This window comes from Lutjanus erythropterus, chromosome 6 (assembly GCF_056507025.1).
Source record: "Lutjanus erythropterus isolate fLutEry1 chromosome 6, fLutEry1.hap2, whole genome shotgun sequence".
NCBI classification, from domain to species: domain Eukaryota; kingdom Metazoa; phylum Chordata; class Actinopteri; order Lutjaniformes; family Lutjanidae; genus Lutjanus; species Lutjanus erythropterus.
In genome coordinates, this window is record NC_139322.1 from 24,009,775 (window position 1) to 24,552,259 (window position 542,485).

Genomic DNA, 542,485 nt, shown 5'->3' on the forward strand with positions numbered 1-542,485 from the left:
AAACGTCAAACATATTTTTTGTGTGATCATTGACTTACGTAGATACAATTTATACTCCTCATACTGCTGGCACTGCTGCAACTGTGGCTAGACTTTCCTGAAGATTTTTAAATTACTTTAACCTGACTGTTGATACATTCTCAAACTGACCATCATAATGTTTATTCTGGAAATATGTACAACTAAATAGTGCTATAATATACTGACATTTTGATGGAAGTAATTATTAATATTACAACAAAAATCTGTTCAGATGGGGGTCTATATCATTTTAAGTTAATATCTCACATCAGTAGATTCCCAGCCCAAACAGGCTTACAAGGCAGACTATCAATTTCCATATACGTAGGTGTGACACCAAATCAACTTAATTATACAAAAACATGAACAGTATATTATGTATGCCTTCATGCTAGACATTCAACTGATCTCATATTGTATGCATGCACTCAGAGCACAGGCTGAGACGTCTCACAGCTCGATAAAGCATGCACTGCTATGTCCTGCAAAACCACACCCATCCAGGTGGAATACCAAGTTTTAAGGGAGTCCTGTTTAGAAACCAGGATATTGTTTCCATGCTGCAGTATCCTGGTTTCTATAAAAATTCTCCAGGGAGCATATCCATTTGCCTCAAACTAAAGATTGACCTTATCATGGTTTTTGAAACTGGGATGTGACATTTTCATGTGCAAATCATAACCAGGATACTCGTGCGCATGTAAACACACTCCGTGAGACATTAAGAATCAAATGTCGAACCTGTTGCGACAGAGGTTGTAGGTCACATATACACACTCCGCCCCTCAACTCAGGGTGTGGCGTGCAGAGTCTCCCTGCGGAGGCGGCCACGTGTCCTTGCATGTCACACAAGCCTCTGGCAGCTGTGTCCTCCAGATCTGTATGGGCCACTTATCACCTGACCCAAGGGACCACTCCCTCCTCCTCCTCCTCCTCTCTGTCTGTCTGCTGAATGACTGACTGCACAGCCCCTCCTCAGACATCACTACATGCTACAGCCAACACAAACCTGCCCCCACCCGACCCACACATTTCACTTGATGCAACACAGACACACACAAGTGCACACATATGCTCCCATTCACACCTGAGGCTTATCAGATAACCTCAGCAGCACAGCCTTTACTTTGAGGTTCATACAGCTTTCTCTCCTGCAGCTTTATGCTGTATTTATGCATGACTGACTTGAATAACAATGTGTAGTGTATGGAAAAATCACCATAAAGTCATAAAAAGACTCATGTTTTGTGCCCTTATATATATATGCCATGGCTTTGCTATTCAAGCATCTGCTTCAGTGGCTGATTTCCCTCTGGTGCTGTTGCCTACTGTTTGTGTTGTTATAGCTGGTTTGTCATCTCCAACAGTGTTAAGCTGCTGCATCTGGTCTCACGGCTAACGCTGACAGATACTATACTGATGTCAGCTTCTTTTTACTGGCCAGCCGGGCTCCAGTTTGATCCCCAAAGGCTTTACTAGAACACTCACATAAAATCTCCTTTTCACCCGTCTGATCTCCCTCTAATTTAACTCTCCAAGGGATGAATGGCTGCATACAAACATGTTGACTGAAGGATCTCCACTGAGCTTCACTTTCCACAAACAGCAGCACATATCGTCACAAAGGTAGAGAGAGAGAAAAAAGAAGAAAGAAGTGGCAGTGAAGGTCAAAAAATGCTCATCAGAAATAAGAAACAACACAAGCGAGGCTGGTCCAGAGGAACAGGAGAAAAGGGGAGAGGCTGACTGAGAGAGATAAGGAGCGAGAGAAAGCAGGGGCTGCAGGACGGAAAGGCAGGGAGGAGAAAGAGGGAAGGTCACTCCTAATAGGTCTTCCACATAATTTCATAATGTCATGATTGCCCCTATTTACTCCAGCTAACGCCATTAACGATCCGCTGTATGGACACTAAACCATTATGACACAAAAAGGTATCTTCATGAGCTGCATCGTTGCTTGTTCCCGCTGCACACAGAGTGCATAACAATGTGCCGATGAGGGTGTGTGGAGTGTGTGTGTGTGTGTGTGTGTTGGGGGGGGGGGGGGGGGGGGGCGTCTGTATGCATTGCATCTTATATCTGCTGCATGACACGGAGGGTGTGTCTGTAATTACTGCGCTTTGTGCTGCAGGCACAGAGTCTGATTGATGCTGTTGCTAATGAAGCAAATGATGCCTACAGGCACCAGTGCAGCAGTGTAATGAGAGTTTATGTGTGTTTGTACATACAGAATGCATATGTTTCTCATTTAGTGTACAAAAATGGTTTTATTTGTTTCCTTGTCTTGTCTTTATTTTTCCAAGGACATAGCAGTCTGTTTTTTCTACATCCGTTACTATGGAAGTCCATTTCTGCTACTGTGATGAAATAAAACACCATGTAAGTCAATACAATGAGAAACTTTCTCAAGATAACGACAAAGTGTGTCAAATAAATTGGTTAGTATCTCACACAAAAGTGTTACAGTACACGATTTAGTATTATAAAATAATTATCTCAAAATAATGACTTACTTTCTCAAAATAATAGGTTAGTATGTCAAAATAATTACTTAATATCTCAAAATAATTACTTACAGCTATTCCAAGAGAGTGACTTAGTAACTCATTATTTTGAGATACACAAGTCATTTATTTGGGAACCTTTCTCATTTAACTCAATATTTTTAGAACATTTCTCATTATTTTGAGATACCAATCAATATTTTGAGAAAGTTTCTTGTTATATTGACTGATCAAGTTTGCAGAAATGGGCTTCCATAAAATTACAGGTGAAATGAAAGTAAATGGCAGCAGAGCTTCAATATTGCAGCAGTTTCCACATGTTGAGTCCATTTAACCGTACCATACAAAAATCTACGGTCCTGATTTTATCTGTCCAAACATACAAGTCAGCTCCATTCTGTTTTCCGTCTGTTTACTGATACCATTCATATCCATTTCCGGTGACTAACTGACTGACAAGCAAGCCATAAGCAAATTACCTTATCAGATGTGGACATAAGTGAGCAGCAGCTAACATGCTAGAAGCAGAGAGAGCCAGAGGCGGCACTCCATCTGCAACACTGGCTCCATTAGCTGACAAGAGAGATTAGCTGACCCGCTGACACACAGGCTGATCTTTACTGATACGCACAGCAACACACACACGGACGATGTGCACACAAACACACACACATATAGGTAATCTGATACAGTATTACATTAGGGTAACACCCCTGTTTTTGATCGTTACAGAGCTTTTACTGGTCAGTGATCTCATAACCAGATCTCCCTCTCTTTTCACATCTGTCATTTACACTTCACTGTCCCCCCCAGGTTATTCTTTTGTTTTTTTCCACCTCACTTCCTTCTCTCTTTGTTTCCACTTTGAATTAATTTTTCAGACTTTTTGTTGTCGACTTTGTTGTCAACCCCCTCCCTTTGATCTCCCGCCGGTGTTGCCCTTCTTTCCTTCTTTCTTTGTCAGTTTTCCTCCCTCCATCCCGCCCTTCATCCATCCACCTCTCCTCTCTTTCTCCAGCCCTTGCGGATGTCTTAATGAGTCCACTCCCTTCTCCTTGAATAATTCACAGCTTCTTTTATTCTACCATTCCCATTGTGTCTTAAGGGGAAAAACATCAATAAATAAATCACGCCAGAGGTAGCTGCTTTTGCAGGCTTGGCAATAGGAGGGATGACAGTGTGTGTGTTTATTGGTATACAAAAGAGAGAGAGAGGGAGAGGAGACATTTGTAGAGGACTTTGAGAATCTTGTACTTCTGTTTATATTTTAACTTTTGGTTGGATAAGTCTGTGCATGACTTCATCATATAAATCTTTGAGTAACTTAAACGCTTTGTGCCAAATCTGTGTTTTGTCTGTTTAAGTATGTATGCACATGTTTAAGATGTGGAGACATTTAGTATTTGTGCACTCTTAGAAATAAAGGTGCTAACTAGAACCATAAATGGTTCTTCAGGTTGTCCCCATAGGAGCTTCCTGGTAGAAACTTTTCTAAAGGTTCCACTTGGAACCCTTTCAGACAGTTCGACCTTGAACTCAACATAAAGGGTTATACCTAGAACCATCTGTGAAAAGTTTCACACACACGCACACCCCTATCAGACCTTTTCCACCAACATGGAACAGTCCCAGTTCAGGCACCTAATTTTGAACCATTCAGAGAATTTCCACTAAATATGAATAGGTTCTGATCCCAAAAAGTTGGTTCTCAGCTGCAACTAAAAATATCAGGTTTTCCTTGTGAACCAAAGTCATATTTTACACCGTCTGATGACATCCTTGATTAAAAAATTCAAATACATCCTGGTTAACTAGGTAGCACCAAGGTTCTAAGAATCTTCAATGCAACCAGTTCAAGAACCAGTACTAGTTTAGTGGAAAAGGACCTCAGAGGTTCTACAGAGAACCCCTCTATTGTGTAATGGCTCCACCCAGAACCCTCTTTTAAGGTTCTACCAGAACCTTTCAACCGTCTAAGGTTGCTAACACGAACTCAACCGGGAGGTTTTACAGAGAAGACTTTTTATATTCCAGGGGATTTATTAAGAACCCAGGCAGGTGCTTCTACTGAGAACATTTTTGTATTCCAAGGTTGTTATCTAGACCCTGCCCAGGGGGCTCTACCAAAAACTTGTTTATATTATGGTACAAAGAACCTTTACAAACCCTTGCAGAAAGAGTTATTTAAGAAACTCCTTCTTCCAAAAATGGTTCTTTAGATGAAAAGGGTTCTTATTGAAACCCTTAGCCTTACAAAGAACCAATGAACCCACCAAGGGGGTTCTTGTGAGAACCCTTTTATATCATGTTACAAGGAAAGTTTGACAAATCCTTGCCAAAAGAGTTACAAACCCTTTCTTCAAAAAAGGGTTCTTCAGAAGTAAATGGTTCTGGGTGGAACTTCATCCCGTCAGGAAGAACTCTGATTTGTAAGAGTGTACTTACACATAAATGTGTGTTTGTGTGTGTGTGCATGTTTGTGTGATGGCCTGTCAGTGTGCACCAGCAGATGAGTGAGCGTGTCTACGTGCATGCGCATATGTAAGTGATACCGCAAACCCGTTAGTGTCCATGTGTGTGAATAACTGAATTTGTATGTACAAGGGGGGATGCTATGTGGAGACCTTGTTGTCATGGCAACCAGGATAGAGAGAGAGTAAGAGAGAGAGAGGTGGAGAGTGGGCGGTTGCCCTCACGGCTCCTCTGACAACCTTTATTTTTTCCAGCTTTGTGTCACTCCAATATTAACCCCTAACCCTTGACAGAACGAAGGGGGAGGGGGGTGTGAGGTGTGGTCTTCGAAAGAGGTGAAGGAAAATGAGGAAAACACGGGGTGCATTCTATTGCTGTGTTTGACACTAGTGGGAGTAGCAAAGTATGTAATGGCCAAGCTTATGCTAATAGTGGTATTGATAAATGTGCTGTCTGTGTACGCTGATGCCAGATAAGCCGTGGCTCTGCAGCTTTTTTCCGCTGGTAAATTTCCATTTGGAGTTGACCATGGATCATCGGTCTTGAAACACATGCTATTTGGCCTTTTAAACAAAGAGTACCGGCATGTGGGAGATATTGGTTTCCCACTGTGCTGTACAGCCCCTTTTCCATTAAAGTTGCAAATATTGAATTAATCAGCCGCGTTGCCTATTGTCCAAGCCAGAGTGCTACTGCAAGCGGTTTATTAAATTGATGGAGAGAGAAGGTGGAGGTTAGAAAGAAGAGATGGAGAGGAGAGGAGAGGAAAGGAGAGGAGAGGAGGAGGGACTAGGAAATGTACTGTGAAAAGTGATCGGAGGGGAATTGAAGAAAGCTTTTAGTGTCAGCTACCAGGGGGGCAGAGGGAGGAGACAGAGAAGACTGATAAAAAGGTGACAGGAAAATGGGCACTCATCGTTTCTTGACAGTTCCTATTATAAGGCTTGGCTCCTAAGTAGAATCACTTTGAGAAAAAATGTGAGAAAGGCTTGTAAGAAATGCAATCTCCACTGCGGTGAATGATGAAAGACATGTCCACGTTGCCAAGTGAATCGTGGAGCAGGGTGGAAACAGGTAGCCAGTGTTATTTCACATGATTTGTGGTATTTTTCTGCTGTAGCGACAAAAAGCATCTGAGACTTGTCTCACTGCAACAGGCTCATGCATTAAGTATGATCCTGCCAGAGAGAGGAAGAGGGGAGGGGAGTAAAGGAGAGAATCAGACGGACACACCAAAGACAGCAGGTATGGATGGACAGCATCAGTCTGGGAGAAAGCCAAATGTATGGCGAGGGGTGCAAATGAATTATGAATTTGGGTGAATTTGGGGCAAATTGTGCCGACAGGAAGGATTTCTATGAATAATTCACTCTGCAGGGGGCCTGATCATCTACCCCCCATCAGCATCACCTTGTCTCTCAAACATCCCCCCTCACTTTTACTATCCATTGACCCTTATAATCCCTCCCCGCATTTCTCGTGTAAGGCCCATCAGTCCATTTGTTTTAGCGAGTGCTCTCTTTGTTTATGTCTAAATCACTCCCCGTCTTCCTCCTGTCCCTCCGTCAGTCCGTCCCTTTTTAGCCTGATGTTTCACCAGACAGACGAACCCTGGGGGAAGAGTAGGGGGTAAAGGGGGGCATGTATTCATTTATTTTTCTCCTTCCCCTCCTTCCATGCGGCATCCTCTCCCCCTACACATCTTCACAGCTGGAGGTAGTTAATATTTAAAAGCAAGGCATGACGGGACACAAGACCCACACACATGTTTGAACATGAACACACACACACACACACACACACACACACACACACACACACACACATCCAGTAGAGCAGCACATCTGATCAAAGTACTGAGAAGCTTTCAGAATTGATATTTGCATGACTCACTGTGTTGAGAGAAAACATACTCTGCTACATTCATCAACACAGCAGCTCCTCACACGGATATGTGAGGATATGAAGCAAACAGTAAAAGTCTCTCATGTACGTGTGGGCGGCTGGCACGATGGGAATCAGAATAAGCGAGAAACTCGGAACACGATTTGACTCTTGAGGTTTGATCTTGTGTGTTGCCCCCCTCCTCCACAGATAAGAGAGCCTATTCAGCACTGGAAAGTCCTTGGCAACGCCCAACATGTCTACTTAATCCTAATTGCTACATTTTGCAGAGCACGAAAGGGTGCAATTTTCTGTCTAATGGATGATAAGGGGGGTAAACACCACAATGCTGTGCAGCAATTAAATTCTTGTAATGATAGCAACACTAACAGCCTAATACAAACTGTTATTTGTGATTTTGTAAGCAAAACGCCTCAAAGCAGGAATTCATGAATAATTGAAGGAGCTGAAAAATTGACTTGGTCAATTTGGTTTGTTTGATTTTTGGCCTGTTGGCGGCTAATTTTCTGCAGGGAGGCTTTCTTTCTTGTGGGAAAGAACGGCCACGCCCTCAAATCTCACCATAGCGCCACTCACTCTGCAATCTCCCCGTGATTGAACGACTTCTGATAGCGCCCGTTGACATCCCAGCAGCGATAATAGTTTTTAAAAGCACTCAGAAATGCTGTGTTGGGTCATCTCAGCCCAGCTGCAAGCAGCCATCCCAGGAGTGACCTTTGACCCTGTCCAATGAAGCAGGTAACAGGGCTGGGATTGGATCTCTGACAGCTGCACAGCAGACACCCTGAAGAAGTGAAATCAGGCATCTGCTTCGATGTCAGTGGCTCTCACCTCTGTGATAATGGGGCGCCATGAGGCTCCCAGCCATGCACACAGCTTGAAAGTGTGTCCGTGTGTGTGGGTGTGTGTGTTTTAGTGTGTTGGGCCACATCAGCCCGTGCTATCAGCATGTTTGTGGTGGCAGTGTTAGCTTCATTACATGCCAAACTTCATGCCACCTCTTGCTCTCTGTCCCTTTCCAGGGTTCCAATGAAGTATGGAAAATGATTATTTAATTTGAATAATTTCCAGGTCTCAATAATTATGAAAAAAAAGAAAAGGAAAAATATTTGTACTTTCGGATTACTGCCCATCAAGTCAAAATGAACCTTTTTCCTGCAACTGTCCTGAATCCCACTTTTCAACTGCCCCAAACTTTACAGCCATTTTCCCAAAATTATATTCTTTTTTTTCATAGTGATATTGTTGTTCATTAAACTTTTCCTTAAGACAAGTACAATAGATTATATACAATTAAATACATTTTAAAATTACAATTAGTATTTAGATATTTCATGCAGCACACATAATATGACATGTAAGAGAACATGTATTGACCGATATGGTGCAGCTTGGTTAGCACTTGATTGAATGAGCTAACGGTAATTTACATTTGCTGTTAATATGTCACTTTATTAAATGTTTATATGTTTTCAGGTGAGAAAGTAACCATTTAGATTCCCAATACGTGGTCAGTTTATCTAAATAGCGCCTGTTTGGAAATCCATTATGATAACCAAACCTTTATGGCTGCATTCATCATCATTCCCATGCACACATTGATAAAGATGACTACGCTGATCCTATGAACATTTAATTATTTAACTTTTTCAACTCATATCTATTGTTATTTATTAAGTTGACAAATAAATTTAGGGGGAGCAATAATGTAATATTCATTCAGTATGTTAAGAGAAAATTATACATGTGAAGTGAGCACTGGTTCGTTTACTTCCTTTTTGGACAGAAATGTTTGTGGAACGTTGTGCAACCTTTGTGTAACGGCCACACTGGATATATGCAAGTTTTCCAAAGGCTGGCTCGACAATCTCACAGCCTGGTTCAGTAATATTCAAAATGGGAAGAGAAAGCTGGATGTCCAATATGGTCTGCATATATATCTGGAAATTTGAGTCAGGAAAAATCTGGAATTTTGAAATGTAAAATGTGTAGGAACCCTGTCTGTCTTTCTGTCTGTCTCAGCCTCTCTGTCTCTCATAGTCCCACCTTCACACACCCCTCCCAACCCATTATAGTGTTCCCCTTTACTGCTCCCACTCAAAATGACTGGAATATTCTGTGGCAAGGTCCACCTCCTGACTGGAGCCCACTGGACCATGCCCTTTTATTTGTCTGATCTCTTCTGTCAGATCACTGGAGGTGTGTGTGTGTGTGTGTGTGTGTGTCTGTCTGCCTGCCTTTCTGTCAGTCCATCCAAGCATTACAAGCTTCTTTGTATGCCTCTTACTCCCCATGAGTGTGTCTCTGAGTCCGTGTGTGTGTGCTGGCTTGTGCACGTGCAACTCCCCTGGTGAATTGTGATTGGCGGCATGACAAGCTACGGCGCGCCACATCGTTAATCAGCGTCCTGCTTTGCTCCACTCGGCTCTGCTCTCCATCTCTTTGCAGGGGGCACTGATGGGCAGGCTCCCACCTTAGATCACATTAACACCAGTACTAATACCGCGACTAGCCCTGCTTCATTCATCTGCCTCTAATGGCATTTCAGAGAGGCCGGTTTAAGGCCGGATCACCGTAATTGGCCCCCTGTCTCCAGAGAACAACAACAAACTAAAGCGGCTGATACTAAGACAGGAGAGGAAGAAGAAAGCGAACAAATGAAGCGCACTGATTGGAAGAGCTTGCACATGTGTGTGTATGTATACAAGTGGATGGAAAGGATTAACGTCACAGCTGTCACCCTTTGTCAGCCCTCTCCCTCCTCCCTTCCCTCCACTCCTCCCATCACCTCTCACCCTCCCTTCTTCACTCTGCCTCTCTCCTCCCTCACCTCCGCTTCTGCCTTTCCACTTTTCCTCCCCAAACCCACTTTTCATCTTTATCTTCCCTTTAAGTCCTCCACCCACTTCACCCCTCCCTCCTCTCGCTCTCTGTGTGCTTGTTGTTGCTATTCTTCTGACAAGGCGAGCAAGTTAGTGTAATGGCTCATTTAATCCTAATGCTGTTAGTTTAAACTGCCTTATTAAGAGCTCAGCTCGTTTGGTCTTTAATTTAATCTAATTTGGCTCTATTGATGGAGACAAATCCCATATTCCTGTTTCCCTTTATAAGATATATTGTTCAATACATTGTTCACAGAGCATACTTGCTAACCCAACTGATTTTCCTGGGAGACTCCTGTTTCTCATTGCCCTCTCTGAGTCTCCTCCCAGGGTCACAATACTCACGTTTTTTTTGCTTTTGCCTGTTTCTGGCACTGTACAGCATTTATGAGCCCTACTACTCTTCCACCTAGAGAACAGTGCATCTACTGTATAGCAAATGTTGTTTTGTGACATGGAACAAGGAGAGCTGCTTACACCTGCCGTATCTAGTTCACCTTAGTACAGCCCCACACACCTCATCTTCCTCAGTGAGTGAGAGATGAAGAGAGAAATGTAGATTACCAAGAGACAGAAGAATTCACATTTCCTAGGAAAGTTTTAAAATGTTCTAAGAGCAGCATAACGAACATATCCACAGAAAAACATTAATAAAATATTCATATTCTGTGTTATTGAAATCAATTTTGACGCAAAACTAGTGAGCAACTAAGTGTCAGGTATAGGTCAGCTGCAAGCATTTGTTTGCAAAAAATGTGTATTTAATATTTTGTTATTTTTTTTATTGTGTAAAAATAACCAAAATGCAGGAAACAAAGTCTATGAATTTCAATTTTTTTCTCTGGGAAGGACCCCCAACTACCCTGGTTTAATTCCGAAATCCTCCCTGTTTTTGAAGTCTCTCATGCTTTTACACCAAAATTAGCTCGTATATGCAGGATTTTTAAATGATGAAACCTGTTGAAAAATAGGCTGAAATTTTCGTATCGCCAGTAGTCAAGTTTGCCTTTCTGTATTTTTTTTTCTAATATGTACTAGAAAGTTGTGTCTCAACTCATGTCTTTGAAGAAGGGCAGAGAGGGAGGCAATTTGTCTGTGTGTTCAGATCTCAGTACTTTTGTAGCTTCTCACTGAATCTCTGTGGCTCTGTGGCCAGTTTCTCTCCTGCATCACTGTGAATATTTTAAGGTATCTGTTTTATTTCACTTCACTTTCAGTCACTTCAGTTAGTTCCTTAATTCAGAGTCCTATTAGGAGTCAAATTACAGCCGATGAAAATGCAACATTTCCTGATATTGCTGCTTCATAATAAGCTTTTAGATTACAAAATAACAGGGGGCATTTATTTGCGAAGAATTTATTGGGAATAAAATGTTTATCTGCCATTCAGATGCTTGGCTCTAGATGAATTAATTACACCATTTAGTCAAGTCAATCAAGAATCCAGCCAAGCACACGTGTTCAGAAAAGGAGCAAAAGGGTCACAGACGTTACTGATGAAAATAGGGAAAAATAAGCATGTCCACTCGGATGTCATGTTTCCATCACTACTGACAGAGGCTGCAGCCAATAAATACCTGTGACTACTGCAGAAACATTTGACCTGGAACTGAATGCCGATTTTACCCTTTCCCACTGAAAACAAAAGCCAGATGTCAGTGGATGTTACTGTGGTTTTTGTCCAGAGTAAAAGGGGCTAGAATATGTCACAGATTGATGTGGAAATAGCCACCATAGTAACTGGCCAACCATCACTCACTTGAAAATGAACAATAATCATGTCTCTTTCTCCCCTTCCTACCCTCTACTCCTCTCCATCATCTTCATTTCCTCTCTTCTCTGACCTTACCCCACTCTCCAAGGTCACCCATCATTCCATTGTGGCACTGCCAACAACGGTGCACTGCGGAGCCAAGATTCTTTCAATCAGGCTGCCATTATTGCAGAGCTGCCAAACAGGCAACGTCTCTCTATTATCGCCATTTTCTTTTGTCTCGCATGTACGTCTTAATCATGGTGTGCTGTAACAGTTCTTTGTGTGTGATACTGAGTAGTGTAAACAGTCAGCGTGCGGCGCCACGTGGTGCCGCGGGGGAGGACAGCCCGCATGTTGTGGCGAGAACCAGATCCAAGGGTACAGATGGAGAACGGATAGACTCCTAGCAGGGGTGGCTCTCCTCACTCACCATGACTGATAGAATCTTTATCGCGCACTTATCACAGCACCATCACCCAAGTACACTAAGAACTGTCCAGTTTGTGCAACCCAGCCCAGAACAGTCAACCTGATTATCAACTATTTGTTTGCCTGTCTTGCTTATTATCTGATTTGACACTTCATCAATCTGCATTTGTCTGTCCACAGCCCATCTGGGTGTACTGGGAGGCTCTGTTCAGCTTCTTGTTGTGGTATTCTCTCCATCTGTCCTGCTGACTGGCCCTTCCATATGGGCCACTGGTCCTGTAATTAACCAAATGGAGTTTTTTTTTTGCAGGAACAGGTTCAGTGATGGGCACTGTCTGTGTTTTTTTTTTTTTGTTAGGATGTGTGATTGTCAAGTCTTGATTGTTAACTCCATGTCTCGGCCTGTGTGTAGGTCTGACCACATGGCGCAGGGTAATTTTTCTCCCATTCTGACACATGGCCCTCTCTGTCTGCCCCTCCCTCTCCCTTGTACCCCTTCTTCCCCCCCTCCCACACCCCTTTTATTTTTCAGAGCAGAGACCAGCAGGAGGGCGTGGACCTGACTTAAAGAAGAGAGTGAAAAAAAAAGGACCAAAGACATCCGAGGCCTCTTGCAAAAAGAAACACAGCCTCACACTGCACAAGTGTGTGTGAGAGGCTGCCCTCTGTGTGCATTTATTGTACGTGTGTGAGAGCAGGTGGGACTTTGATGGGACAGTGAGCAATGCCTCACACGCAGCGACAGCAGGTTGGCAGTAGGGGGCGGTGCTTCTCACGCCTCCTCCCCCTCCTCCTCATCCTCCTCTCCCTCGCCGCCCAGCCCGGCCGAGCAGCTATACACATACCCTCCAACTGTGAGTACAGATTCGTATCGTACCATTCATGACAATGGTGGCTGAACGCTTCCATTAAGTTCAAAGATCTGTTTGTTGTGTTAATTACATTGTTGATTCATCAAAGCACGCTAATAATGATCTTTCATCATGATTAATTAGTGCAAATGAACGGAGTGAACATGTGTTTCTCTTTCAGCAACCTCAATGCTCAGGGTTGAATTGCACTATTATTATGCTCGAAATACTACACTGTCTGAGGTTTCCTTGGTTTGCACTCATCTGTGCCGTTGGTGTGCCTAATTACTTTGTAATTGATCCCCTCATACTGCATTGATTAGTCCCACTATTGATCTGGTTCCCTTGGTGCAAACCAGAATCTGATTGGGGAGTAATTTAATCAACAATTGAGTTATACAACAAAAATCCAGCAAGGTTTTCTCATTTCTACCTCCTCCTGGATGCAATATGTGGGCATTAGAAAAACAGCTGAGCTTGTGGCCCTGCAGGGGAATTGATCTTCATCTCCTCTGTTGCTGCCGGCCTGCCCACAGAGCTCCAGTGGAGGGAGAGAGAATATTGTTTCCACTGCTGCTCCTGTTGTTCTCTCTTTATCTAACACTACTTGCAGTGAGTCACATGCCTTCACCGCCCACGCAGCTATCAAAAGTGTGTGTACAAACAAGCAATCGCACACTCATGGACACACATGTTCTCTCTCTCTCTCTCTCTCTCTCTCACACACACACACACACACACACACACACACACATAGCCAGCCATAAATGCTGATGAGATGCAGTAAATCTCCCAATCGAATCCCAGAAGGGCCGAGGTGACACAGGGGTGAGAGGGCCGAGAAGGATGAAGGCAGGATGATGATGAGGAGGAAGGAGGAGCAGGTCAAAGATGTAAAAGGTCAAGGTGTCCCCTGCCTTTCAATTAGCAAGACTCGGCCATGTCAATAAGAGTCACTGAGGTAGCGTGATCAGTGATTGGGATCAATAAAGGAGATGCCTCAGAATCTGTGTCAAGGAGTCCGGGGTTAAAAGCCACGCCCCATTACAGGAGACATTACACTGCTTTATCATCCATGTATCATAATTGTTGTTCAATTATCAGTGAAACTATCTATCTATCTATCTATCTATCTATCTATCTATCTATCTATCTATCTATCTATCTATCTATCTATCTCTTTTCAGTCTGTTTGTGTATTTAACTTTGTCCTTCTCCTTGTTTATTGTGACTAAAATCTTTTTTTCCCTCATTGCCTTTTCTCTTTGCCACTGCTGTGGACTAACAGACCACACAAGTGATCGTAAGTGCTTTTAACTTTATTGACGTGTTGTCTATCAGTCTTAATGCAGGTGCTGGCAGAGCTTATTGTAAACACTTTCATTATACCAGAGAGGTTATTTTCCTCCGAGCACACAGTAAAAGTCCCGTTGCACTGTGCTGCACTTTAATGAGTCTTTGCATTAGTGTGCATCTGCAGTGTTATGCTTGTGTGTGCGTGTATACATCTGTTATTGTGCATGTGTGTTTGTATGTGTGTTGTATTGTGCACATGCCTTTTTCTATGTGTGCGTGTGTGTGTGTGTGTGTGTGTGTGTGTGTGTGTGTGTGTGTGTGTGTGTGTGTGTGTTTGTTTTAGCCTCATTGGCTCCCACTAGGTAAGATCCCTGTAGGAGCAAAGAGGAGGAAGTGTGAGGAGCTTCTGTCTGCAAGGAGGCAGGAGGGTTGTCAGATCAAAGACACGGGGAAATAAAGAGGAGTTAAAGCACTAAGCACCAGCTCCTCTCCTCCTCCTCTGCCAATAATGGAGCAGCGCCTGCAGCCCCAACTTCAATTTGATCAGCTGAGGAAATGGGCTTATTTCCTCTATCAGTGGGAATACTTTCATTAAATTCCCGCACTCTCCCTATCCGTCTCTTCCCGAATCTCAGCGAATCTACCCCTTGTTTGTTTTTCCCATTCTATCTCTGTCTCCCTTTGCTCTGTTCTCTCTGTTGCTCTGCATGTGCTGCTCCATCTCCCCCATCCTCTCAGCTCTCCTTCCTCTCATCTACCGCATCCCCGCCAGCTCTCCGTCCTTTACCCATTTACCTACATAATATAAATTCATCTCTGTCTTGGGCTCTGTCTCTTTGCCTTAAAGTCAAATTAAAGACTCTACCAACAAGTATCATGCTGTGACCTCTATTCCACTGCAAACAGCCTGTGCATGTAGTTACTGAAGCTCTGTGGAGAAAAAGATTTAAAATTCTGTCCATAAGTATTGAAAACCAGAACATAAAAAACATGACATAGGCCATAAATGATGTGGAGGAATCAAACACGCAGGGTCAATACAGTAGTCGCTCCGAATCCCAGCATGTTGGTTTTTATGAGTCTGTTATCGAGGCTTTGCTTTATGGCTGTTATGGACAGTGGTGACAGAGAAAGAGAAACCTCTTCTGGTGGTCATTACTTTTTTTCCTTCGAAATCCTTGCTTCATTTCCCCACAGACTCATTCCTTCACTCTCACTGTCTCCCAGTCTCGCCGGGAGCACAGTGCGGTATATCTCTTTTACATGAACTCTCCTTTTTACATTATGCTATATCAATTTCCTCTCATCTCAACCCATTTTCTCCTCCTGCTCTCTTACTCTCACTACTTTCCCCGGCCTACATTTCATCTCTACCTCTGGGGAGTCTTTTTAAGTGATATTGACTGAATGTACTTATCAGCAGCTGTTAAAAGCTATGGAAATGAGTGGTATCTCTGGTTTTTCTGTGGTGTTTCCTAAGCCTACCAATATCCGCAGAGATGTGTGTGTTACGATAGGATGATATATATGTGTATGTCACAGGTGGAGTTATTACAGCAACAAGCAGAATGAAAGCAGGTCATGTGAAGACTGCAGCGCTATTCTGAGTGTGTGCATGTATCTCTATCTATTTAAACCATATACAGCAGGTGTGTGACAGCACATGCAGTTTTTCTCAGTCACTTTGGCTTATTTTATTTTAAACAGTCTTTAACATTGTCTGAACTGTAAGTACAATTGTCACATCTGTTTCATGTGACATTAAAAGTCTACTGCATGTCTAAAAAAGACAATAACTAACCTGAAGCATTTCATTCATGCTTCAAACCCTAGTTGTTGTGTCAGTGAATTGACCAATGCCAACAAAATAAAGACTTGTTTTGTCATAGTGTGAGCCATACTGGTCAAAATGTTCAGATGTGTTTTTTTGCGATCACAGTCAAAATGTTTCTTGTTCTACTTTTTTGTCAGCACTAACTGTCTATTGTACTACCCTGGACATGCCCCCAAATATGTTCTGGCCTTCCTAAACAAACAATGCATCTGAATATGCATCTGTGTCTGACAGAATTTGATAAACTCAGAGATCATTTTGCATGTGATGGCTGAAACAATGGAACACTGTTGAGGAGTTGTGACAAGTTTGACATTTTGACAATCAACTCATCAGTTCTGATCAGCAAGCCATGTGTTTTTTTGTGCAAAAGCACATGCAAGTGCTTGAATGAAAGAGAAATTCAAATATGTTGTGAACAACAAGCTAATTGTTCAGAGAGTTGAACTTCTCCAAAAAAGAAGAAGAAGTTGAGCCAAAGCAAATGAGAAAAACTGTAACTGGTATAATGACAACAGTAACTCTCTTTGTCTTGCTTCTGTTTGGCCTTATTGTGTGTTGGCCTTCTGTTGTTATTTTGCCTCCTGTGTATCCTGCACATTCACTTTGTCTGTTAAACATCTTTGTAAACTCTGTTTTTAAAGGTACTATATAAATACAGTTATTATTATTATCATTCTTATTATGATTATGATTAACTCTGTTTTCGGTCCTTGCAGTCAAGAGGCCTCCGATGATCACGACACAGCCGGAGTCTGTCACCGTCTTTAGTGTCGAAGACCTCGTCATGAGCTGTGAAGCCTCCGGCAACCCTTCACCCATGTTAGTCAAACACACACACACACACACACACACAGCCACACAAAGTCATGGAGTCTGAAGCTGCTATATTAGTCATGGAGGAGCCTAGCCACCGGTTATCTTTTTAGACAACTGAGAGCAGTGACCTTCCGTCTCCTTGTTCAGCTGACATCTACATATTAGTGTTACACGAAAGCACAGATTCTCCCAGTCAGAGTTCTCATTTCAACAAGGGATAAATGTCATTAAGCCCCCGAGCAATCTTTTCAGAGTGTCTTAGCTTCTCTGAAGTGGAAAACTGCTCCATTTGCCAAGGAAAAGATGAATATCGCAATTACACAGCACAAGCTTATGAGTCCCACTGGGGCATCTAGTGTAAATTTTGCAGTAACTCATTTGTGTCTTCAAATTCACTGACATGTAAGGACATCCTAAATGTGTTAAAAGCTGGTTTCTTCAAAGGCATGGAAATGATCTGTCTGACTTTGATATCAGAGTGAACACCGTGCTGTTAGTGTTACTGATTTTTCGTTTCTTCGATCAAGTTTCCGATGGACAAAGGATGGCATGGAGTTTGACCCAGGCAGTGACCCAGAGCTGAAGGTGTCTGAGCGCCCTGGCTCATCAGCATTCTACACGCTCAGTAATACCATGGACACCCTGAAGCAGTACCAAGGCAAATATGTCTGCTATGCATCCAACGAGCTGGGGACAGCCGTCTCTAATGAGGCCATACTCAACACTGATGGTAAGAACTCGCTGACAGCTGATTAAGTCTAAAGCAACCACTGACCAGTTAGTGAGAAAGAGTCATTAAAACTGTGGTGGGCAATTTATTTTTGGTGTCATTGGGCAAAGGTTAGATAATAACCTTTAAGCATAATTTAATTCAAATAGTCTGAGAGAAAACTAGACTTTTGCTCAGTTGCTGTCTGAGAGTTGGGGTGAAATAAATAAACACCAGCTGTATGCGGTGGGGCCTCAGCATGCTAAAAGTTGTGATGCATTTATGGTGAAACAGTCCCAGTCCCTGGTTTAGATTATTGATTTTTTAATGTGACTTACAACTGCTAGTGTACCTCTGTAAGAATTTAGAAGAACTTCACTGGAAGGGCGCCCTAGAGGGCGCCTTTTTATGTTTTATCCCCTAGAGAGGCACCCTGTAGGGCACCTTGCCATGTTTTTTCCTCTAGATGGGCATCCTAGAGGGCACTTTAACACAATGTCTTGGACACTGAACCACCTTAGAGGGCGCTGTATCATGCTTTCCTACCATGGGCATCTCAGAGGGCACTTCTGCAGCGTTTTTCCAAGCATGCTTTTGAAAATCTATCCAATGATGGGAGACTTTGGCCAATCAGAGGTCAGAATGATGATTGTTGCATCTCCTTCCAAAAATGTCAGTATTTCACAACCTGGGAATGAGACTCAAAAATCAACCATCTTCCTCCAGAATCGTTACAGCACCTTTAAAATTTGCTGATTAAATGGTTAAATCTCATCCTGCTCAGTGAGTATTTGCCGTAGTCACTTGAGAGACGGATCACAGCGTTTGAAATGGCATCACACTAATCAAACATCCTCTGATATGTTTTCAAACCAGATGCATCACATCAGAGACGCTACATGTTTTTTTATAGATGTCAGCTTCAACGTTAGTGCTGCTGTAAATGCCTTTAAGGTCCAGATTAGAAGCGAGTTGTGTTGTTGTTGGTTTTTTATCAGCAATAACAGAGCGATTTACAAAGCTGGGAGCGGAGCGTATAAACCTTTTCCTTGCCATGCTTTTATAGAGAGCTCATTTGTTAGCAGATGGAGGCTCACACTGAGAGCTCCCGGTACTGCCACCCAGAACATAATTACATGCACTAACATGATAATCTGCATATACTCACGTACGCACACACACGGGCCCCTGGGCAAAAGTAAAGAGCACCTCCGTGTATCCATCCACCTGTGTGACTGGCTCTCTCCTGGGCGACCTCCTTCCTTCACAGTTTCCCTGACAACGGTTTCCCCAGAAACGCTCTTGAGTTGATGTCATGTGAAGCACTCTTCAGTAGCTCCTGTGGGGTTATCTACAATGAGCAGAGGGGAGGAGGGTGGAGGGCAAACACATATGACTCACAAATCACGTCATTTCACTTCTGTAAAAGACAAAAGATAACCTGGTGCTTCCTGTGGACGCTAAACACTTCTCCTCGAAGTTCCTCAGATGGGGAATTATGAATAATACTCCTCATCCACTGCATTGTGAGTTGTCTACTGAAGTGGGTCGCCTCAGGAAATATTGACATGACAAAGTAAATGCAAATACAGGTAGTTGTGTACATGTTTGTATAGAGTGTTTTCACGGCACGTCATCAATGTGGAGCTCGGCCATTTTGGGGGTACTAAATGTAAACAATGCAACCTAATAGTCAATTCATGTGCTTCTCGGATGGTCCAGTTTTTCCAAGTTGGGAAGTCCCTGTTCCAGCTTTGGTGTATTTTCTTGAACTTTTAGGTTTTACGTGGAAAAAACATGGATATCACTAAATCTAGGGCAGGGAATGTTACATGCTGGATCTGTTTCAACCTGGCCTGTTATAAGGGTTAATGCGCAAATCAGTACAATTGGGAAAACAATCAGTGCCAGCCACTGAATAGATATCTACAATATGTTACATTGACCAAGATAATTATGTACAGGACATTTACTGACACTATCTGTACACCTATATACTCAAACAAAATACATATACACAAACAATTTAGGCCATTTTTGATAGATAGACAAAAATCGTTGCCACATTTTATCAATCCATATGTAGCAAATTAATGATTTCTGCTGATGAGGTCTTAATAAATAATTTTCCTAACTAATCTAGGTCAGTTTGTGTGGACAGCTACTAATGAATGCAACCCACTACATTATTACTTATTACATCCACATTACAAATTACACATGAGCAAAGAAATTGCACACAATACAATACATGAATCAATAAAAAGTTATCAAACAAACATTTACTCTTGTTTGCCATGATTATGACATAAACAGACAACAACTCAGCAACTTGCGTAACCAAATTTTCTGACTTTCTGATTTGTTGTTTTCTGACTTGTGACGGTGTTCACATCAACTTTCCCAGTTGGGAACAAATTTTTCAGATTGTTTTGATACCACATGAATGCACGACTTCTGTTTCTGACAACTGTTTCTGATTTCTGTTGCTCAAAAGAGGCAATTCTGGTCAACTAAATATGAGCTTGTAAGAATAACAGATTAGTTTGTTATCAAATGTTTAATAAATTGGTTGAAGAGAGATGTTTTAATTGTTCATATGTTTTTGACAGATCACCAGTTTGTTCCAAAAAGTTGTAGTAGTAGACTGATAGATCCCAAGGCAGCCTTAATGTGGTGAAACCTTCACACAACTAGTTGCAGGTTGTAAAGTCCTTGAAACAAAATTTCTTCTGGCAATGGCTAGCTGCTTTGTTTCATAATAGATGTTCCAGAGAATAGGAAGAGAGAGATCAGTGCATTAATGCATACTGATATGCTGGGGGAGAAAATACAACCAAGACCAATGGATGGATGGAAGGATAAATAAATCAATCAATAGACAAATAAATAAATAAATAAATGGCTCTTTGTTGCCACCTTCTGACATCGATATGAAATTTTAGGTAACAGCTCAGATTCTCATCAAAACTTTGCATTGAAACATAGCTATAACTAAGCTAGCAGTGACATTACCTGCTTACTGCAATGTAAACAAACGTTGCCTCACTCATGTTGGTTTGTTGACCTGACCTGACATGAAGTCTAACAAATATCCCTCTGAAAACTTCATCTTTTGTTTTATTATTTTGTTCATTTTGGTGATAAGCCATTTTCAAGATGAAATCAAACAGTAAAAATCAGTTGAAATGTTTGGAATGGGAAATGTGTTTGATATCATCATGTTATCTGCATTTTGATTGGCTGTTGCATGTAACTTGTCTCACAAAGTTGAGAGTTTTGCAACTGTTGCAGCTGAGTTTCAAGTTTCACGTGTGTTGCAGAGGGCTTCACATCATTCAACTCTATTGCAACTTAGTTACACTTTTGTCTCAACCAACTAAAGTTGCATAAAAGTTTCACCATGTTAAGTCAGCCTGAAAGTCTTAGATATTAAGTTTAACGTCCAAAATGTAAAATCATTTGATCACCTACTTTGGCTTTTACAATACACATTATTGATGAGCTGATAATGTGGCATCCCACCAGCTGTAGGCTCCTACACCTTTGTAACACTTAAGGTTTTCAGCTGTGTATGGGCTCAAAGTATTGCACCCTTTATCCCACCCAAGTCCTTTTCTCTGAGTTGTAGTAGCGTCCTCAGATTTTCCTGAAGCTTCCTGTGGTTTAGACATCCTACAATCATCTTAAATTGAATATTATAACATCATATAATCCATTCTGTTGTTTAAATCCCAGTATCTCCATCATGGCCGTGCGTCCGGGTTGCTGACCAAACCGCGGAGTAGGTGCAAGCACTCTATACCTGTGTGTGAATCCATGCAGACTAACTGGTGATTTTTTTCTCTTTAGCTCCACCGTCCCAGCAGAAAGAGAAAAAGGTCTATGCGAAGGCTGAGGAGGGAAGCAGCATTGTTCTGAAGTGTAACCCCCCGCAGAGCTCTATGGAGCCTATCATTCACTGGATGGACTGGAGTGAGTACATTACCTTTCCATCTCTCTCTTTCCATCACATCCTTCCTGTCTCCTCAATAAATCTGCCACTTAGAACATCCATCCTTCCTTTTATCACATCATGAAAGAGAGTTGTAGTTGATTTCTCGTACAGTATTATCTTTTTCCTTCTTCAATGTCCAGAATATCCTTTCATGCATTTATCTGCCCCTGAATGTTTTTTTTTAAAGTGTCTTCAGTACCTTTTGTGGACTGAGTAAGACTGTTATTACCCCTGCTCTCTGATGTCTCTTTATCATCATTTTTCTATTTCTCTCATCCCATTGTATCTCTATGCTCCCTCTTATATTTTATCTCACTATTTTATTCCATTGTTAAGCTCCTCTTTCTCTCTCCCTTGTTCCTCATTTTGCGCTGCCTCTATCTGTCATCGTTTTCTCTCTCAATTCCTCTCTCTGTCTCGCTCGCTACAGAGCTTCACCATATCCAGCTGAGTGAGCGGGTGGTGGTGGGGAAGGATGGCAACCTATACTTCGCTCATTTGACCCCTGAAGACAGCAGGGACGACTACACCTGCAATGTCCAGTACCTGGCTACACGTACCATTCTGGCAAAGGAACCCATCACTCTCACCGTCAACCCATGTGAGTTTTGCTCTGAATCAACTAAAATGAACTGATCTGACCTGAACTAAGACTTTTTTATTCAGATTTTAAAACTAGAAGTGTGGTTAGCTTAGTGACCTCTATGAATAATGGTACTACCATATCAGTAACATAAACATTATAGGTGTATAACACTGCATTATAACTCAACACAATATGCAATAAATGTCACCACCCTTTTTATAGATTATTACATATTTTGGTGGTTATTACAAAATAACAGGATATGCGCTTTTTGATTAAAAAAAAAATTATATTTTGCATTCAGACTGCTGGGAGAGCTGTAAAGGTGACTCATATTAACATCTTAAGTTAGCAAATTTTAGCAAAACGCAAGATAACTAGCTGCCTAGTCTACATCAGTCATTAGCCAACTAGTCAGCTAGCATTAGCTAGCTAGTTAGCTAGCTTTTGCTAACATTAGCTAACTTAAGATTTAACCCTCTATGTTGGTTTTACAGGAAAAGAGGAAAGTTGACCGAGGTACCAAATTTGCACAACTGTTGGAGCATAGAGCAAAAAGGGGTGGGACTTAAAAATATAACATGTTGTTAAAGATATAACATGTATGCAAATGAAGAAATCCATTTTGGTTGGTTATTACATTATTCACTGTATTACTATATTTTCCTCATAAATAAAGTGCAGCTCCCACATTTTGTTATAAACATTGCAATATATAACAATTCAGCATTGTGGAGAAATGTCTTACATATTGCATTCAAGCTTTTCATTATAAAATCCAGCAGATTGTTAAAAAACACTGGTGTTATTATGAAATGAAAACATATCACATTTTGTGGAGCTTTTACTTAATAGTGTTTTATTAAGGTGTCCTTTTCTAAAAATTTAATTCAATTGGAGGTGCAGGACAGTAGGAATCCACATGCATTATAATGTGAATGTCATACAAGACGGTCCCACTTCTCTTCGTGTATTCTTAAATAAAACAGACTCACTTGAATTACAAAAATATTTTTTCTCTCTTATACCTCTAGTGGTATCAAGACAAGCAGATAGGTTTGGGTTTCAAGATGTCTGCCTCTAAGATTTCTGCTGCCATCTCACTGACAAATTGCATTTTAAAAATTCAGCAGCTACATCTCTTTCCACACTTGACTGAACACGCTGTCAACAGTTTTTAAAGAACAATTTCTTTGGGCTACAACACTTTTAATGAAAAGTTAAAGCAGGCAGCAGCACAGTGAGGCTGTACTTCACACAGTGGTGATTAGAGTTAAATGCCAATAATGGCATGATAACTAGGGCTGTACAAATGTCATTTTTTTATATTCAAAGCTTCCATTGAGGTTTTGAATTAAGCTTCCAGTGTCTGTCATTATACTTTATGGCGTCATCACCCTAAAAAAACTTGAACAACAATTTGAATTAAGTGATATGTTATTTTCTTTTTTGTAAGGACTTAAAGAATGCAAGGATGAGAAGGATTTGTCGGTTGCTGCTTGTTAACACACCATTCAAAGTTGGCTAGGGAGAGAATGAATGAAGGGAAATGTTATTTTCTGATTGTTTCATGACGATTGCATTCTGAAGCCCAAATGAACACAGTCACACAACTGAGGATTTTGTTTGAATGCACCCAAAGCGCTTCATCCTGTCCGTTGTCTCTCTGCTCTGTCCCGCCTGCAGTAAAACAAACACAAACCTCCAGCTCTTTAGACATCAATGACAGACAGAGCAGAGGAGAGAGACAGGGACAGTGATGAAAACTGGTTGCTATGTCTTTATCGAGATTATAGAGCAGCATGGGAATATGGATTTTGAATTTGAACATCAAGGTTATGAACGAAGCTTTGAACTATTCTGTACATCAGTAGTGCTAACATATTTCTGTTTAGCATGTATACTGCTTACCATCTTTAGAGTGTTAGCATGGTAATGTGCTAATTTGCACAGAACGCAAAATACAGCTGAGGCTGATGGGAACGCAATTAATTTGCAGGTATTTGATCACAAACAGATAAAGATTTTGACTTGATGGTGGAATTAGATGAAACGACTAGAGTTGATGTAATTATTTCTGAGGTGAAGGTTTGTTGGTACCAGATTTCACTGCAATTCATCCGATGGCTGTTTGAAGATTTCTCCCAAAACTACAAATATCAGTGCCATGGTGGTGCTACAGGAAAAGTCAGAGAATTTCAAAAGTCATTAAGATTCACTGTGTGTGAAACACACATGTATGTACTGGATTTCATGGTAATCCATTTAAAATGTTGTAGAGATATTTCAGTCTATAGCAAAGTGGTGGATAGATTAAAATCCTTAGAGCCGTGCTGCCAGATAGATGATTTGTGTAAAGTGGGTGAACCAAACCTTTAAGATCAAGTTTGCATTGTCTTTAATAAATGCATTTAGTTTTGTAAAGCACATTAATTTTGAAAGATAGCCTGTACAAACTCATTCATTCATTCAGTTTTTATTTATGCTGGAGAGATCATTTAGGGCCGACCGTCATTTACAATGACAGTGAGTCAATTATAGAAGCAAGAAACAAAAAACAAAAACAACAAAGAGACATGCTGACAGAGAAAAAAAAATGCTACAATTAGCTAATAAAATTGTTTAAACCATCCATTTAGGGAAGTTAATTTGATGTATAAGTTTAGATAAATTACAATATAAATTAAAGTACAGTTATGTCAAAAAGCTATAAAATTTACAAATGAAGTAGTTAGTTCAATAGATAAAGTAAATAAACATGTAAAATAAAATACAGTTATGTGAAACAGTTACAAGCAGAGGTTGAAAGGATAAAATCAAATTTCCAAAATTTCCAAAAGGTATTAAGTGTGTTAATTTTAAGAAGGTGCTGTATAATGTCCCTGTGCCTTCAGGTGCACTAAAATTAAAAGCAGTCAAATGTGTTACAGTGAAATTCTGTGTATCAAATTGGCACATGCATGTGATAAATAGTCAGCATGACAATATGTTGAGAGCCACTGTGGCCCCATAGTTAAACCAAAGTCAACTTAGCCCCATGTGGTGGCATCTTGTGCTGACTGAAGCGGCATCGTATCCAGTTGATGGTCCCAGAGCCGGCAGGGGGCCCGTCACCTCCTCAGTCCAGTGGTAATGAGATGCATCTCACACTGCGATGTGGTCCCCAGCATCTGTGGCCCAACTAGAGGTCAGAAAGATGAGCACATGTTAACATGAGACCTCTCTGTATGTGTGAGTGTATGTTAGAAAGGAAAAGTCTTCTCCACATGATTCCACACTACGCATCTGTGTGTGTTTATGTGTGTGTCCGAGTCTTTACAGTGGCTGCTGTGTCAGCAGCTCAGCAATTTGAAAATTATCCATACATATGTATGAATCTTTGTGTTTCCGTTTCTCTTTCTCCAGCCAACTCTGTACTGCGGAACAGGAGGCCCCACATGATGAGACCTACTGGAGCCCGCAGCACTTACCACGCCCTCAGGGGCCAGACTGTTGAGCTTGAGTGCATCGTCCATGGCCTGTGAGTCTGTTTCTGCCCCCATCAATCAGAAATCTTGAGCCACTCCTTTTAATCAATCTTACCTGCCTCTCAATCCATCTCTCTCCCCTCCTCCTACCTCCCTCTTTATTACATCATCCATCTTTTGCTGTTGCCTCTTGTTGCCCTCTCATTTTAATGCATTTCTTCTCTTTTCTCTTTCTCTCTCTGCCTGCCTTCTTCAATTTATGCCTCACTTTCAAAAAACTTTCTTCTCCTATTCCCATTCCTGCGTTCCTTCTTCCCCTTTCTCCTCCTCTTCAGTCCAACTCCCCAAGTGACATGGCTGAGAAAGGACGGTGAGCTGTCAGAATCTCGGACCGTTAAAGAAATGTTCAACCGCCGCCTGCGCTTTACTAATATCTCAGAGAGTGACGGGGGCGAGTACCAGTGTATAGCTGAGAACACCCAAGGGAAGATCACACACACCTACACTTTGAATGTGGAAGGTATGTATCTATATGCTAAATTTCATATGAAATAAGGATGATTTGAGCATGTGATTTTTCAAAAACTGGTAAATTATTACCTGGTTTAAGACGTACTCAAACAATATAGGATTGCACTTTCATAAAGTTAAGGCACTTGCAAAAGTCAGATGACAAAACATTAATATGAAAGGATGTCACAGAGCAAGAGATACCTGACCTTTAGTTACTAGTATGAATCAAACTCATGCACTTCCTATCATGAAGCCGAAAGCATCTTTTGTTAAGAGGTAACTTCAGTATTTTTCAACCTGGACACTGTTTTCCCATGTTTTTGTGTCTAAGTGACTAATGAAATTGTGCCAGTATTGAACAAGAACACTGCAGCCATCTGCCATGACATGGGTTGCATTGTAATCCTTATGGGCACCTGTGCACTGTTGATGTTCACTCACAGTGCTTGTTTTTGCCACTAACAGACTCAGACAACATTATGGAAGGGATCCCTGCAGAGACAGACCTTTTTTAGAGAGTAAGATGTATTTTGTTTAAGCAGAAACAGGTGGACTGTCTGTGCAAAATCACACACATTTTCAAACTCATCAGAAACCAAATTAACGTCAGCAAAACATCCTGGCTCGTCTTTCCACTGCTTCAACAATCACCACCTCTGGTTTGTTTGAAATAAACCCTTTATTCACTGAGATAGAAGTGAAAATATCAGGAGAGGAATGAGAGGGAGGTCCTACATCAGAGAAAAAGTAGGGAGAAGTGGCGTGTAGAGACAAGATATTTTCACATCCAACTCAACCAAACCAGAGTTGGTGATTGTGGGAGCAGTGGAAATATGAACAAATATGTTTCTGGTGAGTTTTTCACTTAGATGCAAAAAACATGGGAAAACAGGGTTGAAAAATACCAAGGTTACCCTTTAAAATTCACATCTAAAGCTTTAGAAACATGTCTTGTAATAGATGTTATTTCATTTTGACAAACAGGGGATGACTGTCATAACCTGAGTAGTACTCCCTGTGATCAGTAAATAGATCTAAACATCTAAAACTGATGGGGTGCCCTTTAACTTAACTTAACAGACCAGTTTAGTGATCAGTTGCTTTGTTTTTAAGACTCTGACAATTTACAATGTGTGACCTATCAATCTCAACTCATCGGTCTCCCTGAGTACTGTCTCGTGTAAAGGTTTGGTATCGTTTAACTTCAGAATGTAAAGTTGTGTTTGCACTGTATGTAATTAATACATTCTGTCTCTCGTAGCGGCTCCCTACTGGACCAGTGAGCCGGTCAGTCAGTTATATGCCCCAGGTGAGACTGTAAAGCTAGACTGCCAGGCCGACGGCATCCCCACTCCAGTCATCAGATGGACCATGAACGGGATCCCCCTCTCAGGTCGGTGTACGGACCCACCTGCAAATACAAACATCAACACACAACCTCGAACACTGTGTGTGTTGATCATGTGTGATGGGTGTGTGTGTGTGTGTGTATGTTTTATTTTAATTAACTGTTTATATTGTCTTTTTGACCACATAAAGTGACATAGGACAGTACATACAAATATCTATACCTATACATGCACACATATGTACAGAAAAAGTACTGTAACACTAATAATGTAAAACAGAATAAAATAAATTAAGGGTGTAAGAGTAAGAAAGGGATAAAAAGAGGACAAAATTATGGGGTTGGAGGGTTGAGGTGGTGATGGGGGTGTTAAAATAATCTCTAAAAAAAATCTAGATAAATACACACACATTTGTTCTCTGGATTATAGTTGTCTAATATTTTTAATATGCAATACAGTCTTTTTTTTTTTTTTAACAGAAACTGACAAGGACTCCAGACGTACTCTGACACAGGGCAGGTCACTGATCCTAAAGGATGTCAACTCTGGAGACACTGCCATCTACCAGTGCCAGGCCTCCAACAAGCATGGAACCATCCTCACTAACACCAACGTCTATGTCATAGGTAAATGTTTACTTTGTACCTGTCACAAATTTAACAAGAACTTTGTGTGTGTGTGTGTATGTGTGTGTCTCATTTCTCTTTGTGTGTGTTGCTTCAGAGCTGCCTCCACAGATCCTTACTGAGGATGGGAATACGTACACATTTACAGAGAGCAGTAAGGCTACACTGGAGTGCGAAACCTTTGGCTCTCCCAAGCCTAAAGTTACATGGTGAGGCACATGACCACCTTATTCTGTTCTGTTGTGCAGTGTGCAAACTATACCATGGCTTATGGGGGGATCACTTTTTTTTACAGGTATAAAGTATAATAATGATAGTCAGTTACTGACCGCATCTAACTTCCACATAAGTACCAGAACCAAACATTACAGTTCAGTGTCTAATTTGATATATGATATCTGTAAACTGACTACAAAACAGATAAATGAATAGGCCAAATGGTAATTCAGCAAACAGACTGAGCAGGACTAAGACAATTTGTTTTGGGTTTTTTTTTTTCAATATACTCAGTGAAACTTATGATATTGTGCCACCACACTTCCATCCCGCCAGAGTAGCATGCACACATTAAAGTGAATTAGTGATGGAATACATTCATGCATGAATAACACATCAGTAATATCCAATTTTACATATGATTCGTGATGATAAAGATACAGAAAAGCAGACATGCATGGGACAAATGGCATTTGTCAGTATTTGAGAGACCCTACAAAATTTCAGAAATCATGTTTAATAAGCTTGTAATATTGTGTTGTATTGTGTATTCTAGTGCATTGTCTAGCAGATTAAAACATTTCACAGAGGTGATATTTTTGTGTAGGTAGCTCTTCATATGCATAAATTAACAGCCAAATGCTGTTACATCTGGGCTGTGACTGTGTGGTGGGTATCCAACCAGGCTTTGTTCTTTCTGGTGAAATAGGCAAAGCTGCAATTCATCAGCACCTGTAGTAGCTGAAAAGGTTTATTTATAACTTTGCCAAGTTTCTAATGTGTGTTTTTCTTTTCCAGGGAGAACGACAGAATCTCCAACCTTCTGGCAGATCCCAGAGTTAACCTGCTCACCAATGGGATGCTGGAGATCTCTAATATCACCCACAAGGACGAGGGCACCTACACCTGCTCTGTGCAGAACAGCAGCTTGTCTGTCAGCGCCGAGCTGGAAGTGCTCAGTGAGTGAGACAGGGTGTCCCTTAGCAGCTGATGTTATTTGCACCTCATGTAGCTCATCTCAGCAGCATTGTCTGTCTCCTTGCTCTCTCCTCCAGACAGGACAGTGATCACGTCACCTCCTCAGGCTCTGAAGGTGCAGCCTGGAAACACAGCAATCTTCACGTGTTTGTCCCTCGTTGACCCCAAACTCGGCTCTCCACAAATTCAGTGGAGGAAGAACAATCAGAAGCTCACTGAGTCCCACAGTGATGAAAAGTAAGACTAAATTCTTTCCACATTAGAGCACTGACATTAACGAGGATAATGTTAGAAATGACTGACAAGAAGATTATTTTACATTATATATATATATATATTATATACATGGGATATAATATATAGGACGGCACGGTGGTGCAGTGGTTAGCACTGCCGCCTCACAGCAAGAAGGTCCTGACTTCAAATCCCCCAGCTGGCTGTGCGGACTTTGCATGTTCTCCCCGTGTCTGCGTGGGTTGTCTCTGGGTTCTCCGGCTTCCTCCCACAGTCCAAAGACATGCATGCTAGGTTAATTGGTGACTCTAAATTTGCCATAGGTGCGAATGTGAGTGTGAGTGGTTGTCTGTCTCTATGTGTCAGCCCTGCGATGAACTGGTGACTTGTCCAGGGTGAACCCCGCCTCTCGCCCAATGTCAGCTGGGATAGGCTCCAGCCCCCCGCAACCCTTCGGGAATAAGCGGTTACAGAAAATGGATGGATGGATATAATATATACATATATTATTCACATGTATACTATACAGTTATCCTTAATTATCCCTAATATAAATGTCATTTTTAGATGGATGGATAGATGTTTGGTTAGATAGATTTCTGTGCATTACAATTTTTTTTTTTTTTTTTTCCAAAAATTGTGATTTGGTTCTGGTTGCACGATTTGGATGTTGCACTTGGCCATATTGCAGTTTCGATAATATTGCAGTTAATTGTGCAGCCCTAATAGATGGATAGATACAACATACACTGCATTTATCTTATTTCTTTTTATCATGTAACAAATTTATCTATATCACCCCGTTACATAAAGAAGCAAACAAATAATTAACAAAAATAAGGAGGATAAGATGATGGGATATGGACTAACATGATAAATAAATAAATATATAGGAGAAGGAAGATGAGGGTGACAATGATGACAATATTTTCTCAGATACACATTTGAAGGACCAGACCTGATAATAGCTAACGTGGAACCAGATGATGAAGGCACGTACACCTGTCAGGTCATCACTAAGCTGGACATGGCTGAAGCCACCAACACCCTCACGTTATGTGGTAAGATCACTGATCCTGTACTGTATTTTCAAAGACAAGTAAGGCTCTGAGTATGCAGGACCAAACAATATACAGTCCTGGGCATCACAGAAAGTGTTGCCATAACAAAAAAAAACTTCTAATCTAAAATTAGAGATGTGTTGCTTAAGGTTGTAGTGTAGAGATGTGCAGTGTGCAGGTACAGTAGTTGTGGTAATGATGTTATTGTTGCCCCCCTCAGATCGTCCAGACCCTCCAGCCAACCTCCAGATCACTGACGCCAAGGATCGTGCAGTCACACTCAGCTGGACTCCTGGAGACGACCACAACAGCGAAGTGCTGGGTACAGTACAAACAAACACACACACTTAGATGCACGGAAATCTGCAAACATCTGTCAATGCTCTGTCGATCAGTTTAATGCTTAAATTGCTTTTTTTGGAAAAACATTCACATGTTCATTTAAAATAATAAAAATAAAACACACTAAGTTTGTTAACTGTTAAATAAAATTCTGATAAATTATATATCTTATATGTACATTTACATTACATTTACATTTTATATTTTTAGATTTCACTTCAGATATTACTGAAGGTTGTTAAAAATGGATAGAGTGAGCTGCTGATAAACATGATAAAAAAAATAATGTTATATTCTCACTCATTTATTCTATCAAGTCAGCTAAAGTTTAAACTTACAGGTTTAACATGGTCTTGGTCCAAATCTGAAAAAAAAAAAAAAAATTTGACTGTGAAAATGACGCCTGAACTGCTTTGATATGGATAGTGATTATTTTTTTAGTTTTCGTTAGTAGTTTAGAATTATTTTTTTATCTTGTCTGGACTTTTTCATCAGTGCGACTAAGTGAGGATATGCATTGACTCCCAAATGCAAACAAAAAACTTTTCATCTTGTCTAACTACAACACTCAGAGCAACAAACCCATATAATTTATCTCCATCTGGCAAAATGAAAGGTTGTTCTGTTTTCATTCCTTGGACAGGATTATTATTTGATCTGCAGCATCAGACTTTTATAACACTCGAAGTGTTACTGAGTGTTTATATTTATGTTTCTATCACTTCATTATTGTTTACCTCCTGTCTTTATCCATGCCTCCTTGACTCTCTCTTCCTGGATCTGCAGAGTACGTGGTTGAGTTTGAAGACCAGGATTATAAGGAGAGGGGCTGGGAAGAGCTGAAGAGAGTCGCAGGAAACAAGAAGCGCGCTACCCTCCCTCTGTGGCCCTACATGTCCTACCTTTTCCGGGTCATTGCCATCAATGATGTGGGCAACAGCGACCCCAGCATGTCATCTGAAATCCACAGCACACCTGCTGAAGGTTAGAGTCACTGTTATGTAACCACGTGTTTTCATTCTGAAGGGTTCTCAACCTTTTCGAGTCACAACTCCCCAGAGTAATCAGGTGGTTAAATTAATTAAATAAAATTTCTTCTATGACAAAATATATCACTGGTACAGGTGATGTAATGTAAAAAACATTCCCCAGTATGTTAGTTATTTTGAGCTGGTTTATAATTGTAAAGTTCCCATGACGTCAAAATCAAAAGTGTCACTGCCAGTATCTAGTCCAACAACAACAAAAAAATTGTGTTCTAGACGTTCTTGGGTATTATTTCAGAGTTTGCCTTTTCCTGGAAAACAATTTGAAACTGTTGATGACTCATCCTGCAGTCGGGGGCGTTATTAAATTTGCGTCAAATGAAATGTTTTCTCGCTTATGATGCAGCAGAGCAAGCACACTGCAGGGACTGGGCCTCACTCTACAAAAGCACAACTTTCTAACTCTTTTCACTGATTTGGGTGAAACTGGATCATATTTTATTGATGAAATATTTTCTGGTTTACCCATTGACATTCTGTGGCTGCTCAGGTTCAACTCTCAGTCAGAGGGAGTACAAGTTAATTACAGAGTTTACTGATGGAGAGATGAAGTAAGCTTTAGCAGCTTACTTGTTGCTAAAGTAGCCAACTGTAACTGTTAGCTGTTATCTTCTTTGCGGGCAATAGAACCAGCCTCTGCAGCCTCCCAGTGAACAGAACAGCTCACCAGAACAAGCACAGCCTCCAAGACTGACAGGAAATACAGCACAAGGTCCTACTGAGGTGGTGGCACCGATGGCGAGCTGAACTAACGACAGTAAGCTCGGTTAGCACAGCGCTATCAGCTACTGTAAATGCCAGTTAATGTCTATGACAGCTGCTTCTCTACCCGCCTGTTTTACAGGAAACACATTGGCAGTAAGCACTCTGTTGGCTGTTTCATTGGAACTTGTTGGGGCGGTGACTGTTACGTTTGTTGAGACCAGCTGTATTTTTCACACTGGGTGTTTGTCCCATATGTTCAATGTCATTAAGGGGGTGACGTCAGTGAGAGCTGATTTCTTACTCTCATCCTATATTTTTTTCTATTCCCGACAACCATCTGGAAACCCCTGAAATTATCTTGCGTCCCCCAGGTTGAGAACCACTGCTCTTAATGAACCACAAATGACACCATACTGAACTTGTTTCCAATCACAGTTCCAGACAACAACCCTGAAGATGTGAGGAGTGAGTCCACAGACCCAGACACACTGGTCATTGCCTGGAAGGTACATCTGTTTCCTGAAAATATCTGAAGCAGCATCAATTTCTTTTTCTTCTTTTTTTAAGGGTTGACTGCTGTTCTTGTCACTGCAGGAAATGGACAAACGTAACTTCAATGGCCCTGACTTCAAGTACCAGGTGCTGTGGCGGCGAGTGGTGGGCAGCGGGCCTACCTGGCACACCAACTACACAACAGCACCACCATTTATAGTCAGTGACGTTGGCAGCTACTCTGCCTTTGAGATCAAAGTTCAGGCTGTCAATGAGTATGGAGAGGGACCTGAGCCAGACCCTGTCATTGGCTACTCAGGAGAAGATTGTAAGACATAAAAATGTACCTTTTCTTTTAATGGGAATATTTCTACTTTGTATTCTTTCTCACATATCACCCTCCTGCCTATCGTTGTGTCTCAGTTCCCTTAGAGGCTCCGATGGATGTGGGAGTTGCACTGATGAACAGTACGACCATCACAGTGACCTGGGCTGCAATAGACAGAGAGTCGGTCAGAGGACGCCTGCTGGGATACAGGGTACTGATTCTGTATCTCCTCTGTTGTTTGGTCTAACATATTCAGCCCCTGTCCTCATGAATAATACATACGTTGGGTTTACAGCGGAGGCAGATAGATCTCAGCTCTGCAAGGGCCTCAGAGTTCTCTTTAGTTTCAAGGTTGTGAAGACTAGAGTCTTTTTCATTTTAGATGATCTCACCTTCAAAATGAATCACACTCCAGCCGCACTGCTGCTTCTCTTTCTCTGGGTTGGCTCTTTGATGCATGTTCCATTCAACACCCGAGCCATACTCTGTATTTTTTTCAAAGTGCTTTTAGAAAACCAAGTTTTAATGCTGCCATAAAAATGTATCTTCAGTTGTGATCACTCGATACCGTCATGATATGAAACAAAATAAAGGGACAATTCTGCCCTTTTCATGTGCATGTCCACTATGTGTTGATGTAGGTATAATGAACTAAAGCAATAATGTCCTCAGTGCTGCTATATTGACAGAGAAAGCAGAGCTCTCCAGTGCTGTTGATGTTAAATATGAACTATTTCAGCTTGGGTTTCTAGTTTCTTTCTCGGTAGACAGGGGAAGTGCTAGATGAGTATTTTGGTAACCTAACATTATATTTTAGCCAACAAAGTGATAGCTTTGTTGGCTAAAATATAATATCTGTGTGAGCTGAGTGCTGTGAGTTATCCCCTTACTCCCCTGATGTGTTTTTCAGAGCAGCAGCTTGTGAAGACTGTTAAATTAGCCATATAAAAATAAAATGATGCAATTCGGCCAAAAAAAGTGCCCAAAAAAACCAACCACCAATGGACCCCTGATCGCTGATGTATTCGTTCAGTCGTCCAACCTTAGTAGCCGCTGCCAGAACAGCTCTGCAAGCAGGTGAACTCAGCTTTCTTGGTCAATGAAGCACACACCAAGGGATTTATTGCAGGACTGGACATCCTCATCAAAAATGCTGAATTTTCCCCTAACTATAAGAAGTATATGAAAGGTTTCAAATTATGTTTGGGGTCCAGATCTACTTGACCAGAACTGGATCCAGGGGCCACCACCGAGGCCGGAGGTCCAGGGAGCCGGAGAGTACTGTGATGGTGGAGACGGTCGCCAATGAGGAGATGAAGGTGATCAGTGATCTCAGACCGTACTCCCATTACGACCTGGCCGTCACTGTGTTCAACAGCAAGGGAGAAGGACCCCCCTCTGAGATGGTGTCCTTCAAGACTGATGAGGGAGGTGAGAATGAAAAAGAAGGGGGGGAAATCAGGGATGGAAGAGGGATGTTGGCAACAAGACTGGAATGAGGGGAGGAGATGAATAAAGTGGGTAAAGAGATTTAATTACAGACAGGGAAAGACAAAGATGGAGCAACATAGGAGGAAAGGAGGGGTGGATAGTGGGTTACAACAGAGGAAATGATACTGATAGCCAGACAATGGCTGGGTGGAGGGCAGATGGCGACATGGAAGAGGAGGAAGGTGAAATTGATGCATGGATAGATGTTATTGACCAGGCAGGTGTTGGGGGATAAAGGTGACAGTGGATCAAAAGAGTATCCAGCAATAATGCATTTTAAGCTGAGTGGATTTTAATCAGGCCTTTTGTTGCTGCTAGTTCCTGGTCCTCCCTCCTCCCTGATGTTGGACAGTCCGTCAGAGACAGAAATGACTCTTCACTGGACCCCTCCTAGTCAGCCTAACGGAAACCTCATCGGATATCTACTGCAGTATCAGCAGAGTGAGCATCGTTTACACCCTCATCCCTCAAAATAACCACTGGTCTGTACTCTGTACTGTACTCAAGTAGAAGTACTGTCACTTTACTGAAATATTACTCAACTACAAGTCAAACTACCAGTGTTAAAGAAGCATTTAAATAAAAGTGGTATTAAATGCATTATCAGTAGCAAGCATTTAATAAAAAGGGTCTCCAAAGTTGGATCTTACTTCAGTTTTACTCAGTACTTCATTATTTTTTAAGAGTAACTAAGTAGATTACCAAGGATGAGAAGAATCAGATTACATGTATTTAGATTACAAAAAATACCTTTAATCAACACAAATTACGGTTGAAATTCTGAGTATTTAGATTTTAATTACATTGTCAAAGATTACTTGAATACATTTTGACTACATCTTGAAGTACAGCAAATTTAAAATCATGAAAAAAATCATGATATCCTCTGCCCTATGAAGTCATGAAAAATCTGATTTACAGACAATGGAGTTTTCATTCTTTTTTAGTTACATTCAAAATGGAGGATGAACATGCTGAATAAGTGCTGCTCTTGCTCTGTAAAAGCAAAGTCTTACATGTGGCAAATTTCAAAACAGCAACAGAACAACATCCTACATGATGGGCAATACACACAATATACCTTGTTCCATTATTCCTGTGAATATTCTCATTCATCCAGGTCATAGTTATCTTAAGGGATTAAATCGATCGCAACTGGACTGGTAAAATTGTCTTAGAAGACGTTTCGCCTCTCATCCGAGCAGGCTTCATCAGTTCATGCTCATCAGACTAGATAGGACAGCTCTAGTCTGATGATTGTTCATTATTGTTTTTGTTTTAGTAATTAGATTTGACCAGTGATGCCTCTTTATGAGCTACATAAGCATCCATCCACTATGCAGTTATTCTTAATGCCTGTTCCCAGGTCAGATTCAAAGTTATGTTAGCCTGTTCGAAAGAAGCAGCAGGAAATCTTTCTGTAGATCATTTTATCTTTGACTTTATATTTTGTGGTTATGGTGGTGGACACACTACCACTTTTGTCCATGAAGGCCTCTAAAATCAACACAATGTGAAAGTTCTCTGTAGAAGACTAAAATTACAGTTTTGAATAGGAATTTAATAATACGAAAAACTCAAGGTGCAATAAAAAGTCCATAATATGATATTTATTGTGATATTAAAAAAACAAAGAAAAATGACAACTTGAAAAAATACCCTTTGTTAGCTAATGAATCTGATGTACAGCATTTGTTGTTCATAAAAATTCATTTTTATTTTTAAGTTGAAGTGCCTCTGCTTTCCTTTTTTTAACGAAATAAAATTCAAGTAGCCAGCCATGGCAATGAATGTTTAAATTATGCATGAACAATTGAAAAACAAAAACAATGCAGCAGCCAGTAGCAGTCCTTTTACAAAATAAATTAATTAACCATGAAATATCACAATAGATATGTCCAGTACAATATTGAGACATTGTTTTTACTGCACCATATCAGTATAATGTTGTTTCCCTAGTATTGAAAAAAATGCTCATAAAAGTACCTAAAATTAATTCTTTCATAAGTGCTTCTCTGCTGCATCAAACACATCAGTAAAAACATCAGTAGTATGAATGACATCACACACAATACATTTCTAGATAAATCAATAACACTAGAAAAGTGTCAACAGCAGAGCCTCCTAATGAAGCTCATCAGTCAGTCACATGTCACCCATAACGATGTGTTGAAGATCAAGCAGTGATTGAATGTTTTTCTGGTTTTGTTGTGGTCAGTCGTGGAGAGTGATGACAGCCCCATGCAGGTGGTGACAATCGACGACCCCACAGTCACCCACCTCCCCCTGAAGGGCCTGGACCGCCACAGCCACTACCGCTTCTACCTGAGGGGGCGCACTGCTGCAGGAGATGGACAGCCCATCATGAAGGAGGGTGCCACCACGCTGGATGGAGGTACAAAGCTGCACCATCACACTTCTTTTCTCCTTAATGGCATAATATGCATAACAAACAATGTATAGACTCATATAAACATCCCTTTCAATCATCACTTACGACCCACAAGAAGAGTGTGGTGGCTATATCTGCAGAAACCCCTGTTTCAAGAAGGAATCCAACAAAACTGATAATAACATAAAGTTATATGACAGCTTATTTCAGGGACCTGTTGAGGTTAGACTAACTGTTGAAAGGTGATTAATAATGAATGAAATGTCTGTTCAGAAGCCATTCAAGATGATATCTTCTTCCAACAAGTAATTTATTTATTGTTGATTTCATGACATATTAAAGTATTTCAGCTATAGGTAGAAACTAGACTGTGACGGTAATGTTGTAGCCTACCTCGCTAATATGAAGCAGGCTTAATGACATAACTAGCCTTCCCATCTAGACTATAATCTAATGTGCTATAAAAGAAATCATTTTTGACATAATTTATTCCATACATTATTCATTTATCCCCATAAACGCCGCCATGTTACAGTTACGATCAAGTCAGAGTTACCTAAATCTGGACTCAGACTACACAAGTTTTGGGCTGGTTTACCTCAGATTTACCCTGCCCGAGAATCGGAGGAGAAATCAGGTCCAAGCTGATGTTTGTTCCAGATTATTTACGTAAAAATCTGGATGTTTATGTGAGAACATTACAAGCGGGACCACAATAGCTAATGAAAGAGACAAATCGACATGGAGATGGGGGCAGCTGAACAGCTGACGGTGTTGCAAAGCAACGGTAAACATTATAGCCCTTGAGGCTAACTAACATGCTACTGTTGACAGATATTAAACCTGACAGTTAAAATCTCACCTCCAGTTCTTGCTGAAAAAATGACAAGCTGTGTTGACTGCGTATCCCCAGCATTTTCTCATCCAGACTCTTTCATCCATCTGCTTTTGTTTTTCTCATTGCAAAAGCATTACCAGAGCAAGTTGTTGAACCAGGTCAGTCTCCATTTTGTGTACATCTGCTTCCCCATGAGATCACGTGAGATCGTGCTCCTTCTGGCATGATAATCTTAATAATATCCTTCAGTGTGTGATGCACCATTATTTTCAGATCTTGTAGTATGTGCATGTTTTAAATTAGAGAGAACACAATTTGTGAAGTTTCTCCTTATGTGCATGATGCAACCAGATTTCAAAAGTGGATAGGATTTTAACATTTCTGTAGTCTGAGCCCAGCATTACATTTTTCCTTACTTTGGTTGCTAAGGTCTTTCATGCAATGCTTTAAACAACTTTCCTTTAAGGGATTCCTTAAGACAAAATAAGAAGAAAACCTTAATTACATGAGTGAACATCTTAAGGAAACCTTAAAGAAAAGACTAAAGGGTGTTTAATGCAATCGATTTTATTTTGAAGAAACCTTGGGCTGTAAGGAGCTCCAAAGGTGAAAAACTGTCAGGAGGAGGTTTAAGAGTTTCTCAAGCTAAGGAGAAAGTGGATTAGAGGTTAGAGAAATATTGTCCAAATTCTGAATAATGAAATTCTACAGATTAGATTGTGATTGATTGTGGTTATTCTCATTAGCGATGCGTTCACATGACAATAATGATCAAGGTTATTTATATAGTACTTATATTAACAACATTATAACAGCAGAAATTAAAGTGATCAAAAAATATTAGATATTTGTGAAAATGCAATAGTGATGACTTGGATCTGTCTTAACCTTCATCAGCACTGTGATCACACAAACAATCACAGCACTTTCACTGTCCCATTTTGTGCCGCAGTTCATTTCATTTCCACTGGATGTCCACGCACACTGGGCTTCCCCCATTAATAACAAATATATTAAGTACTGAAATTACCAGCAAGGTAAATACACATTAGCAAATAAATCTAACAACAATCAGAATGTGAACAGGCTGCTCCACAAGTTAGCCTCTATTTTCAAACATTTTTTAGGCTACTTTTAAAATGTGGCTTACAATTTATTCAACAGAGATGTCCTGTAATATTATTCATAATTACACCATGTCTTAATAGAGACCAATTCTTTTATCTATCATCATCTATATTTTACAGTCCATTCTATGCCCATTATCACTGTTTCGTTTTTTTTTTTTTCTTTTTGCACCAGTCTCATTCTTTAAAAGCATGACTCATACCCAGCAACGGGGTCAACACACCTCTTCACTAAGATAAATGTTTTTCTTCTTTCCTTGCTCACAGAGTTTTCCAAAATCACTCCTAAGCTAGGACAACTTGCTATTTTTTTAGGCAAAGTTAAGAGCTACCTGAGAAAGAATGTTTGTGAATAAGGCCCCTTAAATGGATAGTTCACCCAAAAATGAAAATTCAGTCATTATCTACTCACCCTCATACCGACTGAGGGTTTAGTTTTTTAGTCCACAAAACGCTGCTGGAGTTTCATAGGAAAACAGTATGTCAGGGCTTTTAAGAAACTTTAGGAAGCTTTAGCAGACATGGATTAAACCACACAGTATGGAGGGATTGTATGTTTTGGGAGGTTTTTTTGTTTGTGGGTTGTTTTTTTTTTCGTTTGAAAACTGGTCACCATTCAGTTAAACTTTTAAAACCCAACCTTCGATCAGCATGAGGGTGAATAGACAATGACTGAATTTTCATTTTTGGGTGAACAATCTCTTTAACTTGGGCTTTTGTCGTACTTGATTAAGAATTTGATTCCTGTGTCTGAATGTCTCGCAGCACCTCCTGCCAACATCAGCCTGTCTGTGGGGGAAAACTCAGTGAACATCAGTTGGGTGGCCAAGAAGAGACACAGGAATGTTAGCTTCCAGATCCACTACCTCAACAAAAATGGTAAGGTATCTACACTAATGAGCGCACAAAGAAAACCTCATCGCATTCAAGCAGTAGTCCATCGTGGGAATAGGTTCACAATCCTAAACAATGTTCATGCGGTGTCTCTGCAGATGGCAGTAAATGGAGGAAGACGGAGAAGGTGAACTCCTCTCAGTCCTTCTACCAGCTTCAGGGCCTGACTCCAGGCTCTCATTATCACCTACGCTTCACCTACAGCAACACCACCTTCTGGGAGACTGACATCAAGACAGAAGGAAGAAGTAAGAGTGTTGTGGCTTCATTCATCCTTGTTCCTTTCATCTTCTCTGCTCTCTCCTCTGGGCTTCCCATTTCTAAATATAAAGCCTGATCCTGCTGAGGGTGTCTTGCAGTTCCCTCCACTGCCTGTGAAGTGCTTTCAAAGACGTGTGTGAAAAGAGAGCTTGGTTAGCCATATGAAATGATCCATTACTCATGTTTGTTTGGCGTATTGTGCTGTGTTCTTTGGTTCCCGAGCGTAATGCCACCCTGCCAGAATGCATAATGCCCTGTCTCTTTTGCTCCAGATTCGTCTCCGTCTTTTATCCTGTTTCTCCAACCTTTTTCATCCTTTTTACTCCTCTTGTACTTTCATCCTGTTCTCACATAACAAAAAACATCCTCTCTCTATTTTCCTTCTCCCTCTTTTTTTCCCACTGAAGGAGTGACGGTGGTGCAGCCAAGCTTTGCCACACAGGGCTGGTTCATCGGTGTTGTGAGCGCCATCGTGCTGCTGCTGCTGATACTGCTCATCCTCTGCTTCATCAAGAGGAGTAAAGGGGGGAAGTATTCAGGCAAGTGCAGTCTACCATGATGAGTGTTAAATGGATAGTTTGGATTTTTGAAGTGGGGTTGTATGAGGTCATTATTGAGGCTGAAGAATGCCATTTTAACATTAATCAACATTATAACATCAACATATTATAAACTGCACATGCTAGATGCAGCTTGACCAGCTGTGAGTATAATATGAGAAGTTTATTGCCTGTGTCTATCACTGTCTGACAGAAAGTAATATGGTGTTTTCAAAGTCATTCTACTTAAGTGAGACAGATCCCATATTGTGTTTGCGTTAAGAGGCTGCTGCTGTGACTGTGGCTGGCACGGTGCGCACCGCTATGTTGGAAACAGTTGGCCGAACACGTTTAATAATCACTCAGTTTAAAAAAAACTCTCTTACTCACTTGTTGTGAGATTTTGGAAGTATTCTTCAAGAACATTTGGCCATCTTTCTACAGTGGGGGATGCATCTTGCTGCCGCCAACTGTTGGAGGTAAATCCACCATATGCTGCCATGTCTGCCAGTATTTTACCCAGAAGAGTTTTGAATACAGTATGAATCCAGTGTTCTTGAAGCTTTGGGCTTTCACTTCGAATTTTGTCTGAGATTCCAAATGTCACAGCAAACCTCAGTCCAGGGCATTTGATCCCTCGTTAAAGCGCAACACACACTTTAATTTACTTTAATTTAAAAGGTAGAGCCACAAGTTACTGTACTAACTGCACTATTTTGTGCTCAGTGTGCTCAGACCTTAACACACAACATGCACACTTCTCCTTATCATGTCAATATATGAAGCATAATATAGCATATGCTATGACTTTATTAGTGGTCTTTTCAAGTGCCAATGACATTTTTAAGTATATGGCAATTTCACAGCTGCTTTTTCTGTTTGGAAACCCCATCTTGAACTTTGGCGAGGCATAAAACCCAATTCCCCCACGTAGCTGTTGCACATGTATAAGCTAAATATTGCTCTCTCCAAAGGCACCAGACTCCATTGACAAAAACGTTGCTAGTCGATGTGTGTCCAGTGTGACTTTGGTGTTTCAAAAGGTTAGTTCGGATTCACCAAAGTCACACAAACAAACAACTGAGGCGGTGGTAAACCAGCAATTCCTGTGTTCTGCAAGATCAAATCACTGTTTTTGCTAATGGAGTCTGGTGGCTATGGAGAGAGCAAAATTTGGCTAACATAACGGTGGTTTTCCATCAGCTATCTGACTACAAAGTAAAGTGATGAAAATATTCTAAATATGGTGTACACTTAAAACTACACTTTGGCTAAAATACATTTTGCTGCTGACCCTGTCTACAGCAGTACATTACTTAGCTTCCTACACAGGTACTGTAAGTAAGACACTGACCATGGATAAGTAGAATGTGCTATATTTGGTTGTCCCTCTAAGCCTGCATATAAGAACAATGCGGTGTTAGACTACTGCTGAGTCACTCTACACAACGCTTGTGGGTAACACAGGGCAGTCTGGAGCCATAAAGCTGTCTGATAATGAAAATGACACTGCAGTAAAAAAAATAAGCCAAGGAGTTACAGGAATGCACTGCAGTAAACAAGATCATTATTACTGGAAAGACATAAAATAAGATTGCACCACGTTTAAAAATCTCCCCAAATTGCTCCTGGTGTGATACACATAGTGGGTACAACCCTAAATAATAGGCCAGTGTTCACTTGGACAACTTTCTCCCTTGCAGCCTTCACATCAAACATGTAGTGAAACATACCTCTAAGCATACTTTTCCTTACTGTGATAGTAAGAACGAGGCCTCTGCCCTGAAAGGACTGTGAAATAATAATCACAGACCACAAGAGGAACTGCAGGCTGCAGGCCACCGTCTCACTGGTCAGAGAAAAACACCAGCCTTTCATCCTTTCCTCATGAGGGAGAAACACGCTGCTTGTCCCTTTTAAAGTAGACTTAATTGTCTGTGCTAAAAGCAAGGACTAATTGAATAATAAATACGACAATTTTGAGCAATTAATTATTTAAATTGTTTTGAATTTTAACAGTAATTAATGGCGGTAGTTATTACACTGATGAGACATTACATCAAACATCAAAGTATAAGCTGCATAAGTAAACACTTCACTCTGCAGATCAGTCCAAATCTTTTTGCTCCACATGCACAAACATCTTTTTTTCCACTTGGTGTTATCTTGCTGCGCGACAGAATGTCATTATTGATGTCTAAGACAGAGGCTTAGAGAGGAACATGGTTGAGATCTTCCTGATAATGAAATCCAACAATCTCCTCCTTAGTGAAAGATAAAGAAGAGGGTCCGATGGACTCAGAAGTACGGCCGATGAAGGATGAGACGTTTGGAGAGTACAGGTTTGTCATCTGAATGTTAGATTATGTTTATTTAAATTATAATTCCCATCATAGCCCTGACTCCCTCAGCACTGTTTGGCTTTCTTAACCCTTTGTGTTCCTTTCATTGTCCCTTTTCTCCCTGCTGCCTGCCCCTGCTATGCAGATCTCTAGAAAGGTATGCTGCGATGTGATTTGCCATCCCAAACCCAGTTATTTTTTTATCCCCTGCCAATGCCTTACCTGCCTACTGACTTCCTTGTAATATTTGGTATAATCATGGCGTTATCTACTATTTACAATTAATCTTACTTAATTAATTTATCTTCTTGTCTGTATTAATGATTTGATCTATGAAACATATGAAAACAGTGAAACATGGTCAACAAAAGTCTTGGTTTGTCCCACCATTAGTCCAAAGTCCAATAATACCCCATTTACTATAATATAAAACCAAGAAAAGTTGAAAATTTGCACATTTTAGAACCTGGAATTATCACATTTTTGGCATTTTTGCTTGAAATTTTACTTAAGACAAGGTACTACAGGTGAATAGGATAGTTTTTAACTAATATTTATCACCATTAAACTTCCCTAGTAGAAGATTACTGACATTAGGACAGTTATTTTTTGCATTACAATTATTCTGAAATGTTATCTCTTTTATCATTGCATAAATTAAAAAGTACTCACAACAAAAAATAAAAACAGACATAAAAAATGGTCATGTTTTTTTGGAATAAAATGTTATATAAATCAGACTTTGAGTAACATATGAACAAACTTCAGTGTAAAATTAAAGATATGTACTGTAAAGATATTAAAGATATGTATTGTAAAGTTCCATACATTTTTAGACAAAAAATAACAACAGGTAAACATGGTAAAATATTTTAACTGTTACTTACAATAAGACAATTATATTTTGCATTACACGTTTTGTGAAATTTTATGTTTAAATATGTATTATCTAATTAAATATGCATTGTTTTGAAGAAATTTTCAGGCCAGAAATCTGAACTAAAATAAATGTGTATTTTCTTTCCACTGCTGTGAAAGAACATGTTATAGAAGCAAAATAGGAAAAAAATGTCAATATAGACCCTGAGGATGCTTGATTAGTTGTCACCTCCATGTTCTTCAGACAAGCAAATGGAAGGCAAGATGGCAAAATGTTTTGCCTGTAGTCTCTTGTCTTAAGAGTTGCAGTTCGAATATTAAAAGTAATTGCAGTTCTAGCATTCAAAACACATCTCATTTTCTACATGCCATATGATAATATTCTGTGCTCTCACACGCTGTAGTGACCTTGAAGAGAAGCGCACGGCCAGCCAGCCGTCCCTTGGCGAGGAGAGCAAGCTGTGCAGCGAGGACAACTTGGACTACAACGGCAGCAGCGCCATCACCACAGAGCTCAACCTGGACGAGTCTCTGGCCAGCCAGTTCAGTCGGCCCAGCGAGGGGCCGGAGGCGCTCCACGGCCTGCCAGACAACTCCCCGCTCAACCCCACCACCATCTCCCCGGCCACCAACGGCATGCCCAACTCAGTCACCATCCTCGATTAACTCCCAAACGTCCACCGGGGACCATCAGACCAAAACATGTCAACACATATGTGCCCATACACTCCTGTTCCCTACTGACCTGCTGATCCGTAGTTAAACGACTGATACACAATCAATATATTGACTATTCAGATGTGCTTGGCAGTCATCTGATCGACTGGACTATTTTGACCAAAGGAGTGTCCAAAGTAGTGGACAATGTGATACAAGTGTGACTGACCTGAAGATGTCCTTTGACCCCCCTGTCCCTCCTTTAACTGTGTGGTTTACAACATATCTTAATGACTAACATCCATTTCTCTCCCATTCCTCTCTTTTGTTTCTCTCCGCAGACAGCTCTATAGAAAGATGAAGACAGAATGTTGTACAGGTAGACATATCAGAGGGATTGTAGGTGTGGTCCTAGAGAGATGCAGAGTAGTGCGTTGAAAGAGGAGGATGATAGTGTGGGGAAACAGACGGCACATGCTGCTGTAAAAAGTCTTGAATCTTAGATATTCATCATGCCTTATATTATTTCGCACATGATTTTTTTTTATGTCTAATGCCATTTGATGTCTCAGATTGTACTTGCCAGTGACATTTTTTTATTTAATTTTTTTTTTTTACAAATGTGTTTGAATAGAAAACATCATTTTGTTATCTTTTCTTTACATCATCACTCTTTCATATTGTTTTTTTACACTCATGTCTTCTCTTTATTGACATATTTAATAGATCACGTTGTTTTGATTGAAACTAAAAGTGAAGCCAAGTTTCTTACTATAAATAACATTGGATGCATAAAGGGGAACTTGCTGTGAAAATGCTGAGTAGCATCTGGTGTATATAGCTGCATCTACATTTATCTATTTAGCCATAATACAGTATTATAGATATGTACATGCTCCTTATAAGTTCCTGTGCCTGCTGGGTCTGCATAGAGCACCAGATTGATGTCATTACTCTCTCGCCTTCCCACCAGAAGTGTAATGTCATTATTGGAAAACGATATTGTAATTTTTTGTGTCGAGACCTACTATGTGTAGCTTTCTGTACCTGTCTTTGTCTCTTTCTACACTGTATTAAAAACATTGTCGTCTCTAATTAACAATCTTTTCATACCTGTCCCATCTCATACAACGGTTTGAGGAGCAGTATTTATGTATATTTACAGATCAGAGAGTGCAGCAGACACTCAAGTTTTATTTTCAGATCCTCATCAATGCAAGTTGATATTGCAGACAAGTGATGTGTAATAAAGGCAAGCAGTTGGTATTTACATCAAACACAGAGAATGTATTCTTTTTAGAGCTGGGCAGACATTATATTTACATGCTACTGATTAAGAAATAATCTGAGCTACAAGATACTGGAGAAAGGAAAGGCAGTTTTTCCCCCCACAGAATGTAAATACAACCCTTACAGATTGTTTTGATGAACCCGACCATGTTTGATATAAAAATGTGAAAAATGTGCAGGTTTGAAACCACTTGACTTAATTTAAAAATGTTGCAAGTTGTCATTTTTCTTCTTTGTACTATTGCTATGAATTCAAACTTTCCATTTTTTGACTAACGATTGCAGTGAGATTTGGCTGTTTTAGCAAAAAAAAAAAACATAGTTGAGGAAAAAAGAAAATAAAAAAGGGAAAAAAAAAACACATTGTTCTGTAGATATTTGCAAACAAAATTTGAAAATCAAAAAAATGTACATTAGTGTCATTTAGTGATAGTAGTAGTTACATTATTACAATGAAAGCTAAAATTGCGTTCATGCCCATTGACCATCCAGCAATGCATTGCAGCGTCGCAGTGAATATCTGTGGAGTTTTTGTCTGATGTAGTCAGGAGAGGCAGAGATGCAGCCCGCCAGTTTGTGCAAACCACAGGGAGTACCTATATGCAACGTTGCTGCCTCAGTTCTCTCTATTCAAATAAAAGCTTGACACTGGCCAAACATCAGCTGACAGTCCCTGAGGTAAAGTATACGGGATGTCTGAAAAGGCTGGTGCCACTCAAGGACGTGTGTGTAAGATCCCTGTTGTTGGTTATTCAGACACACTCAGGACAAATAAAGCTTTTAAAAGAATCTATTTTCATACAGGAGCGGTGAATGACTCAAAAATATGCCAATATTCTAACTTGACTATCTGCTGCTAAACATCTGTGTTTGTCAGTGTTGGAGGCAAATGTTAGCTTTGAATGAGGAATGAGTGTACACACACAGATACTCACTCGACTGCCACTCACTCTTTGCTTTTCACGTGTCGAGGGGAAAGCTGAGGACGCCAGCCTTTGCTTTTCCTGTTGCTGTTTTTCTCCCCCTTTTTTCATAGTCAAAAGATAAAAACCTCTTAAAAAGGTGAATTGGCTTGTTTAGGGAAGCTTCTTCAGAACTCAGACGAGCAGATTTTAAACAACAATGCCTGAGTGGGAGGGGAGGGGTGAGAGAAATTAGGGGAGGAAGGAGGGGTAGGGAGTGACTGTCACTGCCGGAGTGCAGACGTGCCTCTTTATGGAGTGTGGGGTGCACAATTAGCACAATGAGACTGATGGTATCTACATGTGTCAGGAGTTGGGTGGACTTGTACCACTAATGGGGCCAATATAACTGTATCTGCATTATGAATCTACCACTGTAACTGGATATATGACTGAAAAATAAAGTACGTGGAACAATCTGTATCAAAAACAAAGGTTCCCTTTTTTGTCATCAGTATCAGAAAATAAAATCAAGCTCACACCTTTTTTACAACACAGTGATGAGTTGTAACAAGCTGTAATTTGTACTAAATTAGACAAAAACTAAAGACATTACAGTGGAGCTGTACTGTAGGCTAAAGTTTATTGTTCGCTAATGTTAGACCCATATTAGACTTGACTAGAAAGTAATTACAGACACATTACAGTAGATTTCTACTCTAAACTTAAGTGGTATCACATATCTGCTACTTCCCTATTTAAAAACAACATGTGAACCAGATCTACCAAATTAAGTCTAAAATTATAGAGGTAGAGGTATAAGGACCCCAAATAAGGGTCCAACACCAGGAAATAATACACTTTAGTTCACAGTACAGTTATTTTGTAATGTGTCACTAATTACCCTCTAATAAAGTCTAATAAGGGTCTAATACTGTTGAATAAGGATCATATGTTTAATTTTGTCCAATTTGATACAAAGTACGGCTTGTTATGTCGTATTAGTGAATTGTAAAATAAAGTGCAACCAAAATCAATGCGTTTGTGTCACTTAGAAATAAGCAGCAAGTATTGATCACTCAGGATTCAATTCACATTAAGTGTGAGTATATTAATCAATAGACTTTATTAGCACACTGTCACCAGCCTGTGTCAGGTGTGTTGTGGTCAGCGGGAGCTGGTGTTGAATTGATAAAAGTAGTCCTTGGTGGGTTTGTTGGTGTAGAGCTTCTTGTTCAGGTACTCCTGACTGGGGCAGACAGAGACACAAATGAACACATGGTGAGTCACTGTTTCCAAAAAATGCTTATTTAAATCTGAATTCTACCCTTGAGTACTTTATCATCCACGCCCAAAATACATCTGCTGACTGCCTGAACAGTCGGTGTGTGTATCAATGTGTGTGCAGTGCTCACTATGCCTGCTGCTCTCGGGCCAGCTGCGTGTTGTACTGGTCTGTCAGGATCCTCTTCTCTCTCCTCAGCTCTGCTGCTCTCCTCTCCTCCTCCTCTGCTTCTCTGGACAGCTTCAGGAGCTGGAGATCCCAAGCTGCATCCCGAACCTTCTCAGCATCATGCTGTCTCTAAGGATGGCAAGAAATAAAGGTCTAAATGCTAAACCTGAGTGGAACTGTTATGTGGGATAGCGGGTTTAAAATTCTCTAGAAGCGTTCCTATGAAGCTCTGGTCCCCAACCTGGGAGTTAGGACCTGACCAAAGAGGTAACCTGAACGTCAGGGATAAAAACCTTGTAAACCTGGCTGGTAAGGTGATAGGTGCCCCTCAGACCCCCGTGGCGGCTATTTTCAGACCAGCAGGCTCACCACAAAGCCAGGTCTAACCTTCATTATAAGTTTGAAACTCTTCTTTCAGGCTGTAGATTCAGAGCACCCGGCTTTAAGTGCAATAAGACTAAATACTCCTTCATCCCACGTGAAATAACCTTGAATGATCTACAAAAAAGTGGTGGTTTGTGTTTTATTGTATGCTATACATTATATGTATAGGAACCACTTCTGTTCTTCTTGTATTAGTCCTTTTGTTCTTTTTTTTAGCCCTAAACTCCAGTTAAGCTAAATCTGAGAGGTTCCAACATGAGTAATAAGATAAGAAAGCAGAAAAGAACATATTTCTGCTGCACAAAATTAGGGTTTTATGAGCCGGTATAATATCCCTTTGCTCACAACCATTAGACATAAGCAGCCTGTGAAGAAAGATGTACAAAAACAAAGGCATAGACATGGGCGACAAATGAAAGGAAAAAACCTGAATAAATTAGTGGAGAAACATAATGAATTCAGATCCATACAGGACACAAAAGGTCACTGAATAGTGTGTTGGTGTTTGGACATTTTAGACTAGCATGTTAAAGCTGTAATGTAAGATTTCCATATAAAAATGCTACACATGAGTTATATATTTTGTTGAGTTCTGTTCTTACATCATCCCAAATGTTGCCAACAATAGTCAAACCCAGAGAAACCAGTATTATTAAAGGTAACAGTGTGTTTCTTGCTAGCCATTGCTAGCTAGTTGCTAGTTGCTTTAACTTCTGAGAAAACATGAGTTTTGTTGAATACAGCGGGAAATGAAGAAGGAAGACATGGAACATAACTAAGCAATACAAGAGTAAAACTTTGATATTACCTCATCCATGAGCACGATTTCTCATTTATTGTTTTAATGGGAGAGATACCCCTATTTACATTTACATATTGTGCAGTTATACACTGAGAATTTCTTTTGGAAGAATGGTGTTCATCCCTCCAGAACAGTTTAATAGATTTTATGTCAAAATCCATTGAAGTTGTTCTGGAGGCTTGTGGTGGCTCATGACCTTACTGAGACATTGTATGTTAGTCCGTCCTTTAATGTGTCACCCACTAATCTTAAAGTGTCACAATTCAAAAAGTAACTTCAAGGTATGTTCAAAAGGCACAGCATGAGACTTGACCGTGTGTGTGTGTGTGTGTGTGTGTGTGTGTGTGTGTGTGTGTGTGTGTGTGTGTGTGTGTGTGTGTGTACTTGACATGACTCCTGTACCTGTCTCTGAAGTCGTTGTTCTTCTCTCTCCCTGTGGATGGCGCTCAGCTGCTCAGGCCTCATCCCCTTCCACTTGTCTACCAGAACCCGGGGCGGCCTCCCTCCTCCCACCTCTCTCTCCGCTGCCTCTGCAGACTCTGTCATCATGTCGGACGTCAGTATGTGCAACATCTCTGCAAGATTCTCCCTCTCGTCTCTCCTGTGTTGCTCCTTCAGCTTCTCTGCCCGCTCTGCAGCCTGTGAAGGAGGAAAGACGACGTGGTGGATGTGGCCTTACCACTGTCTGTCAGTTGATTGATCATTCCCTGGGTGATTATAACAGCAAGAGCTTTTTCAAAACCGACCATCTAACATGTGGTTACTAGCATAGAGGCAAGACTAAGCCATATGGTGAACGTTCTCCTGAGATACCCACTCAGTCAGTTGTATTTGCTTGTGCATTGTGCATGTGAGTGGTTATTAGAGAAACCACATAATTGTCATGAAAAACACCACGACCTGAAGGATTTATAATGATGCCTCCCAGTGGAGGATTCAGCTGAGTGCATTCAGGCAGATGAGGGGAGAGCAACTAAATGACGACTTTGAAAAACAGACAGAGCCCACGCATACATCAACACAGTTTAACCATCCATGTTCCTCAGTGCCTACTACACCCTGTGAAATAAGGGTTCCAAAAGGGTTCTTCTTGAAGGTCTGAGGTTCTACCCACAACCATCTTCAGAATCAGGAATACTTTATTGAACCTTGGGGTGAAATTGGCTATGATACAGATGCTCCCAGTCAAGAACAGAAAAAAACTGAAAGAAAATAGAAGATAAGAATATATACGAATATATATATAAGAATATTCTACATTCTACTATAATATTCAACAGAGGTAATATAAGAATGATATAACAAAAAAATTACAATAAGAAGTATGTAAAAAAAATATATGTGCCTTATTCTACAATATACAACAGAAATATATACATATAAAAAAATGAGAAGAAATAGAAATAACAAAATATGAAACCTAAGAATTATGCTTCTGAAGAACCCTTTTTTGAAGAAAGGGTTATTCAAGGGTTCTCTAGTAAGACTAAGGGTTTCATTAAGAACCCTTTTCATCCAAAGAAGCCTTTGTGCAAGAAAGAATTCTTCAAGGACTGCTGAAATCCTTGAAGAACTCATCCATCATTACTTATTTGTACCATAATATAATAACAAAGGGTTTTCAGTAGATTCCTCTGGGTGGGTTCTTGATAAAACTTTGGTCAGGTCCACTGGCTGGGTTGTAGATGAAACCCTTGGAAAATAAAAGTGTTCTCAGTAGAACCCTCTGGATGGTTTCTAAATGAAGCCCTTGGAATTCTTCATAGACCCCATTAGGTGGGTTGTAGGTGTAGCTCATATATTTTTCCACCAACATGGAACTGAGCACCCTTGATTACAATGGTTCCACTCAAAACTGGTGGAAACCTGAGCTGGTTTACTAGGTAGCACTAAGGTTCCAAGAATCTTGAAAGGAACCAGTTGAAGAATCAGAACTAATCTGGTGGTAAAGGGCCATCATAGCAGATTCCGAGTGTAACCTTTTACAGATGGTTCTAGATATAACCTGTTATGTTGGGCTCTAGGTTAGAACTCTCTGAAAGGTTTCCAAATGGAACCTTTGTAAAAGGTTCTACCAGGAACCAAAATGGGTTTTCCCATGTGGACAAGCTGGAGAACCTTTATGATTCTAGTTTGCACCTTCATTTCTAACAGTGTAATATAATGGCCACCCTCCTGCAGCAAGCGTGTCTGTGTCCATATGCATCACTTAACATTCTCAATTAGCAATTTTAATTTCACGTTCCCACCTGAGAACATGATGTCAGAGCTCAATACTCCATGGATTTCGCTTTGAGCACCCACATCAGCAGGTGGTGTGTGTGCATCTGTGTGTCCATCTGTGTGTGCACATGCATGTACTGTACCAGAGCTTGGTTGTAGTTGTCGAGTGTGATGCGGGCAGCTTTCCTACACTCCTCCTCTAGTGCACACTGCTGAACCCCTTGAAGGTCGTGGTACATCAGCTCTTTGCTCACAAGCATTTCTAAAGTGGTGGTAGAAGCAAACACATTCTTTACTCAAGTAAAAGTAGATATATCTGTGTAAAAGTAGAAGTACTGATTACTTCTTTACTCAAGTAAAAATGAAAAGGTACAGGTTCTGAGATGCACTCAAAGTATGAAAGTAAAAAGGACATTTCTAGCAGCTGTTTTTGGGCCAAGCTGACTGAAGCTGACCGTCTCTCCTCACTCGAGTCTCCCTCACTGTTTCATCTTTTGTCGTTCATCGGTTTGCAAATTTTGTGCATGTTCCTTAACTGATTATTAAACATTATTAATTATTCATGACATAAAAAATATGCACCTTTTCCCAGTTTAAGTTTTATTTCAACAATTCTAGCGGAACATGAGAAGTGAAACATTAATTCACGAAGCACAAACAATTTAAACAAACAGCATAATTAAAAAATAAGGCTCTCGCGACAAACAGCTGCTCTTGTCTGTTGTCTTTATTTAACAATTGGTTCTGTAAAGCAAAACGTCAAATGAGATACAGATACTGCCATTTCTAGACAAACATGGCAGACCAAACCTAACCATGGGAAAACCTGTGAGCATTATTGTTTAATACATATATAATCCGTTAAATTCTTAATGGTGATTAATCAAATTATAATGCATGAATTTTGGTAATAATTGATTAAGACAGGCACTACTTATTACAACAAATCTAAATTTCTACACAAACTTCAAAAAATCAGCTGTACATCCTACAGAGCTGAAATTTTTTCATTTGATACTGTTTTATGTTTTTCTTATGTCTCCAACTGTGTTATCTGTACTGCTGACTGCCTTGGCCAGGACACTCTTGAAAAAAGAGTCTTAATCTCAATGGGTCTTGTTTATTTAACTTGCTCCTGGTTAAATAAAAAAGCAAAGTTAAATACAGTAACAAAGTACTTGTACTTCATTAGAAATTAGTGAGTTAGAAATCACCTACTGTGTATGTTTTCACACCTGCATTATCCACTGTACAAAACTCCTCAGCATCACCCTCACACATGTGTAACAGCTCTCTGGGATGTGCATCCATCAATGCCACCTGACACTAAGGGCTGTGTGTAGGAGTGTGTGATTGTTTGTGCAGGAAGGCATGAAGCATGTGTGTGATTTAGAGAGGCTATAACATCCAGCATGTTGGCTCATCAGTGATTACAGTGCGTGTGCTTGTGTTTGTCTCTTTTCACCTCTGTGCTTGTCTCTCATGCGCCTTCTCTCGTTGTCCTCCTTCTGTACTCGCAGATCTCTCTCTGTCTTGCTCATTTGTTCTCTCTTCTTTTGCTTCTCTCCAACTCCCTCACCCTGGACGTGAAACAAGGACACACAGAGCTCACAGGGGGGAATGTGGTTATTTATTAAATCACTCACTAGATTTTGTAACACCAAGCACGTGCCTGTTAGAGCCTACCTGAAAGAGTTGCATACTGGCAGGCCCCAGCTCAGCCTCTGGAATGGTGATGATGGACGCCCCCTTCAGGCCACACTTGAGATCAGCATCTCGAGAGTCCTCCATACGCTGATGAGTGGCCCAGTAATGAGTCAGGTCAGTGTGCAAAGCTGCCCGTTTCTCTCTTTCATCATTGTCTTGCTGCAGCAGCACGTCATCATGATAGTTTCTCAGTTTATCTGCAATGTAATGAAAATAAATACATTTGTGATCAAAGCGATACAATAATATCCACATACAGGAATTCCTAATTATGAATGAATAGATAAATACTGTTCAAATTATTTAATTCTGACCCCTCCTCGGCTTTCATCATGGCCATAGTTTACCAAAAGCTTTGTCCCGTTGCATCTCCATGTTTTGCTGATGCCTCTTCTCCTGGACCTGTTGGTTGAGAGCATCAACATCAACGCCCATCACACGGAGCCGAGTGTTGAAGATCCGAGCCTTGCGTGCTGTCTCTGCAGACCTTCGCCTCTCCACAGCCTTTTCTATGGACTGGTCTACAGGTAAATCCACTTTGTACATTTTCTCAGTTTCTAATGAGCCTGGAGGGAGGAGACACATAATTACAACAGTGATTATTATGGCTGATGTCCCTGCTGGAAAGAAGTTGCTAAATTAACTGTCACAGGGTTTCCCAATCTTTCAAGGACTCCTTGGTGGCTGCACCCACCCACCCCCTTTTTTTTTTTTTTTTTTTTTTTTTTAAACCAAAGCGTCTTTAAAACCCAAAAGTGACAGATTTCGTTTCAAGTGACGCTGAAGTTTAAACAATTTAAAACATTAATTTGAGAAGATGCAGAGAACACATCTGGGGCACTCATAGACATTCTTGCATGTGGCAATAAATCCATATGCTGCATCTTGCAAATGTTTTACGGCTGAGCTTTGGTCAGTGGGGCTTTTTGTTTGCTTGTCAGGTCCTTTCCTTTCCAAAAAAAATGTCAGTTTTTGTGAGCTGGCACCAAATTTCAGGAGGCAGCAGTCCAGGTCAAAACTGACAGTTTATGACAGAATTAATGATGTTTTGACTGGCAGGCAATTAGAAAGATAGGCACAGCAAATGAGATTTACATACAATGTTCACAGATCTAAAGTAGCACTTACCTCTGACGTTACAGATGCAGCCAAATATTAATATTATTACAGTTACTTTTTAGACTTTAGACCCACGTATCACCTCAGTGAATGAAGTTGTCTCGCTGCTTGAGTGCTGTTGTGTTTGGATCCCGTTGGTAACCATGGTAACATCTCAATTTGCAACTGCACACAAATTGAAAGAAATTATTTGTGAGACATGAATCACAATAGTGAGAGGCGCGTCTGTACAAAAGATTAAGGCTCTGTAAAATTTACGTAATCAATTATATAGTATACACACTTTAACGGTAATGGAGGGGGCACATTCCAGGGGTCGCAAGCACAACTCCATACAGAAGGAAACCCTGGATTTGCGAAACTCTCGCGAGATTCGTATGCATTTTCGCGTGCATGTCGTTTAAATTAATTATAATACATAATGTGACGACGCTGTAGTTTAGATATGCATACTTTTGTGGAAAAACACTCTGTTTGCGTTAGAAAATGTCATGTTTTGGGTTAATATATTCTCCCTCGCGAGAGATTTCGCGGGTCTGGGGTTCCCATCTAGACCATTGGGCACAAACACTTCAAATCTCTATGTAGTCTCGCGATAAGTTGCAGGGTTTCGTGTCTCGCGCGCTCGGAGGTCTTCCTGTTGGATTGTAAAATGGCGCATTGTTGTCACAACCGCATCGCGTTCATCTGATTTAACTTATGAAGATGTTTAGATTATTAAACTAAATATGCACTTCATAATGTGACTCGTGCATAGGCCAGCAACACATTGAACAGAGACGTTCATTCGTTTGCGTGCATGCTTCGTCTTTGAGATAGCTTGTCCGCTAAACGTTGGTTGTTAGCATTAGCTGGCTAACATTTTACTAGCTAATATTCATTGCAGTTTTTTTCAGAACAGCGGCACAAATATAACGAAATGGGTTATTTAAAGCTGATAGAGATCGAAAACTTCAAGTCGTATAAAGGAAGACAGATCATTGGACCATTTCACAAGTTTACTGCAATCATCGGACCCAATGGATCTGGTATGTTATGGTTGCATCTCGCGGCAAATGCTAAATGCAGACTGTTTGCTAGCATTGGCTAGCGGTAAATACGGAGCAGTAATGTCCAGCAGGCTTTAAATATCATAACTTGTTGATTATGTATAGAATTAATGACTGCATCGCTTCTGACCTATAACATTCTGACTACCTACTAGTTTGACTATACAACATTACCACCCTGCACTCTGTTGTTTAGTCAGGTGTAATTTGTGTTATGATTTGTGACCATCAACTTGTACAGTGTTGTATGTGTGCATACATCTCAATGAGTTTATTATGCACATGCGAGAACTATGCTGTGTTTTTTTTTTCAGTGTAAACGTTCAGAATTACTTTTTCTGCATTATCTCTTGCAAAGTAGGTTATCTTCCCTGTAAACACAGATAGGTTATGTCTAATGTGCTGTGTAGTGCAACCTAACAGCTGACTACAGACTTTAAAATTAATATTATAACAAATAAAATCCAAGAAGTCTTGCTAAATATTAAGTCTTGTAGATGAGCATAGATAAAAACCAATGTACTCCATCCTCTGGTAAAATAATACTATAAATCACCTGAAGATTAAGTGCCATGTTGTTTTCCCACGTTTTCTGCACTGCCTATTATTAAGCAAGGCGCCTTGGATTTTGTATTTTCATCACCTACCCCAGCAAAGAGCACCTATCAGATCAGCTATCATTATGAACACCTCTTAAATAAATAGTAAACTGAACGAGCACTGACTTTAACAGGAGTCAATACATTACAGTGGTCATGAAGATAAACATAGGTTTTAGAGTGTACCTAATGAACTGCTAACTCATGTTTGTATACTATGCTTAGATTTTGTGTAGTTACTAAAATCTGTATGCTGTTGTTGTAGGCAAGTCCAACCTTATGGATGCCATCAGCTTCGTGTTGGCAGAGAAGACCAGTAACCTGCGTGTAAAAACTCTAAAGGATCTAATCCATGGAGCACCCGTAGGGAAGCCAGCTGCCAATAGAGCCTTTGTCAGTATGGTCTACCAGGAGGATAACGGAGAGGAGCGCTCCTTCACAAGGGTCATCATTGGTATGAACTGCCATTGACAGTCATGTTGGAATGTATGATTTAGTTATTTTATGAATGCATATCTGTGTGAAATGAAAAATATTAGTCTAATCACTTTTTTTTTCTGACACCTGAGCCAGAAATTACACATGAACTCTTTGAAAATGTGGCTGTTTTACATGCATTCAGCAAGAGACACTGTCATACATCTAATTTGAATCTATCCTAAATCCTAAATCAAATCAAATCAAATCAATGTGGATCAGGGAGCCCATGATATTATGCAAATATGATATGCATATGCATTTCATTGTGCAATGTTGGATAATGTCAATAAAAACTCAAACTTTGAAACACAAGGATATTTCGTATGTGCTTTTGATAAACTACAGTTTCTGATGTTTCATCTCCTTTAACGTGCATGTGGTGTGTGTTTCAGGTTCCTCTTCTGAGTACCGCATTAACAACAAGGTGGTGAGCTTGCCTGAATACAGTGAAGAGCTTGAAAAACTTGGTATTCTGATCAAGGCCAGGAACTTCTTGGTCTTCCAGGTGAGACTGAAAAAATAAAAATCATTTATAAGAGAAATGTATCCGTTGGTGTTCTTTCATAATGCTCCTGTTAATATTATGCCGCAGGTTTTCTGTCAGACAGTTGTGCTTTGTGGTGATCTCCGTGCCGTTAAGAAGTTATTCATCATGATTTGATATTGCTTATTGCATTTGTTTATAATTGAAAATGTGAATCATTGAAAAATTAAAAGTAATTCTCATGCCAAACAGCACCAGAAGCGGGCTAGCTTTATTTTCTGTTTATGCCAGTAGTACTCTTTGGGGTGTGATAATGTAGCCACTCATCTGCCTTATTGGGTATCACAGATTTGTATGTGGCCTAGTCAATTTGATAAGAGAAGATAAATGAATATCTGGTAGCATGGTGTTTGCAGTTGCTGATGTTAACTTCTGCTGTTTTACTTTTCTCTCCAGGGAGCTGTGGAGTCTATTGCCATGAAAAACCCGAAGGAGCGTACAGCTCTGTTTGAGGAAATCTCGCGTTCTGGAGAGTTGGCCCAAGAGTACGACCGCAGGAAGAAGGAGATGGTGAAAGCAGAGGAGGACACGCAGTTCAATTACCACCGTAAGAAAAACATTGCTGCTGAGCGTAAAGAAGCCAAGCAAGAGAAAGAGGAGGTATGTACTTTATGTTTAATGTATATACAGCATCTCTGGAATTACACTTACTTCTATGTGTTTGTGTTGCGCTTGGATTGGAAATAAAATGCTTTACTTTACTTTTGCCCTTTGAAGGGCCAGTTGTTAAGATGTATTACTGATTAGTTTTATAATTTGATTATGTTGATATGCCACAATGAGTCAGTCATTCATTCAGTCAACCTTTAATTTTATCCCATAAACACACTGAGGCAGAGAACTTATTACATGTAGCCGATTTAAAAAATGAATAAAGGTTCCAAGACACAAAGAACCACCAATGAAAAACTTGGATGAAAGTGGTGATAAAAAGTAAAAGCCATAAAAGTCACAATAAAACCTTAGTAATAAATAAAAAAATAAAACTTAAAGCCATTGATAAATTAAAACAAGAACATCTGGAGGTCAAATGTGATTCAGTTAAAGGTTTAAATTGCCTTAAGACAATTTCTTTTTATATCTGTTGAATGTTATTAGATTAGTTTAGACTTTCATGTCGCTCCAAAGCGTACAAGTACTGAGACAACGAAATGCATTATCTGTCTGTAACCCACTATTATAGCTGCCTATTTTGGCCATGCCACTGTTGATGAAGAGATTCTGATGCTCTCCTGGTTAAATAAAGGCAGTCAGTGTCTAAAACACATAGAATTTACTTCACCACACTTTCTATAATAACTTTCTTCCCTTTATTCCACCAGGCTGAGCGATACCAGCGTCTTAAGGATGAAGTAGCTCGGGCTAGTGTTCAGTTGCAGCTCTTCAAGCTGTACCACAACGAGACTGAGATTGAGAAGCTCAACAAAGAGCTTGGCCAGCGGAACAAGGAGATTGATAAAGACCGTAAAAAGATGGACCATGTGGAGGAGGAGCTGAAGGACAAGAAGAAGGAGCTGGGCAGGCTGATGAGGGAGCAGCAGACCATCGAGAAAGAAATCAAGTAAGTGACGATTACACAGTCTCACAGCTCACTTACTTACATGCTGTGTAACTAATGCCATTTAAAACCCAGGGCTTTGTTAATCACCTGACTCTGCCTACAGAGAGAAAGACTCTGAGCTGAACCAAAAGAGGCCGCAGTACATCAAGGCCAAAGAGAACACCTCCCACAAGATCAAGAAGCTCGAGGCGGCACGCAAATCACTGCAAAATGCCCAGAAGATGTACAAGAAACGCAAGGCGGACATGGATGAGCTGGATAAAGAGATGAGGGCGGTGGAGTTGGCCAAGCAGGAGTTTGAAGAGCGCATGGAGGAGGAGGCGCAGAGCCAGGGCCAGGACCTCACCCTGGAGGAAAACCAGGTCTGACGTTAGAATGTTTACTTGATTTCATTTTGAATAATTTATTATTTACAAGATTTTATTTGGTTCATAAAAACTGAAGTATTGGAACTCCCATGTGAACAGAAAATGTAAATTTAATCTATTTGAGTATACTCTTGTAATTCTCGAGGGAGCAGTTTTTACTACCATTAGTAGAGTATAACTATCTGACTTACATACTATACAAAGTATCTATACAAAACCATACTAACGTTATAACTAGGGATGTTCAAAGATCAAGATCAAATTCCATCCAAATCACAGTATTTTAAATAGAGATGCACCGATTTCAATTTTCTTGGCCGTTTCGGATTTCTGATTTTTTGAAGGGTCTGACCTGCCAATCTGATTTTGGCCGATTCCGATTTTCAGTCTTTCTAAGACCTGTAATTGACAGCATTCACAAACATATTTGCAGCTTTTCTTGTAAAAATTAAATTAGATGTTCATAATAAGACACTGACTATTAAATATTCATTAAATACTATTTAAATTTTCTCCAATGTCCTCCAGGTTACAACCAGCCTTATTATAGTTTTATATTAAGATTATGAATCGGTTGAATGTAATCTTGCGAGATCATGGAATCTCGTGGGATTTCGCGGGACGTGATTTCACGTGATCTCCTGTGGAAGCAGATGTAAACAAACTGGAGACTGACGTGATGCAACAGTTTGCTGCAGTAAGACTTTGCCGCAAGAAAAACAGACAGAAGTTAAAGGATTCTGGATTAGAAAATGTTTGAGGAGACTCATCAACACAGGTTGTTTATTCTTCAGCCAGAACAGGAGGTGAGATTTTAACTGTCCCTCTGTGAACAACAGTCTACTGCTGGCTAGCATTAGCCTGAAGAGCTACAAAGCTTATGTCTGTTCTGCGACATTGTCCGCTGCTCTGTCTCATTGTAGACTGTCTGTCCTCTCTTTATCCTGTTCTTTGAATCTGTCGCTGACACCAGCTTCACGCAAGCATGTGTCTGAGTGTGTGTAGCTGTCATCAGCGCTGTGGTGATATCATGGTCAGTTTGCCTGCTGCGCGCATGACGTGACCATCATACAGAACTCGTGTGCGTCAATGATGGGCACAGAATTGGATATGTGATGCTGACTGGCCGGTCACTGGTCAGGGCCCGTCATGCTGAAAACCGTCTGGTTCCAGTCTCTGGTCAGTCAATCGGTGCATCCTTAATTTTAAAGGTGATCTTTGTCACACTTTCCGCCTGGCTGGTTTACCTCAAGGCATTAGAGCCTGTCTGGTGGAGCTGCAGCCCTGGTTAGTGGCGGGTAGCTATGTAACATCTTAGAAACAACAATTAACTGGCTACCACATTAATAAAATATTAATAATTAGTTTAACCAACTAGTATCCCTGGTGCCAGCTAGCGAGGGGAGCAACGTTTAATGAATTTCCTAACTAATCGCGCACATGCCTAGTCCTAACTTACTGCAAAGGGGTCAACATGACTTTGTTTTTACATAGGCAGTGTTGGCTTCTCAAAATCCGTTGAGTGGTTTGGCATGAAGATTTATAATTGGTAAATTAGTCATAGAACATCATAAAATCAAATTAATCTTAAAATATAGATGAGTTTTCTCTCTTCTTCTTCTCCAGGTCAAGCAGTACCATCGTCTGAAGGAGGAGGCCAGTAAACGTGCTGCCACACTGGCTCAGGAGCTGGAAAAATTCAACCGCGACCAGAAGGCCGACCAGGACCGCCTGGACTTGGAGGAGAGGAAAAAAGTGGAGACAGAGGTATTTAGATAATGAGGGCAGATTTTCTCCTGTGCCAGAATAAACCAGTTTTTATTGATTTGAAGGCATATAACCATACATTTTGTTGTCTATTGCTAGGCCAAAATCAAACAGAAGATTCGTGAAATTGAGGAAAACCAGAAACGTATTGAGAAATTAGAGGATTACATTTCCACCAGCAGGTATGCAGCTCTCATTTCTGTACAGTGCTGTGACTGCTCAGCTTATTGATTTCATAGGACTCTTCATTACACTCTTCATTCACCCTCTTCTGTCCTGTTACCCCTCAGGCAGTCACTCGATGAGCAGAAGCGCATGGAGGAGGAGCTGACCGAGGAAGTGGAGATGGCCAAGAGAAGAATTGATGAGATCAACATGGAGCTCAACCAGGTACTCGATACAGACACTCAGGAAGTAAAGCAAATTACTTCACATGGTGCCATTTCAGCTGACAGTGATTGATTTTACTGGGCTGTAGTTGTTAGACACTTCTCTGAAGGACCTCATGTTTGCATGTAGCATATACAGCCAGTAGCAGAAGACATTTCTCCAACAGCATTTCTTCATGTGAATCATAGATGCTTTTCACTGCAAATGATTTCACGAATCAGGGAAAAGCACGTGTGACCCATAAAATAAAGGATGGGTATGCCAGTAATCCATGCCCGTGGGCCAGCATCCACAATACCATGGGCTGACACTGTCACTCTTATTGTTAATGTTATTAGTTACACCTGTGTTTAACAAATGTCAGCTGTGAAATTGTCTATAACGAATCCCATTATTATTGGCTTTTGCTGTAGGTAATGGAGCAGCTGGGAGATGCCAGAATCGACAGGCAGGAGAACAGTCGCCAGCAGCGCAAGGCTGAGATCATGGAGAGCATCAAACGACTCTACCCTGGCTCTGTGGTAAGACGGTTGTGACACTGTTGCAAAGGTTTTTACTTTCCTGCTATATTTAGTCAAAGTGTTAACAACAAAATATGCTGCTCTCTCTTACTTTTTTCAGTACGGTCGTCTGATTGACCTGTGCCAGCCCACTCAGAAGAAGTATCAGATTGCTGTTACTAAAGTGTTGGGCAAGAATATGGACGCTATCATTGTCGACTCAGAGAAGACTGGCAGAGATTGTATTCAGTACATCAAGGAGCAGAGAGGAGAGCCTGAGACCTTCCTGCCTCTCGACTACCTCGAGGTGAATACCAGAAAGCACAGATAAATGGCCCTTCTTTGGAGTGGGTAGATCAAGAGATGAACTAGAAGTATTCCAGTACCATCTCCTTCACCCAAAAGGAATTCTAATATTATTTAGAACTACTTTATTGAATTAGGTGAATACTAGTAATTCCTGTATTATGTGATATGATTGCGACCATTGTTATATGGCTTGGCTCAGGTGAAACCCTTTGTGAAGCATGAACAAATAAGTAAAGAGAATGAATGCCTACAGGATCCTCCTGACCCCACTTTAGGGTTAATAAATTTTGTGGTATCCAATATGTGCATAGACACTGCTCTTGCTGATACCAGCATTTCAGGCAGTGTCGGAGTCAGGTACCGATACTGGAACAACCCTAGTTAGAATATGCACTATTAAAGTGGCAATATTGATTGAAAACTTGAAAATTCCAACAAACTGGTCAATGAAGAGGCTCATGTCTGAAGTGTCTAATCCCAGTGGAACTACACTTGTCAATTAATAAAAAGTTTACCTTTAAGAATCTTTTATCATTCCAGTGCTGCTGCTGATGAGCATCCATGTAATCTGTATTAGTTCATCACAAAGTTACGATTTGGAATATAATTAATTTGGGTGCATAGTTTATAAGTTGTTACAGCCAGCTATTTTTGCCTAATAATTTCTTGCACAATATCATTCATCAGTCTTCCTACTAAAAAGGATGTTATCAAAAAATACAACTCAGTAGGTCATATAAGTACCTGTTTTTATTTAAAAAAACAAAACAAAAAAAACACTATCCTGCCATCTAACCGCCCCTATGTGCTTTTTTCTTGGTTTATCAAAGGTGAAACCTACAGATGAGAAACTGAGAGAACTGCGAGGAGCCAAACTGGTGATTGATGTGATTCGCTATGAGCCTCCCCACATCAAGAAGGCCCTCCAGTATGCCTGTGGTAACGCTCTTGTCTGTGAGAACGTAGAAGATGCACGAAGAATCGCTTTTGGAGGGCCGTACAGACACAAGGTACTTGACTTTATTTAAGTCACTAACAGGTTTTGCATTTATTGTCAACATTTTCTTGTCATGAAGATGAAAGTATTGGAAATTTGGCGGATGTGAAATTTGACTATTCGTTCACCTGACCTCTCCTTGTGTCCCTGTGTCCAGACGGTAGCCCTGGATGGTACTCTGTTCCAGAAGTCTGGTGTCATCTCTGGAGGAGCCAGCGACCTGAAGGCCAAGGCCAGGCGCTGGGATGAGAAGGCAGTGGACAAGCTCAAGGAGAAGAAAGAAAAACTCACAGAGGAGCTCAAGGTAACTTTAAATACTAAAACGTCCATCAAGGAAGTGGTGGACTTTCTTCCTGTGGAGTTTGATGGATTTTCACTTGAAGTAAACTCACATCACTGTTAATTTTGAGAGCACGTTTTTATTTAGTTTTAGTCATAGTCTTTTAACTAAATTGCAATTAAGTTTCAGTCTTATTTTAGGCAGAATTTTTAAGTGGAATAAATCTACAGTAGATTTAGTGTAATTAGTAGATTCTTCACTGATCCAGATAAAGAGAGGGAAAAGAAGAGAGACTGGAGGGAAATAACAGAACCAGAGTCTGAGTGTGCAGTTCAATCAAGAGTCGTCCCTCACAAACATTTTTATCTCGTTTTTATTTGTTGGCAAAAGTGTCAATAGTTGGTAGTAGTTTTTGTCATAAATTTCCTTTTATTTAGTTATTGTCTCGTTTGATCAGTGAAAAAGTGTTGATGAAAACTGATGAATATTATTAGTCATTGAAATTAACACAGACTCAGTACAATTTCCACTCAATGTTTTTCTCTGTAGGAGCAAATGAAGGCCAAGAGGAAGGAGGCGGAGCTGCGTCAGGTGCAGTCTCAGGCTCACGGTCTGCAGATGAGACTGAAGTACTCCCAGAGTGATCTGGAACAGACAAAAACCCGCCACCTCTCCCTGAACATGCAGGTACAGCCTGGTGACACCTCTTTATTTTCCTACTTCCTGTTTGTTTCTTGCTGTAGTGACTGTTGCATTAAAACTTTTTTTCATTTGTGTCCTGCAGGAGAAGTCTAAGCTCGAGAGCGAGTTAGCAAACTTTGGCCCTAGAATCAACGACATCAAGAGAATCATCCAGTCCCGGGAGAGGGAGATCACTGACCTACGAGACCGCATGAACCTAGTGAGACTGACACACAGTGAGCTTCACGAGAAGCCTGTCGATGAATATGCGACATTGCAGTAGTATTTAAATAAATGTTTTTGGGTTTTTTTAGGTGGAGGATGAGGTCTTTGTTGAATTCTGTAAGGAGATTGGAGTGAGGAACATCCGAGAGTTTGAGGAGGAGAAGGTGAAGAGGCAGAACGAGATCGCAAAGAAACGGTGAGTTTAGTAATAACTTAGTTCTTCCCACATTGGTATTTAATCTCTCACAGTTGTCCTGTGTGGTCTAACATGACACAAATCATTCTGCGTCAGTCTCGAGTTTGAGACCCAGAAGACCCGCTTGGGTATCCAGGTCGACTATGAGAAGAACCAGCTGAAGGAGGACCAGGAGAAGGTCATGATGTGGGAGCAGACTGTCAAGAAGGATGAGAATGAAATTGAGCGACTTAAGAAGGTGAAAACATAAAGTGAAGCATGAAAACTTACTTTATAATGTCTGTTTAGACTGATGTCGGCGTGTACGTTTTCTAATATGTGCCAATATGAAAACGTTAGGTTCAAAACATAATGCAGGTGTTTATGGGTAGTATTTTATGTTTTTTTTTCTTAAATTCAAGTTTATTATATGCATATTTTTAAATACTTTATCATTTATAGTTATTTAGTTATTATTTATTTTTTATTTATTATTTAGTTTATTTTATTATTAGTAGTTATAATAATAAAACACTACCAGTGAAAGTTTATCGTTTCAGTGTCCTGATGTCATTTTGAACAATGAAGGTTATTGTTAAACTGTAAAATATTCTGCTTGCATTACACATGTTTGTCGCAGGTGTTTGGTAAGAATATTTGAGGGATCATTGCAGTATTAGTTGATATATCGATACTGGAATTGTTTTACTCCCTAATATTGTTATTGGCATCAGGGCCAAAAATCCAGGCCCCAGTTTTCACTGTTTGGAAATTTACTGGGGGATTTTTGGTTTGTTTGTTTTTTAACTGTTATTTTAGATAAAATGTGTATATTGAGATATTTATTGTCTATCCTGGAATAGCTTAAAAATATCAAGTTATTAGGTTTAAGCCATATCGCCCAGCCCCAATTTTGACATCAAGTTTATTCTAACTTGTGTATTTTTGTCATCTTTATGTCCTTGTAGGAGGAGCACAGACACATGAAGATCATTGATGAAACAATGGCCCAACTGCAGGACCTCAAGAACCAGCACCTCACCAAGAAATCTGAAGTCAACGATAAGAACCACGAGATGGAGGAGATCCGCAAAAAACTGGGCGGTGCCAACAAGTCAGTAGCTACAAATGCAATCAGAAACGTCAATATTTCTTGTGTCATATAAATATAATGTTTGAGTTGGTTTGTGTGAACATCAGTGTGTGTGTTTTTTTTTTTAATCTTCCAGGGAGTTGACTCAGCTCCAGAAGGAGGTGACGGCCATCGAGACCAAACTGGAGCAGAAGCGCAGTGACCGTCACAACCTGCTGCAAGCCTGCAAAATGCAGGACATCAGGTTGCCTCTTCGTTCAGGAACAATGGATGATATCAGCCAGGGCGAGGTACACACAAACACATGCAGGTTCTAACTTTTATACCATTGGGATTGAAACTGAAAATGTCATCCTTCTTTTGTTTTGCTTTTCTAGGGAAGCTCCCAGAACGATGAGTCCAGCAGCCAGAGGACGTCCAGCAGTGTTCTCGCTAAAGAAGCTCTGATAGAGATCGACTACAGCAACCTGTCTGAAGACCTGAAGGTAGTTAGACCACATCAGATCAATGTCTTACATTGAAACAGTCCAAATTGACCTCCCGTCCTTGTATTTACAAAGTGCAAAAGAGAAAAAATAGCCATTTGCAGAAAAGACAGAATGTCCATAATATGAAGTGCATTTAAATGCATTTAATCCTGCTTGACTTCCTACAGGATGCGCTGTCAGAGGAAGAGATCAAGGCAGAGACAAACACACTGCAGCAGCGTCTGAACGAGCAGCAGAGTATCCTTCAGAGAATCAGCGCACCCAACATGAAGGCCATGGAGAAGCTCGAGAGTGTCAGAGACAAGTTCCAAGAGACCAGTGACGGTAAGATGGCTGAATAATGGTAGAGACCAGGATCGAATAGGAGAGAGAAATGATGGGGTGCGGGTTTATGGTATCTTTCTAGCATGCTTGATATTGATCTCTGTGTGATCTCATGGTTTTGTTTTTGTCGTTCTCGCAGAGTTTGAGGCCGCTCGTAAGAGAGCCAAGAAGGCCAAGCAGGCCTTTGAACAGATCAAGAAGGAAAGATTTGATCGTTTCAATAACTGTTTTGAGTCTGTGGCCACCAACATCGATGAGATCTACAAAGCTCTCTCACGCAACAGCAGTGCCCAGGTATGCTTCCTCAAGCACATTCAGCACAGTCACTGATTTTGTAGAAACTTTTACTTTTGTATGTAATGTATCAGAGCAAAACCTTTTAAAATGAGTGCGTCACCCTCTTGTAGGCTTTCCTCGGCCCAGAAAACCCAGAGGAGCCATATCTGGATGGCATCAACTATAACTGTGTAGCTCCAGGGAAGAGGTTCAGACCCATGGACAACTTGTCTGGAGGAGAGAAGACTGTTGCTGCCCTGGCTCTGCTCTTTGCTATTCACAGGTAAAGCCTCAAAAGAGTCTTTGCACAAAATATTTTGTTTGTGGTGCTGTAAATGACTTTTCTCCTGCTCGTCTCCAGCTACAAACCCGCCCCTTTCTTTGTCCTGGATGAGATTGACGCTGCTCTGGACAACACTAACATTGGCAAGGTCTGTTGACCAATGATGTTTGATTCAATGACTTAACTTTAATATGCTGCTTGTGATATAAACAGTTCTTTCATGCTGCACATCACATTAATTGCAAAGTACAAGTCATCATTTCTCTCTGTACCTACAAGGTGGCTAATTACATCAAAGACCAGTCGGTGCAAAACTTCCAGGCCATCGTCATTTCTTTGAAGGAGGAATTCTACACCAAGGCAGACTCCCTCATCGGCGTTTATCCAGAGGTGAGTTTCTCAGTATTGTTTTTACAAAACACCGTGCAAAATACTATATAATAAAATACTGCTTGTAAATTTCCATAAATGTGGCATTTTCACCAGCTGGCTCATTTTAAACTATTTTTCAACTGTTTCAACAATTTTTTTGTTCTTGTCTGCTGTAGACGGTAACATTAGTTACAGGTGATGTTCTGCATCTTGGAATTCAAGTTTTTATTGGTTTTTAAAAAGGCTTGTTACATGGCATACACATATTGTTTTTTCTGCATACAAGAACACAAGGCATTTTTTTATATTACGGAGGTAGACTTCAGATCATAGAGAAAAATGAACAAATCCATAAGTCGAGAAGGACAAGAAAAATAAACATGTCACACACATATCCTCGTACAACACTCTACAGAATCACATAATCACAGAGCAAATTCATATTTATGTAGATCTATTTTCCATTTTGATGTGAGCCCAGAACCCGTCCCGAGGAGAGACTCCTTCCTCCTGATTGCCGCTTACTCTACAAAGCATACATTCATAAGATACTATTTCCACCACTGCATTAACCCATTCTTTCAATATGAGGGCCTTTGGTGTCTTCTAGCGTCTTAAAATAACTCAACAGTTGGTTATTAGACCCACATTAATCAATGCTCTGAATTTATAACTACATTACAACTACAGGATTGTACTGCAGGTTGTTAAATCCTTTTTGAGTTCAGTTAGCACCATCAGATGTGTAGTAAACACTGTCACTGCTACAGCAGCTATGAAGCTCATCAACTCTTTATGGTCTTTATGGTTTTTTTAATTCATCCTTCAAATTCCTGTCGTTTCTTTGGGTACAGGTTGATTAATTATATAACTAGAAATTCTTGTGACATACCACTGTGAATTAATGACAATGATAATTGTGATTTAAATGGTAATAAAGTATACTTAATGTAATGATTCATAGGCCTCATTGTGCCTTTTATTTCTCTGACTTCTTTTACAGATAAGACCTTGAATAAGCTACTAAATTGAATTCCATGTGGCATTAAAAAGTTTTAAAATATAACTTGGCAAGTACTGCAGAAAACTTGTATAATAGATTTGTAATTAGTCATTGTAGTAAGTCATATTTGGAAGATCAAGGATCAGATAAGAATCCAGCAGCATCCTGCCAATAATAAAACATCTTGAGCTGTTGTTAAATTAATGCAGATTGGAAACATCCGCTGTAAATATGATTAAAATATTAACTGATTTTTCTTCTCTTTCACAGCAAGGAGACTGTGTCATCAGCAAAGTGCTCACATTTGACCTCTCTCAATATCCTGATGCCAACCCAAATCCGAATGAATAGGACGAGCACGTCCAACCTCCCAACACTGGCAAGTTGGACATCTGTAGTCACAGATCATGTATCCACTAGGTCCCACATGTTATTTCCTATTGTTTTTTATGTTTATGTACTTTTTGGATATGCTAGAGTTTAGTGGATTAGTGAGGTTTTTTAGTTGTGGGGGGTCGTTCTTTGTAGACAGCGACAACCAGGATGTATGTACATTTATATAAGCCAGCCCTTTCTCAATTTGGCCATACCAGAGTGATTATAATAATCAGTGAAAATGAATTATAATCATGTGAAAGTGAGATGTAATCCAACCTTTTTAACAGACTGTAGAATTTGTATCACATGGTAAAGTGTGTTGAATTTACCTGAAGCGAGTATTTGTTCTCAGAGCTTTTATACTGTTTATTTCCCTCTCCGCGTGTGCTTTAAGCTTCTGCCTGTCCTCCATTGTGTGTATCTGCAATTCTCATGTGCTACTTTTTTTTAAAGCTTAACCAGGAAACTGTTGTTACAGTATGGTGGATACATTCCCATGTTTGATGGCTAAATAAAAAAACACTTGTTAGCTGCAGCTGGCCGTGCTATAATGAGATCATGGAGCTTTGTCAAACCCGTCATCAGAAAATGAATTCAAAGGAAATGTGCTGAGGTTGTACAGCCGTATGAATAACGACAGTCTCTTAATATTCCTTGAGTGCGATTCTGAATCAGCTTTAGGTGAATTGAAAACTCAACTATTCTGTCAAGTCTGTTTTATTGATTGCTTTGCTTCAATAAATAAAATTTGAGTTATTTAAGCTCCTTTATTTTGGTAACTTTTACTTTATTATACAAGCATGTGTTTCTTTTTATTTTCTGATTTCAGGTGCTGCTTTTGACAGCTTTGTGCATCAGTTATAAGGGACCTTATTCCCTTCATTTGAACCTATAATACAACATGCATGTTGCTACATTAGTTTCCATTCCATAAGGGGAGTCTGTGCTTTGCTAGGCAAGACTAATTATAGAGGCTCTCAGTTTTCACACTGTAACTTCTGCAGAGGGGAGCATCTAAAGCATGCACCTATCTTCTCAGGGCTCCGTCCGCACAAACTGACACATTTCAAGACGTTCCTATCATTAGTTCTGACTGTTTACTGGGGTATATTCACCTGCTAAGGCATTTCCATCCTCTAGAACACAACCAGTGATGGTATCACAGGGTGCCCATCTTTGGTTTGCGTAAAGAAAACTTTAACACAGAAATGAATGTTTGGATGATTTATTTCTTTTGCTATGTAACATCAGCCGTAATGGCACAGATCCAGAAGTGAAGGAGACTCAAGGTTAGAGGTTGAGCCATAAAGTTCACTCAAACCATCTCCAAAACCTTGCAACAAATAACGTATGTATGACAGCAAAACAGGCTGATCAGAAGATATTGTAAAAAAAAAAAAAGTTCCTCAGAAGGCCTGTCACTGTTTGCATTCAGGCACAAAACATGAAACAAGTGCAATAAATTATGCCCATGCAATTATGAACGAAATTTTTTTTATAAGCCCTGGCGACCTATAAAGCTAAATCCACCATACTCCAGGTATGCTGAAGATAAATTATTTGTATGGATCAAACAGTGTCCCAAACCCAAAGGCCTGACATAATTATGTAAATGCAAAACATAAAACCTGTAGTAGAGTGACTTGGAAAAAGATCAAATACACTGCTTGACTACAGTAACGATTTAAAATTGAACAAATACTTTAATGCAGCTAAATCTTTGGATCATCATTTCATGGGTTAAAACGTACCTCCTCATCCAAAATAAAAAAAAAAAAGTGTTTCGTCTTTAAAATCTGCTGGTACCAGCTGCATGAGAACAGTGGTGAGAAGGAGAAAACTCACTAAACTTCAGTAATAAAAGACAGCAAGTCCAAACTGATCAGAGGACACTGCTGTACCAACGAAGAAAAAAGTACTTGCATCATCATCGTTGCCCCAGAGCCCTTGAAAGTGTGTGAACTGAATACTCAGTTTAACTTCACTGGGCCTGGATGCACAAAAACTCAGTTGTTGTCTTCAAAAAAAGACAGTGGAGTCCTTTCTCCTCACTGAACTGCAGCACAGTAAAGAGTACTGCCTGCTCTGTGTTCAGTGAGTCATTTCAGTCACTTTCCTCCCTCCCTCAGTGAGGCTTCAGTAAGACACTCAGCTCTCTTACATGGTTGTCCCATAAGTCCTATGGAATGGATAACCTCAACAAACACTACAAAGAAAGAAGTGCGTCAATCTGTTCGCTCTGAGATAAGTTCTTATTTTTATTAGTTTCAATAAATCTGAAGATTTAAGATGTTTTATCATCAGATATATTGTTTGTCCTTGGTTAAGTTTCTTCCACACTTGACAATATATTAAACCTGAGCCAACCTGCCTGACTCGTAAATATTGTCACAGGGGGCAACAAGCTTGGTAAAGTGAGGTGAGGTGGAGCCATCTGTAGGTGTTAAAATCATAAGTTAACCACATACACTCAAGTGACAGCCTTTAAACGCTGGAGTCGGCCTCAGATGGCTCCTGTGAGGAGGGAATCTTGGGGATTGGACGTCTCTTTCTCCTCACAGCTGGATCTGGCTGGACTGTTTCCTGTGCTGCCACAGCAGCAGCAATAGGAGGAGGGACGGGGATGGGACGTCTCTTTTTCACAGAGGCGGAGCTGCCGGTGCGTTCGCTGAGGATGCCCTGTGCCACGCTCTCCATGTCGTCTACAGTTGTGTGCATCACACCGGCCATCTCCTCCCTCGCCACAGAGACAAAGCCGGGGTCTCTGGCCAGGGAGGCCAGACCGCCAGTCACTAGAGCCTGGAGATGAAAACAACATGCAGAGCCCCTGATTACAAACTAACATTTTCTTATTGTTATTACTGGTAAAGCATCAAACTTAATCACACAGGTCCTGTTGTATTGGGTTATATTGTCTGACTGACATTTTGAGACATTCAGTGTGTCCATCTGCTGTTTTTTGCAGCTGGTAATGATCAGAATCGAAAAATCTGCTGTATTGACCAAATTTGTGTCCACATACAAGCAATTTGACTTTTCACAGATGTCATAAGAGTAGAACAGGCTTGACAGCTAAAATCAAAGCTTAACAATTAAAAGTTAAGTTGGAATAAATGGGATCATTGAAACTTGAATATATGGACTGAAATGTATTGATAGAGATTTTTAAAATATTTAATAAAATCTTGAAAATCCATAATCTGTCAAAGTAATAACCTTTTGAATTCCTTGGCTTTACAAAACTGTACAGTACATACAGTATGTAAGATTTATATTGAGTTATGTAGCATTCCCAAATAAATTTAAACAAAATCATAACTGTCTACTTTTAATAAATAAATAAATACATGTGGTTCAATCCAGGACTCGCAACCAGAAAGCATTTCCTGCAGATAGAGATAGAGGAAGTAATTCATTAAAGTGTGAAAAAAAAAAGGCGGACAGTCCGAGATCCTTCACTTACCTCCTGGACGAGTTGGTCAGCTGCAGTACGGGAGATCAGACTGTCACCATAGTCAGGCTCATAAGGGAACTGCAAAGAAATTAAATGTATCTGTACGTTGTCTATTCAAGCTGTTTATCATAATTTATACCGGATGAGTCAATACAACATTACCTGTGTTCTGTCTGTTCTCACTGTGAAATTCCAGGAGTGCATGTTATCTAAGTAAGAGTGAATAAAGAAAACAATAATAAGTACAGAGAAATCATTCTTTTCCTCAGTCTGCATGTTCCTATTTGTTTATTCAAACGTTATTTGCTGATCTGTAATTCTATATTTTGAATTTGTTAAAAAAAAAACACATCAGCAGAAAAAGCGGGGTAATATACCAAGATTAAAATGGTCAGTTTACAAGAAAAAAACTTGGGTTTTCTCTCAGATTAAAATGTTAAATTTTCAAGAAAGAAATCTCACAAATTTATGAGAAGAAACATAAAAATATTCTGAGATTCAAAAGTCATAAATTTGCCAGACAAAAAGTGAGTAGTGAGTTTTTTTGTTACAACCATGATAAACTTATATCTAATAATAGTTTGAGAGCATCAAAATTGAACATAGTAAGTAGCCACAGTAACTACATGTCAACAACATGGAACTAATGCATCAGTAAGTTTACAGTTTATAATAATACAGAACAGCAGGTTTCATAGAGGAGACAGTGCAGACCTGTCTGTCACTGTTAACAGACTCCAGACTGCAGTGTACAGTTCACTGGTAAACCACAAAACAATTTTTTCTCACAAATTTATGACTATAGTGTCAGAAGTTTTTTCTCAGCATATCACCCCTCTTCCATGTCTGTTATTTATTTATGTTTTTAACTTACAATGACCCTAATACGCCATTGTAATAACCTGTATGAAAAGTGTTCAACAAATAAAGTTTAACTGAATGATTAACATACCTGGCTCTGCAGCCTCATTGGGATTATAAAACTCTACAGGACTGCCCTCTCTCTCGAAGGAAAAGCTGAAAGACAACAAAAATTGTCATGTTCACCCACATCACCTGGTCTCCTTGATTAAATAGCAGATATTTTGCACTCACTCTGCAAAGGCGTTGTTGTTAGTGTTGCTTTTTGGTTCTGTTGAGGGGAAAAATTGGGTGGTAGGAGACAAGTCAGAGGAGTTTGGCGGGGAATCGGGCTGACTCTCAGCGAAACTGAGCGGCCGCTGTTTGGTAATCTGCTGGGGCTGAGAGTTGGCGGGCTCGGCCGTGAATGAGTCCACCCGGTTACCAAACAGACCATGTGTACGCTAGAAACATGGAGCAAGACAAGCACACAGGCAGGCAGAATTACACAAGAGCAACTAACAAAATGAATGTGGAATAATTACATGATGCACAGCATTTTGTCTGTATGTCTGCTCTTTTTAAGTTGCAGACAGTGTTCCTCACATGGAAAATGGCTTCCTCTCCAGCCTCCTCCATTGCTCTGTCCATCTCTTCCTCATTCTGCAGGTCTCCTGAAATGGCCCTGTGCATCTCTGGAGCCGCCTCTTCATCGATACTCCTCAGGCCCGCCTAGAAAAATATGAAAAGATTTGGAAAATGGAAAAGCAAAGGCACAAAGCAGCTTGTTCACTTCGGGAGGATGAATAGAAAAGATGAAGCTGAGTACTGACAACAGAAAAGCAAGAGGTGTACAAGGTTTAATGCATCTGAAACAGTGTAGTAAACAACAAAACTTGCTGATAAAAAAATAAAATGCACCGATATTTTTGCATAAAATGCTGTTCTGAGTGTTCTTCAGCTTGCATATTGTAATTCCCTGTCTGACATCTTTAACATTCTAATGATGTCATTTTGACCTCATATCGGCTGCTCACCTGAATCTCCGGGCCTGATGCGCTCTTCTTCGTGGGCCGGTAGCCGTAATACTCCTCCTGACGCTTCAAGAACTTACGGAAATGGTCCTGGAGCAGGAAGGTGGAGTAGAATTTCCCCACAGTCACCTCGTCATCTAAAACCAGACAAAGCACAGTGCAGTCAGTATGAGGAAGACTGCGTAACGTCACTGCGTAACGTCACTGCGTAACGTCACTGCGTAACGTCACTGCGTAACGTCACTGTGTAATGGTGAAACTGAACTAATTCTATTTATGTGAAAAAACTCACCTCCTATAGGGGGGATGACCTGGTCCAACAGTTTCATACTGGTGCGTTTCCAGATTTGCTTTATAATGGCTCTCAGCTCCTCGTTTGCCTGCTCAAAGTTACCTTTTCAGAATAATAGAAAAAAAAAAGTTTAATGGAATTAACTTTGTACATCAAGTAGCTAAAACTGTAATCCATTAACAATGATGCATTTTGATGCTCTGTACCTTCTGTTTTGATCTTGAGTGCAGTCCTGACCAGAGCAAACAGTGTGGCATTGAAGGTGACGGTGCCGTCGCTGTTGAGAGGCATGTTCATCCCGACCAAACGCTGCGGACAGGAAGGTGAGAGAATTTAGCCAACAGAAAGGAATAGAGCAATCAAATGCAATACACCTTTTAAAGTATTTTTTTTTCTTTTTATAGTTTTATCAACTCATGTTTTCATCATCATCATCATCAGTATTTTTATAATATATATATAATAATATTTTGTATTTACAGGTGTTAGTATAAAGTATAAAGCAGCAGAAAATGTGAATACTCAAATACAGTGCAAACACCTCAAAACTGTACATAAATACAGTACTTGAGTGAATGTATTTAGTTACTTTCCACCATCTGCATCCACCAGATGGCCATTGACCCTGTTTACGTACCTTGCATGCTGCACGATGAGGACAGAACTTGCCGAAGCCCAGTGGAGGCTGGATGCGTCGCAGCAGCGTCACCACATCCAGATGTTTAATCCTCCCCCTGTTGGATCAGCGAAACATCTTATACTCATATACTCATAATATGTCTGTAGGACACCCACTTAAATCTCCTGTGTGTTCTGAGCGCGTTCAGGCTTACGTGGCTTCAGGGTCATATTCAGCCCAGATCTTCTTAAACTCATCCAGATGGTGTGGACCAAGGAGAGACCAATCACGGGTCAGATAGTCAAAGTTGTCCATGATGACAGCTACGAACAGGTTGAGGATCTGAAATAAAGAAGGAAAAGTGACCCTTATCGACACAGTTTTAGTATTTCCATCATATGATGATGTTTAAAATATAACGACAGATACTAATGCAGCTAAAAAAAGATAAGTGTTGACTTTGTGCTGCTGCTCACCAGGAAGGCACAGACACAGTAGAAGGTCAGGAAGTAGAAGACAGCGAAGTTGGACCCGCAGGTGTATTCCTCTCCTGGCAGGAAGTCAGACTTGGGGTCGCACTTCTTCCCATACATCGAAGCCATCATGACCTCCTGCCAAGCCTCTCCAGTAGCACATCTGGACACAAAAAGCACAGTGAGAGTTTGGCTCAGTTTTTGCAAACAGTGATTTTTTTTTTTTTTTTACCTATGATCGTGGCTCTGAGACTCACCGGAATAACATCAGGACAGCCTGAGGGAATGTCTGGAAGTTGTTGTTGCGGTTGATTTGGGTACCGTCCACTAACGCTACCTTTCCAAAGATCTAAGGGGTTGTTACAATCACAGTAAAAAAATCCAAATAACATAAACGTATTACAGCAGCACATTACCTACATTATCTACAGAGACTTACAATGTTTTCATCCAGAAAACAAATACTGGGGACTGTACCTGCATCCCGATGACAGCGTAGATGAAGAAGAGCATCACAATGAGCAGAGCTACATGAGGGAGAGCCTGTTGACACAAACCACACAGTCAGCTCAATGAACATGTATTTAAAAAAATGGAGATTAGGGATACGCAAACTTTTAAATTTGGATATGGTACTGATAATTTTTGTTACAGTTTTAAGGATAGCACACTGGTCAATTCTTGACTTTTCAAAATAATGGCCAAGGCTGTGCTAATAAGTGTAAAAGACAGTATTTTCCAGAAACACTATGATAAAATGATAATTATAAATAATTATCTTATTGCTTTTTTCAGTGTGTTCTTAGTTTTTACTGCTGTGTGGCACTTTCTTGTCACAAATAGTGCATCTTCCTGTATTTTTACCTACAGGTTTCTACAAGTTTGATGTAGTTGTAGTTGTTTTGATTAATTGATTTATTATTTTATTAGCCATGTTCTTTAAAGAAACTGATATCAAATGAGTAGTTTGTGAGTGTCCTCCAAAGAATTGATCTTGCAGGATCGATCGGCCCAGCCCTAATGGAGATTAAGAAATGGAAAAATGATGATGACCACAGTGTGACAGACCTGGAAGGACTTGATGAAGGTCCACAGCAGGTTACGGATGCCCTCCGAACGGTTCAGCAGTTTGACCAGACGCATGACACGGAAGAGTCGGAAGAACGTGATGGAGACTGAGGCATTTTCAGATGCCTACAGACACAAAGAATAAGACAATTTGAGGGAAAAAAAACCCCAGACAGAAGTAAAAAAATTCTGGTTTTAATACTGGCAATGTATAGACTTACCGCAATTGCCTGCATAGGATTTGTCTCCTGCACAGAGTAGATGACGAGATGACACAACGTAGTTACATTATATAGTTTTATATATAGTATATTGAGTTATATTTGATAGAAGTTATGGTAGCACTTTACATCACAGCTCATTCCATGTAATTACCAGGTAATAGCTTGGAACATTTGGGAGGATGAGTTTCAGCATTATGATATGGTAATTATGACCTTTCCTAAGTCCTGCCCCTTTCTGCCCCTTTAGCTGATATTAGTGATGTTAACTACCTAGTTAATTATTTACGCAGATTATCTAGCTAGTTAGCTAGCATTTGGCTAACACTGGCAACCAGATGTAACTAGCTATCTTACAACTGATTTAGATTAGCTAGGTAATGAGAACTGTTATTGGAGCACAGAGCAAAAAGGGGCAGGACTTAACAAGCATTAATTTTGACTTCCAAGAATTTGCATGTGATTTTGTAGGTAATACACTGATAGTAGCCTGTACTACTGCAAACCACATTAATGTCATCATATGACCGTATTATACTAATAAAACCATACTGGTACCAAAATGTTCCTGTATGATTAATAGTTGCCTTGCTGCTCTCTTTAAATGCATCTCCATTATTACCAGTCATTTTTGGCCCCTTATGACTTTATCATTGTCATAAATTTCAGTCTATAGCACCTAGATATACCCCTTTGTTAATACCAAGCTGTTATCTTGGTATTACTTACTTACATACTTACATAGTAGTACTTAAAGCTACGAGGAACTTCCATATTTTATTGATTTTGGAAGCCCCTGTGGACAAAAGTGTGAGTAGTGTTTCAGATGTAATAACCACAAAATACAACATCCAAAATAAAATTATCTAAATCAAAATCCCCCCATTGTTCATTTTAACTAGCTAAAGTTCTACTCACTATAACTTTGGCAGAGAAAATGTGAACACAGACAGGTTCATTTGATTTCAAGTAAAAACTGACCCGCATTAAGAATAACTAGAAATAGCCAGTCTTCTCACTGATGGTCTTGTTATAGGTCACATAGGTTACATAGGTCAAACAGAGGCACCAGTATTGAAATGAGGCTGTTTCATAACCAGTTTAAAAAAATCCTTAGTAGTATGTTAATTATTAGCTCTTCATAATCAAATTATTACCCGACTATTATCTTACCAAGCTGTAATGTGAAGTGCTGGAGAATCATTAATAATGGGCACATAGCAGACAGCATTGATCAGGTGTTAAACATTATTAAGGTTTATTACACAGCTTTGTTATATACTCAAGTCTGGTAAATTACTTTTACTTTTATTTCTGAATTGCACACTGTTGCTATGGTTGTAGTTATGATCACAGACTCTGGAGGAGCAATAAATTAATTTTTAAATCAATAAAGTAATTTTCAAATTAATGTTTTGCATTAGCTTCTTGATTTTTTAAAAATATGTAGCCGTGTAATAAGCTGGATAATGTACAGCAAGTCATTATTGCAAAATAATCACCCTGTTGGGGTTTATTTTGCAATAATGACCCCCTCATCGTACATTATCCCTTACATGATTCACAATCACAAAATAGGATTAATATCAGAGAAAATCTTTCCACCTTTGATGAGTTATAAAGCCTCCAGGTCTTAGTTGCTGAAAACTACAACAACTACAATTTGTAACTCATGCGAAATAACAATATAAACACGTTTTCCTGTCAAAATATTAACAGTTTTCAGCCAATCCAGCAACCATTAATACTTGCTATTTTGATATGTTCAGTGTTGAGTTGTAGCCCTGTGTCTATAAACTATTTGAGCCATACTGGAACACGGTATAGCAAACACCCTGAGGTCTTATCTTACACTCGCTCTGTAAGATTAGACAGACAGTAGAAACACGGATGTTTCTCCACTAGTCTGAGCCACACACACAGTTCAGCAGAGTCATGCTACAGTTTAGTAGAGAACAAAGTGCTCACACAGCAAGGCTCATGCAGCAGTGCAGTGCAGATCAGATATTTACAGCACAGCCATGGAGACAGTACAGTCCTCCACTGGCGGCCAGGGCAGTCTGTGGAGGATAGACAGATGAGTGAGGTGCATGGAGGACAGAGGGATTAAGAAGAAGAAAAGGAAGCAAAGGGAGAAAAGAAGAATAGGAGTGAAATAAGCTTTGCATGGAGAAAATTGAATTGTGTTTGTGGGTGAAAAAGATGAGGACAGTGCAGTGCAAAAATGGCAGATTGTGCAGCATCACCACATAAAATAAAATAACACTAAAATTCTCAGTTGATATTGTGCTCTTTCTTAAGTGCTCAAACAACACACAGAAAACATAATATCACTTAAATATTGTTATAGATAATAATAATGAATGGTTTGGTGGTTCACTGATGGAAATGACTTCTGAGGTTGCACAAGGCTCTGAGCTGAAGCATCAGGCTGGGAATGGCCAACAACAGTACTGACCATGTCCTGTGAGCTACCAATCAGCTGCTGGGCCACGATTATATGCTTCTGGATCAGAGCATTGAGTTCAGTCACTTTGATTCAAATCACACTATTGATTCAGGACTTTCATATACAGCACCTGCAATGCAGTAATCTGATATCTGTGGAATTCATTAGGATTGATTTAAAAAAAGAAAAGTTTTATCATATGTACTCACATCGACTTCACTCAGGATGACATCAACAACGCTACCGACGACAATAATGAAGTCAAAGACATTCCAGGGGTCTCCAAAGTAGCCCTGCACAGAGAGATAAAGCATCGCTGCAGCAACAGCACACTAGATTGGGTTGATAAACTTGTGAAGAACAACGATCAGAGTCCGTACTCTCGCTTTGAAGGCCATGAGCTTGAGAATCATCTCCACAGTGAAGAGCACGGTGAAGATCAAGTTCAGCATGTCTGACAGCTTGGTCACATGGTCCGACTGGTTGCAGTGCTGTTCAAAGTGGAAAGTGAATATTAATGTGAACATGTTACAACTATTCATTTGATGTAGGATTATCACAAAAAGTAGCCATAGTGACAATAATTCCATAAGACTTGAAGGAAATGTTAACATCAAAGCAATATATTGACGTAAGGCCCTGAAAACTCAAAGTTTTCCTCTATAATGTTAAATATTAATGACTAAACAAGCGACATCAAAGTAAAAAAAAACATCTTTATATATTATTCATTAAGATTTTAACACTCAAAATCTCAGCTGTGCTTCATCAAGGCTGTGTGGATGTTTTTAGAAGATCTGATTGAAAGTGAACAAACAACTCACCAACTGTCAACAGATTCTGATTCAAATGTTGCTAAAACTTTAAATAAATAAACACAATTAAGAGGATCACTCCAATACTGCGAATAATTTGTTTTACAGTATCAGTACATTTACAAACTGAAATACACTTATGACAGGCAGAGCATACTTAGTTTTATAGAACAAATCTTTTTCTTATGTACAAATCATTTTTTACAGAATGCTCACCACTAACATATAGTCAGGTCACTGTGAGTTTATATGATTAGTTCACACTTACCAGATCATCAGTTAAACAGTATTAATTCACAGTGACTTCATACATCACACTGATATGCGATCACATTAGCTGGATTCCAGTTACATAAAAGTTTCTTTCAGACCCATGCATTTAGGCTCCTTAAAGCAGAACAATACCTGTTCTCATAGAAATATGAAGCTTTGTTTTGAATTAAACAGGCCACTAGATGCAAACAATAATATAATAAACATAAATGCAGTAAAATAATAGACTTTTACATAAATGGAATTGAACTAACTTGATGCATATCAATTAATGTGTGCAGTAACTGTGAATTAACAGTAACTGATGATCTGTTAAACATGAACTACTCTGTAATCACGTTAAGTCATAATAACTTGATCATTTGTTAGTGGTGAGCAACAGGATTTCATGATACAACTTACATTAATTCATCATAAATCATCCATTAGTAAAATATTACTTAAGTGTATGATTTGTACTGTATGGTGTTATGTTTTTTTTTCTAATTATGTGTTCCTCTTGCAGCTGCCAGCACTTTAAGCCCTTAAGTACACACACAAAGGCACAAAAATAAGATCCAAGTTGTAATAAAATAATAAACTAAATCTGGCCCATATTTAAGCTTAAAAAATGGATCTCATCCACTGAGTGTTTTGTCCAGCCCTCTCTTAACATCATTAAATAAAGACATAATAAATTGACAAAGAATTATGTAGGGCACCCTGCATTAATGTGCTCCTAATCTCCACCAAAATTAATTAGTCTGGGATTTTTCTGGAAAGTCATAACGTCCCGTATTTTAAATAAAGTTGCAAAGTTTCCACTTGATCATTAATTAAATGCTGTGACAAACACTAAACTCTCCCTCTTTCTAAAGAGAGTGAATATTGTCTGATGGCAGATTCAATACAATCTCAGTGTTTTTTGGTCACATACCTGCATGCCCAGACACAAGGTGTTGAGCATAATGAGGAAGAACATGAGGTACTCAAAGTAGCAGGAGGTGACGATGTACCAGACTCTGTATTGGTAGGGGTTTTTGGGGATGTAGCACCTCAGAGGACGAGCCTTGAGGGCGTACTGCACACACTGACGCTGCAGGGGAGGCAGAAGATGGGTTAAAAAAAAACAAAACAATGAGTCATTCTACAGTTGAACAACATTTTAGACTCTTTGACTCTTTGACTGTCCCAGTCTTCCTCTCTGAGGGACTTCTCTGGGTCGTACCTGGTTCTTGTCCAGCTCACAATCCTTATACTCCTCTTCGCCCTGCTCCTGGAAAGTGACGATGACGAAGCCCACAAAGATGTTCATCATGAAGAAGGCGATGAGGATGATGTAGATGATAAAGAAGATGGACACATCCACGCGGTTGTTGAAGACAGGACCCATGTCCTCTTGGTCTGAATCTATGGCTCTGTACAACAGCCTGATGTTGAGAGGGGAAATTGGCAGGACAAAGATCAGAGATCATAGATATAATAAGGCTAATTTGTAGATGAAATGTATAATTCACTGGATTAAAAACAATATATCGCTTCTGTTACCATCTCTGGCTTCAGGTAATGGAATTACTTCCCAACTCAATATCAACGTAATAAGATGTTCTGTCTTCTAACTCAATCAAACAGACAGGATCAAAAAAATGCAATTTAGCAAATCAAAATGGATGATTTGCTTACTTGGGCCAGCCCTCAAATGTGGAAACAGTGAACAGAGCCAGCATGCCGTAGAGCACATTGTCAAAGTTGAAGTCACTGTTGAGCCACTCTCTCTTCGCCAACACTGTGTCCTGCAGGGAATTCTCTATGTGCTTCCAGAAGAATCCCCTGAGAGCAGAAACAGGCAGAGTGGTCACTCTAAAACTGCATTTTGATAGAATAAAAACATCTAGGATGTGTCAAAGATGTCTTACTGGCATTCATCCTCAGTCATTTTGGACACATCTGTGCAGCTGTAGAATTTACCCTGTAGGAGGGAAAGGATTGGTGACACATTTGATGAGAAGCAAAGTCCCAATACTTGAGTACACTCATCTGTAAATGTTATAATATCACACAAACATCATCTTTAGTACAGGCAGTATATGGCATGACCCCATACTGATTGCAGCATAAACTCTTTCATCTCAGGAATATGTCATTTATAATGTTTCAAAAGTCTTTAAAAATTAAAGTGGGTGTAGGAAAGTATTGAAAAACTTAATTTCATATTCCTCTGAAAACAAATAAACATATTTTTGATATCAGACCATTTACATTTTTAATTTATAAAGATGAGCCAGACAGCTTCCAATGATGATGACCAGTGATGTTTGAGTTTTACTTTGGTCTAAAAGCTAACATGTTTATGTTTATCACTGCCAGCATTTACTTTATGTTTGCTAGTGCCAATTTGGCAGTCACAAATATTTAAAAGAAATATAAACGTGCTACTTAAGTGATATTTAAAATAATTTGTTTTAAAATTGTGTTAATCACTGTCAAAGTTTATATTGATAAGTGCCTGTTTATGCTGCCTTGTTTACAAGTAAACAAGGTTATGGTTAAGAAACACCTCTGAAAAACAATTTCCACCACTTGGCTCTCTTAGGACATTACAGAGGAGACTTTTACCTTTATCTGGACTAATTTTTAAAAACTCACCTTGAACAGTTGCACTCCTATGCAGGCAAACATGAAATTCAGCAGCATAGTGACCAGGACGATGTTGCCAATGGTTTTGATGGCCACAAACACACACTGGACCACGTGCTGTCAATAAAAGCAAAAATATATTGAGTCACAGGCCATTTTTTTCTGCAGAACAAGTACTTTTGCTTTAAATAAATCTTTCTGACAACACTTCTGTATTTTAAATGTATTTTAAATTACTTGCAATGGAGCATTTTTACATTATAACACTGCTAGTTTTACCAATAAAATATAGGATTACTTCTTCCACCACTGGAAACACCAGGGGGAATTAGTGTCTTCATGCATGTGTTGTACCTTTAACCCCTTGGCTCTATTGATGGCCCTGAGAGGCCTCAGCACCCTCAACACCCTGAGAATCTTCACCACAGAGATGGCACTGGATCTGCACACAACACATGACAAAAAAAAGTCTTAATATGTGCATCTCAGAATACTAAAATATATGATTTAGGGGAAAAAAAAAACAGTAGGGATGTTCTACATCTAACGCAGCAATCTTTAAATGTGTACTCACTCCATTCCCATTGAAAGCAGGGAGACTCCAACCACAATCAGATCCAGGATGTTGAAGGAGTTACGGCAGAAGGAGCCCTCGTGCATGAATGCTCCATATACAGTCATCTGTCAGTCAGATACAGCAGAGTCACACTCTGAATACTTAACTCATTAGATTTGTTGTGTCAATGTCAAATACTGGTAGAACTGAGAAAATCTGTCTTTGTCTTATAAAATATTAAACTGAATATATTTGGGTTTTGAACTGTTGGTCTGGCAAAACATTTTTTTTACTCTTTTCTGACATTTCAGTGAACAAATCAGTTCACAAAGAATATGATGGACAGATTAACTGATGATGAAAATATGTGCTAGTTGCATCCCCAATGTAAAAAATGTCTTTAAATTATATCTAGCCATAGGTAATAACTACTTCATCATCATCATCAGTGCAAAATAAGTAGGCATAGTGATTCTTTATAGTAACTCAGTGGAAACGCGTAAGACCTTCAAAGAAACCTGCCTCATCCTTCTCCAGCATGCTTCTACCCCACAGAAAACAATTGAATTATTATGACTGAAGATTCGAGTGGCCTGCGATACTCATGATGCCGTTTCAGAGGCATTTTTCTCTGCCTAGAATAACATTAGAGACTGAGTTATTAAATTTAAACACAGAATATCACAAAGAAATATTTATCACCAACTTCAGAATAAAGATTTCAATATCTTATCTAGTATCTCGAACTTCAAAGAGCCACATCAGTCAAGCATGTAATGAGTCAGAGCATGAAATATACAGCAGTTTACCTTCAGTACGATCTCAATGGTGAACACAGTTGTGAAGACAATGTCAGCATAGGCCAAGATCTGCAACAAAATCACAAACGGTTTGTTACTGGATTTACACTTCTGCCAACGGTAAATGTCCAATGTCCAGTGTTAGACCTGATTGTCACCTGGTTTCTGTAGGACTTGGGGTCGATGGGGTCCTCAGCTGCCAGGGAGATGGAGGAGAGCAGGATGAACAGGAGGATTAAGTTGGTGAAGGACGTGGCACTGATGATCTTGTAGCACAGCTTACGGAACCTGGACACCAGTGAATATGTAGAGAGAGCCATCAGTGTTGTTTCTTCATAACACAGTATGAGAAAGCACTAAAATAAAACCGCTCTGAGCTCCGTGTCTCTGCTCCCTACTTGTTCTGGGGGCCAAAGATGTAGAAGGAGCTGGCTTCAGGCAGTGGAACAGCTTCTTCCTTCAGCTGCAGGTCGGCCATCGGTCGAGGTCGAGGGCTGATGGGGATTTCAGGCTCTTCCTCCTCATCATCACCTGCCATGTGCAAGAACACAAAGTTCTATAGTGCAAAAACAGATTTACTTATTTGTAGCAGTCATTTTATTGCACAAGAGTTCATCCAAAATATATTTTTTTATTGGTTAATGGATGTTCATTTATTACCTATTTATTATTCTTTCTAAATACATGTATTATTATTATTATTATTATTATTATTATTATTATTGTTGTTGTTGTTGTTGTTGTTCTTTGTTATTGTTGTTATTGTTATTATTATTGTTAATAGTAGTGGTAGTAGTAGTATTAGTATTATAAAAGATCTAAAACGTCAATTTAAATCACAATAATTGCACAATGTTGCTATCATTATTTTAATTATTATGATTATTTCACCCTTTCTTTTGTTTTGTTTTTTACTTTTGTGTTTTGTTTGTTCATTTTGCCATCCTTCCTTTCCCTCTTTGTTTGTCCTTGTGTATTTTGTTCCTGTTTTTAACACTGTTGTATCTGTACAGTCACGACTGTTTTGTTTTTGCACCATTAAAAAAAAAAAACTGTGTACTGAGTTTTTCAAGTGTATTTTTTGTGCTTCAAGCACCTCCTAGTTCCATTATATTAGAGAGAAGGCAGACATATACAGCTGATATCTTCAAAACTTGTAAGTTCACACAAACTAAATCTAAATGAAGAAAAAGCTTTACAAGTAAGAGGAAAAATGCAGATATTTGATTCTGGGGGGCAACTGTCCCTTTAAATAAATGTAAAATGTTTTTTTGAAAAAAAAAAAAAGATTATCTCCCTATGCCGAATTAGGTTGTAGACTTTATATGGTAGTCACCAGAGTAGTGTGAAAACAGCCTAACTTTAGACTCTGCTATAAACTTGGCTCAGGGAATCGGCTGAGTGGGTTACTATACTTACACTGTAACATAGCCAAGACAGCAGCACTGGTATACAGCCAGTGTAATGAATATGAATTCCTGCAATCAGTGACCTCCTTCTGCTACAACTAAGCGTATCCCTGACAAATGTGAGAGGTTTGAGAGCTACAGATGCAAGAAAAGGTGACGTTTAGATGTATTTCGTGTTACCTGGGAAGTCGTCAGGTGGGAATGGATCTTTCACTTCATTGACGTTTGATTCAAATTCATCAATTTTGAGCTGAAAAAAAAAGTATTATGACTATTTATGCTCCTGAATAATATATCATTGCAAAGACTGAATATGTGATAAGATACTAGAAAGACTGCTGACCTTGGCTGTGGTGGGCATGCCCTCCATCTTGGCTCTCTGCTCTGCCAGTTTCTTAGCTATCCTCTCCTTCTCCTCATCAGTCTTTTCAGGCATTTTGGACCTGTGAGGAAAAACAGGGAAGGGAGTAGATTTTAGCAATGAGAAGACAGAGCAGATCATCTCACGTTAACTTCTGGTATACTTTGATTCACCTTAGTAACTTTCTCCTCAGCTTCTCCTCTGCCTTTTCTTTCTGAGCTGAAGTCAAACTCTCAGCCTCTGCCAGGTTGTCAACGGCGATGGCCAAGAAGACATTGAGGAGGATATCTTATGGGTGAGCTAAGGAAAACAAAAATGTTGTCTTTAAAAATATTACTGCCATGTATACAATTTTGTCTATAGATTTTAGCATAGTTCTGTTGGTCAGTAAGTTGACCCACACCTCTGATCCCCCTACAACTATTACATCAATTGCCATTGAATTTTCTGGCAAGATTCATGTGACCCAGCTGTTGTATCCAAATTTGGTGACTTTTTCATCTTGCGTCGTCATCAGCTGAAAACACCCAACTTCTAATAATCATTTTACCACCAAATACCTGAAAAACAAATGACTTTCCCATCAGCTTCAGCTCTACATTATATTGCACTAATTAGCAAATGTTAGCATGTTGACAAGTTAAACATTGTAAACATGTTTAACATTATACCTGCTAAACATTTGCATGTTACTATTAGGTATGGGTGATACCAAACTTTTTAAATTTGTTACCACACGGATGCTTTCTGTCACAGTTAGCTAGTTAGTTGGCTAAAATCCATTTTGCTGCTGACCCTGTCCACAGCAGTACGTTAGTATTTAGCCTCCTATACTGATGTTCTTGCTGTTTCTCCATCCACTGTAGGTAATACGCTGACTGTGGATAAGTACCTCATACAACCACACTTCAAAAAACACAAACTATGCCTTTAAGTGAAATTACAGCGGTGCCTAAGTGCAGCTTCACAGTGCAGCTAACATGGCTGTAGACTTTTTGTCTTATTAAATCCTCGATGACATTGTGAGCATATGTGGAGGATACAGTTTCCACAGACAAAGAGAACGATGAAGTAGATGGCGACCAGGATGCCAGGGAAGACAGGCCCTCCATAGGCCATGATGCCGTTGTACATGATGGTCGTCCAGTCCTCTCCTGTTAGGATCTGAGAATTGACAGATGATGATTCATTAGTGTCAGATCTCAAAGGATGGGGTAGATGATGCTACCGTAAATGCACTTCAGTCACACCCTGGATAACTGAATTCAAAGCAGACATTGCTAACCTCACCTGAAACACACTGATGAGGGCCTGAGGAAAGTTGTCAAAGTTACTGCGTCTGGGTCTGTGGTCGGAAAAGTTGAATTTCCCTCCGAACACCTGCATGCCCAGGAGTGAGAAAATGACGATGAAGAGGAAGAGAAGAAGAAGCAGGGAGGCGATGGAGCGTACAGAATTAAGGAGGGAGGCCACAAGATTACTCAAAGAGGTCCAGTACCTGCAAAACAGTTACAAGAAGAGAGATTTTGAATAATATTAAATCAAAATACAACTAATTTAATGCAACATGACCTTTTTTGAGGGAAACATCACAACTCACTTTGTTACTTTAAGGATCCTCAGCAGGCGGATACACCTGAGCACAGAGAAACCCAGGGGGGCCACGGCTCCTGCAGACAACATGATCATTTCCAGGATGCCGCAGATCACCACAAAGAAGTCAAAGCGGTTAAACAGAGACATGAAATATGCTCTGGGACCCAGAGCATACATCTTCACAAACATCTCGATGACAAACAGCACCAGCAGCACACGACTGGCCACATCTGTTGAGATAAAAAAGAAGAGAGATGAACGGATGAAGGTGGGAGCGATATCATTTGTGTAAAAAATGTTTGCAATAACATATAAATGGCTAACCCTGTAGGGAAGTGAGCCAGTCAGGCTGGTGGTGGTACTCTGTTGCTATGGTCAGGGTGTTGAGGAAGACGAGGAACATCACCAGCCAGTAAAAGCCCTTTGTTTTCACATACACCAGACACTTCATCCTGAAGAAACGGTTCCAGCGCCGGGCCAGGCGGCTAAAGGCAAAAATAACCCTGACTTACTGTGCCAAGTCACTATGAATATTGCATGTAAACATTTACAGATTTACAGGAGACTCACTAGTAGTAGACGATTCGACTCTTGCCTTCCAGGTCATATAGGCTGTCTGTGTCTGAGTCTCCGCTGGTTAAAGGCAGGAGTCCTGACAAGACAATAAAAGCTGTAATTCATCAATATCTACATTGGATCAGTGCTGAGGAGGGTCACAGTGCTTACCTTTGCCCTCTCGGTCAGCATCCAGGACTTCAGCGTGAGTGATCCACTCCATGTAGCCATGCAGGTCTTCATCCAGCTGCTGACGCTCTCGCAACTTCTGGAACTCTCCACGCGACCTGGCCTTCTCTCGCTCTTTGGTAAACTCTCTGATGAGAAAAAATAAAACCCATCAAGTGACTATTTTTTTAAAGTTTGTTCATGTGTTTAGGCAAAATGCAGCTAGTAGAAAAGATACAAGAAAATAGGTGTCTTACCCACTGAGCACACCCAGAACCAGATTGAGCACAAAGAAGGAGCCAATCAGAATGAGAGGAACAAAGTAGAGCCAGGGCCATTCATTTCCTATGGCATCATTAACCTGAAAGACAACGATGGGTCAGCAACAGACAGTAAATTCTGTTAGGTATACAGCAGATGTTTTCAAAGTGGGAGGTGGGCCTGCCCAGGGGGCTCCACACAGTTTCAGGGGAATCTCAGTGAATGGAAGTGAAAAAATTAGCCCTGCGCTAGTTATTACATTAGTTATCAAAAGGAGATCACATAGAATAGCCTAAATGTGTGTGATTTCACTGAAGAGATAGTTCAGAGATACAGTTTTGGGGAATTGGCTTGACTTCCTGAATCCCACCCCTTTTTGTCAATGCTCCTAGAGCAGCTCTAACTAGCTAATCAATCTAAATCAGCCATTAGTAAGCTAGCTACAACTGATAGCAAACTCAAGCTAACTAACTGGCTAATCTACATTAATCATTAGCCATTTTGCTAAAATTAGCTAACTCAAGAGGTGACTATATGTACTTTTACATGTCCCTCAGAAACAGCTTTTAACCATGTTCAAAATTTTCTTTTCTTTTCGGCATAGACAAGTCTAGCACATTGCACATATAAATACAGCAAGCAGGAAAATAACTACTTATGACTTAGAATGGGTCAATTTTACAGGTCCTACTTTCCCAGAGTCACAAACTAATAAATGTCTTTGGACAGACCATTTTGTATGTACATGATGTGGTCTGATATTTATGAGGGGGGCCCACACTGTCAGACTTTGAAAACCCCTGGTATACCGTATATTTAACACAGCAAATATCTAAAATGTACACAACTGTAAAGGTTTTGATGACGAGAGCACAAATTCCCCAACACTGACACTAAAAGACAGCTGAGAGGATGCTGAAGCAGTCACTGACCCAGTAGAGCACTTTGGTCCAGCTCTCCATGGTGATACACTGGTAGACCGTAAGCATGGCAAAGCCAATGTTATCAAAGTGAGTGATACCATTGTTGGGACCTTCCCAGCCTGGACGACACTCAGAGCCATTGATGATGCAGCGACGTCCATTACCAGCCTGAGCACAGGGTGCAGGCAGCTCACCTTCTGCTGTGGCATAGATATCTGTGGGCCGAAAGGAACAGATAAAAATCATATTTGAATGTACCTTCATAAAGTTATAACTTATGAGGTATGACTACAAATGACAACATATATCAAACCCCAAGTGCAACAGTGTGTTATTGTGTCCCTTATACACACTTGTGCTAGTGTAATAGCAGGTCTTGTGCATTTTGCATTTGAAGAGCTCTAGTCCCATGATGGCATAGATGGTGACCAGCAAAAAGACGAGCAAGGCGATGTGCAGCAGAGGCAGCATGGCTTTGAGGATGGAGTTCATCACCACCTGCAGGCCTGAATGTGAACAGTAAAACCAAAACATTACAGCAGCACAAACTCTCAGTTATGTTTCCAGAAAGCCTTCTTCACATATTTCCAAATTAATCAAACATAAAGACAGGGGTTTTAGGCTCTTACTGGGGACTCCAGAAACGAGACGTAAGGGCCGCAGCACCCTGAAGGCTCTCAGCGCCTTCATGTCAAACCCTCCACCCTTCTCCATTGGCACACCTGCTATCTTATTGATGGTATCCAAGGCGAAAGTGAAGAGACTGTAGAACAAGATTTTACAAACAACTCTTACAGTAAGCAATACAAAATGCACATTCAGCAGAACAATAACCAGTTTTGATGTTAATATAAGAATAAAATGTGAGTGGTAGTTTCTTAACAGTGTGTGGGATTTAGTGGCATCTAGTGGTGAGCTTGTAGATTGCAAACACCCTCCCCTTTTCAAGTGTATAGAGGAATCCATAGACTGTATATATTCTATACAGGACAGAGCTTCTGGGTCTGAAAAGTGAAGTCAATGTGAAGTCAAAGTGTCTTAAAACTGCATTCTTTCTAACGGCCAGCCGGGTGGCGACTCCACGGGCTGCAAAAATCAGGTCTGACTGTGTGTAATCTTATGAAAAAATGACCCTATTTCTCACTTGATGTATGACCTCAGTTAACAGTTTCCTAATGAGTTTATGCTCTCAGTTGCTAGTTTCAAGTCTTCCTCTATACAGCATGATGTTCATTTTGAAAATTATAGTTTAGAGTGAAAAAGACAATAAAGCAGGGTATGCCTTAGGGTGGGGCTACCTTGTGATTGACAAGTCATTCTCAGTGGGTCCATCCAGTGCAACACACAGGGCTCATCAAACTCAGATCAAATTGTAGAACTAGGCAGTGCTGATCATTAACATTAATCAATATTTTTGTTACTACATTGCCTATTCCTCATCTAAAATGTTTTCAGAAACATATTTTGATGTACTCTTTAGCTGTAATATGAGAAACTTTGTGGCCATGCAGGCCACCATTACTTCCTGCTGCACGGATGAGACAAGCCGCAGTACATCACCCACCAATTCTACGCTCTCATCAGTAGTATGCATGTTCTTGTTACAAAAAAACAAGATGTCAACCCCAATAATACCAGACTCAAGGCTTCAAAACGGTAGTCCAGTGGTGCCACGGTTGGTTCAGTAATTACAGTGGCCATGAAACAGTGTTTGGTTTGTCAATTACGGGCTACTATGGGCAGTGCAATGTGATGGCCTCCCCGGAAGATGACCTACATCCTCTGTAGCTGTAAACGACTCAATCTAAGGTAACAAAACACAACTATTCTTATTTTCAGGTGATTATATACTAATGAAAACATACTTATGAATATTGTATTCCATTTCTGTCATATTCTGCCAATAAATCCACCTAAATCTTACACACTGGACTTTTAAATGTGGCAAAAGGGCAGCTGTGTCCTTTGCTGGTGGAGATATCCACCTGAGCTCAGAGCTCATCTTACCCCATGAAGACGATGACAAAGTCCAATATGTTCCAACAGTTCCGTAAATAGGCGCCTTCATGGAACACGAACCCATACGCCACTATCTTCAGAAAGCACTCTAACGTGAATATGATCAGGAAGATGTACTCCAAACTCTCCTGCAGTGAGACAAACACAAAAACCAGGAAATTACATTTCATAAAGCTCACAACCTTCAGGTTAATTTCTCTAATAAAATATGGACTGATTGGAGTAAATGACAACGTTGGCATTTAAGCACCTGCTGTGGGGGGACAGCAATAGATGTTGCTGTTATTAGATGAACTCATTAGCTTTTATAACCTCCCGCAGATTAAACATGACCTCAGAAGTTTGAAACAGATGGGCAGCAAATGATGAGTCACATTATGATTAATGAAATGAGCTGAGCCACAATTTAACAAGTAAGAGCTTTGTCAGACAGTGTGAAGCAAGCCGTTTGCAGAAAATGTAAACAGTTCAGAAATGGTTAACAGATGAACATGAGGGTGGCTAAATAAAATCATCTGTTTGAGCCTGTATCTGTGTTTTTATAATGAGTGTTCAGTGGTATTTTTAGGGAATAAAGGAGGTCACCGTGCAGCAGATGTGCTACCTAAACACAAATCTGCTTACAAAAGCAGCTTGAAATTGTCATCATTAAATATGGTACTTTATTTAAGCCCATTTTCATATATTGCTTTATTTAAAACAGGAACAGTGTGCCATAAATATATTGCAACAAATATAGCATGTTAATTTTCATCTTTTGTCCCTGGGCACATGTACAATGAACAGACACATAAATACATCTATAGGAAAGACTAGTATACGTTTAGAGAGGCATAATCAGACATTAATGATGGCATACTTGTTTGTCTAACTAATGCACTTTCTGTTTGTTGGGATAGTACTCCACTGTTTTGTTGCTGTTTCTCAGAAAGCAGTTTGACCAAATTTTGTTGGGGGTCCTAGACTATGTAGTACCTTATAAAATAAACAAGCATCGGTCCTTTTCATTGACTCTTTGTTGCTCCCATCGATACAAATGTTGCAGGAGAAGAAGCTATAATATGAGAACAGTACAACAGAGCTCTCTGGGAATCCAGAGAGAGTTCATTCAAGGTATAGTATGCTATAAATGATGTACGATAGGCTGTTTATTTTCTGTTCTGATCCTTTTAAACAAATCAGGTCAATAATGTTTGGCTGAACCATCCAGAAGCAGTCCCCAAGCCCCTCATCAATTACAACCTCTAAGGCCAAACTTGCATACATTAATGATAATATGTGCTAAAAGAGAAATGTGTTTCAGATGAAACAAAGTGGGACAACAAGTAGAGCAGTGCTGGTAGGTTTCACTGTATCATAATATTTTATGAGTATATGAGTATGAATGTGGTTACATGAGGCAACGTTTGTGGACTCTCCTGTATCCACCTGCGTCAGCGGGGTGACGCTGTTTGGGCCGACCTACTTCTAACAGCAGCCGGGGGGGTGAAGCTGACCAGCTCTTCTTACATCGCTCACCACTGAGGAATGGCACAGTGAGGAGTAAGAAGGATTTGGGAGGAGGCTGGCGAGTGAGCCAAAGCAAAGATATTAAAGAAATGGGGTCAGTTTCAGGTCCAGATACCTGATGACTGGATGAGATTCTCCAGGGTGTAGGAGGTCAATCAGATGGATACAAACAAGATTGATAGCTTTAACCCAGTCATGTGTGCAGGTTATTGACTGAATGGTGGAAAGAAGCTGGCTGTGGGTGTTATATATTGACATCTGAGCTGGATGTCCACATATCAAATCTCTCACAACGAGCCTCCTCAATATCATAACACCAGTGTCAATACAACATCAAATATCTAGACATGGGCAAGATCTGTACACTGTGTATGAGCAAACATATATATTTTGATCACTACATCACAGATACAATGTCTGATCATCCCTGGGTTGTATATTTCAAGCCCCAAACTATAACACACTATCCACATCCTCACAGCAGTGTAAACACACACTTATGAGGTTGAAATATAATAACACCTGGAAACACACCAGCAGCACCTGCCACCAGCTAGTTTACACAACTTTAACATGAAGGAGACTGTAAATCACAGGCTGTCTAGAGAGGACGGAGTCCTAAAACCACCCTTTTGGGCAGAATACATTACAAATGTTTTCATAATTGCTTGTGAAGCAAAATGTTCTGCAGACCCTGAAAAATCATCCACTCACTTGTGATGAGTTCAGTTTAAAAGGATTGCATATTTCAACTAGCTTGAGAGGCATTTTAACCAAAGTAAAGACATTGACTTGACTTGGACTTTACTAAAGTGTGCCACACATCAATTCATTTCCCTTCATTTCCTTAGTTAATTAATTTCCACAACTAATGTTAACACTATTCGTTCTTGAACCAATCTGACAGCATCTGAACAAGTTGCAGGAGAGAACCATTAAGAACTAACATCACGTTACTAAGCTCCAGCTGGAAATAATGATACTGAAGATAAATTTATTTGCATACAAAAACTACGAGGATTTGCAGTGTGCAAAACATGCAGGTTGGAAATTACAGACAATCAACAACTTACAGCTTTGTTTGACAACTGAAGTTAGACAAAGAACAGTGAGTCAAGGCTCTGATGTTAAATTGGTGTTACATTCGGTGAAGAGTGCATTATCACTTGTTTAGGGCTCGAATCTCAAAGTATAGGACATGGAACTTGACTTTGCCTGTCTTGACTTCATACTTGAGTGCAAAGACTCTCAAAACAACGACTTGTTATTATTGTTTGTTGTTATAAAGATATTTCTGCACTTCACTTCTTTGTATTCTGTAAATTTATCCATGCAGGGGAAAATTCTACACACATCATATCCAGCATATTTGAAGATAATTCTCAGGCATTTGTACTCCTGTCTTCTTTAACAGTCGGTTTCTGGTCAAAGCAGGATAATCTAATCACAGTTGGAGGATAAACTAATAGACCAGTTGTTTGATGGCACATTCTTCTGCAGACACAGATGGGACTCCAAATAAAGAACTGAGTTGTGTCGAAAGCATTTAAATGGGGCTTGGCACTCAGACTAGCTGACCATCTGAAACACTTCGCTATGAAGTGTTTAACTTTGTTGGCTCGAAGTCGTATTAATTTGTTGGACACGTGCAGCTGTGTCATCTTCTGTTCATAGGTTAGTGTTATTGGGCAATACTGGATCCTTTCTAAACAAAAGACCATGAGTTTCTTTTCCATATCTATGACAAACAAATGCCAATACCACAAACTGAGTCATGCATCAAAGAGCTCATGTGCTCATACTCACCAAGCTTGAGTTGGTGTTATTCGTGTCTTCTTCAGGCATAGGCAGGAACACAGCCAACGCAATACAGTTTGCAAAGATGGTCAATAAGATGATGATCTCAAAGGTTCTGGATGGGAAAACTCAGGATCATAACATCAATACATGAGGAGGAGGACTGGCTAAATCCCATTTATCCTCAAAAGAAATACTGTGTCTGTGTTATGAACACGTAAGTTTCACGATGAGTTAACAAGGCAGGTAAGCTCATCTTGGTGTGGTAAAACAGAGAAACTTGAATTTGGAAGGGATACAGAAGCATTTTTCTGTGTGTGAGAATATTTATGTGACACATTTCTATTTATTAAACTAAAAAAAGCTAAGAAAGCTTGCAGATTGCAGCTAACTTTCTGCTCACATACGACTCTCAGTTGAAAGCACAGGGGACGTCTGTGCTATACTATCAGACTATTGCCTCTTCAGGAACAAAGTGGAAGTATGGGACATTACAGGCCAGGGCTAACTGGTTAGCATGCTAATGTCAGTGGATATCTGTGCTGTCTAACACAGTCATTGTTGACATGTCAGAGCTGTTATTTCCTCACATTACATCAATAATGTTATTTTATTTTCTCAGTGTTTTCAACTAAAATCCTGGCCTTATCTTACACATCGCACCTTTAAGAAAAGGAAGGGATTCATAGTGGTGATATTTGAGTTATCATATACATGATTAGTATACTGTTAACAACAGAAGGCTAAGAAACACTTAAATACTTAGATACTATTTTCTTGTAACTAAAAACAAATCAAAATGTTGGTCAGTGCCTCTAAATGCTGCCTGAAACATCATCCCTACAACAGCCCATCAGGAAACCAGAAAAGCAGTCCCAGTAAATGTGATCCTGTCTGCTGTGCTGCTTCATTCTTGTCTATAGGGGGCTCTGTGAGAGAATTCCCCTGCCAGGTCAGCATCATGTCTCCCTGTGATGCCGTGGGACAGCTGCACAGCCCAAGAATATGACCAAACCTTTTAAACACAGACTACTCATCAGGACTAAAAAGCTGTTTGGTTACTCTTTTCAGTATTTATTTATTCTCAAATCTGTGGGCTTTATAGATTTTTAAGAGAACAATACAAAATATTTAAGAGTCCATTTCTCTGATTTTGCTGTGAATACCTATGCCTTGTGTTACAGAATCACATACCAATGTGATTAAACTGCTGCAGTAAATAACTGGCTGACCTGGCTGAACATATGGTCACAAAATTTGGTGAAAGGTATATTTTCATGATCAATTATTCTGCCAAATATTTTCACAATTAATTGATTAATCATTTAGTCAATAAATTGTCAGAAAATTGAAAAATGCTCATCATAATTCCCCAGAGCCCAAAGTGATGTCTTTAAATTGCTTATTTTGTCCAAACAACAGTCCAAACCCCCCAAGACTCTTCATTTAATGTCATAAATGATAAAGAAAAGCAGCAGATCCTCCCATTCATGAAGCTGGAACCAGCAAATGCTTGATTGAAAAACTGATTATCACAATGGTTGGCATGTAACTTTCTTTTGATGTAATAATCATTGGATAATAAAAAATAAATAAAATTCACATTATTTAACTGTAACCCAATTGTGAAGATAAGTTTGTTGTTAGTAGATAGATATGATTAGTGGATGCTATTTTGGATGTAAAATACATGTAATCCAGGAATGGACATCAGGCTAAAAGCAGGAAACCCCCTATAGGGGCCATAACATCACTCAGCAGCCTGCTGTGTGTTCAGGCCTCACAGAGTGGCAGCATTTCAGAGTGGATATTTCCATATTAAAAGCAAAATGTCTGCTATCAGGACAAGAAGAGGCAGCCCCGATAATTGTTTCTGTCTGTCAGATGTAAATAAGCTTAAGGAGCTCTTCAGGTGAAAATATGAAGGCTACAAACTTGACTTTGACACAGGGCTGCCACATGCATGACAAAAGTCTTAACACTTCAGGGATCGCCTTAACACAGCTCACCACAGGTGAACTACAAAGCTGATAATTCACTGGCCTGCAGACAATTTCCATAACTACCAGTGGTCTTAACCAGAGGCCCACATGCTGACTGTGTAAGACCTTCAGTATCTTACATACTGTATATTTAAGAGTAATATATTTGTTTGAAAGGCAAGTTTTTAAGCCAATATCTACTTAAAGCTGGGGGAAGCAGTTTATTTTTGGTGTCACTGAGCAAAAGTTCCATAATAACCTTAAAGTATAATATAATTCAAGTAGTGTGAGAGAAAACTAGACTTCTGCTCCTCCTCTTGGCTCTGTTTTCAGGCTTTAGAAAGTCTACGCCATGATGGGAGACTTTGGCCAATCACAGGTCGGTAAGATGGTTAATTGTTGAGTCTCATTCCCAAAGCATCAGTATTTGACAACCTGCAAATGAGACTCAACAATCAACCATCTTCAAGCCATCAGTTCAAAGCGTCACATACACACAACAATCAACTATCTCTCTCCAGAATCATTTACTGCACCTTTAATATTACAAATAAAAAGGTCTGTGAGTTGTTTATAGTGTGTGTGTGTGTGTGTGTGTGTGTGTGTGTGTGTGTGTGTGCGCGCGTGTGAAATATAAAGGATACTTCCACTCCACGATGTTGATGCAGGCCTTGCGGAAGGGATTTTTGAGGGTGAAGAAGAAGAGGGATCTGGCTGGTCGAGGGTTGCCCCCTGTGGCCTGTAGCTTCTTCAGCTTCTCCCTCTGCTTCCTCTTCAGCTCTTCTTCATTCATGATGACTGGTTTGGCCTCTGCGTTGGACGCCATCTTGACGCCTCCACCTGAGACAAGCTCCCAGTCCTTTAGAAATGTGTCCTCTCACTGTGTAATCCCAAATTGTGGCACTGTTTTAACTCCACGTTGTGAAGGCCCCCTCTGGGTTCCAGACCTGTTGATCCTGTGTACGCTCCTCCGCCGCCCCGTCTCCCCTCTTCTCCTCTCCCTCTGACTCAGTCTCCCTCACACGGAGCCACAGGCCTCTCCTCCTGGCTGAGGGCCTCTGACAGAAAAAGCCCCCTCGACAGGGAAAAATAACAGGAGCCCAGAGTGGCTGGAGGAGCAGTTGGCCCTGCGGCAGTTTAAATTTAGACTGTGAACCACTGACAGGCCATGCTTGGGGATAGTTAAGAGGGTGGAGGGGGTGGAAGGTGGAAGATGGGAGTAATTGGGATCAAGGGAAGAGGGTGGAGGGGTTGGGGCAGGGCAGCAGTGGCAGACGAGAGCATGAAGAAGGGGAGAGACACAGTTTGGGGGGTCTTGCAGTAGCAGAATGTCACCACTAGCCCCCTGAACCTGCACTTCCCTTCAAAACAGACTCAGTTGCTCTGTTGCTGGACATTGCTGTTGAACCCTAAACTATGACAAAACAGTGAGCAAAGAGGAGAGAAAAGATATTAATGTTTCTGCCGCCAGTGTGACATTTTGCAAGTGGAAATACTTCTTGCAGGAGCAACCTTTCAGAAACAGAGAAGGTGTTCCTGGCACAACTTCACCTGATTCCAAGGTGCATGGAGAGGGGAAAAGGGATCAAAGGTTCAGCAATACTGGTATATAGAAGAGGCCTATTCTATGATTTAGTCGTTAATGACTTAAATCTGGCCCTTTGATCATTTTTAAATGTGGAAATGGGGAAAAGGTATAAATAATTTCTTCAAATGAGAGAGTCTGATTTGTCCATTCATTGGTTGTTGTCTGTTGCACATAGACAATTAGAACTGCAACTCACGATTATTTTCACTGTTGTTTTATCTATTGATTATGTTGTCAAATAATCAATGAGTTGTTTGGTCTATAAACTCAAACCGATAACATGATTACCAAAATAGTTGACAATTAATTTAATAATCGATTAATTGTTGCAGCTCTAGGGACAATTATTTTATGAAAAAGTTTTAACTCAATCTGTTTAAATAGAGGGACTACAGCAGAGTCAAACTGAATGAAAAAAAATGACAAACGACAAACTTCAAATCTAATATAGGATTACAAAGGTGCTTTGTTTTTTTCCTGTACTTTTGGACATATTTTACAACTGTGAAAACTTCAGTGAAGAAAAACATTTTTTTTTTTTTTTAAAGTGAACTGCTTTAAACATTTAAAGTCCGAACTTCACAGGTGAGACATGAGAACTGTAAATATCCAGCCCCCTGACAAATTCATATCTGTCCCTTCTAGAAAAGTAACTGAATAGGCCTGACACAGAGCAAGTTTATTGTTAGACCTACGCATTTTTCTGTGTGGCCTTCATCAGGGTCATCATAAGGCACATTACAAACTAAATTTAAATATACCTACCCTATTTAAACGTTGTTTGGAATATGTTTCATGATGACTGATGAAGGTTGAAACACGTTGGTCTAACAATAAAGATGTTCTATATACAATACGTGTTGACTGAGTTTTGACCTTAGGAGCAAACTTACAGTTTGCATTGTGTTTACATGCGGAGAATTTTTATCCATGTGAGGCTGCATGATGTGGTTCGTGACACTTTGTTCAATAACAGACTATAATGTCGTTGTAAGCAGATGTAAGTGTTTACTGATGTAATTGACTACAGTTCCTCCTGTTGGAGCCCATAAGTGAAGACCTGTGTGTTAGCAGATAATGAATGACAACAGAGTAAAACACTGCTGTAATAATATATTTTCATGTAACTATTAATTGCTGACAAATAATGTACATTAATAAACACTTAAATATGTGCATGTCTGGCAACAGGTATATTAGATTTTTTTTTTAAACCATTTATTACATGTTTATATAGATTTATAAAAGTAAAATAGAAGGTGTTTAAGTGTTTCCAGTGTGGGTCAAAACATCTACAGTATATCAAGAATTCCAACACCATTTTGTCAACTGATGATTAAAATGTGCCCAGAATCATTGATTTGGACCACAGAAATTGGTTAAACAATAGCAGAATAAGCTCATATAATCAATGACACAATGAAAGTTGATAAATGATCCTGTTGAACTGAATTAATGCATTGCCGTATAGTGATTAGCCTGGACAGAGCAACGTGAATTTGCTGATCAAATTTGTGGAACATTTGATGATAACTGTTTCTGAGTAGGCCGCATGCTGTGATCACACATATTGTGTACTCTGTCGCCCCCTAGTGCAAATAATCCATATGAGTGAGTTCCTCGGCAACCAGAGAAAATCCCCAAAGATCCAGAGTAATGAATAAAAAAACATAACCAGAATATATATATATATTTTGTTTTATTTCACATCAAGCTGAATGTATAGATATAAGCAGTGCAAAACTCCAGTTAGGCTGGAGATAAATATAAATACAAAACACTGATACCAGTGATATGAAATTATACTTAAAATCAGTCGCAAACACTTCAGTGATAAAACAAACCATAGAAACAAATAAAAACTTCAGCAGTTTGAATTGTGCATGAGGAAATGTGAGTGAGTGTCTTTCTTTGTCGTATTAAAAACTCCCCCACAGGGAGCTTCACCAGAAGGATGTGAGGGGGAATTCACTGACACACAAGAATTCACACGAGGGCTCTTCAAAGCCATGAGGCATCCTGATTCTGCCACACTTAACGGCATTATCAGCAGCTTTTCTGATTTAGGACATTTTCTAGAGGCAGAGATTTGATTCCACTGAGGAAGGCTTTAAAGCTCTGTTTAATGCCCCGTTCTCCATTTCTCTTTTTGCATGGGACAGTATGTTCCATCAAACTGGAAAATACAGGACACAAATATGTCCTGGTGCCTATCTCATTGAACAAACTGTTTTACACTCAGATTCCACTGGCAAATTCAAGATAAAAGCTTTAATTTGATTTGCATCTACTACTTGGTGGATAAGGAGATACCCGCCAAACTTTATTGGTAGTCCCTTCTGTGTCCCTTCTTCGCACACTGTGAATCACATTTAAGAGCCAAGTGTAGCATTATCGTTTGCTGTAACACATTCACCCACACAAGGAGAGAAACAGAAAAAGGCACATATTGGGGGTATCTTAAAGGTAGCCAATGTCAAAGTTTTAAAGTTAGATCAGGGCTTATTTAGGGCTGTATACTATGACTACATATTGTGTGATGAATGAAAAAAAGTACTGGTTCATATTATGCCCTATCATTTATTTGGTTGTCCTTTAAATCACACTTGCCAGCAATACTTTTCGTCATTTGGACGATGCTTTGCGTTTGTCGCATGGCACAGATGTTGGCAGGAAATTTGCACGAAGGCAGCACAAAAAAACAAAGAGGAAAAAAAACAAGGAGCTTGCTGTCTAAACGAGCGTCTACATCTGTCACACTGACATAGTGGGTATAGCACTACTTCCAAACTATATAAACTATTAATTCATTGAATCTACAGAAAATTATATGTATCATTGTCTGGATATTAAATTACCTATGTTGGAATATGAGATTTTGGACTTATCGCACAGCCCCACTTTAATTACTCTATTAGTGCAAATGATACTAAAACTGTCCACGTTACCATTCACAGCGATGGAGGACAAATAAATAGTTGAAACCTCTTAAACATCAGTCCAGGTCAAGCTGATCATATTATAACAAAGTTTTTCTTCATTCACATACAGAGTACCGTCTAACTGGCATGTGTATATTTACTATATGAATATAAAGTAATGAAACAGACAGCTTTACTATTTACTGAGAGTTACTGTTTTTCCAAAGTACTGCACAAATCAGAACTGTACGGTGTATAACTACAGTCCTACTTACTTTCTTTACCCGTCATGATATCAGTTTGCACACAGCAGCAGCCTCAAGTACCCAGTTGGACGCAGGCGTTTTTTACAGCGAGCCAAAATATCCTGGTAGTACCTTAAATTTAATTTGTCTTCCTGTATTAAAAAACCCAAAATTCACACTGCGACCAAACTACTGGATTACTATGAGCAAATTATTTAAACAGTGTTTGTATAGGAATTATTCTATATAAGATTTTTGATCCACATAAATGTTTGATCATTATAACCTTGATCAGTATAAGCGGTTCCCACTGTAATAATAATTATAATAAAAATAATTACTAATGCTAAAAAAAGGAAATGTGCAATGATTGGCAGAAGGTGGGGTACTATTTTCTAACCAAATAGCTAAATGGACCATTCACAAACATTACGTTCAACTGCTCTGAAAACTGTATGAAGGTAACTTCATAAATTACTTAACTAGAAAAACTGCTTAATATTATACCAATTTAGCAAGTAGCAAACAAGAAAATTTATTATGAGCAAGCTTGAAAGCTATTCACAGTCTGACTAAGTAGACAAAATGGTTCTTATTTTATGAAGGCATTCAGAATTTGTTGCATTGCAACTTGCTTGAAATGATTAACATGATTTTTAGCAGTTAAGAGGTGAAAACATGCAGTTTCCTTCACAACTGCAACTCAGCTGGAAGTGTTACATATAATAAAAAAAAATAAATCTGCTTGTTTGAGTCGTCTTATTAAATAATTCTTAGTGAGGAAATACTTATTCAGAGGGTGCAGCGGTGCACAGCGATGATGGAGAGGTTAGTGAGAGTGCAGCTGGTGACAGTGTAATAACACTAAGCCCAGTGAAGTTACCTACTCTAAACCTGGTTTGAGGTCAGCTGTAGAGTTTAACTAAGCATCTTGTGGCGGTCAAACACAGTCTTTCGCTGTTCCTGGACCTGCTTTTTCCAGCGCTGCTGTGCTCCCTCAACCCGCTCCAGGACTGTGTTTCCTCTGGCCTGAGCGTTGTCCACCTGCGGGCGCATCTCCTGAACACACACAAAAACCAAGAATAAATTCAATCAAGGACTTCAGATTCAGGTGACATGAAATAAATGCATGCGTGTGAATAGTTACCTCAGAGTCCTCTTCATTGTGCAGTGGCTGCGTGTACGGGTCATGTTTGCGAATTAGAGGATCAACCAGCAGCAGGAACAGCATGTAGAGCAACAGGGCCCCCACAACAGAGAGGTAAATGATGATGGTTACCTGGGACATACAGAACGGAAAACAATTAGAAACACTAACATTGTTGGCCGTAAAACTATTGCAGTTTCAGATATTAAAAATCTTTAAAATGTTGATTAAAAAAGGACATATTCCCATTTCAGCCTAAGTGATGTGTGCAGTAGGCACAGATCTTACATCAGCTCTGCTGAAACACTATTGCACACTTCCCTCACAATTTACTTTTCTTCGCAACTGATTAAGTAGATATAAAAATTTAAGCTTTGTATTTTGCCAAAACTCCAGTGGTACCTTGATGGTGTTGCTACTCCGTTCCTCGTACTTGCACTCACACAACAGGCAGTAAGCTTCCACATCATGGCCGGGTACTGGCATGGGCTCCACAACGTGGAGGCAGTTACTGGACAACACATCAAAGTGTCTGAGTGTTAAACATTTCTACAAAGAACCAGACAGGTGGAAATGTCAGCATGATGACTCTGGATTTTAAAGCCAGGGCCTTTCTGTGAGGAGTTTATAAAACCTGCAGGCCAATTGACTGGTGACTCTAAATTTGACTGGTGACTCTAAAGGTGTGAATGAGGGCATGAATGGGTGTCTGTCCCTGCGTTTCAGTAAGGGCACACCTGGAACAGGTTGCCAAGGCGTACCCCAGTATCAGCCGAGATTGGCTCCAGCCCTCATAACCCTCAATGATAAGTCGGTGTAGCTAATGGATGTATAGTTTTTACATAATACTCTTAATGGAAACGAGATGAGTATGTCATGACTGAAAATCTAAATATGAGATTTCTCTTACCAATCCTTCTGGGAGACGTTTCTGTTATATATGTGGCCCGTGATGTTCCTGTATGGTGGGCAGATGCACTTGCAGCGAACATCCTCGAAGTTCTGTAATTGTCAAATTTATTATTATTATTAACAAAAGAGAGTTGCAAACAAATTTTGGCATGTACACATAGTTCTTGTTAGTAGTTACAGACATAATACAAGAGATGCACCTCACAAAGTTAAACAGATATTAGGGCTGAAAGAATTTGAACATTTGAACTAATATTCTTTTTGACTGACACTGCAGTCATGGAAACATATTAAAATGATTATGGTGTGATATTTGCAGGGATCTGTGCAAAACTACAGCATTGTTTTCTTAAATCTGTAGAATATGATGCGTGTATCTCTGCAGCACCACAATATTTAATTTAAAATAGTATTTTGACACAAATTTTTCCACTAAGCTATATTGCATCTCTTGTGGTTGGAAAACTGTAGTAGGCCATAATGCATTTTTATAAAATCTCAATAAACTGTTCAGTTCTAATAGATATTCTTTAAAATACAACCCATCATTATTTACTGAAACAAAATAAAAACCTCAAGATACCTCTCACAGTGAACTCAAGAGAAATGCTGGTGCATTTGTTGTCATCTTGCTTGTGTAGAAAACTGTGGTAACACACAATTTCTTGCAGATATATCAGCCCTCAATCCCAGTCACATTATTTTGGGAAAATGTATTGTTTTGATACACTAGGAATTCTTGTTTTACCTAGCTTTATATTCATAACTAAAAACTTGAAGAAGAAACTTGAGAAAGAGACAAAACCTTTTAGAGCTGATTATCTGTGTCAAATGATGCATTTCACATATAGCTGATATCTGAGCGTATAAAAAAAAGCTACTAATATATATTTAACACCTAATATATACTAATATTTAACACCTGTAAGCTTTGCAAGGTTTTCATCTCATGCAATGTATGTACAATAGAGAACACGAGTTATGTTGCTGTTAACTTGTTTGCATATTTCTTATTCTGTCTCAATAATGTTAACTGAAGAAAAAGAGAAATAGAGGCACACATAGAAGAATACTGAGCATCTTTACATAAACAAAGTACAATAACAATAACAATAACTGATGAGATCGTACATTACACGATGACATGACAAGATATTTTATTCCACTCTTTCAAGACACTGCAGATGCAGTTAAAAAAAAGAGTACGCTTTTAGTCTCTTTAACAAAGGGATTTGGGCCTCGTTTCAGGAAAAAATGCCCCAAGTAAAGTCACTGACCAAAAATAACATTAAAATTACTACTGAGAGTTTGTGAAAGTATCTAACAGTTGTGGTTCTGCATGTTTTTTTACCTTCGCCTGTGCAAAACCAGCCACATCCAACAGAAACAAGGCCACCACTGCGGCTACAGCAAAGGTCCAGTATCCTTCCCTGACAGACGACATTTTCCCGCAGGAAACAAGGTTTGCACGACGGATGCAGAATCACCTGCAATGATGCTCTGTGAAAACAGACCAAGGCGGTTTAGCAGATAAAACAGTTAGCGGTTAGCTAGCAAGCTAGCAAACAAACCAGCGAAACAAAAATCTTCACTGCGGTAACACCGCATCTTAAAACAACCGTATGATAAAACCAAACAAGCAATACAGTTAACTTACGTAGTAATAGCAGATGAAGGGCTTGTTTTTCCTCTGCATTCAGGATATAACTACACACTTGTTAGCTGTATTGAGAGGAAAGATCGCACAACATAAATTTTGGGACTTCCGCATTTCGGGTGACGTCACATACGAGGCCAGCTGAAACATGTAGCGACAGTGCCCCCTACTGGACACGACATGCAGGAATTTAAATTTAATCAGCTGAAGTTATCCACAATACAATATATCCACAACAATACATAGAGAGAAGAAGTGAAAACATAGCAATAATAAATATGTGAAAAAATATGTATACTATAATAAATATCAACAGTGTATATCAGTAATACTCTTACTTTGCCAGAGGGCACTTTTGCAAATGACATAAAGCTAAGGGTCAGTTAAAAAACAAACATTAATAATAACTTATGTGAAAAATGCTAAACATCAAAAGGCCTATAACCAGGACTGAGTAGTAGGGGATTGTATGTAATCAGATTACAAAAAATAAATAACTATAATCAATCCAGATTACATTTGAAATGTGTTTATAGTAGTAGTAGTTAGTTTATAGTTACATTGCCAAGGATTACTTGATTACATTTTCAATTGTGTCTTTAAAATATGCCAATTAAAAAAAAAATGTCATTGATAATCAATGATCTACTGTATTAACACTCCACTTTGTGGCTGACTTGGCAGGAGATTAAAAAAAAGAATCCAATGCAATATTGCATCGCACTGAAAATGTTTCCAGATGTTCAAAAAGAGTGTGGCTCAGTTTTTTGTGGCTGCATCCATTTTTTAGTATTAGGTGCAATATTTTCACAGTGTTATTTTGAAGTAATTACTTTTCTTGTAATTCAGTGGATTATGGTTGCAAATTACAAAAACTGCCAAGTAATTTGTATTTAGTAATTTGACCCAATCGTGCCTATAACTCATCTTTCTTTGAAGTTGTTTTTTTTTTTTGTTTGTTTTTTTTTTTTTTTTTTTTTAAATAACTGACTTAATAACTTAATTTATTAACTAAATTAATTTGGTGCAAGGATTGACAGATAAATCAGATATTTTTTTCTGTATTAAATATCTGCAATTGCATTTTAGTTGTAAATATGTTGGTAACATTTGATGCATTCACTCAAATGTTGGAATGACTCATAAACATAAACTCTAAATATACAGTAAACTGCTCTGACCAGGGACAGGATGACGAGCATATTTAAGTTATTTTAGTGTGAAATACATATTTATGGGATCATAATATCCTCATTTCTGTGTAATTTTTGCTGCTCTTCAGTTTATAGTTGTCTTTCCCTGTATATCTTGCCATCTGATCCTGCTGCACTTTGCACAGCCTGACAGGCCGTCACACAAACAGCCTTCTGTAACTAACAGCCTCGTTTATCCCATCATACAAAACTGACATGTCTGTCCCTTCATCCTGGTAAAAACAGTCTGAATGAATTTATTTTTTTAATGAATTGGAGGGAGCCTATCAGAGGCCAGATTTGACCCGAGCGCCACATCATCGTATCACAGATGTACATAAACAATAATGCTGAAAAATGTGTTTTGTATGTGTTAAAATTCAAGACATTTGTTGAAGTTAGTTCAAATGTGCAGTGTGAATGCAGCATTGATGCCAGTGTATACCAAAGCATTATACAGTGGACTTATAACATAAAATTATTTTAATATTGGATGAATATTCTGCAGTTGAAGACATGATTTATAAATAAATTATGGGTTATATAGGTGCTGACAGGGGCGAAAACAGTCCAAGGGCCGGTCTATTGACTCTGAATGTCTGATACTCTGAGGGAGAAGCTGAAAAGTTTGATGGTCACAGGCAGGAATGACTTCCTGCACTGTTGTGCTTCTCTGAGGAATAAGTCTTGCACTGATTGTACTCCTTGAGTCTTTGAGTTAAAAATAATTACATTGTTTGTTCACCATGAGCTGTGAACCCCATGTGTCATTATTTGGGTGCCTGAAAATTAAATGATTTTAATTGAAAATATTAAATTATTAACCATAACTCACTTTCACTTCAGTGCATTTACTCAATCATTTTTTAAATAGATTTTCCTGGGGTGTTTCTCAAACTTAAATATTCAACTTTATCTGAAGAAGAAAAGTAAATTATCTTAACAACACAGCACAATGAAATTGTTGTTGCGTCATTCTCAAATGATGCTTGTAGTCACACATGTTCTAACTCTGTTTTCTCTTTTAACATTCAACTTTTGCTCAGTTGTTTTGTAAAGTTGTATTATGTTACTTCTATATATCTTCTGGTAAGTCCAGTATTTTAAAATAACCACACACACTAACAGCACATCATTAACACCCCGAGCACAAAATATCACCTATCTGTCACACCCCACCTTACACTGTATCCTACTGCTGAATACTGGTGCACCTCATTACTCACATGTATATTAATGTTAGTTGTATTTTATACTTTATTTTGCTTCTTTTCTATTTATTCTTTGTAAAAATGTTTGTGAATCTTAATACAAAGCATCATTTGCAGTTGCAGTCTGTTCTTGCTCTTGTGTCACACTAATTTGCCTTAAATCTGTAAATGAAACATGATTTTGTGTAAGTCTGTTGTCTTTTATTAGGAAATATAATAACCATTTTTATATTCGGAGACCAGAAGCCAGAATAAGACCTCCTTTGTTTTATGCCCTGTGTACAATGATAGAAATAGTGTTAAAGCTTTACACAGTAATGACAGTGTGTGGAGAAGAGAGGACTGGAATATGCAGGGATTTCAGATTGTGCAGACGTTATTAATTGTGTTATAAACACTTCATTGCTGATTGCCCTAATAACTACTACAAATACATGTGCTTTCTTACCTTTTCAGTTTTAATGTTAAAAGTGGTAGGCCACTCACTGAGGCTCACGTGTCGCGTCCATATTTTGTGCTATGCTGCTGGTTATAGATTTAACCCAACAATAGGCTATTTAAAATAGTTTGATAGTAACAATCACCTGTATAATGTTTAGTATGATATAATTAATCTGTGATAACATACAATTAGTATCCTTTATTTAAAAAAAAATCACATGACCAGGGCATTAGTGACTCATCAGAATATTTTCCCATATTTTTCAGTCAACACTGTTCTTATGTCAAATCCTGCCTCTCTGGTGGAATTTTAAACGTAAGCCTCAGCGTCTTGATCCAATCAATACCTCTATTTCCAGGTAATCCTGCTTTCACATCTCTCTGTATAGTAAGATACTCATAGCTTTAATAAGCCATAGAAATCAATGGCTCACAAATTCAGCCAGAACCACTTGAGCTGGTGGTCACAGAGATCAATTGAGACCATGTTTATTTCTCTAATGAGCAATGATATCAGTGTGAACAACACAACCCCATCCTCTGTGTAACCTCAATCATTCATCTGACCCTTCATTCAACCATTTAAAACAACCGCAAAGCTGCCAACAGTTTATTTACTGTATATATAGCATGGAAGGTTTGTATCCATGTGAATCTGGAAAGAAAATACTGAGATAATATTGGCAAAATTCAAGATTTGATTTTTTATGGTTTGTTGTAAAAGAAAAATATGGATTCATGTCAAGCTCAGGTGAAGGATTTTGTTTTTACATCTGGAACTAGATGCTTTTTCTTGTGTTATACTATAGGAACCCTCTAGTACAGTGTTGCCTCCAGGTAAGATACCCATATTTGAAGTTTACTACTCTTTTACTTCAAGTAAGTCCCAAGAAGTATTAAAATAGTACACATACAAGTGCTACTAGAACATTGATATTCATATACTTACTTCAGAAAGTATACTTAGGAAATATATTTGAACTTTGCTTATATATAATTAATAAATTGAAGTTGAAGTTTTCTCTTTTTTTAATTTATTTTTTTTTGGTGAGGGGTGTTTGTGACCTTCCTTATGACATGATTCATTGGCGTCATCTCTCTCCATAATGTGGTCTGAAAATGTCCTTTCCTCTCATTTTACAATCTGGAAAAATTGAGTCACATTAACAGATGAGTAAAGTTTAATTTTTAATTATTTTATCTACTTTATTTGATAATTTAAAATGTTGCCTTTAGCACCACCAAGCCATTATGGATTCCCACCATGGCATTTTTTTGCATTGCATATTTATTATTATTATTATTATTATTATTATTATTATTATTATTATTATTATTATTATTATTAGTCAAAATTATATTTTCTTTTATTTTAACTCAAAAGCAGTGAATCAAAGATGGCAGCAACACAACAAACGGTTGCCACATAGTGTGTGTCAGGAAAGACACACACCCAGCAACTGAAAATAAGCATTTAAATGCAACACAAATGATGAAACACATGACATGTGACTCACTGTCTTGCTTTGAAAAGGATTAAGATAACTTTGTTTGCTAGATTGTTGTAAAGTTTGACACAGTTTCACAATGGCACAGTGTTGTCTGAGAGTAATGTCCAGACAAAGAAACTTTTGAAAAGTCTTAATTTTTTAAAGTTTTTCAATTACAACTGTATAGATTGTATTGTATGTATTTTTTTGTCAGTTTGTGGGCTGTATGCTCTTTTTTCCCTATGTGTATGTTATACTGTGTTGGTTTATTAGTTCATTTGGTTTTAATTTGTTTTGAATGTGAGTGCTGACAGTATGTTTAGATGTGAGTGTATAGTACTTTGATGGCTCTGTATGGCATGAAAAAACTGTATTTATTCATCCATGTAATAATCACCATGAATTTTTGCAGCCATAATGCACGTGGTATCATAAACCAGCCCATAAACTCTCTTCAGTTTGTGACTTATGCAAACCCTTTACTTGTATTTCGTCTTTTCAGTCCTGTCATTGTAAGCCACTTAGATTTCTGTCTTTTCTGATGCATGGCTGCCCTTTACACCCTCAGGCCAATTACAGCATAAATGACACTGGCCAGAGCTCAGTGCCTGGTCTCATTATCGGTTCAGAGCTCTCATGAAGAAGAAAAAGGTGATTCAATTCCTTTTAAGGTAGACGTAACCCAAAATCATTCTTTTGAGAGAGAAAAGAAATTTATTACCAAATGTAAAATGGGTTATTAGCTCTAAACAAAGCTGTAATTAATGCAGACGGATACAAATGTTTTGACAAAGTCTGTAGGAAGTCGACTGCTGCACATATACACACTCTGACTGTAAAACAGCCAAGGAAAAATGATCCATAATGGAAACACTGCAGAGAAATCCACCTTATAAACAAGCTCAGAAGATGTCAAGTTCTCTTATTTGTCAAGGTACCTGAAGGTATTGACTGAATCACATTATTCAAGGCATTAATTTTCATGGGACTGAAAACAGCGGGCAGTTTGCCCACTAGGAGATGCTATGAGGCCCAAGGCAAAGCAAACTGAATCCAGTTGCTGACTCTGGAGTGGTCAGCAGGGATGCTGATGCGATGCAGGAGGAAGTGTAATGTAAAACAAGACTGAATATATTGTGAAATCCACAGGTGAAGCTACATAAAAACAGCCTTGATGTTGTTGAAATTATAACTAAATTACATGGCTGGTCTGCAGCATTAAAGTATATAAAAAGGCTGTAAATATATATATTCAGCCAAAATTTGTGTTTTTTAGCATCCAAATAAAGTCATTCTTGTCCTCCTGAAGGAGGATACCCGTGTCTGTCCTTATTCTCCACCCCTCAACCTTTCAGCATTGTTCTTTCTGACCTTTATCACATCATCTGCAGTGTATTTTTGCTCTCCACTCTGCCTGTGTGTTTCATGCTTTTGTAGAGAACACTGTTTGAATAACAAGACTACCTCTGCTAAGTGTTAACTCTCTTCTCCTCTCCTCTCGGCTGAGGTGATGCATTGTGGGCAGCAGGACTATTCTAATAGACACACGTGGTAATTACAGTAGTGGGAGGCAGCAGACAGTGGTGGTCCAGGGACAGCACAAAACTATAAATCACAACTCCTGGTTCCGCCCTCCTGAGCGTAGCCGATCACGCTCAACCAAAAAGCAATTCTGCCAACATGTGTTTGCACATTTGTCTTCATCAGCCACCGGCTTGTTTTGGGCCCCTGCGACTGAATTTTCCTTCCCGCGGTAATCAAACACAGACTCAAGCGTTTGAGTCAAAGTCCGCTATATTAGGCTCGACAATTAGCCACACTTGAGATGTAGCGAGCATAATTATTCTATGTTAGTCAAGAGCAGCAGAACAAAAGGGTGAAGATGGTACACTGTAAAAATGAACTATTTGTTTTAGCTTGAAAAAGTTATTATCCTGGCTGCCTGAAAATTTTAAGTCGGCTGAATTTGAAAAGACAAGTTGAATTAATTTTGTAAAGATTCAAAACAAATAAACTTTTCTTATCAAATAAACTTGATATTAATTCAGATGTACTTAAGAAAATATGTTCAATAAGCTGAAGATATTAAGTTGAGTCAACAACTCTTCAGTCAGTCTGACGATTTCCTTATACATTTTCTCAGTTTGAAGAGTCAACTCAATCAGTTGTGAATGTGAGCATGAATAGTTGCTTGTTGCTTTTAACTAGTTTCATCTAACTAGTTAAAAACTTCTTGTATCAGCTTTGAGTTAATGAAAAAAGTTGATTGATTTTTTACAGTGTATTCTGTGTTTACTCTGAACATTATGAGGTGCTGAAGTAAAAACAAAACAAAACAAAATAATGAAACTGCAAAATAGAGAAAAAACATAACCTGTGTAACCTTCGTTCAAACCTGAGTAAAGAAAAACATCACCTGATGCCACTTTTAGTACATTTTCTTTTTTTTCCCCTATTTTTGGAGGTAGTGTGAGATGCTTCCATGAGAAGTGTCTGAATCAAAGAGGTGGCGATAGCAAAGGTGTTAGAAAAGCAGGCAGTGACGGTGACTGCCTACTACAGTGTGTGTGTCCTCTCCTGCTTTATCCATATGGACAGCTGCCTGTCAGCCAGCTGAGCCCATGCAGAGAAGAGGTGTCTGCTGAGGAGCTGGTGTCAGCAAGGTGAGAGCAGAGCCCAGCTACGCTGAGCTGAGCTGAAATGGATGCAGAGGAGAGAGCGTCTCCTGCCTCTGAGGGACACAGATTTTCAGCGAGGAAACAGAGACTGCTGGAGCAGGAGACTCAGCCAGACAGAACATGAAAGCCAAGAGCGGCCATGACACATGATGGACACAAACGCAGGAAGAGAAGCTGCCTCCTCCTCCTCCTCCTTCTCCTCCCCCCACCCCCCCTGCTTGCTATCCATCTCCTTCAGCAGCGTTGTGCAGAAACAAGACCCCTGAAGAAGAGGGGAAAAGGAGAGATGATGCTTGAATAGCAGTGGCTCCCAGTTGAACTCTGGCCCCCTGTAATGTGTGGTCTTTGATGTTGCCCAAGATGTTTAGAGAGATACAGAAAAGCTTCAAAGAGACCTTCATAGGCCAATCATAGAATCGTGGCATGTTGGTCGGAAAGAAAAAAAAAAACAAGCAAGCTGCCAGGAATCCACATGCTTCTTTCAAGAGAGACCAGAGGTCAGGCAAGAAGACAGCTGAAAACAATAGCGAGAAATGAAAGGTGACATGAATTGAAAGGTAGATAAATAGCTGCAGGGGAGGAAGGAAGTTTGTTGTTGGTATAAAAGGATGCGTTGTATGCTTCGGTCTCGGGGAAAAAAGCTGCCAGTTTAACAAGGCTTGGCAGGCCAGTCAATAGACTGTCAGCCATTCATGTCCATGTTTCAGTGACACCAGTACCCAGTGTAAGACTGATTTATACATCCAGTGATGCATAGAATCCTTGAAGGGATATCTTGGATTATTTGAAATAGGGTGGTATGAAATATTTATTAATAGTCAGTGTATTAGCCACAGTAGATGGCGGTCAACATGCTCCCAGTCAGGGGAAGCAGAGAGGACTATCAGCGTGGAAGCTAAGCAATGAACTGCTGTGGACGGGGTCAGCAACAAAAGGTACTTTCACCTCTTAAAAAATGTTCAACTAACAAATTAAGTTCTGTTGAAGTATATTTAGAATATTTGTGACACCTTACTTTGCTATCAGACAAATCTTTCTAACAGGAAACCTGTTCATATCAGTGCATTGCTTAGCATCCTCCTGCTGCGTCTCCAAACTGGAAGAATGCCAGTTGTCATCTGCTGTAGGTAATATACTGACTATGAATAATAACCTCATACAGCTCCTCTTCAAATAATCCAAACTATTCCTTTAAAGATTAAAATGCTACACACCTGGCTGATAAAGACAGTGAGCAACACAAAACCGATGCATGCTTGTTACGTACCAAAACAGACCCATATAGGCATCATATTGCATGTGACACGTCTTTCTGTGTCAGCTGCCTCACAGAATAAGGGGAAACAAGCAAAACGGTCAGAGGTCACACAGAGTTAGGGGTTTGTCTGACGAAACGATGACAGATCAGAAAATGTTGTCAAGTCGAATCCCTCCGAGAGGGACCTCACCCATGGTTTGTCCTGTCTCTGATGGTGGGGGTGGGGGTCTTCATGTGGGTGAGGGATTCTCCCTTAATGGGATGCTGTTGAGTTGCTGTGATTCCGTCGATGCCACTCCCTTTTCTCTCATCTCCAGTGATTCCCTTGTTGTGGTGGTTTGTGATCCACCTGCCCCAGCTGCAGGCCACATCTGCAGGCATGATGGATTTCGTCTGCAGGGACCTTCTCCTCCAAATGCCACTGTGACTCACCATCCTCTGTTATGGCATTTTCTACAATCTGACCTGGCAGCTCTGTGGTGTGCCACAATGGACTAGCCCCTGGCACTTTTAAAAACACAACTCTTAACAATAGTACATGTGAGACATAGATGATATGGAGTGGGGCATCTTGTCACACAGGTAAGTTGTAACCCTGGTTATACTATCGACACCAGAAGGCGCTATCTAAAAAAATGTAATAGTTGCATGAGCAAATCACTGTTCTGAGCACAAATTTAATATTTGTAAACAATAAAGTAAAATAAATAAACAAAAAAAACAGCAGTATTCATGTAATGGAAATCTGTTCAATTATATTGTTTTTGCATATAATAGAGGAGAGAAAATGTGTGTAATATATATAGGCCTATCCAGCTACAGCCTGGAGGAAGCTGACTTTGTTAGCTGCTATAGTTGACGGTTGCTATGCAATATGTAAACAACAGTTTGTGTGTTGATATAATGCTTCACACAGTATTACCAGCAGTAGTGATTGCTTTTAATTGTTATAAATGATGTGAACACAAAATGGCTGTAATACACAGGAAGATGCACAATAAGCTTTTACACAAACCTACACAAACAGAAAGAAGAAAATAAAGAAGAAAAAAAGATAAAGGGAAGCCTATCCAAATGGTTTTAAATTAAAAACAAAAGACCAATAATAGCAGCACACCACCCAACACAATGCTAAGGGCAGTGAGGCAGGTAAAGCTGGAAAATATTATTAATATTTGAAACATCTGTCTAAGTAAATCAGACTTAAAAATGTTACAGTTTACCCCACAGCAACTGACCCAGTGATGGGGGAGTTTGTCACAAATGCAAATTCTGTACTTAACTATTTACAACTAAAGTTGTAAAAAAAAAAAAAAATCTAAAGATCCTACATTTGTACACTAGAATTTGTTACTCAGCTCAATATGAAAATGAATGACTGTGATGTCCTGAGACTGAAAAACTGAAATGAAAGCAAAAGTGTGATAAAATGCCCCGGTCTCCCCTATAAATGCCTGTACATGCAGGGATATTCTCTTTGTTTTCTTCAGACGAGGGGAATATTGGTGCTTTTTTCTCTTATTCCCTATTGTCTGCCTTTCTCTGAGACCACAAGCGGCTTGCAGAGAATCAGATGTAAACAGGGAGATCTGAGACCAAACTTGTCATCTCACAGCTTCAGAAATCAATAGAGCCCCTCTAATCTTGGCACACGTGTGGAGCGAGTCTGGACTGACTGGGTCTGAAGAGGAGGCAGGGAAGCAGAAAGAGGAGTAAAGGAGGCAGGCTAAGAAAGAAAGAAAGAGAGGAAGAGAGGTGAGGATGGCGGCAGGGGATGTCTGCCCGAGAGATAATGAAGGATGATAACTTCAGATTGGGAAATAAGAGGCTAAAGTTAAGGGATTATTTTACTCCCATTATGTGAAAACAAGAAAAAATACACACACACACACACACACACACACACACACACACACACACACACACACACACATTTTTTTGACTTTCTTCTTTCTTCTTTTTAGTCCTTAGACCACTGAAAAAAAATATCAGTAACATGTCTTCCTAAAAAGTGTTTCCAATACTTTGCATAAATAGTTTTTTCTTGAGATTACTTTACATTAGGGTTGCTTATTGTGAGCACTTTGTAACAAAAGAAAATCACTTATACTTAATAAACATACGCACCAAATGCATTTCTTTCCACAGCAACATATTGCATATTCTCTGAGCACAATGCATAGCCTATGAAACATATTAACATGCAGAAGCGCATGTATTAAACATATATCATTGAATATCAGATAACATACAGAGCATGATCGTTAAAATAATCTCAGCTATATTTCAGAACTTTATTTGATAGTAGGTTGATTTAAAAAAAAAAGATTGATAAAATTCTTAATCGCTGGTTAGTCATTACCATCCCAACATTGTACTGTAAAAGCAGTCCTGGTGAACAGTGAGGTCTGTGGCTACTCCAGAGTAACAGGGACACTAGAGGATTCTGGGAAGACACATGTGCTGTAATTTTTTTTAATGCTGAGAGCACCACAAACTAAATTCCATTCACTTAACATTGTCTTTGGGTCAAAGCAGAAATCTCAAAAATACAGATATTTCAAGACCCGGGTGTATGAAACCAAAACTATATCTGCAAAATACCTCTATGGGCAAATAAAAAAATATATGTTTTTTGGAAACAGGTGATCTGACCCGTTGAAAGTTCTAAAAACTAGAAGAACACCTAGAAGTCACATGATGCAGATATTGGGACTTGACAAAAGACTCAACTTGACTTTGACTTGAGATAGATGACATGAAAAGACTTTTTATTAAATATTTGCTTTTTTCTAGATATTAAAGTGACAGTTCATCCCCAAATTCCCTGGCCTGTAGTGCTGTTTATCCATCTATATTGTTTTGGTGCAAGTTGTGGAGTTTTGGACATACCAGCCATAGAAATGTCTGCCTTCATCCTAATATAATGGCATTAAATGGCACTCTTGAGGTTGAGCTTCTTTCTGTTAGAAAGAAAGCAGCTATCAAGGAGAGCTGTATTCAAGAAATAATGACATTTGGATTCAAGGATTATGTTGTTGATGATGGTAGTAAGAAGAGGACAGCTGTATGCAACGTCTGCAGCTCAAAAATTATCTTTAGCTACAAAACCCAAAAAGAAAGTTACATGAATGTGTCTGATTCGCTAACTTATTGGCTGCTCAGATATTTTCCAGAAAGCTAATATTAAGATTAAACTCTAAAAATGAACCTGAATATAATCAGTCAACTGAGTTTAAAAATAGTAAGTCAACAACAAGCTGTCAAACCCCAGTTTCCTGGGTGGGAGACCTGTGTTAAATCCATTCACCCACCACAACCTGCTCCTAATATAGACTTTGTCGCTCTTTATATGGTGTCACCTGACTTTATAAAGCCTTTCTGCAGGGCTAACTTTTTCCATATGCTGTGAAAAACCTCATGCTTACATTATCCACAATGCAACTTGACAGCTGACAGTTTGGTTGTAGGTTTGGCTGTGTTATGCTAGTAGGCTAGCATAGCCTAAAGCCATTAGTATCAAGCAGAGATGAGGAGCAGGCTACAGCAGGGGTGTGGTAAGCTTGCTTCTTTCTAACCCCACACCTCCAGATTTTTTCATTTTCAGACTTGTAGTCTTCATTCGAAACCTCGCTGGCTCAAATGACATCTTTTGAGGCAATTTATCAGACTTCACACAGCTCCCCCTGGAGCCACAAAGGGCTTTATACAACTTTTTCACATATGCAACAGTATTCCCCAAGACATGTAAACAAGCTTTGATGTGTAAAATCGATGGAGTTCCCCTTTAAGTGAGAATGTGTGGCCTGTGTGCTACAAGGCTGCACAGGGACACAGCTGCAGTGCATTGCAGTGCAATGTGTTAGTGAAGTCAGGGAAATTTTAAATGTATATAATGTATGAAATACAGCACAGACCTTGCATTGCTTTATTGGCCAGTTTCTCTCATTTTCCAACTTCCTATCAGTAATTCATTGCATTTTTCAACAATGTTATCAGAATAATTTCTTTTTGAATCAAAATAATTTCCATCATCTCTCCCACTGCTTTGCACCTACAGCAAAGCCACCCCACCCTGTTTAACACCCTCTATCATATCTTGCTCTGTCTGTCTGTCTGATATTGACTTCAATAGGCTCTCCCTAAAAGAAGGTGTAAAGAGCTTGTTTTACAGACATGAGGAAAGCAAGAAACAGAAATTGTGAAAAGACAAGGAAAACAGAGCAGGAGAGAGGTGGAGGTTTAGAGAGAAACGGAGAAAGAAAAGGGAAAAGACAGAGAACCAGGAGGAGGTGGGGTTAGAGGGAGACGCTCCACTGCCTGGCTGACAAACAGAGGGTCCCTCCAGAGCCGAGGCAGATGAGAAGGAGAGGAGGAGAAAGGGAGAGGGGTGAGAGAAAAGGAGGGGAGTTTGATGTGGGCAGTCAACCCCACCACCCTCCAACAGCCTTCCCGCTCTTCCTCCACCCCCCAGCAGAAAATCTATGCCTACTCTCTTAGTATTCCTCCCATCTCTTGTGAAGGCTCTGCGGAGGGGAGAGCAGACAAGTGGACTGCTAGTGAGGCCCTGGCCAGCAGTGTGTGATGCTAGCTGGGAGTTTTTTTTCCCGTCTTCCTTTTTAGGATGGGGTGTTTGCTCAGGGCTGACAGGACAGACAGAGCGCCCAGCCACTTGAAAACCTCCACCAGGGACCTGGACTGGACATATCCTCCCAGTACACCTCCCTTTCCTCTCCCCTCCCTCTTTTTTTAAACCTGTAGATCAATGGGTCTGCTGTGTGTTTTCAGACTGAACTTGATGACCAGGGAGGGCACTGTGATGAAGAACCAGTGTAATTTCCTTCTTGAGGCTGGAACATTAATTTATTTACTCAATAGTCATGTGTTGACCTAAATATGACCTACATCCTGCTGTTGTGAGTCTTCCGTGACTTGTGAACTGACCAAATGCAAGAAGATGACATGTATGTTTCAGCCCATCAGCAACAAATTGCAAAATTTACACCACGTACCACCTCATAAAATCTTCAAGTACCATTAAGACTGATGTTAAAATACAGTGTATTATAGGCCCATCCCATGCAGCTATGGACAATTTCACACAGGATGCAGGTTTATTCTAATAAAATTATTTGTTGTTGACAGTCACACTGACATCACAGTTTAGCTGTGTATTAGCCAAACTTCAAACTTATTAAGTCTTCTGCCACAAAGAAAGCTTTGTCACTTTTTTTTGACAAAGTTACAAACCCTGATTAAGACAACATTGAGTGAATAAAGCTTTGTGTTCTGGAGAAAACTTGTCCAACATGTTTTAATCTTAAAAGTTGAGTTTTAGCCGAGCTATGTGCAGTGGCTTCAGCAGACATGTAGTGCTATTTGTTCATGTACCGGAGTGCACAGATGAGGTGTGCATGCCTGCATAAGCACGCTTAAATTGTGGCTTCTTTCAGGTCAGGTAACCTCTGTTGCTATGGGGGCACATGCATTAGTAAACTATGACTGACCAAATGATCAAATGTTAGACAGACTTCATGAATACTTTCATTGTGTTCATGTTGTTGCTCACTCGCTTTCTCTCTCTGGTATGAGTCTGTATCACACTTTTCTCATCAATATAGAAAACAAATAGAAAAGATGCGTCTCACTGCAAAAGCAGGACTCTGTCTGATCATGGACATGTGCTTTAGTGATGATTAGATCTTCAAGAGTTTAAAAATTTATTAAACATATGGCAAATGTTCTATTTTCTCATTTGGGGAAAAAAAAAAGTAGCAAAGCATCGCTCTGGTGCGCTCTGGCAGGACTGCACCTATAGCCTTTAGGGCTGAAAGTCTGATGTCTGTCCACCACTTTAGTTTGATAAAATACAAGGATACAAGAAGATTTTTTATCATTTAAAGCAAGGTTGTATGATGATATATTTCAATGTACTTTTCTCTTTAATTGATTGATTGGATAGGCTGAAGAAGTAATAAAAAATTTAAAAAAACTAATTTACATGGAGGGGTGCTGAGGATGAATGACGTAGTCTCACAGCATGAAGAAGCTGTTCTTCATTCTGGTGGTACGGCAGCAGATACTTATGTATCTCTTGTCGGATGGGAGCAGTGTAAACAGGCTGTGGTTGGGTGGATATTATCTTTTAGTGTCCTCTGAACTAACATGAACTTGGTCATTTTGCCTTCCCGAGTTTCCTTAAAAAATATAACAATTTCTAGCCTTTCCTTATCAGGGTGGGGATTTGTGACGTCCATGACAGGCTTTCTGTGATGTTGATACCTAGTTAAATTCCTGTTGAAATGGAAATGTCTCAACCATTAAATAGATTGCATTGACATTTTGCCCAGATATGCATGGTCCCTACAGGAGAATTCGAATGACTGGTGATTTTTCATTGAGTGCCATCAACATTACACCTGTTTTGCACCAGCATGTTAGCATTGCCAGTGTGTGTATGTTAGCATGCTGATATTAGCATTTCGCTCAAAGTACCACTGTGTCTCTGGTCTCACTGTCACTAGCATGGCTGTAAACTCCTTGCATGCAAATAAACTGCTCAACAATGTGTCTGACAAAACAAAAGCTGATAAATAGTCCACAGTGATGGATTTCCTATCTCATGGAAATCTCTAGCTTCACCACATTGATATTTTCATGTAATAATGATATTTATGGAAAACAATGGCTGCTTGGAAAGTATGAGATCAATCCAGAAAATCTTTAGAAAATGGTCAGCAATATTGTAAGCCTGGCTATTAGCATTTGGCAGTCCAGCAAAGACTGAAATGCAAGGTTTCTAAGCCAAAACCCCAGATCACAGTGGAAAATGTAGGTAGTGAATTTAAAACACAAAACCTCTTTTCCTCTGCGACTACTGTCAAGGTACCTTCCAACACACAATTCACAAGCAGCTAATTGGCAAACAGAGAAGGTTTGTGTGTGTATGAATTCCTGTATTACTGGTAATTCGAAGCAAAGCATGTGTGCACATTTGACTTTCCCTGGACAAATAAAGGTTAAAAATGTAAATAATTTTACTTGTATCCCTCACAACTGCCCTCTCTAATTGAGCATATGATCTTTAACTGCATTTACCCACAGGTAACCATTGCTCTCTGAAAAAAATGACAGTGTTATTGATCATGTGTACCTATAATCTCCATTACCACTGCTGCGCCATGACTGCCAAACCACAGACACACAAAGCTTTGTTGTCTTTAACATCCTCTTCCGAAGTAGCCCGTTTTTCTGTCACCTTGAGCCTGGTTCGTCATGCTTGTGTGATCGCTCTAAAGGTCACAGCTTGTAGCTACTGTCATTAGCTGTCACTCTCCCACACTTCCTCCCGCTTGCTGCCTCTCTCCTCCTTCAAGTTGCTCTCTGTCACGCATTTCTTTCTTCAGCTCTGGAACACAGATCTAAGTGCCATCCTTAGTTGGACTTTGAAGGTTAAGAGAAGTGAGAAGCGATCTCAGTGCAGAATGAGCTTGATATGTGTCTGTGTGCATGTGTTGTTATCTGATGTGCAAATGTGCAGTGAGTGCAGACAAGTTGCTCAAGGTGGCTCTGCTGGGAGCACAGTATCTTTACAGCGTATCAGACAGTGTGCTGTTTGCAATTACAGTTGCGTTTGAGTCCGCAACTATCTGAGGATCCACTGCCTGAGGCGAGAAGACGAGAAGAAATGTTTTTCAGCATTTCAGCAGCTAATCAAGGTCTAATATTTGGAATAGCAGTTAGAGCATAGATTAATTGTATTTTTCATCAGGGACATGGTAGAACAATACTGTTTTCTGAATACAAACACAGCATTTAATGAACTGAATTCTGCTTGAGCGCCCCTCTGAATGCACATGAAAGAGAAGAAGAAATTCAGCTTGTTGCTGGAAATCCAACTGACAATATGAAACGGCAACAATGCTGAAGTGTCTCACATTCCAGCACACACACACACAGTGTGACAGCAGCATGCGGTTAATTGAAACATGTTTGAGTGAGAGGAAGGAGAGAAAGGGGAGAATAAGTAAAGAGACAGCAAACACAGGTGTGGCGTTTTATCTGTTGGGGAGGTGAGGGGTAATCACGGCAAATTTTAATCAGTTCAGATCAATTATTCATGGTCAGGGGCCTAGCGAGCTGATTTCTAAAATGCCCCTTCTCTCTCTCACTGACAGCCTTGTATGAATTATTCAGACTGCATTTACACAAAGAACTCCATCTCTGATACCTGATCAGTCAGTTAGAAACATTATGCAACAGGGAATGTCAATTAGAAATGGGGAAATGGGTCTCCTGGTATATGTGCACAGGAAAAAGGAAAACAAAGCCACACAAGGAGAGGCAAGAGGAGAACACACACCATGAAAAGTCTCGAAGAACCCCAAACTTCATGTTCTTGGGAGATTATTATTCAGAGAGAGTGGAGTTCTAAGGTTTAATTGGCTCAAGCAAAGTCAAGATTGTCCCTGTGCCGTGTGTCCACTCATCATCCATCAGTTTATCTGTTCGTTAAGTGAACTCCACCTACAATGAGCAATGCATCAGACGGAGGACTCAACCCAGCTCCATGTTCAAGCTTTAATCATTTCCCTTGCAACTCCCTCCTCCTACTCCCTTCAAAACACTTCTTCCAGCCCCCGCTGCTCATTCAGAATGATGCTGCTGCCTCATTTTCATCCTCACCAAATTACCCTTGCCCCCTCCTTCCTCTGGCAGCCTCTTCGCTGGCTGCCGCAGGCTGTTTGTAGTTAGATTATAAACCTGATGCTGGTCTGAGATTCCACACTTCTGTTCCTCAAGGCCAGAGTTACACACACCGGCCACTGCCAGTCATTTAGCTCTCCTCTCCCTGGTCATCTTTCCACATGGTCACCACTTGTCTTCCTGCTGAGTCCCTGAAGATGGAATGACCTTCCCTCTCTGGTCTGAAAAGCAGAGTGACACCCCGTTGTCCATCATTTACCGAAAACAACTCATGTTTTCAAACATTTTCATATTCCCACCCCACACATCTTTTTTTTTTCCTGATTTCTCAAAAAATAACTGCTCTCATCTCACTTCTTAGCTCTTTGTTGTTGTTTTTTTTTCTGAACAGACTCTTATGATATCTTGTCTCTTCAAGTTAGACAATCTTGCTATGGTCCAAATTCTTGCTTTCCTTGTAATGATGAGGAATTTTGCTCTGGATGGGACGGTCGACCAAACGCCTCACTTGTGAGTGAAAAGAAAACTAGACTAAGAGTTTGCAGCAATGCCTGCGGCTCTGTGATGCTGCTAGTGTTGTAGTTCTAAAGACTGGTCTTGGTCTCATAACCAGTTTCTGAAGGTCTTGGTCTCATAATCAACCACATTTTTATTCTGTGTTGTCTCAGGACTCAGGACCACAACTGCAGGGATATCACTAAATCACCTAGCTGTGCATTGTCTGATCTCTTTGTTAACATTAGCATACTGTGATTGGACTGTGCTTCAGATGCAAACAATAAATTGACTCATTTTTAATTTTAAATTATTTTACTGTCAATGGCTGTCACCTTTCCCTGCCCCTCTTCACACACACTGAATGCAGAAGACACAAGAAGAATGTAATTGTCTGCAAAGAGATGTCAGCCAAATCCTCTGTACAAAAAATTTGGCTCCCTAAACCTAAACAGCATCCAAAAGAAAACACACAGCAGTGTGTAAATTCTGCAATGCATCACTTACTGAGATGTCAAATTTTTATCAGCACTTAGGAACCTTAAAGAAAGGTAGAAAGCCTAAAAATAGCTAAATTGACTTACTGTTCTGCAACATCAAATGTCAAATTAAGTTGGATGTTGTTGTATCTCCATCTGTAATTTTCAACTCGGACCATTTGCAAATCAGATTTGGACATGAGCAAAAGTATATTGGGCATTTGTTTTTCCACCTGGCTCGACATAATGTTTGTTCTTCATGGTTCTCTCCTGCAACTTGATTGGATGATGGTGGATGGGTTCAAATAAAGTGAATCTGGGGAATTAGGTGTTGTGTTGTTGGGAAATGGTCTGACTCACTGGAGAGTTGTAGACTGTGGATACAAGACTGCCATTTGACGACAGTTTCAGTTGGCATTCTCCTCCTATCTGCATGTTCAAAGTTCCCAGTGTTAACGTGGCAACCTACACCCTGACAATGGCAAGTTACCTGAACATATGAGTGTAAACCAGCTAGGACATATTATCTTTTTACTTTTGTGGGGATTTAGCCATTTTAATGCCAAGGCTTTCCTCCCTACATGCAAATGTTCCAGCAAAAGTCTCCATGGCACTATTTTGTAGGGGCATCCTGGGCTATGCATTGCCAGAGACCATTGTAATTGGTTTGAAGAAAGACAAACAAGCCAAAGCAGTTTTTTTTTTTTTACCTTATTGCAGAATGATTGCAAGATGAACTGATTTGTGACACACTGGAGGGAAGGTATGTGAGTATTTTCAATTCAAATGGCTCAAGTCGAAGTGAAGTCTCGCAAATCAATTTGGTGTTGAAGTACAAAATTGAGTTGCAAGTCTTTTTGGACTTTGTCAAGCCGAGTCTGAAGTCAACAAGTTTGTGACTTGAGTCCACACCTCATTACAGTCATCATACCTTCTGCTTAATTACAGTACTTTCGAGGATATGCTGATCCAAAAGTAAGTCTGAGAACTTACTAGTCCAAGGACAGACGAGGTGGAGGGATGAGCGTAGGGTAGAGAAGGGGTGGTCAGGCAGAGTAAGGCAGATAAATAGACAGCAGAGAAATGAGAAAGTGTAATTCTTGCTAGGCACAATTTATCATGCCGTACCTGACAGCCACCAACCATAAGTCACCAAATAATCACTCTCAATAATTCAGAGGGATCTTTTGCGTCCTCCCTTCCCCTCTGCCTGCCCTTGTAATGCATTCCTGTGACACAAGGTCAAACCACATGCCCAGTGACACTCTTCATAAATGCAGTTTGACCAGACCAGGTTTGACTCGACTGACTGTATTGCTGCGGTGCATGACAAGAGGTTAGAGGCATGGGTGGGAGGGAAGAGCGGGACGTGTCGTTCATTCCTCCCAGTGTTTCTTAGCGATCCTGCATCTCAGCGGCTGAACTAATAGGCTATCAGAATTGACATCTCCATGGGAACGTCCCACTGCATCACTAATACACAATTCACTGCTGTTTCCTTACATTCCAATAATATCCTCCTGTACTGTGGAGACACTCAGAGGCAGCCAATGTTGTTTTTATGTCTCTCTGTGTTGGATTTGCTGTTTTATAAAGATCACAGATCAATGTCAGTTTTGACCGTGGATACGAATTCTGCAGAATAAAAAGATGTCACAGTATGGTGTTATATTCAATAAAATTACTTATTAGCTGTAAAAGAGATGTAGTCAGTAACTTCATCCAAGTATCACAGTATTAAAAGTAATGTAACTTGCGTACTGTCCATTACTTTTGGATTACCTCAATACCAAATATGGTGAAACCCTAGTATAATGTTTTTTGTCTGTTTTATGGGTTATTAATTGTTTGTCCAGCTTTTTTTTCCTTTTTTATGTGTGAATGCGTGTTTATATAAATAGCAGTAAATATGCACATTTAAATGCTATTCACACTTCATGCTCAAACTTCAAGTGACTGACATAATTTTATTCTGGTCTGGGACTTGAGTTTTTACCAACACATCATCCTGGTCACCAGCATCACCACTGACAGCCTCCAATTATGTGTCAGTAGTAGTATTAGTCTGACTCTCCAGATGCACACTGTGGGTATAAGCCTGCCATTGGCTGTTTAGCTTTAGTTGGCATTGCGACATCCACTATCTATGTTTTCAAAGTCCCAGGAGAACAACAACAGCCTCTGAGCTGCAACCTACATCCTGAAAATGGCAAATTAGCATCTGGGACACCAATGGTATAAATGTAAACAAGCTAACAGCTGTTACCTTTTGGTTTGCAGTGATTTAGCCATTTTAATGCCAGGGCTCATCTCCCAACTTGTTAATGTTCAACCAACAAAAGTTCCCCCTCGACACAATGTTGCACCAGAACTGTCGCTATATTCTGGGCTTAGCTTTGCCCAAGCTGTTTATGAAAAAAGGCAGGGTGCCTTTTTCACAAACCTGTGGAGACGGGTCTGCCTATGTGAGGCTATAATAGTAATGACAGGTTAGCCAGATAACTGAGTTTCTGTGTAGATGATGTTAGCGGTTGGCCTGTGTCACTACTGTTAGCAGTTGGTCTGAGTAGCTAACATTGGTTGTTGGTCTGTATAGTTAATGTTTGTGGTTGGTTTGTGTAGCTAACATTAGTCGTCTTATCTTTAAATTATTATTTAGATTAGATTTTGAGTCCTTGGATGATGACAGCATTTTCATAACTGAAGACAGAACTTGCACTGTGTGATGTTGTTTCTCATTTAATTTCCACCCATGAAAGCATTTTATCACAATCTGCTAATATTCCCAATTTTTCAAAAATGTATCTGTAATCTGATTGTGTCTTCTTTTTTCTGTAACAGTGATGGAATACAGTTACCTTTTTTGTATCCTAAATATGTAATCCCATTACATGTAATCCTTCACAAGCCTGTGAATATCTACGAGTGACATTACAGATAAGTTCTTGATTGCATGACGTCTGGCCAAAAAAACACGTGTGAAGGAACTGAGGGACTTGATCATGACTGAGAGAAATTATGAGGCAGATAAATGTATCATTTCTCCAGCAGCATGTGTCTTGGTTGGGATAGCTGGCCAGTCCATTCATCCTCGTCATGTTGCTGTCAAAGCCCCGCTGCAGACGAGTGATGACCACTCTTGTCAGACCAAGCGCTGTCTGTCTCCCTCTGAATGATAGAAATGTAGTCTGTGTCTGTACGCAAGGACGGATCAATTTCTTTCACTCTGTCCTCTACGTCTCCGTGCTTTCCCTTGTCATACCTTGAAAATCACTGTAATCTCTCCTCGTCAGAAATGGAGGATTTGGATGTTTTTTTTCCGTCACTATCTGAATCTTAATCCACACCTATCATACATCGGTAGGGTTTTTGCTCTGACATCTGTCCCTGCTGTGTGTCACTTCTTGACCTTTCCTCTGCGTGTGTGTCCATCATCTCTTTTGTCTGTGACTGCTGGCTTGGGTGATCATGTGTGCGGCGTGTGTTTATTTCACAGCGTGGGACAGGAGGGGATCGCCACCAACTTGGGGGTTGCTGTGAAAATGTCATTGTTTGGTTGTGCTCTGCTTTATGACGCAGTTTATACAGTGGCGATGATTTTTGTTCCCCGGCGTGGCCTTCTGCTTTGTCTGCCTGGAATCAGGAACGGTAAATAAGTGGTAATGGGAGTGAATGGGAGGGGAAGTCAGCCAACGTCTTTCTGTCATCACTTTAGAAGGTTGCGACCCTAAAGCACGGTGGCACAGAGCTGCTAAATTATTCAGGCTGTGTCTCAAGCCCCGATCTCAGGAGAAGACGGGCCTGTGATTGCTGGGAGCGGACTGACTGACATTTGCACATGAAAATCGCCTCTGTTTCCCCCAAACACCCGTTCTGCTCAAAGAAAACAGTGGAGGGACCCTGCTTCTGCATGATGGGGGCTGTGGGTTGTGGTGGGTACTGCTGGGTTGTGGGAGGGTTGGTGGCAGAAGCATTAGTTTTTAGATGCGGTGCTGAGCAGTGAACAATCAGACTCATGTTTATAACTCGTAGGCTGGGTTGCACCAGCAAAGATTAATTTTTAAACCCAATTAAAACATGGCTTAATTTAAGATTATGTTGCACCAATCTTTTAAACTATCTTGAAATTAAGAAAGATTAAATCTAAACTTCTCTTTAAACCTCAGTTTAGTTTTTACATTACACCTAAATTAAATTTAATGCCATTGCACCAAAACTTAAACTCTAATTTAAAATGCGATTCAGTAGCCTTGTAAGCTAAAAACTTACACTTGAATATGGGCAGACTTAACCCAGTTAGTTTTATCATGTGTCTATTCTTTCTTCCCCTCCAGTTGATCCATTATAACTGTCTGCCAGTTGCTGCAGTGTCTATTTTCCTTATTGTCCTGTTTTAATAATCTATAATTTGGCCATATAGTTAAATTAATTTGGCAAAAAAAGTTTTGAAAAATTAAAGCTTCTCCGATGAGGCATCATGAGTAGGCTGACTAAGCTAACTAACTTTTTAGCTAGCTTGCAAACAATGTAATATTTTGTTAAGGAATACAGAGCAACTGGAAGTTAATGGCTTCCCCCCATCTTTTATACAAGGGTTCTGTCAGAATTCAAAATTTTCAATTTTAATTTATTTCAATTTGCGTAAGCAAGCATCTCCATGTTGATTTAACTCTTTAATTTTGGTTTACATCAATAAACTTGGATTTACTAAAGAGAGATGAGTTTTTAATTGTGCAACAGAGCTCTGCTTAATTTCAAACCTTGATTTACTCACTTTAAACTTAGTTTTGCTAAACTCTGAGTAGAACTTATCTTAGATTAAATTAATCTTTGCTGTTGAAACCCAGTCTTAGAGATACAAACTAGCAGAAAAGTTCTGCTCTGAGGTGAGATTGTGGTTCACGGTAAATGGATATCCTAAAAGTGTCAATATAATAAGCATAAACACAGTTTGAAAATTGGAGTGGCAGAACAGGACCTAAGGGACTGGCTGACTCATAAATCATCTTTCTGAGTGGGGTCAAGGGCCATTTGACTGAGACATGAGCAGAAATGTGATTTTAGTTATGGGAATATTTTCTCACCAGTAATGTCATAATACAGTGTGCATATCCCAGCATATATATCGATTAAATGTCAGCATTTTGTGTACATAGAAATTTCAGATGGATGGGATTAATGCAAAAAAAGGATCAATGTGTTCCAAAAGGCCACTGCATGCTATTTCAGTAAACATCTCTATAATGATGCATTACATTGTACAAGGTTTATATGTGGTAGAGCATAACTAGTCTGTAATTGCAAATTGAGCTTTGTTTCATTATAATTTATTATAATAAATCTTCAGGAGATTGTTACCAAAACAGTCCACACAGTCCAAGTTTTTAAGTATTATTTGGCCAATTAAAGTTGGAGAGCTTTTTGATTAATCAGACTCCTTCCAGAGTGCAGTTAAAGTGAGCGAGCAGGGGTGTGTGTGTGTGTGTGTGAGCAAGAACATCTTTCCGTATGCTGGACCATGTCTCTGAGCTGAAGGCGAACAGAGCTGGGGTGAGGGGTGGAAGGGGGGAGGTGGGGGGTGGGGAGGTGCAGAGGATAACTGGCCCTGCTGGGAAGGAGGGAGAAGGAGGAGGAGGAGGAGAAGAACACAGCTACAGGGAGGGAGGGTGAGAGAAAGGGAGAAGGAGAGGGTGGAGCATTGGACAGATGACAAATTGTGATTAATAAACGTGGTTCGGGACAGCAGTGTGGAGGGTTGTTATTAATAGAGAGAATTAGAGTGGCTGTGCAACTCAATCTGCACACTGTCACTCTGCATCAGGCCCCATAATCAGAGCCTAATGAAACAGCACAGCACCAGGATGTAGACACATCCACACCCGTGCACTCTGCTTACAAATCTGCACTGTACAGTAAACACACACATGCTCAGGTAAGTCATGGAGAAAATAACGCATTTCATGTCAGAATGCAAGAACAATACAATACAATAAACTTCATATTCATCTTTGAATTATCTTGCCACAAATGTGACATATTTTCTGTGATACAAGACCTCCATTTCTTTTCCTTTTTGCTCCCTGATATATCCCACATCAGCCTTATTTTCAAGGGTCAAAGCAAACACAAGCATCAGATGTATCAGTGATTTACATTTATGTTACTTTTGATGTACAGGCATGTAAATCACCAATTCTTGAGATCTGGGACAAATCATGGCCAAAAAAACCCTTCAAATACTATTATTCTATTATTATCCCTAATGGTCTAATTCCAACTTTTTTTGAAAATGCATTATATATATGCAAAAAAAATGCATTATATATATGTATATATATATATATATATATATTATAATTTATGAAATGTTTTGCTGCTTTTTTTTAAGTTCTGTGCCAGAAAAAATGTCTTGTATTGTCAAAGGCAAGACATTTGCAACTTCGAACTGAAAAAATGTGTTAAAAGCTGTCAAAATCTGAAACTAACACTAACTTATGATAACATAATAAAGACAGGTTATTATAATCAACACTGTTTTAAAATTTATTTTTCATGAAAACTCAGGCTCTTTAAAGTTGTCCCTGATTTTTGTCAACAAAAACATGATTTAATCAGGCATAAAACAGGTTAGCTATACCCTAAGGACCTGTCTAACTTCCTGGTAAAATAAAGGCAGGAATACTGCTCAAGCGCTGTTAAGATTTCTATTTTGCGACAAATTCATGAAATAATATTGCCATCAGATCTGTCTCAACCATAGCATGTCAACTTCATAGCCCTTCTAAATCTAAAGTTAAATAAGAATTATATTTTTAAAATGTGTTCACAGTTTGGATTAGAATTAACAGGACTGTTAACAACTTAAAAAAAAAAAAATACAACTATGATGTGAAATGCAAAAATATAACATTTTGTCAACTCAGTCAGACGTCGGCTCCCTCAGATTTTCCATCTGGCAGAGTCGACGTCTACAATTAGTAATAAAACTTATTCTCTAGGAGGTCGGCCTATTACAAGGTTTGATATTTTAAAATAGATTTTTCCAGCATAAATTAAGACAAACAATCACCCCCCCTCAAAATACCATTTTGTCCCAATCCTCAAGGATGAGTAAAAGCTTTTTCCAGCACCTTTTTCCCCAACAGTACAGTTCTTGTCGATTCCCTGCTTTCAGACTTGCCCCAAATCACCTCTTTACATCCCTAATGACCTCTAAATTGATTTACAAGAGAGTAATCTACACGGCAGAGAATGGGAGCTTGATAGGCGGATTCCTGTCACCGTTAACTGTGGAAGATGTGAGCTGTGGTCCCCGGGGAGTGACGGCCCTCCGGCAGCTATACGCGCCTCATGGGGACGATATGTCATCATCCCTCAGAGCTGATGCTCAGTGCGCACTGGTCACACTCCCTGCTCTGGTGTGGATTGTGTGACTGTGCCACTATCTCAAAACAAAACACAATATGTCACATATACCTGGATATGATATGTGACAAACAGTATTTCACAGACTGAGATAGCTGAGATTGTCCCACACATTACTACTGTGCTTGAAAGAAACTGTGACATGCATTTAATAAAGTAAAAGAATCTAAGAAGATAGGTATACAGTTACTGAAAGGGATAGTTCAGATTTTTTTGAAGCAGGGCTGTATAATACTTATCGATAGTCAGTATATTACTCACAGTAGATGGTGTAGTCAGCACACCACTCAGTCTGAAAAAGCAGTGGGAGTGCCAGTGTAGGACAGGGTCAACAATAAAATGTATATTAGCCACCTAAAAAAATCAATATTAGTTTAAATGTACACTACATTTAGAATACTTTCACTGCTTTACCTTGCCCTCAAACATCTTATCTTGCAGAACATGGGAGGTACTGGTCTACCACTGCTTTCATTTGTTTGTGTTATTTTGAGACTTCAAACTAACACTTTAAAACACAGAAGTCACACAATAAAACTAACTAACAGGTCAAGACAGCAGTAGACCAGCAACTCCTATGTTCTGCAAAGTAAAACTATCGTTTTTTATCAAAGACATCTGGTTATTGAAAAAGGTCTACCTAAAAACATCCATATCAAGTGTAAGTGTATGCTGTATTTAGAATATTTACCTTGCTGTCAGACAGATTTTAATGAGGGGAAACCATCCAAAAAGGTTGTCTGACTGCACCAAGCGAACACCAACCAGGATATCAACATTGATTTCTAGTTGAAAACTGGTTGATATTCAGTCTGAACATCTTTTTGCCATCTTTTCAACTTGGTTAAATGCAGTTACAACATCAACGTCTCATAAAACACAAATTTGCTTAATCACTTTAATCATTTGTATAGTTATAGCTTGAAAGACAGACAATATTGATCAGTCAAATTTCACTGGTAGGCGAAGTTTGGTATACACAAATACATAATTTCAATACATTTAATGTTTCATATAAAATGTCACAAATATGAACTATGTTGGCTGTGTGCTGCCAACGAGAAACTTCCAGGACACACAATGAAACAACTTGCAAATATTTGCGCATAGGTTACAGCTTTGACTATTCTGAAGGTAAACGCACTGGGATGTGTTATAAAGAGAAACAAAGACACTTAAATGAACAGGAAGATGTGGGTTAAACAAAAAACTTACAACAGAGCAACTTGGATTTAAAACCAAGATTGTTTTCTAACTTTCAACTGAGAAATTTTGATGTGGTCTTTTTGTGAGTGCCCAAAGTGACAACTGGCTATTATTAGCGCATTGTAGAGGATGAAAGATGTCACTACTGCTAATCCTGGTGAAAATATCTTTACATAGTTGGTGAAACAAAGTTCACCTGTGAACCTTTTCTGAATGTCTTCTCAAAGGGGACCGTAGTCCGTTATTTTCCGTCTTTTCGATTGAAAAATGGCGAGGTAACCTGGTGAAAATATTGTAAATATAGCATATATGCATAAACTAATATAGATTTTTTTTAGGTACTCTTTTTCTTAGGTGGCTAACATACGTTTTGCTGCTGACCCTGTCCACAGCAGTTCATGACAGGTCCTGCTGCTTCCAGTCTGGGGGTGTGCAGATCACACAGTAATACACTCACTATGGGTAAGTACCTTATACAACCCCACTACAAATAATCCAAATTATCCCTTTAAATGCTGCTGTGAACGGCTGAATTGAAGAATTAGTATGTCTTAAAGAAACAGTGCAGACAAAATAGCGATAGCAGAAGAGAAATACAACATGAGTAATGTAGCCATAAATAAGTTCCTGCTCCTCTCTTGCTTGTTTACACAGTAGAGAAGAGAGAAAAGCTAGAGCTCGAATTATGCAGGCGTGTGCACAAAAGACAGATTTATTCCCGGTGTATCATAATATATGAAATTAATTATTAAACAAACTAATAACTCAAACAGCCCAGCACTGATTCTCCTATGGCTTTTTTCTGCTGGTGACAGTGTGAGTCACAGTGAAGTCAGTGCAAGTGATGCGATGAAGCAACTGCACTGAATAAAATAAAAAAGACACGTTCCATCAACATAATGCATAATGTTGAAATTTTAGGTGACTGTGAATACCAAGGGGAACAAATCAAGAAGAGAATAGGGAGAACGGGAGACAGACAGCTGAAAGACATGCGCATATTTCAATATTAATCATCTCAGTAATATTTTAACAGGCTTTAAAAATCCAATCCTGAGCATATTGCCTCTGACTGTTGGCAATGATTATCTGCCCCGTGCTGCCCAGGACCTCTAAGCACTGTGCTAGCGGGCCAGACTGACTGACCCGCAAACTGGGACTGACACAGCATTTAACTCGTCTCCGCCCTGCTCAGCTATACCAACACCTCCCAATGGAAATACCGCAGGCCGTCGCTCCTCAAACCTTCCACGCCCTCCACCTCAATTTCCCACTAAATCCAACCCATCCTTGGGAAACCACCTTAAAACTGGGTGATTATCCGCCTCTCTCCGTGTCTGGTGGGATCAGGTTGGATGATCCCTACATTGCCAGACAGTGGTCATCATATCTGAGGAGAGAGAGGTCGAAGAGGTGGTGGTTGATGAAAAGAGAGTCATCAATAGTGTATGTAGACCTATTCCCCTTGCTCCCACTGCTTCAGCCATTAAACTTTAAACACGCAGATCTGCGATTGTGCCTGTCAGACAGGTGACATGGGACTCTGAGGAAATGATGATATGAGCTAAAGATGTTTCTCAAATAGATGATGTTAACGAGTGAATGGGATCGGCAGTAGGGCTGTGCAATAAATTTATATTATAACATCATCCACATTACTGATGATTATTTATCAAAAATCTCTTTGTCCTAACAATTTGTAAAGGCACCAATAGTCATCCCTGCAATATTGTTGAAAGACCGATATACAAGTATTTGATCAAAAATATTGTGATAGTTGATTTTGTCCATACTGCCCAGCACTCAGTCTTAGAAATAAGGGTTCCAAAATGGTTCTTCTTGACAGATTGAAGTTCTACCCAGAACCATTTGCCTGTGAAGAACCCATTTTTGAACACAGGGATCATCAAGGGCTCTTTGTAATACTTTGTAAGGGTTCCTTTAAGAAAACTTTTCATCCAAACAACCTCTTTTTCAAGAAAGAGTTCTTCAGTTATTGTTGAATAACCCTTTTGTTTAGGGCTTGTCAAGGGTTACTTTTACCATGAGATATGGGTTCAAGATAAAACCTTTTGAATAGATTCCTGTGGGTGGACTCTAGAGAAAGCCCTCTGTAGGGCTCCCGAGTTGAATTCTAGATATTCTAGAACTCTTGAAATGTAAAATAGTTCTTGGTAGAACTATCTGGGTGGGTTTGAGATATAATCTTTTGAAAATAAAATGATTGGTGGTAGAACTATCTGGATGGGTTCTAGATACAGTAAAATCCCTCAGATATAAAAAAAAGGTTCTCAGTAGAACCCCATGGGTGGATTCTTGCCCCATTTGACAGTGGAGAGGTTCTGGATAGGAAGCCAGAGAGGTTTCCAGGTGGAACCATTTCACCATAGAAGGGTTCTCTGTAGAACCTTTCAAAGGGGGGTCTGGGTGAAACCATTCACAGACGGTTCCAGGTATAACCCTTTATGCTGGGTTCTGCGTAAAAGTCTGACAGAGTTCCAAGGGAACCCTTTTAAAAGGTCCTACCAGGAACCAATACCATATGGGGATGAGCTGAAGAGCCCTTTAACGCATGCACTTTATATTCTGTTGATCTTGATCTTGATCTTAATCTACAACAATGGATCATATTCTATAAGATCATCACTGCTTGAGAATTTGTGGTATGTTATTTTAGAGAACTCTGTATATTAAGATATACATCGTATATTGAAGCACAGCCTAAAAATATTGAGATATGATTTCTAAACTGTATCGTCCAGCCTTATACTTGGCGATAACAAAAACTGTTGTATACTTAAAGCGTAGGCTTATTTTCCCCCCAAATGGCATCACATTATTTCCCTACTGTCAGTGTGACAGTGAGAAAATGTTGATACCAGAATACAAAACATGGCCTTCACATTACTAATGGTGCAAAAACTCTTTGTCTACGTGTACCTGCGTATGCCCATTGTATGTGTGCATGTGTGTTTGTGTGTATAGACCAGAGTACAGACATTGTTATGTGTTTGTGTGTAAGGGTTTTAGGTGGGAAAAAGAGCAGCACAATGTGTGGGGCAGGGTGTCTCACTAATGAGGCTTTATAGCTGTGGGATGCGAGTCACACACACAGACAATGGTCAGGGGAACATTTAGTGTCTCCTCTCCATTCCTCACACATCATGCTGAGGCAGCTTTTACTTAGTCACCCTTCTCTGTCCTCCCTTCGCAGACACACACAAGATGAAAACATCTGCCTTCGTTTTGCGACACTTTATCAAACATTTTTGCTCGCATTGAGTTTGCCTTGAACAACAGGTGAATGTCGGGCTAACAAGACACAGATGGGAGGCATTCAGTGCAGTCTAAGCCCTAATTTGTATCAGTTTACAGTGAAATGCACTTACTACTTGATTTTGGCCGACAGACTGTAATAATGGTTAGTTAAAAACAGGCATGGGAAACTAATGGATTACACTTAATGGGATTACATATTTAGGATACAAAAAGAGTACTGTATTCCATTACAGTTACCGAAAAAGACTCAGATTACAGGCACGTTATAGTAAAAATGGGGATTAGCAGGATTAAAATTTTAAAATTCATGGTTAAGTAAAAATAAACACTGTCATGTGGAATGCACACACATTACAAGACTTGACAACTCTCACAACACCACTCTGGTCTTGACTGAAAACATAGCTAACCTTAATGCTTTCACTAGTGGAAATTTCACAATTATTTTGTCTTTTTATCAGAAAAGAATAAATTCTGACAGCTGTGAATCATCCTTGGATTGGATATCTAATTTAAATAAACATTTACAGGTAAGACCAACTGCACACACAGCAGGTGTTGTGTTATGGGTCCACCCACTTGTACAACTGGCCCATCTTAAAAATGACTCGGAGAACATATATTTTCTTCATTTATACTTTCTTTATTTTTAATTATTAAAATAAGCATTTTCATATACCCTCAAGACAAAAAAAATTTCCATTTGAAAAGAGACAACATTTATTCGGCTATCATCAAATGTGAGGTCTGGACCAATCACAACGGGCCATTATTCATCACCTCAGACATGCACATCACACTATGGCGGTTGTTCTTTCCTGTTAAAATTCGCTGTAGCTCATCCACTATTCGCTCTGTTTCTCCCTCTTCTTGCAATCAATTTAATGAGTAATCTAGCCAGATCAAACGAAAATGCATTAAAAGGAATTAAAATGTCACTTTTCTTAATGAGTTGCTGTATTGATCTACTTGATCCAAACAGAAAATATAAATAAGGAGATATCCTGTGCCACTTGAAATAAATACAAACTGCCGTGGTGAAATAATAAGCTATCTCAACATTGAAAATGTTTTTCTTTTAAAGATTTCAAGTGTCATAATCAACTGGAAGTGCTAGTCACTCTCCACAGCGTGATATCAGTCATTTTTGTTAAAGTGAGACTACGAGTTGGAAACTGTTAACTTTTGTAATTAAAAGGCCAAGCAAAAGTTACTGTGGCTTACCTAAAATTGAGGTCCAGGACCACCAGTAATACAGGGGTCTTCAACCTTTGCTATCAAAAGAGTAATTTTTGGCCCAAAAAAGGGGAAAAAAAACTAAAAACAAAAACCTGCCTGGAGCTTGTACTATTAGATTCTCCAGTTCCTGCTGAGATTTGGCATCCACAGCTGGCCAAAGGAGACTGAAGTCTAGCCACCGGCAAAATTTTGAGGCACTGAACTTGCTATGTGACTCACATTTTAGTTAATGAAATATTAAAAACACATTTTTTTACAGGTGGAAAAATGTAAGAATCACTTAATACCTATGACAAAGATAAATGAAAATTGAAATGCTGAGTAAAGAACTATTCATTCATTGAGATGTAATCATTTGTCAAAGCCGCAGGGCTCCACTGGGGATGGGCAAAAGTGCCACAGGTGGCTGATCCCTGCACTAACATTAGCTTACACAGAACAGCCAATGTTAGCAACACAGATCTGCTGCTAATGTTAGTTATACAGACCAACAGCTATCTTTAGCTACACAGAAATCCAGAGTCCAGCAAATCCTACGTTTTGGGACTGTAGGTGATAATGCTGGTGAACGGGATGGTATTTTGGTAAAAACACAAGTCCCAGACCAGAATGTCAGTTTATTTTAAGTTTAGGTGTGCATACTTAACAAAGTATGATTACTTCTATTCATCTAAACATGCATTCACACATAACACAGGAAGGAAAAGCTGGATAAACAATTAATAAATCTAAAAACAGACATGAAACATAATATCTCGCTAAACAATTTGGTAAATGAGATTATCAAAAAATAAAGGAAAGTAATTAAGTTATATTTAATTTTGTAATACTTGGATTAAGTTGCTGACTACATTTTTAATAGGTAATTAATTGTTTTGGTATACATTTTTAAAGTAACTGATTAAAAATAAGATCAAAATCAGAAGGGGGTGTTATGGAGGCTGTAGATTGAAATTAAATTACAATATCCATAAATTTGGCTGTGGGTTACAGGTTTTTATGATAAATATGTAGGTAGAGAGAGAGAGAGAGAGAGAGAGAGAGAGAGAGAGAGAGAGAGGGAGCTCTAACAGGTGTCGACTGGAGGAGGACTGCCCATGGACCAAACACTGCGATAAGAAGCGCTACAGTGGTCAGCCACTCTGAATGGGAGCGTCAGGCTGCTGTGCGCCTCCCCCCCCACCCCACCATCTGGATTTGCGTCAAAAAAGTGCTGTAGCAGGTATTTTCTGGGCTTCATTTACTCTGAAGTGAAGTTAGCGGCATTTAAACTCCATATTCTACCTGGAGAGGAAACGAGGGGACTAAGCGCTGATTAAGAAACTCTCGTCACTTTCCTGGCTTCTCCTGCGCGCCCGTAGGTCCTCCGGCTCTCTCCATTTGGCACTCCAGCGGTCCAAAGTCCTCCAGTCATTTTGGTGGGACGCGGACTGAACTGATGCACAGAGAATTTTATCCTCCAAAGATAATTTTGGATTATAAAGGGCAGATGGTGAGTTTTTCTTTGTTTATTTCGTGTCAATTTTTAACGGTTTTTAACGGGTTTAAACTGTGCATGGCGCCCTGTAGATAATCACATTTTATGGAATTTACGTTTATCTCCTATGAAAAAAATATAGATTATTCTGCTCATTAAAATGATCACTATTTTGATTTTTTCTTGTCTATTCTTTGTCATTTAATTTTAAACATTTTTAGAATTAATGCAGTGATATTGCATCTAAATGATGTATATAGCCGTGTTGAATGAGGACAGTTACTATTATTTATTTATTTATTGCTGTTTTTGCTATTTTTTTCAGATCCAGATATAAAGAGGAGGAATCTATCAAAAGCACACCCAAGTTAACAAAAGTATTTTCTGAAAACCACACCTTTTTAATGTGAACAGTGGAAATAAGATAAAAGTGGAGGTTCCTAAAATGATTATGTTAAGAAAAGAGCTCTGATGAACTTTTGTCACTGTCAGTCATGGCATTAAGTGAGACATCCACATGAAGTGAAATCCTGAGCTTTGTAAGGGGGGGCTTAAAAGAAGATTTTTCTTTGAAAAAAAGACTGTAAATCATACTTCATCCAAGAAAAACAAATAACACCTCCACTCCCTCCTCAATGAGCTGAATTTGGCATCAGCCCTCATTTCAGCGTACTTTTAATAAGCTGCGCTTTCACAACAACTCTCTCAGTGCCAGTCATGGTTTCTGTTTGATGCTGAAAATTACACTGAACTGGAGGACAACAGGGGGAGTCAAAAAACAGACTTCATCAGATAAATTATGTTTTTTGTAGTGTGTCAACACAAATCTGAGCAATCCAGATTTTTGTGTTTATTTCCTTAAACACTGTGGGGTGTACAGGCTTCATCTTAAAGGCTTTTAAATATCTTGTTCCTGGTCCACTGGACATCTTTATAATTTCTCTCCTCCGGGCTGTCTGCCATTTTGCGTTCTCTCTCATACTTAGCCCAGTGATCCATTGGTTTTCCTTCAGTCCTCTCCACATTCACATTTTCTTACCACACTGGTTCTCTGAGAGGTTTCATCCTGGCCGGCACTATTCCAGCTAAGGGGGAAGAGGACTTCCTGACGCTGGCCGCCTCGCGGCTCAGCCGCAGGAAACGTGTCATTGGGGCCGCTGTAGGTGTGGCCATGGTTCTAATACTGTTGGTGGCTATTCCCCTGTTGGTCCACACAACCAAAGGGAGGAACACCGGAAACACAGGGAGCCATTATGAAATGCTTGGGAGCTGCAGGATGGTATGTGACCCCTACGCTACATCTCAGCCTGGCCAGGAGCTGACGGCTGTATCTCCACCGCCCCAGGATTATTCTGGGAAGAAGATAAAGTCCGGGCTTCGTGGGCCTCCAGGGATCCCTGGCCCTCCAGGAGCACGTGGACCCCCTGGAGAGCCAGGCAAACCAGGGCCACAGGGGCCCCCAGGTCCAGGTCCTGGTGGCTATTCTCCCTCACTCTACACTCCCAAAATCGCCTTTTACGCAGGGCTACGCAAGCAGCACGAGGGAAGTGAGATACTGAAATTTGATGATGTGGTGACCAATGTAGGTAACTACTACGAGCCCAGCACCGGCAAGTTCACCTGTCCTCTGCCTGGCATCTACTTCTTCACCTACCATGTTCTAATGAGAGGTGGTGATGGGACCAGCATGTGGGCAGACCTGAAGAAGAATGGACTGGTTAGTAAACCTGTGTGTGTGTTAGTGTGTGCATGCATGAGGGTACGCTCAACAAAAATATAAATGCAACACTTTTGTTTTTGCTCACAATTTTCATGGGTTGAAGTAAAAAAAATCTCAGAGTTTGTAGTTGCACACAAAAGGGTTTTTTTCCTCAAATTTTGTTTGCATTTTTTTTTTTCCAAACCTGTGTTAGTACGCACTTCCCCTTTTCTGAGATAATCCATCCACCTAACACAGGTGTGCCTTGGATTGGTCACAATAAAAGACCACTCTAAAATATGCAGTTTGATCTTTGAAGAAAGACATTTACTAGGCACTTAACAATGTCTACTTCATATAGGTCTACATACTATTTTTTTTTCCAGGAGGGCAAAGTCGTATCTCACCCTCCTCTGCCTCTGATTGGTTTACCCTGATAATCTAGACTTATGTAACCAACTCAATCAACAAAGGCAATGACTACCAGTCAGTCAGAAGCAGAGTTGGGTGGGTCATGACTTTGCCCTTCTGGGAAAAAAATTTGGGATCTGTAGTCCTATGTAAAACAGCCATATTTTAGTGCCTAATAACTGTCTTTTTTCAAGATCAAGCTGCAGATTTTGGAGCAACTATTAAAAAAATAGACACTGAACTATGGCTATACCACTTTTTTTAGATAAGTTTTTTTTTTCCCAAGGAGGGCAAAGTGATGACCTGCCCTTCTCTGCCTCTTAATGGCTTACCCTGACACTCCTACCCCTCACTCCTCATTCCGAACCCTAACCAACCTCACCAACGAAGGCAACGAGTACTAGCCAATCAGAGTAGGGCAGGTCATGCCTTTGCCCTCCTTGGAAAAAAAAAATCTGTTGCCCTATGTGAAATAGCCAGTGCCTAATAAATGTCTTTTTGCCTTGGACCAGTCCAAAGCACACCTGTGCAATGACCATGTTGTTTAATCAGACCGATACTATATTTTTGAGGCAGATGTCGATAAAGATATTGAGGAGTAAAAAAAATTATGATGTTGATACATTTGCCAATATTCTTCATACAGATTATAATATACAGAATATAGAATATGAAAATAAACACATTTTTCCATTGATCCATCAAAAGTGGCTGACACTTGTGTAATGGAAGAGATATATTTCACAATTTAACAATAAACATTATTGTTCAAAATGATATCAGGGTAATGAAACATTAAACTGGTATTTTTTTTAATGATTATATATGTTAGTAACTACAAATAAATAAAATATATGTATATATTAAACCTGAATAAACAAAATGGTCCAATATACATGGAGAGCTGCCTATAGAGCTAACAAATAAAAACAATATTCATTATGTTATGTTAAAAGAAAAAGGTTTTCGTAGGTTTATGCATTTTGATCCATATTAGACAATGTATAAAACGATACAGATACAGACCAATATAGGTGTGATAGGCCAATCACTGCCAGGTGAATGGATTATCTTGATAAAGGGATGTGCTCCTCAGCAGAGATTTTAACAAATCTGTGAACAAAATCTGATATAAATAAACCTTTTGTATGTATAGGAGTCAGTTATTTATATTTTTTTAATTCAATTTGTGAAAAACAAGCGTTGTGCTTATATTTTAGTTGAGTATACAATAGAGGGAGAGTCTGTATGTACTGTATATGTTTGTATGTATGCACACACACGACCATGCAACAGATTCTTTCTCACTGTTGACCATCCTGTGTTACCATTGACTCACATTCACCTCTCTCACATTGAGCTCTTCAGATTCAGAGCACATTCCACTTAGCAGGTGGCAACATGACAGCCAAAGAATGAAACAGCAATCTTTCTCCTCATTAAGGGGAATTCATGCTATACAGTCTAAAATCACAGCTACAGATATTTGCATTCCCACATGTGCTGTGGCTAAATGACAAGTGGCAGAATGCAGCCGCCGCCGCTGCTGCTGCCGCCACCAAAAGGAACAGTCTAATTAGTAAGTATCATACACAGAGCTTGATTATCGCCTAAACAGAAGTGCAAAAGAGCACCGGAGAAATGTCTGTCAGGACGTGGACCAGTCAGTTTACACCTCAGCTAAATAAATAATGAATGTAAAATTGACAGTCCACTCATCCACTCCCTCATTCCCCAGACACTAATTAAAGACAGAGGGGCTGATGGGGGGAAGAGGAGAGGAGAGGTGGGATAAATCACTGGGATTTCATCAGAGGACTCCAAATTCAGGAAACATTCTTCAAGTTGCTTTTTACATTCATTCATTCATCAAGGACTTGAAATGCAAATGTTGTCTGCTCAGCCAAGGACTGTTTAAACAAGTGCATGCAGGGTAACCTAGGCGGTTCATCACACCAGCTGTAAATAAGGTTGATTTAGGCTCATTTAGACTTGATTTGGTGCGATGTAAAACTAAATTTTTTAAAATCATCCATCATTAACGATATATGCTTGAGACCACGAAGGTGAATATGTGTTTAAGGCTGCCTGCCTAATCTTCTATATTGTCATTCAAGTCATCTTAGCCTGCTAAATAATTTATACATCTTAGATTAGATCCCTGTGCACCCGCTATACTTTCCTCTCCTAACCCCTCCCTGGCTTGTCCATTGATTCTCCATTAATTATCTTTTCACTCAACTCAATCATTTAACTGCACCCAGGTCCATCCATTTGCGCCCGTCAGGTGGCCTCCTCCTTAGAAAAGTTCTGTTAAATAGAGCCCTCACCTAACAGGGATTTACTCAGACAGAGCTGCAGCTAGATGAAAGTGGTGTGTAAATGAAGTGCTGCAGAATGCCTGATCATGTTTGGAGTTATTGAGGCCCTGAGGCAGGTGGGTACTCTGTCTGTCAGTCAGTGGCGAGGGTTTACAAAATGGGCACTACATCTGACAAGTTGCATCCCTGACTGTGGAATCAAACCTGTTTTAACATTGCCGTAGGTGCTGAGGCTTTATTGGGTGGTTTGTCTGCCCATTTGGGTTTTTTTAAACCTAAAAAAGCTGCAGCCACAAATTTGCCCTGTTCCTTTCACAATTGCGTTGTAACTTTTACACCTTAACAGATAAGGTCATTTGTAACCCTGGCTTTGTTAGGCTGCCAGTCCAAAGAGATTCAGGACTCCAGCGAGAATGAATGAAAAACAAGAGACTCGACATGACAGGGGCATACTGAGACGTCCACTAGGAGACAGTGAAAGTGGGGGGAGCAAAACAAGACAAGTGAGTTGATGGGAAGATCAGGGGTGGAGCAGCAGAGGAAGATAGATGACTTAATGGAGGTGTGGAGACAGTGGGCTGGTAGACGAGGCATCAGGGAGGCTGGTGGTGAAGGCCAGGATGAGATCAGGCGCGATGACCAATGGACACCCACTCAACATGTCTCAGCTTGACAAGTGATCAAGGACGGGCAGAAAGACAGACGAAACTGGTCTGCAAACTGCACCAATTACAGATAGAAACAGTCTGAAAGTAAATGAATTAATTCTGGACATCAGATTTTCCTCTTGGAATGTTTGATGTATAACTCCTGTATTTCTGCTAATGATGTCTAAATAGGCATGCTGCATTGGCTGTTTGACTGGGACTTGTGTCATGTGACATGAGAGTGGTGTGATGTGATGCCAGGATCTCAGGAGGATGTGCTGACTGTGGCAGGGCTTCCATGGGATTCCTATAGATCTGATACCTATTACCTTCAGTAAATCCCCACTCTGTAAAGCCTACCTGCTCACACCTCAATCTAACTTTCACAAATCATTGCAGCACGACATGACAGGGCTTCGGAGTCAGGGGATTTGTGATTGAAGGGGGTCACACTTGAGCTGCTTCCATGTTTGTAATGCCACGGTAATTGACTTATAGCACAATTACAATGTACTGGTGCAAATGTTTGCTCAATGCTGTTACATACTATTCTATAACAGAAACCCCTTTTGACTTAAAGCCTGCTATCAATAATGCTTTAATCATCAATGGTTAAAAAGTAACTAATAGTCTTTTTTTTTTAAGAGTATGTTGTACTTATGGTTAAGAATGGATTTATGAAAAAAAAAAAAACAAGTACATTTTTCTATCATAACTTTAAGGACCAGTGTGTAAGATTTAGTGCCATCTAGCCATGAGCTGTCAGACAGCAAAAACTTTGTCTCACCCTACCCGTCCAAGCATGTAAGAGAACTTACGATGGTCATGGTCATGGCGGTAAAACATGGCAGCCTCTGTGGAGGGAGACCTGCACACTCGGTAGATATAAAGAGCTCGTTCTAACGTAACAGAAACACAACAGTTCTAATTTGCAGGTGATTACACCAGATGAAAACAAAGTATTCTTCCTTATGCTGCCTATAAATTTCCATAAATCTTATACACTGGAAATGTGCATTGCACAAGCACCGTAACCTCCCAAAATCTTAAATAAACCCTCTTTGCTTTATGGTAACTGTTAAGCTGTCCTCATTTTCCCTTTTCCACCTGTAGTAGTAGAAGCTAACTTACTAACTAGCTAATGTTAGTTAATGGTAGTGTTTGCCACCAGTATAACAGTTTTTTTAACAGTCACTAACAGTAGTGTTCACCAACAGTTGCTAATGGAAGTATTAGCTAACTTGTTTAATCTGTATGGCTTCTCTTGTATTGCTTTTACACAATTAATGCCAGATATGGTGGAGATGTGTGTCCTATCTTAGCCCACTCTTTATTTCTCAAGATAACATTGTTTTAAATTTACCATAAAGAGCATCTTTGGATCTCCCTACAAATGTTACTGGAACCTCTAAATCAATTGTCTGTTTGCCAGTGGCTATTTGTGCTCCATTTTTTGTATGTTTCAATTATGTGTATATGATAAGGAACTAGATAGTGTTTGCAAAGACGGCACCCAGGCAGTCCTTGCGCATAAGCCAAAAAAGTTTTCTACCTTTCGGCGTTACTGTCTGGTTATACGGACCACTGAATATGTGCGGTGGTGTTTTTTGGGCTTGTGGGGAATTTGTTGCTGCAATACTGCACATGGCCACTGGGAAAAATTGGCGGCAAGGCTGAGCAACATTTACCTGTCTAGTTCTATAATGAATCAGTGGTTTCAATGTGTATTTCAGTAGGCCTAGACCTGTGTTTCAAAAAGCAACATTTACAAAGTGGTTCAGCTCGGTGAGATGATAAAGATAATGTTTGTTGCCAGATGACATAAAAGTTGATAAGCAATGTTGGATTGTGTATTTAGGAAATTTGATAACCCAGTTTGGGAAGATGATGGATTCATATTATATCTTTATGACACTTAATTATTAAGTTTTTGTTTTTAAATAAACAATTACTTCTCATCTGTGCCACTGCCGTTATAAACATGTTTAATCACACTATGCATAATTCACTGTTATGGATATATAAGTTGCATGCTACTAATATTCTAGCTTGGTAGCAGAAGTTAACACAGTCTATGCTAATGTTGGCATGCTTTATGTTGTGAGGAGTGGTAATATGTCATGCAAACCTTCTCAATCGAACTTCTCCCTTCCCCCTCATTAACTGCTATGTGAGCTGTTCAACTACTCATTTACATTCCCATAAAGCACCACATATATTTATATTAAATATTCTTAATACAAAGTGCATGTAGACAAATAGATACATGCCTGACTCCTATTTAATATCTCCCTTGTTTTTTCACCTGTCATGGACTTTTTTAATAGCTCAGTTAAAGGTCAAGTTATTTCACACTGTAGTGTTAAAATGTCATCACTCGCTGTAATGGCCGGTACCTGTATTAACTTCTCCAGTACAGAGACATAGATATGGTACAGGTGAAATATAATTAGCCTCAGAGAGCGAGGGGCAAGAAAGAGTTAGATACAAAGCAGAATTTGTTCCATGAGGACAAGTCAGATGTTATCTTTTCAGTCTGTGAGAGATCTCTATTTTATTTAGATGATGTTTATAGGCGGTTTAGGTTTATTGTTTGTAGATAGAGAAATACTATTGAACGAGCTATTCTTCTCTGGACATGAAATATCAGCAAATTGCAGCATACATTCCTTCAGAAAATATACATAAATACAGTATTTTTTTAAATAAAATTTGCTTTTATTTCAATTATATTCAGTTTAAGAGTAGTTAAAACTTGTATGAAACAATAAGAAAAAAGTAATAATAATAATAAAAAATGTGGGCCACATTCTATTATGTTATTGACATCATGTTGTGGGCTGGATGGAGGGGGAGTGGGGGCCAGAAATGGCCCCTGTGCTGGTCCTTTAAGGCCCCTGATGTAAGGTATTATAATCATCAGCTGCAACTTCATAATAGTTATCAAACTAATTTCCAAACTAATTACTAAATAACCGGTCCATCTCTTTGTCATGATTTCTTCAAGGTTTACAATGAAATAACTATTAACTCTAGTTTGATTAACTATCAACCATTTATTAATGATGGTTGTTGAAAAGTGTTATCAATCCCTTATACACTGTGTGCAGGTTTGACCATTATAGTGCAGCACACTACAGAGTGTAATACTGAATGGCAGGTAATAGCAATCTAAGGTATGGTTCAATGCTACAGTCGCTTGTCACCATGTAATCCCTGGGCTCCCAGAGGAGAGGGAAAAGCTATTCAATAAATATTCTATTTCCACAACCCCCCCATCCCCAACCCTCCTGCCCCCCGCCCCCGTCCCCAACCCTCCTGCCATGTGCTGGAGTCCCTTAGGTAAGTTTAACAGCTACTTTTCTATTGTCTCCGCTCTAAGAGGTCAGTATATCACAGTGAATGAATCCTGTCAGTTTTATTACCAGTGGAGCACAGCACCACAGATAAAAACAAGACTTCATATACCACCACCACATCTCCCTGGCCTCACAAAATAGCCTTGCTTGTTCAGTCTGTTACTCTAGGCCCCCCTTCTCTCCTTTCCTCACCCCTCTGCTCCTTGTTTTTGTTTTTTCTTCCCTCTCCTTTCTTTTGTCCATCCTTGTCTGTCTTCTGCACTGTGACTCCACTTGTATAGAAAATGACACTGCAGCTGCTCCCACCCCACCACCTTCGCCATCACCACAACCACCCACCCGTCCCACCTCCTTCCTCCTTGCCTGTGGCCCCCTCTGTTCCCAGGCGTGTTTACTGGAGGCCCTATAATGAAAGGGCTAGGCGGAGACAGAGACAGCCACAGGCAAGCCCCGGGGGCCCCTGCCTCACGGCTCACAACCCTTCCAGCTCGAGGATCAGCGCAGTGTGCTGCCTGGTTCACACGGATCAGTCTGTGTCCTCCAGCCGTATCCATCTCCTCTGTCCGCTTCCTGTCCTAATCCCACCACGGCTCCCTCATGGCTCCCTGTCTGCTATCTGCATTAATGGATGGCCTGCATTATATTCCTTCATGCACAGAAACGTCAGCCAAAGTACCCATTCATATATCACATATTGGCAAAATGATCTCTCCGTTGAGTGATGAACATTATCCTGCTGTACAGAATTCAACTGCACTTCCAATTCATGAAGTCATGAGAACTGTAGAGGGCCTGAGGGTTGAAAGATCTCCCTACATCTCCCTCCGTTACACTGTTTGGCCAAAATAATGAGCAAGATGACATATGCCCAGTGTCGATAGGCAGTCACAACAACAGCATCACTGTCAGCTGCAGCCAAAGATGCAAATGTGATATTGGCTGTCACTGCACATGTCAAGCAGAACAACAATATAACCTTTACAGATGACAATGGATCGCTGTCGTTATTTGAGAGATGGTCTTATGAGGGCCTAAGAAAGAGTGGATTATATTTATTGTTTAATTATACTAATTGGGCAGCAAGGGTACGCAATTAAAAAAAAAAAAAAAAAAAACTGAATCTGATTTAGGGCTGGGCAATATGGCTCATAAATAATATCTTGATATTTTTAGTGTTGGTAATATGGACAAAATCAAATTACAACAATATTTTTGACTAAATGCCTCAATATTGCAACAATATTCTAAGGATGACTATTGGTGCTTTCACAAAATATTAGTACTATGATTTTTTTTCCCTTTTTCTCTCATTTCAATCTGCAGAAATGTGGATAAAATGAAGTAGATAAAAGCAAATAATGGAAGTTCAGAAAATTACACCATTTTACTGTAATGCAGCCTTTAAAACCAGGAAAAGACAACACTTACGCCATGTCACGATATAATGAGACATAAGATGATATCTAGTCTCATTTTTAAAAAGCTAAATATAGATTTTGCACAAGCAGTAAATCTTACATATGTATTGATATGTAACTACTCACATTCTATAAGCACCTGCCAACTATGGACTGTTATAAAAGAAATTCATTTAGTCTTTTTTGGAAAATTAGTTAGCTAATTTACTTGTAACCACAGGAGAATGTAATATATTATAGAGTGCTTACAGACAGGGTAATTCTTGATTATTATGGTGCTCCAGGTCAGATTACCACTGGCACCTCTCTGATCTTTTCAAAGCCAAATAATTGATGATATTTTACTTTTGATGTAGCAAATTAGTAGTATGTAACCATAATTTCCATGAGACAGGAATGCATTTAGGGCTGCAACAAAATATTCACAATGTCAATTAATCTTTTAGTCTAATAAATGTCATAAAATTGTCAAAAATGTCCTCAAATTGCTTCTTTTATCCAAACAACAGGTCAAACCCCAAAGACACTTAATTTACTACCATAAAGGACAAAAAAGCCGCAAATCCTCTCATTTAAGAATCTGAAACTAGCAAATGTTTGACACTTTTGCTTAAAAATGGACTGAAACGATTTATCAAATATCAAATTTGTCTTTCAACCAGCTAATCATTGCAGCCCTAATGAGTGCGTTTTATTCAGTACATGATGTTTACAACAAACATACAGCTAACTGGTTATTGGGGGGGTGGGGGGGTGGGGGGGATTCAAGTGTTACAAATACACAGATAGTGAAAAAAAGAGAGTTTAAATTAAATAAATCAAAATAAAATGAGAAATAGAAGAAATTAGTGAGAAGGCATTACAAAGCTGTATACAATATATACTTTACAATGCGTTGGACTACACTGAATTACATTTGTGAGTTTAATGTACAGATTTCTGGTTGTCTGTGTAGACATCTTTCACTTCTTCATGTCCCAGACAGTGTTTGTCATATTTAGACAGACTGAGGAACAGGTATTCCTGTATCAGACTTTCACATCCTCACCATTTTCCTCCTGCTGAGCCAGTGTTTCTTTTCATTCTATTTTTGTTTAACTTTTCCTACAGATTGCAGTTTAGAGTGCACACTTATCCTATGTTAAAATGAGAAAAGCTCTGCAGTGAGAAATATAGCCATTTTAAACACACCCCTGAGGACTACAGAATTTGAAATCTAATGGAACAAGACTGGTGTAGTAGTGTAGCAATAGATGTGGTTGGTTTTACTGTGTGGCTGTTGAGCTATTAGGCCTCAGGAGATACACTTCTCTGCTCCCTTAATCAATCTGGTTTAGACTGGACAGGGGACATGCGTTTCACTGGTCACCAACATTCTGTATGTTGGATGCAGCATCCATGACCTGCATCTCATTTAAGGAGACCCACAGTACAGATAGCGTCTGGGAAATTTAACACAACTGCAGACTTGATAGATGGTGGACAATATGCTCAGACGAGGGGAAAATGGATTGGTGCAGGGGGAAAAGAGCATATTTTTTTAGTTACAGTAATTCAGGCTCTGTTGCTTGGCGATTGACTGTTTTCAAATTGATGCATGCTCGTTGGGGAGAACGGGGCCCCAGTGATGGGAATGACATGATGGTAGTTGAGTTGCAGATCATATTCTGTGGCTGTCATGGAGATGTGCGTGGCCTGTCTGGCTGCTGACACAGATTGAGTGCTCCCAGCGTAGATGGACACTGAGCCAGACATAAGGCCACTGATGGCTGACATATGCCTGATGATTGGAGCTGCTACACTGGAATTATTGATACATCCTACTTAGGAGGATTTTAGGAATGCAACCTTGTGTATTAATATACTTTTCTGTGTTTCTATCTATCTATCTATCTATCTATCTATCTATCTATCTATCTATCTATCTATCTATCTATCTATCTATCTATCTATCTATCTATCTATCTTTTTCTATTTGTTAAAATGTTGCACATTATGTATTATTTCAGATCATATTGTTGTTCAATTATACTAGATGAAGACTTTTTATATCACAATATTGCAATATCACAAATTACAATTATGTTAGTGGGCTTTACAATCTGTACAGTGTGCAACGTCCTCTGTCCTCCTCCCCAAAAACCCTCTAACAGAAAAAAAATGGAAAAAAATCTTTGGGGAGAGCCACAGAGGAGGGATCCATCTCTAAGGATGGACAACAGGGCCTCATGAATCGTTTGCATTACCCACATATACTTTAAACCATTTACATGCACATGCCAATTAAAAAAAACAAACACTTTACAGTAGTAACAGTCAGACGAGAATCTAAATGGGTTTTACAATATTTTGCATATATGTATTATTTTAGATCAAATTGTTCAATCACACTATGGATGAAGTCAGATTTTATTTATGTAGAACAATATCACACATCACAATGTGCCTCAGGGGGCTTTATAATTTTCACAGTGTGCAACACCCTCTGTCCTTTAGATCCTTGATCCAGAAAGGAAAAACTCCCCCCAAAAACCCTTTAACATTGAAAAATGGAAGAAATCTCAGGAAGAGCCACAGAGGAGGAGGAGCCCCTTCTGAGAATGGACAAATATCCCTCGTGAATCTTTTGAAAGACCTACATATATGCGTACTATTTAGTTTGAACCCCTCTACATGCACATGCCAATAAAGAAACATATACACTATATAGTTAGTATGTTACTTACATATGATTAAAAGTACAATAAATCCTGAAACTGTAACTCAAGGCAGGCATGTGTATTTAAATGTCTACAATGAGTAAACCCAATTAAATGTGTTAACAAACAAGTAAAGATCCACTGCTGCTCGGTCAATAAGACCGAACTCACACACAGCATGCAAATGTGAAACTGTCTGGCTTCAGCATAGCCACTCAATATCATGCATATTGAGCTGGCCTGGGATCATAAGCAACAGGTCAATAGCTGGTGTGGATAGTGATGCTGTTCCTTGGCTGAGCCGGCTTCCCCATAGACAACCTGTTGTCCCCAGTGTGTCCGCTTATCTCCACAACCCAATCAGATCTCCATCCTTTGCACCTTTGCTCTGAGCTCCAGCCCCGGCTGATCAATAAGAGGCAGAGTGGCTGTGTTCTCAGTCCACCTCTGGGGTCACAGGTCACAGTCCCATCCATCTGTTTATCCTGCATGAAAGTGGAAGAGTGAGTGAATGAGTGACTCATTTGAAGGCTGTTAATAATTTATCATGACCCAACCTGGAAAAAAAATGCGATAAAGGAATAGATACAGTAGTTGTAGTTTCAGTTTCAAAGAACAGAAGAGTTCCTGGAGCTGGGAATGTATTACAGAAATTTCCTAACTTGCAGGTCCTGTTTGGTTAACATAATAAATAAAGTAAGGACCTGATTTAGGAAAAAAAAAGCCCTTTCAGATTAACAATTCCTAAATCAATGTACTAATTCTAAACTGAGATAGGAAATGTGTATTACATGAGCATCCTAACTTCACAAAATTAAAATAAACTCCTCTAACTTTAGATTAACTGTTTAACTGTCCAAACTTGCACTTTTTCACCTACAGTAGTAGCTAACTTACTTACGAGCTAACAGTAGTGTTAGCTAACAGAAGTTAATGGTGGTGTTCATTAACAGTAGTTAACAGTAGTGTTAACTAACAGTAGTTAATGCTAGTGTTCATTAACAGTAGTTAAGGCTAATATTAGCTAACAGCAGTTAACAGTAGTGTTAGCTTAACGATAGTGTCATCTAACTTGTTAATCTGTACAGGTGCTTTTTTTTTTTTTGTTTTTTTTTACTGCTTTTACATACTGGATTCCAGATACGTCAAAGACTGTATCTGCTATTTTAGCTCTCTCTTGTACTCTTATCTCCCAAGTTAGCATTGTTCATAGCCAAGTTTCTAGCTAACAGTAGTTGATGGTAGTATTTACTAACAGTAGCTAAAAGTGGTGCTAAATTGTGGCTGCTCTTTTATTACCTTTTCACAATGGATGATGGATACAACTCTTTGATATCTTAGACCCTCTCTCTTTCTTTTATCTCCCAACTTAGCATTGTTGTAAATTTCCCAAAAAAGAATATATTTGGATTTTTTTTTTTTCAGATGTTACCAAATCTCTAATGCATCTGTCTTTATGTGTCTTTATGTTTGCTCCATTTTTTGTACGCTTCAATGTATGTTTCAGTATGTTGTAAAAAAGTTGAGCTTAGTGAGATGAGAAAAATAGTGTAAGTCGCTGGGTAACAGACATAAAAGTTGATAAGCAATGTTGGATTGAGTATTTAGGTTAGGATTCCTAACGTTAGAATTTGTAATACCAAAAAAATCTGTCTTAGACTCTTCCTATCTTAAGACTTAAGACAGGGAGTTTGTGTAATACAACCTCTGTTGAGTAAGTGGCGGTGACATTTGCAAGTGTTTGTTTAGTTTCGTCCATGTTCTAATTGTCAATGCGTATGTCCTCTGTGGGTGACAGGTAAGAGCCAGCGCCATCGCTCAGGACGCTGATCAGAATTACGACTACGCCTCCAACAGTGTGATCCTGCATTTGGACGTGGGCGATGAGGTGTGTGTGCAGCTGGACGGAGGGAAGGTCCATGGAGGGAACACAAACAAGTACAGCACCTTCTCCGGCTTCCTCATCTACCCAGACTGAATCTCATCCTCACTCACAGGAGAACGGACACCAACACACACACACACACACACACACACACAGACATACTCACACTTACACAAACATGTACGTATGCAAATTAACACACAAACACAGACAAACAGACACACAAATGCAAGCAAACACACACACCGTGAGATTATGACAGACTTACAGAAGTGTGAGTGAAAATCAGAGATAAGTGGAATTAAGTGGAGTTGTGTGATTTTGAGCCAAGCATCATGAGCATTTACTGGCACCCTTTATGTGCAAATATGAATTTCTGAAGATGTACAGTATAGGTGCACATAACAATTGCACGTCGTGGCTCTGAAATATCTAAAATACTTTGATGTGTTCCATATTATCTGACATTGTGAGAACTAGAATATAACAAACACCATCAGTCTAATTGTTTTTTACTGCAATAATGGTGTTGAGGGTGCCATTAATCAAGATGACCAAGCTGAGGCAAATGCACACTTACTGTATTCCAATCTTTACCTTAGTCATTTCTGCTCTCCATTTCAGTGACCTCTGATCGAACGGCCTGCCGATATTTTGCAACTCATCTTTGTAACATATTTTTTTCCTCTAGTGAATTACGCCAGCTGAATTGAATTAAATCCCTGTTGTGATTCACCCTGCATTGGGGCAGTACTGATTAAAATGAGGCCATCTGAATAAACACAGATGTTCGACCTTTATTTCCTGTTTCTGTCATGACGAAGGATATCGCACCGCAAGATGAAACAAAACATACTGAAAACATAAACAATATTACAGCAAATTTAATGGATGGCACTTGTGTGTAATGAAGTTTTAATTGCCAAGTGCATTATTGATGATACTGTGTGTGTGTGTGTGTGTGTGTGTGTGTGTGTGTGTGTGTGTGTGTGTGTGTGTGTGTGTGTGTGTGTGTGTATGTCAGAATGTATGAGTGAATACATACTCAACAAAAATATAAACACAACACTTTTGCTTTTGCTCCAATTTTTCAAGAGTTGAAGTACAAAATCCAGGACTTCCGCCACGCAGACAAAAGGTTATTTCTCTCAAATTTTGTTCACAAATTTGTTGTGAGAACTTTGCCGAGATAATCCACCTGCCTGACAGTTGTGGCTCGTAGAGATGCTGCTTAAACAGCAGGATTATGGCACAGGTATGTCCTGGACTGGTCACAATAAAAGTTTATTAGGCAATGAAATATGGCTATTTCACACAGGGCTTCAGATATCTTTTTTTTTTTTCCCCAGGAAAGCAAAGTCATGACCTGCGCTACTCTGCCTCTGATTGGCTAGTGCTTGTTGCCTTCATTGGTTTGGTTTAGGGGTGTCCCAATTTCAATATTAAATCAAATCAATTGAAATGAGCTTTTAATTCCAGTAATCAAATCGAAAAGGCAGAATCTGCAATTTTTCCTGTATTTTTTTTTCTCTCCACCCCCACATAATTGTGGTGTCCAGCGCATGTCTGAAGAAAGAAAACAACACTTCAAAGACAACACAGCGTAGCCATTATGTCACACTTGATACCATATACACTATATTTTTACAGGAGAATTTGAAAATGAAAATGACAGTTATCGAGGCTTAAACCACCGAGCTGTTGATCTTTACAATGGCATAACCATCGGTGCAAAACAAATGTTTGAATGCAAATTTTATCCAATCATGACCTCGAAATCAATAGTGAAATCGAATCATGGATTTGGAGAATCGTTACACCCCTTTTTGGAGTAGGTTAGATGTAGGCGTGAGGAGTGACTGGTTAGGGTTATCACGGCAAGCCAATCAGAGGCATAGCAGGGCGGGTCATGACTTTGCCCTCCTGGGAAAAAATGTGGAATCTGTGGCCCTATGTGACTAATAGATGTATTTTTTCATGGTTAAAACCACTATATTTACATTGGCCTGTTACTGTAACCAAGGCATACCTGTAGAGAGACACCTGAAGAAAGAACCTTCATCATCAGGTAAAACCTTAATGAAGGTCTGTGGGCCAAAACTGTGCATCTGTAAATAAAATTATAGTCAAGTAAAGGACAGTGTGCAGGAATTCTCTCTTCTCTTTCCTCCTACACACTTACTGTCTACAAGAAGCTGAAGGTGTACGTGACAGTATTTTTGACAAACAAATTTTGAGAGAAATAAACCTGTTGTGTGCATAAAAGAAGTCTTAGATTTTTTTTTTTTTTACTTCAACTCATGAAAAACAGGAGCAAAAACAAGTGTTCTGTTTATATGTTGATACTGTAAGATTGTGAGGTAGTGAAAATTGACAGCTGCAGTGTTTTATTTACATTAAATGTTGTATAAGTAAATTACAGACATGTTGCTGTAATTACACTGCCATACCTACTTTATTTTTGAAAGAGATCCTGTCAAAGTATCATCATATGTATAAACAGTAATCCTGGGATGGGCTATCTGGTATGTTGAATAGGTCGAGTAGACAGTTGCTATTAAAGTATCTATACCTACTATGTCTATGTTGTTGTTTTGGGGTGGTGAAGGTCAGGGCTGAATAAAGGCATGTATATTCAACAGTCTTAAACACACAGAGATCCTTGTTCAGTTTTAATTTGGAGTGATCTTTTGGACTGACTGTGGAGAATTGGATGTATGACATGGCTGCGTGGACTTACAGCTGAGATCGAAGCAACAGTGGCAGACCGCAGCCACTGCCTGCTACAACATGGATTTCCAATATGTCTTAAGACACTGTCTAAGACACAAACATTAATACCGCTGTATTGATCTGAGCTTATAATACACCCAGGATCTACAAAATCCAGCCATTTTAAATGTAACAATATAGTGATCAATTGTACAAACAAACCAAATTGGTTCGGTGCTCGATAAGGCTTGACATTGTTTATCAGGGTTTGGAACCAAGATCATTTGTAGGAGAGACCACGAGTAACACGTCCATGGAAATGGTGAAATTTTCCTTAAATAACATTTGTACATGTCTCTCAAATTATTTATAATCCTACAGTGACAGTGCTATGCTCTTTGTCTCTCACAAACCATCCACTTATCCAACCACTTTGACTGAATTTCTACATCTGAATAGACACCGTATATTTACTCTTCTCTGGGAAATAGAATTCTAACTTGGATTAATGAAACTAGGGTAGCCACTAATGACTATTTTTGTTTTTGATTCTAATTGTTCAGTCTGGGACTGTCACATCAGATTTTCAAATGATGGGCAAAAAAAAAAAAAAAAAAATCACGATAATGATACTATTACAATCTCTATTGAAATTTTTAAAAACAAAATAATGCTTTCAGTCAAGTTAATCTTTAACGTTCTTTATGGTACATTTTGTCTTTTTTGGCAAATTAATTACACCCAAAATAGTGGAGATTCTGTAACCATAACTGATGGGTCAAAAACATTTAAAAAATGCAAGTACATGTAATATATGGTGAAAAGACAACCAGATGAAACAACAAAAAAGCACATAGTATGTTTATGAGGACCTGGATTATTTACACAATATTATAAATATAATACACATATGCATATTATTTACACAATATGAAAATGTATTTTTTGAAATAACACTGTTATCATCAATACTGGTATATCACAACAACCCAAAAAGTAAAGCATGCCCATCACAATTTCCAACTTGTTTTGTGAGACCAACCCCAAACCCTTAAACATTCAGTTTCATATCATATAGAACAAAGAAAATAACTAAATACTTACATTTGAGAGGCTGAGAGCAGTGGATTTCTGGTATTTTTGCATGAAAATGTGTGTTTACAATCAGTATCATCCCTAACACTATGTTAAAAAAAAACAAATAAGAAAGCTAATTGGAATTCGAGATTACTTTTGCTAAGTAATTAGCACACTATTACCTTGAAAACAAAGATCTGTCTCTTGCACTTTGTTTAAAATAAATATTTCTGATGTATTTATAGCCTTAAGGTTAATAAATGATCTATAATTTGTACCTTATTTTACAGATGGCATAAAACTGATGACACAAATTATTTTGAATATGTTGGTGTTGTTTCATTTATATAAAATCATGTAGAAACAATCACACTCAGGCTGAACAATTAATTGCAATATTATCAAAAGCGCAGTATGGAAAAGGAAGGAATGAAAAATGTGTGATGAGACAGCATTATGATGAAGTACTGTGGCGCTGCAGAGATGCCTCGGCCTACAAATCCTCTCCAGCTATAAGAAAATGTTTTTTGTGCAGACCAAAAGATGTAACATCACCATTTTATTTATTTATTTTTTTGTGAAAATTAAAATTGTGATGCAAAAATGATAATTCCGACTTACGTTAGTGGGCATTATCATGGTTTAGTGGTTTTAGTAGTTACAATAGGACTTTGTTTTTTTACCATATCGTGCAGCTCTGAATCATACCCAACAGAGTTGGGCAATATATCAATATTAAATCAATATCGTGATATGATTCTAGATATTGTCTTAGATTTTGGATATCATTATATGATATGGGAAAAATGTTGTCTTTTCCTGGTTTTAAAGGCTACATTACAGTAAAGTGATGTACTAAACTTAAGGGATGATTCTAGCTGCTTTATTTATTTTTTGTTTTTTATATCCACATTACTGATGATTTTGTGTGAAAGCACCAGTCATCCCAACAGTAATGTTACAATATTGAGGTATTTGATAAAAAATAGTGTGATATTTGATTTGGTCCATATCGCTCAGCCCTACAGTTGGGTAGTTTAATCTACAGCATTACATCGTAATGTAAGGTCATTGTATATTTGCACTGTTTGAAAATTTATGGTATGTTAATTTTGAGAAATGAGCACATCCAGATGTATATTGCAAATTGCAGCAGTACCTAATACTATCCATAGATTATTTATAAGCCATATCGCCTAGCCTAATAATCAACCATGTTTTAAATAAAAACTGCAGCCAGTATATGAATATTTCCACTGTGTGTAGTTTTCTACAGTTACTAGCACCAGTTTATTCTATATTTTCAATATATCCACTTTAAGAGCTCTTACACCAGGGAGAGAGACATCATCTCCATGTTAAAGAGAATGAATCGTAGATTATTGGCAAAAAGGAAAGCGTCTAATTGGAGTAGAGTGGCTAGCATTCTGGACTTAAAGGATTTGGTGAATCTGTTGCTCCTGAGCGGAGAAAGAGGGATGTAGCCGAGCCATGCCTGGGCCCAGCCCCCGGCTCTCTCTCCTGGCAGATTCCAGTTGAAAGTTAATTGGACGGGGAGAGGTCTGAGACAGGCTGCGCTGAGGCCCATTAGTGATTCCCCTGTCGAATGCAGAGCCACGAGGATCACAGACTCACAAATAGGAGGATTAAAATAATCAATAGCCTTGACTTCCATCGACCACACACATACACACATACACACACACACACACACACACACACACACACACACACACACCGAGTAATTAGTGGACAACCTATTCAGCAGTGGACTATGACACCCTCCTGAACCTTACCCCACACACACATAAGCTCCGCACTCTACTAGCAGTGGTGCCTAATGAGGGGAAATAGTTGTGGCTGCTTGTGAAGGAAATGAAGAAAAGGTCAGGAAGCCACCAAACAGCCTTCTGCCGCTCACATCTTGGTGTTTTGTCACCAAATCGTGTCTCAGAAAATTGACAGCATGGTCAAAAAAATGTTTAAAATCAAATATTTTCTCAAACTTGAATTTCAGTTTGCAATGTCTGCAACCAACAGGAAAAACCTTGAACTGTCTCAGACAGCCAATAATGATTGATACTGACTTGAGCACTCATGATTAAATGCTTCTTTGGCTTAAGAAAGCATAAAGAGAAAATCAAGATATTCCACACTGTATATTTTGGCAGTAAAGGCCCTTTTAACGAAACAGATTATAGCAGCAACACTGCCCTCTTGTGTCGATGGGAAAAATTGATGCATTGTGCAAAGCCTGCTAAGAAAAGGCAGTAGGTCTGCACAGTATGAAAAAAAAAAATCAAACTGGGATTATTTTGACAGATATTGTGATTGTGATATGATTCACAGGTATTATGAATTATAATTTTTGCATCATGATTTTTATTTTAGTACACATACACACAAAAATAATTAATTAAAATCACGATGGTGTGGCATTTGTTGGGATCTATACCAAACAAACATGTTTTCTTGCACAACAGGATTTTTAGGCCAGGGCATCTCTGCAGCATTACAGCACTGGCTCCCACCCTGGGGGTCCAGACACCACTAGATGTTGTCACCAGTGATTCATGGGGAGTCGTGAGGCTTTCTTGATTTTAGGAGGTTCAATAAAAATGTATATACAGTAGGTCTAAAGCTTTCTTTATATTTCTGTAATATATATATAATATACATATATATTTAAAGTTTAAATTGTTATTTAAAATATAAAGCTATAAAAAAATCCCACAGGAAATGGGCACAGTGAAGACCTCAACAAAGGCTACATTTACAGAGCCTTCAGTCACTGCAAAAAAGCCTCGTCCTACTCACAGTACACAGGTAAAATACCCAAAGAGTTAATAAACAATGAGAAGATACAACAAAATTTTACCAAAAGTTCCTAAAAACATCAAGTAATCCCTGATGCAATATTGACAGGAAATAATCAAATTAAAAATCCATCAAAATCACGTTTTACACAAGCTCCCTGTGGTTAAGGTGTTCACTCGTCAGGTTAATTGTATACTTATACTATCAGTTGTTCTTTTCTTCATTGAACATAATATAGAATATCCATAAAATGTTAGATGGTCAGGATTCATCAGTTTTCTCAGTGATAGCAAACAGGTACTTTGAGGGAAAAGGCTGGGAAACACTGCACTATACAGTGCATTCAGAAAGTATTCACAACCCCTTCACTTTGTTCAATTACGTTGCTATAAAGCCCAGATCGGTGGAGGGCTGCAGTGATGGTTGTCCTTCTTGAACTTTGTCCCGATTGCTCAGTTTAGCCGGGTGACATGCTCTTGGCAGAGTCCTGGTTGTGCCAGACTTTTTCCATTTAAGAATTATGGAGGCCACTGGGCTCTTGGGAACTGTCAGTGTAGCAGAATTTTTTTTGTAGCCTTCCCCAGATCTGTGCCTTGTAACAATCCTGTCTCTGACCTCTGCAGGCAGTTCCTCTGACCTCATGGCTTGTACAGTACATTATCTCCTGTGAGGCCTTTTATAAAGAGGTGTGTGCCTTTCCAAATCATGTCCAATCAATCTGATTTGCCACGGGTGGACTCCAGTCAAGGTGTAGAAACATCTCAGTAATGATCACAAGAAATGAAAGGCACCTGAGTGGAATTTCAAGTGCTGGGGTTTCAAGGGTTTGAATACTAAAGTCAATGTGATATTTCAGTTTTTCCTTCTTAGAAAAAAATTACAAAAATTTCTAAAATTCAATATTCACTTTATCATTATGGGGTACTGTCTGTAGATTAATGTGGAAAAAAATATTTAAACAACTGTAGCATCAGGCTGCAACATAAGTGAAAAAAATGAATACTTTCTGCATGCACTGTAGAACTTAAAATACTGTATCGTTACACTTCTTCCTTCATCAAAAATTGCAGCTTCAGTGGTAAAATCTTAAAGGATATTCTATCTAAACAAACACATTTGCTCAAAACAACCAGGTTAAGTTTTCAGGAAAAAACATTTATTTAAATGCAGCAACAGAATCAGGGTGAATGAAAAACAAGGGAACTCATTTGAAATGTCTCTTTCTACCTCATGATAGTATGGCTTTGAATATACCAATTAACCGCATAATCAGAGGAACATGTTCCTGAGCCAAAACAAGTCTTAGCCAATGATACAGTAGGTTGCTGACAGTTACTACATGTGTGTATATGTATACACACATATATATGTATATACATTAATGTCCCATCCAACATTGAGACAGCAGTATTAATAGTTACAGTATATCATCAATTTATGTCGTCTTATGTTCTGCATCTTGGAATGTTATTGCAAACAATGCGCGCATTAAGACTTCTGAATGCATACAAGTTGGTCACACAAGTGAATGGACCTGGCAGCAATAACCAGGGTCATTTGTGGTCTGTTATTTTAGGGAATGTAAAGGCACTTCTTAAATTAAATGTGTAAAACTAATCCATGGAAAAGAGGGCTAAGCTAACTGCAAAAAGAGGGTATATGTGACTGGATAAAAAAAAAGTAGGATGCTCGTTGTCTTCACCCGTTCATGACCATCCTGACGAGTTCTGTAAAAGAGATGAGAAAAAGACAAATATGAGATTCATCGTCAAGCTCTTGGCAGAGATCCCCTCCACAATTACAGCATGTGGTGCTGCATACGGAGGCAGATCCCCCCGTATTCTGTTCACCCAGAGAAAAAAGAAGGGTTGTAGAGGGTACTGAGAGAAAGAGGTGAGGTAATCATCTCTATCTCCTATAGGTTCATCCAAAGCATTTGGCCATGTCTATGATCCAAGAGGAGCTGGTTAGAGAAGCCATCCTCGCCGTTTGCGTTCCTCTAGTTGAGAAGCAGAGAAAAGGGGTAGAAGGATCAGGGGAGCTAGAGTCCAGTCAGAGCATGGCCAGCTGAAAATTCAGCGTCCATCAGTACAGAGGAGAAAAAAAATCAGCACAGGAGCAACTCATTGCAATTCTCTGGTTAGTAGAAAAAGGGACTGGTCCACTCTCCCAAAGCTGGTGTCTATACTTCAATGTAAAACATTTCTACCATTTTCCTCTTAAGCCTGGAGGTCACGATGTCCATGATTTATGAAAACAATCTGAAATGTGGACTTGTCAGACCACAGCACACTTTGCATCAGACCATCTCAGATGAGTTTGAGCCAAAAGAAGTCGACAAAGCAACAAACTGTGGTTTTCCAAAGTGCTCCAGAGCCTATGCAGTATCATTTATACAATTATGTGGGTTTTTAACACAGTGCCACCTAAAGCATCGAAGTTCACAGGTATACAGTGTTGGTTTTTGGATCTGCCCTTGCATGCATAGATTTCTCCTGATTCTCTGAATCTTTTAATGCTATCAGAAATAGTAGATGACAAAACTGCATGCAGTTTTGTTTTGAGAAACGTTGCTCTTAAACTAGACTATGGTTCCTAAACATGTTGCAAGCATCAAATTCAGAGTGTATATTTACAAAAAGCATTTATCTGTTTGAACATGAAACAGCTTGTTTTAAATACAAATTTAAAAAAAAATACAGATTCTGCTTTTATTTACAGTTTACACAACATCCCAACTTTTTTTAAAGAACTGGGATTGTATTTTATGTCTATGAAAAAAGCAGCACCTCTAACAACAAAAGAACAAGAAAAATAGCCTATTTTAATAGCACCACTGACATGCAAATGAGATTAATACAGCTGGCTTGTGACCTCTACACTAATCAGGTCAAACAACTGGACAGTGGCCACCAGGCTTTCCCTGAATGAGACCAGTCTCTTCCCTGTGTGTCCACCATGGCCCCCTCTAAATCGAGGGGTGTCCCAGACACATGCAGAGGGGCATGCTGCAGCCAGGGGCCAAGACAGAGGGCTGCAGGAGAGACAGACAGAACAGCAAGAGGCTACACATGGGTCAGTGCCTCAGGACTAAAAATGAGAGGGACCACCAGGCTTTCCCACAGGTACCTATGGGTCAAATCTACTTTACAACAAGCCCATTGTTCCTGTTTGCCAATATGAAGGGAACAACTACAGCTGATTAGTGTTAGGGTGGCCTAATGGGAGTGGATTATCTAACAACTAAAATGTAAGAAAGCCTGGAGGTGCCGTCTCATGGTATACCCATTGCCCGTACCGGCCCTCAGCCTGACAGGATGTGGCGGACAAAAACTGTGGATGAAGAACAGTTAACATACTGTCAGCAGTTCACATTTACACATGGTCACAATCAAGCACAAGTGGAAAAAACACATAATAGAGTGCTGCAGGGATCAGAGTTATTATAGTTTTGTTTTTATTTTTTGTTTCTATTTCACTTGATTTTCTTTTTTTGTCTTTAAGTCTTTAAGTTTTTATTTTATTTCAGCAAACTAAAGTGTAGTTTCACACTTAATTTTAGGTAACTATAACAGCCTTGGCAGGGATGACATTTTTGTAGGCCAACCTGGGAGTTCGCATCGCTCTGGTTTCCCTGAGAAAAAGTCAATGGGATTTTCCCATTGGATTTTGGAATGAAAATAAGCTCTGCAGAAAACATAAGTTTACAATACTTAGATGTTTTGTTCAGGAAGATAATCTTCGCCAGTGAAAACTATTTTTATGATTTCTGAAGCATAAATGCAATCACCAGTCACAACACGTCAACATCACCATCACTAAGTAGCGTTCAGTGTGATGATATTTAATGTCCATGACAACCTCTGTTGTCTCATTTAACCACTTGTTAGCAACTGCCTTTTTTAAGACATATTTTATGCTGTAGAACAAAACAAGAAAATATCTTTTGCTTGTCTTAACCACAGAGCTTATTTGGGGGAAAAAATCCATTAAAAAGCCGACTGACATCAAGATGAGGGGACCAGTAGAACAAAAACACAAACTCATTTCCAGGTTTTAGTGACTCATTCCTGCAGCACTCCATAGACAGTAGACAGTAACATGAATAGACACCTACCTCATCCTAACACTAAATTAAGAATTTCTTTAGTGACAATTTAGTTAAAAAGTTGCTTCCAGTGATTACCTTTAGATAAGATTTACAGAAAACTGAACATCTGGAACATTTACAGAACTTCTCTTACCAATTAAACAATATTTCACATGTTGACACAGCACACATTTGTAAAGTGTAGTTCATCGCTGAGGTCTCATTATCACATTGTCAAGACTGGGTATGATGGTTACACTGAATAGTTTGTCAGTTTGTGGCAATAGCATGGTCTCATACACCATCTTGTTTGTTGTTTCATTCTCACCTTCATAATTGATGCAGCCATTTGCATCTTCGTGTCCCGCCAAGAGAGTCTCCACTTCCTCCTCTGTCATTTTCTCACCTGAAAATTGAACATTTTCATATTACATGGGTGGCATTACCATGTCTTTTTTTAAAAAAAAGATTTTAAATACCAAAAAATTAATAAAGGAAATGAAAAAGTTCAAACAAGAGAATACTAATATAAAAAGTACATTTGCACATGACATGATGCCAAATAAATTTCCAAACACGCAGTTACTTAACTTTTCATGCCAAGCTTTCAGTTTTGTTTTTGTTTTTTTTGTTTTTTTTAAACAATGCTACTAGCCATTGTGGGGATTAAGAGTATTTTGCTGGCAGTGACAAAATGCTGTAATCAACACAAATCAGTCCTTCTATCCAGAAATCTATTTATGGGTGATAAAAAACAAAACGAAATTTAACTTGCCTAACGTGGTGAGGACATGACGAAGCTCTGCTCCCATTACTGTGCCGTTGCCCTCCTTGTCGAAGACACGCAGTCCCTCCACGAAATCCTCCATGGAGCCCTGATCTTTATTCTTAGCAATGGCCTGGAACATGGGCAGGAACTGCTCAAAGTCTAGTGTCTTGGTGCTCATCTCTGCAAAAAGAAAAACAGAATATATACGAGGTGAGTCTCTGAGCATCCAGCTACAACACACAGCAACATTTCAACTGAAAGATTACAATTTAGGAGAAAAGTTTGTGGGGTGACAATCTACTATTGTATGCATATTAAAAGACATATGACTCTCAAAGTTTTTTTCTTCTTCTCACCCTCAGGCTTGGGGTTGCCCAGGACCTTAAGCACCTCACTGTTGACAGGGTTCTGTCCCATGGCTCGCATGACGTCCCCACACTGGCAGTAGGAGATCCTCCCCTCTCCTGTCTTGTCATACAGCTGGAATGCCTCCTTGAACTCTGCAGGATACACAGACACATAATCAATTAAAGTATGGATACGACTTATTGTAGAAATGAAGAGATAAGTAGATATGTATTGGGGAATGAGATGTAGAGAACAAATGAACTGAAAAAAGATAAAAAACAGAACAGACAGACAAATTGTGAAGAAAATGAGAACAAGCAGACGAGAGAAAGCACAGATCATGACAAGTGGTTAAGCTGGTTTTCTGTTGGTAGGCCTAAATTTAATGTGAACAGGCAGGGCACACAGTACCACACTGACACACCTGTGCAAGTCTCAAATGCCAGTCAAGGCAAGATATCTCTAGCCGGTCTGTTCAGGATTATAAATTGTTCGCCTCTATGGGCAACCCCAAATTCACGTCACATGAACATGCTTTGTTCGCATGCTCAAAACTTACAATTTAGAGGTGCATTATTTTAACTAATGTTTCAATCTTTTTTCCATCCACTAAACAGCTTGCTCTCTGAATTCTGCAGGCTGACATTGAAAACGCCACTCTAACTTTCCCATTTCAGCCAACACTATATATTTGTGTAAGTCATGTGATCAGTCTTTGACTTTTTCACCACACATCAACAAAAACAAGGTAAAACAACTTCACCAGTGCAACACCACATGCAAACACAAATGGATTAGGTTTCTAAAGATATCAAACTTATCTAAATAACAGAGAAATGTCTTAAAGTGTGGCAGTAAATATGCAGGTCATAGCTTTAATAATGCACCAGAACAAACAGATATGGACATAATATGTTTGAAAAACTGTATATATAGGGGAAAAGTAAGTAAAAATGTAGCTAGGGTTAAACTGTTTGAAGCAATTCAGTACCTAGAGAAAAATAGCATAGAGAGACTTAGCAAAGACCATCTTAAATACTGTACATCTAAACAGAAATAAACAAATTTCCAAGATGAGATCAGTAGATAAAAGCTTCAAATAATCTTCAAGTGACCAAGAGAAAATTATTCCAGTAAACACCTGTATTTTAAACTTCTGGGTTACACTTTGACAGTCAAAGTAATAAAAAAATATATATTTTGATCTTGTCATACAAAGTGTAGAAAAGCAGACAAATCTCAAATGAAAAAATGTAAGCAGGATCCCAAATTAACGTTTTTTTCAACAGCCACATGACTTGAGAATGTTCAAATTTTAACCAGCCACTCAAAAGATTACCCTTATTCTTTTTTGACTGGTGAGTCAAGCAAATCTATCAGTCATTTGCATGTTTTACCAGCACTTGGCTAGTGCTAAATGTTAAACAACAAAAATGTTCTGAATCAACAAATTGTTTTAGCTATGTTAATTGTCAAGAGGCTTTAAAATGATAAATACCATAGAAAATACACCACTCAAGCAACCTGCAAAAACATCAAACAAAAAAACTAATTTGACTAAACAATGTCAAAGGTACACTGTTATGCAACTTGTCTGTCTCAGTTCATACTCATGACAAACAAGGTTTATCTCTAAGAACGTGCAACTTTATGACAGCAAACAAAAGATTAATGTTTTTTAGTTCGTACCAGATTCAGCATCTCCTAGAGTCTATCTGGCAGAACAGTCTTGCAGGTGGCTTGGAACATTTTCTTTCCACAATTTAAAAAAGCTTCATCTGACACCCTTACTGTTTGCCACCTTTACATCTTTGACATCAATATTTTACAATCCTGCTGAAAAGTCAACAAAGCTGTGAGCTACCTGGGCCTGCTAAAAGATTCACATCACCACCCCCTGTATTGAGTATTTTGGTTGTTGTTTAAGTGGAATTACCTTGGCTTTATCAAGTGTCAGCAGTGATGCAATCTTGTCATTGATCACAGGGCTGATTAATTGAGCTTTGTTCTCACATCAACCATTCTTGTAAGGCTCAAACAAAGAGCTTAGCTAAGATATAGCAATCAGGGAGACATGGAGCTGGATTACACAATATCCGGGCAGTGGTCTGCTCTTAATGTTATGGGACTAGCTATTCTCCAAAAAAGCTCAGGCACTGTTGTGGAGTTTTTCCTGTTCTGAGGAATGTGCCTCTTCCCTTCTGGCGTGCGAGCACTTTTCCCAGCACCATATTTGGTATTAGAGGAGTGGAGGAAAGTAGGAGGAGAATGAGAGCGGCTATAGCCTATTATGTCAACGGTGATTAAACAAACCAGCCCCGGGACAAAAACCATCCAGCAGTGCATCCAGCACCAAAAAAGGACACACTGGGCTGTTGGAGATGAACTGCTTGTAAGATAACAGGCAAAGTTTACGGCAAACTGACACATCCAGGTATGACCACTGTCTAACAGGACAAGACTTATGCGGAGGGATATGAGCTTTGACTTTACAAGTACGGCTAATGCATGGTTTGCCACATACAAAAACACCGCAACACACGGGCAAAGCTGTAAAGTATATCAAAAATATGGCTGACAAAACAACTGTGAAAAAGCGACTCTCGTTTACATTTAAAACAGATTTGGTTTATCCAAAACCAACGACATGCAGATCACACCCTAAACACGAGAAAGCCATCAGTTTTTTTTGTACTAATGCCATCCCCTTTTTACTGACTTACCATGGATTTGATCCAGGTTAAATTCAATCTGGAAAGGACAAGTAAGTAGCAAGTGGAAAGTGGTGAAACAGTACGGAAATAAGGAAGGAAATACCTAGCCTAAAACCACGACTAACTAACTACAGCAGCAGGCGAGCAAAGAGCAGTGTGATGGTGCAGAGATACAGGGCAAAGTGTCATTTCAGCCAAGCAAGAATGAGAAAATGCAAAACAAGCGAGATCTGGAAAAATGTCACAACGCAGAATCAAAACTCACCAAGGATTTGATCCTCCGAAAACATCTCAGTCTGTTCAAAGAGAAATGAGGTTGACATGAAAATGGTTCCCTTTGCAGCGCACTGTGAAGCTAGTTTAGATCAACTTAAAACGCTTTTTGGAAACATTTTTCAGTTAGTTAGATACACTCAAACCACATAATCCATAATTATAGCAAATTCATAAATGGCTGCTATACTCACTCAAACTTCAGTGAAATTAATCAGGTTACCGTGTGATTATTAACTTTATCTACCGTGCAAGTTAGCTTAACGTTAGCTTCTCAAAACCTGCACTTCCGCTAGCTACCAGCGAGCCAATTCTGATAATCAAAATCAATTTAACATCTTTGAAAAGCTAAATGATTTTCTTCTTCAGGACAGTAATTATACAGAAATGATGGTAATGCTATTTAAGTCGAGTGGAATAAAAAACCCACCATGGTTGTATCAGCTGAGGTGTGTCCTAGGCGTAGGCAAACCAAAGAATGTGTGACGGCTTTTGCAGACGGGCAGGGTGAGAAAACCCTACCAGCTGTGCGTCATGACGTAAAGCACGCACGACGTCCTGGCGGGCGAACAGCCACGCTCCATATATAGGAATGTATGGTTTTTGATTTACAGTACGTGAATTATGTCTTAAAATTCCTTTAACTATTCGTTTTAGGACTGAGATGACAGTGATAGGCACACAGAATAAGTCACTTTAAATAAATGACCTGGTTTACTCAATTCCTGGATGCTTTTGGGACCACGATTGTTTGATCCCCTCATATAGACACTCAAAACTTGAGCCAAGATAGCTTAATATGACTATTGCTGTTTAACATAACCTTAGACTATACCAAATACATTAAAAAAGGTCTGTCCTAAGGCATTCATTAATTTCTGACTCGGGGAAAGAGGAAAAATTGTAAAAATCCCTCAAATCACTGGATCTGTGAACAATTTCTGTAACCAAATCACATGCTATGTGATAACTTATGCAGCATGTTTTCACTTCCACTGACTGAGCCTTTCCTGAAACTGTTTGGAGCCTCCCTGGGGAGGCCTCTCTCACTTTGAAAACCTCTGGATTGCAGAATGACTGCAGGAAACATTTTGTGTAAAGAAGTTTGATTCGAAATAACAATGTTTGCATATGAATGTATTCTACTTTTGAATGAGATAACTGAATGTTTTTTGTTTCTGACATATTATCATTATTTTCTCTGCCAGGTGTTTGTCTGCAGCTAATCTCGTATACTACTGGATCCAGCAGCCTAAAGGTTTTTGTACACATTTATGACTGTATGCTCAGGGACCCATGGTTGTGGTTATTTACAATTTTTGAAAAACCTTTATAAAACATATATATAACCTACACTGACTGCTGACTCCTCACTTCTCTTAACAAGTGCTTAAACAAGGCTTATCTACTTGCAGTGTTGGGAGTAACTAGTTACATGTAATTGAATTACATAATAAATGTAATTGCAATCCATTACAGTCAACAGAAAAAAACACGTAATTAAATTACAGTTAGTCATCAGTTATAAGTTACTATACAAGGATTACATTCGAATATTCTTTTCAGGTTGCCTGGCGGAGATCTGCACTTCACAGTATTTTAATTTTATTGATTAATATTCTAAGCACAGCAGAATATTTTATGTATTAACATGTTTGGAGGGGATCTTTAATATAAGCCACATTTAAGCATCCTGTAATCAGTGAGTCAGTGGCTCCTACTGTATGTTTTGTGTGTTTAGATTAATTAACATGATTTTTAAGAAGATGTTAGTGATGTGTGTTGGTGTGTCACCCTTTAGGGTAAATGAACGCATGATTGCAGTGAATGACACTGCTAAGCTTTGCATTAAGGATGTCTGGCTGTTCAGGAATGATGGATTACTTTAGGACTGATGCCACATCTCTTAACAGCCTGACTAAAGTGTTGTCTTTAGGAGCTCTGGCCTCCTGTTGTGTTTGTGGTCCCACTGTGAGCAGAAGCGGGTGTCTTCACATGGCCCAGATTTCCTCGCAGGCTAAATGGGACAGTCTGATGCTATAAAATCATGCAAAGTGATGCACAGTGTGACACTTAAAGCACATGAGGATGGCAGCAAAGCTAAAGCACCAACAAAGCTAAAGCACATCAATACAAAGTCTAATGTGGGCATCAGTAAAGTTTGAGATACTGAGTTTCTTTAACACATCTCTACATGAAAATATTTTGTCTGATTGACCTGTGCCTGACTTTAAACTAAGAACACAGTGGTTTGGACTTACGTAATGTTAACATGTTTTCAATGCTCAAGGTATCTCGTTAGTTTACTAAATTCTAGGGATGTAACAATATGTTGAATAATGCGATAAAAAATGTGTTGAACTGTGTTGATATCTACAGAGATATTACATGGTTAATTATTTTTATATGTATTTTATAAAAGAACTGCACTGACTGCTGCATTGTTTTGTAATTGTAAATACATAATTCAAACGTTACCACAGAAAATTTATACCAATTTTTGCACAAAATAAAAATAATTCTTTTAAAAATCATGATGATGTGATATTTGTTGGGATCTGTGCCAAACAAACATGTTTCTTACACCTGGAGAATCAGATTTGTAGGCCAGGTCATCTCTACGGCACTACAGTACTTCATTGTAGTAATTATAATGCTGTTTTGTCACATTTTATCTTTATAAAAAAATGCAGTTCCCTCAATTTGGATATTGCATTTGGCCATATTGTGATTTCAATAATATTTCGATGAATTATGCAGCCCTAGGTCTATTCCCTGTGCAGCCAGTTTTTAGGTTTGGAAAATGGGTCAAGTAAAATCTCTATAAATTTTTAATCAAGTGAAAAAAAATCCCACTTTGCGCTTTGCACTAGATTTTGTTATTTTGCTTGGGGTAATAATCACGTAATCTAACTGTATATCACAAGAAGATGGCTATTAATTTGTAAGATCGCCCCGATCCCTGATCAGAAATAGTACATACTGTGACAGGAAACAGACTCTTTGTCCCTAAGGAGGTCAATGACTGACTGACAGCCTCACTTTCAGCCCCATTTCTCTGCTTAGCTTAGATTCTCCTACATTCCAGATGCTGGCAGCTTATTTGCACCAGTATCATAGAAATCTACTTTGCAAATCAGTAACAGTATGTGATGTTTTTACAGAATCAACTGACATCTGACAACTAATTACTATTGTCTATCTCAAGCTAAGATTACTAAACACTATATTGTAAAGAAAACAAGATTAGCCCTGATTTATAAATGGCCCACATTAGCTTTGTCATAAAAAGTAGTTCTTCCACTCACCTCCAAAGTACTGGGGTCAAATGGTGAATCAGATGGACGCAGCATCCTTGGTTTCAACTCTGGAGCCGATTTTGGAGCTGCAGGAGCCGTAGGGAGGCAGGGGTATGGAGGACCCAGTCTGGGTTGGGTCACCGGTGAAGGAGACTTTTTAATGGAGGGTTCTCTTTTAGGAGCCATTTCTAATGTCCTTGACAGCTAAAATTTAGCGTTAGATCTGTGCACAAGCTGCTGCTGTTGCTGCTGAGAGGAGATACCAAGCTATGAAGTAAAGTGTGTCAGTTGTGGAGGGGGGGGGGGGGTGAGGAGGAGAGAAGCAGGTTGATGATGCTGATGATGCTCAGGGACCGGCAGGTGGATGCATGAGGCAGAGGTGGATGTATGGAGAAGCATGTGAGTCAATTTGTGAAGCAAAGCGTAGGAGGAGTGGAGATGAAAGCTGGAGTATAGAATAAAGAGGGGGGGGGGGGGTAGATATAGAAAGAACCAGTCTCTGCTGTATGACTCCGACCACATATTTTTATTTGGGTCAGGATGTGTGTTTGTGGGGGAGGGAAGCAGCAACATGAAGGGTTTCGGTGTCACGCTCAAAACTGACATCATCTTATGTTTGTGAAGATGAGCTATAAGGGGTCTCATAAATACTGTCTCATTAACAATCTGCAGTCCCATCATGCAGCTAATTATAGGTTGTTCTAAAATAAATACATTTTTTCTTTGTCGCTCCTCCCTGGATACTCACTGTCTTCCTCCTGTTTCCTGCAGAAGTGCTGACACTGATGCCACAGACTCAGAAACGGAGCACAACGGGAAGCAAGGTGTGAAACAGTTCAACACGATTAGAGCTGGATTTAGACAAGAAAGACATTCCTAAAAAACATATGTAAACAGTTTGAGCTCCTCTCTCACTGGAGTGGAGGTGTCCTGAGAGTGGAGCCTCCTGACTTTTACCATATCATTACATCATCGTAACTGCTTTGTATCACTGGGTGTATGTCCATTATTTCTGTCTTGTTAATGCATATTGTTGGTTGATCTTTCTCACAAATGAAGAACATTTAAAAAGTCACAAGTCATTGTCCTCATAGCGATGTACTTTCATTGAAGAAGAAGATGGATACATATTGAGTTTTTTGTTATCTGAATATTCACCTGTGTCAAGTGAGTCAGGTAAGCAGGCAAACAAAACATTGAGAGAAACCAACTGAGACATTTCAAAAGTTACTGTATTGAAATACAAGCAATGTAAATTTTGTAACTGGATTTATTAACAATATACAACGTGCATTCCAGCAGAGATAAACATGCAGATTATTTACAGATTATCATGTAATGTTTATCATAGACAGACTGCTATTAATGGTATGTTTATAATATGTTGTTTTGGATAATTGAGACTAATGTTAGTTACAGCAAGAATAACTACATATATGTAAAGTGGATACAAATAGGAAAATATAAAATAATTAAACAAAACATTAAATTAGAATTTATTTAATGAAATATATGGATATACAATATAAAGCAATGTGTAATGTTCCCATATGAGCTACAAACTTAGATTTTTGACTTTCATTGAAGGGGCGAGGTTAGGACGGTCGTGGCTCGGGCAGCGCCTCCTGTGTCTGGCCTGCGTCTGATGGGTGCCCGATGACAAATGGCGCTGTCATGACGGCACAGCAAAGGTCAATGTTTCGCCAAAACGTAGTAAGTTTTACTTTAACTTTAACTTCCATTTACTTGATCAAATCTGCCTGAAACTTAACATGTTCAATAGTAGTCCAGGCCTTGGCCATTTTTGATGTTGTGGTCAAGTTTGGTGTTTTACATGGAATTGGACTCCACCTACAGAAGTAATCTGATTGACTCCAAAATCAGTTTGCACCATCTAGACTACTTTGTGATCAAAAGTTATTAAAAGATTTGGTCAGTGTTAAACAGTGTGGCCGTGGCGGGGCGTCAAATTTTGATGTCTCACCATAAAACATGAAATTGCTATAACTTTGGTTTAGATGATGCACTGGGCACCAAATTTCACGTTTGGTAACAGTCCAACCCTGACCACATCTGCACGACAATCAGGATGTAGTCATAACGCCATCTAGTGGAGACAGGCAGCGACATCAAATTCCTTCCTGCTGTGTCTGAAGCATGTGAATATTCAGCACCTCGTAGACCTGTTGGCGTCTGGTGACATGGTCGCAGTCGTGGCAGACCCTGATAGGCGTGGGGATGCGTAGGTCTATACAATGCTGCTTATAGTTTTAATCATTTTTATTTTATTTTAATTGGAGCCGGCTGGTGGCTGTTGAGCACCCGACCTCACTGCGACCATTGCAACTCAGCTAGCGCCTCCTATTTTTCAAGTAGTAGCCAAAAAAGTCAAAGGTCAAAACTCAAAAGTCAACTTCACTGTGACATAACAATGTTCAGCTCTGTCTTGCAGACCCCTTGTTGAAGATTATAGCTCCCTCAATGTGGCAATGTCTGTGTTTTGTGTGTCTTATCAATACTTGTTTTCTTACAAGCAGTACTTGCAATCTGCTCGGAGCCCAGTGGACAATGTTGTGGTAGCAGGTGGCCTGTGAATTCCCCCCGCTGTGTAGGCATATATGTCACTCACTGACCTCAAGGTATTTTAGCAACTACCTCAAAAACGGCATAGAGCCAAAATTTTTCAGAATTTTAAATTATCAGTATCTTCTGCTTTCAATATCAACCAGCACAACGTGACCTTTCTTTGTCATGACAACTTGACATTATCAATCTTACACAAACTGTTTAGCTTTATGTGTTAACATGACATTAAACTGTCATATGTGGTTGATTTTGTCACTGGCCATCATGAGACCATTATTTGTGTGTAATAAATATTTTCCTTGACCTCAAATAAAATGGTACATTTTAGACTTGATACCCATTAAAGAAATCCATTATGTGAGACGAGCAAACAGTAACTTAGGCATGAGAGAATAATATTTTCTGGTTATGTTGAAACATACATAATTTCACTCATGTTCTCAGTAGCCCTCAATATACAACACAAAGGACCAATCTATAGGATGATACAGACACACAGCTACACAAAGATAACAAGCCAAGTAAATAAATACAAGTAAACTTAAACATACAGCTGCAGGCAGATTTGTGGTGCCCACAGTGCAAGCATGCATGATAGTGCAGAGAAGACTGGAATAAATACTGTATGGTTAAGTTATTCACTATGCAGAAGTGGGTTAATGTGCATATTTTAAATTTATATGTAGAGCATGTGAACTATAAAATGCAATTGATGTCAGTCTTCAGTCCCTAAAAGATATAAATTATACCGGGTAAGGGATGGGGGGAGAGCATAGTATCACAATATTTTGGATGGCAGTATTGTATTGATACACGGATGCCTTTAATAAAATAAACGATTAATATTAGAAATAAAAATGAAACCTTTTGGTATAGAATAATAAAGTCAGTTGCTTTTGCAGTCCACTAGATGGAGCTGAGTTTTTTTATTCTCCAGCACCTCACTGGGATTGTTTGGTCACTCTGTTCAGTTTGACAATCCCGTTTTGCTGCAGTAAAAATGAAAGTGAAGTGAAATGAACAGACTGAAAAATTTGTCTTATTATATAAAACAGATGTTGACAAAGTTTTTCTCTGGGGACATGATTTGCATTTGACAAAATTCAAAAGGAATAATGATAGCACAAAATGTTTAATATCGTTCTGTATAGGGCATAGTGATTCTCACCCCCAGTAAGTGCTATACATGTAGAGTATTAAAGTTCTTCCACTTTGACTGTCTACACAGGCCTATTCAATTGGTGGCTCGTGGGCCAAATCCGACCCTTTAACAACCTCAGTCCAGCCCTTTGATCATTTACAATTATGAAAAAGTACATCATAGTGATCTTATTTAAATAACTTGCTAACATTCTAAATTTATAGGTGTTTATAACATTAGAAGTTCATAATTTCATTAGCAGGCCAATTAGCGCCATTCATTTGTTATATCAATTGTTACGCACAGAAACACTCATTATTATTATTATTTTAAAAAAGCTCTTAAGGTTAATTGTTTTTTCCTGTACTTTTGTATATGAAGTTTGAAAAAAACTAAAAAAAAAAAAGTGCATTGTTTTACACATTTTAAATTCCTAACTTTAAAGGTCAGATATATGTGTAAACATTCGGTCCCTTGACATTTTACTTTTTTTTTTAATCTGGTCCTTCTAAAAAAGTAATTGAATCATCCCGATCTACAACATTAAATGTTCCTTACATGCATTACATTAGTGATAATAAAACAATAACAAAATATATTTATGTCTTTACTCACTCATTTATATGTTAATTTATACTCTAACAGAAGCCATAATGCATAATGAGTACTTTCACTTTTATATTTAATTAAGTAAGATGTAATATAACTAAGTAGGGGAGACTGGGGGCAATTGAAACACAATCAATTGCTCCAATCAGAAACAAGCTAGAGTAATGTTTATTTTTCCATATGAAATTAAAGTTAATTCTATTAATTTCTTTTATAATCCTTGGTGGGATTGCTAGGGAGAATGCTGGATAGTTTAACATGGATAATGATTCAATTTTGTTTCCGCAACATGTTCTGATATTGAATTTGTTACCAACCAATAATCAATACGAGATCTAATTTGACCATTGGGTTTGTGCCAAGTGAATTGTTTAACATCTTTGTTCAAGGTTCTCCAGATGTCAATTATTTTATTATTGTTCATGAAATTTTCCATTAATGGGTTTTTGTATTTCCCTAAAAGTCTTGAGGGCCATCTATCCATCCACTCATCAGGAGTTAAATTGAAATCACCTCCAATCACTCAGTGGGCAATTTTACCTGTAGTTCTTTTATAACCAAAGAAATTTGATGCAACAAGCTCCTATTTTTTGATCAGTGTTGTAACCATAAATGTTGACCAGGATAATAACAATGTTGTCAATATTCAAAGCACAAGTAACCCAATGTCCATCTTCATCAGCTTTGTTACACAAAATCTTACCAGGACATCTATTAAAACATATGGCAACTCCAGCCGAACAATTTGTCTCTTGACTGAAAAGGATTTTGTCCCCCCATTGCTGTGACCAAAACTTAACATCAGAGTAGTTGGAGTGGGTTTCCTGAAGGAAGATGCAATGTGCTTGTTGTCCCTTGCAAAACAGAAAAACAGCTTTGCACTTGATTGAGTCTTTAAGTCCCCTTGTATTAAAAGAAACAAAAGAAATGTCAGTTTTTAACTGGAACATTCGTAGCTCCACTCTGTTCACTTGTTGACTTGTTCACTTGTCCCAGTCAGCCATGACTGTGTGACTGTTGTCTCACAAACTTTATTGAACTCTGAAAGTGAAAGTTTATACAATCAAAAAGTCAGAGCTCAACATTACAGAACATAACAGATAAATACTAATACCAAACTAAACAGAATGCTAAATAAATAATCAAAATGTGACATTAAATAAATTCAGAATACTGCACATTTTTGTTTGCATATATATGTAAAAATGGAACATAAAGTTAAAGTTGGTATAAAAGAAGGTGAACATTTGAAAAGTCTAGCTTGTGCATATAATATTTTGCCAAACTGCGCACTTTTAAACTTAAATTATGCATTCTTTATCCTTCAACATAAATCCTAATTTCAGCTTTTTTTTAGGGGAAATTTAGAGCGAAGTAGGTCAGACCAGAGGCATGATCATTTCAGCTCGAGAAAGTTTTCAGCAAAAACCTAGATTCTGAAGACTGAATAGTATTTTTTGGATGTGCAGTGTGGTTCTTCTGCTGTCTAAAGTTAGATAACCGTGAATTTAAATTTACATAAACTTCATCTCTAGATTACTGGTTAAAAATTAACTTGAAGAAACTATGCAAATATGCAGTACATGTTGCTAGCTACCAATGAGATTTCATCATGGTGGCAAGATCGGGGGTAATTATAACATTACTGAGTTACAATAGACCCTGAGCCACATGGCCCAAGCACCTTGTTTGTCTGTGTTGACACACCTTTCAGTTCGAAAGTAAACACATCTTACTAAATTTAAATGTGAAATTAATTTTATTTAATTTCAAGTTATTAAAATCCAATCACCACTTGAATAATTGCCTCATCCTCTGAAAAACAAAAAACATAAACAACATAAACATATATCAGTTACTATGGCAGTAACATTTTTTAAATTGAAGATAGTGTTGCAGTTGCCCCCACCAAGGCGTCCTCTGACTTCTTGCATTTAATGTAATATTGTAGTGTTGTCCTTATGAATAAAAATGTATTGGTTATAGAATTAATTAGTCACATATCATATAGTATGATATAGTATAGTATCATATGGTGTAAAAATATGCACGAACATAACATGCATCATTCCACTTCAACAGAGACTCAAACATACTAATTATTGAAACACTCACCACTTTCACCACTTTCACCACTGTCCTGACGCGGTCATGTCTAGAAGTAACCCAAGATTTACGAATCTCTCGCGAGATTTATTTCTTTATGGTGCACTTTGTACAAACGTATTGTTTTGGGGTTTTTTTGTTTGTTTGTTTTTTGTTTTTGTTTTTTGTGGCGTAACAACGCTGTGGTTAAAATCTGTCTGTCTGTGGACAAAAACACTTGGTTAGGGTTAGAGAAAGATCATGATTTGGGTTAAAATGATCACTCTCGCGAGGTCTTTCGCGGATCTGGGGTTCCCTTCTAGACCGACCACCCTGCGGCGCCCCCCTCTCCACGCCCTAACGTCAGTGATCACGTGTCACGTACTACGATTCGCTGAAGTTGAAGAAAAGTTTGACAAGCCCGAAGAGCCCCGAAAGAGCCTGAAAAGATCCAGGAAAAGCAGGAACATTATCGATACTAACGGCCGTTTTCTCCGGACAGACGATGGAATCCGTCGCCCAGGTAACGGCGCTGAGAGAAAGAGTTTAAAAGCCATAATGTCCGGACACTTTTTTCTTTTAGCAAACACACCTATTAGTTAGCGTGTGACTTCTTTCGCAGTATAACGGCTCCTTTCTCATATTGTGTCTTTATTTTTCATCAGAAAGTGCTGACTTCGGGGTTCAGTCTTGACTTGGGACCTCTGAAAGAGCCGTTGGCATTCATCCGTTTGCTAGAATGGGTAAGTTTCTTCAAATCTTATTATGTTTTTTTTTTTTTTTTTCACCATATGGCCTATGGCGGGGTGTCTTCTACATGAGCTCCTCATCCCTGGTGACAGAAATACCTTACAAATTGATTATGTTGTTTGTCTTGTGACCCACCGCACGCTTGGAGAAGCTATGCAACTCATCCTTTGAGCTGTGACACCGTTTCAAATATGGTATGCACAGGGGGACGTCTACAGCCTACCACTGTATATCTATTAGCACATCAGCAGTGCACGTTAACATACATAAAGTGATAGCTAGCTCTGTGTTGGTATATTCGAAGTAGCACCTGTAGCTAATGCTGTGTCGTATTATGTAGAAAAATACTTTATTTGGTTAATAACTGTTAGGGTTGATATTAAGCTTAGCAAAATAATATAATCTATTAGCTTTCACTCGCTAGTAGCTGTTACTATGGGCGCTTCCGGATAAAATATTGCATTCTCAGTATTACTGTTTGTTATGTTGCAACGCCATTCATACTTTTCAGATTGAGCTTGGACTTATTTTACAATTGCTAGCAAATAATTATTATTTATCATTTATATATTCAACTGTGCAGCTAAAGAATATTTATGTTGTTGATTAATCTGGTGATTATTCTCCTAATTAATCAATTCCTTGTTTGGTCGAAAAAATGTCCCCCATCTTTCAACATATTGTTGATACTGTTGTATACATATTTATTTCTAAACCATATCTCTCATTTCTCTACATAGCGTAATTTTCCTTGGGGATTAATAAAGTATTTCTGATTCTGATTCTAAGACAGTATCTAGTCATATATCACAATATCGATATCACATCTTTATATTGCCCTGCTCTAAATAACAAATTGAATTGAACTGTATGTTCGCTTCTAGTCTTTGCAACTTCTCTATACTTTGAGAATTTTATTCTGCTGTGAACTCTGCACACAATTCACAGTGATGGCATCCTGTGATTAACACAAGGATTTCCTGCCAGAAGTGTGTTGCATAAAATAAAGGGAAGTGTGTGTGTGTGTATGTGTGAGAGAGAGAGTGAGAGATAGAGTGAGTGACGGTTTGACCAGCGCTCTGTCCTGAACATCCCCCTCTGCCAATGTGTCTCCTCTTATCGTGTGTCTGTGGCTGCAGGTGTTCTCCATATTTGCCTTTGCTACAACTGGAGGTTACAGTGGCACCACCAGTATCAACATCCAGTGCCAGGGCTCCACTGACAATAAAGAAATACATGCATCCTTTAACTACCCATTCAGGTGCGTGTGTGCATGAGCAAACACAAACTCTCTTACAACGCTTTCCAGAGTGGAGCCAGTTCACTGGGAAATGTGTGTTTACTTTTAGGATTGTCATAGTAAATAATAAGAACTTATTTGTGTTTACACAGGTTGATGCAGAATCCCTATTATGTTCCTGACTGTAAAGTCAATTCATCATCCGACATTACTACCTACCTGACTGGAGACCACGCATCCTCTGCACAGTTTTACGTCTGTATTGGAGTGTTCGCCTTTCTCTACTGCACTGCCACACTGGTCCTCTACTTGGGCTACCAGCATGTATATAGAGAATCTAGTCGTGGACCCATTGTGGTATGTTTATCTGGATTCTGTTTTTCCGTTGTTCCAGTGAAATACTTTTGCTTAGCCAGGTCCTCCTCTCCATCTATAAATATTGTAGCGTAACAAAGGAGCAGTGTGGACTTCATTAAGACTCTATTTAAATCTGGAGTGTTGCATGAGTTTTCTTTGAGCTGCTTCAGTAGTTATACCACACAAATCTGGATGGATAAATTAAGTTTTATCTATGCAGGCTGTCTTTTTTTGTGTTAAGTTTTGCATCTGACGCCAGCTGTCCACCTCATCCTGGAATCCAACTGGAGGTCAGAGAAAGTGCATGTAACATAGTTGTGTAAATGAAACAGTGGGGTGGGTGTGGTTCCCAAGCAACTAAGGAACTTATTGCACTAGGTAGTCTCTGTCCAAGAAAGCTCCTGGAGTGGGTGGGGTGGGGGGGGCACATGTGAACTGGGACATTTAGGTGTCCTGCATCAGACACATGTACCCATTTTTTATGCATCAATTAGTGCCTTTTCTGCATTTGTGTATGGTGGAAATGTCTTTGTATAAAGAAAACACAAAATGTAGCAACAGGTGACAATTCATAATTTATGTAATATAATGTAGTAAGATTCCCAGACATTCTGTATTGCTTTCAGATATTTATTCTCCTGTAGATGAACTTCTGACATCTGTGATTTAAAGGAGAAATCTGTATTTTAAATAGAATTTAAACATACCAACTTGCTAGTTGGACTGCAGTACTCATTTTTGCACATGCAGTTGCTAAATATTGCTAATGTAACACTGTCATATGAATCTACAGGCCATATATAAATTCCAGTTGATGAAATTCATATTTAAAAAATCCCAAGCTGTCAGCAAATCACAATGGCATTCTTTTGACTGTCTTGGGACAGCTGCTGCATAGCTAATGCTAACTTAGCTTGTCTCCTGCAAACCTAGCTAGCTAGCTAGCAAGCTTTAATAATGCAATAGTATGATCTTAAAATTAGCAACCTAGCTGCTGTCACAACTTATTGGTTTTGAGCCTTTTTGAGAAGGAAATTCTTAATATCTGATGTCCTCTTTTTCCCTTCTAGCTACTACATGGTTACCACCTGTTCATAATTTCCTCCTCTTTATGTTTTATGGTAGATTGCAAGCATTGCTTTTGAAGTTGCTGCCACCACCTACTTTACTTGAGACATTGTTCTGTCTATGCACATTCCTAGTAGTTTGTCAAAATAAAAGACCTCTCTTACTGTAAAGTTTGTGTAAGGGGAAGTTTTCTTCTGAACACATTATACATTAGAAAATAGTTGCTAAAAACATGTGAAAAGATCAAAAAGAGAACTCTGTAGTACTGAAATTAGACCGTTAAACTGTTGTTCATGATTTCTGTGTGCTGGAGCCGGCAGCTACGGCTCACTTAAGTTCAACAACCTGGTGCAGAAGAAAAATCCTGTTGCAGATTAAGAGGAACGAGTTGATATTCCATTGCGTTAATAGGTCATTGTCCTCTGGTTCTGGTGGCTCAAACATAACTGCATAAGTCCAATAAAGTTGCCAGATGGAAGTGTACATGTGTCAGGTTGTAGTAGTGTTTGACACTGGAGACAGCTGAGTGGACACGCCCCAGCATTTCAGAGCAGAGAGAATCTCTTTTTTTAAAAAATGATTTTGAGACCCAGTTTTATAGACATTTTTTTTTTTAAATCTTTCAACTTTGGCTGGGTGGTTAAGAACATGTTTCTGTGGCATGACAAACTCAGAACACACATTTATTGTAGATTTACGCAGACTTAAATGTTTTTATTTGGGGTGACGTGTCCCCAGTGTCCCCTTTGAAATCTACACCTATGTGTGAGTGATGCTATCGTTGTGGCCAGTTTTATAGTTTCATACTGATCATGTTTTCTTCCCTAAGGACCTGTTGGTGACGGCGGCCTTTGCCTTCATGTGGTTGGCATCATCCTCTGCTTGGGCTAAAGGCTTGACTGATGTGAAGTGGGCCACCAGCCCTTCAACCATTGTAAGCCTTCTTGATATTTGCAAGGGCGGCATGAACAAGTGCAGTGCAGGTGCTACGCCTCACATGGGCCGATTAAACGCCTCCGTGGTGAGTTGGCTAATGCAAATTTCCAGACTTGCTTAAACTTGTGTGAACAACAGCCTGGGGTATTTGACCTGTGTCGTATGTTTTGGCAGATCTTTGGTTTTCTAAACCTCATCCTCTGGGGCGGCAACTGCTGGTTCATTTACAAGGAAACACCTTTCCACAAAGCCAACCAGCCAGCAAACGTGGAAGGGGGAGTTGGGCCATCGTAACTGCACAGTTTCCTCATTTCAAAATTGTCTAACATGTAGTGTTATTGAATGAGTCATTTTGGTACTAATTAAAAATACTGTCAATTAGAAGGCATACATTTTCAATACTGACTGCTTCATTTTTGCAGTGTATTAATTTTATAAATAGGATTGTATCCTCCCCAGTATATTTCAGGCACTAAAATTTATTCATAGTGAAATTATCCATTTAGCATTTTTCTGTTGAAAAGATATTAAAAATGACTATGCTCACTTACGAAAAGATGTTCAGAATAGGTTCAAAGTCTTTTCATCAACTTTTTGAAGACAATGATTGCATGATCACATTGAGACTATAATTCACTGGGATTTGCAGGAGTGACATTTTTCAACCTGTACAATGTGCAAATAATAGCCTATCGTCACTTTGGACCCTCACTAACAACCTACATTCAGCTTTCTCAGTTGAAAGCCAGCATTTTTTTTTACCATGCACAGGACTCAAGCCACAGTTGCCTTGATAAGACTCCTGCGTTTAACCCACTTGTCCACCATGTGCTCCTGTTCAGTTGGACTTCTTTGTCGCTCTTTATTCTATGTCCTGCTGCATAGATCCACAGTAGTTGAAGCTGTAAACAATATGCCTAATTGTACAAGCATGTTAGGCTACAGCAAGAAGCGCAATTTCTTCATTTTAGCAGCACACAACCTAAATACTTTGTAATTATTACATTTTATATGAAACATTAAATGCACTAAAATTACATCTTAGTTTAGACCACATTTCACCTACCAGTAAAATATGACCAGAATTACCTTCACAATAATCAATTTTGTCTCTCTTTCAACCAACAACTGAACTGAAGTATTAAAACGATTAAACGAATTTGTGTTTTGTGACACGTTGATGTTATAACCACATTTTATCTGGTTGAAAAGATGGTGAAAAGCATTCTTGGATGATCAGACCAAATAACCAGTTTTGAACTAGGAAATCCTGTTTGGTGCTCACTGGGAAATACAATCAATAGATCGTAGCAGTCAGAAATGTTGTTTTCATAGATGCTCAGATGAGTATCCAAAACTAAGAGAACCTTATTTTAAATGGTACTGCAGATGTGGAAAGTACAGCCTTGCTGGTAATATATCGTATTGAAGCATCAATTTCTCAACCTGTTACCTGCCAGATGTATTTCTGTACCATACAGTACATTATTTTCTTAAAGAAAAACTCAGGGCTGTTACGTGTACAAATTAAAAAATACCTAATATTAAATACTTGAATGCATTTATTAACACAAGTCTAGACTGTAGACAAAACCAAATTTCAGTCCAATCCTAAAACGTACAAAAGGCATCAAAAAATGTTGTTACATTAATGTTGTGTACGTAATGTTGAATAGTTCCTCATTGGAAAAATAATTCAGTTGCCAATATGAGATTTTTTATGGATGAAAGCAATTTTACCGAATCATTTTGTTGTTAAGCTGTGCCTTATCTTCTCACTAATTAAGGCTAGATTCACTGTTTTAGCCTAGCAGCTGATTATTATGTTGATTATATGGGGATATATCTGTTGAGAGCATTTAAAACTGTCACACTTGTATGGTAGAATTTGTGTTCTTTACCCTTAAAGGATATGCTTTTTATTTGTCCTGCTTTTTTTTTAGTAGTGTTTAATCTAAGGAATGTCTAAGAAAACATTCTAGAAAGGTCCTATGATATTTCAAAGTGTACTATCAGTTTTTTTTTAGACTTAGTTGATTGTTGATTGTTTTTCATTAAAAAAAATATGGATCTTTAACCTGATCTCTAACTAATTAACTGCATACTTTTTTTTCTTGCTTATGCCTGGCTTCTACCTCCACTTCAATGGAAGACGAGCTGTTTTTCTGTTTTACTGCCATCATTGTGGTTTCTTATTTTGATGTAACTTTGCCTGATACACAGTTTCTAGCTTGATCCACCACTGAGTTGGGCCACTCATTGTTGCACAGGTGAAGCTGGAGTTTTGTTACAGTCCAGGAAGATACAATGTGGACATGAAATGCTGTGCATCATTAAAACAAAGAACTGGATTTGTTGTTTCTTGTCTGTTTCATGTCTGACTGTGTCACAGGTATTAGCACGCTCACTGTATGTAATGTTTTCATCATACATATGAACAAGATCTGACACATTGCACACACTGAGCATAATGTTCACAAAGTGGACTGTAATCAGGAATCTGAATTTAACTAATGGGAACTCAGCAAGCAAGGCCAGGTAACATGCAGTACAGTTTGAGACTCGCTAGGTGGCAAACATGTTGCTTCTGACACACAAAAATGTCTACACACACACACATACACAAGCCTTCAAATGACCTCTCTGACCCTCATCAGTCCAGTCAAGTTTTAGGTTACATACACAATGCTCGGGTCTGTCAGTGAATCTGATGTGAAAGCATCAGTGTCTGATTCATTAGTGCCAATAAGTCTCCAAAACTGTAACCGAAAAAACCTTTGGGCCTTAGTTAGCCTATAATCTAGAAACTGTACAGAAGTTGCCCATTATTGTTTAACTCATTTTACATAAGCCTAACATAAATTTGTTCAGTATGCATATATGCCCAGCATATTTCATGTTTATTTGGTTTAGATTATAGTGTTCTATTAGATCAATAGAACAAACAAATGATTTGCTGCTCAACAACAATAAAAAACAATCAACAATTTTTATAGCCTTATATAAATCCTTTTTATATAAATCCTTTTTCAAACAAAAATGCAAACATTCTCCAGCCTCTTAAATGTAACGGATTCAAAGATTTTCTCTTTAATACAATTGTAATATATTTTTTGCCAGTTGGTTGGACAAAATAAGCAATTAGATCACATTGACATTTACGAAATGTGATATTTTTTTCACTTATCTTTTAACATTAATAGATTAATTAGTTTTTTTAAAAATGAAAATAATCATGATTTCCATCTTCAATGATTATAAGGTTTATCAAAAATAAATTCAAAATGCAGTTCAACTAAGAAAACATGCAGCAGGGTACACATAGCATCACAAATATGAAGGCCCTTTGTGTGTTTATATCTGCACAAAATATGTCTGTGTATACACTCTATTATATTTTAATCAAAGACACATTTAATGGTTGTTGTGATGCATGTTAGTATAAATATGTGTATAAATTAATGGTCCCCTGACATCTCAACAATCACACTCAGTTTATTGTATTGTTTATATTTAATCTTCTTATTATAAAACAGTTTATTAGCTATTCTGCTGGTAACATTTGCTGGGGACCATCACTGTAAAATCAGTATAATAACTTTTTTTTTTGCTACCTCCATTAGTCTTAAATGAATAACACACATGGCCCAAATTATTATAAATTTGGGCTACATTGTCTATTTCAGACCATGCTGACACTGCTGCAGACAGGGGCCTGCTCAGGTTCTGGTGAATACAGGACAATGATAACACTTTATAATAAACATCATTAATAAATGTGAAAATTGATAATTAGTTAAACTAAATATTTGAGTAAATCTTGTCTAAAATGATATCAGGGCCCTAAAAACAGGAAACTGTCACCAGTATTTTAAGCACATAGAGTGCAAAATATATGTATATATTAAGACTGAATTATTATTATTATTCAGTTTATGTAAAATAAAATAAAAATTATATTCTGCAACATAGCCAATAGACAAAAACAACCATTCTTATTAAAGATGTTAACTATTTTATTGTTGCACACATAAATTACAACATTACTTATCATTAATCAACAAATTATTAACGATGGTTATTATAAAGTGCTACCAGTACAATTTTGTAAATCTATACCCACAGTCGTTACGGTGAGCCTATGGTGATATCGACCACACGGTGGTGTCTAGAAGGCAACCCTAGATTAGTGAAACTCTCGCGAGATTTCAGTTGTACTAATTAGCCACGATGTACACACTAATTATGTTTAATAATGTGATAACGTTGCTAAAATCTGGATAGTTCTAGGGGCAGTAAACATTTGGTTAGGGTTAAGATAAGATCATGCTTTGGATTAAAATGATCAATCTCGCAAGATTTATCGCAGGTCTGGGGTTGCCTTCTAGACGCGACCCAGCCACACCGGTTTAGCACGGCCGCGAGCTTTGTGACGCGGTGTTATGCGCGTGAACTGACGGTGTCACCTCGTGGACGCGCAAGAGCAGCAATGGCCGTTTTGGATCGGCGAAATCCTAATCTCGACGATTTTGTGGGATTAAACTGGAGTTGTTGGGTAGATAGGGTGAATATTTTTCCATCTGACGGTGAGTTTCGCTCCCTGTCGCAGACCTGGTGTCCATCATTTCACAGTGTCAGTGTCCTGTGATTTATTTTATCTCTTACATATACACGTACAGCGACATACAGCCAGGGCGACCCAAACAAAAGACCCGCTGGGTCCTAGCGCAGGGTACTTTACTGAGGATGTTAACTGACAACAAACACACAAAGACACATTTAAATAATAGTCTTTTAGTGACACAGTAATAAAACTTCAGTAAATATAACATGAAGGCTTTACCTGTGGACAGGTAGAGGGGCACCGTAGCGTCAGTTGCTGTCACACCAAACACAAGAACACTGCGTTACTTAAGAAGGATTTGTCCCGTTTGCTAACAGGAAAATTGACTAGCTAACAGCTTCGACTGGGCCACAGTTCAGGGGTATGTGGCAGTGCATATATTATAGGGGAAGTTTAAATAAGCAAGTTTTATCTGGATAACTTTTAATTCCATGAGTAAAACCCGGTTAAATACCCTCAAATCTGGAGCACGGATTGATGTAAACGATCTGTTCCGGGTTGTACTCCGCAAAGTTATTCAGATATTTCATGGAGGAGAGGCTGTGGGAATGTCCCTTGACAATGCTAACTGTTTTTGCCTTCATGCAGCTGGCTCTAATGTTGAAGACAGCAGCAAGTATGGGAGGAACTGCACTGAGACCATGACCCTCAGGAAAGAAGGTGAAGACAACTCTGAGTGCATTCAGTGCCACCAAGATATTTATTTCATAGGGATGTCATAATATACCTAATATCACAATAAAAGAAATGCCTCAATACCATATCGGACTGTGACGATATCTACCACAATATTACATGGTCAGCTATTGTGTTTTTCTGTTTTGTTTTGTTTTATTTTTTAAAAGGACTGCTAATGACTGTTTCATTGTTTTTTGCAATAGTACATACTTAAGTCAAGTATTTATTGCCAAATACAGTTCAATTTTGCACAAGCTTTAAAAAAAAACAATGTATAGACTCATAAAAGAGAACAGAAAGAGTTTCACACACATGTACTCACACACACACTGGCAGAGGAGACTGCCAGCTGCATCAACACAAATTGTAGGTTAATAATTGTGCTTTAGAACATAGCTACTTTGAAACGAACAAGAAATAATGTTTGTGTGTCTTTGATTTCCTGCTTTGTTCCCACAACTGACAGTCCCTCATTCTAGTCAGACAATAAATGTCATGGCCTTTTTTATCATGTTATTATCGTACCTTGATTTCTTTGGTATTGTTACATCCCTAGTATTTTACTTTAACTCTGTGTTTTCCTCTCCTCTACAGATATGCACATATACGGCCACTGCCCTGCACATGATGAGATCTATCTGGTGGTGTGCAGCCACTGTGGGCAGGTAGTTAAGCCTCAAGCCTTCGAGAAGCACTGCGAGAGGCGGCATGGTCCTCTCACTAAGATTTGTGGCCAGTCATCTACATTGGCTCCTCAGCAGCATCCTCGCCCTGGCCGCCATGCTTCAAGTCTTTCCTCTCGAGAGAAGCAGAAGGATGGCAGGTGTCTTGAAGCCAGTGCCCCCTCCTCAGCTGCAGTGCTTGTTCACCAGAACAGGCTTACCAAGGCCCAGAAGGAGGCATCAAGGTACTGTTTAAGATTGTTTGTGTCATAACAAAACAGGAAGTGCAAACATCAAAGATACTCAACTTGTCAATTGGTTTGTCTTGGAGAAGGTGGTCCTGTTTGCATTCTGTTTGCTCTGTTAATTTTTGCTTTGTTTAAAACAGTAACCTGAACTGTAAGAGTACAGATGTGGTGGTACAGCAAAATCTTTGTTAGTATCATAGAAAAAAGGGGAGGAAAAATAACAAAATGTGTTTAAATTTAGAGTTGACATTAAATGCATTAACTCTTTGTTTATTTATTTATAAGTTCATGATTATTTTATTTAATATTGAGATCAGAAATATTAAACACAATTACTCCTAGACCCCTGAAACATCAGACATTTATTGAATGTATCTTTTGTCCTTTTAATGGTGGATTTCCTTCAACTGTTTACTAACTAACTTATAATAATATATAATAATGGCATTATATATTCTAATAATATAAAGACTTATTAAAAATATGTATTATAATGTTGTTTTTATTTGGTACATATACAAATTTGAGAAAGGATTACTTTGTCCGAGTACTGGTACCACAACAGTATGGATAGACACACATCTGAATCCAAGGAGTGGCTGCCTTGACTGAGTTTTTGCAAACTGATTGATTTTGGGCTTTTAGGGGCAAAAGCACACAACTAGAAAGGAAAGGTGTGTGTTGGATTTATGACATCATTGCAAATAAAATGCAGCACAATAATTGTTTTATGGAAGCCAAAATCAGGGTTACAAATAAAATAGATTAATCACCCAGCCCTACTATTTTACATAAAGAACATACAAAATGCTGTACAATCCGGTACCAGTTAGAAACTTCATTTTTATTTAATTTGGGACTTAAACAAACCTGAGTTCTGTCACTTATTGTATCTAAATTCCAAGCCTGTTAATTCTAAAATTTACTTCCCTGACTTCCTCCACAGTGTTCCTTCAGTAGAGAAGTTCCCTCAGCAGAACCCTCCCCTCCCACAGCACAGCTCCTCCACACCTCGCCCCAGGGTTCCTCCATGGCACTCAGGACCCCTGCCCCCTGGCCACTGCTCTTCCTCCACGTCTCCATCAGAGAAACCCTCTGCACAGAGGCCCACATCTGCACAGAAGCCCACATCTGCGCAGAAGCCCACAGCTGGACAGTCCAGCGAGTCTCACAGTCTCCTGCGGGGAGTGAGAACTTACAGCCGGATCCACAAAAACATCAACAGTAAGCCTGCTGCTTTTTTGTCACATGTCTCTTAACTCTTAGGGACCCTTAATCATTTAGTGTATTAGCCTCTGTATGGTATGTTGTATATAGTATTTGCTTTGCTGTATAATTAGATTGTATGCAGAATTGTTGCCTATTCTTTTGTCTTAGAAAAACAACCATCTGGGTGTCTGTATTCTCTCCACCAGCATGGATCATGTTGACTGTCTGTGTCCTGCTGCTGCTCACTGACTTCTGGGTTTGCTTTCTTTCCCATAGAGAAAGAATGTGAGCTGAACAAACACTGTGGATTTCTGGATCCAGAAAGGAAGAAGCTGTACAGCCAGGAGCTTTTATGCAATGTAAACTCACAGTATTATCATTATCTTTACTGCTGTATCTTTATTGTCATTCATTATTATGGAGATATGAGTCTATTGTCTTGCATTTGTTATTTAGTACAGAAACATGGAAGATTTTTATCATTTCTTTGAGATGGGATGTAATGGCTCTTTTTTTCTCCCTTGTGCTGTTTTCTCTACATACACTGATTCCATACAACAGCAGCAGAAAGCAATGGGGAGGACTAAGACTTTTGATCAGTTGGCAGCGGAGCAGAGAACAGCCCCAGCAGGTCGAGATACAGAGCAGCTTCTTGTCAAATCAAAAGAAAAAGAGCAACACTTGGAGGCTTTTGAAGAGAAAACACCAACTCAGGGCAGTAAATACAACTTCAACAGCAAATGTCACATTTTCAGGTATGAAATATGATTTCTTTAAATATTGTCTAAGTTAATTTGATTCACCAGAATACCTCAAATTGTCACAGGAGATGAAATTGTAATTTGCTGAATTGTGTACAATTGGTACAATGACTAGAAGACCAAAATACATAATTACCTACATAAAGTGTTGTACAGTGATGCAGAGTGTAGTGTTGTAGATTGTTTTGATTTGTTTTGGTGTTTTGTAAACCCAATTGGGCACTTAGGGCACATTACATGAAAATAAGAGTTGTAGTGTTCAAATATTTTTGTACATTTCCTTTCAGTACAAAATTACAAGCTTTTACAGCTTAGTCATAAACAAAACATTATGCCTTTTCTCTTAAGTTTGGCAAGTAAAGTCCACTGCAAAAAGGTTCCCTTCCTGAAGCACAGCTCAAGTTGTTCATGATCATCTGGCTAAAAAAAAAAAACAACAGAAATGGAGGACATTTTCCTAAAAAGTACATCCTTTATGATGTTGTAGACAGGACAGCAAAGTGAAAAATGAACCTCATTCTCAATTTGTGTGTACACTGTGCACAAAGGGATTTTTGTCTTTTGTTTAAATTATATTTCACAAATAGTTCTATACTATTGCTATTCTTTATGAAACATTAAGTTTGTATTTTTCTTGATACAGAAACATTTTGCTTTGAATCTCCTGAATATCACAAAGTAACCTGTACAGAAAAATGAATGACAAATAAAGATAAAATAAGGATTTCAACTCTGTAGTGCAGGGATGACAATCCAAAATGGCCCAATTAAATATCTGTACATCTGATTACCTGTAGGGCACTGCTAACCTGCCAGCGTTGCAAACAATCTCTTATTATACCTGTACCATTTACAAAGTTTTTTTTTATTTTGCATCTGAATGAGGTGACCACAGAGATAATGAAGGTGGCACACATGACAAGCATACAAAATAAACTTTGACTGTGATGATTAGATAACACAGACAATTAAACAAATACATGTTCTGAATGGTAATGTTGGAGATTATCATCCAGATGGTACCATCTTGATGTTAATGTGTTTATAGCTGTGTAATTCTTTTCCACATTGAACCTGCTGCTGTTTGTGCTGGTCTATTCTCTAACAAAATGCATTTTTTTTTTTTTATCTTTTGCCCTGAAAGCAGGTCCAGGGATCCATCGGAAAGCTTCCCAGGGGAGGATGGTGACGGCACTGTGGAAGTGGAGGTGCAGCCTCCCTATCCCTTCAATCAGAGCCTGCTGTCAAGTGAAGAGAGTGAAGACGAGGAGCAGGATGAAGCCACAGACCTGCCTGCCACACCATGGCACCCCAGACCTCTCGGGGTGAGTGCAGTAAACAGAAGCATAAGTATATTTGTATCATAGGTCCACTTCAGATGTATTCAAAAGTATTTTTTATGGAAACTTATTCATTTAAGATAGATTTGATGTTTGAATTTAGAGAGTGAAAAGCTAAATTAGCCTTAGCTAAATTAGCTAAGGCTAATGTTGTTATTCAAAACAAAAACTAGTCGGGGTCACTGAATTTGACTATGAAAACTTCTAAAGGTCACTGTTGTCAGTAGAGTGAGTGAGCTGAGTAGAGCAGTAAGAATTTCCACTCCTCACTCACCGAGGTGATGATGGGATGGAGCGGGAGAAAAGGCAACGCTCCATCCTTTTAAAAAAGCCGCTCCATGCTCCATCCAATCCTCCCCCACTTGCTCCCCCTGCTTTCTCCCGCTCCGCTCACATGCTCTGGTTGTCAGAACACATGTGTGTCTGTATTTGTAAAACTGTGTCTGTTTTGCAGCTATGCACTTTTGGATGCCGCACATTTGGTTGCAGCATCTTCACCTTTGACCGGCGCTGGCACCACCTGCGGTTTGCCTTCAGTGCCATGTTGGAGCACCATGTCAGCACACACTTGTGGAAGTGAGTATAACTACTCTGTACTTAGCAGAAATGTCGGCTATTTGAACACCACAAGGTGAAGAAAAGAGTTGGTCAGAAACTTTTATACAGACAGTGATGTGGAATAAAGGTGCAACATTCCTGCCTTGAAAAGACTATGAAAAAGGGGCTTGTGATTAATTATTTGCGACAGACACAGATACTGACTGGACACTTTTACAGCACTTGTTTTCACCCAAAGGGGTGGTTGTTCTCAAGGCAGGGCTGTGAGGTGTGGCTGTTCTCATCCATTTCCTGCTTCAGGTGTATTAATGGAGTCAGATTTCAGATCAGACTCATTAGGGATGTTAGATAACATTTGGGAGAATCAGCCACTGGATAATCTGCCTCTAAACATAATGAGGCTGCAGCTGATCCACCTGAACAACATCAGGGTGCGAGAAAAAGCTTTGGATGATTTGTTTAATTTCATGTTCATGAAATACAAGAATCCTAATCAGCTTTATGTTTTTCTTTTAATTTACAGGAAAATGCCTCAAGTATCATCAAGTCTCAGGTCACGTCATGTCACACCTCCATCTGTAGGATCACCTGTTAGGACTGGAGCCAGACCCTCCAAATCCACTGCCTCCCTCAGCATAGAGTCTACCTCACTGGGACAACTGGAAACCAAAAGCAGCCAGCACAGCGCTCACACTACCAAACCGCCTTCTTCCACCACCTCTGTGAGCCTTGGACCGGGCCGACGGCGACCCAGCAAGGTTCAGCTGATGGAGGTGGACATTATGCAAGATGGATGCGCAGCACAGAAGGCTGCCAAGCGGTCACATAGCGGCGAGGACAAATCCTCCAAATATATCAGGGACCCCCCTCTCCATGAGAAGGGCCAGCCACATGTCCCCTCCTCTCAAGGATCAGTAAATGGGACCCACTCACACGGAAAGAAGCCATGTCCTCCCCTCCACCGCTCCCCCCGCAGCAGAGGGAGACCCCCAGGGATTCAGCAGAAGGTGTTGGGCTATGACCACAGGGGTGTCCCCCAAAAGCGCGAAGGCAGCAATGAGTCACCGCCCCTCAGCTCCTCACTATCCAAAACCTCCAAGTGTCAACGCTTATCCTCCCCGTCCCGCTCTAGCCTCCTCGCCTGGAAAGGAGGGAACATCGAGGACGTGCTTGCCTGGGGCCTGGAGAAAAGATCCGACCCCTGAAGAGTGAGTAGACTAGCTAACTATAGTGTGCTATATGTTACATACCATTAATGTTTTATGATTTATCTCTTTAAGCCTAAAAAGCCAAAAATGAACATGTGTGTTTTTTGTTTTTAACAACAATTAATGCATCTGTATGTGTCAGTTGTTGATTATTTCTCATCTTCGCAGCCAATACAGAGGCCAGCCTTAAAAAGACCACTTGGAGAAGAGGCTGCTGCAGGCCACAGCTGCTGCCAGCGTAGTATGAGTGTGCAAATGTGATTGGTGTGTGTGTATGTTTCTGTCCACATTTGTTTGTGTCTTCACATTTTTATGCACAGACATCAGGAATAAATATTTGTCTGCATATTACCGTACGTGTGTATTTTTGCAAAATGTCTATTTTTCTATGTGATAATATGTTTCTGTTTATTACCTGTGTAAAGTAAAAATACCTCAACAGACTTGTCATGCTGCTAAAATGAAAAGTCATTTCATGGCAAAACAATAAAAAATTCTTGAATCCTATTGCCTCGTCTTCTGTTATACTCTGTTGCCTCCTATTTTACTGTGGTTCTGTACTAATGAAGCATTGAAAATAGTAAAATGATTTTGGTCAGTTAAGTTGAAATTAAAAAAACTGAAATTAAATTGACAAGTATATTTGAAAGTTTATCATGTTTTTTTTTCTTGTATCCAATTGCTGCTTTGATCATTTTACATTTTCTAACACCAGATGGTGCTATCTGCTACTTTGAAAAATCAGTGAAGTAATTGGACAGAAAACATTATTTTGTTCCGGAGTCATCAGATAGACACTACAAAACAACCTGCACAGCTTCTGGCTTACTGCTTTATTCACAACATTTCTGTATGTCATCTTGAGAATTGGAACAAAAGCATAGTTAGAGGAGGTTCTGATTTTTACTCTTCAATTATGCTGGGAAAATATATTTTGAAAGGTTTGCTATTAAACCTTACAATGTGTCAACCTGCTTGTGATTTCATTGTTATTAAGCAGAATTTTTTGTGAGGTCACGGTGACCTTGACATCGATCAGTTCTATTTGTACCAATTTTGAAGAAATGACATCAAGTCATTCCTGACACATTGTTTTTACAAGAATGGGATGGACACGAGATCACAGTGACTCAGAACTTAAACCTCTGACCACCAAAATCTAATGAGTTCATCCTGGAGTCCAAGTGGAAGTTTGTGCCAAATCTGAAGAAATTCTGTCAAAGCGTTCTTGAGATATTGTGGTCACAAGAATGGCACAGACAGACAGACAGACAACCTGAAAACTGGTGAGAAAAATTTCGCTGCTGCGGCTGCATTAATAGAAATATATCATCTTCCTTATATATAGCAATAAATTGTAATATATTGAATCATAGTGCCTGTATCATGATACATATCAAATTGCCAGATTCTTGCCAATACAAAGTCTTAGTCAGTGTTTTTCCTCACTTTCATACAAGTTGTGTTGACCACTGACACACCTGTCATTTAGCAGCTAGCAAACAACAACAAGTCTTTCAGTTATTATTGTTATTATTATTATTATTATTTTCAGTAATTTGAAAAGTATGAAAAACTATTTTTTACAAATATTTATCCTGTTCATTTTTCCAGTTTAGATTCCTACATCAAAAGTAGTATCATAAGGATATTTTGCAAAACATAAAGATTACTGTGATGTTTTCCTGTGTTCATACAGTTGTATAAAACAGTCAATTATATTATCATTAAAGCTGTAATGGTTTATTACAGCAGTGGCCTGTAAATGTCAATGTTTACATACAGCAGTACACTACCTCATTTCACGACTAGATGGTGCTGCACCCCAGAAAAAGCAGCACAATGAACCTTTAACCACCAAGTTATATAAGTGCACATTGTATATAAATTTAATCTGTTTTATTGTGGTCACGTGACAGAATAAAAAACAACAACCAAGGTATTCTGAATTTGTTTATACACTCTGACACCCTCCATCAATGGAGATTAGAGTTGCCATTCGTCTCTGATGAAATGCAGCTACATTTAGTTACTAATCAAGGAAACAATGGCATCTCTATATCTACTGTCATACATTAGTCATGGTAATTTTGGCAAAATGTCTCAACTCCTGAAAATACTTCATATGAGATCAGCCACAAACATTTCAGGGAAATCACTACAGTAACATGTTCCTGGTCAAGACAGTTTCTGGAAATATCAAGAGACAGACAGCAGTAAAAAAAGGCAACACAAAGTATAAATCTTGATCTTTTATTAAGTCAAATGATATATCAGTATTCTTTATCTTTAATGCCTACTGGGTTGCACCTATCCTGCAGTCAGAGAAGCTCTTAAACAAACCATGCAAAGCCATTCCACTTTAGCTGCGAGACCTTTCAGATTTAATGGCGATGACCAACCAGCTCACCTCTGAAGATGATAAACTTGGTGCTTTTAATGCTGTTAAAAGCTCTTCTCTTTTAGTAGCAAACTGATAAAGCAGCGAGCTTTTAGCAACACCACCTAAAATATGTTTTTCAGTAATTGCTACTACTTAGTCAGATGAATGGACACACATGTATGTCAGGCAGTGAGTGACCACTCCCGTCCCTAATCTGTGAGATCTGATCATTAAGGGAACAGCTGATGCGTCGTTACTGCACATAGCAAAGGGCCTGTACAGATCTCTCAAACCAAAGATTTAGTGTTATTGGTGCTGCAAATGTGAAAACCTTTAAAATGCATTTATTATGTTTTCACATCGCATTACTTTAGAACTTAAAATTGACAAAGTCCTGAGAAGATTTATTTACCCTCTGTCTTCAAATCCATTCAAAACCCATTTCAGGAATTCAGTGGTGTGGGTGGAGAGATCTCTTGATTTTCCTACATCCCTGTGCCTTGTTGCATTCATCCATCCACTTTACGTTTACAACTGGAGTTTCTCCTTTATGTAAAATATTTGCCCAAGCTAAGGGGTTCACTTAAGAGTGTTGCATAAAGCCTCTTAGGTTGTCTCCTTGTCTATGTGTATAGACTATTGCTTTCACGGCAGTTGCTGTCACAATACAGCACGTGTGCACTTCAGTTACCATGGTTAGGCCTCAGCGACATCATTATTTAATCTTACTAGACAGCACTAGACACAGTTAGCCTGTGTTAACTAGCTTCTCTAAATTGGACAACAAAGAAAGGAAAAGAAAGTCAAACTGGACAGAAGACGAGAATGTTGTTTTCTTCAATGAATGTGGAAAGCACAAGCACATAATGTAAAGTAAATTTAACCCAGTCATAACAAGCCAAAGCAGAAGCCAAGGCAAGATGTAGGTAGTATCAACGCAAGAAATCTGCTATGAAATGAACTGAAGTAATGAAGAAATATGACAATATTACTGGGACAGCAAGAGGGAGACGTACATTGACAAAAAATGGTTTCCTAAGGTATCCTTCGATGAAACTTTAAGGGAAACCTTAGCCTAAGTGGTTTTATGCAACCGGGCACCGGCTTTAATTAAAAAAAAATTCTTTGAAAAGTTGCTGCTTTAAGCTGACGTATCTGTTGGAGAACTCACCTACATCACCTGGCATAGCCACCGATATGATAAAGCACCGTCCTTTTCTCCTTGAATTCCTTATGGCTTTATGAGCAAAGTCAAATACTGACTGAAAATAACTGGCGGCTACATACTCACTGCCCATTAGGATGTATCATGCTAAATGATTTCAGAACTTGAACTCCTCCTATGCACTTTTTTTAAATACATGTTCAATATATATTTTTTTTTGTTTAACCAATATTCTTCAGCAGAGTCAAGTGTAAAATACATCCTATATCTCAATAAAAAACTAAATCCCATCCCACTTAAAAAATAAACATTTATGTCAAGACTTGAATGTCGAAACAGCTAACAGGAGCACAGCGGCAGACGAAATGCAAAATGATCAACAACATCAGATTATACAAGAATACAGTCAGTACACTGGTAGAACATAGCAGTACACAACTAATCAATACTGAACACAGAAAAGTGAGTCTTAATACATATATATATTCTGTATATATAGATATATATATAGGAAGGCAGATTTGTTTTGGAGAGAACAAAGCCACTCTTCTCCTCTATGTTAGGACCTTCGCAATAGCACTTAGTTTTTCTCTGTACAGCTTGGATTTTGAGTGACAGCCCAGAGGAGAAGACCACCCATTAGCCACGGCAGATTGAACTGGTTTGACACTGGGCTCCTGCAGGGCAAACACATGCCACATGGTCTGGCAGTTCAAGGGGTATGATTTAAATTTTTAGCCATTTTAGATTCTGGCATTCGTGCTGCTTTGAAATTCGAGGGGTTTTAGATTGATTGCGTGATGAGAAAGCAGGGAACGGCGCCTGTATTTCAATTCTAGGGGGGCCTGGATCCCTAAAAATGGGACAGATTCATCGCCAACTGCAGCCAGTCAGCACTGGTGCTAAATGTGGCTGCATTTGAGTGCGTCTTGTGGTATTTTTGCTGCTCTCTATTTCTCCACCTGGTATTCCTATGTGTGAGGACTGGAATGATTCACACACCACCTCTCTGATAAGTGTGACTTCCTTTTCTCACCCACACACAAGAGATGCTGTGGTGGTGCACACTGCAACTGTGAATATAACATCATTTTTTGCGTAAAAACCTATTGCACCCAGAAATGTGTACATCTTAACATTTGAGAGCTGTACTGACATTTAATTGCAAAATGTGAAGTGATTTTACATTACTGTCTGCTGTTGAACTGGAAAACTAAAAAGCACAGAGCAATAAATTTATACTTTCTAAATTCTTATATTTTCCAACCAGATTACTCAGTGGGAGAGCGACTGTTCAATGAAAGCTCCAGGCCTTTCCCTCATAAACAAATTACAGACTACTTAAAGGGCATCACATTCATCGTCTGGTTGAATGATTGCTTTTGAACTTAAGTAAGGGCAGCCTCGTAATGACAGAGGTTCAAAGCAAACAAAGCAAACACATCTGGGCTGTCAGTGCACAGGGAGCCAGAGAGAATGGCTTTGTGTTGCTGTGACTCATGATAACACACCTATCCCCTCCTGCTCTGAGAGACAAAGACACGGAGGGCAGAGGGACACTGCATCCCATCAAAAGATGCGATTAGCATTCACACCGGGCTAGCCTTGTTGTATTATGACACGTATGCCGCGCAGTGTAATGAAACCGCTCTTTCTTGTTTGAGCCAAACACAGTCTCCTGTTTTAAATCTTGTTAATGAAATTTGCACTGCATACGAGCTGTCTTGCATGGTAAAGAGATCCAATTATAACTGTAGAAAACCAAGCGACCAACCAATCTTCTGAAGGTTACAAGAGGTTTTCTGTCAGTAGCTCTAAAACTAACTCTAAAATCAGCTCTTGCCTCTCATCGCTATTCATAAGCTTCATCTTGTGGAGGAATTCTGCAGGTTTTGTGGTAATTGTCCATCTGAGCTATTGAATACTTAAATATACAACATAATTTATATCATATGAATACACCAATGTTTAAATATTAATTATTTTACTCTTAAATGTAGGGCTTTTTATCCATCTAGGTTGTTTTGGTGTGAGTATCTGAGTTTGGAAGGAGATGGCACTAACCAACTGTACTGCCACATTAGATAGCTCAGTGATGCTAACGTCACAGCTTAGCTGAGGAGGACCCAGTTAATGTCGTCACAAGCCTCTCGTCTAGGGCTGCCCAAGGCTAGAGATTTCTCAAGTTCGCTAGTGGTTGTCAGTTCAAGCCATTCATCAACTAGACACGTTTATGATATTATTTAATTACTTAAAAAAGCATTTTGGGGGCACGAAGAGAGCTGCCTGTTAAATGCTTACAGTAAAAGTTGTAATGATTCTGAATGTGTTGAAAGAACCAGCAGGAAGACTGAACATTTTGGTAATTTACTTCAACACAGTATAACCTCGCAGAAGTGCTTCACAAAAACAAATACTTAAGGACTTATCAACATGATTATACCACAGTACGTTACAAACTCGCTCCTCAACTGTGTCACGCCCTGTCTGCTCCTGCGCCTGCCGTGCCCTCATCGTTTCTAGTGTCAAGAGTTCTGATTGGAGCTCTACTATTAAATCAGCCCGGTACTGTATTTGTCAAACTGGATTCCATCTGTCAAGCATGGATGAAAATGTGGTCACTTAAGAGGTCTAACTACTAGGGGACAGCCCTACTCTCATCCACGTAAAGTAAACGCATGCTTACTTCTGTTCGACGATATGGTCGGCGGGTGTAGTTTGCTAGAGAAAATAGAGAGCAGACATCTCTACGGCCGATATCTCCAAGATTCACACCAAAATAGCATGATGTTAGATGAAAAATCTGTATTTTTCATTTTTCATTCATTGTTTCTGTCACTTTAAAGTATTTCAGAATTTTGTGTATAGTGCACATTTTACATATAGGACAGAATAAAATTAACTTAAACTGGCAGCTTTTACCATCATCTTGGTGTTTAACTGCCTGCTAGCGTGGCTGAGAAAAACACATTCAATAACTTGGCCAAGAGGAGTCGAACTCTGCAGTAAGTGGCACCTCGGATAACAACAAACAGACGTGTATTTGTCCTTGTAAGGACCACGGCACCTGTCTGTATACAGAATTGAGACAATATGTTGATAATCAGTCAAGACAAAATACGTCCCCGCGCCTAATGTGTCTCTACTGGAGGCGTTCCATGCTTTTAATTGAGTAAGGCTTCAAAGCCTTCTTTTGGATTATAGGCCTGCTATTATAACTATTTTGATTCATTTATAAACAATGATCTGCCTCGAGCTGTTCAACTATTTTAAACCATACCTCTATTTGCTGTAAACTGATCCCTTAACATTGCAAAGGAAAAAATAGCTCCCCCCACAGCGCTACACATATGACTATGAATGCAAGTAACGATCGGTCTGATGGACTACATGTGAAGTAGGATGGAAATGACCTGCAATGGCCTCTTAATATAATGTTTACGCACTATCTCGTGTTAAATGACTAAGCCTCTGATGAGTCCACATTTCCTTTGGATCATACAGATTAGTCTGGGTCCTCATATAATGTGGTTTTATGGCATGCTGTTTCTCTATAGATGACTCAAGGCTAATGACGGATGTATTCATAGCCTGGCGATGGTGGTCTGTCTATAAGTCTCAGTCCCTGTGTTGATCGAAAGAGGGGTAAATGTATCTATGTTCTACTGTTTACATAGGATGCAACCTATTCTAGTCCTTTTAATAAATATAATTATGAGCCAGCCATGGTTTCAATACATACTTCCTTTTTTTAAAATCTAATTTCAACCTGTGCATTGTATTATATTTATTCTCCATACTTTAGCAGTTTAATTGATCTCTTCCTGAGTGCTGATATCAACATCACCATGTACTATCTACTCTCTTAAGACTTCAGTAGTTTCCTCTGTTCATATACACTGCCATTCCTTCACAGTATGAATATTAAGTGCTACAGATTAAAATGCTGGAAAAGTTCGACTCATTGTCCTTATCGACAACAAGACAGTTTGTGTTTTACTCCCTTTGAGATCCTTATTTCCTCTTGTCAGCGACTACAGATGAACATCCTTCCTCCGTTTCCTCCCACAAGGTCACAGTCACAGTTTAGACGAACTAAAACATGGCTCACGTTGTACCATATAGTACATCCAGTCATGTGGCATCCACCATCTCTTCTCAGACGACCATGGGAGTGTCTGAGAAGACAGAGCTGATGGACTCTGCTACTGACTTCTTCCTCTTCCCCTTCATAAGAGAACCAGCCTCTGCGTCCATATCATCGTCATCCTCGTCCCCGTTGGGGTTCAGCTTGCCGTTCTGGCCCTGCAAGTCCTTGGAATCTATGAACGCCACATGTCTGTTCAGCTCTGCCTTAAGCGCTGGGTCCTCATGGGTGGGCGTCACACTGAGCATGGACGAGTGGATGCTGTCCTCACCCCGACCCTTACCCTTATTGGGGCAGCAGAAGCAGCGACAGGGCGTCAGGTACAGGTACATGAGAACCAACACCACACTGGCCAGACAACCAACTAAGGTGGTGTACGCCGTATTGAGGGTGTCCCCATTCCCGTGCATGGTGAAGTTGTGAACTTTCAGCACCACATAGATGGTCTCATTGAAGACCTCGCTCATGGCAAAGCAAGTGTAGGTTCCAGAGTCCTCAGACCTCACCGGACTGATCTGAAGACTTCCATCTGGCAAGACTTTGGCTGTCTGGTTGTTTCCGGGTGTCACCACCACGTTGCCAGGCATAATCCAGGTCTTTGACATGTCCCTGTGTTTGGTGTCACAGCCAAGGATCAGTGTTTGTTCCAGAAAAGCCTCCTCGTCCGCCTCCTTGAATGTGCTGCAGTTCATGTTGTCACCACTGAGATCAAAAACCTGCACTTGGGTTTTTTGTGGCCCAGGCAGAATACACGTGTAGTCGTCTTTGAAGTCCACAGCGGAGTTGAGCTTTCGAATATACCAGTGAGCGAGGAGGGTGTAGAGATCACAGTGACAGAGCAGAGGGTTATTGTGGAAGTATAGGCCATTTTTGATCCAGGCCGGCAGCACCTGGAGCTCATCAATAGGTAAGATCTTGATCCTGTTGGAGGACACATCCAGGAGGCTAAGTTTCTCCAAGCGGGACTTCTCCTTGACCAGCTCCACGGGGAAGCGGGAGATATTGTTCTGGCTAAGGTAGAGCTTCTGAAGGTTGATCATGCCAACAAAGGCTGAGCGGTCAATCTGGGAAATGTGGTTATTGTACAGCAAGAGGACCTCCAGGTTGACCAGAGGCTCAAAGATGAACTCGTCCAGTTGTTTCAACTTGTTGGAGGACAGGTCCAAGTAACGCAGGTACTTCACATATACGAACGCCTCTGAAGACAGGAAGTGGAGACCGTTATGGCTCAGGAGGAGGTTATGGAGCTTCAAAAGCTTGACTGGGGTCCACTCAGATCTCAGCCGCGTTATGTTATTATAGCTGAGATCCAGCACAGCAGTGTAGAGCGGCAAACCTGTCGGGACGGTGGTCAGATTCATCTTGGAGCAGCTCACTATGTTCGAGGCGCAGATGCACATTTTGTGGCAGTTTAGGGTTGATCCTGCGGCCCCTGGAAGCCACAGGAGAGCCACACAGAGGGTGAGAGACAGGGCCCATCTTGGATGCTTACTCCAGTGAGGTAATGTTTCCAACAGGCTGTCACCTGTTCTGGTGGAGGGCTGCAACATGCTAGCAGTTGATCTAAATCCCAGAGAGGTTTACTACGGTCCCATTCTCAGAGAACAGCATGGGAGAGCAGCTGGAGGATTCCCAGGCATTGTTGATTGAAGGCTAAAAAAAGCAGAAACAAAGGCAATAAAAAAGATATTATTATTAGACAGTACAGTACAGTACAGTACATTAGATAGATAGATAGATAGATAGATAGATAGATAGATAGATAGATAGATAGATAGATAGAGAATACAATGTTTTGTAAAAAAAAAAAAAACACAACACATACAGACACAGTTGAGAACATGGTGTGGATGGAAAGTATTCAAAATCCTGCATTTAAAAAATTGCTTGACAGACACAATCTCTGGCACAAATGTAAACAAAAGGGCTGCCCCACCACCACAGCTCAAAACACATGAACTCGCTGTCACATCCACATTAAACAAGGCTGTTAATACGGGGACAAACACTTCATAACTGACGCTGATTCTGCTGTTTCAGATGCTGTTAAATGTCCACATCAGTAAGGTCTGTAAACGCAGGTGTAAAACATGCCTGTATACAATTACATGAATGCTTATTTTTTTTTATCTATAGGCAACATTCTTTCAAATATTCCTGCATGGTCATAAATAAACAAAAAGTAACACATAATAGCTGTTATTTGTTTAAATATTCAAAACACTTGTATTCATTGATAAGAATGTGCCCTTTTAACAAGTATTTTAATGTTGTGGCACTTGGTATAACTGCTATACATTGGTGTTTAGTAGTTCTGCAAATAAAAGCTTAATATGCAAGTAAATAAGTGTGCAGCCAGTCTTGAATTTATGTTTTTCTTCTTATTCCTACAGATGGTTGTTTGAGCTTCACTGTGCAAAATAGTGTATGTGCAGCATTTGACACTAGAAGGGTTTTTAAAGTGGAAAGTTCTGCTGTCCTCACTGAAAAATCAGATTTCAAGTGGTGGGCCTACAGGCATCGTTTGCAACATCACAAATAGTTTGGAAGGCAAGCTTGGTCCAATTCACAACTTGTACAAATGTCATGTAGAAACCCATCAGTGAACATATGCTAAAGATGGACTTTGCAGTAAAATAGGAGACATTCTTTGTGCAGCAGGAAAACTTCAAAAATGAACATTTGTATATTTGTAGATTTTAATGTGTAAATTATACATTTTGTAAAGAGAACATATCGAACACGCATAATTGTTTCAAGCAGACTATTTGTATATATGTCTTAATATGTGGAAGAAGTCTAAATAAAGTATCTGTATTGTGCATAGTACACAGTAGGGGAGACTGGTGGCAATTGTAACAAGGGCCAATTGTAACAATTAATTCCTCTAATCAGAAGCACGTGCAGTATTTTTTCTCTGCTGTCTAAAGTTTAGATGACAGCAAATTTAAACTTAAATAACTTTTATCTTGAGTTTATTGGTTAAAAAATAACATGAACTATGATAACATAGATATTGGTACCTAGCACACAAGATTTTATCACAGTGACAAGAGGCAGTTGTTATACTGTTACAACTGCCCCTGAGCCACATTACCCAATGTAAGCACCTTGTTTGCCTTTGTTAACATATTTTTCAGTTTAAAAAAATATACATATTTTATCAATATCATCAACATGACATTTAAATATAATATAGCTTTCAACTTAATTACAATAATTGTAAAATTGTAGTCACCACTTGAATAGTTGACCAGTCTTCTGAAATATTAGAAACAAACTTTAGACAGCAGTACTGTGATTACTCAGAGGTGTCATTTTATTTAAGGTGGAGTGGTTTATTATGACTTTTTTAGTGTAACAATAGCCCTCAACCACTCCTACAACTGCCTCTGCCAGGGTGGCAGTTGTAACACTCTCATTAAATTTGTTATTATAATTGTTCTAACTAATGGAACCATATCAAATGTATTATTAATTAGTACACATATAGGTTTCATATATCAAGAGAAGACTGGTTTACTTCAAGTAGTGAGTTGATTATGAGGAAAAATGTAAAAATGTTACAGTTGCTCCCAGTCTCCCCTATACTTCAGTAAATGTCCTCAGTTACTTCCCACCACTGCAGCCATGTGAACATGCAGTGTTACATGTACAGTAGCCGCTGTCTCTCTGTCCTGCTCACAGCTTCCTCACGCGTATACAGTACAAACTTTCCCCCTTTGCACAATTCGCGTCCCCCGTTAAAACAAACACACACCCGGTACTCACGCTAACCCATGTGCATTCACACTCCTGGAAGACATGCATTGATTTTCTTCCTCTTCCCAATTCTCTCTTTCTCTCTCTCTCTCTATATATATATATATATATATATAAATATATACCCTTCTGACACAATAAATATTGCCTACAGTTTTACAATATAACATAAAAATGACAAATAAATAAATGAAATACATCGAAATGTGAAATCATGCAAATGTTTACGTTATGTCATGTTCTGAAGCGTCCTTGTGTGTGTGTATTAGAGCCGTGCAAACGTTGCATTGCACCATTCTGTTGGAAAACAAACGAGCACAACATGGAAACGTGAGCCGAGAGATGGAGAAGGAAACCGAGAGAAGAGCCGCCTACCTTCAACCGACCGGGCTGCAGCAGCGATGCTGGATCTCATTAAAAACCACTCGTCGCCTATTTACAGTGCTGCAGCATGCAGATAGTCCCCCCTCGATGTCTGAATGAGCGTGTGTCTGCTGTTGAGGACAACAACGGAAGGATGGAAGGATGCAGGGAGGAGGGAGAGCACTACAGATATCCTCGCCAAAATAATCCCGCTCCACGCGGCGTCCAATGCCCGGTGCAAAATTACGCAAAAACGATTACGTAAAGAGCAGACAACACACGTCCTTTTAACTACCGACAACCATCGATAAACACTGACTGTTACCAGCTGCCTTCACTTCCACTAACGTGTATTGCTCTGTATAAACACGACCGCACGTTCGTCCTTTGCAGCAGATAATTGGCGCAGTTTGAGCAGGTCCGGTTCCTGTCGGCTCTCATCAGCAGCCTTGGGGATCATTAAGAAAGAGCAGCCTGTGGTTGACAAGCCTCCCGGTGGCTCCTCGGAGGCCTGCTGCTGTCTACGTGCAGTACTGCCGCTGCTGCCGCTGCTGCTGCTGCAGTGCTTGACGTGTTTTTCGGCAGAGGTAGTGCGCTCAAACCCAGAAGGCGCTGTTTATCGAAAAGATGCGCTGCGGAGACGCACGGCTGAAAACCCCCAGGAGAACTGACATGAAGTGAGATGGACACCCAAGAAAATGTAATGTTACCAGTCAGAGGCGTTTCTGATGTGTGCACTCGCTGTTTGGTTGGAAAATAACTGGTCGCCATGTGGTAGTTTTACATCTACACCATCACCATCATTAATCAATTAATTATGATCAGCTCTCAAAACATTATGGTCAAATTGACAGATTTTTAATGTGCACATTTATGCTCCAAAGAGAACTTGACGTTTCCCGCGCCCCATCATTAGGGGAGACCAGGGACCTGAGTACTTTTTTAATTTTTTTCTTTCATAACTAACAGACTACTTGAAATAAACAAGTCATCTTCTGATATAAGAAACATGTACATGTACACTAATCAATAACACCATTTATATATTTTCCCTAGTAAGAAAAGACTGCCCCCTTGGTGGTTGCAGCTGTAACAGTGGTTGGGGGCAAATGTAACACTGAAAAAAATAAGTCATATAAACCCACTGTATCTCAAACAAAAGCACACCTCAAACTAATCACAATACTGCTGTAGTATAAGATTTTTTTGGATCTGGTCGAAATTCTTTTAGCTGTCAGTCGTTGTATTATTTAAAAGCAAAGGTCTGTTTCTAACTAACTTTTAATTATTTGAACTGAGTTAAAAGTTGGGGTGTAACAATACATTGATCTGGATTGTTATATCGACTCAGTGTTCTACGATCCAAAATGATCGATGCAAAGTGAAAATATAATTCTGGATCGTTATCTTTAAGGTAAATATTTGAACAACTTCTGTTTTACACTAGTCGTTTAGTGAATTATGTTCTTTTTTATAAGTAAGATATGTCAACACAGACAAACAAGGTTGGTGTAAGTTTAAATTCACAGTCTAATAAACTTTAGACAGACACAGGCAAAGATTTTTCTGAATTTCTCTGAATATATTGTGTAACATTTGTTAAGGTGAGGTGAGACAAGCAGGCAGGTGGTTGGATGTTCTTGGACACTTGTAAAATAAGACACAGGTTTCACTTACATGTGGCTGAGTTTGGCCATACTAAGCTGTGACCCAGTCTCATCCTCACAGTACCACCTGACAGCTGAATATGTTAACAGTCACTACATGTTCTGACTACTGACACTGTTTCTTTTTGCCATAGGTTTCTATTCATAAGGAACCTACGGCAAAATAGTTTTTTTTTAATGATTCAATAAAAAAATATTTCTGTGTTTTTTGTGTATTTCTAATTAACCTGTGTAACATACTGGTTTTAATATTTTCATCAGTACTCGTGGATGATTGCTTCAGGTAGGTGTGCGGTCACCAACCTGTCCAGCTTTCCAACAACGATTTCCTCACACAGCTTGTGCCATTCTTTCTCACTGTGTGCAGACTGTGTTTATGTATTTGATTAGGTCTGTTTATGAGCGCCGACTGAGCGGGGAAAACCTTGTCATTTTTTACTCAAGTGAATCCACCCACATGCTGCTTTTTGAGATTTTTTCGGGTTTTCCTCAATTCACAGATCTGCTGCAGCGAGCCTGGCTTTGGCAAAGCTGTGAGAGCCCTGTGCAATGCCAATAAGCTGCTACACCAGCCGAGCCTCCTACTCAGAATGCCACCAGAAATCATTTAATAAATGAACTATAGCAACATTGAATTATAGCAACAGAGGACATAATTATAATGCCACTTGAATTATCACTTCATTATGAAATGATATATGAACAGATGCAGCCCTCTGCTGTTATATCAGATTAAACTCACAGGGTGATCGGCACTGTGACATTTCTATAATTGGAATGATTATATTATTGGTCAGACCCTGAGATTGAGGTAATTTTGAATTGCATCTCTGTAATTTTGCGAAATGATCACAGGTTCAAATTCATTTCACCAAGATGAGAGTTATCTGTAGGAGAAAAGAGCAGATCACATAGGATACTGTGACCTTTGAAGCCTCACTGTGCTTTAAATGTCATTGGTTTTTCACCAATTTAGTAGACATGAGGTTCAAGCTTTGTTGTGTTTGGGTTAGACATAGACATATGTGCATAGTAGAGATGCACAGAAATCTGTATCTGTATCTGTTCAACTAACAAAATTATTTGTCTTTGTATTTGAATAGAAGGTCAGATGTGAGTATGATTTATGCTGGAAGTCATGTTAAATCAGGCAAATGTTGTATTTTCTAACCTAATATTCACTGCCACTACAATTGTTGTGCCTTCAGAGCATCACATTGATTTAACATTGGCATATTATTAATTATGATGTGTATTTCAACATACTCACACTATACTTTTTCACATATCTGTCTTTTTTATTTTATTAAACTAAGTTTTATGAATCCCACTGAACTGAATCCCACCACCATCTCCCCCTTAACTGGGGGATATTAAGCAGTAAGAAACTGAGAAAAAACACATTATACAGCTAAATCAAAAGATTTTCTTTTGCACTGGAAATAGAAACTATATGTATGTAATGTATACACACTTACATACATACTTAATGCAACAACTCACTGAAGTCAGTTGAGCAGTATTATTGTTGTGCTCTTTATCCAGAAAAACTGTTCACAGGCCACTTTGACTGATCCAAAATGGCAGCAACATTGCAGCAACGGGCTGAAGCTGTCAATGCAGTGTTTATGTATGTATGTCTACGGTCCCATCTGTGTGAGACAGAAAAGCCTGGTGGAATAGATATTATTGCAGAAACTCTGACGGAGCTGGAGTTGCCTTGTAAAGCTGAGCTTTGGCAGGTGAAGCAAACAAATTTCAAGCAGGCTGGACTGCAGGCAGATATCCCTTGAGATTTGCTTTAGGGATATTCAGTACCAAATAAATTCTCCAAACACAAGATACATCCTTTGAAACAGGTGTCCCTCTGAAAACAAATCGTTTAGACGGTGAAGTTCCTCATATGCAGGACCCAGACTGGAGTTGAGAAATTAAGTGGTACAAAAATGGACTAATATGATATTAATTCTCAGAAATGTATTCCATTAATTATGTAAATATACCTTCTGGAGACATATCAGTCTCGCCACTATTATGCTAGGAAATACAGGTATGAACCAGAGTGACTGAAACCTCTGTCTGACCGCAGCGTTGTGGCACTGTGACTCTTGTGAGATGGAGCTGAAAGTGATTAATGTTCTGTTCGACTCCACTTCCTGCTGTGATAGGGATAGTGTTGCCTGGCAACTGCCTGCGGCCTTTCGTTGACTGTTTTGGCTCCGTGGCAAATCTGAGGTGGCCTTGCCTTCTCTTGTTTATCTCCGTGTACCTGCTCAGATGGGGTTTCTAGCGCAGATCGATGTCTCGATCTCTCAGTGCCTCTCCATGCATGAACACAGGGACTTTCCCTTCCTGTTCCATAATTCATCAGCATATATTCAAATATTTAAAAATGTGACAGGACTTCTGTCTTTCACTGCAAAACTGTCAGTCGAGGGGACAGAAATCCCTGACTCCACCACTTATTGATCATTAAGTGGTGGCTATTTTGTTAAGTGACTAGGGCTCTTTATGCAGCACTTTAGCAGCCAGGAAGCCATGTCTCTGCCTGAGATGACCCAATCATATTTCACAAATTGTTTCGATATGAAGTTACAACGTACTCAGTGTTCTGAGAGCTATTAACCTCATTCTGTGCCTGCGAGGATTATCAGAGTAATCTTTTCAGTTTTGAAGCCCAATCACACAGATGTAAATGATGTTTACATACAGCAGGCGCTCTCTGTGCTCCACCTGGCTTCTCTGCTGACACGGTAAACACACACTCTTGTCTCCGAGCCGAGTGGTTTACACAACATACACAATTGGATGCAACCAGACATGCCGGCTGCACACATTAGACCTGCAGCTGGATCCACAACACAACAGAAAACATAAAGGTTTATTTCTGACTTCACTTTCAATAACTCTTATTATCGCATCACATAGTGAACATGCTTTTTAAATTTGCCATTTTTTTGGCCACTTGGGAGCAAGTTGTTAACACAGTGTTGACATATTATTACCTTTTTAGTTGATATTATTAACTTTGTTTATTTACACATCCAGGACATACAGATCAACATTAGCATCCATTTGGTATCCTCTTTTATCTCTGTTTTTGGTCTCCACCATCCCCTGCATCCCCTGAGAGAAATATTTAGCCCTTCAGATTCTAAATGCTTTTAGAGCTTTTCTGTTAAAACAGCTGGCCACTGCAGCTGGAGACACTGATGATGAGAGTGGTGAGAGTGAAAAGAAACTGTAACGTTGCAGCCCTGTCTTCTAGAAATTACACTTATATACTAATAATTTACAACAGAAAATACACTTTGAGGGAAATGTAATGTTGATTGAAAGGTTATTAACATAATGAGGAAATGTTGTTAATTAATGTAGGTAGCAATTCACAAAAATATTGATGCTGAACGTATCAGCCAAAATAGTCAATCTTGCAGTACACAATCCAGTCGCAGTGACTAGAGCATTATTCAGAAGTCAGCAATAACATGAGACGTATTGAATAATACCTGACCCAGATGACAATCTTTCCCTAACTCTAACCTTAAGTCCTTTAAGTCCAAACTCTGGACTGTGTGCTGTTAAGTCCTGTACTTTGTAGAGCTGCTATTCAACTCATCTCTGTGATTCCACTGTGCTATATAAATGAATTGATATAATTATTGTAACACAATCCAAGAAGGAATTGCATTGTCACCACAATACATTTATTAACATAAGTTATTAATAAAGCATTGTAATTTCTAGGAGACATGATTTAAAGTTACAGGACAGACAGCTAAACAATGAGCTGAAACACCAGAAGTGAAAAAAAAATTACACATGATCACCTCCACCACTTCTCGGTCATTGCTGTGGGCATGTGAACACTTGCTAGGTAGCAGGTAGCCTAACGTGTGAAAAGCAAACTACAGCGTTTTCCAACACTATAAGTGATTTTGTGCCAAGCAGCCCTTTGTTTTCATTTGTATATGTAATTGTGGTTGCAAGGGACAAACAAACAAAGGTTCTCCTCCTCAGACATCAACAGCAACTTCTGGTTCCATCACTACATCACTTTTTCTTTGCCATTTTTCTTTTTCAGGAAATCACTACAGAGTTTCAAGGGAAATTTGCATAGAGTTAATTTCTTTCTTTTCTTTTTTTTTCTCTATGGGCCCTTGTTGCCTGGATTCAGGATTTGATTTGTCTAGAAGAGCTGCACAGTTAAATTTTATCCCCACTCAAGTTAGCTGGGGGCTAAATCGGAAGTCTCGAGTTTGCTTGTTCTCTGGGCCACACAACAAAGACGCATATGCGTAAGATCCAGGTCATTTTATACCTGGAAGTCAGCTTCATGTGCCACTGAGCAGCTGAGAGGAGCTCATTGTCATTTCATACATTGTTCTTAAAACATATTTGCAAGGTTATAGTCACTTAAATTAGGTGAAATGTAAAATACTGAATGGTTACTGAGCACACACAATGGTGAATCACACTAAACACACACTAAAACCTGTTTCCAGATGAATTTATGGTTCATTTTCTCACTTAAAGGTGCTAATAGGCTGAAGTGTAATTGTTTTACATCTGGTGTTGATCATGCAGTTAAACACTGAGACAGCTTACTCCAAAGACATTGTTAATAATGTATTAGCTCTAAATAAATCAGTCAAACTGTAATGTGTCTGACGCAGGTAACTGTAGCTAAATAGGTGTTTAGCTCATCAGGGGTCATGTTGCCCTTCTTGCAGTATCACCTCCCTCTGGCTCCAAAAGAGACAGATTGCAGGAATGGTCTCAAGAGGAAAGAAAAAAAAAAAAAAAAAAAACATAACCGTAATCTTTGTTAAGCCTACGTCTGGACTGCTCTTGGTTTCCATGGCAACACTTTCAGTTTTGTGTTTGATCAGAAGTGCAGGGATGAAACAAGGTCACTCAACAATCATATCTCGGAGAGAAAAGCCCACATGGATGGCACATGGTTGAATAAAAGCAAAGCTGTTTGTAATCTTGGCACGTCTTATTCTCCCATCGCTTAGCAACAGGCCGTGCTTTAGCCATGTGTGCTGTCGACGGAGACGGAGACCACTACTCTAAATCATGGCAAAAGGGCTGCAGGTGTCAGCCTACACCAAGGCACTGCAAGCATTAACAATGGATGTAATCAGGAGGCAGGGCACACGTTGTTTTCACTCACTAATTAAAGCTGCCACTAAAGCAGTTACAAGCTCTGCTGTAATAACTGGGCATAATTACCTCTGTCAGGTGAAACTGTCAAGCCAAGGACCCATTACAGGTCTATTTAAAGCTGCATCTGGGAAATATTAAATCTGCAATCAACTGTACCATGAAGACAAACAAGACAAAGGATCTAATTTTGTTTTGTTGATAAATCCGTGTTGCACTTTATTTAACAGTCCACTAACAAGACATAACAAGCCATACAAGCCTGTTCAGTATTAGATAGTATTAGACTTTTATTAGACTTCAGTAGTGAGTGATTAGGGACCAATTACAACAGAACTGTACTGTAAACTAAAGTGAAATCACATATCTGCCACTTCCCGATTTAAAAACAATACGTGAAGCAGATCAAATGGTTTCATCAAAGAAGTAGGCATTTGTCTTAGCTGTGCTGCCAATTGTATGAGGCCAGCGAAAGAAGGTATGTCTCAAGTAGCAGATATATGATTTCACTTTAGTTGGCAGTACAGTTCTGCTGTAATGTGTCTCTTATCACCATCTAATGAAGTCCAAATAGGGTCTAACAATGGGATACGATACACTTTAGTTTACAGTACAGCCCTGTTGTAATGTGCCCTTAATTACCCACTAATAAAGTTTGATAAGGATCTTACTGTGGGACATAATATACTTTAGTTTACCGTACAGTTCTGTTGTACTATTTCCCTAATTACCCTCTAATAAAGTCTAATAAGGGTTTAATACTGTCTAATGAGAACATAGTATTTCTAGTATTTGTCTAATTTGATACAAAGTACAGCTTGTTAGGTCTTATTATTGTACTGTAAAATAAAGTACGACCATAATCTGAATAGACAGGGAATGAGAAAGAGACACATTGGAAGACAAGGCATTTCCCAGTCTGTGTCTCTAATACCTGTTAATCCGTTCCTCAGGGCAAAGATAAAGGAGTTGATGCATGCTGGCTGTTCCCAAAGGAAACAGATGATTCCCTCCTAATTAACTATGTGGGAAAACAATGATAATCCTCTGTCTTTGCAATGAGAGTCGTGCCCCTGCACTCGGCCAATAAGACGAGGTCCCCTGGAGAAGGCAGGAAAAGACTTTAAATAGTCCGTGACTCACCGCCTCGAAATTGTTTGGCTTCCTGTGGCAGAAACGAGAATTCAAATATGGCTCGTGATGAGGAGGATGTTAGAAATTACAGCAGCAGGTTTGAGCCTACAGTACATCCTGTATTCAGCAGTTATGCACCATGTGCTGCTGTGTTTTCTCCTCATGTTCAGTTTTTGACTCAGCGTCTCTTATAACTCCCCGCTCTAAATAGAGCCATTTTGGGAGCGTGTCAGAGAGGTGCAGCAGGCAAGCCAGCAGCAGCAGCAGCAGCAGTCAACAAAGAGTCCATTACTTGGCAGAGAGGACTTTGCCGTGCCTCGCAAATGACTGAGACTATCCACAACCTTGTTATCTTTGCTAAGAGCCCATCAAGCCAGAGTGAACAGGTTAAAACGCTGACCTGCAGGGCTTGTTTGCTGAGCACTTGGCTTCTTTTTTTTTTTTCTTTCTCAGTGGCTGTGTCTGTGGCCACTAGTGGCACATCAAGCCTGGATGAAGAGGTCTTTTCTACAGCTCTCCAGTCAAACGGCAATGATTGTGCTCCAGGGGAGACAGAAAATTGCATCTGCGTTTTGGAGTGGAGGCTGTAATGAGGTTGAGAGGAAAGCATGCACGGAAGTAACAGGGTGTAGTCCCGAATGTCTTTTTATACTGGGAGATAGTGGTGCCATGTTGAGGCTTTAAATCAGTAAAAACAGAAACTCAGTAATACAGTTTGAATTGTGAATACACTGCTGCAAATAGGATGGAATGAGGATGCTTTTTCCCAGTGTGTGTGAATAAAATTGCACTCAGTGGCAGATACTTTTTTTTTTCCTTGAAAAGCCCAGCAAGCTAAATATGGAAACGTTACATTATGATGAGGTGAGTGCTACATGATACAGGAAGGGAGTGTAATTGAGAGGTTGAGAGGCTATACCTCTGGAGTCATTACCCAGAAGAGATGAAGGAGCCTGGAAACATAAATATACTGCACCTTCATACGAAATGCTGATGAAGCATCCTCGAAGTGGTTGGATCACAAGCAGGAATGGAGGACGGCGTTTGCCAGGCCTTGATGGAGCAGGGAAGGAGAAGAGATGAGGCACGCAAGGATGAAAAAGGAGATCATTGATGGGTGGAGAAGGGAGCGTGGCAGAGCGAGGAAGAGTTGGACAGAATGTCCCTTGGCTTTTCTAATTCAAGTGTCCCGTTGCATCATTAGATCAGGGGTGTTTACTGTGTGCCTTTATTTATTCAGCTCTAGGCTGTGAATAATGGAGCATGCACACTCACACGGTTCCTTTTCAGCTAAGGTGAAGAGACCAACAGCTGAGGAGAATCAATTCTCAGTCTTAATTTAATAATGATGCCTTTGTATGACTTACATAAGCAAACAAAACCATCATTGAGAAGATGCTCTGCTTTTATATAATTATTCTCAATGCCTACCATCGGCTCAGATTCTCCTTTGAAATCAGATAAAATGAATTACAGCATTTTCACAGGAAAAGTTAACAAGTTCAAAAAAGCAGGAGGAGATTTTTCTTTACATGATTATATTTTTGACATTTTGGCATTTTTGACACATGAAACATGAAAGTTCCTTGTAGTAACTTTAAGTAAATATAGCAATACCACACTATAAAAATACTTTATTACAACTAAAAGTCCTGCATTAGTAATTTTACTTAAGTGACAGAACAGAAATATAAAACATACTTAAAGTAGCAAAAATAAAAGTGCTCATATACAACAATAAACCACCTTCTCATATTGTTATATCATTGGCTTATTAGTGTTATTATTACTTATGCATTAAAGTGCATTTTCATGTTCTTCTAAAGTTGGTAGAGGTAGAGAAAAAAATAAAATATATTTATAATGTTGAGTAGTTTAATCTATAATACAAATACTTGACAATGTATTGTATACAATGTAAAACAATACATTATACATATGACCTAGTCATATGTTTTGTATGTAAAATTTTAAAGGTCCAGTGTGGAAGATTTACGGGCATATATTGGCAGAATACGGCAGAACTGGAATAAAATATTCATAATGTTTTCATTAGTGTATAATCACCTGAAAATAAAAACTGTTATGTTTTTGTTAACTTAGAATGAGCTGTTTATATCTACAGAGGATCCTCTATCACAGAGGCCACTGCATGTTGTGGCAAATGTTTCTACAGAAACCCAGAACAGACAAACTGAACACTGGCTCTAGATGTGGCTTTTCACATTTTGCGTGAGTTTCGTGGGGGAAGAGGACAGTGAGATGAGCTGTTTGCAATTGACAAGCTCACTGCCAGATGTCACTAAATCCTACACACTGGTCCTTTCCTGTAGTAGGTTGGACAGTCAAAAACAAAAAGTTAAATATTTGCCTCTGAAATGTAGTGGAGTAGAGTTAAAAAGTGGCTTTAAGGTACTATGTAAAATTTAATTTAAAAATTCTTTGTCATTAGCTAACAGTGGTGGCCATTAAGTGATATATACAAGACCGAACATGATTGGCTGGCATCATGTTGATAGATGAAGTAAGTTGAGTTTGGCTTGTGTTGTGGTGGGTGCTGGTCATTTGTTGATGGTAGTGGATTTTTAACCTAACGTTAGATTGTGTTACACTCTGTTGGCACTGTAGGGGAGCTGAAGAGATGCAAGGCACACAGGAGTGCACAAACATCACATTCTTTGGGATGTGGATGCCAGAAAAAACACCACTAGTCCTTTATGTAGAAATCAGTCCACAGGCTGTTAAAGACAACCAAGAAAATTGATTGAGCTCTCACTTTTTAAGTTACTTTACAGTCCATTCACATATTGGCAATAGAAAGTGACTAATGCATGGAAATTGCTGCACGTTGTACTTTTAATTTGCTTAAAGGACTAGTCTGCAGGTATCTAGTAGTGAGGTTTCAGATTGCAAGCATGTGGCCTCACTCTCCCCTTCCAAGCGTGTAGGAAAACCTATAATCGCAAAATTTGAAAAATGCAAAAGGCTGTATCTGGACCCTGGAGCCAGTGTTTGGTTTGTTCGTTCCAGGCTGCTGTAGGAACATGGCTTTGCAACATGGTGGACTCCTGGAGGAGGATCTGTGCCCTCTGTCGATAAAAGTCATTCTCAGTTAACAAAAACACAACAATTTACAGGTGATTATACACTAGTGAAAATTATATCACATTCTGACAATAAATCAGTACTTGAGTAAATGTAATTATATTCCACCACAGCAACTCTCTACTCTTGCTTGTGTCTGCGTTCCAGACAGCTCACTTGTGTGTTTGCTAATGTAATTGAGTGTACACCTCTTCGATTAATGGCCACATCGATGCTCTCTGCTGCTTCTAAATTTAGTCATCATTCTCAAAGCGCTCTCAGGCACACCTTCTCAATTCCCTTCATTAGCTGGTTGAGTATCAGATACTGGGATGATGAGGTCATCCCCCCTGAGCTTTGCTTCTTCTCATCCCGCCCCCCCCCCCCCCAAAACTATGGCCTTCACAGAGCCAGCCAAAACAAAACCTGACTGCCCTGATTGCATAAGACACTCGCATGAATGCACTGCAGTGACTCCAGTATGAGTAAGAGGATTTCATAAACAGATTTTAGACTTCTCTCCATCTAATCAACCATCATTCTCAGCTCTATCCTGCCAGCATGTGGTTCGTTCAATCCTGCTACGATGCACGAGTGGGAAGTCAGCCCAAAAAGCCAATTCAGCAGCACCCAGACAGACAGACTGCCCCGTGTTAAGCTGGACCCGGCCTTTGCAGCGGTTATGTAATGGTTGCTGATGCCAATGGCAGTGTATGATGAGCGAGTGAATGAGTCAGTTACTTTGGTGCTGGAGGATGTATCTATTATTCAGGTGCAGGATCACCCTCAGGTGCTCTCCTATGTGCCTGTCTCCAAGCAAAGACTGGACCATCACTCAAAGATACAGGATATTTTAAAGTTTAAAATGCAAACTCTACAGAAAAATATACATTTCTGTCTTTTTCACAGCAGATATTTTCACCTCTTGTCAATGTAGAGAAAGTGCAGGTTGGCTGCACTTCATTCAAGTATAACAGTAGGTCATGAGAGTGTGACATGGAACCAGCATACTAAATGTAATACAGCCATCAGTCACATTTTATTATTTACACCTGTGCACATTTAAAATTTTGTTCCAATAAAAATGCCTATATTGTCAGTTAGTTCAGTATTTAAACAGCCTAACAGTTTTTTCAATTCTACTGAGACCTACAGTATAAAGAATAAAGAATAAAGACAAGCAAAAACACCTATTTTGATCTGTTACTCTCATCTAAAAACTCATTTGAGTGGCTGTTTCTCCAGTTTATTCTCATTTACAACTTCCATACAAGACATGGCAGGTTAAGAAACTGGACACATACTGAACTTGCCTTTGTTTTTTGTTTCTTGCCAGTGGCCAAGAGATTAATAAATACTGACCTTTACACGTCATTGTTGGCTTTAATTCTGAGGTGGTTGAAAGTGATATTGATATTATTAAATTGTGAAATGTGAAATATAGTTGAATGAAATACAAACATCATGGACGCTTTTCTGTGTGATTTAATGTTTTAAAAAGCTGTAAATACAACTACTGCATCTGCAAAACAGTGAGAGTGTGGGTTGTTGTTGTTGTCACTCTAAGGGACAATGTAGTTTTGTATAATGTATTTTTATCCCAGTGCCCTGATTAAGAATTTACACACAAAACATATTATTATTATTATTATTATTATTATTATTATATATAAACATTTTAATGATGATTATTTGTTAAAGGAAAACTGTATATTGCAATATTGTAATACATCAATAATAATGTAATAATAGAGTACATATAACAAATCAGCAATACTCTAGAAACCCAGAATGGACAAGCTAAACACTGGCTCTAGATATGGCCTTTTGCGTTTTATAAAGCAGCTTCAAGGAGACTTTAAGTGGTTATGAAACAGTCTCAGTTTAATACTGATGCCTCCATATGACCAAAATAAGCAAACAAGAGCATAAGCAAGAAGATCAGAAATAGCTGCAAACAGACCAGCAACATATGATCATTCTTTAAGTTGACATGACAAACTTGTCCTAACAGTTGCTAAATTTACGCATCCAACAGAGCAAAAATATCATTAATTTGGATTTGTGTTTCTTAATACCTGACGAGTCCAATATTTAGTCTCCTTTTTGTTTGTTTGTTTCTTTGTTTGTTTTGGTCTCCTCCTGCTCCTGAGGGAATTATCTGACACTTAAGCTGTTAAATTTTGCTGCATGTGTAAACAATGCGAATGAGAGCCAGCAGAGTCAACCAAACCAGTAGTTGTGGATCGTAAGAACAAAACAATGCCACAAGTCTCTGTAGAGCTGAAGAGGGTTTCATAATTCTCTGTCATTGCTAATCTGAATATCAGAATACTAATTTCACCAATTGCTGAACCTTTTGTTCAGCTCTTTTTTTACTTTTCCCAGTGACTAAATTTGCTACAATAACAAGGTTATGTGAGATGTCATTAATAACATTATAAAGCCATTTTATTTGTACTGTATAGGTCTTGTTGTTTTCATGTGTGGCTGTGGCTATTTTTAAAATGTTTTATTTATTTATTTTTACACAGTGCTTACTGTGTGATATCTGAAACACCAATAAACAGACAGTTAAAAAAAGAAAGAGAGAGAGAGAGAAAGCCCTGGCGCTCCAAGGATCACGAGAGGGAGAGCACTACTGTAAATTAAACAGATTTGTTTCATGTCTGTGTCAGTCTGTAATAATCTTCTGCTTTGAGAAGAGTCTTGTGGCAAGCTTTCAGGGATTTAAAAGCTTTCTCTTGCTGTTGGCTCTATTAATCACAGCCCTTTGCTCTCTGTAGTGTGTGGAGGTTTTCTGGGAAACAGGGGTTTAACGCAGGGTCATTATTACAATTCCCTCCTGTTTCTGCCGTCATTATCACGAAGCTGTCTACACTGACATGCGCAAATAAATCTCTTCCTGTTACACAAACATACATATAAAAAAAACACGATTCCCAGAAGCCATAGTTCCATAGTTCAGCCACTTAACTGTCTTATGTATAACCACTTTAATGGATCTCCTCTTCTGAGTTTATTATTTTTTTTACAGTAGATTCAGCTGTAAACAGAGAGACACACCCTTTAGTTGGCTGTAGTTTAAAACATTTGTCTGTTTGACTAATCTCCCTTCTCCCTGATGAACACACAAATCGACGCCAGCACAATATTTATTTTCCAGACACTGAATACTGTATAAAAGTGTTATTATTTTGTAATCTGTGCCCAGGCTCGAGTCAAATTAAAATGTGATTCAAGCTTTGGATTAAGCTCCTTATTTTTTGTTATTTTTAAAAAATATTGAGGATAATACGGATGATGTCCCTGAGGGATTTAACTAATTACAAAGAATCATGTAGCATTTACTGTAAATTATCTTATAGGTCTGACAAACATTTTAGCATTAATGATTGATCACAGATGTAATAACGTATTATCATATTGTGAATCATATGCAGGTCAGTCACTGCATTTATTGGAGAAGAGGTGATGTTGTTGATCGTGTGCGACAGAGGTCAGAAGCCAGAGGGAAGCAGATTTATTTACACAGGTGACACTTTCTTTGTTCCAGGTGTGTTTGAACTGTAGCCATGTACAGCATGGAGGTTATTGTCAGAGACTACAGAGGAAAACAAAAGTGATCCTCATTTTCTTGTCTTTTATTTATATATGATGGTTGGTGGGTTATTATTATTTTTTTAATTAATGTAATGTGAAAACATCATCATGACCATGTAGCACAAAAGAAGAGAACAAGAAAGAAACAAGAAAGCACTGTGAAGGTATTTTTTCCTCATGTTGTGTGGACTGTTGTTGCCCAGCACCTGCAAAGATTTTACCTTATCTTATCTTATCTTATTTCGAATTACTATTACTATTATTACTACTACTGTTTCGCAAAAACAGAACACAGAAAAACTAGGCCATATTTTCAAACCATCAAACCAGGACCCTTATGTATACCATACATTGATTCATGTCCATATGTTTGCTCTTATGCATGCACATGGTGTGTGATGGCCAAGGCCACACAAATGGACAGTTGAGGGTAAAACTGTGCACACACACACCTCACTTCTTTGTTCAATGCACAGGTTAATTTAATTTACAGTCAACCACACCCCAAACAATTCAGGTCCACACTACAGTTTGAGTTATAATTTCTTTATTTTCCTTTAGCTTTACACTGTTTAAATGGAGTGCACACGTTTTCACACTGTACGGTTAAACTTAGTAATTTTCTGTTGTATTAATGATTTTTCTTTGTCTTCTTTTGAGTTACCATGCTGGTGGGGGTGGTTTCCTCCTGGACAGGCAAAAGGTGTGGCCAAAGGGTGCAACCTGTTAAATCCTGTGGCCAGCTCATCAGACCATACCATCTCCTGCCATGTCAGAGGGGGGTTTGGGTTTAGTTAGTTTTTCCTGTGTATTAGTTTTAGTGGATATCCATTTTGTTCTCCCCTTTTGTGTTAGTTGGTTTGGCCAAGCCAGTATATATGTTCCCTCATGTTTCATTTTGTTAGGCCAGTTTGATCAGTTAACACCTTGTTTTGTTGCTGTCATTTTGAGTAGTTATATTCTGTTGACCTCTTGTATAGGCCTAGTTATTAAGTTCCTGGTTTATATTGTTTGGCATTTTTTGGGTAAATAAAAACCCTCTTTTTCAACAAATTCCCGTTCTCCTCTTTGCCTCACTGCTTGGTCCCTGACATGGTGCTTTTATCAGGATGGGGGACATTTATTTCAGTGCTTAGCACACCTACTGAGAGCACCTTTCAACACCAAGAATGCCATGAACACAGCATTGTAATTGCCAAGTGCTTTATGAAGGAAGGAATGAGCCTCCTGGAGCTATTTGGAAAAGACTGACTTTCTCCTTGGCAAGACAGCTAACCGTTCACATACTGACAGCTTCTGTCAGGGAGAGCTGCCCCCCATCATATCTCAGCTATACTATCAAAGGCACAGAAAGAAACAAAAAATAATTTAAGGGTCATAGACATCATCATAGACTATGAACCATTCATGTAAGCTCTGTATAATAAGTCTAATTTTATAATTACACTATCATTTAAATTGTGGTGAAAACTGGGACATTTCAATGTTTTACAGACACCCAGCTTGCTGACTGGGACTTCTGGTCAAAGTAGGTAACGCTCGGTGATGGTAACAAATCCACATTCCAATTGCAACTCATTTCATCTGTCCAAAAAAGTGTAAAAACGACAATTAGCCATGCAAATCACAGTGCTGTTAACTAGATCTTTTCCCTTGTCCTCAGTCTTTGTGCTAAGCTAAGCTAACGGGCTGCTGGCTGTAGCTATGCATTTCATGAACGGATATGAAAGCATTATTGGGCTAATCTTATAACTCTTAGCAAGAAAGCAGATATGCAAATTTTCCAAAATGTTCATCTGTAGTTTTTACTGGTTAAAGTATATTGCACTCAGCAAGCTAAAAGTGTTTATCCAGCAGGTCTAATATGAACATGAGTGTGTGCTGCTGTGGCAGAAGTCAAAATGTGTTTCAGGTTGTTGAACCACTGTGTCTGAGTGCCCAACCAGCTTGAAGGCTTCTTGGCTGATTTCCACTTTCTCACCCTCCTGAATGCTGACAGCTGGCTTGCATTATTAACTGTGCAGCATCTGTCTGGATTTTACAACCTCAACATCCTTCCTCCTCCTCCTCCCTGCCCCGCCTGCAGGACACAGCTCTCTCTGGCTCTAATGAGGTCAGAAGACACGAGCAAGATTGCACTGGGGAAGATGAGGGCTGAGACTTAAAAAAAACACTCTATGGATATACTGCACTGGTGTCTGACTGCAGTCTTTACCTGATGTTTCTCATGTCAGATGCCTCACAGGAGCTGGTTTATGAGGACTGACAGAACTGAACTAATTCCATTTGACAGAGTGAAAAGCTCACAAACTGTACTGAAGACATGGCTAGTTGTTGCATAAAAGTTTCATTTTTGCAGACCTCTGGCATTTGTAATGTTCTCATAAATATGTATGTCATCACAGTTTCTGTCACCTAATGTTCATTCAGACAGAGTGAGTAATGCTTCTTCATCAGCCGTCAAACCACACAGAATAGGTTGTGCAGAGTGAGCAAGTGTGATGTTAACACACAATAACGTTTTATTTTACTAAGCACTCTGTGACCTTTACTGAAACCTGACTCATTAAAGACCCTTGCATGAAAAGATATTACCATATATGTTTTTAACATGTAGTTTAGCCACATTAGTTAGTTTTATTTTCATCTAAGCAACTGAAAAGTGACACTAAAAGTGAAACAGTGCAGCTGCAGTTGTTGCTAATGCAGCCTCTCAGATGTATGCAACAACTGGCTGAGCATTGCAACGGAGATGTTTGAATGACTTTCATAAATGTAATGTTGATTTGATCTTTTTTTTTGTCTCAATGATGGGAACCTCAAGCTCAAAGAAATGATTCACAGACAAAAATGAAAATATCGATAACTTGTCTTCTTTAATTTTACTAAAAGACAGTACCTTTTATTTTCAAGTTCTTATGGCAAAGAAGGCAACAGTCCTTCTCTTTGGTATATGACTACATTTTTGCAAATTACATATAAATTTTTCACTGATCTTCTTCTTCTTCTTTAGCTACAGCTGTAGCTAAATGCAGCCTCACAGAGCCGTAAGCACAGCTGTAGATTCTTTGTTTGCCTCACTGCAGCTACTATTGTAACAATTCAGTCTATTCCAGCTAATTAGATTGTTATATTAGTTTTTCTCACAGAGTTGTCTTATTACTTATGCCAACGAGGTTATGTTTTCATTTAGGTTTGTTTGTCTGTTTTTCAGCAGGATTACGGACAAACTGCCAGCCTGATTGTGATGAATGTTGGTAGAGGGGTGTAGCATGGGCCAAGGATGAACCCATTAACATTTGGAGCAGATCAAAATCACAGGGTGGATGCACAATTTTTTTTCACTTTTTTTAACTGGTGGTTATGCAAAATGAACTGATGTCATTGCACAATGCACAAACCCATGGTGGTGTTCAGTGACTAAACAAGAAAACAAGAAAATATAACACCCACCTCAAACATCACTGTAGAAACAAATGCAGCAGGTATGTAAGACATAAGAAATGTCTAAATTGTCCTTGCTGTTTTTTTTCCAAGTGGTTGCATTTGCGGATTTGTATATCATACTGGTATTGATAGAGATGTGTGGTCTGTGAGTGCCCTTAGTACTTCTACTGTGTTTCTGGAGTAAAATATACCTCTAGTGACATTTTATTAAACATTACATTAAGTACATCAGCCCATAGGAGAGAGCAAACCTTGCAATTCAGGCTAATAACTGGATGTGCTACTTACACATAACATGCTCAGTTCAGTGCAACATGCACCCAATCCAGTCTTCACAATAGCTGTTATGATGCTGCTGGTCCAGTCAGCATTTCATAAATCCCACCTTCATCACTGAACCCACCTGTAGGCTCTGAGCCTCGTGATGTAGGAGGTCAGAGTCCACATGCAAACATCAACCCTGTAAACATTTTTTATCCACAATATAAATTGTTCCATGAATTGGCCGACTGAGACGGATATAACCTTTTTGTTTGAAATAATAACTGAATTAATCTAGGATTTCCATGTTTCTATTTACAGTATGATAAAATAATCTAATAAAAATAAAAGGAAAAAGAATGAGATCATATATTATGTAACGACACATTTTCTCTGAAGAGAGACAGAATAATCCTCTTGTGAAACATAAAAAGTTTACAGATTACACCCACTCCCATAATAACCTCAACATGGATAAACAAAAAGTGAAAGGTGGGCTAAGTGAAGATACATCCAGGCTCCACTGTGCTGCTATGATTCAGGGCAGATGCTCGCTGAGAGGAAATTTATGATGATAGTGATGTTAAGTCTAATACTGCTGAGTCCAGACCTCCTGATGTGAGCGAGGAAGAGAAAGAGGGTCCAGAATTTAAATGCAAATGTACTGTCCTTATCAGTGGAGAAGAGTGATGTATGATGGGTAACCTGCAGTGAGGAGGGGGTGTGATGGCCTCGGCCTTGGTCCTGCTTGATGATACAGCAATTTATCAGCTGACTGACTGCACTGATTGGTTTCTATGAAAATTACACTGCGGCTGTGGGACCTCCTTCCACTTTGCTGTTCATTAATTATATGTCAGTGTTGCAGCAGCATCCAAACACAGAGCCTTTGAAGGATTAACAGTACAATTATAAATTAATGTTACAGATTAATCACAGATCCCCAACTGTGAACCAGTGGTATGAAAGTTTTTCCAATGGAGTGCTTGAGATCAGTCTTTAAAGGGAATGACTCCCATAATGAACAGCAAACATACTGTGCAGGGGGGCGTCGCATTGTGGACTTGTGTCCCTCCTGTACCTCTGTGAATGTCTAATGCTCTCTTCTGGGTACTTCGCTGCTTTTCTTTAGCTGTTTACTCCCTGATCCGTGTAACATATTGACGCTCTGAGATCTCTGTGTAATGTCTCCCTATCTAATGATGTAACATGCATGTTTACATAATATGATGGTTTTCCACAGTTTTTTCTCTTTTTCTGTCCTTTCAGGTCTGTGATTTGCTTGCAATCATCCTAGCTGCCATGTGTGTTTTGTATCTCATTCTGTTGTCAAAAATTCAAATATTGTGTAAAAAAAATTAATTAATAAATGTTAAATGTCCTGCACAGGGCCCAGAGAGATAAGACATTTTCAACATTTAAGGAAATGTGCTTATTTACTTTTTTGCCAAGGGTTTGATGAGAAGACCAATAGTTGATAGACTGGTTTGTTAAATCCGTCCAAAAATTGAAATGTAAAATGTAGTTTTGCAGGGGGTTATATGCTAGAATAGTTGTTACTATGCTTGCCAAGAAATAGTCCAGCACACCAACCTCTCTAGAAAACTGGCATTTTTACTCTTAAGCTGCGTTCCAAATTGCATCTTTTTTCTTCTTATTTTGAGTATGTACTGCAGCTGCTTTTACAAAATATGTACTATGTTTAGACATACTTCATCACCTTGAACTTTGACCGTCTTGCTCATTCATCTGTCATCTGTCTGTGGTGCTCTGTCTGTGACGTATCTTCTGCCTCACAAAGGACTGTCAGAAAATCATGCTGGCTTGTATCCTGCAAAATGTGACTGGATGAAGTCCTGACATCCTGGTATTTTTGGCATACTGTGCACATTTCACATACTATGAATTGGGACACACTAAACCTTTTTCTGGCATACTAAACAGTGTATGTTGTATGGGAATGGAAGGCACTCTTAGTGCTTTAGTCTTTATGCTAAGCTAAGCTAACAGGATGCTGGCTATAGCTTCATAATTACTGTACTGATATGAGAATGATGTAGATCTCCTCAGCTAACTCTCAGCAAGAAAGGGAATATTTCCAAATATGTCAAACTCTTCTTTCAAACATGATACAACTTTTATCATTTCTAATGGGAGTCCACAGATACGTCATTATTTGTATCGCATCTGTTCAATCAATAAAATTATCTGTCTCTGTATTTGACTAGAAGACTGAAGTAGGTGTGGTTTACACTAGAAGTCACATTAAATTGGGCAAATATTTTATTTTCTAACCTAATATTCACTGGCAATGTTGTGCCTTCAAAGCATCAAACTGATTTAATACCTGTATATAATAAATTATATTTCTATAATAATAACTCTACAGTAAAGATATACAAGTATAATAATATCCTTCACTTGAAGTAAATAATCTTGGTGCATTAAATCAGTGATTGATTAAAGAAGAAGGTGACCCCTTTTAACTCTGCCGAGGTAATCATGGAGTTGACTTTTTCCAAATAATAATGAATATTTTTGGATGGAGGAAATATCTGTTTCCCCCCCACAACATTTATGCTTTCCCAAATAAAGTGTTTGGATTCGGGTATCTCTCATAGAAAGTGATGTCTAACTATTCTTTCAAATGTATCACAACACACAATTTCTTAACACTCTAATGAAGCTGTTAAATTAAAACATATTGGTTTCTGTTTCAATAAACTGATTCATACCTGTATATTCAGAGTGCCTGAGATTAATTTTCTGCTTTATTTTCAAGCCTTGAATGTTTATAACAAACCTTGAATGCTTTAATGGCACTGTGTTATTCATGTTTCATGCTTTTGTTTTATAATGTACCAAAAAAATAAGTGTGGGTGATTTTTTTTTTTTTAATAAATGTAGGTGGGTTTAGAGGGTATTTATTTGATGGCTTAGTCCTTACAGGCAGAAGAATTATCATTTTGTTCACCCCATGTACACACAGTATAGAGGATGGACAAAATAACAGAAACACTTTATGTAATGCAACACAAAACAGAGATGAATCCCACTTCTCTGATACAGTTTTAACAAACACAGAAGGGATGTTTTTACCAGGTCTGAATTATACTGTACAGATGCCCCCCCTGCTGTGTCTCTGGTCCACCAGGTCCATTTGTGTGGTTCTGAGCTGTGTGACCTTCTAACAGATGAAGGTTGTAGGATGCTGCAGTAAATCACCAAACCCCCTGTAGGCCATTTGTGACTCAACCAAAGACATCTCACTTCACTGCACGACCAGACAGATGCTACAGAGTGAAACTGAACTTTCTTATTCATGATCCTGCTGTCACCTCTGGACAGTCAGAGTCCTGAAATGTTTTAGGAGAGACGGAGGAAAGAGTTTTACTTGTTAATTGATGTCAACTTTATTTATATAGTTACAGGTTTGCAAAGTGCTTCAAAGGCATAAAAACAGAAAATACATAGTGCATTTACAAATTTAAATCAATTCAATGCAAAAAGACAGTAGATACATTTAGGAATAGATAAATGAATAAAAGTATAAAACAAACAAAAGTCTCAGTAAAAATCATTGTATAAAAAATTGTTTTGTTTCAAATATGTTTTATTGAACCAAAGAAAGTTATAAATAGAGTATACTCTGGTGTGAGAGCTCATTTTCATAAAAGAATTATAAAATTATAATACCGTACATTCATAGATATAAAGCAGATGATATGTGTATACCTTATAAAGGTAAAAAGATTGTACTTTGGATTGGACAGACTGAAAAGGAAAGGAGAAATTTTCAAATACATAAATATTACATAAAAAAACAAAGATAACTAAATGTGTATATACTAAGTAATTAAAGAAAAAAAAGAGTCTGGGTCTTAGAGTTGGAAAATAAGTCAGATAAGGTAGTCTACAAACTGTAGGTGTTTACCTTATCTTCCCTCGTAGTCTAAGCATGAATTTTTAAAAGAGTTTTAAAAGAGGACACTGAGGTAACTTGTCTTGCTCCCAGTGGATGGTTATTGCAGAGTTGAAGAGTCCTCATGGCATGTCTAGCCTTGGGGACTGACGGCAAAGGCTGGTTAGCAGATCTAGGAGTGCAGTCAAGAAAAATTTAGAGCAGACCAGAATTTTGAGCAGTTGTCCCAAAAATGAACAAGCTAAAACAAGAGCTGTCTGTATGCTGTATCAAATGAAACAATAATACTTGCTTTTGGTTATTAAAATGTCCTGTTCATCTTTGTAAAATATGTGATTTCACTTGTCTATTGCACTTGATTGGCCTATCTTAAATAATTGATTGTTGATGTCATTCAGCCTTTTGTAAATAATATGATGGAGCAGCTGCCACTGTGGGAGGCAGTTGTAGTAAAAAAAAAAAAAAAAACTTTTAAGAAGTATTTGCAAGGTTCTACCACTTAATAGACATATTATCTGCTAAAGATATGTTTAAAATGACAGTAACATGTCACCTGTGTGTAATGAGTTAGGACACTGTGCTTTATCCTCAGATTCTCTAACTGATAACTCATAATATTAATAACAAATGATCAGAGTTATACCTATTATTTTGTGTATTTTGACCTCTCTGACATAGAACCAAGGAACACTTTGCACATCTGTTAGATGAGACAGGTGCATAGGAGAGAGACGAGTAGACCAAAAAACGGTCTAACTTGCAAAATAACGTTTATTTGCAACGTTTCGGCACTAGACCTTGATCAAGCAGAATCTTGTGTTCTTGTGTAATGTGCTCATACGTTTGAGTTCTTGTAAGAGCGCCATATTTTGTACAAATTCAAGGCGGTTTAATGATTTCTGGGGGAGTCTGACATATAATGAATTAAAATCACAAAAAAATTGCTGGAGACAAAAGCATGGATGATATATGAAAGCAATGACCTGATCTTGGTGATATTTCTGATTAAGGAAATAGCTAATTTGGTGATATTGCTTAAGTGTTTATGTAAGGCAGATTAGATTCTAAGATTACTCCCACATTTCTGGCTTCATGGATGGACTCCCTCAATGCAATGTTTGGGTCCAAACACCTTCACACTGGTCTTTTCATTATTTAACATTTGAAAGTTACTGTTACTGGAGTTTCACTTTGAAGATGCACTTTTATGGCAACTAGAAATTAATAAAGTCATTATTATGACATGAAATTACTCACAGTCGGTGAGTGAATAAAAAGCCATGACTCTGAGGGGAGTCATGATGTTCTCACAATAAAACGTGTGACACTGAAAAGAGTCATGGAGCATCTGCGCGCCTGAAGCGGTGCGTTGTGTTTTTCCAGTCATGAAAAGTTACATCTTACTTGAATCACCACAAATCTGAATGTGCTGAAAAATATAAATATACAAAATGATTTAACACATTATAGTGGTGATAAAAACATATTACACTGTTATACTAGAATAAGCAGCAAAAACGAGGCCACATTATTCTCAGTTTTTTTTTATTTTTTGACAGTCTTGGCTCCTGTTTTGAGCTTTGGTGTTATTATGCGTCCCCAGGCAGACAGCAGCGTCGGCACGCATCAGTGACTCAGTGTGTGCAGAGGATGACAGTGCCAACCTGGAGCCAACACACAGTGCTAATTGTGTCTATTTGGACGCCAAAGCATGACTCTGGGAAATGAAACCAGTTACCGTCACTGGTTAGTGTGTTCTCTGGCTGCCTACAGAGAGCAGACTGTCCCAGGACTCACAGCAAGCTATTCCAAAATTATTACTTATGATTTTTATTGTTTGAGTCAGCTCTAAAAAAGTGATTTCAGTCCTGCAGTGAATCCATCCAACTCAAAACTTTGCTGTTAAATACTAATTTCCTTAAATAAATTTGTCATGTGTTTGAAATGGTCAGTTGTTGTTTCATCAGCGCTGCAGAATGAATGTTTAGAACCAGGCAGGATAAAATACGTTATGATCTACATGCTCTAATAACTCTGAAGGAGTTAGTGGAGCATGTAGATCAACATTTGGTGACTCTTTCTCTCCGTCTCTGCAGATTTAAAGACTGTGAGACTCGGCACACCCTAAGAAATATTTTGGATCACTGCTCTTTTTCCAAAGTCCTTGCAACTGCACATATTTTAATAAAATTTAGCATAATTTGTGATTAGCAGTAAAGCTGAAGTATGTGAGGGTGCACAATGTCGCTGCAAGGGTACTCACTTTTGTGACATACTGTATATATATACAGACTGTGTGCTGCTGATGCACAAAGTGCACCTCACAGTGAACATGTCCAAATTGTGCCCGAAGTGTCAATACTTTGTGTGAGCACTATTGTTATCGAGCACTGCCTTAATCCTCTTGGGCATGGAATTTACCAGAGCTGCACAGGTTGTTACTGAAATCCTCTTCCACTCCTCCATGATGACATCACGGAGCTGATGGATGTTACATGATGATGACACCTTGCGCTCCTCCACCTTCCGCTTGAGGATGCCCCACAGGTGCTCAATTGGTCTGGAGACATGCTTGGCAAGTCCATCACCTTCACCTTCAGCTTCCTCAGCAAGGCAGTTGTCATCTTGGAGGTGTGTTTGGGGTCGTTATCATGTTGGAAAACTGGCATGCAGCCCAGTTTCTGAAGGGAGGGGATCATGCTCTGCTTCAGAATGTCACAATACATGTTGGAATTCATGTTTCCCTCAATGAACCGCGGCTCCCCAGTGCCAGCAGCATTCATGCAGCCCCGGACCATGACGCTACCACCACCATGCTTGACTGTAGGCAAGAAATTATCTTGGTACTCCTCACCAGGGTGCCGCCACACATGCTGGACACCGTCTGAGCCAAACAAGTTTATCTTAGTCTCATCAGGCCACAGGACATGGTTCCAGGAATTCATGCTCTTCACTGCTTGTCTTCAGCAAACTGTTTGCGGGCTTTCTTGTGAGCCAGCTTCAGAAGAGGCTTCCTTCTGGGACGAGGGGGCCATGCAAACCGACTTCATGAAGTGTGTGGCGTTTGGTCTGAGCACTGACAGGCTGACCTCCCGCTTCTTCAACCTCTGCAGCAATGTGTGCAGCACTCATGTGTCTGTTTTTTGAAGCCAACTTCTGGATATGACACAGAGCACAAGGACTCAGCTTCTTTGGTCGACCCTGGTGAGGCCTGTTCAGAGTGGAACCTGTCTTGGAAAACCGCTATATGACCGTGGCCACCGTGCTGCAGCTCAATTTCAGGGTGTTACTGATCTTTTATAGCCTAGGCCATCTTTGTGGAGAGCAACAGTTCTATTTCTCACATCCTCAGAGAGTTCTTTGCCATGAGAAGCCATATTGAAGATCCAGTGACCAATATGAGATAGTTGTACCCAAAGCACCAAACAGAGAGAGAGAGAGAGAGAGAGAGAGAGAGAGAGAGAGAGAGAGAGAGAGAGAGAGAGAGAGAGAGAGAGAGAGCAAATCCTTCATATGTCCAATTAGGTCTTTCCAAAAATTTCTATCAGTGATTCCCAGGTGTGTCAGAGTCTGCCCTCTAATTTGGACTATTCAATAACTTCATTGCACATCTACAAGAATGATTCAGAAAGGCGGTAGCCAACTTGTGAAAACAATGGGCTTGTTGTGGTGAACAGACATGGGGAAAAATTAAGCGAAGCAACCTGAGCGGTGCTGAAAAATGGTGGAAGCACAAGGGTACTAAAAGACAATACCCACCCCACCCACAGTCTGTTCACCCTGCTGCCATCTGGCAAAAGATACACAAATATCTGCTGCCCTACCACCAGACCACTTCATCCTCTGCACTCCACCATAAATAAAAGCTTATTTTTGACTTATTTATTGGATTGATATGGAGTGCTCCATGTCTATGTTTGCCTTAGGCCCCAAAATGACTAAATATGCCCCTGACAATTATCCTGTGCAATAATATCTAAATCATCCTGTCAATTATCCACTGTACAGGACAATATAATTTATATTTTTGGCTTAATATAATGCTACACACCGTAACCTGTTTGCAATTATCCTGTACACTTATCAGTATATCTGTAGTATATAATTTGTACATATAGTTTTATATCTTGCTCAATATTTTATTCTATTTTTAATATATTTGTATTTTCTATTTATCGCTCATTCTTCTTCTACCTGCACTTTTGATCCTTGTGCTGCTGTAATGAGTGAATAATATGTTTATCTTATCTTATCTTATCTTATCTTATCTTATCTTATCTTATCTTATCTTATCTTATCTTATCTTATCTTCATGTACACACTCAGTTGCTGGTATGAGGTGAATAACACGTTCATCAGTCATGGGCAAAATAAAGCCCTGGGTGAAACAATTCAACTCTGTAATAATGCAAAAGGATTTCTGCAGATCAAGTCAGCCCTCTGGGTTTGACGTCAGCCCAAACATGATCTCTTCCTGCTCTGGCACTGACTTTGTGTGCCTGCATGAGTGTGTGCACACTGCATCCTGCACCGCACTGACAGTTTTCTTTCCTCAGTCTTATATTCCTTTCTACCTCTTTCCTCAAACCTATTTGTCTTAAAAATTAAATGAATTTGCTTGACTATTGATTAACTCAAATCAACCAGACCTTTTGCCTGCTGTTAATATGTGCACTTGATTGAGGACAAACATTTCAGTGTGAGACCATAAATTTAATGGCCATGACGATGACACAGCTGTGCAAACATATAAATAACTAAATGTCATTGTGTGTCCTGTCTCTGTCTGTGGGTATGAATCAGTGGTGATGTGCAGAATAAGATTTTTTCTAGGGTTTGCGGAGCTGCGGTCAATTGTTAAATGTGAGAGCTCCCCCTACTGAAGAGACCTGAGATTGCAGAGGAAAACAATATTAAATCAGCAGCTGTAATTGAGCATGAATCAGCCCACCTGTGTTCAGTTAAACGGGGAGAAAGGGGAAACTGAGAATAACCACAGAGCCAATATGGCTGCAACACACATTAAACACTGTTCCTAATGGCTGGTGATGCATGTGGGGTGTATGAGTGTGTTTTTGCCCTTTCTTATCAGCTGTGGGTGCATAGGACGGGATAGGGGTGGATGGGGTGCAGGTGGAGGGGGGGCAGGGAGACTGAAGTCGGGGTTGCCATGGAAACCATTGTATTTCCCGCCCCTGTGATTGGTGCTGCTGGCGAGAGCAAGTATCTGCTATTTCTGTCATTATTCAACACCTCAGACACGAGCGCATGCAGTCACAGGACATACACACACACACACACACACACACACACACACACACACACACACACACACACACACGCACGCACACACACACGCACACACACACACACACAGAATACATGAAGAGCGGAGTATTAACAAAGACTCTTGTATAGTCTGCACTATTTCTGTCTTCAAATCATCTTCAATCGTTATCACCACATCTTGGATTATTATACATAAAAACTCTCAGGGCATTATTTATCAATTTATGCCCCGGTTCATCATTTCAGAGGAGAACAAATATCTGATAGGGTCTTTTTCTTACAGATCATATGAGCGACCACAGCATCAGCAGCACACAGTCTGTCCCTGTTACAAGATCCACCCCCAAAACAACAACATGCAACACAAAGCAGCAGGTTCATGTCAGGTGACCTTTTCTCATCTGAACAGTAACACAGCACCTGGATCAATAAATTAATATGTGTTCAATCTACAGATTGATTTAGCAGTAAAAAAAACAAACAAAAAAGCAATGACTCGTGAACTAATCATGGTTTGTGGAGCTGCACTTCCACTAATGAATGAATTCTTCAGGAAACACCCTGCATGAAAGAGAGATGTCACATACTGATGTGTGCTCCATTCATGCAGATTCTGAGGGAGGAAGAGACAATTTTCAGAGCATCAATCGAGACAAGAAAACCTAAAAATAAAGCCCACACACTGCATAACAAAGGGGATAGCCACAGTATAATAGAGTAACATGAAAAAATGAGTGGAGTTGACAGATACAACAGCCACCTCCATACATCAAAAGGTTACTTTTTGTGTCCAAAGCAAATTGTTATTAAATCACCTCATTTGGCACTATTATTATGAGGATGATTCACAGAGGCTGCAACAATGGGTCAACCTATTTACAAGGATTTCATCCTAAAACAAGATATAACAGCTAATGAGATATCCACTAAAATGACAAAAATTTAAGAAAAAACACAAAATTATCATCTCAAGATATTCATACATTTCTAGTGTAAAAGCTCCCAAAGTACTTCACACCTTTTCTCTTATTCTCTCTCAAATGGTAGGACTGAGATGAATCCAAATATTATTCAACCTTAAGCCATGTTTCCACCGCATGAACTTACTCGCAGATTCAGAACCATTGTAAGTAGTTTCCAAAAGTGCAGGAACCTTGCTGAACATTTCTGATTGGTCAAGTACTCGGACCATTTTATTTCAACCACCATTTTTAAAAGTTTGCAGCCGCAAACGTTTTTGGTTTTGGTTAATTGTGCATCCACACATCAATGTTGAGTTACAGAAGAAAGCATAAGACAGATGGACCGACAACACAAACGAATAATGTTGGCTCTCCGTTGCTTTATATGGTGTCACTGTTGTTACATGTAAATTTTTCAGATGTCAGCAGACTAATTTGCCAACTCTTTGCAGGTCTATAGGCTGCAGCAAAATGCAGACAGCAATGAGCTGAAGGAACCTTTTAGTTCATGGGATAAAAGGTTCTGGGTACTCTGAGTGGAAATGCAGCTTCATCTGTTTTTTGTCTATGTGAAGAGCAGCCAGTCAATCAGTGTGTATTCTTAAATTCTCAGTGTCATGATTGAGCCTTCTGAAGGACAAGCATGATCAGCATAATTTTTAAAACAAGATGCATGATGTCTCAACATAATTATAAATCAACAAGGCAAATATGCAAAATGGTTTCAAAAGTCTGATATTACTTTTGATGCCAATGTTAAGAAGATTAGGTGTAGTAAGCAGCACAGCTTCAGCCCACACCTTTTTATTCTGTAAAAAATCTTTTATCTCATATTATGGGGTTGTATTTTCTACTGAGTTGTTTTGTTTTAAGTAGTTTCAAATTTTCTTTTTTTGTGCAAAATGTGTCAAATTTCAAGATACTCCATATGCACCGGATTGTGATAATATTCACATTTTAGATTTAATTAACCACAAAACTACTCTCAAGCTTAATTGTTTCAGTTGATTGTGGCACTACAAACTTGCTCACACTGTAAACTATATGAATTCAGTAGCATTCAGAATTATGCAACCTTATGTAACCTTTATTATTTAATCTGATTTATTATCTGACTTGTCAAGGGGCTCCAACTAATTTTAAATGGTGATCATTTTTGATTATTATTAGTCTATAAAATATAAGGTAACATTCTTGTTTTGTGTAACAGACAGAGGATATTCTATGCTGAATAACTGACAAACATTAGCTACTTTGTTTACAGTAAACAATTGCAATGATTCAAATACATTTTCTGTCAATCAACTAATTAATGACTAATTGTTTCAGCTTTCTTGTCCCTGCTTTCATTATTTTCTCTTGGTTTGTTTGTTGTGAGCTTGTTGTTGAACCATAAATGTTTTTTGTTTACAGGTCTCTTGATCTAAATGAGTCTCTGTGATTAAATAACAAACTGAATGCCAATATTTACAAAATGTGAAGTTAAAGGGAAAATCCACCACTCCATCCACCACATCCACCACATTCCTCCCTGTGTGCTATATTGACCAAGAAAGTTGGTTCTCCTGCTCCTGGAGCTGTGCCAACAGTGTCTACAAGTACTAAGATGCTCACAAGCTTCTGATGCCAATACCCATGTCACTGTGTATCACCATCTTAACCTATAGTTATTACTTTATTGGCCAAAACATAATGCCAGGTGAGAAAAAACACTGATGTCACACGACTCCTGGCTTCTTCTTCTTCTGTCTGGGGTTCCCTTCAGGACATGACACTGAAACTTTTTTTTTTCTCAGGATGGCACAGGCATTGGCTTACCCTGATATTCTTACTCTAACCCTTCCCAATCACACTCCCGATGCCTAAACCTTCCCAACCCAAATGACCCAAACCAATTAAAGTAACAAGTACTAGCCAATCAGAGACAACGCGTGTCTTAACACACAGGGAGCAGGCAAACCGGATGAAGCCTAAAATTGTACAGATATCCTATAAATGATGTTGCAGCAGCACCTTCTTTTCTTCCTTTGCAGATGAGTAAGTTAAGCGTCAAACTTATTTATTCATAACTAACACAGTCTTGTCTCTATATAGTTGGGGGACAGTTTTACTTACTTCTAACTCCCAGCAGCTTCCTGATTTCTTTCCAAACCTCACCCTTTTAGGGGGTATTCCTATCAAAAGGCTGCTGTGGATCATAGATCAGTCCAGATGTGTCGCTTCTCAGCCTCATAAATTCATCTCTTGTCCTGTTGACTGCTTTGATGTGGGGAAACAGAAATGACAAGGAAGTCAGCCTTCATTTTGACCAAAACAATAGGTTGGAGGAAAAACAACTGCACAAATATACCTCAAAAATAAAGCCATGGTGAGCGTTTTGTCAAACAAGTGACACGTCCCTCCCCCCCGAAATACTCTGTAGTTCTTCCTGCATCCAGTGACATCACTGGATGCAGGAAAAGCAACAGATGTTGTAGCAGGAGAACTCAGATTTCTCTGTCAGTAAAGCGCATGCTGGGGACTTTATTGCTTCTATTAACTGACTGGACTGCCACATAACATGGTAAATTTTCCCTTTAAGACACTGTAAAGTTCAACATCTAAACTGCACAACCCATTTGATCCTCACACTCTAGTGGTAAACAAACTCATTCCTCTGGGCAGGAAACAGTTCAGTCAGTGTGATATGTATGTCGTGAGGCTTTTGTAAATGTTAATCTGCAGCTCATTAACATTAACCACTGGGATTCTTTTCCTCTCTGCAAATCAATAATCCAGCCCTCGTGAGACGGCTTTTGCCGGATTGTGCATCGAGGGTGATCTTGAGCATGAGAAGACAAAGCATTACAGACAGGCTGATCCAGAGGACAGAGGAGGTGATTTTCTCTCCTTAATTGTTCTGCAGCTGTTAGTGGGACCTGATGTGACCTGATTAGTTGTGAGGGTGAGGAGCAGCAGATCCATCCCTCCACACGATGAAGCCCAGAGGCAGCAAGCCAGGCACTAAGACCCAGTGGAGAGCAGCAGTGGATGCTGGATGCTGCCTTCCAACCCGCCGCCGCCTGCCTGTCTGCTCTGCACAGCTCTGCAGTTTGCCCTGGGCGCGTGCCGGAGCCAGTACATGTGTGTATGAGAGTGTGTGAGAAGGAAGAGTGTGTGTGTGTGTGTGTGTGTGTGTGTGTGTGTGTGTGTGTGTGTGTGTGTGTGTGTGATCACTGAAAGACAGGAACTCCTCTCCTTTTTTTTGCTCCATCTCTTCTGCTCCTGCTCTCCCACCTGGATCGAAGACCTGGCTAGAAGAGAGCTGAGACGAGGAGGAGGAGTGTGTGTGTGTGTTTGAAGCGATGGGGACGGGGGCGGTCAGCTTGGTTGGGTGGGAGTTGATGACGAGATGAAAGGGGCCAGGTGAGGAGGAGACACAGGAGCACCACTCTCGTCTCTCTTCTCCCCCTCCCCTCTATCTCTCTCTGTGACGTGGTGTGTGTGTGTGTGTGTGTGTGTGTGTGTGTGTGTGTGTGTGTGTGTGAGATGAGTGTTTGCTGTGTGTACAGGAGAGGGAGCGAAACAGGTCAGCTCTCCTTCAGTAGACTGTGAACCTGCACAGGAGGAAGCAGCAGCCCTCTCCACACTAACTGACTAAGGTATGTCACCGACTTATCACCACACACGTCTCCACACAGATACCTGCCCTGTTACTAACCAAGTGTGCGTGCATGGCAAAGATGTGTGTGTTTTTTTGAGGTGGAAGTTAAGATGCTTGAAAGATAGGACAAGGGTAAAATCTGACTTTGGAGCCAGTGTATTCTTTTCATCACATCATATATCATGATGTCTTTGTGTAACCATGTAAAAGGGCAACATTGATATTTATTTAAACATCCTGGTTGCATGTTGCTGCTCAGGAGTTTCAGTGTTTTGCACTGAAAGGGACACTTGAACAACAGGCTTGTTTTCTCCTCGCAGTAAACACTGTGTCATGTGCATATTAAACGGTCATATGGTTTCCAGAGAGATTCTGCTGCAACCTTATATTCTGGCTTGTTTGGTTTGTATGACGATTCCATTGAATGGGAGGCTGTGCTGCATGTGAGCACCTTTTTTCCCTTTTATTGTTCAAATAGTTCAGTGTATGCGGTTTTAACTTAATAAAATTGGCAACTTTAAAGGGACAGCTCATTCCAAAATCAAAAATACACAGGAGAGGTTAAAGTAGGGTGATCAGAAAATAGTGTTTGAGCTTCGAGTGCTGCTAGGTTTATGGTGGAATCTGCAGCATTTGGATAGTTCTGGTGTAAAACAATTGCCAGAACTGACATTTTAATTCCACAAAACCTTCATTTGTGCAATATAACCCAGAAATATTGAATATACTAAAGTATAAATGGATCTTTCTGGTATTCATTTGCACAATCCACATATGCATAATCTTATATTTCTTTTACGACCTCAACTATATATCTTAATTTATGTTTATTATTATTATTATATTTAAGGGGGCAGCCTGTAATCAAAAGTACATACTTTTCCTACTTGTAGTGTTATTCTTCCATCTAGATTGTTTTGGTGTGAGTTGTAGAGTTCTGGAGATATTGTTTGTAGAGATGTCTGCCTCCTCTGCACTATAATGGGACTAAATAGCCCTTGGCTTGTGGTGCTCAGAGCACCAAAAAAATACATTTGAAAATTCAAAACCAGTGCCTCTTTCTTGTTCAGAATCTATAAGAACTACTTCCTTTCTTGAGGAAAGTGGCAGACCTCTGTGTGGCTGATATCTCCAAAGCTCTAAAACTTACACCAAAACAATCTCGATCAAGATATAAGAGGGAAAATATGATTTGATTTGAACTCTATTTAAAACAGCTAACAGGCACATTTTTTCCAATTAGGATGCTTTTAATTTTTTTAGTATTACCTTTACAGGACTAAACAATTTCCATGCAGGGACTTCTCGTGATAATGTGTTCCTTTGTGGCAAGAATTTCAATTTTGTTGGTCCTAAGAGTGCCAGAGTGACCCTGGACACCAGAGAGCAATCAAACAATCAATGCTCATTAGACTAAGAATCTCCAGAGGGCTGCTCCACGGTTGTTGCTACATCATCGCTGGAATGTTGTTCATCGGTTATTTCACTGGGCTGAAGGTGACTGTAACCGTTTGACCTAACCAGCAAAGGCCACCTACTTACGCCTGCCTGCGTCAGCCAGGTGATCGTCGTCGTGCTTGATGTGTGTGTGTGCAGCCTCGCAGGGATGAAGCCTGTCACACTTGTGAAATGGAAAACTTGCACATGCAGGTGTGCAGCATATGGAAATGTACCAAAAGCTCAGTGCTCGTTCCACGGCTTTTGCAGTGTGTGGGGTTGTGTTCAGGTGAGGTTGTGACAGTAAACACGGCGCGGGGCCTCTCACCTACTGTAGTCACTGCTGAAGGTGCTCTGAAACCATTTACGTGAAATTTAGATTTTAATTTAACATAGCTACATGGGTTTTATTTAAAAGAGTGCTGATTACATAGATTTGAGTTTGAGTGTGAGTTTGAGTTTCCCTATCATGGCAAGCATAACATTTTATATTTTTCATGTCATGATTGTGTATGAGTATTTATTGATCATTTCCTCCCATCACTTGGGTCGGGGAGTGAGCTCTATAATGCTGAGTTTCGCAGTTCATTCACTCATCCAGTTTCTTGACTCTGTTAAGGGGGACATATGGTCCACTCTGTGCTTTTAGCCTCTCCCTGGAGGCACCAGCTGCCCTGAAAACACACATCTGAGGATGCAGATGTCAAATATGTTGTAAATTACGACCGCGGCTACAAGTGAGCACAGACTGCATCAAGTCTGACGGCTTCACAGCTACTGCACATGAGTAATGCTATCACAGCAAGAGAAATAATGTTTTACAAAGGACTGCAGTTTGATTTCTTGCAGATTAACAGTTTTGACTTGATCTTCGCCTGCTTTAATTTATTTTTCATTAGTGGATATATTGAAAACAAGAATATTAAAAAAATCATACAGGAATTTACTGGAATCAACTCACCTTTTCTCATTAACTTAATGTAAATATAAAAGTTCAGTTTGTTCAAGTTAATTAACCTAAATTTGTTGCTATTTACTTTCAGAACATTTCAGAACATTTAACGAGAGTTCTTCTAACTTGAAGTCTTTTGATGTAGAATAATGAGTTGAATGAATGTGCTGTACAGAGGTCAGCTGTACAGCACATTAAATTAAGTGTCTGAGGAAACACAATCAGCATATTAGCAGACTTCCTAGTTAAAATTCTTTGTGTGAAATGAAGAACTGACTTTTCAAACTTAGAAAATACAAAAGGAAATCAAAATTTTAATGTTGTTGTGTTGTTGTTTAGAAATATTAAGTTAATTTGACTAGAAAAGTTATCGCAAAATTACAACAACTTGTGTTTTCAAATTTGGTCAACTTAAAAATTTAAAGCAAACCTTTTAAAGCTATATTATTTTTTACTGTGTAGAGTAGTAGATTAGGTAGATTTTGGTAGGTTTTGAGAATACAAATCCATCAAGTGGTCATATATCCAGGTACAAACCTTCTACAATATATTTCATCAACATCTTGGTTATAAAATAGCCTTAAAATATCACCTTAATGTAGTTTTCCATCACTTAGTGACCTATATGTGTTATACTCCTTCCAAACTAGTATTAGAAAACTAGTGTAATGAGTCAGTGTTATATTTCAAGAAACACTCTCAAACAACAACTCCTCTTTGTACTTATTTTTAAACATGACTACTTCTTTTGTTTCAGATCTTTCCAGCTGAAGCTCACATTGGAGAGAGGAGGACGCCTTCACTAAAGATACAAGGAATTGAGCAAAACCTGTGATCGTCGGCTGAGCTCCAGGGTCAAGTGTCCTGGGGTCAGGGCCTGCACAGCCTGAGCTGCCATGACAGACAACATCGCCTGAGCTTCTCAGAGACACCCTATGACAGGGGAGGATGGGTGATGGGCCCGTGAAATTCAGCGGACTCTCTCCTCCTTATCCCATCCTCTCATGGAGCACCCTGTCACACCAAGCGCCTCCTGGAACACTTCCCTCTCCGGCCTCTCCACCTTTCCAGCCTCGCTGCACCCGAATATCTCCAACGTGACCCCGCCCGTCGCAAGCGTCCAGGGTGGGGTAGATCTGAATCAGTCCTTGGCGCTGTGTGCAATGCTCATCATGGACGTGCTGGCGGTGGTGGGAAATTTGGCTGTGATGATTGTCATCACTAAAACTCCGCAGCTGCGTAAATTTGCCTTCGTGTTCCACCTGTGTCTGGTGGACCTGCTGGCAGCGCTGGTGTTGATGCCTCTGGGGATACTGTCAGACCGGGTCCTGGTGGACGAGGCGCTGTGTCGGAGCTATCTCTGCTTGAGTGTGTGTCTAGTGAGTGCTGCCATCCTCACCATATGTGCCATCAATGTGGAGCGCTACTACTACATCGTCCACCCCATGCGTCATGAGGTGAAGATGACAGTGGGGGTGGTGGTGATGGTACTAGTGGGAATCTGGATTAAAGCTGTTGTCATGTCAGTGCTGCCTCTCTTGGGGTGGCTCCTCCAGGGGAATCAGGGTCTGGGGACATCTTCTGTCCTTGTCCACGGCCAGAGACACTGCTCTCTCCACTGGGCGGGAGGCAGGTCCACGCGGCTGCTTTTCATGGTCTTCTTTACATTTATCTATTTCTTGTGCCCCATGCTTATCATTCTGGTGGTCTATTGCAATATGTTCAAGGTAGCGAGAGTTGCAGCCATGCAACACGGGCCTCTACCCACTTGGATGGACACACCACGACAACGGTCCGAGTCCACCAGCAGCCACTCCACCATGGCAGCTAGCCTCGGCGGAACTGGTGCCCGCACCACCCCTCAGAGGACCTTCAGTGGCGGGAAGGCCGCGGTGGTCCTGGTGGCAGTGGGAGGCCAGTTCCTCTGCTGCTGGCTGCCATATTTCTCCTTCCATCTCTACTCGGCTGTGGCATCTACCTCTCCCACCTCACTGGCCCAGCTGGAGGATGTGGTCACATGGATTGGCTATTTCTGCTTCACCTCCAACCCCTTCTTCTATGGCTGCCTGAACCGTCAGATTCGTGAGGAGCTGGGCCGCCACTTGGCTTGCCTCTTCAAGCAGGCTGGGCCCGGTGAAGGGGAGCAGCTGCCCAGCCGCGAGGCCTCTATCGAGGAGAACTTTTTGCAGTTCCTTCAGGGCACTGGATGCAATCTGGAGCCCTGCAACTCTCACAGCAGAGCCAGCCCAGAGGAGCCAGAGACTGAGGGTCTTCAGGAATCAGCTGTTCAGCAGCACACGCCAGCTGACTTCCACATCCCAGGGCAGATCCTTGAGGAAACCTCAGAGTTCATACAGCGGCAACATCTGAACAATGAGCTACATGTATCAGAAAACTGCTGCAAAACTGTACCGGAGCTGTAGCTGCCTCTCATGTACTGTCTCTGCCATCTATAACCCAATAAATATACTTAGTTTTATTCACATTTTCTAAAATTTGTTGAATTAATACACCTCTTGTTCATGATACAACAGTGCTTTTAAGCTAAAAATCCAGTGAAACATGGTATCATCTGTGAAGGATTTAAGTTACGTAGGTTTCGTATTTCCAACAGTCCCCAGCAGTCATGACGCTGGGTCATTACATGTTCTGAGAGCCATACAGTGTCAGGCTGTTTTCTTTGTGATGTTAGCAGATGGACACTAAAACCTTGTTGTGTTAATCATGGGTCAACTGAGTGACCAACACCACGTAAACATAAAGAAGTGCTGAAACTCTTCAGGGGGGACACAGTTTTCACAGTTTTTATGGAAAACTATAAGAGCCATTACAAGAAAATACTTTTGAAGAAGTGTAGTTTTGATAAGCAGTTCTTTAAAGATTCATTCATTAATTTCTCATTAACACTGGGTTGCACCAACAAAGATTAATTTAATCCCAGATGAGTTCTGATCAGAGTTTAGCAAAACTAGTTTTGAAATAAGTGAATAAGTTATATTCATGTTATATTCATAAAAAATAAGTTTGAGCGCTGTTGAAAGCTAGTAAGTATGGGGTAATCCTTGCTTGTGCAACCCAGCCTAAAAGTTGGATTCTTCATCACACATTTGAATACAATATACAGGAGTCATATCATCTCAGTTACATATAAAATAATGTATTTTCATTTGTATTTTCCCCTTAACTAGAAGGCAAAATATTCCCAATTTTTGTGTTTTAAGACTTGAAGAGGCCCCTCGACAATCAACTCAAATTGACTTAGTGATACAGCAGGTTCTCTATGACCAAACAGATGTTTTATTGTGAATTTAAACAATTATTTAAACCTAAAAAACATCCTATTGTCCCTCTATAGGCACTCTATGTAAAGTGTTATTTTATAGAGCCGTCTGTTGAAAGACAAACTTGAGGAGGAGGCAGAAGTAAAGGTGTCAGTTATTGTAGCTGTCACTGCTTTGTCTCTGTTTGTTTGAGTTATGACAACGATCTATTTCCATCAAAGGATTGAGCCATTTTTTAAAAACAAATTCTCTTTCCATATAAAATATTCATTGCGTTGAAAAGGATAATTTCACAGCTGGTGTTGCTGCTGCTGCTGGTACTTTTAATAAACAGGCTGACACACCAGTGTATTTTTAACCACTTTTCCAGGGAACATTATTATCATGTTTATCTGTTTTTTGGTCTTGTGATTATCACCTCCTCACCAAAATCATCTCACATTGGAAGACTCGTGATTTCCCTTCCACTCAAAGAAAAACATTGTGACTGGTTTAAATATGTATGACAGTGATGGCGTTAAAGATATCAGCATCACAAAAACATCAGCTACAGCACATTACAACCGACTGATAAGGCTCGATGTGGAGAGAGTCAGATGCCACGACCAGTCGCTGTTAACCCCCGCCCCCCCCCCCCTCCGAGATGTCTGTGCTGTTTACAGGTAAACACGGGAGCAGTGTGAGTGCGCCTGTGTTTGTGCTTTAAACAACCAGGCTTGTTGTGGCTACACAGCACACAGGTGAGACAATGCTTACACATGGCGAGCTTTGCCTTTGGCCTCATTTAGCAACAAAAGGAAGACACTGGTGACACTTTCTCTGATCTCAGGTGGAATACAAACAGTTTGCACAAGTCACACGAGCAGTGACAAATGTTCCAAAGAAAATTACATAAAGGCACAAATCTCTTACTAAACACTTTCTCTTTTTATACTTGCTCCTTCTCTCTTGCTGCCTTCATCTACTTTGGACTGCCTCACACTGGACTGTTGGCGTGATCACAAGATGCTCAACACAAGGCATACAGGGAAGGGTCATATTTTGCTGGGAGTCAGAACAAAAAAAGGTCCCTTTGTCAGGGGGGGAGACATAATGTTCTTAATTTCCTTGTGATGGGACTTTGTTGCTGACTGTTTCTCAGATATGGGGTCATCATGTCATCTTGTTTTAAAATGTTCCTCTCTTGAGTCAAAAGATGGTGCAGTAATGTGAGGCCAAAACTTAGATAAAACAATGAGCACAAGATGATATCACTGCCACAATACGTATGCTTTTTCATTTATTTTTTTTGGTAACATCAAAGGATAAATATGTAATATATTTACTTTCCTAACTCATAAAATGACTATGATATGTCATAAAAGATTAAGGAGACATGCTATGTTGAAATACCTGCTTCTCTGACAACAAAGCTACAGTATGTCCTTCCATTCAAGGCCGGAACAGCTGTTTTTGTTGCCCATTTCACGTTTATTGGAGTTAAAATTAATGCCAAACGAGTTAGTGTCAGTTTATGAGTGGTAAAAAATCATTAAGAATCTTTTAGAAAGAGTTTGTAAAGGCTAAATTGAGTGATATGTTAATGGTTTCTGGCAGGTAGTAAACTCCAGAGTGTGTATTTTCAGTGCAGTGGGCTTTTGTTTTCAGGATAATGGGCTTAGCTTTACATCAACAGGCAATTCGCAGTTATGAACAGCTAATCAACTTACAATGGAGGACCCGTAAGTCATTGTCAAAGTATAATGTTGCCTGCAGGTAACCTGCCTGAGCTTCAAGTTTGTAGAGGAGGGGACAGGGGGGAAACAACTCACTTCAGCCATAGATCACATACTAAATTAAGATTTGACCTATTTAATATACTGTCTAGGACTCTAATTCACTATTTGGACCTCAGTGCTGATTTTCATTAATTGTGTCTTACATATTGCTCTACAAAACACATTATTAAAAGTATTATTAATACATGATTTTATTTAACCAAATAACATAAGCCTAGTTTGATTGATTACACCGGTGTACAGAAACAAGAGTCTTCTCTCCAGACCACGAGCTCTTTCCACAGTCAGCATTACTGATGAATGTTGTAATATATTCAGTGATATTTTGCACATTCTGGGGTCATTTCAAAGCCCCTTATGTTGAGTGTACATCAACCTCCCATTCAATCAGCTGGATTTCCGTTACCGTAGCAGCAAAATTGCCCCAACCAATCTGATTAAATGTTTTAAGCTCTATTCCTGCCACCATCTGTTGATCACAAGGGCGGAGAAATAAGCTGTTCTTAAGGTGAATGGTAGATAATATTCACAACTTAAATGCCACAGTTTTGTCCATGTTGTAAATTCATATGTTCATTTTTCTCTCTGTATCGTTATTTTTTGTACCTGAGCTGAAAAGACTGTTTGGATTCTACATTATTGCAGTTTGTTTTTCCCTTGTTGAGATTTCCCTGTGTATTGGTTACCCATCAGTTGAAATGATTAAAGACACAGCAAGAAGATGAACTCTAGTGTTGTGGTTGTTGTAGTTTTTAGACATTTTCAGATCAATGGCCACATCTATTACAATATCAGTCATGTCAATCATCTCTTTCTCTCCTGCCCCCTAGCTGCTTCCTCCCCTGTGTGTGTGTGTGTGTGTGTGTGTGTGTGTGTGTGTGTGTGTGTGTGTGTGTGTGTGTGTGTGTGTGTTGCTTTTTGTGGTTTACGTGGATATTTGATATGAACACACACTGACTTTTAAAAGGGCATTTTTGATTAGTGGGACAGGGAGAGTGTCCCTCTTATTCTAACAATGTACAGGTGTTTCTTAAGGTGCAGAGAGCTCCGATCCAAACATTTTGTAAAAGTCCCTCGTGTGCACATTTGCCAGACCCTGTGCGTGCGTGTGTGTGTGTGTGTGTGTGTGTGTGTGTGTGTGTGTGTGTGTGTGTGTGTGTGTGTGTGTGTGTGTGTGTGTGGTGCAGGCAGGGGGTGCAGTGTCATAGAGGTGAAATGAAGCACTAAGAACAGGATAAAAGAGGAGTGACATTTGGAGGAAGACAAGATGCTGCAGCTCAGTCAGTGGGGGGATGTTGTGAATGATGCTATAATGTCCGACAACCGAATTCTGGCCCGACTCCCTGGCCGACCTTCGACCACAGCTTCAGGTTCTACATCATGTAAAAACACCCCAACTTCCTACGCTAAAAGTACAAAACATATGGGGACAGTGACTCTTTTCAATAAGTGCATGCATGAGGTGAATCCAAGCCATTATCCCGTAAAGGGACGGTTCAAACCATACTCAAAAACAACATTGTTCTTCTTACCGGTAGGGCTGTTCATCTAGATTTCTAGATTTTAGAGTGATTTGCCAACGGCCATAGAAAAGTTTGCTCTTACTCAAATATAATGGAACTAGATGGCACTTGGCTTGTGGTGCTCAAAGCACCAAAAAAGAATAATAATAAAAAAACAACATCTGAAAAACTCAATAGCAATGTCTCAGAAATTACCCTGTTACTCAAGATAATCCACAGACCTTGTTATGAGCAGTTTCATGGGTGATAAGGGAGGGAAAATAAACAAACAATAGTTCGCTGATACTGTCATGCTAACCTTTTTTTTTTTTTTTTCTCACTAAAATTGACCTTGAATCCATTATCATTTGCTTCCCCAGTTATTGTTAATGATTGATAATAATTGTGGGGGTCGTATAAACTTTTTTCAGCTTCCTGAAACGGGCCGTAAAGACAGATGTGTCATGGGTAACTCAGATGAGCAGCACGTGTCATGTGAACAGTAACTAGTATACGAGTAAGACCTGACAGCAGTTATTAACTATTAATTTAATTTATTTTATGCTCCTGAAAGAAAAACAGACAAGAGCAATATATGCATTTACATTATTTATATGTATTTCATGTTAAATTTTTCAATGGTGCTGACCAATTAAGAATGCTGTTAAAAGTTCTCAGTCATAAAGTTTAAAGAAGCAGAAGAAGAAGCAGCAGTATTGTATGACTTGACTTGACAATAGCTGTCCCTTTTTGTCTTTGATCACATAGGTTTTGTGTGGCATAGTGGTTCTACAAGCAGGTCAGTGAATGTACTTTGTACTTTGTAATTTTGAATACTTAAGTATTCACATAAGTACATAAGTATTTACTTTAACTCGAAAAGTTTAAAGTTTTGACTGAGCAACTTTCACTTGTGGTTGAGTAATATTTGACCAGGAGCATCTTTACTTATCTCAAGTACTGAGGTTGAGTATTTTTCCACCACTGGAGAAAAAGCACTATACAGACCAAAGTAAAAATATATATTTTTTGATTTTAGGGTGAACTGTCCTTAAACATAATGCAGAAAAAAGCAGAATATAAATAAAGTACAGTTGAGGCAATAGAAAGAATAAAAAATAATTTCTATATGGACTATGCAAATTATTAGAAGACCCCCTTAATCTTTTGAATATACAATATTTCTAGGTTATAAGGCACATTTGAGGGGTTTTGGAGGTAAAATATCAGTTTTACACCAGAAATTTTCAAACACAGATTCCAACATCAACCCAACAGCTCACAAGGCTCATCCGCTATTTTCTGATTATCCTAATTTACCCTCTCCTGTGCTGCTCCCCATCGGACAGAGTGACTCATAGCTTTCATGTTGAGCTGTGGAGGGTGCCTCCCGCAGCGCGCAGAAACAGTTCAATCAGCCTGACCTTTGTGACAGGCTACAACATGCCCAGTCAAAGTGCTCGAGGACAGATGCCACCATCGTGTCACTCTAGAGGGCCACTGGGTGCACAGAGCTGCCATTCACTGGGTGTTTCTTATAAACCAAACAACTAAACAGAGAGCTGCGATCATTTGTGATGCCACAAACACACTCGCAGCAACACAACATGTCTATCTGTGAGTGTGGAGGCTGTCTGCAGTGAAACTTCTAGTGAAAATAAAGGTCAGCATGATACCATTACCAAATTCGTGTTTGTTTATTTCCCCCTACATAAATCTTATTCATTTAACTTTAGATCACTTTGTAAGTTTTGGTTTGGTTCTGGTTGGTTTGTAAGTTGTAACTCATTATGTTTTATTTCATTGATAAGTTAAAAGTTATTAACAGGAACAATCCCTGGGATGTGAAAATCCCTTTTGTTGCTGTTAATCCAAAAAAGCTGGGACAGTGTCAGAACATAAAACAGAATGTGCTAATCATTTTTGAGATATACATATATGATATAATAATGCCATATAATAATGTTTTACCTCATCAGCTTAATTGATTTGTGTAAATATATGCTTATTCTGAACAAGTTGGGCAACACCTATTTCGAACAATCCACAGGTAAACAGGTTAATTAATAACAGGTTACAGTACCATGATTGGGTATGAAAGGGGAATCTTCAAAAGGCTCAGACTTTAATAAGCAAGAATGGAGCAAAGTTCACCACACTGTGGAACACATGATTGTATAAAGTATATTATATTTGTAAATGTGGTCATAAAGACAGTTCACTCTACTGTGTCCCAACTTTTTTGGAACATAATGAGGTCATAAATGTTGGTTGGCAATCCATTAAAAAAAAAAAAAAACTTAGCAAGTTGTTAATAAATATATTTTGATCCACAGGGTAATGCCACCCAGTAAGAAATTTTAGATAACCTGGCAGGGAAAATCTGTCCTTGTCTATTCTAAAGTTATTGACAGGAAATTGTTTAATCACTGTCAACTTGTAAACCATTTATAAATGGGATCCTAACAGAAGGCAGTTCCAGTATGACTGATAGCTGTATAATCTTGCAAATGTTACAGATGTCATTCATCATGACCAGAAAGCTGCAATAAACTGTCTAAGACTATAACATGTTTACATAGCCTGCTACAGGCAGATGTAGAGGGTGTGCAGATGTTGAAGGACGATTAAAACAATGAATGCTGTGAATATACAAAGACAATATTAAGAGAAAAAATAAATCCTCAGAACATGTTACCTAAATTTATGTCACCCATCTTTTGTCAGTCTGACATTAACACTGATGAGGTAAATTCAAAGTGTGACACATCACATGAAATCCAAATAATCTTTTCGCAAAATGTCTTTGATATTGGATGTATCATTAAAATAATAGCTGCAATGTAAGTTCTAGGTTTGTAAATGGGAGATCAGAAACAAGAGAGCCTAAGACGCATACCGTAATAAATTGAATTTCCAGAAGAGGAGAAATGTTTCGTTTGTGGCTGTTGTCATTTGTCAAGTGTAAATGTGTCAATCCCACTCCTGCAGTTCAGCTGTGAGTCCACGGATGGCGCTCTCACACCACACAAAACTCCCGCTGCGCGCTGCTGACTGGAAATGACTGTGAACTGCAGAGAAAACACGTGCGCGAGTGTCTTCAGCTTGTTGTAAACTAAACAGTACATCAGTTCACGAAGGCTTGTGAAGAACACATGGATTTGCACCCGACATGAATGAGGGAAGACGGGTAGGATTCTCATATCTGATCGTTTAGGAGCGACTACATTTCCCATCAGCCCCGTGGGGCGCATCAATTTTCCTTTTTCAGTGCCGTTTTCTTGGTTTACAGCTGGATCAGCTGGATGATCGCGCGACTGCGCAGCAGCATTGGTTTTATGGAGAAAATACGGTGATTTTTTTTTACGATTTTTTCTTTAAAAACGGTGGATTATGTGCCTGTTTTTCATACTTTCTACATAAAGTATTTTGTTTTCTTTTCTCATTTTTATGTTCTTTTTTGAGTCTGAACTGCTGATAAGTTAGATAAAATATTTTAAACGTCTATTTTGGTAGTTTTTCCTGCTTGAAATCCTGTATTTAATCACCTGAGCAGACAGGAGTGTGTGGACCGAGGCAGTGTGAGCTCTGCACCAGACTGTGGGTCTTTAGTTGGACAGACGAGCCTCCTGTGCCAACGCCTTTTCCCCTCCACGCTTCACCTCGGCTGGGAAACTTCAGGGCTGTTTGACGGCGTCTCCCGTCAACTCATGAGCTGCTGAAACCGACAATCCGACGAAAAGAAGTTGTTAAGAGAGTGAAAATGGGCTGCACGATCAGCGCCGAGGACAAAGCTGCGGTGGAGAGGAGTAAAATGATTGATAAAAACCTGCGGGAAGACAGAGAGAAGTCCTCCAGAGAAGTGAAACTGCTTCTGCTCGGTATGAACCGTGTTTATGGCTCTTTGTAATATATTTAATCAGTTATAATCTCCATCAGTCTTTCTTCACTTTTCATTTTTCCAGTCTTTAGTTTATGTGACTCCAAACACTTCTCCTCCTGTTGGTTTAATGCAGCTGTGGCTCATCATTTCTGCACTGACACAAGTTGTAGAAGTAAACCAGATGTTGGTGGTTAGGACGCTAATGCGCCCCTTTTGCTGCCTCAGTGCTTTTCTGTCACTTGCAAAGAAAGGAAGACAGTACGTGCTCAGAGGAGACTTGTTGTTGATACGTGTTGACACTGGTCACAAAACAAGTTGTAACTCATGCAGACCTGTTTAACTTCAGCGCCTACAAACAACAAAACCTTAAAGCTGCGGGGAGATGTTGAGAAGTACTTTAACATTTTGTATATCGTGATGCAGAAGTTTAGGGCTGCCACTGACGAGTAATGGTCGATCTGATTAATCATTTCACCATTAGCCGATTAATCATTTGGTCAAAATAACATAAAATCTGTTAAAAACTCAATAATAATCACTGTTTAATCATATTGGACAAAAACACAGCAGAATCTTCATCTGAAAAGCTGTAACCTGTAATGTGTGCCTTGCCCAGTAAATTTTGCCTAAAAATTACTTAATCGATAAATAAATATACCCAAATCATTGACAGTTAATTTTCTATTGAACAAAATTGAATAATCAACTCATCTTTTCTTCTCTTTAGATTATGAAGGGGAAGCCTGATTAACTTATTTTAGAATTAGTTTGCCACCAGATAAAGCTTTGGGCTGTTGGAGTTCACTTTATGCTGTTCAGTCTTACTTGAACAAAAAAATCACTCTGCATGTTATTGGTGATTTCTATGTTCAGTGTCATGGCCACTCCTACACTAATTCCCTGTCTACACACAACACTGAAAACAGAGTTTCTAAATATCTTCACCTTGGCAGGCTGTTTCAAAAATCTGTTTTTAGTGACCTAAAGCGCTGTTTGTGTGTGGACGAAAAAAGCTTTTTCTTTTTTCATTCTTTTTTTTTTTTTTTTTTTTAAATACCCTTGTATAAGGCTTGCATAAGGCTGGGTTGCACCAATGATTAATTTTTAGCTTAAATTAAATAATGGTTTAACTTTAATTTTGCATTGTTCCAAACATACTAATTAGCTTAAAATGAAGAAAGATGCAAATATAAAACTCTCTTTAAGCCTCAGTTCAGTTTTTACTCTAAACCGAGATTATATGTAATTCTCTTACACCATAACTCTAACCTAATTTAATCTGTGATTCAGTATTAACTTTAAGCTTACTCTTGAGGAGGTTAAACTTTTAACATTGCAGCCTTTTGAAATGGAGAAAAAGAATTATCTGCTGAGCCATCATGTGTAGACTAACTAGGCTAACAAACTTTTTACCTAGCAAACAAACAATATAACTTTTACTTTTTTTTTTATTAGTTAGCTAGCAAACAGTATAATGTTTGTTAACGTTTCACTAACTAGAAAACAATGCAATATTTTGTTAACGAAAGCAGAGAAAAAATTAATGATCCCCTTTTTTATTCTTACTAGATCCCAACAGCACTTGACTTTAGTTTTTTGATTAAATTTTCATTGTGCAACAAAGCTCTGCTTAATTTTAAATCTGGATTCACTCTTTTAAACCTACAGTGGTTTTGCTAAACTCTGATTAGAACTTATCTTACATTCGATCAGTCTTCGTTGATGCATCCCAGTGTAGGTGTGAACACTCTGTCATGGCTTTATTAAGCACTGTCTGTGTGTAGCTGCAGTGCCTGCTGGCATAAATAACTGCCACACACTCAGTGACACTGACACTGTGGGTGTGGACTGCACAAACATGCCAAGGGGATTAAATGCCCCCAGACCAGCAGCACTCAACATATTTATGCTCTGCTCCCTCTAGCAGGAAGTTGCCCCTGAGCGTAAATGTCCTGTGCCAGTAATCACGAAGTACTTTAACTCTACATCCCATTTTCTAGCTGTAAATGTGTTTGTATTGTAAATCTTGTATACAAGTGGTCCCCAGTGTTTTTATTTTGTGACCCCTGAAAATGGAGCAGTTTCTACTTTTGACCCCTCATTAAATATATGGCCTTTAAGTGGCTGTTGTTTGTGAGAAGCAGTTTTTCCCATTTGGATTTGTCTCACTTAGAACTTTTAGAGGCCTGGAGAAGTTAACGTTTCCAGTATTTCCCAATAAAACAACTTAGAAATGTAAACAATTGCAACAGCTATCGTTTAATCATGTAACTCCCCCTCAGATTTGTCTGGGAGCTCTTGCAAAGCCCTGATCTCCAGGTTGGGAAGGATATTTTGTGTATAGAGGAACAACTGATCTACAAAACATGAAACATTTCTACCACAATATCACATCTCATCAGAGGAACTGCTGTTTCAGAGAGAACTGCTTATTCATTGTGTGTGAGGCAACTAGTCTGTAACACTTTTTATGCAGCACAGCTATTTAGAAGTAAAAAAAAAAAAAATTATAAGTATATATAACTTATAAACTTATAAACATTTATAAGTAAAAAAAACCAATGGTATATTTCGTCTGACAAACCATAATCAGAGTTGCCACTAATTTACTTTCTAGCAACCAATCAAAGCCCCCATGAGTAGGATTTGAAAGTGTCAGACTTTGGCGTACTGAAAGAATATTTTAAAAATCTCGTTATACAAAGGAAGGAAGGAATAGCTGTGAATGTGGGGAGGGCCCCATAGCATTACGCCCTTGACTGTAGATATTGTCTAGCTGAAAGTTTCAACAGTTTCTGAAGGAAGTACAGTCTTGCATAATGTTGACTTTTTTCCTGTATCAGCATAAATTCACTAACTTGAGGTAATAACCTTTCAACACAGGGAACATTACAGACTTTTGTCTCTTTTGGTCTATTCTTTGTTAGTAACAAGTAAATTATGAACATACCAATACTATCTTATAGTTTTTTCACACTTTCAAAGGGACTATGATGTACATTGAAATCTTGTTGTACAGCCTAGCTGTAAATGATAAATAAACAGCCCTGTATCCTTGTAGGAGTAAGACCTTGAAGATGATGATGCAATTTCAGACTTCACTGTAAATCATCAGAGCAGTTTCGCTTCCTTTGGGAATTCTCATTTAGTGTTAATAAATTGCATATCAAATAATAAATAAAATCTAACTGAACTACGATAACTTAATACTAAGTAACAGTTAAAGTACTAATAACAGTAAAAGAAATAAGAGCAGATTCGAACTTAACCAATTCTTTTGCAGATATATGATAATAATGTCTAAGCTGAGGAAACGCTGCTGTCATCATCCTGCGTCTCCTCATCACAGATAGAAATGTCAAGTCATTACTACACATATTATCTGCTGTCTATGCTTCTCATCACTGGAGTCAGGGACGCCCACACTGCCGGCCGATGAGCTTGGCATGGGGTCACACAAGCAGTAGTCTTACATAGTCAGAATCATCTCCACAGCGCTCACACAATCAGTCAAGCACGGTTCATCTCTCCGCTTACAAGACTGTGTCGTGCGCGGCCAGATACTGTCCACTTTTACACATAATTATTTTGAACCATTTGTTGGACGTCCCGCCCGATGTTGGAATCCGTTTGAATCATATACGGCTGCACTTCGCACTGTTTTGTTAGGCACAGCAAGCGTGTTTACGGTACCTACAAGCTAGTAGAAGGCTACCTGCTGTCAGAGCCGTGTAGCGTTTGTGTTGTGGTTATGTTAACTAGACAGGTTTAATGAAGCATTGGTAATTTCTGCACCAGAGCTGTGATTCAGTCTAGTAGGTGCCGGACATATAGGAACTGGTGCCAGCATGGCATGGTTTCAGGACCCAATGCTACTCAGAAACCTGAAACTGTTCACTCCACTGATGTGGACAGTGGTGTGTGTCTTTTCTCCATTATCTGAAAATCAACAATCAGCTCGTTGGTTTTGCTGACATTGAGCAGCATCTTGTTTTCTGTGCACCACTGGAAAATGCTGTTGATTTCCTGCTGACATGAAGTGTCATCACTGTTTGAAATTTGGCCGATGATGGTTGTGTTGTCAGAGGCTGCACTCATGGATGTACACTGTGAATAGAAGATGGTTGAGCACACAGCCTTGGGGTACTCCAGTTTTGAGCACTGGATTGGAGAATGTGAGCCTGCCAATCAGAACTGTCTGGGGTTTGTTTGTGTGAAAGTCCAGTTTCCAGCTGCAGAGTGTGGTGCTCAGACCCAGAGTGTTCAGTTTGCCCATCAGCATCACTGTGTTGAATGCTGAACTAAAATCAACAAGCAGAATCTGAACCAATGTGATTTTCTTCAGAAGACTGAGTGGAGGGCAGTGGAGGCGTCATCCTCTGTGGATATGTTGGTTCTCAATGCAAACTGGTGTGGGTCCAGACTGGCTGGGATCCTGTTCCTTATGTGCTGGAGAACCAGTTTCTCAAAGCACTTCATCAGAATGGGGGTGAGTGCTACAGGGCAATAGTGATTTACACAGGACACTGACTTTTTAGGAACGGGGATGATGGTGGCTGTCTTGAGGCAGGTGGGATGTTATCAGGTCTGACAGCTTTAGACATTTAGAACGTAAGTCCAATATTCACAGTTTCTTTAAAGTTCAAACAACCATACAAATCGTCCGAACAGCTTGTGCAGCATCAGCTATGTGTTGTGTAAGCTGATTTTATTGATGCACTGTTGTAATACAATGCTGTTGAGACTTGAGACCATGCCTTTTTCACGTGAAATATTGTGCAATTCATCTCAAAGGACTGATATGATGAAGAAGAATCGAAATGCTAAATTTGTATTTGACTGACCAGAACCTTTCAGTAGTATAGCTTTGTCCAGAAATCTGATTAAAATGGCCTGAAACATGTTACAAGAGTGAGCGAGAGTACCAAGGAATTGGTTAAGATGGTGATTCAGATTCAGCTATTAAATTAGCTACTGAAATGAAATAATCACTGTGTTCATACAGCAGGACTTCCTGAAGACATTGCAACATAATACACTTATGGTATATGGTGCAGGGCTGTGTCTCAACAAGTTGCATCATCACTTCTGTACTGTGAAAAAAAAATCTCCACATGACCTGACCTGTTTCCTCACAGGGGAAGGTTGCAAACTCATGTTATTAAAAGAATCAGTCATGGTATGTCAAACGGGCAAATTCACTGGCCGATAATTAGTGAGTCAAGATAGTATCTATGATTTGTCATGGAGGGACAAGTACAACGTGTTAGATTGGCCCCTGAAATAACTGTTTTAGATAAGTGAAATGCAATATTAGCCATTAAAGTGCCATGTTGTAAATCTTCCTACAGCTGAAATTCCATAGAGATTCAAAGGTATTCTTCCAAACAAATCCCACTTAACTGATTCATGTCTCAGCAGGAACTACAGTATGTTACCATGTGTGAGGGGAAAGCTCCAGATGTGATTAGTTTATTTAGTCTTAGCTACTACAAGGAACTTTCACATTGTGTTGGTTTTGGAGGCCCCTGTAGTCAAAAGCAGTGGTGTTTAGATAGTAATAAGAAATAACCAGTCGTCTCATGCATAGTCATGTTTGTTTATGTGGCTTGAATTGAGACTTTTTTGCAACCAGTAAAAAAAACTAAAATGTTTGACCTCTACCACTGACTTGTATCCGTGCAAAGTTTGACACCACAGACATGTTTTCGTACTCCCCTACTGAAGGGGGACATGTCTGAAATCTGACATTCAAACATACGCCTGGCAAGCTAGATGTTCTACATAAAAAATTCAGAGCAAACAAGTCTAATGCAGACAAAGAGACCTGAAAAGTCCAACACAGAGTAGACTTGTCAGTACAGAGTGCAAGACTGCTACATGCTAACAAGCTAACAAGAACATAAACAAATACAGTAAAATATATTAACTACATTTAACGTTGTGATATGTCTGCGAGTCGCCGATTTTGGTGCACAACGGGTCTAAACCAAGCTGAAACATGTATGGCTGAGTCTCTCCAATGTTTCCTTGAACGCTAACACTAGCCATCTTGATGCACACCTTCCTTTCACTGGTCAACCTAGTGCCAGCAGTTTTGATGAGCGGGGCTTGAGGCCAGAACCAGAATTTCTAAAAGAGAGAGACAGAGTAGATGCGCTTCCAGCACTTTTACAGAGTTTTTTTTTGTAATATTATATGTAGGGAAACCATTTTAAAGAAGATAATAATCCTAGAGTACTTTTACAAACTTTAAAGTCTGTTCAAAGGAAGTTTGTCTTCTAAACATATTGCAGATGTTAGAAAATAGTTGTTGCAAGCATGTGAAAAGATTAGTCTTTGTAGCATAGACTGGAGGACTGTTGTTCACAATTTCTATGTTCAGGATTTTTCAGGCTGACCTGTAACATGGCTCTGTGATGCCAGAGCCATGGTCATGGCCATGGGTCTCCTTTTCCCAGTGGAGCGGGGTTCAGAGCAGAGAAAACAGCAAATTTGTCATGATTTTGAGACTTGATTTTATATAATTAGCATTTTTTTAATCATTTAAATTTGGCTGAGTGGCTAATAACACAAGTTGATCTGGTTTGACAAACTCAGAACACACATTTATTGTTGCTTTACAGTATCTTTAAAATATGTCTGGAGGGGAACTTCTTATTTCTTCTCTATCTTATTTCTTATTGTTTGTGTTCTGCATCACATTCCTGACAGTGGCATTATTCTCACAAGGAAAGGTAGCTTTCCCATCAGCGATTTTGCCCTTTATATCAGCAGTGTTTTTTCTTGTACCTTCATAAATAACAAAACCAGGCCAGGATATCTACTTCCTACCATTTCAGAGCCATGTGTACCCACAACTGAGAGGTGATTCTTATCAAACTGTTTCCTCTGTCTTGGTGAAAGGTTACAATTTGATTGCGTTGGTTTGTTTCGTAGAAGATGACCTATTTTTGGGAGTTGAGCCCTGAACCCTGAGGTAAACGCTGAAATAGATCTAACATGACGTCACATAGATGTAGTCAATGGATCAGCAGCTAACTGATCTGTGACAATGACCTTCAGGCTGATTCGTGTGGTGGTGCAGCATTACAATGCAGTGCTAAAATCTCATTGTATGGAAACGTTCATCTTCAAGTTCTGACCACAGAGCTGGGGGGGGGGGGGGGGGGGGGTATTTTTCCAGGCAGTGCCCTCCACTCCCTGTCTGTGCTGGAGCAGGAGAGTTATAGGGGGAAAACAAAGAGGAGTTCAGCTGCTGTTCTTTGTACAAAACCACACAGCTGGAGAGCCAACGCACCCTTCCAATGAAAATGGTCTCCTGTTTGACCACGAATAGTGATTCATAAAAAATCTGCGTTTGAGATTCTTGTGAAATGAGGCTTGGTTTGGAGTCTGACTCCTGTATGGGTTTGGGTGACTCTGTGAATGCCTGTGTAAAATTGGTTTGTGAAATGGAAGGAAGCCACGCTTGATTATCAGCCAAAAATGCTACGAATGAGAGAATTGGTGACTGACAGAACTGAGCAAAGGGATCAACGCAATTTGTCCTGTCTTGCCTGTCTGTGTGAGCGTGCCTAAATCTCTTTTGCTGGTGACAGCTTAACCAAAGAATTCATGGATTTATTTCTTGTTGGCCAGCCATCTGAACACATTGCTTTTCTCTAAGCCTCCTTGACAAAATTCATCTGCTAAGGATTCCTAACTGGCAGTGGGATTGTGTCTCACCACCTTTTTGGGGAACAACACTATTAAGACAATGTATATGCTTATTTTAAAGTGTTTTTGCACTGGGATTTGTTCCTGGCTGTGTTAAAAAAGAAGCCAGTATCCATATTTCAAATTCCAGTGGCTGAAAACCTCTTAATTCTGTGGTTGCAGATAATTATTGCAGTTATATTAAGCAAATAGAGGCTCTGCAGTCAGTATAAACGCACCCCAGATGTTGATGCAAATAATCTCTCACTGGTTGGATGAGTTTGACATCTAATATTTCATCACGTGTTTTTATGCCTCTTTAATTAATCTAGCTATGAAAAATGACTGATTCTAGAGTGAGTCAATAGGTGGCACAGGGGCAAAGAGCTGGTTCGCCACCTCAGAAAACCTGCATTCAGATCCCAGCAGGAACTTGATACTGCATCCATCAGTCTGTTAGAAGGGCCAGAGAAGGCACTATGAATTAATCATGCTGCCAATTTGCCCCAGAGGCCAACAATGGTACTGCAGCCCAGTGTTTATTTTTCCCATAGCCACTAGTCTTTAAAATGTTGACATCTCAGACAACAAACCATGTTATGCATTTTTGCACCATGTAGACTAAAAGGAATAATTTCACATTTTGAGAAATCAACTTATTTGCTTTCTTGCAGAGACAGTTGGTGAGAAAATCAATTCCATATATTTATGGTAAATATGAAGACTGGAAACAGGTGAAAACAACAAACCTGGCTGTGTACAAAAGAAGCAAACTCTACCTACCAGTGTAGTTTTTAAGTGAACATGTTGGGGTTTTACTGTGGATTGGACCAGGCACGGTGACTCCCTCATGTCTCTACATCATATTTGCACTTTGGTGTTTCTACAGATTAAACAAACAAGATATAACATGTTAAGCTTTAGCAGCACTGGTAGTCAAATTTTGTTACCTTTGGACAGAGCCAGGCTAGCCGTTTCCCTTTTTCCGGTCTTCACGCTAAGCTAATCTGAGAGGCTGGTGGCTCCACCTTCAAACTGTAACTTTTGCCAAGAAAGTAAACAAACTTATTTCCTTAAATGAAGAATTAGTCATTTAATTTTGAGAACTTCCAGAAGCTGTGGGAAGTTATTCGTCCTAGTGAAAATGTGACATTTTTCATGTGGATGTCCCGTCAGTGTTGATGGTGGATTTAGTCAGTTGAAGTGATAAAACCCTCAGTGCGTGATATATTGACCAAGAAAGCCTAGTTGCTGTGTTGGTAGTGTTTGCATGTACCATGATGCATTAGGGACAAACCTCTGGTGGACACCCCTGTGTTACTGTGTACCACCACCCTAGCCTAGCTATTACCTTTCAGGCCAAAATATAGCATTAGGTGACAAAAGTGGAGAATAGAAGTTAATTGAAAATGTGTTTGTTAGGTTTATTTCTCCTGTCAGTGTCCTCGACCAGGATGCCCAGGGTGGTGCATGGTGGCAGACCTCCTAATATTTAGGATGGATCAGATGGATATAATTCATTTAAGTATTTACATTGTACTTGTATGACAGTGTATGTGATACTGATATAATCAATAAAGGGTTAAATATGAAATAGAAATGGAGCAGACTCCCTGCGCTCCACTGTACAGCTGGGTTTGGGTCAGAGACCAAGTTGGTGTTTGTTTTTGTGGGGCTTCAGATTGCAGACAGACTCTTTGGATCATATGTGGTGTTTTTATGGCCCCTCTGCTCTCTAACGCCCAGGGCAGCTTGATATCTGGGATTGTCTCTCCAGTGGAAAAACACTAGCTCAGCCAGAAGCGTGACAACTGTTTCCTGTTTGGCTAATTGTTGTAGAAATATACAGTACTGTACAGGTTACTCATGTTAAATCCCTTTTCCTACTCATCGTTGCCATAACGGCCTGTATTGTAACGGAAGCTTACTCAGGCTTTGATATCAATTGTGCCAGTCATCAGTTCATCATTTGTCACTGATTGGCACTCTCACATACTAAAGAGGCGCCCCAGCTCATCACACTACTCGCTATTACCCATGATCCTCTCTGTGCTTCTGCACTTCTTAATCTACAGGCTGTGGTATACACATTTCAGGGTGTGCAGATAGTATCAGACACTGGTGTCTGTGTGTTTCTGTGGCCAATGACAAATCGCTCAGTTCTCAGGGGAGAATTAATGCACTCATACATCTAGATTGCTGACTGGGGCATCAGATAGTTCATCACAGTAGAACGTAAAGGAGCACTTTATGACTCTATACTCTCCCTTAGGCTCCACATAAATGTCTGCCGCTGAAAATTACAATGCTGCTTTTTCGTTTTAACACAAACATGCTGTATGCTTTATGATGCATGATTAAATTAGATCAGATTAAGTCTGGATGGTATGAAAAGCTGGTTTGATCCGTTGTCCATGTGAGAGGGGTCTGAAACCGTGAGATATTATGTTGAGGTGTTTTTTGGCTGCTGTCATTCATGGTATGGCTGCCTTATATAACTACTGTGCCTCTTTTTCAGGTGCTGGGGAATCTGGGAAAAGCACAATAGTGAAGCAGATGAAGTAAGTTACACACTATGAAAACCATTTTGCTCACTCAACCCAAATGTTTATTGTAAAGAGCTTGCACACAACACTCTTAATGTACCTCAGAAGTGAACAAAGTTAACTGAACTTAAGTTGAATAATTAGTTTGAAGTCTTATTAGAATTAATTGAACTTGAGAAAACATGAGCTTAATATATGAAGTTGAACCAACAACTCTTTAGTCACACTGACCAACAGTACAAATTAGATTTGTTTTACATTTTTTACTTTTACAACCATGACTTACCTTAAAATGTATCAGAGACACACAGGACATTTTCATCATATATGCTTTCCTCAAACTATATAAATGAAGGGTTTTAAGAGAGTTTTAACTTTCACTCCATGCATGCTGGGAAGTCTGCTGATATGCTATGTTGCTTTGACTCAGTCATACAAAATTGTGTGAACATGAAATTATTAAGTTGGTAAAAACACTACAGGTCTTGTTTTAATAATATGTTCTGCTGTGTTAAGTGAACACAAATGATGTGTTTTATTGAATAAGACATTGGTGTCATTGCTGGTGTCAACTGAGCAACCAACCAATTTGGACTATTTAATATACTGTTTAAGGCTCCAGTTCACAATTTGGACAGCAGTACTCATGTTTGAACGCTATAGCCTTACATATTTCTCCTTTAATATAAACATTTGCCAATGTCACAAGGGATGAGTGTTAAAGTTTTCATGTAATTTTGACACTTTTGAACATTTGTGTGGATTCTGTGCAAAAAAAGTTGGTGTCATGGGTGAATTGAGGTTTACAGTGCAGCTTGTCCTGATAACACTGACGCACATGACATATTAAACTCCTACATCCCATAATAAACGTCAACGCTATTTTTGTATTATGTTGATGAAAAACAGTCCCACTCCCTCACTCCCACATTCAGCTTGTTGTCAGAGGTTAATAGTGTGGGGAGAGCTGTGAGCAGAAACAGGGTTCATCTTTGTGGATATACAGTATATACTGTGGATGCAAAGCAGGAGCCTCATTTCACTCCAGGCGGAGGAGGAAGCACCCTTTTGCCCAACATGTTAAACAATGGCCTCAGAGGCCAGTCGTAGCCTGGCAGGACCTGAATAGACTTCCCCAGTTCCCACATTAGGCATGCTGCATGCTCACTGAAGCTCAAATTCCAGCACTAATGACAGTGTTGCATGATTTTTTTTTTTCCATCTGTAATTTGTCCCACATTTGCTAAAGCCATTGTTCCCACTGTAAAACATTTATCTGCACTCCTGAAATCCCATTTGGATTTTGTTTCTGTGTCAGAATCATTCATGAAGATGGCTACTCGGAAGAGGAGTGCAAGCAGTACAAAGTGGTGGTGTACAGCAACACCATCCAGTCCATCATGGCCATCATCAGGGCGATGGGCCGGTTAAAGATAGATTTTGATGATGCTGCACGGGCGGTGAGTTAAATACATTCGATCTGCATCAATCATGACTTTCAAAGAGTTTACAATGACAAAAAAATTTACAATGACAACAATTATAATGTCTTTATTACCAGGATGATGCCCGCCAGCTGTTTGCTTTGGCAAGCACAGCAGAGGAAGGGGTGATGTCGACAGAGCTGACTGCTGTGATTCAGAGGCTGTGGAACGATGGCGGAGTTCAAACATGCTTTGATCGATCACGGGAGTATCAGCTCAACGACTCTGCTGCATAGTGAGGACTCACTTCTCCACATATAGACACACACAGACTTAACAAGCACCAACTAAAGCTTATTAAGTAAATTTACACAGTAAAAACCAGTAAAGTCATTTAATCTATATCAAAAATGCATTTATTAGGATAAACCTCTTGAGATGTATAATCTCGTTTTCGAGGGGGTCCTAACATATATCACAATCAATCAATTTATATTCAGCCTTCATTTATTTTATCTTAAAGAAGTTAAACAATCCATCAATAATGTGAGATAATTTCACTTGATGCTAGAGCTGAAAATATTTGCTCAAATCACTGACTAATAATTAATTAGTCACTAGTAACTAACTAGTTATTAACCCTAAATTTGCATTATAAATGACATAAGTGACACCTAATGAGAACATTCCTAAAGACTCCTACATGTTCAGACAGGTGTCATGTCCTGGTCAGAATGGTGTCACCTCAGTCTTGTGCACAACCCTTCAAATAAGTTAAGTTGACCAATTTATCTAGAAAACAATCTGATCAGTGGATAATGAGATCAGTCCGATCTGATTCCAAATAAGGTTTTACTTCCTGATAACACTCATCTTATTAAAGGTTCCTGAAAATGCCCAAAGGAAGTGAAACAGCTCTTATGAATTACAGTAAAGTTTGAAATTGCATCATCCATCTTCAAGGTCATAGTCTTAAAGAAATTTCTTTCAATCTCATTTGGCTTATCACATGAACTTTGACGCAGAGGAGTTTTCCGCCTTCATGTCTGTAACATTTGCAGTGGAACAAAGGAGGCAAGATGTGTCTTGCTCTTCACGGTCTTGTGTCAGCTTGTTGCACAGTTCATTGCATTCCTGCAAAAGGAGAAACTTGAAAGAGAAACTGATGGCTGGAAAATGTTTCTGTCGACTTACAGTCGTTAAGATCATTTGAAAAAATGCTTTCAATTTATTGTGTTAGCTGATTACAACTGTCTGCTGAAGTTGAGTGAAAAATGGAAACAAGGCAGTTTGAGCTAAATATAGTTGAATCCTGCATTACCAATCAGACATGGATAAAGCTCAAGGTTTTCTTTTTCTGCAGAGTTTATATCACACACCCTGAAAGAAAGTAGCTCAGTGTGAAGGACATTCTTTGTTTTGAAAACAGCAGAGGTGTCATAGCTCATGGTGCACTTTATCCACACAACGAGACAAGAGGAACCAGTGGAGTTAGTCTGTTTTTACTCAACCCACAAGGAGCAAGTGTTTATCATGCACCAAAATATGAGCCCATATTTAGTATCATTCTGTGAAGTCCTGTGTGGAGCGAGTCCTCCACGTCTCCAGGCATAAGTCTCCCAAAAGCATTTTGTTGCTTATATTATGTTGTCTTTTTTTTTTGATAAAGTATCAGCGTGGAAACCCCCTGGATAGCCTAAATTTTACCACGTGGTGTTAAAAAAAAAAAGAAAAACACCAGATTTTATGAGCACATCTGTTTTCATGAAATACATACTGGAAGCTGCCTGTACTGCAGATAATGCCACTGTAAATTTAGATTGTACAGTCATGTGCGCATCAGCTCTGGGATCATCTTCATATACCCATGCTTTCTGTCTCTCAGCTACCTGAATGACTTGGACAGGATCTGTCAGCCGAACTACATCCCAACTCAGCAGGATGTGCTACGTACACGTGTGAAGACCACTGGCATCGTGGAAACTCACTTCACCTTCAAAGATCTCTACTTCAAGTTAGTACAGTTGTAATTTATCTGCTCGTGAAGGCCTCAGGTGGGCTGAAGATCTTAATAAGCTTTACAGCCATGGCCTGAGCTAATTTACTGTATTGGTGAGCATTTAAATGTCCTCATTATAAGACTTAACCTAGTGCTCACCAGCATGGGGTTTACTTTTTTGGATTTTTTAAAAAGTTTAAAAAGTTTTTTTTCCCCTTGTGAAATACCTCTTCATATGTGAATTGTAATAAGGGGTTGCAAGAGGACAAGAGTTGCTTTATATTAAAGATTCACAAGAACAAACCTGGGAAACAATGACATAACACAAGAAGTTTATTGTATGAATATTGAAGTTGGTGTCCTGTTCCTTTTCAACTTCACTTTGCTATTTTAACGGTACATAATCAGGATTAAAAATAAGGCACAAGGTGCAAAGGGGTTACATTTAGTGTCTTAATAAGTCATAGGTGTGTCACCTCCCATTCCTTTTAGGAGCCAGGTGTGCCTGCCTCTGGCACATTGCTATTTAAAAATGGTAGATTGGGCAAGTTGGAGAAGCAAACAGGGATGCTAAAATTACCCTTGTGACTTGTAGTGATGTAAACATTGTGCTTAACCCACGGTTTGAGCAGGCCAGATCATAAAAGTTAACTTTATGATTAATAGCTGATCAGTTGCTGGTGGTAGAAATATGCTGAAGCTGTCCCCTATTTAGTGACATGCTGTGTAAATTTACACGAGGCACAACAGCATGACTGCTGTGATATTACTGTGCGCATGGAAATGAAAGCAGATACGAATACAAAAAAGCACTAATTTATCAAGAAGAAACACAATAAAAAGACAGGAAAGAAGAGAGAAGAGTGGAAATCCTCCCAGAGGAAACGGGGAAATATTTTTTTCAACAGCTCTGATTGAAGTTAGGATTTATAGAGCTGCTTTATTCCAAAAAATGTCACTGTATGATCTGTAACTTTGTTTAAGACCTTTTTGAAGTGTAGAAGAACACAGAACATTAATTTACATTAAAATCTGATTGATTCTGTCAGATTTAAACAGTCAGTGAAGTTGCTGGGACCTCATGCATAAATGTGCACAGTGTCTCTCTTAATGCTTCTGCCTTTTTCTTCCACCTGCAACCCATCCGTTATTAACCAGAATGTAAATTTTTATGACCCACAGATTAACTGCAGTGCCCTAGAAACAGAATGTGCGTGTGTTGTGAACCTGCCTATGTAGGCGCATCTTAGCGTTTGAATAATTTGTCTTGTAAAGCGCTGCACCTCTGACTATAGACCAGGTTTTTGTTGGTCAGTGGCGCATTCGCTTTCTGCTGCCTCAAGACAGCAATGCACCAACAACGCACCTGGCTACACATCATCCTAAGATCAACACGGTCATTGGCACACAGACGGACACAAGTACATCTGCTATTTACACAATATGAGCATGAAAATGACAACTGCGTTGGTCAGAAAATCTATGAGAGCTGCGTTGTGTTTATGCCAGGTGGAAGATGGAGTCCCTAGTCTTATAGCTTATGATCACCACAGTCATAGGGTCAAATGTACAATGTGAAATGACTTTGAAGTAACTAAATGCTGATTGTACAGAGGCAGGTCACATTAGTTTGCATGTGCAGTATCTCAACTTTCTTCATTCTGCATCCTATATCTATATCTGTGTAAGATATTCTCCAGCTAGAGAACATATTGTCTTGTGTTTATCATATGTTGTTGTAGTGCTCCACTGATCATTTTGAAGTATTTTCTGACTGATGCACCTGGATTCGACTTGTTTGGAGCTCTCTCTGTCAGTCGCATCATGATGCTTTGAGAGGTGCTGATTTTCCAACCTCTTTCATAACTCACAAAATGCTGCTTACCTGCATTCAGCCTAATATGACCCAGCTTTGTAGCAGTAAATGTAATTACATTGCCTCAGTCCTTTTACATTATTTTGTCCAGTTCCTGTACTTATAAATATTGGTGAAACAATAACTGTAATAGCCTCCCTGGCCTGCCTTTGTAACCCCATTAAAAAAAAAAAAAAACGCTCAGGATTTGGAAAATGTGTAATCACTGAATTGGTGTTACAGCACACAGCGGTCTTTCATTTCATTTCTGTGTCAGTTAAACAGCTCGGTATAAATTCAGTTTGCCACCGAGGGCCTCAGGTGGAGACAGAGGCAGCAAACATAAACACATGTTCTCTTGCCCTGGATTTATGAGGACACTTGTCCTCATAAAACACTAAAATTCAAATGACAGTAGAATTAAAATGAGCACATTCACTGTACATTTGTTTATGCCGTCACTGTGTCTGTATGTCTGCAGGATGTTTGATGTTGGGGGTCAACGTTCAGAGAGGAAGAAGTGGATCCATTGTTTTGAAGGAGTCACAAGTATCATTTTCTGTGTTGCACTCAGTGACTACGACCTCGTCTTGGCTGAGGACGAGGAGATGGTAAGTAAGGATGGTAAGGATATACTGTGGTTTAGGTTCACTGTTGATACTGGATTTTATGTATTCAACTGGAAATTATTGAGATAGGCCTGAAATTTTGACTTGTAATAGTAGGAAAAGCACAGGACAGTCCCAATAAGCCATGACGGTGTGACAGAACTAGCTGCTAACTTGTAAGTGCTGGTACAGACACAACAGCCAGTTTTCCATTTGGTTTCAGACACTATGAGTTATGTTTTTATGCCTCTGCACAGGCAACTGTCATGGCTGGACGCATCACATTTTCAGGTTGTCCATCCCTCCATCAGTCCTATTCTTGGGAAGGTGATATCTAAAGTGATTAAAATTTGATGGTCAAAGGTCAGAGGTCAAAGGTCTGTGATCTCACACCTGTCATTCCCATGAACTTATTATTATTAGAGAAATTCTTAAAATTTGGTACAAATGTCCACTTGGACACAAGGATTTAATTAAGTAGATTTTGGTGGTCAAAAGTCAAAGTCACAAACCTCACAAACAATTGTCCAATAGTAGTGATGTAGAGTAAGTACTTACTTGTAACTAGTTACATATAATTAAATTACAAAATAATGTAGAATGAGAATGAGAAAATATATGTAATTTAATTACAGTTTCTAATCAAAGTGTCGATGATTGGTGAAAGTACACTGAAAGACAATTGCCACCTCACCACAGCCTGTCCACCCTGCTGCTGTCTGCCAAGAGATACAGAAGTATCTGCCCGATAGCACCAGAGTACAGAGCAGCTTCTTCCCTCAGGCTGTGGGACTGCTTAATTCATCCTCATCCACCATGTAAAATAATTGGTTTTATTTTCATTTCTATGACTTACTATTTATTGAACTAATCTACTATAGATTTTTTTTTATATATATATAACATTTTTGTAGCAAAAGAGAACCACAACTGTATAACTTAATCTTGTTATACAACCCTGTGTTATAAAATTATGCAGAAATCTACCTTGTACCTTGATAATATTAACAATGGCTGAGTGCTATTTAAATGAATGACTGTGTGACAAAGAACCAGCTTTTATAGCTTTAAGTGCTGGACGAGACACACCACTCTGCACATTTTCCATTTGGATCCAGCCACTATAAGTCGTGTGAAATATCTTTTTATTAGTCTATGTCATTTATGATGCTATTGTGGTATTTTATTTACGTTCCACACAGAGCCTTTAGTTCAGGTCAGCATGTGCCGTTTTGTGCCTCGAATTCAGGACCTTGAAGACCCTGAAACCAAAGCAGCGATGAAACAATGAAATTCAAACATCATTAATTTAATTATTAATTTAATTATTTACACCTGTGCTTTTCCCACTGTGACATATCAAACTGTCTTTTGTGAAAAAGACATTTTGACCAATTATGGGTAAGTTCCCATTTGTTCTTTCAACAGAACCGGATGCATGAGAGCATGAAGCTTTTTGACTCCATCTGCAACAACAAGTGGTTCACGCTCACCTCCATCATTCTCTTCCTCAACAAGAAGGACTTGTTTGAGGAGAAGATCAGCAGGAGTCCGCTCACTATCTGCTATCCCGAATACTCCGGTGAGACGAAAAATGTGCACCTGCAATTTAATGACGTGATCTTGTCGGATTCATCTGAGGAAATATTTATTCATCTATCTGTTGTATCTCAGCATTGACTTCCTGGAAATGTGTGGTCATGCTCTCAATTTATTTTATCTTAACCTTAATTTTTGACATTTTTACCAAATAGGCAAAGGCTGTGTGTTTTACTGTTGAGCTGCTTTATCACATGTGAACTGAAGCCTTCGTATAATCAACTACATTCTCTGCACAGCAGCATTTTAACTTCTCTGAATAATTCTCAGCTGCCCTTTTTTTTTCCCTTGTCAGTTTTATTAACCCAGGCTGGTGAAATGTCCATGATGGGTTTTGACAGATATAACTATTTATAGATCTGCAACACAAGGGTTTGTGTCACAGTTCATCATTTTTAACTTCTTATTAGAGTCACCAAAGATGTTTTCACACAAATTCAACAGCACTTTGTAGAAAAAATGACCTTGGAAGATCATCAATACCCTGTTTTGTTGACCGTCTTCTCCACTTTTTAATCAAAATTAAATTAAAGCACAATGTATTCCCCCATAGATTGAACAAAAAATATCAAATAAGACCTGCTGTTAATTTGATACAGCAGAAAATAAGCTCCAATTGGTCACAGATTAATGGCATCGTTCTTCTGCTTTTGGTGTGTTTAATCCACAATGTTAAAAATGAGCTGAGTTAGGCTGTTTTCCAGAGATCATCTGGGATTGTTTCATGTAAATAATTAGCAATTTCTGTTTATAACTGACCTTTTGTTTTTTACCGTAGGTGGGAACTCATATGAGGAGGCTGCAGCTTATATCCAGTGCCAGTTTGAAGATTTAAATAAACGAAAGGACACCAAGGAGATCTACACCCACTTCACTTGTGCCACGGACACCAAGAATGTGCAGTTTGTGTTTGATGCCGTCACCGACGTCATCATCAAGATCAACCTGAGGGAGATCGGGCTCTACTAAAGCTTCAGGCCCTGCAGGTCAGCACATTGACTTTCACCTGCACTGCAGTTCCAGCACTGAAGAGATGTGGCAACGTGGTGTTGTTGTTTTCCAACCGACAGATAAAAATGACATAATGACAATTGATTGTTGCACCACCCTCATTACACGTAACCTGTTACATGTAATTACATGAAAAAATAAATGTGATTATAATCTGTTACAGTTACTGAGAAAAAAGTCTGTGTTAACACTTTATTTTAAGACCGTTTATAATGCAAAGTTGACATTTGAGATACATTGAGGTACATTTTGGACTGATCATAAAGATGTCATTAAGTTTCATTACACTGTCAAATACCTTTGTAGCTGTGTCATGAATACTTTCCATTTAAGTAGAGTGGTACCTTGGACTTGTCATAAAGATGTTATTAAATGTTAAATACAGTCAGTTTGATGACAGAGTACAGTAGCAATGTGATTTAGATTGTGTAATTAGCTGATGGACAGACAATGGTTAGCTAGCTTGTTGCGAAAGTAGCCTAACCACTGTCTGCTGTTATCTGGAATTATCTCATTAGCTTGGTTAGCTGTGAAGCTAGCCTCGTAATTAGCTGACTCAGCCCCCCGGTGTGCCAGGAGCCAAACCCGGTCAGCACTGAATACCCCGTCAAACTGTAGGAAGGAGCCGAGGAGTGAACGGTCTTGTTTCCCTCTCATCTCTGTTGAGAAACACACATGCTTAGGACCAATCTATATTTTCCCTCGCCATGCTAGTGTCATCTGCGTCTAGCTGAGTCTGGCTGACCTGGAGATCCCAGCCAGACTGGAACTGAACACAGCCTCCGAGACCTCCATGGCCTGTTTGATGACAAAGGAATACAGTACCGATGTGGCTTCCTTGCTGGGTTTGTATCCCGACACCCCGGGGCTGAGTCAGCTAATTAGGCAGCTAGCAGTGGTAGCTGAGCTAACGAGCTTATGCCACCTACAGATAACAGCAGACAACAGTTAGCCTAATTTAGCAGCAAGGAAACTAGCTAACCATAATCGGCTCAGCTAACTCTTTAAGCTAAATTATCTTGGCATTGTACTCTGTCGTCAAACTGGCCTTGTAACATTTAATGACATCTTTACGATAAGTCCAAATGGTACAACTTTACTTGAAGTCCAGGAAATTATTCATGACACTGTTACAAAAGCATTTGAGAGTTTAATAAAATTCAATGACATCTTAATGACAACTCGAAAATGTACCACTTTACTTGAGGTCAAAGACAATATTTATAACACTCTTATAATGATCTCATGACAGCAAGTGTCAAAACAAACGTAAGACAGTACAGCATAATGTTGAAATGTGAAGCTTATGTCAGTGTCAAGCTGTCATAACAAAGATGTTGACAGGTTATGTTGTCTTGGTTAATGTCAAGCTGTCATAACAAATACATTTTAAACAGTGTCAACCTTGCATTAAAAACCTTTCTTGTCATGACATGGTTATGACAGGGTAATGTATAATGTCTTAAGCTCCACGCTAAATAAATGATCATATCTGTAATTTAATTACAGTTACTCATCAAAATGTTAATTACAAAGGAGTTGCATCCAAATATTCTTTCTGCCTGGTGGAGATCTGCACACTACAGAGTGCACTCTTCTAGTTATAACCAAGCAGCTTATGAATTAAAATGTAAGTTATATCATTAGGGATATCATTAGTGGGACTGAATTCATTATTTCCTGTCACCATAGGAACTAATGATCCTTGTCTCCTTGCAGGTGTCTGGAGGAGAATCAGGACTTCTGGGCTAGTATGTCTTGTCTGCAGAGGGCAAATTGGAAAGTAGGTGTTACTAAGGACTGAGCTGTGGCCACGCTGCATGCAGGACCTAAATTCCACAATTTGGGGACTTGATACTATGATCACTTTTGTCTTAATCGATTTTATGATGCAGAGCATACTGAGAGGAAGTGATGAGTGTGTGTCGAGGGAAGGCTTGTGAAATGATCACTGTGAGTACTGTGGAGTCCAGTCATATTTAAGACCTTAACATCAGCCAGGGGCTGGCAGGTAAAGCCCCTCTGATGCCTCTGACACATTCATAGCTTGTCTGTCATATGTACGAGGACCAAAACAGACTGCCTGTTAATCAAATCCATCACTGCATTTCACAGTTTCACAGCTGACATGTTAAGTTCTGTTTTAATGTTAAGTCTGTATCACATTGCTTTTATGAATATTTGCATTTTTTATATTTTATTTTAAATTTGAGTTGCAATTATATAGTATTTCCACTTTTGGATGCGTGAATGCCATAACTTATGTATGGAGAAACGTTTTGTGTGAGCGGTTTTGATGTATATAATGTAACCTTTTGGGTCTGGGATTAGTTAGCAAGAGTCTAATGAGCTCAGTAGCAACAACAACTGTCTACATACTAATTATTGACTAGACAACATTGTACTGAACAATATTTTTTATACATGAGACACATCACTGCAAACCCATTTGTGATGGGAGATCTTGATTCCCCTGTGTATTTTTTCCCTAGGTTTGAATATGACTAATATTATTCACTCAGTGGAGGTTGATATAGAATATCCTTTTTTTTCAAGGTAATTTTTTAATCCTATGGATATCAGTGAAGATATTTAAACACATTAAACATAAGAAAATAGATAGTTTAGCCAGAGGCTGCATTTGTGTTTGTCCATCACATAATACTGAGGAAGTCTGTTGCTGTTATAAGCCTGTAATGTAGTGGAGCACAGTTTGGGTTAGATCCTTCATTATTTCCCGGTAGAAAACATTAACAATTTCATGTCTGGCTCTCTTTACATTTCTGCAGTTGTATTGGTTCATTTTAACATCAATAAATGATGGCACAAAGTTGTCTTTCTTTTCTTCTATTTTTAAGACTGAGTCAATACCAGAATCTTACCACAGGCAACACCAATCAGATGTTATCCTCTGTGAAAGCCTAGTCTCACCTAAACCATGCTGGGAAGGAGGTCATGTACATTGCAAATAGTATTTTTAGCCTTCAGAGACGCATCTGTGTACTTGAGCTGAGTGCTCATTGTGTTCCAGCTGCTGCACACCACTGCTCGCCAATTTGTCCTTATTGTCCTGCCTTGTAGGCAGTGTTGGGGAACGTTAATTTTATAAATAACTTGTTACATCACAAGATTACCACCCTTAAAAAATTAATTGTTATGTTACAGTGTTACTGCTGAGAAAAGTAACTTGCTAGAAAAATGAAAACCCCTCTGTGATTGTTTGTGCGAGTTGGTTAAACTGTGTTGACGATCTGACATCAGAGTGGACAGAGGCGTATCACACAGCTGCCTCTATGAAAACAATAAAGCATACAGTATATCACTTTCATTATGCAACTAATAAATCATTTAGCCTCTCACAACACACGCCTACATACCAGTGTTCTCTGTGTGTTCTTTCTCTTAGTCTTTTATAACACAAGATAAGTTTTGGACAGTTGGTTCCTCTGACAACACTTTCAGACTGGAACACCTCTCCACACACATGCTAATCTGGATGGTGTTGCAGTATTGACTCCACTCAATTAATTGATTTTTACCCTTGCCCAAACCCATGAATTTATATAAATGTATATATATTTTTTTTTACGTTTCACAACAACTTTGTGGGTCACCTGCCGGGTACCTGCAGGTACCCGACCCCTAGGACTCTGCTCCTTCTTTCATGCCTGTGCTCATCATTGTACGCTTTCTGATTTGATAAACCAGCCGTTACCAGTTTACATAGACAGCTGCATTTGTATATTTTTGTGTACAAAGCCATGCTGGGTAAACTCCTTATATATATGGAATCTCCTGAGGCAGACCTCCAGCGATCTTCAGTTTTGTTACAAAAGGTGGCTACCGGGTAACAAAGGTTTGCACTGATCGGGGGGGAAAAAAATCTCTCTCCCTCTTTGCTCCCCTAACTTGGAATAATCTATAGAGTACGATACATTTCAATAATGTACTCCCCTTGGAAAAAGTTAAGCTACCCAAAAAAAAAAACATGTAACTGAGGAGTGCAACTGCTTTATTTGATGTGGATTTGGTCTCTTCTTTATGTGTTTGATATTTGTGTTTGCTGCCTCTTGTGCTTTTATTTTTATTCTAAGTCTTAACTGCACCCCATGTCTGAGCCTAATTTGAAAAACGCTAAGAAGTGGGCAAGAGGTTGACAGAGGGGGCTGGTGCTGGGAAGCACAGGACTATAGCCGTAGTGGGTATGGTCTCTTGGCTACATAGTATGTCATGACCATAGATGAATAATAAAGAACTGTATTATGAATGCAAAGATGGCACCCATTCAGTCCAGTGAGAGATGCTCGCCTGGCACATAAGCCAAATAAACGTTTCTATCTGAGTTTACCTCCTGGATATACAGTCCACTGAATATGAGCAGTAGTGTTCTTCCCCTTGCCCCACTCAGCCCATAGACTTCACATTGTGGAGACAGCTTTCTTCGGCTCAAGGAAATTTTTAAAAATATAAAAACTCCATGGATCAAAAATTCATCATAGAATGCAGTTTTAGGCTGGCCTGTCGGGAAGAATGCTTGGGCCGTAGGGAAAGTTTTTTGCTGCAATTCCCCCGAGAAATCATGACGTGGGCCCTCAAAATACAGAGAAAATACACAGACCTTGTTGTGAGAAGTTTCATGTAGAAACTACTTTCTTTCTGCTGTAGAATTTACCAGAACACTAAATAAAATGGCTCACAACAAGGACTGTGGATAATGTTTAGTAACCGGATCACGATTTTTGGAGAGAGACACTAATGCTGAATTTCTCATATGTATTTTTAGTGCTTTTAGCACCACAAGCAGTGGCATCTAGTTCCATTATATTCAAAAGAAGGCAGACATCTCTATGGCAGATATCTCCAAAATGCAGCAACTCACACCCAAAAAAAATCTAGATGGATAAACAGCACTACATGCCAGGGGAAAAATATGTATTTATGATTTGGGGGTGAACTGTCCCTTTAAGTCAATAAGAAATGTCAAAATTAAAACCAAAGTTTATGTGTGTCACTACAGTGTTATCATATAATTTAATTTACAGCTCAACAAACATGATGTGTGTAAGTGCGCAGTACCTCTGGTGTGCTGTCGGTCTTTGGACTTTGGTCTACCGCGTGAAATCTCAGAGCACTTCCTGGTTAAATGACGTTTTAAAAACAGCTGTGCGACTGCGCAGCGTCATCGGGGAAATCAAATATTACGTTCCTGTTTTCCGAATTTTCTTTTTAAAACGACGATTTTTCACACAGACATCACATCAAGTATTTTGTTTTCTTCTTTTCTAAACGACGATATTCGCAGTTATAAAAACAAAACATCCACCTGGGGAGTTTTGTCCGGTTGAGATCTTGCACGGGTGTGGACTTGGATTGTTTTCCTCGGCTGGGAAAGTTCAGCTCGCACCGACCCCAAGTACCGTCCGACGGCGTCTCTCATGAGCACAAACCGAAACTATAATCCGACACTGAAGAAGCTGTCAGAGTGAAAATGGGCATCTTGATGAGCGCTGAGGAAAGAGCTGCAAGGAAGAGGAGTAAAATGATCGATGAACAACTTCGAAAAGACGCAAGGAAGGTGGTGAATCTGATTGTATTTGGTATGAACAGTTTTGATCATTATAAATCTGTGCTTTTCGTTTTCACCTTTTCACTGTTTGTCTGACTCCACGCGCTCCTGCTCCTCTTATTTCCGTCAGCTCCTCTTTACTACCTGATGAAGTCTGGTCAGGGGCGTTTTCAGACTTGTTTTTTTTTTTTTTGTTTTTTTGACGGGATTGGTCCAAGTGCGGCACTGACTTATGCAGGGTGGCATGTACACACATGCGCACATTAATGTACCATTTCACATGTTTATGTTCAGAATCAGAATCATTTTATTTACCAAAGGAATTTGATTTTGTGATGCAGCACAGTGGTATGAGAAAGACAAAAAGTTTTTTTTAAAAAAGAAACTAACCTAAAAAGTTAAGTTTAAGTTGAATACAAGAATTATGTACAAACAAGAATATTATATACAAATAAGAATACTATACAAATTGAAAATAAAAGGTACACATAAGATAAGAATAATACAGTACAGTATGAGTTAAGAATAAGTATATATAACAAGATAAGAGAAATAAGTAACACTGCCACACATTATATTCATACATGAATACATACAGTATCTTACAGTTTCTTATTCCTGTGTTTAGAATTTCATTTGTGATTTGATAAAATCTGATTTGTTTTTCAAAGTTAAATAACCCTACTAATCACAACGCAACAGGGTGACGCCTTACATGAAGGTTCCATACTTTAGTCTTTAAATCATCAAAAGGAAATTGTACCGCCATTTTTCATCCATCCTTAGGCTGTGAGACTCCTAAATTCATCCTCTGCCATGAAAAATACTTTTATTTTCATGATTTGTTATTTAAATAATTTATTAATTCATCAAGTATGCTAAATTTACCCTGTAAAAAATTAAAGCAGGTGATATACAAAAGAAAACAATGAACATTGATGAATACTTATTAAACAGTTGGTAGAAACTAAGGTCACGCCTCTCACTGGACAGATAACCAATCATACTTGAGGATGATGAGGGGGTGATGTTTTTGTTTATTTCTCACATAGATTATGTAGATTACTATCTGACTGACATGTGTTTTTGACATTCATTAGACAGCTTCCCCATTTTTCTCTCACCAAGGACCCACTCAAGGGGGAATTATGTGAGTTTTCTGTCTTCATCACTACCAGACTGTTTCTCGTTGTTTTAAGTAGAGGACACATGGAACCATGAGGAACATTATGGTTCTCTGCTGCATCTCGTCAGCTCATTCATGGCAGTTTGTCATAAGCTTCAAAGAGTCTATGTTTTTATTTAGAGAAAATTACTTTCTTGATTTCAGACTGCGTGCAGCTTCAGCCTTAGATAGCCAGCTGGAAGCAGACAGCGAGGCAAAGTATCATGGGAGTTAAGTTAAAAAAGTTTACTCCTCTGTGACAGTAAACTGAATATCTTTGGGTTGGGAACAAAACATGTCATTCATCTTGAGCTTTGGGAAACAGTGATCAACATTTTTCACCATTTTCTGACATTTTGTAGGCCAGACAATTAGTCAAGAAAATAATCGGCCAATTAATCGAGTATGAAAATAATCGTTAGTCGTAGCCCTAAATTGAATTAAATTAAATTAAATTAAATAAGTGGACTACTTGATTACTATTAGCAAATTATTTGAACTAACACCACTAGTATAGGAAAAATTCTGTCCCAAGAAGAGCTTTACACTGTATCATGTAGATAGGCCCACTTGCAACTTGTAGAATTAAACCAGATGTTGGTGGTGAGAGGGCTCATGCACATCCTTTGCTCACTTATGACTTTATTTGAAGGTAGGGAGAGGAGACAGAGCATGTTGTAACTCATGCAGGCCTGTTTAACTTCAGTGCCTGCAAACACAACAAAACTTTACAACTGCAGGGAAATGTTGATCCTTTTCAGACAGCTCTGGGTCAACATTTTCCAGCACTTGAGCACGAAGAAAGTAGAAGCAGGGGAGAGGGGACAGTTGCAACATGGACCTTTTCTCATGTAACGTCGCTATCAGGAACATGCCATGAAGCCCACACTAGGTACACCTTGTCATTCATTGTCATCTCATGGTGGCCATTTTCCTCTGACATCATGCTCAAGGTGGGAAGCACAAATGCTGTAATAAAAAAGATAATGTCATATTGCTGTGTTCCAGGTTGTAAGTTGTATATACATACAAAGTTGATAAATATTAATGTTATAATGTCACCACTTTCCAGTTGATCAGCAAACAGAAAAGACAATGAATGGCAAAGTTTGATTTTCCACTTTTCTTCATTTATTAACATAAAAAAAATGGATTATCTTTAGATTTTAGCCTGACAAAAGATATCATCTCAGATAAATAAAAAAAAAAGTAGTTTCTGGCATTTCATTGATGTTACAGCTTTAGTTTTTGTTGTTGTTTAAGAAGTGTTAATAAAACAAAACAATTTGAACAGGGGGAAGGATTAACGTTTAAAACTGGATAATGAAAATCCAGAGGAATGTGGAGCCATATTTCAGGTTAAAACAGAATATTTTAAAACCCATTAAATACAGCAAACATTAACCACCTCTTAGCTAACATTACTGTTTGGTAGTGCTTCACGATACAACAGGCAAGACATAAATTAATTCTATCTTAATATTTCAGAATTAATTTGCCCCTTTCATATCACAATCAAACGATAATATTAGCGAGGAAGTGCTGCTAACATTAGCTGTTATCGTGGCTGATGAGTTATCAATTATGTTGTTTTACCTTGAAATACAGCTTGATGTCGCTCTGGATTTTCACTGTTCATTTTATTTTCATTTGCTGATCTCGGTGACTTGGTAACGATTTGTCAGATTTTGTAAATTTGTCTTTTTGATAACATCATGAGCTTCCCACCCTGAGGATGACATAGAGCTGGGCAATATAATGATATTATATTGTATTGTGATATGACACTAGATATTGTGATAGATTTTGGATATCATTATATCGTGAAATGTCCGAAATGTTGTCTTTTCCTGGTTTTAAAGGCTGCATTACAGTTAAGTGATGTAAATTTTGAGAATTTACCAGACTGTTCCAGCTGATCTCATATTTGCTTTTACTCATTTAGGCATTATATCCACATTACTGATGATTATTTATAAAATGTCACATTTTGTGAAAGCACCAATAGTCAGTAGTCAATAGTAATATTGTTGCAATATAATACAACAAACCCTCAGCCACAACTTATCATCAGTCACAAATTACACAATCAATAATTAACGATATCAACCTATCGTGATAGGTTTTTCGACTATATCACCCAGGCCTGGGATGACATCAGGGGAAAATGGCCACCATGTGACTATGCTGAATTGAGTTCACAGATGAAAATAAGATGTAATCTGTTCAGATGTACCAGACTTGCTGTAGAAAAACAGATTTTTCTCCTGTAAAGTAAAAATTCCAGGAAGTTTTCTCTTTCCTGTTTGGTTGTGCCTTGTTTGCTCATCTCTCACACGTTTATGTTATTGGCTATCCACAATGGTTGACTGGGAGTTCCTGTGCCTAATTATGCCAGTCTCTATAAAAGCTGCCACCTGCACACCATACCTCCCACACGTCCACTCACTTACAACACTGACTTTACTGTCATCCACATCCCGTCTTTTTTGCAATCTATGCTTTTTGTAATGTGCCACTCCCTTATCCTCCAATGTCCCTTTTGGGTCATAACAGGGTTAGAACTAACAAAAACAGAATAGGAGCAGAGTGCCTTACACTGTACAGCTGGGTTTAGGTCATAAAACAGGTTGGTGCTTGTTTTTTGTGGGGTTTCAGATTGCAGACAGACTGTAAAGCCCAGAGCAGCCTGATATCTGGGATTGTTTCTCCAGTGGAAAAACACTAGCTTCGCCAGGAGTGTGACAACTGTTTCCTGTTTGTCTGATTATTGTAGAAATGTTCCTGATGTGAAGTCCTTTTCCCACTCATCGTTATTACGTTATATCTGGACAGCCCCAGTTCCCCTTTTCCTCTGTATTGTAGTACAGGAGGACAAATTTACCAACTGCAAACTCTCCTTGATATATAGAGACTCTCAAGATCTACTCATCAGGGAAGCTGGCGTAAAGAGCAAGCAAGCAAGTGCTGCCAGCACCGCAGTCAACCAGACAGAATGGTCAGTAAAAACCAGAGGCATCACTGGAAACTCTTGCATTGTAACACAAGGCCTAGCAACTTAACATTTCCAGCAGTGGTTTAAGTCTAAGATGAGGGTCAACCTTAGTTGAAAACTCCAGAAGCAGTACTGTCCACAACACTGAGACCAGATCATCTGGTCTCCTGGAGGCAATAATGTAATCGTGGGAAGAGACCGCTGAAGAAATGACAGAGAGAAAGAGGACTAAGTACCTTTAACTGGTCCAGGATTGCTGGAAAAACAGGTGGATAACATAGCTGTTTACAGTGGAGGTGGGATGTTGTGGATTCCCAGCCCAATCTGTAAGGAATCTGCTGACAAAAGCAGAAATAATATAAGATTAATAAGAGAAAATCAGTTGACATAAATGTCAGGGTGCAAAACTCGCCAGGGTGATCCAGGGAAGATATCTGTGGTGTCATGATAGGGTGTTCAGATCAGATAGTTCATACAACAATGCAATGATCGTGCACGCTCCCCCATGCCACACATAAATGTCTGCCATGAAACTTCATCACAAGGCTGCTTCTTGTAGGGTGTTTTGACACAAACATGCTGCACACTGTGATTTGTGATTAAAGGAGATCAGATTAAGTTTGACCGGTTTGATCCATCATTCTCATGAGAGTGATTTTCTTTTTCAGGTTCTGACAAATCGGGGAAATCCACAATAATAAAGCAGATGAAGTAAGTTACAGCTTGTAACACCGTCCTGATAACACTGATGCATGTATTAATCTCCTACATCCCATAATAAACTTTGATGGTGTTTGCTTATCATTAACGAAAGGCAATCCCACTCACTCACCACCACTTTCATCTTATTGTTAGAGGTTAATAGTGTGGCGAGAGCTGTCAGTACAAACAGGGTTCGTCTTTGTGGAATAACTGTGGGCGCAAAGCAGGACCCTCATTTCACTTTGCTCAGGCAGAGGAGGAAGCACCCATTTGCCTAACGTGTTAAACAATGGCCTCAGAGACCAGTTGTAGCTTGGCAGGACCTGAATAGACTCCCGCAGTTCCCACATTAAGCATGCTGCATGCTCACTGAAGCTCAAATTCCAGCACTAATGACAGCGTTGCATTTTTCACATTTGTTTGTCCCACATTTGCTGAATCCACTGGTCAAATTATTGATAATAAAATAATATGAACATTAATTAGGAAACCAAATAAGTAAACAGCCTTAACTACTGCTACAACTACTATTACTACTACTACTAATAATAGTAATGGTAACAATAATAATAGTGATAATGAAATTAGAAAAAAAAAAAACACATCATGAACATGAAAACATCAAAATTAAATAAATAGAAGGAACATATTACATCCAAAATGCTTTTTTAAGTCTTAACGATGAGCTCCAAAGCTGATGTTTTGGCTTTATATTATTGGGTAATATCTTTAATACTAATTCATAGCCAAGATTACATAGGAATGCACATACAAAAAATGCAGGAATTTCCTCCATATTTTCTAAAAGGTATCAGGCTTTTCTTTTAATTCAAAGGTTTATTTCTCTCGAGCAAAACACTGAGAGAGTTTTTTAAACTAATGACTAATAGATAGAAGGCTTTTATAAAACTCTCTGTTTAGAAAATCCAAGTTTATTGATGTAAACTGAAAATAATCAATATAGAGATCCTTGCGTACTCAAATTAAAACAAATGAATAGGCCAAGATGAATTTGAGTGCTTTTGGGACCTAGTAAGTATTAAAGAGGGTGTGAGACTTCTGGCTGCTTTGTATTTCTTAACAGAATGTCACACTGTTTGCTAGATAGCTAAAAAGTTAGTTTGCCTATTTATAATGGCTCAGCAAATAAGCTTATTTCTAATTTGTCTTCCTTTCAGAAAAACTTGTCGCTAAATTAATGGAGCCGTATGACCAAATAATAAAAGAAAGACCTGTGCAGACTAAACAGGTCATCAGCCATCCTCTGGAAACATCTGGTGGCATAAAATCTCAGGGAAATGAGGAGGAGTTGGAGTATTGTTGGTACAACTGTGACAGTTGGTGCGATTTGCCTGTTCATCCCCATAACGGAATCAAATTGAATCAAGGTTTAGAGTAAAAACTAAAGTGAGGTTTGAAGAGAAGTTTAGATTTAATCTTTCTTAATTTTAAGCTAGTTTTAAAGTTTGGTGCAACAACATTTAGTTAAAGCATGATTTAATCAGGCTTTAAAAATGAATCCTTGTTGGTGAAACTGAAACCTATTTGGATTTTTCTGTGTCAGAATCATTCATCAAGGTGGCTACTCGGAAGAGGAGCGCAAGAGGTACAAAGCGGTGGTGTACAGCAACACCATCCAGTACATCATGGCCATCACCAGGGCGATGCAGAAGTTAAAGATAGATTTTGAGGATGCTGCACGAGCGGTGAGTTAAATACATTCAATCTGCATCAGTCATGACTTTCAAAGAACAACATCCTCATTCGTGAAATAAATCACCACAGGAACGTGTTTACAATGACCGCAGTTATCGTCTTTATTACCAGGACGATGCACGCCAGCTGTTTGACCTGGCGAGATCAACAGATGAAGGAGGAGAAAGGGAGGAAGGGGTGATTCCAGCAGAGCTGGCCGCTGTGCTTCAGAGGCTGTGGAACGATGGCGGAGTTCAGATATGCTGCAAACGATCGCCGGAGTATGAGCTCAATGACTCTGCTGCATAGTGAGGACTCACTTTTCTACATATAGACACACACAGACTTATCAAGTACCAACTCAAGCTTATTAAATCAGTTAATATACAGATGACTGCAACCTGAATCTGCAAAATGTAGATTAACAAGTCATGTAGGCCTGTATTCAGCCTTCATTTATTTTGTCTTAAAAAAAGTTAAACAGTTTCTCAGTGATGTAAAATCATTTCATTTGATTACCTGATTAATCAATTAGCCACCAGAAACTAATAGTCTATTTATCATTTTGGTCATTCATCACACAGAAATGGCCAAATATTTCCTAGTTCCAGCTTCTCTGTTGTGAGGATCAGCACTTGTCTTCATCTTATGAGATAATAAATTTAATATATTTTGGTTTTTGACTGTTGGTTGGATGAAAGAATTTACTTCTTAAGTTTCCTTAGGAAATACAGCAGTTTCTGAGGGTGGAGATGTGTGATGTCCAGGACAGGTTCTCTGTGATATTGATTCCCAGGAAACCTATAACTGCTCATCTTCTCCACCTCAGCTCCCCTGATGTAGACAGGGATGGCCATCTTTTCCTCCTTTCTCCCAAAACAAAGTCAGTTCCTTGCTTTTGCTGACATTGAGCAGTAGGTTGTTTTCTGTGCACTACTTTGCAAGACTGTTGATTTCCTGCTGATATGAAGCTGTGTCGTTGTCTGTAATCTGGCCAGTGATGTTAGTGTTATCCGTGAACTTCACCGTAGAGTTCTCCCCATGCCCGGGGTTGCAGTCATAGGTGTACAGCGTGAACAGGAAGGGGCTGAGCACACAGCCCTGGGCAGCTCCGGACCACTGGGCAGTAGAGTGGAGGAGGTGAGGCTGCCAGTCTGAATGGACTGTGGTCTGTTTGTGACTGCTTTTTGCACAGTTAATTCCTGAAAAAGAGAGACTTGAAGAAAAAATGTTTCTGTTAACTTACCACTGTTTAGATCATCTGACAGAATGGTTTCAGTTTATTGTGATAGTCAACCAGTTTGTGCTAAACATACCAGAATCTTACTTTACCAATCAGACATGGATAAAGGTCAGGGTTTTCTGTCGTTTTGCAGTGTTTATATCACACTCACCCTGAAAGAAAGTAGCTCAGTGTGAAGGACACGTTCTTTGTTTTGAAAACAGCAGAGGTGTCATGGCTCTCAGTGCACTTTATCTACATGACGAAGAGGAACCAGTGGATTTAGTCTGTTTCTACTCAGTCAGTGTTAGTCATGCACCAAAACGTGAGCCCATGTTTATTTAATTGTCTGTCTGCAGAGCAAGTCCTCCACTTCTCCAGATATATTTCACATTTTTTCAAATGTGTCTTTACATTATGTTGAAATACAACATCATGTAAAGACACATTTGTATCAGTGTGGAAAGTGTGGTTACAAAACACAACATTAAAGAAAACAGAGCAACTATTTTATATAACACAGCAACATTTCACAAAACACAGCAACTTTTTATAAAACAGCAATATTACCCACAATGCAACATTTCACTAAACATGTTTCAGAAAACACATTTCAGAAAATACATTTCACAAAGCACAAAAACAATTAATAAAACACTGACTTTAGCACATGCTCAGCATTGGGCATGAATTGTGCTTTGAATGTCTTCAGTCGCCTGACAGCAAAACAGCCAATCACAGCGGTGTAGAGTGTCGAGTGTCCCTCCGTCTCATCAAATGTAGCACCAACCTACCTTAACAAATCCATTGTGTGAAATGTCGTGTTTTGTGAAATGTGTTTTGGCCACGGCTTCCAGGGCCACAGTAGGAAAGCCCTGGATAACCTTATTTGACCATGTTGTGTTTATAAAAAAGAAAGAAAAGCACAGGATTTTTGGATTTGTTTTCATGGAACATATTGGGAGCTGTGTCTACTGCAGATGCTGCTACTGTAAATATAAATAGCACTATGATTTGTGTATGCTCTGCGATCATCTTCATATATCCATGTTTTCTGTCTTTCAGCTTCCTGAATGACTTGGACAGGATCTGTCAGCCGAACGTGCTACGTGCATATGAGAGGACGTTTGGCATGATGGTAGCTCTATTCACCTACAATGATCTCTGCTTCAGGTTTGTATATGTAATTTATCTCCCCACAAGGATGTCAGGTCCTTTTTGTGCTTCACAGTCATGATCTGAGCTGGTTTATTATAGTGGTGAGCATTTAAATGTCTTCATTGCAAAACTTAAAGGGACTCGGATCCACTGAAGAAAAATTCAGACTAACCCTTTAAAACATTAAAGTCACACAACAATGCAAACAAACTAACAGACCAAGGCTGTTATGGTTTGACAAAGTGGAGGACCCAAATGCAGACAACGGGAGGCAGAGGGTGGAGTTCAAAAGATATTTTATCCGGTAGACCAAAAACAAAACTTACAAGCATGATGAGGAAGCATCCAAAAAACAGGCAGGGAGGAAGAAAACCAAAAGTCCATAAATCCAAAAACACAGGAAGACACTGACCAACACGGAGACGAGACGAGAGAATGAACCAACAAAGGAAAAAGGACAAGACACAGGATTAAATACACTAGGGAGGGGGAGGAAAACAAGACACAGGTGAGGGCAGTCAAAGACAGGTGAAACAAATTATTGAACACAAAAGGCGGGAAAACAGACAAAGACAGGAAGCAAAAACAGGACACACGAGGGAGGACCAGACACTACCAAAATAAAACAGTAAATAACCCAACAAAATCCCGAACCATGACAAAGGCAACAGTAGATGATGATGAACCGATGGCATTTTATCTAAGTGAAGACAGCAGGTGTCTCACTGGAAATTGTTCACAGAGAGTCAATGCAGTGATAACTTCCTGCACACACATGAGCTCAATATGACAACACTTGCTTGTTCGAGGGGAAGAGAAGGAGGCTCGTCATGGTTTGGCACACAGGTTTACAAGCAAACATGAGGGTGAATCCACTTTTTAATCCCAAAAGTTTAAAAAACAAATGCTGAGCTCTCCTGGCCGGTCGGCGGCTCCACGATTTCTTCGTTGTTGCCGCAGAAGGTTGAAAAGCAGGAGTGAAAATAAATCCCTTAAGGAGTCTGCATCAGATGACTCTGGTGTTTTTCTCCTCCGGGAGTTCAACTTGTCAGCTCTGTGTCTCAGCTCTGCCCGGGTCCTCTTGGCCCTCGGTAAAGCCCTGGGATAGATGTGACTGAATGCAACTGAAGGTGAAGTAAAAGTAACCAAGTGAGCTGACAAACTCCTGGACTGAGCATGTTACTCATTAGACTCTTTTCTCTTTATTATAATTCCATTTCATAGCAGCTTTTCCTGCAGTACCAAAACAATGTGGCCTACCCTAGCTTTAAACGGCTCACTATAGGTTCAGTTTGCCTCTGAGGGCCCTTTAGATGGAAACAAAGGCAGCTTGTGTGTTTTTTCTCTTGCCCTGGATTTATGAGGAGACTTGTCCTTTTAAATCATTACAATTTAAATGGCATTATAATTATCATGAATGCATTCAGTGTACATTTGTTTATGCCATTACGTGCTGTGTGTGTGTGTGTGTGTGTGTGTGTGTGTGTGTTTCTAGGATGACAGATCCCGGGTCACGGACATGTGAGAAGAGGTGGTTGGCCTTTGCTTTTGACGACCTCTCATTCATCATTTTCTGTGTAGCGCTCAGTGACTACGACTTCATACCTGAGTACGATGACACTGTAAGTGAGGATATACTGGAGGCATTATGTTAGCAGGTTGTCCATGCATTAGTCCATGCCATTCTTGCGAACACAATATCTCAGGAACACCTGGATAAAATTTCTTCAAATTTAGTACAAATGTCCACTCAAGGATGAACTGATTATAATCTGGAGATCAAAGGTCAAAAATGTGTTTTTGGTCCTAACTCAGCAATTCATACACTAATTCTGACAAAATGTAATTCAAATATCTAGGGGTGGCAGTACCTTATTTGGGTACTTGTAATTCTATGAATATTTTTTCCAAGTCTGTAATTTTAATCATATTTAAATAGTCATTACAATGTGTAATCTACCAAGTGACTTTAAAAATCATATTCTGAGTGCAGCGCCACTAGCCAGTTTTTTAGATAAACTGAGATCAGACACCCAAATTCCCTATTAAAGAATCAAAAACATTTCTGATTATTAGGAATTATTTCATATTTGTTAACTAATTTTACTGCAGTTTAATTATATTTATCTGTACAAATGTATCCGCCTACATAATGGTCGTATATTTTCTGTCTAGTCTTGCACAAATATGTTTTCCTATTTTCCTGTGTAAATCTTATAAGAATTTCCAGAAATGTGTGTGTCTGTGTCTTAAATAAAGATATTGAGAAAACTATTGAAATAGACCTTTTTCACAGGCAACATTTTGACTTGTCATAGTAGGTAAATCACTAATTTTACTGACATATATAATATATATATGTCAGTAAAATTAGCGCTAATTTTACTGACATATATATATTATATATATTAACAATGGTTCAGTTTATTCAAAGATTCCAGTCAGTGTGTCAGACAACTGGTTTTTATAGCTTGTAAGTGCTGGCAAAGACACACCACACCTTTTCCATTTGGATTCAGTCATTACAAGTTGTGTAAAATATGTTTTTGTTAGTCTGTGTCATTTACGGTGCTATTGTAGTATTTCACTCATGTGCCAGGCATAGCCTTTAGTTCCAGTTTTGTGTCTCAAATCTAAATGGACTAGACACCGCGCCCAACTGGCACAGTGCAGGTCAGGCTGTGGAGCACACCCCAAGACCCTGAAACCAAAACAGTGAAATGAATTGATCATCATTTGCTATATTATTTACACGTGTGTGTTTGTCATGTCAGACTGAAAGCTATGAAAGCAGCAAATTATGGGTAAGTTCTCATCTACTCTTTTTTTCAGGTCAGGTTGCGCGAAAGTATGTTGCATTTCCAGAACTTCTGCAACAACAGGTGGCTCCGTTGTATCCCCATCATCCTCTTCCTCAACAAGAAGGATTTGTTTGAAGAGAAGATTGCCAGAAATCCACTCACTATCTGCTTCCCTGAATACACTGGTGAGATGAACTTTTGATGGGATATTGTCAGATTGTGTGTAGTCACTCCTCGAGTGTTTTCATCAGAGAAAATATTGATTTATTTATCTGCTGTATTTGAGCATTGACTTCCTAGAAACGTGTGATCGTGCTCTAGATTTATATTACCTTAACTCTGGATCACATGTGTCAAACTCAAGGCCCACAGGTCAAGTAGAGCCCAGATGTGGCCCACATGAGCTTGCAAAGAATATAATTTGCACAATATCATTATGTGCTGTGTTAGAGAATATGGTGTCCATAAAATACATGTCCCAGAATGCATCCAGATTTCATTTTCTCAATGTCATATAGGTTACCTATATTAGCAATTACTAAAGCCAATAATCAAATGTAGAGGCCTTTATGTACAACCCCAATTCCATAAAAGTTAGGATATTGTACATCAATGTATAGAGTCATATGACATAATCCCTTTCAATCATCACTTATGACCCGCCAGTGACCATGCCCTCTGCCTGTATTTCCTTGTGTTTTTTGTCATTGTTTTGTTTTGCTTGAAATGTTTCACCAACCCACAGTGTAGGTATTTAACGTGCTGATGAGTTTAGAAACAACTCGGACAAATCCTACTGAGTGTAACTTTAAGTTTGTGGAAGCAGAGAGGTCCAACTGTTCACAGATTAATGGCATCTTTGTTTCACTTTTGTTTAGCCCACAATGTCAAAAATAAGATGAGTTGAGCCGTATTGTTTCTGAGCACAACTGAGAATTGTTTCATGTAAACTACAACCAATTTCTTTTTATAACTGACTTTTTTCACTGTAGGTGGGAACACATATGAGGAGGCTGCAGCTTATATCCAGCGCCAGTTTGAAGACTTAAATAGAGATACGTACACCAGAGAGATCTACACCCACTTGACTTGTGCCATAGACACCAATTATGTGCAGCTTGTGTTCGATGCCATCATTGACCTCAACCTGAGAAAGAGCCAACTCTACTAAAGCTTCATCCCCTGCAGGTCAGCACACTGACTTTCACCTGCTCTACAGTTCATGCACTGAAGAGATGTGGCAACATGGTGTTGTTGTTTTCAAACCAACAGATAAAAATGACATAATGACAATTAATTGTTGCACTACCGAAGAGACAACAGTCAAGTCTCTTTTGTAATTTTGATCATGTGATGACCGTGTCTGCTTGTTGGGTCGAGTTAAATAGCTAGGTAACTGTTATCATTGTCTCAAGAGAGTCGAACCTTTTTACGCACAAAAGGTTTTATTTACCTCAAACCTGAAAAATGTAAAGCAAAACTTCATACTGAATAAACTGGGCCCATGAAAACAGTCACAAAAATACAACCCCATATCCAAAAAGTCATTGTGTAAAAGGTAAATACAAGCAGAATACATTGATTTGCAAAAAGTTTTTGCCTTAAATTCAGTTGAATACAGTACAAAGACAAGATTTTGAATGTTCAAGCTGATTAATGTTAAACTGTTTTTAGTAAATATGCGCTCAGTATGAATTTGGTATCTGCAACACATTCCAAAGAAGCTGTGACAGAAGCATGTTTACCACTGTGATACATCATGATTTCTTTTAACAACACTCAGTTACTGGGGACTGAAGACACTAAATGTTGTTTTTAAAGTGAAATTCTTTCCCATTCTTTCTTGATATATGACCTCAGGTGCTCAACAGTCCGAGTTCTCTGCTGTTGTATTTTGTACTTCATAATACACCACACATTTTCAGAGATAGACAGACTGCAGGTAGCCCAAATCTAGTACCAGAACTCTTTTACTACAGCCACACTTTTCAACACACTGTTGCAGAATGTGTCTTGGCATTATGTTACTGAAATAAGACATTATCTGGATGGCAGAATATGTTATATGTAATGAACATGTTGCTCCAAACTCTTTATGTACCTGTAAATAAGCAAAGGGAAATCAAGCCAAGAATGTATTTTAGATTCTTACAAAGCAAAATGTATCTCGCTGTCTTCTGCACTTGCAATCAAAGACTCTGTGAGAATCTGTGATTGCAAGTGCAGAAGCCAGTGTGCAGCTGTATTTTTGTTTTTTATTGTTGGCCCATGTGGGCTTTGTCTACACACCCATTGACCAACAAGTGCACCAAAGTTTTTGCTTTTTCATATATGTGTATTTTAATATGTTATACATTTTATTGACCACTTTTATATGCAGCCAAGTTCAGTGTTTTGAAAGAACCCTATTCAAGTTAAATTTCAAATGTGGAGGATGTTAATTTAAAGGCTCACATTTCTGTGGTATACAGTTTTCAGAGGCTCTGTTTATTTTGGTGAACATTTAATTTATTCTCTTTAAATGGGACTACGTTGCTGAACAAGAACAGCTAAATATAACAGTTCTCTTCCCAAGGTATGTTATTTACCCCTTTTTTAATGCGGTATAGCAATGATTTTGCTGAAATAAAACTAAGAGAGACTGACTGATGTGATGTGGATTGTTTTTGGAAATATGGTTCATACAGTCTCTACTGTATGAAGTGTTTGATTCAACTTCTTCCAATGGTCCAGTGTTAAAAAAGCGTACCAATATGTCAGTAAGTATTTATATCAAATCACAGTCTTTGTAGAATTGCAATGCATCATAATCGCTATACATATCGAATCAGCACCCAAATTGTGATAGTATCGATTAGGAGATAGTATACAGTAGTGGAGCTTGTGTTTGAGTTTGGGTCACTCGGTTTGTGGTAGAAAAACAATTTTCAGTCTGGCTGCCTTTACATTTCTGCAGTAATATCAGGTCATTTTAACAACATTACACAATGGCTCAAAGTTGTCTATCTTCTCGTTTTTTTAAAGACTAAACTAATACCAAAATCTTGCCACAGGCAACGCCAATCAGATGTTATCCACTGTTAAGATTTGTAAAGGCCTTTTCTGGGAAGGAGGTCATGTACATTGGAAACAGTATTTTTAGACAGAGACACAACATCTGTGTGCTTGAGCTGAGTGCTCATTGTGTTCCAGCAGCTGCACACACCACTGCTCACCAGTTTGTCCTTATTGTCCTGCCTCGTATGTTATGTCTGTAGTATAATACTCTGTTTACATGTTTATTAGTTTATTAGGCATAAGTCAATGCAACATAAATTCAAACTTTTTATCAATCTTCAAGTCAACATGAGAGCATCAATGACTACTTTATCCAATCCCACTAAAAGTAATCCAAATGTTCCCTTTAAGGTCTGCTGACATTTCTCATAATTTGTTTTAGTAGATTCTTACTTTTCCTTTATATCTAAATGTAATTTCTAAAAGGCCACATTTCTCTGAACGTAATACTGTATCTTTTCACAGCTGAAATCTTGACAGGCAGGTGGAAATTCAATGAAACCACAGTGTGAAGAAGCCTGATGTTACAAAGCTGGGTTCTTACAGAGTGACACTTGACATCCAGGACAGATAAAGGGGATTTTGCGTTGCTTTGGAGTTTGCGTGCAATACAAAGTACCAAAACGGAGAACATGCAGCTTTAAATATAGGAGCAAAAGAAGCTCTACTGCTCACTGAAATCTAGCGATACAGTTCCTCCTGTCAGCTCCACGCACTCATTACACCCTCAGTTTTGTCGTTGCGTAGTGTCTAATCTTTTGAATCCGTCTCTTGCAGTAAATCTCGACTTGCAGATTAATCATGGGCGTAATTTGTTTCCCTCTCTCTCAATAGCTTTATTGTTGGATGAGCATCCATACGCTGCCATTTTCCCTCTGACTAGAAGAGGGAACTTACATAACGGCAGCATTGTGCCCAACAAGTAACAGCCTGAAGCTATCATTCAGTGTTGACAGCGCTGTTTCGCTAATTCGATATATATTATTCAGTGATTTACAGTGTGATTCTGCAGCAAAGAAACAGAGACACAAGTGAAGTTAATGCATCTTTATTTCATGCCTCTACATTTCATAAGAAAGGACATACTCAGTAGATTTTCATTCCCTTTTCATAATAAAGCATCATCTCCTCTAATGTTTCCCGCTCTCTCATATATTTCCATATAGATTTATCTTTCAAAATATATTGAATTATCTACTCTTATGTACAAAGTTCCTCTACCATGTTTGACCTTCTGAAATTTATTCATCACATTAAAATGTTAAGTGAATTGAATACATTAACACTATTTAGATTAGATACATGTACAATTTGGTTTGTAATCTGGATATACTGCAAGCACTGGGAATATCTGCGATATTTGCTCAGCAACTTTTTACAGTTTAAATATCAAGACCACAGAGACTACTGTACTCAAAAACAAAAACAAGGTTGCCATGTTGCTATTCAAAATATTAATATTTTCCCCCTGATTTTAATTGTTGTATTTATTTTACAGAGCATGGATTTAATAGTAAATATAACTCACAACACAGTAGTCAAAAGAAAGCAACGAGGATCGATTTGAGCAACTATTTCATCTTCATACCTTCAAACCAGCAGCTTCTGGCATGAGACAAATACTGTACTTTAGAAAAACTGAAGGATCTTGTCGAAAGATGTTTGTCCACAACATTACGGTGACTTGATAGTTGTTTCAGCCCAGCTGGGCGTGCACTGTGTTGCAGAGATGTACTGTGGGAGATGGTGATGTGCTAGGAGCAGTCAAGGACCAGGACTTGGCATGGAAATGATGGCATGAACACGACAAACTGAGGATCCGCTGAGCTCCATCAGTACACTTCTCAGTTAATGCCAATATGTGAGGGGTTAAGGTAGGAAAGGAAGTTCTGCAAAGTAGAGAAAAATAAAGAAAAAACACTCTCAAACATGTTGAAATCACTTGAAACACAATGTATAAGTTTTGCTGTTATGGGGTTTGGTACTCTGGTACTGGTACTGATGAAAATCTATTGGACATGATGAAGGCAAAAATCATGTTCATGGATGAGGTGATATTGACGTTAGGTTTAGTCACTTCCTTCCTCACTCTCTGTCGTATAATGTTTTGCAAGAGCAAAACTAGAGCAACTAGCAACTTCAAGGCGGCTTACTATGGTAGATTTTTGAGTTTTGAACCAACTCTTAAGTTTTGAAATAAATTTGCTGACTTATAATCTTTAGTTGAGATAATTACCCTTTTTCCTTGGATTAAGTTTAAGTTTTAGAAACTCAAAAGCTGTAAACCTTATTTATCCTTATCTTTACAACTAAAAATTAAATGATTTTATTTGGAACTATAAAAATATTAAATAACTTTTTTAAAACTTACAAGTTTGATTTGGGCTGAAAACTCAAAAAATCTACTCCAGTAAGTGGCCTTGAAATTTTGAGTTTCCTTGACTTTTTAATTTTTTCAGTGCAACAGCAGGAAAGACAGTTACCTTGAATAAATCACAAGTTTCTGTGGTTTGATTATTGTAGGAAGCATTTAGGACAATGTAAACACGACAAAATATATAACATATGTCTAGCATTTTTAGACATATTAATGTGGAAATGTTACATAGCATAGCTTTAAATCATGTATAAATCTTTTGGCTGCTTTTTATAAAGGTGAACATTTTGCTATATTCATGGGTGCAGAGCTTCATAATCTGTCTGTAATCAAAGACATGTAATTGAAAGTTAGCATGTTCTGCAGCTTTGGGAGGAACTGATTTTAAATCACAAATCACCACAGGGTTGTTTTTTTGTTTCTCATTATCTTCCTCGTTCTCAGCAGTCCCAAACGGTCTCAACTGTCTGTGTGGTTTGACTTTATGTGAGCTCATGTTATGGTCAGAAGTTGTTGCTTGGCAACGCATGATGGCCAGATATGATTCGCTGTGTGAGGGTTAAATTGAATTGTCAGGGGTCTGTCTCATCTGGACCCTATTACTCTGAATCAACAAAGTCCCCAGGAGTGACATGTTGTGGTCACCGCGCACCTCTTTTCACTCTGGAGCTGCTTAGAAAAGACCGCAATCTTTAAGGTTTTCTTTGATGATGATGTCCGTCACAGCGTTGAACACAATCTCGACGTTCTTTGTGTCTGTGGCACAGGTCAAATGGGAGTAGATTTCTTTCACACCCTTCTTCATGTTCAGGTCCAAGAACTGCGTCTTGATGTAGTTGCTGGCGTCATCGTATGTGTTGGGGCCTAAAAGGAATCAAATGTGTGAAGAGAGGAGCAGATTTACGAGAAGGTTTATGAGTTTTGTTGTAAAAACAAAGTACTCTGATCCTTACATCAACCCCTGTGCATGTGCATCACTTTGTCGGCCAGCTGACATGATGTAATATAATCACTTGCATCACATAATTTAATTAAGGGAGCAACGCTGAGGCTCCCACTGTCTGTAGTTTGATCCCAGTATTCCTTACTTGATCTGTTTATTCTTCCTTTATCATTTTCTCTCCACAGTTTTGCTCACAATGACTCTCATATCAGTCAAAGCTGAAACATGACTTGTTAGCAGCTGTTCATGATCCACTCTCACTACCTGACAGATGTTTCCTCACCACCTTCCTGTCCATGCACCTAGCCTGATATTCTCACTGCGACAACAAATCTGCTTCAACAAATTTAGTCTTGGTGGAGTGATTATCAGCCTGGCTCTGATATTCAGCAACTGGGGTTTTTTTTTTGTTGTTGTTGTTGTTTGTTTTTTAAAATCCAGTTGCCGATAAAATAAATAAATTCAAACATGCGCCACTTTGGCTCTGATGCAGTCGCTTCTCTCTGTCTAATTTAGTCTGTAATAACACATCATAATTGTTTTGAGTGAAAAATGTTAAAATGTCAGTCTAAAATGTTGCACCAACAACAATTTATTTACTGTAAGATCAGTTCTAATCAGAGTTTAGCAAAACTAGGTTCAAAATGAGTGAATCCATATTCTCAATTAAGCAGAGCTCTGCTGTACAATTCAAAGTGAATTTAGTAAATCCAAGTTTAGTGACGTAAACCAAAATTAAATGGCTTAATCAATATGGAGATGTTTGTTAACCCAAATTAAATATTAAATATCTAAAGTGTTTCATTGTATATTTGCAAGCTGAAACATTGGTTAGCCTAGTTAACCTAGAGAGGATTATTTTGCTCAGTCCATCTCAAAAAGGCTGTCATTTTAAAAGTTAAACCTCCTTATATGTAAGTTTAAAGTTAAGACTGAATACTAATTTTAAGCTAGTTTAAAAGTTTGGTGCAGCATAAATGAAAGTTAACCCTTGATTTAACTGGGGTTAAAACATAACATTTTCATTTCTCCTGCCAATGTATATTGGTTCCATATATTGGTTATGAGCCTCCACGATGATAATCATATTTGTATCTAAGAAAACCGTATCGATCAACTCCATCATGAACCACTAGAGCAGCATCAGTTGGTCTCACCATCGTAGTCTGGGAAGCAGATACTCAGATGGACTTTCTTGATCTTCTCTTCAAAGAGATCCTTCTTGTTGAGGAAAAGCACGATGGAGGTCAGTGCAAAGAATCTGTGGTTGCAGATACTGTTGAATAGATGGAGGGACTCGTGCATGCGGTTCTGAAAAGGCCAGTGGGGAAAACGGGATGAGTTATTAACAGAGCTGTCTTATGCTTTACGACCAGTTAGTTGAATCTGACCTGAACTCACCACTTCGTCATCCTCTACCAGCACCATGTCGTATGCGCTGAGAGCTCCGCAGAAGATGATGCAGGTCACACCCTCGAAACAATGGATCCACTTCTTTCTCTCTGACCTCTGGCCGCCCACATCAAACATCCTGTCCAACACACAGAAAGTCAGAACATCAGTCGGTCAGATGGCGTCTCCTGGGTGTGACGGTGCTGCTGTAGGGTTCAGTCGGTATTTCTTTGATTTACCTGAAGTGCAACTCTTTGCAGGAGAACTGTTCTTCGATGATACCAGTTGTTTTGACTCGAGATCGCAGCACATCCTGCTCAGTGGGAAGGTAGTCTGGCTTGCAGATTCTGTCCATTTCATTGAGGTAGCTGAGAATGACAGAGCAAACAGTACAGCAGTCAGGCCTCAGGTATGAAATCATCTTTATTTATAAATGCTAAGCTAGCTGCCTCTTTTCAGCTAACTAGCTGTTTTACATGTGACCCTGCTGCTGTGTCCACATACGTTATTTATATGAAATCACAAATAATGCAAAATCCAAAGTTTCTCATTATGTTCAGGAAAAAAAATCATTTTTAAAATGTAATACAGTAACATAAGCATAGGGTTGCAAATTTTGTGCCTTTTCCTTAACTGATTGTTGAAAATGCAGACAATTACGATATATATCAATTAATCATTAATAATTACTAAGATATACAACCTTCATTTTTCTTTTTTTTTTTTCATGTTTTTTTTCCTGATTTTGTTTTTCATTTTAAATTTAAGTTCAAGTTTCCTTATTCAACAAAAGCAGCAGGAAAACTATATCAAATGAGGTGCAGTTATACTGCCATTTCTAGACTATCAATTAATTATCAATTCACACATTTTTACTCTGTTAAATTCTTAATGGCAATTAATCGATTAATGATTAATCATTAACATCCCTAGTCAAGACTATTACTTTTTACTTTTATCTAAATACATTTTACAGTACTTAATTTAATTTAAGTGCTTAATTTTAACCCTATATTCTTTTTACAATATATTATAATATTAATATGTATTATAAGATCTTTGTACTGTAGTACTGCAGTGGCATTAGCACATCAAGCAACATGAACACAGCTTTATTGAATTTTTTTCCCTTAAAATGAAGAATATTTTTCAGTTTATCGTTAGTGTAAAGAGGTCAATGAAAGGGATGGTTGGTGAGGTTCAGACAGTAAACATTCAAAAAAGAGAGAGGGATGAAAAGTACAGTATGAGGATGTGGAAATATATTCCTTAATTAATTAAATGTCAATATTAAGTCAACTTGATGCTTTGAATGCACAATAATTGCTTTGTCAATGAATATTAGGTAAGAAAATAAATTTAATGTGACTCCCAGGATAAACATCGCACACTTCCAACCTTCTGTCCAGATACAGAGATATGTGATTTTGTTGGTTGAACAGATACAGATAATGACGTCTCTGTTCACCTCTGTACTGTGTCAGTGTTGGTAAATAGACATGGACTCACTAGCCAGCAGAGTCGTTCAGTTGGTACTCAGCAGCTCTTTCGAAGCCGGCCTGCACACCAGAGTCTTTCCAGAGCTTCTTGATGACATCAGCCAGCTCGGCCGGCATTGTGCCTTCTTCAATGGAGTCTGACAAGTTCTGCAGCTTCTGTGCATCCTCCTGAGGTTTCATACACACACACAGCGAACATCCATCAGCACCGTTTATAACCATTTACACTTTGATTTCATGTCAGTGAGGATGAACTCTACAAGTTCATCATGTCAGGTGAACATCTTTAAAGCGTCACATGAGACCTGTCCGGAAGGCGCGCCAAAATCAATGGACAGCATCTCCATGCCTCTGATGATAGCCAGAGCAGACTGCAGGATGTTGCCGTAGATGATCGCTCTAAACTCCATCTGTTCCTCTTTTGTGTAACCACCTTGATGCAGAATCCTGTACACAAATAAAAAGAAATGTTTTAGTTCAAGGAAATGCTAACAACACTTTATAATAATCATCATTAATAAATGGTAAATTTAAAGTAATTAAACTTTAATTAACAAACATTCATATGTTTATGTATGCTTTATAAACCATTTATTAAGCAACTGTAAAGATTTACAAACATCAGTTGTAACTTAACTCTTCTATTTATAATGATAATTATTATAAAGTGTTGCTGAAAAGCTTTGACAAACAGTGGTGTATTAATTCTTTGAGTTTCTGAGCTAGTGGGCCATTTATGTTGTCCTAACACTCTATATGTAAAGTTTTTAATGATTTCTCAAAATATGTCAACTTTAATGCAAATAAATTCTAGGATCTGTAAAATAACTACATGATTAGTTTGGATTTCTGTAGTGTTACAAGTCAAGATATCTACTGCAGCCAGTGCTCACAGCGCCACCCTGTGGTGTGTTTCTGAACCCACTTAGCTCCCACTGCCAACTAACTGCACAAAACAAGTGCTGACAAATCAGAGTAAGCGGATGTTTGGCCTGTTGACCTTTTGTAAAAGGCTTCGCTGCAAGAGAAACACACAGAGATGAGGGAGCTTTGGCCTGCTGGCTGTGTGCCTCACTGATGAGATTAAAAAAACGCTCAGCTGCACTGTTATTCCTCGTCACAGACATGGCGTGGACGACATAACCCCCCGCAACTCTATTGCTGATTTTCATACTTACTTCATTTGTTTTACAATGGTGCTCTTCCCTGACTCACCAGCGCCTGTAAGAGAATAAAACAATCAGAAACAACGACACCAGAACTGCTGTGTTTCTCTTTGACATGCCACTGAGGAGAAACACACCGAGCCATAAACAGCCAAAGAATGTGCTCTCAATTTAAAGGAGCAGTCTGGCCAAAATGGAAAAAAAATGCTGTCCACTTTGAACCAAAGTGCTCTTTATCTGTTTGGATACTTTCAGGACATATGGTTTACTCAACTAAAAAAGGTAAAGAGTCATGCTAGAACACCACATCAGGACCTTTGCTTTGTGAAAATACAAATACCTTTATTGTCATTGTACATGTGGGAATTTATAGAAATATAGAATACAGATACAAAACTTTAGCATGAATGAATGTTAAAAAAATATAGACACTACATAAAAATGTCAAATATGAAGAGTTATAAAGCATGCCAGTGCTATTACAGGAAATCACAATAATCACTATTTTGTACTCAAGTTTGTGTATTTCTGTGCTTTAAAAGTTATTAACGTCTTGTCCTACCCAAATATAAATATGACGTGTGCAAAAAATATGTAGTAAATGCAAAATGTATATTTCAAAATCTGCAGGAAACAGAGGCACGGAAATGTGAAGCATGCGACAGTCAACATTAGTTACAGTTACATCAAAATGCAGTTGGGGCTAAAAAAAATCAGCAGACGTTGCTGTCTGTGGCAGTGCAGAAAACAGATTTTAATGTGCGCATTCATTTCTGTGAGTTTCAGCTAGTCTGTGAAATTATGCTGATCATAAAGTTGTCTGCAGCGTTCTGGCTCTCAGTTTCTTGTGAAGTCTCGTGATGGTTTAACAGAGGACACTGAACTCGCAAAAGGCTCCACTAACAGGAACAGCATAACATAACAAAAGTTTTTGCTTTTTTCATTTTGCTTAGTTAGTCTAATTTGGTCTTTGCTGAGTAATTAATGTCTGATTTTGGTACACTGAGCCCATCATGCTGTAATAAATTCCACTGAACTGCAGTGTGTTGGCAGACATCTCCAAACTTCTGCAAATCGTGCTGAATTTAAGTAAGAAAAAAAAATTAGAGATAGAGCTTTTCTGGATTAGATACACTTTTTGCACATGCATGTAATGTGGACTGCATTGCAAAAAAGAAAAGAAATTGAGAAAACTTAATCATTCCAAGGCAACTGGCTTTACAATTTTTTGTTTGTTTGTTTGTTTTATATGAAACTCAAACTCTTATGTTTTGAATTAAAACTAAAGAACTAAAACAAGTTTGTCAACCTGTGTATATTTCAGTTTCTAATTGTATTGGTATAGTAATGTAATTATTTGAATTACTTTTTGAGTTATATCATAATGTATTCATATTGTCATGAGTGCTATGTGTATTATTTGCATGTATTAATTAAATACACTTTTTAAAAAGTTTATAATCTTTTGTTGAGATAATTTGCTTTTCTTTTTTCTTTAGATAAACTTAAATCTTTGAGATTTAGAAACTATTTCAGACATTGTTCACAGGGAGCTGTGAACCTGACCTGGAAAAAGTCAATAAAATAAAAGATAAGGTTGAGAAACTTTTTTCCAAAACTTTAGTTTGAACATTTTGAGTTTGATTGAAAACTCAAAACTTTGACAGTTGTTCAAGTTTAGTTGACAATTGCCTTAAAATATGACTTTTTTTTTTTTTTTTTTTTTTTTACAGTATGTGTGCATGCACATACAGTTCAGGAGGCACAATTGGATTGCAGAGTTTGCGGGCAGATCAGGCTCTCTGCAGCACTGTAAGCTAACTCGGGTCAGAAGGACTTTATCACATCACAGAGTGACCAAAGCCGACTGTCCTGCTCTCACTGGAGCCACGTTAAGCTGCGTCCACAGACTTACTGAGTATTTAATGACATGACATGTGGCCTCGTCAAACCCTCACTGGGTTTCCCCTGCCAGCAGTCATTACTGAGTCAATAACAAGTTTGCTTTCTGCTAATTTGTGCTAAAGTCATAAAGGTAGTGCAGTATGGAGACGGGGTTTCATCAGCTGTGATGACTTAATGAAGAGTGCCTTTATCTTCTCTGAGAGTCATTCTTTCACCTCGTGGTCATTAGCAATGTGCCTTTTGGCTTTGCATTAAGTCTGTCCCGCAGATAAATACCATAGAAAGACATTTTTACAGAAGCTGCATCAGATGTTTAACAAAAAAGAGATGACTGCGTGCTCTGTATTCTCAAACCATAGATCAAAATGAAGGCAACAAAGAAGGCAATCTAAGCACTCCAAAATCTAAGGGAAAAAAACACTGTGGGTCAGGGTTTTAAATGTATATTTTTAGATTGTGAGGAAAACATTCTTTGAACCATCACACTTAACACTTTATGAAAGCAAACAAGGTCTGTAGAGATAATTACATGGGTTTCATCCAGGTTCAAAATCTTCAGAGTAACAGCTTTGAAAGTTCCCTATAACTATACTACACTACATCTACATTTAGGGCTCTACTTGATAGAAGTTTTTTTTGTTTGTTTAACCTAAATATCCAAGGAGTTATTAAGACATTTAAAATGTCTATTTCACTGGTATGCACACCTGCACATGAGGAGATAACCACTGAAATCAGCTGCAAACATGTTCAGGTCAAATAAAACCCTGCAGAGTTTCACATTGTCCATCAGAGCCCACAAGATGGCACTCTCCCTATTCGTTTTTTAACTGTCTGATCCCCGATACTGCTGCAAAAGCTTTTCCTCTGTAACTCAAATGGAAGTCTCTGAGTAGATTTTCAACATTTTTTTTTTTTTTTAATTACACTTTGAAAGAAAAATGCAGTGTTCTGAGATACAAAATTCAAAAATCACACATATAAAGTACAATAATTAACTGTTTCAGAGTAAAAGCATTTATACATTAAATTCTTATTTTCTAACATGCATCACTGATGCAGCAGCACAGAGGTCCAGGTTGTTTACATTATGAAACCAAGTATTTTCACCTGACCTCCTGTTTAGAATAACAGGAATAAACTATGGTTTTAATTTTATTTGTGTAATATCATAAACTAGATTTTCATCAAAATGTTCACTGGTATTTTGACACTGTGAATGTTGCTGTTATAACATTAGAGGTAATAACATACATTTTATTTCTTTATGTGTGAGTTGAGGGATCAACAAAGACCTCTCCAAGTGGATCTGCTCTAAACCAGTTAGCTAATCGGATTGACGTATCGCTGCTGTGCTGTGATTCATTTAGACCAAAGGCTACGATTATTTTAAGCACCAACGTCCTTCCATCAGAATTGAAAAGTCATTCTAGATTTTGGATAAAATATACAAGTACATTTGGACCCTATTTTTTCAAATTTAAAGTATATTTCTCAAATATTTAAAGAACTGTTTGCAGTGCTTTCCAGCCTGAAGTTCAGGGCTGCAAAGTCTTTGAAATAATTCAGCATAATTTAAAACAGCTACACAAGCTCAAGTCTGTGCAGTATCTATGTTGTACATAAGTCCTTAACATCAAAATCTCTTACAAAAGTTTTATTAGATTTTCAAGTAATTGTTTTACTGTTCTATATTATACATTTCTTCATCTATAAAATTGAGTTTCTTTCTTGAGCTTCCATTCAGACCCCTGTGTGAACAGCTCCACCTGCAAACTTATCTCTCTCATCTCCCTCTGCTGCACTTACTTCACTCTCACTAAAGCCCTCTCAGTTTTGCACAAGCTTAAAAACAGTCCCCCCCATCTTTCTAATAAACTAATGTGGGGTTTTATCCTGAAACAAATCACCTGCGCAGCCTGTAAATCCTCTGAGCGCACCATATCTTACATCTATTCAGGCAGTGAGCAGATGTTCAACACACCTCAGATGACTCATATCCAAGATTTAAAGAATGTGCATCAAATGAGTCAAAAAATATGCATTATTAACTTATGAATACAGAATTAAATCATCTGTAACATAAATTAAACTTAGAACCAAGTTTTGCAACCTTTCAGGGCTCAAGCAGCACAGACTAAAACATTTTCCCGAAACATGTCATGTTTTTTTTCCCTGTGCATTTTAACTCTTCTAATGTTTCAGTTGCACCTGTTGACTGCCAGCTGACTTAAAGACTTCTGCCCTACTCTGCAGACCTGAACCTGCACAGAAAATTCCTCCAATCAGAGATGGAGAGTTAAAAGTTAGACTCTGTAAAGCACTGAATCATTTTGAAGTTGCAACCTGTCAGACTGAGCACTTTGCATCACCTGCAGTCTGAGACTAAGAGGAAAACTTGTGCACAAAGACCATTAATGAGTCCACTTACCAAGCAGTAATAGCTTGACAGTTTTAGAGTCCTTATCAGCATCTTCTTGGAGTTGTTTTTCCAACTCCTTAGACTTTTTGTCCTCTGCACTTGCTCCCGCACCCATGCTTTCTTCCTCCGCAAACTCAAGATCCTCAAGGATGGAAATTTTGACGGTTCTCTGTGAGTAGCTGCAGAGAACTGGGTGCAACACTAATCGTGCTGAAAGGCGATTTCCTAGCGGAAGGGGATTGGGAGGGAGGTGCTTGAGCCTTCCTGGCTTCGTTGGCCTTTTTCGATTAGTGATGATCAGATGGGACCCTCTCAAGGATCAAATCAATGCAGCAGTAGCTCTGACCAACAGAGATCCACCCTTTAATTCCCTTTGCTTAAACCCCTTGACTTAGGAGGTGCCTCTTCCTGATTGGCCAGTCAATCCAATTAGTCTAATAAGGGCAATAGTGAATGATGTAAAAAAAAGAAGAAAATAAATACTCTGATAAAGTGAGAGTCAATGATATCATCAGTTTTTCCAGCTGGATTTAAATGATTTGATTTGTCCATATAGATACACGACATCTGAGGAAATACACTCACAATTACTCTCTTTAAACCATACGTGCTGTATTTCCTGTCATCATCAGCCTGCTGGTTTACAGTTTATATGTATTTGGATGTGGTTGTGAGCTGACAAAGATCTGACTGGTATCAAAACGTCGTCCATTTGAATAAAAGTGTGGTTTGGAGTCAGTATGCAGGCGTTGCTCTCTTCATCAATCCTGCGTCGACTCTTGATTTCAGTGTCGGTCACATGGACGGAGCGGGGACTCAGGGAGGGAAGCATTAACCTCTCATAAACTTCTTATAGTTAAGACGTTTAAACCCCAGGTGGTGTGGTGCTGGCTAAATAAAGCAACTGTCACTGCACACTGATGTTTAGTGGGGATCTCGGCAAAAACATGACCTAAATGTTTTTTGTTTTCCCCCCCCCCAAGTTTCATCATCTTTATCTCAGAAATATTTTCCTCCAGTCAGAGCAGAGGTGTTAAGAGAGTGATGGGTTTTTGTTACAGGATTGGAGCAGTTGATCTCTGAGCAGGTCAGTCCAGTGGGGTTGATGGGTGGAGGTCAGTGGGCCTTGTCTTCAGGACTCTTACTGAATGTTCCCGCCCTGCGTGTTGGAGGATTCTCCTATTCTGAGATTCTGTATCTGAGGTCACTAATTCAGTCAGGAGACAGGTTGCTGCTGTATATTTTGGCCGGCTTAGTGCGTCAGAATTCAGCAGAGTGTTTGGAAAGTTTGGTAACTTAAGTGTCCCAAAAAAAGATAGGGGCTGATTTGTATGTTTTGCATTTGAAACATACATTTTAAAATAGTCATTGAGCTTTTCTTTTTTTACTTTCAGCTGGATGGTACACACTTCTGACAGTACATTTTAAATGTGTGATCAAATCATTAATGATTTTTGATTACTGAAAATTGAAAAGGTTTTTTTTAATACTATTTATTCATTTTAAATGTTTGCATGACATGACTGTGAGGAGTGATGACTTTCAGGATAGTTTGAAACCTGGTCCTGCTCCTGAATAAACTCTTTATGGTTTTATCAGCATGAGAATATCAACGACTCGCTGCATAAACTGACATATGAACCAGGAAAGTGCGATTTTATTATCTCTGCCAGGTGTAAGTCTGGAGGGGATCATGCTATCATTTGCGTGTGCACATGAACAAACCTGGAGTTTGTTCACAGCTAACCTCACATGCTACTATTTAATAAGAGATGATCAGATTGGTGGTCGTGGCCACATGCATTATGTTTTCAGGGCATCCCAAATTTGTGGTCTCAGTATCTCAATGCCTTGAGGGAATTTCTTCAAACTTCACAAACGTCCACCTGGACTCAAGGATGAACTGATTGGATTTTGGTGGTGATAGGTCAAAGGTCATTGTGACCTCACAAAACACATTTTTGGCCATAACTCAAGAATTCATACACAAATTATGGTGAGATTTCACACGAACATCAAATAGAATATTAGCAGTGTTAGAGAGTAACTACTACTACTTTCATATAACTAGTTTTACAAAATAAATGTAACTGTAATCTGTTACAGTTCCTGATAAAAGAATATGTAATCATATTACAATTTCTAACTTTTTATCCATTAATTTTTGTCATTTCTGCATCCATTTATAGATGGAATGTCTTAATTTCTTCAAAGGAAAATGATGCAAAAGGCTCTCAGGCATTCTGTGTTACTTTCAAATATTTATTTTCCTGTAAAACAACAGCTAACATTAAGCTAAGGTTAGTTGGTAAACAAATGCTACCTCTAACAGTAAATATTAAAAACATTACCTAGTCACTCATTAACTGCAACCACAACTTACTTGTTTTTGCAGCTTTTTGAGTAAAAATTCTGCCACCATTTACTTTACCAGAGGCATTGTTACATCTATCAGTCACTAGTCAGCTACATCTATATTTTTATTGGTGTGACACAAGCACATGCTCCACACCTGTGATGATTATGGTGTATCATGGTGAAATATGACTAAATTAGGCAGCTACTTAATTTCCAAATGGAGTGATGGCAGATGTGTTTGTTTGTTGTGTTCAACTTCAGCAGTACATAATCAGTAGGAGCCATGCTTCTGTTTAAGAGCCACACCCAGCAGCTCTACATCACCCCATAAAAGCTTTTTCAACAAATAAAGTCTAATAAAGGCAGGCCGCAGTGGCACAACTTGAACTACACGAGAATTACTGGATATTTCTAAAGCTTTTTGCAAATGTTGCATATACCGTTCCCACGTTTATAACTTTCTATGTAATTTTGTTGCAGGAGGAGCAGGTTTAACAGAACTTGGGTCTGTCCTTCAGCCAGCCAAACAGTCTAGTGACGTCAGGGTCAAATAGGCTCAGGGAACAGCTAAAGGATTGACAGACTGGGACCTCTCAAAAAGAAAAAGTGTGACACGTGAGTGAAGTTGAAAACAAAAAAGTGATTTCAGAAGTTTCACAGTGGCTATAAAAGATAAGCTCAAACTTAGAAGCATTAGAGACCATCTGGGGAATAGAATATTTGTCATTTCACTCCAGAGAGGGCTGTAAAACATTTTACAAACAGCTCAAATTGTAAACTTTGCTTATTAGATGCACACAAATCAGTGCATCAAATAGATTCAAACAGCTTTCCCTTTCATGCGGCCTCAGTCCTCATCATGTCAGAGTTCTGTCTTGAGATACAGAGCCTCACACTCACGTCACTCTGCCTAAGCATGTAGTGCTAATAGCTGAGGGCAGGGTGCTTGAGGCCTAAATCCCTGAACGCTTCCAAGCAGGCTAATCGCAGTAGCACATCTAGTGATGGCGGCCAATCCCATTAGGTGGAGGATGGCATAGCCCCGCTTTGTGCTCAGGCCCTGTGTCTCTGATCTGTTGACGAGATTACCCACAGAGCCTCAGATCAACTCGAGAGGCGGGGCCTAACACATCGTCTTTTAGGGTGGTGGGTGCAGTGGAGAGGAGGGGAGCTGAACATGTAGGACAGAACATGTGGTTTTTAGCAGCATAATGTAATACCATACATCATGGTGCAGAAAGGATGAATAACAACGAGTTCTTCCTCACATTTATTTGCACAAGTAGGTCAAGATGGAGGCTTCTAATCTTCATCAACAGCATCAGTAAAACACAAACTATTGTGTGTTTTAATCACAGGGAGCATTTTCTCATTTACGAATCTTAAACATTTCATATTACAATCATAAATGCACAAGAAAGAACTGACTCTCCTGCTTAAATTAAGGGGCTTCAGTAGGATTGGACTGTTGAACCTCTTTGAACAAACCATCCATGTAAGCTGATAAATAATCAAAGATCACTGTTAAATCAATTCTGTTCCCCACAGGAAAATACTAACATGAATTTGTGCTTGATGGCTACAGATGAATCCTCTTCATTGTGAGTGTGCTGTGTGTTGATGTTACTCTCTAAATCCTCTGCAGGCTCCATTACAGCAAGTTCCCACCCACTGATGAGCTCATTTAGTCTACAAGCTTTTCTACAAGTCTGCTAAATAAATAAGTGTACAGTAGTCCCACTGTGACGCATGAGGGAACCTTGGTGGCACCATAGATCATTTACAAATGCTGTCATACTCGCCAGTAATCCTCTTAGACAAAACATCTTGCAACACCATCGTACTGTTTTTATAACTACCATTAACATTGTTCGATTATACAGAATGATTTATATCATGAAGCATGTTCATTTTCTTCTTTTTTGGTGAGATTTTATAAAAAATTTCCCAAACTTTTATTGACCCATATCATATTCACTGCAGATAAACAACAGCAATAAATAAATAAAATAAAACACCTATTTCTTTTCTTACATAATATATACATAATACATAATTTCATGAACAAAAACAGAAATAAAGATTGATTTTGAGCATTTTTTAAAAATATTATTTATACTTCCTTCCAATTATGCATTACGTAGAAAAATCAACACTAATGACATTATTTATACTTGCATATGTAGTTTTGTGTGAATTACAAATATACATAAAAAATTGTTGGTTTTGAGTATTGTAAGGGTTTTTATTTAATTTACTTGTAACTATGCATTATAGATAGATGACACTTCTTTACCTTATTTATGTTTGCAGATTTAGTTTGAGTGAATTTCGTCAGTATTTCTATATATTTTCACAGTCATACCTCTACACTCTTCTACTGCACAGGCCCACACACATCTAGAACATGTCAGATGGTTCAGAATAAAATGGTTCATATACAATGCATCAACCATCATGTGAAGGAAATTAATATTCCTGTAATCCCCAACTACAATCAAATACCTTCATCCAGTGGGTAGTTTCTTAGGACTCTCATTTTGTCAGTAATTCTGAGTGATAATCAGAACAAATCAAAAATAAATAAATAAATAAATAACACTGACATTTGGGAATAAATGCTGGAAATGTAAAAATTTTCTGTGAAAAAGTTTTCAGCATGGAATACCATGACTTTATTTTACTGTCATACTGTGCAAAATGCAGAAATTTAGCTGAATTTATCAAAACTGCAAAGCAAAAATGTTATTATGTTGGCTCAGATCACACCATCTGTCTTTCGTCTTTATGTTTTTATCCACCCTTGCTCCTCCGGGTACAAAAACATCTCTGAGTCAAATGTTTGTGTTCATGTCCTGTAACAGACTGGCTGCCTACTATATGCAGGCTGTTTCCCTGCTGTCTCAGTGCATGCTGGGATACTCAACTCCCACTTTTACAGTGGAAAGAAAATAATCCAAATTCTCTCCTAATATTCTCTGCTGCATGTGTAGATGTGTCTTCTTGGCCATAAGAGGAAACTGTGTGTTCAAGGTCAATGTATATTTTCCTGCAGCTGAAGAGGGATTAACTACAGACAGATTACCTTTAGAGGCAACAAGTGACAAGCAGTCAGTCAATCAGTGCACAAGAGTGGAGTTAACAGCACTGTACGTCAGTGGGGGGGGGGACACAGAGCCACGGCAGGAAGTGGTGCATGGATGACCAGAGGAGAAATACACAACTGAAACAACGTCAGATGAATGTGATTTATGTTGGGAAATAAACAAGCTACAGTTTACTGATGGAATCATGCTGACCTTTATTTCATTAAAATTCAGGTGAATCATTTTTTAACTTTTGTTTCCACAGTTGTTGTTAACAGTCTTGAGGAGTAATGGATTACACGTAACAACATTACATAATCCAAAAGGTAACTGTTTTCCATCACAGCTGCAGATGAAAGTGACACACTGTGCACACTGTTGCCAATTCTTTACCATTGCCTCTAGTGAAAAACTGCTTCACTGGGTTGAAATTTCACTTTTTTTTTTATCATTTATTCAGTCACTCAATCAATAAATTGCATACAACAAAGAAAGGAACAGATGGACAAACTGATAAACCTAACAACAAACACAAAACACTTAGAGCTGCAACAATTAATCTGTTGTTAATCAACAATTAAATTAATCTGCATCTATTTTGAAAATTAATTAATTAATTGTTGATTTAACAACAGATTAATTGTAATTGTTGCAGCACTAAGTGTTTTATGTTGCTTGTTAGGTTTATTAGTTTGTCTATCTGTTCCTTTCTTTGTTGTGTGCAATTTATTGATTGGTTGGTTGATAAGAAAAAAATGACATAGATGGTAAAAATTTCCACCCAGTTAAGCATTTTTTTTTTCATTTTATCTGTCTTTCATTTTATCTGGAATACAGTTACCTTTTTTGTATCAAGATTATGTAATCCCATTACATGTAATCTCCAAGCATGTTTACTCTCTCAATTTATAACTTCTCAAATAAAATAATGAGTAATGAGCAAGTATAGGTGTTTATGGGATGCACTCTCATAAAGAAGTATGCTGAGCAAGAGAGCAAGAAATGCATTTAAAATCTTTTCTTGTTTTCCATGCAATATATGATAATTATTTTTTCTTTCAGATAGTTAGAACAACAGCAAACAGCAAAGTTAGTTTTTTTTCTTTTTCCCAGAAGTTAATTTTTGTCAAACAACTGTCTGTGTCTCAAATCCACACCGAGTTTTTCTTTTGTAGTTAAATTCTCATTGAAGTGCAGCCATGTATCCCATGTTCCCCGTGTTGCAGCGTTATGATGCGTGAAGCATGATGTGTTGCCTTTGGCTGTCCATTTTTGAGTCTATGAATCTGTTTCAGACATTTGTCTAAACATTTTCACAGCACTAATGAAAGAGGACTCCTTGAATTCTATGACACATTGATATGTCATTACTTCTGGTTTAATTGTCTTTTGCTTGGACATTTGTCCATGTAGTCAAGAAACAGATTTTTGAAGTGGGTGTGGATGTGGGTGGTTATAAATATGCATATGAGGATGTAGGTTTCTGTTTGGTTTCTTTTCTTTTTGCTTGTCTTCTGTGCAAAAAGATAAAAATTCAATAAATTAAATATATAAAATAGTGATTGTAGGTCATTGTGCCAAGAAGACCTTAATTTGAACAGGTTTGTGTGTGAGGCTTTACAACAACTCTCTGAAGCAATAATTATATTCTGAGTGGAGACAAATGTGTTTGGCACAAATTTTGAAATTATTTATCAATGTGTTTATACTGTGTTTATTATTATTATTATTATTATTATTATTATTATTATTATTATTATTATTATTATTATCATGTGGGACACACACAGACCTTTTCACAGAATCACTGGAATTGTGTATAATTCTGAGGCTTTATACCATGTGCCCGTTCAATGTCTTTAATAATAATAATAATAATTATAATTATAATTATAATTATAATTATTATAATTATTATTGTTGTTGTTGTTGTTGTTGTTGTTAATATTACAATATATGTACATAACAATATGTAATAACAGGGGTTGTTGCTGGATGAATATTTTCCATTTTCCATTAAAACTTAGGAACACGATGATTTTCACTCATTTTCACTCATGTGGGACACACAGACCTTTTCACAGAATCACTTGTATTCTACTCCCTAAACATGATGTGACTGAGTTGTAATGCTAGAATCAAATAAGGAATTACTTCTTTATCTTATTTTTTTCTTGAAAATCTGAGGCAAAACACTAGGGGGTCTTCTCCGATCATATTTGAGGTTACTGGAGGCTTATATTGTGTTGTGCTCATACAAGTGCCCAAAATATATGAGAATGCTTCTTACATTAAACTGTAAACTGTCCCAAGCTCAACAATTTAAAACTGTTGCAAAAAGGCTCCCAGCTCAACACAGCATATGTTTTTGTAATGAATCATCCAGAGGAAGACATCCAAAATGACAGACATTTTACTAAAAAGTGTAACCATGAAGTCCTCATACCATAAAAAATAAAACATGACATGGACTCACGTAAACAAAACAAATAATATCACATTATGTTTATCATTTAGATTTGAATCATACATAAAGAGACCAAGTTTTCCTCGTATATAACACAATTTGCACTGAGCATCATAAACACTGCAACCTGTTTTGTAAAATTAAAGATAAATTAATCATACAACCTGTAAATGATTCCTGGATGTATGTGTGGAATTGTGTATAATTCTGAGGATTTATACCACGTGCCCACTCGGTGTCTTTAATTTTTACTGGGTTTGGTATTTGGTGTCATAAACATGTCCTTATTTAACGCATAGATTCATGCTACCATTTTAATGATGTCACTGAGCAGCTTATCACAGGTTCATGTTTACAAGCTGCAGTATGTTGCTGTGCTGCAGACGGTTTCACTAGTACTTCCTCTTAAATACCACAAGGGGGCACTGGCTCCACAGGGCACACTCCTCTGCTGCTGCACTCTTATGTTTATTGATCAGTTTGCAGCCAGTGTCTCTTTTTACATTATTAAAAGTGGAGAAAAGTACTTGATTATACATATATACGGTGTGTCTTTGGTTTGTAGCCAGGAGGTGAAAATGTCAGGCATCCTGCAAGTGATAATATCAGGACTGAATCTTTCCTGTGAGCTCCTAGTGTGTATTCAGAGAGGCATGCTCATGTAAAACCCATAAATCCTGAAGAGAGGAAGGAGGAGTGTTAGACTCTCATCTGCATTTATAGCCTCTCTGGAATGATGGACTTTCTACACATCCTGCACTGACGTTTTGTTAATCACTCTTAAATACTTCAATCCTTTAATTGTGCAGCAAATTTTCAAAGCTTGTTCTGAAAGATATATTAAATCTACTATTCTTCTTTCTCCAAGCATCACCATTCTGGGCAAGCCCCACAGAAAGGGATGGAAAAACACAGTTATTGTGAATTATACTTTTATTATGCAATAAAAATAATTCGAGCTGAAATAAAATGCTAATTATAATCAATGAGTCAAATGTTAGACAATTAATCAGCAACTATTTTTGATAATCGCTTGACTGTTAACTCATTTTTCAAGCAACATGCTTCTCAATATGAGGATTTGCTGCTCTTCTTTATCTTATATCATAATAAACTGAATAAACGCTCAACTGATATTCTAGGTAACAAAGACTCAAGCTATTTTTCATCCAATCACATTTGAATAAAGTCACCTGACAGTTTTAAAGTTTTTTTCGCTTCAGCGGCTTACGTTAGCTCCTGGATGGAGAAAATCATGACGTCACTTACACGACTTCTGGGTGTGTAGTCTTTCAAATTACATATCTTCACAGTCTGACACTTAAATAATTTTACTACAGTCTGTGACTTTCTTAACATGGAAAATTTATGTTTTAAATTTACAAACATCACATGTGTGATTTGTGGCACAATTCAAACAGTATAAAAAAAATAGTTTGTCTCTCGCCACAGACTACAGTTCATATTTTTCCGAGGTTCCCATGGTGGTCCACCGGAAGGCGTGACTTTGGCACTCTGTAGTCCACAGGGGCACGTTAAATCTGAAAATGTGCACCGTTTTGCAACAGTTTCCGGATATGAACAGCGCGTTTTGTCTAAAGAGTGCACAACAGAGTGCATTGGGCTTTGTGCACGTTTTCTCTGGTTTTGTGTTTGGTGTTACCCAATCAGCAGTGACGTGCATGTAAACACCGCCCTTTTGTAAACAAAGAGAAAGCTTCGCACGCATTTTGGCAACGGGAGTACGGCGGACCAGAACAGCTTGTCAATGGGCCGCTGCAAAAACGAGAAGTTTTGACCTCGTCCTTGGTCCAATCAACACATTTAATAGCTTGCAGCTTGCTTGCTCTGAGACGGTCATGATTGTGTCGGAATTTGGAACAACTTATATCGACCACTGGAATATCGATTCTGAAGTATAGTATACTCAGCAAACAGACATTTTGGTGATTTTGGTGCTGGTAAAATGTTTAATTCAATCTTTGCAGCTTGATAACTTGTCTGGATGCCTGCCTTTTGTTGCAGTAACGGGCGGCCAGCTTTTCGTTGTCGTCGACGGTAAAAGGGTCTATTAAAAGCTTTGCAGTGCATCGCGCTCATACATGCAACAGGATGGTTGACTTAGTGCCATTTCTGTTCAAATATATGTTTTGTCACTTTCTGTCAAGGCTGAATGCGGCCCAGCTGTGCTTAAGGGAAATGTCAGTGTTTTTATGTCAACACCATTTGATCTGATGATGGCATGAAAATTCAGAGGTCCACTAAACTCAGTAGGATGCATCCGATGGAAACCACGAATGACTGTAAAATTTCATGACAATTCATCAAATAGCTAGTTGTTGAGAGTTTCCTCTGGACCAGCCATAGATAAAACTGTGTGATGCCACTAGCATAAAAGCTAAAAATGTATCATGAATATTTTTTAATTCCAATGTTTTTGTTCTTTTTGCATTACATCATAAACTACTGCGCACAACATTTTTGTCACGTTTGTTTTTAGCATTTCATTTTACTATCTAAATTCTACTCCAAACACAACTTTTCTCCCCATTGGTTTGCCCACTCCTTTGTGGTTGTCATGGCAACAGCAGAACTGCGCTCTGCCATGTTTTTTGGTACACTGTGTGTGTGTGTGTGTGTGTGTGTGTGTGTGTGTGTGTGTGTGTGTGTGTGTGTGTGTGTGTGTGTGTGTTTGGGGGGCGGATCCTGTTTCGCTGCAGAGGGATGCTCCGCAGCCCCACGCTGGACCAACCAGTCTGGAAATCCCTGCTCACAGGCACGTACACACACACACACACACGCACGCACGCACGCACGCACCCTACGCTGACTGCAACCAAACCCCCTGAAGCTCTTATAGCATCTGAGTTCCATCTCTCCTCCTTCCTCTCCTCCTCCTCCTCCTCCTCGTCGTCCTCCTCTCTGTCAGTATATTTCTCCGCCGCTCCGTCCTCCGCAGCTCTGACTCACTCTGCTCTCCTCTCCTCGTCAGGCTGAACCGCACAACCCGGGAACATGTCCTCCAACCTGCCCCCCGGGACGGCAGCCGCGGCCAAGAGCAAACCGCTGTCCCCGTTCAGGAAGCGGGGCAGCCTGCAGTACACCGCCAGCACAGGTGAGTGGAGGTGGATGGAGAGGAAGGAGAGGAGCGTGTTGGTCCTTTAACAGCAGGGGGTCTCTCACGTAAGCTGAGCCCGAGGTCCTGTGACTCTCTGCTCTGAGCTTTGTTGTGTGTGTACTGACTTTTGGATCAGTTATGTTTCGATTTTTGATATTTCTGGATTATTTATCAGTGTCAGAAAAAGAAAAAAATGTTGCAATATCTTACTTTTTCTCTGTCAGTAATTTGGGGAAATGCGAACCTGTTGATTAGGGAGGTGCAGCCGAGGATGCTCTCTGCATTTGGGGGATTTCTGCATTCAGACCCTGCAGCTTCATGTCAGAGTGCGGCCTTCTAGCTTTCCCTTTCATCATGTGTTTTCAGGCTTATTTTTATTAATTACACAACACGCATGCAGATTGTCTAAGTTAATCACCATCAGGATTGTTGCTGAAATGTTACATAACTTGTTGTTGTCAGGTGAAAACTCATATTTTTCATTAGGGCTGCGCAATTAATCAAAAAATATTATTGAAACTGCAATATAATCAAGAACAATATCCAAACTGCTGGAGGTGCATTTTTTAAAAAAAATATATAACAAAACAGCATTATAATGAAGTACTGTAGTGCTGCAGAGATGTCCTGACCTAAAATGTCCCATTATCATGATTTTAATGATTTTTATCATGATTTCGTCAAAATAATTGCAATATGATGATCACCAAGTCACATTAAATCGGGCAAAAATGTTATTTTCTAACCTAATATTCATTTCCAATGCAACTGTTGTGCTTTCAAAGCATCAAATTGATTTAAATTGTCTGAAGCCCACCACCACCTGTTTTATGTTTAATAAATCAAAGGATTCTGTTTCTCATTGGAAATAGAAACTCGTCATAAATATAAGCACATGAAAATATCCTTTACTTGAATTATCTTGGTGCATTAAATGACTGACTTTGTCCAAATAATAATGAGCAACTTCAGACAGAAGAAAGCACCAGCCAGATCCTCTAAGAACACAAAAGTGACAAAACAGCATTATAATGAAGTAGTGTAGTGCAGCAGAGATGTCCTGACCTACATCTTGTTCTCCAGACATAAGAAAATAGGTTTGTTTGGTACAAACCACAACAAATTTCCCATCATCACAATTTTTTTTTTGTTGTTGCTTTTTCCAGTGCAAATGAAAATTTTGATGCAAAAATGATCATTCTAACTTACTGTGAATCATATCAGCACCCCTATTCATACCCTGCAATTTCATGTCAGTGTGCTGGCTTGTTGCTTCTAGCGTTTCCTTTCATGGTTTCTTTTCAGGCTATTTTTGAAAATGACACAAGATGCATGTATACAGTCTCGAGCATGAGCCAGATCTTTTAGATTCATTTGGATCAGGAACTTTGACATTCCTGCAAATGTTGCATAACTTGTTGTTGTCAGGTGAAAACATATATTTTACCAGTTTTCAGTGCAATATCCAAACTGCAGAGACAGCAATTTTTGGATGAAGGAAAAGTTTAAAAATAGTATTATAATGAAGTACTGTAGTGCTGTAGAGATGCCCTGGCCTACAGATCTTATTATCCAGCTATAAGAAAACAGGTTTGTTTGATACAGACTTTAATAGTTTTTGTTTTTCAAAGAAAATCAACATTGTGATGCAAAACTATTCATCTCCACTAACTGTGAATCATATAACAATAGCAATATTATGTTTTCTCATGCAGCCCTATTCAAATCCTGCAGTTTCATGTCAGTGTGCTGGTTTTTAGCTGTTCCGTTCATCCCTTGATTTCAGTTTTATAAATGACATAACACATACATTATCAATAATCATCCAGATCCTTTATTCACAGTAGGATCAGGAACAATTTTGACATTGCTAAAATGTTGTATAACTTGTTGCCAGGTGAAAAATATTTTTTCTCTTTGGTGTAAATATATATGACAGGCTAGAGCTTCACAGTTAATTGAAATATTATCAAAACCACAATATGGCCAAGTGCAATATCCAATCACAGGAGTAGCAATAGTGCTGCAGAAATGCCCTGGCATACGAATCTTGTTCTCAAGTAAAAGAGAAAATTGTCATGCAAAAATAATCACTTATTGTGAATCACACTGTAACATCTGTCAAAAATAATAATCGCAATATGATTTTTTTTTTAATTGTGTAGCCCTACTTCATGCCTTGCAGTTTCAGGTCAGTGTGCTGGCTTCCAGTCTTTCCTTTCATCTCTTGTTTTCAGGCTTATTTTTTGTAAATGACACAACATGCTTACATACATTATCTAGCATCAGCTAGATTCTCTAAATTAATTTGCAGTCAGATCAGGAATGTTGCTGAAATGTTGCGTAATCTGTTGTTGTGAGGTGAAAACTCACCAGTTTTCATGCTCTTGTTAACCCTTTGGCTTGTGACACTCTTTCAAAACAGCTTACAGTTAAAAAATTTCAAGTTTAATCTAAAAAAAATATGACACATTTGTGTATGGGCAGGCTTTTCCCATGAAAGCAACAATGTGTTTCTTAGATAACTAGATGTAATGACTGTGTTTTTCATTTACCCTGATGGCAGTATGTGGCCTGGAAAGAATATTATGTATGTTTGGTACCTCAGGACTTGATCCCCCACTGAATGAGAGGATTAGCCTCCACTCTGATGTATGCACACGCTGATCAGCCTTTCATCCTAACTACAAAGAGTGTAGAACAGCCACATGAGGAAATACCAGCCATTTAAAGACCCCTCTCCCTGTTTACTCAGTGTCAGTCTAGACACAGTTTCCCTGACATATATGAAGATCATGCAGATGGCGATATTCTTATACTGTAGCACATAACCATCAGTGTCTTCACATCATGTCATTGGCTAGAAATGAGAAAATATTTCAATCAATTATTAATCAGTTATTAATCTATATCAGTTTAAGGTGACACTATTTAGAATATTTTCACCACTTTAGTGTGTCATCAGACAGCCTTTTCTAATGAAAAACGGCCATTAAAAGCCACATATCGCTCTCTCCAAGCTGAACTCCATGATTTTACCTCACAGAACATGAGAGCTGCTGGTCTGCTGCTGTCTTGATCTGTTAGTTTGTGTTGCTGTGTGACTAAAGCGTTGAACTCACAGCTGCTGCAGAGGACTCACAGCCTCATGACATGGGGGGAACACTCTACCAACTGAGCCATCAGGCCACCGTACCATTTCATTTTTCATGCAACTGTATACTGGTTGCAAATATTGGCTATCGGTAAAGATAGATAGAATAGATGGATCTGATCCAATTTTGGTATCAGGGGGTGAGATGAATGTAATTCAGTCATCAGATATTGGATGAAAGTCATTGATTAATGTTTCAATCTAAATTTCCAAGTATTATGTATTTACTACATAAATGAATAACATATAACACTTTTTATGTTGAATCTACCTTAGCATTTATCATAGGGATCACGTTTTGACTTGCTATCCTAAAATACAGCTGGGATAAGGAAATATAGCTACTTCACTCCTGGTTACAACAATAACCCAGCAAAAAAAATGACAATTACCAAGAGAAACCAACACAAGTCATCATGTTCTGAACAGACACATTACAAACACATTACAAAAAGTAACTTAGTGAAACTAAATGTTGCATCTATGTTCTAAATGTTAGAACATAAATAGCAAACTTAACTAACTATCTATCTATGCATTGCATAGAAATGCATTATGGGAAATGCACATTTAAATGTCACAACCCAGAATCCTACAGCGTCCCACAATAGTCGGAGGACGCAATTAAGTCCAAGGCTGTGGAGCATGAATTCAGCATCGTGAGCATCAAAAAAAGGTTCCAAGATGGTGAAAATTCAACAACTAAAGTGAAATTCAGTTTCAGCCTCATCTAACCTTGTGCACACTACTACTAACTACTAACTACTAACTACTAACTACTAACTACTAACTACTACTACTACTACTGACTAATGGTAAAGAAAAATCTGTTAGCAGATATCCAAATTCAGGTATCATAATTGGATCAGAACAGAAAAAGTGGATCTTGCCTCTCTAGTTACTGGTTTCCTTGATAACAATCTGTAATGACCCTGAAAAAAATTGGTTGACCCCTAGTGTCTTTAATTAAGCAAGAAAAAATATGCAAATGTGGTGAGATAATTTCAGTTGTTGTCACTGGAACAGCATCCATGAATATCAATATTATCAGGGTACTTTTGTCAAGATAATGGCAGAAGATTATATCACCTCCCCCTAATAGCAGATTTTTCAAAATATTAAAATTACATAATACATTATGACTTAAAAATATACTATATCTTTAAAAATCTAGGGCACATGTAACCAGCAGTGGCATGCTGTGACATTACAGTGACTGTCAAGATGGTCACAGGCTGGATTGTAACCCTGACAATAAATACAACAGCTGGAGGTATAAGTGATTCATCACCCCCTCCCTCCTCCAACTATGATGCTCTCTGTGATTACCCTCATTTACAGCTTGTAGCTGTTCCAAAAATTGCTCTGGAGTCTCAGACTGGGAGGAATGATGAGGGGCAGTCTTGGCCGTTATGTTCGACAGAGACAGATTTCTGTTTTTTTTAGATGTGCATCTGTGAGTCTGTTCTGAAACCCCTGGGGTTTGATTTAGAAAGTCACTGCAGAAGTACATTAAGATAGCCCTCACATTTTATGCTGTTAAAGCGTCCAGGGAATCATCTGAGTAAGCAAAGATGACATTTAGGTGACTCATCTTCTTTTGTTTTTGTTTTTTTTTCCCAAAAAGGCACTAATCTAGTTTGGGGCAGATGCAGTGCAGTCCGTGTAAAACAGGCAGCAGATCATGATTTGATTGAATTAGATGGGTTATTTGAATAATTGCCAGTGTTGTGTCTTCAAATGTTTAATGAATCTTTTATAAAGCGATTGCTATTCTTGAATCTGCTGCAGCCACACATAACAGGTCATAAGTTATATCTGACACTTTGATTTCACCCGTCTGCTAAACGATTGTCTAAATTGACACTTGGCTTATCTGAGGAGCATTAGCTTATTAGATTGTTTTAATACGAATCCTCTTGAACTTTCAATCTAATCTAATGAGCTTTCAGCCAATCGATCAGCACGGCAGAGTGGAATAGATGTGGACATCTGCAGCAGCATGTAATCACCACTAAATGAGTTTGAATCACTCACAGCTTGGCTTTCTTTAAAGGTTATAGACCCCCCATACACATAATATACTGTCGAGTGTGTGTCACACGGCCTTTAGCTCTCTTGTGCAGTTACAGTGTGAAGAGCTGAGGCGTAGCATTGTCCATATTTAGCACATTATTGCAGGGTTTGTAAAGTGAAGTGAGCAGAGAACAGCAGTGGGTGAATCACTTCTCTGGCTGTGAAGAAGGTAGTTCTGAGATTAGAGCGACGCCCACTCACCAGTTATACTGTGCCTCCTCCTGCTGCTCTGCACTTGTTGAACCATTTAAATAAGATGAGAGGAACTCTCTGCAGTAGGAGACAAAAAGCTTTGTACTGTAAGCACCATAAACAGCCATTATTGTAAATAGCAATAGCAAAATACACACTCTCCTAGAAATATAATGATAATCATTATAAACTTTATTCTGCTTTTCAAACACATTTACAAAGCACTTAACAGACTGGTTTGGTGTAGCAGAGTATTTCTTTCACAGTTTGAGCATTATGTTTTTTAGATGGCTAGATGAAGCGCCTCCATGAACAGGAATTATTACATTAAAGGTATTATTAACAGCTTAGTTGTTTACGAGAGGAAAAAAACTGTATTCAGTTGGTATCTGTATTGGCAAATACTCAACGCTGCAGTACACTACGAAAGACTGCCTGAAAGGCAATGAATAATAAAAATAATTTTATTTACACGTGCCGTTTACACTCAGCATGTGAACATTTGACCTGTCTAGCTCACTGCTAGATGCCACTAAATCCTACACAGTGGGCCATGAAGCAAAAAATGCAAATGTAAATAAATGAATAAAAATACTCCATTACAAGTAAAAGACCTGCATTTTAAATTTAAAATGAATGTATACAAGGACCAACAGTATCAATAGTAAAACTACTATGCAACACAAATACTCCTATCAGTGTTATCATATGTTATATTATTTGATTGATTGATTGATATTATTGTGGCTATAATGCACAGACTCATAATATTAGAGCTAGCTGATGTGGAGCTAATTTAGCTACTTCTACTAATTAAAACTTGAGCAATTTATTATATTTTATAAAATGATCATAAGTTTTGTTTGTAAAACTGTAATCTGCCAAGAAAGGTGATTATGGCTGTCAGATAAATGTTGTGGAGTAAAAAGTACAATATTTTCCATTGAAATGTAGTTGAGTAGAAGTGTAGAATTACACTTTTCTTCTGCAGGACATAGAGCTGAATAAGTAATCAAAATTTTATAGAAATTTCAACATGGCCCATGGCCCAATTTTCACATCGCAGGAGGTGCAATATTTGTTAAAAGCAAAAAGTCAGGGTGCTCCTATAGTGCAGTTGGTAGAACATGCGCCCCACGTACTGAGGCTGTTAGTCCTCTGCAGTGGCTGCTGGTGTGACTACTGCAAGCAGCCCATTTGCTGCGTGTCATCTCTTCTCTCTCTCTCTCTCTCTCTCTCTCTCTCTCTCTCTCTCTCTCTCTCTACCCACTTTCTTGTCATCTTAAACTAAAGGCAAAAGCCCCCAAAATAATCATATAATAATAATAATACCTGCAAAAATCGCCCCATAATCATTTTAATATACTGTTCAATGAAAATGAGAATAGTCATGGAAAAATTATTATTCCCTCTATTATTGCAAAGCATCCAGCCCTAGCAGGAAATAAATACTACAGCAACATAAAATACCTCTGATTTTCTCCATTCATGTATACAGTACAGTAGATTGATGGTGGACCTTTGAACACATTGTACTTCGCCCACATCCTGTTCACGCCTCCTGTGGTTTTGTCACACCTTGTCATCGTAACATGCCCACACTTGTCAGGGTCTGTGTCATGGACAGATACAGTAATTACAGCAGATAGAGACCCTGCAGGTTAAATGTTCAGCCCTGTCACTCCCCACACTGACACAATCTGGACCTTTACGTTTGTAATTAATGATTACCTGGGACTCCCACCCCAACACACCTTCATCTGATAACCTTCAGTCACTCTGTATTGTCACTCTGTCATTAAACCCCGGCACTGTGTACTGTTGTGTAGTTGTTTGTGTCTCTCTATGAGTCAACATCTGGCCTGTTGGAGGTCTCATGGACTTGTGCCCTGTGGGTGAGACCACCTCTATGCAGTGTTGTTGCTCATACTTAATGGTGTAGTGATGCAGTAGATAAACAGACACCGGATGACAGCTGTTGTTTTCAGCACATCGACCTGTGGAGACCCCGAGTCTTGTCTGAAAGGTACACTGAACGCTGAATTTAAATTGAAGCAAATACGGCTGAGATATTGTTGCGTTTTTTCCATTAGCTCCTTTTATTCAGTAGTGGAAAGTAACTATGTACATTTACTCAATTATTGTTCCTTAAGTGCACTTTTAGGTATTTCTATTTTATTTGATGCTGCTTTAAATTTTTATTCCACTAAATTTCAGAGGGAAATATTGTGCTTTTTATTAGTTGCTGTATAGTTGTTGTTTTTTTAAGCTTAAACAATTAGTTGATCATCATAAAATTAATTAATTGATTAATTAATTGATAATCAAAATAATAGTAACAGCCCTGAAACTTTTTATAACATAATGACATGTTATAAAATATGTTATAAAATATGATGCACTGCTAAACTTGTTAAAAGTAGCTCCATCTCGTCCAGCTGCACAATCGAAATGTTGTTTATATGTTTATATAGCAATAATAATCATACAATAATATAATATATTGTATATAATAATATAAACTTCTGAAAGGGATCATTCTCTCTGTACTTGCACTTAAGTATTTACATTTGATGCTACTTTAACTTCTATTCTGCTACATTTCAGAGGGAATTTTTTTACTTTTTACTGCACTACATTTATGTCACAGCTATAGTTACTTTACAGATCATTTTTGTCACACAGTGGATGGACATAAAATTTTAATAACTGTATCATGCTGCTATACTTTTATATAAGAAAAATATGGATTGCAGGATTTTTACTGGTAAAGCATATTTTTGAATTGTTGTATTGCTTGTTTCACTTGGGTAAAGGATCTGTGTACTTCTTCTACTGCTGCTTTTATTCTGTTAATGAATTCAGGTTGGATAGACTGAAGCTTTGTCATCCTGTTTCACTTCGGTTCCACCATGATGAGCTTGTTGTGTTGATGTGTGTGTGTGTGATGCAGCGTCCGACCATCAGAGGGCGCCTGGTCTGAATAAATGCAGCTACACTGATGAGTCAATGAGCAGCAGTCGTGTTTGTTGAGATCCTCTTGGGCACACAACAGTTTGATTAGTCCTCTTGGAAGCAATTCTGGCTTTGAGTGCCTTGAAAATAAAACACACAATAATTTAACCTTGTGAGGCTGAGTGGAGATTTGTTTGGAGTCGGGCTGCTTTTGACTTTCTGTGGTGCTCGAGTGTTTTTTCTGTCCAGACTGTCAGCTGTGTTTTTGCTGTAGTTTAAGAGCAGCTCTCTACATAAGACTGAAGAGAGGAGAAAAATGTGTTATGTGCAGTATTTGGAGTTCTAGTCGTCAGGATGTTTTTAGCCGTTAGTTTATGTTTACACTGTATTATATATAGTTGTATCTGTATGCAAATTATTTGGGGTTGTATGAAAATTCAGACTGGATGGATCGGGGTCCTAAAATAGAGCAATGCACATTATTTTTTGCTGTTATAGCAGATTATGAAAACACCTTCATAAATGATTGTTTAATGGACTGCTCTGAAGATATTCTATATTTTTACTAATGTCAACAGATGCATTAATCCAGTCTTGCCTGTGTTGCCAACATAGTTTTTTTTCTCTTTCTGATAGAGCTCCATTGTTGTCCATAAAATACATCAAAGATCCACACTTTCATTCCTTTTTTACGATGAACATGGAAGCTGTAGTTTATTTTGACTCAACTCCCACATACACAGTCCTGCTGCTGTAAATACTCACTGTGCACCAGATCTGCAGCTGAAAATAATCCTCAACAAATTCACTGCTTACTTCAGTTTTAGTAACACTTGCTAGAATCTACATTACCCCACTGTTTAGATTAATAAATGCTCTTCACATGTCACACTCAAATTTAAAGTAAATTGACAGGTTAGTTGGCAAACTGGATTTCTGTGTAGCTAATCTTAGTGTTAGTGTTTGACTGTCTTGTAAATATTTCTTTAAATTAGATGTTGAGTTCTTGGATGATGACACTATTTTCACAGCTGAAGGCAAAACTGTCACTGTACTGTGACTAGAGCTGGGTATTAATAGCATTTTTCTTTTTTATACTAGAGGTCATGATAATGAAGTGGCACCTGTAAGATTAACTGGGTTTACTTGAGACCAGAGTGACAATGAAAGACTTGTGAAGTGTTGTAATGTGTGTGTGCTGTGCATGGCAGTATATTGTTCTTTATTTTAAACTGTATTTTAAAATTGTAATACTGCCATTAATTCCCATTTTTACTGAATGTATCAATAAAAATATTTATTTTCTTATTTTATAGAAATGTGTAAGAAAACACAAATGCTGAAATGTGACTCTGTACTGTTAGGATTAGAAAAGATAAAGATTTTGTATTCAGCTTTGAGTTCTGAGTTAAGACGACTTGAGTTGAACTCTAGATATGTTGAGAAAGAGCAGATAAGATATCCAGCACAAACACGGGACACAAACTGATCATTGATTGAGCTGAAAGGCCTTTTTTACTCACTGTTTGAAAATTAATGGAATTAAGCCTTAGCTAACAACAGATTCAATCAACATAGTTTCATCTGTAAGACCTGTAACACTTGATGAAATTAGCCACACAGCATTTTTCAAATCTTTCTTGATTTAAAGGGACAATTCACCCCCAAATCAAAAGACTTATTTTTTTTCCTCTTACCTGTAGTAATATTTATCCATCTAGTTTTGGTGTGAGCTGCCAAGTTTTGGAGTTATCGACCATAGAGATGTGTGTCTTCTCTTGAATATAATGGAACTATATGGCATTCAGCTTGTGGTGCTTAAAGCACAAAAAAATAATAAAAATAACAAATGCCTTTTTGCTTCTACTGAAGCACACCTACCATCTGTATCACTGTGCAGAAGGGTCCCGTGTCTCTATACATGCTCTATACATGCTCATACATGAAACTGCTCACAACAAGGTTTGTCTGATTGTTTTGAGTAACCGGGTTGGTACCTGATGGTTGAGTACCATCTAGTTCCATTATATTTGAGAGAGGGCAGATATTTCTACAGCCAGTATCTCAGCAACTCACACCAAAACTATCCACTTGTCCAAATAACACCACAGGTAAGAGATAAAATATGTATTTTTGATTTTGGGATGAACAGTTCCTTTAATTAAAGGTCAGGAACCATGTGGTTGAACAAATGTCTCATTGTTTTCTTTCTCCAGATCCTAACAGAAATTAAAATTATGAAAAGTATTCTGATACAAAGCAGAGGTAAAATGCAGTCCAGTACAAACATTCACATTTTTCCCAACATTTTTTGCGTTTTGAGCGTGCAGCTGTTATCCAGAGCAAACTTACATTCAGTGCAAAAGTATGATAAGAGGAGAGATATGCCTCAAGATAATTTCTGTGTGCAAGTTTCTATTGTTCTGTGTCAAGAAATTGCATCAGTTCACTGAATCATTAATGTCTTATTTCACCATTTTTAGCATAGACACAGTTCTGTTTGTAGCATGGGAAAGCATGTTCCAGAAATTACTGCTGCAACCTTAATGGGGACAACGTGCGGGCCCTTTAATTTCATTCATGTGAGAGGAGATGGAGGCAAGGTCTCATTTATTAGACAGTCATCTCCCTCAGACTGCCGCCATTCAGCTGGAGAAAAAAAAGAATCTCACACAGAACATGACATGTCAAACCTCGCCGCTGAGGCAGCACCATTTTATTCTCACACAAACATCCCAAACACATGGTCTCCTCAGCAAAACACAGCACACAGGATCAAGCAGATGAGAGGAGGGGAGCTGTGAGAAAAACTCACAGCAGGTTAACCCACATCCGCCGGTGATGCACGTCGTCTCCCCCCGCCTCTTCACCCTCCTGTGGTACGTCCCAGATAGATGTCAGAGGCATTTAAATGAGGAGGATCAGCTCCAGAGGCAGCGAGTGCAGCGACAGCTGGCCTGAAGAGCAGAGGGGGGTCACACACTGGGAGGATGTGAGGGGGGAGTTCATGGATCTGCTGGACCAGCTCTTTGTATGTATGACAGGGACAGATTAAGGAAACATTATTCTATGAGTTTGTTTATGTGAGAGTGCGCCTGTGTTTCTGCCAGTTTTGCCATTAGGCTGAGTGTTTGAAGTGTTTCTTCTCTTGTTTCTCTCCATCCCTCACTCCCGTCATGTTTAACCAGTCTTGAAAGGACAGCAGACGTCGTCCTGGGCCATTTGCTGTTTGGCATGCTCCATCTCCCTGCCAGGACAGCCTGTTTCTGTCTCTGTCTGTCTCTCTGTCCTCTCTCGGCCCTGCTAGCTGGTGGTTAATGCAGGCTCTGAGGAGACAGGTACGCTCCACTACCCTCATCCTGTGCAAAAAGCACAAATAGCCCTCTCCTCCTCTAACCCTCCCCCCTTTTTCCTCTCCCTGTTCTATACTCACTGCCACTCTCCTCTGCCTGTCCCCTGACGGCTTTGTGTAACAGCCTTGAGCACTGCTGTCTTCAGTGAATGTGTGTCGATTGATTGTCCCACAAACTAGCTTTTGCATGTCTTTTGGAGATGGTGTAAAGGTGCAAGTGTGCACAAACGAAACAGAGCAGGTCGATAAATCGTGCTGACTACACCTGCAGCTGTGTGGGATGTTGATGGAGGGGCTTGTTTACAAAGCTGCTTTTATATTTTTAGCATTTCTTTTCTTTATGGTTCAACAGCGGTAAAGGAAACAGAGGTTTCTACTAGAATACCAACATGTGCCTGCAGACATGCACTTCATGCAGCTACAGAGAGACTGAACCATCTCTGGCCATAGAAAGATCCTGATTACACATCCTGAGAGACATCAGCTGTTTGATGCAGAGCCAGTGAGAGGAGCTGGAGGAGTAAGCATCCCTTAGAGGAGGAGAGCAGTTGCATTCTCCCTGCCATGCGTGTGCGACCCCCTATATGATAATGATTTGATTATTACTAATCAGAACTGTGTATTTGACATATTTTTTGGAGTGTACGATTTGAAATACTTTTCTGATGTTATGTATATTGTTTTACAGATGTGTTGGTTGTGGAAGCCAAGCTGATTTGATCAAAATATTCTACAACTAGAAACTACAGCTAATATTGATCAAGTTATTAAGTAAGGGGAGAGCCAGTATGAAAATAACAGTTTTCAGATAAGTGTCATTTTAAAAGATAACCTCGAAAACAGAAACTAATTTTCATTGTGATCAACAACTCACATATTGTGCTCTTTCAATTACTGGTGCTGTTTCGTACAAATCTGGAACAAATTTGGTGTAATGTGGCTTTGAAGAGAAGTTGCACGTTGTTACTTCTGACCCAGTCATTTGGGTCAGGAGTAACACTTTGGATTAAAAGTAACAAAAGTTTAAAATTTAATTGTTTGTATTATTCTTGTTTTCATTAGAAATGTCTGACAACTGCCACCATATTAGGTCCTCTATCTTAAAATTGTTAAAAATTGTTTTCAATATCAACTTTTAATGTCATCAAATATTTTACACCAACAGTAAGAAAAATATAACTATTTTAACAGAAAATTTAGCAGTATAACATTGTAAAAATAACGTATTACTTAATTTAATATTAACTATCCTATTTTAAGAGATGGGTTGGTCTGATCCAGTATCAGTATTGGGAGCCAGTATTGACATATGACATTCATCAGTGTAACAATACAACTGGACTGAAAAAATATATTAGCCACCTCACTCCTTAAAGTGAAGTTTAAAATAGACAGTTGCCAACATTAACTATCCTGTACTGAACAAACACAGCAAACACATGATAAGCACACAACAAATGAATGCAATACCATTTACATTTTGGAACATAAAATAGCAATTTTAAACTTTCAGCAATGCATCATGGGAAATTTATGCAAATGAGTACCATATTTCAGCCTGTCAGGTGCACATGTGAGTGTCACAAGCCAGAATATTTTAAGGATGCCATTACACAAGTTATATTACACAAACTACACAAGCTATCCAGACTGAATTCAAGTTTCAGCCTCATGGAATCTTACTTCTACTACTACTAATACTAATACTAATAATATTGATGATAGCAGATAATAATTATAACAAATGACAAGGAAGGACAACCAGAACTGTCTTTTGTTCTCACCCTGACTCTTAGCATATTATGTTGGTGAAATATGACACACACTCCCCTCCAGACACAACTGTAGCCAAACCACAAAATACTGAAAACTCTCAAATACTCAGATCTGGCTTCAAATGTCTCTTAAGATTTCTATATAGGTCCTGAGTCAAAGTGTGGCAGATTTTAGATTATTTGTGATTTAGGAAAAATTAATTCAACATGTAAAAGACTTTGCCTTTTTTATTATTAAATTAAAATAGTAGTTTTGGTGAAAAACATTGATATTGTAAGTAATGTATTGAAAAAAGTATGATTTTGGTATCTGTACCAAAACTAAGGTGGTGAATCAGTTAAAATTGCCGCGATTAATTGATTAATCAATTGAAAGAGTAGTCTGCATTAGTTGCCAAGGATTTTCATAAATGATTCATTGTTTCAGTTGTTTTTCATGCAAAAAAGTTGAAAAATTTGCTGTTTCCAGCTTCTTAAATGTAAGGATTTGCTGTTTTTCTTTATCATTTAATAGTGTAATAGCTAACGAAGTGTCTTTTGAATTTGGACTGTTGGTTAGACAAAATAATAATTTCATCTCCTTGGGCTTTGGGAAATTGTCTTTTGTGTTAATAATTGTGTTAATGGGGGGCGCATTTTAAAGACTAAATGATAAATCGATGAATTGTGAAAAAAAAATAATCAGTAGTCAATAATGCAAATAATCGATAGTTGCAGCCCTTGTAGCAGCATTAGTTTTGAAAATTTCCAAGGATACCCAGTCTTACTAATGACTTATCAGAATGGACCTGCAGCACTGCTCTGTTGATATTTTCCTGGTATTCCTGTTTTCTCAGCAGCACTGACACATGTGAGCTGTGAGTGAGTTTGGCTTTTTCACTGTGAGACATTTGCCACAGAGGCTGTGACTCACCGGCGTTTCTTGTGGACTGAATACCAAATCTGCATAGTCAGTGGAAGCAGGTAGACAGCGGCTGATGATGCACAGTCCACCTGATGGTAGAAAATGTAGAAGGAGGTGGGGGTAAAAGAAAGAGAGGGAATCTCCTGATATTAAAGTGTAATCACTCAGAAATGTGTGTATTTCTGCTGAGATTTTATTCCAGCGAGACAAAGATTCTTGATCAACATTTTCCCACAAAGGCGAGAAAACCGACTAAGCAGAGCTGTAGATGAAGTTGCACAGGAAGTCTCTTGACCTCTGACCTCCTGCTCCCCTCTGGCCTGTAGGCTTCAGATGACTTTCCACTTGTGATCTCATCCCCGAGGACCTTTTTTTTCACGCACCATCCGGTTTGAGTTAGACTGGAGTAGTTAGGACTCTGCTGAAATATGCATGCAGTGGAAGTCCCTCGGCAAGATAATACTATTTGACCTGGTTTTGAGGCTCAGTGGAATGATGGTGCTGTCGTAGCATCTTTGATTGTTTCTGTAGAATCATGTTGCAGTAATCCCTCCTGCTGCTTTCCTCTTGCTCCGTTAGATCGATAAAAGCTTCAGCCAACTGGATTATAGAGTATATGTTCAAGTGAAACATGGCTGACTTTAATTTCTGAGTGGTTTGCTTTTCTCTAACTGAGGGGGGATGAGTTGTTATGTAACCATAGATGCTACTGATCCAAATATAGCAGCCATTAGGGGATTAGCTCCGGGCCCGGCTGGCTTGGCTAGGCTTGGCTTTACTGTGGCCCAGCATGGATGTCTTTGCCGCTGGTCGCCTCCTGCCTGCCACACCAGTGTTGACTGTTATCATGACAAATTGATATGCCCCACAATGACAGCGGAGATGACATCTTAGTCGGCCGTTACACTACACAGACATGGTCTGTTCTATCAGCAGAGGAGCATCTGCATGTGGCTTGACTTTGTAGTCTTTAAGGCTGAGACTGGCCAACAGTTTGGTTCTTCCATACTGCTTGTAAATAACACAGCATCTTTTCTTTCATATTTTAGTTTTGATTAAAGCTGAAACTAACAATGATTTTCTTTATCAGTCTGCTGATTATTTGTCTGTAAAATGACCATAGCAAATAAATAAATACATTTCCAAATGTCCAAGATGAGATCTTAAAATAATGTTTTGTCTCACCAGCAGTACAAAGACCCCAAAATATTTGATTTCTAGTGATATAATACAGGGAAAAAAGCAGCAAATATTCACAAATGAGATGTTGCAACCAAAAAATTTGGTATTTCTGCTGGAAAAACCTCAACAATTATTCAATCTTAAGATAATCGTCAATTAAATTCTGTCAGTCAACTAATCAATTAATCATTTCAGTATTCAGGGTTTGAACAAAGTCTTGGGAGTTTGTAAAATGTCTTATTTTAATTGTTCAAGGTTAGGAATTTGCTCAAATGTGAATATACTGCTTGAAAGGTGCTTGATTTGAGAGACTTCTGATTTGAATGTGCTTGAATTTCACTTGTAAAAATCTATAGCACTAAGCACTGAGTACTAAATTCGACTCAGTGTTTGAAGGCGTTCTGGTCTATGTGCTTACGCAAAATGGTCCAAAACTAAATCAATTGTCAGTAAATGTAAAAAATACAACTTTATTACGTAGCAAAAACAAATCACTGAAGAATACCAATATGCTGCAGGAGTCAGCTGATGTATTCCTTGTAATCAGTTGGTGATTTGTTATTTATTAACTTTAATTATTAGAGGAGCATTGCACAATAGGAGCACCCAAGTGATGAGACGACCTGGTCTTCTAAGTAAAGGCCGTCTCAGACACAGTGCAATTTGAGCTTGCAACCCAAAGTGGAACTGGTTGAGCTGGCACAAGCTCAACTAGTCCCTATGAATTCTCCACAACCTTTCCAAAATTTGACCAATCATCTAGCTTCTGCCAAGTCCCCCGTATAAACATCCTAAATGCACATCTCATTGAATTGACTCAGTGTTTTATTATTATTTCTTTTGTTTGTTTTTTATTTGTCACAGGTACTGAAAATAACACAAGGTTTGTTAGTGTTATTAACTTTTATCAATGCTCTGTGCATTTGTACATTTTATAATTGTCTGCCTGTTGTTTTGACTGAGTTTAAGCTCCCCAGGTGCATTTCTTCATTTACAAATAAAGCATATTCTGTTAGAATTATTTTTAATCCTGAGCCTTTTTGGTAAAGTTACTTGGAACTCTCATAGTGCAGTTTTATCCTTCCTGCAAAAGTAGCCTTTGGTTTTTAATGAATTACACAGAAAATTGCCAAAAAACTTTTTGGCGATTTTCATTTGCTCCTGCAATTTTATTGCAAAAAATGCCCAAAAAAAACGTTGCAACATGAATCACAGTGTTTTTTTTTTTTTTAGAAAAGCTGCTGTGAATTCAGGCATTTCAGGCTGCAACAATTCCAAAAATAGTTCTCAAAGTCCTGGAGGGACTGAATGATATGTTTCAGAGCAGAACACGTTTGCCTGTTTAGTTTCTTTCACCCTCCATTAGCAAATCAACTCTTGAATGACTCTTTTAATCTGACCTTGTAGCAATATTGTTTAGAGAATATTATAGATCCAAGTTAAAACTGACAGAGAAAAAGGCACAATTACAAATCCCTCTGCTACCACCATCACCATGGACAGCACCATGTGTTTATCAACACACAGCACAGTTAGACCACTGATGCTTCAGAGTCATGGTCAGGGCCATAGACTCTGACTCGCACAAACCTCAGTCAGAGGAATCAGTGAGTCACGCAGACTAGACTAACATATTCACCTAAACAACCCCTCTACCCCTGCACTTTCTCTGCAACTGGGGGATATATTTTGGTTATGTTGCTAAGAAGGGGGGTAAATTACTTCTTCCTTAAAGTCCTGCTTTCTATTTTTCAGGCAGAGGTGATCTCGTTGAACATGAAATTCCATTGTCACTCAGACACGAAGCTGAATGTTGGAGCTTGAATATCCAGCCTTTAAAAGGTCAAAGCACCCTTGAATATTTACACGCTAAAGAAGTTTGTGTTTCTCTCTAGTGTTCGCTCAAGTATTTCTCTCTGAGGTACTCGTGTGTGTTTTGACGTTGCTGTCTTGTGGTGCAGGCAAACTTGCTCAGCATGTTGAGTGGGATGTGTTGAGCAGAAGGTGGTGAACACGTGGTGAGTTGTGGTCTGGACAGTGATTATTTACACCACCACCTCATCTCTCTTTATAGCTACAATTCTGACTGTTTCTTATACCTTTAATAATGAAGCTTTTTGTCGAGTCCTAATCGGCCCAGTTAATTGGCCTCTCTGGTCTCCTTCGCTATCCCCACAGAACAGACAGACTGAGACATGCTGTGTTAAATAAGTCAGACTTAATTTAGAGTTTGTTCAAAGACAACACAGAGAGCAGGTACGGTGCAGTACAGCCTCTCTGACCTTCTTCTTGTGTGTATGGTCTATAAATACTGACAGACAACAAACCCACTGACACTCTAGCACACACAGAATGAAATATTCAGCAGGATGATGAATATTTCAGTGGCAGGTGCGTCATTTCGGGGGGAAAGATTAATATCATTGCAGACAGACTACTAAATAAACACCCAAGGGGAGAAGGAAACCGCAGTGGGGGCATTGTCTCTTGTCATGAAAACCTCAGTTTTCGTCCTCGCTGCATCCACTCACAAGTGTCCTCATCCTGAGTCTTTTCTCGGTGACCATCCCCCTTCGTTTTCCCTTCTGGGCTTTCCATGACAACTGGGTTTGTATAAAACTTGAGTCTTGTGCGATGGCAACAATGGAGGGTATTAGCCGGTGTATGTGCTGATGGGCTCTCCACCTGAATGGTCCATTGTGTGGTGAGACACAAACAGCCGCTGAGCTCAGACCTCCGCTGTTGTGTAAAGGCCCGCTGACAGAGGAACAACGAGCTTCTGCAGACGGTTCTGATCACTGTGAATTCAATATGTGTTGAAGGAATGTAGAAACTTAAAGGAAGAGAGCTTTTTGGCTGATTCATATTTATGTCTACCCCACTTTTTCCATGCTGGGTAAAATGAGAAGCTATTTTTATCAAGCTTGATAAGCTCATTGACAGTTAACAGGATACAGCTGCTCCAAGGAAAACTGATTAATCATCTTTCAGAGCAGAAATTAGTTGCTTTGTTTCTTTAGAGTTACTGAAATGAGGATTTAGCATTTTTGCATGAAATACTGCATAAATGATTAATCGATCAGTTCATGATTTTATGTCGATGAACTCATCCAGTACACCTCCATAAAATGGTTTGTGTAGAGTGAAAAAATTCAGCTAAACTGAATAAATTATCTCCACTGAGTCTTCGTGTAACTGATTGTTTCAGTTTTCTAAAGCTGATCCAACATTATTTTCAGTGTAGTCGTCCAAGTACTATCATTAGAAGACACCGAAATAGTCTCAAAATAACATGTTCTTCAGTACTTCCACAGATGCAAAGTTTTCTCCCTCAGTTTAAGATGTCTTTCCCTCTTTCTGTCCCCCTTTATCTCCAGTTGATCTCCGTGGTGCCCGCCACCTCCTCACTTCCCAGCATTCCTTGCCTGGCATCCCTGTGGCCTTGAAACAATCCATTGACCTGCGTACATCCATGGACGGGAAGTACAAGGAGATTGCTGAGGTTAGTACTTAGTGTTTGTGCTCAGTCTTTAACCTGATGTCTTGTGGCTTAGTAACTTTTTGAGTAGTTAACTACTTTGAGTCTCGTGTATATCATGATGTTTTTTGCTATACAATATGGTACAATGCCACAGTTCATTGGTTAGGTTTGTCATTTAATGGCAATCACCTAGTATTTGAACAAAATCACCTGTGGGTTGTAACCAAGATGTGATAGAGTGTCATGAATTTCCCTCTGAATTTAGCATTTTCCTGATTCCACCTCAACAAGTTCTCCCTATCCTCTCCTTAAAACACATCCTCAGTCTGCCTCAGTGAGGACTAACTCGCCCTGCACTGAATCAAACACATGTTCACTCCACACGCAGATTCTGATCATTTCCCTTGATGTTTTTTGGATGTAGCTGAACTACTTTTTGAAAGTAGTTTTAGGTCGGTAAGCTGTAATTTATGATTTCTTGAGAGCAGTTTCCCCAGCATTGACTGTATGTGTGTCTGTGTGAAGGAGCTGTTCTCCCGCACTCTGGCAGACAGTGAAATGCGCAGCGCCCCCTATGAATTTCCAGAGGACAGCCCCATCGAACAGCTGGAGGAGAGACGTCATCGCCTCGAGCGACAGATCAGCCAAGATGTCAAGTAAGTGCAGAGGAATGAGTTAGTTAATATGCAAACGCTTGTGATTGTGTTTTCAGTCAGAATCTGCCCTAATGGTGTGTGTGAAAGATTTACAAGATACAGGCAGAGTATGAGAGAAATGGAATATAATATTCATATGTATGTCTTCATTTGTGTATAATCACCTGAAATAAGAATCATTGTGCTTTTGTTACCTTAGAATTAACCATTTTTATCTACAGGGCACGGTTGTGTAGGGACATTGTAACTGTTTCATGTTAGCATGTCCTGCAAATCAGAGAAAAATTTAACCAGTCAGTTTAGTTCAGCCATGAGAAAAAATATCTGAGGCTTTCTTGCTTCATGTTAGTCCTTAGTGCATTATTAATAAAAAGTAGTTGTGTTTTCCAGTTTATATGCATTTACAGCTGCTTTTATCTGGATCAAACGGTCATAACTTTTTGTCTTGTAATAGCAAAGATTATTATCCACTATTTAAAATGTAACTTTTTTCTGACCTTTTTTGTGCCACCTTTTTTCTTTTTCAGTCCTCTATCCATTTCCTTTGAATTTTTGACTGTGCTCATTCTGTTTTGATTTCATTTGATTATTTCTTGAGTGACCTGAGGTGGAAGTGGACAGATCCACTTAGAGGGGTGGGGGGGTATCATGTGCACCACCATGTTTCTACAGTAGCCTCTAGATATATGCCTTGAGTGTTTTTTGCAGCCACTGTTGATTCTCCTACACACTTGGAGAGGGAGGGAGGGAGGTGGGGTGTTTGCAATCTGCAACCTTATTGCTGGATGCCACTAAATTCTACACACTGGGGCTTTAAAGCTAACAGCGATGATCCGAAAGTGAATTCAGCCTCTGTTTGCTCAGGTATGAACCCGACATCCTCCTGCGAGCTAAACAGGAGTTCATGAAAACTGACAGTGCCACAGATCTCGAGTGAGTGTTTATCCCGGCTATAAGCAAAAGTGACGTTTATTCTCCACTGAATGTACATCTCAAACTACTAGAACAGAAAATAATTGTTGACCTGTCACCAGATATATGAAGGAGCAGAGCCGAACTCCTGACCTGCAGGAGAGAGAACTGGTTCCAGAGAGAGAGTACCAGAGAGTCACTATTTCTGGAGAGGAGAAATGTGGGGTGAGTCAGTCATGAAGGGAAAATGTTTCGTAAAAAGTATGTCTTCTTAGTGTCTCACAATAAAATAACAGTTCCTCACTCAAAAAAGCTTCTTCTTATTCTGTTGTTCTTCCATCCAGGTTCCCTTCACAGATCTGCTGGATGCAGCCAAATGTGTGGTGAAGGCTCTGTTCATCAGACAGAAGTATATGGGCCTGTCGCTGCAGAGTTTCTGCAGAACCACCGCCCGTTACCTGCAGGAGCTCAGTGAGAGACCTCTGGACTTGGACATCTATGAAGAGGAGGAGATCCCAGAGACCACGGCAACTGCAGGTACTCTGTATACACATGAATACACTAACATCCTCATATAGTGCACACCTATTATCATTCATACATTACCAACAAAGAGAAGGTCCTGATTTGTGCAAAAAGTTATGATAATTGATTTAGGGCTATTTTTCTTTATTGATTAACCTGATTGTTTTCACAATTAATTGATTAATCATTTAGTCTATAAAATGACAGAAAACTGTGAAGAATGCTCATTGCAATTTTCCAGAGCCCAAAGTGACATCTTCAAATAGCTTCTTTTGTCCAACCAGCAGTCCAAAACCCCAAAGACTCTTCATTTACTGTCATGAATGAAAAACAGTAAATCCTTACATTCAGAGCTATAACACAGAGTTTGAAGTGGTTATGAAATGGTCTCAATTTAATACTGATGCCTTTATATGACTGACTTAAGAAAACTAAATTCTAAATTATTTGAGCACCTTACGAAAACAACCAATCATTAACCATGAATCATTAACCATGATTCATGGTTAATGATTCAGGGTTTCAACCTATTTAATGTACTGTTTATGGCTCCAGTTCCCTATCTGTTACTCATTTTTGAATGCTAGGGTCTTACATACTGCTCCTTTCCCTCATATTAAGTAAAATTTGCTACTTTGTTCCTGATTTAAAAAAAAAACAGTACTCTTATATTAATATGTGAATATACAGTCATGTCCAGTGTCAAGTGTCATCTTCTCACTTTAAAATATAATTGGGCACACCCACAGATTTCACAGTCCATCTGTCACACACCCCTGAACCGTCTGTCACCACGTGTGCTGCCTGTTCAAGTTAGATGTTAGCTGCATGTGCGTTCCCACTTGACACAGTGCGACGTTCTGTCTCCTCTCAGATGGCACCATGCACCCACCTGTTTCTGAAACACACCCCTACGAGAACAAGGACCCTGCCAGCATGCCCCCTGACATGGGTTACGGCTGCAAGATGGTGGATGGTGTCATGCATGTGTACACAACGAGGAGCATTATGGAAAAGTGAGATGTGTATGATGAATCACTCTGTGCATGCATGCTTTATCTTGTTGATGTGGTAGGGTGCTTGTCTGTTTTTAGACTCAGTTCGCACATTTTTTTTGGCAGCAGAGTTTCCTGCTTAAATTTTAATGTTGCTAACAGGAGCACAGAGCTGGACCTGCCGTATCCAGACCTGCAGGACTACATCGCTGATATGAACGTCATGATGGCCCTAATTATCAATGGACCAGTGTAAGTTTCCAAAACAGAACAATGTTTAGATCATGCATTTAATTTGATTTAACTACCTGGCGAGGATTGTGCAGTAGGTCGTGTGTGTGTGTGTGTGTATTTTTGTGTGCATGTCCAACGGGGCTGGAGCTGTGGTCTGCAGATAATCTCACACTACTATTGGACCCATCAGCCTAATATTTTTTGTGCATATTTATGACTGCTCAAGGATGTGGTGGCAGTGATTCACAGTTCTATTGATTGCTCTGTTTTTATACTTTATAAGGGCCACAAGTCATCAGCAACTGCTAGGCTAAAAAAGGTTTACCGACTAGTCTGTTGCAGGCCACATGTTGACCTTTGTAATGGCTTAAAAACTGACATCCCCAGAAAAGTTTTGTTTCATCTTAAACCAGCGCATCTGTAGATTAATTCTTTACCGAATGTGTTATAATCAACCTAAGTTAGGCATGATACAAAATTAATAAATCTGTGTTTTGTTAGCTTCGCTGCCATCTATGTTATGCATCTGCACAGTCGCCCTATTGAAGCTTCCATGGTGTGATAGTAAACAAATGAGAGATGCAGACTTCACTACAAAAACTTGTTTAATTCTGAACTGCTTTTCATGAAATTTGATTTTATAAATCTAAAAAATGTAAAATGATAATGGTTATTTGGGGTGATCTAATCAGCTCTATACCAAAATATTAACTCTCCAAATAACTACAACTTCCGCAGGGAGTTACAGGCTCCAACCAATATCAAGTGTAAATTATTCAGAATCTCAGCTTTCACAAGTTTCTCAAAATCTTTAGATTTTATATCTATGATATTGTTCTAAAGCCATTGGTTGTTTGTAATGTTCGAAATAAATAATGAAATGTTGTAAATAAATAACACCGTTTAAATTGAGAAGTTTGGAGTTATCGTTCTGTTTCTTGTTTACTTATTACATTTATATAGTTAGGTGAACCCAGGAGGCTCAGTTACCAGTTATTTTATGCAGCTTAAAGAAAACTGAGATTATACTTTACAAAAATGCTTTATTGATAACTTTGCGTACATGTATATAATAAAACTTACACTGTACTATACGAAAAACTTTATTCAAAACTTTGCAAATCTCTTCCGGTTGCATCTTTGACTTGTGTTGGCACTGCAGTAGTTCACCGTCTGTTGCCTGGCAGACATCTACACTCTACTGCGTGGCCTCCTCTAGTTTAATCTTGTTTATCAGCAGACTTTTTTGTCTCTGTACTTTTTGAACCATCCAGAAAATACAACATTTCTGACTATCTCAAAAAGTACTCGTGTTACTGGTTTTTGTTTGCCTTTTCCACAGAAAGTCTTTCTGCTACCGTCGTCTGCAGTATCTGAGCTCCAAGTTCCAGATGCACATCCTGCTGAATGAGATGAAAGAGCTGGCAGCTCAGAAGAAAGTCCCACATCGAGACTTCTACAATATCCGTAAGGTGAACTTGAGAGCTGTTTCTACTGAGCCTATTCAGAATTATGTGTTGTAATCCAGAACCAGACTGTAATGTTTTGTCTTGTTTGCCTGTTTTGCAGGTGGACACACACATTCACGCTTCATCCTGCATGAACCAGAAGCACCTCCTGCGTTTTATCAAAAGGGCCATGAAGAAGTATCCTAAGGAGATAGTGCATGTGGAAAGAGGCAAGGGTCAAACGCTCATGGAGGTGTTTGAGAGCATGAACCTGACGGCCTTTGACCTGAGTGTGGACACCTTGGACATGCACGCAGTGAGTAACACCCATGGAAGAAGATAAGAAACAGTCGTCTGGTTAAAAAATATACAGCCATGTTGAAATGACAGTTAGTGATTCAACCAGCCAACAGCATCAGTCAGTGAGAGATTGTTTGAATCACAGTGTTTCAACTCTCTGTGCAGGACCGTAACACTTTCCATCGCTTTGACAAGTTCAATGCCAAATATAATCCCATTGGTGAGTCCATCCTGAGAGAGATCTTCATCAAAACAGACAACTACATCGAGGGGAAATACTTTGGTCACATTATCAAGGTGCTCACTTGCAGCCTTAACGCTGCTGTTGCCATTGATACCTGCAGAATGACTACCGCCCTCTGCTGACGCTTTGTGTCACTGCTCCTCAGGAGGTGATGGCTGATCTCGAGGAGAGCAAGTACCAGAACGTGGAGCTTCGGCTGTCGATCTACGGCCGCTCCAGAGATGAGTGGGACAAACTGGCCAAGTGGGCTGTCAAACACCGGGTCTACTCTAATAATGTGCGCTGGCTGGTGCAAGTGCCTCGACTCTTGTGAGTAATCCCAGTGGTGTGATATGTTTACCCAAGTACTGTATTTAAATGAAGTGTTGAGGCACTACTTTTATTTGGCACATACAGATGGGAGTTAACCTACACATTTCAATTTTACATTCTAAAAAACAGATCAATTGATAATACACCCATGATTTGTTATAGATTAATAAATCATTATTAGTATAAGGACAGCAAAGGGAAAGATTTGGGGATTAGATAAATGCGCAGAATTTTTTTTAACATATTTTAATTATTCCCTTGTCTAATGCTCAAGTTTTGTTTACTCTGTTAATCAAACGGAAGTAAAAAATGCTCTGCATCCTCCAGAGACAACATTAAGAATGCTGTTTGTGAACATAGTATTAAATGTCTGTAAAAGGCTTGGATAGGATCTCAAGGGTTATATTTAAATAAAGAAAAAGTAATCATTGTATATACTGTCCATACCATGCATGGTCTCACAGTAATAAAAAAACATGGTTCTTCATAATGAGTTCTTTAACTTTAAATATGTAAATGCTTTTGTTAATAATTTTAATGTAATAAAATATTTTAAACAAACTATTATGCTATTATATACTATTGTTTGTAAAAACTAAATTATTTTTATAGTGATGTTAAGATCTGACCATTTGTCCACCAGCCCTTATTGAGGTTTGCAAACATACCTCAGATTCTAAGCATTTTTAAAATCTCTGCAGTCTACATTTGTTTAGATTGATATATTTATATTTCGGAAATGTATTGTGTGCCATATAGTAATTGTCAGATAAATAAACAGACATTTAAACATTAACACCAGCACAGACAGCAACAACACCTACAACAACTACACCAAGAGCACCAACTAATAGACCCATCAAAGTCCTCTACTTATTATAAAGTGCAGCGTCCTCACACACAGAGGTTCAGTTATTCTGTCCATGATCACAGTGCCATCTGCAAATTTAACAGTAACATGATCAGATGTATTGCTTCTACATTTGTTTGTATAGAGAGTAAATAAGCCTGGGGAAACAGTGCTCCCTTGTGGGCTTCCAGTGTCAGTAATAGTAGGAGACACTGCCTTATTTACTCTGACACACTGTGCACTGTCAATTTACATGCGTAAAATGAGCACTGGAGAGATAATATTACCATAATCTCACAATAGACTTCTTGTATTTTTGTCTCAAAGTGACGTCTACCACACAAAGAAACAGCTGTCCAACTTTCAAGAGATGCTGGAGAACATCTTCATGCCTCTGTTCGAAGTCACAGTGGACCCCGGCAGCCATCCAGAGCTGCACCTCTTCCTCCAGCATGTACGATGTCTTTGCTGTGGCATCAAGAATTTCTATTACTTTACTCGCATGCAGTCTGACCTCAGAGGGTTTCATGGATCTCTCTCCTGTTGGTGCCTCACACAGGTGGTGGGTTTCGACAGTGTGGACGATGAGTCCAAACCAGAGCAACATATCTTCAACCTGGACAGTCCGCTGCCAGTTAACTGGACAGAGGAGGACAACCCGCCCTATTCCTACTACCTCTACTATATGTATGCAAACATGACTGTGCTGAATCACCTGCGCAGGTATGTGACGTCTGAATCGCAGTCCGAGTGGCTGTCATTAGATTTGCTCTCGTATAACATTTTCACAGTACCATAACCATTTCAGAAAATATCGCAGTATACAGTATTACTTAGTGACTAACCTTCACAACAAGTTCAGTTTGTGCACATCTGTGGATGCACTTTTGAACTTTATTTACCATATGACTATAGGACAAAGGATAACAAACGAGAAAATATATTCTTATCATTAAGGATTCATCCATCTGTCATCTGTTTTATATTGCAGTCACTCTTTTCTTGAAATAACACTCCAAACGAAACTGAAATTGAGTGCTACCTCCCTCTAATCTGTTGAATTCACCTTCCTAATATCTGTCCTTTTCCTTCCAGGCAGCGGGGGTTCCATGCACTTGTCCTCCGTCCTCACTGTGGGGAGGCCGGGCCGATCCATCACCTGGTGTCTGGTTTCATGCTGTCGGAGAACATCTCCCACGGGCTGCTGCTCAGGAAGGTGTGACCTCGATATCACAACAGCTGCTTCATATCACACACAGAAGAGACATTATCAGATATACAGTGAACGCTCATGGAAAATCAGGGCTGCAGTATTAATGTAACACACTCCTGGTGCACCGATTGTTTATTACAACACACCACATTATGCCTTGTGTCCCTCCAGGCTCCTGTGCTGCAGTATCTGTACTACCTGGCCCAGATAGGCATCGCCATGTCGCCTCTCAGCAATAACAGCCTGTTCCTCAGCTACCATCGTAACCCTCTCCCAGAGTACCTGTCCAGAGGGCTCATGGTCTCTCTGTCCACAGACGACCCGCTGCAGTTTCACTTCACCAAGGTCAGTGTACACAAAATATTCATAACATTTGAATTTCTTTAAGTTTGTTGTTAATTCTCTAAAATACAAAAATAAGAATATGATAAAAGCAAATGCTACAATAATGATACTAAGGGATAGGTTTATATGAATAAGAAAAAAATTGACTTTAATTTTAAATGGTTTAGATCTAATCAGAAACACTATATTGTCATTAATGTCAGCACTGTCTACATGTTTTAGCACTGAGTGTAGAGGCTCAATTGACTGACCTCTCCTGCAATAAAGCATTGAGTAGATACTTGATAGGTCCTTCAACACAAACAGCTCTGAATGTCAGGGACAGAGAGCAGGCAAGCTGTTATCACACTGAAGAATTACTTATTTTATTAGACAGACAAAAACACTTTGAATAACTAATAACTTTGGAAATTATAATCCTCAATATTTTCATTACATCAATTTGTGCTGCTATTTAGGATTGGCGTCTATTCAGCAATAACCGTGTAATTTATTTAATAGGCTTTTTTCATGGCAGACATATTGACATGAAATAGTGGGGTAAAGACAGGTGTTACCAGTGATATTAATAAGGGTCCTGTCAGTATAACAGCGCTTCCAGTGAGCCGTCGTATACAGTCGGAACAACCTGGCTGTGTCTGACCTGAATAAAACAGACTTTAATTACTATCATTGGTAACACCTGTGTTTACCCAGCTGTTTCATTTCATGTCAGTGTGGCTGCTGTGAAAAGTGTCTATTTTTTCTTCACATGCCAGGTTTCATTGTAACTGTCAGTTAATTGTGTATCCACACACAACACAAAGAATTCACAGGAAATTGTGCATGCATGTACAACAAGATTCAATTTGACCAAAATGCATCCCCCTTGTTAACCTACCATTCCCTATTCCCATCTCTTAGGGCCAGAGCAGTTGTTTAGTTGAATTTATATTCAAGTCAAGTCTGCCTGACTCATTGATCCTTTATCTGGCTGACGAGTCAGTTCATTAGTTTTGGGTGAACGTCACAAACTGGATCCTTCCCCCATGTTAAAAATTAGCAAATCACCCACTGGTTGCCATCAGTATCTACAGTACAGGCGGCGCCAAAACAGCTGCTTTACACTATAAAAAGTTAATTATTAAAGAGTCTGGCAGAGCGACAGTGGCACATTTAAACTGTTTGCAAGACAAATTGTGTTTCCTTCTTTTATTGTGTGAAACATCACAGACCTAGTTGCTTGAAATTTAAGGTAGAATCAGTAGGATTTGTCCAAGCTATTTGTAAATGCACCAGAAAAATCATCCTGAGCACAGCAAAATAATGAGAAAATAAGGAAAATGTTTTATGCTGTGTGCAGGAGCCCCTGATGGAGGAGTACAGCATTGCTGCTCAAGTGTGGAAGCTGAGCTCCTGTGACATGTGCGAGCTGGCCAGAAACAGCGTGCTGATGAGCGGATTCTCTCACAGGGTACCAATTATTTTTATAGCACATTACACATTATCCAATTTTACTGTCTGCAACCAGAGCACTCCCTCCTCAGTCTGTTGTTCTGCAGGCTGTTTGATTTACTTTGACTCCTGTTCTGGATCAGGTGAAGAGCTCCTGGCTTGGTCCAAACTACATCCTGGAGGGCCAAGAGAGTAACGACATCAGGCGCACCAACGTCCCTGACATCCGTGTGGCGTACCGCTATGAGACGATGTGTGAGGAGCTGAATTTAATCACACAGGCCATCCGCACGGACGAGCTGGAGACCATCGAGGAGGAGGGCAGTCTGTGTATGGGAGCTGTGCAGGGAGAGAAGTGAACATATGGCACAACACAAACCAAATTCTCACAACATTCCCTGTTTTCACATCAGGACTTTGTACAGATTTGCATATCAACATATCACACCTGTGAAAAAAGAGAAAAGCTTTGTTACAAGAAGATTATGAGAGTTGCACCTGTGGCAGTATGAGAGAGGACCTACAATCTGTGTACTCAACGTGTTTCCTTCCTTGGTTAATTTGTCATGGTAATTTCATGATGTCTCTATTTATTTTAAAATTATTATATTTTCATGGTTTTTGACTACATTTTGTCAGATGTTTGTACAAAGTCTGTCTTCCCTGCACCAAGCATTGAATAATACAGACATAAAAGATTAAACCCATTAATAAAACTCATAAACTGAATCCAATCCTGATTGATTAAAATAAGAAGACAATCAGGAGCGATTATAAAAATAAAGAGCCTCCAAGTACGTACAGGGCTGTAGCCATGGTTGAGGACTCTGAGGTCATGTCATCTGAATCTTTACTGGCAGTTTGAGAGTTTTAGTGACCCTGGGGGATTTCACATACTACGCTTAAAGACAAACACACAGCGGGGATTTTCTCAAGCTGATTCCAGTAGTCATAGACTCTACATTTAAATTTGTTGACTTTCAGCCCAACAGAATGAACAAATGTGCACAACTAATGAAGTAATATTCATTTTAGGTAATATAACAGGAGCACTTTATCTACAGGTCTGTAATTTCCTGGAAAGAAATCTATAACTTGGAGAAAGAGACAGCGCTCTGAGACCGAAGCTTAGAGTTTAGTTAGCTGGTTGCACCAGTTGTTCTAAAGCTCAGACTTAACTTAGTGCAGCTTTACCTTAACCTTTACTAAGTAGAGATTTATATATCAATAAATTAAAACCTCACTCAAACTAGTTCTTCCAAGGAGATTAGTTGTTATTAAATATTTACACACTATCAGATGTAATTGCTATCTAGTGAAGGGAATTAACTTTAAAAGCTAGCATTAGCTTGCTGATAAAGATATAAACTGAATACTACAAATTCAGCAATACATATTATCCATGTCATATATAAATAAAACCTATATCTGCAAAGGACTGGCAGTAAAATTTAAAATATTGTTGGGCCTAATAAGACTTTTACTTTTGGAAGTTATATTACAGGTTGTGATGCAACATTCACATCCAGTCTACATGTAGTTAATTGCATTTCACTGGACAGTGCAACAGATGATTTCTATCAACCAATTCACACGTTACTGATGTCTTAACTAGATTGATGGTACGTGTTCCATTGGTGGTATGCAAGCTCCCTCTCAGTTCAGGACATATGACATTTAACAGGACTTCAAACAGAGCAAGCCAAGGATGCAGTTCATAACCGGAAGGCCTTCACAAAACCTGCAATTATAAATGAACACTAACTGAATAAAATGATTGATTAGTGCAGTTTTAAAGTGTGGTTTGAGTCCATTTAACCATGGAATTTAGTTTTTTTCTGTGTGTAGGGGAGTGAGGCAAAACATGAATGATGATCTCAGTAGTTCTAAAATCCTGGCTACAGCCCTGACTGCTTACCAAAATCATAGACTTTCACAGTAAAATTTCTTTAACCGGAAAAACCTAAAAAAAAAAAATCTTTACAGATTAGTCATTGTCAAATTACATTTTCTACTGTAATTACCCACAGGACAATACCTCATGCTATGACTGTTGGAAAAATCTCCATCTATTCCTCCTACTGGTAATGATATTAATGACATTAAGATCATATTTCCTACAGCTTTTCCGTATCATAGTCTTGCTGTTTGTTTGTTTGTTTGTTTGTTTGTTTGTTTGTTTGTTTGTTTGTTTGTTTGTTTACAGTGATGTATGTTTGCATGAAGGCACGTCAATATTTGTTTCTGGTATGCAGTACTCAGTTGTAACATCTTATTATACTAACTTTTATTTTGTGACTTTCTTTTTACTTGCAGTCTGAACTGTAACTCTGGTCTGATACAGTCTGTCTTTTACACACTGATATTTCCCAGCCATAGTACTGTGAACGATGCATGATCTGTTCCCTCAGTTTTCACTCGTTGTCTAAGTTCAACCAGTGCCAAAGTCACGATTAAAACATTTCTAGAGGACTGAAAGTCGACTAACTTGACAAACCCTTCACACTCCTGCCTTCAGCTTGGGTCCTGATGTTATCTGTGGGGCTACTTGTTGTAATTCAAAAGCACTACGTGTCTCTTCCAGAGAGTTACATGTGCAGTTTGTGAAATATTATTTAATAACATTTGTGTCTAAGAGAAATAAATGTTGTTCTTATTGGAATGCTTGACTTGCTGCTCTTTTATCCCAGAAAGCAAATTAATGTGTTCCAAAACTGAAAATTGCAGGTTACAAAAGATCAAAAAGATTGAGGAAAAAAAAAAAAAGAAATGTTCAATTATTTAAACAAGTACAGCCTGTTTGAGTTTCAGCAGTTGATAATTAGAGATAAGGGTTTTGAGGACATTTCTGTGAGAAAGTGAGTACAGAAGTGAAACAAAGAGTGCATTGTGTGGTGTGTCCATATTCAGCTCATTACCGTCTAATGTGGGTCATAGTGAGGAGGAAGTTCAACGGGAAGTTCAGACTGAATACAAACTTCAGTAGTTGCACAATGAGAGAATTAAGATCTGGGTGCACAGAGTAAATCCCTGGTTCACACATATTTTACAGTAAATGTTATAATATGAGTATATGACTGTATTTTTATTGTATGGATTAAGTGTGTATGGTAAAACAATTAATCTAACAGTTGATTAGTTGATATACTGAACAGTAATAGCTGATAATTTTATTAATCGTTTGAGTCATTGGACATATGAAAATGTGCATACATTGTTGGTCACAGCTGCTTAAATGTGAAGATTTGGATGAATTTCTGTAATTGTATAATTGTAACAGTTGTTGTCATTGTTACTCAGACTGAGTAGGTAAATTCTCCTTAATTCAATCTCAATTGTCATTATTTGCATGTTACTCCCAGCACAATCAAAACAAGATATCAAGGTAATTTATCATTATACAACATGACAGCGTTGCACAAGAAAAGGAACTTTGTAGTCCCTTCATGCTAGACAGGTATGTAACATATATACATATAATTAAATTAAGGTTAGAAGAGGATATAATATAAAATACAACAATATATACAGTTACTGACAAACATGATTAATGTGTTAACTGCTAACAAAAATAGCTCTTATTAGGTACTCAGTACTGTACTGGTACTTTTTTAACAAAACAATCCTAACTCAAGGGAAACTTAGCAGCTCTTTCTTAGAGCTCTCAACTGTGTCACTTTTGATGAAAACCATGTTAGAACTTCTAAAAGAAGAAAAAGGCAGTCACTGGACCTCGAGTTGGTATTGTTTTAACATTTCCAAGGTTAAAACAAACTTTCATCTTTATCTTTGCTTCTAGTGTAGTACAAATAATCACACAAAGACCTCCTAAAGATACCTGTGGTGCAGAATGGCAGTGGGAGAAAAGGTCCTCAGATAATTTGTTTGAGTAAAAGTTACCTACCAGCACTCAAATATGTAAAAATACTCTGTTACAAATAAAAGTCCTTAATTTAAAATCTAAGTTATGTAAGCATTATCACCTAAAGTACTTACAGTAGACTATCAAAAGTAATAGCACTTAGTGGATTGTTAATACTGATGATACTGATGATTCGTCATCATTCTGTAAGCAGCGTTTTGCTGTTGAAGCTTGAGGTGGACTAATTTTAACTTTCTGATATACAGTCAGTTTTGTCCTAACCAAGGGGTCAGGTCCCCTTTGACGGGTCACCACATAAATCTGAGGGGTCATGAGGTGATTAATGGGAGACAAAAGACGTGAAAGCAAGTTTTCATTGTTTGGATTATTCTACGATCTGTGTTTTTTGTGAAATATGGGATAATTTGACCTCTTTGGGCCTTGAACAGAATAGAATAGAATTAGAATTGAACTCCTTTTATTCTCATTGTAAAACGAAATTAAGTAGCAATCCTGTTGTTGCATTCAACAAACCGGAAACAGTTAAAAAAATAAAATAAAATAAGAAATGCACAAATATAAAGCAATATGTAAAAGCAACATAGTCTAACCTATGAAAACAGGGAAATAACTTTTTGTTGAAAATATAGCTTGTTTGGTGTTGAAAGATTGCTTTTGATTTGTTACAAATTTGCAGAAATGTAGTAGTTTATTGTAGTGCATTAGGAATAATACAGAAAATGCACATACAAGGTGCAGTTGTACATAAACATGTGCAGGTTCAGTATATACATAGAATGCGCATTCAGCTGTAAACAGTTATATTTTTATAGATTTCAGTGACACCATGTGAAATCTGAAACAAGACAATGAGCTCCAACTAAACAAGGATATTTGTTAAGTCACAAGCCAAGAATGTTTAAAATCACTGGTTTAAATGCATTTTACTGGCTTATCTGATGTTTCTTAATCTTAAAAGGAACTTCTGACTTCTAGTGAAACTAATCTCACTCTAAATTGGGGCGGCACGATTTGGTAAAAAAAAAAAAAAAAAAAAGCAATATTGCGAAATTTTGACTGAAACTGCGATTGCGATATGTGATACGAATAGTGGAAATTATCCGTTTTGCATTACAATTGTCATGCTGTCTTAAAGAGACAGAGGCTGTACCAAACGAACATGTTTTCTTTCATCCGGAGAACAAGATGTTTAGGTCAGATAATCTATGCAGCACGGTACATCATTATAATGCTGTCTTCTTATACATTTTTCCTTTTTTTGAAAATTTGGGACTTTGCGACAGTGATGAATTGTGCATCCCTACTCTAAGCTCAGGTCAAAGGTTAGAAACCCTGTTAAACTGTAGCAATCATTGTGGTTAGTGGATTTGCAGCCTCAGCATGACTCTGCATAAAACGAGGTTTCCACAGACAATAGTTAATGTCAGGAGAAGCGCAGTTCACTGACAGGTTAATGCAGGTCTATTCATATTCACATACCAACACATAGTGTAGATGTAAGTGTTATATAAGTGCAGACAAAAGCATGAGTGACGAACGTTACCGCCCGGTTAACCCCGCCCACCTCCTGAAACACACCAGCCGCCTTCACCTCCTCACCGACCGACCAGTGTCAGCTGCCGCTCCCGGTGTCTCTGTCTGCCGCTCACAAAGTGATTCAAAATGACAATGAAACTGGCTTACTGGGATATTCGTGGGGTAAGTTCATTCGTTATCTTCGTTTGTAACGTTAAAGTAGCTGCTGTTCGTCTGCAGCGCTGTGGCTGTTAACGGCTGCAGCCGGTGGTCCTCCACTAACACAGACCGAGATTCAAACTCTTTGTATCTACTAACGCGAGTTTACTGAAATTTCAGTTATAGCTGCATTACGTCAATGTGTTCATTAATGATATAGGACGTGCTGACGGAGTTAAAATGTTATGTAACCGTGAAATACCGGGGTGCACGTGTTCATACTGTTATCGTTAACGTTAGCAGTCAGTGACCGTAAATCTGACTGAAACGTCAGCTGATCAGCTAACGTTAAGGTTAGCTAACATGACCCATTTATATTAGCTGCAGTGCTGTTTTTTCCAACAATTAGAGCTACTCTCTTTGGCCGAGACATGTTACTAGTGAAAATAAAGGGTTGTAAAACTGACCTGATGTCTTTTAAATGAAGTGGCCGAGCTGTGTTACTTGCAAGTGGCAGAAAACCAGTCACGCTAGTTTAAAGTTGGGGAGCATCCAAAATTGTCACTACACCAAGAACGACATGGTGGCACTTGTTTGTACTCCTCAATTCATTTGTTGCTTTAGAAGGCCAAGTCTCCCCCAATAAGCAGCTATACTACTACTATCATTTGAAAAGTCACCAGAGCTCAAACCCTGATAAGTTATCTTAAAATTGCTCATTTTATTTGACCAGGACATAAAACCCCAAGATTAAACTTAGCTGTGCACAAGTAATCTAAATATGATTAAAATTGTAATATGTGCACGTGTGATATCTAAATAGCAGAAACTGCAACTTTTTAAAACAAGAAAAAAAAATGTGACAAAACAAAATTATAATTAAGTACTGTAGAGATACCCTGGCCTACAGATGTTGTCCTCCAGATGTAAGACCCCATCAAAATGTCACATCATTAAAATATTGATAGTTTTGTTCAGTGACAATGAAAATTGTCTAATAATGATCATTTCTACTAGTCATGAATCATAAAATAGTCACAATATGATTTTTCTTTACCATATCATGCAGCCCTAGTTAAAACTTAAAACAATTTTTCACCATTGCTAAGACACATTGGGCTGAGGAAAGGGAAGTATGGTGGAAAAAATATTTACTGTATGATGGATGATGTTGAACTACTCACATATCTGGATTCTGTTCTAGTCAGTTGGTTTAATCACACCATTAGAAACAAATGTGAACAATTTTAAGTTATTAAGTTGTTGGTGTTGTGTTTAGCGTCTGCCTCCTGTGTTTACTACTTGCAACAGAAGTGCGTCACAGTGCAAAATGTGTCTTGCCAAAAGAGTGAATGATTTAATAAATGGGTTTAGGGGACTGAGAATTTCGCTCAGAGAATAGGGTTGAGTGTTTTAGCAAGTGTGGGAAAAACTGTTAAAAAAGCATCATCAACCTCTCTTGTGTTTCTGGACACCTCTGCAGCTCGCCCAGCCTGCCCGCCTGCTGCTGGAGTACACCGGCACCAAGTATGAGGACAAGTTTTACACCTGTGGTGAAGGTAACTTAACTGTTCAGCTGTTCTAATTTTAACCAAAGTGGCTCAAGTGTCAATACAACGCACCTACTTAATCACCTAACCCACATTTTTCTCACATCAGCTCCAGACTATGACAAGAGCTGCTGGTTTGATGAAAAACACAAACTTGGAATCGACTTTCCCAATGTAAGTTCATTTTAACTTTTTGAAGGACAGTTTTACTTGTGAATATTTAAGTGTAAAGCAGGTGAATTTAAAACATCAACTAATAAAGGTATTGTGATTAACATCTCACCATAGCTGCCCTACTTGGAGGACGGAGACAGGAAGATAGTGCAGAGCAATGCTATCATGAGATACATTGCTCGTAAGCACAATATGTGTGAGTATGATATGTTTATTATTACATAATATAGTAAAGTTTTAATCATATTTTGGTTGGTGGTTTGGTGGATGGTTGTTTAAGAAATAAGAAGCTACTCACTGCATCAGTTAAGGTTAAATAACTTGTTGCCAGCTGCATCATTAATCACTGCAGTATTTATCCAATGGAAGGTTCTTACCTATTTGCTTAGTTAAATCCAGGTGGTAATTTTTTTATTTGGCCAAGCAGTGTGTCTATTTCAGGGTTCAGGTGTATTATCTCGGTCTGCATCCCTTGAATGCCTCAATAAATCTGATTTGATCACAGGCGGAGAGACGGAGGATGAGAAGGTCCGCGTGGACATACTGGAGAACCAGGCAATGGACTTCAGAAATGGTTTTGTGAGGCTGTGTTACACCGACTTTGTGAGTACTACATTAAAAGTTTAGTAACATTGAATGTGTCATTTTATGCCTTTGAATCACCGCTGATGCCAAAATCACCTCTCTGACATCAGGACAGGATGAAACCAGGGTACCTTGACGCACTGCCAGGAACACTGAAGCTGTTCTCAGATTTCTTGGGAGACAGGAAGTGGTTTGCTGGTGATAAGGTGCGTCACCCTTTAAACATTGTTTTTACCAGAATGCCACAACAAGCTAAACTTCACACATTTGACATATTTTGGCCTTATTAAGTTGATATGGTGAACATGTTTGCAGACAACTTCCTGTTTACACATCCAAGACACAAAAAGCAACAGAGTTCACATTTGGAGTTGTTTTGAGAAGTGTAATCTGGTCTTAAACTGCTAAATACTCCCCGATGACAGGCAGGTAGCATATAATGGATTTATTAGAGCCTTTTTTTCTTTTGCTGAAAACACCTGCCTTCCATGGTTGGTTGATGAGATGAGATCAGAGCAACAGGTTTGTGGGTTGAAAAACCAAAACACTGGGCCTTATGCAAGCCATGTGCAATTAGTCTGCTGTTATCCAAACCTATATTTTTTCACTAATGATCGAATGTTTCATTACTTTGAAACAAATTTGAGTTTAAAAATGTATATTTATATATATTATTTTAACATTATCCTGTTTGGCTCTGCATTTTTAATTATAATTCTTAACAGTATCATAATTAATTTAAATTGGATTGGTGATGAATCTGTGTGGGTTTCTCACTATTAGCAATTCCTTTCACATTACATGCATGTGACCGATTGCTCATATAAAAACTATTATTTAGTGCAGCTTTAAAGTTTGAGCCTTTATCTAGCTTTCAAAATCTTTGTTAATGTAACTTCTTCTGCACAACAGATCACCTTTGTGGACTTCATTATGTACGAGCTGTTGGATCAGCACAGGATGTTTCACCCCACGTGCCTGGATGACTTCAAGAACCTCAAAGATCTTTTAAACAGATTTGAGGTGAGAATGCTCAACTGTATGTCAGATACAAACAGCACATCCTAGATCTACTAATAGTTGCAGTCAGGAAATACTAAATCCTGCACTCTGACCTTTTGTCTTCCTGTGTGTCTCAGTTTGTATGTATGTGGAGTTTTTATTGTGCTCATCTTGCCATGTTATTAGTGTAATGCCTCACAATGGTGTGGTATAATATCTCATCACAGGCTCTGGAGAAGATCGCTGCCTACATGAAGTCAGACAGATTCATGAAGACTCCTGTCAACAACAAGATGGCCAAGTGGGGAAACAAGAAAGAGTAAAAGACAACACAAGCACGCCTTACAGAAATAATGAAAAGAACCGTGTCCACAAGTGCAACTGGCTCAGTAACTCAAATTCAGGACTAGAGGACTAGGTCTCTACTGTGTCTTTTTATAAAATGTTAACTAGTTTGTTTTATACCTTTCAGGTCCTTTAATCATTCCCAAATATTTACATGCCAGTTTAAAACATTTTAGTTCAATTGTGTAAAAAGAAATCCAAGTTTGTAATGATTAAGTAGAAACTTTAATTTGAATTAAAGCACTGAATTTCTTTGTTACATCAAAAATAGATTTTTTTGACAGAATAAAGTAAATCTTGTACTGACTTTATTTCTTTCACTTCTCAATTTCCTCATCATTTTCTCCACAATGCATGGCAATAAGAATTAATTAAAGGAAAATATGATACAGGGTATAAGTTAATGTGGCAGAAGAAATGCTGTGGCATTCAATTAGTGTAGTTACATACATATTTTTCTGTTTAATCACCATTGGAAAAACTATACACAATTTAGCTGAAATAACTACATGTACATTCTAGGTGAAGAATTGCAGTGAAACTTATTTTCTGAGTAACTTACAATTATTGGTGCTGGTGAAGAATTACAAAATATATAACAGAGTCATTTACTTTGCCTTAAATAACAGAAATGCTGAATGGAATTAATTAGACATCAATAATTGTTGATCTGTGGATTAAAATTCAGGAGAGGAAAAAAAGGAGAAGTGAAGCAGGCATTTAGTAACGGCCGTTGTACATGCCTGATGGTTCACTGGCGAGCTGTAGAGAACAGGACAAAACATTACTGATTTGCTGTGTGTGTATGGGAGTGAGAGAGGGAGAGAGAGAGAGAGATGTGACGCATTACGTACTGCAATGGCTGACTTAATGGCCTGTAGCTGGAAGAAGACCTTGCCTCCCTCCTCTGGACACACAGTCCTTATCTCGTTCTTGGTCATCCCCAGAAGCAGTTTACCTGTCAGCACGCCAAGGCTGTTCACAGTGCTGCACACGAAAAGATGTGAAACACAGATTATCTCACTTCATCAGGAAACCTTAGAAATACTTACAGTATAAACCTCTTAAAATTCCCAGTCCCTCCGTGCACTCCTTCACTCACATTCTGGAGAAACCTTTGTATTCTAGCCAGGCTTTAACCCCTGCAGCTGTGGAGTTCATGTCCAGAGTAACTGGACCGTGAGTGTCCCGCTGAGAGGGAGAGCAAAAGGAAATAAAATGTCAAATGTTAAAATCATCGAGTGCTTATTCAGAAGAGCTACGTGTCACATGACTCACCGGTAGATCTTCCATTGGCCCCGTGTTATTCATCGGCTCCAGAACATTCTGAGGAACGTTTCCTTCCTCATCACGATTGTTGCGGACAAACCACCACTGCTTGTTTTTCTGAACCACCTGTAGAAAGCCAAATATCTCAAGCACCTCAGTGTTAATGCTGACAACAATGACAGCTAAGATTGTGACTGTGATACCTAAAATTTAATAGAATAAAGTTTCCAGAGTGGTACAGTTTAGTGTATCAGTACAATATGTGAAACAGATCATTAAGTTGGGATGTCGGCTGGGCTTGTCTGCTCTCTGCTGCTGCTGTTCTAATAGGGACAATATTGACAGAAAAATAAAATCTTGTAATATATATACTTTTTAAATTTGATAAAGATCTTTGGCCTTTATTTGTAAATCCAGTTGACTAGGGCTGCAACTAAGAATTTTCATTATAGATTAATCTATTTTTGTGATAAACTGTTTATAGAGCGTAAAACATTTTGAAAAATGCTCATCACAGAGCCTGAAGTGATGTTTTTAAATTGTTTCCTTTGTCCAACCAGCAGTCCAAAATCCAAAGACTCTTCATTTATCATCTTAAGTGACAAATAAATAAAAGTTGTAAAACCACATTTAAGAAGCTGGAACCAGCAAGTGCTTGACATTTTTTCTTAAAAAAAAAAAAAGAAGAAGAAGAAAACAATTATCAAAATAGTTGGCAATTCATTTTCTTTCAATCAGTTAGTTGACTCATTGTTGCAACTCTACAGGTGACTACTGTTTCCAGTGACAGATTTTGTCAGTGGAGGTGGGTATCCAACTCCAGTCTCAGTAAATTCAGGATCTGTTGACATTGGGCATTTTTGGAATAGTTTAGATAAAGGTGCAGTAAGCGAGTCTGGACAAGGTTGAATGTTGAGTACACCAAGGTCGTCAAATACCAACATTATGGGACAGAGTCACCAACTTAAAGCATCAGTATCAACATCAGCATCAGACAACCTAAGAATGAGACTCAACAATCGGCTACCTTACTGACCTGTGAATGGAAGTTTGCCACCACAAGCTAGATATTCTAAAGCCTGAAAATAGAGCCAAGAGGAGGAGAAGACATCTCGTTTTCTCTCAGACCACTTGAATTACATTATGCTGAAAGGTTATAATGGGATTTTTGCCCAGTGATGCTGAAAATAAATGTTCTGTGCTGGCTTTAAAGTCTGGATCATTGGATTGCAATTTTCTGAAAAACATTCTAATCTGCTTGGGAGATAAATTGCTCCAAACATGCTTGAAATGACTAAATGCAATTTGATTATGTACAGCTGTGTTGGACAAATACAAAGATATTACTTGTATTTCTGGGTCAGAGGGTTTGTCACCTTACCTGAACCACCTCCCCCTTCATAATGCTCAGCTCTTGGTTGTTCCTGGCCATGAAGTCATAGATGACCTTATACAGGGATGGCTCACTGTGCCTGAAACAGTAGCAGACACACACTTCACGCATATGGCCAATATAAAACCCACCGAGAAGTGATTGAAAAGAAAGTTTCCAACACGTGATCATAAAGCCATATTTACTGCAGTGTTCTAACACTTACTGTGGTGGTGGTGGTGGTGGTGCATCCCATGGACCACTGCTCATGGGCTGTAAAAGGCATTAAAAGCAACATCATGAAACTGTAGATTTGTGATAATGGCCTCGCTGGTTAGTATGGAGAACTTTCATATTAAAAGGTGCCAGATGGTGACTGTGATTATAATTGTAATAACCACTTAAAATAGGTAGTCAATTTCAATTGAGCTGATTATGTAATTTGAGCTACTACCAGCTGAGTGTCAACATAGTTCATTATACGCTCAGCTAATGAATAATGGTTACTGCTGAGCTGCTAAAAACTGCAAGGCATAATTCACTGGCACTAATCTACTATATGGGAAAACTAATTTAGCAACAGCTGGATGTGAAGTTGTGACAGTTACCTAAAATCTCTGAGTATCATTAGTGCAGTCCCAAATGTATTGCAAAACTAAAAACCAATTAAAGGTTGGTAATTGTGTCAGTATGGTTCTACCTCTTCCGGTTGGCGTCGTTCAGGTGGGAAGCGCTGACTGTTGCTCCTGCTCATCGGTCTGTTCTGAGGCGGAGGGAGAAAGGCAGGCTGGCTTTGGGGTGGAGGTGGTTGCCAGCCGTCATAGAACTCTGGGATGTAAGGTGGGACTTCCTCTGGCCATTTAGACCTGTGAAGTGACAGGAGGGCAGAAAATTGTTAGTACAAAAAAAAGGACTATCTAATGAAGGGAACTGAAGTGACCTCTACTCAACAAACAGTAAAGTAAGAAGTCAAGTTCTGGCGCGAGTTTTGATCACAAATTGTTCTGATACCACTCTATAATAAGACACCCTCTACAAAGTGTTTATGAGCTGTAGTTAAAGGAATAGTTTGACCTTTTGGGAAATATCCTATTCGCTTTCTTGCCAAGAATTAGATGAGACTGATACCACTCATGTCTATACAGGAAATATGACACTGAACTGGAAGCAGGGGGAAACGGCAAGCCTGTACAAGTGGAAAATGTGTTCTGTTTAAAATTTAGCTCACTTATAAAAATGTTATCTTGTTTGTTTAATTTGTACCAAAAAAAAACAAAGTATAACATTTTGCACCACTGCCTTGTTTCCAATTTTTCTCAGTGGCCACTTGCAGTACAGCCAAAACAGCATTTCCCTGAAGCTCACCATGATAAAAGAGACATATGTAAAATTGCTGACAGGACACTGTAAACTGTAAACAAGTCCAGTTATGACACTATTAAGACTTTTTTGATCCATGGAGGTGTCATATTTGTAAAACTTTCCTATAGCCAAGAAAACCTATTTAAAAATCTGTGATGTTATCACCATGAAAAGTCTACAGGCGGAGCAGGAACCTGTGGGCGGGGCCAGCAGGAGAAACACCACTGCACATATTCAGGAGACCACATACCCCTGGAAGCACACCTGGAACCTAGAAACTGATTAGGCATGTGTACCAGAAGAACAATTATCACTTAACCGAATAGGCTTAGTTTTGCATCTGGTGTCCTGTCTATAATCATCCATGGTTGAATGGCAGTGACTTCCTGATGGCAGGCAGATTTTTGGACAAAGTCAGTCTGGTTGTTCCTCCATCTACAATTTTTATGTTCTTGCCCAGGAAATCAAACAAGCTTATTACCCAAAATGTCAAAATCGTTCCTTCAATGGCTCATTAATGGTTAATAATAAATCATTTACTAATGCTGTATAGATCATTTATAAGCCATTAATAAGGGGAAAGTTTGGCTTGCTAAGGTTGTAGCTTTAATGGATATTTATATTCTATAAAGAAAGTACAAATGTAAACAAGATGTTAGTGAATTTGGTTTTGGTCCAGATTTTCAGGAACTCTTTCCCACAAATTAGGGAGTCCATAAAAGTCATCTTCCTGAAGAGCTACAGCGAGAGAAAGACAAAGTAAGTGTCATCCTAGGGGATTTTTCACCACCTGGCAACCTTGTTGTTAATGCTGATCAAAAACATATTTGTAAATTAATAATTAATTAAATTCCATTATCCTTTACAGTGTTTCCTTGTTGTCCACGGCCAAACTTTAAATTTCATGTAGATTTTACCGTCTTAAAACTGAAATGAGCGGTTCTCCTGTTTAACGGGACATGAATGCAGCAGTAACTCAGCAGCAATAACTCTGACCTTTACATATCAGCAAACACTCACACTACGTCCTAAGGGTGTGTCAGGGCGGATATAGGTGGACTTTCAATCAGAGAGCTATATATGAGATGATAACAAGCTTACTGAAACTTGACTTGTGTGAGTGTATAAGGTATGTAAACGTACCTGGGGAAGTTCCAGCTGTCTCCCAGAGACCTCCACAGGTTGTCCTCCTCCGGGTCGACGACCTGAGTAAGCAGCCGCAGCGCCGCCACCGTCAGCAGGGGAGAGACCACAGTGGGAGGCAGGTCTGCAGGATACTGAGGCGTTAACTGTGGACAAATGGAGAAAGTAAGTATTAACTTTTCACGTTATAGTGAAGATAAATATGAGTCTGAAATTAATTTGAAGAGCTAACCATGCTCAAACTATTGAAGAAGATGTGGACAAAGTCTGGAGCAGTGGGGCTGTCCAGTGTCCCCTCCAGCTGGCCCTGAAATAGAAATGGCTTCTCAGTCACACTCCAAAACCATTTAATTTGTAATCTGTGGAGAAGTATAAAAAATTAAAACAAGTATTTACCAGCAGATTGAAACCATATTTGATTTTCTGAAGACAGGAGACATATTCCTCCCAAGGTGGCAGACTGACAGCTGGTGCTGCTGGAGAATAAGACACAATCATCTGAGTTATCAGTGTGCCAGTAGGATGTCACCTCTTCATTAATTACATGTTTATACGTAGAAAGATAAACTGAAAAAAAAGGATCTTACCATTTTTCTTTGACTTTTTCTTCTTAAATACATTCTTCTTTTTGTTCTTGCTCCCTTGCTCTGGCGGTGTATTTGCTGCAGCACCTACTTTGGTCATGAAGATCTCCAAATCATTCAGAACATGGTTTAAAATCTCCTGTGAAAAGGAGCACAAGACTGGCCTGTAAGAGCTTCCGTGTATGAGCATGTTTTCCTTGAGATGATTAGAAAACATCTATGATGATTTATCTATGTCTATGTTAATTTATCACTCATGTAACCTATAACTAACAGTTCAGTTGTAGCACTGACCGTGTTTCTCTGTGCGTCTGTTTGCTGCGGTGGCATAGAAACCTCTGGGCTGCTCTGTAATTCATGAGGATGAGGCTGGTACATCTCTGGCTCTTTGGTGTAGAACGGTGGAGGCGCCATATTTTCTACACCAGAATAAGTCATAAATATCATGTGACTGCACAGGAGTGTTTACACCGAATTAAACACACTGGATAGACATTGTAGCTGAACCAGTCTTATTTGCACAGACAGTAAATAAAAATGTACTTGTCAATATCAAGCTGTACCTGGTTCCCTGTGCTGTGGGGGTGGGTGCTCTGGTGGCGGTGGGGTCATCGGTCGTACCACAGGACGAGGCCCCCCCTGCCGAAAACTTCCAAGAGCTTGTAGCCCGATGATATTCTCAAGATTGAGCCTGAACACATACAAGGAATTTGACAAGGATGTTTTTTTTTCCATTGCTCTCAGCGGGCCTCATTCACGAACAGTGCTTACGCACAGATCTGTACTTAAACCGTGTGTGCAAATGTTTTAGGCACAAAGCAGGGATTCATCAGTATTTTCTGAACTTGTTCGTACTCTGGGAACTAATTTAGAAATGCCTCGGACCATGCGTACGCGCAAATGATGCTCTCTTCTGTTGAAAGTCATTGTAGCTCACCCACTATTCTGATCACTCAGTTTCTCCCTCTCCTTGCAATCAATTTAAAGAGTAATCTAGACAGATCAAATGGAAAAACATTAAGAGGAATTAAAATGTCAGTTTTCTTAATGAATTGATGTGTTGATTGATCCATAGCAAAAATATATATAAGGTGATATCCTGTGCCACTTGAAATAAATACAAACTACCATGGTGAAATAATAATCTATCTTGGCACTGAAACTGTTTTTGAAAAAGCTTTTAAAAGTGTCATAATCAACTGGAAGTGCTAGTCGCCCTCCACAGCATGATACCAGTCATTTTTGTTTAAGAGAGACCAGCAGTTGGAAACGGTGTTAACTTTTGTAATTAAAAGGCCCAGCCCAAGTTACCATGGCCCACACAAAATTTAAATCCTGGTGCCGTGTCTGATACACCATACATCGTCCAGTGAGATTCGGTCTCTGCATTAACATGGTGGATTGCACATCTAATCAACTCTAGTTCTAAGCCTTGCTTCTTGCGTTGCTCAGGAGTACTGACTGGAAAATTGTAAATAAAAATTACGGCTCAGTTTCTTTATTTGTCCATCTCCTACCTTCTCTTTAGTGTGATTTGATCTCTGTTTATATTTTCAGTTTGAACTGTATTCATGTGATGCGACACTGTACCTGATATCAGACTGGTCTCTGTGAGGTGGTTCACCATCACCGCCTCCTTTTTGGACAATTTTATCCAGATCACTCTTGATGAGGTCCGCCTGATAAAACAGAACGGTTTTAAATCAAACTCCTATATGACACCAGTAAAAAGAGAAAGATAGAGATAATGTTCTGAGAGACTGCACACCCAAACAAGAATATCACATCCTCCCTTCTCTGGAGGTTTCAGGAGGTCAAAGTTCAGGCAAACTGGTCTGACTCACCCCGGTCTCCTCACACTGGAACATGAAGACCTGAGGGTTGCGTTTGTTGCGGTCCTGCACAGTTACTGTCAGCAGAGAGTTGTAGGCGCAGCTGTCCAGCACAGCTTTGCTTCCCAGGATGCTACTCAAAGGCATCAACTCCAGTTCTGCCTGTAGGGTCAGATCAACCAGGACAAACATCATGACCACAGGTTTATGAGAGTGAACACACAACACACACTTAGTATTCACACACACTGGATCCTGACACATTTTTTTTTTATTGTGATTCCACTTTCAAGTTCTTTAGTTAGAATGGGAACAAACCCTGCAGCCAGCAGTGGTGGAAAGTAACTTTTAGTAAGTACTATCTTGTTATTTACACAAGTATTGTGCTTTAAGGTACTTTACTGGGATATTTCCATTTTCTGTTGCTTTAACTTCTACTCCCCTACATCTAATAGGGAAGTCTTGTATATTATTTTACTCTACTATATTAATTATCATTAGCTGCTTTTCAGAATACAAAATATAATCAATCAAATATTATTGTTATAGTTAAAGACAAAGCTTAACTGATTTTCAGGAGGAATTTACAAGCTACCTAGCAGCATACATATCTGAACCCAAATCACAATCTTTTCCTGAACCGAACCATAGAGTTTTGTTGGCTAAACGTAGCCTGTGACCGTTTCGGTGGTGTGTCTTATAGTAGTGTCCTGTAGTGTCGAAGTAGCTAGTTAGCTAGCATTTTGTTGACATTTGCTAACTTAAGATGTGGTACATGTCACTTTTACCATCTCCATAATTCGTTTTTCTTTTAAACATAGACAAGCCTAGCAAATAGCGCATCAAAGTAAAGGAAACAGGGAGGAAAAAATCTGATGGTGGTTCAAGAAGGGGTGGGACTTAGGAGGGGTCAATTCGTATCACAGCTAACACCTGTGTTTGCCCCACTATTTCACATCCTGGTCTGTTGGTGGGATGTTATGTTATCCACACACATTTGGCCATATGCCATACTTTAAATTTAAATTCCTCTGACTTTATCTGAAGCGTGTTGTGAAGACCAACCCTGGTCTCGATGTCACTGAGCTGTAGATATCCTCCTTTAACCTCCATGATCATCTCCTGGGGCCACAGATGACCTTTGGCGTCCAGTCTCTTGAGCTTGGCCACGCAGTCGTCTGCTGTCTTCAGCTCCCGGCCGTCCAGCTCACTGGTGAACAGGTGCTACGGAAACAATGTGGACACTCGTGAATGAGGAGAACAAAACGGTTGTACTTAAATGAGGGCTGTCCACAACAAGAACTATAAAGTTGACGTCCACCATCCACTTGAACGATTTTTAGAACAATGTTTTTTCATAGTTATAGTTCCTGGTGTGGACAGACTCTGTGTCTCCATGATGGTGCAGATTTCAAACTCATTTACCTCCACTCTGATATTAAAGTTGTCCGATTGTTTGTTCAGCGTTTCAGAGTACTCCTTTCTCTGCACTGATGTAAAGAACATTGCTGTTAAAAGAAGATGTCTCACAAAAATGACATTGGATGTGAGATGTGTTAAAGTCAGAACGTACTGTATATTGATCTCCCATTGGGTCTGGACATGCTGTTTCTTTGCAACGGAGACTCATCTTGTTGGAAAGGCCTCCTCTGCTGAGGGAAGTCCTCCTGTGAGAAACTCCTGAAGTAGAAGAGAGGGTTACTTATCAAACAGGACAAGTGATGCACAGTCAGTGTCTGTCATCAGCTTAACAACTTTACATGCCAATAAAACTATCGTCATCAGCAGTGCAGTCATTTGAAGATAAACCACGCACAACTCAGGTGCACAGTTACCACAACATACAACTATTTTATGAAGGGTGTGAATGAATGTATAGAGTGTTGTAAAGATCTCAGATTAATACCCAAATTAATAGCAGTCACTGAAAATGTGAAAGTGAAATTAAACTTTTACTGACCTTGAGGAATAAGAAAAAGGCCCGGTGTGTCCATACATTTTCAAACTATAGCGTCTGTCTTTTTTGAAAGAGTCAGAGACATCAGATTGTCAAGAATCACTCCAATCCGACCTGTAAGAAAAGATATTGTGACAATTTGTCGCAAAATGAGCTGCTGAAATAATTCCTATTAAACCAGGACACATGTTGGATAGATGCAGTCCTCACATAACATACAAAGGAGCTGTCTGGGCAGTTCAAATATTTACAGACTCTGAGAGTTTACAGTGAGACTATGCAATTTTTACAGACGAAAAACACATAATTTCTTTAACAACTGAAAGTGTAACTCACCAGAAAATAAGATGCACACTTTTTCTGTTCAGCAGACTCTGAGATTTTACTGCTACAGTCCTACTTGGTCTGTCATGACCAATATTTGGCCAATATTAGCTAATGTTAGAAATCAAAGGTTTTTACAGAGGGAATTTTGTATCTCTTTTATCACTCAAGAGCCATAAAAATCAGATTTTTGACGTGTTTTTAGAAGTGAAATGTTGTTTGTAATTATCCAGTACATATCTTTAATTGCCATTTAAACATTAACATATAAGACACCGCAGGTGAATAGAGTATAAAAAAATAATAATTAACTAATAGATATCACAATGAAACTTCCCCAGTTGGTTTCTTACATTTAGACAGTCGCTTTTTGTATTACAAGTTTTCTGACATGTTATGCTGAAATATGCAATTGAGGCATTATCTAATTAAAAGAACACTAATTTATATGGATTTTTAGAACAGAAATAGCAATACTGGATGAGTTCAAATTTCTTGTTTCAGTTTGTTGACCAATTAGAATAAAAGGTTTTTAAAGATGGAATTTTGTTGTTTTGTATCTATTTTTATTACTCGATAAATCAGAAAATACTGTGAACGGCTATTAAAAAGACATGACATGCTTTTATGAATAACTGATATATGAACAAATGCCTCTGTAAAAACTTTCATAAAATAGCCAGGAATAAAACAGCAAAGTTTTGTGACTATAAATTGTACTGAAGTTGAGATAACTGGCTCAGAGTGTGAGCAAAAAAAAATATTTTTGTACTGGAGAATTCCATACAAAATCCTACAGGTAAATATGGTAAAGAAAACTTATCTAATAGATATCAATGAAACTTACAGAGTTGATTACTTAGATTGCGAGTTATTTATATTCCAAGTTTTCTAAAATGTTATGTTTAAATATGCTAATTAGGTATTATCTGAGGATAATTTTTGGTGACTCTAAGGAAAGTTTTAACACAAATAGATGAAGTGCTGTAAAATAAACACCTAGATATTTATTTTGTCCATTCTATTTCCAGTAGTCTGTATGAAGACATTATGGAAGCAAAATAAACCAAAATCTCAAAACTTACATAACTTTATAAAGCTGTTTCTGCCTGCAGAAGTTTAAAACTAAACTTATATTCAAGTAGGGGCAATAATAAAGCACATTAAGGGAATTCCCCAGTTACAAAACAGTTATAAATTACTTGTTAACATTAAAGTTTCAACAATTATTAATTTATTAAGTCTTGAAGACTTCAAGAGCTGACTGGACTGAGATCAGAATAAATGGTAGATCAGCTGTTTTGACTTACTGGCTGATTCTTCATGTATTAAAAGATAAAGTTAAGACAAACACCTGAACTGTAACACACCTGGATTAAATTTAGTCTGTAAAATTAGGTTTTTCTTTTCAGCAGAAACCCACCTGCTGCACAAGGAAACACATTTCCATTTCTAAACAGCTTGTAGTGCCACCATCTGTCAAGATTTACTTAACCTCTCGTGATTACATGTAACCACATCACTTAATAATTTATTTAAGCAGTTATTACCTGTCAGTGTCAGCTCTGCTCCAGTGTCATTATTCCCTTTTTTCAAACAGGTTTTCTACCAAGACATCTCATAGCAGAAAGAACCTTTTGCTCACACAGCCAACCGAGAAAATTTCCTTGACTTCCTGCTTGAAGGCACCAGGATCAAAGTGCAACAATCTGAAGGGAGTGACGGATCAGGAGGGTTGGCCTGATTTGTCATTTGAGCATTAGTATTTGAGGGACGGTGGTAGGCAGCAAATGCGTGGCTCATTGTGAGTCCAAAGGTTTAGAAATGTCTCAGTATCTCCTTCAGTGATCAAAGGTCTTGAGGGCTCAAGAAAATGCTCTTATGCAGTTATCAAGCTGAAGCGTAACCTATTGCAGCTATAAAACTCTGACACACTGTTCTAAACACATCCACACCTAACGTCACGGAGAAAATATGCAAAGGTTAAACAAAACACTTAAACAAAACAAACTGGTCAGTTTAAGATGAATAACAGAACCATTTATTTTACCATCAGCTGACGTGTAAATACTGTACACACCCATATTATTGACAGAGACAATCTTTGAAGAGGAAATAGTTTATTCTGTAAAGAAAAGTGAATGTCTCGTCTTGGGACGATGAGTTGGGGGTTAGAGAAGCCTTCTCTGAAGACCCTTGATGACAGTTTAGGCTGTAGCCCGGGCCTTAGTGGCCTTGGCCAGAGCCTTCAGGTCTGTGATGCACTTGGCAATGCTCTCTTTCTCCTGAAAAACAAAACGACAAACACATAGATAATGATTTTCATTCCATTCAGATAATCACATTCACTCAAGACACACTCAACAGCTTTTTTTATTGGCCTTAAAATCATGGAAGGCAGGGGCGTCCCTGTAGCTCAGTTGGTAGAGCGTGCGCCCTGTGTACTGAGGCTGTTGCTTCTCTGCAGCGGCCGCTGGTTCGACTCCCACCTGTGGCCCATTTTCTGCATGTCATCCCCTCTCTCTGCCCCCTTTAACTGTCGTGTCTTCAGCTGTCCTATGATTAAAGGCAAAAAGCCCAAAAAATAATCTTAAAAAAAAAAAAAAAAATCTTGGAAGGGAGACACGCTTTTAATCCATCCATCAGGCTGGATTAACTTGCCTAAGCCACTCACTCAGTTCTTTTATTTGATTGATGTATTTTGGCAGAATATTAGTTGGTCTGTTCATTTATTTTATTTTTGTTGACCCCCTTGAAACAAGCTGGTGCAAAGAGTTTATCCTGTAATTACATTTTGGTGGGGAAAAAAAAGATGTCCTGAAGGGTCACCTTGTTTCTGAGTTAGAAATTAAAAAAACCTATTAAGTGCTTCTCTAATGTCAGAAGTCAACCAAAAATGAGAAAATTAATAGGGCTTGTAAGTTTAAGTAAAAATTCCAATCAATTATTTTATTTAATATCTTATTTTCTTGGCAAAATGTTGATTTAAATTAGAAACCATCTGATGCAACGGCTCAAATATAAGAACTCTGTGTGGAAAAGTGGGGATCATTTATATCCAGGTCAAAGGACTAAATGTTTTACACGTTACACATTCAGATATTCTTTTTTAATTGAAAAGTACTGATATAACACCAGCTCCTACAGCATGTTGCATTTTGGATGGTTTGTAGTCTTTCGGTTGCTAGGCTAACAAGTGTCCTCAGGTCTGTTTATCGTGTGTCTCTAAGTGAGTGAGTCATCCCTCAAAACGTTTCATTACAACAGTTTAATCTGTGTGTATATTGTTGTGCAGCCATTGAAGAAACAAATAATGACCAGGGCACAAAATTTGCACATACTAAATTCTGGTAAAATATGCAAGTACATGTGTAGATTTGTTTCAGAAACCAGCAATAAAAATGGAAATCTGTTGAGTGGCTGGTAAAATTTGAACAAATTTGGTTGTTGGGCCAGTGGACCAAAAAACAATTAGTTAATTTTGTACCCTGTTCATGACAAGTGAGAATGAGACTAAAAACATCTCCTGATGTCTGCTGCAGAAACAGACCACTAAATTTGTCATTGGTCAGTTACAATAGATGAGTCACAGATGATAAGGAGCTCTAACTGCCATCTCACCACTTCCATGAGCCTGACGCGAGAATTTGGGCTTGTGACTGATAGACAGGACACACAAATTATTTCATGTTTCACTTTTACTACGCAAAAGGCAGAGAGGATGAGGACTCTGTTACCCTTTGATTTACAATATCCCAGAGAATCTGTCTAACTGGACTACTTGGAAAGTGTGTTTAGTTTAGTTTATTAGGCAACCAGTGTACAAACGTGTTGGAAACATTTTATAATCAGGGTTGTCTTATTGTTAAGCCAACATTTTATGCAGGCAAGCCTCCAAGTTTGACCAAACACTCAATGCCAACTGGCAGTTTGATACTGTGCTGTGGACACATTTATTTCAATTGGTACCAAAAACTGAGGTTTAATATCCAGCCCCACACTAAAATGTTTGAAAATAAAAACGTTTCAGTAATCTAAAACATTTAACAAAATTATGCTTAGATTCTAAAACTGAAAACTTTCTCTACTACAAACATAAAATCAAAATTCTGACTCAAAAGCTCTGACCTGCTGAGGGGTGATGCTGCTGATGACACTCTTCTCCACCCAGCTGACCATGTGTTCCTGCTCCATCCGGCGGTGGAGGTCCTGCAGGGCGATCTGGTAGTCCAAGCGCCTCTTCACCTCATTGGTCACCATGTGTAGCCTCTCTCTGTAGTTGGTCTCCAACAGCATGGCTACGTTGTTCTGAGAGGAAAAGAGGAGTCCATGCAGTCCTTATAATCACAAAACCACACTGTCGAAATATCTGGTTGACACTGTTAAAATTGTTGGCAGATTTATGCAGATATTCCAGATATTCCTTCTTCACAGGCTCTTCACATTGTGGTGCAATTTAAGTGACATAAAATAGTTTAAAATTCAAAATAAAAATATGCCCTGAATTAATACATGCAGCCATAATTCAAATATTCACCATTTACATTTTAAACTGCCAGCAAATGAATCACTGTAATTCAGTGTAATGCAAGACAACAGGCTGGTGTGTTAAACAGATCAGGATCGACCATCAATTTATATATACTCTTATTTTCAAAAGATATCAATTCATTTACAGTAACCATGACAGGTTTCTTTGACCACTCTATGTTGTTGCAACTTGTGCCTGTTGCCAGTAGAGGTCAGTAACTGTCTATCTAATGATGCCTCTCACTGCTAGAGCTCAAAGTAAACAGAGTAATGGGCAGCCACCAGCAGTCAGTATGGATTGTTGTTCAGATGTAAAACATTACATTGTGAACAGGAAAAAAAAAACACTGTTTACCCTCTTAGCATCAAAGAGCATTGATCTTCCCTCTGCTCTCCACTGCTCCTTCTTCTCATCCTCAATAGCCTGAGCCAGGCTGGACATGGCGAGGTCCTTCACCTCCTGAGCCCTGGCCACTTTGTCCTGCAAAAACACACACACACACACACACACCAAGATCAACGGGGTGCTTGCACAGATTCTGCACAAAAGACAAGATGATAAGAATACTAATAATATGAACAAGCACGCAGTTACTCCAGTCAGGACATTTTTTCAAGAATGTTATCATTAGCCAGAAAAAAAGGGATTAAAAACAAATCCATGTGGTTGCCAGCCAACCTCATTCAGTTTGTCAGCGAAAGCTGCAACGTTTGGACCAAATTTCTTGACACCATAGATGATGACAGCTCCTATGGAGGCAGCAGCAAAGGTCTCGTGGTTGATGACGTAGATTTCCTTAGAAAGCATGTAGAGGAGGAGGCCAGTGCCCAGCATGTAGGGTCCTAGTGAGAAAAGGGAAAATTTACTTTTTTTTAAAGTGTCGAACAAATGTCATCTCTGGGCTTTTTAGTGCATGAACAGGCACAACAGGACTACAAACACAACACGTTACTGTCAGATGTATTGCTCTTCACAAAACTCGTTAGCTTTTCACAAACACACTAGATGAGAGACGAGGCCTCTTTTTTTTTTTTTTTTTTTTTTTTTTTTTTTTAACATCACACCAAAACCACAAGCCTTGTGTGCTTACTGTTCCCAGAATCAAAACTAAACATGGACAAGCATCCCTCAGTTTCTATGCCCAACATACCTGAACCAAACTCCCAGAACACTGGAGGTCTGTTACAATTCTCAGTTTTTAAGACATTTCTGTTTGCCGCAGCCTTTTATCAAATTAAATTTGTGACTATTCATATATTTCACTGCACTGTAATTTTATTCTCCTGTTTAATCTTTTTTTTCTGTTCTATCTAAGCTTATTTTTATCTTCTTATTTTACAGTTTAAAAATCCTATTTGTGCTTTTATGTTCCTGTTTGAGCTAATGACAATGAATATGCTCACTGACCTGTGACTCCAGTTTTGGGGTACAGGAGCTGGAAAAGCTCCTCTGGGATGATGCCATGACGGACTTTGCTTCCCTTCTCTGGCAGAGGGGGGACTGGGGCCAGACTCTGAGACGATGTGTGCAGGGAGCGAGACGCCTGGACCAAACTGTGGAAGGCAACATTATAAAATGCTTTCACAGGGACAGCACTCATGGGACATATATTTGTTGTAACTTAAACATATCACCAGGTCAGTTAGAAAGACATTAAGTTAGACAATTTCTAAAGTAGGGATGGAAATTGATACTAATGCCATTATCAATTCTGCTTATTGGTTCCAATTCTGATCAATTTCAATCGAACTGGCTGTAGAAACAATCTGTAATCTAAAATGGATGAATCGAGAGAATGTTTGTAGAGCATTCAGTTTCATTTAGTTTACTTAGTAAAAAAACATCTGCTAAGTCTGTCTGCCTTCAATAATCGATATGCTGCTCAGTTGGAGTCAATGGCGCTAATGCAGAGTGTCAAATATATGATATTCCTAGAATGTGTTGTGTTGTAAGATGTTATAGCATGTTGTCGGTGTTTCCACCCTTACTAAAAATTTGCATTTTTCTGACATTACAGCTCGCAATGTGGTCCACTTTCTACATGAAATGAAGTTATGCTTTCAACCATTTCCTCCTCTCCACCATGACTATTCCTTATTGCAAGTTTCCAGCAGCACAGACAAATGAGTTTGACCTCTTCGCTTTGCAATGTGCAACTATCAGAAAAACATTAAAAACATTCATGGATAGATAAAAGGAATTTATAAGCTTGAAGGCATAGGATCCCAATGGATAAAACCAGATATAACAGTTTCTCAATTCTCATCCCTATTGTTAAGACACTTACCCAGCTCCAAGGGGGCCGCTGCCTTTCAGGGCACTGCCTGCAAATAAACCCAACAATCACATGAATTCGGGGTTGACAGCAATGCTTGTTTTCATTCATTCATGTTTAATCCATGGTTAATTTTTCTTGATTAATCAGCACCTCTATTTCAAACCATTTCAACAATAACTGACCTGTATAACCCTCATGAAAGCCCACGGCTGTTGTATTTATCAAGTGTAACTACTTAACTGGAAGCAAAATGTAAATTACTTTACTGTACAATGACAAATATCTACTGACAGCATAATATCAACTAGCTTAAATGTCTGGTAGCAATTTGGCTGGATTCACATGAGCAACTGGTGAAAACATTAAAATAAAAACACACTCAGGGTAGGTTTACATCGTGAAGTCAGTTAAGTTTTCCTTTATTAGACAAGTAAGTTAAAGAACATAAGACCGATCAATGCTAGCTGTCAAAAAGGTGACATTTGCAGGCAGGCATGCAAAGCTAACGCTAGCTAAGGTAGCCTAGCTTTGGTTAGCTTATATTAGTTATCAGCATCTAACTTAACTTAACTGTAACCAACTGGTAGTTATGTCAGCTAAAAGTAGAGATAACGCTTCATATAGCAAACACATCTATAACCAACAAACTACCTACAAACTCAGAGCTTATTAGATACACTAGCTACCTGCAGATAGCATTAGCATGTTTCTCATTCAATGCGTGGCCTTCACTTTACCCTTCAGCTTTACATTACCTTAAAGCTTAAGTTTCTCCCTTCTGACAGTTTTGTTATGGCAGAAGTATGTTTTGTTATCTTTCTTCAAAAGTAAGATTATTGCATACCTGAGACAATGACAAGTCTGGACAGCATGTTTGTTGGATGAAGTGCCAAGTTCGTGATACACCGGGCACCCTTGTATCGGCCTCTTCGTGCCCTTCTGCAAAGAGCCACAAGGATGGCGGATACACGAGATGTTCTCCTAAAATATCGCGAGAGTACAATAAAGCCCTTTAAAAAAAAAAATTTATTGACAAAGCAAAGCAACATTAACATACAAAGAAAGAAATTAAACACAAATACTGTGTTCGAAGTGATGATATAGTATTGATTTGTTTTTGAAGAAGAGCATATAAAAAGAGTTGGGACAAGACAAAAACATATTATAATCATTAATATTATTATTTATATTTGGTGGAAACAGTTGACAAAAAGAGCAGTCCATGTCCACATCACCTTTTTTGCAGAAAAACCATGGATAGATAAAAGCGATGAGTATTTTTCAAAGTCACTTCTGAATAGCTGAATGAACCAGAGAAATTCCATGGACAAACCAGTTTCCACAAGAATAATGATTTGTGTTTTTCTATGTCTCTAATATTTGTGAGGGAGGTGGGAAATTGTGTTTATATATATTAAACACCAGGAAAATTAGTAATACGCTACGTTACACTGCACAGTATATTGTATAATTATTATTTTTTGCGTTGTTAAAAGAGGACACCACTAGATGGCGCTGCATTCAAATATACCGTATGTCACTTTTTTTTAAATAAACTTTATTAGAGCCAAAGGCAAATACCATACATAAAGGACACACAAAAACACAAAATACAATAATAACAGGAGGCCCAGGGCTACAGGCGAAGGTGGATATCCCCAGACAACAAAGCTCTCCTTCAAAAGTCTAATTCATAACACCAACTTAAGTCAAATATGCTCCAAAATCAGTCCTGCGAGCAGTGGTGGAAAGTAACTACATACATTTACTCAAGACTGTGCTGAAGTATAATTTTGACATATTGTACTTTACATAAGTATTTGCAATTTACACCACTTTTGATTCATTTGAAAATTGATTAAGAGGATAAACCCCTTGAGATGCACCATCTCATCCTTAGGGGGCCCTGCTTTATTACTGCTACATTTCATTGGTAAATATTTGATTTTACTCCAGTACATTTATTTATACGGATAGTTACTATTATGTTTTATACTGAAAAAAGAAAGTAATGATCCAGGACTTTTAAATCTACCCAATACTATTCAAAGCATGTACAATTGGTACATCTGTATTTTTACTTAATTAACATTTCAAATTCTACTATTCTACTATTCTAAAAAAATGTATTTTTAGACTGTAGTATTTCTACTTTTATTCAAGTAGAAGTAGTACCTCTACTAGTACCTCTTCTAATGTTCTTTGAATATTCTGTGGCATCCACATATTCAGTGAGTTCATTCTGACCATCAGGAAATAAGAAATAATGGTTTAGAACCACAGATTTTTCATTTGTGTTATTTAGCAACTACTGACTATTATAAAATAAGATATTTTCCCTCAAACACACCAATGAAAACATCCTTAGAATAAAAAAGAAAAATCTGTAATGAAATATGTTGAATTCTATAGTGACTGACTAAGGTTTCCCTGAATGAGAATGATTCCAAAACAAGTGTGAAACATTTTTATCGACATTTTTACAAAATAAGCAGTCAATGTTGTGTTTAAATCTCTTAGGGAAAGTTTTTTGCTGGGAAGAATACCATTTGTCCTTATATTGAATTAAGATTAACTGAGGTAAAAATTAAGGTGTGAAGAGAATTTGAGGTTAGACATAATGCTTAGATCGAGTGTTTTGGGCTAATTAGTCTTGAAAATTCTCCTGACTTTAATCAAAACTGACATTGAGCAAAAATATGAAGTCTGTTAGTTACTTTAATTCAAACAACACATGCACAGAGACACACATAACACCAGCACCTGATAAAGCTGTTGATGCAGCTGTATAATCATTAAGTCATTAACCCATTTCAATGAAAGATGAGACTGCTGTTGTGATGAAAAAATTCACATTTCCAACCTCACACACTGCACAGCTCTGTCTGTTTTATCCCAGACTGCATGCAGGGGGAATTGGCTGCGTCTGCCTGTAATCTTGGGGCCCACCCGTGCATGGCATCAGTTTGGTGCGAGTGGCTGCTGAGATAGAGGAACATATGACGCTGTGGTTCTCTTCACTTCCTGTAAAATTATGCTCAACAGAAACAGCTACATGTGAAACACAGACAAAACCCCGGACACTATTTCACAGGAGGGACAAAATGGGTAACTTCTCAAGGCCTTCGTGAAGACTTTTTCATGCTGAATGAGATGGCGTTGTAGGTGAGCTCTATCATGGCTTTCTGTATTTTGAGCAACATATCTGTCTTTGCATTATCTTGTACATTTTCCCTCCAGCCTCAACACATCTCAGGGCCTTGTCTGTCTTTGATAAGTCTGGTACTCAGTGGTAAAAAAGTTTTCTCATAAAATACAACAACAATGCAACCACCGCAACATCTACTATTACTTTTACTATCACTTCTACTAAAACTACTACTATAGGCCTACTAGTATTACGAGAAATGGTACTACTGTAGCAGCGTCTTCAACAATGTGCCGGCATGGTTCACAGAGAAAATGCATTTCTGTGCAACACAGAGCATCTTAAACGTAATGAAGGTTTTGCATTCTGCTTTATTTGGCCCATTCTGCTTATATATTCTTGGTGCACAACAACAACACTAACCTTCTTTATATTTTTCTTTCTTTAAGCAGGTAAAAGTCATGAGACTAAAGAGAAATACAAATTTATATGAGACAAGTATGATGGTAAAAAAAAAAGAGAGAGAGAGGTAACACTTTATATGAAGACCAGATCTAAAGTGCAAAGAGTGAATTATAATGCACTCATAATGCTTTATGATGGTGCTCACAGGATCACATAATGCCTCCTGATACACTATATAAACAGTCATGAAAAGGTATAGATCGGAAGTTGACTGATGGGCCTTAAACATTACATATACATACATATACAATACATTATGACTATACTCACCTATACACACTTTAATAATAAGTTGTAATAAGGACTCATAGCATGCAGTATCATAAGTTATCATTGTATGTGTTCAGTAAGCGAAGTACATATTGATGCATCTATAATAATGAATGCTTTATAATGAAGAAAACAGTGAGTTGGGAGTTGTTGGTGGTTGACAAAATGTATTCAGGCATTTTCTTAGTTTGAGGTTTTACACTTTCAGGTTCAAACTTTACTTGCAATTTTCTGCATTTTGGCATCACAATAATCACTCATGATGCAGCATAGATTTGTTTAAAAGCATACAAATGCATCACACATCACCACTTTACCACCAACAATGACATATGATCATGACGCATGCATGACACACATGATAACTTATGACAGTGGTTTTCAGACTTGGGTCGGGGGACCAACAGGAGTCCTTCAGTGGGTTGTAGCAGCAAAAGGAGAAATAGAATATTTTACTTTTCAGCACATTTTTTGGAAGTTGGAAAAGCAAGGGGAGATTGGTTGATTGGTTGTAATTTATAGTTATTCTAGTTTGATTATTGATTGACTATGGAGACTTTATTATATTCAAACCTAAAATAGGCTTGAGGGCCTGTTAAACCTACAGCAACCTCCTCATCAGTCGCTCCCTTGTCTGCTCTGTTTCTGCTCTGCTACATACAAGCTCTCCTGTGATTTCAGATCAAGTTACTCCTTCCTGCCCATGTTGAAATTCCTGTACCACCATTGCCATCAACCGGCCCTCCTCACCCGCCTGCTAACCCTAATCCTTTAGCACTAACCTGCCAGTCCTTGAGTTGTGCTCCTGGGCTCAAACCTGCCTTCACACTGCCATGGACACACTGGCTGTACAGCTCTCGCCAGTCAGAGACTTTGACCAAATAGTTGCGATCAGAGCAGAGAAACATGAACACCTGCGAGGACGTAACAACGTGACTTCGTGTCGCAGCCCAACGAGAGAGACCACAAAATATATAAAGAATGAACTGAAGGAAAAGAGGCATCAGGAGTTTCTGAGGAGGAGATCAGTCAGCCCAGAGCCGTGTTGTGTGAAGTCTAAAAAACGTTCTTCAAAGACAAAACCTTCAGCAAAGACATTTTCAGTAAAACATCCCAGTTCATTCAGCAGGTCAGAGACATTGCATACAAACATCCACAATACTCCCAAAGCTAATGGACATCCAGTTATGATTTTAACACCGAACAGCAGCTCCAGCCAATGGGTAAATACTACATCCTTTGATATTATTAGGAAAGATATTACACCAGATCTATTTTTTTTTTTATCTTTCCATATCCACAATAAATAATACCTGCATCTTCTTCTCCTGTCCTCATTTCCTCAGGCCTCATCATGGTCAGAACAGGTAACAGTGACGAGGCCAGAGAAAAGCCACAGGACACAAGCATCTACCTCCACACCAGCCATAAAGGAATCAAACCAGCGCAGGACAAAGAGCACAGGTGAACAGAGAATAATGTTAATGGTAGACTTTTTATCAGGTGCTTAACATGTTGATTGTGAGATAATCTTTCATGCCAGTAACGCTTTTATTTACTGTCTCTCGAAGCTCAAAAGACGAGCATCAAGACAGTCGTCCAAACAGACAAGATTAACCAAAGGACCTCGATCCAAACTGAAAATATTGTCCCAAAAAAAATCCTGCGAGAAACCGGTGTGCAGACAGAGTGAGTTTAATTTAAATCTATCTCCCTGATTGTATCAGAGACAGCTCTATGTTTCATATTACTGTAATGAAATATTTTCTTATTTGCAGATCTGGTCTGGTCACTGTCAAAGAATCAGTAAGTTTAAACTATTTGTTTTATTTTAAATATGAATCGCATGCTTTTTTAAAATCATACTTACTAAATCTTCTTCTCTTTCTTGTCTCTCAATTCTCACATAACAGGATGTTCAGCGGTTAGCGGAGTACTTGGAGGTAAACCAACCAATTCATATAAAGTCCATCCTGATCTGAGTTTTGTTTGTTTTTCAAAAAAGGACACTATGACATTTGATATATTAAATAAATAATTGTTCCTTTTTGCAACTTAAAGTAAATTCTGCAAAACTATATAATCCAGAATGTTTTTATGAATCAAGTACTAATAAAATACTTGCTGGTTCCTACTATCACTATAAAGTGGTGAACAAGGAAGTAAAACTGGACATTTTAGAGGAAAGGATACATTTTACCAGAAGGTACCTTATTATTTTTTGTAAATACTGGACAAATACTAATAGTTGTGAATAGTAATTTACAAAAATACTATAATTTATTCCTCCTTCACTCTAGAATGTACAACTGTTACTTTCTTGTACCCTATAATCTTACTGTCTTCCACCGTAGGCTACGTGTTCAGTATTTTATTGAAACAGTAAAACTACAGTGTAAATCACAGGCTTTATTATAAAGTGTTATCTTGAATTCAGAAGCAGTTAAATTCTCTGATACAGTCTTACTTGGTCTGGTATGATCAGTAACTGTTGGAGGCTAATGTTGGTTAATGTTCGCTGAAATTAACTGAGTAGTTTATGACTTTGTGACTCTTGTGACTGTCACTTGTTTTAAAGCTAAAGTTGGATAGTTTTGCTGTGTTTGTATGATCTAAAACTACTTGGTCTGGTGTGATCAGTAAGTTATGTTTGCTGATGTTACCCATGTTAGCAATGCTGAAGGTTATTTGTGACTTTATGCCTTTTCTCTGTTTGTTTTACTGTGACACTGTCACCATTTACCGCTGTCCAATATTTGTCACTTATTATTAACTTGAAATGACCTGTAGCTTCTGGTGGATAACATGTTAGCAAACAAGTGTCTTTAAATGTTTGTGCCGCAAAATACGCTATTACTGCTATTTTTTTATTTCAACCCAGTAAATACCATGAGTTGATGTAGGGAGCATAATTTATTTTAAATATGAGGTTAAAACCTCAACAGAAGATGCTGCTAACTTTAACTTTAACTTTTAAACTATTTGTATGTAACTGTCTCTCTTCTTCTGTCTGTTTGTGTCAGGAGGCTCTGTGGAGAGAGGAGGTGGTGAAGAAGAAGCTGGCAGCTCTTCAGGAGAGCACGTCAAACCTGATGAACTCTTCAGACAAAATATGGACTGTAAGTCTCTCCATCTGTGTGCACGGGCTGTTGACTTAAATCAAACACACCCCCATCGTTTTCAGTCAAAAAATACCAAATGCATATTTCTTATTTATAAGGTCATGTTGTTGTTCAAATGTATTGTACATGAAAATGTACACAGGAGTGTTTGACAGCTGCAGCCTCAGGAAGGCCTGTGCAGTCTGTGGTTTGAAGCTTCCTGCTTCCGCTCTACCCTTCAGTGCATAGGACGGGTGCAAGCTGTCATTCTTATGCAGGAAGGGCGTGGTAGTCAGTAGATATTATAGGTGCTATGTATCCTCATTAGATCTCTTTTTGATTCACAGCCTGTATGAAGGGGAAATACTGGTGCTCCCCTTAACTGTTTTATAGTTTTTTATTTGTGTTGTAACAGCTGAAGACCTTTATTTATCTTTATTTAGGAATATCTTTATTTAGGAGATTTATTTATTTTAATGCTTTTCATCTGTGAAAATTGTTTCTTACTCAGGTATGTTACCATCAGGCAACTTGTATGGTTTTTTTTCTAAACTTGCACATGCAAACATTGTGATCTTTCTTGAGGCTCACAGCTGCTGCATGTTCCCTCTGTGCACCAGTGAGCGCAGAACACGCTGTCACAGATTTTGGTGCATGAAGCATTAATTTTCCATCTGCAGGTTACAGCGTGACAGTCAGTCATTTCCTTTCTAACCCACACAGACTCGCTGCAGTGAAGACCTGCTAAGAAGCAAGATCAAGGCTCTGGAGGCGCAGCTGCAAGTCTGCCTTCAGGTAAGAACAGTAGCTGGTGGTGAAGAAGCAACCGAACAGTGTTTTTTTTTTTAATCATGCAACAGTAGTCTTTTTTTTATTTTTTATTTTTTGCAACAACTGAAACATTTTAGGCATCCTAAAACAGCCAGTCTGCTCTACATTCTTATCCTGTCATGCAGTGTCTACTGTTCACACTCCTCTGTGGTTTTAGTTTCTTACCCTGTAAGCATTTCTAGGTTTAACTTAGCACTGTTCAGGGTTGCTGCAGGTCTTTAAAATGTCTTAAAATGTCTTAAATTCACATTTACTAATAAAAGACCTTAAAATATATATATTTTTTGTATCTTAAATTCTGTTTGCAGTGTCTTAAATATTTATGTACTGAATGCTGTAAACAATTCCTACCAATATTTGGGCAAGAGTTGAGTTGTGAAAAGTGGGGCGATCATCAGTCGGACCTACACAAGGAAACTGTCTAAATTATTATGATTATAGACTGTCTGTCTGTCATTTACCTATTTATTTACAATCCATGTATAAACTATAAAACAGAAAACCACAGTCATAATACAGGCCTCTAAGTGACTTTCAGCATACAGTGATTAATATTATTAAGGACATTTTATCACACAAATAAACATATTTGGGCAAATGTTCTTTAATGCAACCAGTTATTGTCATTTTGGCTTACTTAGAATTTTGAACTAACAATATATGCACTTGGTCAGAAAAACCTACATCTTCACATTTGATGTTTAGTTTTAATACAAAATTGTACTTAAATATCGCTAAAAAGTCCTACATTTAACTTGGTGGTACATGTTTTGTGCTTCATAGAAGTTTCCCAAGGATGGAGTAAAGAAACTGGTGCTACAGATGGAGAAGCAGAAGCTGATGTATGAAGAGAAGGCCCTGGTCGCCTTACAGAAGGCCACACAGGACAAAACTGAGGCGCTCAGCAAGGCTGAGACACTGCAGGTTAAATGCAGTTTGCAAATATCTAACAAAGATGTCACATAATTATTTGGGTTTTGTGGTGACAGATATGGTCTGTATGTTTAATACAGTGTCAATATTGAACCAGAAAGTCAGGTTTTATACTGTGTCAATATTTCTTTATGTTTCTTGCCTCCAGGAAGCACTAATAACAACAAAGGCAGACGCACTGAGGTGGCAGAGCCTTTATGAGGAGCTGAAGCTGAGCTCTGGACAACTCAGGGACAACCAGCTCCTCAGTAATGAACAGCTGCAACAGCTGCACAGCCAAGTGGAGGTACAGTGTGGTCTGTGACCATGTTGGATGTGTAGAAGTTGTCAGTGTAAATAGTTGTGATTAACATATATGTTCTGTGCAGCTGTCCAGAGCCAGAGAGGCCGAGCTGAGGGAGGAGGTGGAGTCGCTGAGGCAAGAGAAGAAGGAGCTACAGTACAACATTTGCCTGTTGGAAGAGGACAATGAGTTATTAAGACAGGAAATTCAGGACCTTAGAGGCAAGAGACTTACACCTATCATGGTTTTCTTTCCTGAATTTTCAATATGAAGCCTTTTTCACTTTATCTAGCAGCAATTCTGGAGGCAACATGGATCATTTGTCTAAACTGCTTTCTGTTTCCTAGATGGCGGCGATGAGATCCAGCACTTCATGATGCCGGAGCATTCGGTGTCAGAGGAGGCAGAGCCCCAGCTGACGGTGAGGAGAGACTCACAGGTGGAGGAGCAGCTCCGTCACACTCAGGAGAAACTCCGACTCAAAGAGAAAGAGGTAAGATGGAGATTTATCACAATACACTACATACATACAAAGATTATTTCAACCTCATTTACATTTTTCATAAGTATTGTGCATGAGAATAATAATGAGAATTTATATTTACAGAAATGGTTAAAGATGCAAAAAAAAACATGTACAGAATCTCATAATATATTTTACTCATTGTATTTCAGGCATATTTTATACAAAATGTACCTCTCCATATTTGACCCAAAAAAATTTTAATGAATTAATTTTCCACTTATTAGCTTTGCTAATGTTTTTTCAAATAACTATCAAATCTATTTAAAGTTCCAGTGTGTAAGATTTACAAGGAATTATTAGTAGAATATGGCAGAAATGGAATACAGATTACGTATGTTATAAGTCATTTTTTCATTGGTGTAAAATCAACTGCAAATAAGAAATGTTGTGTTTTAATTATCTTAGAATGAGCCCTTTATATCTACAGGGGGTGTGGGTCGTCTTCCACGGAGGCCGCCATATTACACCGCCATGTTTCTCCAGTATATCAGAACTAACAAACCAGACACTAATGCTGCATCAACATTCACATACTATGCACTACCTACTCAAAATGTATCGTTCAGCATACTTTAAATACTAGTATGAATCTTTTTGGACACGCTGCTCAGCGTGTATGTCACTTCCTGTGAGCCTCCTCACCAGTTGGAGACAGGTAGTCATGGTAAATTGTTCCAACAATTAACTATTAAAAAAAACGTATTATGCCTAGTAAATTTAAGCCTTACTTACATTTAAACTGAAGCACTACTGATGTTACACAGGGCTGCCTCGATCGCTATACACCTTTGTTTGTTATGTTGTTCACTACTGCATTGCACTGTGGGATATATTTATCAGCGTAGTGTCCAGTACTTGCATAGTGTAATATTTCCCTGTAAACAGTATGCACCTTGCCTACAACTGATTTCTACATTTCGGACATTATAAAAAAAAAATCTCTGCTGTGGCGTACTGAGAGTTGACAATCCGTGAGCTCAGCTGGATGCAGCTAAATCCTGCACACTGGTCCTGTAAAGAATATTCATCAAGATGATTTTATGTAATAATGCTTTTCCTCATTTCTGGAGAACATTTTAAAGATAAAAGCAAGGTCATATTTTGAAAAATGCATTTGTAAAGGTCACCTGCAATGTAACTGTATTTCAAATAGGTTGCAGATAAATATGATCTGTGTGTGTGTGTGTGTGTGTGTGTGTGCGCGCACAGTGTGAGGAGCTGCAGACAGAGCTGTACGCCATGGAGCATGAGTGTCAGTCCAGCCAGGCCCGATTGTCGCAGTGCAGGGACGAGCTCCGGCAACTCAGTCACCGCCATAAGAGACCGGTGAGCTGTGTCTCTGTGTGTGTGTGTGTGTGTGCGCATATAGGGGAATTTGAAACTAAATGTCCTTGCTTTTCACTAATTTGCCCTCACATTGTCAGCCAACAATATTGACTAGTTTTACACTTTCTGCACCAAAAAGTCTTTGACACTCTGACTTTTTACTGCACTGCACAGCTACAACACAATAAAGATCAGCAATAAGGATGATGATTCTCTGTTTATTTGTACTTTACTGCTGCATTTCTCCCCTCTTTGTTCAGACGACGTGTGGCTCCTGGTGGAAGGCCTGGGTGTTCTTCCTTCTATTCCTCGTTGTGGCACAGGTTGCCATGTTGTGGCTGTGGTATCCTCCTTTCAGGGAGCAAGTTGAAGACCTGTACTCAGACATTGAGACCCGCATCGAAGACTATCTCATGGAAATGGCCTCTCCTCGATACTCAGGCTGTTTTAGACCAATATGATAATGTCACTGCACAGAATATTGTTTTTGTTGAATTTGTTTTAAAATAAGACTTTTCTAGGATATAGTTTCTTGATATTTTTGTATTTCACACATTTTTAGGCTTGAAACTCCAAGTGTGTGTGTGATGTGTGGGATGAATATTTTTAATGTTTGAAACAATTAAAACATGTTTAAAGCACTATCAGCTCACAGGTTGGCTGAGGTTGATGACATTTTAAAAAACTGTGAGTCAATAATTTCGACAAAATAATTAGTAGTAGAGAAATATATTTTTTCCTTTGTACTGTAACCACCTTATCTAGTCACACACACCACCTTGAATTATTAAAAAGAAATACAACATAAAAAGCCATGACAATAAAGATAAAACATCACTTGAATTCCTTCAGCTGTTATGGTGATACACCTATCATTGGTGAAGTGTTGTTTTAGATTTTTGCTCAAAACAAAAGGAAAACAGGAAAGTTTGCACTCAATTGAAGAGCCATCATAATTTTATATTATAAAAAAAATAAAGAAATATTCTCACATCGCTGTTTGTTGAGTCTTCTTGAGAAACATTTTTACTCTTGGTGAGAGTGCTGAGTGTCAGTGATTTAAGTCTTGAGTTCATGGTGCTTTGGGTTAAATTTAATGGAAGAGCTCCACTCCACACTTAGGTTAGTCAGTGTGGACAGTTTCTTCAGTGTAACACAAAGTGGGACTCTAAAGACGTCTCTTGCTGTCTCACCTTTACAACAGTATTACTGATTAGTGACACAACCATCATTATCTACTGTCCTCAAGAGAAACTGTCTTCCTGAGCCATGATCATTATTTCTCTGAGTTAAGGTTTCTGCCTAAGCTGCAACAACTACTTCATATGAATAAATAAGCAAATAATTAAGATTTGTATAATTACAGTTGTGGACAATGGGTGTATCTTTACTAAAGCACTGTGAACAATACTCAATAACAAGAACAGGTTCTGCACTGAAAATCTAACTTAAAGGCAAACTAAGCAGAATTTTTGCTCAAAAGATGCATAGACTCATTGAAATATGATCCCTCTCAAACATCACCAGCGACTCACCAGAAATGTGTGATTGACGCCCTGCTCTCCCACCCATATCCTCTTATTTTATCATTGTGTTGCTGTGTTCAGGATGCTTTACCAAACCAAATGTCAGTATTTGACATTTTGACAACAGTGTGACAACACAAGGCCAAAAACAATGAAGCCAAACAGAAGCAAGACAAAATGTAGCTAAAACTGAAGTAAAACTAAGACACAAGCAAAATACATTAAAATTAAGGTAGAACATTAAAAGATAAAAGGACAGGAATAAATAATAAAAATAAAGGTCTGGATGTTGTCTGATCAATATAAATAAAGACATGAAATGAATAATAAGACAACATCACATAGAGTCGGTATAAATAAACACAAATAAAAGGAATAGAAGAATAAAAGATACATTAACAAGACAACATCACATAAAAGCAAGCAAGTTTTAATTGATTGAAGTGATTTAAAGATGTTGCTGATTCTACAAGCCTTATCTCCTCAGGCAGGTCGTTCCAAAGTCAAAGGGTTGTGGTGGAAAAAGGTCACTTTTAGATTTAAGCCTGGACTTTGGACAACATGGTCATGGTCAACATGTTTGCTATGTAGCTTGGGGCCAGACCCAAACGGGCTTTAAAAGTGATCAGTACAAATCCTCAAATCAATTCTAAAACACACAGGGAGTCAGTGAAGGGAAGCAAGGATTGAGGTAATGTCATGTTGTCTGTTAAAACCAGTAAGAACCAGTATGAAGCATTGCTGCTGCGTTCTGAATGTAGTGAGGCAGCATTAAAAGTACAATAGTTCCCTCTGAAATGTACTAGAGTGTAAAAAGGCAGCAGAAAATAGAAATATTCCAGAAAAGTATACGTACATCACACCTGTGATTACGTAGTTAAATAACGCACTTGTTGTAAGTAGTTTCATGATGGAAATTATTCTCTTTCTATTGAAGCTACTCACAACAATGTTTGTGGATAATCTTAAGTAACCCAATCATGATTTCTGGAAAGAGACATCTCTACAGCTGATATCTCCAAAGCTCAGCAGCTCACACCAAAACTATCTCAATGGATAGAAAAGCCAGAGGTAAAATATGTATTTTTCATTTTAAAAAAAAATCTGTTGATTTGGGGTGAACTATCCCTTTAAGACCACACCAGTGCTCAGCACTGATTGTGTTGTCGATGTGATGGCAGTGTGTGGTAACTACCAGCTGTTCACGTCAATGCAAAAATGACAGAATGATATACAAACGTTCATGAAACTGACAGACATGACACATGGCACCGTCTATTGTCTGATTACACTCAAACTTACAGACAAAACACACTCAGAGCTGAACTGATTGGGTGCTATTGTCCATTGTATTCAGTGGTTTTAACTGTTCCAGATAAAGCTCTATTCTCATCAGGCACTGACACAGCACATCCACGTTTACCTGCATGTTCCCCAAATACACCACAGGTCATTGAAGAGATGGATCTTTGCTGGACTGGGGTCACTCTCCTGGTGAAACTGGCACTGATGGTAAGAGGCTGCAAAGTAGGTGGTAATGAAGAGGGTTTTGTAACACATTTCACAATATGACAAAGAGGATCTTACCAAACTCTCCTTCACCCACAGAGAGACAACCCTGTGCAAGATGAGGACTGCAGTTCTGCTGTTTGCTGTGGGGTTGTGTGCGTTGACCGTCACATCTTCCCTGAAAATCTGCGCCTTCAATGTCCAGAGCTTTGGTGAATCAAAGGTGACCAACAAGAAGGTCATGGGGATTCTGCTAAAGGTACTCTCAACTCTATATGGACAACAACTGCAGCAGCATCAACACGAAACGAGACAACTGATGGATCTTTTTCTTCTTCTTTTGCTCCCAAGATTCTCTCTCGGTGTGACTTGTGTCTCATTCAGGAAGTCCGAGACTCAAAAGGAGAAGCAATAGAAGCTTTGGTGAAGGATCTTAACAGGTGCACACTTTGATGAATCAAACCTCTATCACATAAAACAACATACAATCAACACCAAAACTTAACTAATTTATGTTGTCAGCAGATATGACAAATCCAACTCATACTCCTATGTGGAAAGTGAAAGGTTGGGGAGGAAGACCTACAAGGAGCAATATGTCTACATTTACAGGTAACTCAGATCAAACATTGCCGTTGATGGTCAGTTTAATATAATGACATCCTTAATGTTCTCTCTTTTCTCTCTGATCTTCTGCAGGAACAATGTGCTAAGGGTCAAAGAGCATTATCAGTATCCTAAACCAGAAGGAGACGGGACCAATGAGACTGATGTTTTCTCCAGAGAGCCCTTCATCGTTCGCTTTCACTCCCCGACCACATGTACGATGAAACAGAACACATCAGTGGAATTATACAGGAAGATAAATTGCACATTAGTACACACCATATCTCAGTTATGATCTGAGGACAGTTTCACAAAGATAGACTTTGACTGGCTTACATGAAAGGAATAGTTTGGATTATTTGAAGTGGAGTTATATGAGGTATTTATCCGTAGTCAGTGTATTATACAGCCGATGGCGGATGGTACAAGGTCAGCAGCAAAAAATATTTTAGCTTCCAAAAAAAAAACTAAATATCAGTTAAAGGGTACACTATATTTAGGATATTTTCAAAGTTTTACCTTGCTGTCATACAGCCTTTTCCAACAGAAAAGCACCGGTACTCCTGCTGCTTCTCCAAACTGGGGGTGTTACAACCGCCATCTCCTGTAGGTAAAACATTGACTATAAGAAACCCGAACTATCCCTTTAAACTGATCACTGATCATCTAAATTCTTCTATTGCACAAAGCTGTCTATTTCTTGACTGTTGTAAGTAGGACAAATTCTGCCTGAATTCTGGGTAAAATAAAAACATTGCTGACGGAGTTAACTGTGTCAAACAGCTCCTTTCACTCCAGCAAAAAAAATATTTGCCTTCTGGAAGAGTTCAACAGTTACAGGACACATTAATAATAAAATTCAGTGAGGAGAAAATGTCTGTTTGGTACCACCACTCAGCAGACATCATGGAAACATGGTTCTTCATGCAGAGTTGAGCTTGTGGTCTTTTTATGCTTAAAATAAGCTGATTAACTCACTAACTGTCATTAGACTGATCTAAGGACAAAGTTAAGGCCATAGCCACACTGTAAAGGCCCTTTCAATGTCCACCTGCAACTATCAGGTGTCCGCAAAGCCAAATCTATACGAGACTGCACTATGAGGCTGTAGATTTAGAATTCAGGTGCATTAACCTGCTTAATTTGCACATGTAATTTCACATAATAGACAACATTTTGTGTTTTATTGAATTCTGTTTATTGTATGTCCAGAAAACTTTTTTGTTCTTTTTGTCTTTGTACCTTTGTTTTTGTGTTTGTGTTGTGTTTTTCATCTTATGCCCCTGACGGCAAAGTAAAGTTTCACATTTGGCATAATAAAATGTATAAGCAGAGCTGAATTGAAGACTGGTCCAATTCTTCAGAGCAGTTTAAAATCTCTTTCTGAAACCAGTCCCAGGTTTAGGAGTATCCATGATGTATATAAACATCATAACCTGGTTTCACAAACCTGAGTAAGCTTTTAAATACGTTTTTTAAATTACAACATCTCATCCAGATCTGGGATTTGGAAGAATAAAAGAGACGCCTAACCTTGTAGACAACCAGAAACCTGGTTTACATTATAATTATGTATACGGGGATTTTAATAAACAAGTTTCTTTATGCTCTATATTAAAATTGAAACATTATTCTTTATGCAATCACATTAATTGAAGATGTGTCACAAATGTCCTGTTTTTTTGTTGCAGTGGTGAAGGATTTTGTCCTGATCGGACAACACACCTGTCCCAGGAACGCCATGAAGGAGATGGACCAACTGTACACCGTCTTCAAAGGAATTCACAAGAAGTGGAAGAATGATGTAGGTTGAATCATTTTTACTCTTTTTTGTTATCCTTTATTTATCTCATGCTGGTTTCACATTCTGTATGACGGAATTTATGAGTGATTTCGCTCTGCTCAACTTCCTTTTTTGCTTCCTTTTCATGCATTTGCACAGAATGTGATAATCTTAGGGGATCTCAATGCCGCCTGCAACTATGTTACCATCAAGGGCTGGAGAGCTGTGCGCTTGAGGAGTGACCCCAAATTTCACTGGTTGATAGGAGACGAACAAGACACTACCGTCCGTGAGAAGACACACTGTGCCTACGACAGGTCAGTGATTACTGAAAACTAAACTACCCTAAAGTATACTTCAAACCCCAACTCATCCATGACACAAAAGTTTAGTGTAGAGTCCACATAGTTGTCCACAGTTTTTGATTTTTGAGTTCGTTTTACTAAAATGTATGAAGGTGATATATCCTAATTAGATCAAGAAGAATTAACAAATCTTGTGCCATTATTCATTTTCACAGCTGAATTAACTAAAAATGGTTGTAAAGCTATGCTCTCAGAAAACAATTTTACAACCACAGTTGTAGTGTTTTGCTAAAGACAAACAATGTTTTGCTTTCTTAACAAAAAATGCAACAATTTCCTATGTTTTTATGAACTTCTTATTGTCAAGTACACACAGTTTAGTAAAAATGAGTCAAAAAAACAGCATATTTATATTTATTTATTTATTTACTTCCCACCATGAATTTTATGAGAGTTAAAACTTTCCTGAGAGCAATCTTTTAAAACTTGATAAATTTTAAACTCTTCAAACTGAGAAAAAATAAAAGAAAATCAATTTCTATTGCCTTCGGGAATAAGCAGTTACAGAAAATGAATCAGTGAATGTTCATCCATTTGTTGAAACTTAAATGTTTTAAGTATAAACATTTACACTCTCAAAATATATAATCTGAACTACCTTAATTAATTAAATCATGGAAAGTGCTGCATGTAATTAAATGACTTTCTTTCAGCAACAAATTTGTTGGACCAACTTAATGTACTGGGGGTTAAACAACTTCATTTACTGCTGTTTTTCTTTTTTTTTTTCTGTAAAATTAGTTGGACCAACCCAAGTAAATTTAATTGGATCCAATCCTAGAATAAACAGGTTGAATAAGCCTTAATAAATGAAGCTGACACCACCCAAGGACATTAAGGCGGACCTATATAATTACTTAATGCTGCAAGAAAGACATTAATGTGGAAATACTTTCAATGATTTTTAAGTTCATTAAAGTGCTTTTTTTTCCAGCAATAGACTGAACAATTGTTGGATCAACATAAGGTTAAGGTAGCTCTTTCTTTACTGAAAATATTTTATCAAGTTCAGTTAACTCGTTTTTATTCAGCTCACATAAGGCTTCAAACTATTTATTCAACCTAAGTTCAGTTTTTTTTTTTTTTTAAGTTGAACCAGTTTAAAAAAAGATACAGCTGTGTTTATAGTGAGTTTGCATGGATACTCTATAACAGCATGTATAAGAGCAAAATGACTACTGTAAGTGGGTTTCTGCTTCAGAATCGTGTTGGACAGGCTTATGCAGGGCTGTAATATGTTTTCTACATTTTCAAACAGGATAATTGTCCATGGACGTGAGATTGTCTCCTGCATAGTGCCAGGTTCAGCTCAACCGTTCAACTTTAAAGAGAATTTCCATCTCACCGAGGAGGAGGTAAACATGCCTAAACATACTGTTCTTTAGTTAAGTAATATACGTAAACTGAACATTAAAGGTGCAGTATGCAATCCTGGAAAAAGATAGTTGACTGTTGAGGCTTACTCTCAGGTAGCCAAATACTGACATTTTAGGAATGAGACAACTATGTTACAGACGTGTGATTCGACAAAGCCTCCCACCAGTGGCTAGATTTAACTGGAATTAAAAAAAAAAAAAAAGTCTACCGCAGCTTTAATCCTGTTCTTTTGATGGCATTTCAGGCTCTTGAGGTGAGTGATCATTTTCCTGTGGAAGTTGACCTGAAGCCCACCCACCGCTACCTCCTCCGCAACGAGCTGTAAGACCTCCCAGGAACAACAAACCAGGATGATCTTTTTACCGCAATTTTATTTGATTTTAGCTGTAAAATAAATACATTTCCCCAACAGAATATTCACTGACAACGAGTGTTGTTTTATTGACTCTGATCATCACGGTGGCACTGCACCCAGTTATATAAGACACCAATAAACTTGAGCTGTTTCAGTATGAAGGAACTGCATGTTCAACTGCTGGAGTTTTTTTTTTACTGTGCATCTGAAACTAAAACCACATCAAAGCTGACATCATTTCATGAGCTCATGAAGGTAAGTTCCTGCAGCAACAGAAAACACAAAACAGTATTTTTGTAATTTCTAGAGACTTTTTTAGAGATACTTTTTAAACTCCTTTTGATTATCTTCAACTTGATGTTAAGCTTACACAATGTGGACAGTTGTGGTCATACATTTAACCACATTTTTTCTAAGTTTTAATGTGTTATATATGCACCGTCTGTTTGACAGGAAGCCACTCGCAGCAAGAACAGATGAGAGTTACATCGCGCTCTCTTCCTTTCTGATCACAGAGATCATCTCTGGCAAAACATTCATGGTTGTCTTGATATAATTGTTACTCTTTCGCTGTTTGCAAAGATGGAGCGAAGTTTTGATGATCTACTCAGTGATGCATTTTCAGGTAAGAAATATGTCTTGGTATGATATTTATTATATTTTTTTAAATATTTATGAAAGTATTTAACATTCGAATGATGATGTTGTTACAGAAGCATCTGCTCCATTGTTCCTTGATGGAGATTTGGACTTTGAGAATTTAAATTTTGATGAAAAACTTGAGGAGGACAAAGCAGGTATCTCTCATGAAAGCTTAGCAACAAAGGAAGACGAGGCTCTGCAGCAGGAAGCAGCAGTTGTGTCTGAAACTAAAGATACATACATGGCTGAAAATGCTGATGAAGAGCAGTCTGATGAGGAGGATTTTCAAGGTGTAGGGATCAAAACACCAGAGGAGGAGGAAGAGGAGGATTACACAAGCTCAGATGGAGATTCTGACCAGGAGGGTTCTGCCACTGGAGACAATGAGGAAGAGGATATGGGAACAGAAGAGGGACCAGGGGAATTGTTGATGTCGGTCCACTGCGACAATGAGTTTTGCGATGGAGATAAAGAGGACAGGATCTTTGCTGAGGGACAAACTCTGGCCCCGGAGGGTGCCAAAAACCCTCAAGTTAGAAATGAGGAGCAAGGTGAGAGTGAGAGTGATGAAGAGGTGTCCTATTTTGAGAGAGTCCCTGAACGTGGCAGTGAGACGATGATAAAAGGTGACAGGAGTGAAGAGGAAAATGAGCAAGACAAGGAAGAAGAAGAAGAGGAAGAGCAAGAGGACTCATCTGGTTCTGAGTGTGAGGGGATGAAAATCGAGAAAGAAGAAAATGTTCTTGCACAGAGCTTTGAGCAGGAGGTTGAAAATCCTTGCAGGGACGGCCAAACGAAAGCCAGTTTGGAGTTTCCAGAAATATCAGTGCAAAATCTGCAGGATCTCATTGCCGAAGTCGATAGTGAGGAGTATGTAGAGATGAAGATAAAGGATTTCTCAGGGGAGGAACACCAAGAGGCAGGTGAGAGCTTTGCAGATTATCCATCAGACTTTTCTTCATGTGAATATGTAGAAAAAAGAGGAGAAGCTCAAGAAAGTAATCAGAAGTCGGTCACAGAGCAAAGCCTGGAAAGAGCCAACAATGATGAGGAGGAGGGAGACGAGTATCTGTACAGCATCGATTTAGAGAAGGATGCTCATAAGTTCAGGAGCCTAGATGAACAAGATGGAGGTAGAATAGAGATGGTCGAGCATGTGTCAGGGAGCGATGATGGAGGCGAGACAGGTGAAAGTGATTCCTACAGCTCCAGTGACGATGAGGTAAGGAGGAGTGATGAGGAGAATGTGAGTCTACAAGATCTTGAAAACAACAAGCAACTGGAGGAGACTCACTGTGAGAGCATATCTGATGAGTACAACAGACCAGATCCAGCAACGTTCAACATAGACTGGAATCTCGACGTGTTAACAACTGATTCCTTTATGTCTGAAGACCTGTTAACCACAGAAGACACAGACGAAGCGGAAACACCACCTTCAGACATAACTCCCGCAGAAGACATTAACACCTATTCGGTGGTGCAGAGAGAGGACACAAAAACGACAAGCCCATCCAACCAGGGGTCCCTGGACGATAGCTTCTTCTTCAACACTGATGTGGAATTCACCGAGCTGGGACAGCTGGGAGACGACGAGTATGAAGAGGAGAGGAACTGGGAACAAGAGCAGGAGCGGATCAAGGCTTTCTATGAGTTTTATGACGACAGTGACGGAGAAAATGGAGGAGAAGGTGAGTGGAGATGAGGAGGGTGTGATCTTTACATGAAATAAAGTTTTCAACTTAAAAATTTACATTTGTGTTTTTTATAGGGAGGAAGACAAAAGTTCAGTTTTGTACAGAGCCACTGTCTCAAGTCATTCACTATGAAACTGACAGGTAAGCAGAATATGTATTCAACTTTTTTCCTTGAATATTAAAAGCAAACCTTTTCTTACACCAACTCAGAAAACATTGCTTATAATGCTATGACTGACCAATCAAAATTGAGCTTTTAACAAAGCCATGTAATAAAAGGTTATAGAGACTATATTTGATATTAAGATTCTATTTATGTTTTATTCTGATTATAGGAAGACACAAGTATTTATTTAAAATTATTTGGGCTGCAATTAAGAAAACCATAACTAAGAAATGGTGTCAGCCATGGTCCACCTATATTACAAGACTTTATTGAAATAATCAAGGATATTTATGTAAGGGAGAAATTGACATTTTCTTTAAAGTTTTTTTTTTTTTTTTAAAGGTTATTTTTTTTGGCATTTTTGCCTTTATTGACAGCTGAAGGTATGACAGGAAAGGGGGGTGAAGAGACAGGGGATGACATGCAGCAAATGAGCCGCAGGCGGGATTCGAACCAGCGGCCGCTGCAGAGGACTAACAGCCTCAATACATGGTGCGCACGCCCTACTGACTGAGGTATAGGGGTGCCCGACATTTTCTTTAAAGTTGCTGTTTAGGGTTTAAAGGGCAAAATGATTTGCCGACCAGTGTCAATAGCAAATCAAAGAAAGGTGGAATGAAAGTGGTATTTCTTTTAGTCTCCTCTCAATTTTTCGTCACCTTTTGTTGTTGTTTTTTTAGTTTGCTTGATTCTGAATGTGGATAAATCTTTTAAGTTGTTTTGTACTTTTCTTCTCTTGTAGTTTGTCACAAAAAAGTATATGAGAGTAACAATGAGAAAAGAGCTCTAAAACAGAATGTTTTATACATTTCTCTGAATAAAAAACAATTCACAAAGAACAATAAGTACAGCCGGAGTTGATCCAAACAAAAATGTGTCTCTTTCCTCATTTCTCAGCAGTGACAGAGATTCACTGAGCAGTTCCACAGATGGGGAGGAAGACCAGAGCTCTGCAGAAACATCTGAGGTTTGCATGTGGACACATATGAAAACACACACGCATACTAATGAACACATACACTAGATCTCTGGTTCCCAACTTGGGGGATCCTGATCCCCACTAGGGGTCACCAAAGCTTCACAGGGGGGTGTGAGGCCCTCTTGATTTTAGTGAGTGTAAGAAAACTTATCTCAGTATTTTGTTCATTTCTGTGAAGATTTATGAATTCTTTATTGACAAAGTTTAGATGAGTGTTTCGGAAACATAGTCCCCTGACTAAAAGTGACAAATTTTATGAATATTTCATATTATATTCAATGGATAACAACAGCAGTACAGAACAACTGATAAAGTACACAATTAACTTAAAAGGTGAACACAATCATTGCAAGAAGTTTGTGAATTTTGAGCCAATTATTTCCTGTTAATATTACATCAGAAGTGAGTTTTCCTGATATTTTCAGAAACTTTTTATACAATTCTGTCTTTGTATTGTCTAACAATCACACATGCAATAGGCTTTTTTTTTTTTTTTTGACAAATGTGAGTGTCCTCTTCACAGCCTGTGTGTGTGTGTGTGTGTGTGTGTGTGTGTGTGTGTGTGTGTGTGTGTGTGTGTGTGTGTGTGTGCGCGCGTATGTGTGTGTGTGGTGACCCCTAGTGGGGATGAAGGTCCCCACATTAGGAACCAATATGATACATCACTGGAAGAAGTTTATTAAGTGTGTTTAATTGCCATACATTAAAAAAAGACTTTTGAATGTAGTTAGTTAGTTAGTCAAACGGGTCTTGTAAGTAAAAAGGTTGGAAACCACTGTGCTTGATTAACCTTTAGATTAACTGTTTTGTCTTTGTCCAGGAGTTAAGGGAGCCTGACATCCCCACACAAATGAAACCTCCCTGTGATCCCCCAAATACTCAGCTACCAGAGAACTTGTCAGAGAAGTTTGCAGAGAAGGTGCCAGAGAAGGTGCCAGAGAAGTTGCCGGATCTCAGTAGCACACAAAACTGCACCAGAAAACACAAAGTGTGTATACTCACTGTTTTTTATTCAACTTTTATTCAACATTTACTTTCATTTGTCCCTTAATTGTTTGGTTAATTTTACTTCTCTGCCCTGTCTTTTTGTTTCTACAGTGTCTCAACATGCTGAAGCTGACACTGAAGATGGGTGTGGTGATTGTGATGGGACTGTTCATGTTCTGGGTGGCCACAGAACAACCAGGCTGGCTCACATAAATGTTGTTTTTTATGACGAAATCTAACTTTTGGTCCTTAAAAATGTGTTCACGTGCTTACAGAGGATGAAAGAAAAATAAAAAGGACAACATTATCCTGTAAATATGCGATGTAAAATGTTAAACATTCAAAACTGTGTTTCTGTAATATGCATTTTTTGTGTTTAATAAAGATTTATCTTTGTGAAAAATTATGCTTGCATATGTGTTTGTATGAACTGCAGATAAGTTATGTTTCCACTTTTAGTAATTTAGACTAAATTAGGGCTGAATGGGCCTAAATCTAATTGTAATGTGGTGGACAGTAAATCAGTACATGTTAGGGATGCATGATATAGATTTTTTTCAGCGGGACATAATCATCCATAATTACCTGCTTCTTATGGCCAATTCAGATGAGATAACTGATCATTTCACATCTTTGCATTTTAAAAAGACATTCATATAACCTGTAGATTATGCACAGCTGAGCTAATGAAGGACTGAAATGTAGTAAAGCTGGATGATTTAATATTACATAGCTCTGACTAAACCAAATGTAACTGACATCACTGTTACAATAAAAAAAAATGAACAGACCTCAAATGACTTTTTTTTTTTCTGTTAAAGTACATCAATGTATTTCAGCTTTAATAGAGCATTGTACAGAAGAATTCCAATTAAATCCTTTGACATAATCTGTCCAATCAGATATGATTATTGCTAATATTTATTGGCTATAATTTCATTATCAGAATACTAAACAATACTGTAAATTTCCATATTTATCATGAACCCCTAATACATTCACTCAAGTACTTTATTAAATACAATGTTAAGACACTTGTACTTTACTTGAGTATCTCTATTTTCTGCTTTTTTTAATTTATGCATCTATTGTTCATCATCACTGAGGGAAATACGTTACTTTTATGTCAAAGTATCTTCGAGTTATAGTTACTAGTCACTTTGCAGCTAAAAGTTTTACATACAATATTCAAATAAAAATATACAATATACTGTTACAGATTAAATTGCACAACATTATGTAAAGGCACATGAAATGTTTTTATATGTTAATAAATCATTAATAAACATCTGCATAATTAGTTATTTTATTTTTATGCTTTTACTGATAATACTGATGGATTTTACATAATTTTTAGTGCAATTTAATGACATAGCTTTTGCTTGTTAATGAGTATTACTACTTTTATAATATTGTTACACTGATTTATGTTTTTACTTTTATTGTTGTTATTGTTATTAGCTTTCAAATTAATGTGACTAGCCTGCTTGTGGCGCTGTATCGATAATGAAAGAAACAACTTACAAAAAGAAGATTGTGTGAAACGGAAACGGAAATGATGTACAATGACTGCAGGTGCGAATGTTTTTATCACTAGTTTAAACAAACGCGGGCGGGGTTTAGTCTCTCGACGCCTTCAAGCGGCCGTTCGACTCCACAGAGGACGGTCCCGCGCAGTGTAACGAGCTCACCGTCATCATCTGTGGGAGGAGTTACGGTTGTTGTTTCTTTTCTGGCAACTGAAACTAACGTTAGAGCTTCACTGCGTCCAGAACATACACCACGCGCTACAGAAAACTAAAGGAATAAACCGAGTTAAGACAAGATGTTGCTCAGCAGTTTGTCTGCGCAGGAGATCAGCGACCTGCTCGATGAGTACGGGATCAAACACGGGCCTGTGGTCGGTGAGTGGCTCAGAGTCAACGTTCACTTTGCGCCCGTTTTTGAATCAACGTTCACAGGCCTCCTCCTGCCTGCGTGAAAGTTAACAACTTATCTTCTTCTTATGCCGCAGTATTGCTTGAATCAACTGTTGTTTTCTCTCAATTATACGTTGTGTGCGACTTTTTGTGTCCTCAGACAGCACCAGAAGTCTGTATGAGAAGAAGCTGAAAGAGGCCATGGCCAAAGGGAAAAAAACGAAACCATCCCCTGACAAAACTTTCTACAGAGAAGAGGGTAACTGTACTCTGTACTTTTCTGATTCATCCACTGTCTGACTGTACTTTCACAGATACATGTACAGTCAGTGCACTCACAGATATGTATTCAAACGGTTGAAAGAAAGCCACAAGTGTGCCAGAGCTATAATTATATGTTATTTCACATTTCTTAGAGTTTACAGATAGAAGTAATCGAAATAACCTTACTTAAATGGGACCTATCTGGCTCAAAAAAAATATTAAACTAAAACTGGATACCTTACTATCCGTAATGCAGATACCACAGGCTCCCTTTAAAAAAAATGTCAGAAAGTGCCAAGCCAAAAATGAGATCAAGGTTATTTTCTCAGAATTTTAGAAAGATCCCAGCAGAAACACAGAAGGCATTATACAACTCTTTTTACAGGCTGATTTATACTCCTCATGATGAGTAAATAATCTTCATGTATTAATCCTGTTCAGTGTCCATTTTAAAGACAGAAAAAGTCTCTAAAAACAAAACAAGAACTACAACTTAATCTTGGCCCATGTTTTAAAATAATACATAAAATCTACCTCGCAATTTGTAAAAAATAATGAAGCCATTATAATACAAGTATAGTTACAACAAATGCAACAGGTTCTATCCATTTCATGGTAAATACATAAAGGCCAGCAAAACATCTGGCAACTGTTGTCTAAACTAACAGGAGAGGATGTTGATCAGGTGATTCATTACTAACACCACACTTGCCTTGATTTTTGACCTTACTGTGTTTTCATTTCAGAGGAGGAAGTCACCTATGTTTACAGAGCACCTGTAAGTATCTCTATATGCACTGTTTTTTGTTTGTTTGTTTGTTTGTTTTCCCCCATTATTCATCCCATAATTTTGAGGCTGATCAAAGTTAAAAAAGGCAAGTAGCAACAAGTAGCTTCCTGCTTGATTATATATAGCAGATACATTAATAACCCAAAAATTGCCACAGGGGGATAGAAGCATGAGAGCATGTCAGTCAGGAAACAGGTGTGTGTGCAAGACGATGCTACATGCTTGGTGGTGTACAGTGTGTCATGTTTAATGTGGGTGTTCTCCACCCATATGAAGTTCTCTCTTGAACCGATATTAAATTCATTGCTGCCAGATCACACTTAGAAAATAAAGATAAATATTCAATGAAGAACTTGAGTAAAAATTACCTTCCATCAAAATCTGGCTGATGCAGGCCAGAGATACAAATACATCTGTTTATGTACTTCATTTACAGTAGGAATCAATTGTTTATATCAGTGCTGTTGTAAAATTTCACTGCTTATTATCCCTACCTCTAAAGCAGGTGAGGAGTGAAGCAGCTGGAGACAGGTCAGTTCTCTAATGAATCCTCTTTTATTAGCTCCGAACTTTCATTGCTTTTCTTCTCTGTAAATGAAATTAGCAAATACAAATCAGTCTAATTTACTATTTACTTTTCTTCTTGTATGTCTAGTGGGTCTTACCTGAGGGCAAGACCTGAGAGGAATGAGAGGGAATACGAACAGGAGTAAGTTGTAATTGTACAAATCTTTGTTGCAGCATTTGGTAAGCAGTAACACAAACCTGTAACATGTACTGTTTTATGTCACCCTCTACAGGATGTCCTACTCAAGCTACTCGAGGCCCAAAGCTGAATACAGAGGAAGGGATTTTGTTGATGGGTAAGTCATCAGATAGATTTACATGGTGATACTGTGGAGTGAAGAGCACATATCTTAAACCCACAGCAGAGCTTGCAGGTGGACGCTGTGGTGGTGGTGCTGAGATTGAAAGAATTATCAATTAAAATGATCAATAACTATGTTAGCTTTGACTAACAATTATTTTTTACTATGATTATTGCTGTTTAAATTATCCTTTAGTGTGGTGGAATGTAACTATGTACTAAATACTCAAATTCTGTACTTTAATTTGCAATTTAGATGCAAATGTCCTCTTTACTCCCATGCATAGTTACTGGAACCTTACCTTTATAGTAACCAGTAACTACATACGTAGTTACTGGTTACTATAAAGGGAACGTTCACCCCCAAATCAAAAATACACGTTTTCCCCTGGTCTGTAGTGCCAATCCAAAAATAGATAATCCAAAGACCTTGTTATGAGCAGTATCATGTAGGAAATACTTTGATTCTACATTAGAATCAACCAGAACATATTTATAATTTACTGGTGTTCCAACATGAAACTGCACAGGAGAAATGCCCTACTTTTGCTTTTATACTTTGTGTACATTTCAGAGCCAGTACCTTTTCACTTTTACTTGAGTAAAGTTAAATCAGTACTTCTACTTTTACAAGTCTTTTTTTTTTTTTATCTGTAGTTCTGCTGGAGTACAGAATGTGTGTACTTTTGCCGTCCCTGATTATAACTTGAGGCATTTAGAAACCAACCATAGTTCCAGACTTACAGGTCAAGACAGGGTCATATTTTGTTGCTGCAAGTTTGAGACGGAGAATTTTAATTATGTACCGGAGCATAATTCCTCTTAATTCTTTTTCAGGCCCTACATGTATGACTCGCCGTCCACTTACAGAAACTCCTATTTGAGATCGACACCCATGAAATCTGATCAAGAGGCTCCGAAGCCGGCCAAGTCATCTCGTCTCATCCCGCTCTGGGTCCAGTTCGTGTTCTTCCTGGCTGTGGCCATCTTCCTCTACATAGTTTTTTCCACTATGGAGACGAATGATTCCATCAAAGGAATAGAATGATTCTTTTTAAATTCATGCTCAGTTTATAAAGATTTTACTTTATACTTAATTCCACATTTTAAGTCAAGGAATGTATTTTGGTTAACGCCTTTATCACAGACATTGTGGTCGATGCAATATTTGTGTGTTTATTTGCTTGCTTTGTGCTTAAATCGTCACTAGGTTTCACCACATTAGCACTACTAGAACAGATGAAGATGCCACTTAAAAAGAACCATACCAGGCAAAACTAAATTTTTCCTCTTACCTGGACAGCAGCTGTTTATCTATACAGATGGTTTCAGTGTGATCTGTTGAGGGTTTGGAGATGATCACGGTGAATCTATCTGCATAGGGAGATCACACTTTGACAATTAAAACAAATATTTTTTTTTAAATCTGTACACACAGTTCTTGATGGGCAATATCCTATAACGTCACCTCAACACAAATCCCTCTCATTAGACACTATAGCCCATTGTTATTTAAATATGAGATAATTTAACCAGATTTTAAGCAACTTTTGGGCTTTGTTCAGACTGCAGGCAAACCAGATTTGTCTCAGATCAGATCTTGACTGCCCACATAAGTCATCAGACATCACAAACCTACCTGCATGGGTCGCCGTGGTACCACAACAGGCGTCACTAATTATGTTTGTCAGTGACACGGCTTTGCAAAGCAGAAGCATGAGAAATGGAGATCCAAACCAAAAAAAGGATACACTGGACTCTTTTCCACCAAATAAGCTCTGGTTCTTGAAGCAGTTGCATTTGAGATTTCTTGGAACCTTGGTGCTACCTAGTGAACTAGTCTGTGTTTCCACCTGTTTTGAGTGGAACGATTGGAATCGAGAATGTCGTCAACTTCCCGAGGCAAACCTTTTTTTTCTGGTTCCAGCTGCCAAACAATGCTTCAGGTTCAGATCCAGCTTATTTTTGGTGGAAATGCTTGGAGCAGTGCAAAATAAGGTGCTTGAACAGGACCAGGGACGGATCCATGTTGGTGGAAAAGGCCTGTTTTGACTCCGATTTGAGCATCTAGGCTGAAACACATCTGTAGCAATCCAATTTAAAACCACCTCCAATTGTTGCTTGGATCCAATTTGCATTTTTTCTTTTCTTTTTTTTTCTTTTTTGCTGTCCAGACTGAGAATCTGAACAAGAACCAAGTTATTTTTCTTCACACTAAAAAGATAATGAACAAAAAGTGTCAATATCTCAAAAACCAACCAAACTTGTATCACATTGTGAATTACACAATCTGCTGTTCAGTATTAAAGATACTGCGGCACATCTATTTAGCATCCCAAAATGGTTCTTTTTCAGTGTTGTAGTGCTTGGTTTTAGGGGTGTCTAACAATCTATGATTCTCTGTATATGTATATATGATATGAAGAAGATACACCAAATGTTTGTGTTTAGATAATGTTGGGGTACAACAATGCTTCCTTTTATCAGAAATAATTATATTAAAGTACAGTTGGGACAGTTTTCAGACCAACTGTAATGCAAGTGCCTCATTGTTTTTCAGGTATAATTTGGATATAGTTCTAAATGTTTTGTCAGTGTTGGGGAAAACTTCTATGTCGGTAAAAATTCAAAATTGCACTGTTTATACGAGCTGTAATGCCATGTTTATGCTTTGTTTCATTAGACTCAATTCAGAGATATCACACTTTTGTACTACATAATCCAACTTTTACATCTAGTAGAGTTTGATGTTGTGATTTGTTCTGAATTGCTGTTTCATAAATCAAAACTATAAAAGAGCTTGTATATGTAAACATTTGAAGCTTCAAGTATTTTATTCAGGAGCAAAAATAAATTGAAATGTTTAAATAACCAAGGGTATAAAAACAAATGAATCATTTTGCATTATGTTAAAGCTTTTTCCTCATCTCTTGTTTGATCTGATGCCATAAATCAACCTACAGTACATGCAGTAGAATGAGGTTGCCAAACAAAACTAATTGAGCCCTTAAGCTCTGACAACAGCAGCATTTTAATCAACTACAGCTTCTATTTACACAGTTTTTAGTGCAATAATGTACATATTGTAAATTATGTAAGATGCATAGTAGGGTTAGACTTAAAATAAAAAAAAAATCTTCTAATCCTTTAAGGATCATTGATCTGTAGAAGCGAGTACTTAATAAGCTAGTGGAGCCTGTCATTAGTGCTACCTGATAATAAATATAAAATAATGTTTTTAAACTGCATATACACAGAAATCTGAGGAACACAATCACAGTTTCCCCAGTTTATCTTTCAGTAGCAGGTTTCCACTCGGTACATCTTGGGTCAGGCAGTAGCCAAGTCAGAGTGAGCCTAAAATCAAGCTTGAAACAATACTGTCTTTGAACTGGAGTTCTTCCTGTGTCAGTCCTCTGTGGCTGTTAGCTTACATCTCACCATAACAGAAGCGTTATCAAATCCATTGTTTCCCAGCAGCAACACTAGCCCGAAGTTTGGTATGAGAAAGTACAGCAGTGCAGTCTTAGATAGGTCTGTGTTAGACTTCAGTCCAAACTGAACTGGTCCAGGTGGTGCTTCTTCCAGAAGGTGTGACCCACCCTGGCGTTTGGTTCTGTGTTACGTCCCCCTGTCGACTGAATCCACGATGGACACGATGGAGTGTGAGCCCTCTGACTGTCTGTTTAGGAAAGAGGAAACACAACATCACCTTAGCTCACCTTCACCTTAATTCACTAGTGTTGCACACTTAAGAGTATGGGCACAAACAATAAAATACATTACAGTGCCTCCAAGAAGTACTCATCCCTGCTTGGACGTTTCTTCCATGTTTAAACCTACTTTGATTCAATGTTGTGAAAGAAATAAAGTGGATTCTTTTACTCCGATAAACAAAAAAACAATAAAATACGTTTACATAAGTAGGGTTGTTTAGGGGGAGATAGCATGTCAACAGTATATGCCACATAGAAGTGGTAAGTGATATTATCATCTAAAAGCTGAGAACAGCACTTTCTAGTCATGGATCTGTAATACACTTTTTTCTTTAGGTGCCTATTAAAATTTTGAAAGTTTATAGTGTATACAGGCTTGGAAAATTATGATTTAACTATATAATGGCCATTCCCAAACTATCATGTCTTAAGAGTTGATGCAGCAGTTTTTGTGTTGATACCACTTTACACAAATTTGGTGCACAACTGAACTATTTTCGATCACTTCAGAATTGATTTAAAAAAAAAAAAAAACTGTCAAAAAACCCTACAAAATGAAGAAAACAAGAGGTCATGGAAGACCAAAGAAAATCTATTCTGTGATCTGTTATCAAAAACTTTTAGCATTTTTTGGCGATTGGAAAATGAGCACTTCTATTGTCAATAAAGCTAGTAAAGCCACACAACCTCTGAAGTCTCCAGGTCTCTAGTGGTTGTGAAGTTTCATGAGGCTGTGATTATCTTAGATAATAAGTTGACAATAGGTCAAGTGAGGTCAAATTTTAAAAATTTGGTCTTACTACAATGAAGTGGCTACTATGGGAACTAACATCATCACAAATGAATACAATTGGGCTCAATGAAGAGTTTCAGCTTTGTAGTTATAGCAAATTCATGCAATTCCAGTACTGTTCAGGGACACGTGTATACAGAAATGCTTAAACAGAATCGAAGAAAACAACATACTGCATGCAAAACAACTGCATGATTTTGGTCAAAAACTGCATGGGATAAGCATAAAGTGAGCATGTCTGTAAAGAGGCAATTTATTCTTACTTTGGACCTTTGTGTGTAAGAATCATGAGCTTCCTTACCTTTAGTTTTCTGCTGCCTGCACACTCCGTCATAGCTTGTTAATTGATAAGGCAACATAAGTGTTGTCCACACCTGTAGACAGAAGCATACCTGTTACTCTGAGTAGACATTACAGGATGTTTTATAGAGGCCTCTGGTGTAAAAATGAACTTACAGGTTCTGGTCTCTCGCTCCAGTTCAGTGGGCTTCTTCTCTTTGTTACACAGTACCTTGGCCACGATGATTATAATGATGACAGCTACAACAAATGTCAGGCCAGACACAAGCCAGCTGATCACCATTGGGCTCAGTACTGGATCTGGGTCTGAGGGTCAGAGGAGTCATCTGTAAGTCACATAAAGCATGGAGTTGCATAGATGGAATTTCATATAATATTATCAGCTTCACCTCTGATGGCTATGGGCAGGGGCTGGCTTTCTCTGGAGACAAAGGTGCGTCCACCCAGCTGGACCCGGTACAGGCAGTAGTAGTAGCCCTCATTGGAGCTCTGTGCGTTGGGGAAGGTGAATGTGACAGAGGGGGTGAGGGCGGGCAGGGACTGCCGCACTGTGCCGTTGGAGCGGATCAGACGCAGCTGGAAGGAACCCCCGGGGTATTGCTGCGTGGTGGAGCAGGTGATGTTAAAACTGTGGCCTTTAAGGACGGAACCAGCCGGGGCCTCAGTGGACGTGTTGTACCAGTGGTACGGAGTCAGGAGCTCCACTGTGATCAGTCAAAGTGGAATTAAAATTGTTATTATACACTTATAGTTTGGAAAAGCCTCTCTAGAAGACTTTTACTGTGAACCGAACTTGGGCCTGAGATGTAAAGAGTACAATTTTCTTTCTACCCTCAAAACAATACACTTGAGGAAATCATCTTGGGCTTTGGGAAACACTGGTCAACATTTTTCAGACAAAATAACTATTTGATTTATCAAGAAAATAATCAAGAGATTAATTGACAATGGAAGAAAAGAAAGTCAAGAGTAAATATGTAAAAAAAAAAAAAACATAACCTCAGCTCAAAACATCCGCTTAACAAGCTTTTCGGAGCTTTTACTGCATCTCACGGTCTTCGTGAGCAAATGGGGCTGGCTAAATGTGTGTATACAGAAGAGACATTTAAGATACATTTTTCAGTTGTCAGTCTCACATGCATCTGACAGAGCAGATACACTTCCATTTTAATCAGTCCAGATGTTTACAAGGGCTGCGTAACAGTGCATTTTTCTCTTGCACTATACATTTGTTAACATGTCTCAAAGCATACATACACAAGCTTAAATGATTTTGTGAAATTTCATACTGAAGACCTCTCAACAAATGGCATTATGTTCTTTGTGATGCCAGTGTTTTCACTGATTCAATACAAACGTATTTTGCTGCTGCAACTGCATCTGACAGACTGTGGTTGATGCTAGAAAGTATTTACCATAACCTTTTCAAGGCGCAGTAATGAAACAGTTCATTAATTAAAATTTTAAACAGTAATACTAGATTCACAAGTCAGTCTGTACATGCTTTGGTCAATAGAGACTGGTGACAATCTCCCTGCTTTTGTTTCCAAAACTGGGTGGAAACTATGTTTTCTGCAGAACCAATCCAATGTCTTTAGGGCAGCCCTTCATATTGGGACGGTGACATGGCAAAGTCATACTCCTACCACTGAGGAGAACCTTGTGTCTGCTAAGGTATGTCCTTGAAAAAATGTAAGAGGCGTAGGTTTTATTTTCTGTTCACACTACCATCATCTTGCTAATTGTTTCATCCCTAACAAATAATTGTGATTGCGTGTTGGACTCTGAGCACTACCTAAACATGTGTGACCTACACACATTCCTGTCTGAACAGACTAAAGCTGCTGCTGCTCTGCCAACGTGCTGCTCACACAACGCCTCCCACATAGATAGGCTGACTATTACTGTCTTTGACTGAAGAAGACCTTGAAATGTGTTTGAAGGTTCAGAAAAGCTAGTAAATGGATTTCTGTGCTTATTTACACACTATTCACATTGGTTAACAATGAACTCCCATACTCAAAACCAAAATTGTTAGTGTATTGTTAGTTAGGAGTACAGAAGAAGTGTGAAAATAAAATAAAATCTGATTGAAGACAAGGGACCTATAAGAACCCACAGGTTACAGGCAGATAATTAAATAATAATGTAGATTGCACAACAAAATTGGTGCAACAGCAATATGTATAAGGAAAAGCAACTATGACTCACCAACAGTGATGTTGATGGAGTTGCTGGGTGGAGAGCTGAGCAGCTGGGAAGGGAAGCCGCCCTTGATCCTGTACCCACAACTGTAGCTGCCCTGGTGGGAAGTCTCTATGTCAGACAGCGTCAACTCCACTCGGGTCTGGGCCTGGTCCGCCCTCTGCGTGACCAGCGGCGTGGACACTCCATGTTTGTACAGGTGGAAGTCACTGAGGTGGTGACCCAGCAGAACACTGCAGCCGAAGCGAACAGACTCCCCGGGAGAGAACACAGTGTGAGGCGACAGGAGGGTGAGGGTGGGCATTAAAAGGGTACCTGTGAGTAAAGACACAATCATAAAATGATGTCCTGAAATCATAAAATGAGAATGATTTGATGAACCACACTCTTGAGCTTATCAATTTGTATGTTGACATGTAGCTTGAATGTAGCTCGTAGCAAATGAACCCTTCACATAATCCACTTAAGATTTCCTGTCTTGCAGTGATGGTAGGACTAGTCATCATTCATTTAAAAATCTGATACGTTTTCAACTAATGTTATAGGGCTTCTGGGAAACTGAATGGATCAACAGTCAGGTGTATAGATAAATTCTGGTCAAATCTGACTCATAACACCTGGACCTGGTGCATGTTTCACGTTAACCAACTTAAACTGACCTTTTGCTGGTATCACCTGTAGTTCTATGGCAGATGAAATACACATAGACAATATAACATATGTAAGAAAAAATCAAAGTGAATAACTTGTGATTATTTCCTATTCAATATTGAAGCTTTCTGCACCCTGCATATAGAGCTGAATTAAACAGTGACTTGTAAGTATAACATTATTTGGCATGTCTTACTAAGTGGCACTATCCGCAGTACTAAAAGCAGTGTTGGGGGATTTGGTTCTGGCATGTTAAATTAGACTTTAATCTTTTTGTTTTACTACATATGATCACATCTCCTATGTGTCTGCATAAGGAAAGGACAAAGAAATGATCTCAACATCATAGTTTTGGTGCTACCGGAGTGCACAACAACACTCCGGAGTTCTAGGTTTTTTTTCTCCAAGTAAGGAAACATTTGCTGTTAATTATATTATGTGTTTGGTTTTTTTTAAAGCACTTAAAGATCAAATCATTACTAAAACACATGGCCCCAGTCAGACAGAGTGCAGTTTTGGCTGTGAGAGGTATATTTTCCCAGTTGTTCTCTATAGTTGCCTAATATTCTCAACATGATGAAACTTTTCATAATGTCAGTCTAACATTTGATATATAGTTGACGAATGTATGAAAATTTGCCACTCTAACGGTCTAGAATAGATTATTATATCTGGGATATACAAGTTACTCTGGGTCAAGTATTAAAAGTTTAGTGTTTACATGTATAAACTGAAAGATTTAATATTTGGTTATCCTGAAAAATGTAACCACATATATGTTTTACTGGTCAATAACCAGAATAGCCTCTGTGAATCAACCTAGCAGAAAATCACTCAGTCAACCCTCTGGCACTGCTCCTGTGTAGAGGAGGAGTCTCACCTGAGCATTTCACCCCTGCATCATTCTCATGGGTGCAGTAGGAGTTACTGAAGAGTACCACACCACAGCGAGTCAAACTGGACTCATGTCCAGAGCACTGCACATGCCGCAGCCAGATCTCTCCCCTGCCTGGACCGAACACGGCACCAAGAAGGGCAGACTCAGCTAAGCCACATCCCAGCTCCAGACACACCACGTCAGCCTCCCGAAGGTCCCAGCCATGATCACAAACTGTCCCCCACTGGTTATGGCGGAGCACCTCAACTCTGCCAGAACACTTGTTCTCCCCATCCACTAGTCTGACCCCACCTGTGGATTAGAAACAAAATTATTTAAAGACAGAAAGTGTCAGAACGGCCGTGGATGCCAGACATTTGCATCAATCCAGGCTTACCAAAAGCAGCAACTCCATCCCACAGAGCACCTAACAGGCCTGTGAGGAAATTACAAACATGGAATTATTATCAGAAAAATCTAGATTCATTTTCATGTTGTTTATTTTATATGACTCCTGACCATGATCACAACGTCTGCAGCACAAACAGAACATACAATTGTAGCAAAACAATAGCACAAAGGACAGATATTCTTCTAACAGGCAACTAGCTCACAAATAAGGTTTAGCTTATCTGACCATAATAACAAATTTAATTTAAACCTAGATGTACGGTTTACATGATACCTTTCTCTAAAATCATTATGCTTATAAGGACAGTTCACCCAAAAATGAAAATTCAGTCATTGTCTACTCACCCTCATGGCGATTGAGGGTTGGGTTTATTTTGTTAGTCCGTAAAACACTGCCAGAGTTTCACAGAAAAACAGCGCTGCAGAATCTCCCAGACAATGTAAGTGAATGGTGACCAGTTTTCAAACATAAAAACAACTAGAAAGAAACCATAAAATACCTTCACACTGCTCGTCTGGCATGATCCAAGTCTCCTAAAGTTCCAACATGCCATTTGCACACCATCACAACACAGACACCCAGTTCAGACAGTGTGCATGTGCACATGAATGTGGCTCCAAGCGAAGGGTCTACAGTGAAGATTCAGGCTAAGGACATGGTGTAAATTACATTTTTTAGTCAACATCGCACATTGAGGATTTAGGAGACTTGGATTGCACCAAACGAGCAGTATGGAGGCGTTTTCTGTTTTTATTACACATGACAAGTGGTAACCACTCACTTCCAGCTGTTTTTTGTGGACTACAAAACTAAACCGAACCCTAAATCAGCATGAGGCTGAGGAGAAAATGACTGAATTATCTTCTTTTTTGGTTGAACTATCCCTTTAAATTCTTAGATTCAGACAAAACATGATACTTGTCTCCCAAATGATTGTCATGGCAAAGACTGCAAGTCCTCTTATTTCTATCCAGTCCCTTATGTTTTCCAGTGTCAGAGTAAATAACACTTCAGTGTTAAGTGTTATTTACTCTAAAATTACAGACAGCCTCTCTGCACTTTTGGTTTTCATACAACAGACACTTTTCCAGTTTAAGCTCTTGTTTAAATTATACATAAACACCACATGATCTCATACTTCTGAGCTCACTTTTGCACGAACTGATCTTTCAGCATCTTTCAACAGTTAGTTTCAACCAGATGATGTTGTAACACTTTTAAATGTGCCAGAGGTATGACAGACCACAGTCATCCAGTATCTGCTTAACCTGCAAGACCCATGGCAATGCATATCCACTTGTGTTATGCAGGCTGAGCAGACAGTTGTACATTATTCAGCTGAGGTTAGTTTCTTTAGCTTCCATCAGTCTATCTGCATTAGCTAGTAATTATTTCAAATTCATTGGTTCAAATGCACCAAAACATTGGGAGCAGCAGCTATTTAGAATATTAGGTTCACCTAACACCAGCCAAACTACTGCAATTAAATACATCAGTCCTGCAATCAATGCCTCCTTTATCAGGGTGCTCAGAGGTGTTGATCCCTCTTTATTGATCATTTTGGAGGCTGTAGTTAGTGATCCTGCTGGATTGTTTTGCATTACACTGAGAGATGTTTCTAATATGATAATTGATGATGATGATGATGTTGATGATGATGAGGGTTTTAACAACGTTTCATGATGCTGCCTAACTGTAACTAACTATTTTGTTTATGATAACCTCTCTGCTATGTTGTTGCTGTGTTTATATTAATGTTTTAATATTTATATTTTTGAAGTTGATCTTGAAATTGATGTCCCAGAATTAAGCACATGGTTGTATGGTCAATGCGGGACTACTGTAGTTTTCCCGAGCCTTCAACATCCAGTGCTGACCGTCCTCTCCCACCTTTGATGTCCTACCCCTTGTAGGCTTCATGTAGTCGTTTATGCAGGTTTTCTGTGGTGCCCTTCAGGGACAAATAAAGGCTAAAGTGAAGTTAAGTAATACCTTGTTCAACCCATTTAATTATAACATGAGGTTGAACTAAGTGCAATAACTCTCAGTGTAATACAATACAAGTGAACAGCAACACTGCAAGTAACATTTATTTTCATTGCTGATTAATTTGTCAGTTATTTTCGTGAATAATTTGTTAATTTTTTGGTCTGTAAAATGTCAGGAAATGTGTCCACAAGCCAAAGATAGTCAGTTTACTGTCATAGCGCTGTAGAGAAACCAGAAAATATTAACATTTGACAGGCTGGAATCAGAGACTTTTGACCTCTTTTTCTTAGAAAGTGACTCAAACCCATTATTAAATTTGATGATTAATTTAACAGATGACAGCTAATCAATTCATCGCTGCAACTCTATTGAACCACTAACTGCAGCCTCTAAAACAACAATAAATTTGAATCAGCTTATCTCAAAAACAAAACACTGAACATTATAGCCTTTAAGAGGATACAACCTGTTATACAAGACCAATTTAATTTGATCTTGGTTATATTAAGGAAGTTATATTACAATAGTGGTAGTAGTAGTAATAGTTATTCAAAGATACACGATGTAAGTATAATAGCATAGCACCTTTTCTCTTCAATGCAGTAACCATTGCAGTTAAGTGCTAACTAAAGGTCAAATAATTGCTGGTAAAGTTATCCTGTTGCATAATCACACGAACCATCATAAGCCACCTCGCTGGTGCTGATGCTTCAGAGCTAGTCCACCTAGCTGGCAAACAAGCTTAGCTAACCGTGAATAGCTGCCGGGCTTAGTTACCTGTTAAAAGGATCTGGAGGAATCTCAGCATCGTTCCCCTCACCCTTCCATCACACGGCCGGGGGGGAAGACTGCCGTTGTCCTGGTGACGGTGCTGACTGCCGCTGAAAGCTAGTAACTACACGGGACATTAGCTTAACTGGCTTCGTGTGCTACAAAGGCTAACTAAAGTAACCTAACAAGCTAACGGCTAAGCAACTTTGACCAACGGAAACTTACGGTGTACGTCGGTAAAATACATTATCGAGAACTGAGCAATGCTCGGGTTAATTAAGCGAGAAGTCAAATTTTATCCAGTTAAAAATAAGGCCGCTGTTGAGTCCGCAGACTGTCACAAAAGCATGATGTCCATGACTGGTCGGGATAACGTTAGGAAAGGTACATGCCGTCAGGCCGCCATACTCACGTCAACAGTCAGCGAGTTATCCCGGCTGTACTGAGCTGTTCTCCCTGCGGCAGACAGAGGTCACCACAAGCCGCACAGCAGCATTTAAACCCATTAGCTTTCTCTTAATGGAGGGTCACTACTCCAGACAGCGAAAAAGGCGTAGCTTAGCTACAAATCCTGGGTCCTACCGTCCGACAGAATCAGCGTGAGAGTATAAAATTATACACGATTTACCCAACAAACCGACCTTCAATAGAAACACAGACATTGTCCAAATTAAAGGAACAGTCCACCAGATTTACACATGAAGATCAGTCATGGCCGGTGCTTCTCATGAATGTGATAACAGTTATAAATGTTTTATGTGGCTGGATGAACTTCTCATCCAGTGAAAATGTTTTAGATACGTCCTGAAGGAGTTTTATCCCAAAAATCTGCAATCACATATACATATTTTGGAAAATGAAATAATTGCAGTACCCCCCCAAATATTACCTTTATTTTTAAATTTAAGGCACAAATTCCCCCCCCCCCCTTTTTTTTTAAGGGCCAGTGTGTAAGATTACCTGACATTTTCTGGCAGAATACAGCAGACATGTAAAATAATATGTTTGTTTTCATTAATGTATAGTCACCTGAAAATAAGAATTGTTGTGTCATTGTGTGGTTTATATCTACAGAGGGTGTGGGTCCTCTTCTATGGAGGTTGCCATGTTGAATTGCCAGAACAGACTGTGGTAATGTTTTCCTTCTAATTGGTAAAGGTTAATTTAGTATTAAAACCTCGTGCCATTCATTTTTATTTTAACTATCCAGAGAATACAAAAAATATTGGAGAAGCAAATTATATGGTACAAGTGTAATGACCAGTAGAAGGAGCTATTACTGAAACCCCACAAGCTACAGTGTATAGGGTCACAGAAATAATTATAGAAAATCCATTTTAATGAAATGTTGTAAAGAATGGTGCCGCTGTGCCATTTATATCTATATCTTATATGTTGTGATGAATTTACACTGTAGTTATTTTTAAAGTAATGGATATCTATTCCATTATAACTTGACAAGCATGAGCTACATAATTCAGCCTGCATGTCCTGCAGTTACTATGACAAACATCCAGATAATTGCCCAGTATCATACTTACCCTGTAATAATAGAATAGGTAGCCAGTAGTTAAAACAATTACAGTCTGAACTTCTTCTTTTATTCTAGTTGATTATGTCTACATGACTGGGAACTGAACATTTCTAAACAATAAAACTGAACTGAAAGCAACCCTACTCTGGAAACTAAGTGAAACTAAACTGAATTGAAAACAAAAATTAAAAACAAATTAATATTTTAAAAAATAAATAATTAAAAATAGTACTCTGGTGCTTTAGAGCTTTGGTGGGTATGAGGTTACAAAACTTTAAAAAATGTTATCAAAATCTCATATTTTTGCCCTTAAATTAATGTGTATTGGATGAGATTCAGTATTACATATTATATGCTGCTGTATGAAAAATAATCTTAATTCCAACAATAATAGTATAACAACTGTAATATTTTGGGGGAAAGAACACACAAGCACATAAATGTAGAGGCTTTCTTTCAAGCAGTTCTCTGTTTTCTAGCATTTAAAAATTATTTAAACTTTTTTTTCTCAATCTTTAAAACACCAAATAGAAATGCCTTAAGACTATCTGATTTACCTGAATTATGTTTTATTATCCCCTTGGAGTTAATTTATTTACTTTTCATTATGATAATTCTTTTTCTTTATTTAGTATTTTTATTGGGGTTGGTTTTGTTTGTTTGTTTGGATTTGTGCTGCTTGGATTTATGGTTAGATGTGTTTAAAATGATACTGCCTATTTTTTATTTTTAAGATGTCGAATGAAGGGTGGAAAAACGGCACAGTGTAATTGAAAATATTTAGACAGTGTTTTAGAGCTATCCAGTGGCCAAACACATGCAGTACAGCTCCCGGCACACTTCCGGTCCTCCAGTCAACAACCAGCACCCTATAGTAAGATATATATAGGCCTATTATACAGCGCTGACCCACCTTTTAATCCAACCCTGCCCCATTCAACATACTGCAGCGATAACCCTCTCCCACAAGTCGCAGAGCAGCATTTAAACTCCTTAACTTTCTCTTTGTGGAGGCTTACTAGATACTCTGGACAGCAGGATGTAGTAACAAATCCTGGGTCCTACTGTCTTACACAGTCAGTGTGAAAGTATAAAATTATACACACCATTTATCCAACAATCCAACCTTCAAACACAGACGTTACCTTAAGTCCACCAAATTTACACACCAAGATCAGTTTACTTGTCATGGTTGGTGGTTTTCACTCTGTAAAAATGTCTTCTAGAGCTGGAGGAGTTTTTAATACTAAAATGGGAAAGCACATATACGTATTTTGGAAAATGCAATAATTGCAGTTTTCTAATGTACCTCAGCTAAAATGACACAATTTCATGTTGTTGTTGTTTTTAATGTGACCTTTATCTTGCAATTTAGGCTATATCTGTTGAGATACAATGCCCATGTACACTGCAACAAGAATGATGTAAAATTTTCAGTAACTAAAAATTAAAACACTTTTTTAATCACAAAAATTAAATTTGGCAGATGCCTGCCGGCCGAGCTGAAGTGGTTTTGTACAAGGTACCTATAGGTACTTCATACAAGCCCCAAGGATAGGTCATATATTTAACAAGATTTCAACATATTTAATAGACTATCTCGACAACTTGCTGTTATTAATTATAATAATAAGCCACTGTGAGACAAGTTGAGCTGTCAGGTAGCAGAATTGCTTCTCATGGCTGATACTGATAAGATAACCAATAATGTTGCATTTTTGTATTTTACAGATTTATATTTTTATCCGTATAAGCGTCATTCCTAGCACTGAGTGCCATTTGAGTCTCCATGCCATAATGTGGTATATTTTGTGCAAAAGTGGGCTAATATTTATTTTTAATATCTCATCTCACATGGTTAACTCCCCTCTACCATAAACCACAACCATATATACACAGGATAAATTAATTTAAAATAATGAATCTGATTTTAATTGCAAGTAGGGTGTCCTGGCATGTCCCCACTCATGTTTGCTCAAATTAATTTACAATTATAAGTAATAAAAATCAAATAAAGTCTTTTTTTCATTAATTATGTATAGCCTCATTTATAACGGTTCCCAACCAATGTTTTTTTTTTGTTGTCAAAACATTTTTAATGTTTAAATTCGTAAAAATAAGTTGTGTCCCTGAGTCGACTGTCCACCCTGTTACCCCACCCCCGCCACCCCCTGACCATTCATCTAGTCACATGACTCACAGAAAGTAGCAGACATTCTTGAAGGAAAAACATTTACATGAAGCAGAATCAGTATCACTCTTTAATTAATCAATTTTTCCAGTGTTTTAGAATGGTTCACTGATGTGGTAAAACATAACATGTCCACTGTTGCCCTTGTTTATATTATAAACTGATATTTTTTGTAATTTTAAAAAATATTGTTAGTAAATACATTAAAAATCCTTCTCTGTGGTCACCATGTGCTAGCTTCTTGTTCATCACAGGACTAATAATGTCTGATGTTAGCTTAAAATGTTACTGTCCGCCCTGTTACTGTTTTGCATGGTAACAGGGTGGATGATTTATGTATTTGTTTGTGCTTTTAAAAAAGATTGATGGTGTTGTCTGCTGCAGAAAAAAGGCCTGAGGTCATCACAAAAGAAAACACTGGGCAGTGGTGCGTTGTCAGTTGTGATGGTGAGCCACACCCAGGTATCATCCTGGAGGTTGAAGAGGATGTTAAGGTGAAATGCATGCATAAGGATGGGACCAACAAGTTTTTCTGGCCAAGTCCACCAGAGGACATTAGCTGGTACAGGAATGACCAGATTGTGTGCCTAATGAGAAAGCCAATCACAGTATTGCTCAGGGAAAGTCCGCCATTGATGTGAAAGCTTGTATTGTCTTAACCTTTTTTGGGATCTGTGGCGACCAGCTTCAGCACCTGGTCCTCAGGCTTCACGGCTGCTAGCAAGAGAAAAAAACAAGTCACACACACAGATATATTGTCAGACACACCGATAAATGGAGCAAACTAGCGCACTAACACAGGCAAACACACAAAAGTGAGGAATTTAGTCGCTCTTGCAATAAAATAACTCGGAGAAAAGCAGGTGGCCAACGACACAAACCCATATAAAGTATTCTCATCATTTTGTGACACTTACCCCTCAGTGTGTACGATTTACTGGAATTTATTGATAGAATATGGCAGAAATTGAAGATAATATTCATATGTATGTTTTCATTAATGTATAATTTCCTGAGAATGAGGTTAATATCTACAGAGGGTGTGGCTCCTCTTTTATGAGGCTGTCATGTTGCATTGTCATGTTTCCACAGTAGCCCAGAACAGACTTTATTTGATATTAAAGCTTTGTGCCATTCATTTTTATTTGAACTATCAATACAAGTTACAAACAAATTATAAAAAGTTGAATGACCAGTAGAGGGAGCTATTACTGAAACCCCACAAGCTACAGTCCTAACCTGACAGTGTTAGGCCACAGAAACAATGGCAGAGTAAAATCCATTTGAATGGAGAGTTCAGTAGATAATGGTGTCAAATTCCTAGATTTTTTAAATATGGAGGCGCCTTAAAAACAGCTGAAAGCTGATCTCCACAATAGCAGTTGCCTCGCTGGGCTTAAAAGAAGGCCTCTGAGAGGTCAGTGTGCTTTCCAGCAGGACCAGCCCTTTTTCTACATGAGCAATATCCTAATGGGTTGCAAGACTTCACTTCTCTTTTTCTTGAACTGTAGAAACTACTGACCGAAATTACCTGTATCTCTCAATCAACTCTGTAAAAAACAAAAGGGAGAGTAGGGTTATTAAAGGAACAGTATAAAAGGAAAGAATAAATAGACACTACATAGCTACAAAAGAAAAAATACATATTATGAATTATATTTAAAATACACCCAAATGATTGAATGAAACAAATAAGTACACACTTCCCACAAAAAGTATATGCTTTAAAAAAGACACCCTGTGAATTATTGCAAAATAAGCTATTTCACTATGAACGGTTGCACAAAAACAGTGGACTGGAGAAAGACTCAGTATGACAGAGATAAAGAGAGAGTCCCAGAGAGTCAGAGATAAGGTGAGACAGTTGAACAGAGTCACAGTCTGTAATCTGTGTGAATGATGTGTAGTAGGACTGCAACTAACAATTATTTTCATTATCAATTAATCTGCTGCTCAGATTCCCAGAATCCAAAGTAACATCTTCAAAATGGCTTCAACAGTCAAAAACCCCTCTGGCCTCCAGTGTGTCCCTCCAGTGGACAAAGTTGTGAGACAGGCAGTCTGGTAACAGGCAACTGTTTGCCTGTGTGATTTCTGTATCTGTGTGTTCCTCTCGGCTTTCGGTCACATAACCCTTTTAAGTCAGGTCCTGTGCCATTTAACAGAGCTTTTTCACAGCAGCCATACTGATATGAAGTAATCAGGTAAACACAGATGTTACCAGTGATATTCATGAAGGTCCCATTCACTTTGGTATAGCACAGTCTTTGAGCCAACATGCACAATAGCAGCAGCCTGCCTCTGTTTGACCTGAATGAAAGGAACCTTGATTAGTATCACTGGCACCACCTGTGTTTACTGGACTATTTCATGTCGAAGTGGCCGCCATGACAAAGATCTATCTTTACCTCAACACCCTTATGACGGATTGGTTCAGCCATGTAATATTAAAGAGTGTGTTGGATTTTTCTCTTTTTTCCCCTCCTTTAGTTTGTGTAATTAAATTACCACACAGCAGATCTGAAGCCAGTTGATATTCAAGCACAGAAAAACTGTATACAATACCACTTTCTCATCGGTCGCTCTTTAAAAAGGGTTTATGAGCTGATTTACTTGTGATTAATAAATCATTTACTAATGCTTTAATGTCAGTCAGAATAGGTTCACATTTTCAAGTCTCAATATAATACAACATAGCATTACATACATTGAAAGTTTTATTGATCGCTGATATTGTTCTTCCTGTAAATACTGCTTACAAAGACCTCATTAATTCTGCAATGAATTATCCTATTTATAATTTAAATCAATGCATACATAATTGCTTTCACTTTGGCATTTAATATTATTTTTCTATGTTAATCTGGGTCATAAAGACCAGATTCCTGAGTTCTGTTACCATCCCTGCGCAGTGAGCGAGGAAGCACATAGAAAGAATTTCATCTTAAAACAACAGATGGATCGGTGTGGTGATGCTGTAAACATTTAATCAACACCTTTATCAACATTTCTAGGGGTGAGAATTAATTGACATTTTAAAATTTGGATCCACCCAGTAAGTACCCTTTGCTAAAGAGGAAGCGAAACTACAGCAGACTTGTTATTTTTGATTATAATTGATCTATAAAGCATTAGTTAATATTCATTAGCATTGAAAAAACCTTTGTAAAGGGTGATGTATTTGAAAGTGGTACCTTGTAGTAAACACGTCATAGAGAGTGGGAGGAACAGGCGTTGATAGGGGACCAGCAGCTCTGTTGCTATAGACAAAAATAACCCCACCATTCAGAGATTTAACACCAACACTGCAGTCCTCCCACTTACGATAACCATTTGGTCATACCGAGTCTGTTCCTCATAGCTGGAGAGGACAATGGGGATAAATCAACCAAAACCACAACAGGAAGAGGATATTTCTTGCTGATCCTTGTCTGAGTTGTGAAATTGTTTCACACACTCAGTGACTAGTTACATTACGTAGTAGGCGTTTTTTCCATTTCCTATCATTTTCCTGTTAAAGATGACTAGGCTGTATTGAAACCAAATGTGTTTGCATTTTAAGTGCCTCTTTTAGCGCCTAATTTATGTCTATGATGAATCACGAGTCATCGTGAACAAAGACACCTCTCTGAAGGCCGCGGCCTGGAGGGCTTGTGAAGGAAGTGGGTAAAATGAATCCAGTAAAATACAGACACATCCTGGAAAACTGCTTCAGTCAGTAATGAAGAGAACTGCGACTGTTTTCCATCTGAGCCACAGAGGCTCCAAAACAACAATGTTAAGAATCCTGAAAATAGCCAAATCGGAGTCTAGACCTCAGTCCAATCCTTAATTTGTGGTTAAGTCTTAAAAACTGTTGACGCACGGTCTCCATGGAGTTTGACTGACCGTGGTCAGTTTTACAAAGAGCAGGGACAAACTGCAGTATCTAGATGTTTAAAACTAATATAGACTATTACATACACTGACACAAGACTGTAATGATGACATAAGTGTCTCAAAAGTAGGTTATTACTTATTGAGTTATGTTATTATTTATACTTACCCACATTTAGACCAATACAACTTTATTTTATTATCACAACCTTGTTGCAAATTCAAAAAAGTGCACAGCAAAATTATTTCTGGGGTGTTTATGTGTATATATAAATAACTATATATTGTTTAATTTTATCTTCTTATCCTCTTCTATTCTGAGTGTAATCATCCACATGCATATTGTTTGTGTGTGTGTGTGTGTGTGTGTGTGTGTGTGTGTGTGTGTGTGTGTGTGTGAAGCCTGCAGGTACCAAAATGTTTTTTGTTGCACAATCCTGTGTAGTGTAGTGATAAATTATTTTGATGTACGCTGTTCCTTTAGTTTTTTAAGCTGATCACGCCTGATGACTTTCAAAGTGAATGAATGTTGTAAAACAATAAAACATGATGAAATCCAAGGGGGTAAATTCTCTTTATAGGCAAGATATGTGGAAGACTTGTTTCCAGATCTGTAGGTGAAGCAGGTATTACTGAAAAACACAATCTCAGCAACTTACAGTACGTGGAAAAAGAAACACATGAGAACACACATCCTGACGTTCAGTCGTACCTTCTGTTTCAAGTTTATCGTACATTTCTGGGATTATGCTGATACTTAAATCTTGAAGTCCCAAAAGTGGAATTAACTTCACTTCTTTAAAATAAAGCTCTGACTGAAGACAATCTTTCACCAAAGTTTCTTCCAGACATGTTTTCATCCAGGTCTTGATGTCACCATCAGATACAGTTGTAATTAAATTAAACTAATCAGAATATTTGATATTCTGATTAATCAGTTATCTCGAGAGTTCAACCCCGCGTTACCCATGTGCTTATAATATAGTAAAGGTAGATTTTTGTATTAACAGAAGCATTTCGTTAACTGATTTTTCTTGATGCATTTTATTGAGCCACTGGTCAAATAAGCATCTGAGTTCTCATTATATAGTAAAAGGTGACTGTCTTTTACCACAAAGAAAACATACAGGTAAGCCTGTATGTATGTATGTATGTATGTGTGTGTGTGTGTGTGTGTGTGTGTGTGTGTGTGTGTGTGTGTGTGTGTGTGTGTGTGTGTGTGTGTGTTTATATATATATTTATATATATGTGTGAAAAATACGATAAATCTCTGTAATTCAAACTTCAAAAATCAGCACATTGAATTTGTGAAACAGAAATCTCTAAATGGTCTGTGTGGTCATTACAATGCAAGGAACAGCACTATTTCTAGCACTTCATCTGATTTACATCCATCATTAACTAAATGAATCAACCTGCAGTCGTGTGTGTATGTGTGTTGGTACATTTACCACTGATAAAAGAAAACAAACACTGTCATAAAATAACGAAACATAAAATAATTTAGTTAACTTAAACACTAGTCCTCTAAGAAAGATGACCTTTTTCACAGGTTTGGAGTTTTAATAATAAAAGTACCACAACTTCTTGAGTTATTCTGATAAACTCCCAACGACAAGCTTTCAATAAAATAATGTGTTTAGCTCTTTGGATAACAGTACAACCTGCTTCAGTTCCACCAGAAAGTCTCTGTAGCACCACATTAAAAATTTATGTGCTGCATTTTTAGAAGTCTCTCAGCCCAGTGTGTGTTGGGTTTTTTTTTTCTGTGGTGTCCATTGCTTTGTCAGGAAAATCCTGACTTGTCCTCACTTGGACTCTCCCAGCAGATGGACAATGAGTTCATACGTGGAGAGGACGATGGCTGTGTTGGGGATTTGTCTAATTAGCTGTGGAATGAGTCCTCTATAAAAAGCTGCATAGCCTTCCTCCACCGCTATTAACCTCCCTGTCTGGAAGAAATACTTGTACTTGCTGCCTTCCTCACGCAGCCTCGTCCGAATGACCTCTGTGGAGAAAAAACAAAAAGCAAAACAAAGAAGAGAATTAGTTATCTAAATCAATACCCTGATATTGCTGTGTTGGAAGAAACAAACAAAAGGATGCTTTACCGTGTGGGTAGGCTATGCATGACGCACAACCCTTTGAAAAAGCAGCTGCCAACATCAGACTGAGGAAGTCTGATGCTCCTTTCTCCGTCTCACTGTTTGGGGAGGTAAATTGGCTCTCTGCGAGGTTTTTCTTCAGTGTCTCATAGATGAGGAAGCAGATCATGGTCTCCGAGATGCCAGCGTAAGATGCGGTCAGGCCTCGGTAGAAGCCCCGAATCCCTTCCGTTTTGTAAACATAGCGGGCGCACTGCAGTGCATTCATCTTCTTCTCTCCTCTGGCTCTAAAAAGTCAAAAGGGAAAGGGTCGTTTGTGTCAAAATCACACAAATTTTGAACTTTTTAAGATCATGTCTTCATCTTTTACTCAATTCATCATACAGTCTCCAAAATCAAGGTACCCGCAGGATTCTCCAAGTTAAATTTAAGACTTTTTAAGACCTTTTAAAACCACTTAGAATGAAAAGTTTAATGCTACACTTCATGGACATACCCACAAAGTATCAAAAATATCATGGAAAATCAGTGTGAACTTTAAACCCTGGAAAAAAATTATTTACCTTGTACCTGAATTTAGGAAAACATCTTATTATAACACATATTGCCCAGAATAGTCTCAACCCACTTGTATTTTGGATTCTACTGCCACTTAAAAATAGAACTTACTGGTTCTTTTTCTTTACTAAATAATTGCTTTTAAAAAATGTGTATTATTCCAAAAAATAATAATGATGAGAAGTAATGAAATGTAATGGATAGTAATGAAAAATAATAGTAGTAGTGGATATCTTCAGTGTAACTAAATGTTGTTTTTCGAGCAGCAACAGCAGTCAAGTCACTAAATAAACTCGATAATATCTCATTGGAAACAAACCTCGTTTATTTATGACGTCACAGTATTTATAAAAGCCTGAGGAAGACCTTTGCTAACTCAATACTTCTAAGGCCTTATTTTGAGATTTCTAAATTTAATACTTTTAAGACCCTGAAAATAATGAATGTCAACCTCATGAGTCCAACAAGTCCGACAACCAGTGAAGTGGGGTTAAATTTAAGATTAATATTAGACGGAAACACTGACATTTAAGAAACTAGCTTCAGAGAATTTAGATTTCAAAATATTAAAGACATTTTAAAGGCCTAAAATTCAGATTATTGGATTTTAGACTTGTTAAAGATTTTAAAGGTCAGTTGGAAATCCCGGTCATGAAATAGTTTTTAAGAGAAGCTGCAATTTTTCCAGGTGTCTAGCAGTTTTCACTGAGTAAAACATAAGAATTTGTTACTTTATTATTCCTATTATTTTTATTGTTAAAATATTATTTATTTTCTGATGTTGCTGTTGTTTTCATGATTGTTTTTGTTTATTTATTTTGCCCTCTTTCATCCCTTTTTAAACATTTTTTTTCTGATATGCATGTTTAATATAAAAAAAATAAATAAAACATCAAAATTGAAACCTGTTCATTTTTGTGTTTATTGACTGAGTGATAAGTCAGTTGTCAAACCTATAAGGAAATAAGTAAAATCCTAGAGTTTCCTTATTGTGTTGAATGAGTAACTAATATAGCCTGAAATTTTTCAATTCATTTCCCCCTAAATCACGATGCTGCCCTTTTGTGCTGCAGGACAGGTGATCTTGAACGACTTGTTCCTGTGACCTCACATGATACTACTGCCCTGTACTTGGTAATGTAAATATAGACTCTTCCTCTGCACGCAGGACAGTGCGTCAGTGCTGTGTATTTATGGCGTCAGGTCACACGCTCAGCCTCACACACACCGCATAACCCAAGGACAGAGTTGCGATGGGGGGCTCCGTTAAAGGTTTCCATTAAAAGGTCACATTATATAGAGAACATTTCTACCCACAAAGCCCCTAAAATAATTCAGATTGTTTTACACAGATCTGAACTTTATGGTCAGTCTAGAGCTGAAAATCACAAAGGTAGACAGAGGGCAGGTGAAATTAAGAAGGTACACACTTTTTCTCCAGCTGCATCCTGGTCTTCACCATCCAGATGGGGTTCATCAGAGAGTTCGTAACAAAAGCTGAGAATGGAGGACAAAAGAGCCATACTCAGTTTTACACTGCAGGGTAACAATATCAATATTTAACTCAGGTTTATTGTCATTTTAACTGAAATATCATTGTGCAATGGTGTTGTGTCTTGTTTATGTTATCTCTATTTTCTACATTTTCTCTTGTCTTGTTGTTTGTTATTACTATACCACCACGAGACGTCTCAGGCACAAGCCCTTCTTCAGACATGAGACAAATTCAGACAAATGTCAGAGAGCTTTTTTTCTTTTTTTTTTTTAACCTGCACTGTTTTCTTTGTTCACCATTTAATGCATTTCTTTTTCCTTTTAATGGTTTACCTTTTTGTAAGACATTCTATGTCCTTTACATGAATTAAACTTTACTGATACAACCTTTCAGTCCTTAGACCTTAGATTAAATGTTTCTACTTTTCCCGTGTTTGCATGATTTTTAAAAATAAGTTTCTATGACATTTAAAAACATTTATGTCTCTGTTTTCCAAAATATTCAAAAATGAGTTCAATGAGGTTTAATGCAGGTCGAGGACAGTGTACGGGAGTTCTCTCTTCTCCTACTCACTCATCTACAAGAAACTGAAGATGTGCATGAGCCTTTAAATTCTAATTTTGTAATCACAGAACATGTCAGGTGACTCCTTGGATAAGTAATTTTAAGACATGTCTGTTTGTCTCAAGGATGGCTTGTACCCAAAATGTCACACAGTGGTATAGTAGTAAATGTTCAAGGAAGCATTATCTAGTGTGCAGAGTCTAATGTTCCCTTTTTAATCACCTCAGTGTAACTTATAAATTAGTTGCAAGAATGAAGTGTTTTGTTACACTCAAATTCAATGAAGGGAATAAGCATGATCACACAGCATAAACATCTGTAGTCACATACACTTGCCATGTAATAAAAGACTTTTTTGAAGCACATAATGTTCATTATATAGTCTTCAAAAAAGATTTATTTAACTATTGTGATATTTTATCCACAGGGTACAAAAAAACTCCTAAGGCTTAGAAATAATAACTTTCAGGGCGCTGCACTTGAATTAGAATGTACAGCTGTTCATGTTCTGTCCAACACATGTATGTTCTGTGACAAAGGCGAACATGCAGACTGCTCACCTGCGACACCAGCAGAGGACATGTGCACCAGTCCACTATTAGGGACGAACAGCCCATTGAACAGGTCTTTAGATTTCGAGTATGCAGCAAAGTAAATGGCTCTGAAACACAGAGAACAGACTGGTAAGAACTCAACACACAGGCAGCTGTAAAGATTAACACACACACTGCTTAAATATGAATGTGGTTTTATAACAGCTGGGCAATTATGTAAATGATTCCATGTGGACCCATGTTGGCCTTTGACAGAGTCTATCCAGAGCACTCTGTTCCCCGGGGACTGCTCTCTCTGCTCGGCTTCTGGAACAAACTGTCACTGCACCAGAATGGGCTGAATAAGCACTGGGCACCACAGATGCCCACAGAGCTGCTATGAATATGAGCCGGTCCAAGTTGGCCAGTGGAACGGAGGGGCAGCAGATTATTGAGCAAAGGATCAGGCTGCAGCTACTCATTAACCACGGGGAGAGTATGAAACTCCATGACCCTTTTTTAGTTTAACAGAGTCTCAAAGTCTGATCAACATTTAGTGGAAAATGCATTAGAAATGTTAACTTGATGGTTATATTACTGTTGTACAGAAAAATTTACTTCCAAGATAATCAACACTGAGGGAGCAGGACAAAGTGCCGATCACTTGTTGACACTGAAAATGGAACAAAGGTGACATCAAACTGCATAAAACTGGACTTTCATTATGACTTGAGGGTTAAAGTTTCACATCAATAAAATTAGGCCTCGGCAATAAAACAATAGCGAGTAGAGTGAGTGAGTGAGTGAGAAACAGACACTTCATAAGGAAAGTGTTCAATAAAATGTTCAACAGTTTCACAGTGAACAGTGAATACACCTTGGCTCATAAACAAACCTATCATATCCCTTGATAATGGTGCATACTACGAATGACAAGCAAGCAGCCAATCATTTAACAGGTGTCTTGCTCAGTTGTGCCATCAATGTGTGACACAAAAACAACGGAGTGAAAAAATGAGAACAGATGGTGAGGAAATTGTTAATAAAAAGGGACCGGTCAGTACGCCAGTTTGGCACTTCTTTAGCATATAAAGGAACAATCCACCCCAAAATCAAAAATGTATATTTAAAACTCGACAACTCACCACAAAACAAACCAGATAGATAAATGGCACTACAGGTAAGAGGAACTACATGTATTTTTGACTTGAGGGTGATGTGTCCTTTTAAGTCTATTGCGTAAGTTCCTTGATAAATACAGTGGTTAAATTTAACTTGGTTTCTCCTGGTCTTTATTAAAAATAGGAAATAAAAAATTAAATCAATATTGCAGAAAATTAGACATTTTACTGAAATAAACTCTTTGGCTATATCACGCAGGCCTAGATAAAAACCAGATTAATTATTATCCAGATTAATTATTATATATTTTCATTACCACATCTGTTAAACTGCGAAACTCAAACCTCAAAACACCTTTATTTGTTCCTTATCTTGTTTGTCTCAAGCTAAGACGGAGGTTTAATTACATACAAATAAAGAGGCCTGCTCATGTTTACAGACGCTGTGGTCTACACAAACTAAACAGCTGACTCACAGAAATATGTATGGCAAGTAGGGGGGGACTCGGAAGTTGTTGCCATGACAACAGCTTCCTGTTTATACACTCAGTTAAAGCTTCAACCATTAAAGTGCAAAATATAAACACAGACTTCTTGAATATTGTTTCCTTTGGTTAGCGGCCAGAACAAGAGTCACCAGTGGGAAGCCACTGTTGTGCTTCACTCCAGACTTTGTTAAACATTCTGGGACCGCAAAGGGCAAGGATGAACATGTGAAGACAGAGATTTCACTGTACCTTGAGGGGGCCACGCCAACAAGATTCGGCCCCAGGCCACGGAAAAGTGATCTTGGTCCCTCTTTTTCTAAAATTGATCTGAAACAAAATTTTAAAAAACGGGCATTAACAATACAAATAAATCAACAGGTAAAGTTTACAGAATACGGCAGAAATCATATTCAGTAGACACTTTGCCTTAATCTAGAATGCAACTGTGAAACCAAGATTTAAAGAGAAATAATACTGATTTAAGATAGGAGTGATTGCTGGAATTTAACAAGATCTATAACCCCCGAGGAAAATTTGTGTTTAATCCAATATTAAAATAATGTACAGGACATACTGTACAAGAGATAAACTTAGTAAATATGACCGAAATAAATCAGTGAACCATTTCAAATGTGGAATTACAGATTGATCGAGCCACGCATTTTGGGACTGTAGCAACATTCTGAGGACTTGGTTTGGTAATTAAGAAATGTATTATTATTTGAATATGGAAAAGACAAGAGTCACTGAAAAGAGCACATTAACTCAGTTTGATATATGAGGAGAAATATTACATTGAGTGCATACAAAATGTGGTCTGTGTACTTGAACCTGGTTTGAGTTTTTGTTTTCTGTTGTTAGAATGTAGTACAGGTTGACAATTATGATAATATTAAGTAACTAATGAGTGGCCTGTTTGCCCCCCCCCCAAAAAAAACAAAACAAAACAAAACAAAACAAAATATTAATAATAATAATAATATATAATATAATTAATAAAAAAAGTTTTATTCATATATACTGCTGTACATTGAAAAATTTCTCTAAAGGTCTGTGTTGGATAATCTCTGATTCTATTAGGGGAAGGAGGAGCATGATCGCTCCCTCCTGCAGTCATCATTATGTAAAACCAGATCAAGTGAACAGGACACGGCTGGTGTACTTTTAGTACACTGAACCCAGTCCCTCCAACAGTGCTTGGCTTGTCACGTCAGGCTCTGCCGCGTCCCCACAAAGTTTTTTTAACTCCTTGAAGGTAGTGACATTCATTCTCCAAATGACAGTCTGGAGAATGAATGTGATCTGGGGCCCGAGTAAAGAGGGGGGAGGGTACAACTGCAATGTGCTGCAATGTGTACTGTCTCTGTAATGCACACCTAGTCTCTGAAGCAGTGTTCAGGCATTCTACTTCTCTCTCACGGATACCCAACACCTCTCCTCAAACAATGATGAGTTTCAAAACACAAGTATGACCTCTTTCCTGATGTAAGTAGCATCAGACATAGAGATTTTAATGGCTGGAGGAGGGTTTAAAGGTCCATAATGTATTTCTTACATGTTTTACATTAACAGGATCCTGTAAATGCACAAACAACTTTCCAACAGCTGAGAGAAACCTGTATATCACCTTCAATAAGTTACATAATACCTAAATTGGAAAGGAATCATTTGTTCTACAAAGACAAAAAAATATCCTAAGGCATGAGTAACTTTTTAAAAATACAGCAGACACTAGTCCAGACCGGTTCAGTCTGTGGCCCCAGTCATCTGAGTGTAATATAACACTGACACAGCACCCTGGTTAAAACCTTCACTCCTTCCTTTTGGCCCACCGGGACTACCTCTACTGTTCCCCATTCTAACCAGAGTCATACAAGGTCTACTTTCACAGCCAGGACAAAATACATAATTTTAATGCATATTTTAAAGCCTGGTGGACAAGCATATTTTATGCTGCCCCAAACAGCGGGTTTAAGACCCTAAACATGAGCAGGATACTGTGTTCTTAATCCTCACTTTATGTGGGACAGGATTAGCGGTCTTCATTTTCAGACTATGAAAGCAGAAAACAAATGACAGCCTCTCAGCAGTGTTTCTATGAACTACATCCAAACAACCACACAGGATTTTATTCAGATATTCCACACAGAAATTGTTATTTTGACAAAATTTGTATCATCAACACTTGTGTTATACCTAAACAAGATGATCTTCAGGGAAAAATAAGGATGTCATTACATGACTAGAAAAATCACTAACAATAATTAAACGTGCCCCGACAGGGTAGTCCCAGTAAACAACAAAGTGCACCATCTGTGAGAAGGGAACACTTTGTCCTGCTGATTTGCAAGTAGAAAAATACAGATGCCCTGAGGGACATCCTACACAGCATGATTGCCTAACAACAACATAAACAAAGGTCTTACCGTAGGACCTGCAGCAGCCCTGGTGTAACAGTCCCCGGTCGGATAACCCCTGTGCCACTTAGGGTTCCCAGCTGGACCTGGAAGACCGGTCGGAGGGTCAGGCCAGAGGACTGCAACCGTGTCTTCAACACCTCCAGGGGGCAAGTCACGATGGCTCCCACCGTACCACTACATCTGCAAATTGATCATACAAAAATTAGGATTATGGGCCTTGGGATGTTAAATATCCAGCAACTACTGTGATTCTATTTTTTACAAGATTACTCATATTAGCTTTGACTGAGAGGAGAGATTTTTTTTCCATCATAACACAGCTAAGGAACTACTGGCGAAGTGAAATGAACAATTATGGTCAAAGACTGGTCTCTTGCTCTGCTGCAGAAACACAGATGGTGCACAGGGTTTTCTGTCTCAGATGCTCTAACTGCACTTGAGTTGTCTGCTTGACAAAAGCCTCTTTTTAGATGGCACTTTTCAAGTTTCAGTGTGAACAATTCATTCATTTAGTTATTTAAAGTTCTCACTGATACATCCTTTATTCGCTTTGTCTATAACCTTATCAACAGTGACAAGCTTAGAAGTCTGGGACAGATTAGACTAAGCCCCTTTCTGTCTGAAGGACAGAGTCAAACATCTTTGCACAAGTAACACCTGACCTAAATGTCCATTCACTGATGATTAGACACCTATCCACCTCTATCTAACTGCTGGAAATGACAGTGAGAAGAAATTATACTCCATATTAAATGCTCCACATTACATAACCCAATGTGACAAACAAACCGTGTTGTAATGTGCAGTGGCGTTGTTGTGGCCATGACCACTGACCACAGAGATAAGAAACCTAGGGTAATGAGTGCAATAGAGTGGGCCCTCTGAAAATTACATTGTGTGCTTCACGTATTTGTGTTTTTCAAGTAGTTGTTAATTCACCCAAAGCCTGTCATACCCACCCAAAGCCTGTCATACCCACCCGACTGGTTGTCTTAGTAATTGTTTACGTACAAACTTTCCATATATTTTCATGTATATGCTCAATGTTTTAAGACACCCCTCTGATATGAATTCCAGTGATTAAAATAACAAAGTACATTTATTCAAGTACTACATTTGTATGCTATTTGAGTATTTCCATTGTATGTTAGCTTAAACTCCTATTCCACAACATTCTGGAAGCCAATTATTACTTCACTACATATATTCAATAACTTAAGTTACTTGTTAGTTTTTAGATTCTAAGTATTACTATTGTACAAAATATAAATCACCTAAAAAACATCATGTATTGTTATAGATTTATCTACCCAGCAGTGTATAAAATAGCTGTAAGTAATTTAACCTTTACCAGCTGCAACATGCAGGTTTGCTCAAAAGGACATTTCACTAAGTTACTGTACATGTACAGTGGCAATAAAAGTTATCTTATCAACTTCCACCATTTCTCCCGCCGGCTAGAGTTGTACTAAAAATTAAGTGGGAACAATACTGATCACCGTCCTACACGTTCGTCTTACGTCGCACAAAAATAATAATTAAGAGCTAAAGTGTTAATAACCTAAAGCCTCATAATCACACTCTAAGGGTAAAATGGCTTAATTTTTACAAAGCGTTTAAAGTGTTTAAATGTGACCTTAACGTAAACTGGAAGGCATCCAGCTCGTCGTTATGTCATGTCTTATTTATTATTATTCGACATTTGCAAAAGGCATGCTGAGATCTGGTGGTAATGTGTTGCTGGCATCGCCTGCACGGAGCAGTTGTTGTTGGCAAAATAAAGCTTCGATGTTATGCAACATTTCACATTAAAGGACATCATCTAGCTTTTGCTAGCTAAAAGCTAATGAATCTCGTGACTGCGCCACGTCCAGGCAGCCGTCAGAAGACTGAGCCACCTCACAGACTTGACTTATACAGCGCATGTCAGTTTTAAGGATGTTATTAAGAAAAAATAACATGTTGTCACTCGCAGTATGGATATGACCTTACATATTCAAACGACTAACAGTGCTATCTTACTAGCTAACGAGTCTAGTCTAGAAGGGAACCCTTCATTTGCAAAATTCTCGCGAGATTTGCATGTGCAGCTTCATTGTAACCCTACTACGAATAAATTGTGTTTTATACGATGACAGCGCTGTTATTAAAACATAGATAGATTAAGGGACAGAAAACATTTGGTTAGGGTCAGGGAAATATCATGCTTTGGATTTAAAATAATTACTCTCGCGAGATCTTTCGCTGGTCTGGGCTTCCCTTCCAAAACACGACCTAGTTAATGGTAGCTTTCGGGAATGAGGGCCGTGTCTACATGGGAACCCGCGAAGGATCTCGCGAGAATACACATTTTAACCGAAACCATGCTCTCCTTAACACTGACAAAGTACTTTCTGTCCCTAAACCTGACCACATATCTTAAGCGTTGTCACGTGTCATGATTAGTTTGTGTATTCTGCACAATTAATAAACAACGCGTAAAAATCTCGCGGGAGTTTCACAAATCTAGAGTTCCCATCTAGACACTATAGGGCACTTAAGCAAACTTCGAACGTAATGCTAACAGAACAATCCAAATAACAGATGTTGTCTGGTGGCTCATTGTCCACGACGTTAACGAGGTTATTAATTTAAGGTGTAACGCAAATGTTTATAATTATGTTGGCCTTGTCATTTTACATCATACGTAGTTCGGCTATTTACGTGAAGGCAAACAATGAAAGAAGCAGATATTAGAAAGATCGTGCTGTGCTAACACGAACTAGCTCGCATTTACACATCCGTTAGCATGCTGGCTAGCGGCACTCTATGCTGAAAACACGATAGATTAACCAGTAAATTCTATTTATATTTCTAATTTCACGTCGACCTTTTTAAGTTAATTGTGTGGCAGTTAGCAAAAAACGTCTAACCCGATGTTACCTCTTCACGTTACATTAAACTTTGAACTATTAATAGCGTTAGTCCGGTTGGAAGAAGTAGCGTTGACAATATGACTTACCCCCCAGCGAACAGATGTAGCAGCGTGTCTTTCTGTGCCATCTTGTTCTTCTTCAAAGTGCCACCATAGTCGTTTTATATCTCTGTTAGAATCGCGTTAATACCGAATAGAAAGGATAGAGCGACGGTTTTATGATCCCAGTGAGCTGCAGCTATTCATCTGTCCTTCTCCTGTGTAACCGGCTCGCTGGAGATGTCAGCGGTGGGTTGGGCAGCAGGGTGACCTGAAGAGGAACTGCTCACACTGACGTCAGAGGGCCGGACGGGGGTGTTGTCTGTGACGTTGGAACATGTGCTCGCCACCTTGGGTCTTGTCCTTCATACATGTTGTTGCACAATTAATACCAACAACAAAGCTTGAAAAACAACACTTTGAACTCCAAAGACTCATCTGACCTCCACTTGTTTCAGTGTGAGATAAAAGCTTTTTAACAACAATATTCTTATGGTTGCTCTTATTCCTAATGGCGGTTCATGTTATGTAATCCATGCGGTACAGAATGTGACATATCTTACGACATGTGGAGAGCAGAAATGTGCTTGCAATTTGCCTTTTTTTCCCTGCAAGCTGTGGTCGGAGAAGAGTGGAAGTGCGAACTGAAAGCAATAATAAAGCAATAAAAAGTTGCTACAACAAATATAACAAAAAGGAGTATGATGTTTAAATAAATAGATTAACCAAACATATATATATATATATATATATATATATAAATGTATATATATGTATAGATCTTAATAACTGACACAAATAATGTGTAATATTTTGTGTGATAAAGAGAAAATTAACTTAAAAAATACATATCTCTATTATCCTTACAAAGTTTGATTAACAGTATTAAAGTGGCCACAACACTACAAATCAAGACAGAGCAAATATCAATAAATATTAAAAAAAAAAAATAAGAATAAATAAAAGCAGAGGTCTAAAATTTTTGTACATTTGTTTTTGTAAATAGTCAAGGCTTATTTGGTTTTTATACATTTCAAAAGTTTCTTACAATTAATTATCTAAAACAAGAAGACTTGTAGCAGTGGTCTGGAATGGATGAACCTGCATATGTGTATAACCTGTCTAATTTATAATATCATTTTATTCTAATTCAGGTGAATGATGAATGAAAATGATTATAAGATATGGAGAGCAGTGTAAGAGCAACCTAAAATCAATAGAAAAAAATAGAGCTCGGCTGCACTGTTAAAACCAAAAAAAAATCTGAAGCTCTTTTCTTAAAGACTATTATGTCTGCCAAAATACTTTTTTTAAGCCTGGATGTGCAAGAATGTGAATCATTTTTGTATCATGATGAAAGTAGAAACTGACACGTTTTTCATGGTCTGATGGGGGAGAGGTTTCAGTGTAATCTGAAAGCAATAAACAATGGAAAGCTTATTACAATAGAATACTATTAGAATACTACTACTACTACTACTACTACTACTAATGATAATAATAATAATAATAATAATAATAATAATAATAACAGCAATTATATTATGATTATGATTATTATTATTGTTGTTGTTGTTGAAATAATTGAAGAGGATTAAATAATAATAGTAATAATAAAGAATAAACCCTTGAAATAATTTAATTAAATGTTAATTCATTAATGGCAATTAATTGTAATTGTTAATGAGATGTATGAAATTAAGTAAAACATTGTTACCGGTCAACTATATGCATGTGAGTTTCCGCAGGTAAATATTGTATTGTATTGTATTGTTATTTTACTCTTGACTTGTGAAGTAGACACTAATGACTAGCACTAATATGAATGTGACATTCTGTATCATGATGACAGTAAAAAAAAAAAAAAACTTGCATGGTAAAATTACTTTTTTCCAGGTCTGGTTGCTGACTGGACATTTTTTTTTATGTCTGAAAATTATGATAATAAATCCTGCACAAGACACACAGAGGTACATCTTGTTATGTGTGCTTATCCCAAACAAATTATATAATATTTATGACCGCTTGTTGTTATAGCAGTGTCTTTAGGATTTTCCTGTTCTGATAAGAAACAGACATATGTAGATAACAAAAGATAAACTTTTTTTTTTTCAGTAGGAGCATAATAGAACAACAAAAAGACCTTGACTTTGATTGGAGAAAATATGACTCCATGACCCGTTGACCACAGAGGACATGTGATGTTGGTATGTGCTGTCCACCAATGAGTAGCATGTAATAAAAGTAGGAATGTGAGTTACTCCTGCTGTCAGCCCAAAGATAACTAGGCTTTAAACCTACAGAAAGTTGCTCAATCGCCTTCACAGCACCTTGTTTGTCTGTATATCTGAACAATAACATCTATGCCACTGTGTCAAAACAGCCCCATCAGAACTGGCCGGACCAGTTTTATGTCCTATTTGAAATCATAAACACATTTTTTTCATCCTGCTCAGGCAGAGTGTATGGCAACAAAATAGCTCAGCTTATTTTGTTGTTGTACAAAGATCTGAATTTAATTTGTTCCAGTGGATTTAAAACTTTTTTTTTTATAGTTGCTTCACTGTTTGATCAGGCAGAGTGAGTAATGCAGCCAGAACACGAGCATGTATTGCATAACATTTGCATCTTCTTTGTTTGAATCTTGCCCTGCATGAACCGTCAAAGTGAAGCTTCTGTTCAAAAACTGATCTCTGAGATGGACGAAGTGAAACAATTGCAGACATGTTCCTATTGTCAGCAGTGGTTAAATGTAACTAAGTACATTTACTCACACACTGTACTTAAGTACAGTTCTGAGATACTTGTCTTATACTTGTTAGGCTACTTCATTCTTCTGCATCACTTCATTTCAGAAGGAAATATTGTACTTTTTATTCCACTACATTAATCCACCAGCTCTCAGATTTTACATAATAAAACAAATTAGTGAGTTTACAAATTGCAATATATTGTTAAAGACTAAATAAAAAGTTCATAACATTTTAATAGCCTTAAAAAAAAACAAAAAAACACTGCCTTGTTGTGGTTCCATGTCACAATCCAGATATTAGTGGTTTGATTAAAGACATTTTTCTAAGCTTTTCTGATGGTTTCATTTAAATATCATTTTATGTTTTTATGTTTATTTTATTTAAGAGGGGACAATGCACATTAATTGACATGAGCACTTGAGCTCATCATGTATGTGCCAGATTTAGCCATATAGGCTCTTTTTCATCTGTAATCCATCGCTGGTTGATGACATATAAAAACATTAAAAGATAACACACAGGGGTAAAAATCACTAAATAAGCAAAGCTTAAGTCCAAAGTCAAAACAAGTAAACCAAATTTGTGTTTTTCTTTTCTGCTGTCTCATTAATCATCTCATGACCTACTAACTTCCTCCACCTCCACCAGCTACAGCTGTTGGAAAACACACAGATGCACCAGTATTAACAGTCTAACTGGGTAACTTTTCTGCAGAAAACGTACTTTTAGTTTGATACTTATTTTATTTTACATTTTCTCATGTAGGATTTTGAATGCAGGACATGTAATGGAGTATTTCCACATTGTTATATTGGTACTGTAACCTAAATAAATGATTAAATACATCATATGTGTTCATTCAATGTCCATTAGTGTCCTGGTTATGTTTTGCACATGCAAACAGCTTATCCTAGTGTCAGACAAGACCTTATCTTGGTTTTTAGACACCTGGATATACTATTCCAATAAAAAACCAGGATACTGTGGCATGTAAACACCTTTTCCGGGTTTCTGAACCATCTCATCTGGCTGAAACGGTGAGAAATCAAGACACAGGCTGCAGGCAGATGATGAGAAACCTGATACTGTTGTGATCATGTGTACATGGATATAAATAACCAGGCATTTCTTGTTACATGTTTGTCAAATCCTCAATAGAATCAAAACCATGATAGTAATGCACACAAATGCATTGGATGCATTTTAAATGATCTCAACTGGCCTCATGGTTACGTAGAAGTTGAAATGCTGACACCAACTGACCAGACATGAAACATACAGCTACAGGACGGTTCCTTACAGCTCTCTGCATGTGTGAAGACATGAAATCCACAAATTCTGTAATGATTTTATCCATATCAGCTGTTTTTAGTTTTATTTCTTGTCAGTTTGTTTCACATATTTTATTATTTTCAATCATTAGTGTTGTTTTTGGTCCACTGGTCTGGTTAATTTGGACGTGCGCTTTACATCCAGTTGGGATTGTTGGGTCTGAAATCAGCTGCTGAACATGATGTATGAACATGTATGTGCAAATAAACACAGCTGACTCTAATCCTGTGCCTAATGTGATAAACTAAAAAAACTACAGGGATTAAAGTGTCTCAGTTTCTGTATCAGTGAAACTGTCACACCAGTTGGAGGCTCAAATCTCCCTGTGCCCCTCCCAACCATCCCTGCCCCCTTTGAATACTGGCTTCCTTCAGTGTTTGGTTGATGTGCATTTAAATTTTTAAATTTAAATTGCATTTACATTGTATTTCAGGAGCATAGAACTTGTCTTGCCTGACCTATAGTGGTATTTCAGTGTGAAGCAGCTCATTTAATAGTTGCCCTGCACCCAAATCTCGATGTATTTGGAGCATTGCAATATTTGAGCATATCCAAAAATACGGTGATATCAAATGTTAAAAATAATGTCTAAAAGTAGGTGTGTTTCTCCCTCTGACCACAATTTTGAGATTTTCTTTTGTGCGTGCATCTCTACCCCAATGCTGCAAACTGTTGGTTATCTGGTGTGTTACAGTACAGAGCAGAAGAGGTCGTGTGTAGCAGACTGCTGTAAAAACCCCAACTGAGACACATGTTCTGAATTTGCTGTTTACATGTTCAAAGAATGCTCCTAAAACCAGAATAATACCAGCATATCTCAAATGTCTTAATTAAAATGTGCTCCATCCAGAATAAGGCCTAATTCAGAACATCCAACCAGAATATGGAGTTCATCAGCTTACTGTCTCGAGCGTCAAAACTGAACATGAAGAAGCAACATTCGGGTCTAATCCAGCTCCATGAAAAAAACTCTTACAGTCCTAGAATCTTACTATTTCATTTAGCAGATGCTTTAATCCAAAGTGACGTACATCTGAGAGCTGATACAGGACAAGCAAGGACCTAGTCAAGAGAGAACAACATGAGTAAAGGCCATGAAGCAAAGACAGACTCTTGATAGGACGAGGCAGGCAGTGCCGGTGGCAATGTGCACAGAGTTCATACAATGCATTGGATTTTTATTTTCAGTCAATCAAGTGCACAAAAGAGCTGAGTCTTCAGCCTTCTCTTAAAGACTGAGAGGGATTCTGACGATCAAACATAGTTTGGTAGCTTGTTCCACCACCAGGGCACCACAGACTGGAAGAGTCTAGTCAGCGACTTTGGGCCGTGTTGTGGTCTGCTTCAACTCTCAATTCTTTTATATTAAGGCTCCAGAGGTTTCAGTTTAACAGCTGTTTATTTAGTTAGATTTAGGACTATTTATGCATATCACTGCAACTTTCATTGTAACTTTATTATATCTTATTCTATTTTAGCTTATTTTTTTTTTTTAGCTCTGTTTCATTTGAATTTATAAATTCTGTTTGTTTTTATATATAGTCTTGTGTTTGTTTAATATCTTGTCTGACTGTCTGTTGTCTCTGTCAGAAAAGCACTTTGAATAAACCTTCTCCACAGCAGCCATGTTGATATAAAACAGCAGGGTAAACACAGGTGTTACCAGTGTGCAGTCTTTCTAGTGAGCCACATGCACAATATCAGCACCCTGATTCTGTTTGACCTGAAAGAAATGGGACCTTAATTAGTATGATTAGTGTTTACACTTCTTCATATCAAGATGGCTGCTGAGAAAAATCTATTTCCTTGTCAATGAAAGATCCTGTACAAATAAAGCTGGGTGACTTTGGGTGATCAGACTTCTCATCATGTTTGAGTGAGATCAAGCTCCATGTACGGATTAGTGCAAGCGGTCCTGCATTAATTCTCATCTTTCACAGCAGACGTATTGACTTGTCACAGCGGGAGAAACACAGGTGTTACTAAAACATGAACACCGACTCCATTCTCTTCAGTGTACCAGTGAGACATGATGGTGAGCCAACATAAACAACACCATCAACCCTGAAAAACAAAATCAGCTGAGTGGAATTAAACCATTAAGGTTGTTAATTACACCTGTGCTTTTCTCGCTGTGACTTGTCAAGATGTCTTCTGTGCAGGTTAATGTGGGCATCAAATCTACCAAGAGTGAGATGTCACTGAAACACTATCTGTCCAACCACACACACACACACACACACACACACTGTCCTGATAACAGGTCTAATCATGCAAAATAAATGAAATCACACCTGTGTGGGCTAACATGACCATATCTTAGTACACAGAACACACCTGCCATAAAACAACCATTAATCAACATAAACTTGTTTCACATTCATAAAGGAGAGGAACGTCATGCAGAAAAAAAAAATTAGGAAGATTTTCTTCCTTATACAGTGCCAAGCATAAGTGCAAATTATTATTATTATTTTGCACTTTGAGAATAACATCAAAATGATATTTCAACTTTATTCTTGATTTTATCTTCTAAATCCTCTTTTCCCTAACTTGTAGCCCCAGTGGAACATGAAGCGGTGGAGCGAATACTTACAGGCGCTGACTGTATGTGGAAAATAATTTAAGATTCAGGCTCTCTAAAATTCAGCCAAACACTGCAGTTGTGCAAATCCTCTCAAGCACATCCACCTCATTAACTTGTGTTGAAATTAAAAATGAATTTACTTTTATTAAAAATTTACTCTTTGTTGTTTGTTCACCTTGGGTGACCAGGTGTTCTTCGTCTCACACTTTGATTGGTTCTAGTGATGGTTCCCATCACCGTCTTTGCTGCCGTTCACCCAGTGAGGAAAACTGCAAGACGCCACAAAGTCACAAGCTCTGCAGCTGTAGTCAAAATATGAGGAAACTAGCACAAATAAAAGGAAATACAGCTACAACAAAGACTGGGAGACACTCATCTATTGTTCACTACTGAATCAACTACAGGGCAAAGCACTGAGAGGTTACAGGCAAGTGGGCAGAACAGAATGATAAATAATACCAAAATTTTAGACCCCTCAGCACTGGTAACATGTCCCACATTGTCCCACTCAAACATACCCTTTGTCCCACATTTTGTTTGTTGGAATCTGGTCACGCTACATTCACCTCTTGTTAGGATATAGTGAACATTAACACATACACAACACTGCTCAGTTTTCACAGTAGAAGACCACACAATGTGCAACACACAACAGATACTTTGAAATAAACTTTAATAGATACTTACAAACAAATCTACAACAAGGAATACAAATAAAATGGAAGTTGCAAGCAAGGAAAAGAAAGGTGTGGCACAGTTGTGTCCGCATCAGCTGAGTGCTGAGTAAGGGCCACGTCTGCACATTTAAAAATACTAGAGTCAACAGGTCTAATGGCATGGCATTTGACAATATGTTGGCAATATGACCTTCTTTTATTACATTTGTGCAGCACTTTATGGATTGTCTTTTTTTGTCATTATCTTGCCTTAAATCTGAAGTCTGCTGATTCAGACTCAACTGCCATTCACCAACATAGTCTGTTTCTCGAACCCCCCACTTTACATGTCATAAAACACAAACACTACATCAATGGTTCTCAGCTATGTGCCAGTGAGACCCAAGAGTGGCAGGATTTCTTTCCGGCGAACCACTTCAGTAGCTGTTCATTGGTTAGTTTCCATTCTGTGGCTGAATATGCAAAACCAGTGAAATCAGGCGATGGAGAGACTGGTTGAATTAATATAAAGAAAAAAAAAACAGCACTCTTGGGCCCTGACAGCATGTGGTTGAAAACTACCGCACTACAAAAAGCAGGAGTGACAGAAGATATTTAAAAAAAAAAAAAAAAGATGATGTGCAGATGCATGCTACAATAATCACAGTGACATTATCCTTCTGTTAAAATTTCTGCTGATGATGTTCCTGTCCGATGCCTTGATGGTAAGTAATGGGGTACGCCTCTGTATCACAGAGAAACCTGATAGTGCAGTGAGAGGTCGGAGCTGCTCTTCAGCTGCCTCACAGTGCATTCATCCACACTGCACTACAGACTCACTGTGGAGTGGTCAGCATCTCCGGTCTGTGTTGTCTGAACTCACATTTTTCATTTATTAATCAGTTAAAAAAACTTTCAGTTCTAAAAGCAACTAAATTTTCATATTGTAATGATCAATTTGAAAGGGTGCATGGGTTGACGTGTGTATGCTGCCACCTTGTGGTCAGATATTGGCAGTGCACTTCTGCGCCAACCATCAAAGTTTAAAGGGATAGGTCAGATTATTTGGAACAGGGTTATGTGAGGTAGTGATCAATAGTCAGTGTATTAGCTACAGTAGATGACAGTAGACACAGCCCCTGGTTGGAAAAGCAGAGAGGAGTACCAGCACTGAGGCTAAGCAATGTACTGCTGTGGACAGGGGCTGAAGAAAAACATTTTAGCCACTGAGGGGGGTCACTATCAGTTTAAGTATATGCTATATTAAGAATATTTTAATTTCTTTATATTGTGGTCAGGCAGCCTTTTCTGACTGCCATCATGCAAGTCAAATATTGTTCTCTCTACACCAACCAAAAAAACAAAATAAGCAAAAATCTCTAATTCTACCTTGCAGAGCAGAGCACAGATGTGGCTGGTCCTCCACTGCCTCAACCTGTAGATTGTCTGGGTTATTGTGTGACTTTGGTGTTTGAAAAGGATAGTTTCAGTTTACTTAAGTCACGCAGTAATATAAACCAGCTAACAGGTGGAGGCAGCATTAGACCAGCAACACAGATGTTCTCCAAGGTAAAATTTGTGATGTTGCTTATGGCGTTTGATTTGTTTGGAAAGAGCGATATTTGTCTTATATAAAAGCAGTTTCCCCAACAGAAAAGGGTTTCTGATGGCAAGGTAAAGCAATGAAAATATTTTAAATTTAGCAAATACTTAGAGTGACAATGTCTTTTTCTGGGGTGGACATTTGGCTAAAAGTGGCTAAAATACCTTTTTTTATTGCCGACACTGTCTACAGCAGCACATGGCTTAGCTTCTGTGCTGGTGCTCTTCTTTGATTCTCCAAGCTGGGGGCGTGCAGACCAGCGTATATTGTAGCTATTACACTGACTACCAACAAGTACCTCATACAACCTCAGATCAAATAATTCAAACTATGCCTTTATTTTCCATCACAATTTTATTTTAGCACAATCAATAATATTTAAATTTAAAAGGCTACAAGAGAGAAATTCATAATCACAGTCTGGAGATATTGGCCACGTTTGTCACCTCATAAACCTACAAACTGGAGGAGGTACACCGACATGGTGACTGTCAGGGCATCGTCTAGATCAGCATGTGCATAGTGCTCAGTGATTCCTGATTTTATAAAGTTAGAGAGTACAATTGCAAAGAGTCATAAAAACAGGATAAGAAACATAATAGGAGTCCAGCCAGTGACACAGAAGCATACTTATTGAAGGCTGAGTCAGTCCTGGAGGCTTGAGAAATGTTGTCAGACGGGTTCAACCCAAGAAGGATCCCAGAGAAACATGAGAGAGAGAGAGAGAGAAAGAGAGAGAGAGAGAGAAAGAGAGAGACAGAGACAGAGAGACGAGGGTGTGCTGAGTGTGTTCTTGTGACTGTCAGCGCCGTCATTGGTAGAGCAGGTAGTTCTTGAGAGAGGCTGGCAGGGGCAGTCTATGGATTTCACTCAGACGGTCTCTTCCTAACGCCACCCTCACCGAACGCCTACACAGGTCCATCAGAGAGAGGGGTTCAGCTGTGGGGAGAGACAAAGAGGAGGAGAGGTGTGAGCAATGGCTGAATCTCATTTTAGGAGTGTGTAAATGTCTCATCTCAACTCAGATCTGAGAGGCACTGTGTATGGTGTGTCGTGTCCATTAAATTGACAGACACCAGCATAAAATAAAGTGAACACAGAGGGGAATGACCAGCTATAAAAATGGAAACGGAACAGTATAGTATAACCTTTATCCTCTGTTCCCATGGAGAACATAATGTTTTTGGGCCATTAAAGGTGCAGTAAACCATTCTGCACAAAGAAAATTGATTGTTGAGTTTTATTCCCAGGTCATCAAATTACAGATGCTTTGGATTGATGGCTCGAAGATGATTGATTGTTGAGCCTCAAAACTGAAATATTTGAAGACCTGAGAATGATACTCAGCAATCAGCCATATTTCCAACCTGTGATTGGCAGGTTTAGTTTTGTAGTCCACAAAATACTGCTGGAGTTTCACAAGAAAACTGAAAACTGATCACCACTGTTTGGGAGATTCTGTGATGCAAACGTAAAAAAAACAGAATAAAAACATAAAATGCCTCCATACTTTTTGTCTTGTACTCCAAGTCTCCTTACTCCCAGACATGCCAAGTTGACTAAAACATTTTATTTACACCATGTTTTTAGCCTGAATCCTCACTGTAGATCCTTAGCCTGGAGTCACTTTCACATGTGCACTGTCTGAACTGGGTGTGGTGTGATGGTGTACAAATGGCATGTCAGGATTTTAGGAGACTTGGATCATACCAGATGAGCAGTATGGAGGCCTTTTATGTTTTCTTTCCAGTTGTTCATGTTTGAAAACTGGTCACCATTCACTTATATTGTTTGGGAAATTCTGCAACACCGTTTTCCTGTGATACTCCAGCAGTGTTTTTGCAGACTATTAAAATAAATGACCCTCAATCGGCATGAGGGTGAGTAAATAATGACTGAATTTTCATTTTTGGGTGAACTATCCCTTTAAGATTTTTTCCACTTTGGTATTACAGAGGTAAATCTTAACTAACCTTAGGAATCCAACCTTATTGTACTTGATCTCAGTTCAGAATGCTTATCAACTTTTATGTCTGTTTTCTAGCAACCAACACTACTTCTCACACCTTGCGAGGTAAAATACGTTTTAACCTTTGTGTTTTTTAATCATTCAAACATACTGAAGCATACAAAATAATGGGGAAACTACAACAATGGGCACTTAACTTCAAGACAGATGAGTTAGAGGTTTTCTTTGTACAAAAATCCCGACACGTTCTTTTTAGACAATTAACAACTGTAACTTGGGAGTTAAAACAAAGAGTTGGCTAAGTTAGCAGATACAGTCTCAAGACTTTGTGATGTTAGGATGCTCACATAATACAGTTTTCATGTCTTAGGTTAGGACAGGAACATTGATTTAGGGACTGTTCATCTGTAATAGCTTTTTTCCTAAATCACATTATGCTTAAAAGGCTATATTGTGATTTTTTCATAATGAGGCCAAAAATACATAGCCTATGCCAGCTTTAAGTAATTTTGTATAATAAAAATTTGAACTTGTATTCTCAAATATTCTGCAAAAAAATTGCCCCCATCGATGCTGCTATTCACAATTTGAGCCATTCTGGGCATTGAGATATATGAAATAATTATGATCTGTGTATGCTGCCTCCATCAGAGGAAGGATATTCAAAGAGGAGGTTCACAATGATGTGAAGTCCACTCTGCAGTAATGAAATGGACAAACATTCCCAGAGGTGGTATTAACACATCTGGGTATGAAAGTATATCTCTACCTTCTGCTCTTAGTGTGCACACCAGGGAGAACAACAGACTAACAAATGAAATGCAGCAAATGTCTGTACTGTAGTTTACATAAAGTGTTCCCCTCCTGTGTAGTCCATGTAGTTTGTTCTCTTTTAGTGTCTAAACTGTAATTTATGAAACATTTCTGCTACAACTCAAGCAGTGGAAAAAGACTTGAGACACAGTTTTGACCCTCCTCACATGATGGACACTTAGGGTTGAGCTTTGCACATTGAAACACTTTAATTGCAGTGCCAAAAGACCTTTTACACAGCAGCCATACTGAACTTTATGAGTAAACACAGGTGTTACCAATAAAACAATACACAACAGCAGCGACCTGACTCTGTTTGATCATTCATCACTGGTAAAACCTACGTTTACCCTACTATTTCATGTCAAAAATGCTGTGAAAAAGGTCTATGCAATACTGGAGTTTCGGTATCTATACCCAAAATGATATTTTTTGAAAGCTTACTTAGAGGAATATAAAAAAATAAAATAAAATTCTACATCCCTCCTCTAATTTAACAAGGTTAACCAAAATCTCATATACGGTAGACACTATTAATTTTAGACAGTATTTTAAATTGTTGTATGGCTGCTTAAAATTAGTAATTTAAATCAGGGAATATTATTTTGAAACTTGGCAACATTCAATATGTGCTGCGGACAGATTTTGTTCAGCCTTCAAAAAGTACTGATGTTCAATATCCAACTAATAGTTCTGGCTTTTTGTGCCTATAAAAACTGGGTCAGAAGCAGAAAACAATTAATCTTTCTTGCAGCTATAACAACAAATATATACAACAAGATTAACTAGCCTACATATTGTGAGCCTAACTTGCTTTAACATCAGTGTATAAGATCAGGGATTTCCCCTCTGAACATGCAGCTGTAACTGGCTTTTATGCATATCACTGCATCTGTAGCGCTTCTTTTCCGCAGGCCTAAACTAGGTCGAAGGATCTGAGCTGAACATAAAAATCTAATGAGCACGGAGCACTGGGGACATGTGGGCAGTACTACATGTTTGATAAGCACCTATGTTCCCTTATATAAAGCTCATGACCCTTTCACTGTGGAATAATTGTCATTAATCCTATTTAACATTTGTCTGGGGGGAAAAACATGCAGCTTGTTTTTGTGCACACAAATTTTAAGGACCCCTGGATGTTTTCTAAGCAATAAACCCTTACATCTATCATGGAGGCGCCACAGTCTAATATAAAAATGAAGGAAGACCAATTAATGACTAGAACTGGGGCAGGTCACAGTGAGATCACATCTTTTCTCCATTTCTCCTTAGGTCATGTCACAGGGACATCATTCTTAAATGAGAGAAGGTGGTTCAGAGATACAGTTAAATATTAATCTATATGTAATCTAGACTAAAAGGCAAATGACAAATAATGTCATGTTATCATATGTCCTGCTCTACATGATAACCAGAGATTAAGCTGTAGTGTAATCTTGCTCTACAGTAACTCCATCTGCAGTAATATTTCCTGCTGAGACAGAATGACAAACCCTGAACTGTCTGTCACACCTGTTTATTGCATCAATAAATGCTGCCACTGGTTTTGCAAGAGCTGCACACCTGACATCACCATGAATCACTCGCTTATTAGGGTTGGGAATGTCTTGGCACCTCATGATTTGATTCTGATTCATAAGACTACCATGAAATTATGAAATGATTATTGATGCATCAAAATTGTTTATTTCTATACATTATTATTTTTTTTTTCTCACACTATGTGACTACTTGCTACTTTTCAAACACGGTGGATTTGTAATGATCCAAGATTAATTTACTTGGACTTGCATACAGTGCAGTTCTTGTCCAGGTCTCTTTTCCCCCTCAACTTCACAGAAGCCAAAATGCTTCAATATGTGAACCAGAGGGTGCCAATCTGATTATATCCATCTGCAATTGCTCACGCTCAGCCATCCTCACAAAAAACAGACAGTAGAATAATTAGTGGACGGAGCCACTGTAACATCACCCATTAGTTTGTGGACTACTGTTTTGAAGCCTCAATGTCGGCATCATGGGGTTGCCATCTTGGTTTCTGAAACCAGAGCAGGCGCAGTGCAGGCGAGTGTGTGGAGCTGGTGGGTGACATACTGCAACTCAGGCGGTGGTTTTGGCTCGTCCATTCAGCAGGAAATAATGGCGGCCTGCATCTTTCTGATATTACAACTAAACAGTCCCTAAAACATGTTTGAGCGAGAAATAGGCAATGCAGGACCATCATCTGGATCTATATTTGATCAGCATGGCCTGTTTTGACAGTCTGATCTGAGATTAATCAGTCCCGTGTGTGGGACTGGACAGACTCACCAAGAAAGGCTTGTCAATCACATGGTAGACATGGCCTGAAGCATACTGTGCTAAATAGGACCATAATTTAATAATTATGAGGTCATAAATTCAGTGAGAAATAGGGATGCATGCGATTAATTAATTGTGGTCACCCTCGCTTGTCTGTACCAGAAATACTAGTCGTTTAAACTATTTAGCAATATTTCAGTCACGCACAATGCCAGTTATCTGTCGTCTCTAAGGTTATATGCAGCTGCCCACCACTGGTCTGGGCTGCGCATTGTCACTGTGGCACTGATGGCAGTCCCTCTCGCCCACCATGTGCGCCCTGATCGCCTAGGCAACCCCAGATGTTTATGTCAGCAAAGTCGGACAGATGACAGCTCATAAAACCAGCACGGTCTGACCGTCTGGCAGTGTTTTATTCTAGACAAAGGAAATATGTTGAATGTAGACTGTAACATAATAAGCTGATATATGATCACTCAACTGGAGCAACATGTGACCACATTATGCACAGATACAGACATTAACCTGTAAGCAGAGCTGCTGCTGCTGTTAGCACTGCTAATGTTAGCCACACTGTGTAGCAGACTGGCAGCTAATGCCAGCTCCGGGTCGTTTACCTGCAGACACCGTGATCCTCTTTGATCTGAAAAGTTGAAGCACAATCTAAACTTCTTTTTGCAACTGGTGGAGTCGCCCCTGATGGCCATTAGAAAGAATACAGGTGTAAGGCACATCAGCATTAGCTTAGCTTGTCAGACCCAGAGGCAGCGTCCATTTATTTTGCCATTGATGACAAAAAACTCAAGAAGTAGCCTAGCTCAGAATATGAACATGATGCACATGTTTACACCCATTAAGTTTAACCCATCAGTGGGTTCAGCCATAACGAACACAAAAACACAAACATTTTTTCAGGTGATCATTATGTTGAGAATTGGGTTTTTAAATACTAAACTTTCAGAACTGATTGATAATCTTTCATGAGAAAATGTATCTAAGAATCCATTTCCCACCACCTGTATCACTTAGAAAAGAAAAGAGCAGAAATATTTTTAAAAAGTTTAAGTTTGCACTTACGATCAAGTCCATTTATGTACCGGATTCGTATTTCACAGTGTCCCCACACGGCGCTCACCACTGGGTACAGCTTCCTGCCCTTAAGTCCTCTGAACGCCACCCCTAGATAATGTCCATCCACTATGTAACCCAGAGTCCCCTCATCCATGTCCAGTACAACTAAGAGGGAGTCTGGTATGATGAAGGTGTCGTCTGGCTCGAGGAAGGCTGGGTAGCTTTTTCCTGGGTGATTCTTGCCGTCATGGTAGAGCTTACTCCTGCACAGGTCCCAGCCCCAGGACTCGGCGTTGCTTCCTACCAAAGCCGTGTAGCCAACCGAGTGAAGCGGGGCATCACTTGTAGCCACCCCGACCACAGCGTGTGTGCCCCTTTGACGCATAGCCCAGCTGATCTCCCACACATGAAGTCCCCTCGTGTAGCCAACACGGCCCCGGATGGCGTCCGTGCTCTGCGCCACAGGGTGCCTGTGAAACACCAGCTTGTTGTCGTCCTTAACAAAGATGTTAAGGGAGCGGTCATCGTTGTTCCATGAGTTCTGGACCTGCACATCAAGACTGGCAGGCGGCATGTCCAGCAACAGATCCAGTCGAGACGGCTTGGTGTGACTCAGGGCCTGTAGCTCCAGCTTCAGGGGGCTGAATGCCGGATCCCGCATATCAATGGTTTTAATGCCACCTGGGACTTTCTGCCCCATGCTCCGGGTGGTTATAGCAGCTCCTTCTTCCTCCCCCTCCGCCTCCTTGTCCTCCCCCCTCCTCAAAGTCAAATGGGGGGAGTAATCAGCCTCAGACCCTCTTCTCCACTGTGCTCCTTCACACCAAGAAGCAGGTTTGAGCTCCTGTGTCACCAGATGCAGACAGCCGCGGTCAGAGCAGGTGTAGTTTGAAGCCGACCTGAAGAGATCAGAGGAGATGAAAGCAGATAAACAAGTTAATTATTAAGTAATCTAATTAGCCACCTTTCAGTTTGGACCAGGAAATGTTATCATCAGATCCTACGAAACAAGTTAACATAAGGCACACTGTATGTTCATCCATATCCCATCATGCTCTTTGATGGCGACAAAATGGCAGATCTGCTTTAATTATGTCATACGGCATTTGTTTGATATGTTGCAGTGAATGATTACTTCTAATGAAAAATTCACTCAATGTTTTAAAGAAAAAAATCTGTAATAATAAATCATAAAATAACCACAATATTTCATCAGAGATCAAGGAAACATGTTAAGTTGAAATATTGTCTTCTCTGACATCAATGCTGCAGACGTGTCCCTCTTCCCTCTTTGACATTTCTAGTTTGGGCTGGAAAACTTTGTCTGTTTCATGTTAAGTAGAGTTCAAATTAATGACAAATGAGGTTTCTGTTTATGAGTCGTGAGAAATCATTAAAAGGCGTAGATGTTTATGACGGTTAAAGCAGTAACTGAACTCCAGAGGAGTTTACAGGATAAGATACTTAATTTTACATTGACCAACAATTGACAGTTATAAACAGCTGATAAGCTTACAGTGGAGGACTCATTTTCACTTGTTATTGTCAAGGAGAGGACAGGGGGAAACTTCAATGATTGATCGTATATTAAATAGGATTTCAACCTATTTAACAGTCTATGGCGCCAACTCGATATTTGGACTGCAGTACTAATTTTTGCATGCACAACTGCGTCATATTGCTCCTTTAAATCAGTTTATTTGGTGATCAGTAAACAACTGATATTGGCTGCAGGGCTGTTAGGCGGCGTCAAAAGTGGCTTTGTTCTCATGTGATGCTTAGTGTATAAAAACATAAAGAGGGCAGTGTCTCATGAACTCGGAAATCTGAGATGCAAACATAAATACCAACTTACGCTGATAACATTATCTGCTGACAATGGCCTCATTTTCTACAAGTTCATCTTAAGTCTATAGCAGTCAGACAGTAGATCAGGACTATATGGCCTCGTTTTACCTCCCAACCATTTCACTATAAGTCAACCAAGAAAGACAAGTCCAACAAGTTTCTGCCACTCAACAATCATAGAAAAGATTATGTATAATGGATAAACTATTTATAGACAATACACTGGCTCAGTTATGTCAGGTCTAGAGGCTATAGTTCAACATGTAATATCTGACAGATTTTAGCTGCTGTGTAGACAGTCTTTCTTAACACGTGGCTAACTAGGGTTGGGCTGCTGGACAGCATGTACAGACTGATCAGAGATTGTGGAAGATAAACTGTTTATACCATGGTATTCACCACTTTAATACATCTATTGTACTGGACGGTTGTAGGCAATGTTGATTATGGGAATATTTTTGCATCAACTTCATTAACTACTTTAATTAATGTTATATCAAACCACAAACTGTAACACTTCAAATGTGGAGAAAAAGGATCTTTTCTGAGCATGTCTTGGAATTGCCCGGGGTTAGTGGATTTATGGAAAACTGTATCTACAACCTTATCTAACCTCCTTGATATTAAAGTGCCATATTGTCATAAGCTGCTACTATTATTAATACCTGTATCTACTAATACAGGTAATTTTTGAGTAGTACATTTTGATATACAGCTCTTACACTGCTTAAAGCATCACACTTGGATTAATTCTGTTTTTGAGTAATCTATCTCCAAGCACTTAAAGTGAAAACACAAAAACACATGATCCGACTATGCTTGGCTGTAATAAATCGGGACAAATTCAATTTGCATGATTATAATTTCACAGATATGCATTTCTAGAAACTAGACACATTGTGTAACTAAAAATAGTTACGGTCAAGTTTGCCCTATACGATGACTGTAGATCTACAGAGGACCATAAAATCTGTCAGCGATAAACTGTGACACATTCATTTAAATGTACCTGATTCATAGAAGCTACACAAAATTAGATCCATCAGTTTTTACAGGCAGTATGACAGAGAGCAACATGCTACCTTGATCTCAATATTCTCATCAGAATACTGGTAAACACCCATGTTATTGGTCCTTCTGCTAAGAGACTAATTTAGGACAAGGGTACACAAACAACTTGAAAAACATTCAAAGCTTATTTGATTAGGTGTCCTCATTTTCCACATTACTTCTTCTTCAGCTTTTCTTAATAAAGCTGAGTCAATCCTAGAATTTGTGATAACATGATGTGGTCAATTTCCACCACTTATCAAGCCACGACAACAGAAAGTGCTTGGTTTCCTGACAGTGATGTCAACAGAGAGTATAAACATCATAATTAACCATGTCTGGTCAAGTGGAATAAATCCTTCGGGAGGATATAATAAAATCAATAGGTGATTTGGCAATATATATCATTATGATTGTCATTTTATAGTGTTGGTTTCTCAAAAGCTAATGAACATGAAAAGCAGCACTAAACAACATAAAAGTAGAACACAGGGCCTCCATGGCCCTGACACGTTACTCAGCTACTATTCCCACAATCTCCAAAAATAGGAGAAAAAGAGAGGAAAAACTGCAGCCATTTCTTATTATATGGTTGTCTAGTCAGAAGGCAACAGGAAAAGCAGTAATAAAACGTCTGGCTTAAAGAAATAAAAAATGTTCTGTCGTGTTTGAGGGAGACACTGCTGGACCGCAGCTCTTTTAAGGCAGAAACAGTTTCAGGAACTAAGAAACTTGACAATAAAAGCCTGATGAATACCTGCTGTGCTTTACCTCCCTGGCTCAGTTACAATAGACCACAGCTGTAATAGGGCACTTACTGTGAAGCCTGAATCTAACTGTTATACCTGTTATACAACATCTTAGAGCCAATTATTATTCAACTGAACTACTTATAGGGATAGTTTGGATTATTTGATGTGAAGTTGTATGAGGTACTTTTTGATAGTCTATTACCTACAGTAGATGCCTGACAGCACAACCCCAGTTAGGTGAAGCAGAAAGGGGTGACATCTGAGATCACTTTGTTATGATTTGGTGCATGGTGCATGGATGACCACACTACAGACTGCATGAATTGTAGCCAATCACAAGTTGTAATAGGTCAAACAATGCTTGCGGTGATAGACTCAAAGTAAACCAATCATTTTTTTTCTAGATGTGAGCACAAAAAGGACAAAATGCATGTTTGACTGGAGGAGTTTCAATTCTACTGGTCACGCCATTCTTTTACAGTGTAACCCCGATTTGGTACGATACCCCACACACCAAATTAAGGACCAACATCCCAAAAAGAGATAATGTGACTTTTTGTGATCGCAGGTGTGACCACTGCTGCCCTTTGGTCCTCGCACTTCTGCCAGTGTTGCAGCTAGGCTGAAGAGAGCATTGTGTAATGTGGAAAACTGTGCTGCTGGGAAGGCCACTCTAATTGAATTGTAGACAAGAGTTCATTGAGAAGTGCTTTGGCTCTTCTTCTAATGCAAGTAAACAACCATTTAAATGGGTCATGTCTCTTCAGTGATTGGAAAACAGGGGGGAAGAAAAAGCAAGCAGCGGGTGGCCAGCATCTGAATGTAAACAATCTCTTTTTCAATGCCTGTCCAGCATTCAGGGGAGAGTGAAACATGTTAATTTGCACACTCTTTGAGCCAGGAGTTTACCATTCGCTCTCCCTGTGGCAAAGGGCCACCTTACAACGCACAAAACACGCACAAGTAAATCAAAACTAACAGAACAATAAAAGGTCTTCCCACGTTTACCTTGGACTTCAAAACAAACATAGCCATTAGTAGCATAAAAGGTGGCTTGTGGAGGGATATATTTGGGCTGGATCCTGGCCTGGGCTGGTTGGGGTTCCTGGGCCCCTGGGTTGGTTTGGAGCTTATTAAAATGCAAGAGGAAGGGCGCGCTGGATTTGCTGAGCCAAGGAAACACTTGTCTCTATTGTATGGCCCAATTTAGACCGGGCCCACCTGAACTTAAGCCCTAGCCTGTTTGTTGACCTGCTGAGTACATAAAGCTCAAGGTTTACCAAAGACAAAGTCATCCATTGTACGAATACAAAGCCTGAATGTGTTGCGTTGAAAGGTGTTGCTGTGTACAATACAGTCTATGACTTTCTTTGTCTTGTGATGAAATTAAAAGTCAACAGTGTTTGAGCCTTATTTATAGTTTGCCCAGTTCAGTTATCTTTTATTTTCTTTTGTGTAATTCTGTACACTACACCCAGCTGACAGTTTAACACCCAATATATCTAATACAATAGCTCTGTAATAAATTCTGCCTTTATTAAGACTTAAATTTTCAGTGCTTGTTGATTCAACTTTACTGTTATTTTGGAGGGTGCTGTTTATGGTGCTATAAAACTGTATTATATTAGCTTATAGTGAGAGGCGTGTCTGATCTTTGGTCAATCTTCAATTATATAAATTGGTGGTTGAAATATTAGACTCACTCCTCAGTACACCCCATTTATATCAATAAGGCATGGAATAATAGTATGGAAAATGCTAGCAATACAAGTCAACAGTAACACTAACTATTCAGGCTTTATTCTGCATTGCCAAGAATCTTGTGATACAATATATATAAGAGTGCAATTCAATATTTTGCAATATATTGCAATACTGTAAGCAAGGTGATATGTGGCTATTTTAAAATGCAATTTTAAGAAATCCATTAATATAAAGAATACCACTACATGTATAACATTTGAGTTTAAAAAAAAGTTGACCTTTAATGCAGTTAGAACAGAACAGCAGAGACAGAAAACAACACTGCTATGTAATTGACAAACTATCTGAAACTAGGGGCCAACCAATATTGGATTGTTGGTGCCAATATTAAAATTCTGAGAGATACATCAGACGATATTCTGAATATAGAACAAAACATAGAACATATACACAAGCACACAACTGGAAAAGTGGTTGACACTTGTGACAAAGATATATACTGTAGGCAGGATATTTTACAGTTAAAAAAATGTTGATGTCCAAAAATGACATCAGGGCACTGATAAAAAGAGCAAAATGTATATATTCAATCAGAACTTTGAAAAACAGTATACATTAAAATGCTGCCGATACATTAAAAAACAACAACAACCTGTATTATGTTCCGTTTTAAAAAAATGTTTTCATATTGGATTGCACATTTGCCAATACCAATACTGTGACAGGCCTATATTGGGCAAATAATGTCGGTCAACTGATATATTTGTCAGGTTCAACACCTCAGTATAATGGAAGCAATCGGGTCAATAATACCACAAACTGCACCCTCCATAATGAATATTAAGTTTCATCTAAACCTGTTCAAACAAAAATGTAACTTATAACCTTTATGGCAGTAATTCTATCGTCTGTTATATGAGAGTGCATAAAGTTTCAGATAAGCTCACTTCATAAAGTGGCTGCTGATTGTGTGTGTAGGCCTTCTGGGCAGTTAACCCATAATAGCTTGTCATGCTAGCTAATGTTATAGCAGCCCAGTCTTCACAGAAGCTCTCGTGGGCCAGACAGACGTGTGCTCGTGGGTCACAGAACGTCCACGCGCGACCACAGACAGTAGAGAGCAGCGCGTGAATGGAACGTTAGTAACCGTTGATTTGGACGTTGGAAGGTTCTTTTCTGTTTACCTGAAGCTCCGCCGCGTTCCAAACGTTTGTTACACAACCGACAGCAGCACAAACCGTGTTAGCATAATCAGCAACAAAACATGGCTAATGTTAATGAGCGCCGAAGACAGAGACAAAACAACTCGTTTCTCCGACTAAAGCGTATGTTTAAGAAGTGACAACTCCTCGCGGGTGTTGTTTACGGTATCAAATATGTTAATGTGATGTAAAGAGAAACACAGAAACCGAAACAAGCGCTTCGGCAGCCACCATATGAGCAGAAAACAGGGGAGAAGGGGATGAAAAGAGCACAGAAAACATACCGTGTTATGTTGTGGGGCTGTGAAACAGACGACAGACCGGGAGAGGCTTCACTCTTCACCTACTCCATCGTAGTTTTCCATTTCTTTGTCGTCTCACCTTTTACCATTTCAGGCTGGACATGAATTAGGTGAAATGATGATGGCTGCTCTCTAACATCTCTCGCATCACGTGGTAAAATGCTCCCAGCTGCTATGCTAGATTAGGACCTCCCCACTGACGGGCTGCAGCCTGAGCGAAGTTTGCTTCATGTTGGCATTGCGGTTCATGCAGATGCTATGGGGGTTTTGTTATTTAAATTTATTAGTAAATTTATTCATTTAAGTAAGGGAGGGGATAATGTTAATAATATTATCACTCCCGATTTACAGTACATTATCAGGTTTATTATTATTATTTATTACATGGTTTTATATATACATACATTTATATATGTAGAAACTTGCAACATGCTGGCTTCCTTAGAAGAGGACCCACACCCTCTGGAGATATAAATAGCTCATTCTGAATAAAACGCAACAATTCTTATTTTCAGGCAATGCCACACTAATGAAAACATCCTTATGAATAATATGTCCCATGTATGACAGTATAATTCATGTATTTTATATTTTAGCTCTTCTGACTAGAAAAGATGTTTTGTTAAATAATTTTTCTTGAGTGATTTCATTATCCTAAAGGCCCCTGTGGTAGCTATGTGGTGATACTACTACTACTACTAGTGAATTAATTATTAATTATAGCTACAATTAATGATAAACATAGTAAAGGCAGTACAAAAAGGGAGGAGGAGGAGGGGGAGTTTGTGACTGGGGCAGGGCCTTTCTGTGCAGAGTTTGCATGTTCTCCTCATGTCTGTGTGGGTTCTCTCCGGGTCTCCCGGCTTTCTCCCACAGTCCAAAGATATGCAGCATAATAGGTTAATTGTTGACTCTAAATTATTCATAGGTGTAAATGTGAGTGTGAGTGGTTGTCTGTCTCTATGTGTCAGCCCTGTGATGAACTGGCGACTTGTCCAGGATGTACCCCGCCTCTCGTCCCATGTTAGCTGGGACAGGCTGCAGCCCCCTGCAACCCCCAAGGATAAGCGGTTACAGACAATGAATGAATGAATGGATAAATTTAAACATACACACAGACACAAATTAAAGGGAGACACATGAAAAATAATCCATCAATATGTGGATGTAGCTACATGGAAATACTAAATGCTGATTTTATTGCTATTTTATTTTTAATGCCATTTTATTTTCAAAAGTAAGCATTGTTCACTTATTTGACAAAAATATAGGTCAATAAATATGAAATACAGTCTTGACATACAACATTTAAAAAAAGTAAACAAACAAACAAACAAACAAACAAAAACATTAAAGCCATAAATTGTGGTCTTCTGAAATATTAATTGGATGTCTATCATGAAAAAAAAAAAAAAAAAAACACCTTTAATTAAGATGGTAAATGTCCTCAGGAGCCTTTCCCCAATATAAAACTAACTTCAGTCCAGGACATCATCACCACTACAGAATCCTTTCAATGTGTAATCTGAACTGCAGACTACACTGGTCTCACATGCTGAACAAGTAAATTAGGACATCATACTGCCACTGTTCATTCACACCTTTGTTAGTCTGACAGGGATGAAAGAAGTTTGTTGAAGGAAAATCTAGAAAACATGAAATGGACACTGGTGTAACTCATTTTCATTCAGTTAAACCAGATAATTTCTTATTTTATTCTGCACTGTAATGAATCATAGGCCTCAGTAAGAATTACATAACAGAATACCTGGGAGCCACATGTAATGGTGATCAGATATGTTACAGGTTTTGATGAAAAGATTTGTTAACCTTATGATACTACTGAAACCGTGCTTTAAAGTGTTATTATTTGATTATTATTCCTTAATTGAGACTCTGAAATTCTTAAAAAAAAAAGTAAATCTGCAGTTAAATTACACAAAGATTTAAAACTATGACTATCCAACTGTCAGTGGCTATAGTATTGTGATGAGATGAGTATTTTTGTACTTTATTTATTACTAATGTCACTATTTATTTGTTAAATATTGTTGTTCACTAAAGTTTGTTGAAAAAATGGTGATCATATAAGCATCTATCTGATAATGAATAATGAAATATGTTTATGAGTTTTGAAATAATTAACAATAATCATAAAATACATTCAGCCCATGTTTAATGTTGTGACCATCATTGTAAACAAAGTTAAGTACTGTGTGTGTGTGTGTGTGTGTGTGTGTGTGTGTGTGTGTGTGTGTGTGTGTGTGTGTGTGTGTGGTAATGTGAGTTTCTGGGAAAGGTCAAGGTTGGGTTCACCCAAAGTCCTGGTTGTAACACAAGGGATGGTTTAACTTGCCAAGACCAAAAGACAGTTTGAGACGTGTAGTCTCTAGGGATGTATTTGTTTGCGCGACTGGTCATACCTAAGCGGTAAAACATGAATAGACTGTGGCTAAAACCAGGATGATCAGCCAAGGCAAATTATCAAGGGCATGCACTGTCTTAAACTGGTCCAGACATGTCATTGATCCCAAAACAAAGCTGGAGTGAAGATTCTCAGTCTCATTTGTGAGTCCTTGTTGCTCTGGTTGCTTTGAGTTTAGACCTTGTCTGTAGGTTTACACTCACAGTGAGAGCTTTTTATCTTTATAATGGCTATGTCCAAAACAAAAAGATATTTCTCCTCAGTTTTGTTGCGTTCTTGTGTCCTCCTAAAATGAATTTTACGAACAGGTCCTGGTCTGTCCTTAGGGCATGCATGTGATATGTGATGGCAAAAAGGAACGCTAATTGATAATTCACACTCCAGTCTGACAAGTACACACCCCGGATGACCCAACTTCACATGACATTATCGACAGCACCAGCTAACCATGACTGCTCACTGAAACAACACTGAAAACACTGGAGCTCTTTGTTGTTCAACTTGACCTTCAGGCCATTCAGCCCCTCGCTGACAGGGTTAAAAAAAAAAAGAAAAAAGAAAAGCAGAGAATGAGTGGAGATCCTAAATGACAGTCACTGCTGCTCAGTAAGTCACAATCATACTCCACTGACACACTGACCCCTGGGGAATGTCAAGTGTGACTGACAGGCGATTTGGACTGACATGGGTGATGCACCGTGTACATGACCTTCATGTTGCCAGACATATGATGCAGTCACTTCTAATCTTTCAAACAGATATCTCCAGGACCTCCTTTACAACACCGCAGTCCATTCATAAAGGGAGTGGAAACGAGCACAGTCGGTCAGTTTTTCCATAATAGTGACCACAGTAAATGATATCAGCTACTGTTAAATTTTAAATTTGTGTAACAGACAACTATAAAATTCTGCTCAGATTTTTATCCTCTGTTTATTTTAAACTGTCAGCACATACAGCGACAGAGAACAACATCAGCAGCATCACACCAAAGAAATGAAACAAATAATCAATTATTATCAATTAATAATCAATCAATTTAATATTGATGTTTACAAAAAATATAAGAATTATTTCACAAAATTACTACAAACTGCAAAAAAAAACTACTTTTCAGAAAAATTTGAACAATCCCGTAATGATATAAAAAACACATGGAACCTCATTAACGAATTATTGAATAAGAAAAAAGCCTCCACAACTATCCCATCTCAATTATTTGATGGTGTGAGAAATTATACTAATCTTTCTGACATAACAAATGGCTTCAATGATTTCTTTGTAAATATCGGTCCTTCCTTAGCTAAAGACATAGAGAATACAGATGAATCCGTCTTGGTGAATATCAGTGAGCAGTATCCTCGTATCAGTATGTTTGATCCCCCCACCTCTAAAGAAGTACATGACATTATATTGGATATGAAAAATTCTGGTCCAGGACATGATGAAATTAGAGCTAGTCTTGTAAAGAAGGTAGTCTTGTCTATTGTTGAGCCCCTCACCTATGTTCTAAGTCTATCCCTAAAAACAGGTGTTGTACCAAGCGACCTTAAATTAGCTAAAGTCACTCCACTATTTAAATCAGGTGATTCTAGCACATTTACTAATTATCGTCCCATATCTGTTTTACCTAGTTTTTCTAAAGTTTTAGAGAAACTAGTATATTCAAGAATTAAAAAACATTTAGATGAGAGCAACATACTGTACAGCCATCAATATGGTTTTCGGAAAAAAATGTCAACTGAAATGGCTCTCTTACAGCTTGTTCATAAAATCTCTACAGCTTTAGATAATAAAAAAATTTCTCTTGGCATATTCTTAGACTTGTCAAAAGCCTTTGATACTGTTGATCACAACATCCTTATTGCTAAGTTACAAAAATATGGCTTTCATGATGTTGCTCTGAAATGGTTGACTGATTATTTAAAGGACAGGGAACAATATGTATCTATAAATATACAAAATTCAAATAGAGCTAAGCTGCTTTGTGGGGTTCCTCAGGGTTCTATCCTTGGACCTCTCTTGTTTTTGATATATATGAATGATTTACCCAGGGTTTGTAATAATGTCCTGCCTCTTTTATTTGCTGATGACACATGTCTTATTGCTTCACATGAAAATTTTGGCACTCTGATTCAGGAAGCAAATGAAGAACTGTCATCAATCTCTAAATGGTTTCAGATGAACAAACTCTCTCTCAATATAAATAAATCTAATTTTATAATATTCTGTAATAAAAATAAAAAGTATTCAAAAGAAGAAGCCAAATTATTTATAGACAATATTGGAATTACTCAGGTTCCTCATATTAAATTCCTTGGTGTCATAGTAGACGAAAAATTAACATGGAAATACCATATTGAATTTGTCTGTAAAAAGACTATGAAGTCAATTGGAATTTTGAGTAGAGTTCGTTCATTGATAAATCATTCTTGTATTCTAACTTTTTATTACAGCTTAATTTATCCTTATATTATGTACTGTAACACCGTGTGGGCTGCCACAAGTCCCACTTTTCTCAATATGATTTTGTCAGTTCAAAAGAAGTTTTTGAGAATGATGAGTTTTGCTAAAAAATCTGATTCATCTGCTCCTTTTTTCATAAAATACAAACTGCTATCAATTTTTAATGTAAACATATATCAGACTTGTGTGTTCATGTACAAATATGTACACCTAACTCATCAATTGCCGAGCACTTTTCTGAATTTTTTTAAGTTTTCATCAGACATTCATTCCCATTATACAAGACACTCAAAAGACTTCCATCTTCCATATTGTCGGACTTCCCTGAACCAATACACATTGAAATACAGAGGACCATCTCTTTGGAATAATTTACCTATATCTCTACAATCAATTTCTACATCATCTTTGTTCAAAAAACATTTGAAAAAGTTTTTAATGAGCAAATAGCAGTTTTAATAAGCTTTTTTTTTCTTTTTTTTTTTTTTTTTCTTTTTTTTTTTTCTTTTTTTCCCTTTTTTGTTTGTCTTGTTTTTATGTTTGTTTGTTTTTTTGTTAATGCATCGCACCCTGTATGCTTCCATTTCTGTATATCAGTTTTATATCTATTTAGTCTTGACACCTTGAAGTTGTCAATATTAATTATATAGGGGAGGTATCTTTATAAGCCTTTTGGCTTCCAACCTCTCCTGCACAATGTTTTAATCTTTTGTTATTTTTTTGTCTTTGTATATATATATAATGTGCAAATAAAATAAACTAAACTAAACTAATAAACTAATAATAAAAAAAAAAACATAGGGGAGTATCAAACAAAAAAAAAGACAAAAACAATACAAATCTAACAAAATAAAATAAAGTAGAAATACAAATAAAAACAAAAACTTAAAACTTCAAATTTATCACATACATTAAATTTGATTTGACTGTTTTTTAAGGTGAGGAATCGATCAGTTTCATTTCCTTCATAAAAACAAAGACTTGTTTTCTGTTGGTAAATTTACAGGGGCCATGTGGAATTTGGCAAGAAGCAAAATTAGATTAATCGGAAAAAATGCACCAACAAGCATCTTTCTCCATTACATTGTAAAAATGTAAAAACAAAAAAGTTGAGAAAACTCAAAATCTCAAGGCAACTTACTTCAAAAGATGTTTGAGCCCAACTCAAAGTCTTAAGTTTTATCTTATTATCTTTTGTTTAGATAAATTACTTTACTTCTTCAGATAAACTTGAATATTTGAGTTTTAGAACCCCCCCAAAAATGTGTATTTCAAACTGTTAGCTATTTAAAGTGAATGGATAATATAAATATTGTTAACATCTCACTGTGATTTGAAACATATGTTTTTTGGGGGGTTTCTAAAACTCAGAGATCAAAAGAAAAAGAGTAAATTATCTCAACAAAATATTACAGACAAACTGTGTTTATTTTTACCTCAAAACATAAGAGTTTGATTCACATTCAACTCAATAACTAGTGACAGCATGTTTTCTCAACTTTTTTTTTTTTTTTTACAGTGTATATTCATAGCAACCAATAAGACATGTCTATAGTAAAGAGCAAAATCTGTTAAAATGTTCTCAGCATGACATTTTTTAACATCTTTCCATGGATGGGAGCCAGTTTGACAATGTAATTCACACAGAGACTTACATTAATGTCTCTCTTTAACTTCCGTAAGAAATGTTTCACTGGAGAGAACCAGTCTGCTCAGAATTTCCTCTAAATCTGCAGCAGCTCTGTGAGTCACAACAAACACCACAGCTCACCTGAGTGCTGGGAAATACTGCGACACTGTCGCCATCTAGTGGTTTCTTTGGAATAGACACTTTCTGCTTGAGTTTTTGAGACCATATGACTCCTCTTCATTTATTCACATGAATACTGAATTCCTTTCAGAATCATGTACTTAAATTGGCACATGATAGTACCTGTACTCATCCTGTAAAAATACAAAACATGAGGATCCACCCAAATCTGAAAACACTACACAGGAAAGCACAAATAATGTGATCAAAACAAGCATTTATTTAACACAGAATTGCTCATTATTATTTGGGAAAAATTAATTTCCAAAAAGGAAACACAGTAACATTAAGAGCACTGCTTTTTATTTTTAACTAAATACATTTTTACACAAGTTCTTCATTTAATATTACAATATTGTTATAATATAACATTAAAATATATGTATTAGGGATGTTAATCATTAATCAACTAACTGTTCTCAAGAATTTATCAATTAAAGATGTATTAACTGATTATTAATATGGTGAATAAGGAACTCACACTTAAAATGAGAAAAAACATATTCTGTATCATAATAATTATTAATGATCAGTTAATTAACTGATTCATAGATTTTCAACTAGTGGTTAAGGAAAATACACAAAATTTGTGACCCTAATATGTGTAATATTCTAGTACTGTGAACTGCAGTCAGATGAACACATCACATCCCAAGAATTTATATCTTCATTGTAGAATTTACATTTCCAACGCAAAACAGAGTATTTTCATTTATAAAACACTTTTTTCGAGTGTGTTATTGCTCAATGTCCCCCACTTAAAGGGGTGGTGGTGGGATTCAGACAGTCCATGAAACTTAGTTTTGGTAAAAATAGAAATAAGAAAGGAGAGAGGAGAGGAGAGGAGAGGAGAGGAGAGGAGAGGAGAGGAGAGGAGAGGAGAGGAGAGGAGAGGTATTGTATGACAATGTGAAAATATATTTCATAATTAATTATATGCCAATATTAAATCAACTTGATGCTTTGAATGCACAACAATTGCATTGCCAATGAATATTAGGTTAGATAATACAACGTTTGCCTAGTTATTGTGACTTCCAGTATAAAACACACCCACTTATGGTCTTCAATCCAAATCCAGATACAGAGACAGATCATTTTGTTGGCTGAACAGATACAGATACGGATGACGTCTCTGTGCATCTCGAGCTAAAATCTGCAGAGGTGAGTACTTGAATACTGAATGAAGATCCTCCTTCTCTTCACTTCCATCTTAACTTCATCATGCAAAATTTTCCCATTTGGCGTCTGGATTCTCTGTGACAAGGCCTGGAATTAATAGGACATCTTAAAATGACCTTATTTGTCCACTGTGTGAGGCGTCTGAAGGTAATATGGCTCATTTTACATCCTTGCTGGGGAACATAGCTTGGCGACTTGAATTACCTTCCCCTCAGCTCGTCTCCCAGTGAAAATCCCATTTTCCCATACGGTGATGGTGCAATGTGCTGAGCATGGTGATATCTCAGGGCCCCTCCACGGTGGAGGAGGGGAGAGCGCAGACATGCTTACTGCCTCCCTTTTAGAAACCATCATTTCAGCAGGATCGATAGTACGTCCCACTCCACGGCTGGCAGAGTGCACCGCCTCTATAGAGGGTTAGGAGGTGGAGGTTGGACAGCTGCACCAAGGCAAGTCCGAGCAGCACGCGCAGGCAGCCAAGGTGAATGATCGCATGCTGCGTCAGACGCTCTGCTCCTCACTCGTTCTGAGATGCAGTTTCTGAGGAGGACCAGTGGGTGGATGCTGTCCTCAAGCGGTGGGGTTGCAGTTGCAGGCAACATACTGATGAAGCCACAGAAGTAGTTCAGCCCGTCAGGTACTCTGTGTTCTGAGTTTCACAAACTGAGTCACAGACCAGCCCTGAGATGAGGAAAGATCTGCAGCCGATGCAGCTTGCATAAAATCCTCCTGATGCCTTTTTTTGAATCGTCCTACACCTCTTTGACTGTGCTGGAGGTTGAGCACTCAAATAGATTCATGCTGTAGGTGAGAAGACATCTCATGTTTCAGTGGACGGCTTGCAATATAAGACCTGTGCAGACAGTCCAGCTTTGTAAAGCAGAAATGTTTGGACAGCGATAAAAATAATCTTTAGCAGTTATTACAGTAGTGTGCATGGACAGTGAGGTATAGAAAATCAATCAGTCTGGGAATACTGACCTCAGCTTACTGTATAATGTTCAAGAGGAGCAGTGAGAAAACATTCCTTTAATTTACTTTTTTTATTTTAACCGGGATGATCCTTTTTTTTTTTTTTTTTTTTTTTTTTACTGTCCAACTAATCTGTTTATTATTTCCTCAATTAACTGATTAGTTGTTCGGTTAACAAAATCTCAGAAAATGCTGAAAAATGTCGACCACTGTTTCCAAAAGCCCAGGGTGACGTCCTCAAATGTCTTGTTCTGTCCGCAACCAAAAATATCCAGTTTACTGTGATGGAGGTGTAAAAATATAAAACATACACATTGAAGAACCTAAAATCATCAGACTTTTTTCCTTAGAAAATGTTTCAAACTGATTAATTGATACAAAATACAACTAATTTGACATAAAATCAATTAATCATTGCAGCTACTGATTTCTCTCCTATTCTCTCAAAAAAGAAAATGTTTAACCTTATTGTTTTAAAAGTTTGTTAAATGATTGATTATGAAAAGAGTTTCCAATTCAGTTAATCGGCTAATTCTTTCAGTTATATTTTTAAAATACACATCTACTGACATGGAGTCATGTTAGTTATTTATAATATTCCAAATTAAAGATGGAATACCTGCTAATTATTTCAAGCATTAAAGTAAGTTGTCTTTCCCTGTTAAAAGGGAAACGACCACAAACAAACTGAAGGATGACAAATTAAAGGAAAAACAAGTTTCATGTTTCAAAATTTGTCACTCTCTCTCTCTCCAACTTTTATTTCTTTATCTAAAAACTGAACTATTCAGTCAGATTGCAACTGATGAAAGTAATGCAATTACAGTTTCAAGCAGTTTCAAGGACTTTATCCAAAATTCAAGCACTTATCAAACCTGGAAAACACCACATTAAAATTCAAATGTTTTCAAAGATTTCCAGCACCCCTAAGAACACTGTTCCTCCCCCGATGAAGGATCTAAAGGAGAGAGGGTGTTGGATTCTTTACAGATTGTAAAGTCCCCTGATGGAAATTGTGATTTATGATTTTGGGCTATATAAATAAAATGTGACTTGATTAAAAGGATATAATATTGTAATTTGTACAAATTATAATTTTACAATAAAGAAGCAGCAGTAGAAACATGCAGACGTGTTTATCTACCCACTCTTTCAGTCATGTCTGTGTATTAACATGCGTCAGCAAACATGTATTTAGTGTGTGCTGTACTTGTTTGACTTTGAGAGGAGCGTTTGCTGGTTTAGAGTAGGGAAAGGGCGTCAGTGAAGAGAGGTGCACCACTGCGGGACAGGGGGATGTGGATGGGACAGGATGTGTGGTGCAGTACGAGATTCCCCTCTGCTCAGATCGCTGCTCATTTGTCAAGTTGCCTGCAGACTCTTGAATGGTGCATTGCTGCTAAAACACAGAGAGGCAATCAGCAGTGGAACAGCACACCTCCGGGGAAGGGTCTCAGGTGGAGGAGGAGGAGGAGGAGAGCCTCCTTGGGTGATCTGCAGATTACGGGGTCTTTTTCCTCAAGAAAAACTGCTCAGTACACGCCAGAGGGTCAAACTGAAGAAAGGTTTGTACTATTCTCGCTAAATTGTTTCATATCGAGAGACACTCGCATACATTTTTTACTGAATAAAAAGGAGCAGCAGGCTGGCATATTCATCAAATCCACCCTTAGGCCACAAAAAATGTTATTTTTGAGTTTGTTCTACTTGCAGTTTGCTGTCAGAAATGGACTAAACTGTCTAAAGCGCAGCGTCCCCTGAGTGCCGCAGGGAAACAGACATCACAGAACAAGGAGAATAATTGTTACATTTTCCATTTTCATAATAAAACATTTTTTTTTCTGTGTAGTTTCAATCATCCAACAGACTTTATTGTCATTAGTTTGGCTTACTCACACTGTCCTGGCATAGCGGCAGCATCGAGATGTTGTCCATGGTGGGACAGGCAGCGCAGCTGAGTTAGGTCACAGAGTTAAAGGAATAGTCTGGATTGTTTGACGTAGGGCTGTATGAGGTACTTATTAATACTCAGTGTATTACCTACAGTGCGGTGGTCAACACGCGCCCCAGTTTGGAGAAGCAGAGATGAGTACCAGCACAGAAGCCAGACAATTAACTACTGTGGACACATATGTGTGTGTGTATATAATAATTATTATTATTTTTAGGTTTTATGCCTTTAGAAGAAAAGAGGAGAGAGAGTGGGGAAATGACATGCACCAAAGGGCCACAGGTGGGAGTCGACCCACAGCCTCAGCACATGGGGTGAATACTCTACCAACTGAGCTACCAGGCCTCCCAGACAGCCTTTTCTAATGGGAAACCAATGTTATATAAGCCACATAGTGCTTTTTACAGATCAACCAAACTGCACAGGTGAAATCAGTAATTATACTTCACAGAACATATGAGTTGCTAGTCTACCTCTGCCTTGATCTGTTTGTTTGTTTGTGTTGCTGTGTGACTATCCTCCTTATAAAACACCAAAGTCAAACAATAACACACACAATAAATAAATAAATAAATAAATAAATAAATAAAAAGATCCAAGCAGAGATAGACAAGCAACTTCCATATTCTGCAAAGTAAAACTGATTTTCCCATGGAGTTTGGTTGGTTTGGAGAGAGTAATATTTGGCATAAATGACAGTGATTTCCCATCAGAAAAGGCTGTCTGACTGCTAAGCAGTGAAAATATTCTAAATATAGCATACACACAAACTGATATTGTTTTTTTCAGGTTGAAATCATCTTTGTTGCTGACACTGTCCTCAACAGTTAATTGCATAGCTTCTATACTGGTACTCCTCTCTGCTTCTCCAAACTAGGTGCCATCTACTGTAGGTAATACACTGATTATTGAATAAGTGCCTCATAAAACCCCACTTCAAATAATCCAAACTATCCCTTTAATAGCGGCCTGGCTCTGCTGGTAGACAAGCAGACCCACAGAGCTCAACCTGCAGATCCGAGCCAGAGACAGGGCCGGCAGGTGAGCGGCCCGTCTGTACTCTCATAGGGTGTAGTAGGCCATCCTCAGCTCACACAGCTCATCAGACAGCATCCAGGACGCGGGCCGGCCCTTCTCATCCGTCACACAGTGGTTTGGCAGATGGTGGATGCAGGCTCTCACGTGGTTAAGACTCTCCTGGCTGCCTTGGTAAGGCAAGTGTGCGTCCATAAGCTCAGTGTGGGACTCATCCAGAATGGAAATTGGCAGCTACAACACCGTCCTGGTCTGCAGAGAAAAAATTGAACAAAAATTGTGAACATGAATCAAGGAAGTGTATATCATATTTTCTAATCTCACTCATCAGCTGCAAAAAATAATGGAGCTGCCTTGAACTGAGGCCATGAATACATTTCATAAATTCACTGCTGTCCATCCTTATTCTCCTGGCTGTGGTGGATGAAAGTGTTATAACCCCCACATTCAGTGACATTAAGCCCACTGAGGAAGTCAAGTTCTTTGATGAGGTGACAATGAGCTTGGTATACCTGTCAGGGACGCAAAAACAAAGTGACAGTTTGTTTTAACTTACCTTCATCATAATACTAAATGGAAGACACTAAACAATGAAATTACAGCAGAAGAATAGCTCAGCATGTGAGAAACACAACACACCATGAGGACATGTTCAAGTTCAAGGACACAGAGGGAGTTTGGATGGAAAATCTGTCCCACTTCTTCATTACAGCTAAGAGTAAACAAACTGGTTCACAACAATCACATTGGCGAATATGTGGGGCGAGGGAGGCAAACCACATGACATTTTTTGGGAATGTCATAAATTACACTAGTTTTGGGGAAAATGTACACACTACAGTAATACTGTGCAATATTCAGTCCCTCCAGGAAGCTGCGACTGCAACAATTAAAGCAAATTCAAACAATCCCTGTGAAATCTGCATGACCTTGCACTTTTATAATTGTGTGCTAGCTGTTTAGACTGATTTTGAGCTACAAAAAGGTTTTGCTCTTATAAAGTTTTGTTAGAACTTCTGTTATCCTGAGCCTCTTTGGTAAAGTTATTTAAAACACTTAGCAGTGTGCAGTTTTGTTCTCCCTGGAAAAAGTTGCCTTTGATTTTCAATGAATTATACACACACACAAATCATAACTTTTTTGCTGCAATTTTTACTTGCTCCGAACACTTAAAACCATCGCAACATGCATCACATCTTTTTAGAAAAGCTGCTGTGAAATCAGGCATTTTAGGCTGCAACAATCCCAACAGAAGCACTGCAAAATCCTGGAGAGACTTTTGTTTCTCATTTATTTTGAGGCTATTTTTTGTTTTTACAGAGTTCAGAGGACTGCTAGAGAGCTGAACATTATGATGTCATAGTGAAGCTGACCTTTGACCTTTTGGATATAAAATGTCATCACTTCATCATTTTGTCCAATTAGATATTTGTGTGAATCTTTTTCATAATTAACCAATGAATTCTTGAGTAATGGGCAAAAATGTGTTTGGTGAGGTGACAGTGACCTTTGACCACAGAAACTTCATCGGCTCATCCCTGAATCTAAATAGATGTTTGTACCAACCTAAAGAAACTGAGGTCTTACATTAAGAAGAATGGGATGGACACGAGTTTACAGTGACTTTGGCCTCTGACCACCAAAATCTAAGCAGTTAATCATGGCGTCCAAGTGGACACTTGTGCAAAATTGAAGCAATTCAGCATTCTTGAGATATTGTGTTCACAAGAATGGGGTGACCTGAAAACATCCATCTTGTGGCCGCAGCTGTCACTGTCACTGTGGAGCCACAAAAAGACTTTTTGCAATTTGTGAATCACAGAGGTCCTTCAGTCACAAATGTGCATTTTCATCATCGCACCAAAGGATGCAGGGATCCACCTTTTTGTTTCCCAGTACCCCTCGATATCTGTGCAGAATACCAGATAACAGAGCAGTGAAATCTGTACACCACACTGCATAGAACTAACTTCACAAGGTTTTGTAAAGGTAACGTGGCCAGAGATTTCCGTGGTACTAAAAACCAAACAGGCGGCCCGCCATGACTGAATGAGTGTAATTGATAACAGCCACACAATAGACACAAAATGTTTAGATGACATTGACACTGTATTTAGAGTAGATCAATGGTGTCATGGCTGATACCCACTGTGCTTAATAAGGTCAGTCGGCAGTGATATCAGATCAGATCAGATCAAATTAGATGTTGCAGAACCACCTAGGCCTAATTAGAAAAAAAAAACTACCCGCAGTTGTTTAAAACTACGGTGCCAACAATAATAGCTTAAAATATATTTTTGTATCTGTTGCATTATATTATTATTGACTCAAAAATACAAGTTACAGTTACATCATTAATGGACAGATCTGCATGTTTTTAAGTTTCAGTAAGTGACAACACATTTACTATTGGCAAGTGCAAACCTTAATATTTATGTTTCTCAGTTAAAGGGAATGTTCACCTCAAAATCCAAAATACATTTAAAGATTTTTCCACTTACCTGTAGTGCTATTTATCATCTAGATTGTTTTGGTGTGAGTTGCCGAGTTTGGAGATGTCAGCCGAATGAATGTCTTCCCTCTCTTGAATATAATGGAACTAGAGTGAGACAGTTGCTGGGTGTAGTTCAGTGGAAAGAAAATTGAGTACCAAGGTCGTGACTTCTGGAAAGAGACGGTGCTGTTCAGTTTTCCAAACTTTTTTTTTTTGGTGTTTTGAGCACCACAAGCCGAGTGTCATCTAGCTCCATTATATGAGAGAGAAGACTGATATCACCAAGAGCACTACAAGTAAGAGGAAAAATAGTTCTGGTTGAACTGTCCCTTTGAATCTAAACAATAATCTGGTGATATTCTTTTTTTTATTGACAAAAAAATCCCACAAAATGATCAAAGCCAACAATGACTTAATACAACTACTAACCATTGTCTGTGTGTCTAAAGCCTGATATATGTTGATATATGTTACTCCTCTGTGCCACAGACCTCCACTCGTCACTGAGCCACGTTGTTGCACTGGGTTCATTATGTGCTCCTTCACTACAATAAACATGGCCACTGTAGTTTATTTCGAGTTGATCTCACATAGACTGTCCTGTTACTCACTTGTGCGCCCAATGTGTATTAATATTAATCTGCAGGTGAAAAAATGATCAATCACATCTGTATTTTTATGATAACAACACAATAAATTTACAACTAGGGCTGCAACTAATAATAACTTTCATAATTGATTAATCTCCTTCTTTCTCAACTATTCCACGAGTCTATAAAATGTCATAAAAATAATGAAAATTCCTGAACCAAAAGTGAGTATCCAAAAACAAAAGATATTTGGACATAAGAGAAAAAAAGAACACCTCCTCACATTGGAGCGGTTTGACTTTGTTGTTTCAAAGTGACTTAAAGAGTTGATTGATTAGTTAAAACAGTTGCCAATTCGATCGAAAATACTCACTAGTGCACCAAATGGGTGTTAATCCACAGGTGTAAATAGTTCTCAACAAATGCACTACTTCCTCCTGTTTGTGTACTTTTTCTCTAAAAAACTACAATCCCCAGCTGCTTGAGGAAATTACTGAGCCTTGTTAAATTTAAAGATAGATAGGCTGGGTCAGTCTGAAAGTACTCAGAAACAGACTCACGACCAATGAATTGTTGGTTTCCGTCTTTCATTTGAGAAAAATAACAATACCCAAAATATAAAATATATCTCTAGCTTCATCCTTCCATCCAGTGAAAAAAGGAGGTTACATTTTTCGAAATAGTTTAGCAATAAAAGAGAACTGTTAGTCATCCGAAAAAACAACACTGCTGGACGTCTGTATCTGCACAATGCATCACAGTACACTTATAGGAATACTGTATACTGCTATGGGTCCTAATCAAGAAGAAAGTGACATATATTGACATAGAATATACTCTAATACATCAGTTAAGCAACAGTCTTTCACACTACCTCTGAATATGAGTGCGTTCCTCCAGTTTATGACTCTTCTCATTAAGCTGCTTAGTTCTCAGAGGTGCTGGATTCTTGGTGAAGATGGTGGATATGTCAGGAATCACCCAGGAGCTGCCGCCGCCGCCGCTGCAGCTGAAATCCTTCACAGGCAGATACAGACATCAACAGGCCACTCTGGAGGAGTCTATAAGTTATCTTCATCCCTGTGTGCTACACCTGATTTTGACGGTAACAAATGGCAGCAGTGAAAGTAGGCCAGGAGTCAACACACATCTCCAGATGATGAGAGTTATTGTGGAGGATATGCAACACTCCTCCAAGAACCTGGAACGCAGAACACAATGCAGCAGGGAAAAAGACCAAAAATAACAAGAAGCTGCTGCTCGCCATCCCTGCAGATAAAAATGGCACACAAATAAAACTGGAGACTATATTCAGTGGAGTTGAGTTTTTTTTTTTTGCAATATTCACATTTTGTATAAAACACAAAGTTGTTTTTAGCCTTTCTACCACACAATTATAAAAAAGAACAGTAGCATTACAGTGATGGAGAGTGGCAGGTCCCTGTGAAGGATATTTTTCATCAAAATGAGGTCCTTGAGTGCTTTCAAGATGATAATTTTTTGTTTTTCAGAGTAAACTGATAAATTGAATTTGTTCAGAGTAAAGAAGGGTAATTTAGCTGAGAAAACATAATTACAGGTGGAATTTAGCCGGTTTACGGCTCACTGAGAATCTATATACTACTTTCACAGATAAGGCGAACACAAAGTCCAAAGTCTTTACTCTCCATACAGAGAAATATGTACCTCACCTGCCACACAGTGTACAAACTTAACCACAGTCATCTTAAAGGGAAACTACACCACTTTAATGTGGATATCCAGTGAGTACTGATGATAACTGTAGTCAATTGAAGCAAGTAATTCCCAAGTATGTGCTACATTGACTGAGAAAAGTTCTCCCGCTGCACCATCTGTTGATCCTCCTGCACCAGTGATGTCACGGAGATGTTGCTGGTGTTCAGGAAGAACTACAAGATATTTGTAGTTATATAAATTGGATTTCTAGTCTCTGCCTCTGCGTAACCAGGGGGTGTGCTAGATGAGTATTTTTGTAAACTTACCACTTTCTTTTGGCCAAGAAAGTAACAACTATAGGCAAGGGTAGGGATACACAGCAACATGGGTGTAGGTGTCAGAAGCTCGCCTGCAATGCATCTTGGTACATACAGGCACTCGCTGTACAGCTCCGCAAACAGAGGTTTTCTTGGTCAACACAGCACTGAGGAATTTATTGCTTCAATTGACTACATTTATAATTGTCACTGACTAGACATCCTCATGAAAAGTGCCACATTTTCCCTTCAAATACACAAAGAAGAGAAACACAGACAAAAACATAACTTATAGATAGGGATAAACAATATGCAAATTTTTCCATTTCATTTTCACAGAGAAAAATGAAAATGATGAGAATGTGATTTTTTTAGGGTCTGTACTAGAGACTGACATGTTTTAGGGAATCCTGTGGGACATGGGATTCCTGGTGGGATGGCAATCAATTTTACCATTCATCACAGGACTGGGACGGGCAGGAAAAAAGTCATTGGGAGCGGGCAGGAGAAGGAATCAAAATAACAATAAGTCAGGTTTTTTATATATAAATATGCAGCTCTAAAATAAAGAAATTCTAGTTTTTTTTATTTTGAACATAATGCTAGTTGTTCTGTTGTCTTTTTCTATTGTTTTTTTTATTTTTATTTTCTTCGACTGCTCTGGTGCTGGTTGGTTGCATCCACCTGACCAGTGCATGACATGTGTGGACTGTGGATTGGCAGGAACGGGATGGGATGAGAGTAGGGCTGCACAATATGGTGAAAAAAAGTCAAATTGTGAGTATTTTGACTGAAATTGCAATTGCGATATGTGATTAGATTAGTGGGAATGATCATTTTAGCATTGTAATTTTCATTTTTATTAAAAAAAATAATACTTGTGACATTGTTGGCGTCTGTACCAAACAAACATGTTTTCTTTCATCTGTAGAACAAGGTTTTTAGACCAGGGGATCTATGCCGCAATATCGTACCTCATACTTTTTTCTCACACATTTTTCCTTTCTCAAAAAAACTGCAATTTGGTTCTGCGATTTAGATAATGCACTTGACCACAGTGCGATTTCAATATCATTGTGATTAATTGTGCAACTCTTCACTCACACTCTTCCCACATTGGGACAAGACATGAGTATTTTTGTGAAAGTGGAATGGGACAGGGGTGAAATATACTCCAGTGTCACCCTCTAGTTTGGGTCTGGATCAAACAAGCAGGTTCTCTTAACACTGGAGAATATGATTTGTAGGTTGGGGCATCTCTGTAGCATTACGATGCTTCATTTTTAATGGTACGTTGCGACACATTTACCCTGCACCTGCAATGTGCACTTGTGATTTTGATAACGGCTCAAATAATTTCCCTACTTACAGAAAACAAACAATATTAGATGTCTGTGAAGGCCTAATCAAGTCTTCCCAGCTGCAGTCTCCCCCAGTTAAGGATGATGTGTGCATTATGCTTCACTACAACAGCAGAGTAGAGAGCAAACCGGCTGCTGCTGCTGACACCGACAGAGCCGCTGCTCATTCACCACAACAGAGCAGCCAGCTGTCAGAAGTTCAGCCACTCACCATAATGTCAATCCATCACAGACCTGTTACTACTATGTCTGGTACTGAGGGAGAAACCGATGACTCCTCACACTTCAGACGTTTCACATATCGAGCTCTGCCTTTCAAAACAGGATCTTTAATATAATAAATAGTGAGTAATGTCATAAGTGACTTTTTGACAGTGAAATTAAAAACGTTCGTTCCTCTGTGCACTTACAGTCATTCTTGTACAGCCACGTTTGACCTGTTTTGTCGTTGACAGTGTGTCTTTTTCACTCCACTTGGCCTTGGGAGGAGTCTGTTCAGCTTTACAAAATGAGGTCAACAAAGAAGCACTGGTGCAGTGAAACACACCACGCACCTTCTTTTTAGAAAATCCCATCATTCAGTCTGTCTCTGTGCCAGACTGACTGAACTGAACAAAGAAAGAAAAAGATTTTTGTGAAGTTAATTTATTGCTAGCTGGCTTCAATTACCTCCTCTCTGACTCTATTTTTCATTTGCAGTGTCAGATTTCCCCCGAGGATATCCCCTGTAACCACTTAATCACTTACACTCATTGAAATCTTTTTTTTAATTTTACATCTTGTCAAGATTTTTAGAAATAAATGCTAGTGTACTGTGCCCCCATAAAGTTTCAGTGTCCCAGGAGTCAGGTGTCAGTCAAGGCAATTCTCCTCCTTGACTGAGGACTACTGAGAATTAGTCTGAATTGATGAGTAAACCAAGCAAGCTGCTGAGCTTGTAAATCAATGTGTCTATTATCTTTTCCGGACAGATCAATGGAGCAGAGGAATGGGCTGTGAATGGCAAAAAAAAAACAAAAAAAACAACAACAAAAAAAACACTCAAATTCACCAGCCAATGGTTTGACTCGACTCCATTATTTGTGTGTGTCAAGAATGTCCATACTTTGACAGATAACCTTTCTTTCCCCTCAGATGAGTGTTACGTCACATTGGTTACAGCCCATGTCTGAAAAGACAGAGGTTCAATTTTCAAGACAAAGACCCCTCACAAGACAGAAAATATGCAGAGGACCCCCTCATAATTAGATGTAGCCTACTTTCTTTTTAACTTTACTTCTTCTTTGTGTGAAAAAACAACAGAAGAGTAATGTATTAGAAAGACATTAGCCATGTATTAACATTAGCCATGCACTGGTTACCCATAACAGACACACAAACACACATAAGAGAGCATGCTTCACTCTTAGTGTGTACATAAAATAAAATGTGGATTCTGCTCATTTTAAATAATATGCATATAAAATATAATAAAAAAAAAACATAACAAGAACAACAATAGGCCTAGTCTGGGACTTTAAGGGGGCTTTCACATCAGGGACCTGGAGTCCTCGACTACACCAATTCGTTTGATTCATGTGAACACTGTACTGTGTCCAGGCACAGTCCATTGATCCGTGCTCAGATCTATTTGAAACGGTGGTCTCAAATATGATGACGTTTACATCAAGTGTGAAAATGATTCAGACTAAAACGAGACAGTGGACAGTTATTGGGATCTTGTGGTCGGCAGGCTTTTCTACACCACAGCAACAATATAAACAAATATGGTGTAGGTGTTGATGCAAGTGTACTAAGATACAGAACATTTCTGTTGTTGAAAGCTGACCGGTCTGGTGGGCAATCGTACTCAGGCACAGCATGAGGCAATCAGTCAGGCATGCTTGACTGACGTGAGGGAGATTTATATATTTATTAGTTTAGAGTTAAGATTGTTAGATTAGTTTAAAATTAAATATTTGTTGAACTATGAAGCCCTTTGTAAAATAAATAATTCTTTTTTATCATGATGATTTAAACACGTTCTTTAAATTCTTCTCCTAGGAGTATCTTTCACATTAAAATGATAACAAAAGACGTAGTTTGATGACATTGTGAAGTGGCGTGGAATCATGGGAGTTGCTATGTTCACTTTTAAACAACTGTAGCTGATGAAAATCTATCTGACATGACTCAGGCAAAAACCGTGATCATTGAAGTTTTATTTACATTACGTTTACCCAAGTTCATCGACTATCCACACTTACTCATTCTGACGTGCTTGACGTATCCCGTGTTTTACCACAAGTTACAGCAGCTAGTGGCTAACTAGTGATGGCTAGCTGGAAACAAAGTTACCCTGAAAAAATTACAGATTTCTCTGCATTTACACTGCATTACATTTGGAATAATGTAAGGACACAGCTTAACAAAATATATACCATCACGCCCAGCATTTTTGGACAAGTTAATGCAGAAATGTTACATATTATAGGTGCAATGGGTGACTTATGGGTGACATGGGCTTGACTGGTGGGAGGAAGATTAATACATGTATTAAGAGGGTTTTTCTTTTAGATTAGAATGTAATGTTTGAACTATTTTAGATTTAAAAATGAAAATAGTTTTTGTTGAACTATGAAACCCTTTGCAAAATAAATAACAGTTAGAGCCACAGTGGGTCCCCAGACCACTATTTGACAATCACTGTGATAACAGGGTCTCTGTAGGTTTCAATAAATTAAATGTAAGACTTTTTAAGCCCTGCGTTAAGAACACTATGAATGCAATTTAAGGCCTATTTAACATTCATACTGGCAAAAAAAATACATGTATAGTTTGCACCAGTGTTCATTGGTTCAATGTTGATTTTGTTTTCACGGTAACATCATAAATCAAGTTTTAAGACCTGTCAAAATCATATTCAAAACTTTTTAAGCCCTAATGTTTTAAGGACCTGCAGAAACCCTGGATAGACATAAAAAAAAAGATCAATCACCTACTTAGGTAAACCTTTCCTATCAGCAGCAAAAACGCCAACAGTCAGGCAATTTTCACAGATCTTAACGTGGATCATAAACATAACAGAGCCGTGTGTGTCTGTGTGTGTGTACGCATTCAATGAACTGCACAGATGACTCAACTCTGAATCTCTGCGTATGATCCATGAGCCTTAACACACATTTACCCATTCTGCCCTTGGCTGGGCTAACGAGAGAGAATATTAAGAAGAGTGGAGAGCCAGAGGCGATGAGGTGACAGTAGCCAGGTAAAGCATAGCGAGGTAATCTAATAGGACATGTAAAAGGGCCCCTCCTCATGGCTTATTCATCACAGGGGATGCCATTACTGAGAACGGCGTGGGCTATGTGAGGGATATGCTGGCGGGGGCATTTTCCCTGGTGTCACCAAGTACAGAGGAGAGGACAGATGCTGCGAGGCTCTGCAGACTGATGCAGTAGCAGCACTGCATGCAGGGAATGACGCTCGGCTCTCAGCTGATGGCTGACAGTTTTTTGCATGATGCATACCTATGATTCATACTGACACTGATTGATATGGACAGCCTCATGTAGCGGATCCCCAACAGTAGGAGATGCTCCATTATGTGAGTTTTACTGATTCAGCAGTCTGTTCTCATAAGAGCAGAGGTACGAGCTAATCAGAGAGAAAAGCCTTCATATAACACACAAACTCTTAAGTGCTTAAAACAGGTAAGCACACCTTTACTTGATAGGTTCAAGGTTACTATGAGATGCATTCAGCTCATAATTTTTGGACTAGAGGACAAAAGATTGCAGGGTTCAACTGGGGGCACAGGCAGAACAAAGTCATGCAAAAAAAAAGAAAAGAAAAAAAAAAAAAGAAAAGCCTGGCTCCTGCAGTGAGAAGCAGAGAGCGCTGCACTGCTGCAGAGAGCAGCCAAGACGCTGCTGATGGCTAAAAAACGTACAGAATTTATAATGGAGCTACCATTATCCATACAGGGTGCATGCAGTGAGTGCGCTGCAAACGTCATCACGAGGAAAGTGAACCACCAAGTGCGTTTTTGTGAAGTAAAGACATTGCAGAAAAAGAGAAGTTCAACCTTATTGGCTGACTAAATGATGGATGATCTCACTCCTCACAGAGTTGTGCAACGCGCAAAAGAGAAATTCGGTTGGTCAAGATATTTCTATATTTTAGCGCAGTGCAGAATAGCACCAGTAGAACTGAGCGGTACATGGTGGAAAGGCAGGTAATAGGGAATTGCAGATTAAGGACATTTAACTTTTCTGAAGGAGGGTTTGTATCTGCGAGAATTGTGAAACTTTGAGCAAGTGTTGAAATAGTAACAACATTCACTTACAGATTTCTCATTTGTCAAAATGTGTGGTGATCTGTGTGCAATAATCCCGTGGTGTGCCTGTGTTTTGATAAAATATGATTCTTTACTATTTCTTATGAGTAAAATAAATAATTTTTTACCGTATCACCAGGTGACAAAGGATCATTTTGATATAAAACTAACTAAACATTTCAAGGCTGTGATTTTCCTTATTTAGCTGGACACAGTGTCACATTTTCTCATCTTTTTCTATGAACATTTTTTGAATTAAATCGTCTCAAATACATTTTTTTTACAACACATAGCAGGAGAAATCCTTCCAGACATGTTCAGAGGAAATTAGATTTCTGAGATATTGTGACAAGTTTCAAAGCACACCAGAGGAGATGTGCTCTCTGTGGAGCAAACTGTTCCTCACTGAGCTTCGAGCACGCTCATATCTCAAAGCAGCTTTTTGCTGTAGTGTGAAAATGAATAAAAGGAGGATGGAGAGTTATGTGTGTGCGTGGAGGGGGTCTCTCTTGTGAGGAGTCCTTTACACTGATGATTCTTAGGGGGTGTTTAGGGGGGGAGGGTGCAGAGAGGAGGGCAGACCGAAGATGTGCACACACACACTGACCCTGGAGGTTGCGTTCCCCTTTAAAAGTCCCATCCCACTCAGATACGCAGAGCTCATGCAGGATCTGCTGCGGCAGTGGGGGAACACTGCTGAGCTGTGCAGTTTGTGCTGCCAGCAAGCGTGCAAAGAAGAGGAGGGGGAGCGAGCGCGTACAGGAGGAGGAGGAGGAGGAGGAGGAGTGAGGCAGAGAGAGAGGAGTGAGGAGAGAGAGAGTGCAAACAATGTCATTCTGTTCAGGAGGCAATGCTGCAGTCAACTTTGCCGCGCCATGAAGGCACATCACCAGCGAGCATGAGGCTCAGAGTGAGTGCAGAGAAGTTTTCCTCCTCTCCGCCCCGAGTGCGATGCGGTCCGAGACTCATCTGTAGGTATACATTTATCTCCTCTCTGGTCTTATTTACCCTGTATGTTGTCTCCTTGTGTGTGTCTCTCTTTGCATAGGACGGTTCACTTCTTAAATCAGCCTTACAGGAGTTGATATGTCGGTTTGCATGCCTGCAGTGTTGAAGCTCCTGGCTGCTTCTGTCTCATCAGTGTCAGCCTCCTCTGCACCAGCAATAACCAGGCAGCAGCCAGCCAGTCAGTTAGCAGTCAGGCTCTACTGCTCCCTCATCCATGTTTAACGCATGGTACAGGCTGGAAATAGCAGCCGGCGTGTCAGATAGCGGCTGGTTGAGAGGACTCGCCATTTGACACAAGGACAAAAAAAAAAAAAAACTAACCAGGATGCAAAGAGTTCCCTCGGCTAGAGGAGACTTTTATCTTTGCTGACTTAGCTTTCAGAAGAGAACAGATAGTCCCAAGCTGACCACTTTTCTCTGCTAGTTGTGGGTTTATATTTAGCAGCATGTGTTAGTTGAGATGTTATATATGATGTTGAAAACTGGCGTGGAGGATGTAGTGTGTCAGTGCTCCTGTGCTGTCAGTGTCTGAGTGCTGAAATGCGGAAATGAGAATGAGGCTACAGTGGCCTGCATGGGACAGGGGAGCTGTGCTGCAGTCATGAAGTTGTGCTCTAGCTACTGGGACTTTTTCTGCTGTCCTAAAAGTGGATAGCAGGGCAGAGTGCAGCGTTTTGAGAAGATTTTTGGAGAGTTTAGCACAAACTGTATGAGAAGAATTACTGAGGTGTTTGTGCATGCGTTTAGTTAATTTTTTTTTTTATTTGTCTTTTGGACAGAAGCAGAAATGAACTTTTACATAAATATCTGTGCAGCAGCAGCAGTATCACAGCAACTCTTTTGTTCTAAAATTCGATGTTTCTACTTTTGTCTTTTATGCCATATTGCACCGTCTACGCTCAACTGCAAGCCCTTTCAAAGGCCATGTAAAAATAGTTTGTGGGCGAAAAAGCTTCATATAAAGTGAGTCAGTGTTTTAAAATTGTGCTGTGAAGCCTGTCTGGGAGGTCTGGATGATGGATTGAGGCAGGTCACTGCGCCTGGCTCGGTCAGCTCAGTGAGTTCACCTCAGGTAACTGTGCTAAGACCTTGAAAAAAGCGGGGCCCTGCATCGTCGGCAGCTGGCTCTTTGTGAGGCAGGAGCATCTCTTCTTTGGCCTTTTGGATTTTTTTTCCCCCACTGCAGGCATGCGGGCAAGTGTGGGGGGAACAAGAGATAGCCAAGTGTTCATAAGGTCCGCCGCACCACATCCGGAGCCTGACATCATCTCGGAACATCTGCAGTTCTCCTGCTCACACTTTTCACTGAGGGTGGGTGCTGCACTGCCAGCAAAGGAAATTGCCGCACTCACCTGATGTTCCTTGCGCCTCACTTCTGCCCTCCCCCCACCTCCCACCTCCTCTCTCCTCTCCTCTCCTCCTCCTCGTCTCCAGTTTCTCTACTGTAGTCTCTCTCAGAGGTACAGCTGCCCAGCACAGTGCTTCACCGGCATGCTTTGCACCTCTGTGATTCTGCCCCTCCTCCCTCCTCCTCTCTCCTCCTCTCTCCCCCCCTCTCCCCTGCTGAAAAAGTATGCAGCACATGCTCTCTCCATCCTCCTTGAGCAATTTGCCTGAGTGAATAGAGAAACCGAGAGAGAGGGAGAGGAGAAAAAAAAAGCCAGTGAGCCAGCAGCAGAACAGCAATCCTGCAGTGTCCTGCAGCAGCTGAGTTCCTGCAGTGCCGGCCTCTAACAGCACACACACACACACACACACACACACACAAGGATGCACATCGAGGAGACTATCATTCTCCCTCAGACACAGACAGTCCTTCAGTCACGTGACACAGTGGTGGTAAATGTGAGGGGAGAGCAGGCAGGCCTTCTCGCTCTGGCCCGGACTGAGCTGAGTTTAGAGACAGAACGCAAAGACACATGCACACACTCACACATGCACACACACTCTGCTCATGGAGCTCCACAGGGAGGCAATGGTGAGATTAGCCGGTTGCCCCCCTCCCTCCCGCACCCCCCCTCGATGGTGCATTGTCCCGTTGTAGCACTCCAGTTCCGATGATGTAATCAATGCAGCAAGCTTTGAACTTGCTGGGCTAGGGGTTCCTCCTACCCCCCTCCCCCCCTTGACTCCCCCCCAACTAACTAACACAGATGCAAGTGTGAGGCCTCAGCTGCAGGTAGGAAGATAGATGAATAAATTACATTTTTATGTGATGATTTAGTTATTAAAGGGCATAAAATAATTTCCTGTGAGTGGGCTAGCTCAATGATCACCCATATTTCACTCTTGTGCAAACAGATCCATAAATTAAAGAACTCAGTTTGGTGAAACTACTGCTGGCACTTTGTCAAAACGCTGCTGTGTGCAGTGCAGTGCAGTGCCGCATCACCACTTCTTCTAATAAATTAAAGCAACTATCTGCAGGCGAATACGCCTCTTCTGCTTTTTATACAAAGTTGCTCTAGTTGTTTCAGTGCAGGGAAAAGACAAACCTCTGAGCAGAGCAGAGCGCAAAGAAGTGCTTTGAGTTCTTTTTCTGGGCGTAACATCATAGTGACTTTGCTCTTTCATTGATAAGGTCATCAGTCTGTTGACGGGCTGCAGTGGAGAGCAGCAGCACCACTGATGTACAGTAGAGATGCTCAGGCAGCCAGATTGAGACCATATTGTAGCAGGTGAGTTTTGCTGAGCTGTTTCCTGCCACTGCACCCAGAATCTGCCTAGTGATCAACTTTCACTACAGCAGTGATGAACTGGCATCACCCCTCCTCTAGTTAAAAAAAAAAAAAAAGGCTAGCATTAGAGCGGCTCTGCATAATTAGCACTCATGGATGGTGATGATTCTGCACATTTGACACAGTTTAATGTGTCAGTTGCTAAAAAGAATGTAATGTACATTTGTATTTATATCTCTGTGATCCATCAGATAAGAGGATTCTTTCTCCGCTGCATTAATACATCGCTTACACCACAGATCCAGGGAAATATTAATATTTCACAAGTTTTAGATATCTTTCTGCACGCATTCCTTCGGATTTCCACAGTCATATATATAACTCATGCATATGGGCTTCATCTGTAATTGATGTGACCTACTGTGGGTTACTGTGTAAGATGATTTGATGAATCAGCAGCTTTCATTAGTATGCTGTGCTGTTGGTGCCTGGTTACAGCTTCTATAAACTATTCATTCTGCTGTGCTAAAGATAAAGCAGGACTACTTGCTAATAAGAGTATGAATGAAGAGCAACACTATAGCTAAGATATTAATTTGACTTGCATCCATTCAGCCAAGGTTTTAGTGATAGCCAGAAAAGACAGACGACACAGTGAACTGCTTCCAGCCACTGGGCACAGAGGCTGAGAGGAGACAGAAGTCATAACCTGCAGGCAAACTGCTTTTTTTCATCAGTTATGATATAACAAAGATGATCTGACAAGTGAGTCCAATTCAAAAATGCTCCTCTCTTTTACACTTTTTCAGCCGGTTGCCGTCGTCATCTCACATCAGCTCATCAACTCTGCTTCTGTAGAGAAATCTGCTTTACAGAGTCCTACAGAGAATCAATCAATTCTCAATGTACCCTCACACCATTGATTGTTAATTAAACTTCAGTCAACAGTTATTTTGCTGTGAATATGAAATGATAATTGTTTTTGTTTTTTTTGTTTTTTTAGCATTTTTTATTTTATGTTTATTATTAATTATTAGTAATGCTATCATTTGTTAGTTTATCATTTGTATGTGTAATATAAAATAATTAGGTTATAAGTTATCTATTGTATCATAGCTGATAAGAGACTATCATAAGTAAATTTTGATTAAATCAGTAAACATTATAACATGTTACATGCTATATTAAGTATATGTTGTTGATTACAAAAAGATCTGTAAACCATTAAACCTACTACAAGGACTTTTAACTGGTTATGAAACAGTCAGTTTATTACCGATGCCTCTATGTGACCTACATTAGCAAACAAGACTGTCCACGAAAAGATAAACTATTTATGTAGTGTTATTCTTAATGCTTATTCTTAAAGATTTAAGAATAACCATGTATTTACATTTTCCCAAACAAAGTTATAGTGAGTAGTATGTTAGCCAGTTAAAAAGAAGCAGGAGGAGGATTTTGTGGTTATTATGGTGAAAACACTATCGCTTCTGATCTGTTCATAAACACACCAGAAAGCTGAGTGTTAAATCTCATTCCCAGGTTTAGTTTGTAAACTGTAAATAAAGATTATTTAGATGGCTATCATAAAGTCACAACTGATTATTATAATACCTTTTGTAATAACTTGCGTATGTTATGGATGTGAACTTACATAACATACTTATTTTAACCCAAAGCATGACCTTTTTCTTAAACCTGCCAACGTAGTTTATACCCTGGCATTACATATTTATTATCGTTACCTTGACCACGGAGCCTAGAGCTAGAGGGGTACCTACAGCATCAAAGCACACAGGGCCACTGGTCATTGCTGCTGTATTTGACAAACTGAAAGTGAGAACGTGTTGTCAATAGACCTGAGTATAAATTTTGACACAATATTAGTATTAAAAAACCGTACTTGATACCTCTTTCAATACCATGGCAAAAAATAAAGCCCTAGGCACACAAAATACACAGGGCCGGTACAGAAAAGGTCACTGAACACTGTCAGGTTTTGAGGACAATAAAAACTTAACTAAACTGAGGTTTTGAACAAGCACTTAGATCATTTCTTTTTTTATACACCTTTGGTACTTTCCATACTATCAAATGTTAGTGTTGTATTGTTTTTAAAAATGTGGTATTGAAAAAGTGTTGAAATATCAAAACTTAACCTGAACCCATAACCCTAACTGTCTCAAAAGATTATGGCAATGGTTAAAGTGGTAAAGTGGCAACTTTATAACGTTTATAATACTTTGTAAATGGTTAATGAATGTTTTGTAACTCATATATAAACATTATTTGACTGTTTGTTAACAGCAAATTAACTATTACCGAAAGATTATCTGTCAATTTAGCATTTATTAATATTATAACGTGTTACCACAATAACTCCTTCATGTGTCACAGTGTTGAGAGTAAAAGCTGTGTGAGTATGCTAACCTTGTGAAGCAGGCTGAGTCATGCTGGGTCTTTTTGCTGGGTTTCCCCCCTCTCTGATCCTCTGCTCCTCCCCCTCTGGTCTAGGAGCAGCAGGCTCATACACCCTGTCCGGCTGTTGGTGGCGTGTTGGAACATGCCTTGACTTGTTGTGCTGCCTGAGTGAAGCAGAGAGACAGAGACATCCATACAGACACACACATACAGAGAGAGGGAGAGAAGAGGCTTGTGGTCAACAGTTTGCCAGTGTGAAGTGACCCAACACAATGGGAGAGCCCTGCAGCACCCGGCGTGGACAGACTCCTGCTGATGTCAACACCAGAGTGCACTCACTGGAGACGAGGAGCGTGGATGGAGGAGCTCCACTGCTGTCTGGCTGCTAGGTGAGTGTCAAACTGTGTGTGAATAAAAGCCTCTGACATATAATATCACAACTGAGCACTTCTGTGAGGTTAATTGTTACTGCAGAGAGGAGCACAGCACACCTCTACTATAAGTAAAACTTCAGAAACACTAATTAGCGTGGGGAAATCAAAAGATGCTAAAACGAGGCCTTCAGATCTGCTTTAATACGGCCTGTAACTTGATTGAAGTATAAATGAGAAAATGTTAATTTGAAGTGTGCAGCTCTAAGTGTGGAAATGAAAGCGTCCAAGCCCAGCGTCGATGCTAACATGATGCCATGGTAACTATACAAAAGGTTATTGAATGCAGAGAACACACAGTTACCAATCACACAGTGGCACAGTAACCTCCAGCACAGACAGAGCACCACCAGTGACCCTTTCACCAGTTCCCCTGGGGAGCCTGTGATCATTGTCGTACCACAGTTTGATCCTCACAGAGAAGGACAGCTGTTTTTGCTATTGTTTTCTCCTTCCTCTGTTTAGAATGATGAAAGCAGTTTCCATCAGGAGGCGCAGCAGGCCACGTATCCTCACCAAACAGCAGAGTTCCTAATTTCTCACAACTGATTTGTTTCTGGTGTAAAAGTCATGGAATACTTTTTTTTAAAACACATTTAACTGAAATACTGACCATCTCTACCTTTACCTAGATATTATAGTTTTTAGTCAAAATAAATGTGATACTTTATTTTGTCAATCCCTAATACCAGCCTCACTGTAAAAATACTAAAATCTACATTATAAATCTTAATAAAAGTATAAGTGTAAATTAAGTGTTAAAGCAAAATTTGCTTAAAGAAGTCATTGTAGAGTAAAATGTTTCCTGTCAGTGTTTTACTGTTATATTTGATATTTTTTGGATTAATTCACAGCCGCTTTAATGTGTGTGTTGCATTTTACTGCTGTAGATGTTTGAGGTGAGCTCATTTGAACTATTTTATATTATGTTGGGTAGTTTAATCTACAGCAGTGCTTCATATTCTATAAGATCAACATATATTTGCACTATTTGAGAATTTACAGTATGTTATTTCAGAGCTGATGTGTATATCAGGATATATATATTGCAGCACAGCCTAAAAATATTAATATTATTAAAAGCCGTATCACTGAGCCCTAATGGGAGATTCAAAAAAGGCCTTATTTTCATTAGTGCCGTAAGACTATACACAAACTGTACAGAAAAAAAAGTAAATGAGTTGTGTCAGATGTCACACATAACTACTGGCTCCATGTTACTGATTAGCTCTACAGTCAAAACTCAAACACATTAATCACTCGTGTCTCAAATGATTATCATTTAGTGTCTTGTGTATCATGATCCGTGTAGTTTGCTTTTGTGTGGCCAAGCTTTAGTCCAGATAGTTACTGGGGCAACTCTGTTTTCTGGTAACCAGGGGTAGTGCTCATGGTGGGTACGACTCAAATCATTGAATTATTAACACACTGCAGTTTGACATACAATACTGTTAAGAAGATGCTGATGAAACCAATTCACACATCCCCCAAAAAAATGCAAAAACTTACTGAAAAATGTAGAGAATAAATTTCATGACCAGGCTTTTATTCCCTCTAATCATTTTCTATTGACTTAAAGTGGTTTTGAATTGTTAATTTGAAATTAAAATGCCTAAAAAGCAATATTAATATACAGACTCGTGCTAAATAAAGCTCAGAAGAGGCTAAGCTCCAGCAGCAGACATGCCATCATGTGTAGCATTGTTCAGAAACATGGCGCTACAGTAAATACTAGTGTCATTGTTGGCCATAAGATGATTAGGTTTGTGGAAAGGGGCTCTGGAGCAGAGAAGCATGACTGTTTGAGCGTTGTTAGCTGACACTGGAACAACCAGGAAATACACAGCAGAGGGGAGTGAGAAGGAGCAGTCGAGTGTACAGGGTTGTGATGTCACATAGACTTGTGTTTTTTAGCATCCAGAGTGATCCAGGAAGTATAGGTCTGGGGTTGGTATTTTTTTTCTTTTGCTTTTAAATTTGTTTTTAATTTGATAGGGCAGTAACATAATTATAATACAGAGTATGAGACTGATGTGTTGCACCAAGAGTTAATAGCTATGAATCATTTTAAACTCCGGTCCCTAGTTGGGGTTTTCCATGTGGGCCTACAGCGTCATTAAAATATACAGCTTCAAATATCATAAAACCACAACACACTATAGATATGAAAAATGCAATAAAATACATATACCATAATATCATACCACAATACAACATACACTAATATACCTTAGTAATTTAGAGTACAATTAGCTAAAAATGGGTACAGCTCCGGTTTGCTTTCAGCCAACACTTAACCTTTGTTGTAAACAATTTAATACTAGGAATTACTTTGATTTGTTGGTGATGTGTTCCAGAGCCTGTATAGAGAAAGCTAATAATCCAGATTTATTTAGAGCTACGATGTGTGTATGTGTGTCTTCGTGTTTTGGTGATGAAATGAGAGATCTACTGTGCTGCTGAGGAGATTTGTTGCCTGTAGTTTAAACATGTCATGAACTATAGATTTATTACGAGCATTACAAGTCTCATTACTTAAACAAATGCAAGTCTAAGACAAACACAGTCCGCATTTTGTTAAGGATTACACTTGATATTGTAGATGTGACACCTCTAGTGCTGTAATAAATTGACAAATATTCATTCTTAAGATAGATTAAAAAAACATGTATAAACAAATTAATGAAGTTTTGACGCTTTTGGCTTTTGTTCATTGGTGTGATGAGGCACCTCTATGCCTCAAAGTTGCCAATTAGATACCTACAATTCACAGATCCAAAGTCCTGCCGGTTCTGTTCAGCCAGATGCCGCAGTGTGTGTTAGATTAGATTCTGGGCGTCAGGCAATCTAGTTTCAAGAAGCCGACAGCAAGGATGCTGCCTTTTATGAACAAGGCAAAATGATAAAACTATACTTTTTCATACGATACTTTGCTCTCTGACAAATAATCTATCATCTCACAAAATAGACCAGATTTAGACTTTGCAGAAGTGTTTCAGTTCATCTAGATGCAAGAACACTGGCTATAAAATTACATTAATATATATATGAATGACTTGATTATTATTAATTAACAAAAAAATCTGAGAAAGCAGCAAATATCTGATTAAGAAATGGGTAAAGGAGTTTAAAAATCTCATGAAAGTATTTTGCACATCTGAAAATGAAAACAAGGCTCATCACTTTATATTATTTTTCAGGGTCTGAAAAAACAGGATCAGAGCTGAAATGACTGTTTGATCAACAGAAAATTAATCTGAAGCTATTGTGATAGTTCATTAATTGTTTTTATTAATAGTTGCTGTTGTTTTTGTAATTTTCCTCATTTGAGTTTCTCTATTGTGAAGGTTTTCCTTTGTATTGTGTGACTGTAAAATGTTATCCCTCATCTCCATCAAGACGCCACTTTGGATTTCAGGAAAGATGATTACTGATTAATTGAGAAAATAATTTGCACATTAAGCACTAATGAAATTAATTGTTAGTTGCAGTTGTATTAATATTGTTGCATTTTAATGTCCCTCTTGCTTCTAATTATATTTGCACCAGTATCCCACTCCTGCATCAGCACACATCAACTACAGTATGTGAGGAATATTGCCTATATTAGGACACATAAGTAATCCAATGCAAGTAATTCTATATTAGTATCTATTATTTAAGTCGACACCTGTGTCATATCAGTATAACCAATTAGAATAATATGCACTGACGTGTATTTTAAATTCTGTGAAAAGCACTTTGTACCTTCTTCTAGACGATCTAAATGTTCTTCTTCTCTCCTACTAAATTAATTCATGCAATATTCATCCAGACCTCACACTAATAATTACAAAAAAAATCTCTGACTATCTTTTTCTGTTTGGTCAATAGCGCAGAAATAGGAAGACACCGGTCTGGCAGTAAGACTGCACCCAGCCTGAGGCCTGAAACATATTTGTCGGCAGGTTTGAGAGCCGAAGCTCGCTGCTGCTCCTGCTGCTGCTGCTGTTTGCTGTGTGATGCAGTGAGGCAGCCGCTCATTCATTTAGCAGGCAGGGTGTTGTTTTCACTGGCATTCCTCAATCCTGTATTAGGGATTACATCAAGCCCTGAGCAGGAAGGAATTCCTGTCATCATGTGCTCAGTGAAGGCAGCGTCTGGCTCGCCACAAAGAGACACATGGATGCAGTCATTTGGCTGCCGAAAGCAGGTCAAGAGGTTCCTGTGTTTGTCAGCAGAGATCACTTTTGTCTGTGAGTGTAAGACAAGAGCTGACAAATAAATGTTTAGTGTTTGTATCAAAACTTACATTAGAGCAGTTTTCTTAGAAGTGTCTGAATTCTTTCTTTGACATTGGATAAGGTCAAAATGCGCCCAACCACCAATCAAGCGAGGAATTTCCAGTTATACAACCAAAAATGCGTCACAAAATACACCAAAAGCAGACATAGGGAGCTACAAATAGCCTTTCTGCGGATTTCAACAGGAAAGATACATCAGAGAGAGGACATTCATCCCTCCGGACACCTCTGTAGCTCCTTCATAATTCCCTATGTTCCTTCATTTGCTAGTGACTGCAGATCGCTCTCTAGTATCCATGTTGTCATGTCAGCAAAGCAGAGTCCACAGGGAGAGGGCAGTATGGAATGGTCAGCCGGCCCAAAAATAGCACTGCAGCGAGCAAACGCTACTGATAGCGAGGGGGTTTTAGCTGTTGTCCCTTGGCTACATAACCACACAGGCACTTGTGTTATATAGTACTCATGTGAACGGACAGTCACACGCAGACGCACACACATACAAATAGGTAGGAGCTAAATCAAACTGAGCTTTTTGTTGCAAAATCATGAGTCATGGTTAAGTCTATTCTTAGTTCGGGGGTGTTTGTGTTTGCCCAAGTTGTGTGCACTTAAAGTGATGCAGCACAAAAGGCTAGAGGAATATCAGGAATCTGTCTGGGAGTAAGCTTTGGGTCACTTTGGGCAGTGGAGCGGAGACTCATCAATGCATTGCAGTTATATAAAGCTAAGCCGGGTAGAAGAGAGCGCCTCTTTAAATCTTAATTTAAGATTTCTAAAAAAAAAGTGAATCCATCAAGATATTTAGTTTCATTTTACACTGACATGTATCAGGTCAAATCAGGTTTATTCCATGGACTAATTATTATGAAATCATTATTTCCTGTTTCTCTTATAGAGCGTCTGTGGGCATAGGACAACGCCACCCCCACAGGACTTTTACCATGAAGCGCAGGCATGACAAGTGCGAGTGTCCGCAGTGCCAGACTCACAGGTGGAGGTGCCACGGCAAAGACCAGTCAGGAGAGAGGCAGGCGGAGGGACGGTCGGACGGTTGGACGGTTGGACATGGCTCCTGTGGGTGTTTCTCTGGCAGTGTCTTAGCTGGTTGTTGTGAGGAGTGAGAACGAAGCAATCAGCAAGTATACTGCCGCAGAAATTCTTCGCAATAAGAGGCCCTGGGAACACAGCCGGCACAGGGAGAAAAAAATGTGCATCAGCATTGTAACAAACGTGGATCCTGCTGCTACTGTAAGTTTTTACATATGTGTGCTGACTTTGTAGAAAGAGCTGAGGACCTGATATACAAAATTACCTGAGGATATATCAACTGAGAGCATGGCCTTTTTGTTTACAGCCTGTCCAGTATTTACAATTGGATCAAGGCATCAAACTTCCACGCTGTCTTGTTCTCTATGATCCTCTGCTGCCATCTTGTGACTGAAAGCAACCTCCCTGCATGCTTTGTTCATTAAGCACTGCAGCAGTCTGTAAAACCTACATGGTCATTTTCTTTTTTTAATCTAAAATCCCTTTCACTCAGAAAATATGTCTTGGCTAATTTTCAGTTGCAAATGCATGTTGTTTCTGTCACCAAATTTAATTTTGCTTCATGAATTATGAGTATTTTTTTCTGGATGCTAATACATTAATATTGAATATGGCTGATTCCTAATTTATCAGTCGCAGCCGAATAATTTCTTCATGTCATAAATTATAACTGTAAAAAAAAAGGGGTGAATAAAAGTTGCATAAAGACAGATTCATTCATTTGCCTTGTTTGTTTTCACAGTACACACATTTTATAATTATGGAAAACTGGTGTTGTGTAAACCACTTTGCACTGTGTAAAAGCACTTTGAGACCCTTGAAAAAATGACGTTGCCATGCAAACACAAAAGACCTAATGAGTGCAGATGAGGCAGAACGGCCTGGATGCCAGGTGCACACTAATTTAGGTTTTCACAGACACAGCTAAATGTATAGTGTGCTCCTGACTTTGGCTTCAAAAAACAGCTTTTGTCTACAAACTCACAGAAACTGCAGCTGATTTATTAACACTTGATGGGGATAATTTTGTGCATTGTAAAACTGTGTGATTCTGATGATAATGCAGATGTGTTTGCTGCAGACTGCAGGACAGAAAAGACAACGCACCTCTGCATTGCTGCAAAAACAAAAAAGGGGTTGCAGATTTTCTGAGCTGCAGCAATGCAGAAGCAGTAAAATCCTGCCCTCACACAAGGTCACCGCTTTATGGCTTAAAATCCTTCTACTCTTTCAACTCTTTGGAGAAACACAATTATAAGGCCACCAAAGAATTAACAGCTGCTCGACACAAAGCAGGGAATTACTCATTACTCAAAAATGTCAAAAATGCTTACTTTATTATGGGGGGCCTCCGAGCCCAATGAACTGTTTGATAACGAGGAAATTTACTTTGAGGCTGCAAAAGGTGACCAACAGCAGCACATTTTAATTAAATTTGTATTATAATTTAATTTAAAAATTCTTTTATTGCCCTAGAATGTTGAGATAGTTCCTGTTCACTCAGGGCAACAATCTCAGGTTTTTCTACAATGTACGCATACAAGGTGGACTAAAAATGCAAAATGTTACTGTGAACTTCCTTTCAAAATTAAAATATGTGCTTCATTTGTACTCTACTACTTCTACTATACTGTTTTCCAGTTCTTTAAATCTGATGTTTCTGTCGGCTCTGTTAGCAATACAGCACAAGGATGGGGAATATTGAGAAATACAATTTTTTATCAAAGAAAAAGTGATATGTCCACAGAACATATAGAAATATGTTCTGTGGAATACCTGAAAATTCATAATACAGTAATAAGTGCCGTAATGATTGATAAAAGAATTGATTATTAAATCAGCACAAAATTAATTGGCAACAATGTTGATACTCAATTAGTCCTTCCAGTCATGTACTGAGCAAACTGACGGTCACTGTTTTATATAACTGTGAATTTGATAGCTTGAGATTTTGCAGCACTGGATGGACAAAACCAGCAACTTTAAGACATCACCTCGGGTTCTCTGAAAGTATGACTGGCATTTTTCAATGTTAATGACATTTTATTGAGCATGAAATGAATCCTGTTAAACCAAAAATTAATTAAAAGATTTATGAATGAAAATCATTAGCTGCCATCTAAATTACATTTTGGGAATGACTATCGGTGCTTTCAGAAGCTATATACACACGAGAACAGACTAAGGTAATGCCCTGTTTCTGTGGCATTAGCTAAAAAAATATCTCTTTCCTGTCCACGGCTCAAAATCATGTCGCAAATGATTTTACTGAGCAAATTAATATTACCCTATTTCACTGATCCTTTCATCCCAAATCTGGCTTCCAAATACCTTTAGAAATTATTCTGAAACACACTAATGAATTCAACAGGGATGCACAAGGTTGGATTATTGCCGATATCTGATAAAACGATATATTCTAACTCATTTTAGCCATCACTGATACCAATATAAAAACAATATTTTTTAATAGCAGAGACAGTGTCTCTCTAATAGTGGACCCAACATGATCATGTCTACTGTTATTGCTGAAATACAATGATTTTAAAAATGTACACGTTCCTTGGGCAAAATACGAAAATACTAACACTGATGAGGCGGTTAAAAAAAAAAACATTGTAATTATTTTGACAAATTTTGTGATTAGGGATTTGATTTAACAATAATGGGAATGATCGTTTTTGCATCAGAATTTTCAATTTCACTGAGAAAAACTATTGAAATCATGATGATGTGACATTTGTTGGGATCTGTACTAGTCAAACATGTTTTCTTATATGTGGAGAACAAAATTTGTGGGCCATGGCATCTCTGCAGCACTACAGACCTTCATTATAATGATGTTTTTTATCCTTGCCGTTCCTGCGATTTGGATATTGCATTTGGATACGTTGCAATTTCAATAACATTTTGATTAATTACTTGAAAAGTGCTTTAAAATATTCCAATTAATTGTGCAACCCTAAATTGTAGTGATAAAGGAACGTGATTTGGGTCTACCTTGCAAAACAGATGCGTAATCATTGCAAATACCAACTTTGTTTCCAACATTTCAGAAAACCTCCACACTGCAGACATATTTTCAGGCCAATAAGATATTTTATTTTAAAGCCTTTATTGGCCGATACCAATGACGTGAGCATCCCTAAAATTCAAGTCTTACGCAAAAGTGCTTTTAAGGAATTCCTTGATTATTTTACTGTCTATGCTTATTTAACTGTTTTCATTAGTATATAATTACCTGAAAATAAGAATACTTGTGTTTCCACTATCTTAGACTGAGCTCTGTATCTACAGAGTGCGGGTCCTTTATGATTCTGCCATGCTGGGAAAAAAAAATCCTACATACTGCTGCTTTAATGTATTCTTTTATTCTCCTCGTGCTATGATTCTTTTTGTTTACTTTTGTTATTTCTTTTACATTACTGTTTTATTGCCTTGCATTTACACAGCAAAGCACTTTTAATGTATTGACAAGCTTAAATAAGGAGTGTGGCAGCTGCTATGAAGTTCTATGGGCATTTTTTATTTTTTAATTTATATGTGAAAATCTCATTTAACGTTCTGTACTTGAATGCTACATGACCTGACTAGTGCAATGTGTTTAGCACTACAATGTTCATTTGTGACAAACTCGCCATAGCTTTACAAGGGTCAACCAAGTAAAGACCATTAGAGACTAAAATAGACCTATGAGTCTGCACACTATACCAGCTGACTGGCTTCTGCTTTTGGTTCCGGTTGGTGCAACGAGAAGAGGGACTAGAGGAGGCCGGGAGGGAGGGGTTAAAGACCGAGGGGAAAGTTTGTTTGGGTCCCTTTTAAACGATGTACGAAGTTTGTAAAGTTTTATGGCTCGACTGTTTCAAATGTCGCCTGGCGTTAAGGGGAGATAATGCGGGGAGATTTTGATAATTTCCTGATGTTGACAGCCACACTCGTATCCATGAGGTGACCGTATCTAAATACACTGAACGATGGCTAATGGAAATCAGACAGTTGTGTACTTGTCTGAGCAGATTATCGTGCTATTTTCGTGCACACTGTCGTTCCTGGGCTCCTCTCTCATCATCCTCACCTACATTATTTGGTCAGATTTGAGGACTACTCCAAGGAAGCTGCTGGTCTTCCTCTCGGTGTCCGACTGGCTGTCCGCCGTCTCCTACGCCTTCGGAGTCTGGAGAGTTTTCCACACAGACTCGCTCGACTGCGTCGTTCAGGGGTCGATATCCACTTTCGCCAACACTAGCTCCTTTTTCTGGACTGTGGCCATCGCTGTTTACCTGTATGTGTTCATCGTGAGGTCCAACCAAAGAGTTGCTGACAGCCTGGTGTTGTTTTTTCACCTTGTCAGGTAAGAGTGTCGAGTTGGTTGAATTTTTTTTTTTTTTCTCTTTCCTGTTTGGGCCAGCTTCAGTTGGATGCCGCGAATTTGTGACTCGAAGCATCTTGGGATATTTAGCTAGAAAGTTAACGACTGCGCATTATTTCAGTGTTTCGAGCAACCTGCTTCCTCAAATTTGAAAACAGCACAGGAGCTCATTTCAACTTAGTTTATGCCTTTAATATGTCTAGTTTGCTCGTATGAAAAAATAAAAACTAATTTAAAGACGATAAAGTTAGCCTCACTAGCTGCTCCAGCTATCGCAGCGTCAGGTGCTGGGTTTCCATGGTAACAGTGTGCAGCGTACCGTTCAGTCTCAAAGGAGATACTGACTGTCCAAATAAAAATGAAGGAGTTATCTGATCTATCTTCAGCTAAGAGAAATACAGATTTTTACGTGTGAAACTAGTGAACGCCTGCATGTGCCCATAAAACTACTGTTGCATAAGATAATTTGACCTTTATCTGGGTAGTTCTTTAAGCTTAATGTCTCAGAGGGCCACCTGATGTTACCATGACAACCTGACTCTCTAAAACTCCACCCCTGTTTATGAAATGTCCGAGATGGAGCTGCCAGGTGGGCCTCAGCAAAATGCTGATAAAATAAAGATATTGTATTATATAATTTGTGTATTATTATAAAATAATAGACATTAGCAAAATCTTATTCGGCATGCTCCTCTTTATAATTTTCTGCCAGTCAAAACATCATTCATGGTGTCAAAAGCTGTCAGCACTGACCTGGACCAGTCGGCGCCTGCCACAAGCTGCTATGCTCCTGAAATTTAGCTAGCTAGCTAGTACCAACTCACAACAACTGCATGTTTTTGAAATAGAAAAAAACATGATGAGCAAACCAACTGCTCAGTTGACAAAAACTCTGCTGTAATAATAAAAAAAAAATAATAATAATAAAAAAAATCCAAAGGACCCCTAGCTAAGACAAACAAGCAAATATGATGCAGTGTACTATGGATAAGGCTGTTAGGGACCCAGGTTGTTGGTCAAACTGCACATCACTATTTGTGGTATATTTGGCATGGACAACAAATGTGAAGGCTATTTAAATAGTATTTCTACTATGAGAATACTGGTCTGTTACCAAGAAAATGGCCTAAATGCTATATTAGAACTGAATGAGCACCAGTATAGAAACATTTACTTTTTATACCTGAATCTATTTATTATCACTTTCATCAGAAATAAAATTACACTCTGGTCCCATAATGACTAAATTATCTCTTACAAAGACACAATTATCTCTTATGTCTTTCTAAAAAGATTTAAACCTGTTTTTATGAGGCAAAATGAGGCCATTTCATTTGTACAGCACCTTTCAATAACAAGGCAATTAAAAGAGATTTATGTAAGATATAAAAAGTCATTCAGACAAAGTAGAAAACAACACGGGGCAATATAAAAAGACACATTATGTAAAAAGAGTAAAATGAAATGGAGAAATTGAATATAACCGAATAAATGGGAGAATTAAAATTTCAGTGTAATCACAATCCAAGATTTGGATGAATAATACTGAATTTGATTTAATAAAATACAGCGGCAGACAGGAATGTCTGAGCTAAACCCTTATTTAAATAACAGAGAGTTAGAGCAGACATCAAGTTTTCTGCAGAAACATGGTGTGTAGAAATTGAAGGCTCCTTCCACATGTTAAAGTCAAGCCATTCTTTGTTCTTTTACCTTTTCTGGAACACACCCTGCTTACAACTAACAGGAATCAAACATTCAGTTGTTTTTTTTATGTTGGTGAGTGAGCAACACTTGGAAATTTTCTGCAATTGCTTGTCTTTGTGCAGCTGATGAAATCAGATGACATGGATGTCGACTGACATCACCAGAGGAAACATTTAGGATTTAGTTCATTGACACTGAATTCTTGTTCCTCTTGTCAAGTCTAGTTCATGGAAATTGTTCTCACTTGGTGCAAAAGTAGACTTTAAAAAAAACGTTGATTCATTAGTACCTTAAGTAAAACTTCTAAATGAGATTAGTACAAATTATGTAACTAAATGCAGAAAGACTATATAACATTTGTTTTGACATCACATTCTCATTTTCGGCATGTTTGCTCTCATTTGTTTCACATCGGGTGTATTCTTGAGAGCATCCCATTTAGATGCTGTTAGACTATTGCATTAAGAGGAGAAAACATTTTTTAAATAATGAAGCAGGAAAATCCACTCTCTTAAATCATCACAAAGGTAGAGAAATGTTGACAATGACAACATCTAATAATCTTTAGTTTGCATGAGTCACATTTAAACAGATAAGATCGCTATAATTATTAGATCTTCACTGAGATGAGACGCCTGATGTATCACACAGTATTTGACTTTCATTTTATTGGTGCTAAAATGAAGGCACATTTTGTTATTTTTAAGCATAATTATTATCCTACGTGGAGAAGCTGCATGCTTTTTTATGTATAATTGTCCGCTACACCAACTACAAAAACCAGTTAAAGATCACAGCTGCACATCTGTTCAGGATGGGTTTTCTCCGGATTAAAATCTCCTCAAACAAGCGTTCACTGTTTAACAAGTATCTATTTGAAGGTTGCTTAAAGGTTTAGCAAACCACTTGTTTTAGACTCAACTTTCAATGCTCTAAATCAGCACATATGTTTGATCCTTTGTTGTCAGTTCTCCTCCTGCACATTAATGAGCTGTCCATGTTGATTGTGAAGATGTAAGGAGGGAGTTGATTCACTGTGCTGTATAATTGATCTATTTTTGGACACAAGAACATTTTCACCCCTGGGTATGCCTCACCGCAGTGTCTGTGGTTGTCATTCTAATTTTGTTTCTATGAATTCTCAAATGTTCCACTGAATTGAAGATCACACAATGGAGCCCTTCACCAAGGCGTGTATGCATAACAGAAAAACACACACACATAACAAGGCCTTAAGCACTGTGTTATAATCATCAGTTATGGACTGCCATGAAAATATAGTCTTCTTTTAGGTGGTGCTTTTATAGAAGACATAATGCTTCCAGGGAAAACATAGTGAGCATAGCTTCTTAAAATGTAGAAATAGTGGTTTTATTATGTACGGAGCTAAAGAAACACAACTGGTATGTCTCTGCACTGTGAACTACGTAACACAAACAGGCCTTAAGCACAAGATAATCTATCACATGCTGTCACATGACTTTGCAGTATTTGTGAGTGTTGTGCCTACCAAATATTTAAAGATGAACTTTTGAGGAAGTTGTGTTTAATCCTCTAAACTGTCTGTTTTGTGCTTAAGCTGGGGCGTTCCTCTGGCCATCACTGTTGCAGCCGTGTCCCTGAACAAGATTGGCTACGATGCATCAGAGGTGTCGGTGGGCTGGTGTTGGGTCAGGATTCATGCGTCTGACCGGGTACTGTGGATGCTGCTGACTGGAAAGATCTGGGAGTTCATGGCTTACCTCACCCTCCCTGTCCTCTACATTCTCATCAAGAGGCACATCCACATAGCGGTGAGAACCAAAACAGGTTTTTACTAGCTACATGCTAACTCTTATTACGAGTTGCAAAGGCAGCAACAGTGCAGTCATGTATTTTAATTGACTCATCCTAAGTCCCTCCCCTTCCCGCTCTGTGCTCCAATAAAAGTTGAGTGAGCTTCGTACCAGCGGACCTTCAGTCAGAGTGTTTTTGCCTCTGTCAACTTTATCCTTTCCTGTCATCTATGTCAAAAAGAAAATCAGATTTCAAAAATGGTAAAAGACCTTGCTGGGGTACCTGCAAGAGCAACTTATGGTCACATCTTAATTTGGCTAATGCTAGCAAAATGCTAGCTAATTTGTTAGCTAATCTACATTAAATGTTAGCTAGTCAGTTACGTCTGACAGCTAATGTTAGCAAAGAGTAATTTACATGACGCATTAGCTAGCTAGTTAGCCAGCATTTTGCTAACATTAGCTAATTTAAAATGTGATCATGTACAGTAGGCTTTATGTTGCTTTTACAGGTCCGCCAGCAACATCTGTTAACCATCTGTGAAGTTTGATTTTCTTATCAACACAGCATAATATAAGTACAGGAAACAGGAAAGGAGAACATTGCCTGAGGTTTCGCCGGATGCCAAGCTTGCTCAACTGTTATTGGAGCGCAGAGCTCCATTTAGGAGACTTAAGATGGGTAAATTCAAATTTAAAAGCACTCACACAGCATACACTATACCTCAGTCATCACTGTGCAAAGGTGAAATACAGAAAGAAAATTTTTTGATTTTTTTTATTCCCATTTGGGTTTGGATAAATACACATACTGATGAATAATAATGATACATGCATCAATGTCATGTCATGTCATTTTTAATCAAATGAACACCCCAAAGTCCTTAGGATTCATCATGTGGGCACTATTGGCATAAAATTTCATGGCAAGCCATCTACTACTACAAAATATTTTACTCAAAGTTTTCTAGCATGAAAGTCAGGGGATCATTTCAAAGTCAGTAGGATTCATCTTTTGAGGACCATGAATGTCTCTGGAAGTATAGAAATCCATCTAATAATTGTCGAAATATTTCAGTCTTGACCAAAGCAGTGGACCGACCAGTCAGCATCAACATAGCCTGTAGCCACCATGATGGTTTAAAACCTCTATCTCAAAAAGGCCATGGTCTCCGAATTTTATTGAACTCTTATCAACAAATTTAGGCAGTGTCATGGAAACAAAGCCCACATTAAAACAAAAACTCAACCTCCTTAGTAGAGGCAGTTGTTTGTTTTATGTCAGCGAGTGTGTCAGGACAGGTGTTGAAAATTAGCATCCACTACAAAACGATTAGAAAACTGTACAAGTTCACATATCTCATTCTCTTTGTTTTTATTCATATTTTTGATTTTCTGAGTCATGCTTTCATATATATATTTCAAACCTCTGTCTTGACGCAGCATGCTGCCCTGTCCGAGTATCGTCCCATCTTGGCCAACAGGCCTCAGTCACACTCCTTCTCCTCCATGGCTGATATGAAGCTAACACTCATTCCCATCATCTTCATCATCCTGCGCATCTGGAGCACAGTGCGCTTCATACTGCTGCTGGCCGGCTCTGCAGCCAGACAGAACCCAGTGCTGGTCACTCTACATGTGAGTTTAAAGTTTCTTTTAAACCGATGATGTCCTATATGAAAGATAATCCCATTTAATTTCAATATTTAATCTATGCTTTACTTCTCCTGCTTAATGCTACTTCATCCTTTCGATTGTGTGTGTGTGTATCTGAGTTGTTTTGTGTGTGACAGCAGTGAGTATATGTGCTGTTTATCTGGTGTGAAATTTGTAATGGTGTGATAGCATCCCGTCAAGCCTGTGAATCATCACACATTCGGAATGAAAAGCTTTCTGTGTTAACCGATGTTTATGAACATCTGAGTAGAGTAGCAGCATAGTAACTACTCAAAATCTCTTTTCACTCTAAATGAGTTTGAAATATAATAAAAGCTAATACCTTCCTGGACAGTTTTATTAAATCATATTGTCACTGTAAGTGTATGTATTTTTTATATAATATAATAATACAAACATTCGTGAGTCATTTAGTCATTTAAACAAATATGGCAGTCCAGTATTGACTGTCCACTTGTGATCGTCATTGGCTGACCTCATAATATAATGTGATCTCTTCATCAGATAATAATATGAATATGAGGTTTTGTTACATTTTCAACCCATTAAAGGTTAATTTTGGTATTTTCCAACCTGGACCGTGTTTTCCCATGTTTTTGTGTCTAAGTGACTAATGTGGACAACAATTTTTGCAGTCTCTCCAGTGTTGAAAAAGAGTACTGCAGTCGGCAGAAGCAAAACTAAGCTACATTGTAATCCCTCCAGGCAATTGTGCACCGTCAGAGTATGTCCACTAAAACGGTTTGTTTTGCTACTGACTCACTGGCTCAGATTCTTATTGTTAAGTGTGGATTGCTAAAGAGAATAATACGTTTTCTTGGTCTGGTTTGGTCGAAATAAATGCTTAATTTACTGCATTAGATGTGAAAACATTGGGAGAGGAGCGAGAGGGAGGCAGGACATCAGAGAAGCAGCGAGAGAAATGGCAGGTACAGCCACCTCTGTGAATATAGGGCTTATTTTGACCGAGCAACCTGAGTTGGTGGTTGTTGGGACAGTGAAAAGATGTAAGTTTGAGTGAGTTTTGAATTTGAATAAAGTTTGTCTCAGATCTTGTCCTAACTGCATGCTAGCAGCATAACATCACACGCTCTCTGTCCACTCTGAATCTGTTCAAATATGCAGTTCTGTGACAGAGGATGATGATTGATGATGATGTTTAACTGACTTTATCAATGGTTTCATCATGTTGCCCAGGCTGCACAGTATCTGTTCACTCTCTGTCTGTCTCTGTCTGACTGCAGAGAGTCAGAGTCTGCATCACACTCATCAAAATGATGATGAAGAAGGTGAATTTGAACATTTATCTGTCAGTGGCTGGTAGATGTTCACATTTTAATAAGTTAATTTCTTATCTTGTGACACCAGTCAGCTCTAAAACAAACTGGAGATGTAACAACTCTAGTAAAAGGTGGGTGGGTACTTGCTCCCACGTTTGTACTATTTAAACTGAAAGCACAAGTTTTATATTGTTACCTTTGTATTGTTTCCTACTGGAAATGACGTACATTACAGCCAACAGCAATCAGCTTCGTATCCTTGAGGCACATTTACCTTGATAAGCAGCTCCCTGCTGATCTGCCTACAGGCTACTATCACCTTATTTAGGTTTCTCTTGTTGTATAAGAAAGTATCATATAGATAACTCCTCATCTTAACTCCGTGAATCAGCTGTTTTGCAGGGCTTCCAACAGAAACGACAGGAATAAATAGAAATGTGCATGTGACAAAAGTTCTGTTCAAAACTCCCACCACATCGCGTTGCACTGTTTTGCTCACGACCTGTTAGGACATTCTCAAAAAGAATGACGCTCATCTCGTATGCAGTTGGGACAAGATGTTAGGATGATAAAATTACTGTTTCTTTAAAGGCAGTCTGGTTAGTTTGGCGAGCATTAAAGCAGCTGTTTCTGGTTAACGTATCTTTCTCTTTGACAAAAGGTCTATCTCTGCAGGGATTCTTTCCATGATGTTGTGGCATTTAGACTAACAATCTGAGCCTGTCAAAGGCAAAAACAAGCATTTTTAGTGGACTTATTTTGACAGTGAACATAGAGATTACGTTGTACCTTTGTTTCTCTTCTGCCGGCTGCAGTGCTCTCCTTCAATACTGGAGCAATATCAAATATTGTTGTCCCCAGTAGTCGCTTAGACACAAAAACATGGGGCCATAGGATTCAGGCTGTAAAATACCAATGTTACCCTTTATAGGACAATGTATCCCCAAAAAAATAATCTACTACTGCCACACTTCCCTTAAGGACTTTAATTTGTACCCAACAGGGAATAGGCAACACCTCGCAGGGAGCAGCCAACTGCATCATGTTTGTATTGCTCACTCGGCCAATCCGCACACGCCTCTGCACGGCGCTCTGCTGCTGCTCAAAGCCTCGAGCGGAGGAGCAGCACTCACATGAGGCCCCTCAGAGGCTGCGCCCTGGACAGGACCCGTCCACACAAAGAGATGAAGAAGATGGCACCAGTCGAGTCCAGACCGATAGATGATACTTGATTCTGTGGATGTGAAGCCAGAGTCAGGCTGACGTGAAAGCATCGCTGAACGTTGAGCGTCCTTACAGGAAGTGCCGGCAGAGAGGGTCGGAGATGCTGCATCTGCGTCAACATGCCTGCACTTTGTGTGTCAAGGTTGATGCTTCCTGACTCTGTACTGTTCAGTGTTTCAGACTGAATATGTTGTATATAAATACTGTAGTTTCATTTCACTTTAAGTTGTTCTTTGGACAAGTTTTCTGGTTAAATTTTGGACAGTCGTCCACTCGGTGAAAGGTTTAGCAGCTTTATTTATGATGTGTACTGTGTGGATTCACTTACATTCTGAGCTTATCATCACTGTGAAATGAATATTCTGTTTCCACTGAGTATTCAAGCGTTATAATTGTAGGGAAAAATACTCATGTTTTGGTGCCTGTTTGCGTTAAGTTAATAACTAATAAAAAACTGTATGGCATTCTCACTTTATGTGATTAACGTACTGTAAATTTGTTTGAACTTTTTGAACTGTTACTGGAGTTTCACAGAAAGCCTTAAATAATGACCCACCCAAAATCGTATCTTTGGTCGGTTTGATTTCACGTCAGTTAGAGCTGATTCACAGCAGAAAAAACAACAACATAATCTTCAGTTCATTTATCTGCAGTTGATCTGTGTCCTCAGTCATTGTTTTGCTGAATATGGCTACATTAAATACACATAATACATGTTACAGAGCTTTGAGAAGGGAAACAGCACAACATGGAATTTCGGTGAATCAGCTAGTCTCTCTAGTGGATGAATTGCATAGAAGAAAATGATGGTGCAGGAACGTGTATTTATCTCTGTGTCAATAAAAACATGAGGACTTTTATCGGTCATAAGATGTATGGTGGCTGAATGCATCTTCAAAACCAATGGTTGCAATCTGCCATAAAATGTTTTGATTTTTGTGTTTACTTTTATAAGAGTTTCCTAGTTTACTAAGTAATTTTCCTATCTAAGTTTAACCTAGCAAGCTACGTCACAACTTGGTGCATCAAAATTTACCAGAATGCAGGAAACAAAGTATTTGATGCTCAAAATGTCTGAGGGGAGGACCAGACCAGACCTCCACTTTCTATGTTTTCCACCCAGTGTTGTTAACATTTTACAGCCATCTTTCAAGCAAGATTTTTATTTTTTAATTTTGGGTAGATCTCAACTTTTTTCTGCTATATAACTTTTATAGAAAATAATTTTCCAATGTATGTCCAATGTAAAGGTTTGTGTGCAGGAAAATTGATTTTTTTTTTTTTTTTTAAACAATCTCTTTAAAAACACGATAAATAAAACTGAGATACGGCACAGTTTTCTATCAGTGTTACAACCTGAGGTACAATAATACCAGAATTAAAAAGAATATATGGTATATAATATGGTATTTATTGTGATATTAAAAAACAGACCACTTGAAAAAATGTCCTTAATTAATGAATAAATCTGATGTGTACAGCGTTGTTGTTCATATAAATAGGTTTTTCCTTTTAACTTAAAGTCCTTCTGCATTCCTTCTTTAATAAAAGAAAAGAAAAGAAATCAGCCATGACCTAAATATGCAAAAAGGTACAAAAAACTGGCATGAGTTATCATGTAATAATGAATCTTTGAATTATGTATGTACAATTTTAAAACAAAAACACTGCAGCAGTTGATACCAGTCCTTCCTTTTATAAGAAATAATAAAAGATATACCCGTGTAATATCACAGTAAATAATGTCGTAGTACAGTAGTACATTAAAATACAAAACATTCTCTTATGATGCTCATATCAGATATTAATTTCTTTGATGTCTTTGTCTTTCATTACTCAACCTTTTCATTGTTGCTTCACTCCATCGTTGCAACATTTTAGCGCGACATTGTTCGGTCATTGTGGTCAGGTTGCATGACCTGTCATCATCATCACATGTCATCCTTCCTCCTTGAAACCCGGGCCTCACTTCTCCTTTGACCCCCTGCTGTTGTTGGCTCCCGTTTGTCCGACTGAGCTGCAGGCCAAAGGCATACCAACGAGGAGCCTGAACCCACTGACCCTCGCAGGACTGACCTGGTTTACCACTTCCTATAGTTGCCTCAGCTCTTTAAAATATTGTCTAAGATGCATTAAGCCTTAATGAGCCTGCCACAGAGATGAAGAGCTAGATTCAAATAAGATTCATTACTGTGGTGATTGTTAGTAAAGGTGAGGAAGGAGAAATTCCACCATGTTGACAGCCAATTATCTCTTATCCTCAAGCCTGACTCTCACAAAGGGCAAGTGCTTATTTAGGAAGTCCTGTATGCTCTCTGCTGGTCTGTTTGATGAATTGGCAAAGCAGAAGTAGATGATAATATGCCTTTACATTGGGTCCGACCTTTAATCATAAACCCCATTTCCAAAAATGTTGGGCTGCTGCGTAAAATGTAAATAAAAACATAATACAACAAGTCCTGCATGCAGGTTTTCATTTTTAGACCCATTAATTTAGTTCTGCAGACAATAAAGTATTACATTGACGTCAGTGAGAGTGATTAAGCATGATAAAATATTCTGCTTGTGATCAGTGCATCATAGTGATTTTGTAAATTGGTGAGTAATATTGGTCTCTTATAGCCTGAGAAAAGAAAGAGTCATCTGGCCTAAATGCACCAGATGCTTTCCTCACACCGTCTCTGACTCCGCCCACTGGCTGCTGAGCCAGGAGGAAACACTTGATATCGGTCATCAAGAAAATGTCTGTGTCCATTTTGGCAGCATTTAAAAGAAAACTTGTGGAGATACAGATGTTAATTGATTTGATGTGTTGAGGAAATTTCAGCTCTGTAGGATGTACAGTTGATTTTTAAAAGAGTTAGAAAAATTATTACCAAATTTCATGCATAAACTTGAGTCATGATCCGAGATCATGCAACGTAATTTTCATACAAATTCATGCAGCCTATTATGAGACATAAAGCTTTTGCATTTGTGACGCCCCCTAGAGGTGAAACACAATGTCCTTTAATATGTAAGCTTAGTGAACACTTCTGAACATGTCTCAATTTTCATGTTTATATCTCAGTGCATTTATGAGGTATTACAGATTTGATTTGAAAGGCTTGAGAAATCCAAATGGACTGACAAATCAAAATTCCTTTGATAACTTTAGATCAGCAAAGTCTGTAGATGATGCTGACTCATTTTCAATTAATGTTTTTTATCTCATATATATATATTTTTTTAATCAAATAGTAAAGACTTTTGATCTCGTAAGTTTAACCTTTTATCTCAGAATAATGACTTTTTATCTCATTATTTTGGTGTTTTTAATCTCATAACTGTGACTTTTTATCTCACAATAATTACTTTTTTTAATCTCATAATAATTACTTTTTATATAAGTTTGAAACTCCGAGTTCGGTGTGATAAATGTGATGATGTCTTTAACTGTTTTTCTATGTTTCTGGCTGATGGCAGCTCTGATCTCGAACACACTCTGTAATGGAATATTGAGTGACGCTCTTGTTTTTGGTTTACAATATTATTATCTGACTGACACAGTCTACCTGGGATTTAGGCTACCAGTAATACCTTTTGGCACTAGATACAGTAGCTTAAATGACCTTGGGTTATTGGCATACTGTACTTTCCTGAAACGATAACGGCCTGTCTCCATAAAGCCTGGTGCTCTCTTTTGTGGAGTTAAATTAAGGCCCTGGTGAAGGTACATTACTGTGCAGTTTTTACACTCTGTGTTGATTAAATGTTGTAAAACAACTAGTGTACCTGCAAGATAACATCACCGCATAATCCATCTTCACAAAGATAACTGTCTGTTCAAGCCTCATTACGTCTGCTAGCCGGTAAGCACTGTGCCTCAGAGCAGTTAATGAGGGTTTGACCAGGAGGCAACTGAATAAACCAAGTAAACACTACAACACCATACCAACACTGTACTGAAGAACAGATTCTGGTGCAGCCTGACTGTGTTTATAATATAAATGTAGGGTAACATGCTCACCGGTAGAGGATTTGCAAATCCTTGCATTTTGTTTTTGTTCATGTTTTACAGAATGTCCCACTCTTATGAGGGCCGTTAGTTCTCATATATCATTTCCAGAAACTTTTAACTGTTTATACTGAAAATATTAAAAACATAAATAGACAGTTTTTATGAGTTTACATACAATCTAATTTTATCTGCGGTCTAGATTAATGTGAAACAGTGCAGAGTTCATCCTCTCAGGACCATCAGTAACACTGACAGAGCACAGGAGAGCACGTCTGGGAAAATGGAGGAAGTGAGCGCTGTTTATGCTGATGACATCCAAAACAGCCAGTGAACACTTTTATGTCCTTGAGGACGGCAGAGGCCACACAGACGACCGACACTTACTGTATTTCCTGCAGGAATTAATCCATTGTGTGGCTTCTGAGATTTGGCTGACATTGAAGTAACTGGAGCCTGTGGAAAACACTTAAGGAAGAGGTTTCTGCTCTCTCCTCTGCTGGCCGTCTGCCCACTTAATTCATTAAGTTAAAGAGTACCAGAGGGCCGTACTACACTGCACGGGGTGACCATTCACCAGTCAGTCAAGTTAATGGAAGTCATTTTTTTCACAACACACGCCGCTCATTTGGCTGCGTCAGTGCTTCTCAGAGCCAATTCTCAAACACACTGTCCACCAAAGGTAATGGCAACAAGGTCAGATCTGTGGCAGAACACTTTAATTAGAGGTGACAGGACAGATTTTACACATGTAATAGAAAACATCACATTTTAAATTCCTAAATGTTCCACCTCACACCGTCTGTTATGATTATATCATTTCTCATTGATGTCAAAAGTCACGGTCTCCCTTTGTTTTACAACAGCAATATGTCAAGATTGTGTCATCATCTCAAAGTCATCTTATGGGCACATTCTCCTAATGTGGATGCTGCGAACTGGCTCCATCATGGTACAACAGACCCCACTTCCCAGACCTTTTCAGCTTGAGACCCCAAAAGATAAATCTGGTGTCTCTCAGGGACCAAAACTTACAAAACTACATAATGAAAAGAACACAACAAACCATGAAGGCCCATATTTCCAATCATGCCTAGAACTGGACTGAATTGTTTGTTAAATTTGCTGTTTTTATGTTCCAAGATGCAAATGGTAAATCTCAAATTCAAGCCTGCTTCTAATAAACCCATTACCGTCTGCAGTTGAGGTAAATAAACTTTAATTTACTCAATATTTTTACTCAGTAGATTTAATTTATACCCATTAAGACCCAATAAAAATGGCCCGTGGCCAATTTTGGGTTACAACCCTAGCAAACACTGTATTATTTTGGTAACTTTTTAGCTAATTAACAAGCGATGTATCCATGTAATGTAACCACTTCTTAACTTTTTAGCTAACTTTTAAGTTAACTAGCAAGCAATGCTGACAGGGCTCAATTTGATTTTTTCATTATTTATTTTCATTTTAGAAAGTAACCATCCTCACATTTATTAGATCCTATTTAATTTTGGCTTTTATCAATAAACTTGGATTAACTAAATGGAGATTTATTAAAGAGATTTAATTTTGACATAATTTTGGTATTTTTAAATTTGGATTTACTCATTTTAAACCTGGTTTTGCTAAATTCATATCAAAGATTAAATTAATCTTTTTGGTGAAAGCCAGGTTAAGCTTTTGATGGATATAAAGTAATTTATTTTTAAATGCTGCTGGAAAGACTTTCCTGCTAGAAGAGTCTATATTTGTCTGCGTAGACCACTGTTAAACTGTTTTGCAATACATATGTGGCTTTCCAAAATGACTTTTTTGTTAAAGTCATGCAGCCTGTCCTGCTTTACTTAACACTACATCTTTTGTGATATTTTGCTCTGAGCATACACAGTACTGACTTATAATTGTTCCTATTTGCCGCCAGCAAATCAAAGATATACATGTTAGCCTTGTTTTTGCAGTGAGGTGTCCCTGAAGCAAATAACATCCAGTTTTAAGCGCAAACAGCCTCAAGGCTGCCGTATTGACAAACAGGCTCAGAGAGATAAGAGATCAGAGGCAACACAGCACATGACAAACTGAAGACAAAGCAAACATAAAAAGAGATTTACAGCTGTGGCGTTTCTGCAGAAAATTAGTCTATTTGGTAATTGGTGTGAGATAAACTGTCTTCAGCGTGAGAACAGATTAATTCTTCAAACTGTACAAAGATCCACACCGAAGTCTTTGTGTGTGATTTCAGCATTGTGTCATTATTTTGTAATAACACCTCCTCCATAATCCAGCCTGCAGGTGGATAAGCAATAAAGACACTCGTGTGGCGTTATCATTTTGATGATAACACAACGCCAGCCTTTAATGACAGCTGTAGATTCCATCAATTGAACCAATTTAGTTGAAGTTGCAGTGCAATAAAAGTATCAGATATCAACATTCAGCCGAGGGCAGCGTTTAATATCTTGAGTGTGTTGCATACAAACCTTCCTGAAGCTGAGAGCACAGTCAGCAACATGAAAATGATAACCGAAGCCAAGCTGTAAACCTCTGCTATGCTCTCTAATCTCATGTCCAAAGGGCAGGCAGGACCCAGTGGTGCATGTAATGACAAAGTGAGCTGTTATTATTGTAGAAAGTGAGTCCAAACACAGCCATGGCGGAGACTGAGGAGTTGGGGCGGCCTGTGGAGAGGAGAGGGGTGAGTTTACACGCCAGGTGTGGTTATCACATTGATGTTTGTTTTGTCTCATCTGTGACAGCGTGCAAACAGTGTAAGCATGATGGATGGTGTTTGTGTTGTAAAATGAGGCTTCATATGATGTCCCCCCCTGACAGAGATTAACTGTGGTCCTGGCTCTGGCAACACTCATATCTGCATTTGGTTCTTCATTCCAGTATGGTTATAATGTGGCTGTGGTCAACTCTCCATCACCGGTAACACAAGCGAACAAACAAAATATTTACTGTAACACACAGTGACATGATGATGTGTTTCTCTCAGTCTTGTCCTGCTCTCTTCAGTTCATGCAGCAGTTCTATAACACCACCTACGTGGAGCGTTACGGCAGACCGATGGAGGACAACTTCCTAACTCTGTTGTGGTCTCTCTCTGTGTCCATGTACCCGCTAGGAGGTTTCTTTGGCTCTCTGATGGTGGCCCCTCTGGTCAACAAACTAGGGAGGTAATACTGCATGTTTAAGGGTCAGCTCACCCCGCAATCAAAAATATTTTCCTCTGGCCTGTGGTGCTGTTTATCCATCTGGATTGTTTTGGTGAGCTGTCGAGTTTTTGAGGTATCGACTGTAGAGATGTCTGTCTTCTCTCAAATATAATGGAACTAGATGGCACTCAGTTTGTGGTGCTCAAAGCGCCAAAAAATACTCAACAGCAATGTCTCTTTGTAGAAATCATGACCCAGTTACTCAACATGATCCGCAGACTTTGTTGTAAGTAGTTCCATGTAAGTACTTTCTTTCTACTAAAACACACCCGGCAACTACATCATCATGCAGAAGGAAGCGAGCAACTACTCATGGACAACTCAGCCAAGACAACAACATTAATGTTGTCACAATGCCAAGTTGTCATGAGTATGAACCTCTCATCCACAAGTAGATGCACACTTCCTTCCTCCTTGGTAATAATAAATTAGTTCCTACATGAAACTGCTCACAACAAGGTCTCTGGATTACTTTGAGTAACCAGGTCATGAATTCTGGAAAGAGGCAGCTGTAGAGTTTTTTTTAAATTGTATTTGTTGGCACTTTAAGCACCACAAACTAATTCCACTATATTTGGAAGAAGGCAGACGTCCCTATGGCTGAGATCTCCAAAACTTGGCAAATTACACCAAAACTATCTAGATGGATAAATAGAACTACAGGTAATGTAGGAAAAATGTGTATTTTTGATTTTAATATCCCTTTAAAACACAATAAAACTGCTACACAAACTGTCTACTTGTTCATCTAAAATGACATAAATTCCACCCTGCGGCAGGAAGGGCACCCTCCTCTTCAACAACATCTTCTCCATTGTCCCCGCTGTGATGATGGGAACCAGCGAGATTGCTAAATCCTATGAGATCATCATTGTGGCGAGGTTTATAGTGGGCATCTGTGCAGGTCAGATACGTCCAACTCTTCACAGAATCAATATTGATATGAGCCATGCAGGAGTACTGGTGTAGGAAGCCAAACAATGTACTGTTGTGAACAATGAAATGTATTTTAGCCACCTAAAAAAACTATTTGAGGCAATTTAAAGTGTTGTAAACATTAGAAATATAGAGCACACTAAACTGATATTGATTTTTTTCAGGTGGCTAAAATACGTGTTGCTGCTGCCCCTGTCCACAGCAGTACATTGCTTCGTTTCCTGCACCAGTACTCCTGCTGCTTCTCCAAACTGGGGGCATGCATTGATGGGTATTACCTCTGCAGAAAAACCAAACTATACCTTTAAGTTTTCTTTTCTTGTCTGCAGGGCTCTCATCCAATGTGGTGCCCATGTATCTGGGAGAACTCTCTCCAAAAAACCTGAGGGGAGCCCTTGGCATCGTACCACAACTCTTCATCACCATTGGCATCCTCAGTGCGCAAGTGCTGGGCATCAGAAACATACTGGGCAACAGCACAGGTAAATGTTAGACAGTCACTCCCCTCCTGCAGGAAGCAGTGGCCTATCAGGACCAAAACTTCATGCCACAAGTGCAGCGGGCCTCCCACAGACACACCCACTGAAATTAACATATGCCCACACCATTTGAGTCAATACATTACATTAACACACATCTTCTTTGGATTACTACCTTGTACAAATATTCCTAGCATACTGTGAACTTCTGCACATTCCCTGGAGAATACTTTGCACATTCCTGCACAAAATTATACTGTATATTTTTATGATATTTTCTATATTTTATTGTCAATTTTCTATTTACTACTTATGTTTCTTGACTTGTTCTATCTGCCCTTAATTTTTCTACTTACTAGGTTAATTGTTGTGCATCAAAAGCACCGAGGCAAACTCCTTGTATGTGTAAACTTACTGAACAATAAACCAGGTTCTGATGCTCAATTTTAAGCACATCCTTGACAACTGTTTTGTGGGGCTTTTTAGGTCAATTCATGGATAAAAGTGGTGTCTTTGCTTCTTCTGTGTTCAGGTTGGCCCCTCATGCTGGGTTTGACTGGAATTCCTGCCGTGATAGAGCTCCTGCTGCTGCCATTCTTCCCAGAGAGCCCCAGGTACATGCTCATCCAGAGAGGAGATGAGAAGACAGCAAAGAAAGGTAGGAAAACACAAAGAGCTGGTGAATAAAAACAGGCGATAGAAACTGTCTATTATGGTACTCTGTATGTTCTGTCACCCTCAGCTCTGCAGCGTCTGCGTGGCTGGGACAACGTGGATGCGGAGCTGTTGGAGATGCGTCTGGAGGACCAGTCGGAGAAGGCCGAGGGCCACCTGTCTGTGCTCAGCCTGCTGTCCCAGCGCTCGCTTCGCTGGCAGCTCATCTCCATCATCATCATGAACATGGGCCAGCAGCTGTCGGGGGTCAACGCGGTGAGTCATGCTAGCTGTCCTTGTCTCTGACCAACACTGACTCTGTTTCAGATAAAACACCAGATCAGGCGTATTGTTTAAACAACGTGTCTTTGAATCCTGTGGATCAAGCAGGACACAAAATGGGAACTTTTTTCACTCATTTGGCTTCATCTTCAGTCATTTTAACTACATTACCCACGTATGTTTTTAACTCCTGCCATTCTTGGATAATTGTAAAGCATTTTTCTCTCCTTCCTCAGATCTACTACTATGCAGACAGCATTTATGCCACTGCAGGAGTGAAGCAGAATGATATCCAGTATGTCACTGTGGGAACAGGTGCAGTGAATGTCTTCATGACCATAGCTGCTGTAGGTATCTTGTTAACAACTAAAGAGGGGAGGAGCAGAAATCCACCATCTGTTGTTTTGATCACATCAGCAGGCGATGATTTGTTCTGAACAGTGAATGTGTTTTTTACCAGGTCTTCATCGTGGAGGCCTCGGGTCGACGGCTGCTCCTCCTCTGTGGTTTTGGGATCTGCTGTGGAGCCTGTGTGCTGCTCACTGTCGCTCTCAACTTCCAGGTACCATGTGAAAGCTCCAGTGTGATTCACACACCCCAACATGTTACTCTGCTGCCCTCTTGTGGTTCAACATACAAAAAAGGATCTGCTGTTTGTCAGCCTTGAAATCAGGGGCCATATTCAAAAACTCTCAGAGAAAACATCAAGAGGGCTCTTAACTCTGCCTAAAAACTTCAAACAAGGAGTGATAACCATGGAGTGATTTAGGAAAACTCTCAGAGCAACTTTGAGCATGGAAGGGACAGAAACTTTTACCTTAGTGAGGAGGTCTAGTTGATCCAGTTGCTAGATATGACACACGTTTTTTAAAGAGTGTGATTGGTTGATCCAAAAAAGAAAAAAAGGAAGAAGAAAATAGACTCTTATAATAATGTGCATTGAATAGACAATGAAATTAATAGTCTCTATTTTTTTTAGAATATCATCACTAGAAGCTACTCTTTATATTGGGAGACTTTGAATACATACACACATTTTAAGGTTTTCCTCCTTCTATTATAGTTTACTAGGTCCTGACAGCACTCAAATGATTTATTTTTTATTTTAATTTGGGTGAGCAAGCATCACTATATTTCTTGAAGTCTATTTAATTACAGTTGACATCATTAAATCTGGATTTAATCATTATAAACTTGGTTTTACTAAAGACTGATTAGAACTAATCTTAGATTTAATTCATCCTTGTTGGTGTAACCCAGTCTATGACGTTAAAGTAGCAGCCTTTACCTTTAATTTACATTTACCACTAATGGTCTGCAACCCAGAGATCAGCAAACACTTGTTAAAGGGGAGTTTTCCTTCAGTCTGGTTTTCAAACAAACTATCCACAAGGTGACTGGTTAAGTGAGTTGAAAATATTTTATTTTTAGGCCATAAAAGTGTTAACAGTGACAGAGGAGATGGACCCAAGCACAGAGACACACAGGAGACGAAGCAGTTTCACTTCAAAGCCTTTGTTCAGGATAATAGCATGTCAAGACCAAAAACACAGCTCTTCAAACAGAAGGTGAGCCAAGACAAAAACTCTGGCAGGAACTCTGAAGTGAAGTCATTACAGTGAACCACAGAGTGAAGGAAGGGAGAGGTCTAATGTACTCCCATAGGCTGATGAGTTGATTGAACAGGGCTGGTTGAGTGCTCATTGCAGGCAGCTGCAAACGTCCAGCTCACGTCCAGGGAGGCAGACAGGGACCTCTGGTGGAACTGGAGGATACCACAGGGGTTTGTACCAGCAAGCATGGAAAAAGTTAGTTGATTGCCTCATCTGTACTGTATGTTCAGCATTACTGTCCTGCCGCATTGGGAGAATGTGTAACTATGAGTCACCCACCATGGATTTGAACCACCTCAAACACCTTTAAAGACTCTGCTCACACACGACAAAAACATTTTTTTTATTTACATTTTGTGTTAAGTAGTCATGCAGATGGTTTTTGTTTCAGTTGCTCAGATTTTTAGATATCAGGCTCTGTGATTCATGCTGCCACCCCAATACAAGGATGTGAAAGGATTTGTGTTTGTGGTGCCCACAGTATGGAAAAAAAAAGGTTTTAAATAATTCAGGTCAATATGAGCAGTTACTCACCCAAACCATAGAAAATTCTTTTATGTTTTGGGTGTGTAATGGCTCAGTAACACAAGGTGGGGACTTAATTCAAAAGTAAACTCACAGCAACAACCAGTAAAGTAAATCAAAGTTTACTCGGATTTACTTAAGGCAGAGATCTGCAACATGCAAAGAGACAGAACAGGCAACGGAGCAGGAAAAAAAACAAAAAACAAAACAGAGGCACCAAGAAACAGAGCAGGGCAGAGCAGCGCCCTGACCCTGGGAAAGTATGTATACTGATAAAAGAATTGAAAGTATTTGTGCAGGTGTGTGGGGAGATCGTGGGTTCATCTATTCTACACGTGGGTGTTCTTGTGTTTACATTTTTGAAAGATAACAAAAAAACACACCATCCTCCAAAACCCATGAGACACTAAGTATCACTCCATAAAAGTATTGTTTAAACACTCTGAGCAATAAAATATAACACATCTTAAAGCTCATCATGAACACACAAATGACCTCCCAACTTGGGAAAAGGGATCATCCGAGGGTTCAAGGGTTTGGCCTTAAGGGGGACAGGTGATGGTAAAAAAAAAGTGGGAATTCACTTATTACTGCTAAAAGACAGGAAGGGATTGGCTGGAGGACATCAGTAAACCAAAGACTAAACTGGCAGACTGGCTAGAGGGAAAAAAAAGTCCAGGAATTAGCTGTCGCCATGACTGAGAGAACCATCTCTTCACATGTGAAAGTCAGCACTTTAACCTCATGGTCACTGTTTCGTTAAACTCCAGTGTGCCGGAGTACAAAATCAAAGCGGCAGCCATATAATTTACCGTAATGTTTATGTGTTATACATTTAGAGCTTGGTCTGGAAAATAAAACGCTGACTTGACGTTTGTATTTGCTGGGGTCATGAGAACTTTGAGACATAAAAACAGAGTCACCCACCGCTAAAGTATGAGAAACACTGACCATTAGACTGAACCACAAAACCAGCGCTGCCCCCCTCGAACCCTGTAATTCAAAATCCTTGGGCGGGCATCAATCTATCACAAGTTTAAAAGCAAATGCACAATTTAAAGGAAAAACATGGACTCCCACACAGAAATTAAAGAGATTTTTATTATGTATTTGCTCTTGTTTGAAAGCATCGGTCCGACTGGTTTACAATAACAACAGCTGTTGTTTTGTGTTGACAGGAGAGCGTGACGTGGATGCCCTACGTCAGCATCATCTGTGTCATCATCTACGTCATAGGACATGCCATCGGACCCAGTGAGTCTGCCCCCGCCAGTGGTTATTAACACACAAGCTGATTACAACAGGGCGCTCCATTAGCTGAAGTGTTGTTTGGATGGAAGCAGACATGTAATGATATATGTTGTAAATCTGCACTGGGTTGTTTGAGACATGAGCATCCTCACTGTGACCCTGAAGACTGATGATGTGTCTTGAGTGTTTTGGTTGTGGTTAACCACATCTGTGCTCTCCAGGTCCTATTCCTTATGTGGTGACCACTGAGATGTTCAGGCAGTCTGCCAGGCCCGCCGCCTTCATGGTCGCAGGCTCCGTCCACTGGCTCTCCAACTTCACTGTTGGCCTCGTCTTCCCCTTCCTAGAGGTCAGTTACACAATTTCTAGGAACTCTTTCATCAGGGGAATGAAAGTTTATTATTCTGATATGTAATTAGTTACAGATGTTTTTGAAGTGTAAACAGAAAGGCAGTTCAAGTCACATCCTGATTATAATATGATAATTTATAGTTATATGTTTACCTCCACCGAGGAGTCTGTTTGTCAGCAGGATTACGGAAAAACTACTTGCCAAATTTACAGGATACTAGGTGGAAGGAAGGGTGTAGGATGGGTCAGGGAAGAGATTATTATTTGGAGCTCGTCGGAATCAGGGGTCAGACAAATTATTTGTCACTTTCAGTATCACTGCGAAATACAGTGCTCCACACTAACTTTTAAAAATCTTTGCCAGGCTTGCATCTGAAAATATGGTTGCCATTTTTATTCCCCTTATATTTTGAGTAATTAAGATATTGTGCAGTTATACATCAGCTTAATAATGAAAGCATGATATGAAAGAATGCTTATAAGCTTCTTTGACACTTCTTCGACAGTTCGCCCCAAAATCAAAAGTATATATTATACTGTGTGTTGCATTTTGGAGGAATCTGTTGTAGAAAGTGGGCAAATCCTGTGCAGCTCCATGCGCCCAAAAATAAATAAATAAACAAATAAATACAAAAATCATGTCTCGGTTGCTCAAAAATAATCTACAAACCTTGTTGTAGGCAATTTAATGTAGGAACTAGTTTCTTTCTGCAGTAGAATCTACTGGAACTTCTTTAGAATCTCTGGGAACAACTTTCTGTCTAATAGACAGAAAATTGTTGCTACATAAATTCCTACTGCTCACAGCAAGGTCTGTGAATTATCTTCAGGTGCCTGTGTGAAAGACATCAACACATGTACAGCATGGTCTGGTTCAGACCGAAACACCAATATGTGAATATCACTACTGCAACAAATGTTAAAATGTATTTATTTTGGATGCATGTTTTGCTGTTTGCTGTCTCTGTTTTTATGTGGTAAAAAAAAAAAATGATTGATTGCATTTTTCACTGTTGCTGGCAAGCCCTGGCAAGATGAACATCTGGCCTTGACAGAGGACTACTCTCTCCGAGTGCCCTAGTTTGAATTACTTTACTTCAATATGTCTGCCTTAAGATTTAATTCAACCCAACAAAAGAATGTTTTAATTCCTGAACGCTGCACAGCAAAAGCAACATTTAGGGCACAGACCCTCGTTGAGCGTTAAACTCACAATATGAAACAACGACATTGTTAGAGGGGCTGCAACAACCAATCAAAAATGAGTCAAATCACAAACAAATGAATAAATACACTGTCAATTACTGATACTAAACATATGTAAAAAGGAAAAATGAGAAATGAGAGCGTCGGACCGCCACCACTCATTCAGTCGTCATCTCCATGAGATTGATCGGCAGCCAACAGACTGTCACTACGCTTCCAACCAAGAAATAGTCCGGCACATAACCCCTTGTAAAACTGACAAATTGACATTTTTACATGTTTTTAGTACAGATTGAATTTATTGGTTAATTACTGAACTTCAGAGGTGCTGGTAGGATGATTTTTGTTACCTTAGGATGAAGCCATTCTAACAGTTCCCCTTATTTCAAGTCTTTATGCTAAGCTAAGCTAACTGTCTGCTGGCTGTAGCTTCATATTTAACAGATTTGAGAGATGTTCTCATCTAACTTGTATCAAGACAGAAAGAAGAATATCCCCCAAAATGGCTAACTATTCCTTTAGGCTCCATTTACAAGAAGGACATTGAAAATACTGAATACACAATGATTCATATTTAATTTCAGGAATAACTGGTGTACAAAAGACTGCTTCAGTCTAATGTTATTAAATTGTGGAGCCCTGAATCTCTGGTTGGATGGTAACAATTTGTATTCACTGTTCAGGACATGGTTGTGGGCAGACACAATGTTGTTGGTCAGCCTTAATATATCATTATGGTAGGCTGATTCATTCAATTCAAGTTTCTCCCGAGGCCGACCTACAATCTTTGAGCAAATTTACATTTAGTGGAGCAGTTTTGAAGTTTTAAAGTAGTGGACAAACACTTGCAGTATGTAGTACTGCAGTGTTGTATAATCACTGAAGTAAAATATTCACCCCAAAATACTTAAGGCAGCAGAGAAAATAAATTCTTTAATTTCTCTTTTTGCAGACAAATTCAATGTGGTCTTCAACAGAGGATACCAGTAAATGTAGAACAACTCATTTTATATATTACCAATCTGGAAATACTTTTCACAGCCTTATGAAAAACTAATTCTACTTAAACTGCACTTACTTTGAAATTTAACTCGACAAGCAACAGTATTCTTAAATCCACACATGACAAAGATTGAGAGTTGTTTTCAAGCTCTCTAGTTGCACTCCACTCAGAAATGTGTTTTGCTTATTGTTATTGCACTTAACAGTTTGACCTTGGATGGGCAGTATGTGCAGAATGTATATACTAGAAAGCTGTTTTCACATTTATCTGCTGGAGGAGGAACGTCTCTCTGCGCTCAACTTAGAACTGAGCTAAATGTGTATGTTGAGCGGATTTCGTGGCATTGCAGCTGGTTTGGAAGCCCGTCATAGTGTGTTTAAAAATATCTGACCACACCTGACAGACAATATCAACACGAAGTTGATAAATGGCTTTCAATTTTTATGGTAGAGTCTCGACTTGTTGCATAGACACAGAGACAAACTGTGTTCACCAGCAATGGTTTTCAGAACTGTTTCCTCACCCGTGTAATAATATCCTTTATACAATCATGTCAGTTTTTAATGCAGTGCTGTCTGAGGGGTCAAAGGTCACAGGCATTCAATCTTTTTTTTTCAGCCTTGCTCCAGCTGTGCAGAAATGCCTCCAAATTCTTTGATTGAGATGATGGGTGGTTGATGGTGAAATCCCTAAATTCTTTGGATTTTTTTGTTGACAAATATTGGACTATTTGCTCACATTGTTTTTCACGAAGTGGTGAATGTCGCCACATCCTCACTTGTGAACGACTGAACCTTTCAAGGATGCCCCGTTAATACCGGATCACGATGCTATCACCTGTTATTAATTTACCTGTTTACCTGAAGAATGTTCCAAACAGGCGATTCACAACTTTCCCAGTCTTTTGTTGCTCCTGTCCAAACTTCTTTCGAACCTGCTGCAGACATCAAATTCAGAATTAGAGTATAATTACAAAAAACATTTGAACATGAAATATTTTGTTGTTGTTGTTTTTTTTAAAAAAAAACAACTATTTTCAACTGCATCAAGGTCAAATCACTGCATCCTGTTTTTATTTGCGTTTAACACACAGTCTCAGCTTTTTTGGAACCGGGGTTTGTTGCACAAGAGTCATTTGTCCTTGTTTATTTGAAGCAATGTTGTCATTGTGTTTTGTTTAATGGACTGAGCAGCGTAATGTTTACTTCCTCTCGAGTCTTTAAACCAAAAAGCAAACAAGAGAGGAATTTGTTTGAGTAACAGCAACTTAAAAAAGAGGTTTCGCTTTACCTCACCTTGGCTGCTGTTTACGTCCAACCAACTGTTTTTCTGTCCAACATATTTACAACGTTTCATCTTGAGGACACTCTGATCACATTTCCTCTCTCCCTCTCTTCTCCCTCCAGAGAGGTCTGGGCTCCTACAGCTTCATCATTTTCTCCTTCATCTGTCTGGTCACGCTGGTCTACATCTGGCTGGTGGTCCCAGAGACCAAGAACAAGACCTTCCTGGAGATCTGCCAGATGTTTGCCAAGAGGAACAAAGTGGAGATCAAACTTGGTGATGGAGATCTGCCACTGAAAGAGAGCAAAGAAAGCCTGGAGGATGCAGTGAGGGTCACAGCCTTCTGAAGAAAAATGAGAGCATTCAGAGGAGAGGAAGTCCTCGCTCTGGGGGAGAGTAGTAATGGACTGGAAGTGTTTTAATTTAGGTTCTATTTTTATTTTATGAGGGATCTTTACACAGTCTCTTTTTGTATTGTTCAATGTAAAGGAATTTGGGAATTTATAACGATCAAGAAATCTTATTAATGTAAAATACAAGTGTTATTTGTTCAATTCAATTAAACATGAGTTCCTCTAACCTGAAGTCTTTTTAGTTCAATGAATGCACTGTACAGAATTTAGTCAAGTCTTTAAATTAAGTTTCTAAATAAATATGACCAGCATATAGCAGACATCCCAGCATGCACTGTTTGAGACTCTGAGACCCTTCTTTTTTATGGTTTAAAGAAAACATAATGAAACTTTGCTGTGTCTCTAAAACAATTTAAGTTCAGTCATGGTTTGGACTGGGTCGCATTCAAAAAAATGTATGATATCAATACCAATACCCTTAAAATAATACCAATACCAGTAAAGTACTTCAATCAATACCTTTTGTTAAATACTTGCAATGTTTGGCTATGAGCAAAACCATATAAATAGTCATTTTTTCTGGGTACCAAAAAGATTAAATGTAGGTATTGCTTGACTTGAGAAGTTTGGATACCAACTGGTACTGGGTCATTTCAACTGATACCTTAAAGGTATTGAGTATCAATACCAATACCTATGGTTGTTTGTTTTTCCAATAATGAAAACACTGTGAACAGCGATGAAGGTTAGTCTCCACCCCATTACACTTGATATTTAATAAATTCACTGGGAGCAGTTTCACATATCGACTTTGTGCCAATGTTTGGATAAAACCCAAGCTGGCAGGCTGGCATAAACAATGTAGAGCCACCATGTTACAGGGGGCCACACCATCAGTGCAACTTTCTGTCTGGCCTGGATGCCCCGTCCACACTGTCCCAGCTGATCTTACCAGTTTCTCCTCTGACACTCGCCTGTCAACGCGCTTTTTTTTAGATACCAAAGTCTTTCTGTAACAACTCTGGTGAAAAGACAGACTCAGATGCACAGAAAACACACAGGAGGCAAAGTTGAGTTCAAAGTCTTCACTAACTTGAAAAATTTTAACTAGGAAAGTCTAAAAACCACAGAAGTAAACATGGGCACTTGAAAGCTATGCACATACAGTGGTAACAAAGACAATCTTGCAAGGAGGCATGGGAAACAGGTGAGTATATATAAATAGGGACGACCATGGGTGTAATCAGGGGTTCGTAAGTAATTGGCAACAGGTGTGACTGATGAAGGGTGGGAACACACAAGGACAGGAAACTGCAATGACAAGAGAGGTGACTATGACAAAAGAGATTTCAAGCCTGGTATGAATTGCTGGAAAACTGGCTATTGAAGTGTGATGACTCTCAGCAGAGACAGAATACTCAGGAAGAGCGTAAGACAGGAAGCATGTGAATATGGACAGAAGAGTCAACGACATGATACATTGCTTTGCTAATGAAGCTTAATGTTAGTCTGTAATTCTGTGATTTAGACTGCAGACAGGAGTCTCTGTTAGCAGTGACACACAGCGAGATCTCCACTGTGTATTTTCATTGTCATGAACTGTCTCCAAATATGGAAGTCCATTTCTGTCAATGTGGTGGGGAAAAAGAACATCCTGTAAGTCATTATAATGAGAAACTTTATCTAAATATTGAGTTGGTATCTAACAATAATGACTTAGATAATAAGTCATCATTTTGAGATGGTAAATCATTATTAAAACAGTATGTATTATACCTAAAAATAAAATCATTACCCTCAACCTTGTATTAAATGAATTACTTACATGGACTTCAAATCATTGTTTTATTTGATGGCCTTGCTGAACCGGCATTTGGCCTTTGTGCCCTTAAATAATTGACAACACAGAAGGCCAAGTGACCCTGACCTCGGCCTGATCCTCTCACTTTGTACAGTGTTAAATTGACTTGCTTGCTTTAATAACTCAGTGTGTAGCTGCAGCAATCCAAGTTAGGTAGCAATCAAATAGCAAGAAATCAAGCTTGTACTAATCAGTTTAATTCAAAATGAAAAACAGATTTCGTGTTGCAAGAAAACATTACATAGCTAACAAGTCTGTGTGTGTTCATTCACTTAGGAACAGTGTGTGTGATTTGGTGGTTATGCTGGGAGACGACAAAACAAAATCTTGTTTAGGGTCAACCCTGAACAAAGTGGCTCCAAAAGACGCAGCTGCACCTGGACAATTTATTTGTAGTAGTTGCTGCTGCCTAAATGTGATAGTTGATGTGTGCAGCCTGTGAGGTGTGAATGGGTGCTTGAGTCATGAAACAAACCAAAAAACCACTTGTAAGCCTTTTATTAATGATGCAAATAATGAAGACAATACATGTTTAAAGCTATAAGATATCGCTTGTATTAAATATTGACTTACAGGTGCCTGAAATACATTTTATCCTTTATCACACATGCCATACACATTTTAAATTCCCTCATCATTATCAGTGATATTTTGGTTTATTGCAGCGTTAGAAAGCTTGTGCAAACAGAAGCAGCTGAGCCTCTTTAAGAACATCTGTACTGACTGTCCAGCTGCACCCCTCCGTACAGGCTAAGCTTGTTGGTTCCCCAGCTAAAGACATTTCCCACCATGGTGCTGTTTCTCTCGCATGACATCTGGTCCCGGATGTCCGCTGTGGTCAGCACATAGTCCCACACGTTGACATCAGTCATCTTACCCACAAAGGCGTCCGCGTTGGAGATGCCCAGTAATCCATCCTGGTCTTTGCCCAGGATGAACACCCCACCAGGGCTGACTGTGTAACCACTCTTCAGGTACCGCTGCTCCCCCACCATGCCGTTGATCCACAGCTCAGCCCCGCCAGTGTGGGACGACCAGGTGATGCAGTAGTTGGCCCAGTCGTGGGACCTGAAGTTGTGCGGCAGGTTGACAAACTCGTTGCCGATCCAGAGGCCGACCTCTCTTGCATCTCTGTCTTCGCCAATGGAAATCATCAACTCGTTGTCGTTGCCATTACTGGCGTATGAGATGACAGTGTGGATCCCCTCAACCTGAGGCAGGACGTGCATGCAGACAGTGAAGGAGTTCAAGTCCATAGGGTGGCTGAGGCGGACCAAAGCGTAACTACCAGAATTCTTCTCCTGGAAGTTGAGCACCAGAGGAAACAGACCACGAGGTTCTAAGGAAGACAGAAGAAACCTAGAATCAGACTGTGAAGCCAGAAATGTCCATCTACCTTTCAACATCAGTTGCACGCAAATATATATGTATATATATATATATATATTTGAGTTTGGGCACAAAAACTTATTGGGTAAGTTTAGGAGAAGATCATGATTTATGGTTAAAATAGACCCTTTCACAATGTGTAGAACAGCTTCTGGCGATTACAAGGATGTGTTGTCGAGGCAACGAGTATCAGCCAATCAGGGCACAGTAGTGGGACAGTCTTAGGGAAAAAAATAGGGTGTTGTTAATTGGTCTTGAAGTAATAAGGCTACGATAACATTTTTAAATTTTAGCGAAATGCAAAAACCCAAACTCGTTGACTTAATTAAACTATTTTGTTTGTAGTTAGTGAAGTTTTCATGTCATTTTGACAGTCCTGAACATTTGTGTGGACTTTATACTAACATTTTTTGTCATGGATGCATGGAGGTTTACAGAGGCACAATCACAAATCACACATCAAATTCAACCACAATGACTCACCATAGCTGGTCGGCCTTGAGTTGCGAAGTCCACCTTGAGAGAATAAATAAGAAAAATAATTATAGGCACTTCTAAATCACATCCAGCCACCTTTAGCGGTCTTTATGACCGACAGCTCAATTACCTGTATGGATGTGCTTTCCGAGAGATGTTATCAGACCCTCGATCTTCAGGAGTCTGGATTCAATTTCATCTTGCCGACAAAATGCTGACAAGACAAAAAGTGAACGAAAACGACAAGGATTAGATGTCAGGTCTTGGGAATAAATTATATTGCCCTGTTGTGTAATCACAATGTCACAATATGTTACACACTTCCTTTCCCGAGGCGTGGCAGGAAAGACGACTCCACCACACGGTCGTTGAGAGGCTGAGCGATGCGGTAGTCGTTCCACAGGGTCTTGTTGTCCATGTCCATCAGAGTACTCTCCAGCTTCCTGATCTGAACACAACAGACAAGAAGAGAAACATCTGACATCACACTGCATAATATTCAAAATAAGCTGTTTTCCTTCAAATGGTGATGTACAGTTCAGAATAGAATAGATAGAATTTTCCTTTTTTTTAATCAGCTTTGATATCACTAAAACACACGTTTTCCCCTAAATGTCTCAGTTTGTAACAAAGGCTGTCTGCTGTACCTGGTTGTGTGAGAGAGTGATGGGTGTATCAAACACAGTCCAGAGGATGCTCTCGTAGCACGGCGGTGTGGTGAGGGAGCCCTGGTATCTGAAGAAATGGTTGAGGTTCTCAGGGAGCATGGAGCGTACATCAATGTTGGATATGTTCATGGACTGACCTGTCAGGATCACATTAAAACCATATCAGACTCTAATGCACAAAGAAAGGACAGCTCATTTCTGTGTGTAGTAACTTACCTGCATACTTGATTTTGTCCAGGTTGGAGATGAAATCACTGTAGTAGGTGTTCTCAAAATGACCATCCTAAAGGAATAACCAAATGTTGTCAAAGTCCGTGTCAGTGAGCACCTCTCTTTTACCAAGAAAACCCATCCACCTGAGAGGTGTGATTTACAGAGATGCTGATTAAACAGCAAGATTATTCTGTTTAACTCTAAAATGTTAAATGTTAAATGTTAAATGTTAAATGTTAATGTCTCGAAAAAAAAGACATTGTTAGACACTTAACTATTACTTTTTCACATAGGGCTACACATAACAATATTTTTTCCCAGGAGGGCAAAGTCATGACCCACCCTACTCTGCTTCTGATTGGCTATTATTTGTTGCCTTTGTTGCTTGGGTTGGTTAGCTTTAGGCAAGAGCAGTGATTGGTTTGGGTTAGAGTAAGAATATCAGGGTAAGCCAGTCAGAGGCAGAGTAGGGTGGGTCATGACTTTGCCCCTCCTCGGAAAAAAAAAAAGGTATCTCTAGCCCTATGTGAAATAGTCATAGTCCAGTTCGTGACGTGACGAGATGAAACGTAATGGAACAAAATGGAATGGAACGCTTGTATAACATACTGACTTTAATCCAAACCATAATCTTTTCCTAAGCCCATTCAAGTAGTTTTATTGTTCTCAGTGAGCTTTAGTTTGAAAGTCTGACCAAACATAGCATAATTATTATTGCTGGCTTGACTGCAGAATGAAAACACGTTGACTTCACAGCTAGACGAGGCAAAACAGGTGAGTGCCACGGTGGATGCTCTGGCGTGATACCTGGTTGGTTACGAAGGCTTAATTCAGACTGCAGGAAGATCTGATCTGTTTCTAAAATCAGATCTTCAAGACAGACTGTACAAACTGTTATTTGCAAGTGATCAAATTGGATTTCTGTGTCTAGACATCACTAACTGGGGTTAGTCTGCGTGGGTTGTTGTGGTAACGGCATAGGCATCAGCTGGTGATACGGCTGTCCAACACAAAAGAAAGAGACAGAAACCTCCTCCAAACATGCCAGCAGACAATTTATTTTAGCATCTGTCCATGGACAGGTCTGCCAGCTGGATTCTAAACCACATCCAAATGTGACTTGGATCTGATTTGTATTTGATCTGATTATTTTTTTTGCTGTCCAGACTTTCTAGAATCAATCTGGATACATTCTGGACATGGTGAAAAAACAGATTTGGGATGACAGTCTGAACAAGGCCTAAATGGGCTGTCCAAATCGCACTAACTCTCAGCCAATCCGTGCTCTAACACGTCCATCACGCATCATGCCAGCAGTGGTGTTGCTGCAGCGATGACCTCTCCAGCCGAGAGCCGCTGACTGCCTGAGATCCAGAGCATTCCTCTGGAAACAAGCACTCATTCAATATGTTGACATGCAAATTAGCTCTCAATAGAGCCTTTCAGCCCGGCAGGATGACCGAAAAACAAAGTATCAAACACTTCAAAGGGCGTTGGGTAATTTCACCACAAAGACTTTTCTTTTGTTAACTTCCTACAGCAGAACTGATGCTCATATATCAGAAATGGTGCTGCTGGCATCCTGCGTAGATGTTGAAAAAGCCGGTGGTCAGAAAAAGCAGAACATGGTGTGGGAACAGACGTGTGTGTGGTTTATTGTACGTACATCATAGACAAAGGCGAGCACTGCCAGCCCGTCTGGCTTATCTCTGGCTTCCGTGAAGCTCTTGTACTTGTCAGAGTTGTAATGGACAACATGGAGCTGAAAGACAAGATGGAAATGCAGAACAGCTTAAGTGCCAAATGACCTGCTTTTCAAATGGAAACTTTCTATAAAGAGGCAACGACTATAAAATAATTTTGAATTTGGCTCAAATATATAATAGAGAGATATATACATTAGAATAAAAATATTTGGAAGAAAACACAGGAGTCTAAGAAGAGGGTGAGGATCAGTTTTCAAATTAAAAGCTGTAGGTAGTTCTAGTTTCCTTACTGTTGCAATCCAAGCACTACATACTTTGATAATCTGTTATGATAATTAATTGTTCTACACTGTAGGAGTGAACTGAGGCAGTATAATGTACTGATGCGATGTTCATGCTTAATTGTAACTCATGTTCACTTAAGCATTTAATGACTGCACAGTTCTGTTTGATTAAGTATAGGCTTTAATGCAGAGAGGATCTTTGCTTTGTGCATTAAAGGCTTGTCATCACTGCAGCGGGGCACCAGCTTGTGTACCACAGTAAGTTTCTACCCTGTCCTGCTTTATCAAGGCATACTTCAAGATCGCAGCTGTTAGGTTTACTCTTTTTCAAGCCAACCTCTGCCATGTAGCGGATGCCGTCTATGGTGTGCTCGGCTCCGCTGGCCTCCAGGTCCCAGCCTCCCCAGTGTAAGTGCATCTGGACAGCTGTGTATTTTCCTGGCAGGCCCTTGGTGACCACCATGGTGGGAGGCAGGTCAATTTGAACTAATGGAAACATAAAGATGTTCAGTTATTTAAGCAACAGTTTTCTCTGCAGTCATTGATTTCCATTTGAAATAAAAGACTCTTGAGAACTGTTTGAGTTGTGTAAATCCACCACAGTGAACATAAGTCTGCAATAACTCTTGTCAGATCATTATCATTGATGAGAAGTAATGCAATACAGACTTTTCAAATCAAATCATGCAACAACCTCGGTGCTCTGGGAAAAAATGTGCAGATTTATGTTGTAATGGATTACACAACTCCAGAAAGTTTTGAGAATGTGCTAATTGAGATTTACACCATAAAGACACCATTTAAAAGTGTGAAATTCTGCACATTAAAATGTTCTGCAGTCACATTAAGTTTGGTTTATATTTAAGGAACTCAAACAGTGAAAGCAATAATGTGCTCCTTTAACAGTTAATAGAGTCATTTATACACTCTGGCTTTTCTTACCCGTGTGCCCGTTGTTGGTCATGAGGAAGTTCCCTCTCTGACTATCATAACCAGTCAGTTCCAGCTGTAACACGTCTGGGTTGTATCTCACGCTGCGCCGCTGAATGTCAATAGGTGACTGCTTCTTACCACCACATGCAGGGTACTTTGTCGCCCAGTGCATCTGGTCCAAAGCACCCTCTGTACAAGAAAAATCAAGGACCCAAAACACATTGTAAAAATCACACAGTAGGTGAAAAATCTACTAGACTGACAAGTCCTGTTCCTGTAGGTCCTTGTAGTGAGAAACTTGCTTGAAATAAAGAGTTAATATCTAAAAATAATTATTTATAATCTATATCATTATTCTGAGAAAGTTTCTCATTATTTTGAGGTACTAAGTCATTACTAACTCATTATTTTGAAAAACTTTCTTTTCTTTTGAAAAACTTCCTATTTATTTTGAGATACCAACTCATTACTAGTTCATTATTTTGCAAAAATCTCATTATTTTGTGTACTAAATCATTATTAATACATTATTTTGAAAAAAAACTTTCTCTTTATTCTGAGAAACATTTTTTTTTTTTTTTAAATCCCCTTAATTAGAGAAACCTCATCATTTTAAAAACCTTCCTCCTATCGCTTTCCTATTTTGAAAAACATTCTCTGTATTTTGAGATATTAACTCGTTATTGACTCATTCAAAGAAACTTTCTCATTATTTTGATATTTGTCTTATAATTTTGACAGGCTAACCCATTATTTTGTGTAACCCTCTCATTATTTTCAGATATTAATTAATTCCTTTGAGATACTAAGTCCACTAAGGGCTTCCATTAATTGTGGGAATGAACCTCTAAGGACTGGTGCAAGAAATTATCCCTTGTTTATGTGGAGCATTAAAATAGGTCACATGTTGCTGGTTATACTGGCACGAACAAGACTTGCTCAACTGGATACTGCACAGCTGATGTGTGTTTCCTTATTGTATTCACTACCAAATTATTTTCTGCCACCGCGCTGAATACACCTAATAATTTGTTTCTATGACTGTCCGGACACGCTCTTAATGTAACCACATGCTGACTGGTGGTTATCCGAGGTATTTGGCCAATGCGTAGCTCGCCACCCAGGAGAGCAAGCAGAAAAACGCCTCGGGTGAATGTCGAATATTAATAATATCCTAATGATACATAAACACTTTGACAAGCTGCGCTATAATTGCTGCTTCTTTGTTCCTCTACCCAAACAAATACGCACTGAGTAGACTGACGCGCACGTTTTACGCATCAAACGCCCCTTAATCCAATGAAATTCTGGCACTTTTGGAATTTAAATCAGGCATTTTTTTTCTAATTCACACTAAATTCTTACATTTATGAAAACGTACCTGTGTATGTCCAGTGTATTCCATCATGGGGAATCCCAGCACTTACAACACAGACCAAAACAGCGGAGATAAACACAGAGAAAAACTCCATCGTCGCTGCGTCTCTCTGTTCCTTCAGGAGGACACTGACACCTCACAGAGACTTTCTCTCTAGATTTAAACTGCGAGTGAAGGGAGGTGTTGAAACCTCTGCTGAAAACGCCCAGAGCTCTTCCCAGCAGCCCCAAAGTGACATGAAAGCAGCTGTGGAGACTATTTGACTCTCTAATGTGAAGTGTGTATTTAAATAAGACTTGAATTTACCTCTCAGTGTGAAAAGTGTACCATTGTCTGCAGGGTTTTAGACTCTCAGTGTGAAAGTAAGGCTGTATGTGATCACAAACAATTTATTTCTTTCTTTGACAACAAAAGTTGGAGTCTCATATTTTACTTTGGAATGTCACCAAATATGAAAGTGAAGGTTGACATAAAGACCAAAATCTATATTAATTATCCAGACGCTCTTATGTGCAGTATCAGACATCCCTCACTCTCAAGCATCTTTTAATTCTTCACTTTTACATACAAACAGCTGCTGACCTACTTATCATGTGCGAAGTTTAACAGAATTTATCACTCTTTACAGGAAACCCTGGTGTAAGCACATTCATGCCACGGTCACTTGTAACATGGTAAAACAGCACATCAGTCTGAAAACCCCCAGATGGCATCTGATGAAAACACACCCATGAATATAAAGACATGAGAACCAATGGTTGTAAATACTGGGTTCATACCATGACATGTATCACCTGTCGATGCGCACTAGTCTCAACATGTCCAACACCAGGTCCTTTTCAATTCCAGAATTGTTCAACTCTTGGGTGTGTGTGAATGTGCAGTTTTCCTAAATGTCCTTACAAAGACATACAAATAAGGTGAAAATGAAAGGAGTACTTCATGGGAAGAATAGTGAAACATTTTGGGAAACATGACTAATCACTTCCTCGCAGAGAACCAGATGAGATCAGGAACCACTCTCATATCTAGAAGGGAACCCTAGATTTGCAAATCTCTTGCAGGATTTGTACCCGAGGATGTAAATTCAGTTTATGCAGTTCTTTGAAATTAAGTTTAGAGTTTACTCACCTATTTCCAGGTCAACTGTATGAATAAATTGGGGGGAGGGTTGATAAACCACAGTTTACTACCCACTCTGTAATAAATCCCTGTTTGTGTGTTAGGTGTTATAATGTAATAATGCAGTGGTTAGGATCTGACATAGTCCAAGTCACTTGATGTACTCTGTGGGTATAAGCCTGCCATTGGACGCTTGTTTCAGGCAGTATCCGTAAGATCCGCTATCTGTGTTTTCTTCTGAGATAGCAACCTATGCCTGGGTCACTAACGTTACAAACGTAAACAAGCTAGCAGCTGTCACCTTTCATTTTGCAGGGATTTAGCCACTTTCCTGCCAGGAAAACAGCAGACACTTCAAGCTGCAGTTGGCAAAACCTGTGCAAACTTTCTGCCTCTCTCTCTGCTGTCTCGTATCACTTGTCATAAGTCTGTCGAACAGCAGGACAAGGGGCTAGTACACCAAACACATGCACACACACCACTATTCCCCCTCAAAAGTTATTTGTACCTCTTAGCTGCACATTAGTACGAGCATCGTGGCATTGAACATAATGAGCCTGAACTTCTGGATGTGTTTACAAATGTGTTTTATACTTTACGCTGTTGCAGGCAAAGGAGTTATTAGAAATTTATCACAAGATGCAGGATTGTGGATTTTCCACCATTGAATCTGCAATCTGATGTGCACACGCATCTGCATTTATAGAACAGCCAGTAGGAACGTCCTCTCTTTGAAATGACATGTGATTGAGAAAAGTCTCCCATCAAAGTGTAGAAAGTTTAATATGGAATTTTTGCCAAAAATAAACTTCTTTAAACAAACAGGATTCACTGACTAGTGAACTTAAAGATGCTGGTTGGCAGATTTTGTTACCTTTGAATAGACCCAGGCTAGCTCTTTCCCTCTGCTTCCAGTCTTTGTGCTAAGCTAAGCTAATTGGCTTCACAACCATCACTTCATATTTACCACACAAACATGAGAGTAATATCAGTCTTCTCATCAAACTCGGTGAAAGAAAGAAAACATGTTTATTTCCCAAAATGTTGCACAATTTCCTTCTTTTTAGGCTAAAATTAGAGACAGGGTCATATTTGAGGTAGTTTAGGATTGTAATTTGTCCTGTGCACTGAAGTTAAAATTTAAGTAAGGAATGAATTTTGCTGAAAAAAAAAGTCCTCATGAATATAGTAATACAAATTTCTTGGGAATATGTGTGTGTTTGTGTGCAAAGAAGTGATTGAATTACAAAGTGATCAAAGGCCTCACCTTGATTTAAGACTCTCATTGTTCCCTCACATCCTTCCTCTCTGACTGGAGTTACAGCCTCTCTTTGGCCCGCACTTGATTGATGCCAGTTGTTTTTGTGTTTGGCTATCAACACCTAAAAGGCTGATAAAAAAGTGCTTTAAACGGGCCCAGGTGGAGAAAACAGAGCTGACATTTATGGGTAAAGTGAAAGGAGAATGTTTTCTACACGTACAAACTCTGAGATCATTAACAGGCCACAGATTTGTTGCCCCTCGGCGCTCAGCTTGCAAACACCAGCACTTTAAAAATGAAGCGAAGCTGTCTTCCACAGTAAATCACTAGGTTTATCTATGCCTTGAGGACAATCATAGTTTTTAAGGTCTTGGGGACTTTCATGATGTAATTGTACCAGCCAAGAGCAAGCCTAGTAATTTAAAGTCCACATATGGTAAGCTTGACATATATGATTCAGCTACAGGTTGTATGTACAAAGTCATGTGATGGTAAAACTGTTTTGTAAAAAAAGGAAACAGCCAGTAAATTCTGTCATCATAAAGTTAAGTTTTTCTTGAGTCCAGCAACTCAAGTATGGGATAAGATTTACAGCATTTGACAGCCCAAATTCCCAGGATACAACACCTCATCACAGGGATGTTGAATTTGGCCTTTACAGTGTCTTCTCACATTTATCAGTCAGATGAGAATTTACCACACTGGAGGTTTCTTATTATAATTTCTCCCAGTATTCTTTAGCCCAAGAACCTGCTACTTATTAAACCAGTTTTTCTGATTTTTGATGGTAATGTCATTAACAGGCCAAATCAAACCATATGACTCCCAGTAATTTGACTTTTCACTCAGTAGCCTGTATACAGTAGCTTCCACCTATCATGAGAATAAGTTGTCCAACTCATCATTAGAGTCTGATTCCGCTCCAGATTTCTGTCTGTTAAAAATATTTTTTTCTTGCAACTGCCACCTTAACGCTTGCTCTTGTTGGGAACTACTGGGTCAAGCTCACTCTAGAGTGCCGCAGGAATGAGTCCTGAAATCCAGAAATTATTCATTTTTCTTAGCTTAGTTTAAGAGAGCTTAGCTTAGTTTTAGATTTTCTCGTTTTATACTACGACATGAAATATACCATTAAATTCCCCACTCTTGAATTTTGAAGGTTGTCGCAACATTAAACATCATCATGCCAAACACTAGTCACTTCATGGGGATGATGTTGAAGTCTGGCAGTTGCATTTATGCTTCAAAAATCATAAAAGTTAATTTGTGAAGATAATTTTACTGAACAAAACGTGTAAGTATCATAAACTTTTGTTCCCTACAGAGCTTATTTTTCACACTAATCCAAAAACCAATGGAAAAGTCCTATTGGCTTTTTGTGAAAGGAACCAGAATGATGCTAACTTTGGGGTTGGCCTATAAAAATGCTATCCTTGCAGCACTCTATTGGTTAAACAATATTATAAACAGTATGGTTTTAGACCAGACCTCAAGAAATATTTCCTGGGGGCCTGGTGCAGCCCAATGAAATGTTCCATGAGGCCTACAAGGCCATCATTAGCACTTAGAAACATTACAAATAAAATTTAATCCAATTCTCATTGTAAAACTGTTATCAGACCTTTATTCTGAAGGGGGTCAGTGCTGTGTTCACTGAAGATGATAATATTTTTGAATATCTTTTATATTAGCCTGTAACTTTATTCACTCGATGCTGTATATCCACTTTGTTTACACTGTTGTTGCTGCTATTATTGTTGCAACTGGACTTTCCCAACAGAAGTAACACTAGAGGCCTTATCTTACACCTAGCACAAAGCTGTAGCGCCATTGGTGCAAGTGGTTTTGCTCTTTTACACCTGCAAAAGTGTCATTTTTGCAACATCAAGATAGCAAATGCACTTGTGCCTGGTCTGTGAGGCTGTGGGCTAGAGGTCTAAACATGAAGGCAAAACGAACGTATGGCCCGACACGTATTGTAATGGTTTTTGCAGGCGTTAATGTAAAATAAAGTATTTACACATGAAGCTGCTCTGGAGACGTCCTGTCATCATTATAAATTGCGCACTTTTGAGCTTTCACTTCTCGAACCAGGAGATCCGTCTCCTCGCTTTGAAAATCTCTTTTCTCTTTGTTTCCTCCTGTTAAATCCACCGTCCCGCTTTGCGCTGGTGGTGCAAAGGGCGGGGCACGGCAAATTACCACTCGCGCCCCTGGTGCAAGATGGCAAAGGTGGATCTGGACACACCTTGAATAAATTAAATCCACTGTGACTCGTGCTTTCCACTTGCGCTTTAGATCAGCATAAGATAGGGCCCTAGAAGTGCATTACTGTATTAGTCATTTTTTAGCACATTACAAGAGATTCAGCCATTATTAGAAACTTACGTCTGGCCCACAGCCCTGCTCTAGACCTGCTTTATATGAAAAGCATTCTTAGATAACTTCTGTTAATGATTTGGCATTATATAAACAAAACTGACTTGACTTGAGTTGATTTGCCTCTTATTTCAGAAACAAATGTTGCTTTACTTGCAATGCCAAGAAAAACATGGTGCAGCCAATGGTGAGCTACTTTTCTGTCTGTGATTCATTATGATGCCATATTTATATGCATGCATGCAGGATCCTCTATTTTATGGAGCTTTGAGTCAGTGTACCATGCCTCTTTACATTTCAATAGAAAGGCAATGTTCCTTTACTCACCTCTGCATTCTTTATGATTTGTTGGGTTGGACAGTTGCAGACAGCAGAACTGATACACATAAATATATATATTGTACCTATAAAGTGTAAATTTCCAGCCGATCTCTGTACCCTTCTCTCAGCTCTGTAATTAACAGCTATGCTCCCCAGGATGTTGCTTCTTAACATACGCTGGGATATGTGGGATAACTGTATTTTCCAACCTGGACATGGAATAATCTCCAAAAACAAATACATTTAACCTAAATCCATTCAGTGAATTTCAGGGCATCATTCAAGAATTCAACAAATACAAAATCTAGAAAACTTAAAAAACAGAAAATATTTGGTGGCTCATAAATTTTTAGTTGCATTTATACACACATATTGGTGATGGTGAAGGGATTTGTTCTGTTTACGATGTGTGTGTTTCTAACTGTTAACAGCTGGTAGCCCAAATAAACTGTTGACTGGACTGTTTGTGCACCACTTTCGCACTTCTTTCATCTGCAACACATCTCAAATTTCTCACCATCAGCTGTGAACACTTTTTTGTGGTTTCCAACTGTCTTGACACTGTTACACCCATGAAAACTTTAAACCAGCACTATTCAAGTGCAATATTTGTATATTTCATGTGATCGTATCTTTATGTCATTATTTTTAATGTCACAGTATGTTTATGTTTTTATTTGTCTTCCTAAGCTCACATCATGGGTCACTATTTCTACATTTTCTGTATTTGCTGTCTGTATTTTAACTTGTTTTTCTGAAAAATCTTGTTCATAGTATTTTTTAAACTTCACTATTCAACAGTTTATTGTAATTCTCTGCTGCTTTGACACAAATCATTTGCATGGATCCCATCTGAAGCCCGAGGTATCTCATTATTCCTTGTGTTGTCATTTACTTACAAACACAGTGAGGCATTACTGGACTCGAGTAGCTGTTAATTTACTTTTGGTATGTGTATAAATGTCAGTGTAGCTCCTTTTTTCAGCACACGCACCAAAAAGGTTAACCAGTGAGGAAGATGCAAAGACCTGTGTTTGAAACAAAACAAAATAAATACATAATTATACATAATTACAATTATATTTTTTTTGTGTGTGTGACAGTCAGTGGCTTTACTGATGCAACTGAAACGTGTGATATATGCTGATTGTGATGAAGTGAAGAGACCATTGTTCTTCTGTCTGTGGCGACAATAAGAAGTTTCCGTACAGACAAAAACCTACCACACAAATCATACAAACTCATCTAACTGGGGAAGTTGTGTTTCTTGGAATGGAATGAAATGAGAAAAATATTATCTGGTTATTCGTAGTGGTTGAAGTTATATTGTGTGCATGAAAACAGGCTGGATGTTGGTTGAGCTGTCTGCATCAGTGGATGCACAGTGTAGAAAGCACTGATGGGTCTTTATTTACTTTTTCTAACCAAGGTCCACTGAGCACGGAGACTCTCTCCAGGAACACCGTGCTCACACAGTTGCACACGTTCACACCTGGAAGCTGCCCAGTCTGCACAGTCTGAGTCACTGAGAAGCTCCACTGGAGCAAATTAGCCTTCAGACATTCAGGGCTGCTCGGTGGTGACATTTTAATAAAGAGACACTGTATGAATTCTCTGAAGAATTATGTTTGCAGGCTGATGTGAAGGATCAGAATACTATATGTTTGACCTGAACATAGATTTTACTGGTGATTTGGGCGTAGACAGAGGAGTTCATATTTAGCCACTCAAATATATGCAGCAGAGTGAGGCTGGCTTGGCCTCATGCAGATCACCAACTTTCTTATAATGCTTCCTCACATCCGGGTGCAGCTTTCTATTACGTTTGTGAAACATTCCTGAGAAGTTACCAGACAACCATAAACTAGGGGAAGTTATCATATCTGGTCAAGAAACATTCTGTCACATAAAAAGTGGAACTGGCATTTTTACACTTGTTAACAACATGTTAATAAGTGGCTTTAGAAGTGCTGGTGAATGGATTTTGTTGCCTTAAGACAGAGTCAGGCTAGTTATTCCTCCTGTTTCTGTTTTTCATACTAAATGAAGCTAGATTAACACCTCTTCTTAGACAGTCTGACAGGTTGTTATAATTTCTCTCCTGGATAAAACTTTATATTTATCATACAGACATCCGAGTGGTATCAATTTTCTCATCTAACTCTCAGCATCAAGATCTCAACCTTAACATTTAATGTTTAATAAAAATACCTGAACTTAACTTGTGGCCAAAGTCGACTACTGTCTTTTTTATTAATGATTAGCTTAATAACATGTTTCTAACTCTTTAGATATAGATAAGTTATAGAGAGCAATGAAGCTTTTACATGTAAGAGGCAAATCCTTCTTTAGCTTTCCTCCTTACTGATGAAGGTAAATGTTTTTTTAATACCCCATCAATTCTGCCATAACAAATGACAAACAAATGTCTAATAAGTCATCAAGTTATATTAGTATGCCATTAATAATGAATTTAGGGGCATTTTGCTTTCTTATTTGGCAGCCAATAGAGAGAAAGTGAAAACATGGAAAGCAATTTTGCAGTGTCAAACAAAAGTGTAAAATGAGTAAATAAAGAAGAGTTTTTGCAACAGTCCTTCAGCTCTCCAGTTGTTAATAAGTTGTTAATAATTTAATTTTGGTCCAGATGCTCTGCAGCTGTTTTCCTCAAGGTCAGAGGTCAAGTCATCCAGTGGAGTAACCTTCCTGCTGAATACCATGCTGGAGGAGCCTAAACACCAGGCAGAGGGATTTTTCACAATCAAGAAAAATGTTTTTATGAATGGCTTATAGCTGATCTTATTAGATTTATTAACCATTATAACCATTGTTATTAGTATCTTCTCTAGAACCAGTGCTACATTTAGGATTTCCATCCAGCTGAGTGTTTTTTTCATATTCCACAGCACTGCCACTTTCTAATGAATATAGGTTTTGTAAGTGTTCCAAATAGGCCTGTTTCCTGCTCAAAGCTGCGAGAGGAGGCAAGAATGTGCAGCTACGTGAGATTCAGCTTGCGGTCGAGTTTAGTGCAAAGCTGCTGGATGAAGACATAGAGTTATGGTAGTGCCTCCAAAATTCTCAGTCCATAAATGGGCTGTACAGTGCAGACAGACATCAGGGTGAAGACATTTTGATGTAGGGGTGTAAAACTAAGAATGGCTGAATTTCATTTAGCTGCTTCAGTTTCAGGGTCCTGGTATTGTGCATGCTATCTCATTGTGACATTGTCATGGCTTACTGCACATTTAATTAGAATCGTGCTTATTTCACTACTAAGACAACATGTCTGCTGTTGTCTCAGGGTGTAACTAAAACTGACTTTTGTTATGAATTAATGGTATTTTATGTACACTTGCATGGAACAACAAAAAAGAAGAAAAAACAAACAAAATGGCCTTGATGAAAGACTAAACTCACAAATTTTATGTCAGTTGACTAAGTGATCAGTCGTGAGAGCAACTAAGTTCATGTACTCAAGTACTGAGTGCATAATGCATTGCAATAAATTAAACATCAGCATATGGACGTAGTAGCAACAGTATGCAGTTGCAAATTGCCTCTACTAGCTCTACCTTAACAAAATTAAACATCATAACGCTGATTACATATCAATATATCACTAATAATGATCCAATAGTATAATAATACAACACAGACAGTGAATGTTCAGCATAAGAAGCACTTTTGATACATTAAGTACAAAAGTTGTGTAAAATAAAAACAGAATGCAATGATTTGCAAGTACTTTTTTTTGTACTCAATTGAATGCAGTATAAAGACAAGATTTTTAATGTTAAAACTAATATATTTTGTTGTTTTTTGTAATATACACTCATTGTGAATTTGATGCCAGCAACATGTTCCAAAAAAATTTGGACAAGCACAACAAAAGACATTGCAGAGTGCTCAAAAAAGACCTGCTGCAACAGTCGATAGCAAGATTTGTTACATCAGTCGATCACAAGCATGCACAGGGTGAGGTTCACCACTTTGTGAAAAACTGAGTGGGCAAATAGTCAAGCAGTTTGAGAATAACTCTCTTATCAACACACAATTTCAAGAAATTTAAGAATTTCATCATTTAAAATCCATAACATCATTAAAAGATTCAGAAAGAATCAGGGGGAATCTCTGCACATAAGGGGCATGGCTGAAAACAAACACTGAATGCCTATGACCTTTGACCCCTCTGACGGCCCTGCATTAAAACCCCACATAATCATATAAAGGATATTATTATATGTGCTCGGGAACACTTTGGAAACACAGTTTGTCACTGCACCTGCCAAGGCAAGTTAGGACTGTAGCATGCAGTGAGAAAGCCATATATAAACAACATGCTGCTGACTTCTCAGGGCTCAACATCATCTGAGATGAACTGACAGAGAGTGCAATATTATGCTTGACGAGTACACATTTCAGATTGTTTTTGGAAATCATAGACGCCATGACCTCTGGGCTGAAGAGGAGAATTACCATCCAGATTGTTTCCAGAACTAATTTTAAAAGCCATCATCTGTGATGGTATGAGGGTGTGGCATCATTAGACCCTGGACTGTTGAACACCTGAAGTTGTATATCAAGCAAAGAAGTCAAGAAATCATTTAACTGTGAAAATGTCAATAATTAGTGTCCTCAGTTCCCACATGCTGACTGCGTGTTGTTAAAAGTAAATGTGATGTATCACAGTGGTAAACATGCCTTTTTTTGGAATATGTTGCAGGCATCAAATTCACAGTTGAGTGTATATTAACAAAAAAACAACAAAATTAAACAGTTTGAACATTTAATTGCTTGTCTTTGTATTGTTTCAATTAAATATAGGTTGAAAAGTATTGGCAAATCATTGCATTCTGCTTTTATATATGTTTTTCACAACATCCCAACTTTTTCAGAACTGGAGTTTGTACATGTTGTTAATGCTTCTATAATACCTTTACTTAAGTATTATTATTTTTGTGTGCTATATTATTTGAATGCTTCTTCTACTACTGTCTTTAGGCATAGTTTCATCACAAATTGTCTGGGCACAGGATAGACTACATGAATGTATTTATTATTAAATTATTTAGGTTATTTGAGAAAACGTCCCATTGCTGCCATCTGTAGTTTAATTTACGAGCTCATAGTGTTAAAAAAAAGAACAGAGCTGATAATGGGAATAATCACTACAATATACTAGAGATGGGTTTTTGAGGCTGTTTGAGACTGAGAATGTGTGGGATTACAGGATGCACCTAGTCCATGAAATCCTCTAACCTTATGTTGATTATTAACTCCTTCCAAACTTGTACCTGTCTGCTGGCGGCACTTGTTGCAGTGACATTTCACTGAGCGCATGCGGGCAGCAGGTGGCGCAGTTGGATTTAACACCGTCAGAGTCTCAAGGTCACTGCAGCAGCTCTTCATCACACTGGAGCTCCAGCAGCAGCGGTGATCCGTGGATGCAGCTGCGCTCAGCGCACTGCGCAGCTGCGTCAAACCCGTGTGTCGTAACGATGATGAGGCGTCAGATGAGCTGGGGAAACCCGTTATTCACTCATGTTGTGATTCATTACTGAAATCTCAACCTGAATAATCAGTGCAGTCCCTCTTCAACACACTCCAATTGTATAAATCTTCATGCAAATTCAAGTAGATCTACATTTTTTTTACACTGACGGGTTAAATACATAATACATAAAAATACAAACAATTCATGAATGTTCTGACAAAAACATAAGGCAAAGTAAAGTGTCGATATAAAACATTTTAAAATACGCTTAGTCTAGATCCATCGCACCTTTAAAAAGCAAAATTTCCATACACTGGCTCCCTGTATCTTTTAGGGTTGCTTTAAAGTCCATCTCTTAGTTTTTAAGGCACTAAACGGCCTTAACCCTTTTTTAATATCACAGACTCCCTGTCACTTCATGATCCTCCACAGCTGCTCTATGAACTGTTCCCTGTCTCCACAAAAAAACCTCTGGAGATGCTGCTTTTTAGTTTCCAAAGACTTAAAACGTATCTTTAATATAGGTTATAACCAGTTATAGACCATATATTTTTTAATATATATTCTAAACTTACAGCCGTCTTTGTGTTTATTCTGTTTTTACTCTTCTTTAAGGAAATTTGTTGATTCCATTTTAGTTTTTTCTCTTTTCCTCCATCCATCCATCCATCCATTCATTCATTCATTCATTCATTCATTCAATTATTCAATCATTCAATGAGCACCGACTTTGCAGACAGAAATATTCATGCTAAAGCTGGGATACCATTTAGTTGAAAAGTTTATGTATTTTTATGATTCAGTTACATTTATTTACATAATCCTATATGGATAACCGGGCCCTATAACACGTGGAGCAGGCCCGCCCACCTACATGTTGCATATAATGATTGAAAAGCCGTTGAAACAAAGACTACATTTATTTTTAAACCATTTTTACTGTAGGCGTCTAGACATTTTTTCCGGCATGTAAGTCGCCACATCGATGCTTACTGGTGCTGTAAGAAACACGCACACCTCTACTTAGTCGGTATAAATTTTAGTGATGGATGGGAAAGAATTGTCAGTGCCAAAAAACGTGACCACAAAGTAACATGTGACCAACAGCGAACCACTGCATCGGAGATTCCTGCCTGCTTCTCTGCACGTACTCACAATGCGTCATCTTACCGCATAGCACTGCCTCTTTCATCCTCAAACGAAAGAAAATCCTACACTTCCCACAATTCACCTCAATCAAAAACAGTTTATACCCCCCGTCTCTGTGTATATTTTACTCGTGTTTATTAAAAGAGACGCCTTTCATAAGAAATTTAAAAAATCCGCATCCTCTTCGTCCTCATTTGGGATGTAAAGTCAGTGATGGTGAACGTGCATCCCTACGCGCACTCGTCTGCCTCGTGAGGGGGTCCCAGCCAATAGGGTCGCTCCGGTGAACGTTACTTCCTGGTTCTGTCCGCTTATCAGCCAACCACAAGCGTCACGAGCGCCTTCTCTGCCTGCCTGCCCGCACGAAAGAGAGACAGCACCGTCCTTGCACACAGTTAGGCCGGAAAGGTAACTTTTACAACGTTATTTCTGCCTATTTAACGCAAATTCTGTGAAGGACAACATACGTAAAGATGTAAAGAGCCTGTTCGTAGATATTCTGTGTTAATATAAACCACTTTTCTCTTTTATAAATGTGTACATGTTGTTCCACATCCTCGACGATAACCTTAAGTGTTGTCCTTGTGTTAGCGGATACTTTGATTGATTATTAAAGATTTTTTAATAAACGCCCTTTAGCTCTTCAGCTGATGTTTTAAGTGGTTCACAGGATGGAGTAGTTTGTAGACCCCCCGTCTATTTTTAAACCAGACCGTCAGCTGGCTACATGTCACTCCATTTAGAGCTGCAGGGTGTGGGAAAAGGGCGTCAAGTTGCAGGTCTAACTTCCAGCAGTCTTTTCCATTTGATAAAGAGAAACTATTAGTGTCTTTTTTGTCCAGAGCCTTAAAGGATGTGATGGTATGTCTGTCAGAGGTTACTCATGGCTCAGTGAGACCAGCTACCAGTTGCTTGCAGCAGCCATGGGGGTGTGTCCACCGGTTGTAGGAAAATTACTGTATGTAGCAACATTACACACTGTCTTTTATGTGATGGGCAGGCATTTTTCTGTTTAACTGGCCCACTTAAAATTTTAACAGGACACTCAGCCAGTAGCTTGTAAATACATCACTGCAGTTTTATTGGTATATTGTTTTTCTGAATAATTGTTAAACTGATTATTAACACGATAGGATGAGATATAGGTTACTGACAGGCCCTAATGTAGCCTAACTTAGGACTGAGCCAAACTAACATTCAAATACACATATCAGGTTTCAGTCCGTAATTATTTATTTATCTGTGGCTGCCATTTTGTTCTGTCAGCTTACCTCATTGGTCTCTATGTTTCAGTGAACTGGAAGCAAAAAAGACAAAATATTTTAAACTCATTGTAGTGTGCATGCATCAATGAAAGATTCAACAGCTATTTTATAATCACTTTTTGCAGAATAACAAGCTAAATTTTTTCCAGAGCTGCTTTTTCATTCAATTTAGTAGAGGGAACCCCCACCCCAGTTTTGAATATTTTGTCAGCTGTTTATACAACGTGACATAAACAGTGTAAACAGTATTGTTGTCCAGAAGGTTACTGATATTTGGTACTGATCAGTCAGGAACTGCATTAGGCTATTATTTTTATTATTGATTCATCTGTCAATTACTTTACCCTTCAATCAATTAATTGTTTGGTCAAAAAATGTCAAAACAGTGAAAAATACACATTACAATTTACTGATGCTGTCTTCAAATATTATATTTAGATATTTAGTTTTTGATCTCAAAGTGTGAGCTATTGCATGAGGATGCAGTATGTGACCACACAATTGCTGGAAGTTGGGGATGTTTGGGATTTTTTGCTTGAAAAATGACTTAAATGATTCATGGATTATTGTTGTTGGTTAATGGGTTAATCAGCTTATTGTTTCATCAAGGGTATATATATTTTGGGTTCATGTTGTTGTTTCTGTTACCAATTCAGTAGAGGTGGAGAAGTTTAGGAGGGGTTTGAAGGGGCTGAGAAATAAAGCCGATGCTGAAGTGTCAAAAACTGCAGTTCCTTGAAGGGCCACCGAAGGCTGGCTCCAAAATCAAGTCAATCCCCATAGACCCACATATTAATAGGCCCAACTTTATACCAGAAATCAACATGTTTGCAACTTGGTAAAAAAAAAATAGGTTTGGTCTCTGTAGCTAATTTTTCTCTTCAACTGTACGTGGGGTGATTCAGCAATTCCAATTATATTAACACATACAGTTTCTGCACAATTAATGGTGTGGCTGCTTTGAGTGATAAAAAATGGGCAAAGAGGTGCCAATTTGACAGTGTTCAACACTCAAAAAGTATTGAGGTTCAATACCCAGCCCTAGTAAACGAAAAAAATATTTCCATTAAGTTAAAGAGCTGTGTGTGTGCGTGTGTGTGTGTGTGCGCGTGTGTGTGTATGATTTTGCCTCTTGGCTGCAGTTTCCACACAGACTGTTAATGGCAGAGGATTTTCCATTGGTTTTCTGTAGGTGCTCTTGAGTTCAGCTGTGCAGACTGTACTCTGAATGCATGAGTGAACTCTGAGTGGGTAGATGAGCGAGTTAGTGCATGAATTCAGGACAACTTTGATAAAACAACTGAGAATCAATAGCATAGCAGGCATCACGGCCAGACTGTCTGGTTTAAAACACTCTGTGACCTCCGCTACTGGAATTTGAAGAGCTAACAAAGGCTCAGTGAGATTAGACCACTACTCAGGCCTGTAACCATATCAGTACTCTGTAACTTAGACAAAAAAACCCAAGCAAATATTGTGTCTAGTCATTCTCTTATTGTTACTTAGAATGACTTTTCCCTGTTGTTATCAGTAGTTCTGTTTGACAGTAGTGCTCTAAACTAAGTTGTGCAAGCATTCTGCAATGCTGTGTTGTAATATGATATATTAAGTAAACAGAACAGACTTTGAATAGATTTTTTGCTGCATAAGCCACGCCTTTCTGTGACTAATACCTCCACCACTCTGACCAGCCCACATCAGTTGGATCAGGTGGTGTGTATAGTTAATATATATGGTCCATTTGAGAATCTATTAGATGGTGTGTCGCTCTGTCTCCAAACCCAGCCTATAAATTAGATTACATTTTGTCCCCTGTCCGTCATTGAGAATTCAGGTTTCTGCCAACTCACTGTTCTGACTCTGAGCTTAAATTCAGTAAGTAACAGTGCAGGGTTCTCGGTGTCTGTCTGCCTGGCCTGTGGATTATATGTGCATTATACATTATAATGATGTCTCTTCGTTGTCTTTTTATCTGCAGATCCAGCAACATGTCCATCCTGAAGATTCACGCTCGTGAGATTTTTGACTCCCGTGGCAACCCCACTGTGGAGGTCGACCTGTACACTAAGAAAGGTACTGTATGGCTAATATATATGATTTCATGTGTACTTTGTGACTTTAGAAATGGTGGTCAAGGATTGCATAACTAGCTAACCAACTACAGAAGACTGTAGTTTCAAATCAAACTTTAGTGCTGCAGGTAATTTCAATATATCTGCAATCGTGAAATAATTAAATTATTGCCCAGTTTGTGTAATCCTGCAGTAAGAACATTATATTGGAAGCAAAGTTTTATGCATTTTTTTGTCTTGCCCAATTAGCTATCCAGTGACATCTAGTCTAGTTGTGGATTAGGATGGTCAAGTCAGTGTGGCCCCTCTGTTGCCCTACACTGTTGCCAGCTCCATGCCCAGAGTGGGTCAGATCAGATGGTAGATGTGTGAAAATAGCTCCTGTAATATCACACTGCCTCTACAGTGCCCTGTTACTGTAATGGTTCCTGTATGAGAGCACAGATCGCTCATACAGTAGGTGCTTCTAGCAAACTCTTGAGCTGAGTTAAGTCCTTGATAATTCAGATTTGGGCATTAACCATGGCCTGATAGCCTGTGGACACGAAATATTCCATGATGCTGGCCAAGAAATTTTATCCCCACACTGCAAGACTTTGCCAAGACAAAGTTACAGTTCTACAAACTTCTCGATTTCTTTGCAACTTTTAGTTTAACATTCTATAGAAAGAGCGAATAGTACCAGTAATAGTAATTGTTGCCGGCTAGCTATACATATGCAGAGGCTACTGAAATACTCATTTACTACGCCTCTTCAGACTGCTAATACAATCATTACTTCCATACTTTCAAATGTTTTGATGGCATCTTGGCACACTGAACTGCCACCTCAATCTAATACACTGCACTTGACTTCACCACCACAGACTGTATGTAGCTGCAGTAGTAGGCCAGTCACACATCACATTAAACTGAAGAACATTTGCAGTGAGTAGCCATGAGCAAAATCATACAAATAGTCACTTTTTTTCTAGATCTGGGCACAAAAAGAATTTAATGCGGGTATTGTTTGGCTGGAGGAGTTTCGATACTACTTGGTACTGGGTTATTTTGGTCGATATCTTAAAGGTATTGAGTACCGATACCCAGTCCTAGTGGTGTGTGCCACCAGTTTCCTCAGCTGGCCAGAAATCTACCTAATTTTTCATGGGAAACGATGCTTTCAGAAAATACCAAATCACAATTCATGGGGAAAGTGTTGCAGTTAAGGAAGGCTGTGTTAGAGCTACTACAAGGAACTTTCGTAGTTTATTGATTTTGGAGGTCATTGTGGACAGAAATGGTCGTGTTTCCACTGGCATAACCACAAAAAATACTCCTCCTGATTTTTAACTGGCTTACATACAACTCACTTTACCTCTGCCTGGAAAATGTACACACGCTCATTTCATCTGATTTCAAGGAGAATCCAGCCTGGTTGCAACAATTAAGGATAACTATACAGAAAATCTTCTTAAACTTCTATAGGACATATATAGATATCAGTAATAACCCATTTTACCAGTTTTAAAATCTCCTTGTTGTAGTTGTGTAGTTTAAGTTAGGCTAAGTTGTGTTAACTTGCCTCTTCTGTATTATTTTTTTTTACATAAGTTTACTTTTGCATGAAAAAACTTTACTTTTTAGGGGCTTGAGACCTGTGTGGCAAGTGCTTAAAATACTGGTGTCTACTGCATGTGAAGTAGCGATGTTTGGTTGTATGCCAGATTATATAATGAAACTGCTGAGCATAAAACATCTAAACCCTGCAATGTTTGACACGTCTGCATGAGGTTGAGATCAATTTATTCAATTAACTAATGGCCTGACTGTGATTGAAGTTTTTTGGCGAGCTGCTCTGCTCTGAGTGCTAAAACAAAGGAACAGCTCAACCCCATGAAATGTCCTGAGAATGTTAATGAAGCAACCTGAATGTCCACTGACATGGAAGAGAGTGGAACAGGCTGCACTGCCTCGAATACACTGACTGGAAATCGACTGCTCTGCTCTGCAGCCCTGTCGTCTTTTCATTAGTTTGGGGTGGTTGCTCTGGTCTACTGTAAATAGCACCCTTATTCTGTTTTGACAAGATTCCCTTTTAAGTCAGCCAGGCCTGTTTTGGCATCATTAGTATCAGAGCAAAGCGAGTGTACTGCACCCAGAGCATGTCTGTCATAGTAACTGTAATGTGTTACATAACCAGCCTGCCTCTCGGTCACAGTCATACTAGAAAACCTCCAGCTTGTTGTTAGAATGATGTAATTTCAGTAGCTCTGGTAACCCAGTGAGACATTTACCCTGACTGTTACTGTTATATCTTCGGCATGATGAGGTTATTAACACAAAATAGAATTCTATTTAATTACTTGTAAATATGTGAAAGCATTTTTTCTATGAAAACCATCTAAGTATAGTCAAAGTATAAACTTGTGCTGCTGATGAATATTTCGATTTATTTGGCTAAATATGTTGTTAAACACCTCAGCTCATAGCCTGGCGGACTGTTTCCAGCATGCCCGCCCCCCTCCAGCTGCAGCCAGGTGATGTCTTGATCCTGATGCCTTGTTAAGCCTGAACTTGCGGCTCAGATAGTGCCTCTGTCCTCCTGTCCTAAGCCGTAAATCCCCTCAGACTCACACCATCGCTGCTGGTCCAATGAACAAACTGAATACATTTTTGCTCATCCCTAATTTCTCTTCACTTGAGCGACTCTACAATGGCCATGCTCTTATATATGGGCGTGGCTTGGCATCCCTTCTCGGTTGCACTGCACATGCTCAGTTGGCAGCCTGTCTGCCCCTGTTACATCACAACCTTCTGCAACACAGGCAGTACAGCTTCCTCTACCACACATGCTTTATTTCTCTCTCCGGACAGAATGTACGTTACAGTGGCAGAAAATACTGTCAGCTGATTGGATGTTGCCCCTACTGCCTTTTGCATCCTGTTGCTCCATGAATACTAAGCTGCCCCTCCTACACTTAATGCCCTATCAGACATGCGCGTGTATGCAGACTATATCACATAGTAATTACATTAGTGATGCTATTGGTTAATCATTAATCAATTAATGACTGTTCAGGAACTACTGATTAAAAATGTAATTGTTCCCCTTTTGACATTGTTTTGTCTGACAGAGCCATTTGTTGAAAACAAGGAAATTTAAACCAAAACATTTTGATTTTCATGCTAAAATTCAGGGCTGCAACTAATTAATCTGTTGATTATTTTCCTGATTAATTGATTAATTAGCTCAATAAAATGTCTGCAAAATATTTAACAGTTTTCCAAAGCCCAGGATGATGTCCTTGAAGGTCTTGTTTTGTCCAAAATCAAAAGATGTTCAATTCACTGTCATAGAGGAGTTAGGAAAACAGAAAGAATTCATATTTAAAAAGCTGAAAGCAGAGAATTTTGACATTTCTTCTGAAAAAAAATGACTCAAAATGATTGATCAGCTATCAAAGTAGTTAGTGATGAATTTCATCTAATCCATTAATGGCTGCTCTAGTAAAATTAGGCCTACATTTCAACATATCAAATTGTAGTCAGTTCTTTGCAGTCTTGTAGGACATGACACAGCACTTTAAAGAAGAGAGACAGATGCAAAATGTCCTCTGTCTTTTGTCTCCAAGGTCTTTTCAGAGCTGCAGTGCCCAGCGGTGCTTCCACAGGCATCTATGAGGCTCTGGAGCTCCGTGACAATGACAAAACACGCTACATGGGCAAAGGTAAGGCTTCTGCATTGTTTCACCCTCTAAACCTGCTGATTACCTCTATACTGTCACTATCTTTCATGTCCTTTCAACACTACTGTACATCCTGTGTCTATCTTCTTCATCTCCGATTCCTCCATTTCTCTTCATCCTGTCAGGAGTCAAAAGAGCAGTTAAATATGTAAATGAGTTCTTGGCCCCTGCATTGTGTAACCAGGTAAATAAAGTGTGGAATAACAAGATGACTCTTTTACTCCAGCATGAAGAATGAGTTTGCCTTTGGAAACTAACCTTGACAGGCACTAACAGATGTTCACAGATCTAAAACGAAAGGAAAAATAAACGGCACAATCACAAATGGCTAAATAATAATTTCCTTTTCATTACTCACACATCCATGTAAGATTGGATGAGGTGCTCTGTGGTCATCTGTCTCGCCTGCTCTGCATGATCTTCTTCTGTCAGGGTCAGTCATGGTCTGCTTGTCCCTTGCAGGTGTCTCAAAAGCTGTTGAGCATATCAATAAAACAATTGCACCTGCACTGGTTGGCAAGGTAGGACCATTTATTGTTTGACTAATATAACTGTGTGTCAAAAGCCTCAAATTAATTGATCAATTTCTTGAATTCACTATTTATATATCTTGAAAATTTAAGTTACTCCTAACATTGGCAGCAGTAGAGACCATTTCCAAATGACTAAATGTACGATTTTAAAACGATGATAAAACATTGCATAAAAATGACCTGTTGAGTAGTTTTTTGTTGAGTATTTACCATTGACCTAGGTGTGTTTTGACCTTTGAATTTCTATAAAGGATGTGTTATGTAAACCATTGCATTATCTATCTGAAGTGTCTTGAAACAGTGGCATTATCAGAGCTTTTGTGGTATAATTCTGAGATGCTGTGATTACTCTAACGATATTGGGGTGTGTTCTTCTGAACTAACAAGCAAGAATTAAACCTCATTACGCTTTTATTTTCAAATGTACAATGTAACACGTCATGTCAATATTATGTCAATCCAGGATGTGAGTGTTGTGGATCAGGCCAAGATTGACAAGCTGATGCTGGACATGGATGGCACAGACAACAAGTGTAAGATGATACTTCATGTACTGTTCATGTATTATTGATTTTTGCTTGGCGCAGAAATACTGAGTGAGGACAAAATGTTTCATTAATGCAGTCTTGAAAGAACTAAACACAATATGCACAATAAATTGAAATACATGTTTCTGCCCCACCTCAGCTAAGTTTGGTGCTAATGCCATCCTGGGCGTCTCCCTGGCTGTGTGCAAGGCTGGTGCAGCAGAGAAGGGCGTTCCCCTCTACCGCCATATTGCAGACCTGGCTGGAAACCCTGAAGTCATCCTCCCTGTCCCTGTGAGTACCATAGTGCAATTAACTGAGTCATATATCACAGACATGTACCATCAATGTTTGATCCAAACACTCATTATATTCAGCCATGATTGAATTAGTCTGAAAGCGGATCCTCTCTGCTCCCTTTCAGGCTTTCAACGTCATCAACGGTGGCTCCCATGCAGGCAACAAGCTGGCCATGCAGGAATTCATGATCCTGCCCGTGGGAGCAAGCAGCTTCAAGGAAGCCATGCGTATTGGTGCTGAGGTCTACCACAATCTGAAGAATGTCATCAAGGAGAAATACGGCAAGGACGCCACTAATGTAGGAGATGAGGGAGGCTTTGCCCCCAACATCCTGGAGAACAAGGAAGGTGAGAGGAAACCTGAAATCAAAGCCATATGAGTTTCATTTCGGTGCCAGTTCCTGGGGTTTGTAAACCTTTCTGGCAATAAACCTGATTCCAATTCTGATTACAAGCCAACAGAGCTGAGATCCAACAGATTAAATTACTTGTTATTGCAGGACAGTGTTGTAGGGTTGTTTCCTGTTTGGGGAAAGAGTTTGTCACCAGAACTTACTATTACTGTATGCTGTAACTAGTCCCTGAGAGTGTCTTGAAAGCATTACATTCTTGGACCTCCTGGGGAAGTGCTTCACTTATCATGTCACTCCTGGGCGACATATGGTTTCTAAATTAAGGCCTCAACTCCAGTGTCAGGTCAAGGTGCTGATATGGCAAAAGCCCCAGTGGAGCAGAGTCTTCAGCTGTGACTCATTTGTAAAAAGTGGATGTTTTGATTGAACATCTTCTAGTCACATTTTTACTGTAATATGTTGTTTTTGTCTCAGCTCTGGAGCTGCTGAAGAATGCCATCGCCAAGGCCGGCTACACTGACAAGATTGTTATTGGCATGGACGTGGCTGCCTCTGAGTTCTACAAGGCCGGCAAGTACGACCTGGACTTCAAGTCTCCTGATGACCCCAGCCGCTACATCACCCCCGACCAGCTGGCTGACCTCTACAAGGGCTTTGTCAAAGATTACCCCGGTGGGTTTTTAACATTTAACATATCCTATTTACAGCCATAACCTTCTGAGTACTTCCTGATCCCAATGATACAAAGTTTCCAAGATATTATAGTGATCAATTAAGTGCTGTGACTGTGTGCATTGTTTGTCGTTTGCACGTTATCAGTTGTACAAACAAAGACGTGGGTCTATACAGACATTCAATATTATATAAGACGAGATAAACTTCATTGATCCTGCACTGGGGAAATTTACTTGTCTCTGGATAATTGCCCATAGATTGAATTGCTCAGGATACAAGCAGGACGTTCATAGTATTAACTGAACCATGTGTGCATATGCTGTCTGTTGTTTTTTATTTACTTTCACTTCTGTCAAAAGCTTTGTTCTCAGCCACAGCAGGCAGCTGTTTCTAAGCAAAAAAACTGTAAAAACCCACTGTGTACTGTCAAAGTCAGCAGCTAGCTGTTGAACATAGTGCAGTATGTAGCAGCTTGGTTCTACTGCCCCCAAGTGGCCAGTAAAATGTATTATTGCAGGTTTAAGGTTTCTTTAAATAAAATTGAACATTGGCTTCGCAAACAGAGCTGATGTGTTGGATTTATGGTGCTAACATCATCTCTCTCCTTCTTCCTATCCAAACAGTGGTGTCCATTGAGGACCCCTTTGACCAGGATGACTGGCAGGCATGGACCAATTTCACAGCCAGCACCAACATCCAGGTGGTGGGTGATGACCTCACAGTCACCAACCCCAAACGCATCTCCAAGGGTGTAGCCGAGAAGGCCTGCAACTGCCTGCTGCTTAAAGTCAACCAGATTGGCTCCGTCACAGAGTCCCTGCAGGCGTGAGTGTCCACAACAGAGAAATCTATCACATTATATAAGCTATCATATGCGAGTTAACGGGATTTGCATGTGTCTTTCTCTCTTAGCTGTAAGATGGCCCAGAGCAACGGCTGGGGTGTGATGGTCAGCCATCGCTCTGGGGAGACAGAGGACACCTTCATCGCTGATCTGGTGGTCGGCCTCTGCACTGGACAGGTAATTTTCCATTCTTATTTTGAAGTTCATACTCGTGTCAGTAATGCTGATATTTTTAAAGTGGATTATTCAAACTTTTTTACATTACAGACTGGGTTTTAAATGTCACTTAATTCCTTCCCCAGATCAAGACAGGTGCACCTTGCCGATCTGAGCGTTTGGCCAAGTACAACCAGATACTTAGGTGAGTCCAGTCCAGAAACATAAACATACTTCTAATGACTAAATAGTAGCTTGGCACTGAACTTAATTTAACTTATGAGTAATGTGTTCATTGTAGGGCTGTACCATAAAGTTTGAAGCTTCAAAGCTTCATTCTTAACATTAGCATTTGAATTCTAAATCAACATTTTTTGTATGTCTCCTTAAGTATTTTTGCACAGTTGCTGATAAAGATTAGGCTACACTAATATTATTAGTATTATTAGTTTCTGCAGGTCCTTAAAAAGTTTAAAATCTAAATCTAAAATTGCTTTATGGCGTCAATGCTATTATAAAGTTGTGAAATTGTAGGCTATTGATCATGTTGTAGCAGCAACAAAACAAAACCAACAATAACCCAATAACCACTAATGCAAAATGTAAATTTGCTTTTTTGGCAGCATTGACTGGAAATGGGTCTTAAATCACATTCATAAGGTCTTAAAAAGTTCTGAGAAAATTTTTATTTAACTTGATGACACCTGCAAAAATCCTGATTGTTTTGTTTGTAGACTCACTTCTTTCATAAGCTTGATGACTTGTGCTCATTAAAGAATGCTGATTTATAAATAAAAGACTAATTAATGTAATCCATTTAATCACTGTATTCAAATTGAGTGTTTTGTTTGAAGAGTTTAGATTTTTTTGGGTGATGATGTCATTAAATATGACAACACACATTTGAATTTTCATTTGAAAAGATTAGAAGCTCAGTATGACTGAGGCTACAGATCCACCAAATTTAACAAACTGTCATCACTCTCTCCCAGGATTGAGGAGGAGCTTGGCGACAAGGCCCGTTTTGCCGGCAAGAACTTCAGGCACCCCATCTGAGCTGGCCTTGCTCCTTTGGGCCTCTGTGTGTTCATTGCTCATAAATAATCCCCACAACATATACGCCACGCTAGGTTGCCTGCCCTGTCTGGAGAGAAGAAGATTGAGAAGAGAACAACGCTGAAATCCAAGGTCCAAGTCTGTGGTCTGTGGCGTGGAAGAAGCTACAGTATGTCTTAGTACAACAACCACAGTTCAGCTCACCCTCAAACTATGCTTTAGCTCCTGAGTAGTGTTGGTCCCTATGTTTGTGTCCGTGTCACTGTGTGTGAGAGATTTTTGTTTCGCTTCATGTGAGTTGTAGTGATTTCTGGTCCTCTACTGAGTATTTGAGCTACTGTAACTTTAGTCTGGCTCCGCCTCATTTTGAGCAGCGGTGACAGGACTGTATGTGTAACGTGTCGCATCTGAGAAGGTCTTGTGTTGCTGTAAGCGTTGGCAGAAATATGTAATAAACAATATAGTTTGAAATGTTTTGTGATTTCTTTTTATCCACATGTGCAGGTGCTGATCTTCAGTTATGTGAACCAAACACAAAGCAGAGAGGTCTTTGATCACGCTGAAGGGCTTTATTTTACAATAACCTACTCACTGCTTATTACACTGCTGCTTACTTAAGAAAATCAATAATTTTACACAAAATGACAAATAAGCAATTATTTTATTCATTTAAAAATGATTTTACTTCTTCAGCTAAGTCCTCCAGTGTCTATGAGCAGAACTGCATCCACAGCAAGGGTCTGTTGTTAAGAGATAACAGACCTTAGTGCTGTAATTGACTCTTCCTAAGTCCCGCCCCTTTTTGGT

At 38.9% G+C, this 542,485-nt stretch overlaps 29 protein-coding genes, 1 long non-coding RNA gene and 1 pseudogene across 39 annotated transcripts; 18 read left to right on the forward strand and 13 right to left on the reverse strand.

Moving 5' to 3' along the window:
- The first annotated feature begins 12,619 nt into the window (after positions 1 to 12,619).
- On the forward strand, positions 12,620 to 45,940 carry l1cama (L1 cell adhesion molecule, paralog a). Of its 2 annotated transcripts, XM_084721279.1 has the most exons (28): positions 12,620 to 12,823; positions 14,109 to 14,123; positions 16,670 to 16,772; positions 17,297 to 17,499; positions 21,331 to 21,453; positions 21,906 to 22,076; positions 25,467 to 25,581; positions 25,864 to 26,048; positions 27,303 to 27,434; positions 27,870 to 28,016; positions 28,114 to 28,225; positions 29,031 to 29,191; positions 29,288 to 29,447; positions 30,381 to 30,505; positions 30,726 to 30,827; positions 31,634 to 31,831; positions 33,034 to 33,104; positions 33,193 to 33,418; positions 33,514 to 33,629; positions 34,633 to 34,849; positions 35,228 to 35,350; positions 37,128 to 37,304; positions 40,032 to 40,145; positions 40,259 to 40,408; positions 40,829 to 40,960; positions 43,230 to 43,302; positions 43,448 to 43,459; positions 44,586 to 45,940. In XM_084721279.1, the coding sequence occupies exons 1-28, from the start codon at positions 12,694 to 12,696 to the stop codon at positions 44,845 to 44,847; spliced, it is 3,855 nt and encodes a 1,284-aa protein (XP_084577405.1). In that variant the 5' UTR covers positions 12,620 to 12,693; the 3' UTR covers positions 44,848 to 45,940. The 2 variants fall into 2 exon arrangements, with proteins under 2 accessions (XP_084577405.1, XP_084577406.1); XM_084721280.1 differs by lacking the exons at positions 14,109 to 14,123; positions 43,448 to 43,459.
- A 72-nt stretch (positions 45,941 to 46,012) lies between these two features.
- On the reverse strand, positions 46,013 to 54,161 carry ribc1 (RIB43A domain with coiled-coils 1). Its single transcript, XM_084721281.1, has 7 exons — positions 53,947 to 54,161; positions 53,579 to 53,796; positions 53,358 to 53,472; positions 52,036 to 52,154; positions 50,072 to 50,308; positions 48,446 to 48,612; positions 46,013 to 48,279 (listed from the first exon to the last, which is right to left on the reverse strand). The coding sequence occupies exons 1-7, from the start codon at positions 54,143 to 54,145 to the stop codon at positions 48,198 to 48,200; spliced, it is 1,137 nt and encodes a 378-aa protein (XP_084577407.1). The 5' UTR covers positions 54,146 to 54,161; the 3' UTR covers positions 46,013 to 48,197.
- Positions 54,162 to 55,349: 1,188 nt separating this feature from the next.
- smc1a (structural maintenance of chromosomes 1A) lies at positions 55,350 to 69,621 on the forward strand. Its single transcript, XM_084721283.1, has 26 exons — positions 55,350 to 55,746; positions 56,632 to 56,820; positions 57,239 to 57,351; positions 57,787 to 57,990; positions 58,713 to 58,951; positions 59,055 to 59,313; positions 60,946 to 61,086; positions 61,186 to 61,268; positions 61,377 to 61,476; positions 61,890 to 61,997; positions 62,098 to 62,283; positions 63,116 to 63,295; positions 63,440 to 63,586; positions 64,112 to 64,249; positions 64,347 to 64,463; positions 64,558 to 64,664; positions 64,761 to 64,902; positions 65,612 to 65,757; positions 65,873 to 66,026; positions 66,114 to 66,221; positions 66,392 to 66,548; positions 66,688 to 66,842; positions 66,956 to 67,107; positions 67,186 to 67,255; positions 67,387 to 67,497; positions 68,753 to 69,621. The coding sequence occupies exons 1-26, from the start codon at positions 55,638 to 55,640 to the stop codon at positions 68,831 to 68,833; spliced, it is 3,696 nt and encodes a 1,231-aa protein (XP_084577409.1). The 5' UTR covers positions 55,350 to 55,637; the 3' UTR covers positions 68,834 to 69,621.
- A 448-nt stretch (positions 69,622 to 70,069) lies between these two features.
- Positions 70,070 to 98,030, reverse strand: LOC146325340 (dihydropyridine-sensitive L-type skeletal muscle calcium channel subunit alpha-1-like). Its single transcript, XM_084721282.1, has 45 exons — positions 97,595 to 98,030; positions 94,978 to 95,083; positions 91,651 to 91,790; positions 90,273 to 90,406; positions 89,997 to 90,149; positions 89,653 to 89,858; positions 88,717 to 88,820; positions 88,463 to 88,608; positions 88,307 to 88,388; positions 88,061 to 88,221; positions 87,741 to 87,966; positions 87,431 to 87,638; positions 87,184 to 87,304; positions 86,314 to 86,428; positions 86,123 to 86,222; positions 85,960 to 86,029; positions 84,769 to 84,901; positions 84,529 to 84,658; positions 84,380 to 84,439; positions 83,589 to 83,695; positions 83,369 to 83,456; positions 83,024 to 83,131; positions 82,294 to 82,346; positions 82,061 to 82,207; positions 81,606 to 81,807; positions 81,315 to 81,473; positions 79,691 to 79,801; positions 79,520 to 79,603; positions 78,874 to 78,921; positions 76,862 to 76,888; positions 76,641 to 76,766; positions 76,050 to 76,115; positions 75,830 to 75,921; positions 75,576 to 75,735; positions 75,314 to 75,441; positions 75,118 to 75,214; positions 74,687 to 74,789; positions 74,481 to 74,582; positions 74,192 to 74,325; positions 73,761 to 73,886; positions 73,410 to 73,618; positions 73,267 to 73,331; positions 72,477 to 72,523; positions 72,324 to 72,392; positions 70,070 to 71,659 (listed from the first exon to the last, which is right to left on the reverse strand). The coding sequence occupies exons 1-45, from the start codon at positions 97,774 to 97,776 to the stop codon at positions 71,345 to 71,347; spliced, it is 5,550 nt and encodes a 1,849-aa protein (XP_084577408.1). The 5' UTR covers positions 97,777 to 98,030; the 3' UTR covers positions 70,070 to 71,344.
- Positions 98,031 to 102,576: 4,546 nt separating this feature from the next.
- Positions 102,577 to 105,296, reverse strand: tmem9 (transmembrane protein 9). Its single transcript, XM_084721284.1, has 5 exons — positions 105,115 to 105,296; positions 103,762 to 103,853; positions 103,254 to 103,362; positions 102,852 to 102,983; positions 102,577 to 102,763 (listed from the first exon to the last, which is right to left on the reverse strand). Exons 1-5 carry the CDS (start codon positions 105,205 to 105,207, stop codon positions 102,623 to 102,625), a joined length of 567 nt encoding a protein of 188 aa, XP_084577410.1. The 5' UTR covers positions 105,208 to 105,296; the 3' UTR covers positions 102,577 to 102,622.
- Positions 105,297 to 137,696: 32,400 nt separating this feature from the next.
- Positions 137,697 to 155,093, forward strand: c1ql4a (complement component 1, q subcomponent-like 4). Its single transcript, XM_084721286.1, has 3 exons — positions 137,697 to 138,012; positions 138,323 to 139,714; positions 152,350 to 155,093. Exons 2-3 carry the CDS (start codon positions 139,169 to 139,171, stop codon positions 152,527 to 152,529), a joined length of 726 nt encoding a protein of 241 aa, XP_084577412.1. The 5' UTR covers positions 137,697 to 138,012; positions 138,323 to 139,168; the 3' UTR covers positions 152,530 to 155,093.
- A 5,083-nt stretch (positions 155,094 to 160,176) lies between these two features.
- LOC146325343 (myosin light polypeptide 6) lies at positions 160,177 to 167,782 on the reverse strand. Of its 2 annotated transcripts, XM_084721288.1 has the most exons (7): positions 167,667 to 167,782; positions 167,229 to 167,259; positions 164,258 to 164,401; positions 163,908 to 164,081; positions 163,461 to 163,538; positions 162,341 to 162,375; positions 160,177 to 160,769 (listed from the first exon to the last, which is right to left on the reverse strand). In XM_084721288.1, exons 1-6 carry the CDS (start codon positions 167,667 to 167,669, stop codon positions 162,347 to 162,349), a joined length of 459 nt encoding a protein of 152 aa, XP_084577414.1. In that variant the 5' UTR covers positions 167,670 to 167,782; the 3' UTR covers positions 160,177 to 160,769; positions 162,341 to 162,346. The 2 variants fall into 2 exon arrangements, with proteins under 2 accessions (XP_084577414.1, XP_084577413.1); XM_084721287.1 differs by lacking the exon at positions 162,341 to 162,375.
- Positions 167,783 to 177,320: 9,538 nt separating this feature from the next.
- Positions 177,321 to 181,874, forward strand: sypl2b (synaptophysin-like 2b). Its single transcript, XM_084721289.1, has 6 exons — positions 177,321 to 177,479; positions 177,622 to 177,699; positions 178,846 to 178,967; positions 179,099 to 179,303; positions 181,201 to 181,392; positions 181,482 to 181,874. The coding sequence occupies exons 1-6, from the start codon at positions 177,462 to 177,464 to the stop codon at positions 181,599 to 181,601; spliced, it is 735 nt and encodes a 244-aa protein (XP_084577415.1). The 5' UTR covers positions 177,321 to 177,461; the 3' UTR covers positions 181,602 to 181,874.
- Positions 181,875 to 185,652: 3,778 nt separating this feature from the next.
- Positions 185,653 to 193,102, forward strand: atxn7l2b (ataxin 7-like 2b). Of its 2 annotated transcripts, none has more exons than XM_084721290.1 (10): positions 185,653 to 185,893; positions 186,520 to 186,591; positions 187,204 to 187,516; positions 188,466 to 188,743; positions 189,005 to 189,087; positions 189,272 to 189,483; positions 190,634 to 190,814; positions 191,284 to 191,405; positions 191,911 to 192,595; positions 192,764 to 193,102. In XM_084721290.1, exons 1-9 carry the CDS (start codon positions 185,797 to 185,799, stop codon positions 192,590 to 192,592), a joined length of 2,040 nt encoding a protein of 679 aa, XP_084577416.1. In that variant the 5' UTR covers positions 185,653 to 185,796; the 3' UTR covers positions 192,593 to 192,595; positions 192,764 to 193,102. The 2 variants fall into 2 exon arrangements, with proteins under 2 accessions (XP_084577416.1, XP_084577417.1); XM_084721291.1 differs by having other exon boundaries at positions 185,657 to 185,893; positions 190,637 to 190,814.
- A 5,243-nt stretch (positions 193,103 to 198,345) lies between these two features.
- amigo1 (adhesion molecule with Ig-like domain 1) lies at positions 198,346 to 205,014 on the reverse strand. Its single transcript, XM_084721292.1, has 2 exons — positions 204,428 to 205,014; positions 198,346 to 201,943 (listed from the first exon to the last, which is right to left on the reverse strand). Exon 2 carries the CDS (start codon positions 201,838 to 201,840, stop codon positions 200,302 to 200,304), a length of 1,539 nt encoding a protein of 512 aa, XP_084577418.1. The 5' UTR covers positions 201,841 to 201,943; positions 204,428 to 205,014; the 3' UTR covers positions 198,346 to 200,301.
- Positions 205,015 to 235,838: 30,824 nt separating this feature from the next.
- Positions 235,839 to 241,468, forward strand: gpr61 (G protein-coupled receptor 61). The gene is made up of 2 exons (XM_084721294.1): positions 235,839 to 236,594; positions 239,743 to 241,468. The coding sequence occupies exon 2, from the start codon at positions 239,990 to 239,992 to the stop codon at positions 241,406 to 241,408; it is 1,419 nt and encodes a 472-aa protein (XP_084577420.1). The 5' UTR covers positions 235,839 to 236,594; positions 239,743 to 239,989; the 3' UTR covers positions 241,409 to 241,468.
- A 7,202-nt stretch (positions 241,469 to 248,670) lies between these two features.
- Positions 248,671 to 270,748, forward strand: LOC146325348 (guanine nucleotide-binding protein G(i) subunit alpha-3-like). The gene is made up of 9 exons (XM_084721295.1): positions 248,671 to 249,427; positions 259,646 to 259,688; positions 260,992 to 261,133; positions 261,235 to 261,392; positions 262,983 to 263,111; positions 265,433 to 265,562; positions 266,988 to 267,141; positions 267,937 to 268,144; positions 269,889 to 270,748. Exons 1-8 carry the CDS (start codon positions 249,310 to 249,312, stop codon positions 268,125 to 268,127), a joined length of 1,065 nt encoding a protein of 354 aa, XP_084577421.1. The 5' UTR covers positions 248,671 to 249,309; the 3' UTR covers positions 268,128 to 268,144; positions 269,889 to 270,748.
- A 1,910-nt stretch (positions 270,749 to 272,658) lies between these two features.
- On the forward strand, positions 272,659 to 288,413 carry LOC146325349 (guanine nucleotide-binding protein G(i) subunit alpha-3-like). Its single transcript, XM_084719868.1, has 8 exons — positions 272,659 to 273,766; positions 278,564 to 278,606; positions 280,162 to 280,303; positions 280,425 to 280,600; positions 282,580 to 282,652; positions 283,986 to 284,294; positions 285,505 to 285,658; positions 286,466 to 288,413. Exons 1-8 carry the CDS (start codon positions 273,658 to 273,660, stop codon positions 286,642 to 286,644), a joined length of 1,185 nt encoding a protein of 394 aa, XP_084575994.1. The 5' UTR covers positions 272,659 to 273,657; the 3' UTR covers positions 286,645 to 288,413.
- Positions 288,414 to 289,562: 1,149 nt separating this feature from the next.
- gnat2 (guanine nucleotide binding protein (G protein), alpha transducing activity polypeptide 2) lies at positions 289,563 to 300,572 on the reverse strand. Its single transcript, XM_084721296.1, has 9 exons — positions 300,244 to 300,572; positions 295,920 to 295,962; positions 295,047 to 295,188; positions 294,752 to 294,909; positions 293,482 to 293,610; positions 293,252 to 293,381; positions 293,008 to 293,161; positions 291,560 to 291,771; positions 289,563 to 290,419 (listed from the first exon to the last, which is right to left on the reverse strand). Exons 1-8 carry the CDS (start codon positions 300,347 to 300,349, stop codon positions 291,581 to 291,583), a joined length of 1,053 nt encoding a protein of 350 aa, XP_084577422.1. The 5' UTR covers positions 300,350 to 300,572; the 3' UTR covers positions 289,563 to 290,419; positions 291,560 to 291,580.
- A 10,480-nt stretch (positions 300,573 to 311,052) lies between these two features.
- On the forward strand, positions 311,053 to 341,151 carry ampd2b (adenosine monophosphate deaminase 2b). 4 transcript variants are annotated; one of them, XM_084721299.1, is made up of 19 exons: positions 322,019 to 322,671; positions 322,829 to 322,978; positions 330,231 to 330,355; positions 330,860 to 330,990; positions 331,855 to 331,923; positions 332,025 to 332,127; positions 332,247 to 332,439; positions 333,302 to 333,443; positions 333,585 to 333,674; positions 334,999 to 335,128; positions 335,226 to 335,420; positions 335,570 to 335,701; positions 335,794 to 335,957; positions 337,138 to 337,264; positions 337,370 to 337,533; positions 337,906 to 338,026; positions 338,195 to 338,368; positions 339,711 to 339,821; positions 339,946 to 341,150. In XM_084721299.1, the coding sequence occupies exons 3-19, from the start codon at positions 330,326 to 330,328 to the stop codon at positions 340,159 to 340,161; spliced, it is 2,292 nt and encodes a 763-aa protein (XP_084577425.1). In that variant the 5' UTR covers positions 322,019 to 322,671; positions 322,829 to 322,978; positions 330,231 to 330,325; the 3' UTR covers positions 340,162 to 341,150. The 4 variants fall into 4 exon arrangements, with proteins under 4 accessions (XP_084577423.1, XP_084577424.1, XP_084577425.1 ...); XM_084721297.1 differs by lacking the exons at positions 322,019 to 322,671; positions 322,829 to 322,978 and adding an exon at positions 311,053 to 311,260 and having other exon boundaries at positions 339,946 to 341,151; XM_084721298.1 differs by lacking the exons at positions 322,019 to 322,671; positions 322,829 to 322,978 and adding an exon at positions 318,557 to 318,711.
- A 4,073-nt stretch (positions 341,152 to 345,224) lies between these two features.
- LOC146325352 (glutathione S-transferase Mu 4-like) lies at positions 345,225 to 349,326 on the forward strand. The gene is made up of 8 exons (XM_084721302.1): positions 345,225 to 345,383; positions 346,843 to 346,918; positions 347,019 to 347,083; positions 347,198 to 347,279; positions 347,589 to 347,686; positions 347,779 to 347,874; positions 348,581 to 348,691; positions 348,898 to 349,326. The coding sequence occupies exons 1-8, from the start codon at positions 345,348 to 345,350 to the stop codon at positions 348,991 to 348,993; spliced, it is 660 nt and encodes a 219-aa protein (XP_084577428.1). The 5' UTR covers positions 345,225 to 345,347; the 3' UTR covers positions 348,994 to 349,326.
- A 126-nt stretch (positions 349,327 to 349,452) lies between these two features.
- eps8l3b (EPS8 signaling adaptor L3b) lies at positions 349,453 to 360,567 on the reverse strand. Its single transcript, XM_084721303.1, has 20 exons — positions 360,409 to 360,567; positions 358,538 to 358,648; positions 358,151 to 358,257; positions 358,003 to 358,067; positions 357,643 to 357,801; positions 356,590 to 356,739; positions 356,336 to 356,424; positions 355,309 to 355,436; positions 355,040 to 355,164; positions 354,749 to 354,884; positions 354,558 to 354,637; positions 354,394 to 354,468; positions 354,162 to 354,307; positions 352,357 to 352,522; positions 351,883 to 351,929; positions 351,666 to 351,756; positions 350,294 to 350,410; positions 350,118 to 350,206; positions 349,870 to 350,002; positions 349,453 to 349,777 (listed from the first exon to the last, which is right to left on the reverse strand). Exons 2-20 carry the CDS (start codon positions 358,573 to 358,575, stop codon positions 349,736 to 349,738), a joined length of 1,983 nt encoding a protein of 660 aa, XP_084577429.1. The 5' UTR covers positions 358,576 to 358,648; positions 360,409 to 360,567; the 3' UTR covers positions 349,453 to 349,735.
- Positions 360,568 to 360,876: 309 nt separating this feature from the next.
- atp5pb (ATP synthase peripheral stalk-membrane subunit b) lies at positions 360,877 to 366,648 on the reverse strand. Its single transcript, XM_084721301.1, has 7 exons — positions 366,512 to 366,648; positions 365,677 to 365,713; positions 364,797 to 364,942; positions 364,068 to 364,231; positions 363,744 to 363,869; positions 362,987 to 363,166; positions 360,877 to 361,143 (listed from the first exon to the last, which is right to left on the reverse strand). Exons 1-7 carry the CDS (start codon positions 366,537 to 366,539, stop codon positions 361,066 to 361,068), a joined length of 759 nt encoding a protein of 252 aa, XP_084577427.1. The 5' UTR covers positions 366,540 to 366,648; the 3' UTR covers positions 360,877 to 361,065.
- A 3,657-nt stretch (positions 366,649 to 370,305) lies between these two features.
- On the forward strand, positions 370,306 to 377,543 carry traf3ip3 (TRAF3 interacting protein 3). Its single transcript, XM_084721304.1, has 13 exons — positions 370,306 to 370,773; positions 370,897 to 371,014; positions 371,122 to 371,239; positions 371,329 to 371,356; positions 371,464 to 371,493; positions 372,574 to 372,669; positions 373,375 to 373,446; positions 374,266 to 374,406; positions 374,564 to 374,701; positions 374,784 to 374,919; positions 375,046 to 375,191; positions 376,434 to 376,550; positions 376,811 to 377,543. Exons 1-13 carry the CDS (start codon positions 370,384 to 370,386, stop codon positions 377,009 to 377,011), a joined length of 1,731 nt encoding a protein of 576 aa, XP_084577430.1. The 5' UTR covers positions 370,306 to 370,383; the 3' UTR covers positions 377,012 to 377,543.
- Positions 377,544 to 379,451: 1,908 nt separating this feature from the next.
- Positions 379,452 to 384,130, forward strand: dnase1l1l (deoxyribonuclease I-like 1-like). Its single transcript, XM_084721308.1, has 9 exons — positions 379,452 to 379,588; positions 379,685 to 379,844; positions 379,937 to 380,025; positions 380,111 to 380,197; positions 380,285 to 380,406; positions 381,883 to 381,995; positions 382,134 to 382,291; positions 383,598 to 383,694; positions 383,961 to 384,130. The coding sequence occupies exons 2-9, from the start codon at positions 379,704 to 379,706 to the stop codon at positions 384,039 to 384,041; spliced, it is 888 nt and encodes a 295-aa protein (XP_084577434.1). The 5' UTR covers positions 379,452 to 379,588; positions 379,685 to 379,703; the 3' UTR covers positions 384,042 to 384,130.
- A 55-nt stretch (positions 384,131 to 384,185) lies between these two features.
- Positions 384,186 to 388,948, forward strand: LOC146325357 (uncharacterized). Of its 2 annotated transcripts, none has more exons than XM_084721306.1 (7): positions 384,186 to 384,326; positions 384,525 to 384,696; positions 384,785 to 386,404; positions 386,485 to 386,551; positions 387,474 to 387,543; positions 388,376 to 388,543; positions 388,654 to 388,948. In XM_084721306.1, exons 2-7 carry the CDS (start codon positions 384,654 to 384,656, stop codon positions 388,753 to 388,755), a joined length of 2,070 nt encoding a protein of 689 aa, XP_084577432.1. In that variant the 5' UTR covers positions 384,186 to 384,326; positions 384,525 to 384,653; the 3' UTR covers positions 388,756 to 388,948. The 2 variants fall into 2 exon arrangements, with proteins under 2 accessions (XP_084577432.1, XP_084577433.1); XM_084721307.1 differs by having other exon boundaries at positions 387,477 to 387,543.
- Positions 388,949 to 390,320: 1,372 nt separating this feature from the next.
- On the forward strand, positions 390,321 to 393,548 carry LOC146325358 (uncharacterized). Its single transcript, XM_084720016.1, has 7 exons — positions 390,321 to 390,446; positions 390,622 to 390,720; positions 391,472 to 391,503; positions 392,021 to 392,046; positions 392,171 to 392,224; positions 392,316 to 392,378; positions 393,221 to 393,548. The coding sequence occupies exons 1-7, from the start codon at positions 390,368 to 390,370 to the stop codon at positions 393,429 to 393,431; spliced, it is 564 nt and encodes a 187-aa protein (XP_084576142.1). The 5' UTR covers positions 390,321 to 390,367; the 3' UTR covers positions 393,432 to 393,548.
- Positions 393,549 to 395,198: 1,650 nt separating this feature from the next.
- Positions 395,199 to 404,568, reverse strand: LOC146325359 (uncharacterized). Its single transcript, XM_084721309.1, has 8 exons — positions 404,104 to 404,568; positions 401,323 to 401,361; positions 400,929 to 401,237; positions 399,404 to 399,712; positions 397,582 to 397,896; positions 397,349 to 397,498; positions 397,194 to 397,266; positions 395,199 to 396,065 (listed from the first exon to the last, which is right to left on the reverse strand). Exons 1-7 carry the CDS (start codon positions 404,132 to 404,134, stop codon positions 397,223 to 397,225), a joined length of 1,197 nt encoding a protein of 398 aa, XP_084577435.1. The 5' UTR covers positions 404,135 to 404,568; the 3' UTR covers positions 395,199 to 396,065; positions 397,194 to 397,222.
- A 7,685-nt stretch (positions 404,569 to 412,253) lies between these two features.
- On the reverse strand, positions 412,254 to 424,197 carry slc25a33 (solute carrier family 25 member 33). Its single transcript, XM_084721310.1, has 7 exons — positions 423,985 to 424,197; positions 420,990 to 421,163; positions 418,813 to 418,890; positions 416,982 to 417,082; positions 415,793 to 415,859; positions 413,811 to 414,091; positions 412,254 to 413,707 (listed from the first exon to the last, which is right to left on the reverse strand). The coding sequence occupies exons 1-7, from the start codon at positions 424,023 to 424,025 to the stop codon at positions 413,508 to 413,510; spliced, it is 942 nt and encodes a 313-aa protein (XP_084577436.1). The 5' UTR covers positions 424,026 to 424,197; the 3' UTR covers positions 412,254 to 413,507.
- A 9,005-nt stretch (positions 424,198 to 433,202) lies between these two features.
- spsb1 (splA/ryanodine receptor domain and SOCS box containing 1) lies at positions 433,203 to 446,040 on the reverse strand. Its single transcript, XM_084721311.1, has 3 exons — positions 445,865 to 446,040; positions 439,031 to 439,923; positions 433,203 to 433,806 (listed from the first exon to the last, which is right to left on the reverse strand). Exons 2-3 carry the CDS (start codon positions 439,722 to 439,724, stop codon positions 433,679 to 433,681), a joined length of 822 nt encoding a protein of 273 aa, XP_084577437.1. The 5' UTR covers positions 439,725 to 439,923; positions 445,865 to 446,040; the 3' UTR covers positions 433,203 to 433,678.
- A 9,616-nt stretch (positions 446,041 to 455,656) lies between these two features.
- On the reverse strand, positions 455,657 to 461,957 carry LOC146325362 (glycine N-acyltransferase-like protein 1; annotated as a pseudogene).
- Positions 461,958 to 469,307: 7,350 nt separating this feature from the next.
- On the forward strand, positions 469,308 to 480,323 carry LOC146325363 (uncharacterized). The gene is made up of 3 exons (XR_014770647.1): positions 469,308 to 469,451; positions 474,681 to 474,976; positions 480,197 to 480,323. It is a non-coding gene; the product is annotated as an uncharacterized LOC146325363 (long non-coding RNA).
- Positions 480,324 to 484,103: 3,780 nt separating this feature from the next.
- On the forward strand, positions 484,104 to 492,853 carry gpr157 (G protein-coupled receptor 157). Its single transcript, XM_084721312.1, has 4 exons — positions 484,104 to 484,702; positions 488,007 to 488,220; positions 489,646 to 489,840; positions 492,163 to 492,853. The coding sequence occupies exons 1-4, from the start codon at positions 484,326 to 484,328 to the stop codon at positions 492,382 to 492,384; spliced, it is 1,008 nt and encodes a 335-aa protein (XP_084577438.1). The 5' UTR covers positions 484,104 to 484,325; the 3' UTR covers positions 492,385 to 492,853.
- A 6,068-nt stretch (positions 492,854 to 498,921) lies between these two features.
- slc2a5 (solute carrier family 2 member 5) lies at positions 498,922 to 509,981 on the forward strand. 2 transcript variants are annotated; one of them, XM_084721313.1, is made up of 12 exons: positions 498,922 to 499,072; positions 499,210 to 499,308; positions 499,396 to 499,556; positions 500,375 to 500,499; positions 500,861 to 501,013; positions 501,543 to 501,668; positions 501,753 to 501,940; positions 502,183 to 502,293; positions 502,407 to 502,508; positions 505,263 to 505,338; positions 505,557 to 505,684; positions 509,302 to 509,981. In XM_084721313.1, exons 1-12 carry the CDS (start codon positions 499,028 to 499,030, stop codon positions 509,524 to 509,526), a joined length of 1,539 nt encoding a protein of 512 aa, XP_084577439.1. In that variant the 5' UTR covers positions 498,922 to 499,027; the 3' UTR covers positions 509,527 to 509,981. The 2 variants fall into 2 exon arrangements, with proteins under 2 accessions (XP_084577439.1, XP_084577440.1); XM_084721314.1 differs by having other exon boundaries at positions 499,033 to 499,072; positions 499,505 to 499,556.
- A 1,894-nt stretch (positions 509,982 to 511,875) lies between these two features.
- Positions 511,876 to 518,602, reverse strand: ca6 (carbonic anhydrase VI). Its single transcript, XM_084721315.1, has 10 exons — positions 518,445 to 518,602; positions 517,073 to 517,252; positions 516,468 to 516,616; positions 515,807 to 515,902; positions 514,144 to 514,210; positions 513,907 to 514,064; positions 513,581 to 513,707; positions 513,390 to 513,473; positions 513,266 to 513,298; positions 511,876 to 512,732 (listed from the first exon to the last, which is right to left on the reverse strand). Exons 1-10 carry the CDS (start codon positions 518,533 to 518,535, stop codon positions 512,098 to 512,100), a joined length of 1,620 nt encoding a protein of 539 aa, XP_084577441.1. The 5' UTR covers positions 518,536 to 518,602; the 3' UTR covers positions 511,876 to 512,097.
- An 11,835-nt stretch (positions 518,603 to 530,437) lies between these two features.
- On the forward strand, positions 530,438 to 542,149 carry eno1a (enolase 1a, (alpha)). Of its 2 annotated transcripts, none has more exons than XM_084721318.1 (12): positions 530,438 to 530,578; positions 533,414 to 533,508; positions 537,122 to 537,217; positions 537,698 to 537,756; positions 538,232 to 538,301; positions 538,456 to 538,589; positions 538,720 to 538,942; positions 539,422 to 539,619; positions 540,246 to 540,447; positions 540,535 to 540,643; positions 540,769 to 540,827; positions 541,615 to 542,149. In XM_084721318.1, the coding sequence occupies exons 2-12, from the start codon at positions 533,424 to 533,426 to the stop codon at positions 541,676 to 541,678; spliced, it is 1,299 nt and encodes a 432-aa protein (XP_084577444.1). In that variant the 5' UTR covers positions 530,438 to 530,578; positions 533,414 to 533,423; the 3' UTR covers positions 541,679 to 542,149. The 2 variants fall into 2 exon arrangements, with proteins under 2 accessions (XP_084577444.1, XP_084577442.1); XM_084721316.1 differs by lacking the exon at positions 537,698 to 537,756 and adding an exon at positions 537,361 to 537,419 and having other exon boundaries at positions 530,439 to 530,578.
- The last annotated feature ends 336 nt before the right edge of the window (positions 542,150 to 542,485 follow it).

What these genes read in the sequence shown, in the direction of transcription:
- smc1a (XM_084721283.1), top strand. Translation starts at nt 55,638, where the DNA reads ATGGGTTATTTAAAGCTGATAGAGATCGAAAACTTCAAGTCGTATAAA. An exon ending in GATTACATTTCCACCAGCAG is followed by an intron (nt 61,269 to 61,376) that starts GTATGCAGCTCT and finishes GTTACCCCTCAG; the next exon opens with GCAGTCACTCGATGAGCAGA. An exon ending in ACCTGTCTGAAGACCTGAAG is followed by an intron (nt 66,222 to 66,391) that starts GTAGTTAGACCA and finishes GACTTCCTACAG; the next exon opens with GATGCGCTGTCAGAGGAAGA.
- slc2a5 (XM_084721313.1), top strand. Translation starts at nt 499,028, where the DNA reads ATGGCGGAGACTGAGGAGTTGGGGCGGCCTGTGGAGAGGAGAGGG. An exon ending in TGGTCAACTCTCCATCACCG is followed by an intron (nt 499,309 to 499,395) that starts GTAACACAAGCG and finishes TGCTCTCTTCAG; the next exon opens with TTCATGCAGCAGTTCTATAA. An exon ending in CTGGTCAACAAACTAGGGAG is followed by an intron (nt 499,557 to 500,374) that starts GTAATACTGCAT and finishes ACCCTGCGGCAG; the next exon opens with GAAGGGCACCCTCCTCTTCA.
- sypl2b (XM_084721289.1), top strand. An exon ending in CTAGTCGTGGACCCATTGTG is followed by an intron (nt 179,304 to 181,200) that starts GTATGTTTATCT and finishes TTCTTCCCTAAG; the next exon opens with GACCTGTTGGTGACGGCGGC. An exon ending in GCCGATTAAACGCCTCCGTG is followed by an intron (nt 181,393 to 181,481) that starts GTGAGTTGGCTA and finishes ATGTTTTGGCAG; the next exon opens with ATCTTTGGTTTTCTAAACCT.
- atp5pb (XM_084721301.1), bottom strand. Translation starts at nt 366,539, where the DNA reads ATGCTGTCCAGACTTGTCATTGTCTCAG. An exon ending in CCCCAAAACTGGAGTCACAG is followed by an intron (nt 364,232 to 364,796) that starts GTCAGTGAGCAT and finishes TTTTCTCACTAG; the next exon opens with GACCCTACATGCTGGGCACT. An exon ending in GCAGCATCACCCCTCAGCAG is followed by an intron (nt 361,144 to 362,986) that starts GTCAGAGCTTTT and finishes TTTGTTTTTCAG; the next exon opens with GAGAAAGAGAGCATTGCCAA.
- LOC146325352 (XM_084721302.1), top strand. Translation starts at nt 345,348, where the DNA reads ATGACAATGAAACTGGCTTACTGGGATATTCGTGGG. An exon ending in GTTTTACACCTGTGGTGAAG is followed by an intron (nt 346,919 to 347,018) that starts GTAACTTAACTG and finishes TTCTCACATCAG; the next exon opens with CTCCAGACTATGACAAGAGC. An exon ending in ATCTTTTAAACAGATTTGAG is followed by an intron (nt 348,692 to 348,897) that starts GTGAGAATGCTC and finishes ATCTCATCACAG; the next exon opens with GCTCTGGAGAAGATCGCTGC.
- LOC146325343 (XM_084721287.1), bottom strand. An exon ending in TCATGTCCTCACCACGTTAG is followed by an intron (nt 163,539 to 163,907) that starts GCAAGTTAAATT and finishes TTCAATTTTCAG; the next exon opens with GTGAGAAAATGACAGAGGAG. An exon ending in TGGCTGCATCAATTATGAAG is followed by an intron (nt 160,770 to 163,460) that starts GTGAGAATGAAA and finishes TCTCTTTTACAG; the next exon opens with AACTCGTCAGGATGGTCATG.
- eps8l3b (XM_084721303.1), bottom strand. Translation starts at nt 358,575, where the DNA reads ATGTATGGACACACCGGGCCTTTTTCTTATTCCTCAAG. An exon ending in TCCAGTGTGAGGAGACCGGG is followed by an intron (nt 356,425 to 356,589) that starts GTGAGTCAGACC and finishes CTGTTTTATCAG; the next exon opens with GCGGACCTCATCAAGAGTGA. An exon ending in GAAAAAGTCAAAGAAAAATG is followed by an intron (nt 354,638 to 354,748) that starts GTAAGATCCTTT and finishes CTTATTCTCCAG; the next exon opens with CAGCACCAGCTGTCAGTCTG.
- gpr157 (XM_084721312.1), top strand. Translation starts at nt 484,326, where the DNA reads ATGGCTAATGGAAATCAGACAGTTGTGTACTTGTCTGAGCAGATTATC. An exon ending in TTGTTTTTTCACCTTGTCAG is followed by an intron (nt 484,703 to 488,006) that starts GTAAGAGTGTCG and finishes TTTGTGCTTAAG; the next exon opens with CTGGGGCGTTCCTCTGGCCA. An exon ending in AGAGGCACATCCACATAGCG is followed by an intron (nt 488,221 to 489,645) that starts GTGAGAACCAAA and finishes GTCTTGACGCAG; the next exon opens with CATGCTGCCCTGTCCGAGTA.
- LOC146325349 (XM_084719868.1), top strand. Translation starts at nt 273,658, where the DNA reads ATGGGCATCTTGATGAGCGCTGAGGAAAGAGCTGCAAGGAAGAGGAGT. An exon ending in CTCAATGACTCTGCTGCATA is followed by an intron (nt 280,601 to 282,579) that starts GTGAGGACTCAC and finishes TCTGTCTTTCAG; the next exon opens with CTTCCTGAATGACTTGGACA. An exon ending in TACCTGAGTACGATGACACT is followed by an intron (nt 284,295 to 285,504) that starts GTAAGTGAGGAT and finishes TCTTTTTTTCAG; the next exon opens with GTCAGGTTGCGCGAAAGTAT.
- LOC146325340 (XM_084721282.1), bottom strand. Translation starts at nt 97,776, where the DNA reads ATGGCGTCCAACGCAGAGGCCAAACCAGTCATCATGAATGAAGAAGAG. An exon ending in ACTGTCTCCATGGCTGTGCT is followed by an intron (nt 76,889 to 78,873) that starts GTAAATATCTGA and finishes TACTCTGTGCAG; the next exon opens with GAGACAAATCCTATGCAGGC. An exon ending in ACTGTGTCTGTGCCTTCCTG is followed by an intron (nt 75,442 to 75,575) that starts GTGAGCAGCAGC and finishes TCTTTATTTCAG; the next exon opens with ATCCTCAACCTGTTCGTAGC.
- c1ql4a (XM_084721286.1), top strand. Translation starts at nt 139,169, where the DNA reads ATGGTTCTAATACTGTTGGTGGCTATTCCCCTGTTGGTCCACACAACC. An exon ending in ACCTGAAGAAGAATGGACTG is followed by an intron (nt 139,715 to 152,349) that starts GTTAGTAAACCT and finishes TGTGGGTGACAG; the next exon opens with GTAAGAGCCAGCGCCATCGC.
- atxn7l2b (XM_084721290.1), top strand. Translation starts at nt 185,797, where the DNA reads ATGGCCGTTTTGGATCGGCGAAATCCTAATCTCGACGATTTTGTGGGA. An exon ending in GAATATTTTTCCATCTGACG is followed by an intron (nt 185,894 to 186,519) that starts GTGAGTTTCGCT and finishes GCCTTCATGCAG; the next exon opens with CTGGCTCTAATGTTGAAGAC. An exon ending in CATGACCCTCAGGAAAGAAG is followed by an intron (nt 186,592 to 187,203) that starts GTGAAGACAACT and finishes TCTCCTCTACAG; the next exon opens with ATATGCACATATACGGCCAC.
- l1cama (XM_084721279.1), top strand. Translation starts at nt 12,694, where the DNA reads ATGCCTCACACGCAGCGACAGCAGGTTGGCAGTAGGGGGCGGTGCTTC. An exon ending in CAACACCCTCACGTTATGTG is followed by an intron (nt 30,506 to 30,725) that starts GTAAGATCACTG and finishes TGCCCCCCTCAG; the next exon opens with ATCGTCCAGACCCTCCAGCC. An exon ending in TGCCACCACGCTGGATGGAG is followed by an intron (nt 37,305 to 40,031) that starts GTACAAAGCTGC and finishes AATGTCTCGCAG; the next exon opens with CACCTCCTGCCAACATCAGC.
- eno1a (XM_084721318.1), top strand. Translation starts at nt 533,424, where the DNA reads ATGTCCATCCTGAAGATTCACGCTCGTGAGATTTTTGACTCCCGTGGC. An exon ending in CGACCTGTACACTAAGAAAG is followed by an intron (nt 533,509 to 537,121) that starts GTACTGTATGGC and finishes TTTGTCTCCAAG; the next exon opens with GTCTTTTCAGAGCTGCAGTG. An exon ending in AAGTACAACCAGATACTTAG is followed by an intron (nt 540,828 to 541,614) that starts GTGAGTCCAGTC and finishes ACTCTCTCCCAG; the next exon opens with GATTGAGGAGGAGCTTGGCG.
- gpr61 (XM_084721294.1), top strand. Translation starts at nt 239,990, where the DNA reads ATGGAGCACCCTGTCACACCAAGCGCCTCCTGGAACACTTCCCTCTCC.
- traf3ip3 (XM_084721304.1), top strand. Translation starts at nt 370,384, where the DNA reads ATGGACACACTGGCTGTACAGCTCTCGCCAGTCAGAGACTTTGACCAA. An exon ending in GGAAATTCAGGACCTTAGAG is followed by an intron (nt 374,920 to 375,045) that starts GCAAGAGACTTA and finishes TCTGTTTCCTAG; the next exon opens with ATGGCGGCGATGAGATCCAG. An exon ending in GTCACCGCCATAAGAGACCG is followed by an intron (nt 376,551 to 376,810) that starts GTGAGCTGTGTC and finishes CTCTTTGTTCAG; the next exon opens with ACGACGTGTGGCTCCTGGTG.
- ampd2b (XM_084721297.1), top strand. Translation starts at nt 311,161, where the DNA reads ATGTCCTCCAACCTGCCCCCCGGGACGGCAGCCGCGGCCAAGAGCAAA. An exon ending in CTGGAGAGGAGAAATGTGGG is followed by an intron (nt 332,128 to 332,246) that starts GTGAGTCAGTCA and finishes TCTTCCATCCAG; the next exon opens with GTTCCCTTCACAGATCTGCT. An exon ending in AGAGACCACGGCAACTGCAG is followed by an intron (nt 332,440 to 333,301) that starts GTACTCTGTATA and finishes GTCTCCTCTCAG; the next exon opens with ATGGCACCATGCACCCACCT.
- amigo1 (XM_084721292.1), bottom strand. Translation starts at nt 201,840, where the DNA reads ATGTTGCAGCCCTCCACCAGAACAGGTGACAGCCTGTTGGAAACATTA.
- LOC146325357 (XM_084721306.1), top strand. Translation starts at nt 384,654, where the DNA reads ATGGAGCGAAGTTTTGATGATCTACTCAGTGATGCATTTTCAG. An exon ending in ACTCAGTGATGCATTTTCAG is followed by an intron (nt 384,697 to 384,784) that starts GTAAGAAATATG and finishes ATGTTGTTACAG; the next exon opens with AAGCATCTGCTCCATTGTTC. An exon ending in ATTCACTATGAAACTGACAG is followed by an intron (nt 386,552 to 387,473) that starts GTAAGCAGAATA and finishes CTCATTTCTCAG; the next exon opens with CAGTGACAGAGATTCACTGA.
- gnat2 (XM_084721296.1), bottom strand. Translation starts at nt 300,349, where the DNA reads ATGGGTGCGGGAGCAAGTGCAGAGGACAAAAAGTCTAAGGAGTTGGAA. An exon ending in TGTCAAGCTATTACTGCTTG is followed by an intron (nt 295,963 to 300,243) that starts GTAAGTGGACTC and finishes ATTCTCTTACAG; the next exon opens with GCGCTGGTGAGTCAGGGAAG. An exon ending in CTGCTTCCCAGACTACGATG is followed by an intron (nt 291,772 to 293,007) that starts GTGAGACCAACT and finishes GATTCCTTTTAG; the next exon opens with GCCCCAACACATACGATGAC.
- slc25a33 (XM_084721310.1), bottom strand. Translation starts at nt 424,025, where the DNA reads ATGGCACAGAAAGACACGCTGCTACATCTGTTCGCTGGGGG. An exon ending in CTACATCTGTTCGCTGGGGG is followed by an intron (nt 421,164 to 423,984) that starts GTAAGTCATATT and finishes ATCAATTTGCAG; the next exon opens with ATGTAGTGGTACGGTGGGAG. An exon ending in GTCCTCTGCTGGTGTCGCAG is followed by an intron (nt 415,860 to 416,981) that starts GTGAGCAGTCTG and finishes CTCCATTCTCAG; the next exon opens with CTTTTGTTACGAACTCTCTG.
- LOC146325358 (XM_084720016.1), top strand. Translation starts at nt 390,368, where the DNA reads ATGTTGCTCAGCAGTTTGTCTGCGCAGGAGATCAGCGACCTGCTCGAT. An exon ending in CAAACACGGGCCTGTGGTCG is followed by an intron (nt 390,447 to 390,621) that starts GTGAGTGGCTCA and finishes TTGTGTCCTCAG; the next exon opens with ACAGCACCAGAAGTCTGTAT. An exon ending in AACTTTCTACAGAGAAGAGG is followed by an intron (nt 390,721 to 391,471) that starts GTAACTGTACTC and finishes TTTTCATTTCAG; the next exon opens with AGGAGGAAGTCACCTATGTT.
- LOC146325359 (XM_084721309.1), bottom strand. Translation starts at nt 404,134, where the DNA reads ATGCTGAGATTCCTCCAGATCCTTTTAACAG. An exon ending in CCTCCAGATCCTTTTAACAG is followed by an intron (nt 401,362 to 404,103) that starts GTAACTAAGCCC and finishes ATTTCCTCACAG; the next exon opens with GCCTGTTAGGTGCTCTGTGG. An exon ending in TGCAGGGGTGAAATGCTCAG is followed by an intron (nt 399,713 to 400,928) that starts GTGAGACTCCTC and finishes CTTTACTCACAG; the next exon opens with GTACCCTTTTAATGCCCACC.
- spsb1 (XM_084721311.1), bottom strand. Translation starts at nt 439,724, where the DNA reads ATGGGGCAGAAAGTCCCAGGTGGCATTAAAACCATTGATATGCGGGAT. An exon ending in GTACATAAATGGACTTGATC is followed by an intron (nt 433,807 to 439,030) that starts GTAAGTGCAAAC and finishes CTCTCCCCACAG; the next exon opens with CTGAACCCCTCTCTCTGATG.
- ribc1 (XM_084721281.1), bottom strand. Translation starts at nt 54,145, where the DNA reads ATGTACAAAGTGGATTTACCTGTAGACCAGTCCATAGAAAAGGCTGTG. An exon ending in CATGAGAGACAAGCACAGAG is followed by an intron (nt 52,155 to 53,357) that starts GTGAAAAGAGAC and finishes CCACCACTTTAG; the next exon opens with AAATGCTTGTGAGCAAAGAG. An exon ending in AACAACGACTTCAGAGACAG is followed by an intron (nt 48,613 to 50,071) that starts GTACAGGAGTCA and finishes TGCCATCCTTAG; the next exon opens with AGACAGCATGATGCTGAGAA.
- LOC146325348 (XM_084721295.1), top strand. Translation starts at nt 249,310, where the DNA reads ATGGGCTGCACGATCAGCGCCGAGGACAAAGCTGCGGTGGAGAGGAGT. An exon ending in TTCAAAGATCTCTACTTCAA is followed by an intron (nt 263,112 to 265,432) that starts GTTAGTACAGTT and finishes GTATGTCTGCAG; the next exon opens with GATGTTTGATGTTGGGGGTC. An exon ending in CTGCTATCCCGAATACTCCG is followed by an intron (nt 267,142 to 267,936) that starts GTGAGACGAAAA and finishes TTTTTACCGTAG; the next exon opens with GTGGGAACTCATATGAGGAG.
- ca6 (XM_084721315.1), bottom strand. Translation starts at nt 518,535, where the DNA reads ATGGAGTTTTTCTCTGTGTTTATCTCCGCTGTTTTGGTCTGTGTTGTA. An exon ending in GCCACGCCTCGGGAAAGGAA is followed by an intron (nt 513,474 to 513,580) that starts GTGTGTAACATA and finishes TTGTCTTGTCAG; the next exon opens with CATTTTGTCGGCAAGATGAA. An exon ending in CGGAAAGCACATCCATACAG is followed by an intron (nt 513,299 to 513,389) that starts GTAATTGAGCTG and finishes TATTCTCTCAAG; the next exon opens with GTGGACTTCGCAACTCAAGG.
- dnase1l1l (XM_084721308.1), top strand. Translation starts at nt 379,704, where the DNA reads ATGAGGACTGCAGTTCTGCTGTTTGCTGTGGGGTTGTGTGCGTTGACC. An exon ending in TCATGGGGATTCTGCTAAAG is followed by an intron (nt 379,845 to 379,936) that starts GTACTCTCAACT and finishes TTTGCTCCCAAG; the next exon opens with ATTCTCTCTCGGTGTGACTT. An exon ending in ACACACTGTGCCTACGACAG is followed by an intron (nt 382,292 to 383,597) that starts GTCAGTGATTAC and finishes ATTTTCAAACAG; the next exon opens with GATAATTGTCCATGGACGTG.
- tmem9 (XM_084721284.1), bottom strand. Translation starts at nt 105,207, where the DNA reads ATGTCGTCTGTCAGGGAAGGATACTGGACCTTTGCTGTAGCCGCAGTG. An exon ending in CTGGTTTTGCACAGGCGAAG is followed by an intron (nt 103,854 to 105,114) that starts GTAAAAAAACAT and finishes TGACAATTACAG; the next exon opens with AACTTCGAGGATGTTCGCTG. An exon ending in AACGTCTCCCAGAAGGATTG is followed by an intron (nt 103,363 to 103,761) that starts GTAAGAGAAATC and finishes TGTGTTGTCCAG; the next exon opens with TAACTGCCTCCACGTTGTGG.